Source organism: Oryctolagus cuniculus, chromosome 7 (assembly GCF_051225735.1).
Source record: "Oryctolagus cuniculus isolate XC-2025 breed Fujian yellow rabbit chromosome 7, ASM5122573v1, whole genome shotgun sequence".
Classification (NCBI taxonomy): Eukaryota; Metazoa; Chordata; class Mammalia; order Lagomorpha; family Leporidae; genus Oryctolagus; species Oryctolagus cuniculus.
The window spans coordinates 150,451,653-151,022,462 of NC_142873.1; the positions used below are offsets into that span (position 1 = coordinate 150,451,653).

Below are 570,810 nucleotides of genomic sequence, written 5' to 3' on the forward strand. Positions count from 1 at the left end.
GCACTCCCTGGCCATAGCAGAGAGCTGGCCTGGAAGAGGGGCAACCGGGACAGAATCCGGCGCCCCAACCAGGACTAGAACCCGGTGTGCCGGCGCCGCAAGGTGGAGGATTAGCCTATTGAGCCACGGCGCCGGCCATTTAAAATTTATTTTTGAAGGCTGGCGCCGCGGCTCACTAGGCTAATCCTCCGCCTTCTGGCGCCGGCATACCAGGTTCTAGTCCCGGTCGGGGCGCCGGATTCTGTCCCGGTTGCCCCTCTTCCAGGCCAGCTCTCTGCTGTGGCCAGGGAGTGCAGTGGAGGATGGCTCAAGTACTTGAGCCCTGCACCCCATGGGAGACCAGAAGCACCTGGCTCCTGCCATCGGATCAGCATGGTGCGCGGGCCGCAGCGGCCATTGGAGGGTGAACCAACGGCAAAGGAAGACCTTTCTCTCTGTCTCTCTCTCTCACTGTACACTTTGCCTGTCAAAAAAAAAAAAATATTTTTGAGAGGCACAGAGACACACACGCACACACACAGAGAAAGAGAGAGACAGAGACAGGAAACTCTCATCTGTTGGTTCAGTCCCCTAAATGCCCACAATAGCCAGGACTGGGTCAGGACAAAGCCAGAAGCGAAGAACTCGGTCCACGTCTTTCACACGGCAGGGACTCAATCACTTGAGCCATCACCTGCTGGCCCCAGGGTGTACATTTGCAGGAAGTTGGAAATTGGGAGCAGAGCCGGCACTTGAACACAGGCATGCAGGTACAAGACGTGGACACCCTAACGGGGGGCCAAATGCCCACCCCTGCTTGTTGGTTTGCTTGGTTTTCTTTTCTTTAGGAAGGCTCAGCCACAATCTGGCTCATTAAAAGTGGCAGATGGGGCTGGTGCTCTGTGGCGTAGCAGGTAAAGTTGTCGCCTGAAGTGCTGACATCCCATATGGGCCTGGTTCAAGACCAGGCTGCTCCACTTCTGACCCAGCTCTCTGCTGTGGCCCGGAAAAGCAGTAGAAGATGGTCCAAGTCCGTGGGCCCCTGCACTCACGTGGGAGACCCAGAAGAAGCTCCTGGCTCCTGGTTTTGGATGGGTGCAGCTCTGGCCGTTGCGGCCATCTGGGGAGTGAACCAGCGGATGGAAGACCTCTCTCTCTCTCTCTCTGCCTCTGCCTCTCTGTAACTCTGCCTTTCAAATAAATAATCTTAAAAAAAAAAAAAAAACCACGGGTAAAACAATAAAAGAAACACAATAAAAGAAACGTTTATCCAAAGGTGTACAAATGGTCAATAAGGAGCATGAAAAGATGGTCGCCATCCCTGCTGATGTGGGAAATGCAAATCGTAACCACAACAATACATCACTTCATACCTACTGAGAAGACTATTAGAAATTAAAAAAAGGTCAGGCTCACTAGGCTAATCCTCTGCCTTGCGGTGCCAGCACACCGGGTTCTAGTCCCAGTCGGGGCGCCGGATTCTGTCCCGGTTGCCCCTCTTCCAGGCCAGCTCTCTGCTGTGGCCTGGGAGTGCAGTGGAGGATGGCCCAAGTGCTTGGGCCCTGCACCCCATGGGAGACCAGGAAAAGCACCTGGCTCCTGCCATCGGATCAGCGAGGTGCGCCGGCCGCAGCGCGCCGGCCGAGGCGGCCATTGGAGGGTGAACCAACGGCAAAAAAAGGAAGACCTTTCTCTCTGTCTCTCTCTCTCACTGTCCACTCTGCCTGTCAAAAAAAAAAAAAAAAAAAAAAAAAATTTAAAAAAAAGGCAAGCAGAAAATAGCAAGGATTGGGGAGGATGTGGAGAAATTAGAATCCTGTGCACTGTTAGTGGAGAAGATGTAAAATGGTGCAGCCAGCATGGGAGAAAACATGGCAGCTCATCAAAAAATTAACAGAGAATTACCATATCATCCAGTGATTCTACTATGAGATGCCCCAAAACTGAAGGCAGGAACCCAAAGAGCATTACGCACACTAGATGAAGGCTGAATAATTCAAATGTCCACTGATGGACGAACGGGTCAACACAATTTGGTGCATTGTATCAGGGAATATCATTCAGCTCTTAAAAAAAATGAAGTTGGGGGCCAGAATTGTGGCATAGCGGGTTAAGCGGCCTGTGACACCAGCATCCCATATTGGAGTGCCAATCGGAGTCCTGGCTGTTCCACTTCCAGTTCAGCTTCCTGCTAATGCACCTGGCAGTGGACAATGGCCTGAGTTCTTGGGCTCCTGCTGCCCATGTAGGAGACTTGGATGGAACTCCTGACTCTTGGCTTCAGCCTGGCCCAGCCCTGGCTGTTGTGGCCTTTTGGGGAGTGAACCACAGATGGATCAGTCTCTCTCTCTCTGCCTCTCTCTGTTAACTCTGCCTTTCAAATAAAATAAGCTTTTAAAATACTTTTTTAAAACTCTGGAAGGCTGGGGCCGGCACTCTGGTGCATTAAAGCCCTGGCCTGTGTTGCTGGCATCCCACATGGGCAGTTTCAAGTCCCGGCTGCTCTTCATTCGATCCAACTCCCTACTAATGTGCCTTGGGAAAACAGTAGAAGGTGGCCCAAATCCTTAGGCCCCTACACTCATGTGGGAGACCCAGAGGAAGCTCCTGGCTCCTGGCTTCAGATTGGCTCAGCTCCAGCCATTGTGGCCATTTAAAAGGGAGTGAACCAGCAGATGGAAGACACCATCTCCCCAGATAAATAAACTAAATCTTAAAAAAAAAAAAAAAAAAAAAAAGTGGAGCAGCCAGTGTCATTACAGGATGCTGGCATCGTAAGTGGCAGTTTAACACACGGCACCATATTTTATAATGCTTTATAAAAACTTTAGGGGCAGGCATTTGGCCCAGTGGTTAAGATGGCTGTGGTCCATATAAGAGTGCCTGGGATAAAAATAATGAAGAGTCAATTTCAACTGCCTCACCATAAAAATGGTAAATGAAGTGACAGACACTTTAATTATCTTGTCTTAATCATTCCACATTGTACACATGTATAGACACTTTAATTATCTTGTCTTAATCATTCCACATTGTACACATGTGATCACACTGTACCTCGTAAATGTGTACAATTATGATCTGTCAATTAAAAATAAAATTAGGGGTGGGTGGGCATTTGGCCCGGTGCACGGCAGTTGACAGACCCTCATCCCCTATTGTAGTATCTGGCTTCCAGTTCCAGCGTCCCACTATTGCAGACCCTGGGAAGCAGCAGTGATGGCTCAAGCAGTCGGGTTCCTGCCACCCACATGGGAGACCTAGACGGAGTTCCTGGTTCTTGGCTCCAGCCCCACCTCTTGTGGGAATTTAGAGAATGAAGTACCAGATGGGGAGTTCTGTCTGCCTGCCTAATAAATTTTTTACAAACCTAAAAAATGTGGTAAAATACACATAACAAAATGTACTACCTTTTAAAATTGTCTTAAACTATTTATTTATTGTAGGTGAACAACAGAGTTACAAAGAGAGATAGAAAAAGTCAGAGATTTTCCACCTGCTGGTTCACTCCCCAAATGGCCACAATGGCTGGGGTGGACCAGTTCAAAGCCAGAAGCCAGAAACTTCATCTGGGTCTCCCACAGAAGTGCCCATATAGTACGCCTGCATTGCAGGAGGCAGCTTAACACACTGTGCCACAGTGCCAACCCCCACCGACCTTTTTTTTTTTAATTAAGATTTATTTATTTGAAAGGCAGAGTTACAGAGAAGCAGAGGCAGAGTTCTTTCACTCATTGGTTCACGCCCCAAATGGCCACAATGGCTGGAGCTGGGCTGATCCAAAGCCAGGAGGTTCTTCTGAGTTGTCCACGTGGGTGCAGGGGCTCAAGGACTTGGGCCAATTCTTTACTGCTTTCCCAGGCCATAGCAGAGAGCTGGATTGGAAGTGGAGCGGTTGGGACTCAAACTGGTGCCCATATGGGATGTTGGCATTGCAGGCTGTGGTCTCCCCTACGGTGTCTTTAAAATTTTTTTTCTATTATATTTGAGAGAGAAAGAGAAAGAGAAAGAGAAAGAGAAAGAGAAAGAGAAAGAGAGAGAGAGAGAGAGAGAGAGAGAGAGAGAGAGAATGAATCTTCTATCTGCTGGTTCACTCCCAAATGACCCCAATAGCCAGCGCTGGGCCAGGAGTAGGAAATCAACCTGGCTCCCCCACGCGGGTGTCAGGGGCTCAGAGACTTGAGTTGTCATCTGCTGCATCCCAGGGTTTGCAGTAGTAGGAAGCTGGATTGGAAGTGGAGGAGCTAGGACTCGAACTAGGTACTCCCATGTGGGATCCAGGTGTCCCAAGCTGAGTCTTAATGGCTGTACCCCGGAATTTACTGTCTTCTATTCCTTGGTAATACTTTTCATTGCCCCTTGCATCCTGGTAAAGAACTATCTGAAACTTCAGTGTCCGGCAGGCAAAGATTGTGGTCATCTCCAGGAGTAGGTGCGAATAGGAAGTCATTACACAATGCGGCAGAGGGTTAGGACAGCTCGGCCCAAGGAGAAGTGAGAGTGACAGCGAGTCAGAGAGGCTGCAATGGCACTGCAGAGGGAATGGGGAAGGACCTGGTGGGCCAGGCAGCCTCCCATGCCTGAGGCCCTGTTCAGGATCTCTGTGGACAAGTTCCTTTAGTTCTGGCTTTACTCCCTTAGAGGCAGACTTTATTTGGCACACAGCCCAGAAGAGTTAGGAAACTTGCTTAAGGTTGTACAGCTAGTCTGTAAAGTTAGAACCCAGATCTGAAAGTGTATGACCTTTGAAAGGAACCACCACGGTCACATGCCACCTCACCACTGGGCCCTGGGACATTTGGAAGGGCCTGCTGGCACAACTCATCTGGAACAAGTTTGAGGCTCGTCATAAACATGTTTACAGTACAGAGAGTGGGGGCAAAACAGTACTTTCCGTCCCTATTTTTTTTGTTTAAAGATTCATTTATTTGAAAGGTAGACTAACACCAAGAGAGGGAGAAACACACAGACATTCCATCCGCTGGTTCACTTTTCAAATGTGCACAACAGTTGGGGCTAGGCCAAGTCGGAGCCAGGAGCCAGGAACTCCATCTGGGTCTCTCTTGTTGGGTGGCAGAGATCCTGCACTTGTCTCATGGACTCATTAGCAGGAAGTTGGATCAGAAAGTGCAGAGCAGCTGGGACTTGAAGCAGGCACTCAGATATGGGATGTGGGTGTCCCAAGTAGTGATTTAACCTGCTGTGTCACAACACCAGTAAGCAACTAGCAATTTAATACTAGGCCAAATGTCTGTCCCATGAAGGATATTATAAATAACCAAGTAACATTTTTTGTGTAAATGAATAACAATAGCTAAAATACATCCTCAAGGGGCTGGTGCTATGGTATAGGGGGTAAAGCCGCCTGCAGTGCTGGCATCCCACATGGGCTTTCGAGTCCTGGCTGGTCCACTTCCAATCTAGCTCTCTGCTATGGCCTGGGGAAGCAGTGGAAGATGGCCCAAGTCGTTGGGTAACTGCACTGTGTGGAAGACCCGGAAGCTCCTGGCTTTGGATCGGGGCAGCTCCAGCCACTACAGCCATCTGGGGAGTGAACCAGTGGGTGGAAGACTTCTTTCTCTCTCTCTCTGCCTCTCTGTAACTCTGTCTTTCAAAATAAATAAATCTTTTAAAAAATACATCCTCAAATGACTATGAGCCATGGACTATGCTAAGAGCTTTGTACTTATTTCACATGATAACTCGAGGAGGTAGAATCTTTATAGATGAGAAAACTCAGGCTTGGAGAGATTAAGAACTTCTCTAAGGTCATACAGCAAGCACATGGCAAAGCTGAGATTCATCTCTGGTAACCTGAGTCCGGTGGTTGCACCTTCATTGCCCAACACTGAGAGTGACCTGACAGTTAGCAACCACTGCCAAGGGGGCCTAGAGACGGGTGTCTAACTCAGCCCAGGGAGGTGATGCTGGAGCCACGCCCTGCGGCAGAAAATGAGCCAGCTGGCTCCAGGATGATAAGATGGCTTGGAGTTCTGTAGGAGCAGCCAGCGAAGCGGCCCAGGGCGAGGAGAATGGCTTCTTTGGCGACGCACCATGGTGGCTGCAGCTCTGGACTGGATGTGCTGGGTGCCAGGTAGGGAGCAGAGCTCTGATCCTGAAGAAATGGGCGGGATTTTCTCTTAATGGGAAAGTTAGAATCTGCTTTTGTGGATGGCGCTAGAGAAGGCGATGTGGCAAATTAGACCCGGAGTCAGACGCCTTCGGTTTGATTCCCAGCACTTCCACTTTATACGGGTTGCTTCTTCACACCCTGAGAGCTCGGCTGATTTGTGAATGAGATATCATAATACTTCATGGAGTTGATGGGAGGAATGGGTTTGTCTAAGAAAAATGCTTAGCAGCTTTGCAACCTGGCACGTAACAGGCGCTGGAGAAACGTTAGCTGCTTTGCGTTGAGTGAGTCGGGGAGGTGTTGGGCAGCCAGCTCTTGGATGAACGAGAGCCTTTTTGACTTTGCTCCCTATAAGCGTCCCCAAGTGATTGCCCGAGGCCAGAATCTTATCAGGGACTTACATGATTTCGCCCAAGGTCTATGTGTTTTCAGAGATAATGTTCATTCAAGTGCTTAGCAAAGACCAGGCACACAGTAATTGCCTGATGCTTGTAGCTATTATTAAGTTACAAAATGAAAATAGCTCAGAAAAGCATAACAATTAAGTAATTATCAGTCTGTTATCACCCTAGTGATAACAGGGTGTAAATGAGAACTCAAATCCTTTTGGGGGGGGGGCAGATTTTGATCGGGATAAGGCAGTCGAGTGATCTCAGCACTCCAAAGGAGAATCCAGAGAAATGGAGGAACGTCTTGGACTTTTTTCCTGGAGCCGATCATGTCTGGAGAGGAGCAGAAGAGCCAAACCTAAATGCTCAGGTGTTATGGGAAGGTGTTGTGGTGCCTGAGATTACGCTGCGCCTTGGGCCAGCTTCGCAGCATTCCCTGCCCTAGAGTCTATCCTTGCCCCAGCACCTCCGCTTCCGATCCAGCTGCCTGGGAAGGCAGCAAAAGACAGCCCAAGTGCTTGGGTTCCTGCACGCACATGGGAGACCCGGATGGAGTTCCAGGCTCTTGGCTTCAGCCTGGCCCAGCCCTGGCTGTTGTGGGCATTTGGAAAAAGAAATTCTCTTTCTCTCTCCCTCTGAAATAAACAAAATAAATCTTTAAAAAGATAATAATCAGATGTTACAAGTCCAAACAGTTTAGGATTCCAAAGTATGAAGTAGTTTCCTCTCTAATGTCAGGTACTGTGGAACCCCATCCAGGAAAACATAGTGGTGGTGGTGGGGGGTTGTGGTATCAGCCTCTTCCAGACGCTCTTTCCTGCCAGAGGGGGCATTTGGGGCTTTTAAGGACTGTCCAGAATTAAGCATCTGCTGGGTGTAATTTCATGTGAATTAAAAAAAAAAAAAAAAAAAAAAAGGAAAGCAGCGTAGCAGGAGTCAGCATGCCTCCAAGAGCGGCCATGCCAACCACAGCGTCCACCTGACCTTGGGAAAGTCTCCCGGCCTTCTGGGGCCACCGCCTTCTCAGCTCTCTGGTGTGCCACGGCACTGAGCCTGATTTTTCATCTGCAAAGTGAGTGCTACCTCCTCCACAGGGCGTGCAAATGCTGGCTGCCGCTTGCACACCAGGGCCCCGCACCGCTCCGCCCGCGAGGCCTGCGGTTTCTAGCAGGCCCGGCTGGGGAGCCAAGGCCCATTTCACAAGCGCCACCCTGCCACGGGCCACTGGGGAGTGGCGGCCACGGGGCGCCCCAGTCTTGGTGTGAACCTTGGCAAGCGTCCATGCCCAGCGGCCCTGGCTGGGGCAAGGTGCTGATTATCTGAGGCGGGTCCGCTCACGTCCCCAGCCAGCCGGGGTGCGTGGGGGGCCGCAAGGTTCACCCTGCTGTGGTGGAGTTCCGCTCCAGCGCCGGCTGCGTGTGACCTTGGGCCAGTCCCTTTCCCTCTTGGGGGGGCCCCCAGCGCCCTCCGGGAAGGGCGCTCCGCATTCCGTTCCCGTCAGCGTCTGAGGACTCGCTGTCGACATAATGGACGCCAGAGGTGTCGCTAAGGGCCGGCGAGGGGTGTTTGTGAGGCTGCCACGCCCCCGCGGCGGGTCCCCACCCTGGGGTTTCGCTCTGGTTAAGCGGCGCCTTCCACACCCACCGCGGTTTCTCGCCTCGCCGCCGCCTCTCCGCCCCTGAGGGCAGGGCTCTGCGGGCCGCAGGCTCCAGGACCGTTACCATTGTTCTGCGTCGCCGGGCCGCAAGAGAGGGCTCGCGCGCGGGCCGGACCTCGCCTTTGGTCTCCCCCTCCGCCCCGCACCCGTGCCGCCGCGAGCCCAAGAAGCCCCTTTCGCCGATCGTTGCCGAGGAAGGGAGGAGGCACTACAGCGCTCGCGAAAGGCGGCCGAAGACGCGCCCGAGCGCTTCCGAAGAATCCCGACCGCTCGCAAGCTCCGGAAAGAGCCGAAGGGACTTCCCACCCTCGGCCTCCCGAGTCCTTCCGAAAAAGCCCGAAGTTTTCCGAGCGGCCGTCCTGCCGGACTGCTGGAGGCGGCCGCAGCGCCATGTTGGATGCTCTGCTCGTTGAGTGAAGAAAATCCGCTGGCATCGCCCGAGCCCCGCTACCGAGAAGGGCGCCGCTTCCCCCGGGGAGGGGGATAAAGACCCCCCGCCGCCGGCCCATGAGGATATTGTCGTGAAAGGTCCGGTCTCTCCGCCTCCTGCCCCCGCCGGGTCCGGCCCCCCCCCCGGGGTCGCGTTGTCACGGAGACCGGCAGCCGGTGGTGCTGGCCCGCGGGGCGGCTGCTGCTGCCGGCGGCGGCGGCGGCGGCGGCGGCGGCGGCGGCGGCGGCGGAGGGAGTGTGTGACCGGCCCCGGCCCCCTCCTCCTCCTCCTCCTCCCAGCCTCCCCCCGGCCCCCCGCTCCCGCCGCCTCCCCGGGTCTGTCCCCATCCCGCCCCCCCGCCGCCCCCGGCCCCTGCACCCCGGCGCGCCCGGTCCCGCTCTGGGGGGGTTGGTGGCTTCGCTTTGCCATGAGTTTACCGCAGAAACCGGCTCTGAAATCAGGCTCAGCGGCTGCAGCAGGAACCGGACCCGGCACCGGAGCGGCGGCGGCGGCGGCGGCAGCGGTACCGCCTCCTCACCCGGCAGCAGCAGCGGCGGCGGCGGCGGCGGCGGCGGCGGCGGCCCCTCCTCACCCGAACATCAGGGCCCTCCAGACCCAGGCGCCCCAACAGTATCCTTTTCGCCTTCCTGCCGGCTCTCGTCGCCGCAGCCTGGGGACCCTCCTGCTGGCCGGGACAGGGTCTGCTGCTTCAGCCCCCGCACCGGGCTTTGCCGGAGCTTTTTGGGGGTGCCCGGGCGGCAGCACTGCGGGGGACCCGGGGACCCTCTGCGGTGCTGGGAAAAGTAGCTTCCCTCGGCCGGGCTTCTGTTGGATCTGGGGGACCCCGCCGTCCCCTCGCCGCCCCCTCCCCCCTTTATTGGGCCGAACGTGCTGGTGCCGGGACCGGCCCTGCGGGGAAGGCTCCCTCTGTTTGTTGTGAGGATTACACCCTCCTCCTCCTCGGCTCCCTCTGCGCGCCCCGCCGCGGGGCACGGTGGGCTTCCCTAATTGTCATGATTAATGCATAGTGAACTCCAGTGGTCTCTCTGCTGAGTGCCGCCCGTCGGCTCGCTTCCCAGGTAAGTCGGCTTTGCGGTCTGGGGGGGTGTGCGGGAGGCGCTCCCTCCGGCCAGTGTTTTCCAGCGACCGGGGGAGTTGTGCTGTGGTTTGTGGTAGAAGGCGGTCGGAGGAGGAAATGTTGCCGCGGACGCTTCCCTGTCTTTGACCTTTTGAAAGGAAGAGGAAGTGAACTGACGTTACCCGGCACCCCCAAAAGTCTCACTTCTTGGAAGCTCGTGTTGCCGCCGAATATTTTTAAAAGGGCTTTAACTTACCGTTCGTAGTCCTCAGAGCTAGACGGTACCATGGCTCCGGGAGAAAACTCTAGCATTTAATGTGTCTGACGTCCTGTTATTTGCTCCGGTAGAGTTGTGGGCAGATTGGAGTGAAAAGACTTGGTGATGGGATATTTTAGTTAACAAAACTAAACCGTGGAGGTTTAGGGAAGCACGACCTGCGGTCTTCATCATGCACCCCCTCTTCCCCACGTTCATTGTATTTGTGTAAATCAATAAATAATTACTGGCTGTTAGATGTGTTGTGTTTTTGTGTTTGTATCATCGTGTGTTTGACTTTGAGAGGTAGTAGGGTGGTTGTGCAAATAGGAAGCTGACCGCTGTGAGGTCCACAGATCATTTCACAGTCTGTAGTTGGATTCTTGTCTGTATCGATTCCTTTGAGAAGGGAAAAGCATCTCCCTTCTGGAGTCATTTCAGGTCGTTGTTTGGTTTCTGTCAAGTGTCATTTTCTCTGCTCTTTAGATATTGTTAGTCCGCATTTTTCAGTCCAGGCAGTGTGGCACAGAGGAAGGATGAATTCCACCGCAGTGTGATGTGTGTAGTGATTTTAGTCATTTTTTTCCTAGCGTGATTCTGTTCAATTAAGAATTGTTCACCGATGAGAATGTTGTTTGTGGAAGATTGGATCACTACCTAGTTTCTGTGCTGTGAAGGGAAAGCAAATGGATTAGTTTGCCTACTTCAAGTCGGAGTGGAGTGCTGAATCTCTTAGACATATGGTAACCTAATACTTTTGGAGTTTAAATTCCTTTTTTTTTTTTTTTTTTGAAGATTTTATTCATTTGAAAGAGTTAACAGAGAAATCTTTCATCTACTAGTTCACTCCCCATTTGGCTGAAGTGGCCAAGGCTAGGCCAGGCCGAGGCCAGGAGCCAGGAGCTTCATCCGGGTCTCCCACGTGGGTGGCAGAGGCCCAAGCACTTGGGTTGTCCTCCGCTGCTTTCCCCGGCCATTAGCAGGGAGCTGGATGGGAAGTAGTGCAACCAGGACACCATGAAAAGCCCATATGGGATGCTGGTGTTTCAGGTGGTGGCTTTACCTGCTACGCCACAATGCTGGCCTGGAGTTTAAATTGCTTTCTAATTTCAGTTTGGGATTTTTTTTTTCCCTTTGGATTGACCATTCTTGAATAGGACTGTTAAGTTTCTGTACTGTGTCACTAAGTAAATTATTATCTACATCTTTGAACTGTTTTGGCAATTGTCAGAAGTGGGAAAGTAGTAAGTAGGGACTGTGGGATGCAATATGACACTGTTTCGTGAATTTGGTGGCTTATTTGGACACAAAGAGCTGTGACTATTTCAAGAATGTTTTTTCTCAGTGTGTTTTGCAAAGGAAGAGCTTATAAAAGCTCTGAGTTGGTTGCACCATGAAAGTAGTTACTAGTGCTGCAGCTTAATTTTCTTAGAAATAAGATAAGCAGTTTTGTTAAGGGGATAAATTTGATATGTAATTTCCAGGGGAGGTCATTTCTACAACTATGTGTGGTAGTAGAGGATACTTGGTTTTATGTGGCTTTATGTTTTTACTTTGCCTCATGCCATTGAAGCTAAAATTAATTTTCCTTTTCATGTATTTCACAGTTCTGGTTATCTTCTCTTTGCTTTACATACTGAAAGGTTACAGTTGCTAAAATACAAAAGCTTATTATAGAAGTAGTAAATGAAGTATAGATGACAGATTTATTTCATCAGAAGACACCAGTGGTGGGATGTTATCAACTGGTAATGGGGACTTGGTTAAAAATGGATTGAAGTAGAACAGTTTGCTTTTCTACCCTAAGGGAGCATGGGAATTTGTGTTTGACCCAAGAGGTCATCTGGGATGTGTTGCTAGCGCTGAAGCATCGTCAAGGCTGGAGTGCAGAGCCCACAGTTGCTCTTCCTCGGCTTCAATGGATCTCCAGTTCCTCAGAATACACCAGTGTAGTTGATTGTGCATTGAATTAAAACACATTTTAAGTTTGCAAAATTCTGCGAAGAGATTCTCCTGGGAAGGTGTATGTTGTATTTGGAATTCGAATGACAAATCAGAAATGAGGGAGATTTTATCAATAAAGGATCTGAATATAAACTGGAACCTGCTTAAGTAGGCATCTGTGTTACATAGCAGGGCCTGTCAGGCGATCTGAAGTAGTAGTCTTTGACTGTAGAAGCGGAGGGCTGACCAGGATGGTTGGGGCTGGAAGAAGAAAATCCCTCATATAAAAAGTGCTAAAAGCAAGGGAAAAATATGCTTAGAGTTTTCATAGCATAATCCAGCATGGAGCTTATAGTTGATGAAATTGGTACCTCCAAATATTTACCTTAAGATACATTCACTCCAGCTCCCTGTAAGAGATTCTGAGAGGCTCCTGAGAATATAATTAGTGGTTATTTTATTTTATTTTATGTTATGTTATGTTATGTTATGTTATGTTATGTTATGTTATTTTTTTTCCAACTGCTGGTTCACTCGCCAAATGTCTGCACTGGGTAAGCCAGAGCCAGGAGCTGGGAACTCAATTCAGGTCTGCCATGTGGGTGGCAGGGACCTAACCAATTGAACCTGCTTCCTCCCAGGGGCACATTAACAGGAAGCTGGTATCAGAAGCTGAGCCGGGCTCTTCCCTGTTGAATGCTGGCATCTTAACCCTCTAGGCCACACGCCACTCTCTCACAGTGCTTCTTAACCTTTTCTAGTTAACAGCTGTCATTTTGATGAAATTTGCATAGATTTTCTCCACAGAAAGCTGCCCACACACAGACAATGTTTCTTACATTTTTAGGAGGTTCTTGGACCGGTAAAGGCTTTATAACTAAAGGCTCTGTAGGTTGAAATTGCTAGCCCTTCAGATAATGCAAGATAAATTAGTTTGATTTCAGGTGCCCAAACACTTCTGACTTCAAGGGAACAGCTCTGCAGTCTGTTATGAATACACAGTGTTCTGTCTATTTATATGGCTTCAGGGTGTGATTTCTCTAGGGCTGCTGACACTTCTGGGGAGTCTAGTTACTGTTTTGGGGCAGCCAGTTTGTTTAAGAAAATCAGACAGTGGGTTCTTTACAGAAACTAAATTTGGTAAAGATCTTTGTCCACCAGAAAATGACCTGTGTCCTCAGCTATTTTGTCATAGTTGTATGATACGTATATTAAAAGCAGGATTCCATAGCTTTTTTTTTTGGTAGTATAATTTTCCTTTTTTTCCCCCTGCATTGCTTTTCAGTTTTATCTGATAGGCTGAAGCAGTAACATTTGCTATCTTATATTATAAAAAGATTTATTTATTTATTCTTTTGAAAGACAAAGTGACAAGGAGAGAGAGAGGGAAAGAGAGAGAGAAAAATCTGTCTCCTTAAATGGCTGCAGTAGCTAGGATTGAGCCAGGCCAAAGCCAGGAGCCAGTAGCTCCATCTTTGTCTCCTGCATGGGTGGTAGGGGCCCCAGGACCTGCTCCATCATCCACTGCCTTCCCAGGCACATCTACAGGAAGCTGGATCAGAAGCAGAACAACTGGGACTCAAACTGGCACTTTAATGTGAGATGCTGGTGTCACAAGTGGTGGCTTAACCCTCTGTACCACTATCTTTTTTTCACTTTTCTACCAAAGCTAAATCTGAATAATATTAGTATCTATTTATTTATTAAGTATCTATTCTGGGACTCATATATATGTGATTTTATATAATTCTCATAAAAATTCGAATAAGGTATGTATTGTCCCTGTTTTACAGATGAGAGACTGCAGTGCAGAGAAGTAATTTTCCAAGATTATCTAACTGGTAAATGACGGTCTGCTGTTTAGACTGTGATGACTGACCCCAGAGTCCTGGAATACTTTTCTTTCACTATGCCAGGCTGCTTCTCACCCAGACTTTATATGGGAATGGAAGGAAAAAATACTCTCTTTTCAGAGTCGGGGAGGTCTGTATGCAGAAGAGAAGCTCTGTGAAGTAATCTAGAACACAGGGAGACTGTACCTTGTTTTAATTAGTTCATAGCCACATAATGCTGAATAACTAGGTTATCATTACATCACTTAGCCTAAAACAGGCTCTTCTCCACATTTGATTCAGTTTGTTTCTGCTTGTCTAGAATAGAAGTTAGCAAGGCCTCCAGCAAAAGACCATTGCACCCAGCAAGAAAAATTGTGTGTCTCCTGTAGTGACCAGCAATCTCTCTGTTCCTAAGCTCCACCATCAAGAAAGTGTATATTAAGTGCAGGTCCTTGATATGAAGGAAACAGGTAGGGATAAAGGAAGAAGAAAGTCACTGAGGGGGCCAGTGTTATGGTGTGGGGTTAAAGCTGTGACATGGGCATTCCATTTGTCCTGGCTGTTCCATTTCTGATCCAGCTCCCTGCTAATGGCCTGGGAAAAAGCAGCGGAAGTTGGCCCGAGTGTTTGGGCCCCTGCCACCCACTTGGGAGATCTAGGTAAAGTGCTTGGCTCCTGGCTTTGGCCTGGCCTGGTGCTGGCTGTGCGGCCATCTGGGGAGTGAACCAGTGGATTGAAGGTCTCTGTCTCTTCCTTTCTCTCTGTAACTCCGACTTTCAAATAAAAACATAAATCTTTTTTTTTTCTTTTTTGACAGGCAGAGTGGACAGTGAGAGAGAGAGAGAGAGAGAAAGAGAGAGAGAGAGAAAGGTCTTCCTTTGCTGTTGGTTCACCCTCCAATGGCCGCCGCGGCCGGCACGCTGATCCGATGGCAGGAGCCAGGTACTTCTCCTGGTCTCCCATGAGGGTGCAGGGCCCAAGTACTTGGGCCATCCTCCACTGCACTCCCAGGCCACAGCAGAGAGCTGGCCTGGAAGAGGGGCAACCGGGACAGAATCCGGCGCCTTGACCGGGACTAGAACCCGGTGTGCTGGTGCCACAAGGCGGAGGATTAGCCTAGTGAGCCACGGCGCTGGCCAATAAAATGGATTTCAATCACAGACTTTTTGGGTGGGAGTAATGCTGTGGTATAGAAGGTTATAACCTCCTTAAGTGCCATCATCTCATATGGGCACCGGTTCAAGTCCCAGTTACTCCACTTCTGATCTAACAGAGGAAGATGACCCAAGTGCTTGAGCCCTTGTACCCAGATAGGAGACCCGGAAGAAACTCCTGGCCTCCTGGCTTTGGCCTGGCCCAGCCCTAGCTGCTGTAGGGAGTGAAACAGCAGATAGAAGATTCTCTCTCTCTCTCTCTCTCTCTCTCTCTGCCTTTAGCCACAGAAAGTACCAGGGAAAGTGGCAATCAAACCAATTGCCATAGATTCAAAGTGTCTTCTGCATCAGAATCTGAACAATTAGTATGTGAGAAGGAGATACAGACTGGTCTGGTCTGGTCTGTTCTGTGGTCCATCCTTTCCAGGTCTCCTTCCCTATTAATTTTATAATATTCTGCCTTTTTGGATATTAGATCTGGCTTGGAAATAGTATCTGTAAGCCTTAGTATCTCAGCATATTTCTCCCTGTAGCACTTGTTTTTAGATTTATTTATTTTAAAAATTATTTGAAAGTCAGAGTTAGAGAGAGAGAGAGAGGTCTTTCATCCGCTGGTTTGCTTCCCAGGTGGCTGCAATGGCCTGGGGCTGGGCCAGGCTGAAGCTAGGAACCAGGAGCTTCTTTTGGTTCGCCCATATGGGTGCAGGGGCCCAAGCACTTGGACCCTCCTCTGCTGCTTTCCCAGGTGCATTAGCAGGGAGCTGGATCAGAAGTGGAGCAGCTGGAACTTGAGCTGGCACCCACACAGGATGCCAGCATTGCAGACTTAACCTGCTTAACGCTGTGGCTTAACCTGCTTCGACACAGTGCAAGCCCCTTAGCGCTTTTTATATAGGGGATTGTCTTCTTCCAGCACCAACTGTTTTGGTTTAGTGTATTTGAGAAGTGCACCTGATCTGAAGTAAAAAAATCTAAATTTGAGTTTGGGTTTTTCATTTTAATGTGTGAGTTTTCTTGGACTAGTCATGAAACTGCTCCAGGCATCAATTTTCCGATTTCTATAATATGGGACTTGATTTAGTGTTCAGTGATCTTGTATTATAATAGCTGTTGTTCTATAGATTATGCTTTTAGGTTTGCTTTTGCAAAGAGAGGGGAGGATTGATGGAGAAATTAATGGTTTCTTAGGTGATAGTCTGTGGCAGCTCATTGCTGTTAGAGGCGTGGATCACAGGCATGGCAGCTTGTTCACATAAGAAGCCTCTGGTGTTTGGCTTATTAATGTTGGATCTAGCCCAAACTGCAGTGGATATCGTAGTCACTTGTGGGGTGGTTTGAGACCATAAAGTTGCCGCGGTCAGATGCTGGGTTGCTCTGTGTGATGATATATGAGGTATGAGGGAAAAAGTAAGTTCTGAAATAAAGTCTTGCAATGAGAGAGTTTTTTTTACTTTAGGAATAATACTTTGAACTAATATAATAGGAAACTGTTTGCTGATTATTAACCAGGCATGTGACTTCAAGCAATATATAAACTGCCACCAAGATTTGCATGGTGAAATACTCCAAGATCCCAAACTACTGAGTTCTCAAATGGCTTCTAGTTCTTTGGCTTGCTTCCAGCCAGATGGAGTTTTTCTCTATTCCAAAGCCTCAGCTGACATTTGAGATAATTTAAGCTATTTTAAGTGAATTTGAAATTGTCACTTTTTGTGACCTTTATTAAATACCAGTTGTTTTACGCTCTTTTTGGGCCAACTGTATGCTGCCTGGCTCTTAAGAGACACTGAATTTTGTTGATAGAATGTAAGTCCCATGAGGGCAGAGGTTTTTGTCTGTTTTGTTAACTGTGGAATTGCCAGTACCTAGAATAGTTCTCGGCAGGTAGTCAGCACCTGTAAATATTTATCAAATGAAATGTTAAGTAAGTTGATGTTTGAGAGGTCAATTTTAAGGGCTAATACAGGTGGCATTGCCACTCAACTTTTAGTGATCAAGGCTGCCTGAAAGTCATTCTGCGTTGATGTATAATGGAATTTAAAACAGTTCTGTAATTTCCTTTGAGATGGAGTAGCATTGACCCAGTTTACGGTGGCTGAGTTGTATCTGAAGTATACACAATGAGGGTGAGGGTTGATGTAAATGCCAAAGAAGAACAAATGTAGTCAAATACTACTGTTAATATGTGTGATTATAAGAGTAATATTTAATCAAAACAAGAAATTAAAAGAGATAGTAAAAAACCATCTGTAATTTTATTATACAGAAATAACCACTTCATAGATTTTGGTATGTTTGGTATGTTTCTTTCCTGCCCTTTTTTCGATGAATTTTAATTTTAATAGACTTAACTTCCGTCTTGTTTGTAATATAATTTAAGGTCATATATGCAGTTTTGAATCTCTCTCGTTTTGTTACTATCTTTCATCAAAAACTACTTTTTGAGTAGTCAGCTTAGAATATAAGTAAACTGTTTTTTCAGAAAGGTTTTCTCAGGGATATTATTTTCACCTTTTGTTTGTATCTAAAAAGTTATGGCTGTACACCAGAACATTGTAACATCACAGGATCCAGCCTTCCAGTTATTTTATTATTACCTGGACTATGTCTTCATATGTTCAAAAAAGCTCGTGGCCAGTGGTTGTCAGTTATGCATTGTATATACATGTGGTATCTCTTTGATGTTTCCCTCCCTCCCTCCCTCCATCCCTCCTTCCTCCCCCCTCCCCCCCATCCATCCAGGCATTCATTCATTGAGAGACAGAGACACACAGGCCAGAAAGAGTTCCCATCTGCTGGTTTCCTCCCCAGATGCCTGTAAGAGCCAGGGCTGAGCTGCGAATTCAGTTGAGATGGCAGGAACCCAGTTACTGGCGCCGTCACTGCTGCATCCCAGGGTCTGTATTGGTAGGAAGCTAGAGTCAGTAGTCAGAGCCACGAATTGAACACATGCACTTAACCTTTAGGCTAAATTCCTGTTCCTCTGATTTCTTTACCTGGTTTTCAGGAGGTATTAGTATTATAAGGGTGATTGAAGGTAGGAGGAAAAAACCATAAAGGATTCATGTAGTGTTAGGAAAGCAGGATTGCAGTGTGGGAATAAATAGAATTTTAGATGATAAGGGGAGGAAACTAGGTGGAAACAGAAAATGAGTACAGCCATTTTTGAAATAGAATGTTTGTACATTGGAAATGGAAGGGAATGAACCTTGAAGATAGACTGGAGGGATGTTACAAAGGGTAAGATCGATCAGCCCTGACCTTTTTACTCGGCCCTAGGCAATAGTGTATAAGAAATAGAACATGAATGGAATGATAATAAACAGAGAAAGGAAAATAGAATTTAAGACTATATGCAGGGTTTTGGATGGGCAGTAAGGAGTAAATTGTGAATGGGTAACCAACATGAACAAAGATTTGGGCTTGAAACAGGATTGGTGTATGCTGGGTTCTAAGGATTCTGGTGGTAGAGCACTTGAGATAATAGATGTAGATTCTAGGGGCTTTCAGTGACTAAGAGAAGAAAAAGTTAGACTTCACTTGTGTGAAGCCATTACTTTTTTTTTTTTTTGTCTTTAAATCTTTTAAAATTTAATTTGAAAAGCAGAGAGAGAGTGCGTGCCCTCAACTGCTGGGTGACTTCCCAAATATCTGCACTCTAAGTATCATAGATGTCCTAACACAACTACTTGAGCCATTACTGCTGCCTCCCAGAGTCTACACTAGCAGGAAATGGGGTTCAGGACCTGGAACTTGGAATCCAGCCCCGGCACTCCCGCATAGGATGTGGGTGTCTGAATCAGCAACTTAATTGCTAGGCCAAGTGCCTGCCTCCAACCTTTTTCCTTTTAAACAGTTTTAATGAGAGAGGAGAGTGAAGCTCTTCTGTCTGCTGGTTCACTTGACAAAGTGGATGCAACAGTCAGGTCCAGGCCAGGCCGAAGCCAGGAGCCTGGGACTCCATCTGGGTCTTCCACGTGGGTAGCAGGGGCTGAAGTACTTGAGCCACCATTCACTGCTTCTCAGGTACATCAGCAAGGAGCTGGATTGAAAGCAGAGCAGCTGGAATCTGAAGTGGCACCTCAGTAGATATATGATGCTGGCATCGCAAGTGTTGGCTTAACCTGCTGCGCCACTGTGCTGCTCCCAAGTCACCAATTTAGAGTACGTTTTTCTGTTGTTCTGAGTACATTCCAAACTAGTTGAGAATTGTACAACTGTCACCACAGTTTAAGAACATTTGTATCACTCTCAAACTCTTTTGGAGTAGCTGTTTAGCCTATTGGGGTAGACTCCAGTTACAACTCCTGACTCCAATTTCCTGCTAATGCAGTCCCAGGCACAGTGGTGTTACTGCCACTCGTGTGGAGACCTGAACTGAGTCCCAGCTCCTGGCTTTGGCCCTGCCTGTGGGCCCTTGTGAACATTTGGGGAGTGAAGCAGAGTGTGTGCTCGCTCTCGCGCTCTCTCTCTCGTCCCTCTGCCTGTCAAACAAACAAACAAACAAACAAAATTAAAAAGAAACCCATTTGACTCTGTTTCACCTAATTCTTCCTGTCTTAAACAAGCCCTGATTTATTTTTTGACTCTTTGGATTTGCCTCTTCTGGACATTTAATATAAATGAAGTAACAAAAGGTGGTCTTTTGTGATGGTTTCTCTCACTTAACAGATTTTCAAGGTTCATTTTATCCCAGTACCTTATTTTTAAAATGTTGCTTAATAATAATCCGTGTATCAGATTTTATTCATTCATCAGTAGATGGCCATTTGGTTTTTTAAACTTTTTAGCTGTTGGATAATGAGAAAGCAAAAAGTTGTATAAGCTTTTTGGGTATGAATAATGTTGCTGTAAATATTTATATATTTAAAACAATTTTTAAATCTGAGTATTTGAGAGGGAGAGACAGAGAACTTCTGTCTACTGATTTACTCCTAAATGCCCACAGTGGCCTGGGAGGCCCGAGCAGAGAGCTAGGAACTCAGTCCAGGTTTCCCATTTGAGTGTCAGGAATATAATCTCTTGAGCCATCACTGCTGTCTCTTAGGGTCTGCATTACTAGGACACGAGTCAGAGCTGGAGCTGGCATTCAGACTCAGACAACGTGATAAGGGTTACAGTTATCTTTTTTTTTTTTTTTTTTTTTGACAGGCAGAGTGGACGTGAGAGAGAGAGGCAGAGAGAAAGGTCTTCCTTTTGCCGTTGGTTCACCCTCCAATGGCCAGTGCGGCCAGTGCACCACGCTGATCCGAAGGCAGGAGCCAGGTGCTTCTCCTGGTCTCCCATGGGGTGCAGGGCCCAAACACTTGGGCCATCTTCCACTGCACTCCCGGGCCACAGCAGAGAGCTGGCCTGCAAGAGGGGCAACCAGGACAGAATCCGGCGCCCCAACCGGGACTAGAACCCGGTGTGCCAGCGCCGCCAGGTGGAGGATTAGCCTATTGAGCTTTGGCGCCGGCTACAGCTTTCTTAATAGCATATAACTGCTAGGCCAAATGTCCACCCCCATAAACATTTTTGTGTGAATATATGTTTTAGTTTTTGTTTCTTTAGTTTTTATACAAGGAATATAATTGCTCAGTTGTATGAGGTAACTTCCATGTTTTAACATTTCAAAGAACTGTCAAACTGTTTTCCAAAATCACTATACAATTTTTCATTCCTACGGAGTGTAATAGGGTTCCAGGGTTACCACATCTTCGCCAACACTTGTTGGTCTGTCTGTTCTATTGTAGGTCATCCTATTGAGTGTGGAGTGTTATCTCACTGTATTTTTTTTTTTTTTCAGTTTATTTATGTATTTCATCTACTTGAGAGAGAGATCTTCCATCTGCTTGTTCACTTGCCAAATGTCCCCTACAGTCAGGACTAGGCCAGGTGTAGGCCAGGAGCCTTGAACACCATCTGGGTTTATCCTGTGGGTGGCAGGGGTCCAAGCACTGAAGGTGTGATCTGCTGGCTCCCAGGATGCATTAGTAGGAAGGTGGATTTAAAGCAGAGGTGCTAGGACTGCAACTGGCACCCTGCTGTAGGGTGTGGGTGTCCCAAACAGCAGCTTAATCTACTGTGTCACAGCACCTGTCCCTCGTGGTTTTGATTTCCTTTTCCCTCATGACTAAAGATGTTGCTCATCTTTTCCATGTGTGTATTAGCCGCTTGTCATTTATGAAAAATGACTTGTTTAAATCCTTTGCCCAGTTTTTTTTTTTTTTTTTTTTGCTAAATATATTTATTATTTGAAAGGCAAAGTGACAGAGATTGGATTTTCTTCTCACTTGTATCTCTGGCTTTTCCTATAACAAGTAATTTTTTATTGTTTCTTAGATATTGTAAATATTATGTTCTATAAATTCTAACCCCTTTGGAGGATTTTTTTAAAGGCAGAGAGAGAGAGAGAGAGAGAGAGAGAGAGATCAGTATAGGTAACTTTCATCTGCTGATTCACTCCCCAAATGGTTGCAAAAGACAGAGCTGGGTCAGGTTGAAGCCAGGAGCCCAGGAACTCTGTCTGGGTCTCTGACATGGGTGGCAGTGGCCAAGTACTTGGGCCATCTTCTGCTGCCTTCCCAGGCACAGTAGCAGGACTTGGAAGCAGAGTAGCTGGAACTCAAACCAGCACTCACATGGGCTGGTAGCATCACAAGCAGCAGCTTAACCAACTCTGTACCACAGCTCTGGTCCCCAACAAAAATTTATACAATGTTCAAGTTTTTTTTTAAAGATTTATTTTATTTATTTGAAAGAGTTATAGAGAGAGAGGTAGAGACAGAGAGAGAGAGGTCTTCCATTTGCTGATTCACTCCCCAAATGGCCGCAACCGCAAGAGATTAGCTGATCTGCAGCCAGGAGCCAGAAGCCTCTTCTGGGTCTCCCATGTTGGTGCAGGGCCCAAGGACCTGGGCTGTCCACCAGTGCTTTCCCAGGTGCATTCGTGGGGAGCTGGATCGGCATGAGCTGGACTCAAACCAGTGTCCATATGGGATGCTGGCGCTGCAGGCCAGGGCTTTAACCCAGTGTGCCACAGTGCCAGCCCCATAATATTCAAGTTGAATTTGACTTATGAGGTTGTATTGTCAAGCTATTGTAATATATGCATTATTATAAGGAAACAAAATCAGGAAATACTGCTGACCTGTAACAGGTTTCTCTTTGCTATGTAGGAAAAGACTATCTTAAAGAAGAGGCATTTTATAACCTTTTAGATTCAATAAAAACAATTTTTATTTGAAGATTTTTTACAACTCTCTTCAGTGAGTTAAAATTGAAATAAGGGCAGGTGTTGTGCAGCAGGTTAAGTTGCTACTTGGAATACCTACATCCCAAATCAGATTACCTGGTTTGAGTCCCAGCTGTTCTGCTTCCAATCCAGCTACCTGCTGATGTGCCTAGGAGGCTGCAGATGATGGCCTACGTATCTGAGTCTCTGCCACCCATGTAGCAGACCTGGATAGAGTCCTGCTTCTGGCTTCAGCCTGGCCATTTGGGGAATGAACCCATGCATGGAAGATCTCTCTGTTTCTGTCACTCTGCTTTTCTTTTTAAAGGTTTATTTTTATTTATTTGAAAGGCAGAGATACAGAGAGAGAAGGGGTTGAAGTGTAAGGACCCGAGCACTTGGGCCATCTTCCTTTGCTTTCCCAGGTGCATTAGCAAGGAGCTGGATTGGAAATAGAGTAGCCAGGACTCGAACCGTTGCCCGTGTGGGATGCTGGCACTGCAGGCAGTGGCTTAACCTTCTATGCCACAGCACTGGCCCCTCACTGTGCTTTTCAAATAAATAAATAGATACATCCTTAAGAAATTTGAAATATTACAGTGTGGGAATGGGATCGTTGATTTTCTAAGTTTATATCTGCTTTCTAAGTTTTATAAATTATGCATATCTCTAGCTTAGCTCTTATTAAAATGCAAAGGCAGTGGGTCTTAATTAACCTTTATAGAATTTTAATGACATCAAAGATCTGAATAGTATTGTACAGTCTTTTAGCCTGATGTACTCAGTTGGTACTCTCTTACTATATTGTTGATCTTTTTCAAAAATGTTAGAGTTTGGAACCAGTCCAACTTCCCAAGGTAACTCCTATTTAAAAGCAGATAGCAGATTATTTGACCTTAGCTCATTACCTCTTATGTTGTGACTAGGTAGGTGTACTTGAATTTGAGGCAAGGCAAAGGAAGCTGGGTGCTGCTCTGGGAAATTAGTGATTTCATTCTTGATTTACTTAAAAAAATCATAATTAGAGGATCCAAACAGAAGTGTGCCTTAGCTTATTTTCCCTTGATACATAGACCCTTGACAGACTTAAAATGGTTTAAAGAGTGCTCCATGAACCATAGACTTTCCTGCTTTCCTGACTTTCTTTTCTTTCTTATTTATTTGAGAGGCAGAGCAACAGATCTTTTTTTTTTTTTTAAGATTGATTGATTTATTTGAAAGTCAGAGTTACACAGAGAGAGGAGAGGCAGAGAGAGAGAGAGAGAGAGAGAGAGAGAGAGAGAGGTCTTCCATCTGATGGTTCACTCCCTAGATGGCCATAACACCTGGAGCTGCATCGATCCGAAGCCACATGCCAGGAGCTTCTTCTGGCTCTCCCACGCAGGTGCAGGAGCCCAAGGACTTGGGCCATCTTCTACTGCTTTCCCAGGGCATAGCAGAGAGCTGGATCGATCCGAAGCCAAGTGCCAGGAGCTTCTTCTGGCTCTCCCACGCAGGTGCAGGAGCCCAAGGACTTGGGCCATCTTCTACTGCTTTCCCAGGCCATAGCAGAGAGCTGGATCGGAAGTGGAGCAGCTGGGTCTCCAACTGGTGCCCATATGGGATGCCAACACTTCAGGCCAGGGCGTTAACCTGCTGTGCCACAGTGCTGACCCCAGAGAGATCTTTCATCCACTGGTTCATTCCCCAAATGTCTGCTGGGGCTGGGGCTGGGCCAGGCCAAAACCATGAGCCCCAAATTCCATCTGGGTCTCCTACATGGGTGACAGGGGCCCAAATACTTGTGCCATCTTCTGCTGCTTTCCCAGGCACATTTTAGGGAGCTGGTTCAGAAGCAGAGCAGCTGGGACTTGAACTGGCACTCCAGTATGATATGTTGACATACCAAATGGTGTTTTTTTTTTTTTTTTTTTTTTTTTTGACAGGCAGAGTGGACAGTGAGAGAGAGAGACAGAGAGAAAGGTCTTCCTTTGCCGTTGGTTCACCCTCCAATGGCCGCCGTGGCCGGCGCGCTGCGCTGATCCGATGGCAGGAGCCAGGAGCCAGGAGCCAGGTGCTTTTCCTGGTCTCCCATGGGGTGCAGGGCCCAAGCACCTGGGCCATCCTCCACTGCACTCCCTGGCCACAGCAGAGAGCTGGACTGGAAGAGGGGCAACCGGAACAGAATCCGGCACCCCGGCCGGGACTAGAACCCGGGGTGCCGGCGCCGCTAGGCGGAGGATTAGCCTAGTGAGCTGCAGCGCCGGCCACCAAATGGTGTTTTAACCTCCGCACCAAATACTTTCCCCAGAATAGGAAATTTACTGGAATTTTACCAATTTTTCCACTTGTATGTTCTTTATTTTTTTTTTATTTTTTTTATTTTTTATTTATTTATTTATTTTTTTATTTTGACAGGCAGAGTGGACAGTGAGAGAGAGAGACAGAGAGAAAGGTCTTCCTTTGCCGTTGGTTCACCCTCCAATGGCCGCCGCGGCCGGCGCGCTGCGGCCGGCGCAGCGCGCTGATCCGATGGCAGGAGCCAGGAGCCAGGTGCTTTTCCTGGTCTCCCATGGGGTGCAGGGCCCAAGCACCTGGGCCATCCTCCACTGCACTCCCGGGCCACAGCAGAGGGCTGGCCTGGAAGAGGGGCAACCGGGACAGAATCCGGCGCCCCGACCGGGACTAGAACCCGGTGTGCCGGCGCCGCTAGGCGGAGGATTAGCCTAGTGAGCCGCGGCGCCGGCCCACTTTTGGGTTTTTAATTTTTAAATTAAAAAGTTTCTTTTTTTGATTTGAGAGACAGAGAATTCCCATCCACACTGCACTCTCTGAATGCCCACAACAGCTTTTACTCGGCAGAACTGAAGCAGGGAGCCAGGTTTTCCGTCTAATCCAGGTACCTCATGTGGGTGGCAGAAACCCAATTACTGGAGCCAGCACTGCTGCTTCCCAGGGTGTGCGTTAGCAGGAAAGTGGAATCAGGAGTTTTTTTTTTTTTTTTTTTTTTTTTTAATTAATTAATTTTTTTTTGACAGACAGACAGAGAGAAAGGTCTTCCTTTTTCCGTTGGTTCCCCCCACCCCCACCCCCCAAATGGCTGCTATTGCTGGCACGCTGTGCTGATCCCAAGCCAGGAGCCAGGTGCTTTTCCTGGTCTCCCATGGGGTGCAGGGCCCAAGGACCTGGGCCATCCTCCACTGCCTTCCCAGGACACAGCAGAGAGCTGGACTGGAAGAGGGGCAACCGGGACAGAATCTGGCGCCCTGAACGGGACTAGAACCCTGGGTGCTGGCGCCGCAGGCAGAGGATTAGCCTAGTGAGCTGCGGCGCCAGCCTTTATTTTTTTCACAGCAATATTTTATGAATAATCTTGTGCCAATGTATTTTATACCATTGGAGGTTTCTTTTCAGGGTAGCTTCATACATATATATGTCTGAGCCAGGAGCCTCTTACTTCCATCCAGGTCTTTGTGGGTGACAGGGGCCCAAGGACTTGGGCCATCATCCACTGCTTTCCCAGGTAAATTAGCAGGAAGCTGGATCTGAAGGGAAGCAGCCAGGATTGGAATCTGCTCCAAGTGGCAGTTTAACCCACTGAGCCACTGAGCCCCTTAAATACTTTGATACATTTTATAATTTTTATACATCTAATTGTTTATTTTTATTAGAGAGAGAAAGAAACAAATTCGCAGACAGCTTCTTAACTCCTAGCCCCTCCCTAAATGTTTGCAGCAGCCAGGACTGGACCAATCTAAATCTGGGAGCAGGAAATTCAATCTAGGTTTCTCACATGGAAGTCAGGGATCCAGCTACTTGAGCTATTACCTCTTGCTTCCCACAGTCTGTGTTAGTGAAAGCTGGAATCAGGAATGGAGCCAGGACCTGAAGCCAGATACTCAGATACATGATGCGGGTATTCCAACCAGCATCTTAAGTTTTAGGCCAGATGCTAGCCCCCTCCATGCCTACTTACTGTGTGTACCATTTTTGTCTTGTTTTTACTTTGTTTGTTAAATATCTATGTTAATTTTTTCTATATAATTGTCATGAATGGCTGTTTGTCTTATTAGTACAGCATAGTTTGCTTAATAATGTCCAAATTACCCAATATTTGAATTATTTCATTAATTTGATGTAAGCATCTTGTCTAAACTTGGGCATTGGATGGTAAGTTGAACTAACTGAATCCTTATCCTGCTAATTTGAGACTGTATGAAATGCTTGCTTTGTTTTTGAGTCTTCCTGTGCTGAATTTTTCAAAAGTGCATTCAAAAGCATGATATTGTTATGGTTATTATTTGGCAAATATGTGACACCAATTTATAACACTAGCGACTTGTTAATTATCACTTTGGGAAAGAACTATAGTTGTTTGAAAGTGAATCAGGGTGATTAGTTTCCCCTCAAAGTGTTTTTTATCCATGAAGAACCTTTGAAGCTGACAGTTATACTTGGGGAATTACTTACCCAAGTTACTTTTTTTTTTTATTCTCTTGACTCAAAAATGATATTGAAAAGGTAAAGTGAGCCAGGTCCCCCGAATTGCTTCTTATGAGTTATAAAGCAATTAAAGACCCAGTATGGAGAAAGAAAGGAGTAACTTTAGAACCAAAGGATTTGAAAGCTCCTGTAAATTTGTAGATGTGGAGGACACATCAAAATGTAAAACACTTAATAGAAGGATGGTGGATGTTTAGCCTAGTAGTTAAGAGCTCTGTGTCCTGTATGGGTGTATCTAGTACCTGGGTACACAATTCTTTGCTTTGACTCCTGGTTCCAGCTTTCTGCTAATGAAGACTGGGAGGCAGAAGTGATAGCTCAAGTAATTGGGTTTCTGTCAACCATATGGAATAGTTAGATTGAGTTCCGGGCTCCCAACTCTGCCCTAACCATTTGAGGAGTTCGCCAGCTGGGAGTTTCTCTGTCTATATTTATATCTATATGAAATAAGGACAGATATACAAAGAAAGATAGTAGGGAAGTTTATCTCTTACATTTCTTCCTAGGTTTTATTTATTTTTAAAAAAGATTTGTTTAAGGATAAAGCTTAATTTTCTGATCACATACTGTACAGCTGCTACAATGGCAGCTTTTAACAATGAAAGTGCTTTAGTTTTTACAAACCAACAGGTTGGCATTGTGGCCTAGTGAGTTAAACTGCCTGTAATGCCCGTATCTCATATGGGCTCCTATTCAAGTCTGCTCCATTTCTGATCCAGCTTCTTGCTAACATGGAAATCATTTGAAAAATTTACTTGCAAAAAAGTTTTTCCAAGGATACTTTCATTCTGTGAAGTTAGATCTGTTTACCATAGATTTTAAATAGATGTGGTACTGATTTGTGGGGGCTGTCTATTTATATATTATACTTGAAGTGCTTGGTCTATCCGGAGGGACTTAGAGCATGAATTGCTATAGTTTTTACCCTGAATTCTGGGTCATCCTTTAGTTTTTAGTGTCATAGAATTTCAAGAGTTTAAGGGTAACTTAGAAACTATCTGGCCGGCGCCACGGCTCAATAGGCTAATCCTCCGCCTGCGGCGCTGGCACCCGGATTCTAGTCCCAGTTGGGGCGCTGGATTCTGTCCCGGTTGCCCCTCTTCCAGTCCAGCTCTCTGCTGTGGCCTGGGAGTGCAGTGGAGGATGGCCCAAGTGATTGGGCCCTGCACCCGCATGGGAGACCAGGAGAAGCACCTGGCTCCTGCCTTTGGATCAGCGCAGCGCGCCGGCCGCAGCAGCTATTGGGAGGTGAACCAACGGCAAAGGAAGACCTTTCTTTCTGTCTCTCTCTCTCTCACTATCCACTCTACCTGCCAAAAAAAAAAAAAAAAAAAAAAAAAGAAACTATTTGGACTACCTCTTATTGGATGCAACCATTGTTTTTATCACAACTCATTAAAAGTAATACTTCAGAAATGGAATGCTAAAGGGGAGAATTGAGCTCTTATATAACTGTGTAGTTCTTTTTAAAATTAAAAGATTTCTCTCTCTCTCTTCTTAAAAAATATTTATTTAGGCCGGCGCCGCGGCTCAATAGGCTAACCCTCCGCCTTGCAGCGCTGGCACACCGGGTTCTAGTCCTGGTTGGGGCGCCAGATTCTGTCCTGGTTGTCCCTCTTCCAGGCCAGCTCTCTGCTGTGGCCCGGGAGTGCAGTGGAGGATGGTCCAAGTTCTTGGGCTCTGCACCCGATGGGAGACCAGGGGAGGCACCTGGCTCCTGCCATCAGATCAGCGCGGTGCGCCGGCCACTGGAGGGTGAACCAATGGCAAAAGAAGACCTTTCTCTCTGTTTCTCTCACTGTCCACTCTGCCTGTCAAAAAAAATATATATATATATTTATTTAGGGACTGGTGCTGTGGTGTGGTGGGTAAAGCCGCCGCCTGTGGTGCCGGCATCCCACATAGGTTCCAATTCAAGTCCTGGCTGCTCCACTTCCGATCCAGCTTCTTGGGCCCCTCACCCACATGGGAGACTCAGGAGAAGCTCCTGGCTCCTGGATAGGCTTAGAGCTTTTCCTGGATAGGCCCAGCTTCAGCCATTGTGGCCATTTCCGGAGTGAACCAGTGTATGGAAGACTTTCTCTCGGCCTCTGCCTCTGTGGCTCTGCTTTCAAATAAATAAATAAATCTTTAAGAACAAAACAAAACAAAGATAATGGACATTTTCCCCAAACTTCATGAATTCCTCTTACAGTTTTAAATCTTTATGGTATTATGTAATTTGTAAGGTGGTAGCATGAGTCTTTCGCAGTAGTAGACATTATAAACACAGCACAAGAATCATCTGTTGCTGTATACCAAAATTCTTGGTTGATTTTGATTTTACTTGTTTCTAGTGTGGGTTTAGGGTATATAGGGCTTTGCCAATATCTGAGTTTCTCAGGAATCATATTAATTTTGGTGAGACTTAAAAAGGATTCCTTGGAGCTGGCGTTGTGGTGTAGTGGGTTGGGCCACTGCCTGTGCCTCCGGCATCCCGTATGAGCACCAATTTTGAGTCGTGGCTGCCCCACTTCCAGTCCTTCTCCCTACTGAAAGCACCTGGGAAGGCCTGAGTGCTTGGGCCCCTGCACCTACATGGGAGACCCAGATGGAGCTCCAGACTCCTGGCTTTGGCCTGGCCCAGCCCTAGCTGTTATGGCCATTTTGGGAGTGAACTAGCAGATGAAAAATTCTCTTTCTGTCTCTTTGTAACCCTGTCTTTCAAGTAAATGAAGTAAATCTTTAAGAAAAAATGTAAAAAAGATTCCTTTAAGTATTGGTGGAAGAGATAAAAGAAAGAAATGTTTAGAAATTTTTGTTTTTGACTTTTCCTGTGCCTAGAGACTTGAATTTGAAGGACTTTATATTTTTCAGGTTATTGAGATCTGCAGATCCAGTGTCTTTACTTTTCATATCTCTTATAATTTAGTGAGAACATATAGATATTTAACATTCTTTGAGTTTTCCTAGGGGTTAGTTCTTTTGATCCATTTAAAAAAATATTTTCATTTTGTTTGAAAGGCTTAGAGAGAGTAGAGATGGAGAGAGATCTTCTGGCTTCTGATTCAGTCCTCAGATGCATGCAACAGCTAGAGCTGGGCCAGGCTGCTGTTAGGATCCAGGAGCTCAGTCTGGGTCTCCCACGTGGGTAGCAGGAATCTAACTACCCGAGTCATTACCTGTGGCCTCCCATGGAACATGTTAGCAGGAAGCTGGATCTGAAGCATAGCGGCTGGGACTTGAACCCAGGCATTCCAGAGATGGTCTGAGGGCTGCCCAAGCAGTGACTTAGCTGCTCTGCCAAATGTCTGCCCCTTTTGATGAGATTGAAGGCATAAAAATATGCCCTAGTTGTCCCTGTGGAACCCATGGATGAATCATGTATGTTGGTGCTTTATTGGTGAAATTATTTTTAATTTAGAGGCAAAAAGGAAGAGAGAAGAAGAGAGAGGGGAAGAGAATATGAATATGTGCTAATTGATGTCTTAACTGCTAGGCCAAATGCAAATTCTACCTCCCCCACCTGCCAGTGTGAAATCGTGAATGCCAGGTCAGGTGAATTGTTTTACTTGGAGGAGTTAAATTGAAATAAATATTTGATCATCATAAGTTACAATTTATAAGTACTTTTAAAATAATAACCTCTTCCATTAAGTATATGTATTTGTCAGATGCAGAATCCAAGTACAGAAAGGAACATTTCCCCTGCTTTTAGTGAAATTGCAGGCTTTGGTTTGTAAGGACACTAGTGTGAAAATTCGTGTGAGGGCCTCCAGCTGGTCAGGTAGCCTTCAGAAGCATACACACTACTGATTACTCTTCCTGATTTTTCTCAATGTTTGGAAAGAATAGGTGGTAATCCTTTGCATTATAGAAATTCGAGTTCACCAGTGTAGTTTACCTGCTGTGTTTCAATGGAAGGCTCAACTGCATGGAAGAGAACAATTGGTATTGCCAGCTTTAGGATACTTAAAGGAGGAAAGGCCTAATTGAATCTTGAGAAAGAGTAAGAGAAGGAGAAAATAGGGATTGTTGGTCACTGTTTTAAAACTACAAATTGGGGCTCTCATAGTGCTGTGGTGTAGTGGATAAAGCTGCCATCTGCAGTGCTGGCATCCTGTATGGGTGCCAGTTCAAGTCCCAACTGTTCCACTTCCTTTTTTTTTTTTCTTCTCTCTCTCTCTCTTTTTTTTTTTTTTTTTTTTTTTGACAGGCAGAGTGGACAGTGAGAGAGAGAGACAGAGAGAAAGGTCTTCTTTTGCCGTTGGTTCACCCTGCAGTGGCCGCCATGGCTGGCGCGCCGCACTGATCCGATGGGAGGAGCCAGGTACTGGTCTCCCATGGGGTACAGGGCCCAAGTACTTGGGCCATCCTCCACTGCACTCCCTGGCCACAGCAGAGGGCTGGCCTGGAAGAGGGGCAACCGGGACAGAATCTGGCGCCCTGACCGGGACTAGAACCCGGTGTGCCGGTGCTGCTAGGCGGAGGATTAGCCTAGTGAGCCGTGGCGCCGGCTGAACTGTTCCACTTCCAATCCAGCTCCTCCCTGACAATAGCCTGGGATGGCAGCGGAAGATGGCCCAAACCCTTAGGCCCCTGCACCCGCGTGGGATACCCAGAAGAAGCTCCTGGCTCTTGGCTTCAGAGCTGTTGCAGCCATTTGGGGAGTGAACCAGCAGATGGAAGATCACTGTTTCTCTCTCTTCCTCTGCCTCTCTCTAACTCCTACTTTTAAATGAATAAATATATCATTTTTTAAAAAAATAAAACTACAGATTATGGTAACATAGTGTCTGATACTTAATAGGCACCCAGTAATTATTCAGTGATCCACAGAACAAATGTTTGTTAAGTAACAGTATTTGCTAAGTGTTGAAAGCAATACAAAAAAAATCTGAGATGTGGTCTGTGCCTCTTCCGTATTCCAGTCAAACAGTTAAAGAAGTTCAGGTATTCTCTAAATGAAGGTGGGAAATCAGATCCTTGAAAGTCAGTGAGGACCAGAAGAATAGGAAGTAAGATTTGGGCAGACTTTCAGGTAAGGGGAAGAACATTATAGTTGAGGAAAAAGTCTTGGTCAGTAGCTAGGAAATGGTGCATGGTATGTTGGGGTCAAACACAAAGACCTACTTCGTTTGGCAGAAATGGAAAGCAGTGGATGTGTGGTGTGTGTGACAATTTTGGAGAAGCACTTATGTATTCTTATGTATTTAGTGCTATAATCAGTACTTTTATCCTATAGCAAGTGGATTTTGTTTTAAAGATTATTTGAAAGGCAGAATGACAGAAGAGTCAGAAAGAGAGATCTTCAATCTGCTTGGCTCACTCCCCAAGTGTCCACAATGGCCAGGGCTGGGCCAGGCTTCAGCCAGGAGTCAGAAACTCCTTGTGCCTGACCCACACGCAGGGTCCCAAGTACTTGAGCCATCTCCTGCTTTTCCAGGCCCATTAGTAGGGAGCTGGTTCAGAAGTGGAGCAGCCGGACTCGAACTGATGTGGGATGCTGGTGTTGCAGGTGCAGGCTGTAACCTGCTATGCCACAATGCCAGCCCCTCATGGAGGTTTTTGGAGACCTACGATGGTTATGCTCAGTGGACAGGAAGCATGGAGAGCACATGGCAGCTTGTTAAAAGTTTTCCAAAGGTTTGCTGTTGTTCATCCAGTCTAGAGAGAAGTGAGAAGGAAAGGATGAGCACGTTATGAGAGCGATCATAGAGGAGGAAAAGATATTTTTGATGACGGAAAAGAGTTAAAACTGACTGTAAGGTTTTGAGACTGAAAAATGATGCTGCCACTGATGGAGTAAGGAAGATGTAGGATTTAATTTTGTACATTGTTCTGAGAGTGGGCGACAGTTTAGGATGTGTTGCATTCAAAATAATTGGAGCATCCGATTCATTTAAGATACATGAGGATAATTGGAATTGTTTGGAAACAGGGAGATGGAAGTCAGATGAACAGAAACAGTTGGGAAAACAAATCTGAGATAATAGTAAAAGAGTGAAGAGAAAAGCAAAGATTCTTAGTAGTCCCTGCAGTGTCTGGTTAATTGAGGAGGATGAGGAAGCTACAGAAAAGAAAAAAAAAGCTGCTGACATGGAAAAGAACCAAGGAGGCACACCCTTTAAGCTTTAGGTTCCCATGGAACTTTGTTGATGTAGTTGGAGAAACTGACTTTAATACTTGACAAGTAGGAGCTGGCGCTGTGCTGCAGCGGGTTAACACCCTGGCCTGAAGTGCTGGCATCCCATATGGGTGCCGGTTCTAGTCCTGGTTGCTCTACTTCCCATACAGCTCTCTGCTAATGTATCTGGGAAAGCAATGGAGAATGGCCCAGGTCCTTGGGCCCCTGCACCCATGTGGGAAACCCAGAGGAAGCTCCTGGCTCCTGGCTTCGGATCAGCACAGCTCCGGCCATTGCAGCCAATTGGGGAGTGAACCATCAGATGGAAGACTTTCTCTCTCTCTCTCTCTCTCTGCCTCTCCTCTCTCTCTGTGTGACTCTTTCAAAGAAATAAATCTTTAAAAAAATTTAAATCTATACTTTGGCATGTTTTCTATAATCATATTTTGTAAAGAAAACGGTTTAGAAGTATTTATTTGAAAGGCAGAGGACAGAGAGGGCGGGGAAGAGAGGGAGAGCACGAGCACAAGAGGGAGTGAACCTAAGCGCCATCTTCTGCCCGCAGTTTGCTCCCCAGGTGGCCACAGTAGCCTGGGCTGGGCCAGGCTGAAGCAGGAGCTGAGAACTCAGTCTGGGTCTCCCATGAGGGTGGCAGGGACCCAACTACTTGAGCCTTCTCTTGTGGACTCCCAGAGTATGGATTAGCAGGAAGCTGGAATTGAGAGTGGAGCACAGACTTGAACCCAGGCACTCTGATGATAGCGCGTGGTTTATATAAGCACCTAGTTGCTAAATTTTAAGTAGAAGAAAAAGAATTGTTTTAGTTGCTAGTCTTTGCCTCATTAGTGAAGATTGATGTACAATTTCTTAGGCTTTTTGAAATGGTGAAAACAGTTCATGGATGATGAATTTATGGACCCATAAATTTGACTCAGAACTGCAGAGCTGCTTTGTTAGTCCATTGTTTGTGCTAACTGGCAACTGGTTATTTATTTGCAGTTCAGATGCTCTCTCCATAGGTTTTAAAGAGAAATTGGCTTTTTTCTTTCTTTTTTAAATATTATTGATTTGAAAGGCATACTTACAGAGAGAGGTAAAGAGTGAGAGAGGTAAAGAGAGAGGGAGAGGAGAGGAGAGGGGGGGAGGGGAGGGGAGGGGAGTGGAGTTCACTTCCTAAATGGCCGTGATGGCAAGAGCTGAGCCAATCTGAAAGAAGCCAGGAGCTTTTTCTGGGTTTCCCATGTGGGTGTAGGGGCCCAAGGATTTGGGCCATCTTCCACTGCTTTCCCAGGTGCATTAACAGAGAGCTGGATCAAAAGTTGAGCAGCCGAGACTCGAATTGGCACTCATATGGGATGCTGACACTGCAGGCTGGGGCTTTAACCCACTATGTCACATGCCAGCCCCATTCTGCTTTCTTTTTTATGTATTCTGGCTTAATCATTCAATATAGATCTTGAGCATCTACTGTGTTCTGGCTAAGCACTGAAGGATTAGAAATAAGACATAGTCTGTACTGTTAAGAGACTTTCATTCCTGATTCAGGAGAGAGTAATGTAAGAAGGCAGATAAACAGGTCACTAAGAGCAGGGTCTAGGGGGGCCTGAAAGAGGATCATTATATTTAGGGGGAAAGGTGGGAGAGGACTGGGAGGAACAAGGACATCTGGAAGCTTCTTAAAGGGGTACCTCACAACTGAATCTGGAAGGATGTATGAGTGTATGAGGGATAGTAGTAGAGTATTGCAGGTGCTAACATTGTGGTGTAGCCAGTTAGGCTGATAGGCTGCCAGCATCCCATATGGGCACCTAACTGTTCCATTCTGATCCAGCTCTCTGCTAATGGCCTGGGAAAAGCGGTGGAAGATGGCCCAGGCCGGCGCTGCAGCTCACTAGGCTAATCCTCCGCCTTGCGGCGCCAGCACACCGGGTTCTAGTCCCGGTTGGGGCGCCGGATTCTGTCCCGGTTGCCCCTCTTCCAGGCCAGCTCTCTGCTGTGGCCTGGGAGTGCAGTGGAGGATGGTCCAAGTCCTTGGGCCCTGCACCCCATGGGAGACCAGGGGAGGCACCTGGCTCCTGCCATCGGATCAGCGCGGTGCGCCGGCCGCAGCGCGCCGGCCATTGGAGGGTGAACCAATGGCAAAGGAAGACCTTTCTCTCTGTCTCTCTCTCACTGTCCACTCTGCCTGTCAAAAAAAAAAAAAAAAAAAAAAAAGAAAAAGAAAGAAAGATGGCCCAAATGTTTGAGCAACCTATTTGGGAGACCTGGAAGAAACTCCTGGTTCCTGGCTTCAGCCTTTCTCCACCCCGGCCATTGGTGGAGAATGAACTGGGAAGTGAACCAGTGAATGGAAGATGTGCCCCCCACCTCCACGGTGTTAGCTATGACTTTCAGGTAAATAAATAAATATTTTTTAAAAAATGAGTATTCCAGCCAGGAATTAGAACATACATATAGATTCAGGACAGTGACCAACCACTTTTTTTTATTGTTAGAGCAAGTATTTTTCTTTTTTAAAAGATTTATTTATTTGAAATGCAAAGTTATGGGGGGGTGGGGAGAGCTTCCTTCTGCTGGTTTACTTTCACATGACCACAGTGGCTGCTGGGAATGGCCGCTGTAAAGCCAGGAACCAGGAGCTTCTTCCCAGTCTCCCATATGGGTGCAGGGTTTCAAACCTGGGCCATCTTCCGTTGCTTTCCAGGCATGTTAGCAGGGAGCTAGATAAAAAATGTTAACAGCTGGGACTCAAACAGGCACTCATTGGATGCCGGTGCTGCAGGACCTGCTGTGCCAGCCCCTAGAGCAAGCATTTGGAGGAGAGAAGAGGATAGATTACCAGAGGCCACAAGAAGCGACTTTTAAGCCATGTATTAGAGCTTAGAGTACACTCAGATAACATGGGTGAACTATCATAGTTGTAAGCTGTAGAATGATGTGGCCAGTTTTTTTTTTTTTTTTCCTAAAAGGCTGTCTTTTAAATCCTCCCTATTGTACTCTTTTTTTTAAAAAATTAATTTATTTATTTGAAAATCAGAGTTACACAGAGAGAGGAGGAGAGAAAGAGAGAGAGAGAGAGAGAGGGAGAGAGAGGTCTTCTATCCATTAGTTCACTCGCCAACTGGCCGCAACGGCTGGAACTGGGCTGATCTGAAGCCAGGAGTTTCTACCAGGTCTCCCACGGGTGCAGGGCCCAAGCACTTGGGCCATTTCCTACTGCTTTCCCAGGCCACAGCAGAGAGCTGGATAAGAAGTGGTGCAGCTGGGACTTGAACCGGCGCCCATAGGGGATGCCGGCACTGCAGGCATCAGCTTTACCCGCTACGCCACAGCACTGGGCCCCAGTTTATGTTTTCAAAGGCCCAGCTGGACTGGAAGAGGAGCAACCGGGACAGAATCTGGCGCCCCAACCGGGACTAGAACCAGGGGTGCCGGCGCCTCAGCTGGAAGGTTAGCCAAGTGAGCCGCAGCGCCGGCCTCAAAGGCCCTTTCTAAAGCTTGTTAGGTGAGAGCATTGGATTATGAATCTGTAGTGAGTAGTTCAAACCCAAGATTGATGTGTGGTTTAGAAGTTTTAGTTGGGACTTTTAAATATGTTTATCAACTTCCTAAGGATGACATTTCAATTTCTTTACCTTTTTATCTGTAATTTTTCAAATTTGTGAGATGTTTAGAGGAGCTTTTCGAAAAGGTCATGGAAAATTCATAACATGACAAAAGTAGGCATGGGTTTCCAAATTTTTTTGCACCAACATAACCTTGTCCTTTAATTCCATTTTCAGTGAACTTTTTGAAGTATCTTTTTAGATGTTTTTATTCCTACCTGTAAGAAAACTTATAGCTTGGGCCATCTTCCACTGCTTTTCCGGGTGCGTTAGCAGGGAGCTAGATCAGAAGTGGAGCAGCTGGGACTTGAAGTGGTGCCCATATGGGTTGCAGATGCCACAGGCAGGGGCTTAACCTTTTACACCACAGCTCTGGCTCCTGGAGGGATTCTTAAAGATGAACTGCTTTTGTCTTTGGGAAGTGAAACTGACTTGAAAATACTCAAAAGCTGAGCAAGAGATAATTTGATTAGAGTCTTTAAGGTTGCTTTGCGTTCTCATTCTCACCAAAAAGGTTAATAATTCATATTTTATTCACTTGTTTTCATTTCTTTGTGTTTTAAATCGTTAATAGCATTGTGTGATTTTTGTTTTTGTTATTGGAAGCACTTTTCCTGTGTCTTGTTTTTTTTTTTTTTTTTTTTTGACAGGCAGAGTGGACAGTGAGAGAGAGAGACAGAGAGAAAGGTCTTCCTTTGCCGTTGGTTCACCCTCCAATGGCCGCCGTGGCCGGCGCGCTGCGGCCGGCGCACCGCGCTGATCCAATGGCAGGAGCCAGGAGCCAGGTGCTTTTCCTGGTCTCCCATGGGGTGCAGGGCCCAAGCACCTGGGCCATCCTCCACTGCACTCCCTGGCCACAGCAGAGGGCTGGCCTGGAAGAGGGGCAACCGGGACAGAATCCGGCGCCCCGACCGGGACTAGAACCCGGTGTGCCGGCGCCGCTAGGCGGAGGATTAGCCTAGTGAGCCGCGGCGCCGGCCCTGTTATTGGAAGCACTTTTCCTGTGTCTTAGCATGCATAACATTAATAGTCTATGTATATACCCAGGTTATTGCAACCAGAGGTACATTCCTCGTTGCAAGAATGGGTTTGTGGTGTTCAGGTCCCAGCTTTCTGGTTCAGACATCTTTAGAAAAGAACAAATTCTGTTAAACCAGTAATCATGATTTTGGTGGATAAATGCTTAATGTTCTGCTTTGAGAAAGGCAACTGTTCGCTGTCCTTTAGGGACTGCTGGCTAAGTCTGATGCTTCTTAACTCTTAACTAAGGAAAATAGGGTTTGCTGACAATAGATGGTTTTACAGGCCTGTGAAACCCACAGCATGTTCAGCAATGTAAACAATGGCAGCTGTCTTTGCTGGCTTCTCTGTTGTTCAAAGTGTAATGAAACTGCTTCTCACAAATGGCTTCACCTGCTGACTCATCTACCAGCCCCTAAACAACCATAGTGTCTAGAATTATTTAATTCTGATATTGAGAATAAAAAGATCCAGAGTCTTAGAATGTGAGGATTGGAATGGATCATAGACATCCTCTAACTCAGCCCCTTCTCAAATGGCCTCAACTATCAAAAAGAAAAATATCACTCTGGCAGATGCTTTCATTGGTAGTGTTAAGAATTAGTGATACTGCTATTCAGAGTGTATTAGAATCTTCTTAAGAAGGGATGCGTTTTCTTCCTATCTAGGAATCCTTGAAATGTAGTACTTTTTAGCCTCCCTTCAAAAATAACACATTATTCTAGAAGTGGCTGAGAGTGAGTGCTGGAGGGCCAGCACACGGTGATTGTTGACTGCACTGCAGGAGGACTGTGCAAAGAAGCAAGAAGGAAGTGTGGCCATGGCACTGAAAAATTTCCAGCCTAATAAGAAAATAGATTTGAGAAGGGAGTGTGCGTTTAGGAGCCAGCTCACTATCAAGTGTATGATCTGATTCACATGTTACTTAACATTGTGAGAGGGGGCTTACCTAAATTTATGTTGGTTCTTAGACTGGTGGTTTAGAGTTTTGCTGCAAAAGAGGAATCACTAGCAGAACTTAAAACTTCCAGTAGATGTTAATTCTACAAGAGGGAGAAGGGTTCCAGGAATCTGCATTTTAACAAGCACTGTGGGAGGCTGTTGTAAACTTTCCACAGACAATACTGTCAAACAATTGACTTGAATTAGTGGTCTCAAGATTCCTTTGCAATGTGAAAAATTGTTTAGGGCTTCAAAGAGCTATTATTACGTGGAATATATGAATTGAAAATATTTACAGTATTAGAAATTAAAACAAATTTTAAATACTTAACTAAGAAAAAATAATAAAACCATATTAACCTACATAACTTTTTATAAATCTCTTTAATGTCTAGCTTATTAGAAAATGGCTAGTTTTTTTTCTTTTTAAAATTTTTTTAACTGACACATAAAAGTTGTTCATATTTATGGGGTACCAGGTGATGGTTCTGTAAATGTGTATGTTGCCTAATGTCCAACCAGAGTAAACATGTATCTGTCTCCTCAAACATTTAATATTTCTTTATGGTGAAAGCAAAAATTTTTATTCTAAGGTTTTTTGTTTGTTTTAGAAAATACATAGGACATTATCAATAGTCACCCTGTTGTGCAATAGGGCACCAGAACTTCTTTCTTCTATGTACATATAACTTAGTACCTGTTAATCAGCTTTTTCCCAGTCTTCCATCTCCTTACTCTCTTCATTCTCAGGTCACCACTATTGACCTCTTCTGTGAGTTGCACTTTTGTGTTCCACATAGGAGTGAAATCTTGCAATGCTTTTCTCTCTGTGCTTGGCTTATTTCACTTAACATAATGACCTCCAGTTCCATCTTGAGTTGTTGCAAATGACAAAATTTCATCCTTTCTAAGTCTGAATAGGGTTTACATGATGTTACAAAGTTACCTATGAATAATATGTACTCATTTTGTATATATGTACCATATTTATTGGTTCATCAGTTGCAGGACGTTTTGGTCGATTCCATTTCTTGGCTATTTATTGTGTAGTGCTGCAGGAAACATGGGAGATATTTCTTCAGCAGATGTCTCTTCAACACTGTGATTTCATTTCCCTTGTCTGTATATCTAGTAATGGGATTGCTGTATCAAATGGTAATTTCATTTTTAGTTTTTTTGAGGAACTGCCATACTGTTTTCCATAATGGCTGTGCTCATTTATATTCCCACCATAACTAAGTTCGCATATTTGGTCATGAATTAATTCTGCTGTACATTGTTTGTATTGAAGATAATGTGGTCTCAGGTGGGTAGTTGGGAAGAGGAAGAGTGTTTAACTCTCTTCAGATAGTTCTGAATATCCTATTACCCCACCAAAATTTGACTAGTGGTAGTTTCTTGTAGGTTAGCTTCAATTTGGAACCTGAAACTATAACCATTAACTTTTCATGACCTTAAATTTATTGTTATGCATTGCAGTTTGAATTTAAAAATTTACTTATTTATTTGCAAGGCAGAGATAGATCTTCCATCCATGGTTCAATCCCCAAAATGCGTGAAATAGCTGGAGGTGGGCCAGGCCAAAAGTGAGAGCCAGGAACTCAGTCTGGCTTTCTCACTTGGGTGTCAGTGATTCAACTACTTGAGAGCCATCACTGCTGCCTCCCAGGGCTTGCATTACTAGGAAACAGAGCTGGGACTCAGACCCAGGCACTATGATATGGGGTGCAGTTGTGCTGAGTAGCGTCTTAAACTGCTGCATCAAATGCCTACCTCTGTCTTATGCTTTGAGTTGATCTTTTACCCATGCATAATTTTATAACATCACACATATCAGTTATTTGGAAGACAGTGGTTCACTGAGTTATGCAAATTTTCCAAGTGTTGACACATTTCATCATACATTATTATAAAATCACATTAGTAAATATCACTGTTATTTCATTAGAAAAGTATTTTTTTAGGAAGCTCTCTTAGGTCATGGTGGCAGAAGTCAGCTCACTGTGACTTGTGAAGACTGGAAGGATAATTGAAGTTGCATTGGAAACTAGTCTTTGGGTTGGAGGGAAATGAATTTCAGTTTTATAAAGAAGCTTCATATTAAAGATTCTGAGAAGAGAACATTTTGTTGTTCTGATTTCTTTTTCTAGTGTTAGCAGGTTTGACTAATTCTGTCTAAGGGGTACAGAACCAGAAATGGTTGGCTTTTTTCTTTTTAAGATTTATTTATTTATTTGAAAGAGTTACAGAGAGGCAGAGGCAGAGAGAGAGGTCTTCCATCCGCTGGTTCACTCCCCAGATGGCCGCAACTGTCAGAGCTAAGCTAGGAGCTTCTTCTGTGTCTCCCACATGGGTGCAGGGGCCCAGGGATTTGGGCCATCTTTTACTGCTTTCACAGGCCGTAGCAGAGAGCTGGATTGAAAGTGGAGCAGCTGGGACTCGAGCTGGCACCCATGTAGGATGCCGAACCTGTAGGCAGTGGCTTTACCCACTACGCCGCAGTGCTGGCCCCAATGGTTGGCTTTCTCAAATAACATTTGTTAACAAAAGAAAATTCTGTGATGGAATGAATGTATGGGATACTTTTGAGCTTGTCTGCCTTTTCTGGATGGTTTAGTTCCCTGTCAGTTACAGATCTGGAAGTCTTTGGTACCTCTCCTGAACCTTTTAATCCTTTCATCCTCTGTCTGAAGATGGACCTCGGAAATATCCAGTTAGAGTCCTGGTTCAGTTTACGTCATAGAATTGCTTTCAGTTTTTCTCTAGACCCTGCTGTTCTCTTCTTTGATTTGAACTTGGTGTATTTTACCAAACCAGTTTCTAGGGTGAGACAGGGATTCAAATTAATCTCTTTTACCAAGTAGATGGATGAGAGAGTCTGACCTAGGATTTTTTTTTTACCTTAGATTTATTTTATTTATAAAAATTTATTTATTTCTTTGTAAAGCAGAGCAACTGAGAGAGAGGAAGAGACCGAGAAAGTCTACTTACTCTGTACCAGCTACTCCCAAACTGGCCTTAACAGCTAGGGCTGGACCGGGTCAAAGCACGTGGGTGGCTGGGACTCAAGTGCTTGGGCCATCGTCTGCTGCTGAGCAGGTGCATGAGCGCGGAGCTGGATGGGAAGTGGAGTAGCCAGGACTACTCCAGTATGGGATGCCAGTGTTGCAACTGGCAGTTTAATCCACTAACTTCCAGCCCCAGAGAGTTTCTTTTTGTACCTCTAGGTGATATAGCAGAGTTTTTGCCAGGCAGAGTTAGACAGTGATAGAGAGAGAGACAGAGAGAAAGGTCTTCCTTCTGTTGGTTCACCCCCCCTAAAGGCCGCTATGACCGGCACTGCGCCTATCCAAAGCCAGGAGCTGGGTACTTCCTCCCGGTCTCCCATGCGGGTGCAGGGACCCAAGCACTTGTTCCATCCTCCGCTGCCCTCCCGGGCCACAGCAGAGAGCTGGACTGGAAGAGGAGCAACCGGGACTAGAACCTGGGGTGCCGGTGCCGCTGGTGGAGGATTAGCCAAGTGAGCCACAGCGCCGGCCTATATGTTATTATATTAAGTTTTGTTGATATTATAAGAAATTATTTCAACATGCATTCATGGATTACTTTGAAATCAGCCCTGTTTTTTATATCATTTTTTGTTTTTATTTATTTAGTTTAAAGGTAAACAAATTTCATATATACAGATTTAGGAGCAAAATGATACTTCCCACCCTACATTTGCTTCTACAGAATTGTATCTTCAAAGTTGTTTTTTAAGATAAAATTCTGGCCGGCACCGCGGCTTACTAGGCTAAGTTTTGAAGTGTAAGTTCTCCCATTCTGTTCTTCATTTCAAGATTGTTTTCTGGCCGGCGCCCCGGCTCACTAGGCTAATCCTCCGCTTACGGCGCCAGCACCCCGGGTTCTAGTCCCGGTCGGGGCACCGGATTCTGTCCCGGTTGCCCCTCTTCCAGGCCAGCTCTCTGCTGTGGCCAGGGAGTGCAGTGGAGGATGGCCCAAGTGCTTGGGCCCTGCACCCCATGGGAGACCAGGAGAAGCACCTGGCTCCTGCCTTCAGATCAGTGCGGTGCGGCGGCCATTGGAGGGTGAACCAACGGCAAAGGAAGACCTTTCTCTCTGTCTCTCTCTCTCATCCACTCTGCCTGTCAAAAAAAAAAAAAATAGTAAATCTTTTTTTTTTTTAAAGATTTATTTATTTATTTGAAAGGCAGAGTTAGGAGAGGAAGAGAAAGAGAGATCCTCCATCTGCTGGTTCACTTTCAAAATGTCCACAATGGCCAGGGCTGGACAAGGCAGAAGCCAGGAGCCTGGAACTGCATCTGGATCTCCCATGTGGGTGGCAGGGGCCAAGCATTTGGGCCATCTTTTGCTGCTTTCCCAGGTGTATTAGCAGGGAGCAGGTTCAGAAGTGGAGCAGCTGGGACTCAAACCAGTGCCCACATGCAGTCAGTCCGCTGTTTAACCTGCTATGCCACAAAGCTGGCCCCAAGCTACTTCTGTGGTGAAAAATGAAATCACTGTAAAATGTGACTCCCTTCAACTTTCTCACTCAGAAAAATTATATCTGTTGTTTTTAAAATGTAAAGAAAATTTAAAATAGCATTTATAGATTTTTCAGCAGGAAATCAAGGAGAGAGTTTTTGTTGTTTGTTACTTCAGTAAAAACTAAGCATTGTGTTTCCCAAGGTTTTTGATTAATCTCAGTGTGATGTCAGTACTAGAGCCCGTCTCACATTGTCATGAATTAGATTTCCTCATATGTGTTTTTGTGACAGTATGAGAAATAGTAAGTACTTATAGGCATCATTAAAAAAGAAATCTTTGTTAATGACATGGTATATTAGTGAAATGTTTCTTATGATGCCTGATCCATTGTTACTTGTTTCAGAGTTTCCTTTTTAAAGTCCTTTGTTATCTTGTCCTTGGTATCATCGATTTCATCTGTGGACTGCAGTAGGGCTGAGCCAAAAACTGCTGCTCCTGCCGCTTGGGTGGGCAGAGTATGGGACTTGTTGCCCTAGTTCCTGAGTCGGAGCATGAGAAGCCTGGGGAAACCTCGACGGGCCAAGATGCTCTTCACAGTTGTTACCCTAAGAATGGAGCTTTTCTTGCAGAAGTGTTTCTGCATTGCATATTGTGCTGTAGGAGGGACTTGCCACTTGACGTGAGATGGGGACCACCCTTTCTCTGCAGCAGTGAGAGGTCTTAGCATATGCTGTTACTCACTGAACAGGATTGGCTCTCTTCAGAAAGCCGGAGGATTACCTCTGTGTGTCAGGTGAAGACAGAGAAGTGTCCAGACCGCGAATTCACTGAAATGCAAGTCTCCCTCAGGGATGGAGTAGCTGGCGCGTAGTGGATAAAAAGGTCTTCACCCATGTGCTCTGGTGTGAGGAATACTGTGTCACATTGAAAGTAAGCCCACAGTGTGAAGGTGACAGGTGGGAAGTGGTTTGAGTATACAAGTTGCCACATATGCTCTTCAAGTCAGTGCCCAGAGAGAATACCATTTGAATGGGGGCATATTTGTACCTGATTTCCTGTCCTTTTTGCCTATGACTAGAGATAGGCCTGATATAGGAACACTAGAACCTACTGCTTAGCTACCAGTAAGATAGGGTATGTCTGGATGGGCCATAACATACTACTTCCTTAATTGTCTTTCAGAAGGTTTTTCTGCTTAAAAAAAAAAAAAAAGGCCCCTTCCCCAAAAAAGCCGTATATGATCAGTTTAGAAAACAGAAAAAAATTCACATAACTCTACAACTCATTGAATATCATTAACATTTTGATAACATTTCTTAGAATTTTTTGTTTACGTATGTGTAAATATTTATGTACATATAGGTGAAAATATTTTTAATTTGCATCTCTTTTACTACTTACAAGTTTTTGTTTCCTGCATCCTGTGTTTACTAGCCTTACTTGCTGTTTTGAAAATTACCAATTCATATCCTAGGCTCCTGTACTTTTTGAGATCTTTGTGTAGATTAAAAACTTAAAAAATAATGCTTATGTATTATAAAGAATACAAATTAAGTACATTTTATTATATATTTTAAAATGTAAAAAACTCTTATACTACCATCATTAAAGGTTGTCACAGTTGACTGGCTATCTGTTCTTCTACCTTTTTGTGTGTATTTACATATTCTTAGAGAGATGGTGAGAGAGCAGCAGAGGTTTTAGAGGGTGGACTGAGGTGCTGGACTCTGTAGTTTGGAACCTAACTGCTGGAAATGTGAAGTGTGACCTTAGGGGACTTAGAGTCCCATTGACCAGAGTCTCTTCTCTCTTTAGTTTCATGGCTCCTTTCCTTAGGGGGTTGCTTCAATCTTTTTGTGTCCTGATGTCCTCATATGTAGAGGGGTATAATTATAGACTGCAGTGCCAAGGTTGTTATTAGGATTAAATGAGTTAATACTTTCATAGTGCTTAAAGTAGTACCTGTAGTAGATGCCTCTTAGGGTGCTGCAACATGTATTGGAGTGCCTGGGTTTAAGTCCTGGCTCTGCTTTCAAGTCCAGCTTCCTGCTACAGTGCCCCCTAAGAGGCAATGATGATGGCTCAAGTTGGGTTGTAACCACCATCATGGGAGACCTGGATGGAGTTCCCAGTTCTCAGCTCCTGGCTTTGGCCTGACCCAGCCCTGGCTGTAGTGGGTATTTGGAGAGTGAACCAGTGCATGGGAATCTCTTACTCTTTGTCTCTTTCAAGTAAATAAAAATAAGTAACAGTGAAAAAAGCAATAGTACCTGGGGCCAGCATTGTGGGGCAGTGGGTTAAGCTGCCACTTGTAATACTGGCACCCCATATCAGAGTGCCAACTTGAGTTCCAGATCCCTACTGATGCTCTTGGGAAGGCTCTAGAAGATGGCCCATGTACTTGAGCCCCCGTCACCCATGTGAGAAACCAGGAGCTGGCATTCCTGGCTCCTGGCTTTGGCCTGGTTCAACCATAGCAGTTACAGCCATTTGGGAAGTAAACTAGTAGATGGCTGCCTTTCAGATGAATGAATGAATAAATAAATCTTTTTTTTTTAAAGATGTATTTACTTATTTGAAAGAGTTACACAGAGAAGGAGAGGCAGACAGAGAGAGGTCTTCCATCCGCTGGTTCACCCTCCAATTGGCTGCAATGGCTGGAGCTGTGTTGATCCAAAGCCAGGAGCTTCCTTAGGGTCTTCCATATGGGTTCAGGGGTCTAAGGACTTGGGCCATCTTCTACTGCTTTCCCAGGCCATAGCAGGGAGCTGGATCGGAAGCAAAGCAGCTGGGAGTCAAACCCGCGCCCATATGGGATGCTGGCACAGTGCCGGCCCCATAAATAAATCTTTAAAAAAAATAGTACCTGGCTCTTAGTGCTATATAGTAGTACAGCTATAATAATAGGTATAAGTATTATGGTATTATTAGTATATTCCACTGTTGTTTATAGAGGATCCAGAGTGGATTATACTGATTACCCTTGGTGACTGCTTCATGTATCATATAAATCTTTGCCATAATAATACATCTGGACTCTTCTGTAGCCTATTTGTACCATCGTTTATTTAAATCTTTTTCCTTAAAAATGATGATAAATTAAGTAAAACATCTCTTTAAAACTTTTAAAAAATGCATTAATTTGAGGCCTGCGCCGTGGCTCACTTGGCTAATTATCCGCCTGCGGCGCCAGCACCCCGGGTTCTAGTCCCACTTGGGGCACCAGATTCTGTCTTGGTTGCTCCTCTTCTGGTCCAGCTGTCTGCTGTGGCCTGAGAGTGGAGGATGGCCCAAGTCCTTGGGCCCTGCACCCACATGGGAGACCGGGGTGAGGGGGGGCGACGCCTGGCTCCTGGTTTCGGATTGGCGCAGCGCACTGGCTGTAGCAGCCATTTGGGGTGGTGAACCAACGGAAAAGGAAGACCTTTCTAAAAAAAAAAAGTATTAATTTGGGACTGGCGCTGTGGCATAGCTGGTAAAGCCACCGCTTATGGTGCCAGCATCCCATATGGGCACCGGTTTGAGTCCCGGCTGCTCCACTTCCAATCCAGCTCTCTGCTATGGCCTGGGAAAGCAGTAGAAGATGGCCCAAGTCCCTGGACCCCTGCACCTGCGTGAGAGACCTGGAAAGTCCTGGCTCCTGGCTTTGGATCGGCGTAGCTCTGGCTGTTGCGGCCATCTGGGGAGTGAGTCAGTGGATGGAAGACCTCTGTCTATCTGTCTGTCTGTCTGTCTATACTTCTCTGTAACTCTGCCTTTCAAATAAATAATAAATCAACTTATAAAAAGTGTATTAATTTGAGAGGCAGAGAGAGAAAGAGCAGGTGTGGACTGGGTTGAAGCAGGGAGCTGGGAATTCAGTCCAGTTCTCCCACTTGGATGGCATGAGCCCCTCACCGCTACATCCAAGGGTGTGCATTAGCAGGAGACTGGGACCAGGTGCTGGACATGGGTATTCTGATATGGGGTTGGGCATCTTCACTTCTAGACTGAATGGCTTCCTCCAGATCTCTTTCTATCGATGGATGTTTATGTAGTCTTTTATGTATTAAAATCTGTAGTACATATCCTTGTGCATATATCTTTGAATATATAAGCTATAAATAGAGTCATTGAATTGAAAGACGTACAAAAACCAAAAATTCCAGACTGACATTGAGGCTTAGCGGGTTAAGCTGCCACCTGCGATGCCAGGATACTATGTGGGTGCCTATTCAAGTCCCAGCTGCTCTACTTCCTCTCTAGCTCCCAGCTGTTTGTGCCTGGGAAGGCAGTGGAGGATGGCCCAAGTACTTGGAATCTTGGCACCCAGGTTGGGATACTCAGGTGAAGTTCCTGTCTTCTACCTTGCCTACCCCCAGCTGTTGCATCCATTTGGGGAGTGAACCAGCAAATCAAAGATTTCTCTCTGTAATCTGCCTTTCAAATAGGTAAATAAAACTTTAAAAAATCTTGAAATCACTTTTTTTTTTTTTCAAGATTTATTTAGAGGCATAGTTAGAGAGAGGGAGAGACAGAGAGGTCTTCCATCTGCTGGTTCACTCCTGAAGTGACCACAATGGCCGGAGCTGAGCTGATCCAATACCAGGAGTTTCCTCCTGGTCTCTCTGTGGGTGCAGGGGCCCTGCCTTCCCAGGCCACAGCAGAGAGCTGGATTGGAACAGGAGCAGCTGGGACACGAACCAGTTGCCCATATGGGATGTTGGTACCACAGGCAGAGGCTTAATGTACTACGCCATAGCGCTAGCCCTTGAAATCACTATGTTAATATCAAGAACATTTGTTTTTTGACCCTTCTTTGGGTAGCAGTTGTACTGTTTTTTATGACTATTATCATGAATCTTTTCAGACGTACTAATTAGAAATTTTAAATGAAACTTTTTTTGTTCCCTGCAGAATCTCCTTTAGTATTAGTGGTATCTATTCATATTTATGAGTGAAGGATGAGTTCCTATAATAATTTTTTAAAAAGTTTCTCACCACTTATTTATTTATTTTAAAGATTTATTTATTTATTTGAAAGAGTTACAGCAGGAGAGGGAGAGGCAGAGATACTTTCCATCCACTGGCTGACTGCCCAGATGGCTTCAATGGCCAGGACTGGGCCAGGCTGAAGCCAGGAGCTTTTTCCACGTCTCCCATGTGGATGGCAGGGGCCTAAGCATTTGGGCCATCTTCCACTGCACTCCTAGGCCCTTAGCAGGGAGTTGGATTAGAAGTGGAGCAGCTGCGACATGAACTGGTACCCATATGGGATGCCAGCAACACAGGTTGCAATTTTACCTGCTATACCACAACGCCAGTCCCAATAATTTGTTTTTTAAACTTTGATTTATTTTATTTATTTGGAAGGTGGGCGGGACATTTAATTGTTAAGATGGTGCTTGGAATGCCCCCATCCATATGGCAGTGCCTGCGTTCAAGTCTTAGCACCACTTCAATTCCGGTTTCCTGTTGATGTGAACCCTGGGAGGTAGCAGGCTATGGTTCAAGTCGTTGTGTCTCTGTAACTCCTGTAAGAGATCCAGATTGAGTTGCTGGCTTCTGGCTTAGGCATGGTATAGCCCTGGCTGTTGAGGGCATTTGGGGAGTAAATTAGTGGATGGGTACAAACTCTCTGTCTCTTAGTCTGTCTGCCTTTTAAATAAAAATAAATTGAAAATAAAAATAATTAAAAAAGAAAAAGAAGGCGTTCCTATATAGAATATGGACATCCTAAGTGGCAGCTTATTCCTGCACCAAATGGCAGCCTTTGGAATAATTCTTTAAAACAAAAATATTGTTAATAAAAGTAGAAGTTATTCTGTTAAGGTAATTCATGTTGTTTGTATTGTGTGTGTGTGTGTGTGTGTGTGTGTGTGTGTTAATATATGTATAGTATTTTGTGGATTTTTTCCCTGCAGAATATTTTCCCAAATACATGGGGGGCAAGTGCACAGTGACTCCTGTTGTTGATTTAACAATTGACACTCTTATTTATGATGTCAGTAATCGCCCAAGGCTCTTGTCATGAGATGCCGAGGCTATGGAAGCCTCTTGAATTCACCAACTCTGATCTTATTTAGACAAGGCCATATTCAAAGAGGAAGTTCTCTCCTTCCTTCAGAGAAAGGTGCCTCCTTCTTTGATGGCCCGTTCTTTCCACTGGGATCTCACTCACAGACATCTTCCATTTAGTTTTTTTGTTTGTTTGTTTGTTTGTTTTTTGCCACAGTGTCTTGGCTTTCCATGCCTGCAAAACTCTCATGGGCTTTTTTAGCCAGATCTGAATGCCTTAAGGGCTGATTCTGAGGCTAGAGTGCTATTTAGGGCATCTGCCATTCTATGAGTATGCTGTGTATCCCGCTTCTCATGTAGGATTGTTCCCTCCCTTTTAATTCTATCAATTATTATTTGCAGACACTGATCTTATTTATGTAATCCCTTTGACACTTAATCCTATCTTTTTGATCAATTATGAAGTTAAACTGATCACTTTAACAAGTAAGATGGCATTGGTACATGGCACCATGATGGGATTGAATTGGAATCCCCTGGCACGTTTCTAGCTCTACCATTAGGGGTAAGTCTGAGTGAGCATGTGCCGAACTGTACATCTCTTCCCTCTCTTATTCCCACTCTTATATTTAACAGGGATCACTTTTTAGTTCAATTTAAACGACTAAGAATAATTGTGTGTTAATTAAAGAGTTCAACCAATGGTATTAAGTAGAACAAAAAAATACTAAAAGGAATAAAATAGTAAGTTGTTCTTTGACAGGACAAGGGCTGATCAAGACATTGTTTCTCAGCCAGCGCCGTAGCTCACTTGGCTAATCCGCCTATGGTGCCAGCACCCCGGGTTCTAGTCCCGGTTGGGACGCCAGATTCTGTCCCAGTTGCTCCTCTGGCAGTCCAGCTCTCTGCTGTGGCCCAGGAGTGCAGTGGAGGATGGCCCAAGTGCTTGGGTCCCTGCACCCACATGGGAGACCAGGAGGAAGTACCCGGCTTCTGGCTTCGAATCGGCGCAGCGCCAGCCGTAGCGGCCATTTGGGGGCTGAACCAACGGAAGGAAGACCTTTCTTTCTGTCTCTCTCTCTCTAACTCTGCCTGTCAAAAAAAAAAAAAAAAAAAAAAAAAAAAAAGACATTGTTTCTTGTAGTTTCCATTTTACTTCAACAGGTTTCCTTTTAGGTGCGCAGTTAGTTCTCACTTATCAGGGAGAATATATGATATTTGTCCCTTTGGGACTGGCTTATTTCACTCAGCGTGATGTTTTCCAGATTCCTCCATTTTGTTGCAAATGACCGGATTTCATTTTTTTTAACTGCTGTATAGTAGAATCTTAGTCTTGTATTTTTTTCCGCTTGGTAGGGGAAAAATATAAACTTCTCATTCCCTCTGTCCCATATGTAGAAGTGTGTGTGTGTGTGTGTGTGTGTGTACACTTATACACACACATGCACATAAACATATACACAGATACATAAGTTTTTTTTCTTAAATAGAAATGAGAATGCACTATTTACACACATAAACTCTTCTGCAGATTGCTTGTTGCATTTTTTGTGTTATTGATCCCTCTATAATGTAGTGCAGAGAAAGAAGCCATTTGGTGAGTGGTTAATATCCCCATTGTCAGGAGCTGGACATTTAGAGTTGGATTCCAAGTCTTTATTCCACACTGTGACCTTGGGCAGTTTCCTTTGCTCCTGTGTACCTCGGTTTTCTATTTTGAGAAATGGGAATAATTATTCTAGGATTGTTTGAGGGATAATGTAACGTGAAGTATTTGGAACAGTTGGCATATGATACATAGCTTAATAAATATAAGCTGTAATGATTATAATACAGCTGTTCTTCATTTTAAAAATTGTGTATTCTGCAATAGAGATTTACCACATTTATCAAGCCTTTCTCAAATTGATAGGTAACCGTATTTTAAAGCACTTTAGTTTTCCCCTGAATGCTTTTAAAACGATGGTTGGTTTTAAGTTCTTAAGTGCTAACAACTGTCTTTTTGGGGGGGGAAAGGGGCTCTTCTTCAGCTCATTTACTTAATTGAAGGCTCAAAACTTTATGAACTGCAGAAGTTAACTAACTTCCTTCACACATCCTAACCCTGGGCTCAGATCCTATTTTGTACAGTTTTCAAAACCTAGTTTCTTTTTCAAGTGGTAGCTTTCATGTTAGCCCTTGCTAAACACTGTCTGTTCTCATTTTTATCTTTTTATAGATTGTTCAAGCTATTAGGATCTTGAATTTTAATGAAAAGAAGAACATTTTATTGTTCCTGTGCTGTTGTTTTTAGTTTATTGCCATCTTTCCAATTGGAAAAGATGTTTGATAATCAAAATTTTGTCATTGTGTTGGTTGTCCACAAATGTCTAGAGAATGTATCTTCCTGAGAAACATACTATGACAACACCAAATTAGTGGTTTTATGACTGTGAGAAATAGTTAATATTTTTAGTAATCCAGCAAAGTTAATTAACATTTTCATTCGACTTCAGTAACTCAAGTAATCTTACTTTCTTTCCTAATTGGTAAAATGTTTCCTAATTAGGAATTCTTAATTTCCTTTGCTACCTAAAATCGTGGTACTCAATATTGGCAGCCCATTGGAGTTTGTTGTAGTTCAGTAAAGTGTGTGGACATGAATGAGTCAGGTTCTGAAGCCAGGATTTTAGATATGCGCTGGAGTTGAGAGCTCTGTCACAGGAAAGTGGAATGGTCAATTTTGAGTTAAGTTAGGTTAGCCATAAAGTGTTTAAGGGATATTAAGTTGATATTGCTTGGGTACTTGGACAGTTTTTTTCCTGAGGGTTTTGAGTACAAGCATGTGATGCTTGATTATTGGATCTGAGGTCTATTTCTTGTTAAGACTCTTGACATAACAATGTTTCAGAAATGAGTCTGTTATTTCATTGTGAATGTGTGTGTGTGTTTTTTAAAGATGTATTTCTTTATTTGATAGGCAGAGTTACAGAGTGGCAGAGGCAGAGAGAGAGAGAGAGAAGGAGAGAAAGAGAGAGAGAGAGATGTCCTCCATCTGCTAGTTCACTCCCCAGATGGCTACAGTAGCCGGAGCTTTGCTGATCTGAAGCCTAGAGTTTCCTCCAGGTCTCTCTGTGGGTGAAGGGGCCCAAGGACTTGAGCCATCTTCCACTGCTTTCCCAGGATATAGCAGAGAGCTATATCCCATATGGGATGCCAGCACTGCAGGCAGTGTCTTTACCTGCTAAGCCACAGCGCCAGCCTCGTGATTCTGTTCTTAAAGATTTTTATTTAGATTATTTGTAAAGTAGAGTTTAGCAAATGGGTAAATCATGATTTTTTTCCTTTGAGGTATTTGATTCTGGTACCTAATAAAGTGCAAACCAAGTGTTTTGTACCTGACATACTTTTTTTTTTTTTTTTTTTTGACAGGCAGAGTGGACAGTGAGAGAGAGAGACAGAGAGAAACGTGTTCCTTTGCTGTTGGTTCACCCTCCAATGGCCGGCGTGGCTGGCGTGCTGTGGCCGGCACACCACGCTGATCCGATGGCAGGAGCCAGGTACTTATCCTGGTCTCCCATGGGGTGCAGGGCCCAAGCACTTGGGCCATCCTCCACTGCACTCCCTGGCCACAGCAGAGAGCTGGCCTGGAAGAGGGGCAACCGGGACAGAATCCGGCACCCCGACCGGGACTAGAACCCTGTGTGCCGGTGCCGCAAGGCGGAGGATTAGCCTAGTGAGCTGCGGCGCCGGCCTGTACCTGACATACTTTTGATTAACATTTTTTTTTCTTAAATATTATAAGAGTAATAGAAGAAGAGACACAGAGAAAAAAAGATCTTTGATCTATTAATTCACTCCCCAAATGGCCACAATGGCTGGAGCCAGGAATTCCATCCAGGTCTCCCATGTGGGTGGCAGGGGCCCAAGTACTTTTTCCATCATCCACTGCTTTCCCAGGCACATTAACAGGAAACTAGATTGGAAGTGGAGTAGCTGGCACTTGAACTGGCACCCATATGGGGTGCACAAGCTGCTGCTCAACCTGTTGTACCACGACACTGGTCCCCCAGACATCCTTTTAGAACTTGGACTGATTTGTTACCAGTAGCTAATTAGTCAGTCTGCACACTAATAGGTACTGACAGCCTTTATCTGTTTTCTTTCCCATTATGAAGTGAATTTTCTCAGTTCAGCAAAGTTTCCATGTGTGTGTTCAAGATTTCTTGCAAATGAGTTAAGGCAGTCTTAGCACCTACTGAATATATTGTTATTGAGGATTATTAGCAATACTACAATTCTTATTTAAAAATTGTGTGTGCTACTGAAGTGAATTCAGTAGCATTCTTTAGTGTGTATTAGAGAGACTTGGTTTTAACCTGTTCTTTGACTAAAGAAAAGAAACATGTTACCTGATCCTGAGCACAAAATTATGGGATTCAGAACTGCCAGGGATCCAAACTACGGTCCTTTGAGAGCTCACCCTCTGTTGGCCAAGAGCTGCTCCTGATCCCTTAGGGCTGCTGTATTTGGCTAGCTAGTTTGCGTTCCAGTTAGCAGGAAGAAGAAGGGGGAGGACATGCCAGAAGATTTGTAAACCACTCTTTTTTTTTTTTTTTTAAGACTTATTGTATTTATTTGAGGCCGGCACCGTGGCTCAGTAGGCTAATCCTCCGCCTGTGGCGCCAGCACACCAGGTTCTAGTCCCGGTCAGTGCGCCGGATTCTGTCCCGGTTGCTCCTCTTCAAGGCCAGCCCTCTGCTGTGGCCCGGGAAGACAGTGGAGGATGGCCCAAGTGCTTGGGCCCTGCACCCACATGGGAGACCAGGAGGAAGCACCTGGCTCCTGGCTTCGGATCAGCGCGGTGCGCCAGCCGCAGCGGCCACTGGCATGTGAACCAACGGAAAAGGAAGACCTTTCTCTCTGTCTCTCTCTCTCTCACTGTCCACTCTGCCTGTCAAAAAACAAACAAACAAAAAAAAAAACTTATTGTATTTATTTGAAAGACAGTTACAGAGAGAGTAGAAACAGAGAGAGAGGTCTTCCATTCACTGGTTCACTTCCGAAATGGCCACAATGACTGGAGCTGGGCCTATCCAAAGCCAGGAACCAGGAGCTTCTTCTGGGTCTCCATGTGGGTGCTGGGGCCCAAGGCTTTGGGCCATCCTCCACTGCTTTCCCAGGCGCATTAGCAGGAAACTAGATTGGAAGTGGAGCAGCTGGCACCCATATGGGATGCCATTGCTGCAGGTCAGCACTTTAATCCATTTTGCCACAGTGCCGGCCCTAACCACTTTTACTCTTATTTTTTTCAAGGAGAGAGGGTAGAAGCAGAAATTGTAGGGCAAATAGCAGTTTCTAGCACATAAGGTTTTTATGAGGATGTACCCAGCAGAATGATAGATACATAGTGGGTGCTTAGTTGATGATTACATTTTTAAATTTAAGTTCTTTGAGTACTTGCTATTTGCCTAGTTCTTTGTTCTACTCTATCTACTCTGGACCTTTAAGGAAGAGAGGGTGGCAAATATACCCGTTAAGATGAACCACTTCTTTTAAAATTAGTATTAGACAGACAGGCACTCAATGAAACAGTTAAATAATGATTCATTAAGACTAAAACAAGAAATTTGTTGTGTATTTAATAGCTGTTGAAAAGGAAGATTGAGAATGAGATAGTTTTTTGTCAGATGTAATCTGAGCTAAATGCTTCTTATGCCAGCCCACACACCCACGTGTAAAAGAATTTTATAGAGTATAATTGAATCATAACCCAAATAATAGAATTATATTTTAGTAATGTACTTTACCCAGCCTTTTGGTACTCACTAGTTCACCAGGAAAAGTCTGCCTTAAGTTAGAAGTCTGAATCCATTTGTGGTGGTGAGCACTTGCGATGTGTGATTGAGAAACTTAGTTTTGTGTAATTTTAATTAAATTTATATTTAAATAGCTATTTGTTGGGTAGCATAGCTCCAGATTATCCATTCGGTCTGCAAATATTTTTTGAGTATTTGACAATATTCCTGATGTGGTGTTAGGGTACTGGAGGTTATGATAGGGTACTGGCAGTATGGTGAAGGAGACGAACAGTTAAAGAGATAATCGGAATATAGTGTGATGATTACTATATTAAAAGTACAGGGTTCTGTAAAAGCATAGGTATGGGTGTGTACTAATCCCCACTGAGGGTGCTTCACATTTGAGAGCGCTCTTTTTGTCAAAGGAAGCCTGGTATGAAAATAACCCCTTGTGTTACAGATTGCCTGCACATCACCTCGGGGGATTGTGGAACCACATGGCCATTATTATTTGTAAGTGTTTAGGATCAGCACTGGTATTTTTCTGCCATACCTAGCCCTCAAATAGCATTTTATTTTGAGTTTTAAAGTATGGGCAAAGAGAATGCCTTGGTTTTGTGATTTAGTGATATAGATTGCAGAGATTCTTAAGGTTCAGTTTTTGGGATTTGAGACTTATGTATATATGAATATTGAGTACAAGGTAACAATTTCCCTGTAGCTTTTTATACTTGACCTTTTTCTAGGTTCTCATAGAGATGAAAGGATGCCTTGTCATTTCCTAGGGCTGCTAATCTATACGTTGAGATACATTCATACTTCTTTTGGCTTGATCTGCAAATAACATTCTCAGCCATGTAAACCTCCTTGGCTTAGGGATGGAGGCCTTTAGGAATTCTTTATTTTTGCTTGGAATGAACCTGTACATTTTTTGCTCTTATTTTGGTCCTCATGGGACTCATGTACCTAAATGAATTAGTCTTTATGGCTTTTCTCTAGACATGGAAGAACAAGAGCTTTGACTTTCAGCTCCATCGGACAGGTTCTGTAAAATACACACAGCTACTTAAAATGGATTGCATTCATTAGTAAGCATCTTGTTTTTAGGATGTCTTGACATTTACTTCTCTATAAATATATAAAAGAGCTTGTGTTTTGATCCTGTGATCTGACTTTGATGAACTGTGGTGCACTGGGCTATTTCTAGTGTAGTTCATTTTAATACAAACAACATTTTTTGTGCATTTTAACCTGGAAGAGTTATGGTTTTAAATGTTGGGTTAATAAGTTAATAAACATGTGCCCTAGGTAATTAGGATTCTTTTTTTTTCCATTTTTTCCCTTAAATTTATTATAGAGAGAGAGACAGAGACAGAGAGACAGAGATAGAGTGACGGGAGGGAGAGAGTGTGCAAGCATGTTCTCCCATCCACGGGTTTACTCCCTGAGTGCCCAAAATGAAGCCATAAGCCAGGAACTCAGTGTAGGTCTTTCTCGCCGGTGGCAGGGACCTAACCACTTTAGCTATTACTGTTATCTTCCGGTGTGTGTATTAGCAGGAACTGGAATTGGAAACAGAGTTGGATTTCAGCCATTGTCTTAACTGATACGCCAATTCCCTATCTTCTTCATATTTGCTTTTTTTTAATATGATTTATTTACTTGAAAGGCAGAGTTACAGAGTGGCAGAGGCAGAGACAGAGAGAGGTCTTCCATCTGCTGATCACTTTCCAAATGGCTGCAATGGTAGGGGCTGAAGCCAGGAGTCAGGGGCTTCTTCTGGGTCACCGAGGTGGGTGCAGGGGCCCAAGCACTTGAGTGGTCCTCCCCTGCTTTCCCAGGCTCATAAGCAGGAAGCTGGATCAGAAGTGAGCAGTGGGGGCCGGCGCTGTGTCCTAGCAGGTAAGGGTGCTGCCTGCAGTATAATATGCTTGATTATTATGTATTATAAATGTATAGTGTTTAATACATATTTAATAGAGCTTTTTTAAAAGCTTTTTATTCAGTGAGAGAAGAGTGAGGCTATGTCTAAGAGAGAAAGGGAAATCTAGATCCATACCAATCAGAGAGTAGACCAAGGGCCACATGCAGCAAGCGTTTGGTTATGAGCAGCTACCAGCAGCTTATCATGGCTGCAGCGAAGGGAAGACGGAGGCCCTGTGCCCGGAGGGTGCGGGGCAACAAGGCGATCCAGGGAAGTGAGGGGAAAAAAGGCTGGGCTCACAGTGTTCGTTTCAGGCCTTTTACCCACTTCCAAAGGGGAGTGGTTGATTAGTCTGATTGGCAGGTGGGCGTACAGGTGTGGTCAGGTAGGGGGATGAGATCACACAAGGCGAGTTGAAGGCGTGGCCTTCGAGTTTATAGACCCAAGCAATTTTATCATATCTGCCTGCCTGGATCATTACCCCTCAGAGACTTTCCAGCCCTTAATCCTAAGTGCTGTTGGATGGCGTAGAATCATATCTTCTATAGCTGCTTCCTGCTTATGAGGGGTGTAGTGCAGGTCCTGTCTGGCCTGGGTCTGGAAGTCTCTATCTCATCTGACAAATTTACTTTATGAGCTGGAGCAATTTCAGTCACTGTCAATGGCTTTGTCCCCTGCATGGTCAGTTATTCCCGGAAGTTGTTGAGTTCTGAAACATTTAAGTTAGTTAATCAACATGAGCAAAACCGGGACAAAAAAATTGTGAATGGGGTACCTCTTAAGGTGGAAAGGCTACCTTTATGTAGATTATAAAACCCATTTAGCTTGAGTGTAGAGAATTATAATAGAAGAACCCAGTAGGACTTCTATTGTCAGTAACAGTTCCCAGAGAGAATCAAAAGGAGGCACGCACAGCGTGTTTGCCTTAATGTGCAGTAGTCTTAGAGGCTTTTTTTGTGAAGCTGATTTCCTTTAAGTGATGATTCATGACAGTATCAACACCATGATTACTCTGCTTTCAGCACCTTGGCCCTCAGGGCCTTAGGTGGAAGCATGTCCACCAATGAGTGAATCATCGATGTTACCCTCTGTCCTATTGACCATCTTACCCTCCAGGTGTGGTCACAGTCCACCTATGACCTCTGGGACAGAGGTCCTGTGCTGGTTACTGCATGTGGGGGCTACCCCCTGCTTTTTTAAAAATTAGATTTATTTATTTGAAAGACTGAGTGACAGAGAGGAAGACTTAAAGATAGCTTCCATTTATTAGTTCACTCCCAAATGACTGCAACAGCCAGGTCTGGGCCAGGCAGAAGTCAGGAGCCAGGAGCTCTACCCAGGTCTCCCACATCGGTGGCAAGGGCAAAAGCGCTTGGGGTATCTTTTGTTGCCCTCCCAGGTGCATTAGCAGGAAACTGGATCAGAAGTGGAGTAGCTGGGACTTGACCCAGCACTCTGATATGGGATGCTGGTGTCGCTCAACACACTGCACCATAATGCCCCCAGATTTTCTTTAAACTCATTGCTTCACAGTTACCTCTTTCTCCGTGTCTTTTATTGGAGGATCTTGTCTTTCTTTGGATTTCACTTCATTTCGTTGTAACCTCAATTGTCTGATCTTTTTTTTATTTTTACAGTGGATTTGATGTTCTTTGAGACTTTCTGTATCCTAAGCAGGAGTAAAAATCTAATCATGCTTTTTAGGGTTAATCTGTGTTAATCATTCCGAGAATGACTCAAAGTTACAATCATTTCAAGGACGATTACAAAAAATATTTGGAATACTAGATGAAAAAAACTCGATTAGGAAATCAAGGCAAAGGGAGAAAAAGGATAAGGTTTAAAAATAAACAGCGAGCTATATAGAGCACGAGTATTAGAAAAGTGCCAAGTACCCTGAGTGGTTGCTGAATGTTGGTTTTGGTTTTGGATCTGAGCTTCACTAATGTCCACAACGAAACTTTGTGATTGACAGTGTTCAAATTTTTTAACAAATGTTTATTTTCATGATTGCATTTTAAATGTAGGAGGAATTTTTTTTTTTTTTTTGCTTTCACTGGCAAATCTAGTGAATCATGTAATATACAAAACTTTTTTTAAAAATAAGATTTATTTAGTTGAAAGGTATAAGGATGGAGAGAAAGGGAAGGACAGAGAAAGAGGTTTTCTGCCCGCTGGTTCACTCCCCAAATGGCTGCAACTGCTGGGGCTGGGCCAGGCTGAAGCCAAGAGACCCTAAACTTCCAGGTCTTCCATGTGGGTGGTAGGGCCAACTTCTGCTGCTTTCCCAGGCGCCTTAGCAGGGAGCTGGATTGGAAGCAGGACCACTGAGACTGGCACTCCAGTGTGGGATGACAGTGTTGTAGGCAGCAACTTAACCCATTGTGCCACAACATCAGCCCTGAGACCTCTCTTTAACATAGATTCTTTCTTCACCTGTATTACTTCTTAAAGTGTATAGATGTTCTTTCTTCACATTCTCTGCTGGAGGAGCTGGGGTAGTTCCATGAATATCAGTACCTGTTATTGCAATGTAAGATGCTGTCTGTATGGCAGAGTGTTTATAAAATAATTGCTATTTGAATTCCACAGTCCTCAAAACAATAAGCATATTTTTTCTAGGATGCCAGAATGGCCTGTGTATAAGAGAGATTAAAGAATCTAGTCAACAAACATTTTTTGCCTGCCTGCTAGATCAGGCTAGCTGAGGGTATAGCAGTGAATACAAACAGGCCATTTTCTCATAAAACTTGTATTGCTGTAGAAAGATCATACCCTAACATATAATGCCAAATGGTGACAAGTGCTATCTGGGAAAATGATACAAAATATGAAGAATACAGATAATGGCTATAAGTTAGAGTTGTTACCTTATATGGGTTGTCAAGGAAGACTTTAAGGGAGAATTTCAGGAGAGAAATGAAGGCAGTGGAGATTTTAAGTTGTAGGGATAGCTGAGTTATTTGAGGGTAGAGTGCCTTCAGCAGAGGAAAGAATGAGTAGAGGAGAACCTAGGAGGTTGCACCATGTACACATATTTGAGATAGTTTAAGATTACTGTAGTTCAAGATGAGGTCACAGAGGAAGCCAGGGGAAGTTCATGTAGGGCCTTGTAGGAAATGTTAAGGATTTGGGGTTTTATTCTGGATGAGAAGGGAAGTCATTGAAGGGTTTAGAGCAGGGAAATATTATTTGTTTTGTAAGGATGCTCTAATTTTATGAAAACTCATCACCTATATTCCGTAATTAATATGTTATTACATTGCTTTGTCGTATGTTCCAGCTATCTTTGGGAAAGCCATCTTTGAAAATACTGATTCAATTTCCTAGATAGTGTCTTAAATATCACTTTGAGAACATTCTTTTTTGACCTTAAGACAGCCACTCTTGTGATGAAATAGGAATACTCCAAGAAGTCTCTAAACTATTCTTAGTCATTTATTTATTAAGGTATATTACATGTGGTTGAGATGAAGTCTTTTGCTATTTTTAGTGATGCTAAAGACAGCTGACACCTAAGAAGGTAGGAGGGGAATGCCACCAAATGAGGCAAAGTGGATTAGAATAAGGAAGTAGTATTTCCAAACATAACTCTATCAGTTGACTTCAAGCCATCTCTGTTAATGTATTATGTTTGATACCTAATACTTTCCTTTCCTTTATCTTGACTTGTATATTTATTTGATTCTGTTAAGCTTCAGAGTCAGTACTTTACATAAATGCAGTGTAGTATTGTGGAGATAGAATACTTAGATGCCTTTTCTCAATCTGAAATGGGGCTTGGCTGGTGCCGCTGCTCACTAGGCTAATCCTCTGCCTGTGGCTGCGGCACACCGGGTTCTAGTCCCGGTCGGGGCGCCGGATTCTGTCCCGGTTGCCCCTCTTGCAGGCCAGCTCTCTGCTGTGGCCCGGGAGTGCAGTGGATGATGGCCCAAGTCCTTGGGCCCTGCACCAGCATGGGAGACCAGGAGAAGCACCTGGCTCCTGGCTTCGGATCAGTGTGGTGCGCCGGCCACAGCAGCCACTGGAGGGTGAACCAACGGCAAAGGAAGACCTTTCTCTCTGTCACTGTCCACTCTGCCTGTCAAAAAAATAAAAAATAAAAAATAAATGGGACTAAATATTAGAACTTTCCTTTCAGGTTTGTTATAAGTGGATTAATGTGCATAAAACAGGGCCAGGTATGTACTCACACCAATAATGTTAGCTCTTATAATGTGGAATATAGGACCATAAAACTTCCTATAAGGGCTTTTGTCATTGAGAAAGTGAGATCACTGTTTCAGATATTTCAGTAGCTTTTTATTTATATTTATTTAATTTTTTTTAAGATTTATTTTATTTATTCGAAAGTCAGAGTTACAAAGAGAGAGGCAGAGAGAGAGAGGAGTCTTCTATCCGCTGGTTGATTCCCCAATTGTCCTCAACAGCCAGAGCTGCACAAATCTGAAGCCAGGAGCTAGGAGCTTCTTCTGGGTCTCCCACGTGGGTGCAGGGGCTCAAGGACTTGGGCCATCTTCCACTGCCTTCCCAGGCCATAGCAGAGAGCCAGATTGAAAGTGGAGCAGCTGGGTCTCGAACCAGCGCCCATATGGGATGCCAGTGCTTCAGGCCAGAGCATTAACCTGCTGTCCCACAGTGCGGCACCTAAATCAGTAGTTTTTTTTTTTTTTTAAATGGTGGAACCAACTTTATTTTTTTTTCTTTTTTCCTTTATTTTTTCTTTTCTTTATTTATTTTTTGACAGGCAGAGTGGACAGTGAGAGAGAGAGAGAGACAGAGAGAAAGGTCTTCTTTTTGCCTTTGGTTCACCCTCCAATGGCTGCCGCTGCTGGCGCGCTGTTGATGGCGCACCGGGCTGATCCCATGGCAGGAGCCAGGTGCTTCTCCTGGTCTCCCATGAGGGTGCAGGGCCCAAGCACTTGGGCCATCCTCCACTGCACTCCCTGGCCACAGCAGAGAGCTGGCCTGGAAGAGGGGTAACCGGGACAGAATCTGGCGTCCCGACCGGGGCTAGAACCCGGTGTGCTGGCGCCGCGAGGCGGAGGATTAGCCTATTGAGCCGCGGCGCCGGCCTAATCAGTAGTTTTTAAAGACTGTTTCTAGGACTTCTCTGTTTTGGTTAATCAAGTAAATTTGCCAGAAGGGGAATGATTTTATGGAAGATATTAACTCCTAGAAAATCATTTAGATATGTGGTTAGTTTCTCTTTTTGACGTAAACTGGTGACCATTACGATTTCAAGTGTAAAAATCGTTAAACCTTTTAAGTGTCAGATTTTTCTGATGCTGAGAGTACAGAGATAATTTCAGAAACTAAAGGGGCATCTTAATTAAAAATACTACTTTAGTTTTCTCATTAATCTGATTTTTGCAAAGTACTTAAATTTGTCATTGTATTGTCATTTACTATTAAGTGTAAATTTTAAAGCTTTGATACCATTAAGTAAGTTTCAAGTTAGTTAGATCTGTGATTACAGAAGTATTTGTTAAGAGTGAAATTCCTCAGGCATAAAGAGCAATCACATTATCTCCTGTTTTTATTCTCAGATGACTGTTTTATCATATTCTGTAAACTGTTCATGTATTTTTAATTCAGATTTGATATTTTTACACATTTGCTTTAATAAAGAGTGTAAAGTTACTGAGAAATCTGTGGCTTTAGGTGAATATACAATTAAAATACATAATAAAATAATATATTAATATATGTTATAAAATAATATATAATTAAAATACATAATAAAAATAATATGTATTTTAATTATAATAATTAATACAGGTAGTACCTGTATATATTTTTTGGTAATGTGGGGGCAGAGTCACCTTGGGTGCGGTTGTATGAAGTTATTACTAATTGAAATATCAGTTAATGGATCTAGAGCTAGTTTTAGATCTATATGGTATTAAAGAAGGACAATCAGTAAACACTGTCATAACAGAAAATTCTGATTTAATATTAATCTACCTCTCTTTTTGGTTAACATTTGAGAAAAGGAACTCTTTCATTGTATTTGTTTTCACAAAAATGAGGACCTGTAGTTTCACCATTTAAAATTTAGTCAGTCTTACTCAACAAATTTACACTATTTGAGCCCAGTTATTACACTATTCGGGTAGGTTAAGCTGCCACCTGCAGTGCTGGCATTCTATATAGGTGCTGGTTCGAGGCTGGATTGCTCCACTTCTAATCCAGTTCCCTGCTGATGTGACTGGGAAAGCAGCAGAGGGTGGCCCAAATGCTTGGGCCCTTGCACCCACAAGGGAGACCTATAAGAAGCTCCTGGCTCCTGGCTTTAGATTGGCCAAGCAGCCATTGTGCTCATTTGGGGAGTGAACCAGCAGATGGAAGACCTTTCTCTCTGTCTCTCCCTCTCACTGTCTATAACTACCTTTCAAATAAATACAATTAAAAAAAAAAAAGGCTGTACAAAAAAATTTAAAAGCTAGCACACTGAGATATCAGCCCATCTTGAGTGGGATAGTATGAGAAAATTTTAAAATTTGGAAGAATTCCAACTTTTTTAGTTTTCTGTGAATCCCCTTGAGGTTTCTGATTACCATCTCTAATGGCAGTCTGGACTGCTGTGTTCACACCTCAGTGAGCTGGCCTTCTGTAGAAGCAATATAAAGTACCCTTTCCATTTCTGTAACAGAGTGTCAGATTTGCTGGCTGGCTGGTGTTGAAACCAGTAGAGCCCATGTAATAAGCAGAGTACATCAACACATTTTTACTACTGGTTGTAACAATTTGAATGTGTGCCAAATGAAATAAGGTTGTTAAAAGCTTTGTAATACACCCTAAATTTGAAGAAGATTCATAATACACAAGATGTTTGAGGAAGACAGTGTGTTGTATTAACAATCCCTGAATTGATTCCTAGACCATGAGAGCTGTGTTCCATGGCAATTTTGTCTCATTAATGCTCTTTGTCATCTCTGGAATTATTCAATTGAATAATTCCTCTGTATTTTTCTTAGGACAGGAGGCAGAATTTTGTCCATTCTAAGAAAAAAATTTTCTTTAAGTAAGTTAGTTTTCTGTTTAAAGTAAAATGTTATGTAGTGCAATTTAAATCTTCTCTACTTTAGTGCCAGTTAATTTCATGCCAAATTTTTGGGCCCAGATACTTTGATCTGCTTCAGTTTAGATACTAAAAACATCAAATCTTTCCTTATTGTTTCATTTCTTTTTTTTTCCCCCTTGGTGTCTTATTTCAGAATCACTGTGGGATAGGGCAGATAAAAAAGTTCATAAGTCCTTTGAGATTAGGTAGATGTCCTTTTATCTTTAAGTACTTTGCTAATTTACTATTAAGAGAGACTAAGGAGGGCCCGGCCCCTGTACCATGTGGGGGACCTGGAAGCAGCTCCTGGCTTCTGGCTTCTGGCTTCGGATGGCGCAGTTCAGCCGTTGCGACTATCTGGGGCTGAACCAGTGGGTGGAACACCTCTCTGTCTCTGCTTCTGCTTCTCTGTAACGCTGCCTTTCAAGTAAATAAATAAATATTTTTTAAAAAAGAGAATAAGTAGTATTAGGGAGACGTCTCATAAGAGGAAAAACATGACCATCAAATGGAATAGCAGTTCCCAGATGACTTTATTTTTATTTAGGGTTTGACTGTTACTTTTTTTTTAACCATTTATTTATTTGAGAGGCAGATAGACAAGGACAGAGAGAACTAGAGAGAGTGCACACTCCTGCTCCCTTCTGCTGGTTCCTTCCTCAGATGCTCACTATGGCGGAGGCTTGCCAAGGGCTTGGATAGGCCAAAGCTGGGAACTAGGAATTCAGTCCAGTTCTTACATGTGGGTGGCAAGGACTTAACTATTTGACCCTTATCCTGATGCCTCCTGGGGTGTGTATTGACTGGAATTTGGATTGGAGTGGGGACTGGAACCCAGGCACTCTGATAAAGGATTCCAGTTGGCTTTTTATTAACCACTATTGCTCTGAATAATAATTCTTAGATTTACATTTGTGTTTTAACTCTACAGTTCCACTTTAATATCAGAGAGTTCATGGAAAATGTACATCATCTTTTAATTCTATTTTCATGAGTCCTTTTTCATTTTTTTGAGAGGCAGAGTAAGAGAGAGACAGTTTCTATCCATTGGTTCACTCCCTCAGTGCGCAGAGCTGCTGAGGCTGGGTTGGACTAAAACTAGGAGGTATGAACATTTAACTCTCCTAGGTGGCAAGGACCAAACATCACTTGCCATCACTACTGCCTCTCAATGTCTGTATTAGCAGAACTGGATTCAGGAGCTGGATCCATGTGTTAAACCCAGGTATCCCAATATGGGTTGTAGGCTTCTTAACTGCTAGGTTAAATGCCTACCTCATCTGTGAACTTTTGATGTCCGCTTGTATATGGTTTTGATATGTAAGTCTCTCTACAGTTATGATTCTTCTTAGCTGGATCTGTAGCTGCTTGAAACAACAGTACTATTAATGTAAGTGTAGTTACACATTATTCACATGTGTAATGCAAACTGGCAGGCTAAGCTCCCAGCTGATAATGTTAAATGCGCTGGAAAGAGTTTTTCACACATTTCAGTTGTGTTATTTTCTTACATGAAAGTGTTCAATATTATTGGCCTGCTCTGTAGTAATTGAATCACAGTTGAACTTGAATTAGTGCAAACTGAAAAAAATCTATTATGTGACCTAGCAGGAAATTTGTGCTGTATTTTTGTGCTAACTGCTGAAGTTTGAAAGCATGTTAAAGAGAGAGATGTTTATTTGAAGCATCAAATTTAAATTTGTAACGATTTTTCCAGCTAACTTTTAACTCTCAAAATAATGTCATTCTCCTTTTTTCTCACTTTGAACTTTATAACTCATAATACATCAACAAAAAAATAAGTTAGATGGTTTAAATTAGTCATATAGTTTTTTGGTTTCTCAGTATATGGATGGATGGAAATTATTTGGTTAGAGGCCAGTGCGGTGACAGTGGGTTAATGCCCTGGCTAGAGGCACCGGCATCCCATATGGGCACTGGTTCAAGATCTGGCTGCTCCACTTCCAATCCAGCTCTCTGCTATGGCCTGGGAAAGCAGTAGAAGATGGCCCAAGTGCTTGGGCCCCTGCACCCCCATGTGGGAGACCCAGAAGAAGCTCCTGGCTTCTCTGGCCGATGTGGCCAGTTGTGGAGTGAATCAGCTGATGGAAGACCTCTCTCTCTCTGCCTCTCTCTCTGCCTCTCCTCTCTCTGTGTAACTCTTTCAAATAAATAACTTTAAAAAATCTTAAAAAAATTATTTTGTTGACAAAATTGATAATTCCGGAAACTTAATTAATAGAAGAATTGTCAATGTCAACTATTGTTCCTGTGTTTACTTTTATCTTTCTTCTTCCATTTGAAGGGGCTCTTTTCTCCAGCTCTTCTCCCTCTTCTTACCTCCAAAATCTGTCCTAATCCCTGGAGCAGATTGAGAGGGGGCAGTAAGCCTTTGATTTTTATGGCATAGGTGCATATTATTGGGCTTCAAATTTTAGAATATGAAATGTTTTTAACTTTTTTTCGCCACTCATGTGAATCCTTAGCTGGTTGAAGTAGGATTCAGTTAGCATATTTTGAAGCAGTATTTAAGTTTTGTAGTTTTTTCAATTTATGACATTCAAAATAGTATCATTCACATTTTGTACATTATAGCTTTGAGTAAATCAATAGGAAAATAAGTTACATGGTTTGAATTAGCCATTTAGTTTTCTGATTTCCCAGTCTATGGATGGATAGAAATTACTTGGTTGACAAAATTGACAATCAATTCAAGAACCAACTTCAATTAAATTCACAATTTAAGCTATGGTAGTGGACTACTACATATTCTGCATTACTGTGGTCGTGAATCCTAGATAGACGGGAAAAGGGAGTAGGAGAAGTTAAGGTTGGGAGCTACTCCTGTTTGACTTCTGGACAGATGATGCTTTTGTTAATCATGAGGATGGAAGTGCTTTAGGAGTAAACAGTAGAGCCATGGTAGGTTAAGGCCATGTTTGAATGTGGGACATTCAAAAGGGGGTAGATTAGCAGACTGTAAGACGTACTATCACTAGAGACAGTCTGGGTTATAGTTGCAGGATTTTGAGTCACAACCGTGGTAAATGCTAACTGCTTTCAAAATTCAAGAATTTTGATGTATGAGTAGTGAGGGCTTGCTCACAGATTGTCCTTTTGCCATAAGCTTTGTGCATAACTGTGATTCCTAATAGTGACAAAAGTTAGAAGGAAGTGAAATGATATATGATGACTAATGTGTACTCATATACCTTGTAATTAGGAACCATTGTAAAAGGTGTCCTCCTGTCTTTGTGATTTGAAGTATGAGTTGTTTCATAAAGCCAAAGAAACAGTGAAGGTGTGCTCAAGTGTTTTTTTTTTTTAAAGATTTGTTTATTTATTAGATTTATTTATTTATTTGAGAGGTAGAGTTAGAGAGAGAGAGAGAGAGAAAGTTCTTCCATTTACTGGTTCACTCCCCAAATGGCCGCAATGGCCAGAGCTGAGCCAGGAGCCAGGTGCTTCTTCCGGGTCTCCTATGTGGGTGCAGGGGCCCAAGCACTTTGGCCATCTTCCACTGCTTTCCCAGGCTATAAGCAGAAAGCTGAATCCCATCTGCATGGGATGCCAACGCTGTGGGTGGAGGCCTAGCCTACTGTGTCACAGTGCTGGCCCCACAATTTGTTTATTTAAAAGGAAGAGTTACAAAGAGATTTTGATCGACTGTCCATCTGCTGGTTCACTCACCGAATGGCTGCAACATTAGGTCTGGGCCAGGAGTGGGGCTGATATGAAGCCAGAAGCCAGGAGGTTCTTCCAGGTCTCCTATGTGTATGCAAGGGCCTAGATACTTGGGCCATCCTCTGCTGCTTTCCCAGGTGCATTAGCAGGGAGCTGGATCAGAAGTGGAGGAGCCGGGACTAGAACCGGCGCCTGTGTGGGATGCCAGTGCTACACGTGGTGCCTTTACCTGCTGTGCCACAGTGTTGGCTCCCAGAACAAACTTTTCACTATTAAATGCATTTTCTGGGTAGGTGATTAGCCTCCTGGTGGTTAAGACACCAGATGAAACAGCCATGACTTGTTGGAGTACCTGGATTTGATGCCCTGTTCTGGCTGCTGTCTCTAGCTTCCTGTTAATGAAGACCCTGGACCAGTAGTGATGGCTCAGGTGATTGAATTCTCCCACATGCAGGGGAGACCTGGATTGAGTTCCTGGCTTCCAGAGGCAGCCTGGTCCTGCCCCAGCTGTTGCAGACATTTAGAAGGTGAACCATCAGAGGGGCATTATCTTTGTCTTTCTGTCTCTCAAATGAATAAGCTACAAACATTTTTAAATTAATTTGTAACCAAATTTATCTCACATTACAAAATTTTTAAATGAATTTATAAATTTATCTCATACATATATAAAATCTTAGTCATGGAGTTGGATTTTAAAAAGAAAATTTCTGGTAATGATGCATATTAATGTTGTATATATCATTTCTTAAATTTTTATTTTCTTGGAAGGCAGAGGAACAAGGACAAGGCACACACACACACACACACACACACATCTCCTATCTGATGGTTCATTCTCTAAATGCCTGCAGCAGCCTGAGTTGGATCAGGCCAAAGCCAGGAACCTGAAACTCAATCTGGTCACGCATGTGTGAGTAGTAGGGATCCAAGTACTTGAGCTGCCTCTAGTGGTGTGCATTAGCAGGAAGCTGGTATCAGGAATGGGGCTGGGACTTGAACCCAGGCACTCTGATAGATGATGTGGACATCCCAAGTGACATCCTAACTGCCGCGCCTAATGCTTGCCCTGTGTCTGTGTATTTTTTTAAGCATATCAAGATTTCGGTTTTTAACATTTATGCTGGGGAATAAGCCTTTTCTTTGGTTAGAACCACAAAGGAAATGATGTCTTATGGTAACTCTAGCATGGATAATTATACAGCATCAATCAGATTTAGTTAAACTATGACAACTTTCACTTTATTTCATTCGAGGAATGGCAGTGAGGAAAATAGTTATGATCTATACCTTCAGGTTTACTATTTTCTTTTTCAAGATTTATTTGTTTGAAAGGCAGGGTAGAGAGAGGGAGAGACAAATGAAGAGATCTTTCATTTGCTGGTTTACTCCCCAAATGATTGTAATGACTGGAGCTGGGCCAGGTGGAAACCAGGAACCTGGATCTCCATCTGGATCTCCCGCATGGGTGACGGGACGCAAACACTTTGGTCATCTTCTGCTTCTGCTGCTATCCCAGAAGCATTAGCAGGGATCTGGATCAGAATTGGAGCAGAGGGACTTTAACTGTTGCTGTGATATGGGATTCTGGGGTCACAGCCACTATAGCACAGTGCTGGCCCCAAGTTCACTATTTTCAAAGCTAATGTAGTGTACTGAGAAGTGAAATAGCTGATTGAGAACTTTTGTTATTTGTTCACATGTAAAGTGTTTAATAAAAACATTGGTCTCTTTGTTGGAGAACTTCTTTTGATTATGTAGCCTTTTGAAAAATACCTGGAGGCCGGCGCCGCGGCTCACTAGGCTAATCCTCCGCCTAGCGGCGCCGGCACACCGGGTTCTAGTCCCGGTTGGGGCGCCGGATTCTGTCCCGGTTGCCCCTCTTCCAGGCCAGCTCTCTGCTGTGACCAGGGAGTGCAGAGGAGGATGGCCCAGGTGCTTGGGCCCTGCACCCCATGGGAGACCAGGAAAAGCACCTGGCTCCTGGCTCCCGCCATCGGATCAGCGCGGTGCACCGGCCGCAGCGCGCCGGCCGGGGCGGCCATTGGAGGGTGAACCAACGGCAAAGGAAGACCTTTCTCTCTGTCTCTCTCTCTCACTGTCCACTCTGCCTGTCAAAAAAACAAAACAAAACAAAACAAAACCTGGATAAAAATAATGGTGTGTCTAACTTTTTAAAAATATATTTTTATTTTTATTTTATTTCAAAGGCAGAGAGAGAGAGAGAGAGAGAGAGAGAGAGAGGCAGGCAGGCAGGCAGGCAGTTAGGGAGAGAGCTTTCATCTGCTGGTTCACTCCCCAAATGAACACAACAGCCAGGGGTTTGGCCAGGCTGAAGTCAGAAGCCAGGAATTCATATGGGTCTCCCACTGGATGGCAGGGACTCAGCCAGTTGAGCCATCAACTGTTCATCAACAGAAGCTGTAATTTGAAGCTGAGCCAGGTATTGATCCTAGACAGTCAGATACTGGATATAGGCATCCCAAGGACTGTTTTAACTGCTCCGCAAAAGGCTCACTCCTGTTGTTTTTGGAATAAACTGCACTTGCAAAGGTCAATGTAATTAGAAATGGAATTTTTGGAATTTTGTTTAATAATGAAATGAGATATGGTGTATGTAGAGTACAGGAGTCCTTTTTTGTGACTTACTAATAGACAGAGACCCAGTAGCATGCTTGGAAATCTGTTCTGTGACCGCGCGACCTTTGTCCTTATTGTAGCCAGGCAGCTAAGGAGATATCCCCTAAAGAAACAGAACTTCCCATCCTCCCACTTAGGCTTTTTTCCCCGTACTATATGCTGGGCTACTGAATGGCCTAGCATTGACCAGAGGACAAAGCGTGCTTTCATCCTCAGGGTTCAGCCAGAGCTGGTGTGCTGGGCCTTTGTTAGGGCTTGCACCAGCCCTTTCTCTAGCTCACCACACACACACACACATACACACACGCCCGACTCATTGTTCTTACTTTGCAGTAACAACTGTATCATTTTGAGATTTCTTTTTAAATCTCATTTGAAAATAAAAATTTGTAAAGGAAAAATCATTTTTGTAATAAAAATTCAAAGCAATTTTTTTTCTCATTGTGCTTCTAAGTGCTACAAGATTTATTCTTTTTGAAATTATTTGTTTTTTAAAAAGTACAGAGTAAAAGTTCTTTCCTTTTTGTCTGACTGTATCTTATTTATGTAATTCATGCTTGATGTTCTTCCATAACATACGAGAATCTTTAGTGTTAGGTGGTTTTTTAAAAAAGTGTCTTGCTTCAGTTTAAGTTAACACTTTGGGTTACTACTAATAGTGTTGCCTACGTCCTACACTTCTCTTAAATAGAAATAAATGATCAAGGTGAAATAAGCAAGTTGATTTTATTCATGTTACATGTTTTTGTGTTTGTTTTAAAGAGTTTTTTCTTTATTTGAAAGGCAGGGTTACAGAGAAAGAGAGGGGGAGACAGACTTTCCACCCTCTGGTTTGCTTCTCAAATGGCTACAACAGTCAGAGCTGAGCCAATCTGAAGCCAAGAGCCAGGAGTTCCTTTGGTCTTCCGTACGGATGCAGGGGTCTAAGCACTTGAGACATCTTCAGCTGCTTTCCCAGGCCATAAGCAGAGAGCTGGATCAGAAGAGGAGCAGCTGGGAAGTGAACCAGTGTCCATATGGATGCCAGCGCCACAGGCAGAGTCTTAACCTACTATACCATAGCATTGGCCTGTAATAGATTTATTTATTTCAAAGAGTTACACAGAGAGAGGGAGACTCAGAGAGAGAGAGACAGAAATCTTCCATCCTCTGGTTCACCCCCATAGCTGCAACAGCCAGGGCTGGACCAGGCCAAAGCCTAGAGCCCAGAGATTCATCTGGATGTCCCATGTGGATGGTAAGGGCCCAAGCACTTGGGGCATTTTCTGCTGCTTTCCCAGGCACATTAATAGGGAGCTGGATTGGAAGTGGACAAACTCAGACTTGAATCAGTACTCATTTGGGATGTATTGCTGCAGATGGTGGCTTAACCCACTGTGCCACAGCGCCAGTCTTGGTAATTCATCTTTTAATGAAAGATTTAATGCATTTACCCAATTTTTTGTATTTACATTCTTTTTTTTTTTTTTTTTTTTTTGCTTTTAAAGTTTATTTTATGTATTTGAAATACAGAGAGAGAGAGAGAATATGCTGCTTTACTCCTCAAATACCTATAACAGCTGGGGCTGGGCCAGGCTGAAGCTAGGAGCCAGGAACCCCATCTATATTTCCCATGTGGTTGGTTGGCAGGAACCCAGGTACTTGAACCAGCATCTGTTGCTTCCCAGGTGCATTTGTAGGGAGTTAGATTGGAAGCAGAGTAGCTGGGACTTGAACTGGCATTCCAGCAGGGGTTGTGGGTATCTCCTAAGCTGTGGCTTAACCCACCGCACCACAACCTGGGTCTCTAGTGTTTGTGGCTTTTTCAAGTTCTAATCATTCCGTATGAAGCAAGTATGTACACTGAGTTTGTGTATACTAAAGCTTGTTTGTCACATAGTCTAAGAAAGGAATGTAATATATTACACATGGTGAATATATATATGTATATATATTTAAAGATCTTTTTATTTATATATGAAAGGCAGAGTTACATAGAGAAGGAAAGAGAGTGAGAGTGATCTTTTTTTTAAGATTTAATTTTTATTTATTTGAAAGAGTTACAGAGAGAGGTAGAGCCAGAGAGAGAAAAAGAGAGAGGTCTTCCATCTGCTGGTTCACTCTTCAAATGGCTTCCCCAGGCCATAGCAGAGAGCTGGATCAGAAGTGTAGCAGCTGGGACTTGAACGGGCTATATGGGATTTGGCACTGCAGGCCGGGGCTTCAACCCACTGTATCACAGCACCGGGCCCTGTGAGAGAGAAAGAGAGATCGTCCATCCACTGGTTCACTCCCCAGATAGCCACAATGGAATGGGCCAGATTGAAGCTAGGAGTTTCTCTGGATGTCCCATGTGGGTGTATGGGTCTAAGGACTTGGGCCATCCTCCAGTGCTTCCCAAGGTGCATCAGCAGAGAGCTGAATGGGAAGTGGAGCAGCTGGGACTTGGATCAGTGCCCATATGGGATACTGGCATTGCAGGTGGCAGCTTAATTCGCTGCGCCACAGAGCTGGCCCCTGAAAATATATTCTGATACGTTGTGTATAGTTGGAATCTGAGAAAACTTTGTTATTTTGTCATTGATTCTGTTGGCATTAAAGTATTGTAACTCTTTTTTTAAAAGGTAATTTTATTGATTTGGCAGAGTGAATGAGAGAGGTCTTCCATTTGCTAGTTCACTTTCCCAAGGGTCTGAACCAGGCAAAGCCAGGCACCAAGAATTATATCCAGGTCTCCCATGTGGGTGACAGGGGCCCAAGTACTTGGACCATCATTTGCTGCTTTGTGTCTTAGTAGGAAACTGGGTTGGAAGTGGGGCAGTGAGGACTTGGACTGGCACTCCTGTGTGGGATGCTGGCATTGCAGTTGGCAGCTTCACTCACTGTGCCAGTATGTCTGCACCTGTACCTCGTTTTGACCTCGATATTAGAATCAGTAATTGCTTTTAGAGGTCATAACAGTGGCAATTTTATTGTGTGACTACCATTTACCACACAGTAGGTTAAATGCTTTAAAGAAAACATCTCATTTAAACTGTGTATCAACTCTAAATAGGTGCTATTGTTTGTTCTCATTTTCTAGGTGAAAAAAACATGCTTATAGGTGTTAAATATAAATCGCCCTGGTAGTCCCACAGGAAACAAGTGGAAGAACTGGAATGCTAAAATCGAATATACTAGGAATAAACTGACTTCTGAGGTCATTATTATTACAATCTTGTAATAAACTTCTTTGTTACATTCTGAAATTGGTCTGATGGAGTTAAATTCTGGGCTTCAAGTTGAAGCATGTTCACATTTTTGAAGTCTGGCTATTGATTGGAATTATTGGTTTCAGTCTGCAGATTAAAGGACATGTATAGAATATAAGTGATTCAACTCAGAATTCTTGGGCTGAGTTGGTGTCACTGGCTTGGTCTGTCACTTTTAGCATCTGCTTGGTACAGACAACTCATGAGGTGAGTGCCCAGAAATGTGCTGGTAGGGAAAGGGGAGAGAGGAAGGACTAGCAGACTTTGTTTTTCAATGATTTGAATCACAGTGATGCCTGGCAGATATGTGTGGGAGTCTGAGTTCTGGAGGATGAGGTAAAGAATTGCACGATCATGGACTGAGGTCTGGATGCAGCAGCTGCAGTGGGGAGGTAGCAGAGAATGTGAAAGCTACTAATTCGTTTAGGATTTTGCTAAACTTGGCTAATGGGATGCTCTCCAGTACACTTAAGAGTTCCTTTTTCTTCTTCTGGAAGATCTCTAATGAAGGATTATATTTCATTTCTCAAAATTGTAGTGGTTCTCTGTCAGTATGAATGAACAGCCCTTTGAGTTTTGCTTCATTCTTGTATGAATGTAGCATAACTACATTGATGGCATTCCTTGGTGCCCATCAACTACATGATGGGTATGTTTCTGACTACTCAGGTTTCCTGTCTTTCTACTTTATTCTGGATATTAGAAATGTTGAAAATGTTGTTTCTGGCATCAGGAGCCTTCTGGGAGAGTGGATTTTTTAGGGAGGAATAATGCACAGTGCTCTGAGACTGAGAAGTCAGACCTACCATCTGCTGGTTCTTAAGTAGCTTGAATGGGCAGGGAAAAATGGAGGAGTCAGCACTTATTTCTTTACCCTGTCTGGTTTTGTTTGTTTACCTCTTTCTTTTCATTGCATTCTTATAGATCTCTCCCCTGAGTTTGAGTTGTCTAGATTGTTGATGCCCCCCCCCCCCTTTTTTTTTTGACAGGCAGAGTGGACAGTGAGAGAGAGAGAGACAGAGAGAAAGGTCTTCTTTTGCCGTTGGTTTACCTTCCAATGGCTGCCGCGGCTGGCACACCACGCTGATCCGAAGCCAGGAGCCAGGTGCCTCCCCTGGTCTCCCATGCGGGTGCAGGGCCCAAGCACTTGGGCCATCCTCCACTGCACTCCTGGGCCATTGCAGAGAGCTGACCTGCAAGAGGGGCAACCAGGACAGAATCCGGCGCCCCAACCGGGACTAGAACCCGGTGTGCCGGCGCCGCAAGGTGGAGGATTAGCCTAGTGAGCCGCGGCGCCGGCCCCCTGATGCCCTTCTTAACTGACTAGTCTGTAGTGACTACAGCTTGGTAGGTTGGCTAGATGAGACAGGATTTTTATTTAAGACCTCCACTTGATGTCTGAGGCTATCTGTACTCTTCAGGGACATATTGGTCTTTGATGCCATATACTTTTTTATAGTCTTGACATAAGAAAGTGATCATTTTGGTCATTTAGATAAGTCTCATTTTTTTGGTAGAGTAATCCTTCAAAAACATTCACTAACACGAAAATAGAAGCAAGCAGCTTTGAGTTTCTAATTAGCTTTAGAATCACAGTCATGTGCCATATAGTGATGTTTTGGCGAATGACAGAGTGTTTATGTGATAGAATTCCCATAATATTTTTTAAAAAAGATTTATTTGTTTATTTTAAAGTCAGAGTTACACAGAGAGAGGAGAAGCAGAGAGAGAGAAGTCTTACATCCGATGGTTCACTCCCCAGTTGGCCACAATGGCCGGAGCTGCACCTATCCAAAGCCAGGAGCCAGGAGTCTCCTCCGGGTCTCCCACGTGGGTGCAGGGGCCCAAGGACTTGGGACATCTTACTGCTTTCCCAGGCCATAGCAGAGAGCCGGACTGGAAGAGGAGCAGCCACTGGCACTTCAGGCCATGGCGTTAACCTGCTGCACCACATATTCGTATAATATTAAAATGGAGCTGAAAAATTCCTGTCACGTAGGGCTGTTGCAGCCTTGGTGGTGTGGTGGCCCAGTGTTTACTCCCATACTGGCGGTGATGATGGTGTGAATAAACAGACTGCTGCAGTTGTGTAAGAGTTGAGCACACCTGCACAATTAGGCTCAGGGCATGATGCTTCATAATGGTAAATGATGGTATTACCAGGAATGAAATTTCTGTACTTTATCGTAATTTTAGATTGTACTCTTTTACTTTTTTAACAACTTTATTGTAAAACACTGCCCTGTTTTGCCAACATATATCTCACACCATGACTCTTGATTGGATCAGGAGGCTACAAAGATGTATACGCAGTGAATTCACTTGTTGATACCTTTTTTCATTCATTTTATTTAGTTAGTTAGTGTTATTTTATTTATTTGAAAGGCAGAGTTACAGAGAGAGGTAGAGACAGAGAGAGAGGTCTTCCATTTGCTGGTTCACTCCGCAGATGGCCGCATCGGCTGAAGCTGTGCTGATCCCAAGCCAGGTGCCAGGAGCTTCTTTTGCTTTCTCAAGCCATAGTAGGGAGCTGGATTGGAAGAGGAACAGTCGGGACTAGAACCGGCACCCATATGGGATGCCAGCACTTCAGGCCAGGGCTTTAACCCGCTGCGTCACAGTGCCGACCCCGATACCTTTTTTAATAACATGTCCCTGTTATTAAGCTACGTATAGCTTCCCAATTGGCCACAACGGCCAGAGCTGCGGCAATCCGAAGCCAGGAGCCAGGAGTGTCTTCCGGGTCTCCCACATGGGTGCAGGGGCCAGGGACTTGGGCCATCTTCTGCTTTCCTAGGCCATAGCAGAGAGCTGGATCGGAAGTGGAATAGGTCGGCGCCGCAGCTCACTAGGCTAATCCTCCGCCTTGCGGCGCTGGCACACCGTGTTTTAGTCCCGGTTGGGGCGCCGGATTCTGTCCCGGTTGCTCCTCTTCCAGGCCAGCTCTCTGCTGTGGCCAGGGAGTGCAGTGGAGGATGGCCCAAGTGCTTGGGCCCTGCACCAGCATGGGAGACCAGGAGAAGCACCTGGCTCCTGCCATCGGATGCACGGTGTGCGGGCCGCAGCATGCCGGCTGTGGCGGCCATTGGAGGGTGAACCAATGGCAAAGGAAGACCTTTCTCTCTGTCTCTCTCTCTCACTGTCCACTCTGCCTGTCAAAAAAAAAAAAAAAAAGGAAGTGGAACAGCCGGTCTTGAACCGGCGCCCATGTGGGATGCCGGTGCTTCAGGCCAGGGCATTAACCTTCTGTGCCACAGCACCGCCCCCTCCCCCCCTTTTTTAAAAGATTTATTTATTTATTTGAAAGTCAGAGTTACACAGAAAGAGGAGAGGCAGAGGGAGCTGTTTTTATAGAAGTCAAACTAGACTCACCATCCTGTTTCCACAAATCCATCATAGTTTATCTTCCAGGTTATGTTTCTTCCCTAGCACAGGGAAAGTTCACAGAGCACAGAGCAGTTCACTTACTTATGGGAAGATTGTCCAACAAATTCTGTGCTTGACGTTAGGATTTTGAAAACCAAGGAAATTAGTTGGTTTGGATCTCAAGTCTCACCTTGTATCTGGAGCATGCATTTCAGAGAGTAATGATGAGCATCATCTCTGTTCTCATTTTCCTGTGTCTCCGTTGCCCTCTGTCTTCTCCTTGGTGTGGGTGAGTTTGTGTCAGTTAAATGCAGGAACAATGGGATTCTGTGTAAATATATACTGCCCACACACATTTTGTGTGTGTGTACATGTGTGTATGGAGGTACTTCAAAAAGTTCATGCAAATTAAAATACATTTATTTTGGTACCGAAATTTTTTGAAAATCATGTGGTTTTTTCTTAATATATACTTTACACAAGCTTTTTTTTTTTTTTTTTTAAGATTCATTTATCTATTTGAAAGTCAGGGTTACAAAGAGGCAGAGGCAAATTGAGGGAGAGAGGCCTTTTATATCCACTGGTTCACTCACCAAATGGCTGCAATGCCTAGAGGTGGGCCAATCTGAAGCCAGAAGCCAGGAGCTTCTTCTGGGTCTACCACACAGGTGCTTGGGCCCAAGCACTTGGGCCATCTTCTGCTGCTTTCCCAGGCCATAGCAGAGAGCTGGATCAGAAGTGCAGCAGCCGGAATTCAAACCAGCGCCCATGTGGATTCCAGCACTGCAGGTGGCAGCTTTACCTAGCATGCCGTAGTGCTGGCCCCAAACTTTATTTTATATATATATATGTGTGTGTGTGTGTGTGTGTGTGTGTGTGTATTTATTTGAAAGAGAGAGGAAGAGAGAAATGACTGGAGTTGGGCCAGGCTGGATCTCCATCTGAGTTTCCCACATGGGTTGCAGGGGCCTAAGTACGTGGACTATCTTCTTCTTCTTCTTCTTCTTCTTCTTCTTCTTCTTCTTCTTCTTCTTCTTCTTCTTCTTCTTCTTTTTTTTTTGACAGATAGAGTTATAGACAGAGAGAGACAGAGAGAAAGGTCTTCCTTCGGTTGGTTCACTCCCCTAATGGCTGCTATGGCAGGTGCTGTGCCAATCTGAAGCCAGGAGCCGGGTGCTTCCTCCCGGTCTCCCATGGGGGTACAGGGACCCTAGCACTTGGGCCATCCTCTGCTGCCCTCCCAGGCCACAGCAGAGAGCTGGAGTGGAAGAGGAGCAACCAGGACTAGTACCTGGCGCCCCAACTAGGACTAGAACCCCAGGGTGCCGTTGCCGCAGTAGGAAGATTAGCCCAGATGAGCCACTGCGCCGGCCCCCTTTTTTTTTTTTTTAAAGATTTATTTTATTTTTTTGAAAGACAGAGTTACAGAGGGAAGTAGAGACAGAGAGAGAGGTCTTCCATCTGATGGTTCACTCCCCTGATGGCCACAATGGCAGGAACTACGCCGATCCAAAGCCAGGAGCCAGGAGCTTCTTCCAGGTCTCCCACGTGGGTGCAGGGGCCCAAGGACTTGGGCCATCCTCTATTGCCTTCCCAGGCCATAGCAGAGAGCTGGATCGGAAGAGGAGCAGCCAGGACTCGAACCAGCACCCATATGGGATGCCGGCACTTCAGGCCAGGGCATTAACCCGCTGTGCCACAGCTCAGGTCCCTTCTACTATCTTCTGCTGCTTTCCCATGTACATTAACAGGGAGCTGGATCGGAAGTGGAGCAGCTGGGACTGGAACTGACACTCATATGGGATGCAGTTGTCGCTCTTCAGCTGCTGGGCCACAGTGCTGGCCTCAGGATTTTAGATTTTTCACAAAATTGCTTAACACCAACCACTGTGTGTGCCAGATAATAAATGAATTCCTTTGATTTGGGAACACTGTCATTAGAAAGAACAGATTCCTGATACACTTATACAGTTCTCTATGTTGTTCTTCAGTTTTTAAAAATAATTTGTACCTTTCAAATTTACTATTCTGATTTATTTTAAAATTATAAGTTCACCATCTTGAAAAGTGACATTTGATGGTTTAAAATGTTCTGTTTTGTCTGGTAGGTACTAAACATTTGAACATGTGACACTGGGCATGTAATGATTACATTGTTTTGGAATTTGTGGAAGGTCATCTTGACTACACCCATTCTACGTAAGAACATAATGTTGTTGAAAAACTTGTCATTTGATAGTGTCCTCCTTTCAGAGTTTTATGTTGAAAAGAAATGCTGCTGTTTTAAGAAAGAAAATATTTTGAGGCCGATGTTGTAGTATAGTGGGGTTGTAACTCTGCCTTTCAAATAAATAAATCAATATTTTAAAAAGGAGGAGGGGGTGGTGTTGTGGCATACTAGGTTAAGCTGCTACCCGTGTCACCAGCATCCCATGTTGTTGGCGTTGGTTTGAGTCCTGGCTGCTCCACTTCCCATCCAGCTGCCTGCTGATGTGTCTGGGAAAGCAGTGGAGGATTGCCCAAGTGCTTGTGCACCTGCACCATGTGGGAAACATGGAAGAAGCTCCTGTGTTAATCTTGAAATTATTACTAATTCTGAGACAAGCTGCTCCATACAAATTCCTCCTCTGCTTCTTTATATTAAACACTGGGACCCACATAGATAATACTTCTCCTGTCCCTCTGATCACCAGGAAGCTCAGAGCTGAATTAATGGCAATATTGTTGAACCTTATAACATGTTTTATTTGTGTTATTCTCATTAAATATACATATTCTACCCATACTATAATGATTATATCAGCCTAATTCACAGTAACAGAGATAGGAACTCAACGTAGATGTCTGTCAACTTATGCATGAATAAAGAAAGTGTGGTAATAATTGATAGAATATTACTCAGCCGTAAAAAAGTATAAAATCCTGACATTTGCAACAAAATGGGTAGGAGTGGAGATCATTATGCTAATTAAAATAAGCCAGGGGCCAGGGCCATGGCACACTAGGTTAATCCTCCGCCTGCAGCTCTGGCATCCCATATGGGCGCTGGTTTTAGTCCTTGTTGCTCCTCTTCAAGTCCAGCTCTCTGCTGTGGCCTGGGAAAGCAGTGGAGGATTGCCCAGGTGCTTGGGCCCCTGCACCCTCATGGGAGATCAGAGGAGGTACCGGGCTCCTGGCTTCGAATTGGCGTATTTCTGACTGTGGTGGCCACTTGGGGAATGAACCAATAGAAACAAGACCTTTCTCTCTGTCTCTCTCTCTCTCTCTCTCTCTCTCACCGTCCGTAACTCTGCCTTTTAAATTAAAAAAAAAAAAAAAAAAAGCCAGACCCAGAAAGAAAAATACCATGTGTTCTCTCATGTTCAAGTTAATATATAGAGAGTATAAAAATTGTGTGGGTGAAGGATGTGTTGTTATTTGTTATAAAGATAATTTTAAATATTGTCTTCATTGAATTATGTTACCCACAAGACAGTAGGCCCTTCTTTCCTCCCTTTATGATCATTGTCATGAATCCCACATTATATGACATTAATATCCATGTGTTCAAGAAAAAATAGCTATGTGTTTATATATGTGTAAAATCTACATATGAAATCAATATAGCAAAATGTTAAAAATTGTTAAATCTTAAATTTGAAAAATGGTTCTAAGAACACAAGCAAAATGTCACACTGTACCCTATAAATAGGTCAAATTTTTAATCAAATATTTTAATGAAAAAGAAAGCAAAGAATAAACATGAATTATATATGTATATATACATTAAATATATGTATATATGTATATAATTAGTAGTAAACCACTCTGAACCTATTGTGGAATAAACCAAGGTATAAATAAAATTAAGTAATGGGTAAATTCCTCAGTGACATGAGGAACAACAAAATATGGGAATAGAAACCTTTAGTTTTAAAACATGAAAACTTGTTTAACACATTTATGTACTTTTATTTGTATTTATTCTTTCATATTCAGAAATTAATAAAGTATTCTACTTACTAAAATTAACAATGTACTACACTAGAAGGCAACTTTCCCCTACCCTGTTTTCTCCCTAATAATCTTACTAATCAGAAAAATAGATAGCAATAGGGACCGGAGCTGTGGTATAGCAGTTTAAACCACTGCCTGCAATGCTGGCATCCCCCATGAGATTATAGTTAGTTTTGTGTATCTGCATATGTCACATATAAACTGGATGATTTCTGAGAAATGAAGTTGATTGTAATTTGCTCTTTATACCCATGGTTATTCTGGAGCTCCTTCATTGCTATTATGTAACAGATAGTTTTTTGAATTGAAGGAGCTCTGAGTCCTTTGTTTACCTTTTTTTAAAAAAAAAAAAGTTTATGTATTTGAAAGTTAAGAGTTACAGAGAGCGGAGAGACAATCAGAGAGAGAGAGACAGAGAGAGATTCCATCTGTTGGTTCATTCTTCAGATGGTAGCAATGGCCAGAGAGAGAGAGAGAGGGATTCCATCTGCTGGTTCACTCTCCAGTTGGTAGCAATGGCCAGAGCTGGACCAGCCCAAAGCCAGGATCTAAGAGCTTCATCCAGGTCTCCCATGAGTAAGGCCATGTTCTACTGCTTTTCCTGGGACATTAACAGGGAGGTGGATCAGAAGTAGAGCGTGCCAACGTAAGATGCCCGCCTCCCAGGCAGTGGTGTTACCTGCTACACCACAGTGTTGGCCCCTTAATTATTTCTTTTAAGTGTGAAAGTGAACCTTGAAATCTGTCTTGAGAAACACAACTTACCAAAGCTGTATATATCTGCATGAAATTGAGAGTAACTGTTGCTATCCAGCCCCATTCCCTCTGTAGTTAGAAAATAGGTCACTCGTGTCCTCTTTAAAACAATTGTTATTATGCTAATGCTATCACTTGTTTCATTAATAATGTCTTATACATTTGACAAACATACTAAGATTGTAGCTGTCTTGTGAAGTTTTCTGCTTTAGAATGAGAACTCAGTTTCTTAGCCAACAGAAAGTTTAGATTTTAAACACTCTAAGTGGTTTTCTTTTTTCTTTCTTTCTTTCTTTTTTTTTTTTTTTTGTCAGGCAGAGTGGACAGTGAGAGAGAGAGACAGAGAGAAAGGTCTTCCTTTGCTGTTGGTTCACCCTCCAATGGCCGCCGCAGCCGGTGCACTGCGGCCTGCGCATCGTGCTGATCTGATGGCAGGAGCCAGGTACTTATCCTGGTCTCCCATGGGGTGCAGAGCCCAAGTACTTGGGCCATCCTCCACTGTACTCCCTGGCCACAGCAGAGAGCTGGCCTGGAAGAGGGGCAACCGGGACAGAATCCGGTGCCCCGACCGGGACTAGAACTCGATGTGCCGGTGCTGCAAGGCAGAGGATTAGCCTAGTGAGCCGCAGCACCGGCCTCTAAGTGGTTTTCAAAATACTACCTGGTATAAATCTCAATAAATGTTAGATATGATAGTTTTAGGTAAAACTATCATATCTAACATTTATTGAGATTTATACCAGGTAGTATTAGAGGCCTTAAAATATTATTTCAATTTTTAAAAATTCAAAGTCCCCCCCCCCCCCCCCCCCCCCGAGAGGCAGAGAAGTGGATCAAGAGACAGAAAAGCTCCCATCTGCAGGTTCACTCTCCAGTGCCTGCCATGTCCTGGGTCGGAAGCCATAACTCAGTCCAGGTTTCCCATGTGGGTGGTAGGAACCCAACTATTTAAGTCATCATCTCTTGTGGGCAGCCACAGGCAGTAGCCCCTTTTGTTTATACTTAAACATATGGATGGAGACATCCTGGCACAGACAAAAGGCTAAGGAGATTCCAGGAAGAGGCAGGAAGAACCTTATTGGGAACTTTTTGTAACCCCAAAAGCCTTTTGGATATGTAAATCTTTTGTGTGCCTTCTTGTATACAACTGGTCATGTTTAAATACTACTGGATTTGTTGAATAAACGAGCCTTGATCAGGATTTGTCTTGGCTCCATTCTTTGCGTCCTTGTCCCTGCATTCCCACTCTCTGTTTCAGGAAACCCGGTTCTTTGTGCTGCAGGCTGGCACAACCTCTGCTTCCTAAGGTTTGCATTAGCAGGGAGCTAGAGGTGGAAGGTTGAACCCAGGAACTCTGATGTGGTATGCAGATATCCTAACCAGTATCTTTTCTGCTAGACCAAATTAAGTACTGAAGAGATTTAGCTATACATTGCATAAAGGATAATAGCCCATGTCATCTAAAACTTGATTTTCTGGCTTTTTTTCCCCCCACATCATTACTTATATTTAAACAGAAATACAGATCATTAAAAGTGTATGAACATAGAACACAAAATGTAGCTTTTACTTAGCAGTTACATGATTGAGGCTGTTTTTAAGTTTCTTTGCTGACAACCCCTTTTTAACCATTGAACAAATTGCACTTAAATTAACAGTAGTAAAAATGTAGAAATTCAAATTTAAATACAAATATATGGAACAACAACAAAAGAACAGATTAACAAATTCACAGACACTCAGATACTTTCTGAGGCATGTCAAAGCACATCAAAGGTTGAATTCATTTGAGAGGTATCAATACATGTTCAGTGCTGAGACTATACAAAGCAGCTTTAGTCTATAGTTTACATTTGAGAAACACAGATTTAACCTTTATGCTCAACTTGCCAACTTAACATTATAGCTAACACAGTGGCAGTTACTTAGTTCACATTTTTTTCTTCTGAAGCTCAATAAGCAGGTTATTATTTAGGCAGATGGAATGTCTTCTTCCTTATAATAGTAAATTTTAAATCCAAATACTTTGTGTCATGGAAACTTTACCTAGCTATACAAAGACTCCCAAATACAATATAGTCATAAGTTTCTTTGTAGGTTCCATTAATTTATAGTTATTTTAGTACAGATAAATGCAGGACACTACTCAGATTATTGGGCAACATAAATGTCAGTATGTCACTACCTGCATTTAAGTATGAGCCCACCACAACCACAGCTATGGCAAGTAAATGCTCTCTCATGTCCTCCACTGCTTTAATGGATACTGTCGGGTCTCAACCTATCTCTGTCTCTGAAAGTTCCTTTATTAAAAATTTTGAAATTTAACTAATGGAACATCTACAGTCTCAGTAAGCTAGCTTTTTTTCCTTACTCTTCACTAACTAGTTCAAATATAATATGTAATGTTGTAAATTTTTATAGACACCTGATTAAAGTGATTAAAGATATCCAAAATACCACTAGTGGATAAAATATTAAACAAAAAAAATGACACCAAGAGTACTTTTGGGACTATTTTTTCCCTAACTAGAAAAGCTGTGGGATTCATACTGAACACAGATCTAATGATACTTTAACCTTGCTGTTTTACAATATCAATAATAGTAGTAAGTGTATGAAGCTCAGAGAAGAAGAGGATTTTAGGAGAAAAATGTAGTAAACACTTGACTTTTGAAAGCCTCAAACACAAAAGGGGTCACAGTGCTTATAAGCACTATCATTATTTTCATCCTTTAAGTAGTTCAAGTCTTTATTTCCAGAAATAAAAACCTAATTCATTACATAATGTATCATCAATTTCAGTTTTCAAGTGTTCAAGGAATGCAAACCCAAGTATTTTCTTTTGTGGCAACAACACACTTACAGACTGAGCTTCAAAGACAGGGAAAAATTCATTTAAAATAACTGATGCACTCTTCTGCCTGAAGACATAAGAACTAAGACTTAACACTGTAATCACACAATTGATATGTAGTAAGAAAAGGAAATTAAAAGATGGTCCAATATAATCAATGTCTTCTCTTTACAAAGGTTCAGAAACAGACTGCCTTAATATGTAGCTAGATTCCAAGTAACAGGATATTCTGAAATCTAAGGAATTACAGAATTAAAACCAGAGGAAGTTCATTTTCCCTGCCATTTTTCCATAAATGTTCCTGTTGTTTACTTTGAATTTCCTTTGTACTTTTACTGGGAGATTTTCTGCCTTCAACTTCTTTCATAGTGATGACCATGTGTCTGTGTGTAGCACATCCTCAAGCATTTTTTAAGCATCTTTTGTAAGGCTGGAGTAGTGCTGACAAATTCTTGCAATATCTGTTGTGTTACAGTAGGTCTTTGTTTCACCTTCATTCATAAATGAGAGCTTTGCAGGGGTATAATATTCTGGGTTGACAGTTTTATTTTCTCTTAAGACTTGTAAGGTATCTCACCATTCTCTCCTAGCCTGTAGGGTTTCTTTCTGATGAGAAGTCAGCTGTTAGTTTTGTTGGAGATCCTCTGAAAGTAATCTTAGATTTCTCTTGTGCACATATTAGAATCTAATCTTTATGTTTTATTGTGTAGAGTTTGACTACAATGTGTCACGGTGAAGATCTTTTCTGGTCATGTCTATGAGGAGTTCTATGTGCTTCCTGTACTTGGATATCCCTTTCTTTCTCCAAATTAGGGAAATTTTCTGTAATTATTTCACTAAAAAAAGCCTTTTAATCCATTTTCTGTTTCCATGCCTTCAGGAACTCCTAAGATCTGTGTTTTGGGTCATTTGATAGTATCCCATAAATTTCTAACATTGTTATTTAGTTTTCTAATTTCTTCTTTTTGGTGATCTGTCAAATTTCCAGATTTGTCTTCTAACTCAGATAGTTTTTCTTCTGTGTCACTGAGTCTGTTGTTAAGGCTTTCCACCACATTTTTTATTAGATCTATTGAATTTTTCATTTCTAATGTTTCATTTTGATTTCTCTTTAAAAATCTCAATTTTGGGGCTGGCACTGTGGTGTAAAGCTGCCACCTGCAGTGCCGGCATCCCATAATGGCACTGGTTCAAATCCTGGCTGCTTCACTTCCGATCCAGCTCTCTGCTATGGCCTGGGAAAGTAGTAGTAGATAGGCCCCTGTACCTGCGTGGAAGACCCGGAAGAAGCTCCTGGCTCCTGGCTTTGGATCAGCATAGCTCTGGCCCCTGTGGCCATCTGGGCAGTGAACCAGCAAATGGAAGCGCTATCTTTCTCTCTCTCTCTGCCTCTGGCTCTCTGTAAAAAAAAATCTCAGTTTCATGGGAAAATGTTTATTCATGTCACATATGGATTTTTTTGTTTTTGTTTTTGACAGGCAAAGTGGACAGTGAGAGAGAGAGAGAGAAAGGTCTTCCTTTTTCCATTGTGTGGCTGGCGCACCGTGCTGATCTGAAGCCAGGAGCCAGGTGCTTCCTCCTGGTCTCCTATGCGGGTGCAGGGCCCAAGCACTTGGGCCATCCTCCACTGCACTCCCGGGTCACAGCAGAGAGCTGGACTGGAAGAGGAGCAACTGGGACAGAATCCGGCACCCCGACTGGGAGTAGAACCCAGGGTGCAGGCACCGTAGGCGGAGGATTAGCCTATTGAGCTGCGGCGCTGGCCACATACGGGTTTTTTTTAATTTGTGAATCTTCTTTTGATTACTTCTAATCCTACAATCAGTTTTTTGAATTCTGTTTCTGGCATTCCTTCAATCTCTTCATTTTCAAATTCCAGTATTGAAGTGTTATATTCCTTTGGAAGCATCGTACATCATATTGTCTTCCTTATTCTTGTTTCTTGAATTGCCACATTTACTTTTTGGCATTTGTAGAAATATTTATTGCTGCCACCCCACCACCGTGAGGGGCTTTTATCTTTGAGCTATGACTCTGTGGATTAGTGGAGTGTCTGCTGTTTCAGTGAATATCCTGAGGCAGTGCTGGGTATGACCAGGGAGCTCTGTTCAGTACTCCAGGGTGAGGGGAGTATCCAAGGTGGCACCAAAATTGGGCATGATAAATTTCCTTCCTTCCTTCCACCCATCCATCAGGGGAGAGGATTAATCTGCTCTGTTGGTGTAGTCTTGTGCTCACTTCCTCAAAGGAGACCAATGCCTGGTTGCTACCCCAGTGGATATAATCTTCATTTGCACTGCCACAAGAACCACATAAAGGATCCATGCAGTCCTTGGTGTGTGCACGACTCCCACAGCAATGACTCTTAGCAGGGAATCAGGGAGCCCCAGCATGTGGGGCCACCACAGTGACTGCCCAGTTTCCCAGCCACACCCTGCACCCTCCCACGCAGCCACAGTGTTTCCACAGTCCCAGCACACAAGGCTCCCACAGTCACGAGGACTCAGGCCCCTGTCAGTTCTCCCAGCCAGACTCAGGCTTCTCCTCTTGGCTGCTTGCTGGCCGTTTGGACAGGAGCTGGCTCAGCGTTACAGAATGGGGCCCACCCTCTCTTGGCTAGTTACAGGATGCTGGTGAGTGGTCAGGGAGAGAGAAACATGCCCACTCCCCCATTTTTTTCATCTAGGTTGACAGGTACACTGTTCCCCCACAGGGCTCCAAGCAGGACTCATGCCAGGTTATTCCCACAGCTTTATCACCAGTGGCTTGGGCTGGTGCAGTTTAGTTTCAACTCACAACCAAATATGGTGCTGAGGCTCTCAAATGCTGGGGTCCTGAGTTGTGTGCATCCACACCCTCCATGTAGGTCCATTGACAATGTCCCTCCAATTTGTGTGGTGTTTTCTCTGCCATTTTCTCTTTAACTCTTCCTTGAGATTGGACTCTCTCCTCTCTCTCTCTTTCTCTCTTTCTCTCTTTCTCTCTTTCTCTCTTTCTCTCTTTCTCTCTTTCTCTCTTTCTCTCTTTCTTTCTTTCTTTCTATCTTTCTATCTTTCTATCTTTCTTTCTATCTTTCTTTCTATCTTTCTTTCTGTCTTCCCGTAGACTGGAGCAGTAAACTCCCTCCCTATCCCACCATCTTGGTATCTCTCTTTCTCAATTCTCTGGCTTTCTGGAAGCAGATTAGATACCCTATCCTGTCAGCAGTCAAGTGCAGAGAAAGTATGATGTGCACGATATTGATATTGACTTTTCTGAATAGTGATGTGGTCCTTGCTGGCTCAGCAAGACAGCATCTATCGGTTTTTCTCTGACCTCAGTGGCCACTTCTGCGCAGGATGCTTTGATGAATCCCATGTCACTTTTTGGTTCTTTTGCCTTCTTTCTTTCTCTGGATATTAAATACTATGTTTATGTTCATGACTTTTAGATTTGTATTGTTAGATTTCTAGCCTGAATTGCATACTCTTGTAGATCTAATTTGTGTATTTACATCTTTCCTTGAGTCAAAATCCATGTGTTCAAAATTGACCTTTTCATTTCCATCCTATTCAGTGCTTCAACCTGTTCCTTCCCACATTTGGCAAACAGTACCACTGTCTGCCTACCTACTCAGGATATAACATCTGTAAGTTATTCCTTTGCTGATACATAATTTTTAATTGATATAATTGTATGTATTTATGCAATACAGTATGTATTTAAGATTTTTTATTTGAAAGGCAGAGTGGCAGAGAGATCTGCCATCTGCTGATTCATTCCCCAAATGGCTGCAACAGCCAGGTCTGGGCCAGGCCAGAACCAGTAGCCAAGAACTACCCCAGATCTTTCATATGCGTAGAAGGGACCCAAGTCCTTGGGTCATCGTTTTCTCAGGAGCATTAGCAGGAAGGTAGAGTGGAGGCTGAGCTGCCAGGATTTGAACTGGTGCTCTGATATGGGGTGCTGGTATAGCAAGCTGCTCAGTTCAACACTGATCCCTCCAACACTGATCATTTGTTTGTGTTAGAAACATTCAAAATTATCTCTACTAGCAATTTGAATGTGTACAGTTAACTGTTGTCAGTTAATGTACTGTGCCATAGATCAATAAAAGTTTGTTGTCTGTCTTGCTGCTCCTTGTAAATGTTATTGATTATCCTTTCCTTCGTGCCTCTTCTCTTACTCAGTTGCAAATTCTGATTTTTGACACTATTTTTTTTTTGTTAGTTAAACTTGTCCCCATGTCTCTGTTTTTTCTGTTATCTTCACTTTTTTGCAGGCCACTATCACGTTTTGCTTACACAACTGCTATCATCAATTAACTATTCCTCTCCTACCCTTTTCTAGTTCAGTTTTCATAAACAAACAGAATGATCTTAAAAATGCTTTTAGTATCATGCCTTCCTTTGTTTAACTCTTGCATCCCTGTTTGTCCATCTTAGAAGAATTTATGCTGCTTAACATGCCCTATAAGCCTCTGAATGATGTAGCTCCTGTTTACATTTCCAAACTCAGTGATTGCTACTCTGCATAGCTTCCTTCACCCTGGTCTCTCTTGTGTTCCTGGATCTCAAACCCCCAAACTCCCATACCCTTTGCACTTGATTGCTGGAGTGTTTTGTCTCTTGCTCTGCATAGAACTGGTTTGTTTGTATCATTCAGATCTAAATATAGATATTACCTGTTCTAGCCTACTTTATTTAGAATACTCAGAAGATCATTTTAAACTTTTTCTTCATAGCATTTTCTCTATTTTAATTTTTTGTTTTTGATTGACTTGTGGTCTGTATAACCCCAGTAGAATGTTAAGAACTGTGAGCTTGATAACTTTTCCTGTCTGATTCATTACTTTGCAGTCATTTTTAAAATACTGAGAGGGGATGAATGAGAAAGGTTACTGGCTATTTTCAAGCAGGTTTCTTAAAGCATTTGGGATTTCTGGCCACTTCCCTGGCCATTGTTGTTTCCTATTACTTCTAGTTTAGGGACCAAAAGAGGAAATTAATAGGGATTTGAATATGAAATACTAGGGGCCAGCACTGTGGTACAGTAGGTTAATCCTCTGCCTGTGGTGCTGGCATCCCATATGGGTGCTGGTTCTAGTCCCAGCTGCCCCTCTTCCAATCCAGCTCTCTGCTATGGCCTGGGAAAGCAGTAGAAGATGGCCCAGGTCTTTGGGCCCCTGCTACCCGCATGGGAGACCGGGAAGAAGCACCTGGCTCCTGGCTTCGGATTGGCGCAGCTCCAGCCATTGTAGCCATCTAGGGAGTGAACCAGTGGAGAGAAGACCTCTCTGCCTCTCCCTCTCACTGTCTGTAACTCTGTCTCAAATAAGTAAATAAATGCTTTAAAAAAAGAATATGAAATACCAGGTGTCGGTGAGAGTATTTCATGTATTGATGTCATTAATTCTAGGGCAATTTACAAATGCTTTTGTCTCACTGTTTTTTAATAGAGGAACCTGATGCCTAGAGGTTAATTATGACTTCACAGTTTAGTAAGGACTAAAATGGAAATGGAACCCAAGACTGTCTGACTCCAGAGTCTCTGTGGCATAAGAAGTACAGAATTCTGTGGAGAACCTGCTAGGAAATCTGAAATTTTGTCACTTCAAAAAAGGGGAGATAAATCCTATATCTTCATTCTGTTTTCTGCTGCTTTTTAAAAATCCCGTAAGCATATAAAGTCATTATTTACCTATGCTTCTCTAGATAAAATGAATTAATCACATTCACTCTTTGAAATTCTTACAACTTCCTTAAAATCTCTTAAAAATAAGATTTATAAAAGTCAAGTGATATGGAGCAAGGAGGATTTAATTTTTTTTAATATTTATTTATTTGAGAGACAGATTTACAGAGAGGCAGAGGCAGAGAGAGAGAGTGAGAGAGAGAGAGAGAGAGGTCTTCCACCTGCTGGTTTGCTCCCTGAATGGCCACAACAGCCGGAGCTGCGCTGATCCGAAGCCAGGAGCTTCTTCTGATCTCCCTCATGGGTGCAGGGCCCCCAAGTACTTGGGCCATTCTCTACTGTAGGTCTCCCACATGGGTGCAGGGTCCCAGGAACTTGGGCCATCTTCCACTACTTTCCTAGGCCATAGCAGAGCAGAGCTGGATTGGAAGTGGAGCAGCCAGGACTTGAACCAGCACCCACATAGGGTGCCGGTACTGCAGACGACGGCTTTGCGCACTGTGCCATAGCGCTGGGCCCAAACCTTCTTGTTTAACTGCCTTCCTTTAACATTGGATGTAGGGGACTGGGTAGTTGGCAGTAATTAGAAAATGGAAGGGGCAGGGATGACCAGCAAGGTAACACAAGCAGCAGTGTTTAGCCTGGCGGTAAAGAGGCCTACATCCTTTGTCAGAGTGCCTGGATTCAATTCCCAGCTCAAGTTCCTGACTATATTTCCTGCTGCCTGGGAGATGTCTTGGCTAAATGGGTTCCTTTTTTTTTTTTTTTTTTTTAAGATTTACTTATTTATTTGAAAGGCGGAGTTACAGAGAGGCAGAGAGAGAGAGAGAGAGAGAGAGAGAGAGAGGTCTTGCATCTGCTGTTTCATTCTGCAGATAGCTGCAACGATCTCAAACTCTTACAAATCAAGATTCAGAGCTTCGCTGATCCGAAGCCAGGAGCCAGGAGCTTCTTCCGGATCTCCCACGTGGGTGCAGGGGCCCAAGCACTTGGGCCATCTTCTACTGCTTTCTCAGGCCATAGCAGAGAGTTGGATTGGAAGTGGAGCAGCTGGACTTGAACTGGAGCCCATATGTGGCACTGCAGGGGTGGCATTACTCTCTATGCCACAGTGCCAGCCCTTGTAAATACTAATTTTTAGAAGTCCATCTAAATACTTTCTCCTTAAAACAGTAAATTTGTCATAATGAAAAGTGTAGTAGGAGATAGTTGGGTACTCATAGTAATTTTCAATGTTAGTAATGGTAGTTTGATAGGAAATAATTGAATTGTAATGTATTTGTCATCCTGTTTCTTTAAATATGGATGAATATGTTAATTTATTCTCCTGACATCCTCTCATCTTTTATTTCAGTTTTAGATTTATTACTATATGAGGTAATGGAATAAAATTACTTAAGCCTTCATTGTCATTATTGGATTAGCCTTTTGATGTGATTATTGGCAAATCAGATTGCTTTAATCATAATATGAACTTAAGCTCTATATACATACACACACACACACACACACACACACTCTGGTTATTTCAAATAATACCACATATTTTTTTTTATTGGTGATTTAAGGATCTCTAGCATCAGTCTTTTAACATAGCACAATACCACTTCTTCTATCAGTATAGTGGATGAATTTAATTAATGTTTGGAAATAGGAAATTTGTTATTTAGTGTGTTATATACCACAGCATTTATAATGTGAACGTGATAGTTTTGTATGAAGTTTTAGGGACGTCTTTGATTAGACAGCGTCAGAGTGGCAGTCTGTGGCTAGCAGGCTAGGTGCCCAGTTTCATAAATAAAGCTTTACTGGGACACAGCCCAGTGTGTTCATTTTATGTATGGTCTGTAGAAGCTTCTCTTTTTTTTAGAAGGTCCTAAATCCTTCTTTTTAAAACATTTTAAAATGTTTATTTTCATTTTATTTGAAAGGCAGAGAGAGACAGACAGACAGACAGAGATCTTCCATCAATTGGTTCAGTTCTAAATGCCTGCAACAGCCCAGGACTGGGCTGAAGCCAAGAGCCTGGAACTCAATCTGGGTTTCCCACATGGGTGATAGGGCCCTGAATACTGAAGCCATCACCAGCTGCCTCCCAGAAAATATTTATTAGCAGGAAGCTAGTTTAGAAATAGAGTAGCTAAGACTTAAACCAGCATTCCAGTATGGGATATGGGCTTTGCAAGCAGTGATGTCACTGCTGTGCCAAATGTCTGCTCTTATAGCTGATTTTACATTACTACAGCATATTAGAGCGTTTTACAAAGAGAGCATATGACCCTCAAACTCTTACAAATCAAGTGTATTTGCAGATATTTGTTTGAATATCTGACTTTGCAAGTAAAAATTTGCTGACCCATATATTAATAATTTACTACAGCAATTTCTATAACATACAGTTTCTCAATCTTGCCTCTATGCATTTTTTTAAAAAAAGATTTATTTATGTATTTGAAAGACAGTTACAGAGAGGCAGAAGCACAGAGTCTTCCATCTACTTGATTTACCTCCTAAAGGACCACAACGGCCGGAGCTAGGCCAGCCCAAAACCGGAAGCCAGAAGCTCCTTCCAAGTCTCCCACATGCATACAGGGGCCCAAGGACTTGGCTGTCTTCCACTGCTTTCGTAGGCCATCACAGAGAGCTGGATTGGAAGTGGAGCAGCCAGTACTTGAACTGGTGCCCACATGGGATGCCGGCACTGCAGGCCACAGTTTTACCCACTAAGCTACAATGCTTTTGCAAAAAGTTTTTCTTTTCATTTTTCTTGTTGATATATTTTCTGATATTTTTTTTTATTTTCATTCTGCTGTTGGTACTACCCTCTGAATGCTTTGGGATTGTGTTTCTCAGTTCTTAAATTTCAACTTGGGAGGCTAGCACTGTGGCATAGCAGGTAAAGCCGCCACCTGCAGTGCTGCCATCCCATATGGGTGCTGGATTGAGTCCTGGCTGTTACACTTCCAATACAGCTCTCTGCTATGGCCTGGGAAAACAGTAGATGATGGCCCAAGTGCTTGGGCCTCTGCACCCATGTGGGAGACCCAGAAGAAGAAGCTCCTGGCTTCTTGCTTTAGATCGGCACAGCTCTGGCCGATGTGGCCAGTTGTGGAGTGAATGAGCTGATGGAAGACCTCTCTCTCTCTCTCTCTCTCTCTGTGTAACTCTAACTTTCAAATAAGTAAATATTTTTTAAAAATTTCAACTTGTTTGTTTTTTTACAGTTTTTATCTTCTGAGAGTTTCTATTCATTTTAAATGTATTTAACTTTTCTTCATGGAGCATAGTTACCATAGCATTCTTATGGTCTGAGTCACTTCAGGGTAGATATTTATTGATGGTTTTTTCCCTTAAGAATTGGTCACATTTTCCTTGTTCATATATTAAGTAATTTTGGATTGTGTCCTAGACATTGTGAATATTTTGCTTTTATAGGTTCTTGCCCATTTAGAGAATGTTTTTAAAGCAGGCTGTTACCCTTGTTATGATTTGACTGCAAGTTCTTGAGAATTGGCCACATTTTCCTAGTTTTGTATGTCAAGTTAAGTAATTTTGGATTCTATCTTGGACATTTTCATTTTTGTTTTGTAGATTCTCCTCTTGCCTACCTTTCTCTCTCTGTCTCTCTTTATCTCAGATTTATTTGAAAGGCAGAGAAACATCATCCCTTTGCTGGTTCACTTCCCAAATGACGACAACAGCCAGTGTTAGTCCAGGCTGAAGCCAGGAGCCAGGGGCTCCATCTAGATTTCCCATGTGGGTGCAGGGGCCCAGGTACTTGGGCAGTCTTCCACTGCTTTCCCGGGGGTTATTAGCAAGGAACTGAATCAGAAGTAGAGTTGCTGGGTTTGACCAGTCCTTCAATATGGGATATCAGCATCTCAGGCAGCAACTTAACCTGCTGTGACACAGAGTATTCTGCTATAGGATGTGACAGTGGCTTAGACCTGTGTACCACAACACCAATCTGCCTTGTTTTGTAGATTCTGACTCCTTATATAATCCTACAGAGTAGTGGTTAATTTTAAGGAAATAATCAACCTGATTAGATTCAGAGCTCACATTTTGGCCCTGATTGTGTATGGGACAGTTCTGATGATTCTTTTTTTTTTTTTTTTTTTTTTTTTTTTTTGAGAGTTAGTGAGAGGGAGAGACAGAAAGATCTTCCTTCCGCTAGTTCAGCCCCCAAATGGCCTGCACGACTGGCGCGCTGCGCCGATCTGAAGCCAGGAGCAGGTGCTTCCTCCTGGTCTCCCATGCGGGTGCAGGACTCAAGCACCTGGGCCATCCTCCACTACCTTCCTGGGCCACAGCAGAGAGGAGGACTGGAAGAAGAGCAACTGGGACAAGAACCTGTTGCCCAAATGGGATGCCAGTGCTGCAGGCAGAGGATTAACCAAGTGAGCCATGGCGCTGGCCCTTGATGGTTCATTTTTTTTCGTTTTTTTTTTTGTTTTTTGACAGGCAGAGTGGACAGTGAGAGAGAGAGAGACAGAGAGAAAGGTCTTCCTTTTTTTGCCGTTGGTTCACCCTCTAATGGCCGCTGCGGCTGGTGCGCTGCGACCGGCGCATCGCGCTGATCTGAAGGCAGGAGCCAGGTGCTTCTCCTGGTCTCCCATGGGGTGCAGGGCCCAAGCACTTGGGCCATCCTCCACTGTACTCCCTGGCCACAGCAGAGAGCTGGCCTGGAAGAGGGCAACCGGGACAGAATCCGGCGCCCCAACCAGGACTAGAACCCCGTGTGCCGGCGCCGCAAAGTGGAGGATTAGCCTATTGAGCCATGGCACCGGCGATGGTTCATTTTTATATCTTTATTTTAAATTTTTGTCTAGTTGGTAGGTAACTTTTGATAATTATGGAAAAAGTTACAAGAATTTCAGACATTTTATGACTAAGAATTTTAAGCTACAATAATGAAGCATCTCTACCTCTTAAAAATTTGCTAAATTAAGGACTGTATTCTGGGGCTGGCACTGTAGTAGGTAAAGCCTCCGCCAGTAGTGCTGGCATCCCATTTGGGTGCCGGTTTGAGACCCGGCTGCTCTACTTCTGATTTTGCGCTCTGCTATGGCCTGGGAAAGCAGTAGAAGATGGCCCAAGTGCTTGAGTCCCTGTGCCCATGTAGGAGACCCAGAAGAAGCTTTGCCTTTTGCGGCCATTTGGGGAGTGAACCAGTGGATAGAATCAATCAATCTCTCTCTCTCTCTCTCTGTCTCTCTACCTCTTTCTCTCTGTAACTCTGCCTTTCAAATAAATAAACAAATCTTAGAGGAAAAAAAAAAAAGATCTTACTCTACATGTTCTGCACGAGGTAAAGGTAACGTGGTACTAAAAATATTTAATAGCCCCTCCCATTCTTTTTTCAGGCGCTCCCTGTTAAGTTGCACCTCAGAGTGCAAGCATTAAATTGATTGTAAGCCTTTTTTTTGGTCTGAGGATATTAAAAGCATGTGCTTCTGTACAATGTAGATTTTCATAATGGAGGCTCTATGCTAGCAGCATCAGATAAGATTTACAGGGACCTGCACTGTGGAGTGTTAGGTGAAGTCTCCAGCTGTGGCACCGGTATCCCATATGCGTCAGCTTGTGACCCGGTGCTCCTCTTTGGATCCAGCTCTCTGCTTGTGGCCTGGTAAAGCAGTGGAAGATGACTCAAGTGCTTGGGACCCTGTACCCACGTGAGAGACGCGGAAGAAGTTCCTGGCTCCTGGCTTCAGATTGACCCAGCTCCGGCTGTTGTGGCCTTTTGGGGAGTGAACCAGTGGATGGTCTCTCTCTGTCTGTAACTCTACCTTTTGCATAAATAAGTAGATCTTTAAAAATAAGATTCATAGAAACACTAAATAATTGTAAGTCTTGGTAAAAGATAAATCAATGGTTAAGGAAACCTGATGTGTACTGTTATGAATGTGGGAGATGTAAACTAAAGTGAGCAGGCAAATAATCACATGGTCTCTAGTTTCAGTGTTTGAAATGACTGAAGGAATAAACCACAGAAGGTCTAGAATGTTCCTAGTTCCTGGGATTTTAATTCTCTATGCTACTAAAAATATAAGTATTGTGCTGGGTTTTTTGGCACCTAATCTTTTTAAATTTCTTACATATTGATGAAATTCTTGCATGCAAACAGATTTAAGATACAACTCAATACTGCATGATTTCAGGAAAGGTCAGTTGGTACAAATGATAAGCACATTTTAAATGCTAAACAGCAAGAATCTTGCTAAATGTCCAAATAAGGTGGTTATAACCCAAACATAGAAGTTGCAATTCTGTCAGCCTTGTGGCCTGATAACACTGCTTTTCAATACCCTTAGGAAACTTTATTAAACTTATTCTCCAAACTAGCATAATAGGTAATATGTATGACAAATTAGATCTTGTCTCTAGTTCTACTTCCAAGGCAACAGCATGAGGCACCACAGTTTTATTGAATGCAACAGTTATTTCTATAACCATTGGAGTCTTTGAAACATAGCTGCATCTTATAAGGATATTTTTCCAAACACGAAAGTTGTTTGCCGTTAAAAGTCCCATGCCAGTTTTGTCTTAGGAACTGTATTACTTCTTCATATTTCATTCCACCTTCAGTGAATGCTAGGGAGACACGCACTGGAGCTCTCTAAGGCCTCCAAAATTGAACAGCAATGCAACAATAAGGTTCTTCACGAAACTTAATTTTTACAAGACTTAACCAGTCATCACCAGTCTGGTTGGATGGTGTTGCACCATCATCAGAAGGCAAGTTGAGATGATGGATGCCTTCTTTCCCCACAGGAGTAGTGTCGTAAGTTGCTTCACATAATCTTACTTTGATGGTAAGAGTTCCTCAATAAATTTGTTTAATGCTGCATCGACTGGATTATGTGAAATAAGAAATCTCATGTTCTTGTGTGTGACTTCTACAGGAGCTGGGCGGTTCATTCGAGCCATGTTAATTTACTAAAAAAAAAACCAGTAAAGTTTTGAAAGAATTTACAGAAGCTGAATACAGAAATTATGCAAAGAAACTGAAGTCTACTTCACTATCCTCCTCTTGCAGTTCTCTGTGCTTTGAGTATGAAGTGGGAGAGTAATGGAAAATAAAATGAATCTCCTAACAAGGAGCAATTCTTCAGCCCAGTAATACTGAGGCAATAGGAAGGAAGTATACTGAGGGTTACCCATCCAGGTAGAACTCTTGTAAAATGCTCTATACATTTCAATTCAACACTTCTGTGTCCAGGTTCACCACTGGTATGGGAGCTCCTTGGTGGAGCAGTAACGAATCTTTACAGTTCGCTTGTCTTCATGGAGGTCGTGCTGTGCCTGGCAGTAATCTCCACTGCCCTTCAGAAACTCCATAAATGTGTGACCAAGAGCACCACAGAACTGAGGAGTATGTTTACTCATTGAAGATTGCAGCCTGATCGTACAGCCCGTCCCAAGGCAACGGCGACACAGGCGGTAGTGGCAGATGCAGGGAAGGGGGTGCTGGTCGTTGGGCAGTGGCAGCGATGCAGACGGCAGCAGGGTACCACACTCTACCGTGCATCCTTGCCTTATTTTCAGAGCTTTTGCTGTGTTGCTTTGTCCCTTTTACGAGCAGTTCAAGGATGCGCCTGGGACTTGTGTGAATTTATACAAAAGTTAAGGGAAGCTTCCTTTTCCAGTTTTCTGTTTTGCTGTTTGGCTAGCAAAGCCCCTTTTTCCATTTCATCTGGCCAAAAAGAAAGGATTTCAGTTGGAATTAAAGGTGTGTGTATTGCTACTCTTTTGTATAGTTGGAAAACTTGAGCCAGTCCTTAGGGCAAAGCCTTTAGAGAAAAGAGGGTAAAAGAAACAGATTAACAACAAACAAAGCAAAAACATAAACACAAAAGTAAAACAACCTCTCCCCTTTCGATATTCACAGAATTTTGACTCCTTTCCATTATTCACCTGCTTTTGTATCCTTTTCAGAGTCCTCAGATATGTTGCTGTTTTTCGGTCTGGAGTTTAGTATTGTGATGAGAGAGATGGTGAGAGAGCCATGGGGTGCGGGGAGGGCTGTGGTCGGCTTATTCCATGTTTCCTGGATGGAATGCCTCTTATCTTAAAATTCCCTTTTTGGTGGTTACCTTAAGTAGCAACATCCTTTTTTTGAATTCTTGGCTTGAGAATTCACTTACCATCTTAGTTACACTTAATTATCTGTATCTTAAATCTCAGGTTTATTTCATTTGTTCATTTACAGTTTATGACTAAGTTCTTCATTTATAAATTACAATTTCAACAGATGGCCAATCTGAAGTGTAATGAAAAAAACAAGTTTTTCTTACCAAATTATTCTCTGAATTTCTGAATATACTTTACTGTACCTCCCTGTGTATACAGACAACAAATGATTTTATTTAAGCAAAGAACCAAAGAATTCATGATCCCTTTTTGGGCACTATAATGAATACACTGTAGGTGAAATGGTAGCTGTATGATCAGTCACACTTGTGGGTTTGATTACATGGATTTGAATTGGAGAAATGCATGCTGTAGTCATCAGATGCATTTCTTTAGTCATCACTTCTTGATATTTTTCCCCCAATGATTTAAAATTTTTTAAAGATACTTATTTTGGCACAAGTGTTTCTTTTTTAAAGTTTTTTTTTTTAAGATTTATTTTATTTATTTGAAAGAGTTACAGAGAGAGGTAGAGACAGAGAGAGGTCTTCTATCTCCTGGTTCACTCCCCAAATGGCCACAATGGCCGGAGCTGGGCTGATTTGAAGCCAGGAACCAGGAGCTTCTTCTGGGTTTCCCACACAGGTGCAGGAGCCTAAGGACTTGGGCCATCTCCTACTGCTTTCCCAGGCCGTAGCAGAGAGCTGGATCAGAAGTGTAGCAGCCAGGACTCAAACCGGCGTCTTTATGCGATGCTGGCACTGTGTGCGGCGGCTTTACCTGCTATGCCCGTGCTGGCCCCTTGTTGTTGTTTTTAAAGATTTATTAATTTATTAATTTATTTGGAAGACAGATTTACAGAGGAAGAGAGAGAGAGAGAGAGAGAGAGAGAGATCGAGATCTTCCATTTGCTGGTTCACTATCCAGATGGCCACAATGGCCGGAGCTGGACTGATCCGAAGCCGGAAGACAGGAAGTTCTTCCAGGTTGCTCATGCAGGTATAGGGGCCCAAGGACTTGCGTCATCTTCCATTGCTTCCTCAGGCACATTAGCAGGCAGCTGGATCAGAATTGGAGCAGCCAGGACTTGAAACCAGTGCCTATATGGGATACTGGCACCACAGGCAGCGGCTTTACCCACTGTACCACAGAGCCAGCCCCCATTTTTTGCTAAAAATTTAATAAATCCCTGGATAGAAGTGCAAAAGTTTGGATATTCATGTGTTTTGCGATAGAGATATTAATGTGTTTGAATAGGGTTGCTGCCTACATCCTTCTGAGGGTGTTAGGTAGTATACATCACCATTGTATTATTAACACTGCAAAAAACTCTGAATTCCATTATGGGCATTTGGACATGAATTAACATCTCAACAGTTTATTGAAACAATGATTGAAATTAGCCAGTTTTATTTCCTTGCAATTTCAATTGCAAAAGATAGAGTACGGAGGAAAAAATTTTTTTTTGTTTTTTTTTTAACATAGATATATTTTTAAAAACATTCTGTTAGAAACCTAAAGTTAAAGCAGGAGTGTATAAGTCATAGCTTTTAGGTTGAAGAATAAAGTTTTTTGTTTTCTTTTTGTCTAGGCAATTACTAGATATATTATCCCCTGAGATAATGGTACTTAGTAGGTTCATTCAGGATGTTCTGTTTTGTGGAGCATTTTAGAACCTATCAAGGTCTATGTTTGACAACTTGATAGTACTGATTAAGTCCTGTTTTCTTCATTTTTCAAAATGATATGTATAATCGTCACATAATTACATATTTGATATGGCTGGTGTTATGGCATAGTGGGTTCATCTGCTGCTTACTATGCTGGCATCCCCTGTTAGTGTACTTGTTTAAGTACCAACTGTTGCTCTTTGAGCCAGCTCCTTCCTAATGTACCTGGGAAAGCACGGGGAAGATGGCCCAAATAACTCAACCCCTGCCACCCATGTAGGAAACCCAGATGGAGTTCCTGGGTTTGGCCTGTCTCAGCCCTGGCTGTTGTGGCTATTTGTGGGGAGTGAACTAGGGAATGGAAGAAGATCTCTTCCTCTGTCTGTCTCTCCCTCTTTTTCAAATAAATAAAATATATCATTTTTTTAAAAATTTATTTTATTGATTTGAAAGACAGAGTTACAGAGAGAGGTAGAGACAGAGAGAGAGGTCCTCCATCCGCTGGTTCACTCCCTAGATGGCCGCAACGGCCAGAGCTGCACTGATTCAGAGCCAGGAGCTTCCTCCGTGTCTCCCATGTGGGTGCAGGGGGCCCAAGGACTTGGGTCATCTTCCAGTGCTTTCCCAGGCCATAGCAGAGAGCTGGATCAGAAGAGGAGCAGCTGGGAATAGAACTGGCGCCCATATGGGATACCAGTGCCTCAGGCCAAGGCCTCAGCCCACTGCACCAAAGCGCTGGCCCCAATAAAATAAATCTTAAGAGAAAAAAACCAGTAAGTTAATCAAGTTTCTATATGTAGTAAATCTTGAGAACTCCAAATAATATAAATCAGTACTTTCTTAAAATATTTTTAAACATCCTTGATCTATCTGGATCCTTTTTTATAAACAGAAAATAAGTTTTATAATTAAAAATTGTACAGGCTTTGTTTAATTTTTTTAAACTTTTATTTAATAAATATAAATTTCCAAAGTACAGCTTTTGGATTACAGTGGCTCCCCCCCCCCCATAACTTCCCTCCCACCCGCAACCCTCCCATCTCCTGCTCCCTCTCCCATTCCATTCACATCAAGATTCATTTTCAATAATTATATACAGAAGATCAATTTAGTAGATATTAAGTAAAGATTTCAACAGTTTGCACCCACACAGAAACACAAAGTGTTAAGTACTGTTTGAGTACTAGTTATAGCATTAATTTACATTGTACAACACATTAAGGACAGAGATCCTACATGGGGAGTATGTGCACAGTGACTCCTGTTGTTGACTTAACAATTGACACTCTTGTTTATGGCATCAGTAATCACCCGAGGCTCTAGTCATGGGTTGCCAAGGCCATGGAAGCCTTTTGAGTTCACAACTCCGATCTTATTTAGACAAGGTCATAGTCAAAGTGGAAGTTCTCTCCTCCCTTCAGAGAAAGGTACCTCCTTCTTTGATGGCCCGTTCTTTCTGCTGGGATCTCACTCGCAGAGATCTTTCATTTAGGTTTTTTTCCCCCTCTTTGGCCAGAGTATCTTGGCTTTCCAAGCCTAAAATACTCTCATGGGCTTTTTAGCCAGATCCAAATGCCTTAAGGGCTGATTCTGAGGCCAGAGTGCTGTTCAGGAATTTGCCATTCTATGAGTTTGCTGTGTATCCCACATGGGAAGCAGGCTTTGTTTAATTTTGACATCTGCATTTCCTTTTATAAGTTGGTTATTTGAAAGGTGTGCACACACACACAAAGACAGAGACAGGGATTGAAGGAGGGAGCCCAAGGAGGGAGAGAAGGTTGGGGGGGGGGGGGCGGTAGAAATCCGGGGTAGGTGGTAGGAAATAGCATGCCGTTATCCATTGGTTCACTCTGCAAATGCCCAGCACAGACAGTTATGGATTGGGGTAGGAAACATAATCTAATTCTCCTGTGTCTGTGGCAAGAACTCAGGTATTTGACCCATCACCATGTCTCCCATGGCCTGCATTTTTGGGAAGCTGGAGTCATGCATCAAACCCATGCACTCAGATGCAGGACATGAGTGTCTTTTTCTTTTTCTTTTTCTCTTTCTTTCTTTCTTTCTTTCTTTCTTTCTTTCTTTCTTTCTTTCTTTCTTTCTTCATTTTTTTTTTTTTAAAGATTTCTTTATTTGTAGGTCAGAGTTACACAGAGAAGGAGAGGCAGAGAGTGAGAGAGAGGTCTCCCATCTGCTGGTTTACTCCCCAATTGGCTGCAATGGCTGGTGCTGCGCCAATCTGAAGCCAGGAGTTTCTGGGTCACCCACGTGGGTGCAGGCCCAAGGATTTGGGCCATTTTCTACTGCGTTCCCAGAGCTGGATCGGAGGTGAAGCAGCCAAGACTCGTACTGTCGCCCATGTGGAATGCCAGCACTGCTGGCAGTAGCTTTGCCTGCTATGCCACAGTGCTGGCCCCTCATGAGTGTCTTAACTGCTAGCTTAAATGCCTATTCCTGCATTGCCTTTTTTAGGTCAAATTTTCTTTAGAAAAGAAAGAGGTCATTTTCAAAATGTTTACATTGGATTTCTTTACTTTTTGATGTATGTATCCTTTGTGTTAGAACTAACAGTAAAGGGACTATAGACTATAGCTCTTTTCTAAGCATCTATGTTTTTAAATGTCCTTCTGTGGTGGGCATTTGGCACAGCAGTCAAGATGCCTTTTGGGATATTTGCATCCCATGTTATAGTGCCTGTGTTCGAGTCCCAGCTTCGCTTCTAATTTTAGCTTTCTGCTGATGCGTACCCGTGGAGGCAGTGGTGTTGGCTCAAGTGTTGGGTCCCCGCAACTCATGCATTCAGTTCCTGGCTCCTGGCTTTGGCCTGGCTCACCTCCAGCTCTTTTGGATATTTGGGGAGAGAGCTAGCAGATGATTCTCTGTCTTTAGAAAATGAATTGAAAAAGGCCTTCTTTTTAAAAATCCTGTATAATATCTTTGATAAGGAAGTTATAGTTTAGAAAGTTTGCCATTGTTCTTGTATATTATACAAGTTAAGTTCCTTGTTTATTGTTGAAACAAGCAGAAATCAAAGAAGGCACAAGCTGATAAGAGCATATTGGTCTAAATCCTATAAAGAAATAGTACAAAAAGACTTTGTGCATTATTTGTTTTCCTCTCCTTGTGTGTCTGTTGCCTGTTGCATTTGTAAAGCAGTATCTTTGCAGAGGCCTTTGTGCCCTTGCCCTCCTGTCAGTGAGAAGATGATAGCTTGAGCCTTTCTGTTGCCAAGCGTTGAGATAGTAACTTTCCTTATTGTGCAGTGAGGCACCCCTCACCACCATGGCCATGTGTCTTCAAAGCTCTTCCTTACAGTTCATGCTCATTCTGAGTGGGGACACAGCTGTGAGTTGTGATGGACATTAGTATTGCAGCAAACTGGAGGAGGATTTCTGTCGACTATGACTTCTTTTCTAATTTGTGAAAAGGAACCTTTTACGGATTGACTGACCAGGATTTAATCTGAATGCCAGTTGCCACTGCTGTAGATGAGAAGTGTTCATCCTGAAGAGGATTCATCGTTCATGGAGTTCCATGAGACATCTGTGTTTACACATGCATTGGTCCCTTTCTTTCTTTCTTTCTTTCTTTCTTTTCTTTCTTTCTTTCTTTCTTTCTTTCTTTCTTTCTTTCTTTCTTTCTTTCTTTCTTTCTTTCTTTCTTTCTTCTTCTTCTTATTTTTTTTTTTTTTTTTTTTTTGACAGGCAGAGTGGACAGTGAGAGAGAGACAGAGAGAAAGGTCTTCCTTTGCCATTGGTTCACCCTCCAATGGCCGCCGCGGCCGGCGTACTGCGCTGGCAAGAGCCAGGTGCTTCTCCTGGTCTCCCATGCGGGTGCAGGGCGCAAGCACTTGGGCCATCCTCCACTGCACTCCCAGGCCACAGCAGAGAGCTGGCCTGGAAGAGGGGCAACCAGGACAGAATCCGGCGCCCCAACCGGGACTAGAACCCCGTGTGCCGGCGCCACAAGGCGGAGGATTAGCCTAGTGAGCCGCAGCGCCGGTCATCATTGTGTAATCTCTTCATGGTTTCTTGGATTTCTTTGATGAAATTTGGTCTCTGCAAGTCTTTTATTTGCCTAGTTGACATATAATGTAGGTTATGTAGTGAGTACTCAACTGACAATCTGTTTAATAACTTTTTAATCCTCAAAGTTTCCTTGTTTTTGAAATACCTTTGTTCCTTTTTATTAGAAAAAGAAAATGGAATATTTGATTTTTTTACATTTATATCTGTATTTCTAACTTATAGTACTTCTGTTATATATGTATAAGCTTCTAATGGTATTCTTTATATTTCTTAGCATGCATCATAATAGTTACTGTGCACAGAATGATCTAGTGGCTATGCTGCTGTATTTCAGTCACGTGGTTTTTAAAAAACATGTATTGGAGCCTCTGTACTTATGTGTTACCCTGCTCACTGTGTGAATTAGATTTTTAAGTGGTACTATGAAAAGGTGTTTGCTTGATTTCAAAGGAAGATGAGCAAGCAGTGACTGTTTCTGGAAGTCAAGGGACTGATGAGTGCTGTGTCTTGTTTCATTGAATTCATCTGTTTATAGAGAAAATACATGGCATTGCCTGTCTCATACCGATTTTTCTTAGTTGTGTGTGTGAGTGAGTGAGTGATTTGGTGAGCACAGTCTGCTAATTGCAAATTATTGAAATAGTAAGTTAGATTTTTTTGAGATATAATTCACTATCATGAAATTCACACTTCGAAAAGGTACTTCAGTGTTGTTTTTTTAGCATATTTACAAAGCAGCCGTCCTCTCTGTGAATTAAAGGAGGAAATTCTTCCATGAAATAAGTTCCTTTGGCTTAATTCCTGCTCAACTTGTTTGTGTTTTTTTCAAAGGTTTATTTATTTATTTGAAATTCAGAGTTAGTGTGAGAGAGGGGAGACAGAGCAAGGAGAGAGATCTTCCATCGCTGGTTCACTCCCCAAGTGACCACAAGGACCAGGGCTGGGCCAGGCCGAAGCCAGTGGCTTCATCAGGGTCTCTCATGTGGGTGCAGGGGCCCAAGTGCCTGGGCCATCTGTTGCTGCTTTCCCAGGCACAGTAACAGGGAGCTGGATCTGAGTAGAGCAGCCAGGACTTAGACTGTCGCTCATGTGGGATGCTGGCGCTGCAGCTTAATCCACTGTGCCACAGTGTTTGTTCCTTACCTATCCATTTGTAAGTGGTGAACATTTATCTACCGTTGTGAAGATAATTAAGCGTGGGCCAAAAATTCAAAACCTTTTAGAAGTTTTGGGGCTGGCACCATGGCTCACTAGGTTAATCCTCCGCATGTGGCGCCGGCATCACATATGGGCATTGGGTTCTAGTCCCGGTTGTTCCTCTTCCAGTCCAGCTCTCTGCTGTGGCCCGGGAAGGCAGTAGAGGATGGCCCAAGTGCTTGGGCTTTGCACCCGCTTGGGAGACCAGGAGGAAGCACCTGGCTCCTGGCTTCAGATCGGCACAGCGCTGGCGTTGGCGGCCATTTGGGGGGTGAACCAATGGAAGGAAGACCTTTCTCTCTGTATCTCTCTCACTGTCTAAGTCTATCTGTCAAATATTACTACTACTACTACTAATAATAAAGAAGTTTTGAAGTGACAGTCCAGGGGCCACTGATGTGATAAAGTGGGTAAAATAGCCACCTGTAACTGGGGCATCTCATTTGAGCACTGGTTCATGTCCTGGCTGCTCCACTTGATGCAGCTCCCTTTAGTGGCCTGGGAAAAGTAGTGGAGGATGATCCATATGTTTGGGCCCCTGACGCTCCTGGTTCGTGCCTTTGGCGTGGTCCGTCCCTGGGCATTGTGGCCATCTGCGGAGTGAACCAACAGATGGAAGATCTCTCTCACTTTCTCTAACTTTGATTTTTAAATAAATAAATAAATAAATCTTTAAAAAATTAAGTGATAGTCCATTAACTTTTATATGCTGAACTAATAAATCATTCTGTAGTTATATATTGAATAGGTTGTGATTTTTTTCTTATCATGCTATGAAGTGTTTGTGTCCTTGGATAGGTTGATATAACAGGAAGAACACACTTTTAGAGTATGGAAGGACCTGGCCTGCCTGTTTAATTTAGCTTTGTTGACCTGGACAAGTTACTTTATCCTGTTGGACCTCAGTTTACAAGAGATACTGCCAAGTGGTTCAGTGAAAACAGTGTGATTCCTTATGTGTACAGCTAAGTTTAAAATCGAGTTGCCTGCTTTCTCTTTTCAACTTTCTTTTTTTAAAGATGTATTTATTTGTTTGAAAGGCAGCAGAGTTAGAGAGAGGCAGAGGCCATAATGGCCGGAGCTGTGCTGATCTGAAGCCAGGAGCCAGGAGCTTCCTCTGAATCTCCTACTCAGGCTCAGGGGCCCAAGGACCTAGACCATCATCTACTGCTTTCCCAGGCTATAGCAGAGAGCTGGATTGGAAGTGGAGCAACCAGGACTTGAACTGGCGCCCATATGAGATGCTGGCACTGCAAGCACCAGCTTTACCCACTACGCCACAGTGCCAGCCCCTCAACTTTTTCTTATAGGACTGTGTTTTTGTTTTAAGTTAAATTTTTTACACAAAAGATCTTTAAGACATGATTAATTTATCAATCCACAGTATTTGATTGGATAGGGAGTGAAATAAATGAAATCAACAGTTTTTTGCCCAGGAGAATGTTTGTTGCTAGGCTATTGACCATATATATGATTGTTTCTTTTGGAATCTTTTCATTATTTTGTACTCTTTTCTAAGCCTTTTTTTTTTTTTTTTAATTAATTGGAAGATTGAGGATGGGGAGAGGGTGGGATCTGAGGCCACGGGAGAGAGAGAGACAGAGATATCTGATATCTTCCACTTGCTGGTTCATTCCTCATGTGTACACAGCCAGCCAGGCCAGGCCACAGCCAGCAACCAGGAACTCTGTCTGGGTCTCCCATGTGGGTGGAAGGGACCCAAAGTACTTGGGCCATCCTCCCCTCATCTGCTGCTTCCCAGGTGCTTTAGCAGGAAACTGGATCAGAAATGGAGGCAGGACTTGATGGCAGCCACTCCAGTATGGGATGTGAGCATCCCGAGCCATGGCTTAACCCACTTTTCCGCAACCCCTGTCCCTGATTAAAGTAATCTTGTTAGTGACTAAAGGAAGCAGTAGAAACCAGGAGTCCTAATCTTCTCTTTGGAAGGTTAAATGGAGTGGCTCAGCCTTTTAGACATAGTACTGAAAACTCACCTGAGAGCTTAGTTTTACAGTGAGAATTAGTCCTCTTTGGAAAGGCCCATAGCATTGTAGAATGGCCTTGTTTTTTCCACCAGTCATGTGGCCACATGGCAAAACTGAAATGCAAAGAAAGTGTTACTTCAATTAAAGGTTAATCTTCATTCTGAAAGAATTGGCAAACTGATATTAAGGAATTTTGTCCAAAATCTTGGTAGACCTTTGTTTTTATGTTTGAAAATATACATGTATATATATTGGATGAGACAATTCCTTGATGAAATGTTTTCACTTTATCATTTCTCAATTCAGTATTTCAGATTACTTCTTTGGAGGGAATGATGGCAGTTTGCTAATTTTGAAGACTTGTCTAGAGACTGGTTTAGGTTTAGTGTTACCAATTTTAGTGAATAAAGCAGAGGTTTTTTGTTTAATTTTCCCTCTTCTACCAGAGTAAATTATGGCTACTTGGATATAAAGAAGTTTACTTCTAATGACTCTTTCGTACTTTGGGAAACGTATGGTCATTCTAAAAAATTATTTGCAGCTCTCACTTTGTCTTCCAAACAGTCTGCTTGAATTAGAGACATGAGAAAAATTTGAAAAATATTAAATATCTTTTTAAAAAGATTTTATTTTTTTCTTAAAGATTTATTTTATTTTATTTGAAAGACAGAATTACAGAGAGAAGTAGAGAGAGATAGAGGTCTTCCATCCACTGGTTCACTCCTCAATTGGCCACAACGGCCAGAGCTGCACTGATCAGAAGCTAGGAGCCAGGAGCTTCTTCTGGATCTCCCATGTGGGTGCAGGGGCCCAAGGACTTAGACCATCTTCTACTGCTTCCCAGGCCATAGCAGAGAGCTGGATCGGAAGAGGAGCAACTGGGACTAGAACCGGCACCCGTATGGGATGCCGGCACTTCAGGCCAGGGCTTTAACCCACTGTACCACAGCGCTGGCCCCAAGATTTATTTTATTAATTGAAGGAGTTATATAGAGAGAGGTCTTCTATCCTCTGGTTCACTCCCTAAATGGCCACAGCAGCTGTGCCGATCCAAAGCCAGGAGCTGGGGGCTTTCTCCGAGTCTTCCCATGTGGGCACAGGGGCCCAAGAAGCTGTGTTGTATTGTTTTTGTTTTGAGATTCCATGGAATATTTATCATGGGAATTACTTTTAGAGAGGTTGATTTAATGACCTTAAAATATGAAATACATTGTTTTCCAATTTTTGCTGAGAAGGATACAACTACAAATTGCTGAAAAATGTTTGGATCATTGGCAGAATTTTGTGGGGGTTAATTTTCTGTTACTGCTAAAACAATCCATTTTTTGAGTTATCCTTAACTCACTGTTGTAGAATTCCCCGAGGTCCTGTGCAGCAGCCTCTTGAGGACCGAATCTTCACTCCCACGGTCTCAGCAGTCTACAGCACGGTGAGTGTCTTAAGGCTGTTTGTCATGTTGTGTTTCTGCTTTTGCACTTGAACCCTTGGTATTGCAGGCAATGTTTGCTTGATTACAAGTAAATCACAAATAGAATTAGATAGATGTATATAATGTAATAAGGTAAATAAGCACGTTTCCTATTAATCCAGGAAGCGAAGGTGAAACAAATATTTTTCCTTTCTCAATAAATTAAAAAAGCATTTTTAGAAATTTGAGAGCAAGAGAGACATTTCTCATCTGCTGGTTTACTTCTCAAATCCCCCACAATGGCCAAGACTAGACTGTCCAAATCTGTTAGTTGGGAGCTCAGTCAAGGTCTTCCACATAGGTGGCAGGAACCAGGTTTCTTGAGTCATCACTACTGCCTCCGAGGGTCGCATCGTTAGGAAGCAGGAGTCAGGAGCCACACCTGGGACTGAACCCCCATACTGTGTTCTGGGACATAGCTTAACTGGCACCTTAACTGTTAGGCTAAATGTCTACCCCCCTTTCTCTATAAATGGTAACCTCTGGCCATGTGCAAGGATTCTTTTTATTGACTGAGTTTTACTTTGTTTTTGGATGTTGTATCTTAAACTTTTTAAATTTTGCTTTTATTAACTTAAACATTTTTATTTTTAGCTTTTTTAATCACTCAAATTACCATATTACAATGCTGCTAGAATAATGAATACTGGTTTTAGGAGAAATTTAATTTTTTATATTAAATGATTGATTATAATTCAAAAATGAAGGGAGATTTACCAGTTTTATGTAATAAAATTTAAAGCAAATTTTAGATATCTTACAGTGAATCTAGGGGAGTTTAGGGGATTTTCTGATTTAAGCCTGTCTTTTTAATAGTTGAGCATATCTTTTATTCTTATGGGTACACTGTGTGTTTTAAAGAAACTCAGGGGCTGGTGTTGTGGCATTGTGGGTTAAAGTGCTGCCTGCAATAACAGCATCCCATATGGTGCCTGTTCGAGTCCTGGCTATTCCGCTTCTATTTATTTTTAGTAATTTTATTTATTTGACAGATAGAGTTAGACAGTGAGAGAGAGAGAAACAGAGAGAAAGGTCTTCCTTCTGTTGGTTCACCCCCCAAATGGCCTCCACAGCTGGTGCTGCGCCGATCCAAAGCCAGGAGCCAGGTGCTTCCTCCTGGTCTCCCACACGGGTACAGGAGCCCAAGCACTTGGGCCATCCTCCACTGCCTTCCCAGGCCACAGCAGAGAGCGGACTGGAAGAGGAGCATCCGGGACCAGAACCAGCGCCCATGTGGGATGCCGGCGCCACAGGCAGAGGATCAACCAAGTGAGCCATGGTGCTGGCCCACGCTACTCCACTTCTGATTCAGCTCCCTGCTGTTCTGTCTGGGAAGGCAGTGGAAGATGGCTTACGTGCTTGTCTTGGGCCCCTGCACCTGTGAGAGAGGCCTGGATGAAGCTCCTAGCTACTGCCTTTGGCCTGGCCCATTCCCCAGTTGTGGCCATTTGGGGAGTGAACCAACAGATGTAAGATCTCTCTGTCTCTCTCCTTTCTCTCTAACTCTGCCTTTCAAATCAATAAAACCTTAAAAAAAAAAAAAAAAAGAAAAGAAACTCATAGTCTCGGGATGGGTGTTAGGTACAATGGTTAAATCACCTCTTGAGATGCCTGTATGCCATAAGCGAATACCTGGTTTGAGTCTCAGCTTACTATGCTTCCAGTCCAGCTTCCTGTTAATGTGCAGTAGATGATGACTTAAGTAGTTGGATCCCTGCCATCCCCTTAGAGACTCAGACTGAGCTTTAGGCTCCTGGCCTCAGCCTGGCTCAGCCCTGTCTGTTGGTGGCATTTAGGGAGTGAACTAACACACAGAAAATGTCTATCTGTTGTTCTCTCTCTTACTCTGTTCACATTCAAACAAAATGAAAATGAAGTCTCATGAATGATACTGCTAAATAAATAATTGTATTCTAAAGTGGTGATAGGACAGTGATTCTTTTTAAATTTTATTTATTTTCATCTATTTGAAAGGCAGAATGACACATAGAAAAATATTCCAGCTACTAGTTCACTCCCCAAACGGCTGTAATAGCCATGGCTTGGCCAGGTGGCAGCCAAGTGCCTGGAACTCTTCTGGTTTCCTATGTGCGTGGCAGAAGTCCTAGCACTTAGGGTATTATCTGTTCCCTCACAGTATATATTAGCAGGAAGCTGGATCAAAAAAATGCATGAAGCAGGACTCAAACTGGCATTTTGATACAGGATGTAGCATCCCAAATGGTGGCTTAACCTGCTGCATCACAAGGCCTGCCCTGGACAGTGATTCCTTTTTTTTTTTTTTTTTTTTAAGATTATTTATTTATTTGAAAGTCAGAGTTACACAGAGAGAGAAGGAGAGGCAGAGAGAAAGGTCTTCCGTCATCCACTTGTTTACTCTCCAGTTGGCTGCAATGGCCAGAGCTGTGCCGATCCGAAGCTGGGAGCTTCTTCCAGGTCTCCCATGTGGGTGCGGGGGCCCAAGGACTATGGGCCATCTTGTACTGCTTTCCCAGGCCATAGCAGAGAGCTGGATTGGAAGTGGAGCAGCTGGGACATGAACTGGCATCCATATGGGATGCCAGCACTGCAGGTGGACGCTTTACCCATACGTCACAACGCCAGCCCCAACAGTGATTCTTAATTGTTTGGTTTATGAGGCACATTTACAGTCTGAAAATAACTGAAGTGTTGTCTCTTCAAGAAGAGCAGTTATACCCAGTGTTTACATATGGGGATAATTGAAAAAGTTCTTAGTGAAATGGAATTAAAAGATGTTTATTTTGGATCAAAAAATTTTGGCATTCATGAATAGTTTTTTCATAATAAACATTTTCCATGCTGCAACATGCAAGGAGATGGCAAACCCTCCAAAAAAATGAAATCACAGACCTTTTGTCCAGATGGCTCATCAGAGGTTTCACTGAAGCACGGAGTACCAGAGTAGTTACAGTCCTCAACACCAGCATCCTTCCCGAGTGCCAGAGAAATGGATGACACCATAGCAGCTGACATTCCTCCCTCCCTCCCCCCACCCCTCCCTTCCTTCCTATTTATTTATTTATTTATTTTCAAGAGTTATAGAGAGAAAACGATAGACATGGAGAGAGAGGTCTTCCATCACTGATTCATTCCACAGATAGTTCCCCAAAGCCAGGAGCCAGGAGCTATACCTAGGTCTCCCGTATGGGTAGCAGGGACCCAAGCACTTTGGTCATCCTCAGATGCTTTTCCCAGGCCATTAGCAAGAAGCTGAGTCAGAAGTGGAGCAGCCAGGACTCGAACTGGCACTCATGTGGGATGCCAGCATGTAGGTGGCGACTTTACCCTCTGTACTACAGCCTGCCCCTGCTATTTCTTAAAAAATAAATTGTTTTAGCCGGTGCCGCGGCTCAATAGGCTAATCCTCCGCCTGTGGCGCCGGCACACCGGGTTCTAGTCCCGGTCGGGGCACCGGATTCTGTCCCGGTTGCCCCTCTTCCAGGCCAGCTCTCTGCTATGGCCAGGGAGTGCAGTGGAGGATGGCCCAGGTGCTTGGGCCCCGCACCCCATGGGAGACCAGGAAAAGCACCTGGCTCCTGCCATCGGATCAGCGCGATGGGCCACAGTGCGCCGGCCGTGGCGGCCATTGGAGGGTGAACCAACGGCAAAGGAAGACCTTTCTCTCTGTCTCTCTCTCTCACTGTCCACTCTGCCTGTCAAAAAAAAAAATAATAATAAATTGTTTTATGTTGTTTTATTATAAGAATTTAATCACTCCAAATTGAAATATACTTCTGCAGTTTTTAATGTGTGTCAAGCAGTGTTCAAGGTGTTGAGGATATAGTAGTCAGTAGTGAACAGAACAAACCCTCAGCCCTATGGAGTTTACATTTTTGTGGAGTTGAAAGATGGCAAACTATTGAATAGTAATATATATTTTGATGAAAATGAGGCAAGAGGCAAAATAAAAGAGTAGGGAATAACTGTACCTGCCACCTTAGCTAGCTAGGACTCTCAGGCAGGTTGTCTTTGAAAAAATAGCATTCAAGTGGAAACCTAAGATTTGTAGAGAAAGAGCATTTCCAATAATAGGAAGAGCAGAGGTGCCAGCGCTGTGGCATAGTGGGTAAAGCCACTGCCTGCAGACCTGGCTGCTCCACTTCCGATCCAGCTCTCTGCTGTGGCCTGGGGAAGTAGTAGAGCATGGCCCATGTCCTTGGGCCCTTGCACCTGCTTGGGAGATCTGGAAGAAGCTCCTGGCTTCTAGCTTCAGATTGGCACAGCTCTGACCGTTGCTGCAAACTGGGGAGTGAGCCAGTGGATGGAAGACCTCTCTGTCTCTGCCTCTCCTTCTCTCTGTGTGTAACTCTGACTTTCAAATAAATAAAATAAATCTTTAAAAAAAAAAAAAAAGAAGGAACAGCAGAGCAGTGACCCAGAGATAGCAAGAGGCTTAGTATAGTCTTGGAAATGCAAGGAAGTAAGAATGGCTGGAGAGGAGAGAGTTTAGATTTAGTGAATCAGATTATATGGGGCTTTATAGACCATGGTTAATATTTTAATTTTCATCCAATTGTAATGAAAGTCAATGGAAGATTAAAAGCATAGATCTGTATTATATTATAAAAGGTCACTGTAGCTAGTTTGTGTCAAATAGCCTGTGATGAGGGGAGGTGGTGGTTTTTGGTGATAGTGAAGCGAGGAGATCAGTTAGAAGAGTATTGTAGTAGTGCAGGTGTAAGGTGGTTGTGGTTTGCTCTAAAGTGATAGCAGTTACAGATCTGAGTAGTGGGATTTTTATCTATTTTAAGAGCAAAGTCAGTAGGATATGGTGATATCTTAGTTGTAGTATATGTGAGAGAGCCGTCAAGGATGGTGTCATGGATCTTGACTTGAGCAACAGTGAATGCAGTTCTGTTTATGGAGCTAAAAAAATGGGTGAGGAACAAGTTTTGTTTTTTTTGTTTTTGTTTTTTTTTTTTGTTTTGTTTTTTTGAGAAAATAAATTTAATATATGCAAACACTGTTTTGGTGGGGGTTAAGCATTAGTTTGTTTCTGGTTTTTGCTGTTTTGAAGTTAAAGCCATTTTCATACTTTGGAATTTTTTTTTGTAGAATAGCTTTCTAAAAGAGCGATTGCTGAGTTAAAGAATAGTAATGTGGGGATAGGATTGACACCACGGTTAAAGTGCTGCCTTGGATCTTTGCATCCTGTATCAGAGTGCCTGGGTTCTTGTTCTGGCTCTGCTCCCAATTCCAGCCTCTGCCAATGTAGATGGTAAGCAGTTGGGTCCTTGTCACCCACATGGGAGACCTAGGTTGAGTTCCTGTATCACAGTTTTGACTTGGCCCAATCCCAACCAACTTTGTGGGCATTAGGGGAGTGAACAAGAGGATAAGAGATATTCTTTGTGTGTCTCTTAATACCTTTCAAATTTAAAGTAAGAAAAAGACCAGAATGTTAAGGTTCGATATAAATGAGAGGACTTATGATTCTGCAGACTTGCTATTTTTTTTAAAGATTTATTTATTTATTTGAAAGTCAGAGTTACAGAGAAAGATGGGAGAGACAGAGAGAGATTTCAGTCTGCTGATTCATTCCACAAATGGCTGCACTGACCAGGGCTGGACCAGGCCGAAGCCAGGGAGCCAGGAGCTTGATCTGGCTCTCCCACATGGGCCCTGTCCTGTTCTGTTTTCCCAGGCATTTTATTGGAGCTGGATCAGAAGTAGTGCAGCCAAGACTCAAACTAGCACCCATGTAGGATGCTGGTGCTGCAGACAGTGGCTTAACCCACCACACCAGAGTGCTGACCCCAAACTTAGTGTTTGGATATTATCAAAATCCCATGACTAATGGCGCAGAGCTTGAACATAGTTTACATGAAATGTTTGAAAACGTGTTTTATAATTTGTTTATTGTTAGATCAAATTTGATTTTTACTATTGAAAATTACTACCATGTATGTAGTCCTTTGATTAGTTCATAAAGTGTATATGATATGAATGTTGTATATTGTGCCTGTTCTGAGAAGACAAGAAATTTTAGGCAGGATCAGTTATCTTAAATATGGTGTTCTCCACTTTTTAATAAGTTATTTCCATTGTTAATAAGTTAAGTCTGTATCACTTTTACAATTTTGCATGCAATGTTAGCTGAATTGGTAGGAAAGTGGTTCAGCAGGTGCTTTGAAGTCCTTAGTTTACTTTTGTCTCTGCTCTAGAGGAATGTATTGATCTTTATTCCTCTGATGCCTATGTTTATTACCATCATTTTTGTGTCATAAAATAAAGGCTCACCCTCAGTTCATCTCCTACTGCCTTGGCATATGGTGCCCATATGTCACTTTCATTGAGTTGGTTAAATTCCTTGAAAGGCAGTAAGATACTTGGCCAGTCTTTTAAAATTCCACAGAGATTTTACTTTAAAATTAAGTCTGTTATAGAGACTTGTATGTCCGGCATTTTAGATAGGTTCTCTGTAATAATCAAAGAAATATTACCAGTTGGACTCAACTTTTAGAATGCCTTTATGTTACATATTTTTGGTATGGTTAATTTATATTTACTTATTTTAACTTCATTTATACAAGTTTGTCCTTGGAACATTAATCAGGGATGAGAGGAAAAGTTTATGTCACTATTCCTCATTAGTCATAATTACAATAGGGTAATTGATCATAGGAATTTAAAAGGACTCAAGGAAATATTTTCTAAACTCTAGCAGGAAGAGCATATATTATATGGTAGAGGGGAAATGGCAAAACTAAAGAGGTCCCAGTTAAATAAATTGATAACTTTCTTATATTGGCAAGCTTCTTTAATGTATGGAATTTTACCATTTTGCACAATATTTTCTTACATATTTTGTTTAAAGAAACTTGTTTTTAAATCCACTTAGAAGGATACACTTAATGGAACAGTGACACTACTACAAGAAGCAGCAGTCTATATTCTAGGAGATGGGAAGAATTTCTTATTAACTCCTTATGAAAATTACCATTAGCTACTTAACTTGCTCTTTATTAAATGAATTGCTATTTAGTACCATAAAACATCATGAATTTTTTTAAAGATTTATTTATCTATTTGAAAGTCAGAGTTACACAGAGAGGGAAGGAGAGGCAGAGAGAGAGAGAGAGAAAGAGGTCTTCAATCCACTGATTCACTCCCCAATTGGCCGCAAAGGCCAGAGCTGCACCGATCCAAAGCCAGGAGCCAGGAGCTTCCTCTGTCTTTTCATGCTGGTGCAGGGGCCCAAGGACTTGGGCCATCTTCTACTGCTTTCCCAGGCCACAGCAGAGAGCTGGATCGGAAGTGGAGTATCCAGGACTTGAACTGGTGCCCAAATGGGATGCCGGCACTGCAGGTGGCAGTTTTACCTGCTACACCACAGCACTGGCCCCATGATTATTATTTTTTTAAAGATTTATTTATTTATTTGAAAGGTAAAGATACAGAGGAAGAGGAGAGACGGGGGTGCATGGAGATAGCCTCCATCTGCTGGTTTGCTCCCCAAATGACTACAGCAGCCGGGGTTGGGCCAGGCTGCAGCCAGGAGCCGAGAGTTCCTCTGGTTCTTCTCCTGTGGGTGCAGGGGCCCAAGGTTTTGCGCCATCTTCCATAGTTTTCCCAGGCGCATTAGCAAGGAACTGGATCAGAAGTGGAGCAGCCAGGACTCAAACGTGCTCCCGGATGGGATACCAGCACTGTAGGCAGAGGCTTAACCTTCTAAGCCACGGTGTCAGCCCCTCAAGATTCTTTTAGCTTGTCTATACTTGATAAAATTTTGTTTTTTTTTTCTATAGCTTTGTGTGATCTAATTCAAAAATTAACTCACTCTCACCATTACTATTCAATTTAGTTCTGGAAGTTTTAGCCAGAGCCACTAGATAAGAAAAAGAAATCAATGGGATAAAACTGGGAAGGAAGAAAGTAAAATTATTCCTGTTTGCAGATGAGATAATCCTATACATAGGGAAACCAGAAGACTCCACTAAGAAATTGTTGGAATTCATGTAAGAGAGTTTGGCAGAGTTGCAAAGTATAAAATCTACACTCAGAAATCAATAGCTGGTGCCAGCGTTTTGGTGTGGCTGGTAGAGCTCCACCTTTGATGCCAGTATCCCATAGGGACACCAGTTTAAGTCCTGGCTGCTCCACTTCTGATTCAGCTTCCTGCTTATACACCTGGGAAAACGAGAGGATGGCCCAAATGCTTGGGCCTCTGCCACCCTTGTGGGAGGCACAGGTGAAGTTCCTAGCTCCTGGCTTTGGCCTGGCCCAGCCCTGGCCATTGTGGGCATTTCAGGAGTGAACCAGCAGATAGAAGCCCTCTCTGCCTCTCTCTCTCTCTCTCTCTCTCTCTCTCTCTGTCTCTCTTTCTCTCTTTCTTCCTGTAACTCTGCCTTTTAAATAAGTAAAATAAATATTTTTTTAAAAATCAGTAGCTTTTTATACACAAACAATGCATGGCTGAGAAAGAACTTACAAGATGAGTCACATTCACAGTAACTATAAAAAATGTAAATGCCAAGGGCCATGGCTGTGGCATAGTGGGTAAGACTGCCACCTGCAGTGCTGCCATCCCATATGGGCACCAGGTCAAGTCCTAGCTACTCCACTTCTGATCCAGCTCTCTGCTATGTCCTGGGAAAGCATAGGAAAATGGCCCAAGTGCTTAGGCCCCCGTACCCAGGTGGGAAACCTGGTAGAAGCTCCTGGCTCCTGGCTTTGGATCGGCCCAGTTCCAGCCATTGTGGCCATTTGGAGAGTGAATCAGTGGATGGAAGACTCTCTCTGTCTCTGTCTTGTCTCTGTCTCTGTCTCTGTCTCTATCTCTATCTCTACCTCTTTCTCTCCACTTGCTCTGCCTCTCTATAACTCTGCCTTTCAAATAATTAAGTAAAATCTTTAAAAAAATAAAGAAAAGTTAAATACCTTGGGATAAATTTAACCAGATCTCTACAATGAAAATTCTAAAACATTATGGAAAGAATTAGAAGACACCAAAAAAAGGGAAAAGTATTCCATGTTGATGGATTGGAATAATTAATATCCTCAAAATTTCCATAGTACCCAAAGTAATTCACAGATTCAGTGTGATCCCAATCAAAAGACCAAAGACAATTTTCTCAGATATAGAAAAAATGACCCTGATATTCATATGGAATCACAAGGAGACCCTGAATAGCTAAAGCAATCTTAAATAATAAACATAAAGCTGGTGACATCATAATACCTGCTTTCAAGACATATTACAGGGCAGTTGCATCAAAACAGCTTGGTACTGGCACAAGAATAGACACATCAACCAATGGAATAGGCTAGATACCTTGGAAATTAATCCACACATCTACAACCAACTAATTTTTGACAAATGAGCTAAAATCACACCTGGAGAAAGGACAGAAATGATGTTGGGAAAAACAGATTTTTGCATGCAGAAGTATTAAAAAGGACCCCTGCCTTACACTATATACAAAAATCATCTTAGAATAGAGCAGGGATCTAAATCTAAGACCTGAAACCATCACGTTACTAGAATGAAACATAGGGGAAACTCTGTAGTACATTGGTTATAGGCAAAGACTTCTTGAATAAGACCCAGCAGCACAGACAGTAAGGGCAAAGATAGACAGATGGATTACATCGAGCTAAGAAACTTCTCAGCTGCAAGTAAACACTCAACTACAAGGTAACCAACAGAATGGGAAAAAGTGTTTGCCATCTATGTAACTGATAAAGGATTAATACCCGGAATAAATAAGAAGCTCGAGGAACTCAACAAAAGCAAATTAAGCAATCCAGTAAGTAATATGGGCTAAGCAAATGAACAGGTGTTTTTCAAAGGGTGATATAAAAATGGCCAACAGACACATGACAAGATGCTCAGAATCACTAGTTCTCAGGGAAATGAAAAAGCCGCAATAATATTTCACCTCACCCCAGTTAGAATGGCTATCATCCAGCAATCAAGAAATAATAAATACTGGTGAGGTTGTGGGGGAGAAGGTACTCTAAAGCGCTGTTAATGGGAATGTAATCTCATACAACCATTATGGAAGACAGTATGTATATTCCTCAGAAATCTGAAAATAGATCTACCACATGACTCAGCCATTCCACCCCTGGGAATTTATCCAAAGGAAATGAAATCAGCATATGAAAGAATTTTCTGTACCCTCATATTTATAGCAACTCAATTCATAATGGCTAATATATGCAATCAACCCAATTGATGACTGGATAATCGTGTATATATACACAATTTTTTGCAACAAAATGGATGCAAGTGGAGACCATTATGCTTAGTGAAATAGGCCAGTCCCAAAAAGACAAATATCTTATGTTTTCCTTGATTTGTAGTAATGAATATGCAGATTACAAAAAAAGTGATGTATATAAGTAAAATTGACTTTAAGATTTGATTATTGTTTATAGCCCTTGTCTGTACTTTTGAGTAACAGTGGTTTTTCTACTTAACTATTTGTTGAAGTCTGTAACTACTAGGGCAAATGCCCACTGCCAAGGTGTTGTTTTTTAGTGTATAGTTGTATAGTGAATGATTATTACATAGCACCCATAATCATAATTCAGACAGCTTAAGTAGCGTCCCAAGGAGGTGAGCCATAATATACATAAATGATAAATTTAGAAACTAGTGTTAATAGCTTAAAGATTCTACCTTCTTTATTTGCTGTTTTAATAACTTTGATATTTACATATTTACATATGTAATATGTATTCAAAGGTCTATGTGTATGTGTAGTTTTTTCTATTAAAGATTATTTCATTTGGTTAAGATTCCAGAAGCAGCATCAGTGAGTTAAAATATGTGTATACAATTTGAACTGCTTCAGTTTTCAATACTTCATTGACATTGTAAAGTGTGATAGTTTCCACATTTGCAGCAAGCAGTACAGGAGGATGTCCTTCTCATTGTATCTTGACAACTTTGCTACTGTGACCCAAAGTGATATTTCATAATTCATAAAAGAAGTAGCAGCAGGTATAGGACTGTGGAAGGATGTTTAATTTTGATAAAATAATCATGTCATTTTGTTCACAAAATTAGTAAAGCTTTAAGTGCCCGTTTCTCAGTTCTGTAATAATGAGGAATTTTTTTTTTAAGATTTATTTATTTACTTGAAAGTCAGTTACACAGAGAGAGAAGGAGAGGCAGAGAGAGTGAGAGAGAGAGAGAGAGAGGGTTTCTATCAGCTGGTTTACTCCCTAATTGGCTGCCTCAGCTGGAGCTATACCAATCCGAAGTTAGGAACCAGGAGCTTCTTCCGCGTCTCCAACGTGGGCACAGGGGCCCAAGCACTTGGGCCATCTTCTACGGCTTTCCCAGGCCATAACAGAGAGCTGGATCGGACGTGGAGCATCTGGGAGTTGAACCAGCGCCCATATAGGATGCTGGCACTGTAGGCAGCGGCTTTACCTGTTACACCACAGCACTGGCCCCAATAATGGGGAAATTTTATAGGAGTTTTTTTTTTTTTAATTTTTTTAATTTGGATTTTTTTTAGCTTGAAAGGCAGATAGAGATCTTCCATTTATTTGGTTCACCCTCCAAATACATCTAACAGCCATGGCTTGGCCAGGCCTGTGCTGGGTGTTGAGAACTTTGTTGGGTCTGAGCCATCCCTGCTGCCTCCCAGGATGCACACTAGGAGAATATTTTATTGTTGGGTTATTGCTGTAAAGTTTAACTCACAATTCTCCAATTATTTGGAATTCCCTTGGTCAACTGGAGGTGTTTTTGTTCCTGAGGGACCTTTGGCAGTGTCAGGAGGCATATTTGGCTATGCTGAATGGTGGAGATTGGGAGTGCTAATGGCATTTATTGTGTGGAGGCAACGGATGCAGCTGAATATTCAAAGTGCAAGTGCTGGCACAAAAACATTTGTGTGATCACAAGAAATATTGAAATTTGGGGGCCAGCACCATTTGGGGAGTGAACTAGTGGGTGGAAGAGCTCTGTCTTTGCCTCTCTTTCTGTAATTCTGCCTTTCAAATAAAATAAACAGATCTTTTTAAAAAATGTGCTTATAACTGTAGTTTTTATTTTCATAAGAGTGGAGAGTCTGAAAATGGCATTTTAGGTGATAACTGAGCCATGAGCAGCACTCAGCTCTTCAGACAGGGAGGAGGAGTGCGAACCTTCCAGAGGGGTGTTAGAGCAGCTTCAAAGCTTTCCTGGGGGGAGAGGCCTTCTGGTGATGGCAGCTTCGTGTTCCTGAGACTGGATTGGAGGCTCAGCACCATGCTGCACAGTAGGAACAAGCCTGCTGAGCACCTGAGGTGTGGCTAGTGCCTCTGAGGAACTGAATTCTAAGTTTTTTTCATTTCCATTAATTAAAGTGTAGGTAGCTGAATGTGGCTACTGCATTAGAAAGTGCATTTCTAGAGGCTGACAAGGTGTGGGTCATGTCAGTTTTGTAAGATTTGTATAAGGCATTTGGACTTTCTTTGATGTACAGAAGGAGCTGTTGAAGGTTTTTAGTACAGAAATCACATGACAAAATTTCAGTCAGGATATTGATTATATTAGATAGAATAGAGTTTGCAGGTTCCGTGGGGAGCAGAATCTTAAGAGTAGCTCTAACGGTGCTTCCCCATGCAGCTGTTTTACTGTGGGACAAGTGTCTTCGCCTCTTTGCATCTCAGTGTGCTTGCTCATTAATAAAATACAGATAATAATAGTACTTGTCTACAAAGGTCGTTATGAAGGCAAATGAAATAGATCCACTTGGAATTGCTGAAGCTGATACGTGATCTTCAGATATTTAGCTGCAGCTGCTGACTCCATCGCCTCTCTACTTTTACTGCCCTCAAAAGTAGGATGGAAATCTGCTTATTTGAAACTAAATCTGAGGACATTTAATGTGGTGTCAGGTAAAATGCTTGTATTTTTTATTTTTAAACAAAGATTTATTAATATATTTGAAAGGCAGAGCAAAAGAGACAGAAGAGAGCAAGTGAGTGCACTATCTTCCATCCGCTAGTTTACTCTCCAAATGGCCACAGTGGCTTTGGCGGTTCAGGCTGAGAACCAGGAGCCCATAACTCCACCTGGGTCTCCCATGAGGTTGGCAGGGACTTGGGGTCATCTTCTCCTGCTTTCCCAAGCAGGGAGCTGGAGCAGAAGCCGAGCATCTTATAAGTGGTGACCTAAACTGCCGTGCCACAACACTGGCCCCATGTTTTTCATTTTTAATAGCGAAGTTTTAAGAACTCATGCGAGGTAATGGTAAGTCTAACTATGTTAAACAAAAAAGGTAAACTTTAATAAAGTAGTAAGTGTGCATGGAGAACACTTAGAAAATTAGGTGATAAAAGATGGGTGGTATCAAACCTATGTGTTAAATATTGTTAATATTTTTGATATTTTTTAGCCATTGCTATATTATTAGACACATTGATTCATTTTAAGTAATTTTATCTGAAGCTTTTTTTGTAGAAATACTATAATTTTGGGGCCGGCACTGTGGCTCACTTGGTTAATCCTCTGCCTGTGAGGCTAGCATCCCATATGAGTGCTGGTTCTAGTCCCGGCTGCTCCTCTTCCAGTCCAACTCTCTGCTGTGGCTTGGGTAGGCCCCATTCACCCACATGGGAGACCAAGAGGAGGCACCTGGTTCCTGGCTTTGGATTGGCGCAGTGCCGGCTGTAGAAGCCATTTGGGGGTGAACCAACGGAAGGAAGACCTTTCTCTCTGTCTCTTTCTCTCACTTTTTATAACTCTACCTGTCCAAAAAAAATACTATAATTTTAACTGTATTTCCCAGGTGCTATTACAGTTGTAGATTATTATCACCTTATTTTAAAAATAATTTCTTTCTCTTTGTGTTTGACTTAAATGGAATAGTAGCATTTGGAAAACAGCTCTAAACGCATTCCAAATTACAGGCTTTACAGGTGGTGTTAGTGAATACAGTTAATATTTGTGGAAACTTCTGTGGAATGTCAGGAAAATTCTGGCTTATAGGTTAGCATGTTTCTTTTTTTAGATCAATTATGTATATTGGACACTAAATCAAGCTTAAGTGAATTTCCCCATATTTTCTTTGTATCTCATATGACTTTGATTAACTAGTATTGAAAATTTGCCTATTATATAAAGATGTGGTGGGTGGTTGTATAATATTTTTGACACTTCAATAAAGATTTAATCTGTGACCAGTGGTTGCTGGCTTGCCTTGATTCTTTTTTGTGGTGAAGTAATGTTCAGAAAGACAAAAGTAGGTAAAGCAAAGTTTATTAAAATACATTCCAAGAGAGAAATGAGCCTGTTGAGAGGAAATGCACCACCCTTTCTTCCTGATTTGGGGTTTTTATCCCTGAAGCTTAAGGATATTGACTGATGATGTGGCTGTGAAGCTCATGATTGACACTTGTGATTGACATCTGGAAGTTGCATACCTTTAGGCTTTCGGCCCATGTGGCTGTAATCTAGACTTTTCTATTTTTACTGAGCTCCCATTCTATCAGGTTACTTTAACCAAAGAATTAAACCACAAAGTGGGCTGTTTTTGGTGGGCTCCAGGCAGAGAGTAGGGTCCGTGGGTTCAACCCTAAATGAGTGTTTCCTGGGACCCATCCCTCGTGTCTGCCTGGCAGGTTTGTTACTCTTCCGTAGTTATTTATGAAATGTTATTGCTCTATCAAGTGTCTTTATTGAATGTCAGTTTTAACTTTAATAGTCTAAAACTGCTCTCTCTAGTTTTGATCTGTTAAGTTCTAATATATGTTAACTGCCATTTCTGAAACTTAGTCAAAAGGCAGTAGCATTTGATTTTTCTTTTATCATTGTACCTGCATCTTTGCCTATCAAAATAGCAGTGGTTGATAGAGTTCTTGTTATTAAGGAGTTAACCTTTTAAAAATTAAGGTTAAAACAAATCAGAGTAGGTGTTTGTTACAGTTTTTAAGCTCCCATATGGGAGTGCATTGATTTCAGCTTCCTTCTGATACACAAGAGGCAGCAGGTGATGGCCCACATGCATGGATCACTGGGAGCCAAATAGGACACCAGGATTGAGTTCCTGGATCCTGGCTTTGACCTGTCCCTGTTCTGGTCATCAGTATGAATGTTTGGAAGATGAACCAGAAATGGATGAGCTTTTTTTAGTCTTTCTCTCTGCCTTTCAAATAAAGAAAATAAAAAAGAATGTGGTTACACCTATGCCATGAACTACCATTTGACTATTTTGAAGAAGAATGAATTAAGGTATGCGTGTTTATGTGGAAAGATCTCTGATGTTGATAAATAAGGAGATAAACATCAGAGTAATTATTATTGAATTACCGCATTTAATATAAAATAAACATTTGTAGGGGTCGGTGCCATGGCTCACTTGGTTAATCTCCCACCTGCGGCACCGGCATCCCATATGGGCACCAGGTTCTAGTCTCGATTGCTTCTCTTCCAGTCCAGCTCTCTGCTGTGGCCCAGGAAGGCAGTGGAGGATGGCCCAGGTGCTTGGGCCCTTGCACCCACATGGGAGACTGGGGAGGAAGCACCTGGCTCCTGGTTTCCGATCCCTGTAGTTCTGGCCATGGCAGCCATTTGAGGGGTAAACCAACGGAAGGAAGACCTTTCTCTCTGTTTCACTCTCTCACTGTCTATAACTCTGTCAAATAAAAAAAATTAAAATAAACATTTGTAAATGTGTAGAATAGTTTTTGAAGAATAGATATCAGATTGTTTACCATTAGGAAGAAAAGTGGAGTGGGACTTGAGGGCTGAAGTGAACACTACTACTTTTACTCTCTTTTAAACAAGAAATATGTTGATGTGTTGTCTCAGCAATTAAAAAAAAAGTTAAACTTTAGAATTGTCCTCTCTCCCCCAGTCTTTGTGGCAGTGTAATATTTATTTTGTAGATCGCTAGTAATTCTCCCCTGATTCAGTCAATAGATGCAAATGATTTTTAACAATGGCCTTAAGTTTCCCTGAAGACCTAAAAATAATATTGGATTAGCAGTAAAAATTGCTTTGCAACTTTCCATTTTGGGTCTGTATCTATTTTACCAAGTTTTTAATATAAGGTAGTCAACTAAACCTTATATTGTATTTGAAGATCATTGTGGGTTAAAATTTACAGAAATATTTATCAAATACTGAAGATTGAGTATATTTTTGGTTCACCTTTTATTTCTTCTGGAAGCTTAACTTTAAAAACATCTCCTTAACCATCACAAATATCACCCTGTATTTCTTAGACAGCCCTTATAGCTAATGTCATCAAACATTTATGAAATCTGGATGCTGCTGCATTTTTTTTTTTTGGTAAAAATTTCAATTAATTAGACCCAATCATTTTCTGTATTGCCTTTCTTTCTAAGTAGAGAACAGATTTGTTTTCTGTGATATTCTAAAGAGTGTTTTAAGTCCCATTTCCATACCATTATGAATACAAAACAACTGAAAGAGGCTCTGGCTTTTTAGAGAGTACTTTTGGGACCTAGACATTGGCGGAGAGGCTACGAGGTGTGAAGGATATTGAGATGAATTTCACTCTGTAAACATCTATTAAATGACAGCTACATGCAAGGTTTTGTGGCAGATAATACGTGAAAACAATGGTGGATACTATGACTTTGTTTTTAAGAGTTCTCACTTTGCCAGATGATATGGTTAGACATTGTTTTATGTACATATGGGTAAGTGAGGAGACATGAATGATACATAAATTGGAACAAATATTCTATGTACATGTATTTATAGAGCACCTTTTATTGATGTTAGGGATCCTTAATAGCAAAAATATTTGATGAAGTGGATCATGGTTCAGGTTCAACAGAGACAGATGTCTAGATTGTGGGGAGCAATCCGGACTAGACTAAGTTACTGGAATTAAGACTTATTCTATGCATCTGCTCTCCCACAATATGGCGCTGGGAGAGAAGTAAACAGCTTCTGCACAGCTGCCTCCAGTTCAACCAATAAACTGTAGGACTTGCTCCTGATTGGAGGAGAGCAGCGTACTCGGCGTGTGGGCAGCCGAGTTAGGATTGGCGGAGGAGGACTATAAAGGAGGAGAGAGACGGCATGCACCGGGAACATCTAAGGGGAACATCTAAGGGGAACACCCGTGCAGCCCCCGAGAGAGCCGGCCGGCGGTGTGCCGCTCCCCTGCGGAAGTGGGGAAAGCGGCCAGGGGGAACCGCCCTTCCACGGAGGTGGAAGGGTCCGTAGCCAACCCGGGAAGAACCAGCAGCAAACCCGGGGAGGGCCGAGCAGACGAAAGAACAGCGCAGGGTCCTGTGTCGTTCCTCCACGAAGAGGGGGAGCGACATAATGGTGCCGTGACTCGGATATGAAGCCGAGGCAGGGCTTAGTGTCGTTCCTCCACGAAGAGGGGGAGCGACATAATGGTGCCGTGACTCGGATAGGAAACCTAGGACGGATAGGAAACTTAGGAGGGAAGAAACGGGAAGAACTGGGAAAATATCGGAGAGAGAGACTAGCAAATAGCCTAGGGAAAAGCCGGACGAAAAAGGTGCCGAAAGAAGCTATTGAAAGCCTAGGCACAGACTCAGATACGGACTACGGGGGGAAGCTGGGAGAAATCTCTAAGGTCGAAAGCGAAAGTGAAAGCTAGAACAGACTCGGATGCGGACTGTTGGGAGAGGCCAGGAGAAATGAGGGAGGAGTATTGTTGGAGGAAAGCTTGGGGAAACATACCGGGTAGAGAAAAATGTTAGGGAAATTGAAGCCGCGGGGGGCAGGCCGAGGCGGAAACGAAAGCCACTTTGGGATTCTCAAGTTAGCCCGGGAATAGGGGGCGAAAAGTTAAAACCAGAAGCGGAAACGTAAGCCTGGTTGGGATCCGTCTGATTAGCCCAGGGAGCAAAGGACGGGAAGCCAAACCGTGGGGCGGAGACGTAAGCTGGGTTGAATTCGCCAGGCTAGCCCGGGGAACTTGGATTGAATGCTAGTGGCGGAGACGCAAGCTACGCTGTGTGACTCGCGGAAGCCGCCGCGTGCAGAGAGAGCATGGGGCGTGAATAGATAGGGAACGCGGGGCTGGCGCGAGGCCGTGGTTCAGACGCGAAAGGGCTAGTGAGAGACCGCGGAGTGTGCGCGCGAAGCCGAGCCGCGCAGAGCCGGGAGCCCGCCGGCGGGGCGAGGCGCCGGGAAGCCGCGCGGAGCCGTGAAGCTGCCGCGGGGTGGGAGCCGGGAAGCCGCGGGGATAAGAGAAACAGAAGTTTAGAAGTAAAATGAGAGAAATAGGAATGCTGGAAGATAGAAGTAAAATGGGAGAAATAGGAATGCCCGGAGATAGAGAAGTAGAGAAATAGAAAGGCCTCCCCACAACACTGCAATGTGAGAGCTTGGATTCGGTCTGCCTGATTAAGTGAGGCGATGAGCACCTGCGGGCGGCTAGCAGCTTATGCGCCGCAGGTCACCGAAGACAGGCACGAATTAACATCAGTAAGGCCTCCCCACAATACAGCAATTAGGAGGCTTGGATTCGGTCTGCCTGATTAAGGCAGTAAGCACCAGCAAGCAGCTCGACCAGAGTATGAGCTGCAGGTCACCGAAGATAGGCACGAACCAACACTAATAAGTCTCCCCCACAATACGGCAATGAGAAAGCTTGGATTCGGTCTGCCTGATTAGGGCGGTAAGCACCAACAGGCGGCTCGACCAGAGCATGCACTGCAGGGCACCGAACACAGGCACGCATCAGCGCCTAAAAACCTCCTCACAACATGGCGAAGAGAGGACCCGGATTCGGTTTGCCTGATTGATAGAACGTGTAAGAACCTGTGGCAACTCTAGCAAGTAGAGCAGAGTGTGTGCTGCGGGACACCGAAGACAGGCGCGTATCAACGCCAAAAAATAAAAAGAAAGGGGGATCTGTGGGGAGCAATCCGGACTAGACTAAGTTACTGGAATTAAGACTTATTCTATGCATCTGCTCTCCCACAATATGGCACTGGGAGAGAAGTAAACAGCTTCTGCACAGCTGCCTCCAGTTCAACCAATAAACTGTAGGACTTGCTCCTGATTGGAGGAGAGCAGCGTACTCGGCGTGTGGGCAGCCGAGTTAGGATTGGCGGAGGAGGACTATAAAGGAGGAGAGAGACGGCATGCACCAGGAACATCTAAGGGGAACATCTAAGGGAACACCCGTGCAGCCCCCGAGAGAGCCGGCCAGCAGTGTGCCACTCCCCTGCGGAAGTGGGGAATGTGGCCAGGAGGAACTGCCCTTCCATGGAGGTGGAAGGGACAGTAGCCAACCCGGGAAGAACCAGCAGCAAACCCGGGGACGGCCGAGCAGATGAAAGAACAGCGCAGGGTCCTGTGTCGTTCCTCCACGAAGAGGGGGAGCGACATAGATGAACTCCCCAACAGAGCCATAAAATATAGATGGCATAAAATTTGGGCTACATTCTTACTGGATGTTGGAATACATGGACACAATCTAATTAAAGCCTTTGAGGTGAAGATTGAGAATCTTGCATATAAGATGTATATAAAAATTGGCCAAATTTGGGCAGAGGAATTGAATGTGAAGAACCAGACAGAATTTATAGGACTTTTTTTTTTTCATTATCATCAGTAACACTTGTTATATACCTTGTGCTGTTATAAGCATTTTACGTCTACTAATTCATTTAATCCTTGCAACAACTGTATAAAGTAGGTAATTTCATTCCTCTTTCTTAGAGGTGAAGTATCTTGCCTAAAGCCATTCAGCTAGTAAGTTTTAGAGGCTGGATTCAAACTCAAGTTGGATTGTTATTATTTATTGAGTGATAATTGTGTTCCATGTGCTGTGCTAAATGCTTCTATTTGTGATACAGTTTAATCCTTATGGCAGCTTTCAGATGGGGTTCAGAGAAGTTAATGTGATTTGTAAACAGGTCTATTTGACTTTATATTTCCTGTGAAGTATTATTATTTTACTGTGTGGCCAGCTGCTTCATTTTTTTTTAACTCTTACAAGTAAGGTTAAAAGCAATACTCTACTTTTTGGGATTAGGACTTCTTTGAAAATATGATGAAAGGGGAACGGCGCCCTGGCTCACTTGGTTAATCCGCCTGCGGCGGTGCCCGCATCCCATATGGGTACCGGGTTCTAGTCCCGGTTGCTCCTTTTCCTAAACAGTTTTCTGCTGTGGCCCGCGAGTGCAGTGGAGGATGGCCCAAGTGCTTGGGCCCTGCCACCCGCGTGGGAGACCAGGAAGAAGCACCTGGCTCCTGGCTTCAGATCAGCGCAGCGTTGGCCGTGGCAGCCATTTGGGGGATGAACCAACGGAAGGAAGCTCCTGCCTCCCAGCTCTGGCTGGCCCAGCCTTGGCCATTGTGGCTGTCTGAGGAATGAACGAGTGGATGGAATAGCTCTATCTCTGTCCCTTTCCCTCTATCTCTGTAACTCTTTCAAATAAATAAATAAATCTTGAAAAAAAAAAAAGGTTTTACTTACCTTTCCATCTTGGCATAGGTTTTGAAAAGCATTTTTATGTGTCAAAGGTCTGTTGTACCCTGCTTCTTGAAAATTCTAAGCCTGCTTTTCTGTCCATCTTAATATCTGCTGATAAATCACATTTATGAAAGTTAGTATTCCATGTTAATATTTAATATAAATTTGCTCATTAAATGTTAAATCACATACTAATTAAAACATTTAATATGTATTTACTTGATTTTTTCCTTCAATAATGTATTAGTGTTAAGTCTATAGGGGGTGCTCTGTGTTAATGCCAGTTGTAAATGGATTTTTAATTTCTCAGAAAAGAAGACAGAAGAAATCATAATCAAGTTCCTTAGAGAACTTTAGAAATATACCTCATTTTATTTGTTTAAGATTTATTTATTTATTTGAGAGGAAGAGTTACAGACAGAAGGGAAGAGAGAGAAAGAAAAATAGAAGGACAAAGATCTTCTGTCTGCTGGTTCACTCCCCAAATTGCAGCAATGACTAGAGCTGAGCCTGTCCGAAGCCAGGAGGCAGGAGCTTCCTCCGGGTCTCCCACTTGGGTGCAGGGCCCAAGGACTTGGGTTATTCTCTACTTCTTTCCCAGGCCATTAGCAGTGAGCTAGATTGGAAGAGGAAACAGCTGGGACATGAACCAGCGCACATATGGGATGCCGGTGCCGCAGGCAAAGGTTTAACAGACTACACCACAGTGCTGTCCCCAGAAATATATCTCTTCAAACTATGGAATATTTCCATCAGGACCATTTATTAGAGTTTCATATGTTTTTTAAAGATTTATTTACTTATTTGAAAGGCACAGTTACAGAGAGGCAGACGCAGAGAGAGAGAGAGAGAGAGTGTCTTTCATCTGCTGGCTCACTCCACAAATGGTTCCAGTGGCCAGAGCTGGGCTGATCTGAAGCAGGGAGCCTGGAGCTTCTTCAAGGTCTCCCGTGTAGGTGCAGGGGCCCAAGGACTTGGGTAATCCTCCACTGCTTTCCCAGACCATAGCAGAGAGCTGAATCGGAAGTGGGACAGTTGGGTCTCAAAACAGTGCCCATATGGCACTGCAGGCAATGGCTTTACCTGCTACACCACAGCGCCAGCCCCAAGTTTCATATTTGTTTAAAATAACTAATGGGGATCAATATATAATAGCTTTTTGGAAATTGAATGTTCATAACTAACATTGTGGTAAATGGAGTTGTAATTAAGGAAAAAGAAATGAAGATCATTATTTTTCAAGGCATCGATTTATTAATGCCATGAAGTTGATGACATGAATAGGGAGGGCATTTTGTAATGTACAATGTACACTTTGGTAGACCTGGAGTATTTAACTTTTACTTCATAAAATTTCTTTTATATGTTTTAAAAGTGCATTTGGCGGCCGGCGCCGTGGCTCACTAGGCTAATCCTCCGCCTAGCGGCGCCGGCACACCGGGTTCTAGTCCTGGTCGGGGCGCCGGATTCTGTCCCGGTTGCCCTTCTTCCAGGCCAGCTCTCTGCTGTGGCCCGGGAGTGCAGTGGAGGATGGCCCAAGTGTTTGGGCCCTGCACCCCATGGGAGACCAGGATAAGTACCTGGCTCCTGGCTTCGGATCAGTGCGGTGCGCCAGCTGTGGCGGCCATTGGAGGGTGAACCAACGGCAAAGGAAGACCTTTCTCTCCATCTCTCTCTCACTGTCCACTCTGCCTGTTTAAAAAAAAAAAAAAAAGTGCATTTGGCTGTCAAAGGCATCCTATAGATAAGAGATTATGATGGATTAGCAAGTTTGTCCATTGTACATGTAAGCTGTTGGCTCTATGGTTTTTATTGCCATATGGGATACAGAGTGTTCAATAGAATGATATTTAATTTCTTTAGTTTTTACAAATCCCTGAAAATCTTTGACTGTGTTGTTAATTTTTAGGTGAATCATGGTATGCATTTTTAATCTTTGTTCAATAAGCATTTTTTCATAATTTTTCAGAAAAATCTAGAAAAGTAAGAGCATGTTTCAAGTATTTACCTCAGATTTGTTCATAGAAAGAGAATTTGAAAGGCTAATTCATAGATTATGAGATACATTTATAGGCAAAATAAGGACAGAAGTATAATAATATTTATGGCTTTAGATTATTATTATCAGACTCTTGGTAGTTGGGTTGGGTGTTAAGATTTGTGGGAGAAAAGATATTAAAGCCTGTTAGAAAAGTCAAGCATTTTATCAGATAGCACATGTGGGTGGCAGGAACGCAGTTACTTGGACTATCATCCCTTTCTCCCACGGTCTGCATTAGCAAGAAGCTGAGTCAGGACCCAGAGCTGAGTCCTCTGATAAGGAATATGGATATATATATATATATATATATATATTCACTCCCCAAATGGCTGCAACAGCTGGAGCTGTGCTGACAGAAGCCAGAAGCCAGGAGCCAGGAGTTTCTTCCCGGTCTCCCACACGGTTGCAGGGCCCAAGGACTTGGGCCAATTCCTACTGCTTTCCCAGGCCACAGCAGAGAACTGGATCGGAAGTGGAGCAGTTGGGATTCAAACCAGCGCCCATATGGGATGCTGGCACTGTAGGTGGCAGCTTTACCTGCTATACCACTGCGCCGGCCCTTAATATCTTTTTTTGAAGCTTTAAAATTTTACTTATTTATTTATTTGAAAGGGAGGGAGAGCGAAAGAACATGTTTGCAAAAGCACTCCCATCTGCTGGTTCACTCTCTTAGTGTCTGCATCTTTTGGGGCTTCAACTGTGTTGAAGCAGGCAGTCCAGATCTCCCACGTGGTGGCAGAGACCTCAGTAATTGAGCCGTCACTTGCCACCTCCCAGGATATGCATCAGCATGAAGCTGGGACTGGAACTCGGGCACTCTGAATGGAATGAGGGTGTCCTCAACTGTGTCAGGCCAAGCACCTGCCCCTTTCCACTTCTGTGGCTCCTACCGTTATTATTTGTAGTAGTAGTAGTAGTAGTAGTAGTAGTAGTAGTAGTAGTAGTAGTGTTGTTGTTACCATCATCATCATCCTGTCCTCTTCCTTCTTTTTTTTTTTTTTTTTTTTTTTTTGAAAGGCTGAGTAACAGAGAAGGAGAGGAGTTGAGAGAGAGAGAGACATTGATCTTCCATTTGCTGGTTCACTATCAAATGGACTCAATTGTCCTTAGTGGGCCAGACCAAAGCCAGAGGCCAGGAAGTCCATCCTGGTCTCCTGCATGGGTTGCAGAGACTTAAATACTTGGCCATCTTCCTCTTCTTCCCAAGCTCATTAGTAGGGAGCTAGATTGGAAATAGAGCAGCTGAGACTCCAGCCAGCACTCTAATATGGGATGCTGGCCATGCAGGAGTCAGCTTAATCCCCTCTGTTCCACAACACTGGCCCCTCAGTCAGTACTTAAGGGGAGGGAATTATACAATTGTGTTATCCAGGAATAGAAATATTGAGAGCCATTTTAGAAATTGCTTACAGCCATTCACTGGCTGGCACCCAAGGATTAATATAGGATCCACTCTCTGTTACCTTTTATGCCTTGACATTTTTTTGGAAGGCAGATTTTCTTCCTCCTTTTCTTTTCCTCATTCTCCTTTCTTTCTGGGACAGACAGAATTGGCTCCTATCTGCTGGTTTACGCCATAATTGTCCACAATGGTCAGGGCTAGGCCAGGGCCAGAGCCCATGGTTGTATTCCAGCTCTCCCATATCAGTGGCAGGGACCCAATTACTTTATCCAACACCACTGACTCCTCATCTACATTGATGGGAAGCTGAAGTCAGCAGTTGGAGTAGGAATTGAATCCAGTCGTGATGTTAGATGGTTCCAGGAATCTGAATTACCAGACGAAATTTTCCTGATCTTATTTTCTTTTTTTTCCATTTTTTTTTTAAGTGTTGCTGGCATTATTGCTGATCTCTGGTAGCCAGTCAGATGTTAAGTGATAAAACAGCTAATTATTTTCTTGTTTCTATTGACCAGTTACTACATGAGAATCAGAAATCCTTTCAATTGAACTCTGTGCTGAGTCCATAGTAGAACCTACTACTGTTGGCATAGTACATGATGTGTATTTTTAAGTAAGGAGCCTGCCCTCCATAGCCACATGTTCTGCATCTGTGGATTCAGCCAACCATGTGTAGAAAACATTAGAAAAAATTTTCACATCTTCATATAGTTTCATAGACTATTTTTTCTTGTCTTTATTCCCTAAACAATGCAGTGTAACAGCTATGTAGCTTTTTATATTATTAGGAATTACAAATAGTTCAGAGATGATTTAAAGTATATGGAAGGATATGTGTAGCTTATATGTAAATACGTCACCATTTTATGTAAAGGATTTGAGCATCCAGACATTCTGGTGTTCTCTCAGGAGGCTGGGGGTGTCCTGGAAGTGATCCCTGAGGACAGGAAAGGTGACTGTATTACTTGAACCGAGTGGAATTGTGTGTTTTTTTTTTTTTTTTTTTTAACTCGAAAACGTACTTGAATATCTGGTATGTCATATAGTTGAGCTTAATAAATGTGGAGCTATGGAAAAAGCCGTTTCCCTTTTCTCGATGGTTAGTGGGGATTGGTGGTAATGTGTCAGAGGATTTGAGGAACGTCATGACACTAAATGAAACTGCCTCGTAGCTGCTGCAGCGCTGCTCCTAGTTGTGCAGACAAACCAGCCTTGTTCCCAGAGTCTGTAGATTTTGGGAAGTAGATGATCTAAAGAGTCAGGATGATATGTAAAAGTAAGGAATAAGAAAAACTATCTATTCTGCTATTCAAGGAGTGTAGAGTATTTAACTTCGCAAAGTAAGAAAAGGTTTGGGATCATTCCAGACTACCCCAAATTGAACTTAGTTATTTCCATGTGGGAGTTGCAGCTGTTGGAATCTTTTTAGATGATCTCACTAAGGAAATTTATCTTGAGATAAAAAAGGAGGGGATGACTTCTCAAACATAAACCATATGCTTTTTACCTTTGTATGAACCATTTGTTGCCAAAAAATATTAATTGATGGATCGGTCTTTAGCCTAGCAGAAAGGTAGGGTTTGAATCCAAGCTCTGTCTCCTGACATCAGCTTCCTGCTAATGCAAAGCCTATGAGGGAGCGGTGATGGTTCAGATAATTGGATTCCTGCCACTTATGTGGGCAATCCAGATTGAGTTTCTACCTCCTGGCTTTATTTTGTTTCCCTATGCTGTTATGGGCATTTGGGTAGGAACCAGCAGATAGGAGCTCTCTGTGTTTGTATGTGTGTGTGTGTCTCCATCTCTTAAGAAAAAAATTTTTTTAATTAATTTACTTGAAAACAGTCCTGGAACTTTGTTTTGTTATGTTCTTATTAAAAGAGTACTTTACTTTTTAAATTAAAAAAATGGGGGAAAGGGGAGGGTGGTGGGTGGGAGGGACGGTATGGGGGGGAAAGCCATTGTAACCTATGAGACGTACTTTGGAAATTTATATTCATTAAATAAAAGATAAAAAAAAATAAATAAATTAATTAAAAAAATGGTTCTTTGTATGTGTATAATATTTAATAGTATATCTATATTCTGTCAGTGCCTTTGTCTCTAGATGCCAGTCACAGGTCTACATGTACATATATAAATTTTGTATTTGGTGTTATTAAATACCCATGAAGCTGTATTTACACTCTGCCTTCCTGTGTATTTATTTATTTTTAAAGTTTTTTTAGGATTATTTATTTTATTTATGATTTATTTGTTGATGAGGGAAGGGTTGGGGGAGAGAGAAAGAGAGAGAAAGAAAGAGATCTTCCATCTCTGGTTCATTCTCCAGATGGCCACAGCAGATGGGGCTGGGCCAAGCCAAAGCCAGGAGCCAGGAGTTCCATACAGGTCCCCCATGTGGATGGCAGGGGCTCAGAGACCTGGGCCATCTTTCACTGCTTTCCCAGGCCCATTAGCAAGGAGCTGGATCAGAAGTGGAACAGCCTGAATTTGAACCAGTGTTCATATGGGATGCTGGCATTGCATGCAGAGGCTTAACCCACTGTACCACAATATCGACCCCAACTTCTGCTGCTTTCCTCGGCCATAGCAGGGAGTTGGATCAAAAGTGGAGCAGCCAGCCCATATGGGATGCCAATACTGCAGGCAATGGCCCTACCCGATATGCCACAGTACTGGCCCCTGTGTTCTAGTTTTTTATTGTTTCTGTGTGGGAAACCATTTACACATTGATAATTCTATTGAGCAGTTGAGTCTTTTCTCTCAGTTTGGTGTTATACAGAAAAACATAACTATGAATGTTTCTGTACATGTATTCTAGTACAGTTTGATTAATTTTTCACAGGTGTATATCCAGCAGTGGAACAACTGAGTTATAGGACATAACCGTTTTCAAGTTTACTAGCTAATGCCAAATTGTTGGCCAAAGTAATTGTACCAATTTGCATTTCCACAGTAGTTGAATGAGAATTCTGGAATTTCCATGTTATAGCCAATGCAAAAATGGAGTATCTGTAAGCAAAAAGTTTCCTGGCTGTATCTTTTAAGTGTAGCATGTACACACACATGTTAGGATTAATATTATTTAGTAAATAGAAGTCTGTCCAGCTTTGTATATGGTTAAGTAGTTGCCATAGTCAGCTATTCTACCTCTGCTCCTTGTCTTCATAATGATACGTAGTAATATTTTTCAGGTACCAGGAAAACATAGTTTTTATTTCTTTGTGTGAAACTTCTGGGTACTGCCTTTCAAGCAGTTGGATTACAACAATATCTGAATTGGAACAACATGTGAGAGAAGTGAAATAGGCATGTTCTGTCACTCTGCTATTCTACTCTGAAGTGTGCATCTGTGAAAATTTAATGAAAATGTATAGCAGGGTCCATGTACAGAATAAGTCAATCAGAGAAGAGAAGATTCAGTAATTATTATTTAAGAATATTTTGTGGGGCTGGTGCTATGGCATAGTGGGTAAAGTTGCTGCATTCAGTAAGGATATAGAATACTGGAACAAGAGGGAACAAGAGACAGCACTGTGGTGTAGTTGGTTAAGCCTTTGCCTGCATTGTTGGCATCCCATGTGGTCGCCAATTCTAGTCCCAGCCGTTCACTTCAGATCCAGCTCCCTGCTAATATGCTTGGGAAAGCAGTAGAAGATGGTCCAAGTCCTTGGCCCCCTGTACCCACATGGGAGACCGGGAAGAAACTCCAGGTTCCTGGCTTTGATGGGCACAGCTCCTGCCGTTGCAGCCGTTTGGGGAGTTAGCCAGCGGATGAAAGACCTCTCTCTGCCTCTGCCTCTGCCTCTGCCTCACTGTAACTCTACCTTTTGAATACATACATCTCTGTAATGGCCTGGGAAAGCAGTAGGAGATGGCCCAAGTTGTTGGGCCCCTGCACCACCATGGGAGACCTGGAAGAATCTCTCTTCGGATTGACGCAGATCTGGCCATTGTGGCCAATTTGGGAGTGAACCAGGGGATGGAAGACTTCTCTCTCTACATCTCCTTCTCTGTCTGTAATTAAAAAAAATTATATGTATATATATAAATATATATATGGTCTTTAGAACTTTAGAAATGGTACCTCTGCAAACTGACAAACACTGAAAGAATTATGTAACGTATTCATGATAAAGATTAGTAATCATCAGATTATTTGTTTTTCTGAAAACTGCAAGTACAGGGCTGGTGTTCTGGCATAGCCAGTAAAGCTGCCACCTGCAGTGCTGGCATCCCATATGGGCGTTGTTTCCTTAAAGACAACCTCAATGACAAAGTACCTTAATATGCATACCCCTGAGGTGTGCATCCTTCAGTTCTCCCAAATAGCTGGATCAGTAGCTAAGAGTTTATTTTGTACTGGGTTATCTAGTAGCATGATCACTACCAAACTTGGTAAAAGCAGTCCAAAGAACATAAATCTGAATCAAAACAATGTAAAAACTAGAATTTCTAACAAAGTCTTCCCAAAACAAAATGCTACATAAAATAAACATCTCTAGGCTTCACTGTACTCCAGTTCGAAGAGTCCCTGTGGGAGGTGTCACACTGCATAAAGCACTACATTTTTATTTTTGAGTATCATACTCATATTGTATAATGCAGGTGAAATGTCTTGGCCAGAGAAAGAGTAAACAATACAGAGAAGAGAAAGATAACAGAACTGTACTCCAGAGATATGACTGGCTCAGTGCTAATGAAGTTGCTGTAAATAATAACCAAATTTCAACTAAAATTTGAGTAACTCTTAGAAAATATCCTTTTTCTAAAAAGATTGATTAATTTGAAAGAGTCAGAGAGAAGGAGAGGGAGGGAGGGGAAGGGGGAGGGGGTTCTTCCATCTGCTGGTTCACTCCCCAATTGACCGCAATGGCTGGAGCTATGCTGAACTGAAGCCAGGAGCCAGGAGCTTCTAACAGGTCTCCCATGCGGGTATGTGGGCCCAAGCACTTGGGCCATCTTCTATTGCTTTACCAAACCATAGCAGAGATCTGGATCAGAAGTAGAGCACCTGGAACTCAAATTGGTGCCCATATGGGATGCCAGCACTGCAGGCAGAAGCTTTACCCACTGTGCCACAGCATTGGCCCCATGACTATATATATTTTTAGATTCCTGATTATTTGATATTTTGGTATCTGTTGATAACAGGTCTTAAATTTGTATTTTTAATGTCTTTAGTTTACGTTACTGAAAATATGCACTATTGGATTTTGCCGTTCATTTATTTGAATGATGAGTGCCACTAGTTTTTGTTGTTTTTTTAATTTATTTTTAAAAAATGTATTTGAAAGGCAGAGTTAGATCTTCTTACACTGGTTCACTCTAAGAAAGCTGCCATTGCTGGGCTCAGGTCTCCCACATGGGTGACAGGAGCCAAAGCACTAGGACCATCTTTAGCTGCCTTTTCCAGATGCATTTACAGAGGGCTAGATAGAAGTGGAGCAGGCAGGACTCACTGCCAACCAACACTGATGTGGTGTGCCTGTGTTGCAGACAGTGACTTAACCTGCTGCACCAGACTGTTGACCCTTAGTTGTTGTTCTTCTTCCTCTTCCTCCTTGTCTAGGATTGATTGGTGGGCTCTGGGTAGAGCTCTGAGTGAAGTAGTTTCATATCAGTTCTGGCTTATGGAAACATTTCTAACAAAAGGGTAAAAGATGTAACTTTTGGTTACATAAAAGCATATGCCAATAATTATTTTTCCTATTGTACGAATTCATGACTGACACATTAGAAAATGTAAATAAGAAAAGAAAGACTTTGTTAAGATTTTGATATATTTTCTTATAGATCTAAAAATTTTACATGTGTATGTATATATGTGTGCATATTATACTTACATACACACAAAGACATATGTAGATAGAAATCTATGTGTGCTCTTGTACATGTATATTTAGATACACTTTTTCCCATTTTGAAAATAATTTTGTTTGAATAGCAGTGTGACAGAGAGAGAGAGATCCTGCATCTGCTGGTTTACTCTCCAAATGTCCACAACAGCCACAGCTGTGTCAGGCCGAAGCCAAGAGGCAGGAACTCTGCCCAGGTCTCTGGGTGGGTGGCAGGGGCCCAATACTTGGTCTATCTTCTGCTTCTCTTTCCTAGGTGCTTTAGCAATGAGCTGAATTAGAATTAGGGTAGCTGAGACTCAAACTGGTGCTCTGATAAAGGGATGCCAGCATTGCAAATAGCCACAGTGCCAGCCCCTAGATGTACTTTTTAAAGACAAAAACAATTAATTTTTCTCTTAAGTATCTTTACCTCTTCTTGGATTCAGGTTTACTGAGGTATAATAGATAAAACATTCTTCTTTGTTAGTGTATAATTCTGAGTCTTGAGACACACAAACCATTCAGGTACTTGTCAGGATAGTCAACACACAGAAAAGTTAGATCACTCCCAAAATTCTGTGCCCCTTGTTTGGTCATCTCTTTCCCCTTGCAATCATTTATCTATTTTCTGTTTCTTTGGTAAAATGGCACCAAATGTTGCTTCAATTCTGGCTTCTTTCACTTGGCATTTTTTTCCTTTAAGGTTTTTGGTTTTGAGTTCATTCTTCAAGAATCTTTTATTAGGATCAGATGTTTCATAAAATAGTTAAGTCAGTGCTTGGGAAGTACCTGGGTTTAAGGCTCTACTCTGCTTCCTGTTTCGGCTTCCTGGTAGTGTGCACTGTGGGATAGAGCAGGTCAAGGCTTGTACACTTGGGTCCCTGGCATCCGAGTAGAAGAACGAGTTTGAGTTCTGGGATCCTGGCTTTGGCCTGGCTCATCCTCAGCTTTTGGGGCGTGAACCAGGGCATAGGAGACCTCTCTGTCTCTCCCTCTTTCTCTATCTGTCTGCCTCTCTCTCTCTCTCTGCCTCTGCCTTTCAAAGAAATATGTTTTTAAAAAAATACCAAATTGATAAAAATATTCACATTTTTCTCCTTAAGTTTTATTTTTACATTTTTGAAAATGTAAGCCTTTATTCAGTCTGATATTTGTTTTAGTATACATTCTAAGAGAAAAATTCAATTTTATAAAATATGCTAATCAATTTAACTATTTATTAAACTTGAGTTACTAGTATGGTGCTTATGAATCATATGAATTCATAAGAAATTCAAATTCATTAAAATGAATTTTAATTTCCTTACAGGTAACACAAGTTGCAAGACAGCAGGGACCCTCAACCCCTTCCCCTTATTCAGCACATGAGATAAACAAGGGGCATCCAAATCTTGCGGCCACGCCCCCGGGACATGCATCGTCCCCTGGACTCTCTCAAGTAAGAAAAACATTTTTTATAAAAAGAAACATCCATGTGAAATGACTTTTGGTAATGCCATAAAACATTACTTGAAGTGTAATGTATCTTTTATTCTTTATAGACACCTTTCTCATAGTGGTGGTTTCTGACAGTTTCATCCATTTCATTTTGGAGTCATTAAACATTTAACTTTCAGTGCTATTTTGTTTTCCTTTTTAATGTTTCAGTAATTAGAGTATGATTCTAATGTCCATTAAAAAAAACAACGCCATAGGCAGGTGTTGATCCTAGTAGTTTGGAAGTCTGCATCCATATTCCATACTAGAGTTCCTGCATCTGATTCCTGGATCCAGATCCCGACTCCGGCAGCCTGCTAATGCTGACCCGAGGAGGCAGTAGTGATGGCTTGAGTGACATGGTTCCTCCACCCATATGGGAGACCTTGATTGTTTGGGGGACCTGAATTGAGTTTCTGGCTTGTGGTTTGGGTCACAGACTATTTAACAGTTGTGTGCATTTGGGGAATTAATCTGCAGATGAGAGCTCTTTGTCTCTGTGGCTCTTAAATAAGTGAATGAATGAGTGTTAAATGAATAAATAAATAAAGTCTAAAAACCCAGAAGTCAGTGATGTACTTTTCAGTGTTTAATCTGCCACTGTCTTCTATTCCTTTTTTGTGGTCATTTTCTGCTTCTGTGAAAAGTGTAGATTTTTTGCTCTTTAGAAACTTTAGTGATTTTTTTTATTTATTTAAAATCTTTTTTTAGTTTATTTTATTTGTGCAATAGTTATTCAGACATCTCGTCCCCTGGTTCATTTTGTAGGTTGGCTGAGGTAGTAAATGTGATATACATTGCCTGCAAAACCCCAAATAGGTATACCAAATCTTTACCTCTTTTTTCATGGTTCTTAGTGTTAGGAGAGAGATTATTTCCCTTCCCCTGGTCTAAGATCTAGAACTTGTCTAGAGAGGGGCATGGTATGGCTTCTCAAAAGGCCATGCATGGTGCCATGCTAGAGGAACTTACTGGAAAGCTACCCTCTGGCATTGCTCAGAATTTTCCCCTACAGAATGGAGGGAAGAGTTTCATTTGTAGACTGAGCCAGAGGATGGAAGATCTCTCTCTCTCTGCCTTTCAAATAAATAGTTTAAAGATTTATGGATTTATCATTTGAAAGGCAGAGTTACAGAGAAGCAGAGAAAGTAAAAGAGAGAGAGAGGTCTTCTGTCTGCTGGTTCCCTCCCCGAATGGCCAAAGTTACCAGAGGCTGAGCTGATATGAAGGCAGGAGCCAGGAGTTTCTTCCAGATCTCCCACGTGGGTGCAAGGCACCAAGCACATGGGCCATCTTCCACTGCTTTCCCAGGCCATAGCAGACAGCTGGATTGGAAGTGGAACAGCTGAGATTCGAATTGGCACCCATATGGGATGCTGACACTGTAGGTAGCGGCTAAAAAAAAAACCTTTTACCTGATCAACTGAGAAAGGTAGTTGTTGACTTCTGGGTGCTGCTGTATGCTGCAGCAGAATCCTGGCACTGATGAAGCTGTACTCAGCTGGGGAGCTGGTCACCGGAGAAGCCACATTTTCTAGATTCTATCTGGTGTTGGAGATGGCTGCTGCCAAGCCCAGAGGAAGCACAAAGCAAACACCTTTTCTCCTGTAAAATCTCTAGTGCCCTCTACTGACACACTGTGGCTTTTTGCCAGCTAAGATACTAAAATATTTATAGAGCCAGATCCATTTTCACATTACAGGCAGTCAGTGAATTTTGAGCTGAGGGACAAGCAGTTGATAACTGGCATATAAAGGAAAGAGCTTAGTTTTTCCATTGGAATTTCGTACTCCTTCAAGTAGTGATTTGACTAAAGCAGTCACATCAGGGCTGGCAGATACATTCCACAGACGCCACCCTGCCACCCTGTGTTATTTTATCAGCTGTCTGTAGAAACTAGAGTGTCTGAATACTGGGGTTGGGGCATAGAGATAATCTTGTGGTCGTTTGTGATTGGTCTGTTTTGCTCCTATTTTGATTAATCTGTGAGTGAACCCAGGAAATCACCTGGTTTACTGCCCTTCTTTATTCCTCATTCTGAGTCAGAAGAAGACTTCTAGACTCATCTGTCTTCTAACAATATCTTAATATTTGTTGATAGGATAAGGAAGTTTGTCTCAATGCGTATACTGGAAATTTGGAGATTTTGTAGGAAACTCAAGTCTCCTTAGGTTTAACAGTTGAAACAGTTTATGAATCATAATCAGTTTATGGATCTGAAAATAGAGCTTTCACAATAGAGGAGAAAGGATTACAGGCTTTGAATCAAATAGTCCTAAGTTCTAGGGCTGAGTCTCGCTTTTCAGTTAAATGAGTTCAGGTAAGTTATATCGCTGGCTCTTCCTATAAAGTGGCCTTAGGTGATTGGTTTTAATGGTTTGTTACTCACTTGACCCAGAAAACCCCACAAAGTCATGCAAACCAAGAGGTTCAAATCTTCATGTTCACTCTAAGAACACCAAGAAACTGTCCAGTGATATGTACACATCAAGGGTGGGCATATCCTAAAAGCCACCAAGTATCTGAAAGATGTCACATTAAAGAAACAACGTGTGCCAGTGGTGGAATTGCTAGGTGTGCCCAGACCAAGCAGTGTGTTGGACTCAGGATTGGTGGCGCAGAAAGAGTACTGAGTTTCTGTTGCACATGCTTAAAAATGTAGAGTGATACTGAGCTTCAAAGTTTAGCTGTAGATTCTCTGGTCATTGAGCATATCCAGGTTAACAAAGCACCCAAGGTGTGCCACTGTACCTACAGAGCGCATGGTTGGATTACCCTTACGTGAGCTCCCTGTGCCACTCTGAGATGATCGTCACTGAAAAGGAACAGATTGTTTCTAAACCGGAAGAGGGGGTGGTACAGAAGAAAAAGTTATCCCAGAGACACTAAAGAAACAAAAATTTACGGCTTGGGAATAAAAGCAGCATAAAAATTCAGCATAAAATGCAAATTAAAAGGAAAAAAAATCCCTAGAACTTGGTTTCTTCATCTCATGTAGTGGAGAATTAAAATTCCAGTTCCCTTTAAGTGACTCTCAGTGAAGATTTTGTAATGTCCTTCCTTAGAATATGCTAATTTTAATAAGTGGCAGTTATTATTTTCATACTTTTCAGACTTAGCTCTCCTTGCTAATTGCATGTGTACGTGTGTGTGTGTGTTACCTCGCCTGCTCACTCTTCTGTTTCAGCTGCCTGTCGTATTAGTGTGGAACTCAGAAACTGTCCCCAAAAGTTTGATATGTCTTCCAAGGTTTTGTCCCTCTTTCTGACATTAGGATAAAAAAAAGTAGAGGCTGGGGCTGGCTTTGTGGCGCCTTGTGTTAAACTGCTACTTGAGACATGGACGTCCCATATCTGAGTGCCAATTTGAGTCCCAGCTACTCTGCTTTTGATCCGGCCTCCTACTGATACCTTCTAGTAGGCAGCAGAAGATGATTGAACTGCTGGGGCTTCTGCCACCCACACAGGAGACCTAGATTGAGTTCTAGGCTACTGGCTTCGGACTGGCCCAGTCCTGGCTAAATATCAGCATTCGGGGAATAAATCAACAGACGGCAGTTCTCTCTCTTGTTATTTCACAATATGAAAAGAAATAATGTATGAAGGGGCCAGGCTTCATCATTTCTTTTGGATGCTTATGTATAAAACTGTTGAACTCAAATCAACTGAGGATAAAATCAAAATATTCTTCAGCCATGTGTCCTCTGTGATGTGATATAGTCTTCCTTCCTATGAAATCTTTTTTTTTTTTTTTAAAGATTTACTTATTTATTTGAAAGGCAGAGTTAGAGAGACAGAGAAGTCTTCTATCCACTGGTTCACCCCCTAGATGGCTGCAATGGCTGGAGCTGGGTGGGTCAGAACCCAGGACTCAGGAGCTTCCACTGGGTCTCCTGCGTGGGTACAGGGATCCAAGCACTTGGATCCTCTGCTGCTTTCCCAGGTACATTAGCAGGGAGCTGGATTGGAAGTGGAGCAGCAGGTACTTGAACCAGCACCCATATGGGATGCCAGGATCACAGGTGATGGATTTACCTGCTATGCCACAACATGGGTACGAGTGAAATCTTTTTGTCCAGGTAGCTATCTGGTTCTTTCAATGATGGGATTTTAAGAAAGTATTTATTTTAAGGCCAGCGCCACTGATCACTAGGCTAATCCTCTGCCTGCAGCGCTGGTACCCCAGGTTCTAGTCTCGGTTGGGGCGCCGGATTCTGTCCTGGTTGCTCCTCTTTCAGTCCAGCTCTCTGCTGTGGCCCGGGAAGGCAGTGGAGGATGGCCCAAGTGCTTGGGTCCTGCACCTGCATGGGAGACCAGGAGGAAGCATCTAGCTCCTGGCTTTGGATCGACGCAGCACACCAGCTGTAGTGGCCATTTGGGGGGTGAACCAACGGAAGAAAGACCTTTCTCTCTGTATCTCTCTCACTGTCTAACTCTGCCTGTCAAAAAAAAAAAAAAAGAAGAAGAAGAAAGTTATTTATTTTATATATTTGAAAGGCACAGTGACAAGCCAAGTGACAGAGAGAAAGAGGGAGAGAGAGAGTCGTTCATCTCAGTTTACTTCCCAAATGGCTGCATTGACTGGGCTGGGCCAAGCTGAAGCCAGGGGCCTGAAACTTTATCTAGGCCTCCTTTCTGGATGGCATGGACCCAAGCACTTGGGTTATCTTCTGTTGGCTTCCCAGGCACATTAGCAGGGAGCTGGAATGGAAGTAGAACAGCTGGAACTCTTGACACATAATGCTAGCTAGCATCTCAAGCAGTAGCTTAACCCAGCTGCGCCACAGTGTTGGGCACGAGAGCTTTTGTATATGAGTAGCTCCCTTGATGATGTCATCATCTCTATCCTAGTCAACTTGTGTTCATTGTCATTTATAATATCTTTCCTTGGTTAAAAGCCAACTTATTGATGGTATCAAAAATTAATATGTGTATGTAGATATTATAAAAGGCATTTTTTCCCCTAGGTTGGTAGAAAAGGTTCATTGTTTAAGAGTAGAATTTAGGTGAACATTAAGAACCCTAATAATATTGATAACGCTAAGAACTGTGAATGTTCTAATAATGACTCAGTAAGTATGTATAACTCAGCTTTGTGTTAGTACAGCAAAATAACTGAGGCATCATTTACAGAGAATAAGTTTATTTAGCTTATAGCTTTGGAGGCTAAAGGGTATGGCACCTTCATCAGCTCAGTTCTGGTAAGGACCAGATGGCAGATGATTGATGATGGTGGCTGGAGTGTTTGTTATAGTTAGCACATCTTCAACAGGAACAGAGAAGAAAGGGAATAGGCAAGGCCAAGTTTGCTCTTTAAATAACAACTTATTTGGGAGAAACTCTGGTGGAGTCCCATGAGAACTACCATGCACAGGCATGCACCCTGTGACCAAAGGAACGCCCCCACTCCCGTAGGCCCCAGCTCCCTCTGCCACCTCTCAGTAGTCCCACCCTTGAAACCAAGCCCTCAACATGAACCTTAACCATGAATGTGGGATGACCAATAGCTAAACCATAGAAAGAGGGCTTGGTGTCTGGTGCTGTGGTTAAGGTGTTGATTAGAACACCCTCATGCCTCCTAGGTTCCAGTCGCAATTCTGCTCCTGATTCCAGCTTTCTGCTAGTGCACACCCTGTGAGGCTGCCGGTGATGGCTCAAGTAGCTTAGTCTGTCAACTACATGAGAAATCCAGGTTGAGTTTCTGGCTCCCAGACATTTGGGGAGCAGACCAGTGAATGGGAGGTTTCTGTCTGTTTCTATTTTTCAAATTAATAGTATGTAAACCATAGCAAGGCATTTGAAAGTCTGTTTTGAAGTCTTAAGATCTAAGAGAAAGAACAGATACTTTTTGTCTTTTTATTTTAATTGCTGTTTAGAAACTGAAATCTTGGAAGAGGAAATTTTAAAATGTGTGTTCTGGTGAGTTCTGATGAGTTTCCCTTGAAACACATTTTAATCAAAAAACAAAACTCTTGTAGCATAAGATTTAAAATGAATTCCCTTTTATTTGCAAATCCAAGGGTCAGAAAGTATGTCTGATTCCTCTTTGCTAGAATTCTAGATTTTTCCTTAGTATGGAATGTCTATTTTGTAACCTCCTTTGTTTTCCTGATGTTCTTTCTCTGTTTGTCTTAGAGGTACATGAGCTTGATTTGTGGCATGCCATGAAGTCTGCATGCCCCAGAGTTCTTGGGGTTGTATATTTGCTTAGAGGCTTGGTTATGATTTCTTTCTTAAGCAGTTAGGTTAAAGGGGGATGTGATTTCTCAAAGCAGCTCAGTAGTTAACTTCTTTGCAACGAAAACAGTGTAGACTAGCTATTGCATATCTTAGCATCTTAACACTTTATACACAGAGATTTTCTCCTTTTAGAACATAGAAGCAGGTTTTTTTTTTTGAGATCAACAATAATAGCTATCTTTTATTTTTAATCTGCTAATAACAAAGCTCTTTATAAAGTACTCTACACATGTATTTTTATTTAACCAATGTTTAAATAGTATTTTATAGTTTCTAAAAGCAATTTTCCATAAATGACCGCATACTTGTATTTTTTTATGTCAGTGGTTCTTTCCACCAAACTACATTTTATACCTGAAATTGAAAATAAGTATTTTGAACTCTAACATTTAATTTGGTCCTCACAGATAGAACAATATGTAGTATCACTGTCAAACCTTCAAACTTTAAAAGGCTCACCCCAATTGCAGTAGAAGCCCTTCCTCAGGATGGCCCAAGAGGACATGCATGCAGATCTAGGTCCTGTTGCCTATATGTCTACCCTCTGCCACACTTTCTGTCGATGTTTTCTTTTTAGCCAATTATTACTCTCTGCCATGTATTTTATTTATTTAGTTAGTTAGTTATATTTTTATTTAATATTTCCCTATGCATAATCTCCTTAAAAGCCAAGTATGGCTGAAGCAGGTTTAGAGAAAAATATTTTGGGTTTCCAGTAGGACAGGAGATAAGAACCAGTATATGATAAATAGCTTGCCAATTGCAACTTCATTGAAATGAGAAAAATCACTGGAAGTCCAGCTGCCATGTTCAGAAAGGCACCGAAAAACTTTCAAGGGCTTTAAGGGTTCAGAGTCTATCAAGGCTCACACTGGGAGTTAGAGAAGTTGGGTACTGAAGTGATGACTCAGAAGCCAGCTGGCTTATTTACATAACCATTTGGCAACATTTAAGAAGGGAGGGAAGTAGCAAAGCACTGGAGGCTGGCCAGTAGACAAAGATAATAAATATCAAAGACCTCAGACAGTACTTTACTATTTCCTCAGTGGGTTTGAACTTGTCTGTTAACCAAAGCATCAATAAAGCTAGAAGCATAAAAACGGAAGAGAAAGAAAACATTAAAATAAAAAGTTGGAAGCTACCAGAAAGCTGGATGCCTACAAAAGGCATCCTTCACCAAATCTTTTATCATCTGTTTTCACTTGATTTACTCAAAAAGTCTTAAGGGATACAAATGCCTTGATGAGCAGTCGTCTCTCCTGGAAATGAATGCTAGCTGTTAACACTCTCAAAGGAGATCCCATGCTTTAGTAGTCAGTAGAACAGGTACTCAAAAATACTAACTCTTGAGCAGAAAAGGGACAGTGATAGGATGATGAGACTCTGAAACATTTAAAAATAATTAAAAGCTGTCCTGCTCAGTACATGTTATAGCAGAATATGAACCAACATTGTTTAGTATTGTACACTTTTATTGTCCGATGACTATATTTGAAGACAGTATCTTTATGGCAGATTACTTCATAGGCTAGAGTTTTCACAGTTTTATTTTTTTTAAAGATTTATTTATTTTACTTGAAAGTTAGAGTTACACAGAGAGAGGAGAGGCGCAGAGAGAGAGAGAGAGAGAAGAGAGAGAGAGAGAGAGGTCTTCCATCCGATGGTTCACTGCCCAGTTGGCTGCAACAGCTGGAGCTGTGCCGATCCGAAGCCAGGAGCTAGGGCCCAAGGACTTGGGCCATCTTCCACTGCTTTCCCAGGCCACAGCAGACAGCTGGACAGGAAGTGGAGCAGCCAACACCTCAGACCAGGGTGTTAACCTACTGCGCCACAATGCCGGCCCCCACAATTTTCTTACATTCTTCTGGGAATACAGCTTCCATTTATAATATTTTTTTTTTCAAATAATATGTTTCAGTTTCTAAACAATGAACCTGAAACACCTTGAATCTTTTTCAAAATTCATCCCCACAGTATTCAGACTCCTGATTGTTAAATGTAGAGCCACACATATAAATCTGAACTTCAAGAAATTATTGAAGGTGCAGATGATCGTAATGGGAGCAGCAGGACCTAGACTGAAGACTGTGTCTAGTGTGACAGACGAATGAAGGCTCTGATGAAGGCTTTGGCTCTGGATGCTCCAGATGACACGGAGGAGACACTGACAAGGAAACAGACTAGAGCATGATTGAGGGAATGTGAGAGGAAAGGAGTGGGGGAACAGTGAGGCCATCGCTAGAGGAAAGGGAGCATCATGAATAGGGCCACGGATGTTGGCAGGAAAGAGCCAGCAGTGCAGTGATTACAGGATATAGACACACCTCATTTTTTTATGCTTGACTTGATTGTACTTTGCATGTACTGTGTTTTTATTTTTTTAATTTTAATTTTTATTATTTTTGTGGCTTTTATTTACATTATACAGTAGTGCATCAAATGCTGAATAGCATGATTATGTGTAATACATAAATATGAACTATCTGTATACATCTGTAGATAACAGCTCAGAACTAAAATACACAAAATTGAACACTTTAAGAATAAAACTGGGGCCAGTGCCGTGGCTCACTTGGTTAATCCTCCACATGTGGTGCCAGCATCCCATATGGGTGCTGAGTTCTAGTCCTGGTTGCTCCTCTTCCAGTCCAGCTCTCTGCTGTGGCCCAGGAAAGCAGTGGAGGATGGCCCAAGTGCTTGGGCCCCTTTACCTGCATGGGAGACTGAAAGGAAGCACCTGGCCCCTGGCTTTGGATAGGCACAGTGCCGCCCGTGGCATCCATTTGGGGAGTGAACCAACGGAAGGAAGACCTTTCTCTCTGTCTCTCTCTCTTACTGTCTATAACTCTACTTGTCAAAAAAAAAAAAAAAAAAAAAAAAAAAGAATAAAACTGGGGCCGGCACCGTGGCTTAGCGGGTTAACTCCCTGACCTGAAGCACCGGCATCCCATTTGGGCGCCAGTTCGAGATCTGGCTGCTCCACTTCTGATCCAGCTCTCTGTGATGGCCTGGGAAAGCAGAAGAAGCTGTACCTGTGTGGGAGACCCAGAAGAAGCTCCTGGCTCCTGGCTTCAGATCGATGCAACTCCGGCCATTGTAGCCAACTGGGGAGTGAACCATCCGATGGAAGACCTCTCTCTCTCTATCTCTCCTTCTCTGTGTAACTCTAACTTTCAAATAAATAAATAAATCTTAAAAAAAAAAACCTAAAAAGTAGGACTGAACACCACAATAAATCATTAGTAGTGCCTTGTGTACATACTTAACTGTTTACAGATGTAACTGTTTACAGATGAAAACAGGCATTACCACAACACTAATCTAACTTTACTCATTTATACAAGTTTCATACATCACAAAAAACATTCCATTTCAACACAGAAGTGCTGTTGCCAGACAGGTCATCAGTGAAGTATACTGCCTTTTCTAGTATGTACTGCATTTTTGAAAAAAACAAATTGAAGAGTTGTTTCATCTCCATGTTCCACAGGTTTATCAGGATTATTTTTCCAACAGCATGTACTTACTTCATGTCTGTATTATATTGTGGTAATTCTTGCAGATGTTTTCAGTATTATATAATTATATATAATATATAACATTATACATATATTATATAATGCATATATTTATGTTATATATAATATTATATAATTATATAACACATAATATAATACAATATATATAATATATAATATTATTTTTTATGGTGATCTGTAGTCAGTGACCATTGATACTACTACCTTAATTGTTTGGGGGCACCACAAACTTAATTATAAATGATTGTGAACTTAATTGATAAGTGTTGTGTGTTCTGACTGCTCCATTAACTGGCGTTTCTTCTATCTCTTTCCTATCCTTGAGCCTTCCTATATCCTGAGATATAACAATATTGAAATTAGACCAATTGATAGCTCTGTAGTGGCCTGTAGTTAGTCAGAGGAAAGTAAAAGTTACACATCTCTTGCTTTAAATCAAAAGCTAGAAATGATTGATCTTAGTGACAAAGGCATGTTGAAAGCCAAGACATCTGAAAGCTAGGCCTCTTGCATCCAGTTCAACCAAATTGTGAAGGCGAAGGAAAAGCTCCAAAAGGGAATTAAAAGTCATACTCCAGTGAACAATGAATGATAAGAATGTGAAACATTCTTCCTGGTGATATGGAGAAAGTTTTAGTTTTCTGGGTAAAAGAATCACATCAGCCGCAATATTGCCTGAAACCAAAGCCACGTTTATAGAGGGCCTTAGCTCTCTTCAATTCTTTGTAGACTGAGAGAGGTAAAGACACTGTGGGGCCGGCGCTGCAGCTCACTAGGCTAATCCTCCGCCTTGCAGCACCGGCACATCGGGTTCTAGTCCCGGTTGGGGTGCCGGATTCTGTCCCGGTTGCCCCTCTTCCAGGCCAGCTCTCTGCTGTGGCCAGGGAGTGCAGTGGAGGATGGCCCAAGTGCTTGGGCCCTGCACCCCATGGGAGACCAGGAGAAGCACCTGGCTCCTGCCATCGGATCAGCACGGTGCGCGGGCCGCAGCGTGCCGGCTGTGACGGCCATTGGAGGGTGAACCAATGGCAAAGGAAGACCTTTCTCTCTGTCTCTCTCTCTCTCACTGTCCACTCTGCCTGTTAAAAAAAAAAAAAGAGAGAGAGAGACACTGTGGAAGAAAAATAGAAAGTTAGTGGAGGTTGGTTCATAAGGTTTTAGGCTAGAAGGTATCTTCATAGCACAAAAATGAAAAATGAAGTTGCAGCAAGTGAACCAGATAATTGAGCTAAGAACCTTGATGAACTAACCAACAGATTTCAGTGCAGATGATATATATTTTTTAATTAATTAATTTATTATTATTATTTTTGACAGGCAGAGTGGACAGTGAGCGAGAGAGACAGAGAGAAAGGTCTTCCTTTTGCCGTTGGTTCACCCTCCAATGGCCGCCATGGCTGGCGCGCTGCAGCCGGCGCACTGCGCTGATCCGATGGCAGGAGCCAGGTGCTTCTCCTGGTCTCCCATGGGGTGCAGGGCTCAAGCACCTGGGCCAACCTCCACTGCACTCCCTGGCCACAGCAGAGAGCTGGCCTGAAAGGGGGGAAACCGGGACAGAATCCGGTGTGCTGGCGCTGCAAGGCAGAGGATTAGCCTAGTAAGCTGCGGCGCCGGCCCAACAGATGATGTTTTATCGGAAGAAGTTGCCATAGCTAGAGAAAATTCAGTGCCTGGCTTCATAGTACAAGCTGTTTTGTTAGTGACTAATGTTCATTTGTCACTCTGAGGATCCTAGGACCCTTAAGAACGATGGAACAAGAATGCCTGGATGCTAGTACCTATGTTTATAACATGGTTTACTATTTTAAGCCTATGGTTGAGAACTATTACTCAGTTGGAATGAGTTTTTATTTAAAGGGTTACTGTTCATTGACAATGCACCTGATTAGCTAAGAATTCCAGTGGAGATGTACAATAAGATTAATATTTTTTCATGCCTGCAAATACAACATCCATTCCACAGTTTGTAGATCAAGCAGTCATTTCAACTTTGAAGTCGTTTTTATTTTATTTTTTGAAGATTTATTTATTTGAAAGAGTTAGAGAGAGAGAGAGAGGTAGAAGTAAATAGATCTCACATCCACTCATTCACTCCCCAAATGGCTGCAACGACCAAGGCTGGGCCAGGCTGAAGTCAGGAGCCAGGAGCTTCTTCTGGGTCTCCCATCTGGGTGCAGGAACCCAAGCACTTGGGCCATCTCTGCTGCTTTGCTGGGTGCAGCTGGAACTTGAACTGGCACCCATATGGGATGCTGACACTGCAGGCGGCAGCTTAACTCTATGCCACAAAGCAAGCTCCCAAATTCAAGTCTTGATTGTTTAAGAAATAGATTTTGCAAGGCTGTAGCTGCCATATTGATTTCTCTGAGGGATCTGAGCAGAGAAAATTGAAAACCTTCTGGAAATGATTCATGATTCTGGATGTTAATAAGAACATTTGTGATTCATGGCATGTGGTGAAAATATCAGGATTAATGAGTTTCAAGGAAGTTGATTTCAACCCTCATCAATGAGTGTGAAGGATGGAAGAGTTCTGTGGAGATGACATAACTGCAGATACAGCAAGAGAGCTAGAAGAAGCAGAACCTGCAGGGGGGTGGGGTGGGGGGGCTGAGTTGCTTTAAAGCTAGCAGATAAGAAGCTGCTTTTTTAAAGAAGATTTATTTGAGAGTGACTGAGAGAAATCTTCTATCTGCTGCCCCCTCTAAATGGCCTCAGCAGCCAGGTCTTTGCCAGGCCAAAGCCAGGAGCCAAAAACTCCATCTGGGTCTTTTACGTGAGTGGTAGGGTTTCAAGTACTTGGGACATCTCTTGTTGCAATCCCAGGCCATTAGCAGGAACTAGATTAGAGGTGTTACACTGGCGCTCACACATGGTTGGTTAGCATAGTAAGTAAGTGATGGTTCACCACACCGTGTCACAACACAGACCCCTCTCCCCTTTTAATGTTTGTTTATTTTTATCTACTTAAAATTAAGAGAGAGAGTAATATTTCTTCTATCCACTGATTCACTTACTAAGTGCTCACAATAGCTAGGGTTAGGTCAGGCCAGTGCTGGGAGCTGGAAACTCCATCCATGTGAATGGCAGGGACTCAAGAACCTGAGCCGCCATCCACTGTATTATCAGGAGCCGGGTCAGAAGGTAAGGCAGGACTGGATCCCAGGCACTCTGAGAAGGGGGTGGGGGGACCCCAAGTGACAGTTAACCCATTCATCTCAATGCCCACTCCAAAACCACTTGAATGTTGAACTAATTTTATAAAGAGTATAAAAATGGTAGTAAGTCAGTACAGTATTTTCCTGCTGTATGTAATGTCACAGATCATAAGTGTTAGGTCAGAACACACAACCCATGGGATACTCAGTTCACAAATGAGCAGCCAACTCTTTTTAATTATTATTATTTGAGAGGTAGAGTTACAGAGAGAAGGAGGGACAGAGAAATGTCTTCCATCCACTGGTTCACTCCTCAAATGGCCTAAATGGCAGAACTGGTCCAATCCAAAGCCATGAGCCATGAGCTTCTTCCGGGTCTCCCACATGGGTGCAAGGGCCCGAGGATGTGGGCCATCTTCTACTGTTTCCTCAGGTCATAGCAGAGAACTGGATCGCAATAGGAGCAGCCAAACCAGCACCCTTATGGGATGCCAGTGCCACATGCAGAGGCTTAGCCTACTGTGCCACAGCGCCACCTCCTGGCTGCTTCTCCTTCTCCCCCTTTCCCCCTCCCCCTCTCCTCTTCTCCCCCTTCTTTCACCCCTCCCCCTCTCCTCCTCCCCCCTCCCTTCCCTTCCCCCTTCCCCTAACCCCCTCTATTATTCTGCCTTTCTAGTAGAAGGAAATAAATACACATTTAAAAGAAGTGTACTTCAGGTTCTGTGGGTGGGCCTAATGCAGAGTAAAATAGTGAATGAATTGCCTAAAACATTCATTTACAAATTTCCGAGAAAGCTGCTATTAAGTTAGAGTAGTATTTGTTTTAGATAACATTTAAAATACAGTCCTTTTAATTTTCTAGAGTACTATCCCTGGTGTTGAAGAGCATTCCCATTCAGAAATAAATAACCTCTTTAGAACACTTCTGAGGCCAACAATTGATTGTGAAAAAATCCCAGCAAAAAGGGCTTGATCCTGCAGTTTCTCATAGTCTCTCAGTGCTCCACCCCCAAGGTGTATACCATGGGGAAAATTCTCAGTTTGATATAGTATAAAGGCTTCATTACAGAAAGTGAACTTTAATAAGTTTTTTTGAGTACTCATCCTTTCATTTTTTTTTCAGATTTCGAATTTTTTGATGTGTAAGTTTATAAAGGAATCAGTTTTGCAACCCAAAAGTATTTATTAAAGCTATATTAGTACTTTAATAAACTATATTAAAAAAGATGAGACAAACATACACATGGTTAGCACTGCCTCTTCATCAAGCCAGATCCCTGCACAGCCTGATGTCATTCATCCTCGAGAACACAGAGCAGTCCTGTTGTGGGCATAGCATTGGTAGACTTGGCCAGCGTGGTTAACTGCATTTATAGGTGGTTTCCTTCTGCCAAGTGCATGCACATCCAGCTTTGCGCTGGTTTTTTTTTTTTTTTTTTTTTAAAGATTTATTTATTTATTTGAAAGACCTACAGAGAGAAATCTTACATCCCTTGGTTTATCCCCAAGATGGCCACAACGACAGGGCTGAGCCATGTCAAAACCAGAAGCCAGAAGCTTCTTCCAGGTCTTCACTGTGGGTGGCAGGGGCCCAAACACTTGGGCTGTCTTCTGCCAGGGATTTGGATCAGAAATAGAGCAGCTGGGAGCAGAACCAGCGCCGGTATGGGATGCCGGCATTGGAGGAAGTGGCTTCACCTGCTGTGCCACAGCACCCGCCTCCCGGTTGTCTGCTTCTTAGAGCAGATGTTTACCTTCCTCTTCTGCCAGCCGTGGTAGGAAGACAGGGGCCACACGCATGATTGATCTGACCCATTCTTTGGGAGGGGTTTCTGGGTGGTTCACTTCAGTCATCACATCTGGAGTCAAATGGCTTTCTGAAGACTCTCCCTCTTTTCACGTCTTGCTGAAGCAGTTTTGGAAACCAAAAAACAAAAACAAACAAACAAACAAACAAAACACCACAAACTCAGCTATTCCCCAGAAGAACTATCTTAACAAAGATAATCTCCATGAGGACTGACTGGGGCTGTCCAACCCTTGTTCATTGGAGATCCAGACCACCTTGTTTCCATTTTTCACTATGTAGCTACTAGGCTGAACTTTAAAAATAAAGGGACTGGCATGATGGCAGCAGGTTAAGCTGCCTCCCGACTGACATCACATGTTGGCGCTCAAGTTCAAGTCCCTGCTGTTCTGCTTATGATCCAGCTCCTGCTCATGCATCTGAGAAGGCAGCATGTGATGCTTCAGACACTTGGGCCCCTGCCACCCATATGAAAAGACCTGGATGGAGTTCTGGCTCTTGGCTTCAGCCTGGCCCAGGCCCAGACATTGCAGCCATTTGGGGAGTGAAATAGTGGAAGGAAGATCTCTCTCTTTCCCTCTTTGTCTGCCACTCTGCCTTTTGAGAAGCAGATTTGCAGACAGAGAGAAAGGTCTTCGTCTGCTGGTTCACCCCCTAGATGGCCACAATGGCTAGAGCTGAGCCTGTGCAAAGCCAGGAGCCAGGATCCTCCTCTGGGTCTCCCATGCAGGTGCAGAAGCCCCACACATTTGGACCATCTTCCACTGCTTTCCCAAGCCATAGCATAGAGCTGGATCAGAAGAGGAGGAGCACCCGGGACTTGAACCGGCGCCCAAATGGGATGCACAGCAGGTGGCAGCTTTGCGCCACAGTGCTGGCCCTTACTGCATTTCTTTTAAAATAATGAGTGTAGGATTTTTTTTTCTTTAAGTTTGGAATTCTTAGAAGTGAATTGTCTGCCCTGTCATTCTGTATTATTGTCACGTTTCTGGGATTTTTACTTAATTTTTCAGTATCAGTCCTGATACTTTAATCATTGCAGAAAACTAGACCTTATTAATAATAGGCATTTAGATTATTAAATATTATTGCCTGATATTGTTAAAAGATTTTGTTAGCTTTACCCTCGCTGTATTTATTGTCTGTGCTTTATTTCTTCTATCATGTTGTTAAATAAAAAAAAGCAACTTTCAGTCAAAAGCTAATGTATAGAGTACTGTTGAAATCCTAGGATGACCATTCAGAAAGACATGGCAGTGACCTTGATTGTCATCTGGAAATACAATGAGGTTAAGCTGTAAACTTTCCTTAAAAAATTATTTGCAAGTGTTAACTATCATGCAAACATTAGAGCCCATAAAAGAAAAAAAAATTCTGACTAGTAGGTACACCTGTTACTTCTTTTTGCAAAACCTTCTTAATTTTATGATAGATTTGGAAAAAAGTCCCAGTGCTAAAATAGGTAGCTTCTGGTGTATGCATTATTTTGTGAGGTAAGTTGCAGTGTCTCACTAGACTTCTGTATCATATTTTCACTCCTTTATTTTATTTATTTGAAAGACAGAGTTACAGAGAGAGAGACAGAGAGAAAGGTCTTCCATCTGCTGGTTCACTCCCCAGATAGCCGCAATGGCTGGAGCTGTGCTGATCTGAAGCCGGGAGCCAGGAGCCTCCTCCAGGTCTCCCACATGGGTACAGGGGCCCAAGGACTTGGGCCATCTTCTACTGCTTTCCCAGGCCATAGCAGAGAGCTGGATCGGAAGAGGAGCAGCCGGGACTAGAACCAGCGCCCATATGGGATGCCAGCGCTTCAGGCCAGGCCTGCTGGGCCACAGCTCCGGCCCCTCCTTTTTTTTTTTTTTTTTTTTAATCAAAGCATTTGGAAGCTCTGCAGACAAAAGAAATTACAGATGAACTTGATCAACTAATGTTCCTTTTTTAATATTTTTTTAAACTTTCTTTTGAAGATTTATTTATTTACTTGAAAGTCACAGTTACAAGGAGAGAGAAGGAGAGGCAGAGAGAGAGAGAGAGATCGGTCTTCCATCTGCTAGTTCACTCCCCAATTGACTACAATGGCCAGTGCTGTGCCCATCCAGAGCCAGGAGCTTCTTCTGGGTCTCCTACATAGGTGCAGGGGCTCAAGGACTTGGGTCATCTTCTACTGCTTTCCCAGGCCACAGCAGAGAGCTGGATCAGAAGTGGAGCAGCTGAGTCTCGAACCAGTGCCCAAATGGGATGCCGGCACTGCAGGCGGCAGCTTTAGCTACGAAACCACAGCTCCAGCCCCTAAAATTTTGATTTTTGAGATTTATTTATTTTTATTTGAAAGGCAGAGGCAGAGGAGAGAGAGGGAGGAAGGGAGGTCTTCCATCTGCTGGTTCGTTCTTCAGATGGCTTCAATGGTCGGAGCTGTGCCAATCTAAATTCAAGAGCCAGGAGCTTCTTCTGGGTCTCCTGCGTGGGTGCAGGGGCCCAAGAACTTGGGCTGTCTTCTGCTTTCCCAGGCCATAGCAGAGAGCTGGATTGGAAGTGGAGCAGCCGGGTCTTGAACCGGTGCCCATATGAGCAGTGCCAGCTTTATGTGCTATGCCACAGCCTGGCCCCTGATATTACTTTTTTTAGTTACTCCTTTAAATAGAATTAAGTATGAAAGAAATTTGAAAATCATACTTGAAATGATGTTTACCTTTCTGAAAAATTTATTTTTGGCCTGTCATATTGTAAGGCAGTATCATAAATCATTTTTTAAACAGCTGAAGCATTTTTCCCAACTAAATAAGTTAGAATTTTCTGCTACAAGATCAGAATAGGAGAGGATGTGGAGGGAGGCTGCACTGTTAGTATTTAACTAGACTGATTATATTTTGTTTTAGCTGAAGCTTGATTCAGATTTATCCAAAATCATGCATTAGAGCTTTGCTTAGGATTAGATAGGCTTTGATGTATAACATATATATTTTTAAATGTATTAGATGAGCCATGTCATGAGAAGTGAATAATTCTGCCAAAGGTTAACTAGTAATAAGACAAATGAAAATTTGTCTAGAGAGAAATTACTGCTTTTTTATCTTTCATATCTGTGTTTTTCCTGGATTTTTATGAGAATAAAAAGTTAGAAGAGGTTGGCTATTCTGCAAGGAAACATTTATACTATATTCCCAGTATTATTGGATACTAGAAAATGTTAGGAGTGACTTAGGACAAAGGGGTCCATATGGATTTGGTTGATTTATGTGTTTTTATCTTTTCAAATATATTTTTGAAGCTTTTTATTGAGTAGTCTTTCTTCTGGCTTACCTAAGTTCCTTTAGAAGGCTGTTCTTCTCACAAACATTTGATGCCAAAGATCTGTAGAGTGAATATTGTGTGCTAGAAACAAATTAGTTTATTTGGAAGAAGTCACCCTACAAACTTTAAGCAGCATATTTAAGCAGTTATTTTTCTTATAAACTGCCGACTGTATATTGAAATCATTTGTTTCTCTGAGAAGATTACATATTCCAAAGTTGAATGTGACTCTGTATTTTAAACTCAGGAATCAAGAAACTTTCCTTCTATTGTTTATTTGTTAACTGCATAAACTTTCCCTTCATCGTGGTTACATTGCTTATAAGATCTCTCTTTGCTGACATAGTTTTACTAGGTCTCCTAGGAAGCCCGTTTTGTTTTTCTCTAAGTACCCTTTCCTTGAACTTTCTTCTCCTGTGTGTGTCTCCTTGAACTGTGGAAATTTAGCTAACTATACTTTCTTTTTTTAAAATTTATTTTTTATTTATTTTGAAAGAGTTGCAGTCCTTTTAGTAATCACAGTCGTCTCCTGCACTATACTTGCATCACCTCCTGGTCCACCTTTGGCCCAGTAAGCTTGAAGTTGTGCTGTATAGCTGTATTGCTTACTTTCTGGGGGAGACGTTTGCTGCTCTGAGGTCCATTGTTCAGGGAAGACCCTCAGAGCCTGGTGGCTAAGACATCCACACCCCATTTCAAAGCACCTGGGTTTGATACCCAGCTCTAGCTCCTACTCCAGCTTTCTGCTACCTCCGCCCTTAGCACTCCAGTAGTATTGTACAGTAGTATTGTCCCTGCTGCCCATGCGGGAGATCCAGCTTCTGGCTGAGACCTTACCCCAGGCTTAACTGTTGTAAGCATTTGGGGAGGAAACCAGTGGATGGGAGAATGCCCTTGCGTGCTTCCCCCCGGGCCCCGCCACTGTTTACTCTACCTAGCTACCCCCACTTCTCAAAACAATATTTAAAATATTTTTTAAAAACTACATAAACTTATGAAAGTATATAATAATAAAAAAAACGTCAACCACCCCTCACCTTAATTTCTTTGAAGAAATGTGTTTGGGTTCTTTGCCATTTTTGAATTGAGTTCTTTACTTTTTTTGTGGTTGATTTTTAGTATCGTTTTTTAAAATTTGAGAGTGAAAGAGAAAGAAAGAGCTCCCTTTCACTGGCTCACACTCCAAATGCCTGCAACTGGCAGGGCTAGGCCAGATGTTTTCTGTAGTGTGTTAAAAAGGGATTTACACTTGGCCAGCGCCGCGGCTCACCAGTCTAATCCTCCACCTAGCGGTGCCGGCACACCAGGTTCTAGTCCCGGTCAGGGCGCCGGATTCTGTCCCGGTTGCCCCTCTTCCAGGCCAGTTCTCTGCTATGGCCCTGGAGTGCAGTGGAGGATGGCCCAAGTGCTTGGGCCCTGCACCCCATGGGAGACCAGGAAAAGCACCTGGCTCCTGCCTTCGGATCAGCGTGGTGTGCCGGCTGCAGCGCACCGGCCGCGGCGGCCGTTGGAGGGTGAACCAACAGCAAAAGGAAGACCTTTCTCTCTGTCTCTCTCTCTCACTGTCCACTCTGCCTGTCAAAAAAAGGGGGGGGGGGATTTACACTATCACCAAGTGGGTTATCTTTGAAATGTTAGGGTGGTTCAACATTGAAAATTGACCTTCCACATTAATAGCACAAATGTGAAAAAAACCACATCATCATCTCAATCAATACAGAAAAAGTATTTGACCGAATTCAGCATCCTTTCACGATAAAAGCACTCAACAAATTAGGAATGGAAGGAAACTACCTTGACATGATAACCTTATGTGAAGAACTCACAGTGCACATCATATCCAATGATGCAAAACTGAAAGCATTTCCTCTAAGATCAGGAAGATGACAAGGATGTCTGATTTCACCACTGTTTTATCATTTTAAAAATTACTCCATTCATAGAGATTTTGAATAAAGTAGATGAGTCTGGCAGCAAACAGACTTTCAATAAAGAGTTTATTTTTATAATCTTTAGAATTCTCAGTCTTTCTGCTTTAAATTTTCTTCTTCCTATCTCAAGAATATTTGTTTCCAGTAGCTTGTGATAATTTGGCCCTTTCTTTAGGTGGTCTCATCTACTCTCACAGTAAGGACTCTTGGTTACGTGCTGCTGATTCCTGGATCATACCTATGGTTGACCCTACTCTCTATATGTCTAATTACTCTCCAGACTTTTGTACCTGGGAGTTTCTTTGACAGTTTAAATTTTACATAATACAAATTACCTCTTTTTAAATTTAAAGCAGAGAAAACAACTCTTACAAAAGCCTTAAGAGAAAATTTGGTATGTTTGAAGGTAATAAATAAAGCTAATATAGTTGGAGAGTAACAATGTATGAGTTGAGAAAAGGAGGTACTCTAGGGCCCAGTATTGTGGACTCCATCAACCTTCAAACCTTGGAACATTAGCTTTCTATCTCTTATATGTGGTTTCTGTCAGTGTACTAAATATCACCCAAATCTCACTTCTTTGTCCAGATTCACTGCAGTAGATTAGCTACTTCTTACCATGTTCCCAATTAATAATAACTCCCTGTATGACATCCTGACACCAACGTTTTCTCTGAGACACCCTGGTGTTGTAATACTTGTTATTAAACAAATATATGATATTATTGTTTTATTCAGTAACTCCTAAGATTACTTCTATGGTAAAGTCATTTATAGTGTGGTCCTAGGCTCTTCTCACTATGCCTCATCCACATCTATGCTCTGGCTTTACTGGCCTCTTCATGGTTTGGCAGATGAGCCACAACTTTTCAGGTCTTGCCCATCTCCCTTCCTGGTCCAGTGGCAGCTCCCCATCCATCACTTGTTGAACTGTCACCTTTGGAGGCTCCCTGGAGATCTGCCCGGAAGGATGAACTGGTTCCTACTTTACATATTCTTTACATATTCACATTTTCTTTCTCACCTTACAATTGTTGAGTAAATTGCAAATCCCTTGTGCACAGGAATCACATCTTTTTCAACTTGATTTCCATGACTTTGAGTTGATACTGCAAACACAAAAAGTCTCAAAGTTGTTGGATTTCTGCATGGTAAGTCAAGTCTAGTTTGAGAGTTTTTTTCATTTCAGTTTCATAAAACATTTTTGTGTGCCTAATGTTTTTCACTGATTATATTAACTAATTAGCATCCTCAAAGAAAGAAAATCTTGTTTTCAGGCCTTCTTAAGCTTAAAAGTAAAAAACATTGCCTACGCCATTCAAGGATGCCTCTGAATAAAACCCAGGGGCAGGGCAGGAAGGCGTATTTTGCTCCTGTCAATCAGACAAGCTCTGTGGAGAATGTGGTGATGCTATAGATTAACTGGAGAGACATGTGTTCTCCAAAATGGACTTGGCCTAATTGTGTGATGTTTGACAGCCTAATTAGCCTCAAGTTTTGCTTGCCTTTGTTTTTGTATCTTCAGGCACTTGGTGTGTCTGCTGGATTGGGGATAGAACCATGTGGCACCTAAATTGAGCTTTATCATAAACTGGTTGGTGTTATTCCGGCGAAGTTTTCAGGAAATTGTAACTTATTGGTGGGTCGGAGAAGCAGCCAAATGTGGTAAGGCAGAAATTTCCCCCGAGTTATTGGTAACAGGAAGTAAGGGACTGTTCGTGGGTGACTGAGCTATTTTCTGAGCCTCTCTGCCTCTCTCATGTGACTGAGTGTGTGTGATGTCTGTTTATTCCCGACAGACTAAGTACTATGGGAGTCACGTTACAGAGCAAGCATAATGTTTGTTTAGCTAGCTAAGTGATCTCTAAAAATAACTGGTAGAGTTTTTGTTTTTGTACTACATTTGCTATCATAAAATAGGGAAATCATAATGGAGACTCATTATTTGAATGTTTTCCCTTTAAAATAACTTTGAGTGTGTAGTCATATTTTCATTTATATTGCAGACATTCTAGCATTTTGTATGTGTGTCAGGGCTGCCTTTGAGGTATTTATGTCCTACAATTTCTACGTAGGAACTTTCTCTCCCCTTATTATGAGATATGACAGGTGCCTTTTGAATTGGAAATGATTAGTGTTATGTGTTTGGTGATTCTGTGTTCATGTGAAATTGTAGTAGTAATAGTTTTATTTTGATTTTCTTGATTTACTCACCTTGAACTAAAGGTTTGTGCTGCTGTTCACGTTGAGTGAGTCTTCAGTGTGTCCAACTACTATTGTTATGCTGCGTACCTATTTATATGCTTGTCTGTGAAGGAGAGTCTCCTTGGAATTCTAAGCATACATAGTAATCAATTTACTCATTTTTCTGGGAAGCAGTGAGTCATTACAATTTGTTCTTTTTGATATTTGAATGTTCTTGCTCTTTGAGGTTTAGCATATGCAGCATATAAACTTGAATTTAAGATTATTTCTAAAGAAAAGGGGAAAGTGAAATCATTAAGAAGAATGAAATACCAGCAATCTGTTTTGAGTAATTCTTTTCTTAGTGGGAATATTTGATTGTTTTAGTAGTCTACAGAATTGCTTTCCTTACAGGACTTGATACTATATATAAAGTAGGTAATACATACTTTTTTTTATGGTTGACTAAAAAAAATCCCAAATGTGTGTTAACCTTTCAGTGTCTTAAGGTTTGTTTCATGTTTAAAATGTTAGCCTGGGGCAGGTATTTGGCATAGTGGTTAATGGCTAAGATGACTTTTGGGACACCTGCACCCCATATGGGAGTGTATCTGGGTCTGAGTCTTGATTTCTTTCCTGATTCCAGCTTCCTGCTGATGTGCACCCTGGTAGGCAAAGGGCAACAGTCCAAGTACTCTGGTTCCTGCCACCCGTGTGGGAGACTTGGATTGACTTCCAGTCTTTTGGCTTTGACCTGGCTCAGCCTCAACTGTTGTAGACATCTGGAGAGTACATCAACAGATAGGACATAACAGTTAGGAAAATGCCTGTCTTTTGAGTCTCATCATGTAAATGAGATCCACCTTGGACAAAGGAATTCTAACAATTGTATTGAGTACATGTGGCCCCACACCTCCCTTATCCCTTTAAATATATAGCATATTGGTCATTTCTGACTGTTAAAATTACCTGTGCCTGACAGCCTCATGTTCATCTTAATGCTTAGGCATATTCCAAAAAACAAATAGACTCAATTATTCCTCAGGGGATAAATTCAGATTTATGGAGAGAGGAAGTGATTCCTCAGTTCTTGTCAGTTCTTGGCAGATTGCAATAGGTACCTCACTGAACCCTGATTTATGATATGCATAGACAATGCTTTCCTTTGTGAGAAAGGAATTACTTTTTTTTTTTAAGTAATACTTCGTGCTTTGTGAGTTTGGAAAATACTTATTCTGCCTGGATTCTTCTTACTCTTTTTCTTCCTTCCCTGAAATATTTAAAAGATATTGTATTTTGTACAGACAACTAAACGTGGATTTTGAAATTTTTTTTAAAGATTTATTTATTGGCCGGCGCGGTGGCTCACTAGGCTAATCCTCCGCCTGCGGCGCCGGCACACTGGGTTCTCATCCCGGTTGGGGTGCCGGATTCTGTCCCGGTTGCTCCTCTTCCAGGCCAGCTCTCTGCTGTGGCCCGGGAGTGCAGTGGAGGATGGCCCAGGTGCTTGGGCCCTGCACCCCATGGGAGACCAGGAAGAAGCATCTGGTTCCTGGCTTCGGATCAGCGCAGCACGCCGGCTGCAGCACGCCGGCTGCAGCACGCCAGCCGCAGCACGCCAGCCATAGCGGCCACTTGGGGGGTGAACCAACGGAAAAGGAAGACCTTTCTCTGTCTCTCTCTCTCTCTGTCTCTCTCTCTCTCTCTCTCTCTCTCTGTCTCTCACTGTCTAACTCTGCCTGTCAGAAAAAAATAAAGAAAAAAAAAAGGAAAACCTAAGGGACTTATGGGATACTACCAAGTGAACCAAAAATCACATTACAGAAAAAGAGAATAAAATGGGTAGGAAGCTTGTTTGGAAACAAATAGCTGAAAATGTACTAAATTTGAGGAGAAAAATGGATAAACAAGAAACCCAGTGAACCCTAAGCAAGACAGAAACCAGAGTTCTACAAAGGCACACATAATAAAGGATCTTGAAAGCAGCCCAATGACAGCCATTCATCTCATCCAAGGGATCCTCAGTAAGGTTGTCAGACTTATCACAGACATACTGGAGTGCTATTCCTTCTAAAAAGGCAGGATAATTCTGACACATGAGCAACACTGAAGAACCCTGAGGACACAAAAACTAGAATAAGGCAGATTTCTTTCTAAACAAAAAATACTTTTAGGAGGTACAAGCCAAATTCACAGAGAGAAAAAATAAAATTTTGGTTGCCAGAAGATGGGGGAAGGAAAGGAAAGCTATTTAATAGGCAGTTTCAGTTTTATAAAATGAAGAGTTATGGAGATAAGATTGTGCTCACAGTTGCACAAGGTGAAAATAAATAATGCTAAAATTATATTGCAAAGCACTAACGCAGTCTAACAATATGATTATCAAGTTTGTTTCAACACCTTTTATTCAGTGTCACTGATTAGTTAGACTGATACATGCTATTTGAACATATGTATTAATGTATACTATTGCTTGATTCTTGTTTAATTGTAAGTTATATTTGATAAAATAGAGCTGCTCTAAACACTGATCATTGACATGGCACTATATTCAACATGGAATTCATAAATGGTAGATAGCTATAGAAAATCACCAGATTTTTAAAGATTTTTTAATTTAATTTGGTTATGTTTTATTTATTTACTTGAGAGAGAGAGAGAGAGAGAGAGAAACGAACCAGAGGGAGACAAAAAGAGCACTTCCATTCCACTGGTTCACTCTCAAATGCTTCCAACGGCAGGACACCAAAAGGCAGGCCAGGCAATCAATCCAGAGATCCCACAAGGAGGCAGGAACCCAATTCCTGAGCTATCTCTGCTGCTTCTCAAGGTCCACATTAGTAAGAGGTTGGGGTCAGGAGCCAGAGCCAGGAATCAAACCCACGAACTCTGATATGAGACACAGGCATGCTTAAAAAAAAAAAAAAAAAAAAAAAGAGGTATCTTAACTGCTAGGCCAAATGCCTGCCCCCAACTCACATTTCAAAACCCGGGGCCCTTGCAGTGGTATAGCAGGTAAAGCCACCACCTGCAGTGCCGGTATCCCATATGGGCGCCAGTTCCAGTACCGGCTGTTCCACTTCCGATCTAGCTCTCTGCTATGGCCTGGGAAAGCAGTAGAAGATGGCCCAAGTCCTTGGGACCCTGCACCCGCTTGGGAGACCCGGAAGAAGCTTCTGGCTCCTGGCTTTGGATCGGCGCAGCTCTGGCCATTGTGACCTATTGGAGTGTGAACCATTGGATGGAAGACCTCTCTCTCTGCCTCTCCTTCTCTGTGTAATTCCAACTTTCAGATAAATAAATAAATCTTTTTTGACAGCTTCAGGATTCTTTTTAAGATTTTTTTTTAAAGATTTATGTATTTATATGAAAGAGTTACAGAGAAAGAGTGAGTGAGAGAGAAGGAGCAGTTCCATCCTGTGGTTGTCACCCCAAATGGCTGCAAGGGCTGGAATCTGGGCCAGGCTGAAGTCAGGAGTCACGAGCTTCTTCCAGATCTCCTATGTGGATGCAGGGGCCCAAGTACTTGAGAATCTACCTCTGCCTTCCCAGGCACATTAGCAAGGAGCTGGGCAGGAACTGGAGCAGCTGGGTCGTGAACTAGTGCCCATATGGGATACTGACGTCACAGGTGGCGGCTTTTCCTGCTTCGCCACAACACCAACCCCCAGCTTTAAGATTTTCATTTGATCCTTTTTCACAATTTCTGTTCCTTTCTTGATATTCTCATGTCCCTGTATCTTTTTCCTGGTTTCTTTGACTTCTTGGCTCTTCTTTTTCTTTATATTCCATATTAAGCCTATGTAAGACAGTTGTTTTAAAGTATCTTTATGAAATACGCTTTCTTTATATTAATAAAAATCATTTTAAAAGTCAGTCTAGAGATTTATTTCATCCTTGGGACAGGCCAGCTTTGCTTCTTATTTATATGTCTTCTGATGTTTTGTTGAAAATTGGGCACTTGAGACAACAGCCTTCTCTTACAGTCTTTGTGGATAGGCTGTGATAGAGAAAATTGGCCCATACCAGCTTGGTGTGCAGACATTCATTTTTCTTAGAACTTCTCTGTCCATGTGTCTTCGGTGGGCCCGTGTATGCACTTTCCCTTAGTTCCCCCTCCGCTTGGGGAATCTCAATGTCGTGATTACCCAGAGTCTCACTAGAGATGCTCTTTTCTGTTTCTCTGCCCTTGATCTCGTGCTTCCAGATGCAGCCTCCCTGTAGCTCTCACAAGCCTCAGTACCTGCTGTTGCTCCAGCCTTAATCTAGACCATGCCTCTGTCCCCATCAGTATTCCATCAGGTGACATGGAAATTAGTCCTGCCAGCAGCCCCCAAAGAAACAAGGTTGTGGCAAATAACTTCCACTTTTTTTTTTTTTTCCCATTCTGTCATGAGGAGGAACTGAGCTGGACATTGGGTGCTTTCCTCCTAAGCTGGCCACAGTGGGGAGGGGCCAGAGCAAGCACAGACAGTAGCCTCCTTGATTGGGCATTTGCTTGGTTGCTGCAGATCTTTAAAGTGTTTCTATAGTTCTTACAAAGGTCGTTCAGTCAGTCTGTTGGTTTACTTGCTATTTCCATAGGTGAATGATCTGGAGCTTCCTAATGTACTACCTAATACTGTGTTAGATGATTCTGAAGCAGATAAGTGTTAATAGAATTTTTGCTATGTTTCTCTTTTATGAAGTATTATATCAATATACAGTGATGTTTGAAATTTGCACTAATTATGTAGAACTCAGGAAGATGAAGTCTCAGGAGATTGAAGGTGTCTGTAAATAGCACGGGTGGAGCATTATTTTAGAGTCTGAATAAAAGGATGTACTGTACCTGTGGGAACTTGGTGCTGTCCTGCACCATCCAGACTTTGCCTCTGTAGCCATCAGGAATGGGAACGTGTGTGTGTTTATGTGTGAACCAAAACAGGTAAAGAAGGAATGTTTTTCAGCTCTCATATTATTGTAGTTAATTGTTCTCAAACTTCTAGATTTTAGGTACCCTTTAGACTTTTAAACAAGACTCTTTGGGGTTTTCAGTATATTTTATGTGTTACATCTATTAATACTTACGGTAGCAATTAGAATTGAGGAGTTAAGAATACTTGTAAAATAAACCTCATGCTATGTGTATAACATTTTCAAAAATATTATTAATTTTAATTGATACATAATAGTTGTACATATTTAAGGAGTGTGATGTGATACCTCAGAATGTGAATGCAATGTGTAATGATAAGATTGAGGTGATTGGTATATCCATTACCTCAAATATGTATATATGTGTATGTGTATATATTATATATATCATCACCTTAAATAATATTTACGTTGGGAATATTCAAAATGCTTTCTACTGGCTGTTTTGAAATATATAGTTAATTATTGCCAACCACAATTATCCTAATTGCTAAAGAACATGGGAGGTTATTTCTCCTAACCAGCTGCATTCTTAATACTTGTTACATCCCAGCCTCTGTTAACTGCTAGGCTATAGTCTGCTTCTGTGAGGTCAGCATTTTTAGCTTCTGCATGTGAGTGAGGTCATGCCATGTTTTTCTTTCTGTGCCTGCTTACTTTACTTTACTTGTCCATCCATGTTGTCACACATGACAGGATTTCGTTCTCTTTTATGGCTGAATAATATTCCTGTGTGTGTGTATGTGTGTGTATGTGTGTGTGTGAGTGACGTTTTATTTTTCTATTCATTTGTTAATAGAAACCTAGGTGGATTCCATTTTTTGGCTACTTTGAATAGCATGACAGTAAACATGGAAATGCAGATAACTCCTTGACATACGATTTCATTTCCTTTGTATTGCTAGACTGTATTTTAGTTCTTTTCTCAGTTTTTAAAGGAAACCCTGTGTTTTCCATAATGGCTGTACTAATTTACATTCCCACCAGTAGTCTGTGAGAGTTCTCCTTTCTGTCTGCCATTGTTTGCTATTTTTTTTTTGTCTTTGTGATAGTAGCCATTTAATTGGTATAAAGTAGTTTTTGTGGTCATGGTGGTTTTTGCTGTGCATTTCCTTGATGATTAGTTGAACATTTTTTGTTACACATTGGCCATTTGTATATCATCTTCTGAGAAATGTCTATTCAGATAATCTCCCCATCTTTTAAATACATGGTTTGTGAGTATTTTTATTTTGTTTTGTTTTTACTTTTTAGTTGTTTGAGTTCCTCATATACCCCAGGTATTTATGCCTCACCGGATGTATAGTTTGCAGATATTTTCTCCCTTAATGTAAGTTGTCCTGTCACTCTGTTGACCATTTTCATTGTTGTGCAGAATCTTTAATTTGGTGTAATACCTTTAGTTTTGTTGTGTGTTCTTTTAGAGTTCTATTTAAAAAAATCTTTGCCCCAGCTCATGTCCTAAGGTGGTTTTCTACTTATAATTCATATCTTTGATCCATTTTTAGTTGGCTTTTGTATGTGGTGAGATAAGAGCTCTAGTTTCTTTCTTATGATCCAGTTTATTGAAGACACTGCCTTTTCATTAATTTATATTCTTGGTACCTTCTTTGAAAATCAGTTGGTATAAATACATGGGTTTATTTCTGGCTTCTAATGATCTAAAATAATATACTTTTATGGAATTAAATTTGATTAAAAGAGTGATATTGTTTGTGGTTTTATAGATCACTTCATTATCTTGTTTAATAATTTTTTTAAAATATCTTTTGGGCCGGCGCCGTGGCTCACTAGGCTATTCCTCCACCTTGCGGTGCCGGCACCCCAGGTTCTAGTCCCGGTCGGGGCACCGGATCTGTCCCGGTTGCCCCTCTTCCAGGCCAGCTCTCTGCTGTGGCAAGGGAGTGCAGTGGAGGATGGCCCAAGTGCTTGGGCCCTGCACCCCATGGGAGACCAGGAAAAAAAAGCACCTGGCTCCTGCCATCGGATCAGCGTGGTGCGCCGGCTGCAGCACGGCGGCCATTGGAGGGTGAACCAACGGCAAAAGGAAGACCTTTCTCTCTGTCTCTCTCACTTTCACTGTCCACTCTGCCTGTCAAAAAAAAAAAAAATCATCTTTTGCATTCAACCTGTTGAAATATTTTATTTCTGGTGAAATAGTCAAGAAAATGCAATCTTATAGTGGTATGTAATTGGGAAAGGGAGGAATCTTTTTTGAGCTTTGGAAAAATTTGTAGCTATTTTTCTTTGATTCTGTACCAGACTCAGTAAGTGGTAGTTTTTTACAGGTTAGTTGCAGTGTAGAATCTAAAATCATATCAGTGAACTTTTGTACTTTTTTTAGTGAGTAGTGATCCTGACGTTTTTTACATGTCTGGTTGGCAATTTGAATTTCTCTTGAAAATTGCCTGTTCAAATCCTTTGCCCATTTCTTTTTTTTTTTTTTTTAAGATATATATATATTTATTTGAAAGTCAGAGTTACACAGAGAGAGAAGGAGAGGGAGGGAGGAAGAGAGAGAAAGAGAGAGTGAGTCAGAGTCTTCCATCCGCTGGTTCACTCTCCAATTGGTTACCACTGCTGGAGCTGCACCAATTTGAAGCCAAGAGCCAGGATTTTCTTCTGGATCTTCAATGTGGGTTCAGGGGCCCAAAGACTTGGGCCATCTCCCACTGCTTTCTCAGGCCATAGAGGAGAGATGGATCAGAAGTGGAGCAGCCAGGACTAGAACCGGCACCCATATGGGATGCTGGCACTGCAGGCAGCAGCTTTACCTACTATGCCACAGCGCTAGACCCTGCCCTTTTCTTCACTTTTTTCTTTTGTTGTTGTTGAATTTCTTGAGCTCTTTATAGATTGTGGATTTTAACCCTTTATCAGTTGCATAGTTTGCTAGCTCAGTTGGTAGAGCATGAGACTCTTAATCTCAGGGTCATGGGTTCGAGCCCCACGTTAGGCGCCAGATGTTGCAGTTGATTTCTCAATGTTGCAGTAGATTTGTTTCTGAGAGGAGGAGCTTGGTGGGGGCAAGAGGCGTGGAGTCACCACACAGACCCTGGGAGTCGGGTGAAAGCAGGCCTGAGTCGAGCAACCCGCAGACTCGTTTATTTGAGTTACCAGTCAAGGGGCGGTCTATGCCCCAACCAATCACAGCCTCTTGCCAGGCAGTTTCTAAAGCCATCCAATCACAGCCTGCCGTCAGTCAGGCTCTGTTGTCATGTGGTTTCCTCTGTTGTCATGTGGTTTCCGAAGCCATCCAATCACGGCCTATTGCCAGGCAGTTTCTGTTATCAGCAGCCATCTTGGCATGACCTTTTCACCTCAGTGGCCATCTTGGCATGAACTTTTCACCTCATTCCACCACATTGGTACAGATAGCTCTTTTGTTTACTGATTTTATTTCCCTTGGATAAATTCCCAGGAGTGAGATGGCTGGGTCATATGGTAGGGCTATATTCAGATTTTTGATGTATCTCCATACTGTCCTTGATAGTGGCTTTACCAGTTTACATTCCCATCAACAGTGGATTATGGTATCTTTCCCCCCACATCCTAGCTATCATTTGTTGTTTGTTGATTTCTGTATGATAGCCATTCTAACGGGGGTGAGGTAAAACCTCATTGTGATTTTGATTTGCATTTCTCTGATGGCTAGTGATCCTGAACACTTTTTCATGTGTCTGTTGGTCATTTGGATTTCCTCTTGAATAATGTCTGTTTAAGTCCTTGGCCTACCTCTTAAATGAGTTGTTTGTTTTGTTGTTTTGGAGTTTCTTGATCTCTTTATAGATTCTGGTTATTAATTCTTTAGCATTTGCATAGTTTGCAAATAATTTCTCTCATTCTGTCGTTTGCCTCTTCACTTTCCTGACTGTTTCTTTTGCCATGCAAAAACTTCTCAATTTGATGTAATCCCATTTGTTAATTTCGGCTTTGGCTGCCCGTGTCTCTGGGGTCTTTTCCAAGAAGTCTTTGCCTGTGCCAATGTCTTGCAGAGTATCCCCAATGTTCTCTAGTAATTTGATGGTATCAGGTCATAGATTTATGTCTTCAATCCATTTTTGAATGGATTTTCATGTAAAGTGTAAGGTATGGGTTCTGCTTTATACTGCTGTATGTGGAAATCCAGTTTTCCCAGCTCCATTTGTTAAAGAGACTATCATTGCTCCAGAGATTGGTTTTAGCTCCTTGGTCAAATATAAGTTGGTTGTAGATGCTTGGATTGATTTCTGGCATTTTTATTCTGTTCTGTTGGTCTATTCAATTGTTTTTGTACCAGTAGCAGGCTGTTTTGATTATAATTGCCTTGTAGTATGTCTTGAAATCTCGTATTGTGAAGCTTCCATATTTGTTTTTGTTGCATAAGATTGCTATAGCTATTCGTGGTCTCATCTGTGTTCATATGAATTTCAGCATTTTTTCCTAGATCTGAGCAGAATGTCTTTGGTATTTTGATTGGAATCACATTGAATCTGTAAATTGCTTTCAGGAGAATGGGCATTTTGTTGATATTGATTTTTCCAATACATGAACATGGAAGATATTTCCATTTTTTTAAAATCTTCTATTTCTTTCTTTAATATTTTGTAATTCTCATTGTAGAGATCTTTGACATCCTTTGTTAAGTTTATTCCAAGGTAGTTGATTTTTTTTTGTAGCTGTCGTGAATGAGATTGATCTTAGAAGTTCTTTCTTAGCCATGGCCTTGTCTGTGTATACAAATCCTGTTAATTTTTGTGTCTTGATTTTATCTCCTGCTACTTTACCAAACTCTTCTATGAGTTTCAATATGTCTTTTAGTGGAGTCTTTTGGGTCACTTATATATAGAATCATGTCATCTGCAAATAGGGATAGTTTGACTTTCTCCTTCCCAATTTTTATGCCTTTGATTTCTTTTTCTTGCCTAATGGCTCTGGCTAAACTTCTAGGACTATATTGAATAGCAATGATGAAAGTGGGCATCTTTGTCTCTTACCAGATCTCAGTGGGAATGCTTCCAACTTTTTTTCATTAATAGGATGTTGGCCGAGGGTTTATCATAAATTGCCTTGATTGTGTTGAGGAATATTCCTTCTATACCCAGTTTGCTTATAGTTTTCACCTTGAAAGGGTGTTGTATTTTAACAGACGCTTTCTCTGTATCTAATGAGATAATCATATGGTTTTTGTTCAGCAGTTTCTTAATGTGATGTGTCACATTGATTGATTTGGGAATGTTGAACCATCCCTGCATACCAGGGAAAATCCCACTTGGTCTGGATGGATGATCTTTTGATGTGTTGTTGGATTCTATTGGCTAGAATTTTGTGATGATTTTTGCATCTGTGTTCATCGGGGAAATTGGTCTGCTATTTTCTTTCTCTGTTGCATCTTTTTCAGGTTTAGGAATTAAGGTAATGCTGGCTTCATAGAATTTGGGAGGATACCCTCCCTTTCAGTTGTTTTGAATAACTTGAGAAAAAGTGGAGTTAGTTCTTCTTTAAATGTCTGGTAGAATTCAGTCCATCCAGTCCTGGGTTTTTCTTTGTTAGGAGGGGCTTTATTACTGATTCAGTTTCCGTCTTGGTTATGGGTCTGTTTAGGTTTTCTGTGTCTTCATGGCTCAATTTAGATAGGTTTTGTGTCCAGGAATCTATCTACTTCTGTTCTTCTGGGTTTCCCAGTTTGTTAGCATATTTATAGCTCTTTATAGTAATTCGTGATGCTTCTTTTTATTTCTGTGGTGTCTATTATTGCATTTCCTTTTTCATCTCTAATTTTATTGATTGGAGTCTTCTTTTTTTGGTTAATTGGGCCAATAGTCTGTCAATATTATTTATTTTTTTCAAAAAACCAGCTCTTCACTTTTCTGATTTTTTTTGTATTTTTTAATTCAATTTTGTTGATTTCTTCTCTAATTTTAATTATTTCTTTTCTCCTATTATTATTGTTTTTGTTTCATTTGTTGTTGTTTTTCTAGATCCATGAGATGCTTTGATAGCTCATTTATTTGGTGCCTTTCCAGTTTCTTGATGTAGGCACCTATTGCTATAAACTTTCCTCTTAACTCTGCTTTTGCTGTATCTCATAAGTTATATTGCATTGTCATCTGTGTTTGTTTCCAGAAATTTTTTTTATTTCTTCCATGACCCACTGTTTATTCAGGAGCATGTTGTTCAGTCTCCATGTGTTTGCATATGTTCTAGAGATTCCTGAGTTGCTCATTTCCAGCTTCATTCCATTGTGGTCTGAGAAGATGCATGATATTATTTAGATTTTTTTGAATTTGTTGAGACTTTCTTTATGGCCTAGTTTGTGGTCAATCCTAGAGAAAGTTCCATGCATTGCTGAGAAGAATGTGTATTCTGCAAGTGTACACAGTGTGCATATTTTAAACTTTTTCTACTAGTGTATTTTATTTCAGAAGAAGAGAGAGTGTGAGTGAGCACATTTATCTGTTGGTTCACTCCCCAAACTTCCTCAATGGCTGAAGCTGAGAGAGAGAGAGAACAGGGATACATGCTTACCTGTTAGTTTATTCCCCCAAATGCCCTCAGTGGCTACAGCTGGGCTCGAACCTGAGCTAGGAACTTGGAATGCAGTTGAGGTGTCCCATATGCATGATAGGAGCCCAATTACTTGAGCCATTAATGCTGACTTCCAGGGTCCTCATTGTCAGTAAGCTAGAATTGGGAACCAGAGCCAGCAGTTAGAGCCAGAAATCAAACCCAGACACTGATTTGTGATAGATACATCTCATCTGCTAGGCTACATGCATATTTCTATTTATGTATTTTTTATTACACTTGATGTTAACCAAAAGGCTGAAAAACAATTATATATGTGTATTTCAATTGAAAAAAAAAAAAAACAAACAGGGTCCTTTTGTACTGAAAAATTCTACAGGTTGCTTTTGTCCCTTAATATATATTATAGACATCTTGGTGAATGACTGTTTTTTTCTTTTTAAGATTATACCAATGCTGATCAACTGAGTATAGCATTTTTAACCTTTCTCTTTTATATGAAAATTTAGAATTTTTCCAATTTGGAGAAGGAGAGAATAAAAGAGTTCCCTATTATGAATATATTTGTATTTTGGATTCTTAGAAATGAAACTGTAGAATCAAAGGTTATTTAAAATTTGGTAAGTATTAGGGCTTGCATTATGGCACAGCAGGTTAAACCACCTCCTGCAATGGTGACATTCCCTATGAGCACCAGTTTGAGTCTCAGCTGCTCCATTTCTGATCCAACTCCCTGCCAATGTGCCTGGGAAGGCAGCAGATGACCCTAGCATTCACATGGGTGACCTGAATGGAGTTCTAGTCTCCTGACTTCAATCTGGCTATTGTAGCCATTTGGGGAGTGAACTAGCAGATACTAAATGTCTCTCTTTCTCCCTCCCTAGCTCCCTCTCCCTCTCTCCAACTCTTGATTTGCACACAAATAAATGATTTTTTTTAAGTATTAACCTAAATAGCTCTTTGAAAAGTTGTTGACGTACAGGTATACAATATTGAATTTAGTCTTTGTGGTAGGATTTATTTAAGGTGATGAAAGTGTCTTCAAACAAGAGAAATGACTTCATATCTGAGTTATCTTATTAAATAGTTGTAATAGACTTATTGGTTGTAAATGCACATAATTACTATTACAATTGGCTGTGTTCATAGGCATTTTGTTAACAGTTTGTCAGTTAACACTATTTGCTATTATTTTTATGTTCCTGATGTATGAAGAGAGAACCAAGAGGGTTCAACTTGAAACATAAGAAGATGAAAATGAAAATGCAAGTTTTTGACTCTTACATAAATTTGGACAGTGAACTGAAAAGAAGTGTAGATATAGGGTTTCTCTATTATTGGAGTGGTAAGGCTTTGTGATGGCTTTGAAATGGAAAATACAGATATTCTGATGCCTAACAAAATGATCCGTTATTGATGTATCCTTAGTTTTCCAAGAGTTTGATGTTATGAAACATGGCCAGAGACTTCCCACTGAATCTTTGTATTTTCCACATAACTTAGTAGTACATTAAAAGTTATCTAAACTTGATTAAATCATGTCATTAAATACCGAGGTCAGATGGAAGGCATAGTAGCATCCTTTCTGGTTGCTCTGCTTGTGGCCACAGAAGGTACAGATCACACCATTTGTAAGACAGTCACACGGAATGGAAAAATGCTGTGAGAGTTGAGTGTCCTGTTGGCCAAATTTCTTTATCTAATGCTCTGTTACATATCACATATTACTAATGACACAGTGGTATACATTATGATAGAACAGCTGTTCCATTGCAAATAGCTGAAACTCCTTGAGGACAGGGTGTGAATCAGCGCTTGGACTATATGCAATGTAAAAAATAAGACTTTATCAACTGCTGGTTCACTCCCCAGTTGGCTGCAACAGCTAGAGCTGTGCTGATCTGCAGCCAGGAGCCAGGAGCCAGGAGCTTCCTCCGTGTCTCCCATGTGGGTGTGGGGGCCCAAGGACTTGGGCCATCTTCCAGTGCTTTCCCAGGCCATAACAGAGAGCTGGATCTGAAGTGGAGCAGCTGGGACTCGAACTGGTGCCCATATGGGATGCCAGCACTGCAGCCCGTAGCTTTACCCGCTGCACCACTCCACCAGCCCCCAATATTTTCTAGATATTTCATTTACTTAATTATCTTAGGTAAACAAAAATTTACATTTTCTGTTCCTTTATTTGTAGAAATGAATAGTAGTAAGTAAAAGTGTTTACATATTTATTTTATCTTATTTAAAGCAACTGCCTATAAGATTTATGTGTTGTTCTTTGTATATTCACTTCAGCAAACAACAGGAGTAGTGGTAGTGGTTAAAATTTGAGTCCAAGTTCTATGACTTTTTTGTCCATCACTCTGCTAATATTTTGTTTTAAACATGTTACAGTAGTATGTCTTTTTAAAAAAAATTCACTAGTGTACACTATATTAGTCTGTAACATTTTGGATTGATAATGAATAGCTTTGTGTTATTTTTGGAAAACCTTTGGTGAGTTCGTATCTGTTTCATTATTACTCATTCTGTGCTGTTATATAAAGTTCTTATTGACTGTTGGGATCATGCAGTAATTGTGATTCAGAGACCACTTCCTCCAGTGCCATCTTTACTTAAGGTCTTTGGACAGCACAGCACAACAGTAGCAAATTTTCTCAGCCGTGTCTCATGTTGTTTGTGTTTTGGGCTGTCCATTGATGACAGCGGGCCTTCTTGCACCTAGATTTTGGGTTGCTGATGTCTGTTTATCAAGAGGTTTATGGTAACTTTAAAAAAACTCCGCACTGATTTGGATTTGCTACATACTGTGCTAAAGTTGTATTTAAAAAAGCAGAACCGTATATCACATTAATAAACTTCTTTTGCAACTTGAATTTGTGTTGCCATGCCATATTTTTTCAAAGTATGATATTGTTCTTGCTATTCTTTGACAGACCCCTTATCCCTCTGGACAGAATGCAGGTCCAACCACGTTGGTATACCCTCAAGCCCCTCAGACAATGAATTCACAACCTCAGACTCGTTCTCCGGTAAGTAAGCAGAAGCTTGTACTACATAATATTCTTCATCTGAATTTGTGTAGTGATTTGGGTTGTTTTGGCAAATATTTTTACTGAATTTTGGAGCTTTGTTCCAGTGATGATTTATTATTATTGTTACTATTGTTGGTTAGCGTTGCTTTTTCAGAACTTACCTATTGGAATAACTGGAAAAAGAAGAGATGGGGCTTGCTTTATGGGTTTTCTTTTTCTTACTGTTTTGTGGCATAATTTTTTTTCAAGTTGGTTACATTCAAGTTCGCTGTGTTTCTTCTCTGTTTTGTAACATGTATTGTTGAAAATTCAGGATAATACAATGGTTTTTTTTTTTTTAAGGAAATTGAATTTTACTAACTAGACTCTCAAATTTTAGTAGTTTGGGAAGTATGACTTCTGAATCAGTGTCACTAGATCAGCTCTAAACATTTGCCAGTGTGGGCATGTGCATGACATGAGCCAGTGGGGGAACTCATTTCTTCAAATGGTAAATAAATTGTCATAGAAATGTAAATGCTGTCATCCTCTTTGTTCATCCTGTACATGGATTGCAATAAATACCACAAAGACTGAGGATTTCCTCAAGGTTCATCCTTCTGTTTCACAAAACTGTGCAGTTTCTTCCACTGTTAAGTCCTTAGAACGTCACTTTCCTACCCTGCATGATTAGCTTTGGCTAGAAGTTGCTTCTGTAGCATCTCACATCCCTCTTTGTATCTGAGCTCTCTGTGCTCTTGAGAATACAGGGATCTTCTATCTGTTTTCCACCCCCACTTTTTTGCCTGGATTACAGGAATACTTCATTGCATTAGCTGCTGTTTGTTTGGTTTTATGCATGACTTCAGAATTGATGAAATGTATTAAAGATTTATTCAGAGAACTAGGAGTGCAGACTGCACCAAAATGTAATCTCTTTCTTACCCTCTTACTTTTCCCTGTTACCCTCTTTTCCAATACCTGTTCTCAGATCCTGATTCTCCACAGGGTTTGAGGAACCATTCTAAAAAGGTGGAACGTTGATCCTAGTTGTCTGCTTGTTTCTCTCTGTTTCTCTCTCTCTCTCTCTCTCTCTTCCCTTCCCTTCCTTCCCTCCCCCCCCCCCCTTTTTTTTTCCTCTGAAATGGTCAGCAAGATACCTGATGAAAGTTTTGTTCTGAGAGTGGTTTGGGGATGTGGACACTTGACTACTTGGCGTGGGCCTGAGACAATCACCAGATCAATTTAGATAGGCCCTGGTTCTAATCTTTAAGCATGGGACATGGTGGTAAGCTCTTACTGCAAAGAGTCCTATAGCCCTATCCCCCCCCCCCCTTTCTAATTATTGAAAAAGAAAAATGAATTAAATTTACATGGTTAGAACTGGCGCAAAAAACCTGACTGAAGAGCTGCATCTCTAAACCAGTTCTCTTGACAGCCCAGCAGAACAGTGCCAATACATTGCACAGACAACTGGAAGAGGAGGAAGGTTTTGGAACAGACTCCCGTTTACAGGCCCTTGGCTGGAAGAGGCTGGATAAAATACTGCATTGTAAGCAATATAACAAACTGTACTTCTTGCAGGCAGTGGTGCTTCTAGCACTCATTTTTTTGACCACATCCATCTGTTGGCTGATGAACAGAAATGCGTTGATTACGTCCTTTCTGGAAGTCTAACCTAGCGTGGCAGTTTCTGCCAGGCGTAGTGGGGGGAAGAACAAATTGGGTGGGTCTTCAACTATGGGGAGTTAGACAGGAATAATTTGGAGTTTAGATCTTTCTTACTGTAAACTTGAGGTGGGGTATCCCTTTTAGACAAATTTGAATTTAAAAGATAAATTTCAAGACTTCCTTTTCTCCCTTTCTATTTTATAATTGAATATCAAGGGGGAAATTGTAGTTGTCAGCCATTCTTCTGTGGTCATAAACACTTCAGACAATGTCCTCTATGCAGTTTTTGCCATCTGCTCTGCTAGTGACCATTACCACCCCCATTACTAAAAACCACACGTAAAATGTTCCATTACATACCCCAAAACAAGTGCAAGATTAGCAGACCCCATACTACTCTTGCTTCTTGTTTTGGGTCTGATTTTCTTTATTTCATTTGTGTTGGTGCTGGGAGGGTAAAGTTGGGATATGAACTTTGGCAGGATTGCACTTTCTGTTTTCATCCCAAGTTTCCATAGTCTAGTCTCATCCATCCCACAGCTGCCCCAGCTGGTGAGGAGAGGTAAGGTGTTGTGCTAAGGAAGGGCCCCTTCCCATGGCTTTGTAGAGCAGCTAAAGCTTACTCCATTCTATTTCTGCATTAATAGGCCATTGGCAATTGCACAGTTTAGGCTTTTCTGTTCTTCTCTGGACAGCTGCCTTTGCAATCCAACTGGCTTCAAATGGCCCCCCTCCCTCCTTCAGATTATTTTTTTGCTTGTATTTCTACTGGGTAGTTAGTATTTTAAAAATCACAATGTGAAAAATCTTAATAAAAAGTAAAAATACCGAGAAGCTACCTATTTGTTTCATTTTTATGTGTGCTAGAACTCTTAAACAATTTATTTTTAAATAGCCTGACCAAAATAGCGAAGCTATTGAATGCTTAAATGGGAGTGGGGGACAGTTTGGCTTTGCAGTAACCCGTAACCAGTGGTTGTTTTTTCTATTTCTTGGTACTAAGTGCCAAAGTTACATCAGTTTTATGTTGGCCATGCCCAGTTACCAACTGTGCACAGAAGGGTGAGTGAGTGAATGAGTGGGTGGCATTTACATTGGATCCAAGTTCACAGAAGGCTGCTTTCCTTTATATCTATAATCCTCACCATCTTAAAGACCTCTCTTAAGAAAAAGAAACAGAAGTTTCTGGTTTTGATATGAGCCAGCAGCGACTACAGTTTGTTCTGTTGCTTACAGCTACTCTTAGGATTAAGACTATTATCATTCCAAGTGGAAAGCTCAATAGCCAATGGTGACTAGTGCAAAATAGACTAGGGTGCTTTCCCAGGTACTTCCTCACTAACTGAAGTCTTAAGTTGCATTTTCTTTTTCTTTCTTTTGTTAAATATATATGTATAATTTTATAAGATAATCCTGATGTTCATAAAAGTTCTCTTTCAACTGAAACATCAAAATTACAAAGTTTCAACTTTTATGTTAGAACTTTAGAAATGGGATCTTTCTGTGGAACAGTGATAAGACAGGTACGCTATACTCAGGTTAATTTTTTAACGTATCCTTCCCCCACCCCATTTTCATCAGTGTAATGAAGAAATATCTCACTTCCACCCTTATTTTCATACCACGAGTGGTCTTGCGTATTCTTGAAACTTGATGTCCACTGAAAATACAAGACCTCAGTTTCTTTGAAAATTTTTCTGCAAGAACAGCATTTGCCAATTATCACCTTTATGAAAAACTGTGTTACAGTGATTAGCCACATATCATGACCAACCTGCTACCCTGTGTGTAGAGGTCATTAAGATACTTTGCATTACTTGAACAATAGGTGACATTTTAACTTCTAAAATCAGCTGCATCCAGTACTGTGTACAGTGGTCTTCTGAATTCTGGCCATTTGTGAAATTTTAAATTGTGATTATTGCAGTTGGGGAAATAATTCCAAATCTCTTATAAATTACTGCTGCACATAATTTAAATTCTGAGCTTAAGGGATGGTTTCTTAATCTTTGGTCTAATTCATCTAGGGTAAGAAACTGACAGAAGAAAGACTCCCATTTAGGAAGTAAAACAACTGAAGAAACATACTTTTAAGTCCTTAAATATATTAAATAAAAACTCTAAAGTTTATATTCAAAGCTTGCTTTCTAAATATTTTCTTTTTAGTATTAAAGAGGGTGGTTAACACATAGTAATGTTTTAAGCAGGTCACATATGGTTCTACATGCTCCAATATTTTCTCTTCATCCTTTTAAGTTTAATAAAATGTATTGGAAACTAAATTTTTCTCTGATGAATTATTTGATCTTTGAGGTTTAGTGTGAAAAAAATTTTATGGGTCAAAAGCCTTTTCTTCTATTCTAAGTTAGAGACCAAGTTGGAATATGTATGATCCCCTTTCAGATATTTAGGATTTAGCTAAGGAGATGTTTATTTTGCTTTTATTGTTAGTTTCAGGTAGCAGTAGGTACAGATGAATAGTGTTTTGTCATTGTTTAGAAATAGTAATTGAGATATATGACTTCTTTATTCTTTTATTCTTGTTGAGACTATAATAGTAGTTTGCCACCTGTTTGCCTTGGAATGCCTGGTATTCAACTCTACTAGTTATTGCATTTAAATATAAATAAGTATATATAAATCATAAATATTATATGAAAAGTACATTTATTTATAATATATAATGTAAATAAATATATGTAATCACAAAACCTTATTTACATATTTAACATATTCTCTACATATTTAACTTATTCCTTACATATTTAACTCCAAGAAATAACAGAAGATATTGAAACTTCTGTTTCATATACAAGATGCCCTATTTATCTTAAGATAATATGCAATTATTTCTTTTACATTCTTTATTTCCTACTGGGCAATCTAAATGTCTCCTGGCTATTTTTGTAATGTAAAAAGCATTTCTCATTTCCTCCAACTGTAGCAGTTGCATTCTTTTATTTGTCTTAATATAACCACTTAGTGTTCAACCTTTCCTTAGCCTTATTGTAGTTTTTTTTTTTCTTCTTTATCTGTCAGAGAGCACTCCAGGTACCTAACAGCTTAGGTTTCTCCTCTCTGATCAGTGACAAACTCTCCTGGTAGTTACGTTAACCTGTTGAATCTTAGTACCTGTCTGTCACTGTCCTGCAGCAAAGCTTTGACTGTTCTGTGTGTTTTTATTTTTATTATTATTGTGGGTTTTTTTATTTTGGCATACTGTGTGACATTTTGGTTTTTGTTGTGGTGTTTCTGACTCTTTGTGCCTTTCCTTTTGTATTTGTTTTCCCTCCTTTTCTCAGTTTGCAGCGGGGCCTCGACCTGCCCATCATCAGGTACTGTACCCTTGCCCCTTCACTATCACTCTTACCTAATAGGTGGGGGCTTTCGTAGCTGTGGACTCTTAGAATGCTGCCATTCCATCAAACCACTCAAACTACTCTTTCCAAGAGTAACTTCTGATATAATATAGTTCTTTTTGTCTGTGTCTGATTTCACTGAGTTTTTGTATTGACAAACCCATTTGCTTCTGTTCATGGCACATAATTTCAAAATAATGCTTTTTTTCTTACAAAAAAAGATTACTTAGAATTGAGACAACTTTAAAAAAAATTTTACATGTGTTGTGGGTATCTGTATTAAGTTTCAACTTAACTGAATGGAGCAGGCAACATTCTAAGGGTTTTCTGTTAACATTCTGATGTGACTTATTGGTGTGTGTAACAGAGCATTAGCAGTTTTAAAACCACTTAATCTCAGTTACTAACTCAGGCCTAATAACAAACTGATTAACAACCATGTCTGTTCATTTGCTCCATAGAATTTTCTTTATTTTTAGGATACATAGAAAATAAATGTTTTATAATTTTAGTATTTTTCACCTATTGAGTTTATAAAATAAATTAATTGTATGAACTTTCAAAAATGTATATGCCAACACTGTATTATTTAGTAGGAATCTACTAAAGGTGGCAGTAGGGGAGAAATAGAAAGCCTTGCAGGTGTCTCCTCATGTTCTGGAACGTTGTCTCCTCCAAGAGCAGAAAGAGCCTGTGTTTAGCATCTGACTAGCCCACGTTCACATTGCCAGCTCTGCTCTAACCAGCTGCATTAAGCACGTTTCTTCTGAGCCTCAGTTTTCTCATATACAAAACGACGATAACATAGGGACAGACACCTGCTGTGTAAGAGATAATATATGTAAACCATGGACGGGAAGTAAGCAGTCAGCAAGTGCTAGCTGTTTTTAATATTATTGTTAGGTAGCATAGTACTGTTGCATAAAATGAAAGAAGTGGTCCCAGTGCATTTTCCTGTGGAATCACGTTAGAGTTCTTCCTACTGAGTAAATGGATATTGTTTTATCGAAGGCTGTCATTGTCTTGAGTGTTTTCATAGAAGGCTCTGTTTCTGAAAATGCAGTTCTTTCAATTTAATGGCCAAGCAAGTTGTGAGGTATTAACAGAACTTTACAGGAAAACTAGTAGACAGTTTTAGATGAGGTAGATGACTCTTGGATTTCATAAAACAATAAAACTTAAGGGCATTTGTTAGTGTCAAGAGGCAGTATTATAACATGCTTGAAAAGCTTGGGCTTTGGCATTAGCTAGTCTCCTCCTTATTTACTCCTTATTACTTCACTCAGACTCAGTCTTCTTATACATAAAATGAGGATAGTAATACCATCTCAACGCCGGATGTGTAATTACCACTGTTACTAAGGGTGGTTCCTTAGGTGAAAGGGTGAATATACTTTTTTTTTTTAATTTAGTCAAGGGCCGTAGAGATAAGGCTTAAATTTGAATCCAAGCTTAAACAAACAAACAAAAAATTCATAAGAGAGAAACATTGTGGCTCTCTACTCAAGATGTGCAGTGAAGATAAACTATTTGTGAGTTAAATGGAGAGAAATAATTGGTTTCTTTGTTCACATGTTTGTGTGTGTTTTAATTATTTGAAAAACAGAGACTCTGTAGAGACTCTGTCCTCTGATTCTCTGATCATTCCCCAAATGCCCACAATAGCTGGGGTTAGCCTAGGTCCAAAGGCAGAAATTGTAAATCAATCCAGGTCTTCTGTGTGGGCAGTAGGGACTCAAGTCCTTGAAGTGTCACCTGCTGCCTCCCGGAGTGCATTTTAGCAGGAGGCTGGGATTAGAAGTAGAGATGAGACAACCTGATTGGATGTTGAGTGTCCCAGGTGGTCAGTATACCAAACACCTGCCCCACATGTTTGTGGTTTCTTTAGACCTTTGTTTCTTTCAAAAATAATTTCAGACCGTTTAAAGCAGACTGTGAGTAAAAGGAATTAGCATTATTTTTGGCTGCTGTCATTGTGGTGAATTATCTGCAGTATAGATCACAACAGTGATTGGCACATCAGTCTTTGAAGGACTGTTACTGCTGTTTGTGTTCAATGGCAGTGATCTTCAGATTTAATGTTGAATGTTGTATTTAAGCATTTATAAGCTGGTCAGTTTGGGGAACTTCTGTTTCTAGACTTTATTATGGCAATAGAGGCAAGTGATACATTTTCTCTTTCCCTAATTCCATAATTGAGGAAAATATTCCAAAATTTTTGTGAGATTGATTTGATTTCAATCTTTGTTATTCCTGTGTAATATGACTCAGTTAAGTTTTGGCAGTTAGTCTTTCTTTTAGCTGTAGGGTAACAGATGTAAATGGAAGTATGTATGCGTATTACTGTTTATTCGTTATCAGGAAAAATAGTCATTTTCTGATAATAGTTCCTGGAGATGAGTTCCTGAGATGCCACACAAATCCATAGTATTGCTTTTTAATAGAAAAGATTTAGGTAGCTGGCAGCTTTTTTCTTTGGCATACTTCCTAAGTAACAGATCAGTTCTTTTCACCATACCACAGAGAATTATGTAAGGAAGTGTATACTCTTGGTTCAGGCAGCCTCAACAGGGCTTACTTTATAGAAGCAGAGGAGGAGAGACGTGGGGTGAAGTGGCACTGCTGAGCAGGAGGGAGTTGAGTTTGGGTTTTGCCTGGTACAGGGGAAAGTGTTGGAAAAGAGTTTGGGGTTTCGTATCCATAGCAGAGGTGGGCCAATTTGGTTTGTATCACTATGGAATTGATGATTGATTGGCATTTTGGGTGGGATAACCAGTTAGGGAAAATTGTCTTATAAATAAAACTTCTGTTAGAAATCTTTGGGCTCTAAATGCCCTTCAGATTCCCCCTGTAACAATTAGAAAACAACAGGAAGACCACCATTTCCAGATGGCCTCTGTGGAGTTGATTCTTTCTTTCTTTCTTTTTTTAATAGAAAACTTTTATTTAGTAAATAGAAATTTCCAAAGTACAACTTTTGGATTATAGTGGTTCTTCCCCCATAATAACCCTCCCACCCGCAAACCATCCCATCTCCTGCTCCCTCTCCCATCCCATTCATTAAGATTCATTTTTAATTATCTTTATATACAGAAGATAAACTCTATAATAACTAAAGACTTCAGTTTGCACCCACACAGACACACAAAATATAAAGTACTGTTTGAAGACAAGTTTTACCGTGAATTCTCATAGTACAACACATTAAGGACAGAGGTCCTACATGGGGAGCAAGTGCACAGTGATTCCTGTTGTTGATTTAACAATTGACACTCGTGTTTATGACGTCAGTAATCACCCGAGGCTCTTATCATGAGCTGCCAAGGCTATGGAAGCCTCTTGAGTTCACCAACTCTGATCTTATTTAGACAAGGCCATATTCAAAGTGGAAGTTCTCTCCTCCCTTCAGAGAAAGGTACCTCCTTCTTTGATGGCCCCTTCTTTCCACCAGGATCTCACTCACAGAGATCTTTCATTTAGGTCATTTTCTGCCACAGTGTCTTGGATTTCCATGCCTGAGATATTCTCATGGGCTTTTTAGCCAGAGCTGAATGCCCTAAAGGCTGACTCTGAGGCCAGAGTGCTGTTTAGGGTATTTGTCAGTCTATGAGTCTGCTGTGTATCCTGCTTCCCATGTTGGACAATTCTCTCCTTTTTAATTCTATCAATTATTATTAACAGACACTGGTCTTATTTATGTGATCCCTTTGACACTTAATCTTATCTTTATGATCAGTTATAAACTTAAGCTGGTCACATTAATTAGTAAGATGGCATTGGTACCTGCCAATTTAATGGGATTTGGAGTCCCATGGCAAGTTTTTAGCTTTACCCTTAGAGAAGTCCAAGGGAGTGTGTGCTGAACTCCTCTCTCTCTCATTTCCACTCTTATTTCTAACAGGGCTCAGTTTTCAGTTGGATCTAAACAGGAGGTGATTCCTTTTCTTATCTGAGAATCTCAGACCAAACCTCCATTTCAGAGGATCTCTTCAACCTAGTTCCTGAGAGATTCAAGATGCATCAAAGAGGACATAGATACTTGCAGAAGTGAGAGTGATACAGTAAATAATAAACATCATTGATATACAGAGAATACATTTTTAAAGGAAAATCATCACTGTTGAGACATGCTTGGTTTGTTGTGCTTAAGGCTTCAAGAAAGCACAAATTTTTTTTTCTCCCATTGATGTTTGCTTTGTCCAGATAGAATTAAATAAAAGTTAGAATTAATTAACCTTGAGACTACTGAATTCAGTTTCTCTTTTCTCCCATATAGCATTACTCATCAGTGGCTACCTTTCTTATCACTTGTTTCTTTCATTTTTTTTTAAAGATTTATTTATTTATTTTTTATCTGAGAGAGAGAAAGAGAGTGAGTTCTTCCATCTGCTACTTCACTTCCCAAATGGCCTTTACGGCTGGGGCTGTGCCAGAAGTCCAGAGCTGCTTCTGGATATCTCCTATGGGTGCAGGGGCCATCTTCCTCTGTTTTTCCACGTGCATCAGCAGGGAGCTGGATTGAAAGTGAGGATGCTGGCATCCCAGGCAGAGGCTTAATCTGCTGCTCTACAATGCCCACCCCTACTTGTTTTCTTTCTTCCTTGGGTCTTACTTTTTTGAAAAAGGGAAATTGACGTTGGGTGATGTTTTCTTTGTTGTTTCAAAATTCCACTGGCAAATATTAACTGTTTGTAATGATTGGTGCTTAAATATTGCAAAGAAAGAATTAACTGTTACATTTGTAGGCTATTTGGAGGTAATTGCTTATAAGAAGAAAACATCCCATTTAGTAATTCAGAATCTTAGGTATATTTTCTATGTGAAATAAAGTTATCTGAATTGAGGTCAAGCAAATAAGATTTTAAAAGGTAAATACTCTCTTTGTTCTGAGATATATAATGTGTTTACTGCAAAAGGATGTGTTTGTTGGGACTACTTTTGTTTAGAAGATTGTTAACTGTGTTTGGAGAGCCAGTGCTCTTTTTGAGTCTTTGCAAATCAGAAATGACATGCTCTGGTTGGGTTTTGGAAGCCACATCTTCCTGGTACTGTTAGTTTTTGGCTTTTCAAGGATTTAGTTATATTAATAAGGATGTTCTGTTCTTCTTGCATTTCATGGCCTGAAGAACTTAAAAAAATTCTTTTTCTTCAAAGGTAAAAACAAAAACCAATAAGTCATTTTAAATGCAAAACACTCTTGGCTTTAGAAATATGTGAACTATTTTTACACCAATGTTTGAAAATCCCAGGGTAATTAGAAACTGAAAGAACAGAAAGTACACCCAGAATTAAAACAGATCACTTACTATGATTCAGATTCTGGCTCATGTTGTTTATTTCATGTCATTGAAATTTGTGTAGTTGTGGTTTAATGTTACTTATGTTCCTGTCCTTATTTCCCTTTTCAGTTTCACAATAGTGATCACGTGTCAGTGAGAAAGACCAGGGAATGGATGTTTGAAAGTGTTCATAAGACAAAAACATTTTGCAATTTGTTGATATATAATTTTGGTTCACATAATATTCACAGATGTTGAATAATATGTCATATTCCGAGCAGTTGGATTTAGCATAAACAAATCAGAATCCTCATAAAAATTAACAATGTGTCATTAAAGAATCTCTTACCTGTGGCAAGCATTGAAACTGTGTATTTTCTTCTTGTAATTGGTTCATTTTGCAAAAAAAGATTTTTTTGAAGGGACAGCCATTATTATCCTGGAATGTTTCTTTATTGAATGTTGTGGTCTTATATTCTAGGTTGCGATATGTTTGTGTTGCTATAGACACTTTCTTAGATTTGGAAAGTAAAATAAATGAAGTCTTAGCTCTTGTCTCTGGGGCAGATCTGGTATGTCAGAGTTCACTGGATATGAGTAAAAGTCAGATCAAATATCTGTATGGTGTGAATACCAGAACTCTTACTTTTTTTTTTTTAACCCCAGAGCTTGATGTTTGATGTAAGTTAGGCAGCTTTATCTGGTATCTTGTTAATAAACAGCTATAGAATAGTCGTAATTGTACTTATTTGGGGTCAGCAAAACTAGGATTCAGTTTCAGCTTTACAGTGAATTTTCCTCAGACTTCAGCTTTCTTATTTGCAAAATGGACAAAATAGGCTCAAATGACATAATGCAGCATCTATTTCCTACAGGTGTGAGGGTTAAATTACCTTAACTGGCGTGTGTTAGGTTCTTGAAAGTTTGTGTAGCAGTGAGAAAACCTGCCTTTCCCCTTTCCCAAGCTATTTTTAATCTATAAATGAAACATTCCCTAAGGTTGCTTGTTTCCTGGACTCTGATCTCATGATCTGAGAGCACACCTCTTGTGCCTGACAAAATCCTTAGGGCTTTCTTTCCTCTGAATCACATAATCCTGGGGGAAGCACTGTGTATTAGAACTTTGTGTGAAGGTGGAAATGTTCTGTATCCTCACTGTTCACTACTGTAGCTGTGAGGCACATGTGACTGTTGAGCATGTCAAATGTGTGTAATGCAGATCCAGAGCTCTATTCAAGTAGTCAGATGGTTAGTGGCTGCCGTGCTGGACAGGTCAGCTCCACGGCTTCCGTCTCCTAATTCTGAGCGAGACCGTTATTGTGTAACATTTGCCATGTGAAGGGAAATACAGGAAAGATTTAGCATAGAATAACCTTCATTAGAAGTTGTTGCGAATCAGCAGAATACCAGATTGATATTCAAGTGATATCTTTTTAGGGAGACTCTTCACTGCTTTCTCTTCCCCTCCACTGCACCTTTTTTCCTAAGATTTATTTAGTTAGTTGAAAGGCAGAGTGACAGAGAGAGTGAGAGACAGAAAGAGCTCCCATTTACTGATTTACTTCCCCAAGTGGCTACAACAGCCAGGGCAGGGCCAGGCTGAAGCCAGGAGCCGGAAACTCTAATTGTTCTTCCAGGTGGTAGCAAGGACCCAACTACTTGGGTCATCATCCATGGCTTTCCCAGGCACATTAGCAGGAAGCTGGGTTGGAAGTGGAGCAGCTGGAACTCAGTCGGCACTATGGTATGTTCTGACATCATTGTAAACAGCAGCTTAGCCCACTGCACCACAGTGCCAACCCTTGCTTGTACCTTTCTAACTTGTCAAAGAATCATAGCACTATCATTAGACTTTTCAAAGATAGAATAAAAAAGAAGTCTTAATTGTAGGTCTTCTATTGATTTTCCTAATAGGCTACACTACAGACTATACAGAGCTAGGAATTTCAGAAGCATATTTTTTATTTTTTTTGCTTTGCAAATTAATTAGTACTCAATGGGAAAAGCTAATGTAATTTAATAGGATTTTTCTGGTTGCTGAAAATGAATAGGTAGATTTTCAAGGAATTTCTAATTGTGTAATTTGTTAGTGATATCTTTGTCTTTTGATGCTTTCAGTGAGCAAAGCCATGAAAAATTATAATTATCAGCATCTTCCAAAAGCATCTATTACCAGTGTTACTGGCCAGGAATCTTGGCAGTATGAATTACTGCATTTTTAGAAGAATTTAGAAGGATTTCCAAGAGGAAACACTTTCCTTCTGGCTTCTGGAGTGTTTCTGAGAAAGTAAGCAACCACGAGTACCTTACAGCCTGTTTTAAATGTATTCTCTGTGGATCTGCCTAAATACTACCTCAAATAAGAGCTGTTACCTTCCTCTGCAATTTTCCTGGCGTACTGATAAACCATTTGTGTTAGTCAGTCTTTCATAACTATCACAAAGTACCCGAAACACGCTCCTTTGGAAGAAAAAAGATTTATTTAGTTCACAATTTTGAAGGTCCATAGTCAGAACAGCACGGCTCAGGCCTAGGCTCAGTTTCTTGCAAGTGGCCCATGGAGAGAGAGATGGAAAACAGAGTCAATGGGAAGAGCTAGGGTTACTCCTTTTTTTTTTTCTTAAGATTTATTTATTTATTCGAAAGACAGAGTTACACAGAGAGAGGAGAGGCAGAGAGAGAGAGAGAGGTCTTCCATCCGCTCGCTCACTCTCCAGATGGCCGCAACGGCCAGAGCTGCACCGATCCAAAGCCAGGAGCCAGGAGCTTCTTCCAGGTCTCCCAAATGGGTGCAGGGGCCCAAGGTCTTGGGCCATCTTCTACTGCTTTCCCAGGCCATAGCAGAGAGCTGGATTGGAAGTGGAGCAGCCGGGTCCTGAGCTGGTGCCCATATGGGATGCCGGCACTTCAGGCTAAGGCATTAACCTGCTGTGCCACAGCACCAGCCCTGAGGGTTGCTCCTTTTATAACACTTTCTTTTTTTTTTTAATTTATTTATTTATTTTGTTTAAGGTATACAAATTGCATTATATACATAGATTCAGTAACATAGTGATACTTTCCACCCTCCTCTCTCTCTTGCCTGCTCCCACCCCTCTTCCTCCTCCCTCTCCTATTCCAATTCTTATTTTTTTAACTTTTATTTAGTAAATATAAATTTCCAAAGTACAGTTTATGGATTACAATGGCTTCCCCCTCCCCATAACTTCCCTCCCACTCGCACCCCTCCCATCTCCTGCTCCCTCTCCCATTCCATTCACATCAAGATTCATTTTCAATTATCTTTATATATACAAGATTGATTTAGTATATATTAAGTAAAGATTTCATCAGTTTGTACCCACACAGAATATAAAGTATAAAATACTGTTTCAGTACTAGTTACAGCATTAATTCACATTGGACAACACATTAAGGACAGAGATCTCACATGAGGAGTAAGTACACAGTGACTCCTGTTGTTGACTTAATAATTTGACATTCTTTGTTTATGGTGTCAGTAATCTCCCTAGGCTCTAGTCATGAGTTTCCAAGGCTATGGAAGCCTTTTGAGTTCGCCGACTTCGATCTTATTCAGACAAGGTCATAGTCAAAGTGGAAGTTCTTTCCTCCCTTCAGAGAAAGGTACCTCCTTCTTTGATGGCCCCGTCTTTCCACCAGGATCTCACTCACAGAGATCTTTCATTTAGTGTTGTTTGTATTTTGTTGTTGTTTGGTTGTTTTTTTGTTTTGTTTTGTTTTTTGTTTTTTTGCCAGAGTGTCTTGGCTTTCCAAGCCTAAAATTCTCTCATGGGCTTTTCAGCTGGATCCGCATGCCTTAAGGGCTGATTCTGAGGCCAGAGTGCTGTTTAGGACATCTGCCATTCTATGAATCTGCTGTGTATCCTGCTTCCCATGTTGGATCATTCTCTCCCTTTTTTATTCTATCAGTTAGTATTAGCAGACACTAGTCTTAACAACACTTTCAAAAGAATTCAAGGGGGTGCACAAAAACTAACTTCCAGAGCTCGCCCTACCTCTTAAGGATTTTTTTTTTAATTTTTTAAATCCGTGCATAGCTTTTTTTTTAAAAGATTTATTTATATATTTGAAAGTTGGAGTTACACAGAGAGAGAAGGAGAGGCAGAGAGAGAGAGAGAGAAAGGGAGAGCTTTTGTCACCAGTTGGCCACAACGGCCGAAGCCAGGAGCCAGGAGCTTCTTCCGGGTCTCCTATACAGGTACAGGGGCCCAAGGACTTGGGCCATCTTCTACTGCTTTCCCAGGCCATAGCACAGAGCTGGATCGGAAGTGGGGCAGCCGGGACTCAAAGCAGCACCCATATGGGATGACAGCACTGGCTTTACTCACAATGCCACAGCGCCAGTCCCACCTCTTAAGGATTTTACAACCACCCTAATAGGGCCGCCCTGGGGAGCAACTCTCCAATCAGTGGATCCTTAGGGGACAGTTACCACATCCAAGCCATAACACTATTGAAAATAAAAAGACTTAAAATACATTGAAATGAGGTTTAAGAGATAATTCTTTTGTTGTACATGGTTCTGTGTTCTTTGCTCAGCCCTTTTCACCATTTTTATCAGTGACTTATAAATGACACACGTGCCTGTCAAATTTTCTGATGGTCATGTAGTTTGACCATCATAGCCCCCCCCCATCTTTAAATCAGATATGATGGATTGAATTCAGCCAGATAATCCTCAAAGTAACAAAATATAGTATTCCCAGATTTGCTTCAAAACACAACTTAAGAGTGCATACAGAAGCAAAAGGGAAACCTTAATGCCAGCTTCTGTGTAAGAAAATTGAAGAATTTTCTAGTAGTATAACTTGGTACTAAACAGTAGTCAAATGTGGTTGACGAAAGGACTGTTAAAACTCTTGGTTTCGGCCGGCGCCGCGGCTCACTAGGCTAATCCTCCGCCTAGCGGCGCCGGCACACCGGGTTCTAGTCCCGGTCGGGGTGCCGGATTCTGTCCCGGTTGCCCCTCTTCCAGGCCAGCCCTCTGCTGTGGCCAGGGAGTGCAGTGGAGGATGGCCCAAGTGCTTGGGCCCTGCACCCTATGGGAGACCAGGAAAAGCACCTGGCTCCTGGCTCCTGCCATCGGATCAGCGCAGTGCGCCGGCCGCAGCGCGCTGGCCGCGGCGGCCATTGGAGGGTGAACCAACGGCAAAGGAAGACCTTTCTCACCTGTCTCTCTCTCTCACTGTCCACTCTGCCTGTCAAAAAAAAAAAAAAACCTCTTGGTTTCATAAGTGGAATCATAATTGACAATAGTAAGAGAAGTATATAGTCCTTTAATTAAGCAGCAGCTATTTTTAAAGGGAAGTACCAAGTACATTCTAGGCAGAACCAAGCTGGCTGTTTGTGTGTGGTTCTTCATTTGGAGAGACGTTGAGCAGTGGGACCAGATTGAGAGCAAGAGCAAGCTGGTCAGGGAGTTCAGAATCTTGGTTGGAAGGATGAGTTGACTTAGGAAGGTGGTGGTTGGCTTGGAATTGAAAAATAAACAGTGGTGTGAAAGTTGGCATTGATGTCAGTCTTCAGGAAACTTGGAAGTCTGGCACCTTTGGAGAAGATTTGTACTGGCTTTAGAGTAGACATTCATGAATTGATTGGAACCAGTATCCAGAAAGATGTATGCCCTCTCAGGACTCCATTTAACAATGAAAAGGAGCTGCGACATCAGTTGCCAAAGTTTTATAACCCCAAGGGCATATTGTAGAAGACATGCCAACTTCAGGTATGTGGTTCGACTCAGAGACCTGAACTGTCCTTCCATCCAGGAGAGTGTGATTTCTGTTAGTGAGTCTTCCTCACTTGAATGAAAAGGAAGGGATTTAAAAGGATTACAAATATTTTGGGAAAGCCTATGGTTTACTGCCATGCCCACCGATATTTCTTGTACCACTTTTAAATCTAATTCTGCTTTTGTAATTGAATGGTTAGGAAGGAGAATAAAAAAGATGCTCCATCTCTTTTTGTTTTAATTTCAAGCCATTATACCTTTTCTGTCTTCTTTTTTTAAAACGATTTATTTATTTATTTGAGAGGCAAAGTTACAGAGAGAAGGAGAGACAAAGAGAGAGATCTGTCATCCACTGGTTAACTCCCCAAATGGCCCCAACTGCCAGAGTTGGAATTGGGCCAATCAGGAGCCAGGAGCTTCTTCTGGGTCTCTCACATGGGTGCAGGGGCCCCAGCTCTTGGGCCATCTTCTGCTGCTTTCCCAGGCTATTAACAGAGAGCTGGATTGGAATTGGAGTGGTCTTGACCAGCACCCATATGGGACACCGGCGTCACAGTTTTTCTAAACCTGTAAATATTAGAATCTCTACTGACATGTGTGTTGCTGTATTTTGAAGAGTACAAAACAAATTTCTGATAGCCTATCCTTGTAAAAGTCTTAGTGCAGTAAAATTGAGCAAAAGTAGGTCTTTAAGATGGTATGCCAAGGACCTAGAAGCATATGAACAAGTTTCAGTTAATTTGGAGAGAAAGAGAAAATTAGAGTGTAGGTAGAATGATATGAATTTTATGAAGTAACATGTAGAACATTTTTTCTTAGAAGGAGTCAGTTCTGGTTGAGGGATGTGTCACTCATTAGTATAGATGATGAAAGTCACTGCCGCCTCCCGTCAGCCTTTGTAGAGAACTAGTGCTTTGCTGACAGGTCAGACTCCATTTCATGAGATGCAGTGTGTATAACAGACCCAGGATCTGACTGTGTAGATTACAGACGGGGGACTCAGCAGATTATTTAACCTCCTGAAGCCCTCATTTTCTTTTTTTTCTTTTTTTCCTTTTTTTTTTATCTTTTATTTAATGAATATAAATTTCCAAAGTACGACTCATGGGTTACAATGGCTTCCCCCCCCCCATACCGTCCCTCCCACCCACAACCCTCCCCTTTCCCACTCCCTCTCCCCTTCCATTCACATCAAGATTCATTTTCGATTATCTTAATATACAGAAGATCAGCTTAGTATACCTTAAGTAAGGATTTCAACAGTTTGTGAAGCCCTCATTTTCCACATACATCTATTAGGATGCTCAAATCCATCTTTGTGTCAGAGGCCTGTTGTGGGGATGTATTGTAATCTAGTTAAAGTGTTTGGGGGAGTGTCTTGTAGCTGATTACTACCTGAAACATCACTGTTGTGACTTAGTGTTCTTGTTTAAACATATTTCTCCCTAACTTCAAAGTAGAAACCTTAGTGTTTAAAAATTATTGCACGTCAATATAAACACGTTCTGATTTTTTTTTTCTTATTTGACAGGTAGAGTTAGACAGTGAGAGAGAGACAGAGAGAAAGGTCTTCCTTCTGTTGGTTCACCCCCCAAATAGCTGCCACAGCCAGAACTACACCTATCCGAAGCCAGGAGCCAGGTGCTTCCTCCTGGTCTCCCAAGTGGGTGCAGACGCCCAATCACTTGGGCCGTCCTCCACTGCACTCCCGGGCCACAGCAGAGAGCTGGACTGGAAGAGGAGCAACCGGGACTAGAACCCGACGCTCATGGGATTCCGGCACTGCAGGCGGAGGATTAACCTAGTGAGCCATGGTGCTGGCCCATGTTTTGATTTTTACTAGCTCAGCTGTATATTAATATTGGGAGCATAGTTAGAAAAACTGCTTCAGAATCACCAAAAAAACTGTTACAATATGCATAAACCTTCTTGAATTAGATGTCTGCTCTTTTGGGTTAGATGTCTGCTATTTTGGTTAAGCTGGTTAAAAGTCCCATCAGAATAGTTGGAAAATAGTGATAAGAAAAGGCTTCAAGTATAAGTTTTTTAAAACTGTTAGAAAACTTTGTCCCTAACTTGTTTTCTTATTTTACCTCAATTGATAGATATGTTTTCTGTTTTCTCCTCACCAATGCTAACACCATGACTCTTCAAGGTGTTATCTGAGTGCTCTGACATAATTTGGTGATAATATGACTGAAGTAGATTCTCATCTGTGTCTGATGCTCTCCTTGTCTTGGCTGCCCTTTAGACTTGATGGAAAAGGATCTAGAGTATTAATCTTGGTATCCACTATGTCTGAAACCTAGTAACGCTCAGTAAAGTGAGCAGATAAATGACTATCCTCTCCTTGATTGTTGTGGCTCCTGATAAATTGTTATAAAAATGCATAATTTTATTTCTGAAATGTGTTTACAACTCACATATATTGATATATAATAGATTTTATCTGCTACATAGTCAAGAGAAGTCCAGTCCAGTAATGGAAGGCTGACTACGTCAGTGTTCTGTTCAGAGCTGATGTAAACTGTGTCAGTGAAGATAACTAAGAGCCTGTTGCTGGAGTTGTGACCAGTCCAGGTGCCTTTGTTAGCAGCTTTGCCTCTTGTGCTTTCTCTTCATTGCCATCAACTATTCCCCATGCCTTTCTGTTGGGTTCCCCCATTCACTCCTTCTCCCGCTGTAGCCTGTCTGTCTGTCGTTTTCCTTGACATAGCTCCTTAGGGCTTTCCTTACTCTGAAGCATGAAGGTTGAATGGAAATGAGCCTTTGACATTAGATGGCAGTTCTCCCACTTCAGCACAAAATGAAAAATTACTTAAGCCATCTATATAAGGTGCTAAAGAGTAGAATGGACGAGGCCTGAATAGGTCCAGATACCACGCTTGGCTTATTCAGAGTAGCAACACTCACAGCTGGCATCAGGAGGCAACCCAGGAGGTTTTGGAGCTTGACCACATTTTGATATTGTTACTATAATTCTCCAATTTAGAACTCTAAATAGCCTCTGACATCCTGATAAGTTGAAAAGACCATTTTCTTTCTATAAAGATTATCCCTGTTCAACATGGAGAGTAGATCGTAAAAAGCAACTTAATGCCAAATCAAACTGTAGGCATCAGTGAGAGTCCAGGATAGGAGTTGGTCTTCCCAACTGTTGTTGTGCCACCAAGTAGATATTTCCTTTGAAACTGATAAACTTGTGGCTACTATTGGAAGATTTGCCACTGAATTAATTTATTTTCAATTAAATGTGATTCAATTCTTTGATTCTGTGTGTGCTTGAATTCTCAACTGAGAATTTTCATTCTGATATTCCTTTCTTCTCCTATTATTACGAAGTAGAAAGATATTTTTGTTGAGCTGCATGCTAAGTCCGACCCCTTCCTACTGATCTGTAAGCTTTTCCATTGGCTTTCTTTCTGTTTCCTGCTGCTTTCTTGCTTCATTATTGAAGGGAGGATTCAGACCCATCCAGGTAACAAACTACTGGTTCTGCATGGCCTCTTTATTACCCTATCCTCTTGTTATTACAGTGCAATTGATTGATTGCTGATGACTAGATCCATTCATTTTGGAAATTTACAATTTCTATATTGCTTCAAGGCTTTAAAGCCTGCAGTGAGAACCATAAATAACTATAGGTACTGGTTGCCATTTGAGAGATTTGAGCTCTGCTCATTCTAAACTGTTGTTAGGTTTGTCTAGATTCTCCACTTTCATTGCACACTGTTCAAGAAAGCAAAAGTGGGTTCTGTTTAATATGGAGTTGTGCCACCTTTTCGGCGGGGGGAGGCTGAGTCCAGCATGTGACCACCCTGCAGGTGGTTTAATTTGATTTGACCTTGATGGCCTATGATGGAAATTGTTATATTCAGTGAGATTCCTTCTTCTTTTAAATATTTTGCTAATGACTTCAGTGGTGGTTTCTTAGAGAACTATTTTTAATTTTTAACAGGTTGATAATGAACCACCAATTTTTAATGAAAAAGTTGATGCTTTTATACAGTAAAATAACTTTTACAGATATATCCACTACCCCTTTTGTTGTGTCTTATTATACATTGTAAAATGAATAATTAAGGTACAGGACTTTTTATTTTAAAGCATCTGAGGCTTAAAAGTTGAGACAGCCCTTTTATTTTCAGATGAGTGACATTATTGATCGAACTGGACCCAAGGTGAAGTACTTTTTATGAGCCTACCCACAGACAATTTTGTTCTTTTTTCTTGTATGTATATATTTCTAAATAAGGTTGATCAGATGCTTATTAGTGGTAAAAAGATTAAGTTCAAGACAGCAGAGTTTTTATGTTCGTCTTTATTAAATTTTTGTTTCTCTTCCTTTCCCAGTTTTTCCAGAGGCCTCAGATACAGCCTCCTAGAGCTACCATCCCGAATAGTAGTCCTTCCATTCGTCCTGGTGCGCAGACACCCACCGCAGTGTATCAAGCCAATCAGCACATCATGATGGTTAACCATCTGCCCATGCCGTACACAGTTCCCCAGGGTCCTCAGTACTGTATCCCACAGGTAGAGTATCTCTTCAGACTGGGTTATCCAGGAACAGAGTGGGGATTAACTCAGATTCTCATAATTTTTTTTTCATCATCAAAATATTTATTAAAACCAAAGCAGGAGAGAACAGAGCTGTTAGGAAACAAGTCAAAGTGCAGATGGAGGGTGGGACGGAGCAGCCAGCTGACCACACGAGGGGCCCATGCAGTCTGGGCCCAAGAGGCCCCTCACTCGCCCCTCCTGCCCCCCCCTCAGTGAAGATCCCTCACTCCCCTCTCCCTGCTCACGGCCAACCTGGGGGACAGCTGGGGACCTGCAGTGACTCTCTGGGGAGGAACCACCCCCTCCATCACTCACGGCTGGCTGGCTGTCAGTCTATCTCCTTCCCTCCTTTTCCCAATAAATAAATCGCTCAGGCCTCAGCTCCTTCCGGGCGGGGTGAGAACAGCTCAGGGCCCCATCTCTGCTCAGGGACAGGGAGTCAGCTCTGCAGGCCTTCCTCCCTCCTACCCTTTGCTCATTCCCAGGCTACCCAGGAGGCCTTGATAAATAAATAACGCTCCATTAAAGCTTCGGTCAGGAAACCCTTAAGACAGAAGTGCTCACTGTCCTGTACCCTCACAGCCAAGGGCTCCCACCTGGCCCGCTCAGCACACAGGATGCTGGGGGCAGGGGGCTGCCCTGGGCCTCGTGGGGCCCCTGGAGCAAGGAGATGAAAGTGCAGTTTAAGCCTCCTCACACGCAGACACAGACGCACGCCACACACGGGGACACACTGGGGTGTGTCTGCAGTGCTCGCACAGATGTGTTCACCTTCATTCCCTGGTCCACACACACATTCTCACTGGATTTTTGGTGATGTGGAATTCTTTTTTTTTTTTTTTTTTTGCACAGGCAGAGTGGACAGTGAGAGAGAGAGACAGAGAGAAAGGTCTTCCTTTTGCCGTTGGTTCACTCTCCAATGGCCGCCGCGGCCGGCGCACCGCGCTGATCCGATGGCAGGAGCCAGGAGCCAGGTGCTTTTCCTGGTCTCCCATGGGGTTCAGGGCCCAAGCACCTGGGCCATCCTCCACTGCCCTCCCTGGCCACAGCAGAGAGCTGGCCTGGAAGAGGGGCAACCGGGACAGAATCCGGCGCCCCGACCGGGACTAGAACCCGGTGTGCCGGCGCCGCTAGGCGGAGGATTAGCCTAGTGAGCCGTGGTGCCGGCCGATGTGGAATTCTTTCGTCAGTTGTTAGTCCAGCTGTTTTGTCATTTCCCATAATATTGTAAGGAGATAATTTTCCACCAAAATGGTGGAAAAATTGTTTTTAATCTCATAGCTTTTCCCCATCCCTTCCCTAAAACCAACTGCTCTAAAGTGACTCATTAATTAGGCTGTTACTCTGATGTTGTTTAAAGTTATTGAAAGCTACCAGCCTGAAACCATTTTACAGTGAGCTGCTGCCTGGCTGGGCAGCAGACTGCTGGACGGCTTTGTTTGAGGAACAACTTTCTCTTTATCCTCATTGCTTCTGGATGGCAAGCAGGCATCTTGACTGTGCTCAGCAGTTTGCCTTTACATTATTAAACGATTCTTTTGCACATACACAGAGAACCAAATTTTTCTGTAGTAAATTGTCTTCATTTTACCTATAAACGTCTGTACTTTCTCTTTTCTAGTACCGTCATAGTGGCCCTCCTTATGTGGGGCCCCCGCAGCAGTATCCAGTTCAGCCGCCGGGGCCAGGTCCTTTCTATCCTGGACCAGGACCTGGGGACTTCCCCAGTGCTTATGGTAAGTTGGAAAAGTCAAGCATTTTCTGCTGGCCTGTGATGTTTATTTCATTTTGATGTTTGGTGGGTCAGTTTGGTGGTAGGAAGAATTTTTAAATAAACACTGAAAACAGTTCTGTCTTGAAAGCTACTTTTTTAAGATAGTGTTTCAAGAAAAGAGTGCTATATAAACATTGAATCATGGTGCCTTCTGATAGAGATGGCAATTCTAATGGCAAGAACCTGTATGTCAGCATTCTGACATATTCTGCCAGCTCACTACTGCCTAGGTTTTTACTGAAGTCACACATTTGCCTCCCTTCCGTTATTTCTTTTCTCCAAGCATTTACCTTTCCTCTTCGAAATTTTGTTAATAATGATTTTTCCACTCTAATGTGATGTTTATTATTATTCAATCAATGTTATATCCCCAGCACCCAAAACAATGACCAACAGGCACTTAGAGAATATTCATAGAATGACTGACTATAACTCAATGAACCAATTTTTTTTATGGGGAAGTTTTAACAAATAATTCAAATGAAAATGCTTTGAAAAATTAAAAATATTTTTAATGTAGATAAAGATATAAGAGCTAATACTGAAATATGACGTAGTGAAATTATATTTTGCAACAAAATTTTACTGAATGCTACACTTGTTTAATTCCATAGAAAGTGAATTATAAATGATTAAAAAAATCAGTTGGTTGGCCGGCATCGTGGCTCACTAGGCTAATCCTCCACCTGTGGCATCGGCACCCCGGGTTCTAGTCCTGGTTGGGGCGCCAGATTCTGTCTCAGTTGCTCCTCTTCCAGTCCAGCTCTTTGCTGTGGCTCGGGAAGGCAGTGGAGGATGGCCCAAGTCCTTGGGCCCTGCACCTGCACGGGAGACCAGGAGAAGCACCTGGCTCCTGGCTTCAGATCGGTGCAGCGCACCAGCCATAGCAGCCACTTGGGGGGTGAACCAATAGAAAAAGGAAGACCTTTCTCTCTCTCTCTCTCTCTCTCTCTCTCTCTCTCTCTCTCACTGTCTAACTCTGCCTGTCAAAAAAAAAAAAAAAAAAAAAACACAAATCAGTTGATAATAGCAAGTGAAGCTTTAAGACTCAGGAAGCATTGATCTCTTTCTCTATCAACAAAGCACAGGCATAGTAAAATCTTAACTAGTTTAGGATACTGATCTATCCATTAGCCAGTTTCCTAACATTGAGATTTAATGGTTCAGATAACAATCTCTCTCTCTCTTTTTTTAAGATTTATTTGACAGGTAGAGTGACAGAGAGAGGAAGGGAAAGACAGAGAGGAGTCTTCCATCTGCTGGTTCACTCCCCATATGGCCACAATGGCCAGAGATGGAGCCAGGAGCCAGGAGCTTCTTCTGGGTTTCTTACGTGGATGGGTTCAGGAGCCCAAGCACTTGGGCCATCCTCTGCTCCTTTACCAGGCACGTTAGCAGGGATCTGGATCAGAAGTGGAGCAGCCGGAGCTCGAAGTGGTGCCCATATGATATGCTGGCATTACAGGCAGCAGCTTTACCCACTGTGCTATAACTCCCACCACTAGTAAAATTATTGATTTATATATTGGAAAGGCAGAGAAAGAGAGAGATCTTCCATAAGGTAGTTCACTCCCCATGTGACCCCAATAGTTCACAGAGAGAGAGGGAGAGCATATCTTACATCTGGTAGTTTACTCCCCAAATGACCTCAACAGCTAAGAGAAAGAGAGGGAGATCATCCATCTGGTAGTTCACTCCCCAAAGGACTCCAGCAGCTCTGAAGCCAGGAGCCAGAAATTCATCTGGTTCTCTCATCTGGATGGCAGGTGCCCAGATCCTTGTTTTCTTGGGCACATTAGCAGGGAGCTGGATTGAAAGTACAGCACTCATATGGGATGCGGGCATTGCAGGCAGATGCTCAACCTCTTGCACCACAACATGGGCCCCATAAAATTACTTTTAAGTGTAACATTGGCTACTATATTGTCTAGATCATTTTCTAGATTACTGTCTAATTCTATGTAGAGTTTTTTTGAAAAGAAAGATTGTAAAATGAGACTCTTAATGAGAATAAACAGGCTAAGATTGGCAATATTAATCTTAAATTACATATTGCAAAAAATGCAATTGTATCTTTTAAGTAACAAAATTTTTAAGGCATCTCACTGAACTATAGTCTGCTGTTTACTTACAGATCATGGAAATTACTTTAGGATTTTTTTTTTAAGATTTATTTATTTGAAAGAGTTACACAGAGAGAGGAGAGGCAGAGAGAGAGAGAAAGAAAGAGAGGTCTTTTATCTGCTGGTTCACTCTCCAATTGGCTGCAGCAGCCAGAGCTGTGCCAAACCGTAGCCAGGAGCCAGGAGATTCTTCTGGGTCTCCCACGTGGAGGCAAGGGCCCAAGGATTTGGGCCATCTTCTACTGCTTTCCAAGGCCATACAAGAGAGCTAGATTGGAAGTGGAGCAGTCAGGACTCGAACTGGCACCCATATGGGTTGCCAGCGCTTCAGGCCAGGGCGTTAACCCACTGTGCCATAGCGCTGGCCCCCACTTTTTGCTTTGGAATATGTCATCATCCCCAGTAAATTTTTTTTTTAATATTTATTTATTTGAAAGGCAAAGATACAGAGAGGCAGAGGCAGAGAGATCTTCCATCGCTGGCTCACTCCCCAAATCTTAAGATGCTGGGGCTGGTCAGATCCAAAGCCAGCAGACAGGAGCTTCCTTCTGGTCTCCCACATGGGAGCGGAAGCTCAAGCACTTGGGCCATCTTCTGCTGCTTTCCCAGGAGTATTAGGAGGGAGCTGGATTGGAAATGGAACAACCGGGGCTTGAACCAGTGCCCAGAGGTGGTTTTACATGCTGTGCCACAGCACCGCTCCCCCTGTAAATTCCTTTCTTTTTTTTTTTTTTAAATATCTATTTATTTATTTGAAAGAGTTACACAGAGAGAAAAGGAGAGGCAGAGAAAGAAAGAAAGACAGGTCTTTCATCAAATGACCCAAATGACCACAACGGCCAGAGCTGAGCCAATCCAGAGCCAGGAGCCAGGAGCTTCTTTCAGGTCTCCCACATGGATGCAGGGACCCAAGGACTTGGGCCATCTTCCACTGCCTTTCCAGGCCATAATAGAGAGCTGGATTAGAAGTAGATTAGCCAGGACTTGAACCGGCATCCATATGGGACGCAGGTTTCGGCTTTTAACCAGCTGTGCCACAGCACTGGCCCCTATACTAGCTTTTTTTAATACTAGAAAAAACCATCTTAGAATAATTTATATCATTAGGAAAATAACCAATTTAATGGTAAAAATTCAAATTAAAATGAGTCATTTTCTGGCCAGTGCCATGGCTCACTTGGTTAATCCTCTGCCTGCAGCGCTGGCATCCCATATGGGCACCAGTTCTAGTCCCAGTTGCTCCTCTTCAAGTCCAGTTCTCTGGGAAGGCAGTAGAGGATGGCCCAAGTGCTTGGGTACTTGCACCCGTGCCAGAGACCAGGAAGATGTACCTGGCTCCTGGCTTCGGAGAGGCATAGCTCTGGCCATGGCGGCCATTTTGGGTGGTGAACCAACGGAAGGAAGACCTTTGTCTCTCTGTCTCTCTCTCACTGTCTAATTCTATCTGTCCAAAAAAAAAAAAAAAAAAAAAAAGTCATTTTCAAATAATCTCTCTCCTTACCCTTTAAAGAAATAATATTTAACAGTAAATAGTTTTCCATTTATATATAAATAACCTTTTAAAATATTTTCATTTACTTGGAAGGCAGAGCAACACATACACACACACACACACACACACAGAGAGTGAGCACACCAGGGTATCTTCCATCTGTCTATTGGTTCACTCCCCAAGTGCCAGGAATAACTAAGGCTGGACCAGGCCAAAGCCAGGAACCTGGAGTTCGTTTCAGGTCTCCCACATGGATGGCAGGGTCCCCAGCACTTAAGCCATCATCTGCTTCCTCCCCGATGCGTAGCAAAGGAAGACCTTTCTCTCTGTCTGTCTCTCACTGTCCACTCTGCCTGTCAAAAAATTTTAAAAAATAAAATAAAATAAAAATGAAAGGAAAAAAAGTGGAGATGCCGAGACTTTTATTGGCAGGTATCCCAGTCAGCTGCTTGACTCAGTAATCAGCCTTTATTGCTAATGGTTACATACTATTTGTAATATTCTAATATGTCCTGTCCCTGTCCTCTCCCATTTTACAGTATGTTCATGGACAATCATTTGGGCAAATATTTTAGCTTTAAAGTTTGGTACTGGTTAATATACTTTTTTCAGAATTTATCTTTGGACAGCTGTCCCGGTCTTACGGTCTAGAAGGCCTACACATTCCCCTTCCTGTCTCCTTTTCTTGGAATCTCCCCTTCTCTTAACTTTCTCCTTCCTGTTCTTCATTTCTTTGAGCCTGATGCATCTTCTTTTCTCTGCCACCTAAACTTCCTAATCTTGGGTTCAGGTTACAGGTGAAGTTGTGAAGGGGATTGTAGTTCTGGTTTCTAATGCAGGAGATCTCTTTTCTGCATCCTCTTGTGGAACTGGCAATGTGTGAATCCCGAGACATGTTCCTTCTTTGTGTGCTGCTGGAGTTTGTGCATTGGATTATCTACTTCCCGAGTGCTTGGCTGTGCATCTCTAGCTCTGCAGTTCACTCCTGCATACAAGTACTACCATTTCATATCTGTACCTACTTTGATCTTGAATAATGTCTCTCAAAGAATATTCTCACCTTCTTTGAAGTTCTGATACCAAGATCATGGAATTCTGCTGGTAGAGTATAATTCTTCCAGGGTTTCTACAGTTTTGTGGAAAAACAACTAATGTTATTTGTTCAGCAGTTCATTTTTCTTCCCATCAGTGTCTCTTATACTCTTTTATATATGTTATGTAGAAAAATACCTGATGAAGACTGAAATTGCTCGAGGCCAATCCTAGGGGTTAATGGGGTGTGATGGAAAAATTAGACTTGAGCGCAAAGCTATGTCATTGATGGTTGTAATAATCTTGGTAAAAAAGAAAAATAAAGATGGAGGGGCTGATGCTGTGGTGTAGAGGGTAAAGCCTCGGCCTGCAGTGTCAGGATGCCATTTGGGCGCCAGTTTGAGTCCCAGCTACTTTACTTCCGATCCAGCTCTCTGCTGAGGCCTGGGAAAGCAGTAGAAAATGGCCCAAGTCCTTGGGTCCCTGTACCCATGTGGGAGACCTGGAAGAAGCTCCGGCACCCAGCTTCATATTGTACAAACTCCGGCCATTGCAGCCACTTGGAAAGTGAACCAGTGGATGGGATCGAACACCTCTCTCTTTCTCTCTGCCTCTCTGTAACTCTGCCTTTCAAATAAATAAATAAATCTTTAAAAGAAGATGAAGACATTGAAGTGGTAAGAGGTCCTGCTCCCTTGCTTCAAACTCCAGGGCACTCCCCTGTCTTCCCCACCATAGTGTTTCTCCCTCTCCAGGTGTCTCTTTTTCACTTTTCCCTGAGTGTCTTGGTACTTGGGCTCTTTACTCAACTCATGAAGGTCAGGGAGTAGTCATTCCTCCTGTGGTGCATGGTGGGAGACTTTGATATCCAGGTTGAATTTGCTTGTGGGGCCTGTATTGCTGATGTGGTTGTGCGCTGGCACTGTTACTATTCTGGGGACAATATGTTGTTGGATTCACTGATTTTTCTGTGCCTCTGTGATGTTTATCATTCTTACTATGGAAAGGCTCTGAAACATTTTTTAGAGGACTTACAATGTGTAAGATGTTGTGCTGCACATATTTTGTGGAATGTACATGTTAAGATATTCTTGGCCGGCGCCGTGGCTCACTAGGCTAATCCTCCACCTTGCAGCGCCGGCACACCGGGTTCTAGTCCCGGTCGGGGCGCCGGATTCTGTCCCGGTTGCCCCTCTTCCAGGCCAGCTCTCTGCTGTGGCCCGGGAGTGCAGTAGAGGATGGCCCAAGTGCTTGGGCCCTGCACCCCATGGGAGACCAGGATAAGTACCTGGCTCCTGCCATCGGATCAGCGTGGTGCGCCGGCCACAGTGCACCAGCCGCGGCGGCCATTGGAGGGTGAACCAACGGCAAAGGAAGACCTTTCTCTGTCTCTCTCTCTCTCTCACTGTCCACTCTGCCTGTCAAAAAAAAAAAAAAAAAAGAAAGAAAGAAAGAAAGAAAGAAAAGAAAAAAATTAAAAAAAGATATTCTTGCCTTCCAGGAACTTAGAGTATGTCTCTTTGGTATTTGTGTGTGGTTTTACCTAAGAAGAAATTTAAATATTGGCTACAGGGGCTGGTGCTGTGGTGTAGTGGGTAAAGTTACTGCCACCTGTGGTGCTGGCATCCCATATGGTTGCCAGTCAAAGTCCTGGCTGCTCTACTTCAGGCTATATAGTCTGTGGCAACTATCAACTTGGCCATTGTGGTGTAAAAGCAGCAATATACAATACCAAAATTATAGTTCGTTGGTGTCTTTCAGTAGACCTTTATGTACAAAGCCCAGGGCTGCATTTGGTGCTTGGATTGCTGTTGATAGACCCCTGATATATACAAACCTGCCGCATTCCATGCCCAGGAAATGGAGGTCCAAGGATGTTAAGTAACTTGATAAGTGGTATGCAAAATTTCTTAATATGTTTAATAGAATTTAAAAAGTTCTTAAATGTCTCTGACTGTGTAAGGTGTCAAATCAATATATAAAAGAAAAGTTTGTTTGGTGAGGCAGATTTCTTTTGCTGTTGGAATCACAAACAAAATATTGTATGTGTTTCTTTTTACCTTTAAGAATGCAATCAAGGTTTACTTACTTATTTGAAAAGTAGAGTTACAGAAAGGGAGAGGCAGAGGTAGAGCAAGAGAGGTCTTCCATCTACTGGCTCACTCCCCAAATGGCCACAAAATTCCAGGGCTGGGCCAGACCAGAGCCAGGAGCTTCCTCTGGGTTTTCCACATGGGTGCAGGGGCTCAAGGCTTTGGCCATCTTCCATGCTTCCCCAGACACATTATCAGGGAACTGGATCAGAAGTGGAGCAGCTGGGATTTGAACTGGTACCCATATGGGATGCCAATGTTGCAGGTGGCAGCTTAACCCACTATGCCACAGCAATGGCCTCAAAAATATAATTTGAGATGCATGGAGACAGAGTCAACTCTCATCTGTTGCCTCTACTCTCCAAATATCCACAGTGCAACCTCCTCCTCTACCATTCCTGCTGCTGCGTCCTGGAGCCTGTAACTTACTCCAAGATTCTCACACACAAGTGGCAGGGATCCAACTACTTGAGTCATCACCTGCAGCCTCCCATATGTGTATTAGCAGGAAGCTAGAATGGGGAGTGGAGCTGGGATTCTAACTCAGCCACTGCAGTATGGTGTGGGTGATTCCCAAACTGTGCTGTGCCCACCCTGCTCATGTTTTACTAATTGTGTTTAACCTCAGTGTATCGATGATCCTCTTTTGCCAGCAGCCGTTGTTGGATGTGTGTGATACACCAGCTTCTTCCTCGTCATATTGACTCAGAGTGTTTCATAAGAAGTCTGACTTTTTTTAAGAAGTGGTTCACCTTTTTCATCTTATTTCACTTAGCTTGAAGTTACTGTAAAGTGAGCAGGTTATGTTACTTGTCTAGAAGCCTTTGAAATAAATTTTAGGATTTGGTTTCTGTATATAGAAAATAATGGCATAATGGGGTAGTATAGACTCTCATTTGATCTCTGCTCTGAGAATTGTTTAAACACTGCTACAGGGTGGCTAAGAGTGTTTGATATTTTTATATTGGAGTTATTGAAGACATGCCTTTTCCTTACATGTTTTCCAAATCTGATTCTCTAAGCCTGATTGGTACCTGCAGAGTTCTGGTACTGCAAACCATAACTGCTCCCAAGAAATTTCCACTTGAAAATGTTTGTAATGGTGGGTATGTTGATGATGAGAAGAATAGAGCCAACACTTTTGTTTTTGTTTTTGTTTTTTAAAGATTTATTTATTTATTTGAAAGTTAGAGTAACAGAGAGAGGAGGAGAGGCAGCAAGAGGTCTTCCATTGGATGGTTCACTCCCCAGATGGCCGCAACGGCCGGAGCTATGTCAATTGGAAGCCAGGAGCCAGGAGCTTCTTCCAGGTCTCCCACGCAGGTGCAAGGGCCCCAGGACTTGGGCCATCTTTCACTGCTTGCCCAGGCCATAGCTGGGAGCTGGATCGGAAGTGGAGCAGCCAGGACTAGAACCGGCATCTTTATGGAATGCTGCGGCGCTTCAGGCCAGCTGTACCACAGCGCCAGTCCTAAGCCAACACTTTTTTTTAAAAATAGTTTTATTTATTTGAAAGACAGAGTTACAGAGAAAGGTAGCCAGAGAGAGAGAAAGATCTTCCATCCGCTGGTTCACTCCCCAAATGACCACAACGGTCAGAGCTGAGCTGATCTGAAGCCAAGAGCCAGGAGCTTCTTCTGGGTCTCCCACATGGGTGCAGGGGCCCAAGGACTTGGGCCATCTTCTCCTACTTTCCCAGGCCATAGCAGAGAGCTGGATCAGAAGTGGAGCAGCTGCTACTCAAACCATCGCCCATGTGCGATGCCGGCACTGCAGGCTATGGCTTTAACCCACTGTGTCCCAGCATCGGCCCCGAGCCAACACTGATTGCTTATTTAGAACCAAGATTTTTTTTTTTTACTTTTATTTAATAAATATAAATTTCCAAAGTACAGCTTTTGGATTACAATGGCTTACCCCCCCCCATAACTTCCCTCCCACCCGCAACCCTCCCCTTTCCCGCTCCCTCTCCCCTTCCATTCACATCAAGATTCATTTTCAATTCTCTTTATATACAGAAGATCAGTTTAGCATACATTAAGTAAAGATTTCAACAGTTTGCACCCACATAGAAACACAAAGTGAAAAATACTGTTTGAGTACTAGTTATAGCATTAAATCTCAATGTACAGCACACTAAGGACAGAGATCCTACATGAGGAATAAGTGCACAGTGACTCCTGTTGTTGACTTAACAAATTGACACTCTTGTTTATGGCCTCAGTAATCACCCTAGGCTCTAGTCATGAGTTGCCAAGGCTATGGAAGCCTTTTGGGTTCACCAACTCTACCATACAACCCAGCCATACCACTCCTTGGAATTTACCCAAAGGAAATTAAATTGGCAAACAAAAAAGCTGTCTGCACATTAATGTTTATTGCAGCTCAATTCACAATACCTAAGACCTGTAACCAACCCAAATGCCCATCTACAGTAGACTGGATAAAGAAATTATGGGACATGTACTCTATAGAATACTATACAGCAGTCAAAAACAGTGAAACCCGGTCATTTGCAACAAGATGGAGGAATCTGGAAAACATCATGCTGAGTGAACTAAGCCAGTCCCAAAGGGACAAATATCATATGTTCTCCTTGATCGGTGACAACTAACTGAGCACCAAAGGGGAAACCTGTTGAAGTGAAATGGGCACTATGAGAAACAGTGACTTGATCAGCTCTTGTCCTGACTGTTGATGTACAATGTAATACTTTATCCATTTTAGCATTTTTTTTTTGTTATAGTACTATTGGTTGAACTCTGTAATTAACACACAGTTATTCTTAGGTGTTTAAATTTTAACTGGAAAGTGATCCTTGTTAGGCATTTGGAAAACATTATGCTGAGTGAAATAATCCAGTCCCAAAGGGACAAATATCATATGTTCTCCCTCATCGGTGACAACTAACCGAGCACCAAAAAGGAAACCTGTTAAAGTGAAATGAACACTATGAGAAACGGTGACTTGATCAGCCCTCGCCCTGACTGTTGATGAACAACTTAATACGTTATCCCTCTTAGTTTTTTGTTTGTTTGTTTGTTCTATTTAATACTTTTGGTTGAATACTGTAATCAATACACAGTTATTCTTAAGTGTTGAAACTTAACTGAAAAGTGATCGCTGTTAAATATAAGAGTGGGAATAAGAGAGGGAAGAGATGTGCAATTTGGGACATGCTCAAGCTGTAGAGTTAGAAACATACCAGGGGATTCCAGTTCAATCCCATCAAGGTGGGATGTACCATTGCCATCTCGCTAGTCCAAGTGATCAATTTCTATTCACAGTTGATCATAATGATAGGAATAAGAGCCAAAGGGATCACATAAACAAGACTAGTGTCTGCAAATACTAACTGATAGAATAAAAAAGGGAGAGAACAATCCAACATGGGAAGCGAGATACACGGCAGACTCATAGAATGGCAGATGTCCTAAATAGCACTCTGGCCTCAGAATCAGCCCTTAAGGCATGCAGATCCGGCTGAAAAGCCCATGAGAGTATTTCAGGCATGGAAAGCCAAGACACTCTGGCAAAAACAAACAAACAAACAAACAAAAAACTAAATGAAAGATCTCCGCTAGTGAGATCCCAGTGGAAAGAACAGGTCATCAAAGAAGGAGGTACCTTTCTCTGAAGGGAGGAGAGAACTTCCACTCTGACTAGAACCAAGATTTTTGCCAGTATTAATCCAATACGTATCAAGTTTTTAATTTTGTCAATATTTCAATAACATTTATTTTTGAAGTTACAGTAAGTGGTGTTTATTACTCAATTTAAGTCCTTATAGGTGTTCTATATATAGGTAAGAGGTTGTAATAGGTTATTAACTACCTTTATATAAATTTTTTCTTGTTGCTGTGAGTCAGTTATTCCTGATCTTAATGAATACCAATTGTTCTGTTGGGTACCATATTTCTTCTGGCACCTATTAAGACTATTAACTCTAGCAATTTTCTTCTCACTTTCTTGTCACTGTTTTTCTTTCCTCTGTTGGCTTAGTCCCATTCGTGCACTCTTTTCATCCAGAACTTTAGGAACGACTGTCTGCCCTCCCTGTCTTCATTTTCTTTCTTTTACTGTTGAGCCCATCCAGAGCAGGCTTCATATCCACCACCTCTACCCAAACAACTTGTATCAGTGTCACCAGTGATTTCTACTTTGACACATCTCAGTTGACTTCTCAGCACTGTTTGTCATAAGTAAGCACTCTCATTCATTCTAGAAGTGTTTTTTAAATAATCTTTTAACTCCAGTTTTACCCAAATTTTAAATATTTGTAAATTTATTTAAAAGAGTTACACAAAAAGGAGAGACAGGGAGAGATCTTCCATCCGCTGATTCACTCCCCATGTGGCCAGGAACCAGGAGCTTCTTCCAGGTCTCCCACGTGGGTAACAGCACCAAACATTTGGGCTGTCTTCCTCTGTTTTTCCCAGGACATTAGTAAGAAGCTGGATCAGAAGTGGAACAGCTGGGACACAAACTGGCACCCATATGGGATGCCGGCATTGCAGGCAGTGGCTTTATCCACTATGCCACAATGCTAGTCCTAGAAATATTTGTTTCACTTTAACCATTGCCTTAGTTTTCATCTTCCTCTCTTTTGCTAGGTTTTCCTCATTTCTGCAGCCTCTAACAAACATAGAATGTGGCAGGATTTAAAGCTTCAGCTTGTTTTCTGTCTGTGCTTGTTACCTGAGCTATCCATCTCATGGTTTAAATGTGGTTCTTCATCTGCTGATTCTAGAATGGTTAACTCTAGCTCAAATAAGCATCTTAAACTTTGTAAGTCCAAAATGGAACCCTTTGATTTGTCTACCCTAATCTCTTAGTCCAGTTTTTCTCAATTAATAGCACCTCCATTCTTCCACTTAAAACAAGTTTTAAAAAAATACTCTTTTTTATTTATTTATTTATTTTTTTTTTGCACTAACATTCAATTCGTCAATAAATCTCTAGGCTCTGCCTTCCAATATCTATTTCCTTCTCTTTGCCTCTACTCTACTCACTCTGGCATGATACTAATTGTAAAAGTTTTGAAAGTTAAAAAGCATTTATTGGGAGTATAAAGGATAGGGGTAACAAGATAATTTCAGGCAGATGGGCCATATAATGAAAGGCATGAACCAAAAAACGTTTGGTATATTTGAAGGATAGGCGTTAAGACTTGCTAGAGTGAAGGCATGTTGTTAAAAAATGGTAGAAAATGTAGTTTGGGTCCTGGATTCTTGGTGTCTGGACTATTTTCTTTAGGCTGCTTATCTGCAGCTTTTTATCCATTTCAACATTAGGACATTTTCCGTCTTTGTTTTTCTTTTTAAAGATTTATGTATTTCAAATGCAGAATGAGAGAGACAGAGACAGAGCACACGAGTGCATGCTCTTCCATCCACTCACTGGTTCATTCCTCAGATGCCCACAAGACTCAGGACTGGACCATGTTGAAACCAGAAATCAGGACTTCAACTGGGCCTCCCACATGGTGGCAGTGACCCTAGTATTTGGGCCATCATCTGCTGCCTTTCCAAGCAGGTTAACAAGAAGCTGGGTTGGAAGCAAAGTAGCCAGCACTAGAACTCCACTCCAATACAGGATGCAGGCAAGCTGTGCTTAACCTGCAGTGCCATGACTCCCACCCCGTTAATTGTTAATATTAGCAAGTTATGTCAGTAGTTTTCTGTAAACAAAAGAATTAGACCACTTCCACCCCCCAGGAAGCTCAGGAATATTCTTAATATGCCCCTGACCGACTATTCATACAAACCCTTGAGAATCCTTTTCAAAGTGGTAGACCCCAGAGTAAGACTTTTTTTTTAATGTGCTTTAAATCACATTATAGCATGATTTGTGTTTTAGAAAGGTAACTCTTGTGGGATTCTGTAGGAGTTGGTGAATATTTATTTGTATTCGTATCGAATGTTTATAAATTTTTCAAGACATTATAAATGTTGGGAATCATTTTTTCACTGCTATAGTAGGTGGTGGAGAGCTAGTGACAAAGAATTCTTAATCTTTTTTTTAGGGGATTGTGCAGAGACACGGTGACATTGATAATCCTGAGTTTGACAAAATAACTGTTTCCTTTCATTTTTTTCTAATTCTTTAGGAACACCTTTTTATCCAAGTCAACCAGTATATCAGTCAGCACCTATTATTGTGCCTACACAGCAACAGCCCCCTCCAGCCAAGAGAGAGAAAAAAACGGTAAGACATTTCTGTTAATTTTTCATAATTTAAATTTTAAAGTCTGTTATCAAATGTATCTATCCAATTGTTACTTGTCTCAGTTCATAAATGCCTGTGCCATTTTTACTCCTCCCTCGTGTCTTGACCACTTGACCTGGAGGATTTGTATGGGCATATGATCAGAAGCTGTACACACCATCTGCTTGACATCAGCTCCCACTGCTCACAGAGCTAGATGTGCTACATGACAACATGTGCTCTAGCTTTAGAATTGAGAGTGAGGGTGCAGTGCACTAAGGTATCACTCTGTCTCACATGCTGGCTGTTCTTTAACACTAGTCTCATTAGCTCTCTATTCAGGTGTGGAACGACAGAAGGGGAAGGAGATCCAATATATTAAGGACAGCAAGAAAAACCTTTTCTGTGGAGTGTATTTAAGAAAAATTAGGATTTAATCTAATTTGTTTTTAATAATTATAGGAACTTGCTTCTGACTTATAAGGCAGTCCTAAGAAATTAGATGGCACGAATATAAAATTCGAAGTATAGAACATTTTATAGAAGAATAGCTTGCAATTCTCTTTTCTGTCAGAACACACAAAATGGGAGATGTTTGTAATCAAGAGAGACTTTCCCATTCACCCAGGTAAGATAGGTCAAACGATGTTACAGCAGTATTCTTGCAGGATTCTAATTATAAATAATGAGGTTCAAATGTTTGCTGCTCTGTGATGAGAAGAACATGTGTATAAGTTATAATAAACAGGACACTGTAGCTGAGAACCTATGTTTTCGAAATGTTGAGTCAGTATACTAGAAGTTGGATGTGAACAGAACCTTCAGAATACAGAAAAATGAGAAAAAGAGATAATGAAATTTAAAATAATAATAAATGTTACTGAAAATGAACAGAAATATTGTGCTATTCTAGCAGGGAATGCTTAGACCAAGTTACTCTTTATTATAGCACCATCCCCACTGACATCTATAAGCAGAGATAACTTTAAGAAATTACAATAAAGACAGCCATATGCACTTACGTGTCATCCCCCTGCTTTCCCCTCTCTCCTTCACTTACCGGCACATCTTGATGCCCTTTCCCTGTGGATCCATACAGATTTGCCTATTTTTTCCACTGGCTATTTGGCATTTAATTTGTTGGGATGAAAGATAATTTTGTAACTATTCTGGTCTATAAAAGTCTTTAGTGAATCTCCTTACGTACATAAATACTGTTATCTGTAGGGTAAATTCCTATTCCAAAGTCACAGAATATGTACAGCTTTGATTGTCTCTCAGAAAACCATTTAGGGCATTTAAAACTTCATTTTACACACTAACTTACACATATTAAAGCTATTTTATGAACCTTGTTTTATGTTAAGCATTGAAAATAAAATCAATTTATTTGATAGTGCCTAAAAAATAAGCCTGAATACTTTGCCTTTTTGATCTGGAAATTCAGCCAAGTAGGTCCTATTTTAGCTTGTTGTTCCAAGTAGTTCATGTCAAAACTAATGGCCTAAATTTCTTTTGAATGACCCCCATACGGTTCTGTGATTGAAATTAAGTTAAATGTGATTATCCATAAACAAGACTAGTGTCTGCAAATACTAGCTGATAGAATAAAAAAGGGAGAGAACAATCCAACATGGGAAGTGAGATACACAGCAGACCCATAGAATGGCAGATGTCCTAAACAGCACTCTGGCCTCAGAATCAGCCCTTAAGGCATGCAGATCCGGCTGAAAAGCCCATGAGAGTATTTCAGGCATGGAAAGCCAAGATACTCGGGGGGGGGGGGGGGACACTAAATGAAAGATCTCTGTGAGTGAGATCCCAGTGGAAAGAACGGGCCATCAAAGAAGAAGATACCTTTCTCTGAAGGGAGGAGAGAACTTCCACTTTGACCATGGCCTTGTCTAAATATGATCAGAGTCGGTGAATTCAGAAGGCTTCCATAGCCTTGGCAGCTCATGACAAGAGCCTAGGGTGATTACTGAGGCCATAAACAAGAGTGTCAATTTGTTAAGTCAACAACAGGAGTCACTGTGCACTTACTCCTCATGTAGGATCTCTGTCCTTAGTGTGCTGTACATTGGGATTTAATGCTATAACTAGTACTCAAACAGTATTTTTCACTTTATGTTTCTGTGTGGGAGCAAACTGTTGAAATCTTTACTTAATGTATGCTAAACTGATCTTCTGTATATAAAGAGAATTGAAAATGAATCTTAGGCCGGCGCCGTGGCTCACTAGGCTAATCCTCCGCCTAGCGGCGCCGGCACACTGGGTTCTAGTCCCGGTTGGGGCGCCGGATTCTGTCCCGGTTACCCCTCTTCCAGGCCAGCTCTCTGCTGTGGCCAGGGAGTGCAGTGGAGGATGGCCTAGGTGCTTGGGCCCTGCACCCCATGGGAGACCAGGAAAAGCACCTGGCTCCTGGCTCCTGCCACCGGATCAGCGCGGTGCGCCGGCCGCAGTGCGCCGGCCGCGGCGGCCATTGGAGGGTGAACCAACGGCAAAAGGAAGACCTTTCTCTCTGTCTCTCTCTCTCACTGTCCACTCTGCCTGTCAAAAAAAAAAAAAAAAGGAAAATGAATCTTGATGTGAATGGAAGGGGAGAGGGAGCGGGAAAGGGGAGGGTTGCGGGTGGGAGGGACGTTATAGGGGGGTAAGCCATTGTAATCCATTAGCTGTACTTTGGAAATTATATTCATTAAATAAAAGTTTAAAAAAAAAGAAGAAATTAAGTTAAATGTGATTATCAACTTTAATATTTGACACGTTTCCCAGTTTACCTTTAACACATCATATGCCTGTGCATCTACTACATGGACATACATTTGTACATATGGCATTTTATTTAACCTTGTAGATAAGAATTCGGGATCCAAACCAGGGAGGTAAAGACATAACAGAGGAGATTATGTCTGGAGGTGGCAGCAGAAACCCTACTCCACCCATAGGGAGACCGACGTCCACACCTACTCCTCCTCAGGTAAGACAGAGTGAACAATGATGGGTGATAGTGTTATTCGTTCACTAACCTCTATTGAATTCTTTTTTCTATAGCCACTTTCTGTACATCCCATTTCCATCAGTTGTCTCATAGCCTCGAATATCTAAATGGTTTTCAAACCGATGTGTTATTTCTCTTTGCAAATTGTTATAGCCCCAAATTTTTATTGGTAACATTTTTATGTATTGTCTTCACATTCAGAGCACAGCTGCTGCCACTCTTCTTAATGAACTCTTGCATGATACCAAAAGGAGCTGCATTCCCATGGAAACTCCATCATTAAATGAGTATTTTATGTTTTCACTATGGGACCTTAGAAATTTAATGCTGCACACTATGTTAATGCAAACAGTAAGGTTGAGAATTTAAACATTTTTATCAGACAGTTTTGCTTGAGATGATTGCCTTTGTTATTCAGAGCCTATTTGGATGTATAGCAGGTATACTTTTCACCATTTAGGACTACATAAATGAACTCCTTGAGTGAGTGAACGTTGTTTAATTATTCGTAAGAGTCATTAGTAAATTCTGTCAGGTACTTTCTTTGTTCCTGATGAAGTATCTGGTTATCATGGTTTCAAGAGTTCATATTCTTGTTTTTAGAAATCAGAACATGTGAGGGAAGAGCTAGATTTTAGGAAATTATACAGAGAAAGAGCTGTTTTAAATTTTTGGTAAATGATTCACAGATGATTAATTTTCAGATCTTAAAAAGTTATGGCACAGAGTCCAGCACATAAAAACAACTAAAAGCAAAATTCTTAAGGAATAGAGAGCTGCTTATTTTCCCTTACCGCTGGATGGTGGTAGCTTCCACAGAGCTTAGTTTATAAACAAATGCTATGGATAATCCAAATAGAAGGCATTTCAGAATAATAGACTATTGACCTGATTTTAGTAGTATAGGCTGAAAAAAAAAAGTTCTTAAATATTGTGATCACAAATAACTGGCTGAATTTAGGAAGTTCCCTGAAAATTTGAGAAGTTGAGTAAGACTAAAATTTGGTGCTTTGTTGTAATGTGATGGTAATGTGATGGAAGTGATGGTAGTCTCTGGCTGATATTTCTCTCTATCTGGGTGAGTATAGTATGCAGCAATCTAGATATGTGAGTTGTAAGTCATATTAATGATTGTGATGTTTTTTCACCATTCCACATTATTTCCCAGAGACATTCGCAGTTTGCATGATTAAGATAGCCTTATATTTAGTCTCATCCGTGGAATCAAACATGGGATAAGCAGAATTTCCAAACTGAAATTGTCTACTTACGTACTCTTTTAGAGAAAGGTGTACTAGTGCAGAAGTTTGAGATTAGTTGTTCAGGGATATCAAATCTTAGTGTATATTTTCAAAACTTAGTTAAAATATTATTACTCTGAAGCCTTAAGGTTGACAACTCTTGGTTGATTTGTGTTTAGATTCTCAGCTTGAACACTTGTGTGTCTTTTGCATTTCAGTTCTCTTTGAGGTTGGTTTGTTTTTCTTTATTCTTCTAACCTTGCCCTTGCCCCCTCTGGTTATCCCTCTGTCCTCAGCCACAGAAATGTCTTTGCTGTGTTGCCTTTCTCCAGGGACCACGGACCTGCATATATGTGTCTTTTTAATCCTAAAGCATGTTGAATGTACACTTTAAGCTGATAAAGGCCATCAATCATAAGTGTATTGTTGGTAGTTCTTTTTGAGAAGTATACTATTTTATATAAAGCATGATTTTTTTATTAGGTGATTTACATTTAAATTCATACACACTACTTGTTGTCTTTCCAAATGTGTGCACTTCATGGAGTGAACAGATTGCTTTTCAACAGAGATATTTACTGGAAGTATTTCATTTTCCCTTTAAAAATACACAGTAGCCTAAATATGATGGCAACTGACATTTGACCATATTTTCTGGGAGATCACAGAAAGTAATAATGCACATAGAGAGTGGGACAGGGCGTCCTGGTTCAGAATGTTACTGCCTGGTTGATATATTGTATATTAAAATGTTGATACAGTATTCCAGAACAAGCTTAGAAACTTTTGTTGTATAGAACTGCAAGTTTTAAATGTTGGTAACTAAATTCCATTAACAAATAACATTATGCCAGCCAAAGAAAGCCCATTAGATTTAGCTTAGTAACTACTCATTTGCGGTTTTAGCTTAATTCTAGATAAATCTTGAACCACATTCAGTTTAGAAGATTGCAGGTAGGATAGCCGTCTGCATCAGAATTTAGGGCAGAAGAGTAACTACTGCAGTGTTTTTTTTTTCCTGGCAGAGCACCTGCCTTGTTCCAGATACAGCTGCATGTGCTGTGGAAAGCAAAGCTTTTCTCTATCACTGAGGGAAAGGTCCCAGTTTCCTTCAGGGAGACAGAGAACCAATTACTAATGTCTGACTGGTCCTCCTGTGCAGGACAGACAGTCATGAAAACATAGAGGTGATTAAGCAGGGTCAAATTGCAACACAGAACTAAAAAGTCAGGTCACAGAGAACCATTAATGCCAGTACAATTGGAATAGTACGAGTGAGAGATGCAAAGCTTTTCCTTGGAGTTAGACATTTAGGTTCCAAGTCCTCTTCCACTGCTTAGTTTTGTAACATAAGCTAGATTCCTTTTTCCTAGAGCCTTAGCTTCCATAGTTAAAGACTAAAACCTAGGTTCTGTCATATGGCGTAGCAGGTTAAGCCATTGTCTGCAGTGCCAGTATCCCAGATGAGTGCCACTTCAAATATAAAACCATATAGTGTAATTGTGAGACTTAAATGAAATAAAATACTTTAAATTACTTAAGCTTAGGGCTTGGTGCATAGCAAGCATTCAATACATGGTACCTGTTATTAATATTCTAAGTCTTATTTCTAGAGACACAGAGAGTGACTGTAAAAGTCTGGGAAGGAGTCACAGCAGAGATGCCGTTTGATCTGAGTTCCCAGATTGCTGTTTACCAAATGGGAAGAGAGAGAGAAGGTTATCCCAGGCAGAGGGACAGTGTGTACAAAAGTGGGAAGTAGATGAAGGGAGGCTATTGTTCTGTTACAGGTTACAAATTAGTAAATCAGTTGCAAAAAGAGGAAGCTGGTTAGAAAGATGTTTTGCCATTGGTTACTATCTTGATAAAGATTATGAAAAGAATGACCACATATAATTCACCATGTGAGTTGGGGCAGTTTTGGACATGAACGGCAGTAGTATGCAATGCCATTAGTCATTATCCTGGCACAACAGGCATAAACCAGTACTGTGCAGGTGAATAAGGATGAATGGCTCCCTTTGCGTGTGAGAAGAGGAAAGAGTCAGGGATGGCTCTTCAAACTTTAAATGCCTGCTGTCATAGTAAACCATGACAATGAGTATACATGGAGAAGTGTGAAGAGGAACATAATGAGTTTGACCGTGGCAAGAGTTATGCTGTTGGTGTGTTTTTTTTTTTTTTTTAATTTGGTCTCAAGGTCTCACCCTCTAAAGTGACCACAATCCTGGATGGCCACCCTCTATGAGAGCCTCACTTGGGAGAAAGTTAGGTTTGGATGTATTGCTCAGGTCAGACACAATGAGAGCATGGAACCAAGTACATACATCAGAAAAAGTTGCTTTCAGAGCCCATAAAGGTTAGAGGTGCTCATGGGAGACCAGTGGGTAGACTGGCGGCAGCAGGAAGTTAAGATAAGATAAGGAGGAATGGGGAGTGATGGGAAAGAGTGAGCACCTCTGAGGCTGTGACTGCATTAAAGGCCATGGCATCCCACAGGCTTTCCCGTGGGGCTGTAGATTGGCAAAGAAAACACTTGTGAAGGTGGAATTTAGTTACTTCTGTCTGGTGTTTAGCAGTACATTTTATCATGAGCAATAGCTGTGGGGTTTGTTGGGTTTTGGGTTAGTAGATGAGGACTGAGTGGCCTGTATCACAAGCAGACATGCAGGGAAGACAAGATGGAATGGGTATGGCTGGGTTTCATATAACTTACGTCAGGCCTATGAGTGAATGCTGAGGCAGCAATTATACTCAATAATTTTATGACACATGTTAAGCGTTAATTGATGAATATATATAAGGGGAATGGAGTGGAGAAACAGATTTTTGCTGCGTTGCTTTTTCTCTCAAGAGAAGTAGACAGGATTTGATGCTCTCCTTCTTCATACATTTTAAAATTATCTGTGGAAAAACTCCTGGAGAATTTGTCTTTCACATTTGTAGAAAGCAGGCATGTGTGTATATGTGCCCACACAGACAGCCAGAGTGGATAGCTGTAGGTTTGTGTGTGGACAGCATAGGGTGCTAGAATGATTATTGCTGGCTTCAGTCTGCCCCTTGGATCTGGGGTCAGAATGTTAATCTTTCTAAACCCCTGCTGTTTCTTTTACCTATAAAATGAAGAGCTGTGCTAAATCATCTTAGTTCCTAAATATTAGAGTAGAGAGAAGTGGAAATTTTGTTACTTTGCCTCAATCCATGAAATGATTCAGCTCTTGATTCTGTCAGAAAGGTACAAGAAACATTCTTGTATTCAAGAAATGTGTTAGCTTCCTGACAGTGTTTATTCACCTTGTAGAATGAAAATAAATACCTGATGCTATGTAGGGAAGACTTCAAAAATTTTGTGCTTCTAAAGGGATGGGTTGTGATGTATCAGAGTCACTTAATTTTTCTTTATGGACTGTATAACATGCTTTCTCTCCCTACTCTATTTTTTTACATTTTTAGAATTCCTCTTATAGTGAAGTAAAGTTACAACTTGGGAGAGAGTCTTACTCCACAGGGCATAGGTGAAGAGGAAAGATTGGAACCTGTTGAGGGCAGATACAGCTTCTCCAATCAGCAAGTTATAGCCACCTTTTGAAGAGCTAATTATGAACATATATATATATATACACACATATGTATACACGTATAAAACTAATTATAAACATTTATATATAAAGCTGGTTATAAATATATATGTACACACACATACTTAGGGAACTTATATACTCGTACTGTTTGTTTATTAGTTCATTTATTTCATGATTTAGCAATTACAGATTCCTAAAGTTAGGTGGTAATATTCATGTCATAGTAGATACGTAAAAATAGGTTCCTGCATAAAGATTATAAAGGAAATACCAATGCAGTGTTTTCAAATTTCATTTTTTCATCTGAGTCATGGGTACTGATGAATTAGTATATTCTACCTTGAAGCATATAGGTATATTATTTGTTCTAGTGGTAATTGCAATAAAGATAGTGATTATAGAATTAAACCATATCTTACCTTATTTTTAGTGATATAATTTATCTTTAGTATCTTCTCTTGACCTGAAAATGCTACTTTTCAATAGTATGGAAAGCTGTATAGAATTTAAGTAGGTGTCTCAGCTGGGTGAGTTCTCCGAGAACTTTTAAATGTGATGTCATGATGAACATGAATTTGGGGGCCGGTGTAGTGACATAGAGGGTAAAGCCTCTGTCTGCAATGCTGACGTCTTATATGGGTGCCGGTTTGAGTCCTGGCTGCTCTGCTTCTGATCCAGCTCTCTGTTATGGCCTGGGGAAACAATGGAGCATGGCCCAAATCCTTGGGCCCCTGCACCCATGTGGGTGGCTCCTGGCTCCTGGCTCCGGGTTGCGCAAGCTCCGGCTGTTGCAGCCATTTGGGGAGTGAACCAGCAGATGGACGATCTCTCTCTGCCTCTGCCTCTCTGTAACTCTGCCTTTCAAATAAACAAATAAATCTTAAAAAAAAAAAAAAAAAGAAGAAGAAGAAGAAAGAAAATGAATTTGTATCCAGACAATCAGAAGTCCCTACTTAGAGTTGCAGAGCAAGGTCATTTGATTTATCAGCTCTGTCTCAAACAGGGTTTGTTTTAAAATCATAATTTCTAAAAATAAATCTGTGATTTCCTTGCTTCATTGCCTGTTAGAATTTCTTCCTGAAGCAAGGAAGCAAAGAAAATCTGATCCAAGACTATTTTTGAGATATGTGCCTTCTTCTAGAAGCCAATGGAACAAGTATGCTTTAAGGTGTTTTGGTAGACTCAGTTTAATTAGTAAAGGAAATGTATCCTTTTTACTCGCATTATATTTTTTCACAGTTCTTCGTCAAATTATATGAAAGCTTTTGCTTTTCTCGTGGTGTGATTTTTACCTTAGGTGCTGTAATGTGAATTGGATTGTTGCATGTATAAGAATTCCTGTTCCTTACCACTTACTTCCAGTGAGACATGGAACAGTAGTATTGGAACGTGTGAGCATCAGTAATTGTGATGTTTATAGTTATAAAGGAACACAGAAACTGTCTTAAGAGATCACAAGAAACTGTCAGGTTCAATCTTTTATCTGTTATTTAAAACATTTCTAAAATCGAAATGCCTTTGTGTACAGATATACATATACCATGCCTGTAATTTATTTGAGTCTTTATAAGATATTTATAAGGAATATTTTTAGTGATTATGCACGAATGTTCATGTTTTTCTTTAGATAAGGTAAATTTTAATTTTTAATAGCTTCAAGGTGTTCCCTTATTTGGATATACCATAGTTTATTTAATTGAGGGGTATTCACATTATTTTCTATCTGTCACTAACATTAGGAATAATGTGATAAACAACTTTGTGTGCTCATTTTTGGGTTCCTGTCTTACTTCTTCCCTCCAGAAACATTCACCTAATCTGCTGCCAGCAGTATAAGAGAATACTCTTTTCTCTGCATTATTGCTTATCTGACAGATTTTTTTTTTAAATAAAAGCTTGTTAAACGTTTACTTATTGATTTGTAAATGCACAAAAATTTATGTTCACTGATCATTGTGTATGTAAGAACTTTCTCTGTCTTTTGTATAAATTCCTTTTGGGGCAATAATTTTTGTTTTAACTTAAAATAAAAATTTTTTTACCTGCGAAAGAAACCTTCTTGACATATGTGTTACACCGTATTTTCTCCTGCTATAATCGAATGCCACAAACTCGGTAATTTAGAAACAGTAGATGTTTATTTGGCTCTTAGTTCTGGAGAGCGGGAAGTCCAAGAGAATAACAAACCCACTCTGACAATAACAAAATTACTCCTGTTACAACATTAATTAATTAATGAAGGGTAGACCTAATCACCTCTTTTTTTTTTTTTTTTTTTTTTTTTTTTTTTTTGACAGGCAGAGTGGACAGTGAGAGAGAAAGGTCTTCCTTTGCCGCTGGTTCACCCTCCAATGGCCGCCGCGGCCGGCGCGCTGCGGCCGGCGCACCGCGCTGATCCGATGGCAGGAGCCAGGAGCCAGGTGCCTTTCCTGGTCTCCCATGGGGTGCAGGGCCCAAGCACCTGGGCCATCCTCCACTGCACTCCCTGGCCACAGCAGAGGGCTGGCCTGGAAGAGGGGCAACCGGGACAGAATCCGGCGCCCCAACCGGGACTAGAACCCGGTGTGCCGGCGCCGCAAGGCGGAGGATTAGCCTAGTGAGCCGCGGCGCCGGCCTAATCACCTCTTATTAGGCCCTGCCCTCCTAATACTGTTGCATTGGAGCACATGAGCTTTGGGAACACAGTCAAACCTTAGCAATACGTTAACCTTTTTGTTCATTTGATTGTGTCTTAACATAGAAGTTTTAAAATTTTTGTAGTCATAAATGTTTGTGTTTTCCTAAATAATTTGGGCTTATACTTTTGAAAGACTTGCCATCCAATAAAATAAAACTATTCACAAATATTTTCTTTTTTTTTTTTTTCAAAGTTGATTTATTTTATTTGAAAAGCAGAATTAGAGAAAGGGAGAGACAGAGAAAGAAAGAGATCTTCCATCCACTGGTTCACTTCCCAGATGGCCACATCAGCTATTATTGGGCCAGGCCCGAAGCCAGGAGCCAGGAGCAAGCACTTGGACCATCTTCCGCTGCTTTCCCAGGCTCATTAGCTGGAAACTGGATTGTAAGTGGAGCAACTGGCACTCGAACCAGCACCCAAATGAGATTCTGGTGCTGCAGGCAGCGGTTTAACCTGCCTGGCCCCACAAATATTTTCTTCTTGTACTTCCATGGTTGGTTTTACCTTTATCTTTGATTGTTCCAAATGGCTTTGATCTTGTCAGTATTTTTCATTGACTAGCTCTGCATCTAACCACTTAGTGAATTATGTTTTGCATTTTTCTTAAGTACTATAGCTTATAACACATTTAAAAAATTTTTTTTTAATTTTGACAGTCAGTGAGAGAGACAGAGAGAAAGGTCTTTCTTCTGTTGGTTCACCCTCCTAATGGCAGCTACAGTTGGAGCTACGCCGATCCAAAGCCAGGAGCCAGGTGCTTCCTCCTGGTCTCCCATGTGGCTGCAGGCGCCCAAGCACTTGGGCCATCCTCCACTGCCTTCCCGGGCCGCAGCAGAGAGCTGTACTGGAAGAGGAGCAACCGGGACTAGAACCCGGCACCCATATGGAATGCCGGTGCTGCAGGTGGAGGATTAACCAAGTGAGCCACGGCGCCAGCCCCATAACACATTTTAATATAGAGAATTTCATCCTCATTCTTGTTTTTTGGTTTTTTTTATTTTTTATTCATTTCAACAGTTTCCCATTGGTACTTTAAAATAAGCTTTGAAGATACTTTAGTTTACTCTAAAGCTTTTTGACTGATGTGTCTGGGTTTCTCATCATTCCTGACACCTTGGCAATCTTTCCTTGCCTCCGAGGAAGACATTTATATATTGTTTTGTCAGTTCAGTGTTTAAAGAAAAAAACAGTTTTGTGTATTTAAAAGCCTTTAGGCTGATTATATCCTAGCTAGTTTGTTACATTGTTTTACTCCAATTCGCATCTCACATTAGGTCGGCTGTTGGTTTATGAAGCGGTTTGAGTTGTGGCCCCTGTGTTAGAAAAGCTTCTTCAGAAGTTTGATGTGCTCTCCTTGTTTTCTTCATTTGGTAGATTATACTTTTACACTTCAGTCTATACCACTTGCAAAGTCCCCATATCTCATGCTTCGTGACCATTCAGTTTGAAGGTCTTGTCTGACCCATGCTCACCACCCTCACTAGTATTTTTGCAGTCGGGGCCATTTTGGTTTCTCCACTAGGCAGTAGTAATTAATTTCCTTACTCATCTCCCTGCTTTTATCTTGCTGCTTCTCTGTATATTATTTTCATGACAGCCTGACTGAAGAATTCTCCTAAAACATAAATTGGATCCCATCTTTTGCCTCCTGAAAACTGTCCGGTTTCTCTCCCGCTGTGACATGCACAAGTTCATCCTCAGTCCAGTCATCTGGTCTCCTCCCATTTCCTCTGTCAGCCCTCTACGTTACTGTTGAGCTGTCTGGGATCCATCTTTCCAGCCTGCTCCTGCCTTAGGGCTTTTGTTCTTAAGCATTTCTTCTGTCTGAGCTGTTCTTTCACATTCCAAGTCTTATCTCTTTGCCTCTTTCAGATGCCTCTTAATATCTCTTCCTCAGGAGAGCCATCTCTGGCCACTCTAGTAACACCACACACTGCTTACTCCCTTTTATTCTGGTTTAGTTTTTTCATTACATTAGCCCCTACCTGACATTTACTTTCTGATTTATTGCTTGTTTCCACCATTTATAATGTTAGCCCCATGCAAGTTGCAACACATTTTTTTTCAGCACTGTACTCTAAGCATTTAGTTTAATAGATGGTACTTAGTAAGACAGTAAGTAGGAGCAGGTGTTTAGCCTAAAAGTTGAGATACCCATGTCACTTGTCATGAGTACCTGAGTTCAGTTCCTGGCCACGACGCCTGACTCTGGTTCCTTTCAGTTTGGATCCAGAGAGACAGTCGTGTGGGCTCAAGTGATTGAGTTTCTGCCACCACGTGGGAGAGATCTGGATTGTGTTCCTAACGCCCAGCTTTGGTCCCAGCCTCCCTGGCCATTGCAATGGGAGCTCCCACTCTGTCTGCCTCTCAAATTAATTTTAAAAAGATGGCCAATAAATATTTGTTGTCACTTTAAGGCATGTGAAAGGGTTTTATTGAGAAGGGATAAGATTTTTGTTACAGATCCAACAAGAACTAAGATCAATGGATGAAAACACTTAAATTTAAGGATGAAGGCTGTATAAACTGGAATGGGCTTCAGAGTGGAAACAGTGAGTTCATCTCTTAGGCTTTTTATTGTTATTATTAAAACTGTAATTTCTTGAGAAAATCTGGAAAGAATGAAAGAACTGATCCATTTGGTTGATGCCTATTCCAAGCCTTTCATCCTATGATTCTGGCAATGTGTTGTTTCTTGTTACTAATGCATGATTGATATCATCATTGTGGTTATTACTCCTGCATTAAAGGGAATTTTTACTTCATTCTATATATCAGTTGAAGTATGAGTAACAACTCTTTGGAGCTTCAGGTTAATACTCAACTTTCTACTTGATTGCTGTATTTGAGTGTCTTGTGAGCACTTCAGATACAGAGCTTGGTTCATAGTCTTTCCCTCAGTCCTTTACCTGCTGAATCGGAAGCCTCTCAGTGACTGGCACACATCATAAAAATGTAATGTCTTTCTTTTAGCCTCTCACTGATACCCTCCCTGCTGTAACTAATCTAGTCCTGTCACTTTATTTCCTGTAATTAAGTACAATTCAATCATATCCTCCACTATTACCACCAAAATTATTTCCTTGACCTTATAAATTGTGTCTTCCTTCTTTCTAGTTCATTTTCCATGCTGTAATCTTTTTGAAATTATCTTTTTGAAACATAAATCTGATTATATTACACTGCTACTTTCAATCTGTCTGTGGCTTCCCATTGATGTGGGGATTGAGAACAAAACCCTTGATGTGGCTTGAATGGCCCTTTCAGTCGAACTTCTACCTGTTTGATTTCTCACTAAGCCCCTCAGCTCTTCCTGTGTGCTTTTTTACCCTCTTGCACAAATTGATTGATCACATAATGCTCTTCCTTTCAGATTTTTCAAACGTGATGTTCCTTCTACTAAAAAGGCTTCCTTCTGCATGCCTTCCAGCTGCCTGCATTCACATTGATTCTTTGTAACTTAGCCTAAATATTGCTTCCTCAAAAATGCTTCTGGGCAGGTGTTTGGCATAGCAGTTAAGATGCCAATGTCCTACATCAGACTACCTGGGTTCAGTTTCTGTCTTTGGCTCCTAATTTCAACTTTCTGCCAGTGCAGACCTTGGGCTCATGTTAGTGGGTCTTTACCATTCACATAAGAGAGCTAGATTGAGCTTCTAGCCCAACCTAGTCCTTATTTTTTTTTTTAAGGTTTTATTTATTTTATTTGAGAGGTAGAGTTACAGACAGTGAGAGGGAGAGACAGAGAGAAAGGTCCTCCCTCTGCTGCTTCACTCCCCAAATGGCCGCAACAGCCGGAGCTGCACTGATCTGAAGCCAGGAGCCAGGTGCTTCCTCCTGGTCTCCCATGCGGGTGCAGGGGCCCAAGCACCCGGGCTATCCTCCACTGCTCTCCCAGGCCATAGAAAAGAGCTGGATTGGAGGAGGAGCATCCAGGACTAGAACTGGCACCCATATGGGATGCTGGCGCCGCAGGTAGAGAATTAACCTACTGCGCTCTGGCACCGGCCCCAACCCAACCTAATCTTGGTGGTTGTAGACATTTGGGGAGTGACTGCTAATGGGAGGTCTCTGTTTCTCTGTGTGAATCTCTCTCTGTCTGCCTCTGTTTCTCTCTCTTCATCTTGAATATAAAAAAAAAAAATTCTAATACACTCCAGTATAACACTTATAGCTATTATAATTCAATTGTTAATTTTGTGGTTTATTCCTTAATATTTGTTTCCTTTGATTCAACATAAGTTCCATAAAGCTAAGAATTCTTAGTCACCAGTGAATTCTCAACATTTTGTATGTGATAAAATTATGATGAAACATACACATTTCTGATAACTGAATGTGAGAGATTCTCTCCTACTTAGAAAAGAAAAATGTTTGAGTCCTTTTGTCAGGCATCAATATGTTTGTTAAATTTTTTTTAAGATGTATTTATTTTTGAAAGTCAGAGTTACAGAGAAGGAGAGAGAGAGAGAACTTTCAACTGCTGATTGACTTCCCAGATGGCCGCAGAGGCCAGGAGCTTCATCCAGTTCTCCCACATGGGTGCAGGGCCCCAAATACTTGGGCTATCATACCCTGCTTTCCCAGGCCATTTGCAAAGTGCTAAATTGGAAGTAGAGCAGCTGGTACAGGAATCGGCACCAATATGGGATGCCTGTGTTGCAGGCAATAGAGTGAGCTTCTATGCCACAAAGCTGGCCCCCATTTATTTATTTATTTATTTATTTTGTCAGGCAGAGTGGACAGTGAGAGAGAGAGACAGAGAGAAAGGTCTTCCTTTGCCGTTGGTTCACCCTCCAATGGCCGCCGCGGCCGGCGCGCTGCAGCCGGCGCACTGCGCTGATCCGATGGCAGGAGCCAGGAGCCAGGTGCTTTTTTTTTCCTGGTCTCCCATGGGGTGCAGGGCCCAAGCACTTGGGCCATCCTCCACTGCACTCCCTGGCCACAGCAGAGAGCTGGCCTGGAAGAGGGGCAACCGGGACAGAATCCGGCGCCCCGACCGGGACTAGAACCTGGTGTGCCGGCGCCGCTAGGCGGAGGATTAGCCTAGTGAGCCGCGGCGCCAGCCCTATTTATTTATTGATCTTCCTGTTTCTCAATGGAGGCAATATTTGTTTATTTACCTCATATGTTAAATACAGGAGATGTTTATACAAGGATTATTTGAAAGTCCTTGAGTGGGACTTTGAAAAATCAGTTACACTTGACATGGTAAAATGTGAGGTTTTTAAGTAGCCTCTTAAGGATGACAATAAATTATATCAAGAGAGTAATTCAAAAAAGTTTATGAGAAAATGGAATTAGGAGATGTTTATTTTGGTGGAAAAAAATGAAATCCATATAAAGTTTTTCTGGCATGCATTTTCCACTGAGTTTTTGAAGACCCTGCTGGCTTAATTTCAGGCTTTCTTTGCATCAAAATAAGCTTATGTTTTAATTCCATTATCTAAGAACTTTTATATTTTTTTAACTTGGTATGCTAGTCTGATGAAATCTTTCTTTTAAGATCTATTTTTTCATTCGAGTGGCAGAGTTAGACAGAAAGAGAGCAAAACAGTGAAGTCTTCCACTGGTTTACTCCCTAATGGCTGCAACAGCTGGAGTTGGGCTGATCAGGAGCCAGGAGCTTCTTCTGGGTCTCTCCCACATTGGTTGGTCCATCTTCCACTGCTTTCCCAGGCCATTAGCAGGGAGCTGGATTGCAAGTGGAGTAGCCAGGTCTTGAACCAGCACCCATTGGGGATGCTGGTGCTGGGCAGAGGCTTAATCTACTACACCCCACGCTGGCCCCTCTAAGAACTTTTTAAAGCACCCTTGTAGCTGATGACTCTGGCTTTCTTTCAGTGAATTGAAGTAAAGTAATAATTATTCTATGTTGCAGCCACATCCTCTCTCTCAGCCCTACTCAAATGGCTTTGTAGCAGCCATACATGCTATATAAATGTTGGGTGTGTCAGTGCCAATAAAATGGTAATCTCATATAATGTTTATATATTAAGAAACATGGTTTTTCCCTTGAGTTTTCCCTCAATCATTTAAAATGAATAGTAGAGAAACAGGTATGTGGCCCCAGAGTCATAGCTGTAACCGGACCCCGTCTGTAACTACCTCTGTTCTTTTTCTTTCTTTTTTTCTTTTTTTTTTTTTTTTTTACAGGCAGAGTGGACAGTGAGAGAGAGAGAGAGAAAGGTCTTCCTTTTGCTGTTGGTTCACCCTCCAATGGCCGCCATGGCCGGCGCGCTGCCGGTGCACCGCGCTGATCCAATGGCAGGAGCCAGGTGCTTCTCCTGGTCTCCCATGGGGTGCAGGGCCCAAGCACTTGGGCCATCCTCCACTGCACTCCCTGGCCACAGCAGAGAGCTGGCCTGGAAGAGGGGCAACTGGGACAGAATCCGGCGCCCCGACCGGGACTAGAACCTGGTGTGCCGGCGCCGCAAGGTGGAGGATTAGCCTATTGAGCCACGGCGCCAGCCTACCTCTGTTCTTAAGCATTTTATCATGTCCATGATTAAAATAAAAAAGAAAGGAAAATGGCTCATTTCTGGGAGAGAAAACATATAGGTTATCTGAAGAGAAATGGATTTTAAGTTGTGCAAAGAAATAAAAGGATAATTCCAGATTTTGCTCTTGTACTGATTGGTGAACATACTGCTTTAAAAAAAGAAGTGAATGCTTCTAGTATTTGAGGCAAAACTTACTACTGTCCTTTGGGATGCAGTATTTTTAAACTTAATACTCAACAAATTCTCAAGTAGAATAAACAAAGGAAAATTTTAACATTTTATTTTAGAAGTTTTAAATTTAAAAAAATTGTTTTGTGATAGTTGATATACTTCCAATTCCCCCATTAACGTCTTGTATTAATATCTTTGTCACAGTTAATGAACCACACTGAGCTTACTCTCTTGCCATACTTTGAACTCCTTTATCACTGTTGTTGAAAAGTAAGAAACAATTTGCTTTTTTCTTCTACCAGTCAGAACTTTGATTTTTAACAACTGGAAGTGTGCGGGATTTAGCGCTGACACCACTTCTACACATTGAAACAGCGTTGGAAGAGAGCTGCTCAATCTGCCTGGGCTTCCAGCTCTGACTTTCTTACGGTTGCTATCTCAACACTGATGGCCTTGATTCCAGAATCATTGTGACAAACTTTCACTCTCACTGGCAGTGATTTTGACTGAGATGCAGTGGTTTTGAAATCCTTAAATGTTCTGAACAGTGTTGTGTGAATTCCCTATATGGACCAACATGCATATAGCATTGAGTTGATATTTTCAGTCAATGGGTAGACTGCTTTTCTGACTTATCAACTACATAAAATAGTTCATGACTATTTGTGGTATGGAAAGAGAAGAACTACTTCTTAATAGACTGTTCACTAGGAAAACAGAGATCATGTTAGAGGTTAAACTGAAATTTGAGATTATCCTAAAGTAATCTAGAACTAAATTAAAGTGTTAGGGGCCGGCGCCGCGGCTCACTAGGCTAATCCTCCGCCTAGCGGCGCCGGCACACCGGGTTCTAGTCCTAGTCGGGGCGCTGGATTCTGTCCCGGTTGCCCCTCTTCCAGGCCAGCTCTCTGCTGTGGCCAGGGAGTGCAGTGGAGGATGGCCCAAGTGCTTGGGCCCTGCACCCCATGGGAGACCAGGAGAAGCACCTGGCTCCTGCCATTGGATCAGTGCGGTGCACCGGCCACAGCGCGCCGGCCATGGCGGCCATTGGAGGGTGAACCAACGGCAAAGGAAGACCTTTCTCTCTCTCTCTCTCTCTCACTGTCCACTCTGCCTGTCCAAAAAAAAAAAAAAAAAAAAAAAAATTTAAAGTATTAGATGACATGTTAATATATTATTATTTTCTTTGTACTATCTTTTTTTTTTTTTGGACAGGAAGAGTTAGACAGTGAGAGAGAGACAGAGAGAAAGGTCTTCCTTTTCCCATTGGTTCACCCCTCAAATGGCCGCGACAGCCGGTTCGCTGTGCAGATCTGAAGCCCGGAGCCAGGTACCTCCTCCTCGCCCCCAGTGTGGGTGCAGGGCCCAAGGACTTGGGCCATCCTCCACTGCCCTCCCGGACCACAGCAGAGAGCTGGACTGGAAGAGGAGCAACCGGGACAGAACTGGCACCCAAATCGGTACTAGAACCCTGTGTGCCAGCGCCGCAGGTGGAGAATTAGCCTAGTGAGCCGTTGTGCCGGCCATTTTCGTTGTACTATCAAAGGCTTACAGACTGTTAACACTGAAAGGGATTGTAGACTCCTTATTTACTTTTTCATATTATATCTGAGGAAACTGAAAAGTACTCCCCAGCATTTTGTGCTAACTGTGTACCCTGGAACTGTTACTTAACCAGCATGTTATCTCATTCTCTTTTAGGACTCTACAACTCTTCCTAGAGATTTGTGAATTTTTATTTTTATTTTTTTTAGAGATTTTTTTTTATTTATTTGACAAGTAGAGTTACAGACAGTGAGAGAGAGAGACAGAGAGAGAAAGGTCTTCCTTCCATTGGCTCATTCCCCAAATGGCCGCAATGGCCGGAGCTGCACCCATCCGAAGTCAGAGCCACACAGGAGCCTGGTCTCCCACACGGGTACAGGGGCCCAAGGACTTGGGCCATCTTCCACTGCTTTTCCAGGCCATAGCAGAGAGCTAGATCGGAAGAGGAGAAGCAGGACTAGAACTGGCGCCCATATGGGATGCCGGTGCTCCAGGTAGAGGATTAACCTAGTGAGCTGGGGCACTGGTCCCTAGGGCCTTTGTGAATTTTTAAATGTGTGTATGGTTGAATCTCTTTTGTATGATTGAAGATATTTTAGATTGAAAAATTCTCAGGTCTGTATAAATTTATAGTTATCAGTAGGTCTTCACTGTCTTAAGCAACTTACCATGTCTGTGGTTTTTGGGTTGGGTTGTTGTTGTTATTGTTGTTATTAATTTTCCAGGCAGTTGGAGTAGTTATATTTTCATCCTTTCTGATAAATGACATAGTATACATCTTTCTTTGCTGGGAAAATGTGGATAACTGTTTAATAAATGCTAAATAACATAGATTTATTTTCAGATGTATTTTTACTCCAAAACTATTTTTAGCCAATTGAGTTAGAATCTCTTCTCATCTTTAGCTATGAAGTCCTCCTAAGTCTTAAATTTCAAGAGTACAATCCCCTAACACTGAAATTGCAGTTTCAGAGTAGAATAATTATGGTTGCACTATTTCTTTATGTCCATGATTCAAAGTGAAACGATGACTCTCCTTTTTTAATAAATGGTGGTATAATTGTAGTCATCTTCGTGTAGATGTAATTGTGAAATAGGTGGTGAAATGACAGCTTTCCCGGAATGCCTGTGCCCTTCGACGATCCTGCGTGGTCCAATATAAATGCCTGGTGTTGTTTCTGAGGAGCATGTTACTTAAATGGTATCATCATCAATAATTCGTGTCCATTTCAGTTTATATATCCCCTTTTTAAGTGGGACTTCCTGCCTTCAAAATACTTTTTATTAACCCTTACCATTCAGTGCCCTCATCCACCCAGGCTCACTCGCATCCTAGTCTCCCTTTTCTCTCCTGCTCCCCGTTTCCGCCCCCTAAAGAAACAGAACAGAATTCTCCAGGGAGCTGTGCTCTGATAGCACTTACAGAATTCAGTCAGGAGATTATAGCTACCAAAAATGGACCTTAGATCTCCGAGGAGAGACACTGCTTTGTTTTGTGGCTTTTGTGTTACCCTAAAATTGAGAATGAATACCTGCCTGGAATGTGATGTAGAATGAGTGTTCTTGTCCTTTCTTGTGTAATTCTGTTCCCTCTAAGTTGAACAATGGCTGCAATTTTCTCAACCTATTTTGATGGACATTTTTCATTCTAATACAATGACTGAGCTGAAAATGGTAGTTTTCCTCAGAGCTCTAAAAAGCCAGATATTTTACTCAGATTTCTGATTCTGAAAAGATACCATCATTCTGAATCTAAAAACATTTTAAGGTGCAATTGCATTTAGATACTTTGCAGATTGCTTTTCACCTTAATGATACGGACAAATTACAGGGATCACTCCCTTTAATATTGTAATCCTGAATCAGTAACTATCTGTCCTGTTTTTGACTGACAGACTGCTTTGCCAGGTAATTTATAAATGAAGTTGGCCAAATCCGTTTGGTCTTTGGGAGGATGCTGAACTCCTTCTTGGATATAAACCCGTTGTTAGTTTAAAGTCAGCTTGTCCTTAGCAGGAACACTGGAGAATGCGTTGTACTGGTGGTTGCTGTGCTGTCTTCCTTGCGGTGGTTAATAGTAATCATCTTTTTTCCTCCCCCCCCCCCTCCTGCTGCCTCTTTCCTTTTCACCCTGTCTTCCCATGCACTTTTGAATTTATTAAATTGGCCTTATGTGTTTTCCCTTGCTTTCCTTTTTTTATTTGTGACCTCCTGCCCTCCTCTGTCTTCCCCACTTGCTTGGGTTCCATGTTGCTAGTTTTTATGTTCGCACGCTCATTATCACCCTTTTTTGTACTTCAAATCCCAGCAGCTGCCCAGCCAGGTCCCCGAGCACAGCCCTGTGGCTTATGGGACTGTGGAGAGCGCTCATCTTGCTGCCAGCACCCCTGTCACTGCAGCTAGCGACCAGAAGCAAGGTTTGTGTATGACTGTTTTCCTCCCTCTTATCTGTAGTCTCTCTCTGTTAATTAATTGCCCTTAACATTCAAGAGTAAGCGTAAAACATTTGAGCGTTGTTTAGACACTCAATTTCTAAGAAACTTTGAGGCAGAAAATAAAATACTTTACCTCTAGAGAACTAAAGAAGAGTTTCCTGTTTTATTAATGCCTCATTTTCAGTATCTCTGTATAGGTAAGAGCTTAGCCGCCTTACGGTTTTGTTCCGTTTTGCTTTTTTAACAAAGTGAAGGAGGGAAATACATCAAAACATGTTGCTTTCCAAAAAACACAGTTTATATATTAAACATGTCCCTGTGTGTCTTGCTGTTTTTAAGATACTAGAATTTTTTTTTTTTTTTTTCTGACATTGACCTTTATAGCCACAGTTGAAGACAGCACTGAGATGAAATCCTGGCCACATCATGGATTGGCTATTTTGTCTTGGTTGAGTCACTCAGCCCGAGTGTCTCAGTTACTTCACTTCAAGAATGGAATGAAGACCTACCTCAGGAGATTGTTCAAAGGGCACACTTAGTAACATATGAAGTGAGGAATAGCACTACTGCAATAATAGTGTATTAATTCTACTAAAGTCTCCACTCCTATTAACCTTGAACATGAAGTGCCAAATGGTTTTTGAAATAAATATGTGCAGTACCTTTTAGAGTATAAATGGAAAGCTTTCAAGGGATTCTCAAGCCAGAAAGTGGACTCTCACAATCTCTCTTTCCTGTCTAGTTGGATTGTAGCTTGACCTTATGTAAAATTGGGGGATAGTTCTCAGTAGGCATAAAAGAAAGAGCAAGAAACCTGGACCATGCTTTGTAATTTTTCTGCTTTCATCCTAAAAATGAATGGAAATCATTTATGTGTTGCCTCTTTTCTCAAATTACTCATTTTTCCAATTCTGTTATTATTTGTAGCCTGCTATCTTTACATATGTTATTATATATTATAGCCAGTTGTTATTAAATATACTTTATACAATTATTCTTTAAAATATTTGGAAATGACCCAATAAGTGGATATGTTAAATATTAAATATTTTTTACTAGACTGAAAGTTAATCACACTTAGAAAGCTTCAGAAAGATAAACTTCTAAGTATGGTTAAGTGTTTTTGACATCATACAAAGATGATAATATAGAAAGTTTGGGGCAGGCATTTGGAGTAGTTAAGCTTGGAGCGCTGGGGTTTTATAACTGCAGCTCCTAACTCCAGATCCCTACTCATGTGGATCCTAGCAGGCAGTGACTGCTGCGAGTTCCTGCTAGTCTCCTGGCTTGTGAGGGTTAGGATTGGGGTAGTATGTTTTGTCACTTGAATATTGAGAAGTTTAGTAAACCTGAGCAGAGGCATGTCCTATATTTATTACATATAGTTGTTTTAAGCCAAAACTAAAGTCACAAACCTCAACTCCGGTGTGCTGCTAAAAGTTCATTGTCACATATGTCTTCCAGCAGTGTTTAGAATTAAAGGAGGACTCATGCATTCTTAAAACTGCATGTTTACTATTAAGCCATTTACCTTGAAGAAGTGCAGTTCATAGATATTGTGGAACACCACCCCCACCCCCAATGATAACACAGTTTTGAGACAAGATTCAGAATGTTTTTAATTTGGTAGAGAATAATTTGAACACATTCCCTTCAAAACTTGCCCAACTTTACTTCATTGTACTTTGGCACCAGTGTAATTGTTTGGCTGATTAGAGTTACGCTAAGCCTATTGGATACTTCCTGTGCCCTTATTGGTAGCTGTATCACAGTATTTGAAAATTAATAAGTTACCCTCATGCTGATAGTTCTGAGTTGTCTTTTTATTTATTTATTTATTTGACAGGTAGAGTTATAGACAGTGTGAGACAGAGACAGAGAGAAAGGTCTTCCTGTCGTTGGTTCACTCCCCAAATGGCCGCTATGGCCGGCGCTGTGCCGATCCGAAGCCAGGAGCCAGGTGCTTCCTCCTGGTCTCCCATGGGGTGCAGGCGCCCAAGCACGTGGGCCATCCTCCACTGCACTCCCGGGCCACAGCAGAGAGCTGTACTGGAAGAGGAGCAACCAGGACTAGAACTAGCGCCCATATGGGATGCCGGCGCCGCAGGTGGAGGATTAACCAAATGAGCCACGGTGCCTGCCCCGAGTTTTCTGAAGACAGTATTACCTCTTTTGCAGTTATTTTGTGAAAAAGAGTGCTAAGATTTTCACATTATGAGAGTCCTGCATTTTGTCCTATTTAGGCTTAGATTTCAAGAATAGAGAAATGCAGGTTTCTGATTTCCTGGTTTTTTTTTTTTTTAATTTTTATTTTTTGCTTAGTAGAAATTTGAATAATAAAATTAGCATTTCAGACTGATAAAAGATATAGCAAAGGGTGCACTGGACAGTGTTTCTTATTACCTTGATGAAAAGAAAAACTTGTAGTAGTTTTAGTACATTTCATAGAATTTATAAAAATAATTCTTTGGAACTACTGATATTTCCTTTTAGTACCAACTATTTAGGAAAAAACTGTTACTCTCTGCTGCTACAAAGAACCTACCACTGTATGGAATAGTTTTCAGAGTTGTTTTCTAAACCAAATTTGTATGATTCAAATAATATTAGAAAGAAATCACTCATTTTTTCATGAATATTTTTTATCCTTAAGAAGCCTTAAAGCTTTCTTTCTTAACTGTAGATTCCCTTTAAAATAAATTAGAATATAAAAATTCACTATTTTTGAAGACTGATATATAATCTCCGGAAACAGCAGTCTCTGCAGTTGACAGATGGGTTTTTCTTTCTCAATGGAAGTGTCATTACTGAAGACATATACTGGGTGACAGAATCTCAGTGTAGCCCCAGAGTCTCCCTTCTGCCTCATTCACCTAAATACTCTTGTCTTCATATGACTTTTCCTTTCTGAGTTGGAGGAATGTGGGTTTTGAAATCATTCTCAGGCTAGCGCTCTTGCTAATTATATGACCTTAGGTCTGTTATTAATCTCTAAAACTTTCCGTTTCCCCACCTGTGAAATAGGAAAATATAATTTCTATCCCAGTAGTGGTTGTGAGAATTAAAGAGGATGGTTTCTGTATGGTATTTGACCCAGTTCATAGCACATAGTAAGTACTTAGTAAATGTTAGCTGCCATATATTAAGCTTATGGTTTCTCAGAGTTTTTGACATCGATAGCTGGAGTGATTAACACGAAGACCAGAGTCTAGACGAGTGATTCCCCCCCCCACCCATTTATTTGGTTGTTTAGGAAGACAGAAGAGATAACTCACATTGGTTTGTGGAGAAAGACTGTTGAATTGGTGTTGATGGTATATAGACATGGCTGAAATGATTGCTGTTCCCTAAATGAGAAATCCAATGTGTTGAGGCTATAGTATGGATAATTAACATAAACAAGAGCTAGTAGGTACCTTAGTTTGTGTGCCTGGTTTAAGCACCTGGTATAGTCAGAGAACACTATTCTATTTTAATCCAACCATTCATAGCACTGTTGCTCCACTGAGACTCTGTTGGCATTTGGTTGTGAAGTGTCCCTCAAACTGTGGGATACTTACTAGTATTCTCTCTCTGTGTGTGTGTCTCTCTCTCTCTCTCTTTGATGATAATAGCACCTTCATCATTGTGAGACTTTGGACAACCAAAATTGCACCCATCTAGGCCATTGTTTCCACCAGCGTATTACAGTAAATGGGAACAGTTTTATCATTATTATAAATAAGACACATTTATTATAGAAACTGTGGATAAGCAAAATGGAAAAAAAAAACCCTCTTATGTTCAGAGCCATTGTTATTAAACTGACTTTACCCTGTGCACATGTTAATATTGTGGGTTTTTTTTTTCAAGTTATCAAACTAAGTTTAAGCACCATTTACAGTTCTGTGCCCTGCTTTTAAAAAAGCATGTCTTTTATTATAAACAACTTATGTCTCACTAAGTACTCTTTTCAAAGCCTATCTTAAGAGCAGATTTTGGGCACAGCAGTTAGGATACCATTTTTTGCTTAGTGGAAATTTGAATAATAAAATTGGACCATATCATAGTGCCTGGGTTTGAGTCCCGGCTCTGCTTCCAATTCCAACTTCCTGCTAATGTGCACCCCAGGAGGCAGCTATGATGACTCAAATACCTGAGTCCACCACGTGGGAGACCTGGATTGAGTTCTAGGCTCCTGGCTTCAGTCTAGCCTAACTGCAGCTCTGGTGGGCATTTGGGGAATGAACCAATGGACAGGAGATCTCTATCTCTGTCTCTGCCTTTCAAATAAATGCAAATTTTAAATTAAATAAATAAGAGTATATCTTAAGTGTTACATAATAAGCATAATATGCCCAGGCCATCAATTTTTTATTGTTGGACTTTTAATTTCCTTTTTTTCCTATTACATATAATTTTAATTTTTATTTAATATTTTCATCTACTTAAAAGGCTGAGCAGCAGAATGGGTGGTGAGAGAGATTTTCCATCCACTCATTCACCCTCTTATTAACTTAAATATTCTAGACATTTATCTCTGTTCATTCTTGCATGATTATTTCATTAGGAAAAATTATTTAAAATCGAATCTCTACACATTCCTAAAGCTGGCCAAATGTTTACTAGTAAATAAAAGTGTTGAGAGGGATAAAATAAATGTTCTCTATTTAAATATACTGTATTGTAGTTCTCAACTTCCTGTATCTTAGCTTTGATGAGTAAGTTAAATAATTTTTATTTCAGAGTAAGAAAGCTTTCAAAATAACTAACTTTTTTGTTTCTAATTTTCTTAATGCTAGATTTTTCTCAATAGTATGTAAAAGTTTTCAGCCCTAGACCTTCTTTTCTTTCAATTTTTAATCTCAGAAATTTCATATCCCCAAATTTATCATTGAATTGACATACACATACTAGATTGTTAATATGATAATTATTGGGGTTTTTTTTGTTTATTTTTGAAGTTACTGCATTTAGGTTTCAGTGAGTGCTAAGAGTGTAATTCCAGTATGCTTTCACAGGACTCCGATATAATCTGGTTGGCCCATAACAGTTACTCCAGTGAGTTGAAAATTATTTCTATCAGAAATATGTTACTAAATACACATTTATTATATGTTACACATAGAACACATATAAAATAAAGATACTTTTCTGAAGTATTTTTTTTTCTTGCCATGGCAGCTTAGCATGAGGAATGTGGCAGAGAGCCTTTTGATTTTACCACTAGAATAAATAGGCAAAATTAAATTGTAGAAGCACTAGCTTCCATGCCCAAAAATTAAGGTGAATTTTAAGTCTTGTAATTACAGTGAATGAATTAGCAAACAGCTTAATGGTGGTATCTGTCATCTATTTCTCTTTCACAGACTTAGCTACAATTTATTATAAAGACTCAATTCCACCAACACATAACAAATCTAGGGGAGAAAGTAAAGTATGTTTTACTTTAGACTGTCATTAATAATGCTTAAAATTTTTGTCAGCATTTGGTAATCATACTCTGAGTGTCTGTTTTTCTAATGGAGCCTTTTATTTTGCTAAACAAGCAAAGGCTTGAAGCCAGAATCTCCTTTAGTTACATCCACTCAGGGATAAACCATGTATCCACTCATCTGGAATTTTAGAACGTGGGGTTTTGTTAACTACCATTCCTTATATTTTTCTGGTACCCTAATGGTCATCAGATTCTCTCTCAATCTCATTCTCTGTATGTCTATACACAGATTGGTATTTTATATATAATTTCAGTACTGCAGACATGTATATGTTGTATTCTCTTTTACTGAGTGTGTTGATATGTTTCCATTTTTATACCTTAACACTATTTCTGATTATGCTTATTTTAAGAAATGAATGTGGCCGGCGCCGCAGCTCACTTGGCTAATCCTCTGCCTGCGGCGCCGGCACCCTGGGTTCTAGTCCCCGTTGGGGCGCTGGGTTCTGTCCCAGTTGCTCCTCTTCCAATCCAGCTCTCTGCTGTGGCCCAGGAGTGCAGTAGAGGATGGCCCAAGTGCTTGGGCCCTGCACCCACATGGGAGACCAGGAGGAAGCACCTGGCTCCTGGCTTTGGATCGGCACAGTGCGCTGGCGGAAACGGCCACTTGGGGGGTGGACCAACAGAAAAGGAAGACTTTTCTCTCTGTTCTGTCTCTCTCTCTCTCTCTCACTGTCTAACTCTGCCTGTCCAAAAAAAAAAAACCTTAAATAAATTTTTAAACTGCACTTTATGTTCAGGAAATTGATTTTAGTGATAATAAACTTCATCATTAAGAAATAACACTGTGTTGGTTTCTGTTAAGACATAGTATTTTTGTACAATTAATACATGTTTTATAAAATTCACCCAATTGCAGAAATCTATAGAATGAAACATAGCATCAATTTCTTTATAATAATTTTATTTCTAATATTTATCCTTGGTAGTATCTCACTATGGGTAGATAAATTTTCCATAGGAAACAGGATTGGTAGATATGGTCTCCCCGCTTACAGAAAAGTCCTACTCTCAACCCAAGAATGGTTGAGCTTCAATTTTGATGAGCTTTTCTGTTGTTTTTTTTTTTTTTTTAACATAATTATTTTGTTAACTGGTTGCTTCCCTTGCTTCAAATTAAACTATGTATTGGAGACCAAGTGATAGTATAACTAAGGAAAAAAAAACATTTTTTGGAGTATTACTTAAGTCTAATATTTTGGTTTCTATTGTGCTACTTGTGATTTAGGGTTAGAGGTTAAAAAGAATTGACCCAAGGAAATACAGTACAGTCTCTGATACAGAATTATTCTTAAAAATCTTTTATTTTTTTCTTTCCCAGAAGAGAAGCCAAAACCAGATCCAGTGTTAAAGTCTCCTTCCCCAGTTCGTAGACTAGTCCTTAGTGGGGAGAAGAAAGAACAAACAGGTCAGACATCTGAGACTACTGCAGTAGAAACCATACCAGAGCTTCCTCTGCCTCCGTCACCTGCCACTGTTTCTCCAGTTGCTCGAAGTACAATTGCTTCCCCCAGCTCTGCTGCTCTTAGTAGCCAGCCATTATTCACCACTGCTGTAGATGACAGATGTGAACTCTCTTCCTCAAAAGAAGACACAATCCCTATACCTAGCCCCACATCTTGCACAGATACGTCAGAGCCATCACCAACAGAGAAGACTGACGATGATGTATGCAAGAAACCCTGTAGTGTAGCACCTAATGATATGCCACTAATTTCTAGTACTAACCTAATTAACGAAATGAATGGAGTTAGTGAAAAATTGCTAGCCACGGAGAACATTGTGGAAATAGTGAAGCAAGAAGTGTTACCATTGACTCTTGAATTGGAGATTTTGGAACATCCTCCAGAAGAAATGAAAGTGGAGTGTATCTCAGCTCCCGTCACCCCGTCCACAGCTCCCTCCTTTTCTCCAGCCCCTCCGACTCCTCCAGCTTCCCCTCCTCCTACTCCAGTCTTTCTTCCTGCTGCAGTCACAACTTCCAGTGCTCCTCCCACAGTCCAGAGAGTCTTAGAAGAGGAAGAAAGCATGAGAACTTGCCTTAGTGAAGATTCAAAAGAGGCTCAAAGCAAAACAGAAGCAGATGGGCAAACAGAAGAGATTATGGATTCTCGGAGCTTAAATTCAAGAAAGAGCCCCATCCCAGGTAAGCTGTTCTGCCATTAATACTCTTATGCTTACTGAAGAAGAGGTGCTGTTTGAGTTATTGTTTAATGGCCTACTTTCCTTGACTTCCAGAAACATCCATTGAATGCTGAAATTCCTAGTCTGATTTCTTCAGTGATGTGTTTGTGTTTTAGTACAGTCTGCAAAAAAGTTACTCCATTGTCTAAAAATGCAAATGAGAATTTCCAAATATACAAATGTCTCCAAGGTATATGTCACTATACATGTTTGGTTCATATTTTGTTTTTTCTTCTTCTTCTTCTTCTTCTTCTTCTTCTTCTTCTTCTTTTCTTTTCTTTTCTTTTCTTTTCTTTTCTTTTCTTTTCTTTTCTTTTCTTTTCTTTTCTTTTCTTTTCTTTTCTTTTCTTTTCTTTTCTTTTCTTTTCTTTTCTTTTCTTTTCTTTTCTTTTCTTTTCTTTTCTTTTCTTTTCTTTTCTTTTCTTTTCTTTTCTTTTCTTTTCTTTTCTTTTTTTTGCCTTGTTCTTATGAATCAGTTCCTCAGTGGTTGATTGTGTTGCTTTGGACCTAGGAACCAGTCGAAGCTAGCATAATGTATAATTCTTAATACTGTCTTCTCAGAATTCAGAAACCTAGTCATCATAAACTTAAAGGACCTTCTTTATGCATGGCTCCTTTTTTTTTTTATCTTTTTAGGATAATGGCAATCAAACATAAAGATTTATGACTGCTTCTGAATTTTTTTTTTCTCTTTTTATTTATTTTTTGACAGGCAGAGTGTACAGTGAGAGAGAGAGACAGAGAGAAAGGTCTTCCTTTGCCGTTGGTTCACCCTCCAATGGCCGCCGCGGCCGGCGCGCTGCGGCCGGCGTACCGCGCTGATCCGATGGCAGGAGCCAGGTGCTTTTTTTTTCCTGGTCTCCCATGGGGTGCAGGGCCCAAGCACTTGGGCCATCCTCCACTGCACTCCCTGGCCACAGCAGAGAGCTGGCCTGGAAGAGGGGCAACCAGGACAGAATCCGGCGCCCCGACTAGGACTAGAACCCGGTGTGCCGGCGCCACAGGCGGAGGATTAGCCTAGTGAGCCGAGGCGCCGGCCATGAATTTTTTTAAAGATTTATTTATTTGAGAGGCAGAGTTACAGAGAGAAAGGTCTTCCATCCACTGGTTCATTCCCCCATGGCTGCAGTGCCTGGAGCTGGGCCAATCTGAAGCCAGGAGCTTCTTCCAGGTCTCTCACATGGGTGCATGGGCCCAAGCAGTTGGGCCATGTTCCAGTCCTTCCCCAGGCCACAGCAGAGAGCTGGATCAGAAGAGGAGTAGCCAGTTTATGAACTGTACCCATATGGGATTCTGGCATTCCAGGCAGAAACTTAGCCTACTATGCCGCAGCGCCAACACCCTTATTCTAAATTTTTTTTTTTTTTTTTAGATTTTAAAAACTTATTTGAAAGGCACAATTAACAGAAAGAGAAAGAGAGAGCAAGACAGACAGACAGCTTTCCATTCTACTGGTTTACTTCCCAGATGGCCACAAAGGCCAAGCATTGGCCCGGTCGAAGGTAGGAATCTGGAAAGCCATCCAGGTCTCACACGTGGGTGCCACAGGCCCAGGTATTTGGGCCATTTTCTGCTGCTATCCCAGATGCATTAGCAGGGAGTTGGCTTGGAAGCGGAGCACCTAGAACTCCAGCCGACACTCATTTGGGATCCTGGCATCACAGGTGGCAGTAAAACCCACAATGCCACAATGCCAGCCCTTACTTCAGAAAATTAAAATTATTTCTCTGATTAAATCTTAGTTGAGTGATCTCCCACTTTTTCTTTAGAAAGTTTTATTTTTCTCGTCAGTTTTTAAATGGTCCTGTATATTTTTATTTTATTTATTTATTTTATTTATTTGACAGATAGAGTTAGACGGAAAGAGAGACAGAGAGAAAGGTCTTCTTTCCGTTGGTTCACTCCCCAAATGGCCACTACGTCCAGAGCTATGCCGATCTGAAGCCAGGAGCCAGGTGCTTCCTCCTGGTCTCCCATGCGGGTGAAGGGGCCCAAGCACTTGGGCCATCTTCCACTGCCCTCTTAGGGCACAACAGAGAGCTGGACTGGAAGAGGAGCAACCAGGACTAGAACCGACACCCACATGGGATACCGGCGTAACCTAGTGAGCCACAGTGCCAGCTCCCTTCATATTTTTAAAGTGTTGTTTCCTTTCAGTTTATTTCTTTTTAATGTAACAGCACCTAAGATCTTAGGGACTATTAGCTTTTATGGTTTTTTTTTTTAAGATTTATTTATTTATTTATTTGAAAGCGTTACAGAGAGGCAGAGGCAGAGACAGAGGCTGCATCTACTTGTTCACTCCCCAGTGGGCCCCAACAGCCAGAGCTGTGCAAATCCGAAGCCAGGAGCTTCTGGGTCTCCCATGCGGGTGCAGGGGCCCAAGGACTTGGGCCATATTCCTACTGCTTTCCCAGGCGATAGCAAAGAGCTAGATCAGAAGTAGAGCAGCTGGGACTCAAACCGGTGCCCATATGGGATGCTGGCACTGCAGGCAATGGCTTTATCCACTATGGCACAGTGCCGGCCCCTAGATTTTATGTTTTTAATCAAAGATTATCTGAGGCTTTTCCTCTGATTCTGGAGTCAACATCCCATTAGGATATTGAAGTTTTGGCTTTCAACAAACAGCACAGCCCATCTTCTACAACATTGTCCTATACTGTATAGTTTTCTCTTCATATGCTCCTGTCTGGTTAAGTAATGCTTTTGTAAATCAAGAGCTTTCACAAATGTGTTCACTGTGGTGGGTTCTAGATACGCACTGGAGAAGTTTTTGTCACCAATATCTTTAGTGTTTATGGTCTGTTTTGAACTGTGTAAGAAACTTGACAAACCAATATCCTGATCCCTTTTTTTAAAATATAATTTTTCTTTTTTTCTTTTTTCTATTTTATTTTATTTTATTTTATTTTTTTGACAGGCAGAATGGACAGTGAGAGAGAGACAGAGAGAACAGAGAGAAAGGTCTTTCTTTTCCATTGGTTCACCCCGCAATGGCCACTGTGGCCGGCGCACCACGCTGATCCAAAGCCAGGAGCCAGGTGCTTCTCCTGGTCTCCCATGTGGGTGCAGGGCCCAAGGACTTGGGCCATTCTCCACTGCCCTCCTGGGCCACAGCAGAGAGCTGGCCTGGAAGAGGAGCAACCGGGACAGAATCTGGTGCCCCAACGGGGACTAGAACCCGGGGTGCTGGTGCCGCAGGCGGAGGATTAGCCTGTTGAGCCGCGGCGCCGCCTAAAATATAATTTTTCTACCCAGCTCAGTTCTTGGGGCAAGTTACTCATTAATATCTGTGCAAACTTTATTATCCCTTGAAATTGCAGAACATCTAGTTCAATATAGTAAACTGTAAAGAGAAGCAGACAGTGTAAGACAGTGAGCACTGGAAGAAATTTATCATAAATCTTTGCAAGTCATCTGTTTCCTCCAAAGACTTCCCTCCATTGAGTTAGTATTCAAGGTACTATAACTATTGTAGAAGGTTTTTCTTTGGTGGAGAGGTAACATGGGATTTTGTTAGTCACCCTTTTAAAAATCTTGGTTTTGAAGTAGCTACAGGTAAATGCCCTCCCGAGAGCACCTAGTAGTTGACAGATAGTCATTTGATCCTTTGTTGTTTCCTTTAATTTACTCACCTCTCAATTGTCATTCACCAACTAGTGGTTGTAGGAGCTCCAGAAATCAAGAGAACTTAATGAAGAGAAATGTTTTTGTTTTTTTTAAAGCACATAACAGACAAACAAAACAGTTGTGTAGAATACAAGTTAAAAATGCAAACCATACCTTTCAACTGAAAAAACTGTAATGCAAGACTCTCTACCAAAATCATACTTGCACTTACGCTGACCTTCATTCTCCTTGTAAGCAGGTATTCACTTAGGTGACCTGGTATCATAAGACAGTGCCAGAGGATCCATGGACAAGTAGAATTTTTGGGTTCATTATTCTTCAGACCATGGAACATTTGCTTGAAGTGCAAATGCACTTAGTAGTGTCTAAGTCAGCAGCACCCTACAGTGTTTAAAATCCAACAGTAAATGAAACTCAAAAACCTAATAACTCTAGCCTGTTAAAAATGATAAAGCCACAGAAGCGTTCCTTTCGTTTCTCTGCAGATATTTTTGCTGCAGAATTATATAATGAAAATTAAATTTGCCTTTAAATACTATAGCTACCTGAACTATCACAGGCTTACTTGACTATAATCTTCAAATTTTTGACATTGTTATATGTAGTCACACTACTGTGCAGTAGAACACCGGGATTTCTTCCTTCTCTCTGACTCTGACTTAGTACCTCTTAACCTCTCTGCATTCTTCCCTCCCAGCTCTCGTAACCACTGTTCTACTCTCAACTTTGGGAGATCAATTTTTTAAAAACTCTTTATGAGTGAAATCATGCAGTGCTTATTTCTTTTTGCCTCTCTAATTTCACTTAGCATGACGACCTCCATGTTGTTTCAAGTGACCAGATTCCATCCTGTGTAGAATATTGTTCTATTGTGCATATATCACATTTTCTTTATCCATCCGTTGGTGAACATTTAGATTGCTTCTGTTTCTTGACTTGTGAATACTGCTACAATAAACATGTAATACAAATGTTTCTTGTCAGATTGATTTCATTTACTTTGGAAAGTAATCACACTCAGTGATTGGGGTTGTTGGGTCATATGGTACTGCTATTTTTTTAAAGATGTATTTATTTATTTGAAAGGCAGAGTGACTTAGACAGAGACAAGAGAATAAACAGAAGAGGAGAGATATTTTCCATCTACTGGTTCACTCCCCAATTGGCTGCAGTAGCTAGGGCTGAGCCAGACTGAAGCAAGGATCCAGAAACTCCCTATGATCTCCAACGTGGGTGACAGAAACTCAAATAGTTAAGCCATCATCCATTGCTTCGCAGACCCTTTAGCAGGAAACTGGATCAGAAATTGAGTAGTTGGGTCAGCATTGTGGCTTAGCAGGTAGGCGCCAGCATCCCATATGGACATCAGTTTGTATCCCATCTGCTCCACTTCCAATCCAGTTCCCTTCTAATGACCTGGGAAAAGTAACAGAAGATGGCCAAAGTGTTTAGGTCTCTGTCACACACAAGAGAGACTCAAATGAAGCTCTTGGCTTCTGGCTTTGACCTGACTCAGTCCCTGCTGTTGCGTCCATCTGGGAAGTGAACCAGCAGATGAAAGTCTCCCCTCCCCCCATTTCTCCCTCTTTCTCTTAACTCTTTCAAATAAATAAATCCTAAAAACAAAGCAGAACAAAAAGTAGATTAGCCAGGACTTGAACTGACACTCCTGTATGGGATGCTGGCATCCCAAGTGATAGGTCAACCACTGCACCACAATGCCTACCCCAGTAGTTTTATTTTAAATGGTTTTTTTTTTTTTTTTTTTTTGAGTAACCACACTGTTTTTCTATAATGGCTGTACTAACTTACATTCCCACCAGCAGTGTACAGTGAATCCCCTTTCTCCACATCCTCTCCAACTCCAGGTACCTTTTGTCTTTTTGTTACTGGATACTTTTTTGTTACAATACTAGCTATTGTTACTGGAGTGAGTTGATACCTCAGTGTGGTTTTCATTTGCATTTCACTGATGATTAGTGATGTCGAGCATTTTTATTTTTTATTTTTTTAAAGATTTATTTATTTATAGAAAGAGTTTCACAGAGAAGGAGAGGAAGAGAGACAGAGGTCTCCCATCCACTGGTTCACTCCCTGATTGGCTACAACAGCGGAGCTGCGCCAATCCAAACCAGGAGCCAGGAGCTTCTTCTGGGTCTCCCACATGGGTGCAGGCACCCAGGGACTTGGGCCATCTTCCCACTGCTTTCCCAGGCCATAGCAAAGAGCTGGATCGGATGTGGAGCAGCCAGGTGTCAAACCAGTGCCCATATGGGATGCCAGCACTGCAGGTGGCGGCTTAACCCACTATGCCCCCAGCCCTGAGCATTTTTAAATGTACCTATTAGCCATTTTTATGTCTTCCTTTGACAGATGTCTGTTCAGATCTATGGCCCATTTGTTTGTTCTGGTGCTATTGAGTCCCATCTCTTACATACTCTTATTGTAACCACTTTCTGCGTGCAAACCTTGCAGACATTTTCTCCTGTTCTGTAAGTCATCTCTGCTCCTTTGTTACCTTTGCTGTGCATAAGCTGTTTTATTTTTCTTGCAGCTTTAAGAATCCTTTTTCTTTAACCTATGAGACATTAATAATAATATGCCTTGGGGTATACTTAGTTTAATTGAATCTGGCCAAACATCTCTAAACTTCCTCAATTTGGATAGTTGCATATTTCACTAGGTTTGGGCAGTTTTTTATTACTATGTTTTGAGATATGAATATGTTATCCCTGTGGCCCTATGCTGTCCCACAGTTCCAATGAGCCTACTTCATTCCTCTTTATTTTTTCTTTTTTTCTCCTCTCTCTCCTCTGATTGTTTTATATATATATGTGTGTGTGTGTGTATATATATATATATATATATAAATTATTCATTTGAATGCCGGCGCCGTGGCTCAATAGGCTAATCCTCCACCTTGCGGCACCGGCACACCAGGTTCTAGTCCCGGTTGGGGCGCCGGATTCTGTCCCGGTTTCCCCTCTTCCAGGCCAGCTCTCTGCTGTGGCCCGGGAGTGCAGTGGAGGTGGCCCAAGTCCTTGGGGCCTGCACCCCATGGGAGACCAGGATAAGCACCTGGCTCCTGCCTTCGGATCAGCGCAGTGCGCTGGCCGCAGTGCGCCAGCCGCGGCGGCCATTGGAGGGTGAACCAACAGCAAAGGAAGACCTTTCTCTCTGTCTCTCTCTCTCACTGTCCACTCTGCCTGTCAAAAAAGAAAAAAAAAAAAAAAAAGAAATTATTCATTTGAAAGTCAGAGTGCCTGAGAAGCGGAGACAGAGACAGGAAGGGATGTTTCATCTGCTGGTTCACTTCACAGCAGCTAGAGCCAGGAGTTCTTTTTTTTGTTTTGTTTTTTGTTTAATTTGAAAAGGGAAATACAGAGAAAGTGAGATCTTCTATCTACATTAACTCCCCCAGTGACCACAGCAGCCAGATCTGGGCCAGACTGAAGTTAAGAGCCACAGCTATATTTGGTTTCCCACATGGGCAGCGGGAACCCAAGTAATTGGTCATCGTCATCTCCCACTGCCTTCCCAGGCACACGGGCAGGACTTGGACGGCACTCTAGGATGGGATGCTGCTCTCACATGGGGCCCTTTAGTTGCACCATAATGCCAGCCCAAGTCACTTCAATAATTAACAGTGTGAAACTGTATATTAATTGGGTAATTTCTTGAAGTCTTAGAAATTCTTATGGTTTCTGTGTCGTTTGAGAGAAACAAAATAGTATTTTGAACTTGCAGAAAAACATTCTGCAGGAATTCAATACCTCATCCAATCATTCTTTCTGTACAACTTTTGGAATGGAGGGGATACATACTATGTAACATGAACTTACTTACTTTTTAAAATCATAACTTTTTAGTCACAGTTTTTATCTCTATATGATAAAAAATCAAAATTTGAAATTCTTTTGACACTGGGAGATTTCTAATCTATTGTGTCTTCTGGCACTTCTTATAGTGCATTGTTTCTCTGTATATTTTATTAATGTGTTTTATGAATTCCAGGTAAATTTTTGAAATTTTGAAAGCAAGTTCTAAAGAGTTTACACCTACTTTATCTGCCATGTCTTGGGGAAAGCATTGGCAGGAATTAATTTTGGTTTACTATTTTAAATCTATATTTATCTCCCCAGTAAAGGGCATTTCTATGGGACTGTTATGTTTTATTTCCATTTTTAGCTGTTTTTTCACTGAGTCTGTCCCTCTCATAGAAGTCTCAGGTTGGCATGCAAATCTCAGTTCCAAATCCCCACGTGGCAGAGATTTAAGCTGTCAGCTCTCTACACGCGGGTGTTGAAGGTGTGAACGCTTTGGTCGTGAGGACTGTCACATCACCTCCCACCTCCTGGGATGTAGTGGCAGCAGAAGGAACTAATCTTGTTTATTTGGATATATGAATTGACCTTATATTCATGTTTTAAAATTTTTTATCTTTTATTTAAAAAGTGGAGACACAGATCTTCCATCCATTGATTCAGTTTCCAGATTCCTGCAACAGCCAGGGCTGGGCCAGGCAGAATCCAGGAGCTCATTATTCAATCCAGGTCCCTCAATAATATGGGGACCCAACTACTTGAGCCATTACCTGCTGCCTCCCAGGATGCACATTAGCAGGAAGCTGGATCAGAAGTGGAGGCAGGACTTGAACCTTGGCATTCCAGTATGTCTTATTGCTACACCAAATGTCAGCCCCTACCCTATATTCTTAAAGTCTCAGGTAAGGGTACTGGTAGGTTTCTAGATTCTGTGGGTTAGACTTAGCTTAAATATCAGGGCAGTGAACTTTCACATGTTAAAGACAAAAAAATCTTAAGTTACTTTATTCTCAACTATGAGAAGATTGAAAGAGAACCATAATAATCACAATACCAGAGATATGGAAATCTATTCTTTTGACAAGAATAATTTTTTTTTATTTAGTAAATATAAATTTCCAAAGTACAGTTTATGGATTACAATGCCCCCCCCATAATTTCCCTCCCACTCGCACCCCTCCCATCTCCCACTCCTTCTCCCATTCCATTCACATCAAGATTCATTTTCAATTATCTTTATATACAGAAGATCAATTTAGTATATATTAAGTAAAGATTTCATCAGTTTGCACCCACACAGAAACACAAAGTGTAAAATAATGTTTCAGTACTAGTTATAGCATTACTTCACATTGACAACACATTAAGGACAGACCCCACATGAGAAGTAAATACACAGTGACTCCTGTTGTTGACTTAACAATTTGACACTCTTGTTTATGGCATCAGTGATCTCCCTAGGCTCTAGTCATGAGTTGCCAAGGCTATGGAAGCTTTTGAGAGAACCATCCATCATGGGAAGTGGGATATACAGCAGACTCATACAATGGCAGATGTCCTAAATAGCACTCTGGTCTCAGAATCAGCCCTTAAGGCATTCAGATCTGGCTGAAGAGCCCATGAGAGTATTTTAGGCATGGGAAGCCAAGACACTCTAGGGAAAAAAAAAAAAAAAAAAAAAAAAAAACGAAATGAAAGATCTCTGCAAATGAGATCCCAGTGGAAAGAACAGGGCCATCAAAGAAGGAGGTACCTTTCTCTGAAGGTAGGAGAGAACTTCCACTTTGACTATGACCCTGTCAGAATAAGATTGAAGTCAGAATAATCTTTAAAAAAAAAAATGAAACTCATTTTAAAAACTGATCTGAACAAGGGCACCTGGGAATAGGAAATTTCAAAATTTTTAAAAAGTTTATTTATTTGAAAGGGAGAGTTACAGAGAGAAAGGGAGAGACAGAGAGATCTTCCATCCTCTTCCATCCGCTGGTTCACTTTCCGAATGGCTGAAATGGACAGGGCTCAGCCAGGCCAAAGCCAGGGATCCTGGAACACTGTTCAGATCTCCCAGGTGGGTGTAGGAGCTTGAGCCCTTGAGTCATCTTCTGATGCTTTTCCCAGGTGCATTAGCAGGCATCTGGATCAGACGTGGAGTAGCTGGGATTGGAACCAACGCTACATGGTATGTGCTTCTCAGGTGGTGGCTTAACCTGCTGCTCCACAACACAGGACCTGGGGATTTGAAATATTTTACCTTTTTTTGACTTACCCTTTGTAAGGAGTATTTGAAATGTCCCTGGAAGATTTAGTTTCAGGGACCAAAAGCAGAGTGCCAGTGGTGTGTCTCACAAGCCTGATCCCTACCTTACTATGCCACCTTTTAAGTTCTCATTTTCCTCTAATGAGTTACATTCTGGAATCTTGGGACAGGACCCATTTAAAATTTATTGTGGCCATCTTTTTTAGAGACTTGAATCTGAGTGATCCTTAGGGATATGTGAAAATTTTCTCCACATTTTTTGTAAATTATTTCCAACAAAGCCACCTAACAATATACTTTAAAAGTTCATTTCTTAACTGTCATTCCTCCTTTCTTACTACCCTCCACAGTGAAGTCTTAAGCATTTCCTGGAAAATACTGGTGCCGGGTCAAATTCTGTTCTTCATGTGCGGCCAAAGGTGCCCAGATGCCTGGGGGTCGTCCCACTGTCAGGCTCACATGCTAACCTCCTAGCAAGCAAGTTCTGCAGTTCTTCCTTGCCTGTTTATGTGAGATGCGTCTCCCCAGTGTTCACATTTAACATATGTAGATTTCTTTGCTCAGAATTTAGCTCTTTCCCAGACTTAGTAATTAAACCCTTCTCCACTGCAAAGAACCTTTGTACTTAACCTGTGTTCAGACGGCCTAGGGGAGCACACCTCTCAATGAGTCAAAAGAGGAAAACCTAGTCTTACTAAAAGCCTGTCTTTCTTCAATGTTTTGGGTCTAAATGTAGATTCTTGTTATTTTTGTTCTAAACTCTGTCAGTAAAGTAACAGACTCTTTTTCTATCTTTGTGATCTTGGGTGAGTTCCTTAATCTCTGTATCTGTTTTCCAAAGTGAAGATAGTGTTTGCCTCATAAAGGTGTGGTAAATAAAATACGGTATGTATAAAACATTTAGCACAATATCTGACATATAGTAAGTACCCCATTGATGTTGAATAATACTGATAATATTTTTAGCTACTGTCAAGAGCTCAAAGGTTCACTTTGAATTCTGCTAGTATTATATAGAATAGGTATCATACCTACCCTGAGAAATCTATCTGCCAAAGAAGAGAATTTAAAAAAATTGATACCTTATGAAAAGTTTTTAATAAAATCCTAGGTACAAATTGGTGCAAAATTCCTAAGTGTAGTATTTATGCATGTATAACTTCAATTAAAGATTTTTTTTACCTGTTATGTCATTTAATCTTCACAATAGACACATCTCAAGGTTACCTCCACTGTGACTGGAAAGTGAAGAGAACGTTTGCTTAGAACAGTGAATTTTGAGAGTCTGCAATTGAAACCCTTGATATATCCATTACAGTAGAGTACAGTAACAATATCTGATTTCCTCTTTTGGTCAAGAGTGGGAAATTAGAAAGAAAGGCAAAGAAGAAACTAGGAGGAATGGAAAAAAGTGAATAGAGTAGCCAAAAATTAGGAGTACACTAATTGAATTGTCCATCGACTGATGAATGTGTAAACAAAAAATATGAAGCAAGTTGAGAAAATTAATAGAAACATGGAATTAAAACATAATGTGCATTTCCTTCACTGCAACCTTTGGAAGACCTCTCATATAATAGTGCATGGTATATTTGACCATGAAAGGAAATGAGGTACTGACATGGGTATGCTGCTACATGAAAGAACCTTGAGAACATTATGCACAGTGGAAAAAATTTACAGAAAGTCTCATTGCATAATTCGATTTATATGAAATAGTTCAAAATAGGCATATTTCCATGGCAAAATGATGAGTGGCTGCCAAGGGTTGGAGGTTGTGGTCAGAGTGCTAATGGATATGGAGTTTCCTTTTGGGATGATGAAAATATTCTTCAGTGATGATTACACAACTCTGAATATACCACAGAGCATTTACTTTTAAAAAGTGAATTTTATGATATGTGGATTATATCTCAGGAAGCTGTTATATTAAAAAGTATAAATATGTGGTTGTGCCATCAACATGTGTGCAGAATTTGGATAGGAAAATTGTAGCTTAGAAATCCAGGAAGAGAGTTTCAACAACACCACCATAAGCAACAGTAGCAGAGATACAGGAGAATGGGGGTCCAGTCAGAAATCACCTCCTTTTGATACATTTTATGCCTGAACTGTGTAGTTTTAAAAATTGTTTCTTATTATTTGACTAGAAGTTACATGTTACTGAGTTTGAGAAGGTGTTCTCATATATTAAGTATATGTACCACCTGTAACAACTGTTCTAGAAGTATTCATTGTTTGATGTCACAAACACAAACATGGAACTAGTGTGGGAGAGCAGGGTGGTCGTGGCCAAAACATATGATTGTTGCAGAAGTAATGATTCTGTGTTTCCTTTAGTCTTTGTGTACATTTGTTTCAGTTGAGTCATCCTCTCTGTAAGTCTTTCCTTAGCCTCTGCCTAGAGCACTTCTGGACATTTCTTGTCTTTCTAGCTATCCAACAATTCACTTGGCCATCCATCTGTTCAGTCCCCTTTCCTTTCAAGTCCGTTTCACCTACTCATTACCTTACACTTAAGCTCCTGCAACTCTGCTTTCAGATTTTTCTTGACACATGTTTTCACTGCACATTTCCCAGAAAAGTCTTCTAGCGAAAATATTGTTCAGGACACTGTGTCTTTCCATGAGCTGTAGAGACAGTTGTTTCAGTGGTCAGAATCTAGTTTCTCAGGTTGATCTTCTAGGCCCTTTTAAACTGTCTCACCCTAGCTTTACTTTGTTACTTTTTTTTTTTTTTTTGCCCTTCTCTCACTCTGTCATTATTATTTTCTGTTGCCAATGTTTATAGGTGTGTTAATTTCTTCATTGCTACCTTACTGCTACCTTTTCAACCTAGACTATATTAAAGAACATGCTCAAAATTTATCTTAAATCTTCCATTCTGATAATTCTTTCTCCTAAACATACATATGATTCTCTCTATTCAAAAATACATGAAGGGGGCCGGTATTGTAGCATACTGGTAAAACCACCTCCTGTGGCACTGTCATACTATATGGATTCTGGTTCATGTCCCAGCTGGTCCACTTCCTATCTAGCTTCCTGCTAAAGGCCCTGCCACCTGCACATATGAGACAACTAGAAGAAGCTCCTGGCTCCTGGCTTTGATCTTGCCTAGCCCTGGCCATCACGGCTATCTGGGGAGTGAACCAGCAGATGGAAAATATCTCTCCTCCCCCCCTTCTCTCTGAAACTCTGTCTCAAAAATAATAACAACTCTACTTGGATACAATTTTAAAGACACTCTTGAAGTACTTTATAAATATTGGCATATATGTATTTTATGTCTCTTTTTGCTCTTCAGTGTTGGTAAAGCTCTGATTTTATTATTTCCACAGAGCTCTTATTAAACGTTACTTATTTAAGCAAATGAATAGGTTTGTGTTAATGTAAGAATTGGGTTTTTTTCTTGATTTTGTAGAGATTTATACTGTTTTTAGGGATAAATGTATTTAAAATCTATCTGGTAGAAAAATTTTATTAATTTTAATGATAGTTGTCATCAGTTAAATTCTTGCTATTTATATAGCACTGTGATATTTTCATTAACCTTCACGAAAACCCTGTTATTTTGTAGAAGAGGAGACTGAGGCACAGAAAAGGTGATAGTTGTGAAAGTTTATATGGTTAGTAAGTGGAAGAGTTGGAACTCACCCTTAGCTCTAAAGTCTAGGCTTATAGCCATGCCTGTCTGTTGCCTCTCAGATTAAACCACATATTTTTTAAATGTCAGCAGTCAGAACTTAAAGTCATTTGAAGTAATTCTTTTTGAAGATATTCTTTTTATATTAGAAATGACTATAACACTCACATAAATGCACAATTGGATAAACAAGTAGATGACCCATGTTCGCAGTCTTTGTACATACCTTGAGTAGCTAATGACAGCAGAAAGCACAGAATGTATGAGCCTTCGTTCTTAGTTAATATACTCTCTCCAAGTTTCTGCTGTTGCAGAGTCCATACCTATAACTTAGGCAGCACCTTAGTATCTAATGCACCACTTAATAAAAGTAGGATTCAGTATTTATGAAAGAGCATTCAGTATTTGGTGAGATACTCAATAGTATCCAAAAGATACTATGGCTTTTGCAATATCATACTGTCATTAATAATTGTTAATTCATTCAACAGATAGTTATTGAGTTCTAGAACTATCATAATTTTACTATCTTTAACATAGAATCCAAATAAGCTTTGAGTGACATTTGAGATATTTAAATCAATGTGCCAGACAGTTTATAGAGAAAAATCCTTTGGAAGGTGATAGTGCACATAGATGTTTCATAAATTATGTAGATCACTTGTTAAGTTATGTTATAACCTCTGAAACCATGATTTTCCTGTATATGAGTGGGATATATTCTAATTATAAAAACATGCCAGGGTGCAAAATAGCATGTATTATAGGAAGAAAAGGAAATAGCTGTGTGTGCACATTCACATTATAATACACACATACATGTGCTTGCATATACACCAGTATTTTCTGTGGACAGAAAAGAAATACTTAATAATGAGTTCCTCTGGAGAGAGAGACATAAGAATCTATTAGGAAAGAGAAGACTCACTTTTTCCCCTTGTTTATTCATCTGTGAATATGAATTTCTCATCATAATTATAACCAAAACCAAGTTTAATTATAAATTTTGCAGTTGTTTTTCTTGCTCAGTCAATTCTCTCATGATAAATTATCTCATGTATATGAAATAGATTGTCAGATTTCAAAAGGTACCTTACAGTTTGTTTTGAATAATTCCTAATATTCTTTAAAACAAGAAATGCTTCATTTTATATCATTTATCTTCTTTATTCCTCATTAATTTGCTTTTTATGTAAATTTCTTAAATCATTCGTATTTGATTTTTCATAAAAATAGAGTGCAAAGGAATTGTACTGTTTTGGGATTTATGGTGTCCAGCAAAGATTTGAGCAACTAAATATTTTCTTCTTTAGGTTTCAATAATAAATTCTGGGTCTTCCCTAACATTGTATTTATTTTTAAATAAATTATAACTTAGAACTTCCTTTATGCTTTTTTTGATTTCCTACTCTGATCTATATTTTGGGACACATTAGGGAAGAATGTTCAAAATGGGAACTGTCATGGAAACCGTGAAGAAACATGGATGAACTATAGGTTTTCCCAGTGTGCTAAGAGGGAATGTTATAAGTCAATGTGTAAAGATTTTTGACAAAAAGTCCAGAATTTAATCAATAAATTAATTTCATCTCCTCAGGCAGAGTTAATTTATACCTATTATATGACCTACTATGTGACTTTTTAAAATTTAGGTTTATTTATGTATTTACTTACTTGAAGGGCAGAGAGAGAGGGTTGGGGGGGGAGAAACAGATTTTTTTTAGAAAGCTTTTATTTAATAAATATAAATTTCTTAGGTACAGCTTTCGGAATATAGTGGATCTTCCCCCTATACCCGCCCTCCCACCCCCAAACCACCCCACTTCCACTTCCTCTCCCATCCCATTCTTCATTAACATTCATTTTTTTGAAGATTTATTTATTTATTTGAAAGAGTTATACAGAGAGAGGAGAGGCAGAGAGAGAGAGAGAGAGAGGTCTTCCATCCAATGATTCACTCCCCTATTGGCTGCAGCAGCCGGAGCTGCGCTGATCTGAAGCCAGGAACTTCTTCTGGGTCTCCCACATGGATTCAGGGGCCCAAGGACTTGGGCCATCCTCCACTGCTTTCCCAGGCCATAGCAGAGAGCTGGATGGGAAGTGGGGCAGCCGGATCTCGAACCAGCGCCCATATGGAATGCCGGCTGCGCCACAGCGCCAAAAATATGGAACTCTATATGAATTTGCCTGAAATGCTCTCATGGGCTTTTCAGCCAGATCCGAATGCCTTAAGGGCTGATTCTGAGGTCAAAGTGCTATTTAGGGCATTTGTCATTCTATGAGTCTGCTTGTGTGGCCTGCTTCCCATATTAGATAATTCTTTCCTTTTCATTTCTATCTGTTGTTATTAGCAGACACTTGGTCTTATTTTTGTGATCCCTTTGACACTTGTACCTATCTATATGATCATTTACACACTTAATATGATCACATAAACATGTAAGATAGCATTAGTACCTGACAACTAAATGGAATTTGGAGTCCCAAGGCAAATTTTTAGCTTTACCCTTAGGTGTAAGTCTGTGGGAACTTGTGCCAAACAGTACATCTCCTCCGTCTCTTATTCCCACTCTTACTTTTTTTTAATAGGGATCAATATTCAATTGGATTTAAACACCTAAGAATATTTCTGTGTTAAGTAAAGAGTTCAACCAATGGTATTAAGTAGAAAAAGATAATACGAAAAAGAATAAAATAATAAGCTGTTCCTCAACAGTCAGAACAAGGGCTGATTAAGTCATTGCTTCTCATAGTGTCAACTTTACTTCTAGAGTTTTTCTTCTAAGTGTTCAGTTGTCACAGAACAGGGAGAATATATAATATTTGTCCCTTCAGAATTGGCTTATTTCACTCAGTATGATGTTTTCCAGATGCCTGCATTTTATTGCAAATGACTGGATTTCATTTTTTTACTGCTGTGTAGTATTCCAGAGAGTACTTATCCCATAATTTCTTTATCTAGTCTTCTGTTGATGGGCATTTAGGTTGACTCCATGTCTCAGCTATTATGAATTGAGCTGCAAAAAACATGGAGGTGCAGATAGCTCTTTTATTTGCCAATTTAATTTCCCTTGGGTAAATTCCAAGGAGTGGGATGTCTGGGTCGTGTGGTAGGCCTGTATTCAGATTTCTGAGGTATCTTCCACTACGTCTTCCATAGTGGCTTTACCAGTTTGCATTCCCACCAACAGTTGTTTAGTGTGCCTTTTCCCCCACATCCTTGTCAGCATTTGTTGTTTGTTTTTTTGTATGAAAGCCAGGGTGAGGTGAAACCTCATTATGGTTTTGATTTACATTTCCCAGAAAGCTAGTGATCCTGAACATTTTTTCATGTATCTGTTGGCCATTTGGATTTCCTCTTCTGAACAATGTCTGTTTAAGTCCTTGGCTCATCTCATAAGTGGGTTGTTTGTTTTGTTATTGTGGAGTTTCTTGATCTCTTTGTAGATTCTGGCTATTGATCCTTTATCAGACTGCATAGTTTGCAGATAATTTCTCTCATTCTGTCAGTTGCCTCTTCGCTTTCCTGACTGTTTCTTTTGCCATGCAGAAACTTCTCAATTTGATGTAATCCCAATTGTTAATTTCGGCTTTGGCTGCCTGAGCCTCTGGGGTCTTTTCTGTCGCTCCCCGTCTTCGTGAAGGAACGACACAGGACCCTGCGCTGTTCTTTCGTCTCCTCGGCCCTCCCCGGGTTTGCTGCTGGTTCTTCCCGGGTTGGCTACCGTCCCTTCCACCTCCGTGGAAGGGCGGTTCCCCCTAGCCACTTTCCCCACTTCCGCGGGGGATCGGCACACCGCCGGCCGGCTCTCTCGGGGGCTGCACAGGTGTTCCTTCAGATAGATGTTCCCCTTAGATGTTCCTGGTGCATGTTGTCTCTCTCCTCCTTTATAGTCCTCTTCCACCAATCCCAACTCGGCTGCCCATACGCCGAGTACGCTGCTCTCCTCCAATCAGGAGTAAGTCCTACAGTTTATTGGTTGAACTGGAGGCAGCTGTGTAGAAGCTGTTTCTCCCTTCTCAGCGCCATATTGTGGGAGAGCAGATGCATAGAATAAGTCTTAATTCCAGTAACTTAGTCTAGTCCGAGTTGCTCCCCACATTTTCCAAGAAGTCTTTCGCTGTACCAATATCTTATAGAGTTTCTCTGATGTTCTCTAATAATTTGATGGTGTCGGGTCGTAGATTTAGATCTTTAACCCATTTTGAGTGGATTTTTGTATACAGTGTAAGGTAGGGGTCTTGCTTCATACTTCTGCATGTGGAAATCCAGTTTTCCCAGCCCCATTTGTTGAATAGACTGTCCTTGCTGCAGGAATTGGTTTTAGCTCCTTGGTCAAATGTAAGTTGGTTGTAGATGTTTGGATTGATTTCTGGTGTTTCTATTCTGTTCCTTTGGTTTATCCATCTGTTTCTGTACCAGTACCATTCAGCTGTTTTGATTACAACTACCCTGGAGTATTTCTTGAAATCTGGAATTGTGATGCCTCTGGCTCTGTTTTTGTTGTATAAGATTGCTTTTGCTATTCAAGGTCTCCTGTGCCTCCATATGAATTTGAGCATCATTTTTTCCATATCTAAGCAGAATGTCTTTGGTATTTTGATTGGTATCGCATTGAATCTGTAAATTGCTTTTGGAAGAATGGACATTTTGATGATATTGATTCTTCGAACCCATGAATATGGAAGATTTTTCCTTTTTTTTATCTTCTATTTCTTTCTTTAATGTTTTCTAATTCTCATCGTAGAGATCTTTGATATCCTTGGTTAAGTTTATTCCAGGGTATTTGATTTTTTTGTAGCTATTGAGAATAGGATTGATCTTAAAAGTTCTTTCTCAGCCGTGGCATTGTCTGTATATAAAGGCTGTTGATTTTTGTGTATTGATTTTATAGCCTGCTACTTTACCAAACTCTTCTATGAGTTCCAATAGTCTATTTATTTATTTTTATTTTATTTATTTGAAAGACAGAGTTATAGAGAGAGGTAGAGACAGAGAGAGAGGTCTACCATCTATTGGTTCACTCCCCAGATGGCCGCAATGGCCGGAGCTGTGCCCATCTAAAGCCAGGAGCCAGGAGCTTCTTCCTGGTCTCCAACATGGGTGCAGGCTCCCAAGGACTTGGGCCATCTTCTGCTGCTCTCCCAGACCACAGCAGAGAGCCTGAATGGAAGTGGAGCAGCCAGGACCCAAACCAGCACCCACGTGGGATGCCGGCTCTCTAGGCCAGGGCTTCACCCCGCTGCACCACAGCCCTGGCCCCGTCTCTTTAAAAAAAATAAATAAAAGATTTATTTTTGTTTATTTGAAAGGCAGAGTTACAGAGATAGGTAGAGACAGAGAAAAATGTCTTCCATCCTGTGGTTCACTCCCCAAATGGCCACAATAGCCAGATCTGTGCTGATCCAAAGCTGGGAGCCAGGAGCCTGGAGCTTCTTCCGCATCTCCCACATGGGTGCAGGAGCCTAAGGACTTGGCTATCTTCTACTGCTTTCCCAGGCCGTAGCAGAGAGCTGGGTCAGACAAGAAGCAGCCGGGACTAGCACCAGCGCCCATATGGGTTGCCGGCGCTTTAGGCCAGGGCTTTAACCTGCAGCACCACAGCACCAGCCTCTCCAGTAGTCTCTTAGTGGAGCTCTTTAGAACCCTGATATAAAGAATCATGTCATCTGCAAATAGGGTTAGTTTGACTTCCTCCTTCCCAGTTTGTATTGATTCTTTTGACTTCTTTTTCTTGCCTAATGGCTCTGACTAAAATTTCCAGTACTACATTGAATAGCAATGGTGAGAGTGTGCATCCCTGCCTGGTACTGGACCTCAGTGGGAATGCTTCCAGCTTTTCCCCATTCAGTATGTTGCTGGCCATGGGTTTGTCATAAATTGCATTGATTGTGTTGTGGAATGTGCCTTCTATACCCAGTTTGCTTAGATTTTCATCCTTAAAGAGTGCTTTATTTTAACAAATGTTTTCTCTGTATCTGCTGAGATAATCATATGGTTTTTGTTCAGCAGTTTGTTAATGTGATGTATCACATTGATTGATTTGCAAATGCTGAACCATCCCTGCATACCAAGGATAAATCCCACTTGGTATGGGGATGATCTTTCTGATGTGTTGTTGGATTTGATTGGCTAGAATTTTGTTGAAGATTTTTGTGTCTGTTCATCAGGGAAATTAGTCTGCTATTCTCTTTCTCTGTTGGATCTTTTTCAGGTTTAGGAATTAAGATAATGCTGGTTCCATAGAAAGAATTTGGAAAGCCTCCCTCCCTTTCAGTTGTTTTGAATAACTTGAGAAAAAATTGAGTTAGTTGTTCTTTAAATGTCTAATAGAATTCAGCAGTGAATCCATCCAGTCCTGGGCTTTTCTTTGTTGGGAGGGCCTTTATTACTGATTCAGTTTCCTTCTTGGTTATGGGTCTGTTTAGGTTTTCTGTGTTTTCATGGCTCAATTTAGGTAGGTTGTATGTGTCAGGAATCTATTCATTTCTGCTAGGTTTCCCAGTTTGTTGGTCTACAACTCGTTGTAGTAATTTCTGATGATTCTTTTTATTTCTGTGGTATCTGTTGTTACATTTCCTTTTTCATCTCTAATTTTATTGATTTGGGTCTTTTCTCTCCTTTTTTTAGTTAGTTGGGCCAAAGGTGTGTCAATTTTATTTTTTCAAAAAACCAGCTCTTCATTTTGCTGATCTCCTGTATTGTTTATTGTTTTTGGACTCAATTTTGTTGATTTCTTCTCTAGTTTTAATTATTTCTTTTCTCCTATTAGTTTTGGGTTTGGTTTGCTCTTGTTTTTCTAGATCCTTGGGATGCATTGATAGCTTGTTTACTTGGTGCCTTTCTAATTTCTTGATGTAGGCACCTATTGCTATAAACTTTCCTCTTAACACTGTTTTTGCTGTATCCCATAAATTTTGATATGTTGTATTGTCATCTTCATTGGTTTCCAGAAAGATTTTATTTCTCTTTTGATTTCTTCTATGACCCACTGTTCTTTCTGGAGCATGTTGTTCAGTCGCCAAGTGTTTGCATATGCTCTAGAGATTCCTACATTTCTGAGTTCCAGCTTCATTACATTGTAGTCCAAGAAGATGCATGGTATGATTTCAGTTTTTTAAATTCACTGAGACTTTCTTTATGGCCTAGTTTGTGGTCAATTCTAGAGAAATTTCCATGCACTGCTGAGAATAATGTGTATTCTGCAATTGTAGGATGGAAAGTTCTATAGTGTCGATTAAACCTGCTGGAGTCTTGAGCCTTGGGTGCCCTCCATGTGGGTCCACTGTGTCCCTCTAATTTGGTTGAAGTTTCTTCTGCCATTTTTTTCCCTAACTCTTCCCTGAAGCTACACTATCTCCAGTTTTTAAAAACTATCTTCTCCTAGATTAGAGCAGTAAGTTCCTTCTGTACTCTGCCATTTTGGAACTTGGTCTAAGAGAGATCTGTGTGCTGGTTCACTCCCTGCATGCCCACAGGAGCCAGGGCTGACCAGGTAGAAGCCAGGAACTCCATCTGGGTCTCCCATGTGGTCCATCATCTGCTACCTCCCAGGTGCATCAGCAGGCAGCTGGATAGGAAAGGGAGGTAAGTCTCAACCTCTGGGACTCCAGTGTGTGATGTGGGTGTCGTGTGCCTGCTGTGTCACAATGCCCAGTGCCATGTGAGTCTCCTGACCTCCAGGACTACAGAACTGAACTGAGGCAAAATCTCTTTCTAACAAGAACTCCACATACGAACATCAGGAAGGGCAAGGGAAGTGATGAAAGAGTAGTGACTACGTCTGTTAAGAAGTGTTTTCATTACTTGCAGTGGTCCCTGCAGATTCAGGTTAAAGCAAACTCCCCTGCACTTCATAAACTTACCCTTCATGGACTTACCCTGATGTTGGGATGAGCGGTTGTTTTAATTTCATTTGGGTTTACATATTTAGAACAACAAACTGTAGTGTTGTTTAAAGCTAAAAAGCATTACATAGGAAGATAACTACTTGTAGCATCTTTTCTAATTAAATTATATATTTGTGCTGTAATGATTGACATTTCTGTGTCTGTACTAAGATTTATTTTGAAATAAATTGTAATCTTTTTTGATGGTGGTGAAAGTGACACAAAAATGTTTATTAAAATGTGAAAAATGCTTAAGAGGCTACAGAAAGGACTGTACAGTATAATAGAGAGGCCTAGCAAATCTGATAATAGTCTCATTGGAGTCTTTTCTTACTGCTGACAGAACTGCATAATGGACTGTTCTGCTGAGCTTTTTGGACTAAACCTACTTGGAGTAACTTTACCATTTTATTTTTGTAGTGACTTGACATGTTGTGCCATAGGTCTAACAGAAAAACTGTATTCCTTACTCAACCCTCCCTTGCTAAACTGCACGTCCTCTCTTGCTCTGAAGACAAAAGACAACCAAGATATAAATGAAGATGAATTCAGATAAGAAAGTGTGGGAATAAGATCGAGTTGAGAGGCAGGATACTGTGTTGGAAAAATGAAATTTTTAAAAAGATTAATTAATTTACTTGAAAGGCAGGGAGAGAGATCTTCTGTCTTTTGGCTCATTCCTGAAATGCCTGCAATAGCTGAGGCTGTGCCAGCCTGAAGCCAAGAGCCCAGAACTTCATCCAGGTCTTCCTCACGTGGGTGGCAGGAACCTAGTACTTGGGCCATTATCTGCTACCTCCCAGAACATTAGCAGAAAGCTGGATCAGAAGCAGAGATGAGACCCAATCCCAGGCTCTGCAATATAGGATGCAATCTCCCAAGGAGCTTAATCATCGCAACACAGCTTCTACCCCAAAGACTAGATTTTGAAGTTAATCTGTGTTGGGTTTGTTTGTTTTATTAATCATTTATTTGAAAGGCAGAGTTACAGAGAGAGAGGGAGAGACAGAGAGGGTTCTTGTATCACTGGTTCACTCCCCCAGATGGCTGCATCAGCCAGGGCTGAGCCAGGCCACAGCCGGGAGCCAGGAGTTCATCTGCATCAACCACGTGGCTGGCAGAGGTCCAAATATTTGGGCCACCCTCCACTGCTTTTCCAGGCACATTACCAGGGAACTGGATCAGAAGTGGAGCAGCCGGGACATGAACCCCAGCACCCACATGGGATGCCAGTGTCACAGGTGTCTTAACCTGCTGCACCACAACACTGGCCCTCTATCTATATTTTAAATCCAGTTCCAACCTTTACTCCTTCTGAGGTTGACCTTTCTGTACTGCAGTTTCCTCATCTCTGCAATGGGGATAATGTAACAGTACTCCCCTAACAGAGATTTAACTAGTGTTACTGTAGAGAGACGTTAATTAACCTTGAGCTTAATTTTGATTTTACATATTTTATTCATTAACATCTTTTAAAATAAAAGATTTATTTGAAAGGCAAAGTTACAGAGAAAACAGGAGAAACAGAGAGAGAGAGATCATCCTTCCACTGATTCACTCCCCAAATGACCCCAAAGGGCTTGGCTTCAAAGCCTGGAATTTCATCTGGGTCTCCCATGTGGTGGCAAAGGGCCCTAGCACTTGGGCCACCTTCTGCAGCTTTCCCAGGCACATTAGCAGGAAGTTGGATCAGAAATGAAACAGACAGAGCTCAAACCACTCATATGGGATGCCAGCACTGCCAATGGCTGTGCCAGAGTGCTGGCTCCCGTTCACAGATCTTCAGTGAGTGTTCTACTGAAGTGCAGGTGATGTATTAGATGCTAAGAGGAGATCTAGATGGTGCAATCCTTAACGCGTCCTCACATCTTTATTGTGTAGTGGAGCAAGGGAGCATTAAACTCATTGGTGGTAAAATTGTTAGCACTAAAAGCATGAAATGCCTCTTAAACTGATCAAAAAGTATAAACAATTTGACATATTTGGTAAAGATGCTGCTAGATACACCTTAATCCCACATTCAGAATGTTTCTGTTCAAGTCCTAGTTCCTGTTAATGCCCGCCTTGAGTGGGCAGCAGGTGGTGAGCCTGATGTACTTGCAGCCCTGCTCCCAGCTTTGCAGACAGATTGAGGCTTGGCTCCTGGCTTTGGCCTGGCCCACTCTTAGCTGTTGTGGGCACTTGGAGTGTGACCCATCATTAGAAGATCTCTGTCAGTCTGTCTGTCTCTTTCTACCTTTCAAGTAAATAAAAATCTTTATTTTTAAAATATACTATACTGACATCACAGATTTGGAGAATGAATAATGAATTCAAGAAAATGAAGGTAAGAGTGCTCATGGTAGGAAGATATCCTGGAGGTGTGTCTAGAGAGGATGGGAAGAAAAACACAGACAACTGGCCAGACAAAACACATACCAAAACTGTGGAGGCATCAGGAGAGGAGCAGAAGCAATGTCCATCTTCTTCTGTTGACTGTCCCATTCTGGAGCAGAGCCCAGACATCTAACCTAGTTGGAGCTAGGGGCGGCATACTTAAGAAAGCATTATTTCTTTATAAGGCAATGTCAGAAGGTGGACTATAATGACAGAAATTTGATCTAGTAGTATTCTTCCAGTTAGACATACATGATTCTGGAATCACTAGCTGTTGTCCAAATAAAAATCTGTATTGCAGATGTCTGGCATAGCAATCATGTGGCATCTTCCATGACCTTAAGAATCAGGATTTGGAGCCCAACAGCTGTTGTTTCTGCATGGTAAGGGACTGAGGTCAGTTTATGTAATGAGGCACATTATTGAGCTGATACACCACTTTCAGCACTACCCAGGCTACGGCCTCCACACTCCTATGGAGGCTTATCTGAGCTTCTCCCAATGGCATAATTAGCTATTGTAGTTTTGCAGTATCTTAATATAATATGTCCACTAACTTCTTATTCTACATCAAAATTATATTAGCTTTTCTGTTTATAAAATATAATAATACAGCATATTCTCTGCACAAAATAGGTACTTGATTAGTGGGAAAATTATGAGATTATTTTAAAAACATGATACATTTAGTTTTTATTTGGACTAACAATTTTCCTATAATTATTAGATTACATATCACTTCTCGGACTTTTGACTAAGATCAAGTGTAGGTCACATAATTCATCCCCCCCCCCTTTTAAAGATATTTATTTATTTGAGATGTAGAGTTAGAGAGGAAGAGACACAGAGAAAGGTCTTCCATCCATGGTTCACTCCCCAAATGGCTGAAACAGCCAGAGCTGGGTCAATAAGTGAAGCCAGGAGCCAGACTTCTTCTGGGTCTCCCACATTGCTGCAGGGGCCCACAGACTTGGGCCATCTTCCAGTGATTTCCCAGACCATAGCAGAGAGCTGGATCAGAAGTGGAGCAGCGGGACTCACACCAGCATCCAAGTGAGATGCCAGCTCTGTAGGTGGAGGTTTAAACCTATATATACCACAGCACCAGCCCCCATAATTCATTCTTAACATTCTTGACATTAATTTAAATTCACCTAAGCATAAATTAGACATCTTTTTCTAAACATACCTATCACATAAAATATATCTGTTTGAATGAGTTATGTTTGGAGGAGCCACAGAGAGGCAAACTGTTACTAAAATACATTTATAAAGGGCAGGCATTGTGGTACAGCCAGTTAAACTGCCACTTGGGACACCCACAGTCCACATTGAAGTGCTGGTTCAAGTGCTGGCTACTCTACCTGCCAATGAATCTGGAAGGGCAGTGGATGATGACCAGAGAATCTGGATTCCTACCACCCACGTGGGAGACCTGAATGGAATTCAAGGCTTCTGGCTTCAGCCTGGCCCATCCCTTGCTGTTGAGGCCACTTGGGGAGTAAACTAGCAGATGGGAAATCTCTCAGTTTTGCTCGCTTGCTCGCTCGCTGGGGGCCATTGTGGCCATCTTGGGAGTCAAACAGTGAATGGAAGATGGATCTCTCCCTCTCTCTGTCGCTCAGTGTATATTTACATAGGATACCTTATATAAATCTATATAAAACATATATTTGTGTGTTTATATAAATTGATATAATGTATCTACACATAGTCAGTTGGTCTACCAACTAACCTGCTTTTTGGGATGTCTGCATTCCATATTGGAGTACCTGAGTTTGCGTCCTGGCTCCACTCCCAATTCCAGCTTTCTGCTAATGTGCACCCTGGGAAGCAGAGCTGATGGCTGAAGTACTTAGATCCCTGCTCCCATGTGGAAGACCAGCATTGAGTGGGGAGACCAGGATTGAGTTCCAAGCTCTACACTTCAGCCTGGCCCAGTCGTGGCTGTCATGGGCATTTGGGGAGTAAACTGGCAGATGGGATCATGTGTGCTCTCTCTTTATCTTTTGTTCCTTCTCACATAAACTTTATTATTAAAATATATTCACAGGAAATGTTTTGAAAATAATATTGGAACTTTTAATTTCCTGCATAAATGAAGGATTAATGATTTACGATCAAGATACCATCATCCTAAAGGCAATATTTCCGGAGTAACTAAAGAGTTGTAGCAAAAATGTCTAAGACATGTTTGAATCTCAGCTATACATCAGGACTTTGAGGATTTTATAAGGGGAAGCCCCAAGATTCCGATCCATGTTTTGGTTAGAATAGGAAATGAAGCAGAATGAGAATCAAATAATTCTGATCAGTAAGAGAGTCTACCATACAAATTATAGGAATTTTAAAGCATGCTTCACTTAGAATTCTATTAGCTCTTATTTTGTGTTGTTTTTTGACAGGCAGAGTGGACAGTGAGACAGAGACAGAGAGAAAGGTCTTCCTTTTGCCGTTGGTTCACCCTCCAATGGCCGCCGTGGCTGGCACGCTGTGGCCAGCGCACCGCGCTGATCCGATGGCAGGAGCCAGGAGCCAGGTGCTTCTCCTGGTCTCCCATGGGGTGCAGGGCCCAAGTACTTGGGCCATCCTCCACTGCACTCCCTGGCCACAGCAGAGAGCTGGCCTGGAAGAGGGGCAACCGGGACAGAATCCAGCGCCCCGACCTGGACTAGAACCCAGTGTGCCGGCGCTGCAAGGCGGAGGATTAGCCTAGTGAGCCGCAGCACTGGCCAATTAGCTCTTGTTAAAAGTAATTTAAAAAAGATAATTGTCCCAACTTCCTACTCTTGTCAATAGGAGTCAAGTTTCTGGCAGAGAACAAGCTTTATACATTCTATTCTGTTGACTCTTGTTTAATCACCAACCATGATGTGTTGATAATTTTTCAGTTTGATTAGTATATTTTTTTCTTTTGCCTTTTCTGCAGACTTGAAAGGCAAAGCAAGATAAACACTGCAGTTACAGGGAGGTGAGGGAAGAGGCCAGGAATCTGGAACGTCATCCTGGTCTCCCCAGAGTGGCAAGAGCCCAAGCACTTGAGCCACTGTTGTCTTACAAGATTCATTAGCAGGAAGCTAGATCCAAAGCAGAGTAGCCAAGACAAACCAGCACTCTGATGTGGGACACGGGCTTCTGAAGTGGTGGCTTAACCTGCTGTGCTGCCATACCCACCCTGTTAGCTTTCTTACAGAGACACCTTATCTGTGTTACTTCTCACTGAATGGGCCTTTTATTTCTTTTTCTTGACTTAACTGTACTAGATAAGAATTCTAGTACAGTATTAAATAGAAATAGTATTTGTGTCCTGCTCCTGATCCCAGGGAGAAAGCATGCAGTCTTTTACCATTATGTATGATCATAGCTATAAGTTTTTTATTTGCCTACTTGAGGAATTTCTTTTTTATTCCTAGTTTGCTGAGAGGTTCCTTAGTGACGAATATACAAGTATATTGGGTTTTGTTGAATGCTTTTCCTGCAACTACTAATACAATCTATGCTTTTCTTTTTTTCTTGTTGGTTTATTAACTAATAATTTGGTATTTGATACTTGAATATGAAACTAACTTAGCTTTCCTGCAATAAACCTTGATCAGGATATATTATTATTTATATTGTAGAATTTATTTTATTTAGCTTTTTTTTCTTTTAAGCATGTAAATTTATTAGGGATGCAGGTTTTCTGGTAATTTCATGTTAGGGTGTCTGGGTAGTACTGACCTCACAGGGTGAGTAAGTATTCCCCTTCTGTTCCATACTCTGGGAAAGTACATGCAGGATTGATTTTGTTTCCTCCTCTGCTACTTGGCAAAATTCACCCGGTGAACCATAAAAAAATACAACCTATACTGAGAAGAAAATAAACCAATTGAAACCAAATTGCAGTTGACATAGTTACTAGAATTAGCAGAGAAGTCATTAAGTAGTTTTAAGTGTGATTACTATAATACATATATTCATAAAGTAGAGACTAATAATTAATATAACTGGAAAACACAGTATTGATAGACTCAGTTAATAGAAAACAACTAAAGGGACCAGCACTGTGGCACAGCGGGTTAACGCCATGGCTTGAAGCGCCGGCATCCCATAAGGGCACTGGTTCAAGTCCCGACTGCTCCTCCTCTTCCAATCCAGCTCTCTGCTATGACCTGGGAAAGCAGTAGAAGATAGCCCAAGTCTTTGGGTCCCTGCACCTATGCGAGAGACCCGGAAGAGGCTCCTGGCTTCGGATCAGCACAGCTCCGGCCATTGCGGCCCTCTGGGGAGTGAACCAGAGGATGGAAGACCTCTCTCTCTGTCTCTGCCTCTCTCTGTAACTCTTTCAAATAAATAAAATAAATCTTAAAAAAAGAAAAAGAAAACAAGTAAAGATATAAAGTACTGGTACAGGGGCCCACGCTATGGTATAGTGGGTGAAGCCTCTGCCTGCAATGTCATCATCCCATGTGGCTGCCAGTTCGAGTCCTGGCTGCTCCACTCTGACCAGCTTCCTGCTAATGCACCTGGAAAAGCAGCAGAAGGTGGCCCAAGTGCTTAGGCCCCTGCACCCGCATGGGAGACCCAGAAGAAGCTCCTGGCTGCTGGCTTCAGATTGTCCCAGCTCTGGCCATTGCAGCCATTTGAGAAATGAACCAGCAGATGGAAGATATCTCTTTCCCTCCTTCTCTCTCTATCTCCGACTTTAAAATAAATAAATAAATCTTAAAAAAAAAAAAAAAAAAAAAAAAAGGAATACTGTGGCTGGTGCTGTGGTGCAGCGGGTTAAAGCCCTGGCCTGAAGTGCTGAAGTGCTGGCATCCCATATGGGCGCCGGTTCGAGTCCCGGCTGCTCCTCTTCTGATCCAGCTCTCTGGTATGACCTGGGAAAGCAGTAGGAGACCTGGAAGAAGCTTCTGGCTCCTGGCTTCAGATCGGTGCAGCTCTGGCCATTACGGCCTTCTGGGGAGTGAACCAGCGGATGGAAGACCTCGCTTTCTGTCTCTACCTCTCCCTGTAACTCTTTCCAATAAATAAAATAAATAAATAAATAAATAAAAAGAATACTGAAACAGCACAGTCAATTTGACCTAACTGGCATTTAACTAACATGCTAGTGCATTATTTTTAACTGCACATGGCAGATTTACCTAGGTAAACCATACTGTGGTTCATACAACAAGTGTTACTAAGTTTAAAAGGATTCTGATTAAAGTAGGTATGTTCTGTGACCAAAGTGCAGTGAAATTAGAACTCACTGAGAAAAATCTCCAGAAAACCCCCAAAATATTTAGAAAGAAAACATTGAAAGATAAAACAAAAATCAAAAAGAAATTTATAAAGCATCTTGAACTCAATGAAAATGAAAACCTAACATATCAAAATTGGTCAGGTATTTCTTGCATTCATTTTGTGTTGCTGTTGTTCATCCGTCACCACAAACTTAGTGGCTAAAACAACACAAGTTTATTATCTTACATTTTTAGAGGGCAGAAGTCTCAAATAGCTTCCCCTGAGCTGAAATCAAGGTATCATCAGTAGGCCTGTCTGTCTTCTCTAGGTGCCATGACAATCTGTTTCTTTGCCTTTTCCATCTCAGAGACTCCCTGCATTCCTGGGCCCCTTCATGTCTTTCAAAGGCAGCAGCCGAGCACGCTCAGCTCTAGTTCTCCTGCCTCCTCCGTTCTCTGTAAGGACACTTCTGAATACATTGGAGCATGGGATTCATTCAAGATAGTAGTCACCTCACCTCAAAACCCTTAATTTTATCACATCTGCAAAGTTGCTTAGGACATATGAAGTTTCACAGTCATCGGGTTCAGAAATGAAGACATGGGGGAGCCGTTGTGGCGCAGCAAGTTAGGGAAGTGCCGGTGCCAATCATATGGTAGTGCCAGCTACTCAGTCACAGCCCAACTTCCTGCTGATGCATCCTGGGTGTCAGCATTTGATGGTTCGAGTACTTGGGTCCCTGCCAGCTACATGGGAGACTCAGATGGAGTCTGGGCTGCTAGCCTCAGCCTGGCCAAGCCTTGCTGTAATAGGCATTTGGGGAGTAAACTAATGAATAAAAGATCTCTCTCTCTCTGCCTCTGCCTCTGCCTCTCTCTGTAACCCTGCCTTTAAAATAAATAAATAATAATCTTAAAAAAAAGATACAATAGGAAGCATACTTATTAAGCCCAACATACATTTCTATTTTTTTTTTTTAAGATTTATTTATTTATTTGAAAGAGTTACAGACCAAGAGAGGCAAAGACATAGAAAAAAGTCTTCCATCCACTGTTCACTCCCCTGATGGCCACAACGGCTGGAGTTATGCCGATCCAGAGCCAGGAGCTTCTTCCAGGTCTCCCATGTGTGTGCAGGGGCCCAAGTTCTTGGACCATCTTCCACAGCTTTCCCAGGCCATAGCAGAAAGCTGGATTGGAAGTAGAGCAACAGGGACTTAAACCAGCGTCCATATGGGATGCTGGCATTGCAGGCAGCAGCTTTACCCGCTACACCACAGCGCCAGCCCTCATACATTTCAAATAGCAACCCCTAAAAGATGCTGGGGAAAATCCGACAGACTTACTCTATAGTTTTTCTTTTGGCTGACATCTCTCAATGACCCATCATTCTTACTGTTTTATCACCATCATTAGTTTTTGTCTGTGCATTTACATCTTCATTGTAAAACTTGCCCTTTTCTCACCTGAGTTTCTCCTTTGTGCTGCTCCAATTTCTTAGCGAAATCATCACATTTTTCCTAAATTCCAATGAGTAGAAAGTTAAAAGGGAATGGAACAGAAAGTAGAGCTAGAGGGACAAAGCTCAATGCAGTCAGAATGATTTGGTGCCAGTTTATAGGCTCTCAAAGAGGAAACAAGTACAGTGAAAATGTCAGGAGTGAGTGAGGAGGAGTTAAGACTGGCTGTTAAACAGGAGAGAATTCCTGGTAAAAGTTCCATGGTTGGAACATTCTACTCTGTTTATGAACAACCCTATGACAATGCACTTGGGGCCCTTCCCTCACCCACAGTGAAGTGTCCTTTATTTTAGTTTTGTGTCAACTTAATTCCTGACATCCAGACTCTGGACACATTAATAGGGAATTCATGTGGCATTCTAAAAGAATGGAGAGTTAGAGGGAGACTTTTCATGATCATGGGTCTCTTGCCTGGCTATTATGCCATCAAGTTTTCAGCTTGTCTGCTCACTCAGGCACTTAATTGCTGAGTAAAGAAATATCTTGCCAACCAAGAATATTCTCTGCACAAATGTGGAAAAGAAAGAAAACAGTTGTATTATTGAATAAACATTAACAAGACTGCAATGAGCACTAAAAAAGTCCAATTGAAAGAAATCTCTTATAAATCCATTACATGTGTGTTCTTATTCAGTGTAATGATAACTTGCCCTCATATAACAGGATTTTAACAGGCAACATCCTAAATTATCTTCGAAATGTGGGTGACCATTTGTATTAATTAGTTTAACAAATGAAAAGTGAAGCTTCACATATCTTAATGACAGCAGGTAGTTACATGAGCCAGGTGCCTGGGTGACATTACCTTGGTGACATGGAAACTTGAATTGGCCCTCCAGTATGGGATGCAGGCATCCGAAGCAGACACTTAACCTGCTGCACCACAACATATGCCTCCCAATGTCTTTTTAAAAATCCTAATGTTACAGAACAAGGTGGGTAGATTTGCTGCCCCTTGCTCCCCAGCTCAGGCTGTGATGCCAGTCTTTTGGTAGGAGAAAGGCTCTGTTATTGACCAGACAGAGGCAGGAACAATGACTCAAATCTGCCTGCCCAGCAGGGGCTTGGGAGGAGCTTTATGAGTTAGATGAGCCGGGGCTAACACACAGGGATGTTGTCCAGGCAAGTTCTGGTTGGACAGCTTGGAATCAGTCAGGCAAACAGAGATACCATGGTTAGTAGCTTTGCTGAGAAACCAGGAACTTAAAGGGGCAGTTCGATATCATTAGTTGAATCTCATTGGCCAGACAACAGATCCTTTCTGCATGAAGTAGCTTGTAGGCATTGGTGCAATGACTTGGCCCCTGTCACTCGATATGAAACTGAATCAGTTTAACACCACCTCAGTGAGGACTTTTAAAGATCAGACAAGACAATTTGTTGTTGCTCATGTACTTTTAGCTCTTTTGTAGTGCTTCATTGCGTGTTATATCTTTTTTTTTTTTTTTTTTGGACAGGCAGAGTAGACAGAGAGAGAGAGACAGAGAGAAAGGTCTTCCTTTACCGTTGTTTCACCCTCCAATGGCCACTGCAGCCAGTGCACTGCGGCCGGCACATCGCGCTGATCTGAAGCCAGGAGCCAGGTGCTTCTCCTAGTCTCCCATGCGGGTGCAGGGCCCAAGGACTTGGGCCATAGCAGAGAGCTGGGCTGGAAGAGGGGCAACTGGGACAGAATCTGGCGCCCCGACCAGGACTAGAACCTGGTGTGCCGGCGCCACAGGCGGAGAATTAGCCTATTGAGCCTTGGTGCTGGCCGCCTGTTATATCTTTTTAACTATCTCTCTATGACTTGTTTGCTTTCAAATTATTTTCATTTATGTCTCTTTTTTTAAAAGATTTATTTGAAAGGCAGAATGACAGAGAAAGAGAGGGGTAGAGAGATCTTCCAGCTGCTGGTTCCCAGGCCAAAGCCAGGAGCCTGGAGCTTCATCTGTGTTTCCCACAGAGGTGCTACTATCAGATAAAACAATTATTAAATTTTAAATTCTTGTTTAAAGTTCAGTCAGAAAAAATTGTGAAATACATGATATGCAGTTGTCCTTTTTAAATGCCAGGAAGGAATGTTCATATCTCAGAGATGACACACATAGTTTTGTTTCTCCAGCTTTCTGTTTGTATTTTATAGGTATTCTTCAATGCGTATGTCTTACTTTTTATGATTAGAAAAAATACTAATCTAGATAAGGGGGTAATGTGCCATGATAGCAGTAATGTTTGTTATTCTTTGACTCACTATGTAACAATTTTGACATCTCTCAGAGTCAGGATTTTAGACTAACAGGGATGGAGTTTAAGAACTGATGTTTTGTAAAGGAAATGAGATTGAGTATTCTAGATCTCTGATGTTTCACAGAGTAGTTCCTCAGGACGCACTAAATCTTTGAACTACTCTTGACTGTTCTATCTGTGTAAAATCCCCACTTCACATAAAAATTTTTCTCAGCATTCTAATTTTTAAAAATGCACAAAGTTGGATAGGTGGGGGAGTTAAAGGGGAGTGGGTGGGGTATTAGCATAGTAGTTAGGATGTTGGCTAAGATACTCATGCCCTATATCAGTATACCCTTCTTTTTTTAAGATTTATTTATTTATTTGACAAGTTGAGCTACAGACAGAAGGAAAGACAGAAAGGTCTTCCATCTGCTGGTTCACTCCCCAAATGGCTGCAATGACAGACCTGGGCCGATCCAAAGCCAGGAGCCAGGAGCTTCTGGGTCTCCATTGGGTGCAGGGCCCAAGGACTTGGGCCATCTTTTACTGCTTTTCCAGGCCATAGCACAGAGCTGGATTGGAAGAGGAGCAGCCGGAATATAAACCAGTGCCCATATGGGATGCTTTCACCACAGGTGAATCCTTAGTGTACTACACCACAGCACTAGCTTCTGGCTCTTACCTTTGGTTCCAGATTCTGCTAATGCGAAATCTAGGAGGCAGCAGATGGTAGGTAGCTCCAGTGATTGGACTTCTGCCACCCGCATTGGAGACCTGGATTGAGTTTCCATCTCCTGACTTCGGCCCACATCAGTCCTGTCCCTGACTACCATCATACACACTATAGAAATGAACCGCAGAGAGGAGCTTTGTCCATCCATCTATCTGTCTCTCTCTCTCTTGCTGTCAAATTAATAATAAAAATGAGTTAAAACATATATGAGTTTTATAAAAACCAGTAAATGTGTGAGTCTTCTGTGTTCGCCCTAGCCCTTTTTTTCCAAATTCAGTGGTTATCTCCTAAGTTGTACAGGTAGTTGTTAGCTGTTAATTTGCAAGAGTAGCAACAGCACAGCAGTACAGCCTGAATACAATGTAAAAGAAAAAGTCTTCTATCTATGGAGATGTCTTGATCTCTCTGTCTCTCTCTCTCTGTCTCTGTCTCTGTCTCTGTCTGTCTCTCCCTTTCTCACAGCACAGAGAAAAATCCCATCCACTCCCTCACTCCCCAAATGCCTGCAATGGTCATTACTGGGTCAGGCCAAGGCTGGGAGCTGAAAACTCATCCAGGTCTCCCATGTGGGTAGCAGTTGTGTTGTTATCACTTCCTTCAGCATTTTCATTAGCAGGATGCTGGAGTCAGGAGTCAGAGCTGGATATTAAATCCAGCTACTATGATATTTAATGCAGGTATCCTAACCATTAGGCTGAATGCCTGTCCCATCATATATCGTACAGATAGCATAAAAATATAACTGCTGTGTTCTTTCTTTTTGAATCAAAATAAAATCATTACTAGCTTGATGTGGCACAATTTTGTAGGGTCTGTATTCCATACATGGCGTAAGAGTTGAAAATGGCTGTGTTCCTAACTGGATGGAATCCTTGACATAAATTCTATAACCTTTGCAGAGAGGACCAAAAACTCGTACTCGGGGCCAGTGAGGTGGTGCAGCAGTTAAGCCACTGCTTGAACGCTGGCATCCCGTATCAGATTGCCAGTCTGAGTTCTGACTGCTATGCTTCCATTCCAGCTTCCAGCTAGGGCACCTAGGAAGTCACCAGAAGGTGGCCCACGTTTTTGGGTCCCGGGCACCCACGTGAGAGACTGGGATGGAGTTCCTGGCTCCTGGCCTAGAGACCTGGCTGATGTGGGCATTTGGGGAATGAACCAGTGAATCTGTAGATTGAAGATTGTTTTTCTCTCTCTCTTCCCCTCCCTCTCTTACTGTTACTCTGCCTTTCAAATAAATCAATCTTTTTAATTAAAAAAATCTTTCTAAAACCTAATGATTAAATTTACATCTGTCCTTAATATTTTTCCAAATTGATACATTAGTCATTTAATATAAATGAGTTATGAGGATAAAACAAGTAATTTTTTTCCAGTCATCTGAACATTTGCAAAAATTAGGAATTCACAGTATACTTTTTTTGTCTTTATATTTAAAAATAATAGAATGTTTCTATAAGATTTTTGCTCTTACCAGGAGGAGGCTTCTTTAGGCAGAATTAAAATCACAAGTACTTTTGGAGGTTGCATATAAAGCAGACATACAACATACATAGTAGAAGTCTGTGAGGCCATGGCAGATTTAAACCCCCACAGTGTCTAGACTTTAAGAAAATGGTGTGCCTTTAGCAGGCCACAGAGGAAAACTAAAAGCTGGTCTCATGTGGTCTTCTTTGTTATAGTCCCTGAGGGGAAAGTTAAAAAAAGAATTGCTTAGGTGTATGTGTGAGACAAAGATATGCACTTTTTTAATGATAGGGCTGTAATTCTGAGAAGGAAAACTGTTAAACATTTCCTTTCCTTATTCCCAAAAACACTTTGTGTGTTCACAATCTGTTCTACCAGAAAAGATTTGAGACTGTACCAGAGTCTCAACAAGTGATCTTGTATTTCTTCAAGAATTCAGATGAGATGATAAACCTTCAACTTCATACATGTTCACTTTTGGAAATGTTTCTGTTAAGTGGCCTATATTTGACTCTTCTTGCAACTCACCCTCTATAATATTTCATACCTATGTATTGACCCATACGTTATCCTCTTTAATATTTTTTATTTACTATTCAATGGTTAAATAGTCTCTAAATTCTTTATTCAGATGTTGACTGATATGATGGAATTTGTAAGGTAGATAATTTTTTTTTAATTAGGCAAAGTTAGACAGTAAGACAGAGAGGTCTTCTTTCCGTTGGTTCACCCCCCAAATGTCTGCTATGACCGGTGCGCTGCGCTGATCTGAAGCCAGGAGCCATGGTCTCCCATGCGGGTGCAGGGACCCAACCACTTGGGCCATCCTCCACTGGCCTCCCGGGCCACAGCAGAGAGCTGGACTGGAAGAGGAGCAACCGGGACTAGAACCCGTCACCCATATGGGATGCCGGTGCCGCAGGAGGAGGATTAACCAAGTGAGCCATGGCACCGGTCCCGGCAGATGAATTTTTAAGTCCTTTGTAAACTTACTGCTCCAGCTAGAATTTCTGATAAAATAGAATAATTCAGTAAAAATTTTGTATTTTCTTTCTTTATTTTCTCTCCAGCGCTATGAAAGGTTAGGCCAAATTTGAAATGAGATGAATGCTAAATGTTGTAGACTTATTATCTGAAAATTCTTGTATAAAAAAGTTTAAAAAAACTGAATTTTGAGCATAATATTTCTTTACATTTTCAAGGAACCTTAGATAACAGATCTCACTCTTATATTTTCTAACTGAGTAATGGGAGGCCAGGATAAATGTAACTTTCTTTTTTTTCTTTCTTTCTTTTTTTTTTAACAGGCAGAGTTAGTGTGAGAGAGAGAGAGAGACAGAGAGAAAGGTCTTCCTTTTGTTGGTTCACCCCCCAAATGGCCGCTACGGCCGGCGCATTGCGCCAATCTGAAACCAGGAGCCAGGTGCTTCCTCCTGGTCTCCCATGCGGGTACAGAGCCCAAGCACTTGGGCCATCCTCCACTGCACTCCCATGCCACAGCAGAGAGGTGGACTGGAAGAGGAGCCACCGGGACAGAATCCAGCGCCCCAACCGGGACTAGAACTCGGGGTACCAGTGCCGTGGGCGGAGGATTAGCCAAGTGAGCAGCGGCACCAGCCAAATGTAACTTTCTTAAGACCTCAAGTTGGTTAACAGAAGTGGACCCAAGTTGAGAACTGACTCGCAATCCAGTTTTCTTATGTAGAGATTCACCACCTACAGGTGGGATATGCCTTATCAGAAAGGCTTCCAGAAGTGTTTCATATTTCAGGGCTTTTCAGGTATTAGAAATTTGCTTAGTTTTTATCAGTTGAGTGTCCTAAGTCTGAAAATCCAAAATAAAATAAAATACTATAAATTTTGCATTTTCAGGTTAGGGATCCTCAACATATACTGCTTTACAAAACTAAGTATGTCTTTTCCATGAAAATAGGAGAAGCCTTGGCTGCTGATTGGAAAGCTATGAGTTTGTGCCTGAGATATTTGCCATAGCAATCTCTGAGCTGCATCTACACAGTCATTCACTTGATCATCCAACTATCTCCTTGGTCTAGGTGAAGTCTTTTGTTCTGCTGAATTTAATATAGGAATCCTTGAGACCTGATGTTTCCTAGTATGACTTCACAGTGGCAAATAATGGGCCTCATCTTGTGTTTCAGCTCAAACAGCTATCACTGCACCAAAGACATGGAAGAAACCAAAAGATCGGATCCAGACCCCTGGGGAGATGGCAGAGGCAGAACTGGAGGTAAGGGAGAGCAGAGCTCCGTAACTCAGCCTCAGAGCTGCGCTGCCCTTGGTTGCATAAGGCAGGTGTGGTGTACACTTGGTTAACATGTGTCTTATCTTCAAAAATATTTCTTCTGAAGGGCAAACTTTCAGTTAACCCTTCTCATAACCCTAATTGAAATTTTCTTGAGTTTCATCTAATTAAAAGACTAATCTAGTAAACAAAAAGGAAGAATTAAAAAAACTGCCCATTAGCCATCCCTGGTAGAAATCACAAAACTTACCTGGAATCTGTCATCTTTTGTCTGCATCCTAGTAACATAACGTTTCCACAAACGGACCATGCATCTTAAACTAAGCCACACCGATTTTTCTATATTATACAACATCCCAAGTCCAGGAGATAATGTGAGGAAGAAACAAGGACAAATTCAGAACTAAAGATTGCTATAACATGTCCTTGTCTGTAGTCTCAACCTCCGTAGTATTATGTACTGAAGTTTACACGTGGAAAGTGGTATAAACAGTCTGTACATAGCTCTTTTTTCTTTTTTATATCTACTTTTTTGGTATGTTAAAATGTAGACATTATTCTACAGTAACATTAAATACATTTACTTCATAAAACTTCTCTAACTAGTTAGAATTCTTACCCTCTTCAGGCAGCTGGCAGTTGTATTTCTTTGTTACTTTTTCTGTCTTGTTAATGCTTTTGATGCTGTGTGATGTCACAGTTAGCCCCATAGCAACCTCTAAAATGTTATCTGGGTATGATTTCATTGTAGTTATCAGGGGTAGGAATTGACCATAAGTAATAGAGGTCCAAATAGTTGCTGCACTCCTTGCAGCTAAACAAGAAAATGTAGCTTCTACAGAAAATAAAATAGCCTTCCAGAGGCAGGGGAATCACACACAGTCCTGGTATGGCTATATGAGCTTCACAAACTGATTTCTCTTTAGATTCAGCTTGGTTTTTATTAGTTTTCTTCTGTGATAGTTCAAGTTTCATTACGCTATGCCAGATTTCTCAGTTTTGTTCAGTGTTAAGCAGATAGGCCACAACTCCTGTACGTCAGATATTCATCCTCTACTTGAGCTTAGAGGTCAGAAAACTTTTCCTGTGAAAGTCCTAGTAGATGTCACAGTTCCTCAATTCTGCCATAGTAACCCAAAAGCGACCCTAGACAATCTACAAATAAATACTGGCTATATTTCCCAGTAGAACTTTTTGAGTAGACACAGAAATATGAATTTTTATGTCAGGGTATTAGGAGGCAGTTTTGTCATCAAGTTCCTCATTTGAAAGGTTCACCTTTGACCATTCAGCCAATGAGATACTCTTTTTCTTCAATCTGGTTTTTTTCAGTAATCAGTTTAGAACTGTTGGAAGCCTACACACTACTTCAGTGGGGTTTCAACCTGTCATAACCATTTAAGGCAGCTATTGTTGTTGAGTCCTTTGAAGTATCCTTCATAACAACGTCCGTCAAACACTTCAGTGATTCTGTGTTCTCTGAATTTTGTTTTGTTGTTTGTGGGATATAAGTCTTCATATTTATTTTTCCAGGTAGAAATTGAATTTCTATGCGGTATAGTCTCTCTGTATATGCAATAAATGGTCTTTCATGGGTTTTTGTATAGTGAAGGGGACCCAATATATTTCCTTCTCTAAAAATCACATTTTTTCCAAATTTTTGCAAGCTATGAAATAAGAATTCTGTATGATTATATGATGTAATTAGCCTGTTCTGTAGTACTATGCATATACTTATAAACCCAAATTATTAAAAATATTTTTGATGACAGTACTTAATTATAAGGTGATAGTCAAGATCATTATAAATTATTTTAGACAATAGTAGAGTATGAAATTTTGAAAAATGAAGCTGGGGGCCGACATTGTGGCATAGCAGGTAAAGCTCCCACATGTGACACCGACATCTCATATGGGCGCTGGGTCACACTCCCGCTGCTTCATTTCCGATCCAGCTCCCTGCTGATGGCTTAGGAAACGCAGCAAAAAATGGCCCAAGTACTTCGGCCCCTGCCACCTATGTGGGAGACCTGGCTGAAGCTCCTCCTGGCTCAAGGCTTTGGCCTGGCTCAGACCTGGGTATTGCAGCCACCTTGGGGTATGAACCAGCAGGTGGAAGATCTCTGTCTCTCCTCCTTTGTCTGTAATTCTGACTTTCAAATAAATAAATAAATATTTTTTAAAGTGAAGCTGCTTGCTGATCTATATTCAAATTTGGTAAAACTGTTTCTCTCAGAATTTAAGATGCCTGCCTTCTGCAGTGTTTTATAAGACAAAATCATACCCACATTTCATTTTTTTTTACTTTTTCTAAGTTTAATTCCATACTTTATTTCCATTATTGAGTAACAGCCTAAAAGCCATCTGTTTCTGTTGATAACATTTTAAATTTTAGTGTTTTTTCTCCATGATCTAATTTATGGTTGGAGAAAATTTATGAGAATTATATCTGTTACATTACTTCTCTTATATACCAAAGTAGGGTTTGTCACTTAAATGGGTTTTTTTCCCAACCTAATTTCATAAATCATTTGGGGTGACCCCTGTTAGAACACTCTTAGATGATCCTCTGCTAACCAGTCGCAGTGTTTGACTTTATGTAGCGTGAAGTTATCAGCTGGATGCCTCTTTCCTCTGAAGGCTCATTCCAAAGGATTGTTTTCAGAGCCTGTGGTCCTCACGACAAAGAGCGAGCCGTGACACTCATCACAGATGTTGCCCTGGTGAATGCTGAAGGCTCTTGAGGACCTTAGAAAGCCATTTGACACCATGAAGGTCAAAACCATTCTGGGGGATAACTTTGATTCTTCTTTGCCTTTTAAAAATAGACTTGGTAGGCTGGTGCCGCGGCTCACTAGGCTAATCCTCCACCTTGCGGCGCCGGCACACCGGGTTCTAGTCCCGGTCGGGGCGCCGGATTCTGTCCCAGTTGCTCCTCTTCCTGTCCAGCTCTCTGCTGTGGCCCTGGAGTGCAGTGGAGGATGGCCCAAGTGCTTGGGCCCTGCACCTGCATGGGAGACCAGGAGGAGGCACCTGGATCCTGGCTTTGGATTAGCGCAGTGCGCTGGCCACAGCGCGCTGGCCGCAGCAGCCATTAGGGGGTAAACCAACGGAAAAGGAAGACCTTTCTCTCTGCCTCTCTCTCTCTGTCTCTCTCACTGTCTAATTCTACCTGTCAAATTAAAAAAAAAAAAAAAGACTTGTTGCTCCAGAATCGAGATTTCTCCCTGGGTTGTATGCTCTGAGCATTTGCAAGTAGCTTGCTTGTAAAATGAAGAGCATCAGATTTCTAGGACTTAGATATTTCAGACTGTTCCTGAACTCTCCATTTCACAGCCAGAGGGCAGCACGTAAACACACCACAGTGTTTCTTTTCATATTTGCTGAGCTTTGGTGGCAACGTTTGGGGTGCTTGTTTTAGACTTCTGACTAGAATTCTTTCCTGTCCATCACGTTCCAAGGATTAACAGTTCTTTCCATATTAACCTTTGGTATATTTGGATTTCATTAATCTTGTTTTAAAGCATTTCTGTAGGGAGTTGATTGTTTGCCTTATCTCAAGTGCTGCAATGAGAAATTGTTTTTTAAAAACTTAACTGTTTAGTACCATGTGCCAAACACAGACATTGTTATCTGGGGTGGCATGTGTTCCTCTGTTTTCTGAGGAGTAGGTACAGGTCTTCACTTGTATTTATTCACATGAAAAATAGATAACTTCTGTGTTCACTGACAATTTAGCCTAAAGCCGAAGAGGAGCTTTCAGTTGACAAAGTACTTGAATGTGAGCAGGATAAAATGAGCCAAGGGTTTCATCCTGAAAGAGATCCTTCTGACCTAAAGACAGCGAGAGCTGTGGAAGAAAATGGAGAAGCAGCTGAGCCTGTGCGCAATGGTGCTGAGAGTGTGTCTGAGGGTGAAGGAGCAGACGCTAACTCGGGCTCCACTGACAGTTCTGGTGACGGGGTCACATTCCCATTTAAACCAGGTACGTTTATCCCTGCCTTCTCACCCTTCATGCTGCTGCAGCCTTAAAGAAACATGAGTATTACCTCCTCATACAGAAAAGCTCAACAGAAGGAAGAGGCTCCTCACAGAGGAACGGATGAATAAATCAACAAGCATCAGTCACTGGCCAGCAAGTTCATGTTGGGGCAATGATATCTGATGCTGGGAGTCTCCCTTTACTGGCTGGCATAGAGGCATACCTGGCAAAGATAATCAGTCGGTGCTAGGCTGGTGGAGGTCATTAAGATAATTTTAATTGTATTCATTGTAATTGAAAGGGATATTTCAGGTATAACCATCCAATACCATCAGTGCACTAAACTTTTGTCCTAATGCCATTTAAAAAATTACTGACTTGGAGATTTGTGGAGAGATTTGGTGTAGCTGTGTGGGGGAGAAGGCAGTTCCACTAACAGGAGGTAGGGGGTGTAAGGGCTGGTGTTTGACTTACGCATTAAGATGCTGTCTAGGACATCCATATCCCACTTCAAAGTGCCTGAATTCAACACCCAGCTCTGGATCCTGGTTCCAGTTTCCTGCCAACATGAACCCTGAGAGGCAGCAGTGTTGGCTCAAGAATTGAGCTCACCCATGTGGGAGACCTGGGTTAAGTATACTTCTCCTGACTTTGACCATCACCCTTGGCAAGCATTTGGAAAATGAACTAGTAGATGGGGGAACTCACTCTCTCGCTCTCTGCCTCTGAAATTCTCTCTCACTCACTCTTCGTTTGCCTCTGAAATTAAAAAAAGAAAAGTATGGGACAGGTTCAAAGTTTTTCTTAATCTGCCAAATCTAAAGTAAAATTTGCACAAGGCAGTGTATGCGATACCAGCCCTTAACAGTAATCTAGACCAGTGTTTTTCAAATTTTTGGTTTTAGTACATGTAATAGGCTGTGAAATTAATTTAATGGCTCATAAGCAGCATTTTTAAAAAGCAAAATAAGGCCGGCGCTGCGGCTCACGAGGCTAATCCTCCGCCTTGTGGCGCCGGCACACCGGGTTCTAGTCCCAGTCAGGGCGCTGAATTCTGTCCCAGTTGCCCCTCTTCCAGTCCAGCTCTCTGCTGTGGCCCGGGAGTGCAGTGGAGGATGGCTCAAGTGCTTGGGCGCCTGCACCCCATGGGAGACCAGGAGGAAGCACCTGGCTCCTGCCTTCAGATCAGTGCGGTACGCGGGCTGCAGCGGGCCAGCTACGGTGGCCATTGGAGGGTGAACCAACGGCAAAGGAAGACCTTTCTCTCTGTCTCTGTCTCTCACTGTCCACTCTGCCTGTCAAAAAAAAAATTAAAAAAAAAAACAGCAAAATAAAATTTAAAATGTTAGTAAGTCTTCAGAAAGGTCATGAAAAATGTATATTATGAAATAAACTATGCATGGATTTCAAAAAGTTTTTGCACCAAAATAAACTTGTCTTTTAATTCCATTTTCTTACAAACTTTTTGAAGTACTCTTCATATATGTGTTTTTCTTGCATCTTCGTATTTCGTACCATGAGTTGCAGTGAAGAAGTTCTGAAAAACTGCTCACCTGTATGTGCCACCTTGTTATACTTACTTTTCATCACCAGAAAAGATCTGTTAATGGGCCTTGTAAAATTGTAAGGCCATACTATTATAAAGCATTAGGCTAAAATTCTTTTAAAGATCTAGGCTTGAACCAGATCTTCAAGTACTCCACCAGTCTTTCCATTGGAAATTGATACACTACTGGTATTTGTCAGACTGTAAGTCATATCTTGTCCTTCAGGGTTTTTTTTTAAAGATTTATTTTTACTTATTTGAAAGAGTTACAGAGAGAGGTAGAGACACAAAGAGAAAGGTCCTCCATCCGCTGGTTCTTTGCCCAAATGGCCGCAATGGCCTGAACTGAGCCAATCCAAAGTCAAGAGCCAGGAACTTTTTCTGGGTCTCTCACAAAGGTGCAGGGGCCCAAGGACTTAGGCCATCCTCCAGTGCCTTCCTAGGTCATAGCAGAGAGCTGGATCAGAAGAGGAGCAACCGGGACTAGAACCGGTACCCACATGGGATGCCGGTGTTTCAGGCCAGGGCATTAACCCGCTGTGCCACAATGCCAGCCCCATGTCCTTCAGTTTTACAAGAAAAAAGTACAGTTGTAAACTAGTTGTTATTGACTGACTACTTCCTTTGCCCCCATCATACAAATTTCAACAGCAATAATAGTGGGGGAAAGTTTAAAATTTAGGTCTCATTTAGCTGTCTACTGTGTCTGTAATCTACGCATTAGGAAACTCTGCTCGCCTGAAGTGATCTGGGGCCTGCCTGATTTTGATGAAAGTTTTGTTAATTAAAAGAAAAAAATATTTACTTTTATTATCCAATAAAGTTTTATATATAAAATTTCCAATTTTATATAATACATATGAGATTGAGTAGTAAGAGCTATAACAATAACAACAAAATAAGTGCTATGACAATACTACTTTAGCACTCATACGAAATTAAATATTGAAATTAGATTTTTGGAGAAAGATATATGTATTCCCAATTTAGTTGGCTCAGCATTCAACCACGTTATTTTCTGAAGATTTAACTGTAGATAGGTATGAAAATTCTATATGTAGCTGCTTAGACTTTTCATTATCTTAAGTCATTTGGTTTTGTGTTTCATGTCCTTTTACCTTTTTCTCTTCTCTGACATTTCCAAGTGAACAGTTTTCTGCTTTTCCATCAGGCCAACGGTATTATCAAATATCTTATTGCCAAGGTATTTAACGGCTTGGTAATTTATTTTAATATGAGGATGATTCTATGTCCTTTGCCAAAGATTGCATAGCATGGACATAGACAAAGTTGTGCCTGTTTGATTCAGATTATTTTATTATCCAAAGATACCCAGAAAAATGAAGGTACAAATGGTAGTTTATCTAATTTAACATTTTCTGGTGAGTGTTTCCTTTGATTATTTAGTTTGTCCATAAGAAGATAAACTAAATAACAGAATCTGTTTTGTATTCTTATATTATATGCATATATATATATACACACACACATACATGCGTAGATACATACACACACACATCACACACATGTATAATGTATATAATGCCCTACAAACTGTTGTCTGCTTACATCTCTCTTCTAGAATCCTGGAAACCTACTGATTCTGAAGGCAAGAAGCAGTACGACAGGGAGTTTCTGCTGGACTTCCAGTTCATGCCAGCCTGTATACAAAAACCTGAGGGCCTGCCTCCCATCAGTGACGTGGTTCTTGACAAGGTAAGCTGCTTGCTTCAACAAAGCAAGGTCTTTTTAGTGGGAATTGATTTCACCTATTAGTGCAAATACTTAAAGTATGAGCTATTTTTAAATAAAAATATGTGATGTTTGATAATTAGTGTTTCCCTAAACATTGTTAGATTTTGCATTTAATATAGATTAATTTTGATGCCCATATTTGAGTAGTGATTTTTTTTTACTTTTTTTTTTTTTTTTGACAGGCAGAGTGGACAGTGATTGAGAGAGAGAGACAGAGAGAAAGGTCTTCCTTTACCATTGGTTCACCCTCCAATGGCCGCCATGGCCGGCGCGCTGTGCTGATCCGATGTCAGGAGCCAGGTACTTATCCTGGTCTCCCATGGGTTGCAGGGCCCAAGTACTTGGGCCATCCTCCACTGCACTCCTGGGCCACAGCAGAGAGCTGGCCTGGAAGAGGGGCAACCGGGACAGAATCTGGCGCCCCGACCGGGCCTAGAACCCAGTGTGCCGCCACCACAAGGCGGAGGATTAGCTTAGTGAGCCGCGGCACCGGCCATGAGTAGTCATTTTTAGAAAAGATTTATGTACTTGAAAAGCAGTTATAGAAAAAGAGATCTTCCATTATCTGATGGCTGCAATGGCCATGGTTGAGCCAGGCAGAAGCCAGGAGCCTGGAACTCCATCCTGGCCTACCACATAGGTGGCAGGGACCCAAACACTCAGGCTATCTTCTGCTGTCTTCCCAGGCACATTAGCAGGGAACTGGATTGGAAGTGAACTGGCAGTCACGGGATGCCACATTGCAGGTGGTAGTTTATCCCTTTGTGCCACTACATGAGCCCTGATTTTTTAAATTCTATTAAATACACTTTGTATTAAAGCTGTTCCTTGTGATGTGGTTATAATTATGTGTTTGTTAGGAGAAACATGCCACTAAACTGATATGAAACTCTTTTCCTACTGTTCTGTAACTTCATTATGGAATTATAGTGATACAGGACAGTTCAGGAACCTAGAAAAGTATTTAGCAGGTCAAACTTCAGTAGGAATCCACATAATTCAAATAATGTGTAACTTAAAATTTCCCCCAATGGATACTTCCAAGGGATTGAAATCTCCAGTCTTGTGCAAAGAGGTGGTCATCCCAGGCCAGTGCTGTGACATAGCAGGTAAAGCTGCTGCCTGCAGTGCCAGCATCCCATATGGGCACCGGTTCAAAACCTGTCTGCTCCACTTCAGATCCATCTCTCAGCTATGGCATGGGAAAGCAGTAGAAGATGGCCCAAGTGCTTGGGCCCCTGCACCCATGTGGGAGACCGGAAGAAGCTCCTGGCTTCGGATTGGCACAGCTCCAGCCATTGCGGCCATTTGGGGAGTGAACCAGTGGTTCGAAGACCTAACTCTCTCTGCTTTTGTCTCTCTGTAACTCTGCCTTCCAAATAAAGTAAAGAAATCTTTAAAAGAAAAAAAAGAGGTGGTCATCCTTCCTCTGTACACATGATCTAATGGTGCACTTAACAAAGTCGTACACTCAGTATTCATCTGCTTATTAATTCAAAGCCATAAGGTCAGTTGTATATCTGTTCAAATAATTTCTTATAAATCAAAGGTGAACCAGTGTTGATAGCTAACCTTGAAATTTTTGTTTTGAACAGTGATTGTTTTCCTCCATTAAAATATAGATGTTCACTATTTTATAGAATGAAATATCTCTTCTTAGAGAGATGTGCAGCAGTTGCTTATCCATACCTTTTTTGCATTATTTACTTCCTTCTAGCAACAGTCTTCTTATTTTTCTTGGTATAGCTAAGTCTTCTCTCTTAAGTACTTATGTAATGATTGATTAGCTGTGTGGATTGTAGTCCACTTCATAGGGCAAGTGTTACAGCCACCAAATTAGATGATCCCCTTAGAAAATATTTCTTTCAGTCTTGCCGCTTCCTTCTGACTTGGAATGTCTTTTAATTGACTTCTCCCTGAACTGAGAGTCCATAGTCATTTTATGCTTACACAAAGTCAGATTTCTCAGATTAACAAGACAAAGTATAATTATAAATGGCTCATCACATACGAAACCTATCTGAGACTTACTGTTCATTCTGCCTACATGCCTTACTAACTATAAGTTGAAAGCATCAAAACCCAAATGAACAGCAGCAGTAGACCTATAGGCAAGACCTAATGTCTTAGTAAATATCCTAAAAAGAAATATTCCCAAATCTGGCCCTAGTTCAGAAAATTTTAAAGTAGTGTGCTTTATGTTATTCTCTTGGTCCTGTCTCTAATAAACCAGTGCACTGATTGTATGAGTGTCCACCATTGGGAATTTAAGGCCTAATTGGTTCCACTGTGCCTGAAAACCATTGTTTTCCTAATGACTCTTTTTTTTTAAATTTTTTATTTTATTTATCTATTTTTGGCAGGCAGAGTGGACAGTGAGAGAGAGAGACAGAGAGAAAGGTCTTCCTTTGCCGTTAGTTCACCCTCCAATGGCCGCCGCGGCTGGCGCTGAGGCCGGCGCACCACGCTGATCCAATGGCAGGAGCCAGGTACTTATCCTGGTCTTCCATGGGGTGCAGGGCCCAAGCACCTGGGCCATCCTCCACTGCCCTCCCTGGCCACAGCAGAGAGCTGGCCTGGAAGAGGGGCAACTGGGACAGAATCCGGCGCCCCGACCGGGACTAGAACCTGGTGTCCCAGCGCAGCAAGGTGGAGGATTGGTCTAGTGAGCCTCGGCGCCAGCCTTCCTAATGACTCTTAAGGCGAGCCCAGGAGAAGCTCATATTGGACTTCTGCTGGTTCAGAAGCCATGGCTTACCATTTCAGCTGGTAAAACTTTCAAAAATTTTGTTCTGTGAGCCCAGCATTGATGGCACAGTTGCTAATACAACGCCAGCATCGCATTATCTCGGTTCTGGATCAAGTCCTTGCTACTGTGCCTTGGATCCAGCTCCCTGGGAATGCACCTGGGAAAGCAGCACATAGCCCAAGTACGTGGACCCTCGCCACCTACTTTAGAGATCAAGATGGAGTCCCAATTCCTGGCTTCAGGCTGACCCAGCCCTGGCTTTTGGGGCAATTTGGAGAGTGGACCAGCAGATGAAAGATCTCTCATTTCTGTCATTCTGCCTTTCACATAAATAATAAATAAATAAATCTTTACCTCTACCTACTCCCCAATTTTTTTGAATCATCTTTGTGGCATTGAATGCTCTGGAATGTGCATGTGTTAAGCCTTCCTATTCCTCTTCATGCAGATCAACCAACCTAAATTGCCAATACGAACTCTGGATCCTCGGATTTTACCTCGAGGACCAGACTTTACTCCAGCCTTTGCAGATTTTGGAAGGCAGACTCCTGGTGGAAGAGGTGTACCTGTAAGTGCAAATTCCCTTTAACCCACTCAGTTAGCAACCATCATAGACTCCCTGACACTTTGTCTAATTAAGAAGTAGTGGAAGAGGTGAAGTCTGTCTTTTCCATACTAACATAAAAGCAAAATAAAGAGTATCCTTGAGTTGTTTCTACTTGAAAGGAACAGGTCTGCATTATAATTAGGTCTGGGGTTTTTCCATAATTTTTTTGGTTGAGATGACCTGCCAATGGATTTTAAAATAGAGCTAATCTTGTTAGGATTCCTGTTTTGTTTTGAGGTGCCATGATATACTAGTGATCTCTGATGACATTCTGCTAATGGTCTTGTCTTTGTCTTTGTTTCTACAGATTTGCAAAGTGCAGAGCAGGCATGGATTGCCAATTCTGGAACAGAGCAAAGCCCCTGCTTGCACTCCACTGGCGATGTCGCATCCGCCCCTGAAGAGCCTGCCTCTAGGGGTGCGCTGAATCCTTTTTTAAAAAAAAAAATGATTTATGGTATCATAATAGTTTCTGGTTTGCTTCTTTTACTTACTATAGGTTATGAAGTGAAAATGTGAACAAATGATATGTACAAACGATTGCAGTATTGGTAAACTGCAGATTGCCATTACTCTCCCAGTGGCAGGCTCTTCAGCGGTGGAAGTGGCATCACCAATGGAGTTATGCTGGGGCACTGCACTGTGCAGAATTCGGCAGGCTCTGCCTACTCCATCCTTTGTAGATTTGCAGAAAGCGTGGGGAAAGTTGCCAACGATGTGAATCTCTCTTTTCCCCTAATTAGAATGGCATGGAGCATGCTTCATCTGGAGTTCCAGAGGAGCTTGGAGTTCGATGTTTATTTGCGGATCACGCTGTTAGGACACTTTATTTTTATGCTTGTGGAAATGTTTTATAGAAGGTGACACTTTATTTTCCCATCGCCTTTTTTACTTTTAGAATGGCAACTTTTGAAACCTGCTTTGAAGAAAGACTGTACATGATCAGAATACAAATGTCACTTTGTAGATATTCATTATTTGATTACTTGCCTGGAGCTGAATAGTTATGAAAATATTTGCCAGCCTACAGAGTGCTGAGGACTTTGTGAAGCCTAAAGAAACCTCCTTAATTTGAGCCTTACAGACCTCTGCTGTAGGACACTGTTCTTTATCTGTTTTCTCTTCATCTTTTATCTTTATCTCTTTTCTCTAAATCTTAAATTAGTTTTCTAAAACTAGAATTACCACACCAGAAAGTCTTAGAAAGCAGCTTTCTAGAAACTATTTTATGCCTTTTTCTTTTAGCATTATTGCCTTTTTTGATGGTTTAAATTTACATTTGTATTGCTTTTCATTTTGATAGTGTTTTATATCTTCCTTTTGCCAAATATTTGAAATAATGTTGATATCATTTTGATTATTCGCTAGATAACAACACTTGTAGTTATTATTATATTGTTCATGTGTCATTCATAGAAGGTATGAGTTGCTGTGTCTCATCCTCTATATATGTTTATACTTGTTATTACTAGCTTGTAATGTATTGTTTGCTAATAATTAATTACAGCAAAAGAAATATTGTTGAGTGAAGAATAAGCTATATCTTTTAAATTATTTATAATAGAGAATGAATTTTCAAAGAAACCTTACCAAACGTCCACTTGCCTGTATGCCTACATTCATCAGATAAATGAGTTATTTTGGTACATTCAAAGCAATGCAACTAGAAATGAGACCTTAGATTATGAGTTTTTTATGGCTAAGAAACTTTGGCGTGTATCAAAAGATACCTTTTAAATGAAATTATGATCTATCAAAGTAATGTTGGTATGTTACACCATAATGCAAGTAGTTATTTGATTAGCCTCCTATCTTATAGACATTCTCCACTTAATTTGCCCAGCTTACCCTGGAGTATTGATAGATGCAGGTGGGAATGTCATACTCCAGAAATACCTCACATATAAAAAAAAGATAATGTTATTTTGGGAAAAGAGGAATAGTGCTACATTTTATAGCTTCTGGCTTCATACATCATATCATTTTGCCAGCTGTCCAACTTGGTGATTACATAAATATCCCTTGATGTATAGTGAATTGCCTAGCTATGGGAAATGCCCAGGAAGTTTCATCTCTTAAAAACATGCTTGTTGTTAAATCAGGTTTTTTGGCAGTTAAAGTGATATTTTAGTAGTGATTTGTTTATAAACATCACAGAAAGTACTCCAAAAGAAGTGTCGAGGGGTTTTGGGTGCTAGGCATTCGGCACGGTGGTAAGATGCTGCTTGGGACACCTACATCCCGTATCAATCTACCTGGGTCCACTCCCACTTTCACTTTTGACCCAGTTCTCTGCTCAGGCACACTCTGGTGGACAGTTGATGATGGTTTGAGTACTTGGGTCTCTGCCACCTACGTGAGAGACCCAGATTGAGTTCCTGGTTCCTGGCTTTGGCTGGCCCAGCCTGGGCTGTTATATGCACTTGGGGAATGAGTCAATAGATGGAAGATGTCTGTCTCTGTCTCTGTGTCTCTCTTTGTCCGTGTGTGTGTGTGTGTGTGTGTGTCTGTCTCTCTCTGTCTCTGTCTCTCTCTCTCTGTCTCTGCATATCTCGGTCCCTCTCCCTCTTTTCCCTCCTTCTTTCCTTCTTTATATCTCTCTGCCTTTCCAGTAAATAGAAATAAAGAATTTTTTTTTTAGAAAGAGGATCCTTGAGCCTAGGTTGGTAGTAACTTGCCATTCATACTAATTTTAACAAACTTTAAGCTCATCTGTTATAAAAATCCTAGGAGTAGGGTTTATATCATCTTGCCCTTCTCTTTAAATGAACCCTTGATTTGTTTCTTTAAAAACTGCTAGGATGAATATTGCTTTTCTTTTCTCTAATTATCTAGGGAAGCAAATTATAGTTTCTGAGTAGATGGAGTACCGAATATTAAATTCCAAAACAGAAATAAGTGTACTTTCCTATCTGATAGACTTATGACAAATGAGAGTGGGTGTAAAGTCACCTGGAACAGACTGCGGCTCCCTGGATAATCATCCCTGAATTGTGGTACGCCTTTTAGTGCTGGGTTTGTCAGCTTAGAGCACAGTGTCCCTTATAGTTCCTCCTCTGGTCTGCAGTCAGGGTTGCCTTTCAAGCAAGGAGATGAGGCTTTGTTTCTTCCGTCTTCCCTGTAATTCTCAGCACAGGATCCTAGATTTTATTTTTGTTCCATAAATGAGTCACTCATCAGATAGTACCACAGTTGAAGGACACTATAGACTAGAGTTTGTATTAAGTTTTTCACACACAAAAAGAGGCATGAAATATTTAAACCTACACATACTTTTTAAAAAGTTCCTTTTATCTTGGATATTGATGAGCCCTCCTATGGTTTCTAAGGTCTCTCTCATGCCTTGTATCCTGTGTTCCCCACAGTAACTTTGTAGCCGGGTAGGCCGTCTTCCATATGAGGAAGCTTCAACTCAGCACAGTCCAGAGGCACACTCACAGCGACTGCTTGTAGAGTAGATTTGGACTCTGAAGTGCAGTCCTTTGTCTCCTGTTGAGCCCCTTGTCTCCATGTGCCACAGTGCTTCCAGATTTTGATCTTAGCTTGCAGACAGGATTAGAGACTGATTAACTGAGACAATGATAGTAAAGCCAGAATACTAGGGTCAATGTTTGTGAACAGTGTTTATCTTATTTATATATATAAAAACAAATATAGCTTTTAAGTTTGTCTTGGGAGCTTGCAAATGGGTTATAATCTCAACTCTTTTATCATGGATTAGCAATTTATCAGCTTTTCAGAACTTTTTCTTTTGAAATATTGTCACGGCTTTATCAAATCTTGAATAATGATTTCTAAGCATTTAAGATAGTAACTATTAATAATATTTTAATACACAAAATGCAACTTTTATCTTACTTATTATATCTTGCTGTAACAGTACTTAAGGTAGTGACCTTTAGGACATGGCAACAAATATTGGTTTCAGCAGAGTGTAGTGGGCTTCTAGCAAGTTCTTTCCTATTTGTTAACATTTCTCATCTCTGTATTGTTCATTTGGAATTTGTGTCTTGTGGGAGATAAAGAGATGTAGCCATAAATTATATCTGTTATTTTCTAGATTAAATCTCAAAGCCTGTTCATTGGTGTTTGTAGTAGTTTGGGAAATGGAAATTTTCTAACTCTCTCTCCAGAAATGCATACTATGGTTCTTATATGACCTTCCCATAATTTCCTTTCATTATTCCTAGACATACTTACTTTTGACAAATTTTTACATACAAATGTCATTAAATTAAAGTTCTTGTGATATAATTGTTTACTTTAGTTGTATCCAAATGTTGAAGAAGATATTAACTCACTCAAGTCAACCCTAAAATATAACCTGAATTATGAATACCAGATGGTATTTGATTTACTGCATTTTCTTAACAGAATTGTTTGGGCTGGACTGTCATATGAAGGTTTCAGTTATAAATAAGTGTTCTTACAGTCATACTGTCTTGTTTAACAACTGTTCGCTTTTGATATTCTGGTCTGATGGTCCTCTTTAAATTGTTATTTCTTTATTTTATTTAAAAGGCAGAAAGAGAGAGAGACACAGGGAAATCCATCTACTGTTTTACTGCCCAAATGCCACAACAGCCCAGGCTGGATCAGGACAAAGCCAGGATCTGGAATCTGAATCTGGGTCTCTGAGGTGGCTGACAGGGACCCAACTACTTGAGCCATCACCTGTTGCCTCCTTGAGAGTGCATTACCAGGAAGCTAGAATCAGGAACAAAGCAGGACTTGAGCCCCAGGCACTACGGTGTAGCATGTAGACATCCCAAGAAGCATCCCAACTGCTGTACCAAATACCTGCCCCGATAGTGACTATAAGGGAATAATTCTGGAAAAAACTGATGTGTGAATGCTTATCAGCAATGCTTGTGTGTAAGCTTGCCAGCTTAGGGCTCAGACCATGTCACTCCTAGAAGCTGCCTTTTTATAGAAAGCATGACATTTAAGTCTGTAATTCCCTAGCTCTCTGCTGTGGCCCGGGAGGGCAGTGGAGGATGGCCCAAGTGTTTGGGCCCTGCACCCGCATGCGAGACCAGGAAGAAGCTCCTGGCTCCTGGCTTCGGATCAGTGTGGTGGCCATTTGGGGAGTGAACCAATGGAAGGAAGACCTTTCTCTTTGTCTCTCTCTCTCTCACTGTCTGTAACTCTACCTGTCAAATTAAAAAAAAAGTCTGTAATTCCTTCACTGAAGCTTTGTATTAATTCAGAAGTGCAGTGTTGGGGCATCAAGTGAGAGATGATTCTGTTCTCTGTGTCTTGTATGAAGTTTTTGTTTTCTTCCCTCTTGAAATCTAATGGCAGTATTTGCTCAGCATTTAAAGAGTACTGTACCAGAGGAAGTAAAAGTTCTCAACATGTAACAGGTCTGGGAACTAGTAGAGCTTGGTAACAACCTAATATTTAACCTGATTTCCAAGAGTTTAAGACAGCAGCTATTATTAAGATTTTAGTACACAAAACAATTGTTAACTTACCCATTAACTCTTGAAAAAACAAGTTAATTTGGTGAACGTTATGACATGGAGCAAAATCAGTTTTAAAAAAATGAGTATAGTAGATATCTAGCAGGAATTGAGAGATAACCAATACAGTAAGAGAATTTTTGGGGAATAATTTGTCTCTTATTGATGAAATAAGATGGGCTTGTTTTAGTATTCCTGACCCAACAAATTTAAAGGACTCTGTTATGATCTGCTATAGGCTGGGTATCTGAAGAGAATTTTGGTGATGAGGTTGTTTGCATTTCCTTCTGGAATTGTAGAAAGAAACCTAGTTTTTGAAGCAAATGGGTGACTGTAATGATGACTACCCATGAATTTTTATAGTTTTAGAAGTAACCAGTGCAGTGTTACACATTTAGTGAAATGTATCACTTCAGTTAGGAGTAGTCTTTCTTGGTAAGAACACGGCTTTATCAAACGTCATTTTCCATCACTTTGTCTCATTTAGGACTTCAAGATCAAAAATGGTAGTGGTGGAGAACACTGTGTCGATGGTATTCTGAGGTTATTTTTCTTCCTTCCCCAAAAGCGATTTCATCTAACTTGAGTGCCTAATACCAGTGTTTGCATCTAGACATGTTTGGTATGAGCATCAGGCTTGACTTGAACAGCACAGTGGAGACAATAAATTGTAAGTAATCTGAATAGATATGGTGTTCTTGTCCTAGCTGTTGAACGTTGGTCCACGGAGATCTCAGCCTGGCCAGAGAAGAGAGCCCAGAAAGATCATCACAGTTCCTGTAAAAGAAGATGTACACCTGAAAAAGGCAGAGAATGCCTGGAAGCCCAGCCAGAAACGTGACAGCCAAGCTGAGGATCCTGAAAACATTAAAACCCAGGTGAGAACAAGGCACATCCTGATGTTACAGAGTTACAGTGCTGTCGGTTACCCCCCCTCCCCCCTGGATTTTCTTTTTTTCTATTTATTTTTATTTGAAAGTGAGATCTCCCATCTACAAGTACGTTCCTCAAAAGCCCACAACAGCCAGAGCTGGGCCAGGGTGAAGTTGGAAACCTAGAACTCAATCCACTTGGTGGCAGGGATGCACTACTGCTGCCTCCCATAATGTACGTCTAGGAAGCCAGAGCAGAAGCAGAATCAGGACTCAAATCCACACACCCTGATAGGGAACGCAAGCATCGCAAGTGGCACCTTAATTTGCACCAAATATCCACCCCTTCCTTTGACCTCTTTTTTAACCTTATTAATACGTGTAGAGATACCAGTAAATACTTAATAATCTTTTCCTTTGACAGTGTTATTCTAAAAACCATGCCAAACAACGTACTACTTTCTCTTGAAATTGCTTTACTTTTTCAAAATACATACTTTGACTAGGGGGATTATATATATATATATATATATATATATATTTTTTTTTTTTTTTTTTGACAGGCAGAGTGGACAGTGAGAGAGAGAGACAGAGAGAAAGGTCTTCCTTTGCCGTTGGTTCACCCTCCAATGGCCGCCGCGGCCGGCGCGCTGCGGCCGGCGCACCGCGCTGATCCGGTGGCAGGAGCCAGGAGCCAGGTGCTTTTCCTAGTCTCCCATGGGGTGCAGGGCCCAAGCACCTGGGCCATCCTCCACTGCACTCCCTGGCCACAGCAGAGGGCTGGCCTGGAAGAGGGGCAACCGGGACAGAATCCGGCGCCCCGACCGGGACTAGAACCCGGTGTGCCGGCGCCGCTAGGCGGAGGATTAGTCTAGTGAGCCGCGGCGCCGGCTGACTAGGGGGATTATATATCATAGATGTTAATCATTCAGGCTTAGGTAAATATTTGCTTTTCTTTAAAGTGAATTTTTATATTCTCTGTGATTGAATCTCTTCTTCCTGTGATTAATTATATCTCCTTTTCAGGCCTTCATTTTTAGTAAGTTACAGTTTTTTCTTCCACCCACTGGGTCACTCCCCAAATGACCACATAGCCAGGATAGGCCAGGTTGAAGCCAGGAGCCAGGAGCTACTCCAGGTCTCCCACATGGGTGCAGAGGCACAGGCACTTAGGCCATCTTCTGCTGCTTTCCCAGGCACATTAGCAGGGAGCTGGATGAGAAGTGGAGCAGTCGGGACTCAAAGTCGCACCCTTGTGGGATGTCAGTGCACAGCACTGGCCCCAATAAACTACAATTTAAAAACATCTCTTTTTAGAGACTTATGAGGTAAAACTGAATTCTTTGTATCATTTTGTGCATATTCTGCCCTTAGAACTCCTTATAATAAACTGAATGAATTCCTTTCTTAAATCCATACAAAATTAATTTTTGTGTGCCAAATTATATCAAATGTTTATTCATTTTTTGTTACACACACAATGCCAGTTCCTATCCATAGATTACCTCTTTTTTTTTTTTTTTGTGTGTGTGTGCCCACACCACTTCTTTTGTGCTTGTAATTCACCCTAGTGCTGACTTCATCACTTTGTTTATAAATATCCTCTCTCTGCAGCTAGATTTTGATTGTGTGGAAGGCTTTGTGCTTCACTTATACTGGACATCTAGTAGGTATTCAGTTCTAGCCAGTAAATGATTTTCAACAAATAGTTATTACCTTTTATTATATTTTTCTAGCCTTAAATTATCTTCTAAAATAAGAGAAATTTGAAGATTTCTTATGACAAATAAAATTTCTTATAACAAATGAAACTGAAAGATATTGGGTCCAGGCATTGTGGTGTAGCAGGTTAAGTTACTGCTTATGATGCCAACATCCCTCCTGGTTTTGCCCTGGCTCTGCCCCAACTGTTGCAGACATTTCCAGCAGATGGAAGATATCTCTCTCTCTCTCTCTCTCTCTCTCTCTCTCTCTCTCTCTCTCTGCCACTCTGCCTTTTAAATAGGTAAATGGATAATCTTAAGGGAAAAAAACCTGAAAGATAGTATCATAGGTGATATTATACAATTAAAACAGGTACAGTGGCTCCTCCCTCCCATCCCTATTAAACTCTTTTTTTCTTTTTTTAAAAAAGGCTTATTTATTTAAGAAATAGAGAGAGCTGCCATCTAATGATTCACTACCCAAATGCCTGCATAGCCAGGATGGCCAGGCCAAAGCCAAGAGACAGGAATGCAATCTAGGCCTCCTGTGTATGTAATAGGAATTCAGTTACTTGAGCCATCACTGCTGCCTCCCACGGTCTGCTTTATCAAGAAGTTGAAGTCCAATCAGAGCTGGCAATTCAGCCTAGGTACTACAGTATGAGAGGCAGACATCTTAAATGCCAGGCTAATTACCTGCCCCCCACTCAGTGAACTTTTAAATTTTTTTCCTTACAAGAGCAATACTGACTTATTGCTGGAAAACTTGACAAAATTATTTTTTTAATTTAAGTAAATTTATTATTTATTATTTCCTGTTAATATATTCACAAACATTCTAAAAAATCCATATATAAGATTTATTTATTTATTTATCTGAAAGGCGGAGTGTCAGAGACAGAGGTCTTCTATCCTCTGGTTCACTCCCCATGTGCCTGCAACAGATATGGCTGGGCCAGGCCAAAACCAGGAGCCTAAAACTCCATCTGGGTCTCCTTCATGAATGGCAGGAAGCCATGTTCTCGGTCCATTATCTGCTTCCTCCCAGGTACATTAGCTGGAAGCTGGGTCAGAAGCGTGGAGTAACTGGGTCTCAAACCAGGCACTCAGATACAGGCTATAGGTCTCTCAAGCTGCGGCTTAACCTGCTGCACCACATTCCTGCCCCCAGATAGAAATTTTTAAAGAGTTACAAAACATTTGTAAACTTTTTCCGGTATTAAATCATGATGTCTTGGAGTTTATGACTTCATTTTCTTGAGACACAGTTTACATAGAGGAAAATTCACCTTTTTGTGTAAGTTCTGTAGTGTTCTCAAACATACAGAATCATGTAGCTATCACAGTCAAGATATAAAGCATTTCCATCCACAGCTTCCCAAATCCCTTTGCACTGCCTTGTATCCATTCTTTGCCGTGATGCCCACCCATTGCCATCACTGGATCTTTGTCTCTAACATTACTGCTTTTTCCAGAAAAATCACATAAATAGAATAGCTTTGACCACAACTTCTTTCACTTAGCGGGTATGTTTTAGATTCATCCATATTATTACATGTATGATCAGTTGGATTTTTTTAATTGCCCAGCAATATTTCACTATTTAGTTATTTTATACTTTGTTCTTCCATTTATAGGATAAATAGTTTCCAGGTTTTGGTAATTATGAATAAAATTGCTGTAAGCTTTGTTTTTATTGGGTAAATTCCTATCTATGGAATTCAGGAATCTTTTGGTAAATATATGTTTAACATTATTGGGAAATGCCAGACTTTTCCAAAATTGTACCATTTTGCATTTCCATTGTCATTACATGAGGATTTCAGTTATACCTCACCCTCCTCCCACTTGCTATTTTCTGCTTTTAAGATTGTAGCCATTTTGGTGAATGTGCTGTGGTATCTTATTGTAGTTTTTTTTTTTTTTTTTTTTAAGAAAAACTATGTATTTATTTATTTATTTGAAAGGCAGAATTATAGAGAGGGAGATACAGAGAACCATCTTCCATCCACTGGTTTTACTCCTAGATGTCGGCAATGGCCAGAGCTGGGCCTGGTTGGAGCCAGGCACTTCATCTGAGTTCATTTGGTCCCTGAGTTTGCAGGGACCAAACTCTTGAGCCATTTTCCTCTGCTTTTCCTAGGCCTTTAGCAGGGAGCTGGATCAGAAGTGGAGCAGCCAGGACACAAACTGGCACCCATATGAGATGCCTGCCTTGCAACCAATCACACCCCTGCCTTTTTTTTTTTTTTTTCTCCTTATACATTTGTCATTCGGCTCAGTGGTAAGGTGGCTGTAGAGACACATGTTAGAGGGTAAGTGGACATGGGAAACAAAGGGGACGTCCAGGCACATGGGTGCAGGGAGGGTGGGGAACACCACTTTCACTTTCCTTTGTCTTTTCCTTTAAAAAAAAAAAAAAAGGCAGGGATGCGATTGGCTGGAAGGGTAGAGAACAAACCCCAGAACAGTATGTAAGCTGCAGAGGTGGGTGGTGGGAGCAGCGCCCACCTGGGTGAGAAGGGGGAGACTGTCAGGGCAGTGCTTGCAGCTTCAAGTTCCCCAGGAGTTTGTGTCGGCCCAGCTCATCGTCCTCCTCATCCACATTCACCAGCAGCTTGATGGCTTCGTGGCCCACAGCTTGCTTGAGGGAGTCTGATAAAGACACCTTTAAGTGTCTCTAGTAACGAGCCATTGAAGAATGCCTCAAGGTAGGTGAGCTCAGAGAACTTGATGTCACAGATGATGGAGCCCAGGTCCCGGGACTTGAGCATGGTGTTCGCCTGGTTAAAGCGCTCAAACTGGCACTCAAGTGGGTCCTGCTTGTCAGAGAAGACGTTGCCCTGTAGAGCAGTCTCGTGCTGGCAGTATTCAGCCTTTACCTACTGTGCCAAATGCTGGCCCCTGAACAACCTTTGAATTAATATATCTTCTTTGGTAAAGTTTATGTTCATGTCTTTCATTGTTTTTCATTGGGTTATATATTTTCTTTTTTTAAGATTTATTTATTTATTTGGAAGTCAGAGTTACACAGAGAGAAAAGGAGAGGCAGAGAGAGAGAAAGAGAGGTCCTTTATCTGTCGGTTCATTCCACAATTGGCTGCAACGACTGGAGATGCGCCGATCTGAAGCCAAGAGCTAGGAGCTTCTTTCGGGACTCCCAAGCAGGTGCAGGGGCCTGAGGATTTAGGCCATCTTCTACTGCTTTCCCAGGCCATAGCAGAGAGCTGGATCTGACATGGAGCAGCCAGGACTAGAACCAGCACCCATATGGGATGACGGCACTGCAGGTGGCAGTTTTACCCACTACACCACAGTGCCGGCCTCTGTAGCCAATATTTAATTTCTTCTTAGGTAAACACAAATACCAAAGAGACGTACTCTAATTTCTTGAAAGGCAAGAAGAATATCTTAACATGTGCATTCCACAAAATATGTGCAGCACAACGTCTTACACATTGTAGGTCCTCTAAAAAATGTTTCAGAGCCTTTCCATAGTAAGAATGATAAACATCACAGAGGCACAGAAAAATCAGTGAATCCAACAACATATTGTCCCCAGAATAGTAACAGTGCCAGCGCACAACCACATCAGCAATACAGGCCCCACAAGCAAATTCAACCTGGATATCAAAGTCTCCCACCATGCACCACAGGAGGAATGACTACTCCCTGACCTTCATGAGTTGAATAAAGAGCCCAAGCACCAAGACACTCAGGGAAAAGTGAAAAAGAGACACCTGGAGAGGGAGAAACACTATGGTGGGGAAGACAGGGGAGTGCCCTGGAGTTTGAAGCAAGGGAGCAGGACCTCTTACCACTTCAATGTCTTCATCTTCTTTTAAAGATTTATTTATTTATTTGAAAGGCAGAGTTACAGAGAGGCAGAAAGAGAAAAAGAGAGTGGGAGGTCTTCCATCTGCTGGTTCACTCCCCAAATGCTGCGACGGCCGGAGCTGGGCTGATCCAAAGCCAGGAACCTGGAGCCTCTTCCAGGTCTCCAATACAGGTGCAGGTGCCCAAGGATCTGGGCCATCCTCCACTGCTTTCCCAGGCAATAGCAGAGAGTTGGGTCAGAAGTGGAGCAGGCCACTCATGAGGCCGGCGCCGCTGCTCACTAGGCTAATCCTCCGCCTAGCGGCGCCGGCGGTTGGGGCGCCGGATTCTGTCCCGGTTGCCCCTCTTCCAGGCCAGCTCTCTGCTGTGACCAGGGAGTGCAGTGGAGGATGGCCCAGGTGCTTGGGCCCTGCACCCCATGGGAGACCAGGAAAAGCACCTGGCTCCTGGCTCCTGCCATCGGATCAGCGCAATGCGCCGGCTGCAGTGCGCCGGCCGCGGCGGCCACTGGAGGGTGAACCAACAGCAAAGGAAGACCTTTCTCTCTGTCTCTCTCTCTCACTGTCCACTCTGCCTGTCAAAAAATAAAAAAAAATAAATAAATAAAAATTAAAAAAAAAGAAGTGGAGCAGCCAGGACTCGAACCAGCACCCTTATGGGATGCCGGCACTGCAGGTGGTGGCCCTACCCACTATGCCAAGGGCCGGCCCCGGGTTATATATTTTCTTATCACCGAGTTTTCAGTTTTTTATATAATGGGTCTTCAGAGACTTCATGGAAAATGCATATGAAAATGAGAAGCCGGTGCTGTGGTATATGGGACGAAGCTGCCACCTGTAGCACCAGCAACTGAAAAGGACACCGGTTTGAGTCCTGGCTGCTCTGCTTCTGATCCAGCTTCCTGCTAAAGTGCCTGAAAAGGCAGCAAAGAATGGCCCAAGTCCTTGGGCCCCTGCATCTACATGGAGACCTTGAAGAGGCTTCTGGCTCCTGGCTTCAGCCTGGCCCAGCTCTAGATGTTGGGTCCATTTGAGGAGTGAGCCAGCAGATGGAAGATCTCTTTTATCTCTGACTGTTCCTCTCTCTGTAGCTCTGCCTTTTGAATAAAATAAAAATCAATCTTAAAAGAAAAGTAAGATTGATGATAGTTGAAACTGAAGGACATCACGTTGAGTGGTATGAGGTAGACACAGAAAGACAAATACTACATTTTCTCCTCTATATGTAGGAGCTAAAATTAAGAAAAAAAAGGGGGGGGTCTGCCTCTCTTGGAGCCCCTCCTGCCCCCCAGGCCACTTCAGTATGTGTTGTAGTGAGTAAACCTGCTGCCTGCAACTCTGGCATCTCTGGATGCGTCTCCCAGATGCTTCCCTTTCCACCCAGCTGCCTGCTAATGGCCTGGGAGAAACAGAAGATGCCCTAAGTGTTTGGGCCCCTGCAACTCAAGCAGGAGACCCAGATGAGGTCCTGTCTCCTGACTGCTGGCTTTGGTGTGGCCCAGCCCTAGCCGTTGCAGCCATTTGGAGAGTGAACCAGTGGAGGGAAGACCTCTCTCTCATGTATCAGTTTTGCTGTAAATACAGTGTTTTGTCAAACTTAGTGTTAAATCTTTGTCAAACAAATTGATAATAATTATATACTACTAGTTTTAATGATTTTGTTGCTTAAAATTTACTTTATGAGTGAAGTTGAACATCTTTTTGTTTGATTATTGTACATAGTTAGCCCTTGTTTGTTTTCCTGCTGGGCTGTCATCTTTGTACTTTTTATTTGTTGAACTCTTTAGTTAGTAGACCCATTAGGCCTTTTACAATAATATAAATTAAATATATGTCATCAAAAATAATAAATAATAAATATCTAGTTGAATAGAAAGGCTGCATTTAACAGTGTCTTCCATAAAATGTTTTTTATTTTGATAATACTCTGTTTATCAATTTTTTATTGATTGTTTTGGTTGTTGTCTAAGAAATCTTTGCATAATTCAAGAACACAAAGCTTTTGTTCAGTGTTATCTTCTAGAAGCCTATAATTTTAGATTTTACTCTTTTTTAATTAATTTATTTGAGGGGCAGAGACTGCTGGTTCATTCCCCAGATACCCACAAGTACAGAACTGGGCCAAGTCAAAAATGAGAGCTGGAAACTGCACTAGGCCTTCCACGTGGGTGGCAGAGTCCAGTCACTAGGGCCGTCACTGTTGCCTTCCAGGCTCTGCATTAGGAAGAAAATGGAGTCAAGAACCTGAGCTGGAAATTGAACCTAAAATGCCCACTCAAGATTGTACGTTTAATTCTGTGATCCAGTTTTAGTTAAGTTTTGTAAAAGGTGCAAGATATGAATACAAGTTCATTTTTTGTTCTGATGGATATTCAATTTTTCTAACAACATATATTGAAAAGATTCTTTCCTCCATTGAATTTTCCTTCCATCTTTTCTGAAAGTCAGTTCATTATATACGTGTAAGTCTATTTCTAGACTCTCTTCTGTACAGTTTATATAGTAACTTTATATACTAAAATGTTGAAAGGTTCTGTTACTCCTCAAACTTTATTTTTCAAAATTGTTTAGGCTCTTCTAGTTTTTTTGCCTTTCCATATGATTTACAGAGTCACTTGATGAATTTTTACCAAAAATAAAAACCGAAATTCACTACTAGGATTTTTGTAAATAATATAGTTCTCCATTGATTTAGGTCCTCTTTGATTTCTTTCTTTACTAATTTGTAGTTTTCATCATACAGCTCCTGTAGGTATTTTGTTCAATCTTAAACTATGTACTTAATGAGTTTGGATGCTATTATAAATGGTACTTAAAAAAATCTGCATTTTTAATTATTCATTGCTAACATATAGAAATATGGTTGACATTTGCATTTTGAACATTGTATCCTATAATTGCTAGACTCAATAATTGTAGTGTCTGTTTTTGGACTTTCTCATGATTTTCTATGTAGACAACTATCATCTGTGAATAATGGGTTTATTTCTTCTTCTCTAGTGTGTTATTAAGAATAATGAGGGCCGGCGCCACGGCTCACTAGGCTAATCCTCCGCCTGCGGCGCCGGCACACCGGGCTCTAGTCCCGGTTGGGGCGCCGGATTCTGTCCCGGTTGCCCCTCTTCCAGGCCAGCTCTCTGCTGTGGCCAGGGAGTGCAGTGGAGGATGGCCCAGGTGCTTGGGCCCTGCACCCCATGGGAGACCAGGAGAAGTACCTGGCTCCTGCCATCGGATCAGCACGGTGTGCTGGTCGCAGCGCACCAGTTGCGGCGGCCATTGGAGGGCAAACCAACGGCAAAGGAAGACCTTTTTCTCTGTCTCTCTCTCTCACTGTCCACTCTGCCTATGGGGGGAAAAAAAAAAAGAATGATGAGAACAGACAATTTAGCTTCATCCCCTAAGAGCAATCAGTGTTTCACTCTTTAGATTGTAGATACCCTTTTTGTCTTGAGGATGATCTCTTCTGTTCCTAAACTGATGAGTTTCTTTCTGCAACATCTCTTAGAAGATATCTGCATCGTATTTCATACCATTCCATACCATACTTATATTGTGCCATAATTTAGACAAAGTTCTATTTTTGAATGTTGAAATTAACTTCTCTAAAGGGTTATATGATAGAAGTTATTGATCAAAATCTTTGTATGTATCGCTAAATATGAATAATTTTATAATATTGTAACTACTTGTTCAAAGGGTACATCACAGTTTTAAAGCTTTTAATACATATTGCCAGGATACCCTTAGATACATACTGGCTGATGCTCTCGCCAGCAAGATGTGACTAAAGCCGGTTTCTAGATGTCTCATCAGTAGTAATAAGAAGGTGTTAAAATTGATGGATTTAATCACTTCTGTAACTAGCCCACAATCTTTAATAATTTGAGGAATTGAATTAGTTATTAGAAACAAACCTTACATCAAGCATCATGTTATCCTAGTTATTCTAATGTGGTTTTTTTTTCTTCTTTGTGGCCCTTCTAGGAACTTTTTAGGAAAGTTCGGAGTATCTTAAATAAATTGACACCGCAGATGTTCAACCAACTGATGAAACAAGTGTCAGGACTTACTGTTGACACAGAGGAGCGGCTGAAAGGAGTCATTGACCTGGTCTTTGAGAAGGCTATTGATGAACCCAGTTTCTCTGTGGCTTACGCAAACATGTGTCGATGTCTAGTAACGGTAAGAAGAGAGGAAGGAGTAAAACGAGAAATCTCCAAGAGGTATATTCTCCCCTCACTGCACATTCTTCCCAGAAGTCTCATTGGGGCCACGTAAAGGGGAGAATATATTTTTAGCACTTACTAACAAAGCATCCTCGTTGTATAAGGAGAATCTTCCTTTATTGCAATATATACTCACCTCTGGTCGGGGTTTGGAGACAGGATTGAAATGGGCATGTGATGATCTCATCCATCTTGTTCCAGAGGTTTCCAAGCTTTACATTAGTAACAGAAATTACTGTCATGGGCAGCCAGTTTCTCCCTATGGCTTGCTTTTACCTTTAGTTAAATTTGGAAAAAAAAAAAAATCAAAACAAAACACAGTTACTTCTAATTCTAGCCTCCACGATAATGAAAGGACAGCTGTCTTATGGTGAGAAGGGTTCATAACTAATCATTTCATCTGTTAAAAGCATTAGATATCTCTTTTTATATTATCCACAGCCATTTACTCTGCACAGCCTGTCAGTGCTAGGGCAAGACAGAATGGAGACCAAAGACCTTGTGATTAATGTTCATTGCCCTCTTCTATTCTGCAGTCATTAAACTGCCATGTACCATCTGGGTTTTCCCTTCCTGTTACTGTTACCAAAGTACTTGTGTCAGAAATGTATGATCTTTAACATGTGGGTTTTTTCCTAAATTACTACAACTCATTTCATCATACCTCATTTCTTAGAGACAAGCTATGAAAATACAAAATTCTATCATTCTACCAATATTTTTGAATACTTATGTCAAAGACAGGTAAGTCTGTTGGAAGTTAGCAAAGTTACATCTCCTATTTTTAATACCCTAAACAATAGGGTGGCTGCATTGCAGGTTAAGCCGCCACCTACTGCACCAGCATCCCATATGGGCACTGGTTGGTGTCCTGGGTGCTCCACTCCTGATCTGGGACCCTGCTAATGCACTTGGGAAAGCAGCAAATGGAAGACCTCTCTTTATCACTTGCATTCTCTCTTTCTTTCTTTCTCTCTTTCTGACTCTGTCTTTCAAATAGATAACATAAATCTTAAAAAAACGAAACAAAAAAAAAACCTTTCTTTCTCTTTCTTTCTCCTTTTCTCTCTGTATGTCTGCCTTGCAAGTCAATAAATAAATCTAAATTAAAAAAAAAAAAAACTAACATCCATATTGAAAAATAAAATAGGATTCATCAGAAAAAGACAAGTCACATTTTGTAATATAGCAGTGTGTTGTTACTTGAATGGGTGATTTAAACCCAAAACATATATTGGAGGAAAAAGAAATCGTATTGGTGTGAGAGTGACAAATTTTCATGGTGCAAATAAAGCTCCAGTTGAACCTGGGATCATGAGGGGTGCGAGTATAGAGAACAAAGGAAGTAGTCCAGGCAAGGTCACGTCCAAAGCATCAAGCATGACATAATGGCTGCAGACTCTGGCTTAGCAGTCTCACTGTTACGGGTTTAATATTTAAGCTTTACAATTAAGTATTTTTATTTAAACTAAATATACTTTGCCACTTGCTAAGTTTATACCCTTAGAATAGTTTACTAATCTCAGTTTTAATCCATAAAATAAGTTCATATAATGTATGATATTATGAGGACAAATCAAATGAGGTTATCTTAAGTTCCTAACTCAGTATTTGGCCTGTAGTAAGTCATAAATAAATTGAAACCATATTGGTGATTGGTGATGGGAAGTGTTCTAAGTCCAGACTGTGCAGTTCTGGAAATGCCAGCTACAGAGTGAAGTTGATTATAATAATAGAAACCATCTATGTGTTGCTTTGAACAATTATTACAAGCCCAAATGTTGTGTCCTTTTGGGCAGTGAACCAGCCGATGGAAGTTTCCTCTCTGTGTGTCTGTGTTTCTCTGTTCTTCAAATAAGATTTAAAAAAAAAAAAAAGTAAATAAAAATTGTTTCAAAATTAGGAGCATTTTTCACCAAAGGATATCTTGAAAAGAATAAAATGAAGCCACACAGAAGAAGATAATTGCAACTTAACCTAACAGTCAGAAAATAGCTCAGGTTTCTATATGTATAAGAGACTTACACAAACACTTCATTACCACCATATGCTGCTATTGAACCAGCCACAGATTGAATTGCAGGTCTTATAACCTGATTCATAGTCTTTAAGAATGGAAAAATGGGGTGGAGGGAAGTTATGGGGGAGAAGCCATTGTACTCCATAAGCTGTACTTTGGAAATTTGTATTCATTAAATAAAAGTTAAAAAAAAAATAAAAAATAAAAAAAGAACGGAAAAATGACGTATTTCCATCCATATACAGTAAATTTTACAAATATTATTTAAAAAAATTTTTTTTATTTTAAAGGTAGAGTTACAGAGAGGCAGAAGCACAGAGAAAGAGAGATCTTCTATCTGCTAGCTCCCTCCCCAAACGACCCCAAAAGCCTGAGCTGGGTTGATCTGAAGCCAGGAGCCAGGAGGTTCTTCTGGGTCTCCCACATGGGTGCAGGCACCCAAAGGCTTGGGCTGTCTCCTGCTGCTTTCCCAGGCCATAGCAGAGAGCTATATCGGAAGTAGAGCAGCTGGGACTTGAACCAGTGCCCATATGGGATGCCTGCACTGCAGGTGGCGGCTTTACTTGCTCCGCCACAGTGCCAGCCCCTATAAACAATAAATATTAAAGTAATCACAAATCATTAAAATTGTAATTAGTATAACATTCTTTTTTTTTTTTTTTTTTTTTTTTTTTGACCGGCAGAGTGGACAGTGAGAGAGAGAGACAGAGAGAAAGGTCTTCCTTTGCCGTTGGTTCACCCTCCAGTGGCCGCCGCGGCTGGTGCGCTGCGACCAGCGCACCGCGCTGAGCCGATGGCAGGAGCCAGGTGCTTCTCCTGGTCTCCCATGGGGTGCAGGGCCCAAGCACCTGGGCCATCCTCCACTGCACTCCCTGGCCACAGCAGAGAGCTGGCCTGGAAGAGGGGCAACCGGGACAGAATCCGGCGCCCCGACCGGGACTAGAACCTGGTGTGCCGGCACTGCAGGCGGAGGATTAGCCTAGTGAGCCACGGCGCCAGCCTTAGTATAACATTCTTAACCATTGGTTTGACATAGTTGTAAAACAAAGTTTTACAAAACTGTATTTGCCGCAGTACTGATAGATACAGACATTTCTTTTTTTCTTTCCTTTTTGTTTGTTTTTTAATTTTAGCTTAAGAAATGTATAGGCCTTTGCCACTTATCATGGGTTATTGTTAGTCATTTAAATAATGTAATCTGGTGCTAATCAGTCACACATAGTCATACAATGTGAGCCTAAATAGGTAGTTTGAGGAGGTGGAAATAATAGCAGTAAAAGTTAGGAGTATTGGAAATCAAAGCACTATTTTTTTGAGCTAGATGGCAGGTAAGCTTTGTACCCACTCTGTTGTCCCTATTTTACAACTTTATCTGAAATTTGGAAAATTGCCTAAATTGGGATTCAATGCTTAGAGAAGTCTTGAAATTTTTTTCAGTAGTTTTCTTTGTTAAGTGACAAAATTTTAGTTCAAACAATGAAGTAGAGCAGTGGTCTTGATCAGGGGTGTTTTGCCCTCAGGGAGCAGTTGGTTTTATCTGGAGACGTTTTTTGATTCTTGTTAATGAGTACAGGCCAGGCTGCTACTAAATATCTTATGATGCGGGGAGAGGCTCCCCCAACAAGGAGTTACCCAGCCAAAGTGGCAGTAGTATTGAGATTGCTGAGATTTTAAGGTACAGAATACTTGCTTTCATTGTTTAGAGCAGTTTTTTAACAGTAGCTTTAAAAAAAAAAGATTTTATTTATTTATTTTAGAGGTAGAGTTACAGAGAGTGAGAAGGAGAGACAGAGAGAAAGGTCTTTCATCCTTTGGTTCACTCCTCAAATGGCCAAAATGGCCAGAGCTACACCGATCCGAATCCAGGAGCCACGTGTTTCTTTTGGGTCTCCCACACAGATGCAGGGTCCTAAGCACTTGGGCCATCTTCTGCTTTCCCAGGCCATAGCAGAGAGCTGGCTCAGAAGAGGAGCAGCTGGGACTAGAACTAGTGCCTGTATGGGATGCTGGCACTGCAGGCAGAGGATTAACCTACTGCACCACAGCGCTGGCCCTCTAGAGCAGTTTTTAAACCTTTCTTCTGCTCCCATGTAAGTCAAATGGATAGCTTACATCTGAAATTCCTTTCTTCACTTTGAAGTGATTATCTAGGTGAATCCTAAAGAAAAATATTAAATTGTACACCAGTATTTTGTTTTCTTTTTTTGTTTGTTTGTTTGTTTGTCTATTTATTTGAGAGGCAAAGCTATACACAGAGGGAGAGACAGAGAGAGAGGCCTTCCATCTGCTGGTTCACTCCCCAGATGGCCACAATGGCTAGAGTTGGAATGATCCAAAGCCAGGAGCAGGGAGCTTCCTTTGGGGTTCCCTCCCACATGGGTTCAGGGGCCCAAGCACTTGGGCCATCTTCCACTGCTTTCGCATGCCATTAGCAAAGAGCTGAATCAGAAACGGAGCAGCCAGCTGGGACATGAATCGGCACCCTTATGGGATGCTGGCACCACAGGCGGAGGCTTAGCCTACTTCATCACAGTATTGGCCCTTGTACACCAGTTTTTTCCATGAAGTCTTAAAAGATGTTAGGCTTTTAAGAAAAACTGCCACAGACATTTGGCCTAACAATAAAGATGCTGATTAAGATGCCCACACACCATATGGACTGCTTGAGTTTGAATTCAGCTCCGCTCCTGATTTAAGCTTCCCGCTAATGCAGACCCTGGGTGCATTGATGATCGCTGAAATAACTGGGTTCCTGCTACCCATGAGAGAGACCGGACTCTAGCCTCTGTCACTGTGGGTATCTGGGAAGTACATCCACGAGTAGGAGCTCGGGTTCTTCCTTTCTCTCTCTCTCTGTCTCTCTGTCTCTCTCTCTCTCTCTCTCTCTCTGTTTCCCTGCCCCTCAAAGAAAAAGAGAGAGTGTGTGCTTTACATTTAGAGGAAACTAATAGAATGGCTTTTCCCAAGTTGCCCTGAAAATGAGACGTATAGATGTATGTGCTGTTGCCTGCTCCACCAAGCCCTACCATGGTAAGCTATGAAAGGCTTAAGGAGATTGTTAAGAGATAGTAAATGTTGTCTTCTTGTTTCTATACTGATTCTAGAAAAATCTCAAGGATAAACTCCAGTCTTTTTGTATATAGTATCTGGAGCATCTCTGCCTGCCCAGTGTTTTCTGGTGCTTTTATTCATTAATCTTTATTATTTTTTGAGGGAGAGAGAGAGAGAGAGACAGAAAGCATTCCTCTCTGCTGCCTTACCCCTCAAATGCTAGCAATGGCCAGGGCTGGGCCAGGGCTGGGCCAGGGCTGGGCCAGGGCTCTGGAGTACACCACAGCTTCTGTTAGTTCAGCTAGGCAAGACAACAGAGGTATGCAATACCCCTTGCGTGAACAGCAAAGCATTTAACTAGAACTTAGCATTTCTTTTAGAAAGAGGACACCTGAATTGCATGGCAAATGAAGAACAATGGGCAAGGGAAATGTTGTCTTTTATCTAAATCTGTACTTAAATATAATTTTAATTGAATTATTAAAATGTTAAATTTATGCTTTTGTTTTACTCATAATTGCAATGAATATCTGTCTCAGAAACCTCTAGAATATAAATTCCTAAGGACAGAAATATTTTCTGTTGTGTTCACTACTCTCTTCCACTTCCTGGCACATAATAGACCCTAAGACTTGTGCTGTAAGTGAGTCAATGCCTGAATGAGAGAGTGACCAGCTTGAAAGAGTTTAATATAATATGATCTGAGACTGCTCTTGTTACTTTTTCCTCTGCTCTGGCAGCCAGCCATACCTCAGCTACAAAGAATGACATTAAAGATAGGGGTGGTTTTTGTTATGGTGGTTTTTTTGTTTTTGTCATTCTGTGCCCTGTGTTACCAGGCCCAGAACTTGTATGTTGCCACTTTAAGTGCCTAAAAGGAAACTATGAAAAAAAATGACAAGACTGAGAATAGGAAGAGATAGAGAGCAAGGGACACAGAAGAATCTTGTCAGAAGTCAAGTCTGGAATCACAGACATGGAAAGTCAACCTTGACTGGAGGAGGAGGGATCTACAGCTTACCTGATGGGAGATAACAGATGTGTTGGTGAAAAGATGATCAGAAATCGCCTGCCCTTTCATAACTGCATTCCCTTTGACTCTTGTGTTTGTTTCTGAGCACTACATACCTCTTCAGGTGTATCTCAGAGATGTGTTTTGATAGATGTATTCCTGGTGTACATGGTGGGTTATGTACAGTTTTAGCAGGTGACTTACTAAGGTCAGGACCATAACCACTAGTAGAGGATAGCATGTCACTGTGAGCTCACGACAATTGCTTTACTGCTGTGCCCATGTAAGAGTAAGCCAGGCTCTAGAAAGCCACGTTAGAGAATTAGTAAGGAAGTGCCGTTTGCTTGCATTGTACTCGTCATATTACCAACTGACTCAGCTCAGCACGTGCTTTGCGGGCAAAATGACTACTGGGCTGTGGGGTTATTGCCAGCGTCTTTATGTTCTGCAACAGCATGCTAAGTCGTGTCGAGGCTTGTCCTTGCACGTTTCTGTTCCCCTACTTGACTGTCATTACCACACAGCTGACTGCCTCGGTGATTCTCTGGGAATGTGCTCCTTTTGGAGAAGAGAAGTATATACTCTGAATGCTAACAAGTATGTCAGAGAATGAGTCTTGTTACCTGAAGAAAATCACTTTGTGACGCAGCAGCATTCATATCCAAGACTGCTGAGGGCCCTATATGTAGGCAGGCCACGTTTCTCCTGTGGGGGGAAAAAGGGAAGGGAGGGGCGGGTGGAGGAAGGTGATTTCTGTTGACTATGTCTCTTGCTTACTTAGTGAACATGCTTACTAAGATGTTCCTACTGACTCCCTTGCTCCCTGAGGAAAACAAACCATCTTTTAACCCATTTAAAACACAAATACATCTTCATTTTGATAACTGTCTACCATTAAATAAAAATTATAGTTTCTAAATAATTCCTTTTCTCACTGTCACACAAAATCTTTCATTCTTGCTACTTTCCATGGTCACATTTGCAAACATCTGTGTTGTCCGTGGTTAATGGACTGATGTTTGTGTCCCCTCAAAATTTATAACTTGAAGCCTAACCTTCGCTGTTGATGTGGGCAGGTAGGGCCTCTGGGGCCTAAGTAAGTTCATAGTTTATAGTAAAGTTTATGGTGCCTTTCTAAGAAGAAGAACTCCAGAGCAGTTTCTCCCCGCATCCTGAGGGTACAGTGAGACATCAGCTGTATGCACGTTAGGAGGTGGGTCTTCACCAAGAGCCAAGTGACACCTTGACTTTGGACTTCTCAGCCTCCAGAACTGTGAGGAATCAATGCCTGTTGTTAAAGTCTCCCCACTCTGTCCCCCCATTTTTAGAGCAGTTGGAGCAGACTTAAGACATCTGTTCTTCATATTCTGTTTAGACTAAACAATTTCAGCCTCTTGACAAGCCATTGTCCATCAGGCAACATAGATTGACTTATTAATGTCATGGTCCTGTCACATTTATCATCTCTGAGAGCAAAGACATTTACCACGAATCACGCTTTGCAGAGGCTGTGTTCTACTTGGCTTACTGATTTCCGCAACCACCCCCAGAGGGCATTAACATTATGTCCCAAAGCAAGCCTTCAGTGAGCTGTGCAGCTAGGCATTCTTTCATTCAGAATTCCTTTTTTGCAAATCTGTGGCCATTCTGTTTATTATTTGGCCTTAATACTTTCAAGTGAAAAGCTTATGTATGATCACATATTCTTTATGTTCTATACTTGTGAAAGTTCCCTTGACCAGTGTTTGGGGATCCCAGATGTTCATTTCCCTTGCTTTTTGTACTTTTTTCTTACTGTTTAGTGAATAAGTTTGCTTAGATCCTTTCTTTAATAGCCATGTTGTTATAATACAAGTTACTGTTACTTTTTAGGCATAGGCATGTCACATACAGCTCTGAGTGTTTAATTGTAGCTATATTAATTGTTTGTGGGCCCCCTATTATGTGTCAACCTCTATTGTTCTCCTTACCAGGACAGTCAGATTTAGTCCTGTCAACAGTCTTGATAGATGTCCTCATTTCCATGTTCAAAGGAAACAGGTGCAGTGAAGCTAAGTAACTTGGCCAAAATTATACAGCAGAACTCTGATTATGACTGTGGCCCAATTTCCTACTTCCTCCCATTTGCTGGTTCACTCTCCAGATGCCCACAATGGCTAGCACCAGGCTAGGGCCAGAGCCGGAGCCAGGATCCGGGAATACCATGTAGGCCTCCCACAAGTATAGCAGGAATCCAATTGCTTGAGCCATCACGATTGCCAGTTTTAGGAAGCAGAGCCAGGAATCTGAACCAGCAACTGCTGCGCTGTGGGGTGCAGGCGTTTCAGCTGCTGGGCTCCTCAAGAGCTACTTTCTGATGTCCTTCAGTCTGCAGTCTGGAGGGTGTGTTTGCAGGTGCAGGGGCTGATGCTCGCTGAGGTGACTGATAGAGTTCACACAGCTGTATCGTTAGGGAACTGGGGTTCATTTCCAGTGCTCCTTCAGAGTACACACTCCTCTGCACGCTTCAGCTACAGCCCACCTGACAGACCAGTGCTTCCGCAGCATCCATGTCATTAAATGCACAAAGCTGTCCTCTCAGCTGGGTACAAGCGTGCCCCCCTTGTTTTAGATGATAAACCTGGAGCTTTTGTTAAAGACCGTGTGTGTGTGTGTGTGTGTGTGTGTGTGTGTGTTTCTCAAGCAAGAAAATAGTCTGAGCCTAAGCCTTTAACTTTTGGATTTCGACGTAACCTCCCCTGCATAAAAGTTTGTAAAAATCATAGCTGAGAAATTTTATACTCAGGGACTTTATGGCACAGCCTTTAACATCATTTGTATGGTGGAATTCACCCTTACCAGATGTGATTTGTGTTTGTTTTTTCACCCAGACCATCACAAATTGTATTTGTTTCAACTCTCTGACTTTTGAGGGGAGCAGGAGAACTCAGTTAAACTCTGGTCCCTCTTACCATGTGAGGCTACGTCAAAAAATGTGTGGAGGGGCTGTTGTCAACAAGCAGGTTAAGCCACTGCCTGATACACCATTTCCCTTATCATTGTCCCAGTCCATCTCCTGGCTACCCCATTTCTGATCCAGCTCCCTGCTAATACACCTGGAAGCAACAGATGATGGCTCAAGTACGTGAGTTCCTGCCACTCATGTAGGAAACCGGCTAGAGTTCCTGGCTTCTGGCCTTAGCCTGGCCTGGCCCTGACTATTGGAGCCATAAGAAAAGAAATAAATATTTTTTAAGTTTGTGGGGAAAATGGAATTAAAAGATATGTTTATCTTGTTATAAAAAATCTCAAAATCCATGTTTATATTTTACTGTTTGCTTTTGAAAGGCAAGGAGACAGAGAAGGATCGTCTATGCAGTGGTTCATTCTGCAAATGCCCACAGTGAACACAGCAGTCGGGGCTGCTCTGGTAGAAGCTAGGAGCCAGGAACTCAGTTGTCTCCTGCATGGGTGGCAGAGACCCAGTACTTGAGGCGTCTTCTGTGGTCTCTCAGGGTCTACAACAGCAGGAAGCTGAAAGCAGAAGCAGAACTGGAGACCAAAACTAGGCACTACAATATGGGAGGTGTGCGTCCCAAGAGGTGTTAGTAACCACTGTGCCAAACACCTGAACTTGCAGTTTTGTTTCTAATTTTTATTTATTTATCTGAAAGATAGAGGAGTTTCCATTCACTGATTCACTTCCCAAATGCCTACAACAGTGTTTCCTAGCCAAAACTGAGAGCTGGAAACTTAATTCAGGTCTCCTGCCCTAACCTGACATATCACAAGTTGCCTTCTAGGGTCTGCATTAGGAAGCTGTAAGCTGGAGCCTGGTTTCAGACCCCGGTATTCCAGTGTGGGATGTGGGTGTACCACTAGGCTAAACATACAGTCCCCTCGGAACTTTCTGAAGACCTCTCAGATTGCAGTGGTTTGTATTTTCATTCTGTTGTCCACATTTCTCCCATTTTCTGCACAGTAAATCCATAATGTAGAGAACATCTCTTTGGAGCCCAGGCCATTTTTTCTTACCTATCAATTATATACTTAATATAGATGATGATGCATATGCCAAGAAGTTGGATGGGACTGTTCAATTGGTGTTTTGTTTCTTTGTTCGTTTTGTTTGTTTGTTTGTTTGTTTGTTTTGGACAGGCAGAGTTAGACAGTGAGAGAGAGAGACAGAGAGAAAGGTCTTCCTTCCATTGGTTCACTCCCTAAATGGTTGCCACAGCCGGCGCGCTGTACCGATCCAAAGGCAGGAGCCAGGTGCTTCTCCTGGTCTCCCATGGGGTGCAGGGCCCAAGTACTTGGGCCATCCTCCACTGCACTCCCGGGCCACAGCAGAGAGCTGGCCTGGAGAGGGGCAACCGGGACAGAATCCGGCACCCCGACCGGGACTAGAACCCGGGGTGCCGGCGCCGCAGGCGGAGGATTAGCATAGTGAGCCGCGGCGCCGGCCAATTGGTTTAATTTAACATTCCTAAGAAGCAACAGATTGAAATAGCATTTAGTTTGTTCTAGAACCTGTTATGTTGGTGCTCTGTTATATGCCAGCTGCTCATAAATACAGTTCTTGATTCTCTGTTGTATTTCTTAATCAGTGCATTATTGTGTGTTCTGGGTCCTGTATAATAAAAGATAGACACTACCTTTGGCATTTGCTTTCAAAAATCTTTGCTTTCATGGAGCATTTCTTGAAGACTGAAAAACTCCTGAGCCCCCTTGTGTGAGTGTAGAATAGGCCTGACTATGAAATAATTTATAGTCACTTCTATTTGTTTGCCTGAATTCAGAGTAAGGATATATTAATATCGCTACAGTTGTCTAAAAATTATTTGATGATGTTCCTGTCTTCTTTTTTTAAAAAAGATATATTTATTTGAAAGTCAGAGTTACATGGCGAGAGGAGAGGGAGAGGGTGAATGTGAGGGGGAGGTCTTGTATCCCATGGTTCACTCCCCAGTTGGCCACGACAGCCAGAGCTGCACTGATCTGAAGCCAGGAGCAAGGAGTGTCTTCTGGGTCTCCCACACAGGTGCAGGGGCCCAAGGGCTTAGGCCATCTTCTACTGCTTTCCCAGGCCACAGCAGAGAGCTGGATTGGAAGGGGAGCAGCCAGGTCTAGAACCGGAACCCACATGGGACGCCGGTGCTACAGGCAAGGGCATTAACCCGCTCCATCCTGTCTTCTTTAGTTAATGCTTCTTGCTATGTAAGGTAACACCTAGTTCCTTCGTTGATTAGAAGCAGACTTGTTAAATGAACTTTTAATCATCATAGGAAATATATTGGAGTGTGTGCTGTCATTTCTCATGCAAATACAGTATGGCATTGTAGTGCTCTGTGTCAGGACATTTTTCCAGTCATTCAGCCGTGATCTACAGCTGTCCCAAGTTCGTTCTTTTTTTTTTTTAGATTTATTTCATTCATTTGAAAAACAGATTTATAGAAAGTGGGGTCGGGGAAGAGGGGCAAGGAAAGAGAGAGCTCTTCCATCCTCTGGTTCAACTCCCTGGAAGGCCATAATGGCTGGGCTGGACCAGGTGGAAACCAGGAGCCAGAAATTCCATCTAGGTCTCCCAGTGGGTGACAGACACTGAGCCATCTGCTACTGCTTTCCCAGACCCATTAGTGGGGAGCTGGATTGTAAGCAGAGCAGCTGGGACTGGAACTGATACTCATATGGGATGCCAACACTGCAAGTGGCAGCTTAACCCACCACACAACACCAGCCTCCCAAGTCCACTCTTGATAGTTGGTAGCTATTTTGTGAGTATAAATACAGTACATATTCTAGGGCAAGCACAAATACATTTTAGAACTTTGGAACTCACTTTGTGATTCCAGAAAAACTTTTTTGCCGTTTTATACAGTTGTGCTCAATGGGGATTTCATCTGTAAAATACATATTTTATTGTCAGAATCATTGTGACAGATCTGTTAATATTCTAGACATGTTCATAAAATGTCTATGTTTGGTCGTAAGTAACCTGAAAGATAGGAGCTATTGCAGTTCCTGGGAAGCAGTTACTGCATCTGGATGGAAACCTGTGAGCCTCCAAATTGCATTCCTGCTTTACTCTGGATCTTTCTGTATGTCAAGGGGTTATTTCAAATGTGGTCATTTGTTAGGCCACACTTTCAGAGATTTTTTTTTTATTTTTATTTATTTATTTTTTTTTTGACAGGCAGAGTGGACAGTGAGAGAGAGAGACAGAGAGAAAGGTCTTCCTTTGCCGTTGGTTCACCCTCCAATGGCCGCCGCGGCCGGCGCACTGCGCTGATCCGATGGCAGGAGCCAGGAGCCAGGTGCTTTTCCTGGTCTCCCATGGGGTGCAGGGCCCAAGCACCTGGGCCATCCTCCACTGCACTCCCTGGCCACAGCAGAGAGCTGGCCTGGAAGAGGGGCAACCGGGACAGAATCCGGCACCCTGACCGGGACTAGAACCTGGTGTGCCGGCGCCGCTAGGCGGAGGATTAGCCTAGTGAGCCGCGGCGCCGGCCCACTTTCAGAGAATTTTAATACCTTCTATTGGCATGTACATAATAATCAGTGAGTATACTGCTATATATTGATAACCATAGTAAGTACTACTATTGTACTATTGTGACATTCCCTTAAAGAAAAGAAACAGTATCTGAAAAGCCCTCAAATATTCTGACTTCTACTATTTTTTTAAGATTTATGGATTTATTTGAAAGGCAGAGTTACAGAGACAGATTTTCTAGCTGCTGGTTCACTCCCCAAATTGCCACAATGGCTGGAGCTGGGCTAATTTGAAGCTAGGAGCTTCTTCTGGGTCTCCCATATGGGTGCAGAGGCCCAAATACTTGGACCATCTTCCGCTGCTTTCCCAGGCGCATTAGCAGGGAGCTGGATCAGAAGTGGAGCAGCTGGGACTGCAACCAGTGCCCATATGTGATACTGGTGCCACAAGTGGCAGCTTTAATTGCTACACTGCAGTATTGGCCCCACGCTTCTACCATTTTCTGGAGTTAGGCTCTTACCTACTATAATAGTTCTAAATCAATATTCCCCTGCCTTAAGTCATTTCTGTTTGTTCCATTAAATCAAAATACTTAATGATAGTTTACAAATAAAAAAGTAATAACCCAACAGAGGTAAATCAAAAAAGTCTAGTTAGGTAAAAAGAGGTCACAGGTGTAATGATATGATGTGAATTTCCGATTCAGCTAAAGGCATGGCTATAAAAGATGTATGAGAATAATATGTATCTGTTCTTTAGAATATTCAAGACATCTTATTGTTGAATCATGAAATGCCTGAAGCTGAATTGTGTATCCCTTGTAGAAAACCTACCTGTTTTTCAGTAGCATTATTTTGCACAATAATGAAAATAGACATTTTGAATGTCTTTAATCTTGCTGCTTTTACGTTTTCCTATCTGCGTGCAGCTCAAAGTACCGATGGCAGACAAGCCTGGTAACACAGTGAATTTTCGGAAATTATTGCTGAACCGTTGCCAGAAGGAATTTGAAAAAGATAAAGCAGATGATGATGTCTTTGAGAAGAAGCAGAAAGAACTTGAAGCTGCCAGTGCTGTAAGTGTATCATCAGAAAGACAGTGTTCACGCGTGTTGAGTGCTTCCAAGGACACGTGAGGCCGGGTACAGCATCTCCCCGCTTCCTTAAAGGGGTTCTGTTTTATTCCTCTTAGTGCTGAATGTCAGAGCAGCTCAGCTCTCCGCAGCAGCGTTCAGTCTAAACCTAGACTTGAGAGAGGGCGTTGGGTTCTGGAGATCTGAAATGCAGGAGGTCTTTGTGGGTGTAGTTCGTGTTTTGAAAAGTAAGTCCCCAGTCGCTGTCAGATCCTCACAGGGCATCTGACGCTCAGAACGAGTAAGGATCGTGAGGCATACAACTTTTCATTAAGATGCTCTTACTCCTTCTCACACGACAGCCAGAGGAGAGGACAAGGCTTCATGATGAACTGGAAGAAGCCAAGGACAAAGCCCGACGGAGATCCATTGGTAACATCAAGTTTATTGGAGAACTCTTTAAACTCAAAATGCTGACTGAAGCCATCATGCACGACTGTGTGGTGAAACTGCTAAAGAACCACGATGAGGAATCCCTGGAGTGTCTGTGTCGCCTGCTCACCACCATTGGCAAAGACTTGGACTTTGAGAAAGCAAAGGTAAAAATTCAGAAACTTTCCACAGAGGCTCTGGGTTGCAAAATACTCTCTCACCCCCACAGCTGAGGCTGTTAATTTCCCTTTGTCTATCTAATCATCAGTTTTTGGCCAGCATGTTCCCTGCCACATTTGCATTAGAGTCATAGAGGAGCAGGTTCCAAATTATACAGAAGACAATTTGTAGATTGTTCACATTATTTGTCACTTGTCTCTTTTCTTCCTCCGTAACTATTTCATAGGTCATTTATTTGTACAGCAAGTTTTAAGCTGAAATAAAAAAAAGAAAAGCTACTATGTGTCAGGCTCTAGGGTGGTACAGAAATGTGGAAAACCCAGTAGTTCACTTTTTTTTGAAGATTTATATTATTTTAGATAGAGATTGGTCTTCCATCTGCTGGTTCACTCCCCAAATGGCTGCAATGGCCATGTCTGAGCCAGGCTGAAGCCAAGAGCCAGCAGCATCTTCCAGGTCTCCCACGTGGGTGCAGGGACCCAAGCCCTTGGGCCATTCTCTGCTTCTTTCCCAGTTGCATTATCAGGGAGCTGTATCAGAAGTGGAGCAGCCAGGACTTGAACCTTATAGGATGCTAGCACTGCCAGCTACAGCTTATCCAGCTATGCCACAATGCTGGCCCCTGGTTTTCTTCAAGTTTATGCTCTGATTAATGGCCCATCTAGCTAACCATAATATAAGAATTCACCAAAAATACTATAATTCAAACATAACATAGTACTGTCCAAGTAAGGTTTGTGGAAATGAGAAGTGCTTCAAAGAAATAATGTCAGAACTGTTCCATAACATTTGAGTCAGCTAGAATTATGTTTAGCTATGACAGAAAATCCCAAGTACCTGTAGTTTCTACATTATTGAAGTTTTTCACTTATATAAGCAAAGTTCATAGATAAGTCCTTGTAGCTTACTGTTTCACATTCCTAAGGTAGAACATTAAGTCCTTAGAATTCTCAGCAGGAAAAGTAGGAAAAAAGGGGGACAAAGGACACAGCTACCTCTCTCATAAGGAAGGTTCCAGGGAGCTGCAAAATAGCATTTCCATTATATTCTGATCTATAATTAATAGCATAAAAAAGCCACCTGCTCAAAAGTCTGAAAAGTGTAATCTTTTCTTTGGGCAATCATATGGGCAATTAAAAATCCTGTCATATTATTCCTTAAACATTTAAAAGCTCTCTATAATGAAAAAAAATCTATATCATGAAATTACATTTGAATTCTTTAGCCAGAAATACTAATGATCTTGTTTCTTGTAGCCACGTATGGACCAGTACTTTAATCAGATGGAAAAAATTGTGAAAGAAAGAAAAACCTCATCTAGAATTCGATTCATGCTTCAAGATGTGATAGACCTAAGGCTGGTAAGTAGGAAAGAAAAGGAAATATACTACTAGTCTAAATTATTTTAATAAATTGAATAGGAGAAGGATGTCCTAACGTTAACATGTATAAAAACTTAATGCTGGTGCCAGTGCTGTGGTGTAGAGGGTAAAACCACTGCCTGTGGTGCCGGCATCCCATATGGGCGCCAGTTCTAGTCCTGGCTGCTCCTCTTCCGATCCATCTCTCTGCTGTGGCCTGGGAAAGCACTGGAAGATGGCCCAAGTGCTTGGGCCCCTGCACTCATGTTGGAGACCTGAAAGAAGATTCTGGCTCCTGGCTTCAGATAAGCCATTGTGGTCATTTTGGGGAGTGAACCAATGGCTGGAAGACCTTTCTTTCTGTCTCTCCCTCTCACTATCTATAAATCTGCCTCTTCAATAAATAAATAAAATATTTTCAAAAAAAAAACTTATGGTTGGGGCTGGTGCTGTGGTGTAGCAGGTTAAAAGCACAGTTTACAGCACCGGCATCCCATAAGGGCACCTGTTTCGAGTCCTGGCTGCTCCACTTCCGAACCTGCTCCCTGCTAATGCACTTCAGAAAGCAGTGGAGTGTCGCTCCCCCTCTTCGTGGAGGAACGACACTAAACCCTGCCTAGGCTTCATATCCGAGTCACGGCACCATTATGTCGCTCCCCCTCTTCATGGAGGAACGACACAGGACCCTGCGCTGTTCTTTTGTCTGCTCGGCCCTCCCCGGGTTTGCTGCTGGTTCTTCCCGGGTTGGCTACTGACCCTTCCACCTCCGTGGAAGGGCGGTCCCCCCTGCCACTTTCCCCACTTCCGCGGGGGAGCGGCACACCGCCGGCCGGCTCTCTCAGGGGCTGCTCAGATGTTCCTCAGGTGTTCCTGGTGCATGTTGTCTCTCTCCTCCTTTATAGTCCTCTTCCACCAATCCCAACTCTGCTACCCACATGCCGAGTACGCTGCTCTCCTCCAATCAGGAGCAGGATCAGCTCCTGCAGGTCATCACTCAAGTTGGCGAGAGGCAGCTGCGTAGAAGTTGTTACTCCCTTCTCAGCGCCATATTGTGGGAGAACAGATGCATAGAATAAGTCTTAATTCCAGTAATAGTCTAGTCCGAGTTGCTCCCCACAGTGGAGGATGACCTAAGTTCTTGGGTCCCTGCCACCCACATGGGAGACCCAGATGAAGCTCCTGTTTCCTGGCTTCAGCCTGGCCTAGTGCAAGCCATAGTGGCCGTTTGGGAAGTAAACCAGCAGATGGAAAACCTCTCTCAGTGTGTCTTTCCCTCTCTCTCTGAAACCCAGAGGAAGCTCCTGGCTCCTAACTTCAGGCTGGCTCAGCCCAGGTTGTTGGCAGCTACTTGGAGAGTGGGCTAACAGATAGAAGATATCTCCCTCTGTGTCTCTGCCTTTCAAATAAATAAATCTTAAAAAAAAAAAAAATGCTTCTGACTGGTGTTGCAGTGCAGTAGACTAGGTTGCCACCTGCAACACCAGCATCCTGTGTCAGAGCACTGGTTTGAGTCCTGGCTGCTTTGCTTCCCGTCCAGCTCCCTGCTAATGCACCTGGGAAAGCAGCAGAGGATGACCAAAGAACTTGGGACTGCCTCCCATGTGGGAATCCCAGATGGAGTTCTGGGCTCAGGGATTCAGCCTGGCCCAGTCCCATTTGTGATCATTTGGGGAGTGAACCAATGGATGGAAGATTCTTTGCCACTCTGCCTTTGAAATACATAAAATGTGTCTTTAAAATAAATAAACAAATAAATAAAATTAATGATTTTGCTTCAATACTCTCTGATCTTGAACTGGTGTATTCCTGAGAGAGTTAGGAACCTCTTAATTGTTGCGTGTTTCTACTCCTTACTTTGATTATCAGACTACATTGCAGTTTTGAAATAAGCAGTTCTGAATTCAGACTGTGGTCAATTAAATTTAGTTTTCGTGAGCTAAATGATCAGTCTGATCTTCACAATGAATGTTTGACTTTGCTGAGCCTTACACTTTTAATCTGTAAAATGGGGATGTTGTCTGCCTTGCAGATTTGTTGTAAAGATTCAGCGAGATCATTATGGAAAGTGCCCACATGTTGATGTTTTCTGCTCTATTGTTTTTCCTATAAACCCTCTTATTCTATAATAATGTTTTTCTCTTCTTATACCACATACAGTGTTTATCACTGTAGCCTGATTTCTTCTCTTAGTTAACTCCTGTAGGGAATATAGTGCAGCCAGCCCAAGGAGAGAAAGTAAATGCGGGGCACACCTCTTTCCTGTCTGAATCCAGCACTGGTGATGGTTCTCTGTTTTGCTAAAGCCCCGGCATGGCGTTGGGATCTCTCCTATTACCAAAGCCACTTGCATACTGGTGTGGTTTTTTTTTTTTTTTTTTTTGACAGAGTGAACAGTCAGAGAGAGAGAGAGAGAGAAAGGTCTTCCTTTGCCGTTGGTTCACCCTCCAATGACCACCGCAGCCGGCACACCGCGCTGATCCGAAGGCAGGAGCCAGGTGCTTCTCCTGGTCTCCCATGGGGTGCAGGGCCCAAGCACCTGGGCCATCCTCCACTGCACTCCCTGGCCACAGCAGAGAGCTGGCCTGGAAGAGGGGCAACCAGGACAGAATCCGGTGCCCCGACCGGGACTAGAACCCGGTGTGCCGGCGCCACTAGGCGGAGGATTAGCCTGTTGAGCTGTGGCACCGGCCTGCATACTGGTTTAAATCTGTTTGCCATCCTTGCCTCTGTCTAATAAGTAGAAAATACTTCCCCACCCATGCCTTCAGCTCCTTTTACTTGTATCAGATGTTAGAACATTAGGAAATGGAACAGGAAAGTATGAAGAGGCAACTTTTGGCCTTAGTAGAGGGGATAACCAAAGGGCACAATGGTGTGACACTTTGTGCAGGATCCAGAACCCTGATATTGGAGGAAGAAGAATGCTAGTCATCTTCTAATTAGACTCCCTATGGAGTGTGATATGAACTAATAGAACCCCTAGATTAAGGCAATGCCAAGGAACCCTTGTCCTTCTTGACTCCTCTTCCCTCTCCTCCTTTCAAATGTGCAGAATAATGATAAAATACATTTGGGCCAGTCTGTCCATTTGCTGTTGGAATGTGCATTGTACAGTTAAGTTGGTCAGGGTTGATTGAGAAGAATTTAATTCTTAACTCTAATTACCATACTGTACACAGTGCCATCCACATGACAGATGGAAAACTGCCATAATCTCAGATTTTGTAGGTAGTTTATACTTTTCTAGCAGTGAAAATTAAAAACTTATAATTTAATTTTATTTTTATTTTCAGCATCTGGCTGATAACCTGATTTTTCACTTTTCTAGTGTAATTGGGTGTCTCGAAGAGCAGATCAAGGGCCTAAAACTATTGAGCAGATTCACAAAGAAGCTAAAATAGAAGAACAAGAGGAACAGAGGAAGGTGCAGCAGCTCATGACCAAGGAGAAGAGAAGACCAGGTGAGTGAGGAGTCCACTGCGCTTTAGAGGACAGGGAGCTCGAGGGAAAGGTGTTGGAGTATTCTAGAGGGCAGAGTGTGGAAGATGCCACCTGGGGTATTGGAGGGCCTGGTTTGAGTCACAGCTCCACTCCTGATCCACTTCCTGATAATTATATCCTGGGAATACAGTAGGATGCTGCCTCCAAGTACTGGGTTATCTGCCACCCACGTGATCCCAGATGGAGTTCTGGTTTCCTGTCTTTGGCCTGGCCCAGCCCTAGCTGTTGTGGGCATTTGAGGAGTGACAAAGTGACTAGAATATCGTTCCCTGTCTCTGTCTTACTACCTTTCAAATAAAAGTTTATAAAGACAATATTTAGATGTGAAAGGAATGCAGAGAGAATAACCTGAAGAAAAGATAGTAATTTTTAAAAGATTTATTTATTATTTGAAAGGCAGAGTTACAGAGAAGCAGAGGCAGAGAGAGAGTCCTCCATCCACTGGTTCACTCCCCCAATGGCTACAATGGGCAAAGCTGCACTGATCTGAAACCAGGAGCCAGGAACTTCTTCCAGGTTTCCCACACAGGTGCAGGGGCCCAAAGACTTGCTTTCCCAGGCCATAGCAAAGAGCTAGATTGGAAGTAAGGCAGCGGGACTCAAACCGGCCCATATAAGGTGCCAGCACTGCAGGCAGCAGCGGCCCCAAGATAGTAATTTTCACTGAAGTATTTCTACCTGGAGACTAGTTATTAGGTAAAAGCAGAAAATGCAGGGTCTAAAAATCATTTCTTTGACTACTTCAAAGCCACTAATAAGACTTTATTGAGCATTTCCTATGTATTATTGACAGAAAAAGAAGCGTGAAATATGGTTTCTGGGGCCGACACTGGCATAATGAGTTAACCCACCACTTGCAGTGCCAGTGTCCCATATGGGTGACAGTTCAAGATCTGGCTTCTCTACTTCCTTTTTTTTTTTTTTTAATATCTATGTATTTATTTGAAATTCAGAGTTACACAGAGAGAGGAGAGGCAGAGAGAGAGAGAGGTCTTCCATCTGCTGGTCCCATATGGACACCGGTTCTAGTCCCAGCTGCTCCACTTCTGATCCAGTTCTCTTCTAAGGCCTTGGAAAGCAGTAGAAGATGGCCCAAGTCCTTGGGCCCCTGCACCTATGTGGGAGACCCGGAAGAGGCTCCTGGCTCCTGGCTTCAGATCGGCGCAGCTCTGGCCATTGCAGCCATCTGTAGAGTGTACCAGTGGATGGAAGACCTCTCTCTCTGCCTCTACCTCTCTCTGTAACTCCATCTTTCAAATAAATAAAATAAATCTTTTAAAAAAAAAAAAAAACTTTTAACTTGATTTGGCAGACATTAAAGAGCCATTGTCAGAGGAGTAATTTCATGCTTGAGATACATAATAAAAATCAATCGGGGCCAGTGCCATGGCTCATTTGGTTAATTCTCCACCTGCAGCGCCAGCCTCCCATATGGGCACCGGATTCTAGTCCCAGTTGGGGCACCGGGTACTAGTCCCGCTTGCTCCGCTTCCAGTCCAGCTCTCTGCTGTGGCCCGGGAGGTCCGTGGAGGATGGCCCAGGTGCTTGGGCTCCTGCACCCACAAGGGAGACCAGGAAGACGCACCTGGCTCCTGGCTTCGGATTGGCGCAGCGCCGGCCGTGGCAGCCATTTAGGGAGTGAACCAACGGAAGGAAGACCTTTCTCTCTGTCTTTTCCTCTCATTGTCTATAACTCTACCTGTCAAATAAATAATAAAAAAATCTAAAAAGAACCAATCTTGCTTTTTAAAAATTATATTTAAGGAATACAGACTTGACGCATTTAATAGACACAGATTTGGGCAGTCCTGCTTTTCACATGATGAATCAAGGGAGTGCACTTGATTCAGCCAGGTGTTGTTGCTGAAGCCCTGCATGTAAAGTGAGACTTTGTCATCAGTTAGAATAGAAGGGAGAGACAGATGCAAGAAGTTGGAAAGGTAAAATAGAGGGCATTTTACACCTGAAAAAATAATCTGTTGACTAAGAACATTGGGGTGAGAAACTTATTTTTATTTATTTTTTGACAGGCAGAGTGGACAGTGAGAGAGAGAGACAGAGAGAAAGGTCTTCCTTTGCCGTTGGTTCACCCTCCAATGGCCGCCGTGGCCAGCGCGCTGCGGCCGGCGCACTGCGCTGATCCGATAGCAGGAGCCAGGTACTATCCTGGTCTCCCATGGGGTGCAGGGCCCAAGCACTTGGGCCATCCTCCACTGCACTCCCTGGCCACAGCAGAGAGCTGGCCTGGAAGAGGGGCAACCGGGACAGAATCCAGCGCCCCGACCAGGCCTAGAACCCGGTGTGCTGGTGCCGCAAGGCGGAGGATTAGCCTAATGAACCGCGACGCCGGCCGAGAAACGTTTTTAAAAGACAAATTATAGAGGGGAGAGTCCTGCCCCTGCACCGTGGCATAGTGGGTAAAGCTGCTGCCTGCAGTGCCAGCATCCCATATGGGTGCTGGTTTGAGTCCCAGCTGCTCTACTTCCAATCCAGCTCTCTGGGGTGGCCTGGGAAAGCAGTACAAAATGACCCAAGTCCTTGGGCCCCGGTACTCATGTGGGAGACCTAGAAGAAGCTCCTGCCTCCTGGCTTTGGATTGGCGCAGCTCCAGGCATTGCAGCCATCTGGGAGTGAACCAGTGGGTGGAAGACCTCTGTCTCTCTCTCTCTTTCTGCCTCTGCCTCTCTGGAACTCTGCCTTTCAAATAAATAAAAATAAATAAATCTTTCAAAAAAAAGACAAATTATAGGGCTGGCATTGTGGTACAGCAGAGTAAGCTGCTTGTGATACTGGCATCAACGGAGTGCTTTTCAAGTCCCAGTTGTTCCGCTTCTGATCCAGCTTCCTGCTGCTGCATCTGGGAAGGCAGTGGAGAATTGGCCCAAGGGCTTGGGAAAGCTGGATGGAGTCCCAGGCTCCTGGCTCCAGCCTGGCCCATCTTTGTCATTGCAGCCATTTAGGGAGTGAACCAGTGGATGGAAATCTCCCTCTGTCTGTAACTCTGCCTTTGAAATAAATAAATCTGAGAGAGAAATGGTAAATTTTTTGCTCTGTTCATTTCCAGAAGACAGTAGAACATCTAAACGGGAATGCTCCTCTGCAGTAAACAGAAGAGTGACTAGGTCACGTGGTAAAGTGGCTGAGAGCATAGACTGGAGCCTGTCTGGCCTTGAATTTCAGCTCTCCTCCCTCTTAGATGTGTAGCCTTGGATAAGAGAAGACAAACAAAAAACTAATAGTTGTACCTAGAATTTTTGTGAGGACGAAATGAGGGTGAAACGTGATGTTTTTAGATTCACATCTAGCTCACAGCAGATACTCAGTTACCCTTAACTGCTACTTATTGAAGACACCGGAGGGTTCATAGTGAGATTGTTAGGAGAAATAACTCTCCCATGGAAGAAAGTTTTCTCTTAGCTGTCATGGGTGCCACACTGCACCACAGTACCTGCACAGTGCTTTTTAGATAATGGCTATTTACTACTGAACTAGGTTGAGAGAGAAGATATCAAAGCTTAATGCATGAAGGATGTTCACAGGTGACTAAAGGAAAAGAACTCTTGGGGAGTGACAGATGAAGAGCACATAGAAAGGAAAAATACTCTGAGACAAGTTTCTTAGAAACAAGGAGGCAGCAAGTCTGTTCATAACCAATAATATCAGATAACGCAGAAAATCAAGACATGTTCATAAATAAGAATCAGAAAAGGTTTTGGATAGACAATTTGATTTGTTTATTCAATGAATATTTACTGAGTGCCAGTCAATTAGTAAGGACAAAGTCACATCTTAAGTAATCTTACTATATATTTAAACAAAATATATAAACTGTCAAATTTGTTGTATGGAGAGATAAAGTGAGGGAATGGGGAGTGTAAGGCTCAGTAAACAGGGAGGTTAGAGAACCTCTGGAAGCTGATGCTGTTTGAGCAGAGACCTACAGCAGATTTTAGTTCATGTGGGTGTCTGAGGAAGAAGGTTTCAGCAATGGGAACAGTAGGAAAGATCTGAACAGCATTTGCAGGAAACAGCACGGAGACAGTGTGGCTGGAGCTAAGGGGCCTGAGGAGGAAGTGGGAAAAGCTGGGGACTGAGAGGGGTCCGGGATGCACCACTGAGAGCTCAGGAGGCCGTGTGGGAGTCTTGTCTGTTTCTCCGAGGTAGAAAGGTAAGACAAGGATTTTGAACAAAATAATGACGAGTTCCGGCATATGCTTTACTGGGGTCGTATTGGCAGCCATGACAAACCTGGCAAGGATGAAAGCAGGGAGGCCAGTGAAGAGGTCTCTTTAGTCATCTGGGAAACATCGCTAATGCTGGTAGTAGCTACAAGGGTTAGGCTCTGAATATGCTGGAATATGCCGTAAAGGCTGCACTGACAAGATTTGCTGACAAATTGGATGAGAGAGAGAAGAATGAAAGCTGAAATTTTGGAGAGGATCGCAGCAGACTCGCTGCATCACCAGCAGCACTGGGTGAAATCGTTTCCCTCTGACTTGTTTGAAAGTGTTGCAGCCCTGAACGTCCAAACTAGACTTGGCCTGCCTTGTCCAGCGCTGAAATTTTGTGTGTGTGTGTGTGTGTGTGTTGTTGGTTTCTTGTAGGTTAGTGAGAATGTTTCACAGGAGATCCAGCGGAAGCAGCACTTCCTTACATCCTCAAGCTGCGGATATTGTAGACCCTCAGCAGTGCTGGAACAGCGTCTTTTGTGTCTTGTCTTGGGTTTCATTGGAGTGACTGGGTTGCACACATTGCTCACCCTCACTGTTATGCCGACTGGAGGCAGATGAGAGAATGGCTCTTTCTATTCTTCCTGCAGGAGTCCAGAGAGTGGACGAAGGTGGCTGGAACACTGTACAAGGGGCTAAGAACAGTCGGGTCCTGGACCCCTCAAAATTCCTGAAAATCACTAAGGTGAGTGTGACATTTTAAACACACTATACCACATTCCCATCACAACTCTCAAAAGTAATTCTTACTCACATAAAAAACCATTTTACATATTTTTATGGGTAAGTTGTTTGCTACAGACAGATTTCTACATTGATCACCATGTTCTACATATTTGTCTTGCCACCAAGCCTTTTTATTTCTACGTGGATTTACTATAGTAGGAAGTGCCTAATTATGTGAGGTATGAGATACTTAGTGTAGGAGAGATAATGATAAAAGTTTTTAAGAAGTCTTAGTCAGTTGCAGGCTTGCACAAATTGTATTGTTAACTCTGGGGAAAAAGCAAATACCTGTTTAATTTAGCCATGAAAGGAATAAATGGTTTTCCATAAAAAGAGCTAAAAGGAGTCACAGAGGACCTACTAAAAATCATTTTTGTAATAAAGATTTCATATGCTCTGCCTTCCACTTCTGAGAATCCATGGGCAGTCTAGTCTGACCCTTACTGTAATACACTTTCCATAGATCTGAAAATTGGCAACTTGCCAGCAAAATTGTAATGACAGTCTACAGCTAGTGTGAAAACATCAAATCAAAAAAGGTAATTGAAATATACTGTTTGAGTACTCGTTATAGCATTAAGCCTCAGTGTACAGCACATTAAGGACAGAGATCCTACATGAGGAGTAAGTGCTTAATGCTATAACGAGTACTCAAACAGTATATTTCACTTTGTGTTTCTATGGGGGTGCAAACTGTTGAAATCTTTACTTAATGTACTCTAAACTGATCTTCTGTTAAAAAAAAAAAAAAAAAAAGAAAAGAAACTATCAATTCCCAACTTGATTCTCACTGGGATTAAACATGACAATAGGTCTGATCTGATTTCATCATCATTTAAAAAAAAAATCATCTATTATTTTTCACTTTATGTTTCTGTGTGGGAACAAACTGTTGAAATCCTTACTTAAGGTATACTAAGCTGATCTTCTGTATACTAAGATAATCGAAAATGAATCTTGATGTGAATGGAAGGGGAGAGGGAGTGGGAAAGGGGAGGGTGGTGGGTGGGAGGGACGGTATGGGGGGGAAAGCCATTGTAACCCATGAGACGTACTTTGGAAATTTATATTCATTAAATAAAAGATAAAAAAAAAAAAAAAAAAAAAGGTAATTGACAGAAAAAGTAAAACATTGAAAAAAATGAGATAAAATGAGCTAGGTCATTTGCATCTTCATTGGTTTTGTTAAGCTTTGCTTCCTGGTAGAACATTCTACCCTCTGGATCTCTCATTGCCTAGCATTCTGTATCCCAAGGTTCTTGTACATTCTGGTTCTTTGTGTCTTAGAGCAGGAATTCTGCAAATGAATACTACTGTACTCCTGTCATCTCCAGTTCCCACATGAGACAGTTGTAACTAAAACCCTGTCTTTAAAGAGTTTTTCCAACATCAGCTCCAATATTTATGAATATTATACCAATATTTAATACATTCTAGCCCCATCCCTAGCCCAACATGAAACTTTTTTGTCGAATGACTTTGTTTAATGACAAGCATGTAAGGAAGTTAACCAATTAATATTGTAGTAATTAGATATTTGCTTTTTTTGTTGTTTGTTTTTTTTAAATTACTGAGCAATATTGTTCAGGAGGAATCATTAGAAATTTCTTACCTTTGGCAAATTAATAAGCCTTAAATAGGAGGACCTGAATGCATTCTGCAGTCCAGTGCCTTCAAACTGTGTTTTGTAGAAACTGCAGGCCAAGGAAGGGCCTCAGAAGCCACAAGGATCCCACTTGACTGAGAACAGCTACAACTTATGCTTCTTATATTGAGGTTCCCAACAAAAATTTTTTTGGTAAAATTGGTTTTATTGTACTGAAGAAGAAAAAAAGAAAAGAATACGTCATTCTAGAAGAATTTCTGTAACTGACTGTGGTCGCTTATGTTACAGCCCACAATTGACGAGAAAATCCAGCTGGTCCCTAAAGCACAGCTGGGCAGCTGGGGCAAAGGCAGCAGCGGTGGAGCCAAGGCGAGTGAGACTGGTAGGTGTGGGGTGTCGCTCTCAGACACTGGTCTGGTCGCACTGTTCACTTTTTAGCATGTGCACAGTCACTGCCTGTAATTTTAGGGAAAGATCTACAGACTAACCATACCCAAAATTTGTTGATGGCCCTTTCTCAGTAATATAAAGGTTTTCCTACCCCAAGGATCCTTACATATTTAAAATATTTTTTAACAGTTTTCTGATTAGGGGTAGGCATGGTAGCACAGCTGGTTAAACTTGCTGCTTGGGATGTCCACATCCCATATTGGAATGCCCCATCTGATATTGGAATGCTGGTTCAAGTACTAGCTGCTTCGCTTTTGATCCAGCTCTTCCATGTTAATGCACTTGGGAAGTGCAGATGATGACTTAAGTACTTGAGTCCTGGCCACCCATTTGCGAGACCCAGATGGGGTTCCTGGCTTCTTAGCTTAGGCTTGGTCCAGCCCTGGCTGTTATGGGAATTTGGGGAATGAACCAGTGGATGGAAGGTGGATCTTCCTCTCTCTCTCTGTTTCTCCTCCTCTCACTGTCACTCTGCCTTTCAAAGTAAATAAATCTTTTTTAAAAGTAAATAAATTTTTTTAGTTCAGTTAGGTTATTTAAGATCTTAATCTTTTTAGATTCCTTTGTTATTGATCTTAGATTCAATATACTTATAGAAATTATTGTGACTAAATTAAAAGGGAAACTCATGTTGAGAAAAACATTTCATGTCAAGCAGATATAAAAAGAATAAAATTAGATTTAAACAGTTTTGAGTATCTTTATCAAAAATCATATTTGGGGAGATTTTACCCAAGAACTGAAAATGTTTGGACCATGTTAATAGCTGATGAAGCCCAACAAGGTAAAGGAAAACTTTAATATTAACCTCTTTCCCATATCTACCTTCTACTAAGTAATTTCAACTTTTTTGCCTTTAAATTTTTACAAATTTCGTTGTTCACTTAAACCCATATGCATGATTTTGCATAAATTAGATCACAGTATTTATTTGGTTAGCTTCAGTAAAATCTAAGTTTGTCCTGGGTTTGCTTGCGTGTTTCCTGTTTACTGTTCCCATCCCTTGTACCCTCTCCAGGATAATTTAATTGGATTTTTAGAGGAACAAATGGTTATAATGAACAGATGTCGAAACTCTGTTTTATATACAGTTTCCCTCTAATGTGTTGCTTCTCGTAGTGTGGGAGCTAGACCAAGAGATTGGTAGCACTTGAGCTTATTAGAAATGCCCGGGGTAGGGTCCCACCCAAGGAGGCAGCTGCTTGAATAGCTGCATTTTAGTCTTGTGACTTTTTTTACTTTTTTTTTTTTTTTTTTTTTTTAATTCTCAATACCTGCAGATGCCTTACGGTCAAGTGCTTCCAGTTTAAACAGATTCTCTGCTTTGCAACCAGCACCCTCAGGGTCCACGTCATCCACACCTTTAGAGTTTGACTCCCGAAGGACCCTAACCAGGTGAGTCACCAGCTTCATCCTTACTGTCAACTCTGTCCTGCTTAGCAATATGTTTGTTTTTCTCTGTCTCTCTCTCACAGACACACGGAGAGAGATTATGATAGTAATTCTATGGATGTATTTATTTCATCCCTAAAGTTGATTTCCTTCTTTAATCTTTATACATTATATTTTATGTGGTAGAAGCATCATAAAATGGTATTTAAGTGAAGAGCAGGTTATCTGGCAAATGGCTAATTCTCCTTAAGCCTCTGCCTGCCAGCATCCCACATCAGAATGCTGATTGAAGACCCTGCTGCTCCGCTTCCCATCCAGCTCTTGCTATTGTGCCTGGGAAAGCAGTGGAGGTTGGCCTGTGTGCTTGGGCCCCTGAACCCCCGTGGGAGACCCAGATGAAGCGCCTGGATTTGACCTGGCCCAGCCCTGGCCGCTGTGGCCATTTGGGGAGTGAACCAGAAGATGGAAGATCTCTCTCTCTCTAACTCTGTCTTTCAAATAAATAATTGATAAAATATTAAAAAAAAAAAAAAAAGAAAGAAAGACAAGAAAAATAAAGGGGCCAGTGTTGTGGTGTAATGGGTATAATGGGTTATGTTGCCCCTGCAATACCTGCATACTATATGGGTACCAGTTCAAGTCCCCAGGGCTCCACTTCCAATGCAACTCCCTGCTAATGTGCCTGGGAAAGCATCAGAAGATGACTCAAGTGCTTGAGCCCCTGCACCCATGGAAGAAGCTCCTGGCTCCTGGCTTTGGCCTGGCCCAGCCCAGGCTGTTGCAGGCATTTGGGGGAATGGATCAGCAGATGGAAGATCTCTACCTCTCACTCTCTGTTCCTGTATCTCTACGTTTCAAATTAATGAAAAAAATCTTTACAAAAATTAAAAAAGAGAGCAAGAAAGAAAAAAAAAAGAAGAGAAGGAAAAGAAAGTCAGGCCAACCCCAAAAGAAGGGAGGGAAGGGGAGCCGGGGAGGGAAGTCAGGCCACCCAGAGCTCTGGATGCACGTCTGGGCATGCGCAGGCACCTCTACGATAAGTGGGCGCTCCCCAGTATGTGAGCTAAAGAACACGACAGCCCCCACTGTACTTCTCTGTCACCTCTGTCACTCAGTTCAAGTTACATTCGAGGTTGTCCTTTAGTGTTCTCCAGTCTTTAAACAGTATTGCACTGCTGAATTAGTTTTAGGCTCCAAAATGCCTGAGACAGCTAAACTTACAAAGGGTAAAGGTTTATTTAGCTCACAGTTTGGTAGGTTTAAAGTACAAACAGCAGGACACAGGCTTTGGCTCTGGTGAGGGGCCAATGGCAGGTGACAGTGCATGCAGAGGAAGGATCACATGACAAGCCAGGATGGCAGAGAGAGCAGCTGGGCCCGAACTCAGGCTTTTCTAAGAAGTTTCTCACAAGAAACTGCCTTCTCAGGGTACATCCCCGGCCACCTATGGGCCCCCACGAGACCTCACCTCCTAAAAGTTCCTCTCCTTCCCAGTAGTGTCACCAAGCCTTCAACATATGGGGTTTCTTTTCTGTCTTTTGTTTTTTTAAATATTTTATTAGGAGATGTCCGGCATCCAAATGATAATAGCCATCTTTTGCTTTTGTAGAATTGATACTCTTTGAGTGGTTTATGTAGAATGAAGGAGGGCTTGTAATAGTTTTGTTTTTTTTTTTTAAATTTTTTATTTATATGAGAGGTAGAGTTACAGACAGAGAGAGGGAGAGACAGAGAGAAAGGTCTTCCATCTGCTGGTTCACTCCACAGCAATGGCCAGAGCTAAGCCAAACAAAGCCAGGAGCTTCTTCGGTTCACCCACACAGATGCAGGGGCCCAAGCACTGGGACCATCTTCTACTGCTTTCCCAGGCCATAGCAGAGAACTTGATTGGAAGAGGAGCAGCCAGGACACAAACCAGTGCCCATATGGGACGTCAGCACCACATGAAGCTCCTGGCTCCTGGCTTCAGCCTGGCCCATTGCTGCAGCCATCTTCTAATGGTTGGAAGATCTCTCTGTCTCTCCCTCTGTCTCTGCTACTCTTTCAAATTAAATAAATAAATCATTAAAAAAAAAAAAAAACAAGCATTAAGGTTCTGAATAAAGTGCCATTGTATAATTTCTTCTTTTTAAATATTTATTTATTTGAAAGACAGAGAGGGGTATATAAGAGAGAGTGAGAGCTCTTACATATGCTGATTTACTCCTCAAATGCCTGCAACAGCTAGGTCAGGACAAAGCCAGGAGCCTGGAACTTCATCCAGGTTTCCTACGAGGATGACAGGGACTCAAGTAAGTGGGCCATCTTCCCCTGCCTTTCCAGCTGCAATAGCAGAAATCTGGATTGAAAGCAGGTGAGGGGTCGGTACTGTGGCATAGCGGGTAAAGCCACCACCTGCAGTGCCGGCATCCCATATGGGCACTGGTTCGAGTCCTGGCTGCTCCACTTCTGATCCAGCTCTCTGCTATGGCCTGAGAAAGCGGTGGAAGATGGCTTAAGTCCTTGTGCCCTGCACCTGTGTAGAAGATCCAGAAGAAGCTCCTGGCTCCTGGCTTAGGATCGGCACAGCTCTGACCTTTGTGGCCATCTGGGGAGTGAAACATCAGATGGAAGACCTCTCCTTCTCTGTAACTCTGCATTTCAGATAAATAAATAAATCTTTTTTTAAAAAAAAAAGGAAGGAAGGAAGGAAGCAAGAATCAGATGATTCGGGGCTCAAACCGACACTCTGACATGGGGTGTGGGCATCCCAAATGGTGACTTAATCCGCTGTGCCACAACACCCACCTAGTGCATAAGTTTTGAGATAGAAACATCATGTTATTATGGTATTTGTTTCCCTGTCATTCATTTAGCCCATTCTTTTATCACACTTTTTTTTTTTTTTTTTTTTTTTTTTTTTTTATTTTTGACAGGCAGAGTGGACAGTGAGAGAGAGAGACAGAGAGAGAAAGGTCTTCCTTTGCCGCTGGTTCACCCTCCAATGGCCGCCGCTGCAGCCGGCGCACCGCGCTGATCCTGGCAGGAGCCAGGAGCCAGGTGCTTTTCCTGGTCTCCCATGGGGTGCAGGGCCCAAGCACCTGGGCCATCCTCCACTGCACTCCCTGGCCATAGCAGAGAGCTGGCCTGGAAGAGGGGCAACCGGGACAGAATCCGGCGCCCCAACCGGGACTAGAACCCGGTGTGCCGGCGCCGCAAGGTGGAGGATTAGCCTATTGAGCCACGGCGCCGGCTCTCTTTTTTTTTTTTTTTTAAGATTTTATTTATTTATTTAGGAGGGCAGAGTTAGTTACAGAGAGAGGGAGAGATAGAAAGAAAGGTCTTCCATCCACTAGTTCACTCCTCAAATGGCTGCAACAGCTGGAGCTGGGCCAATCCAAAGCCAGGAGCCAGGAGCTTCTTCCAGGTCTCCCACACAGGTGAGGAGCCCAAGCACTTGGACCATCTTCCACTTCTTTCCCAGGCCATAAGCAGAGAGCTGGATCGGAAGAGGAGCAGTGGAATGTGAACTGGCACCCATGTGGGATACCAGCACTATAGGTAGAGGCTTAGCCCACTATGTCACAGTGCCAGCCCCCACTTTTTTTTTCTAAAATATCTTTCTAAAGGAAAATAGAATTCCTGCTGACATTTAAAAATTTAAGTGATATCCCTTTTACCATTAGAAAAAAATTTTAAAGTATCTATATAATTGTTCCCTTTAAAAGAGCTGATTTCACTTGTTTATACGAATAGTTATACTTTGAAACATAATTGGTACCTCATATTTTGAATACTACCTGTGAAAAATTATTTTGCCTACTGTTAGGAAGTCTTAATGTTGTTGAACCATTTGAATATATAGAGGATGGGGTAGTCTTTCTTTTTGAAAAGTGTTGTTTTGTCTTTTAAGTCGCGGGAGTGTGGGCCGGGAGAAGAATGACAAACCCCTGGCGTCTGCCTCGTCGCGTCCAAACACCTTCACACGGGGTGGCAGCAGCAAAGACCTGTTGGACAATCAGTCCCAAGAAGAGCAGAGGAGAGAGATGCTGGAGACTGTGAAGCAGCTGACAGGAGGCGCGGATGTGGAGCGGAGCAGCTCCGAGGCCGACCGCAGCAAAGCACGGGAGTCAGGTGAGACTTCGCGCAAGCACCTGCAGATACAGGTGGCTTGAGCCTTAAACCTGGAAGGACTAACACAAAAGAGACTTGAGGCCGCAGTGGATGTCAGAGTCATCACCTGATAGTGGCTTACGCACCAGTGCCTTAGAAGTTAGGGAGCAGCTGCCGGTGCCCAGCAGGTGGTAGTGTGCTGATGGCTCCTCTGCTGTGGATTTCTACAGACCTGCTTGACACCCTCTTTATGTTGCCAATTGAGTGCAGACTGTGGAAAGCCCTTCACAGTTTGAAAATTCTCACATTTTTAAGTGTTTTTTAATTTTTATCTACTTGAAAGAGAGAAAGAAATCTTCACATTATTGAGTCATTACAAGGCGAAACAAAAGAAGGCTTCAGGTTGTCTTCTGTTGCCTTCTTCATCCTGGTGCTCTCTGGATGTGTGCATATTAGTGTATATTATTAGAGGTGCTTCTCAGATAATACTCTAAAATTGCCTCATATATCTAGCCTATCTATGTTTAAGTTTCTTCATTTGTTATATGGGGATAAGTACATCTGTCTATAAGGCCATTATTTGCTTTTTTAAAAAGATTTATTCATGTGCCGATGCAGTGGTAGGTATAGTAGGTAAAGCCACTGCCTACAATGCCGGCATCCCGTATGGGCTCCAGTTCATGTCCCAGCTGCTCTACTTCCAGTCAGTTTCCCTGCTGATGGCCTGGGAAAAGCAGCAGCAGATGGTTCAAGTGCTTTGGACCCTTGCTACCCATGTAGGAGACCTAGAAGAAGGTCATGGCTCCTGGCTTCAGCCTGGCCTGGTCCTGGCTGTAGTGACCATCTGGGAAGTGACCAGTGATGAAAGATCTCTCTTTCTCTCCCTCACTCTCTCTCTCTAACTCTGATTTTCAAATTAGTTAATTAATTAATTAATCTATTTTTTAAAATGTGTTTATTAACTTTAAAGGTAGTTATATAGAGCGAGGATAAGAGAGAGATCTTCCATCTGCTGGTTCACTCCCTGAAATGGCCGCAGTGGCTGGGGCTGGGCCAGATGGAAACCAGAGTCTGAGCCTCCATCTGAGGTCTCCCACATGAGTGACGGGGCCCACGCACTCGGGCCGTCCGCTGCTACGTTATGCTACTTTCCCAGGCACAGTAGCAGGGAGCTGGATGGAAATAGAACAGCGTTCCAGTATGGTATGCTGGTATAGCAGGCTGCAGCCTAACCCACTATGCCACAGCACAGGCCCACGTACAGTCATATGAATGAGAAATTAATTACATGTAAACACTCCGAATGTTATCTGATAAAGACAAATTTTCAAAAGTTATTATATGTCATTTTAATGATGAGAAGGAGGAGGACAGTAATCAAAGCGATAAAAAAAACCAGTTTAAAGAATTTTCAGCATCTTCTATTTTCAGATTTGCGTATTGTTTATTTGAAAGGTAGCATGTCAGACAGGGAGAGACAGAGAGACAGAGAGATCTCCCAATTATTGATTAACCCCCCAAAATGCTTCTGACAGCCAGGGCTGGACCAGCTGGAAGCCAGGAGTTAGGAACTCCATCTGGATCCCCCACATGGGTAGCAGGAACCCAGTATTTTGGACATCATCTCTGCTTCCCAGATGTGTTAGCGGGAAGCTGGATCCTAAGTACTGAGTGCCTTGAACTTGAACTAGGCACTCAAGTTGTGTTACGAGTACCCCACACAGTGGCTTAGCCTGCCAAACCCCCACACCACTTTAAATCTCAGTCATGAAATAATGCAGATTGTTTATGATATTTATATACCTTGCAAATTTGTTTTGTTCTTTAAATTATTTCTTGTAACTACATTACTAAATGGGTTTCAGAGACAGATTGAAATGTCTTTTGCCAAATGACATAGACCTCAAATCATATAGTTTTGTGGACATGTGCATTTCTTACCTGTGCTAGGTCCTTTTGAACATAGCAGGATAGTATATGAAACTATGTCTGTGCGGAGTCTAGTGTAGCCCAGCTGCCTTATGTATATTTATTGTCTGGGTCATTTGTGTATTCATCAATGGTGAGTATTAGGTGCCTGATCTCTGTTTTTCCTTAAGTCAGCAAAACCTTTACCAAGTAATTTCACAAAAGATGCAATCTGAGAAGGCTTCTAAGAAGGAACAAAAATTAGTTCTAAGAGATTACTTAACAAAGGAACTACCTTGAATTGGGGAACAGGGATGTGGAGAGACTGTCACTATCACTGTCTTCATCATCATCATGACATCTGATACCTTTTGAGAACTTTGTGTTTATCAGGTAATGTTCTGAGTATTACATGTAGTTAATTCCTCATTCCTAATAGCCCTAAAAGATGGTAGACACACTTCTTCCCATGAAACAAGTGTGAAAACGGAAACACAGAATAAATAGGAGGCAGTTTCTAGAGCACGATCGGAGGTCATTCGGAACAGGTTTGCAGGGAACAGCATTTCAGGGACAGGAAGAGTCAGAGCATATTCACAGGCATCAAAACCTAGTGTGGAGGAGCTCTGCGTTAGACAAGGCTCTGACCTGTGGAGGCCGGGAAGCCTCCGGTGCCCTCCACCCACAAAGCAGTGTGGAGGAATCCAAGTACAGAAAGAACTGAAAGAGGAGAGTGCATCATGTTCCTAAGTCTTGTTGATTGTTACTGTAGTTATGAAGTTACTTAGTACTATTCTATAGTAAAAGGTTTCTCTGTTATGCTTTTAAGTGTCTTGCTTCCTCAAATTTGTATTTGCTTTTAATGAACAAGCAGTGAAGAAACTCCTAAATATCTAATCCCACCATTTTAAAGGTAATTTTTGTTATTTTTGTTCTCTCACTGTTTTTTTTTTAACATCCCTAGTAGTGAAACCAGAAACTTCGGCAATGTCAGTCCCTGACAAGCCTTCGTTGTCAGAAGACGAAGTGGAGAGGAAGTCTAAGTCTATCATTGATGAATTTCTACACATTAATGATTTTAAGGTAAATGAGATTCTTATTAAAAATAGAAATTAACAATACAGAAAGTTCTGTAACAGGGAGAAATGCTAATTTTGTTCTGGTCTAAATCAGTGTCGTCATGAACTGATAGGACTTAGACTGAGTCCTGCACAAATCCAAGTCTTACACAATTCAGTCTGTTTAATTCTGATACACTTTTGCCAAGTACTTTCTTTTCACTTAATACTGTAATTCACTTTATTGAACAGAGGAAAAAGAGAATATATACTCATCCATCCCCACTAAGGGAAAACCAAATTGACTTTGATATATATATTTTTTAAGTTTTATTTATTTATTCATTTGGTTTTTGGAGAGGTGGAAAGGTAGAAATCTTCCATCTGCTGATTCATTCCCCAGATGCCTACAATTGTCAGGGCTGGACCAGACTGAAGCCAGGAGCCTGTAACTCTATCTAGGTCTCCCACCTAGGAGGTAGAGAGGAGTGCTTTGCAAAAAACCTTTGAAATATAGCAAAGTAAATAATTAACACTGACTTGGAAAGAGACAAAGAATATACTTGATATAATGGAATCCATTTGTTAAGAATACTCCTGGAAAATGTGCCAGGGGATTCCAATTCAATCCCATCAAGGTGGTATGTACCGGTGCCATCTCACTAGTCAAAGTGATCAATTTCAGTTCACAATTGATCATAATGATAGGATTAAGAGTCAAAGGGATTGGGACTGGCGCTGTGGCGCAGCGGGTTAAAGCCCTGGCCTGAAGTGCCGGCATCCCATATGGGCACCGGTTTCAGTCCCGGCTGCTCCCCTTCTGATCCAAATCTCTGCTATGGCCTGGGATAGCAGTGGCGCATGGCCCAAGTCCTTGGGCCCCTGCACCCCCATGGGAGACCTGGAAAAAGCTCCTGGCTTCAGATCGGCGCAGCTCCGGCCGTTGCGGGCATCTAGGGAGTGAACCAGCAGATGGAAGACCTCTCTCTCTGTCTCTATCTCTCTCTCTAACTCTTTCAAATAAATAAAATAAATCTTTAAAAAAAAGAAAAGAAAAGCAATTGTAGCTATTCTAACTTCTTAAAAAAAAAAGAGTCAAAGGGATCACATAAACAAGACTAGTATCTGCTAATACTAACTGATAGAATAAAAAAGGGAGAGAACAATCCAACATGTGAAGTGGGATACACAGCAGGCTCATAGAATGGCAGATGTCCTAACAGCACTCTGGCCTCAGAATCAGCCCTTAAGGCATTTGGATCTGGCTGAAGAGCCCATGAGAGTATTTTAGGCATGGAAAGACAAGACACTCTGGCAAAAAAAAAAAAAAGGCCGACACCGCGGCTCACTAGGCTAATTCTCCGCCTAGCGGCGCCGGCACACCGGGTTCTAGTCCCGGTCGGGGCGCCGGATTCTGTCCCGGTTGCCCCTCTTCCAGGCCAGCCCTCTGCTGTGGCCAGGGAGTGCAGTGGAGGATGGCCCAGGTGCTTGGGCCCTGCACCCCATGGGAGACCAGGAAAAGCACCTGGCTCCTGGCTCCTGCCATCGGATCAGCGCGGTGCGCCGGCCGCAGCGCGCCGGCCGCGGCGGCCATTGGAGGGTGAACCAACGGCAAAAGGAAGACCTTTCTCTCTGTCTCTCTCTCTCACTGTCCACTCTGCCTGTCAAAAAAAAAAATTTAAAAAAAAAAAAAAAACTAAATGAAAGATCTCTGTGAGATCCCAGTGGAAAGAATGGGCCATCAAAGAAGGAGGTACCTTTCTCTGAAGGAAGGAGAGAACTTCCACTTTGACTATGACCTTGTCTAAATAAGATCAGAGTTGGTGAACTCAAAAGGCTTCCATAGCCGTGGCAACCCATGACAAGAGCCTAGGGTGATTATTGACGCCATAAACAAGAGTGTCAATTGTTAAGTCAACAACAGGAGTCACTGTGCACATACTCCCCATGTAGGACCTCTGTCCTTAATGTGTTGTACAATGTAAATTGATGCTATAACTAGTACTCAAACAGTACTTTACACTTTATGTTCTGTGTGGGTGCAAACTGATGAAATCTTTACTTAATATATACTAAATCGATCTTCTGTATATAAAGATAATTGAAAATGAAAAAAAAAGGTTATCACCAATCTCAAGGTCATCTGGATTTCTTGCCTGTGTTATCTTCTAGGAATTTTAGGTTTGCATTTTGCATTTTGGCCTGTGATCCATTCTGAGTGAGTCTTCATGTAGTATAAGTTCACTCTAGATGCATTTTTCCATCTGCATATCTAGCTGTTCCATCATCATTTGTTAAGAAGATGGTCTTCACTGCTTTGCCTTTGATTTTTGTAAAGATCACTTGATTGTACTGATGTGGATCTATTTCTGGGCTCTCTATTGTATTCCATCATTCCGTTTGTCCACTCTCCCACCAATTCCACACAACTTTTTATAAGAAGACAAGTTCTACTCACGTTAAAAAAAAAAAAAAGACTCCTGGAAAATGGGTATTCTTGTATATGGACAACACAGCTTGGGTTGGGGTAGAGTGAGTGATGGGAAATGTGAAAACCTCATGAGAAAATTGAAAAATTGAGAATGATGAAAAGAGTAAGAAAGCAGTAGAAATTGACTTCAGACATAATTCAAAGGATGCACAAAGTCTCCTTTGAAAGAAAAAAACATGACCCTGTAATGAATTGGGATTTAGGAAGGAAAAAAGCTCAGTATTCCTAACGTGCCACAGGAAGACTCTTGTGAGAATCTTGAGGCCAAGCCTGCCTTGCAGAAGGGAGAGAGTCAGTTAGGACTGCGGATTTCATGGTGCAGTACACAGGGCTGCCGCCTGCAGAGCGCCAATAAAAGCCAAGTGATGGTGGACATTTACTGATAGCTTACTATGTGCTTGGTTCTGTCCTACATATATTATACGTATTAGCTCAGTAAGCCTTATCGTATCTGCTTGAAGATGATATTACTATAATACCAATTTTTACAGATTAGGAAATTGGGTTTTATGTGTGTTTATAATTTAAAAAAAAATTTAAGTTTTCATCAGCTTGAAAGGCAGAGCAACAGAGAGAGAGAGAGAGAGAGAGAGAGAGAGAGAGAGAGATCTTCTAGCTTGTTCCCCTAATGGCTGAAACAGTCAGGGCTGGGCCAGACCAAAGCCAGAAGCCCAGAACTCTATCCGAGTCTCCCACATGGGTGGCAGGAACCTAAGCACCTGAGCCATCATCTACTGCCTGCCAGGATGCATTAGCAGGAAGCTGTATGGAAAATGATGCAACTTGGACTTGAATCCACACTCCAGAATGGAATGTGAGATGCCCTAACATATTAAAAATGTATTTATTTATTTATTTAAGAATCAGAGAGGAAGACAGAAAATTTCTAACGACTGATTCACTCCCCAAATGCCCATGACAGTCCAGGCTGAGCCAGGGCCGAAGTTGAGAGCTGGAACCTGATCTATATGTTCAGCATTTGTGGCAAGAACCCAAGCACTTGAGCCACCACAACTGTCTCCTAGGTTCATGTTAGCAGGAATCAGGGACAGGAGCCAGGAGTCAAACCCAGGCACCGCAGTATGGGATGTGGAAGCCCTAACCAACATCTTTCAAAAAATTTTTTACTTGGCCGGTGCCGCGGCTCACTAGGCTAATCCTCCGCCTAGCGGCGCCGGCACACCGGGTTCTAGTCCCGGTTGGGGCGCCGGATTCTGTCCCGGTTGCCCCTCTTCCAGGCCAGCTCTCTGCTGTGGCCAGGGAGTGCAGTGGAGGATGGCCCAGGTGCTTGGGCCCTGCACCCCATGGGAGACCAGGAAAAGCACCTGGCTCCTGGCTCCTGCCATCGGATCAGCGCGGTGCGCCGGCCGCAGCGCGCTGGCCACGGCAGCCATTGGAGGGTGAACCAACGGCAAAAGGAAGACCTTTCTCTCTGTCTCTCTCACTGTCCACTCTGCCTGTCAAAAAAATTTAAAAAATAAATAAATAAATAAATAAAAATTTTTTTACTTGAAAGGTAGAGAGAACTAAACTTTTTTGAAGATTTATAGAGGCTGGTGCTGTGGCATAGCAGGTGAGGCTACTGTCTGCAGTGCAGGCATCCCATATGGGCACCAGGTCCTGGCTGCTCCACTTCCAATCCAGCTTTCTGCTATGGCCTGAGAAAGCAGTGGAAGATGGCCCAGGTCCTTGGGCCCCTGTGCCCTCATGGGAGACCCAGGAAAAGCTCCTGGCTCCTGGCTTCGGGTTGGCTCAGCTCTGGCCATTGCAGCCATTTGGGGAGTAAGCCAGCGGATGAAAGACCTCTCTGTCTGTAACTCTATCTCTCAAATAAGTAAGTAAATCTTAAAAAGAGAGAGAGATCATCCATCTGATGGCTCACTCCCCAGATGGCTAAAATAACCAGGAATCGGCCAGGCCAAGGTCAGGCTGAAGACTGAGCCAGGAGCTTCTTCCAGGTTTCCCACATGGGTAGAGGGACCCAAGCACTTGGGCCATCTTCGGCTGCTTTCCCAGGTGCATTATCAGGGAGCTAGATTGGAAGTGGAGCAGCTGGGACACGAACTGGTGCCCATATAGAATGCTGGCATTGCAGGCAGCAGTTTAACCCACTATGCCAAGTTGCCATGCTGAGAAATAAATCTTTCTTCCACCTGTTCACTCCCTCAAGTGCCCACAGCAGTCAGGATTGGGCCAGGCCTAAGCCAGGAGCCAGGAACCAGGAACTCAGTCTGAGTCTCCCACATGGGTAGCAAGAATCCAACCACTGACCGGCGCTGCGGCTCACTAGGCTAATCCTCCGCCTTGCAGCGCCGGCACACCGGGTTCTAGTCCCGGTTGGGGCGCCAGATTCTGTCCTGGTTGCCCCTCTTCCAGGCCAGCTCTCTGCTGTGGCCAGGGAGTGCAGTGGAGGATGGCCCAAGTGCTTGGGCCCTGCACCCCATGGGAGACCAGGATAAGTACCTGGCTCCTGCCATCGTATCAGCGCGGTGTGCCGGCTGTAGCGCGCTGGCCGCGGTGGCCATTGGAGGGTGAACCAACAGCAAAAGGAAGACCTTACTCTCTGTCTCTCTCTCTCTCACTCTGCCTGTCAAAAAAAAAAAAAAAAAAAAAAAAAAAGGGCCGGCGCTGTGGCTCACTAGGCTAATCCTCCGCCTTGCAGCGCCGGCACACCGGGTTCTAGTCCCGGTCAGGGCGCCGGATTCTGTCCCGGTTGCCCCTCTTCCAGGCCAGCCCTCTGCTGTGGCCAGGGAGTGCAGTGGAGGATGGCCCAGGTGCTTGGGCCCTGCACCCCATGGGAGACCAGGAAAAGCACCTGGCTCCTGGCTCCTGCCATCGGATCAGCGCGGTGCGCCGGCCGCAGCGCGCTGGCCTCGGCGGCCACTGGAGGGTAAACCAACGGCAAAGGAAGACCTTTCTCTCTGTCTCTCTCTCACTGTCCACTCTGCCTGTCAAAAAAAAAAAAAGAATCCAACCACTTTGAGCCATCACCTGCTGCCTCCCAGGCTGAACATTAGCAGGAAGCTGGAATGGAGAGCAAAGCTGTGGCTCCAACTCAGGCATTCTGATGTGGGAAGCTGGCATCCCTAGTGGTGTCAACTACTGTACCACTCACCCCCCCCATAATATTTGTATTGACTACTGTATCAATACTAATTTTATTTTGATGTTTAGAGACAAAACTCTAAATGAACTAGCCCAAACCAATGGAAAATGCAGTTTTACATTCTAATACTCTTTCTCTGTAGTTCTGAAATATTTTTAGAGAAGAAGTGAGCATGGAAGAGATGTTAATAAAGTAGCAGAGGGAAAAAGCAGCATCAGTGTGAGACTAAAACCAGCCTTGTTCCTTTTTTTTTTTATTATTATTTTTTGACAGGCAGAGTGGACAGTGAGAGAGAGAGAGAGACAAAGTTCTTCCTTTGCCGTTGGTTCGCCCTCCAATGGCCGCCGTGGCTGGCGCGCTGCGGCTGGCGCACTGCGCTGATCCAATGGCAGGAGCCAGGTACTTATCCTTGTCTCCCATGGGGTGCAGGGCCCAAGTACTTGGGCCATCCTCCACTGCACTCCCTGGCCACAGCAGAGAGCTGGCCTGGAAGAGGGGCAACCGGGACAGAACCCGGCCGCCCCAACCGGAACTAGAACCCGGTGTGCTGGCGCCGCTAGGCGGAGGATTAGCCTAGTGAGCCGCGGCACGGCTAGCCTTGTTCCTTTCTGCAGCCATGTGACTGCCCTCTTCTCGTGCATTTTTCCCTTCAACAGTGTTGCTTTTTTCAAAGATAGAACCAAAAAATTTTGGACTCGGGGCACCAAACAAATTGCAGTAGCTGAATGCAGGGAGTTGCACTCTATGTTGGTGACTCAGTGACCCTGGCTGCCACGATTTTATCCTGCAGACCAAAAACACTGACCTCACCAGATCCCTCCACAGGAAGCACCAGATAATGAGCCCTGTACCACAAAGGCTTCCGACAGGTTACAGTGCTTCGCCATATCACTTAAGTTAACTTTCTGGGGCCGGTGCCATGGCATAGTAGGTTAAGCCTATGCCTGCAGCACCAGCATCCCATATGAGTGCCAGTTCTAGTCCCAGCTGCTCCACTTCCCCTCCGGCTCCCTGCTAATGTCCTGGGAAAGCAGTGGAAGATGGCCCAAGTGCTTGGACCCTTGCACCCACATGGGAGACCCAGCCCTAGCCGTTACAGCCATTTGAGGAGTGAACCAGCAGATGAAAAATCTCTCTCTCCATAACTCTGCCTCTTGGATAAATAAATAAATCCACCTTGCCTACAAAGGAAGACCTTGTAAGTCATTGAAGATTGTGCAGACAGAATAACTTCAGTTGCTACATTAAGGTCTTTGAATTGTGACATTGAATTTCTAGCTCATAATATACCATTTTCAGTTTTTTAAGTGATCATAAAATGGGTAACCATTGTATAGAAAAATGCATTTTCACTCCATTCCTTTAGATGATCTTTAAATTGTTAAGCATATTAGTCCATTAAGATACACCATTAGTTTTTTAATGATTGTTGTCTATATTAGCCTACATTTTACTGAGCTGTATTATGTTAAAAACATGAAAATGAAAACTGTCTTGTTCATGGAGCTTTCTGCTAAGTTTGTCATAAATAAAAGATTTAACATTTCTCTCAACGCCAGATTTTGGAGTAAGCCTTTCTTTACTGTTGAATAGGAAGCCATGCAGTGTGTGGAGGAGCTGAATGCCCAGCACTTACTCCATGTGTTTGTGCGAGTGGGAGTGGAGTCCACCCTGGAAAGGAGCCAGATCACCAGGGATCATATGGGCCAACTGCTGTATCAACTGGTGCAGTCAGAAAAACTCAGCAAGCACGACTATTTCAAAGGGTCAGTGCCCGCCTCAAGAGTGCTGTTCAGTTTCTGGGCTCTTGGGTCGTAGTTGATGTTTGAAGATGAAAACTGTGTCCACTGTAACATGTTCATGTGGAATAGTTCTCATAGAGTGATACTGTGCTGGTTTATGTGGTAGCAGTGTATAGATTGTGCTAGGGAATGAAGGTTATCTTCTGGCCTTCAGTGCATTATCATTAGGCCAATACCGTGATGTCAGTATGATCATAGAGAACCCTCGGCCTCAAGGAAACTGAGGCCTGCACCAGCTCATTTACCCATAAACCTCTGCATGGTTTTTCAGGAAAATACTTTTCTTTTGTGAGAAAAATTCTAGAAAATTGACTTACACCTAAAGCCTTATCCTTTTCAGTAAATCATGCTTATTTGGGCCAGAAAGTACTTGTCTGTCTACTCAGACTCCAAAGAAATATATGTGACTCCGTGTTGTTAATGATTGGGTCTATTCCAGGTTGGTTTTGTTGACCCTTGCTAGCAGCTGGTTGGGGAAACCTGGCTGTCGTTAGGGTTACATCCTTTCCTGTCAGATTCTCACGTATTTGGATGCCAACATCATAAGTGCATGAATTGGGTTCTTTGGGGTATAGCCATAGAATCTTCCTGACCTCTGAAAAATCTTAAACCATTAAATCTAAAATAAAAAAATTAAGGTAAAAATTACGTGCAGTGAAAATTTTGCTTTAGGAGCCATATTGTACCAAATAGGAAACAGAATCACACCTTGCACTGACAGGTGCCTATTCTGTGCTAAAGAACTGAAACTCCCTGAGGCCTGGACGTCAAATTCACATCTGCACCTTATAGTCATTTCAGTGTATACTTGGGTATGTACTCACTGAGTCAAATGATGTAAGAATTTTTGTTATTTTAAGTTTTTTTCCTCTTTTTAAATATGTTTTTGACATGCTCATATTCTTACAAACTAAATACACATCCAAAAAACCACCATCTACCTTTCTGTAGTCATTTCAGATATGGCAACCTCTTAGGATAATGTAATGGTTGAGTGTCTCCTAAGTACATTCATTTGGTTTTGTAGGGAATGATGACATTACCTTCAATGTCCTGGAAAATGTATAGCTGCTCCTAGGAACATTAAAAAGTTATTTTTAAGCATTAAGCCAGATTTCTCCAAACTTAGCAGAACTGGCTGCTGTTGCTGGCCTTTAAGGCTACAAGAGTTCCCTCGCTTCAAGAGAAATCTGCAGTTCACTCCAGTATAATGTTAGTAAAAGCAAATGAACTTATCTACAGACCATCACATAAAAAGAACCCCTGCCCTCAGCTCACTTAAAGCTATAGTTTGGCGGTCCCTAGAAACTATGGTTGAAATAACTATTATATCAACTTTGTACGTATATATTATGATGCATTCCCTAGAAAATTCCGGAAATAAAAATGTTAGATTACTATTTACCATTTTATGTCTCTTCAAACTGTACTCAGAAGCTGATTCACGTCTAGAAAGACCCAGAGAAGAATGAGGCGCTTTCATTGACTAGTTGAATTTGTAAGGTATTCGCTGGGTTTCTAGGGTATCTCAGATATTTACATTTCCTTATGTGATTCTCTGAAGAAAACGTGTCCTGTCCAGACATGGTGGCTGTACTTTCATTGGTGGTGGGGGTTTGCTGCTTCTGTCAGTGACCACAGTTGTAACCTTTTATTTAAGTAGAAATGAGATGAACACTTCAGTGTCTCAGCAATTATTGTGCTTTCTTTAACCTTGCTTCCTTCTGCAGCTGTAGACATTGCAGAGGCCCCAGGCCTAGCTTTTGATAGAGACTTGCCCAGGCCATCTTAATACTAAAACCTGTAAAAATTGTACTGTTGTTTCCTAAGTGGAGAATCCTGATAATTAAGTGCCCACCTTTTTCTCAGGTGGAAATGAGAAAGTCCATGTCATTATCCACCAAGAAGCTTCTTGCAAATAGATTAGTATTTCTCAGTCCCTTCTAAATAAAGTCTGAATTATGTCCAGAGAGGCTGTTTCATTGGAGGCACAGAAATGCTCTAGTCTTTGGCCTCTTTAATCTAGGTATGCAAAGATTTCTGTCCTTCTGTAATACTGTGGGGGAATATCTGGAATCAGCCTGTGTGGGTGCTGCTATTGCTTACGTGCCAACTTGTAAGCAGCTGGAGAAGCACGCAGTTTGTCCCTGGATCCCCAGGTCTGTGATGACTGGGGTTTCCTGTGAACCAGCTGTGAATCAGCCATTTCTCCCTACAGTGCTCTTCAGGGCACACACTGCTGCAATGTAATAAAGTAAAAACATTAAATGGACTTTACAAATAAAGTTTAGATCCTTTGGAATTTTCCTTACAAATGCTGTATCAACTGTAAGCACACAGGCGCACGCGCACACACACACCCTTGTGCAAAGACAACATTAAGCAGTCCTCTTGGAATTTTCAGGACTTGAATACCTTTAAGACACAAATTAAGTGGGACCATAAATATGTAGGTAGGAACAAGGTTGTTTAGGCAGTTGCATTTCAAACAGTGTTGATAAGGTCATTTTAGATAATGATTGCAGAAAACTTTAAAAACTGTCTAGTAGAGGTGGATGGGTGTAGTTCACTTTAAGTGACAGCTGGGATGACTTTGAGAACTAAAACAGAGTTGAAAATAGACATGAAATGTGTGCCCTGTGGGAAAGTTGATATACTAATATTTCAGTTTGGAATGTGTTGGAGGGAAGTTCTTTTTTCCCCTTTGACTCTTTGTCTTAAACGTTCATTGCTGCTGATGGCAGTTCTGCCTTGGTAACAGACCTCAAGATACATGCATGCCAAGTTCCAAAGGCAGAACTAGTTAAAGAGGAAGACTCTATTTGTTCTCATAGGTAAGATCTAGTTTAAGTAGCCTTGTTTATAACAGCCCTAGGAAGATGATACTGGGAGTATAAGGCTTGTTTACTTCTTTCTTTTTTTATTTTTTTATTTATTTTTTTAAATTTTTCTTTTGACAGGCAGAGTGGACAGAGAGAGAGACAGGAAGAAAGATCTTCCTTTACCATTGGTTCACCCTCCAGTGGCCACCGTGGCCAGCACACTGTGGCCGGCACGCAGCGCTGATCCGGAGCCAGGAGCCAGGTGCTTCTCCTGGTCTCCCATGGGGTACAGGGCCCAAGCACTTGGGCCATCCTCCACTGCACTCCCGGGCCACAGCAGAGAGCTGGCCTGGAAGAGGGGCAACCGGGAAAGAATCTGGCGCGCCGACCAGGACTAGAACCCGGTGTGCCGGCGCCACAGGCGGAGGATTAGCCTAGTGAGCCGCACCGACAGCCTGCCTCTTTCTATTTATCTCATTTTACCTGTAGTTAGATTCTCTTGTATCAGTCATAATGCTATTTTTTTTTTTTTTTATTTTTGACAGGCAGAGTGGACAGTGAGAGAAGGAGACAGAGAGTAAGGTCTTCCTTTTGCCGTTGGTTCACCCTCCAATGGCCGCCGCAGCCGGCGCACTGCAGCCGGCGCACCGCACTGATCCAATGGCAGGAGCCAGGTACTTATCCTGGTCTCCCATGGGGTGCAGGGCCCAAGCACTTGGGCCATCCTCCACTGCACTCCCTGGCCACAGCAGAGAGCTGGCCTGGAAGAGGGGCAACCGGGACAGAATCTGGCGCCCCGACCGGGACTAGAACCCGGTGTGCCGGCGCTGCAAGGCGGAGGATTAGCCTAGTGAGCCGCAGCGCCGGCCCATAATGCTATTTTATTACTCGATTTTCATGATCTCTTCATTGTTTACATAGAGCAAGATTTACATTTTTATTAAGATATAATGTAAATTATGGAAGATGTTGCTGATAATTCTATTTTATTAATGTATATTTTTAAATATTTAAAATTTGTATTTATTAGATGCAGAGAGAGAGCGAGCTCCTAGATGTCCACAGCAACTGAGGCTGGGCCGAGAACTTAGTCTAAGTCTACTGCATGGGCAGCAGGCGCTCATTACTTCAGCCAACTCTGCTGCCTCCCAGGGTCTGCATTCCCAGGAAGCTGGAGTAAAGAGCCAGAGCTGGGTATCAAACCCAAGGACTCCAGTAGTGGGACACGGGTATATTGCTGCTGTCTTAACCACTAGGTCAAATGCCCACCCCTAATATTATATTTAATTGACAAATCATAATTGTATACATTCATGGGGTATAATGTGATGTTTTGATATATGTGTATAATGCAGGATGATTAAGTTAAGCTAATTAACAAATCTACCATTTCATTTGCCATTTCTATAGTGAGACATTTGAAATTTACTCTTCGTTATTTTTAAATATGCAATAACACATTATTATTATTGATTATAGTGAATTTGTGCTGCATGTATTATTCAGCTTTTCCTAATGATAACAAATGTTTGAGACAGGCTAACTTGATAAAGAAAGGTGCTTTATTCTGGCTTACAGTTCTGTAGGTTCACAGACTCAGCATTGGGCAAGTGCATTGGGCCAGCCTCTGCTGCTGACTTTCTCGCTGACACAGTCCTGCAGTGCACAGGGTATGACCTGGCAGAGACAGGGGGTGTGAGTGTCTCCGTGTCTTATCTCTGTTGATCTGTAGTCTCTGTGTCAAGCCACCAGGACCCACCATGGGGTTCACTGCCCTAAGACCTCATCTGATCTTAGTCACTTCCAAGAAGCCCACCTATAAACACCCAAAATTGGATTAATTTTCAACCCTCTTAGTGCTCTTAACTTATGACTTAGGACTTAAACTCCTGCATTAATTTGGGGTCGGTTATTCAAACTATAGCAGTACAGTAGACCTCAAGACTGATACCTCCTCTCTCTGTACCTTTGTATATCCATTGACCAGCCCCCCTGCCTTTTGCCATCCATGACTTCTCCCAGCTCCCTGCCTTTGGTGACCACTGTTCTACTCTCCACTTGTATGAGTTCAGCTTTTTAAGTGAAATGATGAGGTAATTGTCCTTTGGTGTCTAGCTTATTTCACTTAGCCTGATACCTTCCAGATTTATACACATTGTCAGAAATAATAGAATTTCCTTATCTTTTACCTTTTTTATAAAAGCCATGCTAACAAATGAGGTGATAATAGTCTTGTGGATTTTTAATTCACATTTCCATAATGACTAGTGATGCTAAGACATTTTTTTCATGTATCTGTTGGTCAACTGTAACTCTTATCTTCAAATGTCTATTCAGATCCTTTGCCCATCTTTTTTTTCCTTTTAAGATTTATATATTTATTTGAAAGAGTTACAGAGAGAGAGAAAGAGGTGGAGGTGAGGGATCTTCCATCTGCTGGTTCACTTCCCAGATGTCTGCAACGGCCAGGGCTGGGCCAGACTGAAGCCAGGAGCCAGGAGCTTCATCAGAGGCCCAAGCGCTTGGGCCATCTTCCACTGTTTTTTCCAGGCTATTAGCAGGGAGCTGGATAGGAAGTAGAACAGCCAGGATACAAACCAATGTCCATATGGGATGCTGGCATCACAGGTGGCAGCTTTACCCCCTACACCACAATGCCAGCCCCACTCTTGCCTGTCTTAATGAGGTTATTTGTTACCTTGCTTTAGCATTCCTTAAATGTTTTGGATATTAACAGGAGGTGTATGATTACAAGTATTTTCTCCTGTTCTGTGGATTGTTCTTCCTGTTGACTGTTTCCTTTACTGTGCAGAAGCATATTTTTTTCACATTGTCCCATTCGTCTGTTTTTGCTTTTGTTGCCTGTGCTTTCAAGGTCATATCCAAAAAAGTATTGCCCAGTCCAGTGTCATGAAACTTTCCTCCTATATTTTATTCTTATAGTTTTACAGCTGTTTTATGTCTTTAATCAGTTGATTTTTATATGTGGAGTAAGATAAGGATCCAATTTAATTTGGGTTGTTTTTTTTTTTAGACTTATTTATTTATTTGAAAGTCAGAGTTATACAGAAAGAGAGAGAGTCACACAGGGAGAGAGATATCTTCCATCCTCTGGTTCACTCCCCAGATGGCCACAACAGCCAGCGGTGGGCCAGGCTGAAGCCAGGAGCCAGGAACTTCCTCTAGGTCTCCCACATTGGTGGCAGGGGCCCAAGTACCTGGGACATCTTCTCTGCTTTTCTCAGACTATCAGCAGGGAACTGGATCAGAAGCAGAGCAGCCCAGGCACAACCAGTGCCCATGTGGGATGCCAGCATTGCAGGTGGCAGCTTTACCTGCTATGGCACAAAGCCAGCCCCACAATTTAATTCTTCTCAGTGTAATGCTGATCTCTTATCCCACTCAGAGACTCTCCTTTCCCCACTGTTTATTCTTACCGTTCTTGCTGGAAATCAATTAAGTATAAATTCATAGTTTCTTTCCTTTTTTAAAAAAATAAAGATTATTTATTGATTTGAAAGGCAGAGGGAAAGAAGAGATCTTCCATCTGCTGGTTCACTCCTCAGATGGCTGCATAGCCATGGCTGGGCCCGGACGTAGCCAGGAGCCTGGAACGCTTTTCTGGGTCTTCACCTGGGGCCAGGTACCCAAGCACTTTGTCCCATCCTCTGCTGCACATTCTCAGGGGACTGGATCAGAAGTGGAGCAGCCAGGACTCAAAACGGTGCCCAAATGAGATGCTGACCTTGCAGGGCCAGCTGAACCCACTGCTCCACGACACCGGCTCCTTTTTCTGGACTTTCTATCTTGTTCCTTTGTTTGATACGTCTTTTTCTTAGGTCAGTCCCATGCTGTTTTGATTACAATTACTTTATAATATATTTTGAAATCAAAATTCAGGATCTTTTATGGTTCCATGCGAAAAATACATGGGAATTTTGACAGGGATAGCATCGAAGCTGTAGATTCACAGATCATGATTAGGCAGGCCCTATTGATTCAGCCTCTGGTGATGTTGTTCTTGCTGGCAAAGTCTCAAGGTGGCACGGCCATCACGTAGGTAGTATAGACATTTTAGCAATGTTAATTCTTGCAATCCATGAGCACAAGATATTTTTCCTTTTAATTGTGTTTAATTTCTTTCATCAATTTTTTTAACATTTCCAGTACATGATAGCTCTTCCATCTCCTTGGTTAAAATTTATACTTAATAGGAGAGCATTTGTTTCAGAGGTTAACACGCCACGCAGATGCCTGCATCCCGCATCAGAGTCCCTGGGTTAAAGTCTCGGCTCTGCCCATTCCAGCTTTTGCTGATGCACATGCTGGAAGGCAGCAGCTGATAGCTCAAGTGCTGGGATCCCTGCCACGCATATGGGAGACCTGAAGGAAGTGCCAGGCTTCTGGCGTCAGCCTGACCCAACCCAGCTGTTGGCCAGCATTTGGGGAGTGAATCAAGCTGAACGCTCTCTGTCTCTCTCACTCTTTCTGTCTTTCAAATAAAGTGAAAATAAATAAATTTTTAAAAATCAAAGCTAAGTTGTGTTTTAGCTTTTGGAAATGGGATTATTTTCCTAATTTTTTTCTCAAATCATTTGTTATTAGTATCTAGATATGCTCTTGTTTTCTCTGCACAGTCTAATCAGTGTGATGATCACTGGTGCTGATTTTATCCATGTAGTCCATTGGCTGTGATGTGCTGCATACCAAGAGGCAAGGGTGTGTTGTGGCTTTGTTTCATTTGTCAGCCTGTAGAAAATGCATACTGTGCAAAGCATTGTTAGAGGCTACACAGTAGTGCAAAGACATAAAGACAAATGTCTATGAGCTTCTGTGCACCTAGGATTTTTTTTTTAATTTTACAAAAGGATTTAGGAACTATACACTTATAAAAATTAAGTCTTTTGGAGGTTTGCTCTGCCAAATGTCCCAGTGTGAACTGACTGACGAAGTAGAAAACAAGGCAAAAATATGTGTATCTTTTGTGGTAATACAAAATGAAAGTAACAGACCCATGGCGGAAAGACCAGAATAGCTACAATTGCCTCTTGGCTCATTAAACAGCTTAATGTACATCACTGGCCTACGGAACATGAATTGACAGAACCGAGTGATTAACCCAGAAATCCTGCAGTCCAGCCAGATTGCATACCTTCAGTGGCACATTAACTGAGCTGAAAGTGTGCACATAATGAGTGAAGAGTCAAATATGTGTTGTACAGCAAATAGACGTCAAATTCTGCAAGCTGTGAGGTCCGAAAATTAGCATTAAGGATTCGTGATAGCCAGAGTTAGATAATGGAATGGAGCTGCAAACTGCTTTGAAGTGGCAGGTTTAGAAAGGTGGCCCTCCCCGATGGTGGTGGCTCTTTTCAGGTTTCAAGTTTTCATGAAATGTAGGTCTCTGGGCTGAGTGGCACACTCTAACTGGAATCTACAGTAGAAAAGCAGAAATTGTCCAAATACAATGATCTAAAAGGATTTGAATACAAATAGCACCTGCTTTTCATTGCTTCATTCGTCTCTCCCTTGGTGTTTCCATAGTGGTTAGTGAAGCCAAGTATTTTTTCATGTACCTATTGACCATTTATTTGTATTTCTTCTTTTGAGAAATGTCTGTTCAGGTCCTTTGCCCACCTTTTTTTTTTAAAGATTTATTTATTTGAGAGGCAGAGAGAAAGGTCTTTCATCTGCTGTTTCACTCCCTAGTGGGCCACAAAGGCCGGAGCTGCGCCGATCTGAAGCCAGAAGCCAGGAGCTTCTTCCAGGTCTCCCACGTGGGTGCAGGAGCCCAAGGACTTGGGGCCATCTTTCACTGCTTTCCCAGGCCATAGCAGAGAGCTGGATCAGAAGTAGAGAAGCTGGAACTCGAACCAGCACCCATATGGGATGCCAGCATTGTAGGTGGCAGCTTTAACCACTACGCCATAGCACCCTCCTCATTGCCCACATTTTTAATCAAATTTTTTTTCTTGCTTTTGAGTTGTTTGACTTGAAATTATGTTTAGGTCTCCAATAGTTAAATTCGGATTTGTTTCTATACTTTTTAATATGCTATATGTTAGAATAACTAACAAAATCTTAAACTATTTGTTTATACTTTTTTTTTTAAAGATTTATTCATTTGAAAGACCAGAGACAGGGAGAAGTTTGTCTCCATCTGCTGGTTCACTCCCCAAATAGCTGCAACAGCCAGGACTGGTCCAGCAGAAGCCAGGGGCGAGAAACTCCATCCAGATCTCCCACATGGGGGCAAGGGCCCAGTGTCTGCTGCCTTCCCAGGCACATTAACAAGAAGCTGGATCTTCGGAAGGGGAGTAGCTTGGACTCGAACCAGCACTCCCATATGTGATGCCACTCTGCCAAGCAATGGCTTAAGCCCCTAATTTGTACTCTTGAATGAATAGCTATGATTCTCAGCCCTAATAAAACTATGGAGCTTTTGTTATTTGTCTTTCCAAATTATATTTCATTCCCAAACTTTACACTGAGAAATGTTTATACTTCATAGCGCAAAAACCCAAAACCATTAACTTTCTTTTTAAAGGTATAATAGTTTATAGCATGTAGTAGTAGTAGTGTTAATAATGTGTCAAACTCTTTTATATCCATCTAGTTTATTTCTTGATAAGATATTCAATGATGAGGATTTTTGTCTTTTTTACTCATTTTTATTTTATTTGTGAGGCAGACAGAAAAAAAGAAACAAACAGAGAGTACTCCCATCCCCTGACCCACTACCCAAATGCCTGGGGCTGGGCCAGGCTGACATCTGGAGCTTGGAACTCAATCCAGGCTCCCTCTCATCCCCATGAATGGCAGGGCCCTAACCACTTGAACCCTCACGTGCCAACTCCCAGGATTTTCATTAGGAGGAAGCTGGAATTAGGAACAGAGTTAGGTCTCAAATCCAGACTCTTAAGTATGGCATATGAGTATCCTAACCAGTGTTCTACCACCCGGTCAGACACTTGCTGCGTTTTTCTCTTGTGTCTGGTCTGCCATGGAAGTGTCTTGTCAGTGCCTCTGAGGTTATCATATTCTACTGTGTCAAGGATTCTTTGTAGATTTGGAGTAAAATTGGATCGCCATTCCCCCAGAACCTTACGTGTCTGTCTGTTTTCATCATTTAACTTAAAGGTCACTTCCATACAGAGGTATTTTCTGACTACCCTGTGGTCCCATAGCTTGTATTCTTCAGAGTATATTGCCATGTTTGCAAGTATGCTTTTGTCTATTCCATTTTTTTTCTCTTCCAGACTAATACAAAATTTAAGAAAACAGTTGATTGGTTACTGGTTGTGTTATGCCTAGGCCAGTGCCTAACATAGTGGGTTAATATACATTGGTTGCTTGATTTTTGATATCTTCATTTAATCTTAACTTTTGAATTACATTTACATGTTAATGTTTTCCCTGCTGTTTTTCAGTTTCTCAGAAACCTTAGAATTAGCAGATGACATGGCCATTGATATTCCCCATATTTGGTTGTACCTTGCTGAACTGGTTACCCCCATGTTAAAAGAAGGCGGAATCTCCATGAGAGAACTTATTGTGTAAGTTATCCTTGTTGCATGTATATCAAGTTCATTTGACACAAAACTCATCAGCCAGCTGTCTGGCATAGTGCCTCCCCCTTACTGCCCTTGGAGCCTGGTGTCTGCAGCCAGTGACTCTTTTAGACCTCTGATTTTACTGAAAAGACATGACATTATACTAAAGCTCTAGTGGAGACCACGTGACAATATGTAGTCTATAGACCGTAGCAGTTAACTGTAGCAATGTCCCCAGAATCATATAACTGGAAGATGATTCTCTCTGGAAACTTAATGTTACTCTGACTTTTTGTTTGTCATTACTCCAATACTATAAGAAGTTACATCCTCACAATGTAGCCTGTCAGACTGTGGCACCCACATACCACATGCTCATGATTCTAATCAAAGGAACTGAGCTCTCAGACATTCCTAGATTTGGACATGAGTGGAGAACTGATGCTGCCTCCTATAGACCAGCAGTTGCCATACTTTGTTCAAAACATTAGTGTTTCTCTCAACAACTGTGTATGTAGTCAGATTCTGCACACACTGTGTTCCTTTTCTGTGACATTCACAAAACATACTGCAGAACATTAAAGATGATGAGAATCTTAGGGTACAACAAAGCACAAATATAAATCCTGGAGTCCCCTTTAGCTTCTCCGTGAAGCATAAGGTGAGCTGCTAGTTTCTGAACTCCCCAAAACAGTGTAGACCACGTCCCGGAGGCTTGCTGCTGCTATCTGGATGGCATGGAATGTGTGGGGTATTTTGTTTTGTTTTTTTCGGTGGTGGGGGGAGCACATATTGTTTACCTGCTGTTCTAGAACAGAGAACTTCAGAAGTACTTAATCTCTGTTCCTATCTTTTACAGAGAATTTAGCAAACCTTTACTTCCTGTTGGAAGAGCTGGGGTCTTGCTTTCTGAAATATTGCACCTTCTATGCAAACAAATGGTGAGTGTTAAACTGTGTGTCAGACTCAGCAGCATGCTAGCCAGGGCAGTGGTCCTGATCCTGCACTCTCTGTGAATAGCATATCTCTGTGCAAGTAACTCCATCTCCTTTTATCCTCTGAAGAAAAGAGTAAGGTCTCCGCTTCAACCTAGCCTCTTTCTGAGGTATATTTGTCCTGTTGACTAATATCTTGAGAAAGAACTGTCTAATCTCACCTAAATTTGGTAAATTCTAAATAATTTCAAAAGTATGTTTTATTTGCTGTTGGTAATTTTGTCTTCTCTTAAAACAAAATGGCTCTACTATTTATCCTTTCCAGTAAGTTTCAGTAAAAACTAACCTGCTTTTTCAGAGTAAGGATAATCATAAATAGTCTTATTTTGGCATCATAGGCTGGTAATCTAATTAGAAATGGGTGGCACCAATGATTCCACAGGATGAGATTCTAAAGTTAAATTTATTTGAATTTTTTTAAGATCTCTTTTTTTTTTTATTTGAAAGGCAGAGTTACAGAGAGGCAGAGAGAGAGACAGAGAAAGAAAGAGAGAGGGAGGGAGGTCAGTCTTCCATCCTCTGATTCACTCCCCAGATGGTCACAATGGCCAGAGCTGAGCCAATTCGAAGCCGGGAGCCAGGAGCCAGGAGCTTCTTCCAGGTCTCCCATGTGGGTGCAGGGGCCCAAGGACTTGGGCCATCTTCTACTGCTTTCCCAGGCCACAGCAGAGAGCTGGACTGGAAGTGGAGCAGCTAGGATTCAAACTGATGCCCACATGGGATGCCGGCACTGCGGGTGACAGCTTTACCTGCTACACCACAGCATCAGCCCCAAATTTATTTTAGCTTAATAAATATTTACCATACAATACTGTATACTAGCTTGTCAGCTTCAAGAATCTATAGAAAAAAGTATCTAAGCCATAATTTCTTTCTTTCTTTTTCTTTCTTTTTTTTTTTTTTTTAATTTGAGAGGCAGTGAGACAGAGAGCTATCTCCCGTCCACTGATTAACTTCCCAAATGCATGCAACAAGCTATGGCTGGGCTGGACTGGAGCCGAAGCTGCAGTCCAGGACTTCAGTCCACATCTCCCATGTGGGTGGCAGGAACCCGATTACTTGAGCCATCGCTGCTGCCTTCACGTGTTTACATTAGCACAAAGCTGAAGTCAGGAGCCAGCATTGGGAATCAAACCCATGTGCCCCAGTGTGGGACATAGACCATAACTTGTGTCAACCTCTAGACTAAATGCTCACCCCTAAACCTACAATGTCAAGAGTGTGGGAGTGCTCTACTAGAGGTCTAAGAGGTTTGGGGAATTGTGGCATTACAAAGAAGATGAGAGATATCAAAACAAAATAGAATTCACAGTGAAGATTCTAGAGTGATTTCTGACTTAATTCAAACCTGAATCAAAAGTACTAGGGTGATTATTTCAATTTTTTTAAAAGATTTATGTATTTATTTGAAAGAGTTACTGAGAAAGAGAGAAGACAGAGAGAGAGGTCTTCCATCCGCTGGTTCACTCCCCAAATGGCCACAATGGCCAGGTCCAGGCCAAGCCACACCAGGAGGCAGGAGCTTCTTCCAGGTCCCCCACTTGGGTGCAGGGACTCACAGACTTGAGCCATCTTCCACTGCTTTCTCAGGTGTATTAGCAGGGAGGTGGATCAGAAGTGCAGCAGCCAGGACTCAAACAGCTCCCATATAAGATTGCCAGCACTATAGCAGCAGCTTAATCTACTGTGCCACAGCACCAGCCCGTATTTCAATCTTTTATAGGCATTCATTAAAAATAAAAAATTCATTGCTTCATTTCTCCCTCTGAACTTAGAATTCTTACTCCATATGTGAAATCATTTTCATAGAAAGATGCGCTAAATAGCCTCATCCCTTGTTCCAATTAATTATCTAATTGTTAATAATATTATTTGCTTAATGGCACTAGAATTTTTACTGAACTCTAGTCTTTATGTTCAAATTTCCTTTATTTCCTGTCTACTTAACTTCAGTCTTTATTTACAACTCAAATGCTTGTTAGCTTTTTATTTGTAGATACAGAATGCAAATTTCTATTTCTAAATGATACCAGATTCTCACAGCCTGAGTTCAAATTCTGGCTCCACCATGTGATCAGCTGCTATGCTTGGGAGAAGTGTCCTGTAAAATACAGTTGACCTCTGTAAAATGCCTGCAAGATGACAACCACAACCCAAAGCCATGCATTTTCCCTTCTTCTGTGACTCTGTTCAGACAGTGGACTTGTGTACTTTCTCCCATTTTTTTCAAGTTGTCTCAACTTCACACTTCTTGCCTTTGCAACACTTCTCATTCCTGGTTCAGGAGCAGCAAGGACCTTAGGCATTCTCCCACCGGGCAGTATAATCATGATCTGCTGTGGAGATGGATGCCAGGGAGGCTGCTGAGTGACTTTGATGGCAGATATGTGCGGAGCTATCTAGGAAAAGGGATACTATCACATGTATAGACTCTGTGTTGTGGTGATTCTGTTCATAACTGGCTTGCACTTTCTACCAGTCATCTGGCAAATGAGTCATTGACCCTTAAGCAGCTGTAGTTAAGTCATCACCATTATACTTACATGCAGCCAGGCATCTCAGTCTGATAGTCAAGACTCCTGAGAGATCAACTTCACATCAACAGGGAAAAGTGTGATTTGTAGGGTTCCGTTCTCTTGACTTCAAGCAGGCCCTTTCTTCTTCCTCTTCCAATGTGAAAGTAAATGGATTGGACTTACCTTTGTTTTAGAGCCATAAGAAAGTGGGAGCCTTGTGGAGGGAGGCTGACCTCAACTGGATGGACTTTTTACCAGAAGGGGAAGATGTACATAATTTTCTCTTGGAGCAGGTGAGTGAGAACAAGGCTTGCATTCTCCTGTTTAATATAAATTGGTCTATTTTATGAGAGGAAGTGATGGCAGTGTCATTAGTATTCCAGTCATTAACATTATCTGAATCGTGGTCAAGATGTCATTTTATGTTCATGGTTTTTGGATTTTTTTTGGTGGGTGATGGGTTGGATATTAGATTTTATTTGAGAGATAGAGAAAAAGAGAGCTCCCATCCACTGTTTACTACCCGAATGCCTGCAATGGCTGGGATTGGACCAGTGCTGAAGCCTGGAGCCAGGAACTCAATACAGGTCTCCCGTTGAAGGGCAGGAACCCAGTTACCTGAGCCATCACTGCCTCCCAGGGTCTGCATTAGTGGAGTTAGAATCAGGAGCCAGAGCACCCCAGTTTGGACTCAAGATGTGTCTTACCCACTGGGCCACACACCTGCCACTGTGTTCCTGCTTACAGGCCTGTCCAACTGCATGGTCATTAGAAGATGGATTCAAAATAAAAGAAGGGGCCAGTGTTGTGTCACAGCAGGTTAAGCCACTGCTTGGAATACCCACATCCCATAATGGAGTGTCAGTTCAAGCCCCAGTTGCTCTGCTTCTGATCCAGCTTCCTGCCAATATTGCTGGGAGATGATGGCTCAAGTACTGACACCCATGTGGGAGACCCATTTGGAGTTCCTGGCTCAAGGCTTCAGCCTGGCCCAGCCCTGGCAGTTGCAGCCATATGAACCAACAGTTGGGCAATCTGTACCTCTCTCTGTTACTCTGCCTTTCAAATAAATAAATAATTTTTAAAAAGTCATATCATTTGAAATTTTTTTAAAAATATTTTAGGGGCTGGTGTTGTGGCATAGTGGGTTAAGCCACAGCCAAAGACAACAGCATTCTATTTGGGCACCAGTTTGAGTCCTGGCGTCCCCGCTTCTGATCCAGCTCCCTACTGGTGTGCTTGGGAAAGCAGCAGAGGATGGCCCAGGTACTTGGGTCCCTGCACCCATGTGGGAGACCCAGATAAAGCTCATGACTCCTAGCTTCAGATTGGCCCAGCTCCAGCTGTTGCAGCCATTTGGAGAGTGAACCAGCTGGGTAGAAGATCTTGCTCTGTCTGACAGCAAATGGAAGTTTTCCCCCTCCCCCTCCCCCTCCCCCTCCCTCTCCCCCTCCCCCTCCGCCTCCTCCTCTGCCTTTCCCTCTCTGTAACTCTGCCTTTCAAATAAATAAACCTTTTTTAAAGAAACTTTAAAAGATTGAATCACACTTTGACAACCAGCTGTGTGTCTCAGTAAATCAGAAGTGAAATCAATTATTAAGGCAGAAATACAGGAACTAAAGTCATGAGCCTCTGATCCCCGAGAGCAGGCAGAAGCAACAAGAAGTCATTCTGTGATTAAAGCAGCGCAGACGCTCCCTCCATGGTAGAGGATCAGCAGCAAGCCCACCACTTGAAATTCTGAAGATGCGTAAGTGCAAGAAATAGACAGTTTTACAAGCCAGAACTTAACTAGCCTGCCTGTTGGTTAGTAATTAGATCCACAAAGCAGAGTCCCCATAATTGATCCAGTCTGATCTTAAACAGGGAATTGTGGGAGGTCAAAGGAAAGCATAAAACTATCAAACTGAGAAAAATGACAGAAATAAATCAGAATTCTGAAAATGACTCCGTTAAATCAAAATCCTAAAACATAGGAGGGGAACTGAAGCTAAGGTTGCCAACAAAATTAGTAGTAAGGAGAGAAAAAAAACTAGGTAAAAGGAAAAAATGAAATCTAAAAATTGCTATTTTTAAAGAATTTATTTTTATTTGAAATGCATAGTGACAGAGAGAGAAAGAGAGGAAGAGGGATCGTCCATCTGCTGGTTCACTCCCAAAATAGCTGCAATAACTGGGGCTGAGCCAGGCAAAAGGCAGGCAGGCACCTGGAAGTCCATCTGAGTCTCGTGTAGGTGGCAGGGACCTAAGTGTTTGGGCCATCTGCTGCTGTCTTCCCAGGCACGTCAGCAAAGAGCTGAATCAGAAGCAGAGCAGCAGGAAGTTAAACTGGCCCTCTACATGATATGTTGACACCACAGGTTACCCACTGTGCCACAATGCCAGCCCCTAAAAATGACTTTAAAGTATATTATTCTGAATACTTATATTAGTTTGCTGTGTATTTTGGCTGTATTCTAGACACACTAAAGAACATTTCTTTCTCAATCTAATTCTACATTTAAAATAAGTAAATAAATACATCTTTTAAAAAAAATACCTTGCACAAAACATAATTTCTGATGCATTCCTGGCCTATGAAGTCAAGTGCATGAGAACAAGCAGAAGATAAATGGTACCCAAAGACTTGAGGTAGTAGAATTTTTACTCAGAATATAAAACAACACTCTAAAAAAAGAGAATCACCAAATGAGCCAACAACAAGAGTCTAATCAAAATACCTGGAGAGCCCTGGGGAGAAAAAAACTAGGTAAGATTTATGAGATGTGAGACCTGGAGGATTGAATGAGAGTCTCATTGAACCCCAGGAAAAAAATGAAAATGAATGGAAAACAAGCAGTGTTTGAAATGACAGTGGCTAAGATTTTTTTGGAACAGATAAAATACATGAATCTATAATGAACCATCCATATATGCCATGCAGGCTGGTTATATTTTAGTGAAATTGCATCATACTAAAGACAAAAGATTTCAAAGAAACTAGAAATAAGAAGTCTTCCACCCTCTGAAAAAAACAGACTGCAATAGCAACACGAAAGCCAGAAGCTGGTGGAATAATCAGAGTGCTGAGAGAATAGCAGTCCGTCTGGAATTGTCTCCTCAGCCACAGTAGCCAGCAAGAATGAAGGCAGCGCACACTGAGAAATTCAGGAATGTGATTCTCAGTCACCTACGGATCAAGGGAGAAGCAGAACAGATACTAGAAAAATACTCGAATCATATGAAAGTGGAAACACAGCAAATCAAAATGTGTGAGATGCAACCAGAGCTGGACTTACAGGGAAATGGTTATCATGGTTATCACTGAAGCATCTGTGCTTAGAAAATAATAAGTCACAAATCAGAGACCTCAGCTTCAGTCTTAAGAAATTAGGAAAAAAGTAACAGCAAATGAAAGTCAAAGAATATATTAAAAAAGGAAATAATAAAGTTCACGTTAAAGATCAGTGAAACGGAAGACAATAGAGGAAGATCATTAGAGTCAAAAGCTTTTTTTTTTTATAAGTTCTCAACAAAAAAACTACAAACCATAGCATCATTGAAGTACAGTTCATAGCAGTGGGTGTTGTGGCACAGCAGGTTATGCCTCTGTTTGAGGTGCCCATATCCCATATTGTGGTGCAGATTCGAGTCCTGGTTACTCTGCTTCTGATCCAGCTTCCTGCCAATGCACTGGGAGGCAACAGATGATGGCTTAAGCACTTCAGTTCCTGCCAATCATGTGAGAGACCGGGATGGAGTTCCTAACTCTCAGCTTCATCTCAGTGCAATCTTTCCTATTGCTGCCATCTTGGGAATGAATCAGCAGATGAAAGATCTCTTGCTCTCTCTCTCTCTCTCTCTCTCTCTCTCTCTCTCTCTTTCTCTGTGTCTCTCTCTTACACACACATATTATCTCTTTCAAACAAAACATGAAGCAGAATGGTTCATTCACAGGAAGAAAAACTAATAGAAAACAACACAGGGCAAGCCTACATTAATGTTCTTAAATGTGCTTATAAATTGTTGAAGGAACCATGGACAAAGAGCTAAAGGAAATCGGGAGAATGATTATGAACAAATAGGGACTGTCAGTAAAGGCGTTTGGCACAGTGGTGAGGTTACCACGTGGGACACCTGCATCCTGTATCAGGAGTGCCTGGTGGAGTCTGTCTCCTCTGCTTCCAATCCAGCTTCCTGGATGTGCACTTTGTCAGGCAGCAGGTGATGGCTCAAAAATTTAGGGCCCTGCCACCCACTTGGGAGACCCAGATGAAGTTTCTGGGCTCCAGGCTTTAATCTAGCCCCTCTCTGACTGTTGTGGCATTTAGGAAATGAAGCAGCAGATGGAAGATCCCGGTCTGTCTCTTCTGTCTCTCAAATAAAATAAAAATAAATAATAATTTTAAAAAGAAAAATAAGAATTATAACAAGAAAATAAATAGCAGTTCTCAAGTTTAAAATGTATGATGGCTGAAGTGAAAAATTACCTAGGGAGATTCATCAGAAGATTTGAACAATTGAGGAAAGAATCAACAAACTTGAAGATGGAGAATTGAAATTGTTCATTCTGAGGAATAGAAAGAAAAAAAGAATCAAGAAAAATGTACAGAACCTAAGGAACCTATGAGACACCATCATTCATAACAACTTACACATATTATGGGGTCTCAGAGAAGACAAAGATAAGGGAAAGAAAAATATTCAAGAACATAGTGACTGGAAACTTCCCAAGATTTAAAGAAAAGACATGAATTTATATGTCCTGGAATGTCAATAAATTCCAACAAGGATAAATTTTTCTGAGATCCCTGCCATGGCATATATATAGGGAGAGAGAAAATAAATATTTTTAAAAGATTTGTTTATTAATTTGAAAGGCAGAGTTAAAGAGAGGCAGAGAAAGAGAGAAGTCTTCATCCACTGGTTCACTCCCGAAAGGGCCGCAACAGCCAGAGCCAGGGCCGATCTGTAGCCAGGAGCCAAGAGCTTCTGGGTCTCCCATGCAGGTGCAGGTGAAGGTGAGCAGTCTTCTACTGCTTTCCCAGTACCTAGCAGAGAGCCGAATTGGAAGTGGAGCAGCCGGGTCTCGAACTGGCGCACATATGGGATACCAGCACTGCAAGTGACAGTTTTACCCATGTGCCACAGTGCCGACCCTCCTATGTGATTTTAAAAGTAAAGTCACAAAATAATAAGTCTCTGTTAATATGCAGTATATAAAGATATAATTTATGACCCCAAAAAACCTCAGAAAGATTGTTCCACATATGATTACCATATGACTCTGCAATTCTGTTTCTAGGTATATAGTGAAGAAAAATGAAACTATATGACATCTTGTATCAATGTGAGATAAACCTAGATTCAGATTTCCATTTTCTACCACTTAATATGTGAGTTTAAGTATTAACATTTTTTAAAAGATTTTTATTTATTTATTTAATTGAGAGGCAGAGTTACAGAGAGGCAGAGAGAGAGAGAGAGTTCTTCCATGTACTGGTTCACTCCCCCAAATGGCCACAGTGGCCAGAGTTGGGCCAATCCAAAGCCGGAAGCCAGAAGCTTCTTCCAGGTCTCCCATGCAGGTGCAGGGGCCCAAGGACTTGGGCCATCTTCTACTGCTTTCCCAGACCATAGCAGAGAGCTGGATTGGAAGTGGAGCAGCCAAAACTTGAATCAGTGCCCTTATGGGCTTTACCCACTACTCCAGGGTGCCAGCCCAAGTATTAACTTTTATTCTTAGATTCCTCACCTATAAAATGCTAATAATGCCTATCTTGTAGAACTTTTGTGGAAATTAAAATGATTACTAAGCTTACAGAGGTTCTCAATAAATTATGGGGGTAGGTGTTTGGCTTAGCAAGTAAAATGCTCCTAGGGGATACCCACATCCCATCTCCCAACAGCTGAGCTCATATATGTCCCTGCTCCAGATTCCTGATTCTGGATAATGCACACCTAGGAGGCAGCACTGATGCCTCAAGTGGGGTCCCTGCCTTCATGTCAGATCAGCCTAGATTCAGATTTCAGTTTTCTGCCGCTGAATATGTGACTTCATGTATTAACTTGACTTTTCTAAGTCTTAGCCCTCATGAGAGATAGGGATTGCATCCCCGGCTCTGGGCTTAAAGCGTGCTGAGCGTTCGGAGGGTGAACCAGCAGATGGGCACTGTCTCTCTATCTCTTCATCTCTATCTCTGTGTCTCTGCCTCTCAAAAATCTGAAGTTAGGGATGTAATTGTTCTAATAAAACTTTTTAAAAAGCATTCAAACCAGTGCGGCCTTTACAGCGTGGACTTCCGTGTCCTAACGTCCAGCTGTGACGCTCTTCTGGGAACCAGAGTGTCAGGCAAGGAGCCATGGAGAACACGTGTCGTCTGCAGAGTCAGAGCCGAGCCTTCCTGGTACCAAGTTCAGATGACTTCTGGAGAAACACAGGGGTTTTGAGAAATATTTCTCTCCAGCAACCAGTATAAACTTAAAAGCTCACCACTGACTCCTTTGATAGTGGCAAAGCCTTTTATGTTCCATTTTTTTCATATTTCATTAACAGTGTGCCTCATTTTGTTGTTAATTGCTGACAAATTATTTTTATGGATTTGGTAGTTGGTTAAACAGGTATTCTGTGTATGTATAGTAACACTTTGCTACATTAGAATTCATTTGAAGAATGTTTCAAGGTTGTGAAAAACCTGCTGCCCATTCACAAGAGTTTACAGCCATTGTGTTGTGCTTTTGTGTGTATATTGGAATGTGAAGGGTAGCATATTTAATTTACCAACATTGAATCAGAATAATTGCAGTACTGAAATGTTTCTAAAACTGTGTAGGCTTTGTTTTAAATCTTTGTCAAGGGGCCAGCACTGTGGCGCAGTGTGTTAACGCCCTGGCCTGAAGCACTGGCATCCCATATGGGCGCCAGTTCAAGACCCGGCTGCTCCTCTTCCGATCCAGCTCTCTGCTGTGGCTTGGGAAAGCAGTTGAAAGGACTTGGGCCCCTGCATCCATGTGGGAGACCCAGAGGAGGCTCCTGGCTCCTGGCTTCAGATCCGCGCAGCTCCAGCCTTTGTGGCCATCTGGGGAGTAAAGCATCAGATGGAAGACCTCCCTCCCTCTCTCCCTCTCTTCCTCTCTCCCTCTCTCCCTCTTTCCCTCTCTCTCTCTCTCTCTGTCTACCTCTCCTCTCTCTGTGTAACTCTTTCTAATAAGTAAATAAATAAATCTTTAAAAGTAAATAAATAAATAAATCTGTCAAACAAATTGATGGGAATTATATACTACTATACTTCTAATGATTATGTGCCTATTTTAAAATTTACATAATGTGAGTAGGTCAAACATCTGTTTATTTGATTTTTTTTAAGTTTTTTTTTTTATTAATTTATTTGAGAGGTAGAGTTACAGACAGACAGGGACAGACAGAGAGAGAGATCTTCCATCCACTGGTTCATTTCCCAGATGGCCACAATAGCCAGAGCTGAGCTGATCCAAAACCAGGAGCCTGGACTGTCTTCCGGTCTCCCACGCAAATGCAAAGGCCCAAGTACTTGGGCCATCTTCCACTGCTTTCCCAGGCCATAGCAGAGAGCTGGATCAGAAGAAGAGCAGAAAGGACACAAACTGGCACCTGTACGGGATGCTGGTGCTGCAGGCCAGGGCTCAGCCTGCTATGCCACAGCACCGGCCCTGATCATTGGTTTTAACCTTTGCCTATTTTCCTGCTGTACCGTGAGCTACTGACTTTTTATTTGTTGTCCTCTTTATTGCATGAAGACATTAAGTATTTGATTATAATATAAATTTAAAATGTTACCTCAAAAATAATAAATAAAGCATTAAGTTGGAAAAAAATCTGTATGGGGAAACATCATTTAGAAGATATTATGTAAGTGGTAGAAGCAAAACAGTGAGATACAAAGTTCAGAATTAAAGTGGGTTTACTTTGGTGATTGGGGGTAGGATATAGGAATATACAGAGTCTTTAGGGGAGTTGGAGAAAACCTGTATGAATAATCACTTAACATTTTATTCTTTATAGTTTTTCATAGTGAAATTTGATAAATCAAAGCTTACCCACATACCTCATTGTATTATACCATTGAAAGTTACCAATCATTTTGATTATAAACTTCTAAACTACTATATAAGAATTAAACAGTTATAGCATCATTTCTCATACTTGGATTCAGAATGGTCATGTGATATATGAAGGACTTAACAAAGGACTTAACAACAGCTTAGAGTGTTGACAACTGTTTTGTAATGACTCCAACACTAAGCCATAGTTTACAGAAAGGGGTTTAAATTGTACCCTTGCCTAGGGCTCTTACCCAGCCTAGAGACACATGTCATGACGGTGCAAGACTGCAGCTCAGAATGATTTTGATAGAAGCATAGCCACAGAGATCATTATAGTAGTGCTTCTTTTCTGCTTGTTTTCTAAGGAGAGTCAGAGATAGACAGAATGTGAAGTTGGAGGAGTGTTCAGAAGCATGATAGCGTCAGTCTTTTCAGAACCAGCGTTCTGATCGTTTTGATTCCACGCAAAGTAGAAGACATGGCCTGTGATTTTGTTTTCTCTCAGGATGTTGATAATGCTGAGTTTTATTAATATGTTAACATTTTGTTTCAGAGGCTGGACTTCATGGAGTCTGATAGTTCCTGGGTCTCTGAAGCACTTTCAAAGAAAGAACTCTCTGCTGAAGAGCTATACAAGCGACTCGAGAAACTCATCATTGAGGACAAAGCAAATGATGAGCAGATCTTTGACTGGGTAGAGGTATAAAGACTGCGTCACCACCCCGATAGCTGTGCAAGAAAATTCCTGTGGGAACTTCGCTGTCCACCTGTTCTATCCTTTTTCTCCATGGGCACTTTTAACCTTCATGAAGTTAGATTTTATTCGTATATTTCCATGTGCCTGAAACACTAAGGTTATTTTTCTATGTTTTTGATTCACAGGATTGTTTAAAGTTAAAATATCCAAACAGCCATCCCTCTGGTTTCTTGTTAGTATAGCATATGCTCCACATTTTACCATTCAGAAAGTTATGTTTCTTTCTGAATGTCCTCATATTTTAAATTCTGTCCTAGATAATATTAATAAGGAATATATAAATAATTATTATGAAATATGTTGGCTCACACTTTTGTATCAATGGCCCCTTGTGAAAATTTTAAATTTTATTTGTCTTATAGTCTGTGTTGATCATGTCTGTTTTAATGTTACTATAAGTTCTTTAAATAGTAATTCTAGTTTATGAATGATGTTTTATTTTTGCACATTTTTATGAGATCATAGAATAATCAGATTTGAATGGAAGCTCTGAAGAGCTGACCTCACCTCTCCCTCCTGTATAATCCTCCTTTACAGCCCTTTTACTGGGTTGAGAAATAGTGAAGCATCTGATGATTTTATCTTCCTGTCTTTTTTCCCCAAGGCCAACATGGAATAGTAAGTCTACTGTCCCACTTTAGTGGGAGCCTTTTAAATAACTGTAATTGCCTGTCATTGTATCCCTGTCTACCTTTCTATGTTCTTTTCATCCTTCCTTTTTAAAAATTTTTTAATTAATTTTAACAGCTTCAATATGGTTTGTAGATACAATTCTAAAAACATGATGGTGAGCTGCCAACAATTCTAAAAACATGATGGTGAGCTGGCACTGTGGCATAGCAGGTAAAGCTGCAGCCTGCAACACCAGAGGCCCACATGGGTGCCAGTTCCAAGTCCTGGCTGCTCCACTTCCCTTCTTGCTCCCTGCTAATGGCCTGGGAAAGCAGTGAAAGATGGCCCTGCACCCATATGAGAGACTCAGATGAAACTCCTGGCTATTGGCTTTGGCTTGGCCCAGTCCTGGCTGTTGCAGCCTTTTGGGTAGTGAACCAGAAACCTCTCTCTCTGTCTCTTCCCTGCCCCTTCTCTAATTCTGCGTTTCAATTAAATAAATGACTCTTTTTTTTTTTTTTTTTTGACAGGCAGAGTGAACAGTAAGAGAGAGAGAGACAGGGCGAAAGGTCTTCCTTTGCTGTTGGTTCACCCCCCAATGGCCTCTGCAGCAAGCGCGCCACGGTGATCCCAAGCCAAGAGCCAGGTGCTTCTCCTGGTCTCCCATGCAGGTACAGGGCCCAAGCACTTGGGCCATCCTCCACTGCACTCCCGGGCCACAGCAGAGAGCTGAACTGGAAGAGGGGCAACCAGGAAAGAATCAGGCGCCCCAACCGGGACTAGAACCCGGTGTGCCAGCACCACAGGCGGAGGATTAGCCTATTGAGCCGCAGCGCCAGCCAAATGAATCTCTTCTAAAAAAACATGATGATATTCTCTTCCTCCCTCCTACCTTCCTTTCTCCTCCCTTTTTTTACTTTAGAAATAACATTTCAGTGAAAAATTACAGTGAAGAAGACTTACTACTTCACCAAATAAGAAGTTTAGCGGGCCAGTACTGTGGCTCACTAGGCTAATCCTCTGTCTGAGGCGCCGGCACCCCAGGTTCTAGTCCAGGTCGGGGTGCCGGATTCTGTCCCGGTTGCTCCTCTTCCAGTCCAGCTCTCTGCTGTGGCCTGGGAGGGCAGTGGAGGATGGCCCAGGTGCTTGGGCCCTGCACCCATGTAGGAGACCAGGAGAAGCACCTGGCTCCTGGCTTCGGATCAGCGCAGTACGCTGGCCACAGCGGCCATTGGAGGGTGAACCAATGGAAAAGGAAGACCTTTCGCTCTGTCTCTCTCTCTCACTATCCACTCTGCCTGTCAAAAAAAAAAAAAAAAGTTTAGCAAGTAAAAAGCAAGACCCTAATTTACTGAGAATGTAGACAATGGCTATCAGTTGTGTCCATTTTGCTGCATATTGGAAATTCATATATTAGACTCTTGTCGGGTTGTTCTGATCCCAACATAGCCTGGATTTTCAACATCCATCTCAGAACGGCATGTGCAAACTCAGCATGACCACTGGTGTGTCCACTAGTGTGAGTCAGGAGGTTTATTGCAGATGTTATTTTAGAGTCTGTGCTTCTGGAAGTCGGACCACACTCAACACAGTTGCTTCTCAGTCATGCAGTACCTCTTCTTTTATGTTCTGTAGTTTAGTCATTTTTCTGTCATCCTGAACTTACTTGTCTGTTTGTTGAACCAAAAAAAAATTTTTAACATTTATTTCTGTTTATATTTGTCTTAATTTAGAACCTCTTTTAGTCTGAGGACATTATGGGTCCAACTGGATTGTAAAATTAGCTTAACATCTTTTTCATTTGCATCATCCATACGTTTCATTAACACACCTACCTTGGCCTCAACCAGGTTATGGGTGTGAATGTGTGAACCGGTAGGACCAAAGACAAAGCAGCATACCTTCAGGGGCCAGCACCAACCTCACCTCTGTGAACGCTCCAGCTTGTTGTTATTTGATGTCATTCTGCTGTCTAGTCCTCTTTTTCATCTTTCTTCTGATGGGTATCTGTTGTTAGCGAATTTGTCAAATGCCTTACTCGAGTCCAAAGAAGTTCTATCTGTTTGAGCTACAATGTGATAATTTAATCAGAAAGAAAGGATTAGTTTGCCATGACTTATTTTTCTAGTGTAACCATCTCTTTCCTAAAACTTGTAAGTCATTCATATTATAATTTGTTCTAGCATCTAGGATAAAAATTAGCATCAATTTTTTTAGCATCTTTATGATACCATATACCTTCTTTTCTGTTTTGGAAGTCAGGTTTGCATATTTTACATTATTCTCTTTCTCTGTAATTTTTCATAGATCACCATCATTTCAGTGTTTTGTCTTTTATATTCCCATGGATTGCAAAATAATGCTGTGTTAGGCTTCATTTTTTTAACAATATTTATTCTACATAGTGCATACCGACAGTTCATTATTCTTAAAGAAAAGGCAGAAAATAAATTTTACTGAAAATAAATTCTACTTAATAAAGATGACTTAAAAAAACAGAAATAAAAAGGTAAAAACCTAACAGTAACAGTTCACAGTACAGAGACATGCGTTCTTCTGTGTCTAATAGCATTATGTAAATATGTAAGTAGGACTTGCTTATCTATCCCAATTATCTGTTATTTAATCTTCTTTACAGTTTTCTTCAAGCCTTCTGTACTTTTTAATTTGAGAGAGAGAGAGAGCATGCATACGTGCACAGTCCAGTCCCCTGGTTCACTCCCCAGTTGCCTGCAATAGCTAGGACTGGGCCAGGACTGAAACCAAGAGCCAGGAATGAAATCCAGGTCTCCTGTGTGGGTTGCAGGAGCTGAGTTATTTGAGCCATCACTCCTGCCTTCCAGGGTCTGCATTAGTAGAAAATTGGAGCCAGAAATCAAAGCCAGGGCCTTGCAGTGTGGGGTGTGGGTGTCATCTAGGATAAACACCTGCTGCTGTTGCACTCTTGGATACCAGAAGTGAGAGTATGTAGCTCTGTTTGGTAAAAGAAATATGCAGTTTATTTCTTAAGAAACAAATGGTTTGGAATTACTATTACTGTTATTTCCTAGTTACATTTAGCTGATTTGTTTATTTTCTCAGACTGTGCTAAAAACTCTAATTCCTTGAAGATTTCAGGTGATATTCAGTGCTTTAAAAAGCTCTGTCAACTTGTTTATTAATTATTGTGAAACAGAAAAAGAATGGTATATTGTCATTGTCTCATTCATTCTTCAAAAATAATTGTTCAGACACTGTAGAAGTAATTCCGCAGGGCCAGACCAGCCTGGCTTCATTCTAGGTCCAGTATTCTTAAAGAGGTGTAAAGCAGCATCTGCCTGCAACACAGAAACCATCATGGGGTCTTCCACGTACAGCTCGTGGCACCCACTCCCCACCCCCCCTTAGCTGTTGGCAGTGGTGCTGCATGTTCTGTTCTGTAGGGAAAACAGGTAATGAAACCTCTGACCAAAACACAGCCCCCCATGCTCAGCGCTGCTGATGGCCCACAGCGATGGCCACCTGATTTGTTAACCAGTCTTAACTTACTCTCCAGAGACCGTCAGTTCCTCTCAAGTGATGTTTCAGGTTAGGCACTCAGCAGAGAGAGAAAGCTACTGATTCTCTACCACAGTAGAAAATTCATCAACTTCAGACTTATTTCTGAATATCTTTGGAATTGTTAGCTTACACACAGAAGTCTGTAATGACATATCTAATTCTTCTAGCCAATCATTTTAAGGCTGATCTTTTCAGTGGGAAATGTCAGGCTGTGCTGTTAAAGGAATTGAAACAAGCATTCTGTCCATAGGCATACGGAATGTAAACTTTGAAAAGTATTTAAAACACCTGCCTAGAAAAAAAAGTAATTCCTACGGTTTCCTTTTGTCACTCATCTGGCGTAGTACAGCATCTCTTAGCAATAAGATAAGATCTTAAGGGAAATAAACTAAAAACAAATCTGGGTACCCGTTTACTCAACATTTCTATATGGATTTTTTTCTTGCCATTCTTAAGAAATAGTGTTAATTTTTTCACCTCCTGAAAGATTTCTTTGAGGCAATGCTTAAGATTAACCCTTAATTCATGTTAAAATGAAGATGAAAAAGCAATATTGGTATATGTAAGAATAGTTGTAAACCACTGAGGAAGTACAGTCTGTAAAATACACTGCAGGGCCTGCGCTGTAGCGGGTAAAGCCACCCCCTGCAGTGTCGGCATCCCATACGGGGTTTGATTCCAGTCCCAGCTGCTCCACTTCTGATCTAGCTCTCTACTATGGCCTGGCAAAGCAGCAGAAGAAAGCCCAAGTCCTTGGGCCCCTGCACCTGTGTGGGAGGCCCGGAGGAGGCTCCTGGCTCCTGGCTTCTGATCAGCCCAGCTCTGGTTTTGTGGCCATTTGGGGAGTGAACCAACAGATGGAGGACCTTTCTCTCTCTGTCTGCTTCTGTCTCTCTGTAGCTCTGTCTTTCAAATAAATAAATAAATCTTTAAAAATAAAATGTTCTGCAGGATCAGGGGTTTAGCCTGATGGTCAGGATGTCCTTGTCCTTGATCAAAATACCTGGGTTTGATACCCAGCTCCACTCCCGAGTCCAGCTTCCTGCTAATTCAGAACCTGGGAAGGAGTGGTTATGGTTCCAGTAATTGGGTTTCTGTCACCCATCTGAGAGGCCTTGCTTGAGTTCCTGGTTCCTTGCTTCAGCCCTAGCCACAGGCAGTTTTTGGCATCTGGAGAGTGAATCAGAAGATGGAAGCTCTCTATGTCTGTCTCAAATAAATATTTTTTTAAATACACTAAAGTTGTGTGATTTTTATTAAATATGGATTGTGTCTTTATGTGGATTGAGTATTGAGGAAAGAATTTTTTTTAAAGATTTATTTATTTGAAAGGCAGAATTAGAGAGAGGCAGAGGCACCAAGAGAGAGAGGGGTCTTCCATCTGCTGGTTCACTCCTCAAATGGCTGCAATGGCTAGAGCTGGGCTGATCTGGAGCCAGGAGCTTCTTCCAGGTCTCCCACGCTGGTGCAGAGGCCCAAGCACTTAGGCCATCTTCCACTGTTTTCCCAGGCCATAGCAGAGAGCTGGATCAGAAGTGGAGCAGCCAGGACTTGAACTGGTGCCCATATGGGATCCCAGCACAGCAGGTGGCGGCTTTACTCACTATGTCACAGTGCCGGCTCCCAAGGAAAGAATTTTTTAAAAGATTGATTTTATTTATTTGAAAGTTGGAGTTATAGAGAGGGAGAAAGGGAGGTCTTTCATCCACTGGTTCACTCCCCAGATAGCTGCAACAGCCAGGGCTGGGCCAGGCCAAAGCTGGAAGCCAGTTCTCCCATGTGGGTTCAGGAGACTAAGGACCCAGGCCATTCTCTGCTTCTTTCCCTGGCATGCTAGCAGGGAGCTGGAAGTGGAGTAGCTAGAACTTGAACTGGTGCCCATAGAGGATGTCAGCACTGCATATGCTGAACCATATACCTAACCCTCTATGCCACAGCACTGGCACCAGAAACAGTGTTTTTAAAAGGATGCACTCTTTAAAAAAATTTTTTTTAAAAGAATTATTTAGCTATTTGGAAAGCAGTGTTACAGAGTGAGAGAAAGAAAGGAAGAGACAGACAGAAATCTTCCATTCACTACTGATTAACTTCCCAGATGGCTGCAATGGCTGGAGCTGGGCCCATCTGAAACCAGGAGGCAGGAGCTTCTTCCAGGTCTCCCACGTGGGTGCATGTGGGCCATCTTCTGCTACTTTCCCAGGCACATGAGCAGGGAGGTGGATTGGATGTGGTACAGCCATGACTTGAACCGGCACCTATTTGGGATGCCAGTATTGCAGGCAGAGCCTTTACCCGCTCAGCCATACTGCTGGCCCCAAAAGAATGTACTCTCAAGTGTACACGGTACACATGCAACACTGTGTAACTGACTGAGCAGAGGATAGGCGGTGGTAGGCACTCTGAACTGCCTGCTTTTTTAGAACGTACTCTCATAGAACTGCTGGTAATGTATTGTTTTTCAATGAATTAAATGTTTAGTTTTTGCAAGAATACAACAAATGTTACTATCTACCTTAGTACCAGGGCAGCCCTCATTTAGGGGAAGTCTTTCTGGTGTGCAGGGGCTCTTTTAAATGTTCCATTTGTTTTTGACTCCAGGCTAACCTAGATGAAAGCCAGATGAGTTCACCCACATTCCTTAGAGCTTTAATGACAGCCGTTTGTAAAGCAGCTATTATCGGTAAGTGTAGCTCTTAACATCTGTGTCAGGTACTGATTCAATGGTCTGAATTTATAGTCTTCAAAACTCGCCCTGTGTAGGCCAGGTTCTGGGCAAACAGGTGCCATTTCTGTTCACAGTGCCTGGTGTTCTCCTGCAGAGAAGCCAGATCTGAGCACTACTGCACGCCTTGTGTCCTTCAGTCCAACAGCAAGCTGCGTGCTCATGGGTGTTGTCTACAACGTGCGGGCGGCATTTCCCTCCCCGTTCCACCACAGCATTCAAGGCCACATCCTCCTCCCATTCAGGAGCCACAATAAATTGATTGCATTATCTTAACCTAACGTCATTCTCATTAGAAAAGTTGTTTTATATAAATACCATAAGGGAAGAAAATGCCAATAGTTTTTTCTGCTCTATGTTTATTTTATATGGTAAGATAATTTTATTGGATGTTTATAAATTGTATAGATAGGTAGGATTAGAATTGGTAGAATGTCTACATATTCTAAGCATCATGCAATATTTAATGAGGATATCTGCTTCACTCTAGGTAGAAATCCACATTTCTGTCAATGTTTCATCAGCCCAGACGTTGTCTCAGAATTTCAGATTTGTCCTTGTATTTTAGAAGATAGTTTCCTGCCCCTTGATTTAGCTTCATTATTAAGATTCAGCTTAAGATCCTCTGTCACATTATTTCTTTCAAATGTTAGTTCTTTAATAAGGTAAATAGCAAACTAAATAGAAAGTCTTCATTTAAAATCACTCTCTGTATCTTTGGAACCATAAGACTTTGATGTTTTAAAATCAAAATTGGAAGTACAAAAGCTGCTTTTATAAACAGAACTTTGTCCCAGTGGTAACTTACAGAGAACATAAAACCTTGGCTTTTGGGCCTGAAGCTGAAGGCTGCCTTCTTTGGCCCCTTGTTCTATCTACCACCGAAGATGTAGGGGATCCTATGTGCCACTAGCACAGTTAGCCTTTTATAGTCTTTTCTTCCTAGGAATAATAGGATCGTCCAGTTCTTTTATTCTTCTGAAAAGATTTGCATTAACTTCACTTTAATTTCCTTTGTTAATGTTTTTTAATTATTCAAATTCCTATTTTATTGCTTTTATTTTTGATAAATCATCACATACATTTATGAGGTAAAATGATGTTTTAATAGGTTTATGTATAAGGGATGATTAATTCAAGCTAATTAACATATTCATCAGCTCACCTACCTATCATTTTTTATGGTAAGACATTTGATCAATGTTACTTTGTAGTTTATGAAGAAACCTGTCGCTTCATTATAATTAAGGATAATAATTGGATGCATTGCTCTTGAGGGAGACCAGCACTCAGAATGACTGCACCTCCGTGTCTTCTGTTACTGCTGAGAGAACACCCGTTAGGTGTGAGAGCCTTACCTGTTGCAGAAGCTTTGCCTCGGACCCCTTGGTTCCTCTTCCCTCGCAGAGACAGATGGCTTCTCTGCACTCAGAAAACTGGAGAGGGTGCTGTGGGTAACGCCGTGGGGGTAACGCCGGTCCTTCTGTCGCCTCCAGCTGACTGCTCGACCTTCCGGGTGGACACTGCTGTCATCAAGCAGAGAGTGCCGATCTTACTCAAGTACCTGGACTCGGACACGGAGAAGGAGCTGCAAGCACTTTATGCGCTACAAGCATCAATAGTAAAACTTGACCAGCCTGCCAGTAAGTTTACCTCTTGGTACAATTATCCCAACCAGTAGTTCAGTTTTATTCAGGGCAAGGCTTCAGAGATGTTTTGGTTTTGGAAAGGGGACAGTAAAAGAGTCATTAGTAAGAAAAAGTCGATAACCAACAAATTTAATAAATCTGAACTTTTTCAGAAATTTTTACTTACTTAAGATACAGGACAGAGAGAGAGAACGCGCGCCTATCTCCTACTTCACTTCCCAAATGCCCACAATGGCCAGGCCAGACCCAGAAGCCGAGAGTGCGATCCAGGTTCTCCTGCGTTGTGACAGGAACCCAGTGACTACAGACATCGTCACTGCTCCAGGGGCCCGCAGTGGCAGGAAGCCAGCGTCAGGAGTGAGCCAGGGGTGGAATTCAGGCCCCCTGCGGATGTGTAGCTCCTCACCTCCATGCTAAGGCCTGTGCCTTGAGTCTTCTATATTCTTGGCCTATATGAGAAAGCGGCGTTAAGAAAGCTAACTGAGGAGCAGGTATTTGGCCAGCGGTTAAGATGCCAGGTAGGACACCTGCATTTCACGTCAGAGTGCCTGGATTGGACTCCTGGCTCTGTCTTCTGACCCCACCCTCCTTCTAATTCAGACTGTGGGGGGCAGTGATATTGAGTCAGGTAGTTGGGTTCTGCCACCCTGCCCCTGCCACCCACATGAGAAACCTGGGCTGTGTTCCCAGCTTTGGGCCCCCAGCCATTACAGGCATTTAGAGAATGAACCAGTGAGTGGAGCTCTGTCACCCATAGTCCTCTCTCTCTTTCTCCCTCTCCCACACCCCCCCCCAAAATAAGTTAAAGAAAACCAAAATTTATATATATGTGTGTGTATGTGTGTGTGTGTGTGTGTATGAAAACTAGTTTATTAGTGATTTAATCCTCATTCTAAGGCAGGTCTAATCAAATTTTCTGCAATAAAAGAAGTGTATCTGTACCATCCAATATGGTAACCATGAACTAACTACATTTGGCAGGTAACACCCTTAAATATAGCAGTGTGGCTGAGGGACTGAAATTTTCTTCTTTCTTAATGTAAATAGCCATATGTGGAGCAGGCGTTCTGGAGTAGCTTGTGAAACTGCATTCCACATGGAGTCTGGTTCAAGCACCAGCTATTCCATGCTTCTGATCCAGCTTCCTGCTGACATCCTGGGAGCTGGCAGATGATGGCCCACGTACTTGGGTTCCTGCCACTTCAGTGAGAGACCCAGAGGGAGTTTTTGGTTTTGGATTGGCCGAGTCCTGGCTACTGTGGACATTTGGGGAATGGCTCAGTGATAGAATATCTCTTTCTATGTGTCTCCCTGTCACTCTGCCTTTCAAATAAGTAAATAAATTTTAAAAAATAAATAGCCACATGTGTCTAGTGACTACCATATTGGATAACACAGGTCATGAAAATGGTTAATGATCTCTAGGATGAAACTCAGAGTCCTCAGGCGCCCACTGAAGGCCTGAAGTGTGGGAACCACGGTTCACTTACCAAAGCATTGTAGGATAGTTGTTAGTTAAGGGTTGTGATTGATTCTTGACTACCCAGGTCTTGGTGGTACTGGTTAATCAGTGAATTCTGTTAAGTCTTGAAAACCCAGTTAAAATGTGCGGTGGGTAGGCTGTGGCTGTCTCGGGGACAGCAGCACCGCAGGCCGTGGCACTTGCAGTTTTCCTTTGCGAGTGCTGCTAAATCCCTTTGGGAAGTAGAGGGAAAGACTGAAACAGACCATCCGTAGAAGAAAGGAAGAGCCAAGTAAGTCTGAGTCAAGAAACCGTACTGGTTCTCTTTCTCTGGAGATCTTGGAAATGTCGTTTGACGTCAGACACTAACTTGTCAAATGGAACAAGTGAAGTCAGGTGAATTGACGCTGTGTGCCCTATGAGTCAGATTAAATTTAAAGTATCTCCAAGAACCGGCAGCTTCAGTTATCCCTGCAGAGAAATCCCCGGTTAATTCTAGATTGACCACCAAGAGAATCCTGGGTGCTTGCTTCCATTTCTTTTTTTTCTTTTTTTTTTTGACAGGTAAAGTTATAGACAGTGAGAGACAGAGAGAAAGGTCTTCCTTCCGTTGGTTCACTCTCCAAATGGCCGCCATGGCCAGCGCTGTGCCGATCTGAAGCCAGCAGCCAGGTGCTTCTTCCTGGTCTCCCATGCGGGTGCAGAGGCCCAAGCACTTGGGCCATCCTGCACTGTACTCCCAGGCCACAGCAGAGAGCTGGACTGAAAGAGGAGCAACCGGGACTAGAACCCAGCGCCCATATGGGATGCCGGCACCGCAGGTGGAGGATTAACCAAGTGAGCCACGACGCTGGCTCCGCTTGCTTCCATTTCTGGATAGAACAACTGAGGTTGACAAGTGACTTCAAGATTAGCTTGACTAGTATAATTATGAAAATAATTATCAAGAAAAATCTTAATATAATTCATTCTAAACCTATTATCCCTAGGTATTTATTGTTTATTCCTCTGCCTCCCTCCATTAATGTGAATGATTAGAGAGCTGACTATAGGTGAATTTTAAAAGCCCATAGTGAGGCCAGCGCCATGGCTCACTAGGCTAATCCTCTGCCTTGCAGCGCCAGCACACTGGGTTCTAGGCCCGGTCGGGGCGCCGGATTCTGTCCCGGTTGCCCCTCTTCCAGGCCAGCTCTCTGCTGTGGCCCGGGAGGTCAGTGGAGGATGGCCCAAGTGCTTGGGCCCTGCACCCGCATGGGAGACCAGGAGAAACACCTGGCTCCTGCCTTTGGATAGGCACGGTGCGCCCGTCGCAGCTCGCCAGCCGTGGCGGCCATTGGAGGGTGAACCAACAGCAAAGGAAGACCTTTCTCTCTGTCTCTCTCTCACTGTCCACTCTGCCTGTAAAAAAAAAAAAAAAAAAAAAAGCCCATAGTGAGTGAATTTTTAAGAAACTGAATATAGAAATGGGTGTTTGGCCTAAGGAGTGAAGACCCCATCGGGGACACCTGCATCCCGTCTGATAGTGCCTGGGTTATTCCCCAGCTCCAGCTCCTCAGTGCAGCTTCCTACTAATGTGACCACGGGAGGCAGCAGTCATGTCCCTACTGATTGCCACCCATATGGAAGTCATGGACTGAGTTCCCAGCTCTTGGCTTCTGCCTATATAGCCATTTAGGAACTAAACCAATGGGAGCGCTCTCACTCTTGCTCTCACTCTTGGTCTCTCAAACCCTCTAATAAGGTTTAATATCTCTAATAATAATATAAGCCATATTTCCATCATGACAATGAATCAATTAAAATTACCCAAAAACAGGGCTGGCACCGTGGCGCCGTAGGTTAATCCTCCGCCTGAGGCGCTGACATCCCATAATGGAGGCTGGTTCTAGTCCTGGCTGCTCCTTTTCCAGTCCAGCTCTCTTCTGTGGCCTGGAAAAGCAGTGGGGGATGGCCCGGGTGCTTAGGCCCCTGCACCCACATGGGAGACCCGGAGGAGGCACCTGGCTCCTGGCTTCGGATCAGCACAGCTGCGTCCATTGAGGCCTTTGGGGAGTGAACCAACGGAAGGAAACCTTTCTCTCTCTCCCTTTCACTGTCTGTAATTCTACCTCTCAAATGAAATATCCTTTAAGAAAAAAAAAAAAAACAAAACTTAAGTGTTCTTCAATAGGAGACAGACTTAATAGATTCAGTAATTCACAAATAACATATTGTACTACCACTCAAAATAATAAAGGAAATCACAATGTGATAGCACAAAAAAAATTATCCAAAAACCTTGAACATTTAAAAAAGCAAATTGCAACTACAGTTTGAATACAGATGAGATAGATTTTGCCTGTATTCTGCAATATAAACCATCACTCTTTTCATGTTAGGAGTCTTTCAGAGGGGCTGGTGTGTGCCCAGCTGCTTGCAATGCTGCATTGCTGGTGGCATTCGAGATCGGTTGCTGGATCAAGTCCCAGCTGCCCTGCTTCCTGCTAATGCGCCCGGGAAAGCAACAGATGAGCCAGCACGTGGGCCCTGCTCACATGGCAGAGCAGGATGTAGTCCTGGCGTCGGGCTTTGTCCTTGTCCAGCCCTTGGCCATTGCAGTCATTTGGGATGTAAACCAGCAGGAGGAAGATCTCTCTCTCTCTCTCTGTCTCTTTCTCCCTCCCTCTTTGACTCTGTCACTCTGCCTTTCCAAAAAATAAACAAATCTTTAAACACACACACACACACACACACATTAGGAGGAGAAAAGTGTATCTTGCATTTTCCCTCCAAAATTTATAAAAAGCCGTCAAACCATGGAGAAACATACAAGGAAGAACATAAAAGTTACCCTTGCCTTTGATTTTCAGAACCATTAGGATGAGGATTCTGTGATATAAAACAGCTTTACTGTTACCCGAAAGTAGCTCAAACCGAGCAGGGAAGCAGGACCAAATTGGACTACGCGGGTCTTCTCTGGGTTGGAGAGTCGCGGTGTCCGCTCACACTGCGGGTGGGGTGACCTGTCTGCGCGCTCGCGTCCCCCCGCCCCTCCGCCGCGGCGCCCCAGCGCTACGACGTCTCTGTTTCGCCCTGCAGACTTGCTGCGGATGTTCTTTGATTGCCTGTACGACGAGGAGGTGATCTCGGAGGACGCCTTCTACAAGTGGGAGAGCAGCAAGGACCCCGCGGAGCAGAACGGCAAGGGCGTGGCGCTGAAGTCGGTCACCGCCTTCTTCACGTGGCTGCGGGAGGCGGAGGAGGAGTCCGAGGACAACTAAACCTGCAGTACCCCCGAGGTCGCGAAAGAAGCAATTTCAGTATTTTTCTAAGTTTCACGTCTTCGCCAATCGCAGTGCAGCAAGGCCAATTCTCGCGGGGACGCCCACGCGTGCACGAGTGGGAGGGGGAGAGGTGGTCGTGGAGGGAACGGTCCTGGAGACGCAGACTGCAGCCTGAGGGCGGGAGCACGAAAACCAAATACACGCATTATTTATAGAAAATATTTTCTGTTTTAATCTTTTCTTTTTAAACAAGGACTCATACTTAAAAAAAAAAACACGTTTAGCAAACAAAAAAAGTTGAGAACTTTTAATTTATTTTAAGGACTGCAAATGCCAGTGTAATTTTTTAATTTGCAGTTTCTGTAAACAACTTGTATAATAGAAGCGCAGAGAAATAAAAGTCCCTCCCCTTCAGATGCACCTCACGTTTGTTTTAAGGCATAGCAGTTAGTACAGATTTAAAAGGTTTGGGGTGAACAAGGTCAGAAAGATTGTTTTGGGTTCGGTTGGTTTTATTTTATTTTTTTTTTTCTTTTGGCATCAAATCTTTCTGCCTGCCTCTCAGCTTGCTTCAGAAAATTAAAAACAAAATCACAATAGTAATCAAAGCATACATAACCTTGGAACAGAAGGAAAGGCTGTGGACCAGAGACCTCCAAGAATTGTTCACAAAGAAAAAGTGCTACCCTGGGAAAAGTACTCTTAATACTTTTGAAATCTTTAGAGCAACTTTAAGGCTTGTAAATACATAGAACAAATATTTAAAAACAAAAAGAAATTGACTCAATACTATTTCTTTTCACTTTCAAAATATAAAGAACAAAATAAAGACAAACATTGCAAGTTTAAAAGAAAGTAAAGCGACTTCTCCTTTTGAAAGCTGCTGCCTGTGCGCCCCTCCCTTGGAGGTGCAGTGTGGCTGTTCATTGTCTAATCCACATCGTGGGGGGTGGAGAGAGAGAGTGTGTGTGTGTGTGTGTGTGTGTGTGTGTCTGTCTGTCTGTCTGTCTGCAGTCAGCAAAGGCAAGCTACTTTGTGGGTAGGGAGGACACTTGTGCTTGGATGGGAATACCCCTCTGGGAGTTCAGGGGTAACTTCCCAGTACCAACTGGAAATGCATTTTGGGTGCTAGCAAACCTCAGGGCAGTTTTTTCTTTTTTGGTTTATTTGGGAAGCAGAGACAGAAAGAAAGCGTTTTCATCTACTGGTTCACTGCCCACAGGCCCACAACAGCTGAGGCTGGGCATGAGCTGACATCAGGAGTCAGGAAGACCCTCCAGGGTCTCCCATGAGACTGGCAGAGACCCAGTTACTTGAGCCATCACCACTGTCTCTCAGGGTCTGCACTGACAGGAAGCCGGAGTCAGGAACCAGTGCCAGAAATTGAACCCTGGCACTGTGATGCGAGATGCTGGCCCCGTAACTCGCGGCTGCACCGCTTCCCCTGAGAGCAGGCTTGTCCATTCCCGTGCAGAACTCAGGACACCGTGTCACTTGGAAGCCACCGTTACCACTGATATTTTAAAATCTTTGATCAGGTGCCCTACAGTGCTTAAGAAATACAAAGAAGTCTTCTAAAGAATGCGACGGATGGGGGGGGGGAGCACTGAGTTATGCTTTCTAAAGTGTAAAACCAAAGTGTGAGGGTCACGCTGCTCCCCATCTCCAGCCTCGCCCGAGCCGTTGTGAGTGTAAAACCAGCCGTGAGCCTCCTGCTGGTGCGGGACTGCAGCACCGCCTTCTCCCCCTCCCGTCTTGCAGTTGTGGATTTTCCATTTCCATTGTTTGTGAGCCTTCACCCTACAAAATGTATTTATGAAGAAAGCCAGACAGCTCCCAAATAAACAGTCTTTGGATTTTGTATCTGGATAACCAAAGGTTTCTGTTGGCTTTCATCACTAAAGAAATGTCCACATTAAGAGCCCTTGCAAGATTTACAAACCCAAGAACAAACTTTTCCCTAGTGAAGTTTTTCTCACGTGCAGTGGGACACACTACGGATCCCCCTGCGTGAGCCTGCAGAGCCCATCCTCGGGTGTAGAAAGCCGTCCTTAGAGAATCCAGCCTCGAAGGCTCTTGGCAGATGTGGACAGCATCTGCCATTACAGATGGGGCCAGCAGAGCTGTTTCGGGAATCTGCAGTTGGAAGGAGCCACCTTGGTCTGTGATACGCTGAGTTTTACCAGCCACCGGAACTGTAGGGGGCTTCAGCCGGGAATCTCTGAGTTACACAGGATGGTTTTATAAAGGTTTTTGCTGTACTCCCAGGAGCTGAGGGGTGAGGAGCTTGGGGAAGGCAGGGTAGTGCTGTTTGCGGGGTCTCATCAGAAAGCAGCTTCCAGTAGGAAAGATAGCCTGTCCATCAGTACAGTCACGCGTCACTCAACGTCGGGGATAAACTCCCAGGAAACGCGGCGTTGGGCAGTCCTTTGTGCAAACGTGGTGGACTAGACTTACACAAACGAGAAGGTGTAGGGCAGTCAGCCAGTGCCCCTGCTGGACACATCAAGGGACGTGGTAAACACAAGGCGTGTGCGGCTGCTGACCTAACGTGCCATGCTGATAAGTAGGCGTGTACGCAAAAATGCTGTGTCACAGTGAGTATCAGTGGCATGATTTATTACCAAGTGTTACGTATTGTGCATAATTCTTTTTTTAAAAGATTGATTTTATTTGTGTGAAAAGCAGAAATGGAGGAGGAGAGAGAGAATCTTCCACCTGTTGGTTCACTCCCCAACTGGGCCGGACTGGAGCCAGGAGCCAGGAGCTTCTTCCAGATCTGCCACAAGGCTGCAGGGGCCCAAGGACTTGGGCCATCTTCCATTGGCTTCCCAGGTGCTTTAGCAGGGAGTTGGATCAGAGGTGGAGCAGCCAGGACTTGAACCGGCAAACATAAGGGATGTGGGCACTGCAGCTGGAGGCTTAACCTACACCACAGCGCCAAATCAGTGCACTATACTTTTATGTGACCGGCAGTAAGTACAGTAGGTTTGCTTGCAAGAGCATCGCCAATGTGTGAAGAATACATTGTACTCTGATGTTGAGAGTTAAAATGTCACTAAACAATTTAATAGCTTATGGGATTACCATGCAGTTCATTACAGACTGAAACATGTGGCACGTGACTATTTTTTATTAAAATAATTTTTACTTTTTTGAATATTAGAAGAGGGACAGTTGGAAATCTCCCATTCATTGGTTCACTCCCCAAATATATGCAACAGCCAGGGCTGGGCCAGGCCAAAGCCAAGAGCCAGGAGCTTCTCCCAGGTCTCCCCGTGGGTGAGACCCGACCACTCAGTGAGGTACCTGCTGCCTCACAGGATGCACGGTAGCCGGCAGCTGGACTGGGGAGTCGAGCCGGGACTCAAACCCGGAACTCTGAAATGGGATGTAGGCATCCCGACGGTGACGTAACTGCCACACCAGATTCCCACCCCACGACTGGTTTTTGGATATGGACAAATGAATGCAGGAGAAAGAGAAAAATCTTTGAACAAAAAAACACAGACATCTGTGGCAGAGGTGATGTTTGAAACCTCATCTGGATCCTGAGACTGCAAAGTCACCGTTGGCTGTCTTGTCCCCGTGTACACAGGACACTGGAGGAGCATCACCTGATGGCAGAATAAGAGGGAGTGAGATGAGCAAACCATGTTAGGCCTGTGACCGCTCCCTGGCCTTCGTACGGGAAGGCAGGGTTGGTGACTGTCTGAAGTACGAGGCAGCATCACCAGCCTGGCAGACCCGCGCCCTGAGCTGCAGCAAAAGCACTTTCACCCATTTCCGCTTTGGAGCAAGGGCGCCATCTTTTCTCAGTCCATTAGGCTACATGTACATATACACGAATTCAAGCCAGTTAATTCAGAACTATTCAGTCATTTAAATGGACGCTTTCTCATTTCTAGCAAAGAACCATGACATCTACTTTTTACTGATCAGAATGATCGTGGTTTTTAAATTCCACTTTTTTGGAATCTGAGAACTCTGCCATCGCACCTTTCCAGACATCAGTCCATCAGTTTATCACCTCTTCAGCAGCCTCCTGGGACCATTTTTAAAGCTTATATATCTTTTTTTAAGGTTTATTTATTTGTTTATTTATTTGAAAGAGTTACACAGAGAGAGGAGAGGCAGAGAGAGAGAGAGGTCTTCCATCCGCTGGTTCACTCCCCAGATGGCTGCAATGGCTGGAGCTGCGCTGATCCGAAGCCAGGAGCCAGGAGCTTCCTCCAGGTCTCCCACGTGGGTGCAGGGGCCCAGCGACCTGAGCCATCTCCAACTGCTTTCCTAGGCCGTAGTAGAGACCTGGATCGGAAGTGTAACAGCCGGGACTCGAACTGGCTGCCATATGGGATGTAAGCACTGCAGGCGGTGGCTTTACCCGCTACGCCACAGCACCGGCCAAACACCCACTTTCAAAAGAAACTCACTTTTAGGTGGTTACACAGACCGACAAGCCAGTTCACAGTGGTATCATACACTTGCTTCATTTAACAAGTGTTTACCAAATGTCCTCTGTGTGCTAAGTAGACTTCATAGTGGCTGAAGTGGTTTTTCTTCTCATGGAGCTTGTGTTCATGAAGAAAACGGGGTGATCCAGTGTGCCTGTTTTGACCCACAGTTAACACTTCTCTCCTGTGTTCCCTGTGTTGCTGTGGGGAGCAGCATTTATGTGCCTTTTGTTCGCGTTTATTTTTCTCAATAACCCCACACTATAATACCCACCCCTGCAGAGTGCACAACTGAGTGGCTTTTAGTCTACGAACAGTCGGGCAGTCATCACCATCACCTAATTTCAGATCGTTTTCATCACCCCAGATCAGATCCCACGCTCAAGAAGTCACTCCTGATGCTCCACCGTCAGCCCTGGGGAGCCACTAACACTCCTTGTTTCCACGGGTGAGCTCCTTCCAGACATTTCCTGGACGTGTGTTCTGCTTCGGTTTGACCTCCAGTCGACATTGAGCAGATGATCCTACCTCGCATGTGTTTGAAACATCAGGAACCTCACAGCAGAGGTTTTTCCATCTTTTTTTTTTATTTTTAAGTTTTGTTTATTTGAAAGGCAGAGTTATAGAGAGGCAGAGAAGTCTTCTATCCACTGGTTCACTCCCCAAATGGTCGCAATAGCCAGAGCTTCGCCAATCCAAAGCCAAGAGCCAGGAGCCTCTTCTGGGTCTCCCACATGGGTACAGGAGCCCAAGCACTTGGGCCATCTGCTGCTGCTTTCACAGACCATAGCAGAGAGCTGGATCAGAAGTGGAGCAACCAGGTCTCGAACCCATACCCATGTGGGATGCTGGCGCTGCAGGCGGAAGCTTTACCCGCTACACCACCGGCCCCAATTTTGCCATCTTTAAGTTTTTATTCTTCAGATATAACTTCCTTTGACACAACTTGGGAATATGTTCACAGCTGTCAGCTAATTCTTTTTTTTTTTTTTTCTTTCTTTCTTTTTTTGGACAGGCAGAGTTAGTGAGAGAGAGAGACAGAGAGGTCTTCCATCTGCTGGTTCACCCCCCAAGTGGCCGCTACGGCCGGCGCATTGCAGCCAGCACCGATCCAAAACCAGGAGCCAGGTGCTTCTCCCGGTCTCCCATGGGGTGCAGGGCCCAAGCACTTGGGCCATCCTCCACTGCACTCCCTGGCCACAGCAGAGAGCTGGCCTGGAAGAGGGGCAACCGGGACAGAATCCGACGCCCCAACCGGGACTAGAACCCAGTGTGCCGGCGCCGCTAGGCGGAGGATTAGCCTAGTGAGCCGCAGTGCGGGCTTGTCAGCTAATTCTAAACAATCCCTGAGAATTCCCCTGTCGCTCTGTAGACTTGGTGTGTCTCTCCTGAGACATGTGGTATCTTCACCCTGGTGTCTAGGTTCTGCTCATTTCTTGTTCTCTTTTCTTGCTACTTGAGTATCTTTTCTTAGGACTGAAATTATTGCACAAATCAAATGCTACTACAACTTACCCTGGAGAAATTGTCTCGGCAGAGTCCAGAGGTGGCCAGTGGCGGGCTGCTTCATTTATTCAATAGACTGAGGCTGCTTTTTTGTCGTGAGAGTAAAAATTGCTCAGTCGGGGGTAGAGATGCCTTGAGAGCAGCTTCTGCTGCTTGGTCCCAGCGCAACAGTCTGCACAAGGCTTCTTTCCATCCCATGAGGCTGAGACACGCTCTCCATATCCCCGAGGAGTCCAGGGAGAGACACTGTGCGCTCACTGCTTTCAAACCCCACATACAGCCCTCGACGGGAGAATGGTAACCTGTTACACTGGAACCACCCAGAGAAAGAATTTACTACTATGTCTGCTCCTAAAATGGGAGGTGATTTACTTGTCAAAAAATTAGCTATATAGACAGCGGAAGATGGCCAGGTCCTTGAGCCCCTGCACCCATGTTGGAGACGCGGAATCAGCTCCTGGCTCCTGGCTTCGGATTGGCCCAGTTCCGGCCATTGTGGCTGTTTGGGGAGTGAACCAGGGGATGGAAGACTCTCTCTCTCTCCCTCTCTTTCCCTCTCTCTCCCTCTCTCTCCCTGCCTCTGCCTCTCTGTAACTCTGCCTTTCAAATAAATCTTTAAAAAAACAAAGTTCTAGAGAATCATGTGCCAGTGATTTGTAATAAATGTTCTATTTTGAAATAAAAGGGAACAGACTTCACAGGCTTGCCCCGCTTCCCAGCCTCCCATTAATCACGCATTTCCATAGAACGTGTGTCTAAACTCAGACACTGGCAGTGGCACGTTGCTGTCAGCTGAAGCCCAGGCCTTTCGGACGTTCACTGATGGCCTATAGTAATGAGAATGTCTCTCAACTTGGGGTCAGAGTTTTTCTCATTTTAAACTGGAGTAGTAGATTTTGGGTGAGAATAAGTGAAGTACCTTTCTCGCTACGATGAGCAGTTACACGCCAGCCGTACGACACCACTGGTGATGTTAACCTTGACTTCCTGCCAGGTGTCTCCTCTCTGAAAGTTCCTTTTTTGCCCCCCCTTTCTTCTCTAATCTATTTGAAAGTCGGTCCCTACATCCAGCCCACACTGGGTGGGTCAGGGAGGCGGGAACAGGAAAGAATCCAACCCTTCTTCCCTCCTGGAGTGAGACTGTCTACTTACATTATTTGGAGTTCTCCTGAAGGGCAGACTTGTCTCCTCCCTGGTTTGTTTGTTTGTTTGTTTCCCAAAGATTCATTTATTTGAAAGAGTTACAGAGAGAGAGGGAGAAACAGAGCGATCTTCCATCCTCTGCTTCACTCCCCAGATGGTCACAACGGCCAGGGCTGGGCCAGGCCAAAACCAGGAGCCAGGAGCTTCATCCGGGTCTCCCACGTGGGTGCAGGGGCTGAACCTTTGGGCCATCCTTCACTGCTCTGTCATTCTGCCTTTGAAACAAATAAGTTAATCTTTAAAAAAACAAAAGCAAAAACTTGAGATGGAGCTAAAATAATACTTTAAGGTAAATAAATTCTTAAGTGAATTTCTTCCTTCTTCCCGCTTCTCCCTCCACCCTTCCTTCTTTCCTTCTTTTATGTTTTTGAGGTAACATTTGTAATCAACATTACAGTCCAGGGCTTAATGCTCTGCTAAATAAAGAGATCAACAGGTAAACAGATCCAGGTGTTAAGCGGCCGTCAGAGGAACCGGTGGGAGAAAATGTTACCTGGGCGGATGTGAGGCGCTGTGCTGATCTCAAACGCTGCGGGCCGTGGGCAGAGCGCTGCAGGGCACTGGGGGAATCGTGTGGTCACGCAGGCGGCCCTTCACCGCCCAGGTCTGCGGCCTCCCGGCTACTCCGCAGTGCTCCTCCGGAGCCGCCCGTTCAGCAGCACTTTCAGTCCTGCTGACGATCCCAACAAAGCAGTGAGGTCTTGGCGATGAGGGATAGTGAACTTTTTATTTATTTATTTGAAAGGCAGAGAGACAGAGATCACCCCTCTGCTGGTTTGTTCCCCAAATGGCCGCAACAGCTGGGGCTGAGCCAGGCTACAGCCAGGAGCAGGGACTCCATCAGAGGCCCGTGTGCACGTTGGGGACCCGAGTACTTGAGCCACGGCCTGCTGCTTCCCTGGGTGTGCATTAGCGCGAAGCTGGAGTCAGAGCAGAGCCCTGGCCCCACTCAGACACCGACATGGGAACTGGCCCTGCCAGTGATTGCCCTTGGGATGCCCTTGGGATGCCATATTTGACTCTATAGGTCCTAGAACTTTGCCACGTCAAATGACTGTCATCCTTAGCTTCCCCTGACAGCATAATGAGAGTCAATGGTGTGTTTGGTGCCCATGGGAGTCGCGTAGAGAGCTTTTAAAATTACAGATCCTGGGGGCCGGCGCTGTGGCGCAGCAGGTTGAAGCCCTGGCCTGCAGCGCCGGCATCCCATACGGGCGCTGGATCTAGTCCTGGCTGCTCCACTTCCGATCCAGCTCTCTGCTATGGTCTGGGAAAGCAGTAGAAGGTGGCCCAAGTCCTTGGGCCCCTGCGCCCACGTGGGAGACCCGGAAGAAGCCCCTGGTTCCTGGCCTCAGATTGGTGCAGCTCCGGCTGTTGTGGCCATCTGGGAAGTGAACCAGCGGATGGAGGACCTCTCTCTCTGACTCTACCTCTCTCTCTAACTCTATCTTTCAAATAAATAAAATAAATCTTTAAAAAAAAAAAAAAGTACAGGTCCTGGGGCTCCATCCCCCACTACCTATTTCCAATCCTAGGAATAAACCTGGGTATCAGGTGTTTTCCTTTTAATTTCCCCACAAGATCCTAATATGATCCAGAGTGGAGACTGTCGTGGGCCAGGTTAATATTGGCCTAAATTAATATTCCAGGCTCTTGCCTTTTACATAGAGAAGAATTCTAAGTACAGGCATGCATTATGATGAGGTTGATTTAGAAAGTGAGACAAATACACAGGCACACGAGGGCTTCATTTTGGGAGAATGGGCTAAAAAAAAAGGTTAAAAAGGGGAGTTTCATACCCTGCTCTGCTCGTCCTGGGTCCATGAGGTGGAGAGAGAGAAGAAGAGCCCCCTCCCCTTCACCAGGCTTCTTCTTAACTTCAAAAGGGGAGCGGTCACAGGTGCAAGCTGGGAAGGGCTCATCCTTCACAGGTGGGATTCCAGGGTCGGGGGGAGGTGCGGCCCCTGCTTATGAACCATCTCCCCACAGCAAGGCCACTTTGGTGAAATCTGACTTATATTTTCAGATTTTTTAAAAAAATTATTTACTTGAAAGGCAGAGTTACAGAGAGAAGGAGGGAGAGACAGAGAGACAGAGAGAGAGAGAAAGAGAGAGAGAGAGAGAGGTCTTTTATCCGCTGGTTCACTCTCCAAATGGCTGCAACTGCTGGAGCTGTGCTGATCTGAAACCAGGAGCCAGGAGCTTCTTCTGGGTCTCCCACGTGGTACAGGGGCCCAAGGACTTGGACCGTCTTCTGTTGCTTTCCCAGGCACATTAGCAGTGAGTTGGATTGTAAGTGGAGCAGCCGGGACTCAAACCAGCATCCGTAAGGAATGCTGGCACTGCTGACGGCAGCTTTACTTGCTACACCACAATGCCGGCCTATTTTCAGATTTTTAAAAATACATTTTGGAGCAGGTGTTGCGGCACAGCTGGCTGAGCTGCCACTTGGAGTGCCCGCATCCTCTATTGGAGTGCCAGTGTGGGTCCCAGATGCTCCACTTCCAATCCAGCTCTCTGCTAAGCTGCCTGGGGAACAGCAGGTGATGGCTCAAGTGTTTGAGTCTGCCACCTGCTGGGAAACCCAGATGGATTCCTGGCTGCTGGTCTTGGCCTGGCCCAGCCCTGGCTATTAGGGCCATTTGGGGGAGTGAACCAGCAGAGAGAAGGTATCTCCTTGGGGCCGGCACCATGGAGCACTAGGTTAATCCTCCGCCTGCGCCATCAGCATCCCATATGGGCACCAGGTTCTAGTCCTGGTTGCCCCTCTTCCAGGCCAGCTCTCTGCTGTGGCCAGGGAGTGCAGTGGAGGATGGCCCAAGTGCTTGGGCCCTGCACCCCATGGGAGACCAGGAGAAGCACCTGGCTCCTGGCTTCGGATCAACACGGTGTGCTGGCCGCGGCGGCCATTGGAGGGTGAACCAACGGTAAAGGAAGACCTTTCTCTCTGTCTCTCACACTGTCCACTCTGCCTGTCAAAAAAAAAAAAAAAAAAAAAAAGAGAGAGAGAGAAAGAAAAGAAAAAAAAAGCTAACTGAGCATAAGGAGTGCTTTAGGCTTTTGATGTCTGCTACGTAACAGAAACAGCCCTTCCCGTGGCGCAGTATCCACGACACACTGGTCACGTGTTCAGACCCTTTGTAAACGAATTTGCTAAGCGGTGCAAGGCAGCTTCTTACGTGGTCTCCGCACCAGCTTGTGACACAGAAGGTGGCACCGAGCAGGGCCCAAGTGCCACGGAAGTCACCTGCCTGGTAACCGTCAGAGCTGAGACTCGAGCTGGGAGGCCATGCTTCCGAAAACGACTTCCCCAAGCGACAGTCTCCATTCCACACTTTGGCGGGGGAAGCGGACAGGCCCTGGAGCTGCACTGATCACAGCCGGGAGCGTAGCCTTGCCTGCGTTATTTAAAGGAGTTTCCACGCTGTAATCATGACACCATCCACCCCGTGGGGCTCCCAAAGGAGGCCAGGTGGAGCACCCGGTGTCTCCCCTGTGGCCCCTCGTTCTTTCTCCGCCCCGCTTTATGCACAGTGAGCCTTCCCTCCCCGCAGGGTGGGGACTGTCTCTCTGTCAAAGGCCATGTGAGAACGGTACCATCACTCAGCGGCCATGCAAAATTATCAACTGAAAAATTAGCCTGCTCCAAATGTCCAAACTTTCAAGTTCTGCCGGCGGTCGCCTTGGCAGGGCCAGACCGGAAGATCTCACAGGCTGGACGCTCCGCACCCAAGAGAGGCCATGGTTTGTCTGACCACTTTTCTTGAATGTTCTCTGTATTGTTCAAGTGTGTTTGCGTTTTTATTTTCCTGGTATACTCTGAAGACTCGGTCTTCTGTTTTGTCTTTTGGTTTGTGTTTTTGTTTTTCTAATTTGACAGCTCCCATCTTCTGGTTCACTCCCCAGATGCCCACAGCCACGGGAGCTCAGTCCACACGGGTGGCAGGGGCTCCACCGCTGAACCACCAGCACGGCCTCCCAGCGTCCATGTTAGTAGGAAGCTGGAGTCAGCAGCAGGACCTGGGACCAAGGCCAGCGCTCCTCGTGCAGGACGCTGGTGTTTAATCTGCATCTGAACCGCTAACCTAGTGCCTTGCTGACTCTAACAGAGCTGGGGCCAGGGGCTGTTCCCAGGGCTCAGTGAGGCCTCCCAAAATCCCCTGCGCCCTTCTCAAGCTGTGCGGTGCCCTGTCTAGGAAGAACATGACGAGTTTTCGCTACAAAACTCTCATTTACTCCTGAAAGTACCAGATACTTAGAGATGCCCACTGTGTCATGTGCAGCCCTGGCCTTGTTCCCGCTGTTGGCAACGCCACCACTTTGGGCAGTGACCCAGCTATGTCAAGGGAGATTGCTTGCTGGTTTATAGACAAGCAGGATATAAAGCAGTCATGGAAATTGTGTTAAATTTGACAAAGCATCTTTGTTGGGAATAGGAGGGGCATCACCAATAAAGATGTCAATTTAAGGCCGGCACCGCGGCTCAATAGGCTAATCCTCTGCCTTGCGGCGCCGGCACACCAGGTTCTAGTCCCGGTTGGGGCGCCGGATTCTGTCCTGGTTGCCCCTCTTCCAAGCCAGCTCTCTGCTGTGGCCCGGGAGTGCAGTGGAGGATGGCCCAGGTCCTTGGGCCCTGCACCCCATGGGAGACCAGGAGAAGCACCTGGCTCCTGCCTTCGGATCAGTGCGGTGTGCCGGCCGCAGCGCACCGGCCACGGCGGCCATTGGAGGGTGAACCAACGGCAAAAGGAAGACCTTTCTCTCTGTCTCTCTCTCTCTCACTGTCCACTCTTCCTGTCAAGAAAAAAAAAAAAAGATGTCAATTTAAGGGGCCAACGCTGTGGTGTAGCGGGTGAAGCCACTGCCTGCGGTGCCAGCATCCCATATGGGCGCCGGTTCTAGTCCCAGCTGCTCTTCTTCCGATCCAGCTCTCAGCTATGGCCTAGGAAAGCAGAAGAAGATGGCCCAAGCCCTTGGGACCCTGCACCCGCATAGGAGACCTGGAAGAAGCTCCTGGCTCCTGGCTTCGGATGAGCTCAGCTCCAGCCATTGCGGCCATCTGTGGAGTAAACCAGAGGATAGAAGACCTCTCTATCTCTCTGTCTCTCTCACTCTCGCTCGCTCTCTCTGTAACTTCCAAATAAATAAAAAAAGATCTTTAAAAAAAAAAAAAAGATGTCAATTAAAAAGCTGAACTCATAATCTTGGCCCCGATACACGTGACTCTCAGGAATTCTGCTCCTGGGTGTTGAAGCTCCTGCAGGCTTGTTGCAAGTGTTGTAAGAACGCGCAGCGACGCTTACCTGGCAGGAGCGACACCGCCACCACGAAGGTGCTCCCCAGGGCCAGGCTCGTCCGCTGCACTCTGGCTGTGCCGACCCTGCGATTTCCCCAAACGTGGGAAACTCGGCTGCAGAATGTGTGGTCGTGGGGGACTGCGTCCACGCTTTCCCCTAAAAAAGAATACACAGTGAGGGCTGCCGTATGACAGAGCAATAAGCTAACGACTGCAGTGCCACCATCCACATGGGCGCCAGCTCGTGTTCCGGCTGCTCCACTTCCCATCCAGCTCCCTGCTGATGATCTGGAAAACCAGCAGAAGATGGCCCAAGTGGCTGGGCCCCTCCCGCCCATGAGGGAGACCCAGAAGAAGCTCCTGGGTCCTGGCTTTGGCCTGGCCCAGCCCTGACTGTTACTGCCATTTGGGGAGTAAACCAGCGGATGGAAGATCTTTTTCTCTGTTTCTCCTTCTCTCTCTGTAACGCTGCATTTCAAATAAATAAATAAATAAATAAATGTATGTTTTTCAAAAAAGAGGGGCCGGTGCTGTGGCACAGCAAGTTAAAGCCCCAGCCTGCAGTGCCCGCATCCCCTGTGGGCGCCAGTTCGAGTCCCAGCTGCTCCATTTCCAATTCAGTTCTCTGCTGTGGCCTGGGAAAGCAGTAAGAGATGGCCCAAGTGCTTGGGCCCCTGCACCCACGTGGGAGACCTGGAAGAAGCTCCTGGCTCCTGGCTTCGGATCAGCTCAGCTCCAGCCATTGCAGTCATTTGGGGCGTGAACCAGCAGATGGAAGACCTCTCTTTCTCCAGCTGTTCAACTCTCTGTAACTCTCTTTCAAATAAATAAAATAAATCTTAAAAAAAAAAGAAAGGAACCCACAGTGGTTAAGACTTGTGCTGCTTGCGCCCCATATTGGAATGCCTGGGTCTGAGTCCGGTTCCATTTCCAAACCCAGCTTCCTGCTACTGTACACCCTGGGGAAGCAGCAAGAGACACAGCTCAAGTACCTGGGTCCCTGTCAGCCATGTGGGAGTCCTGGACTGAAATCCAGCTTCCTGGCTTGAGTTCCAGGCCTCCTGGCTATGGCCTAGGCAATCCGGCCCGGGCTGTTGCATTTGGGAGTGAACTAGCAGATGGAAGATCTCTGTCTGTCTCCAGTTTTCAAATAAAATGAAAATGAATAAATAAGACTCCAAACCAATTTCTTCATCGCTATGCAATTTTACTTTGTTTTATAAAAGAATAAGATCTTTTTGGATCTCTAAATAAATAAATAAATAAAATTTTATAATCCTTTCTTGCCTTGTTTCTGATCACTGTTTCAGACTCAAGTTTTCCTTTAACTGCTAGATTTTGTTGGGAAAAAAATCCGTCCCCTTTACACTTCTCAAACTTCCCCAAATCTGCAAAGAAAAGATGCTGGGGGGCCAACTCGGTTTGCTGGGACTTTTCCAGGTTGAACAGCTGACATTTCTGCCTCCCACCCACCCCCAAGCTCCCCACAGTGGCGAAGTCAGGACCTTAGTCCCTCTGGGGCTCACTGCACTGACCCTCCCGGTCACCTCTGGCCATCACCCCAGGCCCGACCGCAGAGACTGCCCAGGAAGCCCCAGGTGGGAGCCGGACGAGAGCAAAGCAGCTGTTGGCACACTGACTTCAGGTTACACGGTCAGAACACAAGGAGGCAAGTTCCGCGTTTTACTACATCTGGCCAAAAAGGATCTTTTCGATCTGGCTAAATGCTCTGGCACTGACAAGAGAGGAAAGACATCAGTCCCAGAATCAGACTTGAAAACGGGCTTGAAAGCGAGTCTTGTGGCTTTCCCTGGAGTGGCAGGGCTAAGTGCCTTGGTTATCTTGTTTCGATTCTGTTCCCCACTGAAAGACACTGTCGTAACATTTCCAAATGTGTTCGTCCCCTGCAGGGCAGAATTGTCTCTCTGCCCAATAGATCAAATGCCACAAACTAAAGACCCATTGCAATGCTGAGTCAAGCCGACACTTGGGAACCTGCGTCCCATATCCAAGTGCCAGCTCTGCGGCGTCTGGTTCAGCTCCCTGCTAATGCACCGGGAGGCAGCAGATGATGGCCCACGCGCTTGGTTTTGTGCTACCCATGTGGGTGGACTTCCTGGCTCCTGGCTTCAGCCGGCTGAGCCCTGGCTGTTGTGGCCATTTAGAGAGTGAAGCAGCGTATGGTAGATCTCTCTCTCTCTCTCTCACTCAGTTTCAAGCAGATGAAAACAAACATTTTACAACCCTTATCCTGAAAATGAGAGTAAACGCTTGGCCCATCTTTCAGACCCCCTCAGGTTAAGAGTTGAAGGGAGAGATGCTGACCCACCGCAGGGCAGCGGACACCACAAGTATACCCCAGGGTGAAGGTGATTTGGTAAAGCTTGCTTGCTGCTTTGGTACTAATTCCTGGTCCTTTACGCAAAATGGCGCTTCAGGATTCCGACTTTTTCTGAGTTTAAGAAACAGGTTTTTTAGGTTTTTTCCTTTTTTTTTTTTTTTTTTTTTTTTTTTTTTTTGACAGGCAGAGTAGACAGTGAGAGAGAGAGACAGAGAGAAAGGTCTTCCTTCGGTTGGTTCACCCTCCAATGGCCGCCGCGGCCGGCGTGTTGCACTGATGCGATGGCAGGAGCCAGGTACTTATCCTGGTCTCCCATGGGGTGCAGGGCCCAAGCACCTGGGCCATCCTCCACTGCACTCCCTGGCCACAGCAGAGAGCTGGCCTGGAAGAGGGGCAACCGGGACAGAATCCGGCGCCCCGACCGGGACTAGAACCCGGTGTGCCGGCGCTGCAAGGCGGAGGATTAGCCTAGTGAGCCGCGGCGCCGGCCAAGAAACAGTTTCAGAGTTAGCTGGCTGCTGCTGCCAGTGGAGAGAGGGAGACGCACCACTGGCAGGGAGGACCTGGGGACACGGCTTCCAGTGTCGTGGCCTCTGCCACCCTGCAAACAAGAGGAGAAACCCCGGCGGGCGGGGGAGTCACAGTAAACCTCGTTCTCGGCCTCCACTTGTGGCTCAGGGGTACGAAGTGTCAGGGAGGCACGTGCCTCACGCGGGAACTCTCTTGCCAACCCTTCTCAGGTCCCATAGACTAAGAGCGACCTGCAGCCCCAACCCTGCCGGGACCACACATTCCGAAGGCGACACAACCCAGCCCTGGTTTTGCTTACTTCCGCATGACATCCCAATCCCGCAGCTGTGATCCCTGGTCAAAGGAACAAAAACTGTCTCTCCCATCAGCTCGTCAGTTACTCTTCGCTGTAAGCCGCCACTGGGGACGCCCACATGCAGTATCGGGGAACCGATTCGAGTCCCACAGCTTTCTGCTGGTGCGTCCTGGGAGGCAGCCGCAGTGGCCTCCAGTGCCTGGGCCCCCGTCACCATGGAGGAGACCCAGATGGAGTTCTGAGCTCCTGGCTCCGGGCTGGCCCAGCCCTCGCTGTTGCTGAACTAAGGGGTAGAAGATCTCTCCCCCCGCCACCCCAACTCTCTCTAGTGGGTGAAAACAAACATCCGTAAAAAAATTGTTCTTCAAACCTCTCTTGTTGACACAAGGTGGACTATGAGTAAAAGAGGTACATGTTGAGGGGACTTCAACGAGTTTGTGCAAAACGAAACCCAAAGCTGCATTTATACAGGCGCCAACAACGTGAAATCCGTGCCCGGTGTTTTCATCATATGCATTCCCCACGAACTGTTTGAAGAGTCCCTCATGCGTTTCAGTGCTCAGCTGCTGCCTCCAAGCCAAGAGCTCCGGTCTGGAACATTCCTAAGAATCTGCAACTTTTTCCATCCTGAAGCCCAACACACTGAAGTCACCTAGGTTGCTTCTCTAGGCAAAACAAGACCTTTTACCAACAGAATCCCACACCTGTAGAATAGAAGGATAGCAAGAAGAGAAAAACACCAAAACCAAGACCAACACCAAAAAGCCACACTACCTGGTTCACCAATTCCCATGATCACTGGCCAGGAAATCTGCAAAGCTTGCCAAGTACTGAAGTTTAAGCAGGGACTTGGCTTCTAAGAAAGCGGGTGTTGGCCGGCGCCGTGGCTCATTTGGCTAATCCTCCGCCTGCGGCGCTGGCACCCCGGGTTCTAGTCCCAGTTGGGGCACTGGGTACTAGTCCCGGTTGCTCCTCTTCCAGTCCAGCTCTCTGCTGTGGCCCGGGAGTGCGGAGGAGGATGGCCCAAGTGCTTGGGCCCTGCACCCCATGGGAGACCAGGAGGAAGCACCTGGCTCCTGGCTTCAGATCGGCGCAGTGCCGGCTGTGGTGGCCATTAGGGGAGTGAACCAACGGAAGGAAGACCCTTCTCTCTGTCTCTCTCTCACTGTCTATAACTCTCTCTCTCTCTCTCTCTCTCAGTCTAACTCTGCCTGGCAAAAAATTAAAAAAAAAAAAAGCGGGTGTTTTTGTTGAAAATTAGGCAGTTACTTTGTGAGGACTTACTAACATTTGTTTTTCTAGTTTAAAAACCTGTGTGCTTCCTCATGTTTCTGGGGCTCCCTAGATAGGTTCTGGATGGGCGGCCCGGGGAGGAATTGTGACGTCATCACAGGCAGCCCCACTTTCACTTCTCTCTCCCTGAAGCTCCTCTCCCGGTCAGACACCAAGGACTCTTGCTGCTCCGATCCCTGTCAACTGCCAAGAGGTTAAAGCCACGACTTCTTGATGCTCACTCTAAAAGTGCTACGGGAGGGCCAGTGCTATGGTACAGTGGGTAAAGCCACTGCCTGCAGAGCTGGCATCCCATATGGGTGCCGGTTCGAGTCCCAGTTGCTTTTCTTCCGATCCAGCTCTCTGCCATAGCTTGGGAAGGCAGTGGAAGATGGCCCAAGTCCTTGGGCCCCTGTACCCATGTGAGAGACCTGGAGGAAGCTCCTGGCTCCTGGCTCCTGGCAGCTCTGGCCATCGCAGCCAATTGGCAAGTGAACCAGCAGATGGAAGACCCCTCCCCCACCCTGCCTCTCTTTTTCTCTGTGTAAATCTTTCAAATAAATAAGTAAATCTAAAAAAAAAAAAAAGTGCTATGGAATAGAATAAAGCAACACAATCAATGGGAGTGGTGGAACTTCAATAGGAGTGAGGGGTGCCTGTGAGCCCGAGGGTCTTCTCCTGCCGACGCCCACCTCTGAGGGCAGCCTCGGCCCCAGAGCGACAGCAGTGCCCCATCAGTGCGGAGGACGAAGCGCTGCTTACCTTTCCGTGAAGGCACAGCGATCGTCACGTATCTGTCACAACACACAGCCGAGTGGCACTTTCACTAGGATAGCTCAAAGCCGCCGGGTGAGATAAACGGAGAAGCCAAACCGCCGTGGGATACGGCTAGGTACAAACATCAAAACTGCACGTATTACTGCACAGAGCTAAACTGTTTCAATCAACAGACACGTACGATAAGTTTCAAATCACTTTAAAAGTAGGAAGGTTACAGCTTTTTTTTTTTTTTAATTTATTTTATTTGAAAGACAAGTTATACACAGAGACAGAGAGAGAGAGAGAGAGAGAGAGAGATCTTCTATCCGCTGGTTCACGCCCCAAATGGCTGCAACATCCGAGGCTGGGCCAGGCTGAAGCCAGGAGCCAGGAGTTTTTTCCAGGTCTCCCACGCGGGTGCAGGGGCCCAAGGACTTGGGCCATCTTCCGCTGCTCTCCCAGGCCACAGCAGAGAGCTGGATCGGAAGTGGAGCTCCGGGACTGCAGCAGCTGCTCACTGGTTGTAGGTGTCACAGGTGGCAGATGAGCACACCGGGCCACGACGCTGGCCATAGCTTCTGTCTTCCAGTGGTATGGTAGCCTTGGTGCGGGGTTTTATGGAGTGTGCATGCATGAGTATTTTGCTTCAGGGTTTTTCCTTCTTGGGTATACATGTTGTGAACAGCAGAATACAATTTTTTAAAGCTTTTAAAAATTGTTATTAATGTAAGAACAGATTCATGTATAAAAGCAGAAACATGGGTGGAGAGAGATCTTCCATCTGCTCGGTTTACCCCCCAATGCCCACAACATCTAGAGCTCAAGGCCAAAGCCAGGAGCCCAGGATTCAATCGGGGTCTCCCATGTGGGTGGCAGGGGCCCAAGCGCTTGGGCCATCTTCTGCTGCCTTCCCGGGTGCATTAGCAAGGAGCTGGATCAGAAGTGGACACCCGGGATTGTAACTGGCGCCCAAGTTGGGTGTGCTCACATTCCAGGCAGCCGCTTAACCTGCTAGACCACAATGCAAAAACCTGTGAAGGGAGCAGAAACCTCCCAGTTTGCTCTGATGCGGGCCAGCATCTTGTATGACAGTGGACTAAAGACATTTTAGGAAAAGACAGGATGTCTGTGACGCAGCGGGTTAACGCCCTGGCCTGAAGCGCCAGCATCCCATACGGGTGCCGGTTCTATTCCCAGCTGCTCCTCTTCCAATCCAGCTCTCTGCTGTGGCCTGGGAAAGCAGAAGATGGCCCACGTGCTTGGGTCCCTGCACCCATGTGGGAGACCCAGAAGAAGCCCTTGCGGCCATGTGGGGAGTGAACCATCGGATGGAAGACCTCTCTCTCTCTCTGCCTCTCCTCTCTCTGTGTAACTCTGACTTTCAAATAAATAAATAAACAAATCTTAAAAAAAAAAGATGGCAGCATTTAAAAAAAAGGAAAGAAAGGGTGTTTTAAACTTGTGGATACATAAACCCGGGATAGTCTTAAGAACAAAGGGAGCAGCGTGAGTGGCGTGGGGCGGAGGTCAAGCCACTGCTCGGGGCAGCTGCATCCATCCTGGAGCGCTGAGTCCCGGCTCCTCAGCTGCGATCCAGCTTCCTGCTGAAGACCTTGGGCGGCGGCAGGTGACGGCGCCAGGACTCAGGTCCTTGCCACCCTCAGGGAGACCCGTGTAGTTCTGGGCTCCTGGCCTCGCTGTTGCCGGGATGAGCGGGCAAACGGGAGATCTCGGTCTCTCTGCCTTTCAAATAAATAACTGGAAAAAAAAAACAAACACTAGATGTCTGCGATCTATTACCTTGAAGAACGGAACAGGGTGCTCACCCCCGCTCAACCTGACGGCGGAGCGCCAGCGGGCCTGGGGGAGCCACCACGTTCTAGGGACACCGCGGGAGGAGCCTTCGGCGGGGGGGGGGGGTGTCTGACGTGAACCGGGGAGACCGCCGAGCTGGAGCCGGGCGAGGGGTCCGGCGCCTGCACTTCAGCGAGCCACGCTGTTCCCCGGGGCGCTCGACCCGCCGCCGCCGCCCCTCCAAACACAACAAAAACCCAAGACCCGGCGCCTCTCCACCGAGTCTTGCCGAACTGTCCAACTCCGCCGGGACGACGCAGCCCCGCTTTCCGCAGGGCAGCGCAGCGAGGCCACCCTCGGCCCCGCCGGGAACCCTGTGGGGCGCCGCTGCGGGCCGTGCGGCCCTCCCACGCGCGGCGTGCGCTTCCCGACGGCGGGAGACGCCTCCGTGGGCTCGCGCAGGGCCCGGGGAGCAGGCAAAGTTGCCGGAACGCGCGGCCGCACCCCGCGGCGGCCCGCGCTCGCCCGTCCCCACGAGCGCCCCCTCGCGCCCCCGCGCGCCCGGCCGGGGAGCCAGGGCCCGCGCGCTCCGTCCGCGCGAGCGCGCGCGGGGGGCGGGGCCGGGCGGGCGCGCGCGCGCGCGCGGGGCCGCGGGCAGGGGGGCGGGGCGGCAGAGCTCGGCGGCCGGGCCTGGAGGACAGCGGAGCGGAGGCGGCAAGCGGTGGCAGGAGCGGCGCCGGGAGGCCGTGCGGGACGCGGGCGCCAGCAAGAGGGGAGCGCAGAGGTAACGCAGGACGGATCAGGCGGGCGGGGAGCGGGCGCGGGCTCGCTGGGCCCCGAAGGCGAGTGGCGGAGGCCGCTCGCCCGGGGCGCCGCCGCCGCCGCCGCCACTCCCCGGGAGGAGGGGGCGGGGCGCCCGCGTCCCGGGAGGTGGCGCCTTTTGTCTGCCTGCCCGGGCCGCTCCGCCCCGCTCCCCCCCTGCGACCTAGCCCCCTGCCCCTCTCGTGGACGCCTCCTCCGGGGCCCTCCGGCGCGCGCTCCCGCCCTTGTTTTGTTTGGAGTTGGGGGAGGCGGGGGAGGTCTTCCCTGGCCGTGCGCCCCCTTGCGTCCCAGCGCGCCTGCGTCGGCGTCCTGCGCCGCGCCCGGATTGGCTGCGCGCGCGCGCATGCGCCGGGGGCCGCCGCGGCCCGTCGTCGCCCCGCGCCCTCCCCTCACCCCACGCCCTCAGCGGTTTTCGGAGCCGGTTCGAAAGATGCCGGCGGCGGTGAGTGGCTGCCGCGGGCCCGCCCCCCCGGGTTCTCCGCCCCCGCCGCCGCCATTACGGAGCTCCCCGTGGTGAGTGTGCGGAGCGCCGGGGCCCGCCGCCGCGTCTCGCGCCGCCGGGGCGGGCCCCGAGCTGTCACCTCGCCCGGGCCCGGTCGCGGCCGCCGCCCGCCTCGCGGCTGCTCCCGCTGCCGGCCCCGTAGCGCTGCCGCTCGCTGCCTCGCCGCTTTGTTTCGCCGCGCTCTGCCTGCTGCGGTCGGGCCGGCAGCGTTGGGCTTGGCCGCCCCGTAGTTCCGCAGAGCCGGGGTCGGTGCTCCGTGGGGATGTCTGCGAGGCGGTGGGGCCGGCGCGGTGCGGGGGGAGCCGGGGCCTGCGCGCGGGCCGGGGGGCGGGCGCGGGGTGTGCGGCCCCGGCTCTCGGCTGCTGACCGGGGCGCCCCGGCGGCGAGAAGGCCGAGCTCCCCCGCGCCTCGCCGAGCGCTGGCGTCCACCGCTGCCCGGCTCGTTCGCGCCAGTGCGGTGTGCTGTGTGTCGCGTTTCCCAAGGCGCTCGTGGGGCGGCGTCGTGTCTAAGCTTGCTGGGCGCCTGGAGGCGGCGTGGGCGTCGGGAGTCGGCTGGCTGGCCGTGGGTGCTTCGAGGAAGGTCTTGACTCGAGCGGGGCCCGCTGATTCTTGCGGGGAGGGACCGCCTAGAGCCGTCGGCCTCACCCCCGGGACAGGAGCGGGAGGAAGGGCCCCGCGGAGCGCAGCGCAGCGGAGGGTTCGTGCGTGAGGGGTCCGTGGGGTGCGCTCCGGGTGTGCCATGGTGAACTAGCAAACGGCTTTCCCCAGGTGCTGGTTAGGGTGCCCGTACCTGCAGTACGTCGTTAAGCTGTTTCTTTATATAGTGCGTTTCTTACCGTGCAGGAGTGAAACTGAAGTGTGGGACGCTCAGCTTCAACGGTCCTTTCTTTATTGCCTGCATTTAAACTGTTTAAGCATTTCCCTTGCCAAAAGCAGATCTTTGCATTGTTAATTTAACATGAAGTTAAAAAAACACGCAACCCACCGACCATGACTACGGGGGGACCGCACAGACAACAAGGAAGCGCGGAGTATTTGTTCTTGGCACATCGCGGGACCTGGGTGAAAAACAGAATTCGCTTTTGCCTACTCCTCCGTGTGGGGAAATGTGTGCCGAGTGCCTGTTCCACGCCTGATCTTTCCTCGCTCACCGAGTGGCGGCAGGGAAGGGGTCCCTGCTGCAGGTCTGGGTGAAGTGCAGAGCGGCTGATGAGTGCCGTTAGCTCTGTCCGGAGTGTTCAGTAGCCCACTGACCTGTGAGGGAAGAGTGCTAGAGGGAAGCTCAGGGCTGAGGCAAACACTTCTCCTGCCAGGTGACCAGGTTTTAGTGTTTAACCCTTGATGAGGATGCCTAAAATTTTTTTTTTTTTTTTTAAGATTTATTTTACTGATTTGAAAGGCAGAGTTAGAGCTTCCATCTGTCGGTTTACTCCCCAAATGGCCACAACACCTGGAGCTGGGCCAGACTGAAGTCAGGAGCCTCATCAGAGGCTTCAGCTTGGGTGCAGGGGCCCATGCAGGGGGGCACATTCCACTGCTTTTCCAGGTACATTAGCAGGGAGCTGGATCGGAAGTGGAGCAGCGCCTGTATGGAATGCAGGCATCGCAGGTGGCCGCTTTACCCATTATGCCACAGTGCCAGCCTTGAGGATGCTTAAAATTTGTGGAAAAATAGAACTAAAAGTGGTTTGTTTTGGTGCAAAAATTATTTAATTCCATGTGTATCTTTTTCATAATACATATTTTCCATGAATTACAAGAACTTTTTGCACCAAAGTAAAGTTATACTTTTAATCCCATTTTCTATGAACTTTTTGAAGGATCCTCATGCTGCATCAGTAGGACATACTATGAGATGTTAGTGTTTATTAAGCTTTGTTTTCCATAAATACTTGTCTTGCACCCACTGTGCGTTCCACACTGTTCTGAATGCAACTGTGGGTTAAAGTCCCATTCCTAAGAGTGTTTACCTTTCACTGGGAGAGACACAGTAAACAGACACGTGCATATTGAAGTTCGGGTGGTAGTAAGTGCTGAGCACAGGTGGGGAACTTTTTTCTGGCCAAGGGCCTTTTTGGACATTTATAAAAACATTTGCAGCCATTCAGACTTACCAGCTTGACAACCAGCCTGCTGTGGACGGTTGCCTTGGTGGAGGCAGACCAGCTGGTTTTGCGACCTCTCAGGGCCTGCAGGGTGGCATTCCCCACCTAAGAAACTTACAGATGGATAGCCTTCCCCAGGGGGTGACATTGGGCAGAAACCCAGGGAAAAAAGGGTTCTGGCTTAAGAGAACAGTGAGTGCAGGCCCCTGGAGACAAGGATGAGGAGAGCACTTTGGAAGAGCCAAAAAGTGTGTGTGTGGAGCCAAGAGAAGCAATGGATGGAGAAGTGGACAGTGAGGTTAGTGCAGTAAGGACTGATTTAGAGGGAGCAGAAGGGGTATTGTGAGTTGTTTTTGGTGGATGCAGCCAGGAAAAGTGGCAAACCACCTTTTTTTTTTTTTTTTTTTTGACAGGCTGAGTGGATAGTGAGAGAGACAGAGAGAAAGGTCTTCCTTTTTGCCGTTGGTTCACCCTCCAATGGCCTCCACAGCTGGCCTGCTGCGGCTGGCGCACCGCGCTGATCCGAAGGCAGGAGCCAGGTGCTTCTCCTGGTCTCCCATGGGGTGCAGGGCCCAAGCACTTGGGCCATCCTCCACTGCCTTCCCGGGCCACAGCAGAGAGCTGGCCTGGAAGAGGGGCAACCGGGACAGAATCCGGCGCCCCGACCGGGACTAGAACCCCGTGTGAAGCGCCGCTAGGTGGAGGATTAGCCTATTGAGCCGCGGCGCCAGCTTATCTTGTTCTTAAATTAAGTAAGTCTGGTATCTTTATGGACCATGAACCTATTGATCCCCTGTGTTTTGTTTGTTTTTTTAAAATTCTTTTTACTTGAGCTACAGAGAGGCCTAAGCAGAGAGAGAGTCATCTATCCGCTGGTTCACTCCCCAATTGGCCGCAACTGCCCGAGCTGCACTGATCCGAAGCCAGGAGCCAGGAGCTTGGAGCTTCTTCCAGGTCTCTCCAAGTCTCCAAGGACTTGGGCCATCTTCTGCTTTCCCAGGCCAAGCAGAGAGCTGGATTGGAAGTAGAGCAGCCAGGACTTGAACCGGCACCCATATGGGATGCCGGCACCGCAGGCAGTGGCTTTATGGCAACACCACAGCACCGCAAACCTCCCCCCACCCCGTTTTTACTTTCAGTTTTATCACTTTGACATTGAGTAGTTTACTTTTTTTTTTTTTTTTTGACAGGCAGAGTTAGAGAGACAGAGAGAAAGGTCTTCCTTTTCCGTTGGTTCACCCCCCAAGTGGCCGCTACAGCCAGCGGGTTGCAGCTGGCGCACTGTGCCAATCTGAAGCCAGGAGCCAGGTGCTTCCTCCTAGTCTCCCATGCGTGTGCAGGGCCCAAGGACCTGGGCCGTCCTCCACCGCACTCCCGGGCCACAGCAGAGAGCTGGACTGGAAGAGGAGCAACTGGGACTAGAACCCCGGGTGCCAGCGCTGCAGGTGGAGGATTAGCCAAGTGAGCCGCGGCGCCGGCCTAGTAGTTTACTTTTTTTTTTTTTTGGACAGGCAGAGTGGACAGTGAGAGAGACAGAGAGGAAGGTCTTCCTTTGCCATTGGTTCACCCTCCAATGGCCGCCGCGGCCAGTGCGCTGCGGCCGGCGCACCACGCTGATCCGATAGCAGGAGCCAGGTACTTATCCTGCTCTCCCATGGGGTGCAGGGCCCAAGCACTCGGGTCATCCTCCACTGCACTCCCTGGCCACAGAGAGCTGGCCTGGAAGAGGGGCAACCGGGACAGAATCCGGCGCCCCGACCGGGACTAGAACCCGGTGTGCCGGCTCCACAAGACAGAAGATTAGCCTAATGAGCCACGGTGCCAGCCTAGTAGTTTACTTTTAAAACCATTTGTTTGAATTTTGAGAAATAAGTACAGAATTAAGTGAAAAAGTTCTGACACGTTTTTAGGACTTTGTAGAGAGAGACAGAGACAGAGATCTTCCATCTGCTGGTTCACTCCGCAGTTGGCTGCAGCGGCCTGAGCTGCACTGATCTGGAGCCAGGAGCCTCTTCTGATTCTCTCCCATGTGGGTGCAGGGGCCCAAGCACTTGGGCCATCTTCTACTGCTTTCCTAGCTGAATCAGAAGAGGAGCAGCCGGAACTTGAACTGGCGCCCACTTTACCCGGTACGCCACAGTATCAGCCACTTTTTTTTTTTACTATTTCAGATTTATGTATTTGAAAGAGTGACTGAGAAGGAGGAACAGAAAGAGATACTCCATCCGCTGGTTCACTCTCCAAATAGCTTCAACAGCTGGGGCTGGGCCAGGTCTAGGCCTAGAGCCAGTAGCTGCATCCCAACTCCCACATGGGTGTCAGGGACTCAAGACTTGAGCCATCATTTTGCTGCTTTCCAGAAGCATTAGCAAGAAACTAGATTGAAAACGAAGTAGCCAGTACTTGAACCGTCCTAAGTTACAGTTTACCCTGTTGTGCCACAACATGCTTTTCTGTGAAAGTATTTTTTTAAAGACATTTGTGATTAGGATTTTGTGGGTGGTACTGGTAGCATTTTCAACCTAGATGGTGTTACCATGAATTAATAAACATGAATTTAGCTAATGAATTCATTAGTGGTGTCACTTAACTTGATTGTGGTATTTTACTTCTGTATAGTGTTTGCATGTAAAAAAATCAGATTTGCTCAGATTTTTTTAACTATCAAGAAGAACATTATAAGTCCTTGTTGAATGAATAAGCAGGTTTATGTATTCAGATTATCCCAAGATGGATTTTTAGTTTTCAGAAACCTAGATAATGCTGTTAGATCAACTTGGCTTTCTTTTCACAGATCATAAACCAGCTGTTTTCATTTCTTTTTAAGATTTATTTATTTTTATTTGAGTTACAGAGTGAGAGGGAAAGACAGAGACAGAGATCTTCCATTTGCTGAGAGAGACAGAGAAAATATCTTCCATGTGCTGGTTCATTTCTCAGGTGACTGCAATGGCCAGGGCTGGATCAGGCTGAAGCCAGGAGCCTGGAGTTTCTTCTGGGTTTCCCTGGAGGGTAGCAGGGTTCCCAAGCACTTAGGCCATCTTCTGTTGCTTTTCCCAGGCCATTAGCAGGAAGCTGGATCAGAAGTACAGGAGCCAGGACACAAACTGGCGCCCATATTTTTTTTAAAGGCAGAATTAGAGGGGGAGAGACAGGAGATATCTTCCATCTGCTATTTCACTCCCCAAATGGCTGCAACAGCTGGGCCTGGGCCAGGACGAAATCAGAAGTCTGGGACTCCGTGAAGGTCTTCCACATGGGTGGCAGGGGCCCAAGTACCTGGCACATCTGCTGCTCTCAGGTGCATTAGCAGGGAGCTGGTTCAGAAGTGGAGCAGCGGGATGTAGGCCCTTGTGTGGTGTCAATGTCACGGGCTGCAGCTTGACCTGCTGGGCCACAACGCTGGCCTCTGTGTCTTACAGTTTCTTGAAATCATGTGCTACATGAACCTTTCACATTTTTTTAAATAGTTAATTTTAAATGTTCATGATTTCCTAATTCCCTGTTGATAATAAATTTTAGTGGGCTATACAATCTTAACTCAAGTCTGGAATTGTTCTTGATGTACATAAAAAGATTTTTGCTGGAAATATGATAGCATTCTCTATTAATTTTTTGATACTGTCCTAGTTGTTGTATTTGGGACTATTAACCTGAGAAGTTGAGAGCTCTTAAAGTCTTAGGGTTTGAACTTAAAGGAATTGAATGACTAGTATGTCATTTCCAACTCTGTTACTTAGCATAGATATCTAAACACATAAATGATCATTTTATTATATTGAGGCATTTTTACTATAAAATAGCATTGCTTTCCAGATAACTTGTTTGTGTGTGAGGAGGAAGCATTTAATGATCAGAGTAATTTGAGTGACTTACAAGGATTTTATCTTCAAATATTTATGTTCTTATGTACTATTTTTGCTTATATTAAGAATCTGACATAAGTTCTTTGACGCTTAATTCTGTTTTAGTAGGTGGTGGTCTAAGTTTACTTCTCTAGGTCTGCAGGCTCTTAGAATTTCATGTTCTTCAGCAGTATATTTTTGTCTGTTATGTTTTCCCTTAATAGAGAAGAACAAATTCTCAGAGTTAAGATAACAATTAGTTTTCCTGACCCCTTTGAGAACAGTAATAACAGAAGCCTCTCTAGTAAAGTGATCTTTGACTAATCATTGGACTAACTCATTCTCTAACGTTATCCTGTCTTTCTGAGTTCCCGGAGGTAGGAGGAGGTGCTGGGGTCAGGTTCCTCACGAGCGCTCGTGTCCTTGTTGCCTTTGTTCATGTGGAAGGTGCAACCGCTGCTGTGGCTTACGCGTTTGTCTTAGTTGCTGCTTTACACAGTCCCTGTTTTGATAGTGGTTTTATCTTTTGGAATAATAACTAAGTCATCTGTCACTTAACTATAAGTTTTATAGTTATCCCCCCCCTTTGGATGTATATTGAATTTAGACGTTTTAGTGTAGTTTTGTTCCTGTTAATCTTCACACCAGGTCTTTTCTGTGCTTTAGGTTGACTCTTCACCACACTGAAACCATTAGGAAAAATCCTTGTGGTTAACAGCAGAGGCTTCAGAGTGTAACCTGTACTCGGGCCTAGAAATTATTTTAAATGGCGACTGATACGTCTCAAGGTGAACTCGTCCATCCTAAGGCACTCCCACTTATAGTAGGAGCTCAGCTGATCCACGCGGACAAGTTAGGTGAGGTAGGGGCTGGCGCATTCTTGAAGCTCACTCTCGGATCAATCCCTGCCTTCAGGCCCTGCTGGGTCTTTCTTGGTACATGTTCCTTTCCCTGCTTTGGGGCATCTAGGTTGTGAATCTGAAAAACTGAAATGGACACAAAGTTCTTTTCATCTTCCCTTTCCCCTCAATTCCTGAGAAAACCTCCAACCTTCTAAATTTATTCCAAATCAAGTATAATTATTTGTTTCCACTTGGAATTTTTTCTAAAAATTTTTTAAAGAGTTACTTCCTAAAATCATATTTCACTTAAAAAACTTGTTAAAAGTAATGAGCATCAGATCTTGGAGTCGACTTGAATTCTTCTTCATCTTTTGACACCCAGTTAGGCCCCTTGAGAAAGAGAAAATTTTTTTAATTACATGTTTGATTATTGTCATATCTTTTCTTATTTAGAAGGTGGAAGATAGCACCATGCCAATTCGTCGAGCTGTGAATTCTACACGGGAAACTCCTCCCAAAAGCAAGCTTGCTGAAGGGGAGGAAGAAAAGCCAGGTAAAGTAAAGCTGTGTCGGGCCAGCGCTGTGGAGTAATGGGTAAAGCCGCCGCCTGCAGTGCCAGCACCCCATATGGGTGCCAGTTCGAGACCAAGCTGCTCTACTTCTGATCTAGCTCTCTGCTATGGCTTAGGAAAGCAGTAGAGGATGGCCCAAGTGCTTGGGCCCCTGCACCCGTGTGGGAGACCTGGAAGAAGCTCCTGGTTCCTGGCTTCAGATCGGCCCAGCTCTGGTCATTGCTGCCATTTGGGGAGTGAACCAGTGGATGGAAGACCTCTCTCTCTCTCTCTCTCTCTCTGCCTCTCTCTAATTCCGCCTTTCAAATAAATGAATAAATTTTTAAAAGTAAAGCCAGGTCACAACTTAAAAAGGCAGAAGTGTTTATTCCAATTTGAAGTGTCCTATAAACTCCTTAGAGCATTTTGTTTTTTTAGTAGACACCAATTATGTGTATTTATTTATTGGAAAGGGGGGAAAAACAACAAAAAGGCTCCAATCTACTGGTTCACTCCCCAAATGCCCCCAGCAGCTATGGCTGAGCCAGACCAAATGTGGGAGCCAGGAACTCAGCCCAGGTCTCATGCTGCTGGCAAGGACCTGACTGTTTGAGCCATCACTGCTGCTTCCCAAGCTGTGTGTTGAGAGTGGAGCTGGGTCCCAAATGTAGTCCCTCTGATAGGGGAAATGGGCATTACAAGTGGTGTCAGCTCCTAGGCCACACTTGCATGCCACCCCCACCTTAATCATTCTCTTTTCATGGCTACATGGTTTAGGGGGACTATTTAAAGAGAGAAGTAGTACATTACTGGTATGTCATTGTCAAACCATGTGGGCAAAGTAAGATTTCATCTTGTGTCTGAAGATTTTTGGTTCTTTGAATTAAAAACAGAAAGACAAGGAGGATAGGAATCATCAAAGCATGTGTTGTCATGGGGATGAAGGCTCTGGGGGAACAAATAGGGCCTTTAAGAGGGACCATGGGGTCCGGTGCCTTGGTGCACTAGGTTAATCCTTCGCCTGCGACGCCGGCATCCCATATGGGTGCCGGTTCTAGTCCCAGTTGCTCCTCTTCCAGTCCAGCTCTCTGCTGTGGCTTGGAAAAGAGGTGGAAGATGGCCCAAGTGCTTGGGCCCCTGCACCCATGTGGGAGATCGGGAAGAAGCACCTGACTCCTGGCTTTGGATCAGTGCAGCTCTGGCCGTCGCGGCCACTTGGGGAGTGAACCAACAGAGGGAAAACCTTTCTCTCTGTCTCCTCTCTCTCACTGTCTAACTCTGCCTGTCAAATAAATAAATAAAATCTTTAAAAAAAAAAAAAAAGATGGACCATAGAAGGTTTACCCAGAAACCATCAGGAGGCATTTAGGGGAACGAATGATCAGCACGCTGATCTGTAACTGATACTGGTGGGGAAAAGATTTGCTAGTCAGAGGTGGGAGTATGAGGAATGGGCAGAAATAGACCCATCAATCGGGAGTGCTAATGCTCCTTTATGGCCTCTCTGACCGTCTCTTCTTCTTTTCCTTATCTTCAAGACCGTTTCTTTTCTCCCTTGCGTTTTCTCTCAGGTTTGTACCAGGGATTCACATACTGTACTCTGCCTATCTTGGCTTTTGGAACCAAATGTTTGCTGGCCAGCAGATTAGGAACAGAAAATGCATGTACCTTGTTGCCTTTATCTCTTGATACTGTAGGACAGACAGACACCATTATCAGTCAATATACTTTCTCTAGCTAAGCCTAGATTTTGTTTGAATATCCTTAGATGAATGTTATTACTATGTTAAGTATCCTGGCCTAAGGCAGTTAGAGAACAAGGAGATCCAAATATTAAAAAAGTAATGGATGCTGGTGAATTGAAGATTGCTTATTGTGTCTAGCATTAGGCTAAGCTGCTGGTGGTTCTTCTGCATCCATGTTTGTTTAGCTGAAGCCACTAAATCTTGGAACATCAGTTTTCAAAATACATGCTGGAGGATTCAGATGTATAAGGTATTAGAAAAGTCAGCCAAAAATTATAAAGGAACAGTGTCACTTCAGAAGTTATATATTTGCTAAGACTTCTATCTTATTTTAGTATTTCATATATGGAAATAATTAGACTTTACTCATGTGTTTTAAATTTTGTAAATCCTATATTTCACACAGAGGGTAGACACAGTAGCTGAATGAGTTGGAAACAGTGTCTTACACATACTTCATACCTGTTGAATGACCTTTTATTGGGTCATAACTCTTAAGCAATTACTCTTTAAAAAAGAAAAAAACATTGAAACATTGCTTTTCTGGGGCATGTTGGTGTAATTGGTTAAGCTACCAGCTGCAGTGCCGGCATCCCATATGGGTGCTGGTTTGAGTCCTGGCTGCTCCATTTCCAACGAGCTCCCTGCTAATGTGCCTGGGAAAGCGGCAGAATATGGTGAACCGGTGGATGGAAGATCTCTCTCTGTATCTCTCCTCGTCTCCATGACTCTGCCTTTCAGATAAATACACTCCTAAAAAAATTTTCATTTGAGAGGTACAGAGAGAGAGCATGCTCATCCACTGGTTCATTCCCTAAATGCTCATGACACCTGTGGCTGAGGCTGGAGCCAGGGACTCAGTCCAGGTCTCCTACCTGGATGTCAGGGACTCAACTGCTTGAATCACCACCTGCTGTCTCCCAGCGTATATATCAGGAAGGTAGGTTTGGGACCAGAGACGAGACTCACCGAGGCACTCCAATATGAGGTGCATGCAAGTAGTGTCTTAACCAGTGGGCCAAGTGCCCCCTTCCTTTTAAAAAAGATGTATTGATTTATTTGAAAGACAGTATTACAGAGAAAAAGGAGAAGACAAAGAGAGATCTTATATTTGCTGGTTCACTCTCCAAATGGCCTCAATGGCCAGGGCTGGGCTGGGCTGAATCAAGGAGCCCAGCACTCTATCTGGGTCTCATACATGGGTGACAAAGGTCCAAGTACTGGAGCCACCTTCCACTTCCTTCCCATGCACATTAGCAGGGAGCTAGTTTGGAACTGGAGCATCTGGGTCTCAAACTGGTACCCATATGAGATGTTAACATTATAGGCAGCGGCTTAAAGCTACTGTGCCACAATACTGTCCCTAGCAATTATTCCTGAGAGGAGAAAATGTGAAGTTAAAGTTTACAGCTGTGTTATAGTAAAACCTAGAAAATAGTTTTGGCTTTTCATTCCTTATTAAAAAATTACTTTATTTGAAGGTAGAAATACAGAGTGCTCCCATCCTCTAGTTCATTTTCAGATGCCCCCAAAAGCAAAGGGAAGCCAAAACCAGAAACACTCCAGGTCTCATGGCAAGAACCCACTCACATGAGACATCACCACTGCCTCCTCGGGTCCATATAACCAGAGAGCTGAACCCAGGGACTAGAGCCAGGAGTCAGACCCAGGCACTCCAGTGTGAGATGTGGGCAGCATCCTACCCAGTGTCTTAACCACTAGGCAAAATGTCCAATCCACATCCTTTTTAGTATAAAGCAATGTATTAAAAAATGATTAATGGTAAACTCTTACCCTTGCAGCAGTTGGATCAAGTTGTTAAGTTGAGGAACAGTAAAGGATACATCATGATGAAAATATATCTTACTGTGGAAAACCTAAATGCATTTATTATCCATATCCCCTGATATTGTTAGGAAGTTCTAGCCCTAATACTTTATGATCTGAACTGTGTGGGAAACAGTTCTAGAAGCAGCAGAATAAACCAGAGGAGGACAGGATAACGTTTGTAACTCAGTGAAGTAAGGATACTGAGACTTGGAGATGGAAGAGAACTAAGATCATCAGTCTAAAAAATGAAATTGGGGCGGGAGTTGTGTTGCAGCAGGGTAAGTCTCCACTGGGGACATGTGCAGCCCTCATTGGAGCGCCTGTCCAAGTCCCAGCTGCTCTGCACTTCCAGTACAGTTAGCTGCTGATGTTCCTTTGAGGCAGTAGATGATGGCTCAAGAAGCTGGATCCTACTACCTGTGAGAGAGACCCAGATGGAGCTCCTGGCTTCGACTGTGCTGATCATTTGTTGTTTTAAAATACAAAAATAAAAAGTTAAGTTGACTCTAAAACCTTGATTTTGCCTGAATTAGTTATGAGGGGAGTTTGGACCAGGTTATTCTGTTCTGGTCTCATTGAAGAACATAATCCAGGACAGAATTTGAAAATTATAGTTGACAAATTATAGTTTAGAATTTTAATTTGCTGAGAAACTATAAATTCCTTTAGCATCATAGTTATGTCGTTTGGTTATAAGAAAGAAGTGGCTTCATTTTTACTCTCTTTACTTACGTGAAGGCCACAAAGAAGTCCTCATTATTCCAGTAACTAGTTCACACAATGTCAGTGGTCAGATTTTCAAGCATGTGCTTCTGTTTTTGACCTGTGTTTGCAGCTGTGGTCCTTTCCTTTGGTAGCACTGCATGTTGCATAGTAGCTGTTCCCAGACGTGAAGGAGGAGACAGAGAACTTCAGACCTCATCATTCTTCATATTTTTACTCTTGGCCCAATCTTTCTGCCTGAAAAATACATGCTGATTATCAATTTTAAAATTTTGTTTGCTGAATTATAAAATGGCTAGTTTCTAAATTATGAGTATCATTACTGTTGCAGAATGGAGTAATCAGAAGGTTTAGGGTAAGCGTTTCCTGGTTGATCTACTTTTCTCCCATAATGGTATGGATAAATAATCACTTGATTAGACAAGATCTCATAGCCATTTGTTCTTCACTGCTGACTCGGGCGCTAACATAGCTGCCTGATGCACTTCTGCTCACCTGATCTTGTAGAACCAGATATAAGTTCAGAAGAATCTGTCTCTACTGTAGAAGAACAAGAGAATGAAACTCCACCTGCCACATCCAGTGAGACAGAGCAGCCCAAGGGAGAGCCCGAGAAGGAGGAGAAGGAGGAGAACAAGTCTGCTGAGGAAACCAAAAAGGAGTAAGGAGTTACACCTCTTCCTCTTGGTAACAGACTGTGTAACAGGGCTGCAGAGCGGGTTGTTTAAGTGTTGTCATGTTCATTTATGCTAGGTTTTGCTATTTGGGTTTTCTGTTTTAAATTGTCATTTGAAGAAGGTTTATAGATAGTTGTATGGTATATTAGAATTTGTGAAAGAACAATAGTTTGAATACTTCATTGTTCTCTTTTGGCTTTGGAATATGTTCTTATATTAAGAATTCATTATGGGAATGTCTGATGTTTTAAGCATTGACAAAATTTCAATAAGGAATGAAACTTTTTTTTCCTGCTTCTGTGCTAAGAGAGTTTTTATGTGCCGTTATTAGAAAGCATTAGTCTGGCCGGCGCTGCAGCTCAATAGGGTAATCCTCCACCTGCGGCGCCGGCACACCGGGTTCTAATCCCGGTCGGGGTGCCAGATTCTGTCCCAGTTGCCCCTCTTCCAGGCCAGCTCTCTGCTGTGGCCGGGAGTGCAGTGGAGGATGGCCCAAGTGCTTGGGCCCTGCACCCCATGGGAGACCAGGAGAAGCACCTGGCTCCTGGCTTTGGATCAGCGCGGTGCGCCAGCCTTGGCGGCCATTGGAGGGTGAACCAACGGCAAAAGGAAGACGGTTCTCTCTCTCTCTCTCTCACTCTCTCACTCTCTCACTCTCTTACTCTCTCACTCTCTCACTCTCACTCTCACTCTCACTGTCCACTCTGCCTGTCAAAAAATAAATAAATAAATAAATAACTCATTAAAAAAAGAAAGCATTAGTCTGTGTCTAGTCATTGATAGAGTGTGCTAAAGCTCTGAATGTATTTGAGAAGCACTAATTTGAGGTGATTTTGAGAATCTGAAAGATTTTGCTGTTGATCTGTGTCTGCACAAGATGCTAACAGTTATTTTTATTCTCAAAAAATTTTTTTAGAATAGCTGATGGTATTCATTCCACTGCTCCATTATTTTTGTTGGTACAGTTAGATATTAACTTTTTAAATAAAAGTCTAACTTAGTAATAACTATTTCTTTTAGATAAAATCTGCAGGGAATCCTTTATTGCAATTTCATAGATATAAGTAAGATTTGTGGGATTTTTAATGGCTATAACCATTCTCTCTCTTCTCTTTTTGAGAGGCAGAGAAAGTCAAATATAGTGAGAGATAGAGTACTGGCCTACTCCCCAAATGCTCACAACAGCTGGGGCTGGGCTAATGTGAAAGCTGAGAGCCAGAGAATTCAATCCAGGTCTTCCAAATGGCTGGCAAGAATCCAAACACTAAAGCTATCGCCTGTGCCTGGAAGTCTGTATGACCAGGGTGATGATGGAGTCAGGAGCCTGAGTGGGGAATCAAACCCAGGCACTCCAGTGTAAGACATGGACATCCTAACTTGGGTCTTAACTGCGAGGCTAAGCACTCACCCTCGGCTTGTCTTCTTAAATGTTTTAATGCATCTGTTAGATGCATAGAGTGTCGTTATTACTATTTACAATGAAATATATATAATGCTCTGTGACTCACAAATGATTTGTTGATCAAAATCCCAATCTTTTGCCACATCTTTGGAAGTAATGGGTATACGTTATGACTGTTTTACACTTGAAGACTAAAGCTGACATCAGTTGTTAAGTGATATCATACGTAGCTGTATAGCTAGCTACTAAGTGTTGAAACTCAAACCTAGTTTTCTGACTTCAGAGTTTGTTTTTTCCATCACACCAGATCACATCTGTGGTAGTTGTTGCTGGGTGTGCATTGTAAGGTTCTCTATTTTTGCATCCTGGGAGGCAGCAGATGATGATTCAAGTGCTCAGGAACCTGCCACCCCCGTGGGAGACCCAGATAGAGTTCCAGGATCCTGGCTTCAGCCTGGCCCAGCCCTGGGTTTTGCAGGCATCAGGAGAGTGGAGCAGCAGATGGAAAATCTCCTCTCTCGCTCTCAGTGTGCCTTACATAGAGATGAAAACAAGCATTAAAAATGAGAGAGCCACCGGTTGATGTTGTGGCACAGTGGGTTAAGCTGCAGCCTGGACTGCCTGCATCCCCTATCAGAGTGGCAGTTTGAGTCCCAGCTACTTCACTTCCTATGCAGCTCCTTGCTGATGAACCTGGGAAGCAGTAGATGATGGCTCAAGCACTTGGAGCTCTGCCATCCGTATGGGAGACCTGGAGTTCCTGGTTCCTGGCCTTGGCCTAGCCCAGTCCCAGCTGTTGTAGCCATTTGGGGAGTTAACCGGTAGATGGGATATCTTTCTGTCTCTGTCTCTCACTCCATCTTTCAAATAAATAAATCTTTAAAAAAAAAAAAAAACCTCATTTCTTTTGTATACTAGACCCTCATGCCAGTGCTAATTTTATGACTTCTCTCCTTGTACCTGAGAGAAGACATCCTTTTAGTTTATTTATAGTACACAGTTTTTGAAATATATTTTATAAATTTTTGGTTATCGTACATGTTACCTTGGTGTTTAAATAAGACAGTTTTTGCCCTTCTCTGGTCTTTTCATCTTTCTGACTATATATAGTTATCCCTCAGTATCCTCGGGTGATTGGTCCCAAGATAACCTCCCCAACATATATCAAAATCCAAGGATGCTGAAATCCCTTATATAAAATGACATGACATTTACATGTAACCTGTGTACATCTTCCCATATACTTTAACATGTCTCTGGGTTACTTTTGGTATCTAGCATAGTGTAGACTTTATGTAAGTAACTGTTTTTGCTGTACTGTTTAGAGAATAATGGCAAGGAAGGAAGTATACATGTTCAGTTCAGGTGTAGTTGTTTTTTGTTTTTTTTTTTTCTTTTTTCTGGAATATTTTTGCTCCTCACTGTGGAACCCCTGGATACAGAGGGCCAACTGTACCTCTTTCTGGAGAATTCATCTTTCATATGCATAATAACAATTTTTTGTTTTAAAGTGAGAAAGATCAGTCTAAAGAAAAGGAGAAGAAAGTGAAAAAAACAATACCTTCCTGGGCTACCCTTTCTGCCAGCCAGCTAGCCAGGGCCCAGAAACAAACACCGATGGCTTCCTCCCCACGTCCCAAGATGGATGCAATCCTTACTGAGGCCATTAAGGCAAGTTTTTTATTTCAAGCAGTTCATCTTAGATTTATTGTTTATCTGTTGCTTAGTTGAGAGTGGAGTACTTCTGTCTAAACATCAGAAATTTTGCTCTGCTTCCTGAAGGAGATTCAGACGGAAAGCTATTGTGGGGTTCATGTGTTTCTGATGATGTGAGTGCTGTTGATTTTATTTTTAAATTCATCTTTACTGTGAAAGGCATTTATAATTTATTTTTGTAATTTATTACTCAGTTTATTGAATATAGATTTTAAGACTGATAAGGTTAACTCATCCAACATTATGTGTAAGGACTACCTTCTCTCAAGTAACTGTTAATTAACTGAATAACACTTAGAATTTATGTTTTAAAAAATATCTTTAGATCAGTTTGTAAAGCTGACTATATATATATATACACACACACACACACACACACACACGCTAGTGGTTCCCTTTTACACCTGAACTAGAAACACTTTTACAAACCTGTTACTTTGGCTCATCGTCTCACCATTTCAGACTTGTAGAAAGTGTCTTACGTCTGTGGCCACACCACTCTGAATGCGCCCGATCTCGTCTGATCTCAGAAGCTAAGCAGTGTTGGGCCTGGTTAGCATTTGGATAGGAAAAAGTGTCATACTACATCATCATTTTAATTTTTAAGGGTATTTCCTAATCTGACATTGCCGTTTTGTGTAGATCTTTCTATTTAATTTTGCAATATTTATTTCATTTAGTAAGAAGAGTTAAAAACAACTTATTTTAGGGACTGAGTTTTGATTAGGGGCAGAGATCATTTTAACCAAGGCAGTGCCGTGGAAGGGGATATATGTAAGTATAGCTGTCACTCTGAATTCAAGAAGATAGCACTGACATATAAACTGAAAAACAGGTTTTGCCGTCAAACTTGTCCCTTTACTCCTTAGACTTCTCTCACCTCTTTAAGAAAAATTTCTTGGTCCAGTACCTTGTCCATAGTTAGATCTCTATTCCTTGTGTAGCCTGTCTGGAAAAATGTGTCAAGTTCTTTATCTAGTAAAAAACAGCAAGTTTAAGGTAATGTATATGATTTGGCAAATCTTTTTTCTAGGCATGCTTCCAGAAGAGTGGTGCATCAGTGGTTGCTATTCGAAAATATATAATCCACAAGTATCCTTCTTTGGAGCTGGAAAGGAGGGGCTATCTTCTTAAACAGGCGTTGAAAAGAGAATTAAATAGAGGAGTCATCAAACAGGTATTACAATTACTGGTAATATAATTTCATCATATATTAGAGTTAAGTGTGTTTAGTAACATTTAGACTTTCTTAATTATTAAAAATAATTTACAGAATAATGAAATACTTTTTAATACAGTTTTATTACCTGAAGCAAGGTTTGAAAAAAACACTGGTGCCACTTGCTTTCTAGAAAGCAGGAGCAATAAGATAATGTTTTTTTCTAGCTTATCGTACTCTTAAATGGATTTCCTTTGGGTGTCATTGGTGTTTGAAATCATTCAGCACTGAAGATGGTAAGGAACCCTGCTATTGCAATAGCAGAAAGGATAATTGCTCTTGTGTTAGGTTTGTTAGCAGTTCCTACGACTAGACTTGTTGCTCTTATACATCAGTTTTACAAATAGGTTCACCTTAAATGGTTAGTATCTATAAACACTTAATGCCTGTTAGGAGCTTTAGAGTTGCCCAAGTGAACTGAGACTAGTCCTAGAACTAGTGTTGATATCAGGCTTAAATCTGTGTCCTCTTGCATAGTTTATTAAAGTATTGCTTTCGAATCCTAGAATTCTAAGCATAGAATGGATTTTCTTGTCTTATATTCAGCAGTCCAGAATGATGAAATAACTACCAAGGTTCCATGGTACTGACAAAAGTTGGTTCTAAGAATCTTGTTGACCACATTCCCAGAGTTGTCTTGCTATTTTTTTAGACCTTTTTTGCACAATTTGATAAGCATAGAATCTATCACTCAGGCATTTAAAATTTAAACACTGCTTAGAACTTTGAACAAGTAATTCCAAAGTTTGATACTAATTCCCTGTGTCTGCCAGGTGCTTAGGGGTCCATCAATGAATAAAACAGATTACCATCATATGGAACTTAAAGTCTAGCTTTATTTAAACAGACCTTGAAAATGATATTTTATTAAAAGGTCTTACCTAGCCAAAGCTAAAGACCTGTCCTGTAACATCGTGTGTCAGCACAGCTTAGGAGGTAGCATCGTATTTTCCTTTATGAAAATGTAGTTTGTAACCTTCTATTGCCCCTACAGAGTGATCCTCAGGATTTGGTGTGTAAACAGTACACTAGGGGCCTGCTTTGTGGTGCAGTAGGTTAAACTGTCCCCACCTGCAATGGGGAATCTCATGTGAGTGCTGCTCCAAGTCTCGGTTACTCCACTTCCAGTTCAGCTACCTGCTAATGCGCCTGGGAAACAGCAAAAGATGGCCCAAGTGCTTGGACCCCTGCCGCCCGTGTGAGAGGTCCTGATGGATTTCCAGGCTCCTGGGTTTGGCCTGGCACAGCCCTGGCTGTTGCGGCAATTTGGAGAATGAACCAGCATTCTTGGGCTTGCCCCCCAGCCCTGTCTGTCTGTCTCTTCTTTCTCTCACTCTTAACTCTTTCAAGTAAATCTTGAAAAAAAAATGAAAGCAAAACAGTAGGCTAAAAGCATTTCACCTTGGTATAGATAAAACTAAGATGTGGAGGACTTTGATTATTTGTGAATCAATTTAAGTTATGGTGGGGCTGGTGCTGTGGCGCAGTAGGTTAAAGCCCTGGCCTGGCTGGTGCCGCAGCTCAATAGGCTAATCCTCTGCCTTGCGGCGCCGGCACACCAGGTTCTAATCCTGGTCGGGGGGCCTGATTCTGTCCCAGTTGCCCCTCTTCCAGGCCAGCTCTCTGCTGTGGCCAGGGAGTGCAGTGGAGGATGGCCCAAGTGCTTGGGCCCTGCACCCCATGGGAGACCAGGATAAGCACCTGGCTCCTGGCTTCGGATCAGCGCGGTGCGCCAGCCACAGTGCACCGGCCGCGGCAGCCATTGGAGGGTGAACCAACGGCAAAGGAAGACCTTTCTCTCTGTCTGTCACTGTCCACTCTGCCTGTCAAAAAAAAAAAAAGCCCTGGCCTGAAGTTCTGACATCCCATATGGGCGCCGATTCTAGTTCTGGCTGCTCTTCTTCTGATCCAGCTCTCTGCTATGGCCTGGGATAGCAGTAGAAAATGGCCCAAGTCCTTGGGCTGCTGCACCCACATAGGAGACCTGAAGAATCTCCTGGCTCCTGGCTTTGGATTGACGCAGCTCTGGCCGTGACAGCCATCTGGGGAGTGAAGCAGAGGATGGAAGACCTCTCTCTGTATCTACCTCTCTCTGTACTCTGTCTTTCAAAGAAATAAAATCTTAAAAAAAAAAAATTAGTTATAGTAAGACTTGTATATACCATTGTGCGCAATGTCTGCAAAATTATCAGATAACCGTTCACATAAAGCTTAATAATTTGTCATTGATACAATGTGGGAAAAGTTGGGGTCTGAGACCTTTTGGCTCTAAACTTTGACTAAGGTACTATGTTCCTTTGAAAGAGGAAGATCCAACATCTGCTGGTTCACACCCCAGATACCCACAGGCCAAAAACCAAGAGCCCAAAACTCAGTGCAGGTCTCATGGGTGCTAGGGACCAAGTACTTGAGCCATCATCTGCTACCTCCCAGGGTGTACATTAGCAGAAGCTGGATAGGAAACAGGAGCCAGGAATCAAATCGGGCACTCTGCTATGGAATTAGGACACCCCGAGTGCTATCATACCTCCTGCACCACGTGCTTGGTCCTTCTTCATTGTCCATTCCTTTCATAGGACATTTTCGCTGTTTTGCATTGTAGTTATTTTTTTAATAATTTTTGAAAGCTTGTGGTAGACTGTTTAACTTGGTATCATAGTATTGTTCTTCAGTTTAGCAGAATAGAGTTCACTGAGTTATCCAATATTGAATAGTTAGATGGTTTCCATCTCAAGTCTCTTGACTCCTCATCCATTATTCTTTAAATATTCTTTAAACAGCATTTTACATTAAGTCTTATATCAACATGCCCTATAATTCCTTTAGTCTTGTATAAAGTTACAAATATTGGTTGGCCGGTGCCGTGACTCACTTGGTTAATCCTCCGCCTGTGGCACCAGCATCCCATATGGGCACCAGGTTCTAGTCCCGGTTGCTCCTCTTCCAGTCCAGCTCTCTGCTGTGGCCTGGGAGGGCAGTGGAGGATGGCCCAAGTGCTTGGGCCCTGCACCTGTAAGGGAGACCAGGAAGAAGCACCTGGCTCCTGGCTTCAGATCGGCGCAGTGCTGGCCGTAGTGGCCATTTGTGGGGTGAACCAACGGAAAGAAGACCTTTCTCTCTGTCTCTCACTGTCTATAACTCTACCTATCAAATTTAAAAAAATAAATAAAAATAAAAAATAATTAAATACTGGGGACTGATAGTGTGGTGTAGCAGATAAAGTTGATGCCTATGATGCCAGCATCCCATATGGATGCCGGTTTGTGTCCTGGTTGCTCCATTTCCAATTCAGCTCCCAGCTAATGGCCTGGGAAAGGCAGCAGAGGATGGTTCAGGAGTTTGGGCCCCCGCTGACTACCTGGGAGACTTAGAGGAAGCTCTTGGCTCCTGGCTTCAGCCTGGCCCAGCTCTGGCCTATGTGGCCATCTGGGGCGTGGGTCAGCAGATGGAAGTGTGTGCTCACATGCTCTCTCTCCTTCTCTCTCTCTAGCTCTTTCAAATAAATAAGTCTTTTAAAAAATTAAAGTTATAAATACAGTAATAATGTAAATAAAAATCAATTTATTGTAGGTAAAAGGAAAAGGTGCTTCTGGAAGTTTTGTTGTGGTCCAAAAATCAAGAAAAACCCCTCAGAAATCCAGAAACAGAAAGGTAAGAAGTCTGTGCCACATTTCGAGGACTGTAACACTATTAGGATCACTAAATAGCAATGTTTACTGAGTGTTTACTGTGTGTCTGGCACTATGCAAAGTGCAGCTTTTGTACTAACCTGCAGGTGCTACATGTAATCTGTCCAGCTGGGGAATATAGTAGCCAGGATGCAAATCCTGATACTTCAACCCAGTTAAGCCCATTGACTTAAATGCTGTATATATGGATGGCTATGTGAATTGTACTGTTTTTTGTGAAATATTTTAAGTTTTTACTCAATACTTAACCTCAAATATATACCCAGAGCCAATTTTTCTTCTCACTTTCTATAAATACTAACACCTTTCATCCCAACATAATAACATCATTTATAATAAAGTGAAATATCTAGTATTTCATTTGTGTTGGTAATTGAAATCATAAATATTCCTTTACACCTTTGTTTTTACAATTCTGAAGATTTTTAAAGTCTACTCCTCTTTCTTGCTTTTCTATATATTATTTTAACTCCCAACTTGAAATTTTTTTCTCAAAGAAATTGCCATGCAAGTGACATTACACTGTTGTGGTGTGATGTATTATATGTGGAAAAAAGTGATAATCTTCTGTTGCCAGTTGGCTGAGTACTCAAACAAGGAAGAGAAAGCTTTCTGTTCTATAATGATCGTAATTTCGATGTTATTTTTCAGAAGAGGAGCTCTGCAGTAGATCCAGAACCACAAGTAAAGTTGGAAGATGTCCTCCCGCTGGCCTTTACTCGCCTTTGTGAACCTAAAGAAGCTTCTTACAGTCTTATCAGGAAATATGTATCCCAGTATTACCCCAAACTCAGGGTGGACATCAGGTAGGAGCCATTGACAACTTTTTTTTTAAAGCATAATATGTTAATCTTTTAGTCTCTTCTGCACAAGAAGAGAGATTATTCGAGAAGGCTTCTAGCTGAGCTAGGAATAAAACCTTTTTTATGTGATTTGTTTGGGTCTTTTGTTTTTGCCACATTATGTTTGCATTTTCGTATCTCCATATGTAATTTTTTAAACTTAAAGCGCATGTTCTTTTTTTTTTTTTTTTCATTTTAAAAATGTTTTGTTTATTTATTTAGAGAGTTAGAAAGGGCTGTTACCTACACATTCAGTCCCCCGATGTCCACAACAGTCTCAGGCCAAGGGCAGGAGCTGGGAACTCAATTTGAGTCTTCCACATTTGTGGCAGGAGATCAATCACTTGAGCCAGTACTTGTTGTCTCCCAGGATCTGCATTAGGGAAGCCAGAGTCAGAAGCTGGAACCAGCTTAGGATGTATCTTATCTACTGGACCAAACGCCTGGCCCTTCCAAAAATTTTTAATATGTGGTTAGTTGAATCCACTGATGTGGAACCCATGGTTGTGGAAGACCTGCTTTTTCCTTCTAGCTGTATGTCTTTTTAGATACTCATCTGTTGTTTACAATTATAACTGAGAACAAAAAAATACCTCTGGCTTCAATAACTTCTAAATAGAAATAACAGTATCTTCAACATTTAAACATGTAAGACAGAATTCTGACAAAATTTTGATAGTAATTCATTTGTTGTTGTGGGTTTTTTTTTTGTTTGTTTGTTTTTTTTTTTTTTTTGGACAGGCAGAGTTAGAGAGAAAGGTCTTCCTTCCGTTGGTTCACCCCACAAATGGCCACTACGGCCCGCGTGCTGCACTGATCCGAAGCCAGGAGCCAGGTGCTTCCTCCTGGTCTCCCTTGCAGGTGCAGGGCCCAAGCACTTGGGCCATTCTCCACTGTACTCCCAGGCCACAGCAGAGAGCTGGCCTGGAAGAGGAGCAACCGGAATAGAATCCAGCGCCCCAGCTGGGACTAGCACCCAGGGTGCTGGCGCCGCAGGCGGAGGATTAACCAGTTGAGCCGCAGCACCAGCCAATTCATTTGTTCAAAAAAAAGTTATGGGGACAGCGCTGTGGTGTAGCAGGTAAAGCTGTTGCCTGCAGTGTTGGTATCCCATATGGGCGCCGATTTGAGCCCTGGCTGTTCCACTTTTGATTCAGCTGTCTGCTAATGGTTTGTGAAAGCAATAGAAGATGGCCCAAGTCCTTGGTCCCCTGCATCTGCATGGGAGACCCAGAGGAAGCTCCTGGCTCCTCGGATCAGTGTAGCCCTGGCTGTTGGAGCCAATCGGGGAGTGAAGCAGAAGAGGATGGAAGACCTCTCTCTCTCTCTGCCTCTCCTCTCTCTGTGTAACTCTGACTTTCAAATAAATAAATAAATAAATCTTTAAAAAAAGAAAAAGTTAACCACTCAGCATCTGGACTTAACATTAATATTGTCTTATTATCTCTGGGATTTATGTAGACATATTTGTTTAAATTTGTAGATCAGAGTATAAGGGTTTTTCTTTTTTTCTTCGTTTTATTTGAAAGACATAGAGACAGAAATCTTCCATCTGCTTATTTCATTCCCAAATACCTATAGTATTTGGCAATGCCGATCCGAAGCCAGGAGCCAGGAGCTTCCTCCAGGTCTCCCATGCAGATGCAGGGAACCAAGGACTTGGGCCATCTTCTGCTGCTTTCCCGGACCATTAACAGAGAGCTGAATCGAAAGTGGAGCAGCCGGGACTCAAAGATTGGGGCAGGCCAAGGCCAGGAGTTCAGAACTGAGTCTGGGTCTCTTATGTGGGTAGCAGGCACTTAAGTACTGAGCCATCATCTGCTGCCTCCCAGGGTGAGCATAAGCAGGAAGCTGGAATCAGAAGTGGAGCCAGAACTCACACCTAAGCACTCTTGATTCAGATATCCCAAGCAGTGTCTTAATCCTTGTGCCAAATGCCTACCGGAGTTTGAGGTTATTTTTTCAATTTCACTTTATTTTATAACTTATTTGAAATAGGGGGAGAAATAGACATAGGTATTCTGTCTGCTGCTGATTCACTCCCCAAATGCCCAAAACAGCCAGGGTGAGACCAGGCCAGTACTAGGAGCCAAGAGCTCAGTCTGGGTCTCCTGCATAGACTGCAAGAGCCAGCTGCTTCAGCCGTCACCTGCAGCCCTCAGTGTACACTTGAGCAGAAAGGTAGAATTGGAAGCAGAGCTCTGCTGAAACTTGGGCACTCTGATATGGGATGAGGGTGTTTCAGGTGATGTCTTCTGAGTTTTAAATGTGTACATGTGACATATTTGTTGTGGTGACTTTTGGAAAATTGTGTTTAATCCAGCGTTCTTTCTACAGAAGAGTATTATATTAAATATCAAATATACATTGCCCTGATAGAGTTTAGTTTTTTTTAAAATGTGTACATGTGACATTTTTGCTGAAGCCTGCATTTAGAATTGCTGAAATTTCAACCCAAATCCATGCTTTCAGAAAATCACGTCTTCAGAATGCCCAATTAAAGAATGAGTCAAATAGTACAAAAGAGAAGGGAGTCACATAAGCAAAGAATTTGAAATTAATATCCTGGTATATGTATGCTTCTTATACCCTGAATATGATGGTGGTAGGCAGACACAACCATGCATTAGAAACACACTGTATGGGGGCCGGTGCTATGGCAAATAGACTAAGCATCTATCTGGTGCCGGCATCCCATGTGGTGTCTGTTCATGTCCCAGCTGTGCCTCTTCCTTTTTTTTTAAAGATTTATTTTATTTATTTGAAAGAGTTAGACTTAGAGACAGAGAGATCTTCCATCCGCTGGTTCACTCCCCAGATGACCGCAGTGGCCGGAGCTGTGCTGATCTGAAGCCAGGAGCTTCTTCCGGGTCTCCCACGTGGGTACAGGGGCCCAAAGCCCATCCTCTACTGCTTTCCCAGGCCATAGCAGAGAGCTGGATCGGAAGAGGAGCAGCCGGGACTAGAACCAGCATCCATATGGGATGTTGGTGCTTCAGGACAGGGCTTTAACTCACTGTGCCACAGCACTGGCCCCATTTTCCAATCCAGCTCCCTGATAGCAGCTTGGGAAAGCAGTAGAAAATGGCCCAGCAGCTTGGGCCCCTGCCCTCAGATGGGAGACCTGGAAGACACTCCTGGCTTCTGGCTTTGGATCTGTCCAGCTCTGGCTGTTGTGGCCATTTGGGTGGGGAGTGAACCAGTGGATGGAAGACCTTTCTGTCTCTAACTCTGCCTCTCAAATAGATAAATAAAATATTTTTTAAAAAAGAAATGCATTGTATAATGCATTTAAAGATGGAAACATTTTATTTTTAGCTCCCTTAATTCTCTACTTTTTGATGACTAGAGTCCATGCCCTCCCTCCAGTTCTGTTCTCTCCTTCTGATTCACTCTTCTTACGTAAGTTCAGTTTGCTTTAAATCTTTTGGATTTTTGGTTTTGGTTTGTTTTTTTTTTAAAACTTTCACTTGTATTTTTGAGAGAGGCAGAGAGAAAACTCCTATTATTCCTGAAACGCCTGCGACAAACAGAGCTAAGCTAGGCCCAAAGCCAGGAACTACAGTTCAATCCAGGTCTCACACATGGGCAGCAGAAACCTAATTACTTGGGCAATCACCACTGCATCCCAGGGTCTACATTAGCAGAAAACTGTAATCAGGATCCAGAGATGTGATTTGAATGTAGGCAGTCTACTCTGATATGGGACACAAGAGTCTTTTTAGAATTTTTTTGTCTTAAGATTTTATTTACTTATTTGAGAGGTAGAATTGCAGACAGAGAGAAAGGTCTTCCATCCACTGGTTCACTCTCCACCCAAATAGCTGCAACAGCAGAGTTGAGCCGATCTGAAGCGAGGAGCCAGAAGCTTCTTCCGAGTCTCTCATGCAGGTGCAGGAGCCCAGGCACTTGGGCCATCTTCTGCTGCTTTCCCAGGCCATCAGCAGGGGTGCTGAATCTGAAGAGGAGCAGCTGGTACATGAACCGGTGCTTCTATGGGATGCCAGCACTGCAGGCGGAGGCTTAGCCAACTATGCCACAGCGCTGGCCCCAGGACTCAAAAGTATTAACCTGCATATTAACTGCTAGGCTAGGCTAAACGTCTGTCCCAATATCTAATCTTTTAAACACTTGGAGTCGTCATCATATGCTGAAACAGAGTTTACCTGGTAATAGATATATGCTAGTGAACCTGATGACACCTTTCTTCGTAACCTTTCAAATAGAATTTTTTTTTCCTTTGAAACACTTTACCTTTATTTTGTTAAACTGTATGGATTTCCTTAGTTCTGATTAAAGTGGAGTCCTGTCATACACACATTTAATATGAAAGTTCAACCATACTTGCTTCACCAACAGAAGAGTGGGGAAAATGCAGGATTTTTGTTGTTGTTGTTGTTTTGATACATTTTAAAAGTCTGAGTAGTGTAGCCTTGCTGTCTATAATTTCCTTGGGAGACAGTGATGATGGCTCAAGTGATTAGGTTCTGCATAGTGAAAAGAGCCCTTACTGCCCCCCCCCACCTTTTTTTTGAAACGCAGTGTGGCAAAAGGGGATAGATACAGAAGTCCATCTTCCATCTGCTAGTTCACTCTGCAAATGCCCACAACAGCCAGCGCTAGGCCACGCCAAAGCCACAGCTAGGAATCCCATCCATTTCCCATGTTGATGGTGGGGACCCATGCCCTTGGCCATTGGTTGTTGCCTTACCAGATGCATCATGAGAAAGCTAGATTAGAAGTGGAGTAGCAGAGACTCAGGCCACCTCTCCAGTATGTGAGATACTGGTGTCCCAAGCCATGATTCAAACCACTGTACCACAACACCTGCCCCTTCCCTAATTTTTTAAAATTTGGAAGTTTTCAAACATAAAAAAGTAGAAATTGCCATTGCAGCCATTTGGGGAGTGAACCAGTAGATTGAAGACCTCTTTCTCTCCGTCTCTTCCTCTCTCTGTGTAATTGTGACTTTCAAATAAATAATCAAATCTTTAAAAATAAAAAATCAATCAATAAATAAATAGTTTAAAGAATTCACAAAGGAAGAGACAGGTTTTAGTTGGTTTACATCAACTAAATGCAATATGTTAGCCCCATTAGGATACTGACTAAAGGAAAAAACTCAAGTCATTTTGGGTACAGCTGTGTGAGCCACAGCGCCGGCCCTTGTTTTAATTTTTTTTAAAGATTTTACTTATTTATTTGAGAGAGATTTCAGAGAGAAGGAGGGAGAGAAAGATCTTTGATCCACTGGTTCACTCCCCAAATGACCACAGTGGTTGGAGCTGCACTGATCCCAAGTCAGGAGCCAGGAGCTTCTTCTGGGTCTTCCACAGGTGTGCAGGGGCCCAAGCACTTGGGCTGTCTTCCACTGCTTTCCCAGGGCGTAAGCAGAGAGCTGGATTGGAAGAGGTACAGCTGGGACTTGAACTCGCGCCTGTATGGGATGCTGGCACCGCAGGCAGAGGCTTAGAGCCACAGCTCTGGCCCTTTATTTTTTTGTTTTATAAAGTATTTATTTATTTGAAGAAGGAGAAGGGAGAGAGATCTTCCATGCGCTGGTTCACTCCCCAGATGGCTCCGATGGCTACAGCTGGGTCAGACCAAGCCAAGAGCCTCTTCCAGGTCTCCCACGTGAGTGCAGTGGCCCAAGGACCTGGTCCATCCTCTTTTACCTTTCCAGGTGCACCAGCAGGGAGCTGAATCGAAAGCGGAGCAACCAGGACTCAAACCAGGGCCCATATGGGATGGGCAGGCTAAACTGCAGATGGCACCTTAACCTGCTGCACCACAGCACCAGCCCCCATACTACATGTTTTACTTAGTTATTTTAGTTGTTTTTCTATCCCATTACAAGATCAGATTCCTGGGGCCGCCACCTGCAGTGCTGGCATCCCATATGGGAGCCGGTTCTATTCCCGGCTGCTCCACTTCCAATCCAGCTCTCTGCTGTGGCCTGGGAAAGCAGAGGAGGATGGCCCAAGTCCTTGGGCCCCTGCACCCACATGAGAGACCCAGAGGATGCTCCTGGCACCTGGATTGACAGAGCTCCGGCTGTTGCAGCCATCTGGGGAGTGAACCAGTGGATAGAAGAACTCTTTCTCTGCCTCTGCCTCTCTGTGATTCTGCCTTTCAAATAAATGAATAAATTAAAAAAATCAGATTCCTGAAGGCCAGTATTTATTTTATTTATAGCACTCACTGCTCTTTCCTCAGAGCCTCACACATAGTAGATACTTGATAACTACAAGTTGGGAGCGTGTGTTGTGGTATAGCTGATAAAGCTACTACTACTACTAGCATCCCACACAGGTGCCAGTTCGAGACCCGGCTGCTCCACTTATGATCCAGCTGCCTGCTAATGTGTGCCTGGGAAAGCAACGAAAGATGGCCCAAGTGTTTGGGGCCCTACACCCATGTTGGAGACCCAGAAGAAGCTCCTGACTCCTGGCTTCAGCCTGGCCCAGCCATGGCCATTATAGCCATGTACAGAGTGAACCAGTGGATCGAAGACCTCTCTGTCTCCTCCTTTCTCTAACTCTGCCTTTCAAGTAAATAATAAATATATGAGTTGAATGAATGAAAGACATGTAAGTAGATGTCTGGATCACTCCACTTAAGGAACACATGTCCCATGTGAGATTAGAATTGAGTTTGTGAAGCTGACATTGTGGTATAGTGGTTACCCACCGCCTGCCAAGCCAGTGTCCCATATGGGTGTCGATTTGTGTCCTGGCTGCTCCACTTCCTATCTAGTTCCCTGATAATGGCCTGTTGCCTCCGATTTGGGAGATACAGAAGAGGCTCCTGGATTTAGCCTGGCCCAGTGCTGGCTGTTGCAGCCATCTGGGGAGGGAACGAGCAGATGGAAGATCTCTGTCTTTCCCTCTCTCTCTCTGTAACTCTGACTTTCAAATAAATAAATAAATCTTTACCAAAAAAAAGAATTGAGTTTGTGCTCTCATTTGCTGGTAGCAGGTGAGCATTGCCGTTAAGAGCATAGGCTGTGGAGCTGAACCCCTTAAGTTTAGATCCCGGTTCCGTCATTCTGTACCTCTTTGTGTCTCAGTTGCCTTTTTGTGTGTAACTCACAGAACTGGAACTTGTTAGCACGTGTTAAGCACTTTAGAACAGTGTCAGAACCTACTCAGTGCTGAGCTGATGTCAGTGATACTGAGTTCCAGCACACTTGTCATGGTATGAGCATCACACGCATGTGAGATCGCCTCCTTAATTTGATTACTGATATTTTACAACCCTAAAGGGAAAACTCAGTGTGTGGGTTTGCCTTTGTGTTGTCCTCTAAGGTGTTTCAAAAATTTTGGGGGTAATTTTGTCTACTGTTAGCAAAAAGTAAACACCCAAGATTCAGTTTTAAACCCTGTGATTTTCTCCAAACATAATTTCTTTGGAAACCTCTTAAATTCTTACCATTTTCAACTCTGATCTCGAGATTTTATCATTAATTCCATCAGTGGATTTCTAACAGATTGATGTTTAGATTTACCTTAAAGAATTGCAGAGTTGGATGAGATTTGCAAGATACTCATCCTTTGCTTGATTACTCAACTTGTTCACTGTTGTGGTAGTAGTAATAAATAGTGAGTTTGGGGAGTACCCGGACAGTTGGGAAATGGGTTCTGTGTGGTACATGGTTCTGTATGTACAGGAAATGACAGCTTCTCAGCTTGGAAAAACAACAAACAGAAACGTCGCCCTTGCTCAAGGATGTCCACAGTTCGTCATTACTGTGTTGTTCATTTTAACAAAGCATTCCATGTGGTAAGAATTAGAGCTGTAGATCTGGGATTAGCCCTGGATGTATCTATGTTTTACTTTCATTGTTGTATTTATCACTATTTGTTTTTTCTGCAGGCCTCAGCTGTTGAAGAATGCTCTGCAGAGAGCAGTAGAGAGAGGCCAGTTAGAACAAATAACTGGCAAAGGTGCTTCGGGGACATTCCAGGTTAGAGACAAAGGCTTTGTTACAGGGAAGGGGTTCTTGAAGTTTTGGGTTTAGGTCCTCCTTATACTCTATAAAGAATTTGTTGGGGAACTTAAAGATCTTTGTTTATATGAAACCATTTTAACGTAACAGTAGTGAGCACATTATGTACTAACATAAGTAGTACATTTTTTATAAAAGAAACTGTATTCCCCATATACTTTTTTGATGAGAAAAGGGGCACTATTTACATTTTTATGAATGTCTTTCATGTCTAGCTATAACAGAAGACAGCTAATATCTTTTCCAAATGTGTTGGGTTACATCCATGAAGAAAGCCCAGCCTCACACAGAAACACAATGAGGAAAGGAGGAATATTTTAATGTAGCTTTGAAGTAATTGTGAATATTACTCTTTGACACTACATCAAAACTCAACAAATGGTAGTTTTTGTTTTTAACAGCTTTGAGGTATGATTTTTACATACCATAAAATAACACTCATTTAAAATCAAAATGTATAATTGAATGATTTTTACTAAAATAACAGTTGCGCAGCTGTTTCCATGATTCACTTTCAGGATATTTCCATCCGTTAGGTAAGCTCTCTTGTGCCCATTTGCAGTCACTCCCTGTTCTCACTCCTGGCCTCAGATCCCTGCTGGTCTGCTTTCTATCTAGATTTGCCTTTTCTGTACATTTCATAGAGAAGGAATCATACACTGTGGTGCTTTGTGTCTGGCTTTCACTTACAGTATTGTTACCCATGTTGCAGCCTATATCAGTACTTTCCACTTTTTTATTAGTAGTAGTATAACACATTTTATTTATTCATTTTGAGTTGATAAACATTTAGATTATTTCCACTTTTTTGGTTGTTATGAATACTGCTTATGAACATTTATCCAGGTGGCTGTATGGTTAAATTTAAATTTTTAATTTATTTTTATTTTACTTGAAAGAGGGAGAGAGCATGTTACCTTCAGTTTGTCAGTTCATTCAGCCAGGTGTCCACAACAGCCAGGGCTGGGCTAGGCCAAAGCCAGGACCCCAGAACTCACTCTGGGGCTCCCACATGGGTGGCAGGGACCCAAGTGCTTCAGCAGTCACCTGTTGCCTTCCAGAGTATACATGAGCAGGAAGCTGAATTGGAAACAGAGCAGCCAGGCTTGAACCAGGAATTTCAACATGGGCTACAAGCGTACCAAGAGGTGACCCGGCCAGTATGCCAAACCTCTGCCACCAGTTGTATCTTTTAATTTCATGTGACTGTGTAACTAGGAGTGGACTTGCTGCCTGTATGGTAAACATGTGTTTTAAGAAACTGGCAGTATGGCTGTTGGATTTCACATCCCCTCCAGCAGTGTATATAAGGACTTGAGTTCGTCCATATCCTCGCCAACAGTTGCTGGAGCTAGTGGATATGAGGTGGTGTCTTACGGTTGTGATTGGCATTTCCCTGCTGACTACTGATGATGAACATCTTTCATGTTCTTAACCACCATTTGTTTATTTTCATCAATAAGATTGTTCAAATCTACCCATTTTTAAGATTAGTTAATTGGGGCTGGCACTGTTGCCTAGCAGGTTAAAGCCTCCACCTGCAGTGCTGGCATCCCACATGGGTGGCAGTTCAAGTCCTGGTTGCTCTACTGTCAATCCAGCTCCCTTTCTCTTACTCTGCCTTGTAAATAAATAAATCTTTTTTAAAAAATTGGTTAGGCGCCAGCGCTGTGGCGTCACGGGCTAGGCCTCTTCCTGTGATGCTGGAATCCCATATGGGCTTCAGTTCATGTCCCGGGTGCTCCTCTTCGATCCAGCTCTCTACTGGTGCCTGGGAAAGCAGTGGAAGATGGCCCAACTGTTTGGGCCCCTGCACCCATGTGAGAGACCTGGAGGAGGCTCTTGGCTCCTGACTTCGGATTGGCACAACTCCAGCCGTTGGGGCCATCCAGAGACTGAACCAGCAGATGGAAGACTTTCTCTCTCTGACTCTGCTTCTCAAGTAAATAAATCTTTTAAAAACATTATTAGTTAATGAATGAATTAGATAATAAGAGAGAGACAAAGAGCTGCCATTCACTGGTTTCATTCCTCAAATGCCCACAGTGACCAGGGTTCCAAAACGAGGACCTGAAGCTCAATCCAGGTCTTCTATGGAAGTGGCAGGAACCCAATTACTTGAACCATCACTGGTGCCTCCCAGGGTTGCATTGATAGGAAGATGGAGCCAGCCAGTAGCCTGAGCTAGGATTTGAACCCAGGTAATCTGTGTGGGACACCAGCATGTTAATCATTAAGCTAAATGCCCACACCTCATTGTGGTTTTTTAAATTAGTTTGTTTATTTAAAAGGCAGAAAGACATATTCTGTCCTGTAGTTGACTCCCGAAATGTCTACAACAGCTGAGGCTGGGTCAGGCTGAACCTAGTAGGCCAGAACTCCATCCTGGTCTCACACGTTGGTGGTAGGATCCAAGTACTTGAGCTATCACCTGCTGCTTCCCAGAGAGCACATTAGCAGGAAGCTGGAATGGGAGGGCAACCGGGACTGACTCCAGGCCCTCCAATATGGAATGTTGGCATCCCAGCCAACACCCATTGTTAAAATTGGATTTGTCGTAATTTTTTCTAGGTAAAAGTCCCTCACTGGATATAACTTACAGATACCTTCTACTATTCTGTGACTTAACGTTTTTGGGTTTTTTTAAATTTATTTTATTTGAGAAGCAGAGTTAAGAGCGAGATCTTCCGGTTTGCTGGTTCTCTCTCCAGATGGGCACAACCCTGGTGCTTTTTCTGGATCTCCCATGTGGGTGCAGGGACCCGAGCACTTGGGCCATCTTCCACTGCTTCCCCAGGTGCCTTGGCAGGCAGTTGGATCAGAAGTTGCGCAGCTAGGGGGCTGACGCCGTGGCTCACTTGGCTAATCCTCCGCCTGCGGCACCGGAATCCCATATGGGCGCCGAGTTCTAGTCCCGGTTGCTCCTCTTCCTGTCCAGCTCTCTGCTGTGGCCCGGGAAGGCAGTGGAGGATGGCCCAAGTGCTTGGGTGCCTGCACCTGCGTGGAAGACCAGGAGGAAGCGCCTGGCTCCTGGTTTCAGCTCGGCATAGCTCCAGCCATAGCGGCCATTTGTGGGGTGAACCAATGGAAGGAAGACCTTTCTCTCCCTCTCACTGTCTGTAACTCTACCTCTCAAATAAATAAATACATGTTTTTAAAAAAATAAAAGTTGCGCAGCCGGGACTTGAACCTGTGCCCATAAGGGATGCTTGCATTACAGGTGGTGACCCCTATTCTGTGCCCCCCCCCCAAGATTTGTTTATTACTTATTTGAAAGGTAGAGCTACAGAGAGGCAGAGAGAGATGTCTTCCATCCCATGGTTCACTCCCCAGATGGCTACAATGGCTGGAGCCAAGCTTATCAGGAGCCAGGAGCTGCTTCGGGGTCTTTCCTCTTTAGAATCATCTGGCTCTTTCTTTGGAAACAGAACTCCTGGGCTAAGAAAAAAAAGACTATTTAAAACAGAAATCCCACACAGCACACAGCAAGACTGTGAACTTTATTTTTTGTATTTTTTATTTTTTTATTTTTTATTTATTTATTTTTTGACAGAGTGGACAGTGAGAGAGAGAGAGAGAAAGTTCTTCCTTTGCCATTGGTTCACCCTCAAATGGCCACCGCGGCCAGCGTAACACGCTGACCCGAAGCCAGGAGCCAGGTGCTTCTCCTGGTCTCCCATGGGGTACAGGGCCCAAGCACCTGGGCCATCCTCCACTGCACTCCCTGGCCACAGCAGAGAGCTGGCCTGGAAGAGGGGCAACCGGGACAGAATCCGGCGCCCCAACCAGAACTAGAACCCGGTGTGCTGGCGCCGCAAGGCGGAGGATTAGCCTAGTGAACTGCGGCGCCAGCCCCCTGGACATTGTTTACTTCTTCCCAGCCTCCCCCCAAAAAGTTAGGTCCTAAGTGCCAAGTTACAACTGTGTGTTTGTTTGTTTGTTTTTAAGATGTATCTATCTGTCTATCTATTTGAAAGGCAGAGCAACAGGGTAGAGTTACAGAAAGTGGACAGGCAGAGTGGACAGAGACAGAGAGAAAGGTCTTCCTTCCATTGATTCACCCTCCAATGGCCGCTGCGGCCGGCGCACCGCACTGATCCGAAGACAGGAGCCAGGTGCTTTTCCTGGTCTCCCATGTGGGTGCAGGGCCTAAGCACTTGGGCCATCCTCCACTGCACTCCCTGGCCACAGCAGAGAGCTGGCCTGGAAGAGGGACAACTGTGACAGAATCCGGCACCCCAACCGGGACTAGAACCCAGTGTGCTGGCGCTGCAGGCGGAGGATTAGCCTATTGAGCCATGGCACGGGCCATCTTAATAGTGTCTTTTGGGCCGGCGCCGCGGCTCACTAGGCTAATCCTCCACCTTGCGGCGCCGGCACACCAGGTTCTAGTCCCAGTCGGGGCGCCGGATTCTGTCCCGGTTGCCCCTCTTCCAGGCCAGCTCTCTGCTGTGGCCAGGGAGTGCAGTGGAGGATGGCCCAAGTGCTTGGGCCCTGCACCCCATGGGAGACCAGGATAAGTAACTGGCTCCTGCCATCGGATCAGCGCAGTGCGCTGGCCGCAGCGCGCCGACTGCGGCGGCCATTGGAGGGTGAACCAACGGCAAAAGGAGACCTTTCTCTCTGTCTCTCTCACTGTCCTGTCCACTCTGCCTGTCAAAAAAAAAAAAAAAAAAATAGTGTCTTTTGAAGCACAGAGGTGTTTAATTTTGATGCAATTTCATTAATAGGTTGGTTTTTTTTTCCTTTTTTAAAAAATTTATCTATTTATTTGAAAGGCAGGTTACAGAGAGGCAGAAAGAGAGAAGGAGGTCTTCCATTCACGGGTTCACTCCCCAGATGGCTGCAATGGTTGGAGCTGTGCCGATCTGAAGCCAGGAGCCTCTCCCAGGCAGGTGCAGGGGCCCAAGAACTTGGGCTATCTTCTCCTGCTTTCCCAGGCCACAGCAAAGAGCTAGATCGGAAGTGGAGCAGCCAGAACTTGAACTGGTGCTGCCAACACTGCAGGTGGCAGCTTTACACACTGTACCACAGTGCCACCCCTTGTTAATAGTTTTTTTTTTTTTTTTAAGATTTATTTATTTATTTGAAAGAGTTACACAGAGAAAGGAGAGGCAGAGAGAGAGAGAGAGGTCTTCCATCTGTTGGTTCACTTCCCAATTGGCCGCAACAGCCAGAGCTGTGCTGACCCAGAGCCAGCAGCCAGGAGCTTCTTCTGGGTCTCCCACTGGGTGCAGGGGCCCAAGCACTTGGGCCGTCTTCTACTACTTTCTAAGTATTACGTTTTCTTATTTTTATTTTTTTTTTTATTGCAGTGAATTATAGTTTTCTTATTTTATTTTCAGATTGTCTGTGCTGTTGTATAGAAATACAGTTAATTTGGTGATCTTGTATCATACAACCTTGCTGAACTCAGTTGTTAATAGTATTTTGTGTGTGTCTTTGAATTTTCTACATATAGGATCATGTTATCTGCAAATAAAGACCAATGTACGTCTTTCTTTCAGTTCTGGGTGTCTTACTTTATTGCTTTGTATAGAATATCCAGTAGTGTTGAATAGAAATATCAGACATCTTTGCCTTGTTCCCCATCATACAGAGAAGACATTTGATCTTTCCCCAATAATTTAGCTGTAAGTTTTTCATAAATTTCATGTCAGGTTAGAATGTTCCTTTCAATATCAGTGTTTTTAGGGAGTTTTTATCATGAATGGCTGTTGGCTTTGTCTAATTTTTTTCAGTGTCTATTTAGGTGATTATGTGGCTTGTGTCCTTTTTTCTGTTGTTAATCTGTTATACTGATTGATTTTCTTCCCAATCCTTAAAGTTTAACTTGCCATATGGAACGTGAAATCATATCTGTTACTCTATTACCTTAAAATTTGTTGGCCTGTCTTGAACTTTAGCTATGTGTAATTTTGGCTCTTTTAGCTGTGTGTAATTTTGTGACATGATGTGTTGGCCATTGGGAAAACTGACTTACTGAGTTACAGAGATTTTCAGATCTTGGTATTTCCTCCTATAGTCACAACGTCACACTTACTGGTATCAGCCAGTAATTGCATACGAGCAGTGTTCAGGGGAATGCAGAAGCTCACAGTGATAGGAGTAAGTTTGCCACTATTTATATTGTTTTGAGAAAGGCTTTTATTCTTGGCAACAAAGCCTGTTTTTCTTGAATTTGTGGGCTCATGTTATTTTTTTATTTTTATTTTTATTTTTATTTGAAAGTGAGACAGAGGCAGAGAGAAAGGTCTTCCTTCCGTTGGTTTATTCCCCAAATGGCCGCCAGGGCTGGTGCGCTGCCGCCCATCCAAAGCCAGGAGCCAGGTGATTCCTCCTGGTCTCCCATGTGGGTACAGGGGCCCAAGCACTTGGGCCATCCTCCACTGCCTTCCCGGGCCACAGCAGAGAGCTGGACCTGAAGAGGAGCAACCGGGACTAGAACCCGGTGCCCATATGGGATGCTGGCGCCACAGGCAGAGGATTAACCAAGTGAGCCAGAGTGCCGGCCCCTCATGTTATTTATTTTCAAGATAATGTCTACCCATCTCCACTTCTGAATAGCCATAGTTTTTCTATCAGTTGTTCTTCCGCTAAGAAGGGTATTGCACAGAAACACAGCTGGCTCAGCGGAGTTCAGCCACACAGCTGCTTTCCTGAAGACTGCCATCACACCTCCGCATGCGGCAGATGTGCTTTATTCGTTCTTGCGGTTTCATCCCATAAAGTATTTAAAAGGCATACGTATAATAGTTGATTAAAAAAAATTTTTACCACTTCATCAGAGGTATTTCTAAGTGAAGTTGTTCCTTTTATTTATTTACTTTTTTAAACCTTCAGTGTGTAGCAGTGAAGCAGACAGTGGAACCACTGGTACATTTGTTTGTACCTTTACCTTGGTTTGTAGGAGCAATTTTAGCCATCATTGCATTTGAACCATCAAAAAAAGTCAGCACAGCAAAAAAGGTATAGCACATCGTAGTTTTATTATGAAAATAGTTTTGACTTTTCAGATCCATTGAAAGGGTCTGAACAACCTCCACAGGCTTGTGACCTACCCTTTCAGAACCACCACTGTAGAACATTCCTGATTTCTCCTTTTCCCTTTTTATTTACGGTACTAATCTGTTCCCAGCGTTTTGTCCTTGCAGTATGCTGTGTGATTTTTATTGTATGATGCCTTATAAGTATTGATCAGACTTTCCCTTTGCTGTTTTGTGATAGGATTTTTAAAAGGCTATGATTTTATGACTGCATCATTCTTTGGGTTCAAAGAAAAAAATATTCTCAAAGAGTCTTAATTTATGAGGGTATAACAGGTTGGGCTACTTGTTGGAAGGAGACTGTCTATCTTTAGGTTAGAGTAGCTATTGCTGTTTTAGGGTGGATGATGGGGGTAGATTGAAGGAGAAGATACCCATAGGAGGGTTGGGACTCCCCAGTTAGATTGAATACCTGGTGAATGAGAAGAGAAAGTCCCTAACCTGACAACTTATTGTAAAACATATCTGTGCTAATGCAGGAACTCCGACCCACCTGGTGCAGAGGAGTCTTGTCTTGACCTGCTTTGGGAGAGTGTTGTCTTGATGCTTTTCTCTTCCTCCTTGGAAAACAGCTGAAGAAATCAGGGGAGAAACCCCTGCTTGGTGGAAGCCTGATGGAATATGCAATCTTGTCTGCCATTGCTGCCATGAATGAGCCGAAGACCTGCTCCACCACTGCTTTGAAGAAGTATGTCCTGGAGAACCACCCAGGGACCAATTCTAACTATCAAAGTAAGAATCCGAGCTGTGCGCTTTTTACTAGGATTGAGGTAGTTCTCTTCTGAAAAAACTGTAGAGAACATGTTACTAATGCTAAAGCCTTAGCTGCTGACTGAAAATCCACAAGGGCTAGCTTTAAAACTTCGGAATTTATAGAAATTATCTAGACATACTCATAATTTGATGGTATCTGCTTATTGGGATTTGGTTTTACTTTGCTGTAAAAATTTTTCTTTTCTTTTTTTAATATTGAAGTTCCCTTAGGGCAGTAGGCAGTGCTTCAGTCTCATAACGTTGAAGCAGTATATAATATAAAGTAATAAGTAGAGTTTACCTTAACAGAGCAGGTGGGCGGGATCTTAGTCAAGAATTGAGTCTGCGCCAGCGCTGTGGCTCACTAGGCTAATCCTCCGCCTTGCAGTGCTGGCACACCGGGTTCTAGTCCCGGTCGGGGCGCCGGATTCTGTCCCAGTTGCCCCTCTTCCAGGCCAGCCCTCTGCTGTGGCCAGGGAGTGCAGTGGAGGATGGCCCAAGTGCTTGGGCCCTGCACCCCATGGGAGACCAGGAAAAGCACCTGGCTCCTGCCATCGGATCAGTGCGGTGCGCCAGCTGCAGCGCGCAGGCTGCAGCGGCCATTGGAGGGTGAACCAACGGCAAAGGAAGACCTTTGTCTATGTCTCTCTCACTGTCTACTCTGCCTGTCAAAAAAAAAAAAAAAAAAAAATTGAGTCTGCATTCAGGCTGGAGTTCTTAGGAATTTGGGTATGGACCCTCTGCCCCCTCCCTATCTGGGAAATCTTGCTGGGTAGGGGCTTTCTGGGAGTGAAATTGCTAAGTTCCCTCCCAGAGCTTCATAACAGCCCCCAGGGAGAGGGCTGGAACCCACCCAACTGGGCTATTGAACTTTTGATATATAAATATAAAGCTCTTCTGATATATTTTCTATTGTAGTTTAGCTATTGCTAGGTTCAGAACACTTCTCAATTAGTATATTTTTGCTTACTTTGGAATGTTTACCAAAGCTTCTAAATTCCCCTTGAAATCAAGTCCGGGTTTTAGAATATCTGCTACTCATATTGTTTCTTAGTGACTGAAGCCCTGCAGCAGAAGTAGTTCTTTCCGTCAAGTGTGTTCACACAGGGAAGTGGTAATTTGAGATTGAACACTTGGCAGCATCACCTACTGATTGATGAGGGTGGAGAACTTCTCCATGAGCCGTCAGTGTAGGCACAATTAGGTAGGGTAAGGAGTTTGCAAACCAGGATATATTACTTTACATAACTTCAAAAAAGTAATTTTGAAGTCTTAATATTTAACTTTTAACATTTGTAATATATATTCTTTAATGCTGTGAAGGATTTCTGATTGTTTTCTTATCTACCTTACAAAATTTTTCCCTTTTGTACGTAGATATATACAGATATATGTATATATGGTGTTTAATTGTACATGTTGACCCCTGTAGACTATTTGATGATTTCTCTGTTGACCAGATGTTTTAAGAGAAGATGAATGTGGTTATTATCCTTTTTAGTTTCACAAAATATGCTTTTGATGGTATTCATTTTAAAAGATAAGAATCGGTGAGACCTTCTGGAGCCACAGAATTTTTTGATTGATTTAAAGGAGTTAGTTCTCTTCATCTTTGTAAATATTCTATGATTTTCAGTACCTCTAGGCATGCAGTAGATGGTTAAATGAATGGAAATAACATAGGAATTCAGTTTTGGGTCTCCTGTTAAACGTGGATGTGCTACCTTAGAGAAGTCAATGAAGCACTCTGGGCTCCTGTTCGCTTATCTGTGAAATGAGAATTTTGACTCTGCAATTTTTATTATAATGTAACTTGCCAAATTTATGGTCACTAAATAAGATGTCTAGTGAATTAACTTTGACCACAAAAGATTCATTTGCATGTGTCGGTTACTGTGACAAGACATTGAATTGGTTGAGAGAATTATCAAATCTGACTGATGAGACAGCTTGCTTCATTTCTGAATTTTTTGTTCAGTGCATTTGCTGAAGAAAACCCTACAGAAATGCGAAAAGAATGGGTGGATGGAGCAGATCTCTGGTAAAGGATTCAGTGGCACCTTCCAGCTCTGTTTTCCGTATTATCCAAGGTAAGCACTTAGCTTTTTTTTTTTTTTTTTTTTTGTTGTTGTTGTTGTTGTTGTTTTTAAGATTATTTATTTGAGAGCTAGGGTTATAGACAGAGAGAGACAGACAGAAAAGAAAGGTCTTCCATCTGCTGGTTCATTCCCCAAATGACCACAACAGCTGGAGCTGAGCCAATCTGGAGCCAGGAGCTTTTCCAGGTTTCCCACGTGGGTGCAGGGACCCAAGCACTTGGGCCATCTTCCTCTGCTTTCCCAGGCCATCAGCAGGGAGCTAGATTGGAAGAGAAGCAGCCAGGACTTGAACTGGCACCCATATGGGATGCCAGCACTGCAGGCGGAGGCTTAGCCTACTGCAGCACAGTGCCAGCCCCGGTTTTCAGTCTTAATGCCCACTCCTGATGTCTCTGCCCTTGTGGAGCCCCTCAACTGTCCCAGCACTTAGCTCTTCTAGGAAATATTGGTCAAGGTGAATTTAAAATTTGATTTTAGGCTACAGGCGTGGTTTAACTTATTTGACCCTTATTACTGTTATACTCAACTAGAAATATTTGAAAATAAAGACTACTTATGGCAGTATTGTTTTGAAGCAAAAAGATTTTCCTAGACCAGGGGAGGGGCAGGTACTGTGTGCTACAGCAGGTTAAGTGCTGCTTAGGATGCCTGCCTGCCGTATCTGAGTGTCTAATTCAAGTCATGGCTGCTCTCTCTGCCTCTGATTCAGCTGTCTGCTGAAGCAGTCTTGGGAAGCAGCAGATGATGATGGCTCAAAAAATAGAGATCCTTAGACAGTCATTTGAATACTCATGCCTTCTTTATCAGTGATAATGACAAGATCAGTAAAGTGCCATGGCAATAATCAGTATGACCCATAGACAGAAGTGTTTTTTGGTTAAAAGCATATTACTTGAAATTTTCAAGCATTACATTTAATTTTTTTATTTTTTATTTATTTATTTATTTTTGACAGGCAGAGTGGACAGTGGGACAGTGAAAGAGAGAGACAGAGAGAAGGGTCTTCCTTTGCCGTTGGTTCACACTCCAGTGGCCGCCACGGCCGGCGCACCACGCTGATCCGATGGCAGGAGCCAGGTACTTATCCTGGTCTCCCATGGGGTGCAGGGCCCAAGCACTTGGGCCATCCTCCACTGCACTCCCTGGCCACAGCAGAGAGCTGGCCTGGAAGAGGGGCAACTGGGACAGAATCCGGTGCCCCAACCGGGACTAGAACCCGGTGTGCCGGCGCCACTAGGCGGAGGATTAGCCTATTGAGCCACGGCGCCGGCAACATTTAATTCTTAAAATCACACAAAATGTTAAAATCTAAGGGCATATTAATCATGAAAGGGCAAGATTGCTGTCACTGTAGCCAGAATCGTGGCGCAGCAGGCTGAGCTGCTCTCTGCCTGTTCAAGTCTTGGTTGCCTGCTGATGCACCTGGGAAAGCAGCAAAGACCAAGTACTTGGTCCCCTGCCACCCAGCTGGATGGGGTTTCCACCTCCTGCCCTTGGCCTGGCTCAGCCCCAACCCTTTCAGCCATTTGGGGAAGTGAACCAGTGGATGGAAGATCTCTCTGTCTCTGTCTTTACCTTTCTGTGTCACTCTGCCTTTCATATATGTAACGTAAATCTTTTAAAAAAAAAGTTCATGCCAAATTACTTAAGTATTCTTGGTTTTTGAGGGGTTCTTCAAAAAGTTCACGCCAAACTAATTTCAGTAGAAAGAAAAATGAAAAAACAGTTTGTGAACTTCAAAATCTTAAAAAAAAGGACAATGAGGTCTTTCCTCAGTATTGTGAGGGCAAAAACTGTCCTGTGGTGTAGATTGTTCACTGGCTTATAGAGCATCCACAGTTATATAGTCAGTGGCTGACAACGCTAGACACTTATCAGGAGTTTGATAATTGATTAAAATAAAGAAATGATTATCTATTCTATGAAATGGTAGAAGGAAGAGAATGAAGTATGGACTGGGACTTTTCAAGATTTGTGGTAACTTTGTGTGTCTGTTCAAAATAGGTTAAAGCCGCCGCTGCGGCTCACTAGGCTAATCCTCTGCCTTGCGGCGCCGGTACACCGGGTTCTAGTCCCGGTTGGGGCGCCGGATTCTGTCCCGGTTGCCCCTCTTCCAGGCCAGCTCTCTGCTGTGGCCAGGGAGTGCAGTGGAGGATGGCCCAAGTGCTTGGGCCCTGCACCCCATGGGAGACCAGGAGAAGTACCTGGCTCCTGCCATTGGAGGGTGAACCAACGGCAAAGGAAGACCTTTCTCTCTGTCTCTCTCTTTCACTGTCCACTCTGCCTGTCAAAAAAAAAAAAAAGAAGAAAAGGTTAAATTGGGGGTCCAGTGTGTGGTGCACAGGTGAAGCCACTACTTAGGCTGCCAGCATCTCATGTTGGATAGAGTTCTTTAAGTTTATTTATTTATTTGAGAGGTAGAGTTACAGAGAGTGAGAGGGAGAGACAGAGAGAAAGGTCTTCCTTCCGTTGATTCACTCCCCAAATGGCTGCCACGGCCGGAGCTGCACCGATCTGAAACCAGGAGCCAGGTGCTTCCTCCTGGTCTCCCATGTGGGTGCAGGGCCCCAAGCACTTGGGCCATCCTCCACTGCCTTCCCGGGACACAGCAGAGAGCTGGACAGGAAGAGGAGCAGCCAGAACGAGAACCGGCGCCCATATGGGATTCCGGTGCCGCAGGCGGAGGATTCACCACGTGAGCCACGGCGCCGGCTCCCTGCCCTGCTTGTGATCCAGCTTCCTGCTGATGCTCCTGAGAAGGCAGCAATTGATCGCCCAAGTATTTGGGACCACCCCCCCATGTCGGAGACCAGGATGGAGTTGTGGCTCTTCTTGGCTGCAGCCTGGCCCAGCCCTGGCTGTTGCTGCTTTCTGGGGAGTGATCCACTGGGTGGAAGAGATCTGTCTCTCTCTCCCTGTTGCTCTGCCTTTCAAATAAATAAATAGATACATCTTTAAAAAACAAAAACAAAAACAAAAACAGTTGTAACATGGCACTTAGGACCTAACTTAACATTTTTGGGGGGAGGCTGGGAAGAAGTTCACAGTCTTCCTGTGTGCTGTGTGGGATTTCTGTTTTAAATAGTCTTTTTTTTCTTAGCCCAGGAGTTCTGTTTCCAAAGAAAGAGCCGGATGATTCTAAAGATGAGGATGAGGATGAAGATGAAGATGAAGATGAGTCATCAGAAGAAGACTCTGAGGATGAGGAGCCGCCGCCTAAGAGGAGGTGTGCGAATGTGAAAACCGCTCCTGTGGGGAGGAGGGCTGGGGACTCGGAGCTGCAGATGCAGTAGTACGAAGGTGCTTCAAAAAGTTCAAGGGAAATGGAATTAAAAGATAAGTTTATTTTGGTGCAAAAAAATACCAAATCCGTGCATGGGTTTTTCATGGTACAAAGGAACTTTTTGAAGTACCTTGTAGGAGGGACCAACGATAGAAAAGTGTTTTAACAATTCAGGATCATTCTCGAGAGAGAGGTGTTCCATCAGCTGGTTCACTCCCCAGATGGCTGCAACGGCTGGAGCTGAGCTGCTGATCCAAAGCTGGGAGCCAGGAGTTTCTTCTGGGTCTCCCACTTGGGTGCAGAGGCTCAAGGACTTGGGCCATCTTCTGCTGCTTTGCCAGGTGCATTAGCAAGGAGCTGGATCGGAAGTGGAGCAGCCAGGACTCAAACCAGTGTCCATATGGGATGCTGGCACTGCAGGCCAGGGCTTTAACCGGCTGCACCACAGTGCTGGTGCTGTAATGCACTCTTTGGTTAAGCTTCTCTCTGTATATGTCTCCATAATTTAGTTACTGAAAGAAAAAATTTATTTTCCTAGGAAAAATGGAATTTTGTGTAAACTTCCATGAATTAGTTGAATTTTTATATAATTTCACTAAAGGCTGTGGTGAGAAATTAAGTCACATTCTTATTATAAGTGATGTCTGCTTACGCTGTTTTTCTTCAGATAGAACATCTGGCTGTCCTGGCAAAGTGAACCTCTCCTTTATTAAGTAATTATCTTTGCTCTTTTGTTCTCTCAGGTTGCAGAAGAAAACCCCAGCCAAGTCCCCAGGGAAGGCTGCAGCCATGAAACAGAGAGGGTCCAAGCCTGTACCTAAAGTTCCAGCTTCCCAGCGAGGGAAAGTGAGGCCTCTGCCCAAGAAAGCCCCTCCTAAGGCCAAAACCCCTGCCAAGAAAGCCAGACCCTCACCCTCAGTCATGAAGAAGCCTGCTGGTGGCTCTTCAAAGAAGCCTGTAGTCAATGCAAGAAAGGAAGTGAAGTTGCCTGCCAAAGGCAAATCCACCATGAAGAAGTCTTTCAAAGCAAAAAAGTAAATTTTATAGGAAATAAGGGTATCATGATGAAATTCAAAATCTTATTTTCTAAGATCGGTGTGCATTTGTTTTAGTTTTGATGCTTTTAAAACATTTCCCCCTCTATGAGCATTATGGGGAGGGAATATACATGAACCAGTGTAGGCATTTGTTAGCATTAGGTGCTGTTCTCAGTGCCTGCCCTTCTCTCAGTCATTTTACTTTCTGCAATAATCCTGGACTTTCTTAAACCATATAACCTGTATTTGTCCTTTTTGCTCCCTTTCCCCAACTCCTTTCTTTTTTTATGGTCAACTTTGGCTCCCTCTGCCCCTCCCCCCTTCTAGCTTTATGTAAACAGTTGCAAAAGTTTTTATATTTGTAGGAAGCATCAAGAAGAGGATGCTAGCCAGGTGCTAGAAGTGAAAAGCAGTATAGCACTGACGGAACTGCTAAGCCTCCTGCCTGGAGGCTTCGGTTATAGCTGTAATAATCTTATTTATACAGACCACTCCACTAATCCTTTCTCTCCAACTGTAAACACAGAGACATCTTAGCTTTGGAGATAAGCCAAAACCAGTGTGATCTCATCTAATTGTGAAGATGGATGGCTCCTGGGGGCCGCTTCACGTTGATGAATTTCTAGGTGTTTTCACGGGCCCAGAGCCTTGCATCCCCTGAGCAGCAAGCACAAGTCCTGACTGAAGGGGAAGTCTGAGAATAGATTGAATCTGTAATTTCTGGTGTCACTTGGTTACCAAAAGTCAAAACATGGGAAATCTTGATCAAATGTTTAAATATATATATTTTAATATTTGGAGCATGAGTTGTCATTTCCTGTTTGCCTTTTTTATAAGGAAATGTTGGAGAGCTACATCATTGCTAATGTAGAAATGTTAAGTGAAAAAATATACGATTTGCTAAAATAAACTAGATTCCAGATTCATCTCTGGGTTTTTTTCCCCTCTTTTCTTTCCACAGCACTTTTGATATCAAGCAAGCGGCTTCTTTTTTGAGATATTAAAAATAAAAATAAATGAAGCCCTACTACCTAGCCCTTTCTTATTTGTATTTGTTTTAGTATTGTGACGTTGTGTTAAGTAGTACTAGCTTTCTACTTGAGAAATACCAGTTTCTGGTTATCATTTATCTTCCCTGTGGCACTTGACATTTTAATTGTCTTAAACTTTTTGGTGTACATCTTCTGGCCCCTTGAGTGCTACCAGAGACAAAAGGTGTGTGTTTCATATTCATTCCACTTTGATTGTCTCCTGGGATCCCTCCTGCAGCCCGGAGTGTGGCTGGGAAATGGACTTGCGAGGGTTGGCTTGGTTCCATCCTGGTCACGTGTGATCCCCTCATGAGTTATTGAACTGTGTTGCATGTAAGGCAATCTTTCCTGTTGTAAATCTTCCTTTTTTTAAATGTACATATATTTTGAAAAATATGAATAAACGACATTTTAAAAGCTGCTGAACGGTAGCTGATATTTTACAGAAGTTTCTAGTTTGTCCTCAGAAGTAGCCGACTGTTACCCTCACTTTTGAGTCTCACACTCCTCACGGCGGGCACTGTAGTTTTGCTTTTTAATATGCAGGCTCTGGTGTATTTGATTTTAATTTGTTTTAAAAGATTTTATTTATTTATTTGAGAGCTAGAGTTAGAGGGAGAGACAGAAAGTCTACTGTCTGCTGGTTCACTCCCCAAATGGCGGAATGGTTGGAGCTAAGCTGATCCTAAGCCAGGAGCATCTGGCGGGTGGAGGAGCCCAAGCCCCTGGGCCATCTTCCACTGCCTTCCAGGCCATAGCAGAGATGTGGAGCAGCCAGGACACAAACTGCCACCCCTATGGGATGCTGGCACCACAGGCAGAGGCTTAGCCTACTGTGCCACAGTGTTGGCTCCTGATTTTTTTTTTTTTTTTTCCAGAGTTCCTTCTGTTTCCTTTCTTCAACAAGATCATTTACTTATTTATTGGAAAGGCTGAGCGAGAGAGGGCGGGAGGTCTGTTATCTGCTGGTCCACTCCCTAAATGACCACAAAGGCCAGGCTGGTCCAGGCTGAAGCCAGGAGTCCAGAACTCCATCAGGGTCTCCCACATAGGTGCAGGGGCCCAAGCACTTGGGCCATCTTCCACCACTTTCCCAGGCCATAGCAGAGAGCTGGATTGGAAGAGGAGCAGCCAGGACATGGACCGGCGCCCACATGGGATGCCAGTGTCTCAGGGAGAGTCGGCCTACTACGCCACAGCCTGGCCCCCATATTCTCTCTTTTTTTTTTTTTTTTTTTTTTTTTTTTTTTTTTTTTTTGACAGGCAGAGTGGACAGAGAGAGAGAGAGAGACAGAGAGAAAGGTCTTCCTTTTGCCGTTGGTTCACCCTCCAATGGCCGCCGCGGCCGGCGCGCTGCGGCCGGCGCACCGCGCTGATCCGATGGCAGGAGCCAGGAGCCAGGTGCTTTTCCTGGTCTCCCATGGGGTGCAGGGCCCAAGCACCTGGGCCATCCTCCACTGCACTCCCTGGCCACAGCAGAGGGCTGCTGGCCCCCATATTCTTAATGGCAAGTTATGTTTATGTTGAATGTTGCTTAAAGAACTGAAGGTTTTCTGCCGGCGCCGCGGCTCACTAGGCTAATCCTCCGCCTAGCGGCGCCGGCACACTGGGTTCTAGTCCCGGTCGGGGCGCCAGATTCTGTCCCGGTTGCCCCTCTTCCAGTCCAGCTCTCTGCTGTGGCCAGGGAGTGCAGTGGAGGATGGCCCAAGTCCTTGGGCCCTGCACCCCATGGGAGACCAGGAGAAGTACCTGGCTCCTGCCATTGGAGGGTGAACCAACGGCAAAGGAAGACCTTTCTCTCTCTCTCACTCACTGTCCACTCTGCCTGTCAAAAAAAAAAAAAAAAAAAAAAAAACAACTGAAGGTTTTCAAAAATAGTGGGGTTTTTGAAACTTTTTTTTTTTGAAAATTTATTTATTTTATTTGAAAGACAGAGTTGCAGGGAGAGACAGAGACTGAGATCTTCCATCTGCTGGTTCACTCCTCAAATGGCTCCAACGGCTGGAGCTGGGCTGATTTGGAGCCTGGAGCCAGGAGCTGCCCCCATGTCTCCCGCATGGTTGCAGGGGCCCAAGCACTTTGGCCAGCTTCCACTGCTTCCCCAGCCCATTAGCAGGGAGCCAGATAGAAGTGGAGCAATAGGGACTGGAACTGGCACCCATATAGGTTGTTGGCACCACAGGTAGAGGCTTAACCTACTATCCACAGTGCCGGCCTCTGTGGTTTGTTTCTTGTAAAGATTTGCTTATTTGGAAAGCCAAGTGATGGGGAGACAGAGACAGATCTTCCCTACACTGAGTTCACTCCAAATGGCTGCAACAGGCTGGGCCAGCTGAAACCAGAAAACAAGAACTCCTTCCTGGTCTCACATGGGTGGCAGGCACCCAAATATCTGGGCCAAGTACTCGAGCCTCATCAGCAGCAGGAAGCTGGATCGGAAGTGGAGGTGGAACTTGATCCCAGCACTCCAGTCTGAGATGCGGGTGTCCCAGGCGGCAACCGCAATACCTGGCCCAGCTCGTCCTCACTGCAGATGTGGGACGTGGCAGGTGGTGGCTCCAGCGTCACCCAGATCTAGCCCCAGCAGCTGCAGGCACTGGAAGAGCGAATCCGCATAGGAAAGCTCGCTCTCCTGCACTGCCTCTGAATAAATACATGTTTTTTAAATTGGAGGGTTTTCTGTGGTGTCTTTGTTCTATGATGCCATGTTTTGTTTTTGATTTGAAAGAGGAAGAGACAGATCTTCCATTTGTTGGTTAACTCCCCAAGTAGCTACAACAGCCAGGGCTGAGCCAGGCCAAAACCAGGAACCAGCAGCTTCTCCAGGTCTCCCCATGGGTGGCAGGGGCCCAGGCACCTGAGCCCTGGTCTGCTACTTTTCCCAAGCCATTAGCAGGGAAGTGGATCGGAAGTGGAGCAGCTGGGACCCAAATTGTTGCCCATATGGGATACCAGTATTGGAGGCAGCAGCTTTACCCCCCATGGCACAACACTGGCCCCTATGGTACTATTTTTAAAAAGATTGAAGGAAAGCATTTGTTTAGATCACTTAAGGTCCTTTCCAACTCTGACATTCCATTATCGTCACAAAGTAAAGATGAGGGGCCGGCGGTTCTAGTCCGGCTGTTCCTCTTCCTATCCAGCTCTCGGCTATGGCCTGGGAGGGCAGCAGAGGATGGTCCAAGTCCTTGGGCCCCTGCGCTCATGTGGGAGACAGGGAGGAAGCTCATGGCTCCTGGCTTCAGATTGGTGCAGCTCCGGCCAGTGCGGCCATCTAGGGAGTGAACCAGCAGATGGAAGACCTCTCTGTCTCTGTCTCTCTCTAACTTTGTCTTTTAAATAAATAAAATTTTAAAAATACAAAGTAAAGATGAAAGACTTTGCTTTCACATGCAAATGAAAAGGTTAACTGCATTCTTCAGTGAAAATCCCTGTAGATGCATGTACCTTACTTAGGCTGACAGAAGAGAATGATGTTTTCCCTCCCAGGCAAAGCAGAACACACAATTTTTATTTGTATGTTACAGAAAACCCAGTAGGTAATCCCAACAGTTTCTAGCGTGGATGGCTAGAGCTGGTGCCTTTGTGAATTTATTTGCAGCTTTTCAGATACTCTGAAGCTGCCTACAAGCTACCTTCAGCTACTCTCAGTGCTGAAGACAAGACTTGGGTTTGTTTTTTTTTTTTGTTTTTTTTTTTTTTTGAGGGTTTTTTAGGTTTATTTTATTTATTTGAAAGGCAGAGTTACAGAGGGAGAGACAGAGTTCTTCCATGTGCTGGTTCATTCCCCAGATGGCCACAAAGGCTGGGGCTGGGCCAGACTGAAGCTGGGAGTCAGGAGCTTCTTCCAGGTCTCCCACGCCGGTGCAGGGGCCCAAGCACTTGGGCCATCTTCCACTGCTTTCCCAGGCTATTAGGGAGCGGGATTGGAAGTGGAGCAGCCGGGACATCCATATAGGATGTGGGTGTGCAGGCGGAGGCTTAACCCGCTGTGCCACAGCGCCGGCCCTGACTTGATTTTTTAACCTACAAAATGGGAAAGATACTATTCCTGAGAATCATGACAACCTTTCCTTTATAATGTGACCAAAAAGCAGGGTGGATGGAGCCACCACATAGGCTAATTAAAGGAAGCCTAGCCCTGTATAAATCTTGGGTGTGTTTTAATCTTGCCGGTGATGTAATTAACAGGAAAATTACGTGAGAACCAGAGCTAAAGGGTGTCAGTGCCTTTGATGTTGCTGCTTTGAAGTCATTCCTGCCCGGGCGGCACTGCCGCTCCCGTGCCATTCTGAGAAGTCAGGAGGAGGCAGCTGAGCCGGCTGTGGTCACGAACTGTGCACTTAGCCTGGAAAGAGAAACTTTAAAATTCAGGGTTACAGTCAAGATTTTGTCTGATTCCTGATAACATCACACTAATTATTTTCTATTTGGTTTAAGCAAAACTTTTCATTTTACCCATAAAAGAAAATTTCTACTCTTAATTGGCAAGAGACCGTTATTAACCCCCAAAGGTTCTGACGCACTCTGTGCCAGGGAGAGCTGCCTTTGCGTTCTCCTGGCGGAGTCGTCAGTGGCTCGCGCGGAGTTGACGCTGGGGGGTCACGGCTGCCAAAGCTCGTGGTTGGGAGCTCTTGCCAAAGGTCCCCCGAGAGGCCAGTCCCGGTGGCCGCACGGTATCCCTCCCCCGGTGGCCGCACTGTCTGTACCATTGCTATCACCACTCTCCACTCTCCTTTCTTGTATCATTTTCCACGAGATTCTTAATGTCGATGGTTTTCTTTTTCTTCTCTATTGGAAAAAAAATTTTGCTTTTGATGTAAACTTATGAACTTAGGAGGCCCCAAAAGGCACCTTCCTAAACCATTTTGCTTAAACACTCGCTCGCTTTCTCCTGCTGTATTCAAATGTGTGATTGACACAATTTCCTATGAAATCTTTGCTTAGTAAAGAGCCCCCTCTGGGTGTCCCTTGAGTGTGTTTGATAAAGTGTAGTTTATTAACATTTGGCTCATTGCTTAAGTAATAATAGTGACAATAGCTAGCAACAATGGAGTTTCTTCCATGCGTGAAGTTTTCGGCATCTATTATCACCTTGAATCCTAGCGACTGTATGACACAGTTTGGTATTTCCCCCTTAGGGAAGGGGAAACCGAGGCAGAGTGAGATTTCGTAGCTTGCCCGGGTCGTGGTAGGTCTCAAGGCCAGGCGTGCTGAGTTCAGAGCCGGCTTGACTGCCTCCCTTGGCTGTTTCCGAGTTGCTCGCTTGTGCCCTTGCCCGGCAGCCCCGTGACCGTGTAAATCCCACACGGCTTTGAGCACGGAGCGGGCAGGCGTTCTGCACCCTGAATAAGGCGCCATGGAGGGTGCCTCACCCGTGAAGCCGTCCCTGGGCTCTAGTTCCAGCTCCGCCCGATTCCATCTTGCTGATGCACTTCCTGAGAGGCTCCGAGTGATGCCTGAGTACTTGGGAGATGGAGCTCCGGGCTCCTGGCTTTGGCCCATCCCGGGCTGCTCTGGTCATCTGGGGAGTGAACCAGTGCCTTTTGGCAAGTCTGTCTTTCAAATGAAAAGCGAAGGTAATACTTTTTAGAATAGAACAAAGGACTTGGAAATGAAATGACTTAGCCACGTTTACTAATAAGTGCGGCTTTTGAATTTTACTTATTTGAAGACAGTGGGACTTTTAAATCTGCTGACTGTTGAAATAGGCCTTCAAGTTCTGGGGAATATCCGGGCGCCGTGAGGGTTCTGAAGGCGCCGTGCGAGTCCCCGGCATCCGCAAGTCCTGGCCGCGGCCTCTGGTTTCTCACAGTGGGCTTACTGCGGCGCTCAGCCTGTGGCTCTGCTGATGCGTGTGAGCGCCCCCCCACCCCCCGCCCCGCCCCAGGAGCCACAGCGTCCGTCAGAACTTCCCTGTTGCTAAGGGAACAGGGAGCTTTCTCACTCTTTATCCGCTGCGCACTTGCGTTCCGTGAAGCCCACCGAGAAGCTCCAGAAGGAGGGTTTTCTTCGGCAGGGCAGGCAGCGGGGCTTCTCTGGACACGCTGCTGCTGGGTGACGCTGAGCTGGAAAGCCGGAGCCCCTGCTCGCAGACTTCCTCTGCAGGGAGCCCAGTCAAGGGCAGCAGCAGCAACCCTTCTCACCGGAAGCCCAGGCAGCTTCGCCTCGTCCTCACGCGTCCGTGTCACTGTCGGAGAACTTTGGCTCCGATGGGCTGATTCTCGTCAGCCCAAATCTCTTAGGTTACCTGTTTGTGTGACTCAAACCTGCTGATAACAGGATGTAGAGTGAAAGCTACATTTGAAATTGTATTTATTTAGCTAAGGGGCAGAATGCGCTCCCGTCACACTGTCTTACTCCCCCGAATGCCTGCAAGAGCTGGGGGTGGGCTGGGCTGAAGCTGAGAGCAGGGGGCACAGTCCAGGTCACCCTCGTGGTGGCGGGAACCTCATCGTCTGAGTCCCCAGGTCTAATGGGCGGGAAGCTGGAGCCAGGAGCCAGAGCTGACAATTCAAGCCCCTGGGGCACATGGACGCCTCACCTGCTAGACCCAGCGCCCACCTCTGGAATAAAGTGTCCATCAGTTCTGCATTGAGATTGGAAGACGCCGCTCAGCCCAGCATCCTAGCATCTCTAGCCGTGGTTCTGCACAGACCGTGTCACTGATCATCTGTGTGACCTTGGCTCCCGGCTTGCTCACCTGAGCCTTGATCGCCTCATCTGAAAACGATTGGCTCTGAATCCACAACCCTTGCTTTTTCAGATAGTCACCTAGAAGCAGTGTGGCCATCGCGAGAAAGATTGAACTATCTTAGTGACTCTGTGGTTACTAACACATTTTAGGATCGGAGGAGAGACTGGAGTTATTTGTTTCTTAAAGAGTGACATCTGCTGGTCACTCCCCAGATAGCCACAGCAGCTGGGCCTGTGTCCTGTTGAAGCCAGGAGCTCAGAACTCCGTCCTGGTCTCCCAAATGAGTGACAGAAGCCCAAGTATTTGAGCCATCTCCCCTGCCGCCTCTCGGAGCACACATTAGCAGGCAGCAGGATCACTGCAGAGTGGGGACTCGAACCCGGGTGGGCAGCTCCGGGATGCGAGTGTGCCAAGCGGGGCAGTGCCCACACCACTGTAGTCTCTTACTGCTACGTGCTTTAGAACGCTTTGTGGGAAGTTCTCGAAGCTACGTGAAATTACCTCCAATTTTCAGGAACAACTGAATTTAGCTAATCATTCCAAAGTTAAAGATACTGAGTGATAGAGAAACCCAGCTTGGCTAACTGAATTACCACTCGTGGCCCTCACGCCTCGAAGTGGTGTTGTACACTCAATCCAGGCAGCGAAACCTGGCAGGGACAAGGCGAAAGGGAACTCAGATTTCTCCTCAGCAGATTGTAAAATGGGGCGTTTAGCAGCCGGCGCTGTGGCACAGCAGGTAAAACCACTGCCTGCAGTGCCAGCATCCCCTACGGGCACCGGTTCGAGTCATGGCTCTCTGCTCTCTTTCAGTCCAGCTCTCTGCTATGGCCTGGGAGAGTAGTAGAGGATGGCCCAAGTCTTTGGGATCCTGCACCTGTGTGGGAGACCCGGAAGAAGCTCCTGGCTCCTGGCTTCGGATCAGCACAGCTCCAGCTGTTGCAGCTGACTGGGGAGTGAACCAGTGGATGAACCACCTCTCTCTCTCTCTCTCTCTCTGCCTCTGCCTCTCTGTATCTCTGTCTTTCAAAAAAAAATTTTTTTTTTCAAGGCGCTGGTTGGGATCATTCGCATCCCACAGCAGAGTGCCTGGGTTCGGTTCCCAGCTCTGGCTCCTGACCCCAACTTCCTGCTAAGGGCATCCTGGGAGGCAGCAGCCGTGGCTGGAATACTTGGCTCTGGGCCACTGGGTTGAGACTCCGGCTCCCAGCTTCAGCCCCAGCTCAGCCCAGCCATTGTGGGCGCTGGGGGTGCGGGGCAGTGGGTGGGCCCTTTGTCTCTTCCTGTGTTGAGCACTTTAAAGACCCTCTCTGCAAAGTGGGTTACATCACAAGGTTAGGGTTTTCACATTTGAGTCTGGTGGAGTGGTGGCACCTTTAGTCTAGAGCACTTAGAATTTCTAACAATCTCTGTTCTAGGTCACTTGTTCTGGGGGGACAATGTTGGGGTGGGCTGCTGGGACAGCCAGCAGGACACATCTTAGAGACCAAGTAGGAGGGCGCTCAGGGCGGGGGAGGGGAAAGCAGCAGGGGTTAGCGAGGGTCAGGCGAGAGCGGGTGTGGGTGAGTGGGTGAGAGGCTGTCAGAGCTCACGCCCCTGGCTCCGGTTTTCAGGCCCTTTGTCGGTGAGGAGCTTCTCCCTGCTGTGCCGTCACTGCCTACTCACACGCCCCAGCTGGCAGCAGCGGCGCCGGCTTCCGGGGCTGGGAGAGAAGGGAGGCTGGTGACGGCAGGCGCACACCTGTGCAGCACAGTCATCGGCCCTGACTCACGGCACGCGGCGTGACGCGGCGTGTGCACCGCGTGGTCGGCTGCCCTCACTCCCCGCCCCGGCTCGCCTCTGCCGCCATCCCTTCCCCTGCCTCACAGGGGCAACGCCTTTGGGCTTCCTACTGCAGTGAGCCACTGACCCAGCGGCCGGGGTCCTGCACTGCTGGGTCTCGAGGCAGTGCTGTCAGGAAGCTGAGATGAGCCACGTGTGGCAAATGATGCGGCCGTGACCGACAGATGCCATTGTCCGCAGTGCAGCTGGGCTGACCTGCCCAGGGGCTGGCTGACCCCCGGGAGGTCTGGTACCTTTGAGCTCGTTCCTCCAATGAACCCTTAAGGCTACATTCCTGGTAGAAGCTCCACTGAACTTGGGGGAATAGTCCAGGTGAGTAGTGAAGCCTTACTTCATTTAAAAAAAAAAATTCATGTATTTGAAAGTGAGAGAGAGAAATCCATCTTCCATGTGCTGGTTCACTCCCCAAAAGGCCACAACAGCTGGAGATGAGCCAATCTGTAGCCAGGAGCTTCTTCCAGGTCTCCCACGCAGGTGCAGGGGCCCAAGGACTTGGGCCATCTTCTGCTGCTTTCCCAGGCCACTGCAGAGAGCTGGATCGGAAGCTGAGCTTAACCCACTGTGCTGCGACACGGGCCCCAGTATGGAACTTCTAACCCAAAAGCTTGGGCATTCATCCACTGCCCCTCCCCCTCGCCCCGGCGCACTAGCAGGGAGCTGGTGGGACGTGGGACGCGGGCAGGTTTTTGGGGAAAGGTAGGCATCGCCCTCTGCTCTGTGAGCGCTGAGGGTCATCGCTTGGGAGTCGGAGAGCAGGACCAGCTTGTAAATCACCTTCTTCCCTCTGTCCCTGAGGCTTCAGGCAGCCCCATGAAGGCTTTCCCGGTGCACCTGACACGGGCAACTCGGTCCACACTCGGGCATCACAGCCAGGACAGCGCCTGGGGCTCCCAGAGAGGCGCTCGGGCACTGAGGTCGCGGGGCTCGCGCGCCGTCCCTTGGTGGGAAGGCACAGGGCACAGGGAATGCCTGGGCGGCTGCCCGGAACCTCTCGGCCCCTTCGCACCCGGCTCGGCCTTTGCGCCACCTGCCGCCTCCCGCGGCGGGCCCTGCGGTGCACCTGCCATTTCCCGTGTTGGCGGGGTGCAGGCGTCATACGCACCACAGGCACCTCCGGGGAGCCCGTCCCCCCGCTTCCCTGCGGATTTCCGGGTAACCCGGGGGCAGGGTCACTCCGCGTGCACCAGAGACTGGCCCGGGGAGGAGGGGCAGAATGAGGCAGAGGATGCGCGCCCCGCGCCCCCCGCCAGAGGGGTCACAACGGCCACCACTGGACGCCTCCTAGGAGCCGGACTCTGCCCCGCGCCCCGGGGACGGAGGCCCTGCTGTCCGGCGCCGCTCGCGCTCTATCGAGAGAAGGGTCAGGAAGCAAGGGAGCGAGTCGCGAGGGCTCCGTAGGGAGTGGGAGAGGGCTGACTGGTGGTCCGGTAAGGCTTCTCGGAGGAGGCGCCACGGAAGCCGGCGCTCGGAGGGCGAGAAGAAACCAGCCAGGGGCAGGAGGGGCCGCGGACGACACAGGCTCAGGGGACCCCAGGCCCGCGGCCCCGCAAGAGGAGCCCTCGGGGCGGGGGGCTCTGGCACCCGCTTCGGCCCTTTAAGGGGGAGCACGGGTCGGTGTGGGCGGTGTCAAGGCCCCCTCGCGACCGCTGATTGGGCGGCGCGGCCGAGCGGCGCGGCTCCACGGGCTCTGATAGGCGAGCGCGGCCGGGCGCCGCCGCCAGGTGATGCCGAGGGTCTGCGCTCGCGGCCACGTGGGGGGCGCGCGGGGCGGGCGCCCGGGCGCAGCAGCGCGGGGGACGCGCAGGGGTCGGGAGCTGGAGCTGCGGGACGGGACGCGCCACGACAGGGCTGCCGCGGTGAGTGGGTTCGGTCTGCGGCGCGGAGATCGGGGAGGGTCTCAGGGAGCGAGAGGCCCCCGGGCCCCCGCCGCCGGCCCCGGTGTCTCCCGTCGCCTCCTCGGGCGTCTTGCTCCTCGGCGGGGACTCAGGGTGGCCGGGGTCGCGCTCGCCAGCTTAGAGGCGGCGGCGCAGACAGCCCACGCCGGGGGTGCGCGGGTGGCGCAGCAGCGCGGGCCGCTGCTCCCCCGCGTGGCCTCGGCTCTCGCAGCTCAGCCCGGGTCTGGGGCGAGCGTCGCACCCCCGCAGCTCCGGCGCACGCACCTCTCGCGGTTCTCCCGTCGCTGACTCCCGCCCCCGCCCCCAGCTTGCGTGTCCTCGGAGGCGGGGACTTGGGCCACCCCCGAGCTGAGGAACGGGAGGCGGCGAGTGTGACTTGTCCGAGGTCCCATCAGCCGATCGTGATGGACCCCGCAGCCCACGTCCCTGACCCCTGGCTGCGTGGACCTCAGCCTCCGGGGCGCATGGGGGTGGCACGAGTGGGTGATGGGGCGACCGCAGGCCGTCCGGCCAGAGGGGGGAAGCTGGCGTTGGCCGGGGAGGTCCGTGCCCGGGGCCACCGGGCTCCCCGAAGCCTGTCCCTGCTCCCTCGCCTCACCCCCTCCTAGACAGGCTGGGACGCAGCGAACTCCCGCCGCGGACCCCTGCCACCTGGGACGCATTGGACTCCCGCCGCGGACCCCTGCCCCCTGGGACGCATTGGAATCCCGCCGCGGACCCCTGCCCCCTGGGACGCATTGGACTCCCGCCGCGGACCCCTGCCCCCTGGGACGCATTGGACTCCCGCCGCGGACCCCTGCCCCCTGGGAGGGCCGGAGGGCTGGCCTTGCCGCCAGCTCCGGGATTACCCCGTGGGACTATGACCAGGTAGCTGCCTTCCCCGCCCTGCGTCAGCGCAGATACAGTTCCGTGCAGCAGAGGGGCCTCGGAGCCTGCCCCGCAGGGGAGTCGTCTGTCCCTGAGCTGGGCCACCTGGCAGACCTCAACCACAAGGGAGCCCCGGGCTGCCTGCAAACGTGACCCCTGTGCCACCAGGCGCCTCTGTAAAAGCTCAAACCTAAGCCGGCGTTTGTGGCTGCAGGGGCAAGCAGCGCTGTTTCCAGGGTTAGGCTGGTGCCCCCTGGTTCCCCTGGGCACCCCTAGCTCCAGGTCTTGGGCAGAAAGGCTTGGTGTCCTGAAGCCTTGGGGGAGAGATGGGGGAGGGGGCAGCAGCCAGTGTCCAAGGGGGCTGAGGCCCAGGGGCCGGGGTGGGGGGGTGGGTTGAGCGAGGAGCCTGTGGCCTGGCGTCCCCTCCCCACCCCCAGGCTGGGATACTGGAGCCGCAGCTGCTGTGTCTGCCTGTGTCCCCCTCCCCCGTTTGCACCTTGCTTCTTTGGTCGTCTCGGCCTCCTGGCTGCCATCCCAGCCCCTGGGTGCGCCGTGCAGTCAGACGCGCCTTGGCTGGAAGTCCCCATCTGCCCACCTGGGCTGGGCATCGCGTGGCCTGTGTGCTGGTGGCACAGCTGACGTGGCTTTATTTGAACATCGGCTGTGCAGTAGGTGGGAGACACGATGTGAACAATGGCCGGGGTCAGGGGGCCAGGAGAGCCAGGGGAGACAGCCGGGAGGGGGACCCCGGAGGGCTCCCGGGGACCGCGCACCTGACTGCCCGCCGCGTGCCTGGCTGGCTGCTCGATGGAAGCCACGCATCACAGTGGTGCCTCCCCCCAGGCTGAGCCTGGCAGGGAAGGTCGAGGGCAGGCGGAGGCTGGGCACACTCGGGACTCAGACCCGCTCCTGGCTGAATCATGGCCCCCACTGCCACGCCCTCCGGGACCAGGCGGTCACCTGTCGGCGTGGCCTTGGCAAGGGGGGACTGACGCGGTTGGAACTGCTCCCCCCCGCCGAGCCCCTCCTGGACAGCAGGCTCTGGGTCCCTGAGGGGGGTGTTTGGGGTGGCCCCAGGGGAGGCTGAGGGAGCAGGTGACCAAGGGCAAGGCTGGGACTGGGGGCCACATTCCTCAGCCCCCCAGGTGCCGTCCACCTTCTCCACACCCCGATGCCGTGTCATTGCACTCTCGGTGGGTTCTGGGTTTATGGTCTGCTGTGGATTTCTGGAGAGAGCCGGGGTCAGGCTGGGCAGATAAGCAGGGGCCTGTGAAACAGGCTCTCAGCCACAGGGCTGTGGTCACCTAGCTCATGGCCACCCCCAGGGGCTGCTCTTGCTCTGGAACCTGTTATGGCTCCCCACTACCCACCAGGCAGAGCTGGAATTCCCCAGTCCGGCCCCTAAGACTGACCCCAAATCAGATCTGGTCTGCTGCTGGGGCCAGGTCGGCCTGGGCCCCAGCTGCCCGCCTGGCTTGGCGCCTCCGCAGCCTGGCACCCCTCGCCCTTGGTGCCTCCCCAGGCTGCCGTCCCTTCCCTCTGACACGTTGCACCCGTTGGTTCCAGTCTGCACCCTGACTTCCACCACCCGGCAGCAGGGCCCCTGTCCGATTCAGCTCTGACCTTGCTGGGGTTGGCGTTTGATGAGCGAATGAGCGAGCAGCCCCATCTTCAGGTCTTCACCCAAAGCCCACCCCCTCCCAGGGTACCGGCACGTTCCACCTGTCACAGCGCCCAGCATTTAGTTCCGTGTCTTTGTCCCCATGACAAAGGCAGGCAGAGCAGCCGCTGTGTTTTCAAGGCTACGTCCCCAGAGCCTGGTGCTCGGTAGGGATCGTCAGATGGAGTGAAAGGCGCGAGGGAGCTCGCCAGCCTCAGACCGGAAGCGCTGGGGCTCGCCTGTCCGGAAACCGCCCTTGCCCCTTGCTTCCTGCAGCCTTTCTTCCTGTGGACCTTGAAGCTGGGCACCCTCGGGGCCATGCAGAGGGCAGGGGCGGGCGGCCGGAGGGCCTCTGACTGCGGGCCGGCCCCGTACCGGCCCAGGTGCATCACCAAGTTTGCCCAGGTGGGTGGGGCGGCCCCAGCTGGGTGCTCTTGTGGGTGGCCCCTGGATGGGAGGAGCTACTTCCCATCTCCCTTCCTTGCCCCTGGCTTCGCAGTGTGTGTGTGTGAGGGAGGGGACCCGCAGGAGATGGGCAGAGCGCTGGGCTCCCGGTGCAGGCTCTGCCACCGTCCCCAGCTTGCCTGGCTGAGCACAGCATGTGTCTGGGGTGGGGGGAGGCTTTGGATCTGGAGAAGGGTGGTCAGGGGCTGTGGGCCTGACTCCCCCGCCTTCCTCCCTCCCACCCCACCGCCGAGCAGTACGTGGGCTCCTTCCCCGTGGACGACCTGGACACCCAGGAGAGCGTGTGGCTGGTGCAGCAGCAGCTGTGGACACTGAAGGTGGAGGCGCTGGGGCTGGGGAGGGTGCATCCCTGTGGGGGGCCGCGGTCTTGGATTGCCGTGTGGGGACTGAGCCCTGAGGCCAGCTGCCCCCAGGGAGCCCCATGAGGACCCCTCCCCAGCTCCTGGAACCCTGTCCCTTCTGCCCAGGACCCCCTTCCTTGGGGCTGCGCTCCACGGCTGGCAGCAGAGCTGGGGAGATGGGGAGACAGTCACAACATGGCCAGCTGTGGCCCTGATGGGTGTTGTCTGCCAGGAGCCACCCACCTTTCCATGGCTCCCGGGGGGACCACTGGCCAGGGGTGGTGGGCCTTGGTCCACCAGGCCCTGGTGAGCGGCACCGAGGCTGGCCTGGGAGGTAATGCCTGCCCCGCCGGCTCTCTCCACCCAGGACTGTCCGCGCCGCCGGGCCGTCATCCTGAAATTCAGCCTCCAGGGACTGAAGATCTACAGCGGGGAGGGTGAGGTAGGAGCATTTGGGGGCCAGGTGAGGGCTACACAGGGGCTCCCCTCCACCTGGCCTGGCCCCCACCCAGCCCCAGCACTTCCCTGCGGCCCAGCCTCTGGGGCCCACGCCAGGGCGCACTCAGGGAAGTTCTGCCCAGGCCTTGTAGGCAGCAGGGCCAGCCCCCCCAGGAGCCTGGGAGTGGGGGGGCAGGGGGCGGGGGTGGGGGAAAGGGCCTGGTTTGGGCTGGAGGTGCCCCCACTGCTCACCGTTCTCCTGGTACAGGATGGACCCTAACTGTGCCCCCCATGGCCGCAGGAGTCACTGCCCGTGAGAGAGGGACTAGCATTGTCCCCGCCCTGAGCCCTGTCACTTGTACTCCTGCAAGGCGTGTGGAGGGGGCGTGGCAGAGCTGGGACTTGAACCAGAGGCCAGGTGTGCAGCCCGGGGCCTGCCGCCGCTGCCCGTGTCTGTGACCCACAGGCCGGCATCTGGAGTCAAGGGGATCCCAAGTCCGTGGCCATGTGAGGGCTGGGGGTCCGGGACCGGGTGGGCCTGGCAGGAGAGAGGGATTGCATCCCTGGGGCCAGGCAGCCCTGGCTGGGCCCGAGGTGGGCGGGACCGGCCTGATGGAGGCTCGTGGCCCCGCCTCCAGGTGCTCCTGATGGCCCACGCCCTGAGGCGCATCCTCTACTCCACCTGGTGCCCGGCTGACTGCCAGTTCGCCTTCGTTGCGCGGAACCCACGGAGCCCGGCCAGCAAGCTCTTCTGCCACCTCTTTGTGGGCAGCCAGCCCGGAGAGGTGCCTGGGCCCCAGGGTGGGGGTCCCGCTGAGGACGGAGTGGGGATGTGCCGGGCATGCAGGGACAGAGGCCTCTGGGGCTTGGCCGGGCTGGCCTGCACCCCCTCCGGGCTCCTCGCCCCACTCGCTCTGCCCACAGAGGACCCCAGAGAGCAAGCCAGTGGCCTCGGGGTCCCCGGGGCCTGCAGGCGGAGACCTGGCCTCTCGCCTCGAGATTGCTCCTGCTCTTCTCTCGGCGTGGTCTCCCCCTGCCTTCTCATCTGGGCAAAGCGCCATCTGCCCGGCCTGCGACTGCCCCTCCCTCGGCAGCCCCGGGACCTGAACCGCGCTCTGTCACTCTGTCTCATGACAGACGCTTGAGTTCTTGGAGAGCAGAGGCCAGTCCGGGTCTTGAAGTGTTCCAGGCTTGAGGTTGCACAGGGGCTGGTGCAGGCAGGGAGACTGAGGAAGTCGGAGCCACAGCAGCTGGGCCCTGGGAGACGGGAGGTCAGCAGGCTGCCTGGCACTGGCGCCGCGCATCCAGCCCCGTGCTGGCTCCCTGTGCTGGCGTGGCTGGGATGTGGTGCCTGGTTGTGCACTGTTGCTGACACTGCATGGAGTGTCTTGCACGGTGCCATACAATATGCAAGCCCCGGGCCTGTGCTGGGAGCTTTCTGTGGCCCTGAGGTGGGGCTGAGGAAACCGGGACACGGAGAAGGCCACAGGCTGCCGGGGTCACTCAGCCGCTCCTGAGTGACAGGGCCAGGCTCTGAGCGCCCTCTGAAGGGATCTGCACCGGGTGAGGGTGGGGCACGCAGTGTATGTGTGTGTGTGGGGGGGGCGGCGGCAGTGCCTTAGCCCAGGGTTACCGCCTCTGCGGCCGTCCTGATGCCTGGCCCAAGGTTGGTGCTTGGTGCTTGCCGAGTGAATACAGGAGGCTGGCAGGGGAGACTGGCGGTGGGGTTTTGAAGGCTGACTAGGAGATTTCCCAGGAAGAATGAGGCAGGGCATTCCTGGCCCGAGGGGCGGCGTGCGCCGCGGCGAGCGGGCTGGTGCTTGAGTTCCCCAGGACACTCGTCCCGCTGAGCCGCCTGTCCCCTGCAGGTCCACATCCTGTACCTGCTGCTGTGCCGCTCCTTCCAGCTGGCTTACCTCCTGCAGCACCCCGAGGAGAGGGCCCAGCCTGAGCCCTGCCCAGCACCCACGGCGGATGTGCCCCCGAAGCCCCCGGGGGGCCCACCTGCCCTGGCACGGGAGCCCTTCGGCCGGGATCAGCTGTCACAGAACGTCCACGCCTTGGTCTCCTTCCGGCGGCTGCCAGCAGAGGGGCCGGTGGGCAGTGGGGTAGGCAGCGCCCCGGCTAGGGAGCTGGGGGAGGGCTGGGGGCTCACAGAGGGGCCTGGCCGTCAGCGGGAGAGGCCTTGCCTCGCCTCACGTGGCTGGGCCTGAGTCTGCCCGCCCGCGGGCCCCCCTTGGTGCCCTAGAAGGAGCTGCTGGAGTCGGAGGGCCGAGGGGGCGCCCGCCACGCCCGCCTGGGGAACCCCTACTGCTCGCCCACGCTGGTCCGCAAGAAAGCCATTCGCAGCAAGGTGATCCGCTCGGGGGCCTACCGGGGCTGCACCTACGAGGCTCAGCTGCAGCTGTCGGCGCGGGAGGCCTGTGAGTCGCCCGGGTGCAGCTGCCGTCCATCACCGTGGGTGGGCGCGGGGCTGACACGCAGGGTCGTGGCTGCCCCTCCAAGCAGGTGCCTGTGTGTGCGAGTGTGGACGCCCCTGTGTCCAGGTGTGTGTGTGCATTCCACTCTGTGTGCAGGTGCCACATGGCTGTGTATGGGCTCTAAGCATGGCCGGGTATGCCTGTGGGGTGGGGAGGGGCCGCTCGACCAGGGAACCCCCGGACACGAGGGGGCCCGCGTGGAGGACGGGCTGGCCTGGGAGGGCTTGGCCACTTTCCCTCTGACCCTGGGTGGTCTCCGCAGTTCCCGCCGCATGGGAGGCGTGGCCCCGGGGTCCTGGGGGCCCCTCGTGCCTGGTGGAGAGCGAGGGCAGCCTGACGGAGAACATCTGGGCCTTTGCTGGCATCTCCAGGTGGGAGGGGCTCGGTTCCTTGGTGGGGGCAGAGTAAGGGGCTGTGCTCTGACCCCGCCCTGATGGTGCCGGTCCCTGTGCATGGGCAGAGCTCCCCCACCCTCGGGGGCTTCTGGCCACCCGGGTCTCAGTATTCTCAAGTGAGAAACGGGGGTAATGAGAGGACCTTGGTGATGGGGCTGCGGGGGGACCGAGTGAGGTGACTCTGGGAAGGCGCTCAGCCCTGGCCTGCCGCAGGGCTCCGGTCCCGTCAGCTCTGTCCCCTCTCCTGCTGGGGTCCTGAGGCTCTCAGCCCGGAGGGACGTTCACCGCAGGTCACTGCCCGGGGGCGCCCCCTGAGGCCGCTCCAGAGGCGGGTGCTGCCTTCAGCCTACGCCCTGTGTCCCCCAGGACCTGTGCCCTGGCCCTGCTGCGGAGAGACGTGCTCGGGGCCTTCCTGCTGTGGCCGGAGCCGGGCGCCAGCGGCCAGTGGTGCCTGTCCGTGCGCACGCAGTGCGGCGTGGTGCCCCACCAGGTCTTCCGCAACCCCCTAGGCCGCTACTGCCTGGAGGTGAGAGCCCAGCCTTCCCTCATCTTCACTGGGTACCCACTGGCTGGCCCCGCCCTTCCCCTACCTCCTTGGCCCTGGTCACTGAGGGTCCCTGCCCCAGAGGGAGCTCCTAGAGGGTTCCTCGGATAGGGTCGGGCCTGAGTGGGAATCCTGGCTTTTCAAAGTCTTGCCTTCCCACACCCTAGCCCCTGGATAGCAGAGGAGGATTCCGATTCAGAAAGGGCAAGGGCTCGCCTAAGCCCACCCAGCCCCTGGGACTCCCAGCGGGGTGGGAGGCTTTGGACGCCTGTGCCCGTACTTCCGGGCAGGCAGGGGAGAGTGAGGAAGTGGCATGTGGCTCTGCGGCAGGCAGGTGCCCCCAGGAGGAGGTGGCTGGTGCCTGGCGCACCGTGGGGAGGAGCGCGGGAGCTGAAGCCCCCTCCTCCCTCAGCGGCTGCCAGCAGACTTCCCCAGCCTGGAGGCCCTGGTGGAGAACCGCGCCGGCGCCAAGCGCAGCCTCTTCTGCCCCCTGGGCATGGGCCGCCTGAACCCCACCTACGAGGAGCAGGACTCCGGGCCACCTCGGACTCTCCGGCCCCTCGGCCACGCCAAGTCCGAGGCGGAACTGCAGGGCCTGGGCTAGGAGAACGTGCGCGCGCACGGCGCCGCCTCACCTTGCTCCTGCCTGCCCCACCCCGCGCCATGCCTCTTGGGCCAGTCTTCTGTCCTGCGAGATTCCCGGAGATGTGGCAGAGCTCCGGGCTTCGGGCTTTCCCTGGTGACTTTGCCAACTTGTCACATCCGGGCTCCCACTTGCCTCCTGGCAGAGGAGCCCGCCAAGGGGGGCGGGGGCCCTGACGGGGGTGGGGGTCTCCAGAGAGTTCTGGCCAGGTGAGAGAGAGTGAGGTCTCCCGCCCCAGCTCCCCCAGCTGTCTGGGAGGTGCCGGCCAGGATCTGCAGGCCACAGTTGCTCTGTGGCTGGTGTGTCCTCCGACATGGCACCACCCGTGGCTGGCGGGGTCAGAGCAGAGGCCTTCATGCAGAGGTGGTGGTGACGTGTGCCCTGCCAGAGGCGCTGAGGCCTCAGCGGGCAGGGGGAGACCCAGGTGGGGCTGCAGGCAATGGCCCTGCTGGCGACTGGCATCCAGGGTGCCCCCACCCCTTCTGAGTAAGCTCGACGGGCAGTCGTGAGTGTGTAGGCACAGTTACTGCTCCGGATATCTGTCCCCGAGGCGGGGCCGTGCCGTGCTGGGACGTAACAGGTATGCGAGTCCTGGAAGGCAGAGGCGCCTGTGCGCAGCCGCACCAGGACAGGACCTCGGCCAGGGGCCTGTGGCTTTCTTGCAAGACAGGTGCCCTGGCCTGTCTCAAAGGAGAGGAGGCGGTCCCCCGGGGCTCTTTTAGTCGGAGATACTGCCCTGATTTGTGCCGAATGGGAGTGGGACATTGGGACTGGTGTTCCAGGCATCTTGACTGAACCGGTCCCCTCCCTGGGCAGAGTGCCGTCCTGTGGCGGGAGCCCCCAGCCTCATGTGCCCCGCAGCCCTGGCAATGGGGGGCTGGGTTCACAGTCAGTGTTCCACTGCAGGGTGGGCTCGGGGGAGCGCTGAGCACACGGAAGGGAGCAGCCTTCCCCAAGCTCAGACTTCGGCCAGCTCCTGCTGGTCACAGGTTACACTTGGGCAAGGCTTTTGGCCCAGGGATGCCAGCTTCTTAGTGTCTTAATAATGGAGCACGGCTGTGTGTGTGTGTCTGTGTCCCAACCACCACCACTTGGGTCGCCCCAGTGTGGACTCAATAAAACCCGTTCCTTCCAACTGTGTAGTGCAGCCTTTCTCTTCAAGAGGGGGGGGGCCTCTGTCCCATTTGGCTTCGGTTGGTGCTGAATGGGCTCAGATCTCCCAAAGGGACTGGGTGGGAAGGTGGGATCCAGCCATGTGCAGCCACTTGAGACCTTGAGTGGCTAGTTACTGTAGGAACAAGACTCAGGGCCTTATGCCCTGGCAACATGGGCTTGCTTTCTGCTCCTACCACATGCCACAGGACCTTTGCACAGCCTGGGCAGGTCCCCTTGTCCACCTCTTCCCCTCTGCCTGATTCATCCTTAACCACGGTATTTGGGGCCCAGTCTCAGGCTGCCTGCCCCTCGCCCTACAATGTGAGCTTCCCTTTGCAGAGGTTGTCCCAGAGCGTCTCCACCTCGTAATTACGCTTGCATTTCTGGGGGTCTTTGTCCCCCCAGGGCGAGTCTCCCCGCTCAGCTGGGGGCTGCAGGAGGGCTGGCTCTGCAGCGATCGCGGCCTGCCTGGCGCGGATTTCAGTGTTTCCCTGCCAGGGGGAGCCCAGAGGAGGTGGCGCGGAGCGGCCCTTCTGGCTGGGGGTGCTTGGGCCGAGCTTGAGGGACAGGCCAGGCCGCCTCTCCGGCCCACAGGTTCCGGCAGCAGAGGAAGCCGGGCTCCGTCCAGGGGCTGGGGCTGGGGCTGGGGGCAGAGGTCGCCCGGCTTGGCTCGGGAGGTCTCCAGCCCCTCGAACTCGGGGTGGAGCCTGGGGTCCCTGTCTTGGCGGGGGCAGCCTCGGGCGAGCTGCTGGCCCTCTGCGGAGACCCGAGCCGACAGCCGGGCGTGGAGACCCCAGCCCGGGGCGGGGGTGGGGAGGGGAAACTCTGGCACTGAGAACGCGCGGACTTGGGCGCTGCGCCCCCTGTGACGCCACGGGGGTTGCCCGGCAACCGCGAACGCCGCGGCGGCGTGCACGCGCGAGCGGGCGGGCGGCTCCGGGGCTCGGGTCCTGCGGCGGCGCCTGCAGCGCGGATCCCCCACTTCCCCGCGGGGGCCCAGCCTCCGGGGGCGCCCCCCGAGGGGCCCCCCGAGGCCCCGCCCCTCCCGCCGAGGCCCCGCCCCCCGCCGGCTCTGGCCCCGCCCCCGGGCCCGGGCCGCAGCGCCATGGCCTCGGAGTCGGTGAAAGTGGTGGTGCGCTGCCGCCCGATGAACCAGCGCGAGCGGGAGCTCAGCTGCCAGCCCGTGGTGACGATGGACTGTGCGCGCGGCCAGTGCTTCATCCAGAACCCGGGCGCCGCCGACGAGCCCCCCAAGCAGTTCACCTTCGACGGCGCCTACCACACGGACCACGTCACCGAGCAGATCTACAACGAGATCGCCTACCCGCTGGTGGAGGTGAGGGTCCCCGGCGGCGCCCCGGCACAGGCGGACAGCGCCAGGCCGGCCCGGAGACTGTGTCCAGCGCGCCGGCCACGTCGCGTCTAGGGCCACGCTGGTCCTCACTCACGTCCCTCCCGGGAGACTGTGGCCGGTGCCGGAGTCTCAGGGGGCCCTGCCGCTGCGCAGACGGCACCGCCCCGCCTCGTTCTGAGAGGGACAGAGACCCTCAGCCGTGGTCCGGCCCCCTTCCCCCTCGGTGTGTGCGCAGCGACAGCTCCTCGCTGTCTAGGGCTGCGGGTCTTCACAGGGACGGCACTAGCATCTCACGCCCGGGAGACCGGGAAGCGGGGCCGGGAACCCTGGCCGAGCTCCCTCCGGGTTTCTGGCAGAGGTGAGGCCTGAACCACACCTCCTGCCTCCTGGCCAAGGGCTCTGTCGTCTTCCAAAAGATCGTCAGAGAGGGGTTAGGGGGAGAAGGTTCACTCCCCTAACAGCCGCGACATTTGGGCCAGGGCCCAGGCGACTGAAACTCCATCCTGGTCTCCCACGCGGGTGGCAGGGGCTCAAGCACGTGGGCCATCTTCTGCTGCTTTCGCAGGCGCATCGGCAGGATGCTGGTGGAAAGCGGAGCAGCCAGGACTCGAACCAGCGCTCTGATATGGGATGCTGGCTCCTCCATTCTGGGCCCCTGACTCGGTCCCTTGACACCTCCCTCGGGCTCGGCGAGTCGCTGCTGGGGTGAGATGTTGTGGGTGGTTCGGCAAAGAGAAGGAGCCTTTCAGAGGTGCCGCATTCTTGCCCCCCTCATTTGAAGCTGCACGGGGCAGGCTAGGGTGTGCAAGGCTCTGTGAAATCCTGCAGAGAAGGAACCAGTGTGACTTCGCCCAGCATTTCCAAAGCACGTCTGACCGTGGGACAGGCCAGTGACCGCCTGAGAGCAGCCACCTTGTTGCCCCAAGCCTTCAGCCAAGAGTCAGTCCGGCCCCTAAGTGGGTTGACAGAGCTCCCCAGTGGCCAGGAGCTGGCCTGGGGACGCTGCCCAGGGGACGAGGGGCAGCTGCCCCCAGAGGCTGAGAATGGCCAGGTTGTCTTCTGCCAGACCCCACTCCCAGACTGGACCTGACCCTGCCCGTGCCTCCCGTCGGGTCCTTGGAGTCCGCCAGAGTGGAGGCCAAGCTGTCACTGGTGCTGCTACACCGGCAGTCCAGTCTGCCCAACACAGCCCCTTCCAGTGTGGTTCCTTGGCTTGGCCATCCAGCCCTGAGTCCAAGCCGGCCTCCCTGAAGCGGTCAGCCACGCAGCCTGGCTCCGTCCCCCGCTCCCTCCGTCCGGGGCTGACCCCGGGCAGAACTGAAGATACTGGTTTTCCTCGGCTTTGCCTCCTCGGGGCTTCAGCCTTGCTGATGGGCTGGGGGCCTGGCCTGGACCCCTCCTCATCCAGGAAGAGTGCCAGCTCGTTGGTCAGGGCCCACGGGAGCCCCAGCTCAGAGAGGGAGATGGGGACACAGTGACAGTCCCGCCAGGTCCCCTCCAGCTCTTCCTTCTCTTCTGAGTCCAGCAGGTGCTTGGGAGCCTGTCGGACACCTGCCACGGGTGATCCAGAGCCTCATGTGCCACCTACGCTCATCATTCATTCAACTAGTGACACGACTAAATAGCATCTCCACTCCAGGGCCCATCCTAGGGGGTGCATGCTGGGTGCCTTGGTAAAGGGCTCAGGGTCTCTGTCCTTAGCAAGCTCGTGGTCCGGGGAGGAGCAGCTAAGCTACTAGCTGACATCCTGGGTGATGAGTCGGTGGGGGAAACCTGGGGGCCTTCGGCAGCATAGGGGTGCTCCCAAACCTGGGCTTCAGTGGCTGGGAATAGGGGGAGGGGAGAAGAGCAGGGAGGACTTCCTGGAAGAGGGGAGATACAAGCTGGGACCTGAAGGATGAGAGGTGGAAGAAAGGGCTCCATAGGTAGAGACCAGGTAGCGCGAACAGCCTCTGAGCTTCCGAGGGCTGGAGCCGTCTCTGCTTAGGAGGAAACTGAGGGCCGGAGAGCCGTGGACGGTCGCGACTCCCAGAGCCAGCTTCCCGGGCTCCACTGGCCGCATGCAGACCACAGCTCAGGCTGGCTCTGAGCCAGGGGCAGCAGCACCAAAGGGGCAGGGCCATGCAGGGCTCCTGCCAGTGGCTCTGGACTCTAGAACCCTCCCTTAAGGTCGCGCTGTCTGAAGCCCCAAGTACTCCATCCCCTTCTCTCTTTCTCTTCCCTCCTTTAAATCCTCCTGACCTCCTCGTCCTGGGGGCCGCCCTGCCCTGAGCTCCTCCCCTCCACACCCCACCCCACCCCTGCCTGTCCCGCTAGTCCCATTTCACTTAGAACAAAGGACAGCACTTCCAGCCTTCACAAAGCGGCCTGCAGCCGTGGATCTCAAGGAATCTGTTCAGTCCCTAGCGGTGCAGGGGGCCACGGCAGAGGGCGGGGGTGGGGGGGGGGGGCACGGGGCCAGTGGCAGACCTGCTCCGTGTGTGTGCTTGTCCCCCGGGGGTCTGGAGGGGTCAGCTGATGGCAGAGACTTTCTGAAATGCCCCTTCACCTTAAAAGTGCAAGTAAAGTTGTTTGCACTGAGCTCGGGAGCTGCGCTGTGCTACAGGACCTTCTGTGACCATGGACACGTGCAGTGGCTTCACTGTCCCACGGGGCAGCCGCGAGCCACCTGGGACAAGTGAGATGAGGCTGGTGCCACCAAGGACCTGGATTTTAATGTTTTGAAAGATTTATTTATTTATTTTAAAAGCACAGTGACAGAGAAAGAGAGAGGTCTTCCATTCTCTGGTTCACTCCACAAATGGCCACAACTGCCAGCGCCAGGACTGGGCCAGGCCGATGCCAGGAGTTCTGAAGCTCCACCTGGGTCTCCCCCATAGGTGGCAGGGGCCCAAGGACTTGGCCATCTTCTGCCGCCTTCCCAGGCCGCGTTAGCAGGGAGTTGGATTGGAAGTGGAGCAGCCGGGACTGGAACCGGTGTGGGAATACGGGATGCCAGTGCTACAGGCGGAGGCTTGACCTGCTGCGCCACAGTGCCTGACCTCTGGATTTTCTTTCTTTTTTTTTTTTTTTTTTTTGACAAGCAGAGTGGACAGTGAGAGAGAGAGACAGAGAGAGAAAGGTCTTCCTTTGCCGTTGGTTCACCCTCCAATGGCCGCTGCTGCAGCCGGCGCACCGCGCTGATCCAATGGCAGGAGCCAGGATCCAGGTGCTTTTTCCTGGTCTCCCATGGGGTGCAGGGCCCAAGCACCTGGGCCATCCTCCACTGCACTCCCTGGCCATAGCAGAGAGCTGGCCTGGAAGAGGGGCAACCGGGACAGAATCCGGCGCCCCGACCGGGACTAGAACCCGGTGTGCCGGCGCCGCAAGGTGGAGGATTAGCCTAGTGAGCCGCGGCGCCGGCCCCTCTGGATTTTCATTCCACTTGAATTATTAACTTTCACTGGGCCAGACTTAGCTAACCACGCATGACTAGTGGCTACCACAATGCATGGCACAGCTCTCGAGCCGAGCCTTCCGGTATGGGTGCCACGCGAGCCTCATCCGTAGCTTATCTGTTTTACAAGTAGCTGCATTTTGCAAAGTAAAAGGAAATAGATGATATGTTTTATTTGAGCTAATATTATCAGCATATTATTTCTGTAAGATATAACAAGTATTTTAATTATGTAATAACTATTAATGAAGTCTACATTCTATCTTGATACTGTGTCTTCAATATCCAGTATGCATTTTATGCTTATTTGCATCAGTTTGGATGCTAAAATTTCAACAATTGAAACAGAGGGGGTGTCTGGCATAGTAGTTGAGAAGCCGTTTGACAGGCGCGTCCCATGTCGGAGGGCCTGGGTTCGAGTGCTGGCTCCACTCCAGTTCCAGCTCCCTGCTAATGTGCGTCCTGGGGGGCAGCAGCTGATGGCCCAAGTAGTTGGGTCCCTGCCACCTGCGTTAAGCTCCTGGAGCCTGGTCGTTGTGGATGTCAGTGAATGGAAACTCATCGGTCTGTCTGTCTCCCTTTCCCTTTGTGCCTTCCAGCTAAGTCAAATAAATAAGCATTAAAAAAATTAGAAAAATATAAAGTTGTGATTAATGCAAGACCATGTTATACTGCCTAGGTTTTAAAGTCTACATTAATTGAAAGAAAATAAATTCAGTTCGTCAGTCCCACGGGGCACCCCCTGTGAGAGCCGGTGGCCGCCCGGGTGGACAGTGCATCTGGCTTTCTTTGTCCGTGGGGTCCCTTCCCCGTGTTTGGGTGATCCCATGATCCCTGAGCTGAGTGTCTGCCACATGTTACTCCCAGGCTTCCAGTGCCCCTGTTCTCGCCGCGTGGGTCAGAGACGCACAGCCCGCACCCCCAGGTGGGTGGTCTCCCTGCCGCTGCCAGGGGACACAGTGCCACTGCCCTCTGGTGACCCCCAGACAGGGCTGCGTGCTCATCCTTTTCTGTGTGGTGGCCCCACCTTCCCGCACGGGCACTTCCGGGGGTGGCCACGCCCTGCCGTGTCCACAGCGGGGGACCTGTGCAGCAGGACCAGCCGAGGTGTCCTGCGGGCCCTGGCAGCACTTCTCCAGGTCCACGTTCTGATGCAAGGTGCCCCCCTCCCGTAGGAAGTTCTAGAATTTGTGACCTCATGAGCTCTGAGGGCAGGGACCGTGTCTGCCTCGGTCACAGGGATGTCCCCAGCCGGAGCACGGTGCCTGCACAGAGGAGATGTTCAGAACCCGTGGGGGAATGAGTGCACGGATGAGTGACAGGTGGCTGTAGAAATGGTCCCGTTTGCCCCCATCTTCCCGGCCAGCCTCGCCTCCCGCCCCTCCCCCCAGCTCCACCTGCTCTTCCCTTCTCACCCCTCTGTCTTTGCTCAACTGTCCCCTTGGCCTGGGACACCGCCTGCTTCCTGCCGCCCTTCCAGCTCCCCCTGTTCTCCCTGATCATTGCCCCCCGGGGGCTCTGCCAAGTTCTCGCCCCGCCATCCTGGTCCCCCCATCACAGCCCCTCCCGTGCCCGGTGCCCTGTCGCCACGTTCCCTGGGGGACACTGGGGGAGCGCCTCTGTACGCCTCACTCGGGTGCTGATGCAGAGTAACTCCCACGTGGTCTCCAGCAGCCTTGGCAGGAGGAGCTGTTTCTGCCCTTGACTAAAGATGTGCAGACTGAGGCTCAGTGAGCCCAAGGAAGACACAGCGAAGGGCCCCAGGGGCTGCGCCTCCCCGCGCAGGCTCTTAGCTCCCCCTCCCCAGTGAACCCCTGGAGGGCAGAGCCCAAATGCTTGCCTGCTTTTTTGTTTTTCACATTTGTTTTATTTATTTGAAAGGCAGAGTGACAGACACAGAGATCGTTCGTCTGCTGGTTCACTCCTCAGATGGTCCAAACGGCTGGGGCTGGGCCAGGCACATCAGCAGGGAGCGGGATCAGAAGTGGAGCAGCCGGGACTTGAACCCTTGAATCTTTTTTTAAAAAAGATTTATTTACTTGAAAGGTAGAGAGACAGAGAGGTCTCCCATCTGCTGGTTCACTCTCCAGATGGCCTCGACAGTCAGAGCTGGGCTGGTCTGAAGCCAGGAGTTTCCTCCAAGTCTCCCATGGGGTGCAGGGACCCAGGGACCTGGCCATGTTCCACTGCTTTCCCAGGCGCGTTAGCAAGGAGCTGGATTGGAAGTCGAGCAGCCGGGACACCGCAGGCAGCGGCTTTTCCGGCTGCTCGACAGCACTGGCCCCTCAGATGCTTCCTTACTCTCCACTCATCGCCCGTGCCCTGTGCTGTCATGCGGCAGAGCCAGGGATGGCCCTGACTCTGGGTTAGGAGGCGGTGCCGCTCGCCTCGGCCTCTCCTGAGCCCTGGGTTTGGTTCCCCTGGCGCAGGGCGTCACTGAAGGCTACAACGGCACCATCTTCGCCTACGGCCAGACGGGCAGCGGAAAGTCGTTCACCATGCAGGGCCTGCCGGAGCCGCCCTCCCAGAGAGGCATCATCCCCAGGGCGTTTGAACACGTGTTTGAGAGTGTGCAGGTACAGCCGGGTGTGGGGGTGGGGGGCGGGGGGGTGGCGCCGGGGGCCCCGGGGGCCCTGGCCCTTCTGCCCTGTGGCAGGGGTCGTGGGACGCAGAGCTCGGCCTTGACTTGGTGCGGGTCTTCGGGGGCCGGCGCTGGTTTCTGAAACGGTGGGAGAAGAGGACCTCAGCCTTGAGAACATTCCGATGCCCATTCCATGACTTTCCTGGCCGCTTTGGCTCATTTTTTTTTTTTTTTGAAGATTTATTTATTTATTTGAAAGGCAGAGTTACAGAGAGAAAGAGGTCTTCCATTTACTGGTTTCCTCCCAAAATGGTCACGACACTGGGACAAGCTGAAGCCAGGAGCCAGGAGCTTCTTCCAGGTCTCTCCCACACATGCTGGGGCCCAAACCCTTGGGCCGTCTTCCACTGCTTTCCCAGGCGCATGAGCAGGGAGCTGGATGGGACGTGGAGGAGCCAGGATTTGAACCTGGGAAGCTGGCGCTGCAGGCGGAGGGTTAACCTGCTAAGCCACAGTGCCGGCCCTGCTTTGGTTCTTAAAAAGCAGGTGGCATTTCACGCGATACGGCCACCTGAGCACTGGGTTGCAACTCTCCGAGCTCCTCCTGTAATTGAGCGATTGCTATGGACCAAGCCTGTGGGAAACTCTAATTATGTCTGAACCCGGAGACAGACGCAGGGGTAACTGACAGCCCCGTGTCCATCACAGGGAGGGCCGGGCTGAGACTCTGAATTCGTCCCAGGGTGAGTGTTCCCTGGTGGCAACATGCAGAGAGGCCCACGGAGCAGGGCCTGCGAGCGAGCAGCCCAGAGCCAGGGCTTGTTCCAGGCCTCACCCGTGGCCTTGGGTTCTCGCTCCAAGCCACAGGGAGGACCTTTTTCGCTCCCATGAGCACGTGGACATAATATCAGCCGCACAAATAGCAGGACGGAGATTATGCAGTTTGGAGAGGGCTGGGGTCCCACTGAGCAGTGGGCAGGGCGATCAGGGTGACGTCACGCAGGGGTGGGGACTCCTCTCCCCATGGTGTCTCCCACGCCCCCGGCTGCAGAGGACCCAGGCCAGGTCAGGCCTGGCAGCAGGTGGGCCTGGGGCTCAGAGGCCTCTCCTCTCCACCCCGACAGTGTGCGGAGAACACCAAGTTCCTGGTCCGGGCCTCCTACCTGGAGATCTACAATGAGGATGTCCGTGATCTGCTGGGGGCCAACACCAAGCAGAAGCTGGAGGTGGGTGCAGGGAGGGGCTGTGGGAAGGTTGCTGTTCAGATGAGGTGGGGACTTTGAACTTGAACTTCGGAGTATGCTCAGAGTTCATGATGCAGGGGAGGTGTTAGTGGGCCTCCCCCACCGCACCTCTATATCTGCTGAAATAGATGAAGTTGGTGGTAGACTTCATTTGAAGTAAGGGTTCCACTGCTAAAAAAAAAAAATTACTTGGAAGATTTCTAAAGGCCCTTCACACTAAGAAGGCAATAGTGGCGATTGCTTATTAAGCGCTTCCTGTTTACTGGCTGGCTGAGGCCCATCGTGCCTCTGGCACTCAGCGTCTCCTCGTTGGGTAGCTATGATCTCCAAGCTGTCAGTGTGCGAAGGGAGCTTCAGTGTCCACGTCACACAGCGCTAAGTGGCCGAACCTGGACTTGAACCCAGCTGTGTCTTGACTTGAAGGTCCCAGATGTGACACACCCCAGTTTACCGCCTCTGAAGGGCTCCCATCTGACTTCGGTCCCCTTTGAAAGGCCCCCCCCCGAGGGGTGAAGTGACCCTCAGGCTGCTCCGCAGGGCACCCCTGGTGTAGAGGACAGAGAATGCCTGGGGAGACAGTCAGGCTGGGGAGACAGTCAGGCTGGGGACACAGTCAGGCTGGGGAGACAGTCAGGCTGGGGAGACAGTCGCTCACAGCAGAAAAGCTCCGACTGGCTCCCCCGGGGGCCGCTGCACAGGGCTCGATCCCTGCTGTCCTTTGTGCCCAGTCTCCTCTCCTTAAAGGGTGAGCCACAGAGTAGCTTTCCCAGCAGGGGGCAGCAGTGAGGCGTTTAGGGTTCCATCAAGATAGGCCGAACCAGGCTGGCCCTCTGGGGAGTCCGGTGAGGTCAGGAGACCCGGCAGGACTGGGCAGCCAGTGAGTGGCCAGGCTGGGCTCTGCTTGAGACCCTTTGGCCTTCACCCCGGTAAGACGCCTTGCTCATGTCTCGTCTCTTATGTGAGGTTCTCTAAATGCTGAATGGGGCGGCCGGGTGGAGGAGAGAGGTACCAACCCACATCCGAGGCCAGAATGCTGGTTGGCTGCCCCCTGCACCCAACTCTGGTGCTGTTTATCTGACCAGGCAACCAGAGGACCCCCAGGAGGCCCCACGAGTGGCATGGGGGTCAGCCCTCCTCCACGGGGACGTCTCAGGAGCATCAACCGGGGAGGTTGCTATGGAGACCGTTGCTTTACCCAAGAGGACAGACTTGCAAAGAGGAGCTGGCTTGCCGAGGCCGCGGGGCTGGGAGCCACAGAGTCGGGGCTGGGCCCCCAGGGCACGCCCTTCAGCTGCCACGGGGATGGGGAGCCTGAGTAGGGGCCCTGATGGCGCCTGTCTTCCCGCTCTGCAGTGCCCTCCAGGGCTATTCAAGACCCCGCAGTGGCCACGTGACACAGCCCTGCTCCCCAGTTGCTCCCAGACGCCCTGCCCTGGGTCACTGGAGATGTCCCTCTGATTGGCGGCTACTCTGTGGCCAGCTGAGCAGGCCAGGCCTCAGGGAGGAGCTGGAAAAATCCTGAACAGTTGGAGCCACATGGGCCCTTAGAGACCCCCCTGGAGCCAGCCCCTTCCTGGTTCGGATGAGGACACGCCGCGTGACCCGCATCTCCGTCCAGAACAAGATCCCCGGCCCCGCCCCCGCCAGCTTGGCGCAGGCGCACAGTGCTCTGCCCGGTCCACGCAGGAGCCCCGGCCGCCCACCTGGAGCTGTTCCCGTCTTCTCGCTCCTGGTGTAGCTGAGTCAGCCCCCAGGCAGGGAGGCAGGGAGAGGAGGCAGGCGTGGGGTTGCTGCCACGGATCAGCCCTAGACGGCCAGCCGGCGGAGTCAGGACCCCTGCCCACTTGGGAAACTTCTGCCAGCCTACAGCGGGGCGGCAGGAGACCCTCCTCTTCCTCTCGACCCTGGACTTAAAAGGGCCGCAGCTATCCAGAGCACCCATGCGCTTGTTGCCCTGGGCCATGGACCCGAGGCTGGGTGGGCCAGTCTGTCTGGGGGCTGCCGATGACCACAGTGACCAGGCGCAGGTGTTCCCCCGCCCCCTGCCCCGGGGCATGGAGCTCCGACCTGCTCCTTGTGGAGGACGTGCAGGGGAGGATACGGGGGTGCAGGTGCTTTCTTGCCCTATAACAGATGAGGAGGTGGAGGCTCCACTTCCTGTGTAAGACCAGCCCACCGCACGGTCAGGAGAGCAGGACTGGGCTCTGCATTCGGGGCCACGCCCCTCAGCACAGGCTCTTAACCTGCTCGGCACAGGGTCTGCTAATGTGTATAGCCGGAGCCGACTAGAGCAGCCAAGGCCAGCAGGAGATTTGGGGAAACAGAGGTACACACCCGGCCCCAGCCACTACAAACCTTCGTCCTGCACCCCAGCCGGGTCCTGCGTGGTGGAACAGAGCCTGGGGGCCTCTCTGCCTGGTTCCCCTGCACACTCCCCCACCGACCCACAGACACGGACACATCCTTGTCCATCCATGCTGCAGCCCACTGGTTGCCATGGCAACCCAGCTGTGGCCTCTGTGCAGCCAAGATGAGCAGTTACCCAGGGAGTGTGCAGAGCGGGCGGCTGTCAGAGCAGTCCTGCCTTGTTGGGGGTGGGGTTCCCTTGGGGAATGACAAGGTGTGTGTGTGTGTGGGTGGGTGGTGGGACAAACCCTCCTGGGCCTAAAGATAGAGCACTGGGAGACCCATTCCGCAAGGCGCATCTCCTGAGGTCGCCCAGGCCTCCAGACGCATCTCCGGCCTCTGTGACCTGCTCCAGAGCTGTGGTTAGATCCATTGTTGGACAGAAATGGGATTTATCGTCCCCATTTCACAGGTGAGGAGACAGGCTTAGAGTGAGGCAGACTGACCTCCCCACCTAGCAAGTGACAGAACCAGGGTTCTGGTTCTGAGTCTAGAGCAGGAAAGTTCACGAGGCCAGGAGCCCCTCGCTCACGGGGCTTGTGTGCCAGGCGGGGTCCTAGCCTCTGGGGGTGGCAGGCATCCCAGCAGGCACCTCTCAGGCATGTGAGTACTGTGGCTGAGCTGGAGGGGTGCTGCGGGCCCCCAGGGCTGGCTCCACCTGCGTTTGGGGGCTCCTGCTTCTGCCGCTGTGACCCTCCTCCCAACCGCCTCCGGGGCATGGGTCAGCTCTCCTCCCAGCTGCCTCCGGGGCAGGGGTCAGCTCTCCTCCCAGCTGCCTCCGGGGCAGGGGTCAGCTCTCCTCCCAGCTGCCTCCGGAGCACGGGTCGGCTCTCCGGGGCGTGGGTCGGCTCTCCTCCCAGCCACCTCCGGGGCATGGGTCAGCTCTCCTCCCAGCTGCCTCCGGGGCGCGGGTGGGCTCTCCTCCCAGCTGCCCCTGGGTGCGGGTGGGCTCTCCTCCCAGCCGCCTCTGGGGCGTGGGTCGGCTCTTTGTTATTTCAGGCTTCAGTTCCCGCAGGATGCTTCAGCTTCTCCCCTCTGCCCCTGGAGCCTTCATGACCTGTGACCCCTCGATGGCTGTGACCTTCAAGTCACTTAGCCTTTAGGGTGCCTCCCTGGCTGCCCCGGTGTGCCAGCTCCACTCCCTGGGCTGGGCCTGGCTGGGTCTCCGCCTCCTGCTGGAGCAGATGGGCCCATGTGAGGGCCCCGACCCCACCGAGAGGCCCTGAAGCCGGTGGGGCTTTCTGCGCTCGGCCTGCAGGGCCATTGGCAGCCAAACCCCTCTTGTTCCAGTCCACTCTGCTCTTGCCGGAGTGGTTTTATTTCTTCTCACAAGTGAGAAATACTGTGTGTCCCAGCTCCATGTCTGCAGCTAAGTGACCAGGTGGCCTGGGCAGTGAGCAAGCCGGCGCCATCGCATGAGCTCTCTGACCTGCAGCCCTCACGCAGGGCTGCAGCCACCTGAGCTGCACCTGCTGGGGCTCTGTGCAGCAAATGGCCAGGGGCTGAACACATTCTTGCTGCCCCAGAGGGAGGGCAGAGAGGGGATCCGGAGCTCAAGCTCCCAGACTAAAAACCACCTTCACGGCGGTGGCCCTGGTGGGTGCCCCGTGGATGGCACCTGGCATTTATGGGACACTTAGTCACCTGCCAGAGGCACCATGCTGAGCCTTGGGTGCCCCCTTTGTCTTTAAGATTTATTTCTTATTTATTTGAAAGGCAGAGTTACAGAGAAGAGAGATAGAGAGAGAGAGAGAGAATTGTCCATTCACTGGTTCACTCCCCAAGTGGTCGCAGTGGCCAGGGCTGGGCTAGGCTGAAGCCAGGAACCTGGAGCTTCTTCCAGGTTTCCCATATGGGTGCAGGGGTCCAACCACTTGGGCCATCTTCTGCTTTCTTAGGCACATTAGCAGGGAGCTGGATCGCAAGCGGAGCAGCCAGGTCTTGAACCAGCGTCCATATGGGATGCTGGCATCGCAGGGGGAGGCTTAACCTGCTACATCACAATGCCGGTCCCTTCCCCTTATTTCACTGGTTTCTTACCATAGCCCGACGAGATTGATGATGTCTCATACCCATTGTATAGATGTGGAAACTGAGGTCCAGACTGAGTCACTGACACAAGGTCCCACAAGTAGGAGGCAGGAGGAGGTTTGCGGGTGGCCCTGCCTGGAACGGGCGCCTTCCCTGTTATGGGGCGTTAGCTGAGCCAATCCGCGCTGCAGGAGGGCAGGCGCGGTCTGGTGGAGCTCAGGCCTAGGGTGCCCTGGGGACCCCTGGCCCCACCTCCACCCCGCTCCTGAGCCGTGCCTCCTGCCCGCAGCTGAAGGAGCACCCGGAGAAGGGTGTGTACGTGAAGGGGCTGTCCATGCACACGGTGCACAGCGTGGCCCAGTGCGAGCGCGTCATGGAGACGGGCTGGAAGAACCGCTCGGTGGGCTACACCCTCATGAACAAGGACTCCTCACGCTCACACTCCATCTTCACCATCAGCATCGAGATCTACGCTGTGGGTATGCGCCTGGGACCAGGGGCGGATACCCGAGCGGGTCCAGCGCCTGTGGAGGAGGGACCACCAGAGGGCGCTCCCCTGCGGCAGGGCAGGAGCTGAGGAGCTGAGGCTGCACAGCAGGGGGGTGCAGGAGCTGGGCTCCTGTCCCGAGGCCGTCCGTCCTCTCTCTCTTTGTAGTCTCACTGAGCTTCTTTCTGGCCGAGTTTGTGAGAGCCTGAGCAGGAAGGGACAGAGCGTGGTTACTCGGGGCCTGCGGGGCCAGCACTCGGCTGCTTCGTTCTGTTGCAGCCTGCAGCCGTCCCAGGCCGGGCAGGCTGCATTGTTCTCGTTTTCCCGTGGAGAAAACAGCTCGGAGCTGCTGTGGGTGTGCTTGCCCAAGCTCCCGCCAGCCCAGCCCGACCCCAGGTCCTCCTGATCGCTGGTTTTCTTCTGCTGACCCTCCCTGCTGCTGCCTCTCGCGAGTCTGTGGCCCAGCAGGAGTCGGGCTCCGGAGAGCGCGGAGCAGCAGGCAGCGGCAGCCCGGCGGGAGCACAGGTCTGCAGAGGCGGTTGACCAGGGTCAGCGCCCAGGCTGGTGGGACCGTCCCCACCCCGCTCAGTCCAGGCCCCAGGCCTGCCCCTGCCGCTTGCCAAGTGTCCGAGGGGTGTGTGGCTGGGGAGGGTGGGACTCGCGTGCTCCCAGGGGCAGGGACAGGAGGGGCAGGTGATTTGGTCCCTCTTGGACTCTGCAGGAGTGTGTGAAGGAGGGGACAGGCTGCCTGCAAACAGGCTTTTAACAGATTTAAAAGATGATTCTTGCTTTCATTATAAAATAATGCAAACTCAATAAAGATACTTAGAATTTAGAGAGAGATGGGGGAGAGTGCCCGTGGTTCTGGGAACCAGCACAACCAGCCGTTCCCATCAGAGCACACTGTGCTTCGCGTTTTCTTTTCAGAAAGATTTATTTATTTATTTGAAAGGCAAAGTTACAGAAAGAGGGAGACACACAGAGAGAAATCTTCCATCTGCTGGTTCATTCCCTAAATGGCCAAACAGACAGGGCTGGGCCAGACCAAAGCCAGGGGCCTGAAACTCCAACCAGGAGTTCCCACGTGGGTGCAGGGACCCCAACACTTGGGCCATCCCCCACTACTTTCCCAGGTGCATTAGCAGGGAGCTGGATCAGAAGTGGAGCAGCCGGGACTCGAACCGGCGCCCACATGGGATGCTGGCCTCACAGGTGCAGCTTAACCTGCTGCGCCGCCGTGCAGTGCCTTGTCTTTTGATGCTGTTTTTCCGTGAACGTTTTAGGCACGATTGGAGTCTTACGCTCCAGGTGGTTTCCCCTTGGCTCTGTTTGGCAAGCATCTCCCTCGTCAGCACCGTGTGCCCGGGGCGGAGGGTAGTGCAGGCATTTCTCTCACCCATTTATGACCAGCCTTTGCAGGGTGCTCCAGTTGTCTTCAGATCTGCGGTGCTGTAGATGAGGCTGTGGGTGGAAGTGGCTGACACAGGTTCCTTGCAGCGGAGCCCTGGGGGTGGGGCTCGCGCGTGAGGCTCCTACGACCTGAACACAGAGCTTTCCCAAGGCCGGTCCCCATTCTGTCCTGCTCTTTTATTAAAAAGTAATTTAAAAAATCAGTTGCATGGCAGAGAGAGAGAGAGCGCGAGCGAGAGCACGTGAGCGAGCAGGAAGGAGCTCCACTGGTTCACTCTCCAAATGCCTGCAGTAGCCAGGGCTGGGCCAGGCTGAAGCCAGGAGCCAGGGACTCGGTGTGGGTGTCCCGTGTGGGTGGCAGGGACCCAACCACTTGAGCCATCACCTACTGCCTCCTAGGGTAACGTCAGCAGGAAGTCAGAATCAGGACAGAGTCAGGACTCGAACCCAGGACTCAGATATGGGATTTTGTTCCTAACCACTGCACCAAATGCCCACCCCTCTCTTTAAAGAGCCTGAGGACCCACGCCCCTCATGCGTCCACCTGCTGCGTCCCAGCCAGGCTTTCGCCCTTTCAGATTGGGGGCCCGCGTGTAACATGGGCAGCTGCGGTTTCAGCCCCGCCCCCGCCTCCCTGCCCCGATCTGGGGCTTCGGGCCACGTCAGAATTGAACGATGTCGCCCTCCAGCTCCTGGGGTGGTTTACGGGGTGGCCAGTGCCAGTGAGCACTAGCCTTGGGCAGGCCCAGGCTGAGCTCGGCGTGTTTGCGCCGTCACTGCCGTCCTCATGGTGACCTTCAAGCTGGCTTTGTGTCCGCACTGAGAGAGGGGCTGCTGAGGCTGAGTCCAGTGACGTGACCTCCCGTGTGTCACAGCTGCTAAGGGAGAGGGTCCGGATGGGCCCTCTGAAGCCCAGTGGTCCAGCCGCAGGTGGCTGTCCCATCACCCTCCATGCCCAGGGCCCATCCAGCCGGCACAGTAGCAGTGACCTTGGCACCATGTGCCGGGCTGCTGTGGCCCCCATAAGAAACTGCTGCAGGTTTCCTCTGCTCCTCCCAACAACTGACCCTAGTGGGGGCTGGTGCTGTTGTCACTTTGTTGATGTGTGAAACTGTGACCCAGAGAGGCGCATGGCTCCCCTGGTGTCACACAGCAAGGCAGAGGCAGGACTGGGCTGGGAGCCAGGTCCAAGAGTCTCCAAAGCTGATAAATGGACGAATCAACTCCTTGGGGATCCAGCCATGCCCCCCACCCCCCACCTTTGGCCTAGAGGAGGAGTGGAGGAGCTGCTGGGTAGCCATCAGGAGCCTGCTGCACTCAAACAAACTAACACCCGGCCCCTGCTCCCCGGAGTCGGACGGCCCAGCGTTCTGATTTGGGCTCCGCCCCTTAGCAGGTGTAACCCTGGACACGTCGCGTGCTCAGTGGGCTCCTGACCCCGGGGCGCCCTCTAGTGCCCTGCCTGCTCTGTCTGTCTGTGCAGACGAGCGGGGCAAGGACCACCTCCGGGCGGGCAAGCTGAACCTGGTGGACCTGGCAGGCAGCGAGCGGCAGTCCAAGACGGGCGCCACGGGGGAGCGGCTCAAGGAGGCCACCAAGATCAACCTGTCGCTGTCGGCGCTGGGCAACGTCATCTCGGCGCTGGTGGACGGCCGCTGCAGGCACATCCCCTACCGCGACTCGAAGCTCACCCGGCTGCTGCAGGACTCGCTGGGCGGCAACACCAAGACGCTGATGGTGGCCTGCCTGTCGCCCGCCGACAACAATTACGACGAGTCCCTGAGCACGCTGCGCTACGCCAACCGGGCCAAAAACATCAAGAACAAGCCGCGCATCAACGAGGACCCCAAGGACGCGCTCCTCCGCGAGTACCAGGAGGAGATCAAGAGACTGAAGGCCATCCTGGCCCAGCAGATGGGCCCCACGGGCCAGCCAGGTAGGGTGGCCCTGGAGGGCGTGGCAGGAAGGGGCGGGCCCGAAGAGAAGCGAGCCTACGCCTGGCGTCTCGTCCCCACCTCCTCTGACGCCACGGGGCACGGCTGTCTTGGTTGGTTTGTTTTCATTTTATTTGAAAGGTGGACACGGAACTTCCATCCACTGGTTCACGCTCCAAATGCCAGCGACAGCCAGGGCTGGGCCAGGACCCAGGAGCGCAGTCTGGGTCCCCGACCTGGGTGGCAAGGACACCAGTACTTGAGCCGTCACTGCTGCCCCCAAGGGTGGACATTAGCAGGAAGCTGGGATTGGAAGTAGCAGGACTTGAACTCAGGCAGTGCAGTAAGGGATGCGGGCTACCCAGGCAGCGTCTTAACCACTGCTCCAGGGGCCCGCTGCTGGGCTCAGCTTTTGAAGAGTCAGGCGCAGCCCTGCTCGGTGAGAGCCCAGATGGTGTTTGCCTGGCCGTGCCTGAAGGAGAGGCCTGGCCCTGGCTCGTCCCACCAGCCACGGGCCCTCGTCGCCCGCTGCCGGCCTCCGCCACGCCCCCAGCAGCCCCTGCTGTCCTCGTGGCAGCGTCATGGCCGCCGGCTGACCTGCTCCCCCACGTCCCACCCAGCTCCTCAGGGGGAAGCTGCTGGTGCCGTGTGCACACCCGGGCGTGAGGCTCTCCCGTCTGGCAGGTGGAGAGCACCACCCAGAGCTGGGCCTGCAGGGTCCTGGGAGCTGAAGGTCTCTTAAATTCTTCTTCTCCCTTCTTGTGGAAGGGAGCACAGGGCAGGCTGGGTCCACGGGTCCATTTGTCTGTCCCCACCCACTGTCTCTCATCCGCTCTGCACACACGTCCATCTGCCCCTCCCTCCACCTGCCTGCCTTCTCCTCCACGCCATCATTTATCCATCTGCTCACTCACCCATCCACACCCCACCCCCGGCTGTCCTTCCTTCTACACACCCACCAGTCCAGTTACCCAGTCGGACTACTATCCCCATCCATCCAGCCACATCCAGCCTGTCCTGTCTTTCCTGTGTCCCGCCCCCCACCTCCATTCCTCTGTCCACAGCTCCCTGACTTAACCTCCCAGGAAAAGGTCAGCCCGGTAGTCTACCGTGTGCTGCAAGGCAGACCCTTGGGCAGAAAGGAGTGTGGGGCCAGGTGTGTGTAGGGTAGGACATGGTCAGGCCTGGATGGCTTCACGGAGGAGACAGTGAGTGAGCTGAGATGGCCAGTGTGTGTGCATTTAGGGCTCTAGGGTGCATTTGGGGAACCACAAATGATGCTACCGGCTGCATGGTGGGGGTGGGGCACAGTCAGGTGGAGACTGGCAGGGGGTGGCGTGGAGAGGGCCCGGAGGGATTCCGCTTGGGCCACCTGCCTCTCTCCTCTTCCCCCTCCCCCCACGCCTGCCTGGCTCACTCCCAGGTTGGTAAGCGGGAGACAGCTGGGAATGGCAGGAGGCCTCAGGATAACTGGGGAGGCTGTGACGCTGGGCCCCCAGTCGCAGCAGCCTACATGAGTGCAGCCTCCGTGCGGCCTTACGGGCAGTGTGGGCCCTGGGTTGGAGCATGCGGTGCCCCGCTGGCTGCAGCGACTTGGGTGGCACTGGGCAGAGCAGCGCGTGGAGCAGTCGGTAGCCAGCTCACCTCCTGGCTCTTCGGGCCAGCGGCTTGGCCCCTGGGACCTTGGTCCCCTCGTCTGTAAACAGAGAAGTCAATGCCTTGATTTTGTGGTAAGGCAGTGGGGAGGATGATCCGAGCCAGCAGGCGGGGCGTAGGGGCCTGGCTTGCAGCCTGCGAATCTTGCTGCTGTCCCCAGCCTGGTAACGACTCAGACCTTCCTGGTGTTGAAGCTTAAGCCTTGGGGTCATGCCTGGGTTCTTTCTTTCTCTCAAATCACCTGCAGTCTGCCACAGACCGCGCTGTCTCTGCCTTCAGCACACGTCTGGATCATCCACTGCTTTTGCACCTGAGCCGTTGCTGCCTCTCCCACTGCAGAGGCCCGGGGTCTCCTGGCACCTGCCCGTGCCACCCCCTCCCCCAGTGCCTCCTCCACTGTTCAAATGCAAGTCCCAGTCCCTACTGCACCCACTCCAGCGGCACTGCTGAGCCCAGAGCAAAGCTGGGGTCCCCCGTCCAGCCCCATTTCCTCTGCAGCCTCTGGTGTGCCTCCTCTGCCCGTCACTCTTGCTGGCCACTGGCTGGTGCTGGAGCGGTGCAGGCCCAGGATGCCCCAGGGCCTTGGCACTCACTGCTCCCGTCCGTCTGGACAGCGATTCCCCCACATCCCTGCCCGCCTCTCTCCCTCGATCCCTGCTTCTTGCCTTGTCTTCAAGGCCTGCCTCCTCCTCTGAGCCCCACCCAACCCGGCTTCCTTTTCTTCTTGGTGCATAGCCCCTGGGATCGTGTTGTACGTTTTGCTGATTGTTTTGTTTGCTTCCTCCTGCGATGGAGAGCCTAGCGTGGGAGTGGAGTTATTTTTTTTAAATATTTATTTATTTAAGGGGAAGAGTTACAGAGAAGGAGGATAGACACCCACTGGTGGCCATAACAGCCAGAGCTGTGCTGATCTGAAGCCAGGAACCAGGAGCTTCTTCCGGGTCTCCCATGCGGGTGCAGGGACCCAAGGACCTGGGCCATCTTCTACTGCTTTCCCAGGCCATAGCAGAGAGCTGGATTGGAAGTGGAGCAGCCGGGATTCAAACTGGTGCCCATATGGGATGCCGGCACTGCAGGCGGAGGCTTAGCCCACGACGCCACAGCGCCGGTTCCAGGGTGTGGAGTTCTGTCTGTTTTACTCGGTGCTGTGGGCTGGTGTCGCGGTGCTGCATGCATGCCGGTGTCACAGGAGCCCTGTTGAGTGAAGCCAGCACTCGTGGGCCATCTCTGAATGACCACGTGGTGCTCTTCACACGGATTTCTCCTGAGTTTCTGCAAACATCGTGTGCTTTGCTCTCTGCTCTCTCTTGTTCTCCTCCCAGCCCTGCTGTCCAGCCAGGAGCCCCTAAACCCTGACCAGGGCGGGGAGAAGCTGCTGCCCCCACCTGTGACCCAGCGTGACGTGGAGGCTGAGAAGCAGCTGATCCGGGAGGTGAGGCCCGAGCGGGCTGGAGAACAGGTGGCCGGATCAGGGCTGGGGGCCGCCGCCTTGGCCACGGGGCCGCGTTCCACCTTCACCGTCACCGTGGCATTGGATCTGCAGTCCCTCTTTATAGCTGAGAAACCTTAGGGACACCACGACTCGCCCAAGGTCACACAGCTAAGGAGAGCATGAGCCAGGATTCGAACTTGGCTTCCTGGGTCCAGACTGAGGGTCACCGCCACATCAGTGCCTGCCCCGGGGAGAAGAGAGAAGGGGACGGGGCTTCTCCAGGAGTGCGGGGTCTCCTCGGGACTGGAGGGGGGGTTGGCTGTCGATGGAGGCGGAGAAGCCTCGCTGGCCCTGGGAGAGGCCTGCGCAGAGGCCAGGTGGTCAGAGAGGAAAGGAGTCAGTGCCCTCAGCAGCTGTGCCCGGGCCCAGGGGCTGACAGCAGGGCTGCCTCTGACTGGTGGGTGAGCGCAGCGTGGGCCTCGCTGACGCCCGGGGGCCCGGCTCCCTCAGCCTCCCTGGGAAGCAGCAGGGTGGGCATCGCCCGACTTTGCAGACCCAAGCGCCCCCCAGGCAGGGACTCCCACAGCCCACCGTGCCCTGCTTTCTGGACGCCACTGCGTCTTGATGGCTGCGCCCAGAGCTGTGCGCTGACCGTCTCTCGGGCACGCTGGCTTTGCTCATGGGACTCTAAGGCCAGGCTGTGCCCCTGCCACTCAACTATGACCTCAGTTGGGGTCAGCCCTCAGGCCCCGGAAGTCCTTCAGGCTAGGGGGGCAGATCAGGTAAAGCCTGGGGTGACAGTCCTAGAGGCCGGAGGTTCTGGGAGCCCAGCTGCTCACTGGGCCTCCTCACCTGCTGGTCTGGGCTGGCTCCTGGGCAGGGGTCCCAAGGAGCGGAAGTCCCCAGACAGGAGACACCCAGCCACAGCAGGACCTCGGTCCTGAGTCCAGGAGGGCAAGGGAACTGCACAACAGCTGCGACGAAAGCTTCCTCCTCCAGGCAGACGGCCCCTCAGCAGGGCACTGCCGCCCCCTGGTGGTCACTTAGGGAGCTGAGCTGCTGTTCCCAGCAGGCTGCCTCGAGGGGCTGGAGCTGGGAGGGCCTCTCGCCATCCTCGAGCCACAGCCCAGAGGACACAGGGTCCCTCTGATCGCTGCTGCCTCTGCCCCGGAGCCTCTCTGATCGCTGCTGCCTCTGCCTCTCCTGAGGGCCCCACTTGGAGGAAGGGGGAGGGGGCTTATTCTTTCTCCTCCGAGCACCCGGGACTGTGCTTCCCGTCCATTCTGGCCCAGGCAGAAGGCGCAGGCCCAGGGAGGAGGCTCCTCTGTGGTGAGAGGGTGTGGCCGGGAGTGGCCAGCTGTGGGCACGAGTCTACAGGGGCAGGATGGGGGACATAATTTGCTCCTAGAGCCTGCCCTGCTGTCACATTCTCAGATCCGGCTCAGGCAAGTTCTGGTACCCCAGTTCACGTGCACGGAGCCTTGGGGGCCTCACCTGCAGGACAGGTGCCCAGCAGCTCTCCCGCAGCTTCATGGGGGCTGGGCAGGGCGGCACGCACGATGTCTCTCTGCCTTGGGCTGCGCACCGAATACCAAGCAGGGACCAGGGATATGGGTCTGTGCTGCAGCCCCCATTTGTCCTCAACAAGTGTGTTCCGAGCCCGTGTGTGGGGCTGGGCCCCAGGGCTGGAGGGGTATGTGGAGCTGGGGTTCTGCATTTTCAGTGCTGGAAGTGAGAAGCAGACTTTGCAGACGGGCGGGCGTGGTCTCGTACAGAGTGACGTCACAGCATGGGAGGGGCATTGGGGGCTTGCGAGCATCGTGTCCCCGAGGTGGGCTTGGCGTCAGATGGCTCAGCCATGCCACGAGATGAGAGGAGCCCGCAGGCGGCAGACCTGCAGGTGGAGGTGTCGGGGGAGTGGAGGGCGCGGAGACAAAGGACGAGTAAGGGCTGGGGTGCGCTCTGGCACTGGGATACCCGCCTGTGGTTCGGGGCCTCTGGTTAGAAGTGAGGATGGAGGGTGGGGCTGCCGTGTGTGCATGAGTACATGTGTGTTCACATGTGTGTGTGCAAGTAGTGCTCATGGTGCGTGCGCTGTGTGTTCATGTCGTGCATGAATGTGCTCGCATTGCATGAGCATGTGTGCTAGTTATCTGCATGTGTGCAGGTATGCCAGTGCACGCATCTGTGCCAACATGTGTATTTGCTAGTACACATGTGCCTACATGCATGCCAACTTGCACATGCATGTACCATGTGAATGTGTGTGTGTGCTCTTGCATGTATATGTGTTTCCAGCCAAGTCTTGCTAGGGTGTGGATCGGGGTGGGCTGAGGCTGGTTTTCACAGGGCCTGAGCTGTGCTGGCAGGAGACAGTGGTGGCTGTGCCTGGCCGAGGGTTGACCAGTGCTGGGATCTGGCTAGGGGAGGAAGGAAGGGAGGGAGGGCCGGGCTGGGGCACTCGTGGGGCTCTGAGAGCTGCCTGGGCCTCAGGGACGTCGCAGGTGTGGCCAGGATGCTCTTATGTGTCCACAAACGTGTGAAGAGCGCCCAGCCCCACTGAATGTCTCTCTCCCCTCTCTCCCTCCCGAGCGCCTGGGCCGCTACCACGAGGGCCGGGTTTGTACTTGCGGAAGCCGGAGCCTGAGGGGCGCCTCCCGGGGAGACGCCGGTGGGAAGCCGGAGTCTGGGGCCCACATCCAGCCTCCTGCACTCTTTCCCCAGCCCTCACCCTGTGCTGGGCATGGAGGCTCCGAGACAGGACCGCCCTGGCCTGTGGCAGAGAGCCCAGCAGTCAACCTCTGATCCGGCTTCGGACGTGGGCCAGGAGTAGTGAAAAAGTGGCAGTGTGGGGGGAGGGGTCACCAAGCGGAGGTCTGGGCAAGAGCTTGGCAGGCAGCAGGGGGCAAAGTGGGCGCGTCTGGGAGTGGCCAGAAGCTGGTGACCCCAAATGCGGCACAGTGAGGACTGGCTCTGCGGTCAGGCTGCCCATTCTGTCCCCGAACATGGGGCGAGGGATGGTCCGGCGGCCCAGGGACAGGTGTGGGGCAGGAGCAGGGGTGGAGGTGGGGGCCACGTGGGGGGACTTTGGGCCGATGAGGAATGGCGCTCGTAGGGCGCTGCTGGGTGGGAAACAGCGAGTGCTGCGTGTGGTGTTGGCCAGCGTCCAGGAGGGTCTCCCTGTGCGGGTCGGGAGCTTCCGTGCCCTGCTTGGGGCTGACTTGGGTGTTCTGTGTGGCCTGAACAACCCCCGGGAGTCCTGAGAGTCGTGTCCCGGGCTGGTCCCGTGCCGCCTGCCCACAGGAGTATGAGCAGCGCCTGGCCCAGCTGAAGGCCGACTATGAGGCGGAGCAGGAGTCCCGGGCCCGGCTGGAGGAGGACATCACGGCCATGCGCAACTCGTACGACATGAAGCTGTCCACGCTGGAGGAGAACCTGTGGAAGGAGACAGGTGGGCGCCCATGCAGCCGGGGCCTGGGCTCCCTTGGGAAGCCACCTTTGTCCCACCCCAGCCCTAGTCCTGTCTCCTCTTCCCAGCGGTGCAGCCAGGTGGGTACCTTACAGATGAGGCACAGAGTGGGCGAGTCGGTCACGCCTGGTCACACAGCTGGGGACGTGGCGTCCCAGCAGTCCCTGGTGGCGGGGCCCTGCTCAAGGCAGACCTGGAGTTACAAAGCACCGTCTCCTTCCAGAGCCCAGCCCCTGCCCCCAGCGTTGTGGATCTTTATTCGAGAGGGAGAGAGACGGATGCAGACAATGTCTGCAATGGCTGGGGCCAGGCCAGGGCTGGTGCCAGGTGCTAGGCACTCAACCCAGGTCTCCCGTGTGGGTGGCAGGGATTCTGCTGCTTGAGCCGTCACCTGCTGCCCCCCAGTGTCTGCACTGGCAGGAAGTTGGAGTCCGGAGCCGGCGCTGGGACTGAAACCCAGGCCCTCCAGTGTGGGACACCAGCGTGTTAACCCCAAGTCAAATGCCCCCCCCCCTCACTTTTGAGTCTGTTAGGGAAGCAACCACATCCCATCACAAGAGTCTAAGCACTGGAGAGAACTTGCACCTGTCCCGGTCTTGGGGGTCTTTCTGTGCGCCTGTTCACACACCCACGCTGCTGGGGAGCTGACTCCGCCTGTCGCCCAGGCGCTGCGACCCCAGTCGGTGGTGGTGACCAGGCTGCCACGCTGTGCGGTGCCCTCTGGGCACTGCTGAGTGCCTGGCGCTGTGTGGGTGCTTCCCCTGCACCCCCTGCCTGAGTTGCCCCCGATCCGTTGAGGTCAGACTCACCTGGGGGTCTTGGGTGTGCAGTCTGCTGACCAGACACTCCCAGCCTGAGAAGGCGCTAAGACCCACGGGAGCCCACCAAGGTGGAAGAGCCGTCCCAAGGCAGGGCGGGAAGGGACCAGCGCTTGGTGGCTGGGGAAGTCCAGGACAGGGGAGAAGGGCAGGATTCCTGGCAGAGGTAGACGGTGGCAGGTTTGAACTCTGACGAGGGAATGGGCAGTGGGGCAGAGATGGGCAGGTGCACTTGCTGTGCCGGCCTCTGGGGGCTGGGGGGCCTCTGGTCTTGCGCTGGCTTCTTGGCGGCAGTGGGCTTGGGCCACCTTTCAGGAAAGAGCCCCTCGTCCTGGCCCCCGCACGGCCTGAAGGTGGCTCTCCCTTGTGCAGAGGCCGTGTTGAAGGCAGACGTCCTCTACAAGGCGGAGGCCATGTGCAGGGCAGAGTTCGCCAGCCAGGCCGAGTTGGCGCCCACTTTCCAGTACGAGCTGGCGGGGAGGCCCGAGGTGTTCTCTGTGCCCTACTCGCTGCCCGCTGCCGCCGGCCCCGAGGTGGACGGCCCCGTCCAGTTCGAGGAGCTGCCCAAGGTGGAGGCTTCCAAGTCCGAGACGTCCTTCTGGTCCAGCGAGTCATCTGCCTTCGACAAGGCCTCCCTGTACGAGGTCTTCCCCGGGCCCCCCGAGTTCCCCGAGCCCGCCCACCTGGCGCTGTCTGCGCCCGGGATGGAGTCCGAGGGCAAGTTCTTCCCGCCCGAGTATCTGGGGCCGGATGCTGGGCCCTGGCCCGAGGACAGCGACCTCCGGGAAGACGAGGTCCTGCACATGCTGCCCGGCCTGCAAGACCCGTTCGCTGATGTGGAAGCCAAGCTGGCCCGGCTCTCCTCGTCCAGGGCCAGGACAGACTGGCCCCAGCCCGCCGCGCCGGAGGTCCCGTCGCAGGTAGCTCGCGCCGTGCACGGGCTGAGCGGGCAGTGGGCCAGGGCTGCCCCTGCCGTGGCCTTGGCCTTGGTGGCAGGCGCAGGGGCAGTTTCTTCTGATGCTGTGTCAGCCCGTGGGAGCGTTGGGGTGGAGACAGGGGCTGTGCCTGGTGGGCGCCAGCTCTGCTGGTGGGGGGGTGGTGGTTTGCTGAGTCACCAAGCCCGGGAGAGCAGGAGGGAAGCTGGGGGAGGGGCCCACAGGAATCGGGTCCTGCAGGGACCCCCGGAGTCCCCGGAACTGCTGCTTCTCCAGCCTGCCCCCTGTCCGAGGCCTCTCCCGCTTCAGCCCGCATTTCCTTGCTTCCTTATGTTCTCTGCTGCCCTTTCCTTTCCTGGGTCCTGCCATGCGCATGTGTGCATGTGTGCACATGTGTGCGCATGTGTGTTCGTGTGTGTGCATGTGTGCGCATGTGTGTGCATGTGTGCGTGTGTTCATGTGTGTGTGCATGTGTGAGTAGGGACAGAGGGCTTTGAGTCACCATGGTGAGGGTTCGGTCCCAGCTCTAGCGCTCACAGAGCTGTGTGACCTTGGACGTGGCCTTCTGGGTTTCCTTGTCTACATGGTGGGGGGAGCACTGGTGTGCCTGTCGCATGAGGGAGCATAGCAAGGCTCCCGGAACCCAGCCGGTGCTCCCAGCATGCCCCGCCTCCCCTCGTGCCCTCTGGGCAGTGCCAGGCGGGAGGAGGCTGAGCAGCCCTGTGGAGCTGAGGAGGGGGCGGGCGGGGGAAGAGAGGAGGATTCTAACCCAGACCACCCCCTCCCCCAAGCTCCTGTCTCCCACAGACCTGTCAGAGCCCAGTGACACCAGCTCAGGCATCGAGGTGGCCGATGACCTAGCTCCCAGGGCCGTGAGTACCGCCCTGGGCCGGCCCTCTGAGTGGTGGGCCAGGAGGCTCCTGCTTGTCTGTGCCCTCCCTGGGCTGTTTCCTTGCCTGTGAGACTGGAGCATCCACCCCCGTCCCGGCCCCCATGACCAAGCAGTGCACCAGGGCAGGGTGGGGGCGCTGTCTAGCCTCTGAGGCCTGACCAACAGGCCCACTGTCCTAGGGGAACAGCGACTTCCAAGCCCCTTAGCCTGGGAGCCCCTGTCCCTAGACACAGAGGCTGTGGGTTGGGACTGACGGTGCTGAGACGGTTTATGGGACCCCCTGTGGGACGTGGGACCCAGTCTGAACGACACTGCTGTCAGGCCCCTCCCTCCCACCCCTGCCCGGGGAGGGCAAGGAGAGCTTTAAGCCTGCCCACTATTCTGGAGAAAGAAGTCTGCGGAGCTCTGGACCAGAGCAGCATGGCCCTGTCCAGGAAGTAACCTGGACAAGGGGGGGAACGGCAGCAGGCAAGGGGACAGCAAGTGCCAAGGTCCTGTGGCCAGCAAGATCTTGACTTTCTCAGTGACACACTGAGGCTAGACTGGCAACGTGTGTAGGGCTGGGTGACGGGGAGGCCAGAGGAGGCAGGGAACTGGTATGGAGGGTGAGGCAGCCAGGGAGGAAGCTGGATTTTCCTACAGGTGCAATGGGAAGCCATGGGGCTTCTGTCCAGGAAGGGAGTGTGATTGGTTTGTCTTTTAAGAAAAGAGCCCCGGCTGCAAGATCCTGGGAGGTGGGGAGGCAGCTGGGAGACTTTTGGGAGGCTCGGAGGTGCTGGCAGGCAGCAAGAGCCCCACTGGGCGTCCCAGGCTGCATAGGGCGGGGGGCCGCCTCCTGGGCTTGGCGCCCGCCCCATCTCACGTTCTCTTGGTGCTCAGGGGGCTGACCTGGCCCTGGACACGGCCACCAAGGCGATGTCAGCAGCAGAGCCTGGAGCGTGGGCGGAGGCCGAGCCCCAGGTGGCTGTGGCGGCCCCAGCCAGCGTGAGGAGGGTGAGCGCGGGTGTGGAGGTGGCCGTGCTGACCGACGACCTGCCGCCCATCGTGGACCAGCAACAGGTGCTCGCCCGGTAAGCACCGGCTCGCGGGCTGGCGGGACCCGCGGCTGGGTGGGAGGAGCCGGGCCCAGGCTCGCGTTTGGGTGCTCTCGCGTCTCCCTGGCTCAGGTGGCCTGGATCCTCTCTCTGGAGTAGGGGTGGGGGGGGTGGGATCAGCCCAGGAAGCCCTGCAGACAGGCTCCAGTCAGGCACCTGCAGGGGGGGAGTGAAGGGGGCCGTGCCTACCTGGCCCCCACCCACCTGGCCTCCAGGTTCTATGGCCGCTGTCCACTTCCACATCAATCTCACCCTGAAGTTATTTCAAATTTGTTCCTTGAAAGGCAAAACTGAGCATTTTTTTTGACAGGCAGAGTGGACAGTGAGAGAGAGAGACAGAGAGAAAGGTCTTCCTTCCGTTGGTTCACCCCCCAAGTGGCCGCTACGGCCGGCGCGCTGCACCGATCTGAAGCCAGGAGCCAGGTGCTTCCTCCTGGTCTCCCATGCGGCTGCAGGGCCCAAGCCCTTGGGCCATCCTCCACTGCCTTCCAGGGCCACAGCAGAGAGCTGGCCTGGAAGAGGAGCAGCCAGGACAGAACCGGCGCCCCGACCAGGACTAGAACCCGGTGTGCCGGCGCCGCAGGTGGAGGACTAGCATATGAGCCATGACACCGGCCAAAACTGAGCATTTCAAAGCAGTAGGGATGTAAATCTTTTTAGGATGTATCATCCGTGTCCCCGCCTGATTCCACATGGTGCGTTTTACGCACCGAGTCCTCTAAGTGTGATCATGGTGGTGGCACACAGCACACAGCCATGAGCCCCGATAAGGGCCTGTTGGGGATGAGTTGTCCCCAAGGCCCAGGGACAGAGACTGTGACCCTCACGGTGGGACACACTCACAACTGTGATCAGGTGCACAGGTACGGAGTCAGGTGGATCTTGTGGGAATCCTGGGTGGGACCCCGGGCGAGCACATCTCTGGGCCTCAGTTTGCCTCTCTGTGAAATGGGGCTGTGGGGGGATTTGGTGAGGTCGCCTGCTGGGCAGCAGGTGCTCACTGGGCACCGCCCTGGTCTCTCCCAGGCTGCAGCTGCTGGAGCAGCAGGTGGTGGGCGGGGAGCAGGCCAAGAACAAGGCCCTGAAGGAGAAGCACAAGGGGCGGAAGCGCTACGCGGACGAGCGCAGGCGGCAGCTGGTGGCGGCGCTGCAGAGCTCGGAGGAGGACGGCGGGGAGTGGGTGCTGCTGCACGTCTACGACTCCATCCAGGAGGAAGTGAGGGCCAAGAGCAAGCTGCTGGAGAAGATGCAGAGAAAGGTGAGGCCCGCCCTCGGCAGGCGGTCAGCTCCCCGCTGCGCACGCCCCCGGTCAGCCACAGGCACGGTCAGCTCCCCGCTGCGCACGCCCCCGGTCAGTCACAGGCACGGTCAGCTCCCCACTGCCCATGCCCCCGGTCAGTCACAGTTATGGTCAGCTCCCCGCTGCGCACGCCCCCGGTCACAGCCTGGCCGCAGCAGTCACAGTGACACACGCCTGCATTCTAGTGCGTGTGCATGCACGTGTGTGTGTGTATGTGTGTGGGTACGTGCACTTGTGTGCATGCGCATGCGTGCGTGTGCATGTGTGCACATGTGTACATGCGTGTGTGTGCATGTGTGTGCACATGTGTGCCTGTGTGTGCGTGCGTGTGCAAGGGCAGGAGAAGGGAGGCAGTGAGGAGCGTTGTGCAGGGGGCTCCAGGGCTGCCCCACCCAGCTGGTCGTCTCGGTGTCAAGGGCACACATGCCAGTAGCACCTGCTCCGTCCGTCTTCACAAAGCGGATGCACCCGTGACACCGGCGCCCAGATGGGGAAGCTGAGGGCTGAGGGACCCTGGGGTGTCTGCATGGAGGGGAGGCTCCGGGGTGGGGGGAGGCCCTGGAAAAGCCTGAGGCGGGAGTGAGGTGGGAGGGAGGTGGGCAGGGAGGAGGCGGAGGCTGAAACCTGGCAGTGAGGTCGGACGGGGGTTGGGGGGCAGTGAGGATGGATGGGGGGTGGGGGGCGGTGAGGATGGACGGGGGTGGGGGGCAGTGAGGACGGATGGGGGTGGGGGGCGGTGAGGATGGACGGGGGTGGGGGGAAGTGGGGTGGGGGGCGGTAATGACGGATGGGGGGAGCAGGGGGTGGTGAGGACAGGCGGGGGGCAGTGAGGACGGATTGGGGGTGGAGTGGAGCGGGGGGCGGTGAGGACCAATGTGGGGAGGCCATCCTCAGCGTCACTTCTGCTTCTTCTGCGCCTCCTCTGCGAGGTCAGGCCTCCGCGGGGCCCGTGGCCAGATGTGCCACCACCCCCCCCCGCCTCCTGTTCCCAACACTGGCAACTGGAGAATCTTGCCAAAGATAAAAGTGGCTGCTATTTCAAAGGCAGAGTGATGGAGGGGGAAAGACAGAGAGGAGGAGAGAGAGATCTATCCACCGGGTTGCTCCCCAGATAGACACAATGGCTGGGGCTGGCCCAGGCTGAAGCTTGGAACTCCACCCAGCTCTCCCGTGCGGGTGCAGGGGCCCGAGCACTTGGATCATCTTCCACTGCTTCCCCAGGCCATTAGCAGGGAATTGGATAGGAAACGGAACAGCAGGGACTCAAACCAGGTCTCTGATATGGGATACTGGTGTTCCAAGTGGCAGTTTAAGCCGATGCGCCCCAACACTGGCCCCTGTTTCGTTTCGTTTCGTTTCGTTTCGTTTCTTTTCTTTTCTTTTCTTTTCTTTTCTTTTCCTTCTCTCTCTCTCTTTTTTTTTTTTTTTTTTTTTTTTTTTTTTTTTTGACAGGCAGAGTGGACAGTGTGAGAGAGAGACAGAGAGAAAGGTCTTCCTTTTTGCCGTTGGTTCACCCTCCAATGGCCGCCGCTGCAGCCGGCGCACCGCGCTGATCCGATGGCAGGAGCCAGGATCCAGGTGCTTTTCCTGGTCTCCCATGGGGTGCAGGGCCCAAGCACCTGGGCCATCCTCCACTGCACTCCCTGGCCATAGCAGAGAGCTGGCCTGGAAGAGGGGCAACCGGGACAGAATCCGGCGCCCTGACCGGGACTAGAACCCGGTGTGCCGGCGCCGCAAGGCGGAGGATTAGCCTATTGAGCCACGGCGCCGGCTCTCTCTCTCTTTTTTTGACAGGCAGAGTGGAGACAGTGAGAGAGAGAGAGAGAGAAAGGTCTTCCTTTTTCTGTTGGTTCACCTCCCAATGGCTGCCGCGGCCTGGCGCACTGCGGCCGGCACGCTGCGCCAATCCAAAGCCAGGAGCCAGGTGCTTCCTCCTGGTCTCCCATGCGGGTGCAGGGCCCAAGGACCTGGGCCACCCTCCACTGCACTCCTGGGACACAGCAGAGAGCTTACTGGAAGAGGAGCAACTGGGACAGAATCCGGCACTCCAACCAGGACTAGAACCCAGGTGCCGGCGCCACAGGCGGAGGATTAGCCTATTGAGCCGTGGCGCCAGCCCCCTGTTACATTTTTAACCTGCTTGTTTGGTTCTGTGTATGTGTGGTTTGGGGGAGTTTTCTTTATGGAATTTCTTTGATTTCCACCTTCTGGTGAGATGCACCTGCACATCCCTGGTGATTCTGTGAGCTCTTGTTTTCTGTAGGAGCTGTGACAATCGAATGCAGAGGTAAAGGTTGGAGGTCGGCTTCCTGGGTTTCTTCCTTCAATAGCACCCTCTTCTGGCCATCTGGGGAAGTGTATTTTATTTTTATTTTAAAAAATTGTTTATTTGGGGGCTGGCGCTGTGGCATAGTAGGTTAAGCCTGTATCTGCGCCGGTTCGAGTCCCAGCTGTTCCACTTCTGATCCAGCTCTCTGCTATGGCCTGGGAAAGCAGTGGAAGATGGCCCAAGTCCTTGGGCCTCTGCACCCACGTGGGCAAACCCGGAAGAAGCTGCTGGCTCCTGGCTTCGGATCACTGTTGCGACCATTTAGGGAGTGAACCAGCGGATGGAAGACCTCTCTGTCTCTCCCTATCTCTATAACTCTGCCTTTCAAATAAATAAATAAATCCTTAAAAATTATTTATTTGATCGGCTGGGGGCAGTGAGAGACAGAGAAAGCCCCATCTGCTTGTTCACTCCCTAAATGTCTGCAACCAGTGGCAGGAGCCAGGAACAGAGCCCAGGTCTCCCCCAATTGCAGGGCCCAACCGCGTGAGCTGTCGCTGCTGCCTGCCGGGTGTGTGTTGGCAGGAGGCTGGAGCCGGGAGTGGAGCTGGGGTTCAGACCCAGGTAACTGATGTGGGACTCAGGGCGTCCTGATGAGCAGGGCCAGATGCTGCTCCCGGAAGCTCAGTTGTAAGTGGAGCTCTTGTTCCCTGTCGCTGCCTAGCAGACCACCACAGCAACACGCCCCCACGGTCTCGTGCTAACAGTGTGGGAGCAGCCGTTCCACCAGGCTGGGGCGGCCCGGCCCGGCAGGTGACATGCTGGTTCGGATGCCCGCGTCACACATCCGGGTACCTGAGTCTGCTACCTGGCTCTGGCTCCTGACTCCGGGAGGAAGCAGCGATGGCTCAAGTGACGTGGGAGACGTGGATGGAGGTCCTGGCTCCCGGCGTGGGCTCAGCCCAGTCCCAGCCTTTGTGGGCATTCGAGGAGTGAAGCAGGACAAGGAGCTCTCTCGCCTCCTCTCTGCCTCTCAAATAGATTTTGTTTGGACAGGCAGAGTTAGACAGCGAGAGAGACAGAGAGAAAGGTCTTCCTTCCGTTGGTTCACCCCCCAAATGGCTGCCGTGGCCGGTGCGCTGCGCCGATCCAAAGCCAGAAGCCAGGTGCTTCCTCCTGGTCTGCTATGCCGGGTACAGGGCCCAAGCACTTGGGCCATCCTCCACTGACCTCCCGGGCAACAGCAGAGAGCTGGACTGGAAGAGGAGCAACCGGGACTAGAACCCGGAATACCAGTGCCGCAGGCGGAGGATTAGCCAAGTGAGCTGCAGCTCTGGCCCTCAAATAGATTTTTAAAAAATGCAAGAGAGACTCTCCCCGTGCCTTGACAGGCGGTGTTCTTCCTGGCCGTCCTGGGGAAGCGCAGGTGCTGTCTGTGCCCACTCAGGTGCTGACGGAGCATAGTCAGTGGCTGTCGCTGGATAAAGGACTGAGGTCTCCATGTCCACGCTGGCTGCCGCTCGTGGGTGGGTTTTATGCTGGGCGACCGCCCCGAGCAAGGGCCCCAGGGCCAGCGCCCCTGGGCCTGCAGGCCTTGTGTCCTCTGTGTCAGATTCCAGATTTGTCTGTCTTCAGGATTTTCCCACTCCTGCGGGACCTTCTCTTTTGGGGACGGGTTGTCCCAGCTGCCCCCAGTCCCCTGTCCCTCCAGACTGTCCAGGGTCCCCGGCACTTGGCTTCCCTGTCGTGTGGCAGGAGGGGTCTACGGGCTCTACTGAGGCCAAAGTCCAGTCCTCTGCCTCCGGGTCGTGCTGAGGCCGGCCCAGGGTGGTTTAATGTCTGTGTGTGTGTGCACGCGCGCGCGTGTGTGCGTTTCTGGAGGATTTCACCTGAGAGATCCAGATTTGGGTGCTGTCGCCATCCTCAGGGACCTGGAACTCTCCGTGTGGCTTCTGGTCCAGCCATGTGGCTCAGTGGTGGGGACAGGCGCCGAGAAATGTGCCATCAGGCAAGGAGTGCGGCTGGCGCTTTTGTCGTTGTGCAGACAGCGTGGGGTCGAGGAGTGAGCTTGGAAAGTTCATGGCAATGGACTTGAGAGCAGAGGACAGGTTGAACTCCCAGCTCCCGGCTTCAGCCTGGCCCAGCCCTGCTGTTGCGGGCATTTAGGGAGTGACCAGTGGATGGAAGATCTCTGTCTGTCTCTCTGTCTCTGACCCTCTGTCTTTCAAATAAAAACACAAATAAATTGGAATTTCCTATTTGAAAAAAACAGATAATATGGGGGCCGGCGTTTGGTGTAGCAGTTAGCGTGCTGTTTGGGATGCCCACTGCCCATGGAGGGCCTGGGTTTGCGTCCCGGCTCCACTGCCAATCCCGCGTTCTGCTAACGCCAGGAACTCGGTCCACGTCCCCCGTGCGATGGCGAGGACCCGGCTAGTTAAGCTGCCCCTGCCCAGGAACGCGCCTCACCTGTCAGTTCAAACCAGTGTTCGTGGTGGGGTGTTCTTCACTGAGAATCTGAAAACATCTTGTTCTTTTCACACCCCGGGATTTTGTCTGTTTTGCTTCTCCCATTATATCTTCTAACAGGATTTTTGTTTTGTGAAATGAAGGTTTTTAGTTTCAAAAGGTATTTTGAGAGTCATTGTGAAGTGGCAAAGAACACTTCTTAAGTCACCCAGTGGGACCAGTATCCCTTGATACCCAAATCAGAATGAGACACGAGAGCTACAGACTGACAGTTTCTGTGACTATATGTTCAAAATGCCCTGCAAAACACCAGCAAACCAAAGCCGATAACATGTAACAGGGATTATGCAAAACCCTGCTGCCAACAGTTTTATTCAACCTTGGACTGGAACGTCTAGTCGGTGCAGCTAGGAAAGAAAACAAAATAAAAAGCCTCTAACTTGGGGGCAGCATTGAGGTCCAGCAGGTTAACCTTGGCCTGAGGCGTCGGCAGCCCTCATGAGCATGGTTCCGGTCCTGGCTGCCCTGCTTCTGGCCAGTTCCAGTTCCCTGGAAAGGCCACAGGAGGTAGTCCAAGTCCTTGGCCCCCGGCCACCCGCATGGGAGACCTGGATGGAGTTCTTGGCTCCTGGCTTCAGCTTATCCCACCCTGGCCATTGTGACTGTTTAGGGAGTGTACCAGTGGATGGAAGATCTCTTTCTCTCTCTGTCTCTCGATATATAACGTCCTTTAAAATAAATAAATAGGCCGGCGCCGCAGCTCACTATGCTAATCCTCTGCCTGTGGTGCTGGCACCCTGGGTTCTAGTCCTGGTCAGGGCACCGGATTCTGTCCTGGTCGCTCCTCTTCCTATCCAGCTCTCTGCTGTGGCCGGGAGTGCAGTAGAGGATGGCCCAGGTCCTTGGGCCCTGCACCTGCATGGCAGACCGGAAGAAGCTCCTGCTCTTGGCTTTGGATCAGCACAGCTCTGGCCATTGCGGCCATCTAGGGAGTGAACCAGCGGATGGAAGACCTCTCTCTCTCTCTGCTTCTCCTCTCTCTGTGTAACTCTGACTTTCAAATAAATAAATAAATCTTTAAAAATTTTTTTCAGAGGCGGGCATTGTGGCACAGCAGGTTAAGCTGCTATCTGTAGTGTCGACATTGTGTATGGGCGCTGCTTCGGCTCCCGGCTGCTCTACTTCCTGTAATGTGCCTGGGAAAGCAGTGGAAGATGCTTCAAGGACTTGGGTCCCTGCCAGTTGTGTGGGAGACTCCAGGCTCCTGACTTCAGCCTGGCCCAGTCCTGGCCACTCCCTGGGAGTGAACCAGCAGATATAAGATCTTTCTCTCTCTCCTCTCTCTCTCTAACTCTACATTCAAATATATATATATATATATATATATATATATATATTTAATTGCCTTTTAAAAAGATTTATTTATTTGAAAGAGAAAGAGAGAGAGAAAGAGATCTTCCATCTGCTGGTTCACTCTTTCAATGGCCTTAATGGCCAGAGCCAGGCCAATCCAAAACCAGGACACTGGAGCTTCTTCCGGGTCTCCCATGTGGGTGCAGAGTGACCCATGTACTTGGGCCATCTTCTACTGCTTTCCTAGGCATATTAGTAGGCAGCTAGATCAGAAATGGAGCTTCCAGGACTCGAACCGGCGCCCATATGAAAAGCTGACATTGCAGACAGCAGCTTTACCCACTATGCCACAGCGCCAGCTCCCATAAATAAATTTTTCTAAAAAAATGAAGTTTAGTGAAGTTGCAGAACACAAAATCAAAAATCCAAAATCAATTATATTTCTATACACTTACAGTGAAAAATCTGCAAGTAAAATTATGAGAGCAATTCCATTTATAGTACATCAGAATAAATACTGAGGAATGCATTCAACAAAAAAGGCAAAACTTACGCCCTGAAAATTTTGAAACATTATTAAAAGAAATGAAGAGACCCACATAAACAGAAAGGCATCCCATGTTCCTGGATTAGAAGATTAATATTGGTAAGATGACAATACTCTTCAAACTGATGTACAGATTCCAGACAGTCTCCACCAGACTTCTTTGTAGAAATTGACAGCTAGTTCTGAAGTCCATATGGAAACTCAAGGGATCCAGAATGGGCAAAACAATCTTTTTTTTTTTTTTTTTTTGACAGGCAGAGTGGACAGTGAGAGAGAGAGACAGAGAGAAAGGTCTTCCTTTTGCCGTTGGTTCACCCTCCAATGGCCGCTGTGGCTGGTGCGCTGCGGCCGGCGCACCGCGCTGATCCGAAGCCAGGAGCCAGGTGCTTCTCCTGGTCTCCCATGGGGTGCAGGGCCCAAGCACCTGGGCCATCCTCCACTGCACTCCCTGGCCACAGCAGAGAGCCGGCCTGGAAGAGGGGCAACCGGGACAGAATCCGGTGCCCCGACCGGGACTAGAACCTGGTGTGCCGGCGCCGCAAGGTGGAGGATTAGCCTAGTGAGCCGGGGCGCCGGCCAGAAAACAATCTTGAAATGAAGAACAGAATGGGAGAACTTAGACTTCAAAACTTAGTACAGGAGTGGGCACTGTGGCGTGGTGGGTAAAGCCGCTGCCTGCAGTGCTGGCATCTCATATGAGCGCTGGTTCGAGTCCCGGCTGCTCCACTTCTGATCCAGCTCTCTGCTATGGCCTGGGAAAGCAGTGGAAGATGGCCCAAGTCCTTGGCCCCTGCACCCTCATGGGAGACCAGAAGAAGCATCTGGCTCCTGGCTTCGGATTGTCTTAGCTCCAGCCGTTGAGGCCATTTGGGGAGTGAACCAGCAGATGGAAGACCTGACTCTATCTCTCTTTCTCTCTGCCTCTGCCTCTCTGTAATTCTGTCTTTCAAATAAAATAAATAAATTTAAAAAAACTTACTACAAAGCTACAGTAATGAAGATTGCGTGGTATTGGCACGAAAATAGACATCTAGATGAGTGTAACACAATTGTGCAGCCAGAAGCAAACCCTCACACTTACTGCCAATTGATTTTTAACACTAATAAGATGACTCAGTGGATAAAGGATATTTTTTCAATAATTGGTGCCGGGACAACTGGAAAGCCACATGCTAAAGAGTGGTGCTGGACCCCTACCTTACACCGAGTACAGAAACCAACTCAGAATGGACCAAAGCCTCGGGGTAAGAGCTGAAAGCATAACACCCTTGGAAGAGAATGCGTGGATCTGTGTCGCCTTGATTGAGCACTGGTTTCCTAGGTACGACACCAAGAGCACAAGTAACAAGCACAAGGTAGATTGGACTTAATCAAAATTCAGCCTTCTGTGCTTCAAAGAACATTGTCTAGGAAGAGAAAGGACCGCCCACAGAATGAGAAAATCTATGTAAATCGTGTGTCTGACCGGGCACTTGTACATAGAGATATAAAGAAGACTTACGACACAGTTGTCAAAGGACAGCCTTATTTAGAGATGGATGAAAGATCCGATTAGATGTTTCTCCAAGGAAGGTAAACAAATGGCTGATAGGCGCATGAAAAGATGCTCACCGTATGTGCTATGAGGGAGATGCGATCCAGAACCATGTGAGATAGCACTTGGCCCCCACTGGAGTGACTGACAGAAAGGTGACAGCTAAGAGGCTGGCGCCGTGGCTCACTAGGCTAATCCTCCACCTAGCGGCGCCGGCACACCGGGTTCTAGTCCCGGTCGGGGCGCCAGATTCTGTCCCGGTTGCCCCTCTTCCAGGCCAGCTCTCTGCTGTGGCCAGGGAGTGCAGTGGAGGATGGCCCAGGTGCTTGGGCCCTGCACCCCATGGGAGACCAGGAAAAGCACCTGGCTCCTGGCTCCTGCCATCGGATCAGCGCGGTGCGCCGGCCGCAGCGCGCTGGCAGCGGCGGCCATTGGAGGGTGAACCAACGGCAAAAGGAAGACCTTTCTCTCTGTCTCTCTCTCTCACTGTCCACTCTGCCTGTCAAAAAAAAAAAAAAAAAAAAAAAAAAAAAAAAAAAAAAAGAAAGGTGACAGCTAAGAAATGTAGATGAGGGGCTGGTGCTGTGGCGTAGCTCCTACAGCCACTGCCTGCAACACCGGCATCCATATGAGCTCTGATTTGTGTCCAGCTGCTCCTCTTCTGATCCAGCTCCCTGTTAATGTGCACCCACATGGGAGACCCAGATGAAGCTCCTGGCTCCTGGCTTCACCCTGTCTCAGTCCTGACTGCGTGGCCATGTGTACCAGCCTCTCCCTGCCCTGCAGGCTGCTTGCACACCTGCCTCCTGCTAAGGTAGCCTCTGTCCTCAGCTGGGGATGGGAAGTGCCATGGATTTCAGTCGTCCGTCCTTTTTTTTTTAAGTTTTTTTTTTTTTAAATTATTTATTTGAAAGAGTAACAGAGGTAGAGAGAGAGAGGTCTTCCATCTGTTGGTTCACTCCCCAGATGGCCGCAATGGCAAGAGCTGTGCCAATCCGAAGCCAGGAGCAGGAGCTTCTTCCAGGTCTCCCACATGGGTGCAGGGGCCCAAGGACTTGGGCCATCTTCTACTGCTATCCCAGGCCATAGCAGAGAGCTGGATTGGAAGAGCAGCAGCTGGGACTTGAACCGGCGCCCATATGGGATGCCAGTGCTTCAGGCCAGGGCTTTAACTCACTGCGCCAAAGTGCCAGCCCCCCGTCCTTTTTTTAAATTAATTAATTTGAAAGGCAGAGATATAGAGAGGCAGAGAGAGAGAGAGAGAGAGAGAGAGTGAGAGAGAAAGAGTGAGAGAGAGGTCTTCCATTTGCTGGTTCACTTCCCAAGTGGCCTCAATGGCTGGAGCTGCACTGATCCAAAGCCAGGAGCCAGGAGCTTCTTCCAGGTCTCCCATGTGGGTGCAGGGCCCCAAGGACCTGGGCCATTTTCTACTGCTTTCCCAGGCCATAGCAGAGAGCTGGATTGGAAGTGGAGCAGCCAGGACTTGAACTGGTGCCCATATGGGATGCCGGCACTGCAGGCAGCGGCTTTACCTGCTGTGCCATGGCGCAGGCCCCAGTCATCCATCTTAGCCAACCAAGCTGCTCCTGCTCTTTGAGGAGCAGCCTGTGCACTCAGGCCTTGGGGCTAAGGGCGAGCAGGGTTGCAGTCAGTTGGCATTGGCAGTCGTTGTGCTTAGGAGGGAAGGGAGGGGGAGCCTGCCTGGCAGACTTGGCAGGGGACCAAGAATCTGGAGTCCGTGGTCAAATTAAGGGGGGCCTGACTGTCAGGTGCAGGGTCTGTCACTCCAGAACAGAGGGCGGGCGGGGGCGGGGCGAGGACTGCTGAATCTGCCCACTGCTGCCCACTGCTGCCCACTGCTGCCCATTGCTGCCCACTGCTGCCCACTGCTGCCCATTGCTGCCCACTGCTGCCCACTGCTGCCCACTGCTGCCCATTGCTGCCCATTGCTGCCCGTGGAAGTCATTTGTGCAGCTCCCTGAGCTCTTCCCGGGCCGTGGGGACTCAGGTGGGCACCTCGGGTGAGCACCTCTAGTGGGCACCTCTGGAAGGCCCCTGTGGAAGTCGTGGGGGAGTGTGGGCTGGTGGCTAAGGGGTCGGTGAGTGATTTTTTCCCCCTTACGTTTTGCAGGGCTGTGGACAGACTAGGTGCTCATTTAAATGCTGGGTGGAGCCGAGGAGAGTGAGGGAGGGATGGACAGAAGGGTGGGGGGCTGGCCGGCTGGGGGAGGTACACGTGGCTGTAGGGGAGCAGGCGGCTGGCGATGGGGGGTGCTGGCAGGACAGTGGCAGGGTGGACAGGGTGTCTGACCGAGGGCGGGGTGTCTCTGTTCCCTGCACACCTCCTGTCTCGTTTTGCTGTCAGCTTCGGGCGGCGGAGGTGGAGATCAAAGACCTGCAGTCGGAGTTCGAGCTGGAGAAGATCGACTACTTGGCCACCATCCGGCGGCAGGAGCGCGACTCCATGTTCTTCCAGCAGCTGCTGGAGCAGCTGCAGCCCCTCATCCGCCGGGACTGCAACTACAGCAACCTGGAGCGGATCCGGCGCGAGTCCTCCTGGGACGAGGATAACGGCTTCTGGAAGATCCCGAAGCCCGTCATCCTGAGAACCAGCCTCCCAGTAGGTCAGAGCACGGTGGATGGGGAGCCTGGGCCACCCCCTGCAGGCTGGGGAGGTCCCTGAGGAAGTGGGGTGTTCTGCAGGCAGACAGATGTAGTTGGAGTTCCCATGGCACCATTCTGTGTGACGGAAGGGACTCAGTGTCCTCGTCTGTGAAATGGGCACAAACGTGGTCTTTATCACCGTTCCATCCTTACAGAGACCCTGTGAGGCGTGTAGATGATCACCCCTGTTCCACACAGGAGGAAACCCAATCTCAGAGGGCGTGGGTGGCTTCTCCAAGGTCACGGCCACAGCAGGGGATTGCATGACCTTGGCTAGGCCGGCAGGTGTCTTGTTTCCAAGCCTGAGTGCAGGCCCTGTCTCCCCCCTGGCCTTGCACTGGGCCTCAGTGACTTCAGCTTTTGTTTTCCCAGCAGTCCCCACTGGGCCCCAGAACAAGGTGGCCCGCAAAACATCCGCAGCAGACAGTGGCGAAGCAGACGTGGTAAGACCCCAGAGCGGGTGCGGGAGCGGGCCCTGGGGGCTTTACCCTCGGGAACCGCTCTTCACCTTTCACCCCGCGAAGGGTCCCTCCTTCTCCCCCCCTCCCTTCTTTGTCTTTTTAATATTTGTTTATTTGAAAGGCAGGGTGACAGAGAGATGTAGGGATAGAGAGGAACCTTCTACCGCTGGTTCACTCCCCAAATGGCCACAATGGCCAGGACAGGGCCAGGCTGAAGCCAGGAGCCGGGAGCTCCTTCTGGGTCTCCCCAGTGGGTGGCAGGGGCCCAAGCACCTGCCACCTTTCCCAGGCACTTCCAGGAAGCTGGTCAGAAGTGCAGCAGCTGGGACAGGAACTGGCATTCACATGGGATGTTGGCCTTGTAATCTGGGGCCTAACCCACTTCACAGTGCTGGCCCCAGGAGTTCTTCATTTTATGTATCTGAGAGACAGTGGTCCCATCCACTGGTTCACTTCCTAAATGCCCACAAGACCCAGGGCTGTGCCAGGCTGACGCTGGGGGCCAGGAACTGAAGCCAGCTCTGCCACGTGGGTGGCAGGGACCCAGATACTTGCGCTATCATAGCTGCCTCCCAGGTGGCAGAGTAGCAGGAAACTGGAGTCGGGAGCTGGAACTGGGACTCACATCCAGGCCCTCCGATATGGGATATGGGCGTTCCAAGGGATATCTTAACCCCTGTGGTACCTATGGATTAATGCCTCGGGCCGAGGCTGGATCCTTCTCTGTGTCACTCCATGGGCACCTGGACCCTTGACCCCATCTGTCCCTGACTCAAAGGCATCTGCAGTCCTGAAGACAGGGAGGGGGACAGCCCACCCCGCAGGTGCAGAACAGGGGCTCCGCCTCAAACCCAGAGGCCCCGGGGCACGTGCTGGTTCCCTGGGCCTCTGCTGGTTCCTCACTTTCTTGTCATGTCGCCCATGCTGATTGGTGCAACAGCAATGCACGTCTTTAAGTCAGGAGCTAGTGAACTTCTGTAAAGGACTTGACAGTAAATATATTTTTTAAATTTTTTTGGAAAAGATTTATTTATTTATTTGCAAGGTAGAGTGTCAGAGTGGGTGAGCTCTTCCATCAGCTGGTTCATGCCCCAAAAGGCTGCAACAGCCAGGCCAGGGTAGGCCAAAGCCAGGAGCCAGGAACTCCATCCTGGTCTCCCGTGTGGGTGGCAGGGGCCCAAGTACATGGGCCAACTTCTGCTGCCTTCCCAGGCACATTAGCAGGGAGCTGGATCGGAAGTGGACTCAAACTGGTGCCCATATGTGGCATGCCGGCATTGCACGCAGTGGCTTAGCCCACTGCCCCACAATGCCAACCCTGTAGTGAGTATCGTGGGCTTTGTGGGCCAGATGGTCCCTGGTATAACCTCTCAGCTCTGCCATTGTAGCACAAAAACAGAGACAACGCGTAAACGAGTGGCACGTTTCGATAAAACTTTATTAAGAATAGACAGTGTTCTGGCAGTAAGATGCCCATGTCCCGCATCAGAGGCCTGGGGTCAAGTCCCAGCTCTGCTCCTGCACACCTTGGGACACCACAGGGGAGGGCTGCAGTAGCTGGGCCCCTGTCACCTGCATGGGAGACCTGCATTGAGCTCCTGGCTTTGGCCTGGCCCAGCTCTGACGGGTGCGGGCATTTGGAGAGTGAACCAGTGGATGGAAGCTCTGTGTCTCAACTACATTAATGAGAATAAAGATAAAAAATAAAGCACCAACAGTCTGCAGGCCAGAGTTGGCTGTAATTTGCTGATCCCTGCCTTAAGCCACTGCAGGCATCTCAGAGACCCACGCAGGCGGTACCTGCGCGTTCCTGCCCAGGCCGCTGTGGGCTGGTGAGCTCCAGCCGAGCCCCTCTGCCCCGGGCCCAGCCTCTGCAGGGCGTCGCGCGGCTTTGTGGACGCTGGATCGGCTGCTGTGCTAGCGTAGCTTCGTAAAAAGGGATGCTTGCTGCCGAGAGGAATTCTGAGCCGGGCCACGGAGCGGTTCTGTCAGAGCCCTTGTAGTTCCAGGAGTTCCAAAGCACTGATCAGCAAAATGGAGAACTCGCTGGCTCAGGGCGTGGGCCAGTTTCAGGCGAGGCTGGACCCAGGGCCTCGAGCGGTCAGCGTCCTGTGTCTGTCTCTCTCGTTTCTGCTTTCTCCAGCTGGCAGGAGACACACCTGCTGGCAGCTGTGATCCAAGGGGAGGGAGCCTCCTCTCTTGAAGCATCCTTAACCCAAAAGGGGGCAGGAAAAAAATTTTTTTAAAATATTTAGTTGAAAGGCAGGGTGAGAGAGAGAGAGAGAGAGAGAGAGAGAGAGAGAGAGAGAGATGCTTCACTGGTTCAGTCTCCAAAATGCTCACAACAGCCAGGGCTGAACCAGGCTGAAGCCAGGAACCAGGAACTCCATCTGGTCCCCTGTGTGGGTGGCAGGCTCAGGTGCCTGAGCCACCAGGTGCTGTGTCCCAGGCGCATCAGCGGGAACCTGGATCAGGAGTGGAGCAGCCAGGACTTAAACCAGGTGCTCTGACATGGGATGTGGGGGCTTTAGCAGACGCCACTACTGCACCTGCCCCAGCCTGTGGCAAGATTCTGACGGGCTCTGCTCTGGGGCCGTGGGCCCACTCTCGGACCAGTTTCCCTGTTCCTGGAGATACAACTCTGTATGGGTGCTGGCCGGTCACATGTCTGAGCTGTGAGGTGCAGGGGTACACTCTAGGGAAGAGGTTCACACTGGGGGAAGCCATGGGTTGATGGCGGTGACGTCACCGCCATCAGTGGTTGTAGCATCAGGCTCCAGGCTGATGACCTACACGGGTAGCTGTGAGCCCAGGACTCCACTAGCTGTTCTGTGTTGGGTTGGATTTGGGGGTGTGTTTGGAGCCTTGCAGGAGGGTGCATGGCCCTGGCCGTCCCGGGGGTGGGGATGGGCAGAACGTAGGCCTGGCTGGAGACTGTGACCCCCAGGCTGGAGCTCTGCCTGTCGCCTGTCCTGGGAGTCCCCCGAAGCGGGCAGCGACTGCCCGGCCCAGAGATGCAGCGGGGCGGCTTCCAGAGGCCGCTGAGCCCTCGGCAAGGGGCCCAGGTCAGGGCCGCACAAACGCGGGCACCACTCAGCACGGGGAATCATCCCAGCAGGAAGAAGACCGCTACAGGGAGATGCTCAGTCGGAGCGACAGTGAAAATATCGCCAGCAACTACTTCCGGTCCAAGCGGGCCAGCCAGATCCTCAGCACGGATCCCAGGAAGAGCCTCAGTGAGCGCCCCTCACCCCAGGCTGGGAGAGGTGCGGCCGGGGGGTTTGGAGTCAGAGGGACCTGAGTCCCAGAGCCCCATCCCCTCTCCGAGCCTCAGTTTCCCCAGCTGTGACAGGAGGGGGAGGACACTCATTCTCAGGGTTAGGTGGGGAAATGGCCCAGCCCGGGGCCTGCACACAGTAGGTGCTCTGTGTGTCGTCTCCTGTGGGCTTACTGTCTCCCTGGGGAGAGCGGCTGGGTCTGGCTCCTGTCTGCCCACACAGTAGGTCCACGGCACGCAGCTTGGGTGCCGGAGTCTGACTGTCACTAGCCAGCTGCCAGCCTCCCCCCGCTGCCGGGCCCTCCCCGTGAGGACTGAGCCCAGGAGGTACAGAGGGGCGACAAAGGCAAAACACAGTCTCAGAAATTGAAAATCACTTCGTTCTGCTTTTACAATGAAAACCAAAGCCCACCCCAAGTTTTCAAGAAAATACTGACAGAGAGCAAACCCTACTTCTGTACCGAGGTTATTTAAGATCCGGAGCAGGTGGAATTGACCACGAAGGGGGGAAAAACAGGACAGGGAAGAAAGCAGCCGCCGCCGAGCACCTGCGCGGTGCCCACGCTGCAGGCGGGGCGGCTGAGGCTCGGGGAGGTGGTGAGGCGAGCCGGGGTCACGCCCCTGGAGGCGGCGAGCTGGGCGCTGAGCCCAGGCTACTGCTGTCTTGAGGCTTTAAAAGCGCAGCCCCCAGCCCAGCCCCCAGCCCAGCCCCCTGGGATGTAGATGTAGCGCGGGGCCTGAGGCCTCAAGTGGAGCGGCCCCGCCCCTCCGAGCTCAGTCCCCGCTGCAGCACCGGGCCTCCGGCTGGGTGGGGCTGGGCCAACCCCTCCACCTGCACACGGCGCTGACCAGCGCCCTGGCCCTCCTCTCCACAGCGCACCACAACTCGCCGCCGGGCCTCAGCTCCCCGCTGGGCAACAGCTCTGCCCTCCTGCCTGCCCAGGTGCCCGAGACGCCCCAGCCCCGGCCCTTCCGCCTCGAGTCCCTGGACATCCCCTTCGCCAAGGCCAAGCGGAAGAAGAGCAAAAGCAGCTTTGGCACGGAGCCCCTGTGACACGCTGCCCGCTGCGACCCGGCCCCCAGGGCAGCCCCCACAGAGCCCTGGGGACACGCGCTCCCTTCCCCATTCCCCAGAGTCCCCCCGCTGCAGGGCCAGGAGCCCAGCGGCGGGGCTGCCCTCCGGGAGAGGCCTGCCCCAGCCGTCCCCACCACGCCAGTGTTTCCACCCGCGCGGAGCCTGCCACGTGTGCCTGCCAGTGTTGGCTTTGCCCCCAGTGGCTCCCAAGGCTCAGAACTGCCCTGGGCCTCCCCAGCAGCCCTGGCCGAGTGGGCAGCAGCTGCGTGTGCGTGGGGCCCGACACCTCAGCAGCCGAGAACTGTGCCTCTGTGTCTTGGATGTCCTGCCTAAGGGGAGCCCTGGCATGTGGGTGGCGCAGGGACCCCGCGGGAGCCAAGCTGCTCAGCTGCCCTGTGGCCCCGAGAAGTTGAGCTACCAATAAACTGCCTTTTCAGATGCGCTCTGCTCCCTGGCCCCTCTGGCGGTGTCACTGGGGACCTCCAGACCACTCGGACTGGGGTCCCGGAACAGCCCTTTCTGGACCAGGGGTTCTTTTTAAAAAATTTTTTTTGTTCTGTATTTGAGAAGCAGAGAGAGACAGAGAGGGAGGTCTCAGCTGTTGGTTTATATCCCTGGGAGCCGGGATCTCAATCTGGTCCTGCCACTCGGGTGGCAGGCGCCCAGCGACTTGAGCCATCACTTGCTGCTCTCCAGGGTGTGCATCAGCAGGGAGCTGGAATGGAGACCCAGGCACTCGGATGGGGGATGGGGCCAGCCAGGCAGCGGCCAAACACCTGTCCGCCTGGGAAAGGGGTTCTGAACCAGGGGAGCCTTTTACAACAGCCCCCTGCAGTCACGTGAGCAAGGGCGGCTTTCAGGGCGAGCACCTGAATCTTCCTGCGACCTTGTGGAAATCAGGGCCGGGTGCCTCAGAAATGAACCCTGCCTACCCTGCGGTACACACCCGGGAGCGCCCCCTGCCCACCCTGCGGTACACACCCGGGAGCCGCCCCCGCCCGCCCTGCGGTACTCACCCGGGAGCCGCCCCCCGCCCACTCCGCGGTACTCACCCGGGGGCCGCCCCCCTGCCCACCCTGCTGTACTCACCCAGAGCCGCCCCCTGCCCACCCTGCAGTACTCACCCAGGAGCACCCCCTGCCCATCTTGCAGTACTGGGAGCGTCCCCTGTCCACCCTGCGGTACTCACCCGGGAGCCGCCCCCGCCCACCCTGCGGTACTCACCAGGAGCCGCCCCCTGCCCACCCTGCGGTACTCACCCGGGTGCCGTCCCCTGCCCACCCTGCTCACCCAGAGCCGCCCCCAGCCCGCCCTGCGGCCCACCCTGCGGTACTCACCCGGGAGCCGCCCTGTCCACTCTGCGGTACTCACCCGGGAGCCGCCCCCCGCCCGCCCTGCGGTACTCACCGGGAGCCGCCCCCTGCCCGCCCGGCGGTACTCACCGGGAGCCGCCCCCTGCCCTCCCTGCGGTACTCACCCGGGAGCCGCCCCCCGCCCACTCCGCGGTACTCACCCGGGGGCCGCCCCCTGCCCTCCCTGCGGTACTCACCCGGGAGCCGCCTCCTGCCCACCCTGCGGTACTCACCGGGAGCCGCCCCCTGCCCTCCCTGCGGTACTCACCCGGGAGCCGCCCCCCGCCCACTCCCGCCCTGCGGTACTCACCCGGGGGCCGCCCCCTGCCCTCCCTGCGGTACTCACCCGGGAGCCGCCCCCCCGCCCACTCTGCGGTACTCACCGGGAGCCGCCCCCCGCCCGCCCTGCGGAACTCACCCGGAGCCGCCCCCCGCCCGCCCTGCGGAACTCACCCGGGAGCCGCCCCCTGCCCACTGAGTCCCAGGCCCGCCCCTCAGGGAGTATAATCTGAGGGAAGAGGCGTGGCCTTGAGCCTCCTTTCACACGGATCACACAGACGACATGGGGCTAAGCTCTGCCTCCCAGGGCCCGCAAAGCTGCGGGTCCTTGGCGCGCCTCCCTCCTGCCCTATTGCCTATCAATACGGTGGCAGGCCCCAAACCCGCGCGCCTGGGCCTGGGAGCTCTTGGAGGAGGCAGTCCGCAGGGCATACCGGGTCCGGGGGGCGACATCGGGTCTGTGTGGGGAACAAAGCGCCTTAGTGAAGGGGGCTGCCCTGGGTGGGGCTCCACGAGGGGCGCGGGCCCTGGGGAGCGGACGGCGTGCTCTGGAGAGCCAAAGGCAGCGGGTGGGAGCCCGGGCTGTGCGGAGGGAAGCCCAGGACAGGGACCTGCAGGGCCAGCGACGGGGCGGGGCGTGAGGCCTGAGACCCCACCGAACAGTGCACCGGCACAGCGGGTTTGGATTAGACTCGCTCGGCCAGCCCACTACTCATCCAGCCTGGGACACCACGCCGGGCAGGGGCAGGCATCGGCGGCGGCTCCAAGTGCCCCAGTTCCCGATTCATTTCCCGACTCCTTGGGTCCCAGAGATGGTGGTGGCGCCTGGGTTCTAGTCCCGACGCTGCCCTAGAGTAGTGAGGACCACGGAGGTGGTCAGGGTGGCCCCAAAGTCGTTCCGGCACGGTAAGGCCGGGGGCAAAAGCAGTCTAATAAGCAAGCCGCAGGGACCACGGGGTCCTGCCAGCGGGCGGGCTCGGGACCAGGGCAGGAACGAGGGCCACTAGGCCTTGCTGATTGGCTGCGGCTGCAGAGCTGTCTCTCTCGGATTGAGCCTTTTCCGCTGAGGGGCGGGGCCTCGCGCCCCTTCCACCAATAGGCTCCCGAGACTCCATCTTCAACCGGGGCACTTCCGGCGGGCTCTCGGCTCCTTACCGCCAAAGCCGCCGCTCGGGCAGCCCCCGACCCCGCGTAGCCTGATCACTTCCGGGTGGCGCTCCACGGCCGCCCAATCGCCGCTCGCGGCCGTGGAGGGGGCACTTCCGGTGTCCAGGTGCTGGGCTCTTGGGCTGGAGGAGGAACATGGACCCCGGCATCGCGGCCCGAGCTCGGTGGCTCTTGTGGGTGCTGCTGCCCTTGCTTGGCTCGGCCTTCGCCAGCGGCCCCCGCACCTTAGTGCTGCTGGACAACCTCAACCTGCGGGAGACGCACTCGCTTTTTTTCCGAAGCCTGAAAGGTGAGCGCGGGCTCCTAGGGGACGGCGGCTGAGCGCCGGGGGTCGGAAGGGCCGGCCTGGTGGGCCGGGGGCGCGCTGTCGGCGGCAGGGCTTTCCCTCTGCGTCCCGTGTGCCTCAGTTCCCCGCTGGCTTCTCTTCTAGACCGCGGCTTTGAGCTCACTTTCAAGAGCGCCGATGACCCCAGCCTGTCCCTCATTAAGTACGGGGAGTTCCTCTACGACAACCTCGTCATCTTCTCCCCCTCGGTGGAAGGTAAGGGAGCCGGGGGCCGAGGCCCATCGCCAGGCGAGCGCTTTCTTCCGGGTCTTGGTCGTGGCTGGCTCCCGGCATGGGCCGCCGCTCGGCAGGGAGAGGGGAGCGTCCGGTTCGGGCCCGGGCCCGGGCGCCCACGCCCTGGAAGACGCAGCTGAGGACCGTGAGTCCGGTGCGGCCACGCGCGGCGGAAGCCGGGGCCCTGGCGTCCCGCGTGGAGGGGACGGCGCGCGGCCTGGACGTGGCCACTGCAGATCACAGCCTGGGGCGGAGCGGCCCAGCAAGTCCCTGGTCTCCGCTTGGACAGAGCGAGGGTCTGAGCCTCCCCTGAGCTCCTGTCGCTCCCAGCCGCATGTGCCTTTGGAGTTGGAGGCCAGAGTGCTGGGGTGGCTGTGGCCCCAGAGCATCAGTTAGGAAGACCCGGGTGTGCTGGGTTTCTGTTGTGGGTGATCTGCCGTGACAGCGCCATCCCCAGGTTCGCAAGCGGTTTCAGATGCGCATCTCACACAACTAAGTGGGAGTGATGGGGCCTCGGAAGCCGCAGGGGACCCGACGTGGCCTCAGCGCGGGTGACGAGTCTGAGTGAGTGTAGCACTTCCACGGGACCCCACGCGGCCCGCCACATACACAGGCCCACACCCAGGGGCAAAGGGTTCCGAACCCGATGGCATCCGCACTGCCTGTGTTCAGACTTGGACACTGGTCACTGTGCCTACACAAAGCGGCTTTGTGTTCCGGCAGCGGTCGGGCTTAGTGATCTAGAGGAGCAGGAGCACGGGAGGGTGTGGGCGGGCTTGCCCTGCTGCGCCAGGGACAGAAGCATCCCGGGAGTTTGGTCGCCACAGGGTCCTGACTCCTCCCCTTGGGTGCCGAGGGGTGGCTGCATTTCGCCAGCTGCACAACACCGGCCCCAGGGACGACTGCATTTTTTCTTTTTTTATTTGATAGTTACAGACAGGGAGAGACAGAGAGAGGTCTTCCACCTGCTGGTTCACTCCCCAAATGGTCGCAATGGCTGGAAGCTGGGGCTATCTGAAGCCAAGAGCTTCTTCCAGGTCTCCCACGTGGGTGCAGGGGCCCAAGCACTCGGGCCATCTTCCACTGCTCTCCCAGGCCATAGCAGAGAGCTGGATAGGAGAGGAGCAGGCCCAGGACTGGAACTGGTGTCCACATGGGATGCCGGTGCCACAGGCAGAGGCTTAGCCCACTACGCCACAGTGCCGGCCCCAACGATTTTATATGTGACTTGAAGTATGTGCAGCTAAATTGACAAATGGAATTACGTGTTTGGCTAGGAAGTTTGACCAGAATTTAAATCTGAGCCATTATTTGAATCTGCTGTGGATCGGTGGACGCTTGCCCTTTATGGAGTAAAATAGAGAAACCCGCTCTCTATTTGGGCTGCAGGGGGCGCTGCCCTGGGATTGGCTGTGGGTGATCTGGAGTCCCTCAGATTTTAGCCAGCAGAGGGGAAGCCTCCTGGGTCACCGTGTCCGGTGCCTTCTTTCAGATTTCGGAGGCAACATCAACGTGGAGACCATCAGTGCCTTCATTGACGGCGGGGGCAGCGTCCTGGTGGCTGCCAGCTCAGACATTGGTAAGGCTGACCTGGGACATTCCGGTGCTGTCCATCTCCCCAAGGAGTTGGGGGACACCAGGCCAGGGAGTCAGCGACAGAACTGCAGAGTGTTCGACAGCCAGGCCCTGCTCTGCCGTCCTGTGACCCGCGACGGTGGGGTGCGGATCTGTGAGGCCTGGCACCCTCCCAGTGACAGTGGGGTGCGGATCTGTGAGGCCTGGCACCCTCCCAGCGACAGTGGGGTGCGGATCTGTGAGGCCTGGCACCCTCCCAGTGACGGTGGGGTGCGGATCTGTGAGGCCTGGCACCCTCCCAGTGACAGTGGGGTGCAGATCTGTAAAGGCTGGGGACCCTCCCAGCTGGGCTCTTCCCTCTGGAAAGAGTGGCCAGTCGGGTGAGGCTAATTGGACAGCACCAAAGCACTGGACAGATTTCTGTTTCCTCAGATTTCCAAGGCACCCACAAGTAGAGAGCGGTGTCAGGAGCCCCACGTACCGGCCACTCTGCTGCGGCAGTGAACAGCCTGGCCAGGCTGTCCATTTGCTAAAAACCAGCCGATTTCTAAAAATCTCTACTCCTAATGGGTGCCCAGGTGGGTGTCTCGGTGGAGTGACAGCACGGAGCAGAGGAGGCAGGGGCCCAGCTCCCCGGGTGAGGGCGCTGCGTTCCTGGGGAGGGGCTTTTCGCGCGGAGCCAACTCTGCGTGTTGGAGGAGGGCAAGGGCGCGGTGGTGGTTGGGTCAGTTCAGATGCTGTCCCCGGGGCCCCCCAGGGCCAAGCCCTGCCTGATGCAGCTCAGGCTTCAGGGCCGGCCAGCGGAGGGTGCCCTGAGGAAGCAGGACAGGTGGCCCCGCGTGGGCTCAGCCAGGCACCTGTGGGGTCTGTGCAGGTGACCCGCTTCGAGAGCTGGGCAGTGAGTGCGGGATTGAGTTTGATGAGGAGAAAACAGCCGTCATCGACCACCACAACTACGACGTCTCGGACCTCGGCCAGGTAAGTTTCAGGCACGCACAGCAAAGCTCGGCTTAGCCCAGAAACCAAGAGGGAGCCAGGAGGCCTCCCTGGCGCGGGACAACCTTTTCCTGAGCCCCGTCTGACCTCTGACCTCTGCAGCACACACTCATCGTGGCCGACACCGAGAACCTGCTGAAGGCCCCGACCATTGTGGGGAAGGCGTCCCTGAATCCCATCCTTTTCCGAGGAGTTGGGTGAGTGAGCGGACACAGCCGGAGCTTTCAGTTTTGGGAGCCAGGCCACAGCTGGGGTTCTTTGGGGGCACCCCTGGCCCCGGAGGATACAGAGGTCGATGTCTGATCCCGGGTCAGGCCCTGTAGCTGCTGCAGAGTTGGGTTCTTTGGGGGCACCCCTGGCCCCAGAGGATACAGAGGAGGTCGGTGTCTGATCCCGGGTCAGGCCCCGTAGCTGCTGCAGCGTCGCCTGTGGAGAAGGGTGGCCTGGGGGGAGGGGGGCCCTTGGGAGCCAGGTCCTGGGTCCCCGTCAGGCTGCTGTCCTTCCCCCACAGGATGGTGGCCGACCCCGACAACCCTCTGGTGTTGGACATCCTGACGGGCTCCTCTACCTCCTACTCCTTCTTCCCGGATAAACCCATCACCCAGGTGAGGGCCTTGGCAGCCCTGCGGCCTGCGGCCTCTAGGCCCAATGGCGGGCTTTCTGTCTGAAAACAGGTGCAAGGTGGCAGCGTGGGTGGGGGCACAGCGGCCGGACCTCAGGGTCCTCCCCGGGTGCCATCTGCTGTCCCGCCCTAGGGCCTGACGGCTTTGCCCTCTCCCTGGCGCCGCGGGGCTGACGGCCCGGTTCTGTTGCCAGTACCCGCACGCCGTGGGGAAGAACACCCTCCTCATCGCTGGGCTCCAGGCCAGGAACAATGCCCGCGTCATCTTCAGCGGCTCCCTCGACTTCTTCAGCGACGCCTTCTTCAACTCAGCCGTGCAGAAGGCCACGCCTGGTGCCCAGAGGTGGGGGCTGGGCTGGGGGCGTGGCCTGCAGGGTCTGGGGGCGGTACTGAGTATCTTCAGGGGCTTGCAGATGGCTTGATGATGTCACTACTGGTATCGTTGCTCCAGACTGTTGTGGTAATGACCCATCCCGGCCCTCGCCACGTTCCCTTTAGAAAGCTTACTGCAGGTAACAGCCGGAGCAGCGCCACCCACACGTCACGCTGTTCTCCGTCCCCTCCGACTGGTGGCACAGGAGACGCCGGCCGTGGTGCCCGAGCCTCTCCTTTCCCTCCGCAGGTATCCACAGACGGGCAACTACGAGCTGGCCGTGGCCCTGTCCCGCTGGGTGTTCAAGGAGGAGGGCGTCCTCCGCGTGGGGCCCGTGTCCCATCATCGAGTGGGCGAGACCTCTCCCCCCAACGCCTACACCGTGACTGACCTGGTGGTAAGAGCCCCAAGGCCTGGCTGGGGTGCTTCTGCTCAGCTCAGACGTGTTCCTTGAACCCTCTGAGCAGGGCCCGAGGGGCCTGACTAAGGATGGTGACCTCTGCCCCTGGGGTCAGTCGAGGTGCAGAGCCTGGCCCTGGGAGCTGAGTGGCTTGGGTCAACTTCAGTGGCACACGGACTAAGGGACCTGGGCCTGTGGCCAGCACGGATGTGGGGTGGGTGGTGGGCAGGGCCTCAGGCTCAGCCCTGTGTGCAGTCGCTGCGGCTGACCCACCTCCCCCCCGCCCCCACCCCCGCCCCAGGAGTACAGCATTGTCATCGAGCAGCTCTCGAATGGCAGGTGGGTCCCCTTCGACGGCGATGACATCCAGCTGGAGTTCGTCCGCATTGATCCTTTCGTGAGGACCTTCCTGAAGAGGAAAGGTGGGTGCGGGGGAGGCGGTGTGCTGCGGCCCGCGACGCGCGCTCACGCAGCCCGCGACACGTGCTCTGGACACGCCTTCGGCTATTTGTGCCGGCTCTTTCCCCAGGTGGCAAATACAGCGTCCAGTTCAAGTTGCCCGACGTCTACGGCGTGTTCCAGTTTAAAGTGGATTACAACCGGCTGGGCTACACGCACCTGTACTCGTCCACGCAGGTAGGCCATGGGCCCGTGTTGGGCCTGCGCGGGCCGCGCTCGGGCCTCCCGGCGGCCGGGGCCTGGCACGCTGTCCCGTTGCAGGTGTCGGTGCGGCCGCTGCAGCACACGCAGTACGAGCGCTTCATCCCCTCGGCCTATCCCTACTACGCCAGCGCCTTCTCCATGATGGTGGGGCTCTTCATCTTCAGCGTGGTCTTCTTGCACATGAAGGAGAAGGAGAAGTCAGACTGACGGGCCTCGGCCTGGGACTCCTGGCAGCGTGCACGTGGGGTTTGTCGGGGTGGGGTTTTTATTTTTTAAGCCGTGGGAAGCGCACGGCCTTACCTCAGCGGGAGATGGGGGTGGGGGCAGGGAATTGTTTCAGTGTGGTTCTCCAGCCTGCGCTACCGGGTGACACCCTGCAGGCGTGGGCGCTTGTCGCAAATAAAAGGAGAGCTGCCCCCGAGCCAGCGGCCCGTGCTGTCCCTGTCGCCAGCGGCTGCATTCCGGAGTCTGGTTTCTCACTGCTGCCCGAGACGGAGCTCTGCTCCTCAGCCACGACATGGCCACGTCCTGGCTTTGCAAGGGCGGATACACGGCCGGGGTGCTGACCGCTGAGATACAAAATCGAGCGGCAGCTTGCCTGGCTGACCTTGACGTCCACCTTGCTTTAGGCAATAGCTGTGTTCCCAGAAAACACATAAATCGCAGTCTTCCCCGGTGACCTTGCCCTGCGAAGTCTTCTCACATCAGGGTGTAAGAACGGAAGCAACATGCAGTCCAGCCGCACTCGTTTCTGCAGTTGTAACTGCATTTAATGTTGCACTGTAGGGCACCAGCACGCCTAGAACACCAGAGCTAACTCCCACGGCGTTTCTCCCTGCCGCTGCGCAGGATTCATGCGGTAGCAGGAGGAGCAATGCGCTCTCCAACACACCGGGCTGTTGACACAGACTGCGGGCGTGGTCCACCCGACCCCCAGCCCCTGCAGGCCTCCCACCGAATACACTGCCTCATGCAAGTGTGCGCCTCTGCCCAGGTGGCCTGTGTGGGTGAGGCCAGTGTCACAGCCGCACTGGCCAGGACAGCTGCTGCCTTCGGTGTGGACCCTCCGCAGCCTGGCTGCGCCCTGCTGTTCACCTGTGTGTTTGTTCGTCTGACCCTCTGTGGAAAGCTGACCACACCCTCGTTTAGAGCAGTGTCTAGTTTTGTTAGCCAGAACCAAGGTGCACACGGCTCACAGTGCCCGTTCCGAGTCACACAGCTGGGGTGAGGCCACTCTCTGAACATGGCCTCCCCAGTGGCTGCCCAGCCCCCTGCCATCCATCTCCGACCCCCTCCCCGCTCACACAGGAGCCCACCCTCAGCATGCACAGACCTGCACCACACAGATGCTGCCAGGCTCCCTGGTCGTCCCCAGCTATGCGCAGAGCTGCCCCGGGGCCGCCCTCCATGCGCGGAGCAGCAGGGCCGCTTGGCAGAGCGCCTCACACTCCAGGCTGGCCAGAAAGAGCACCTTCATCTTCGTCTCCACACAGCTCCTCCCGGCCAGCATGGCGGCGGCTGACTGCTGGAGGAGCCAGCCCACCACCCGGTCCAGCTGCAGGTTCTTCAGCGCCAGGATCTGCTCCCCCCACAGGCTTAGGTGCAGCACGTTGGCGGCAACTCGGGCGGACGGCCTCTGCGACAGGAAGGGAAACTGAGGCTCGGGAGCCCGAAGCTGCCCAGCCCTACCCTCTCCCCGCTGACAGATCCTGGCTGCTGTCCCTCCATGTGTGCAGCACGGGGTGGGGGGGGGGGTAGCACACGTGTGTGTGGCCTCACCACTCCAGGTGGGGCTGTTAACTATTAAACCTTCACCGACACCTCCCCTGGGCCGTGAGCGGTTGGTGGCAGGCGTCCCTCGGCTGTGCACCAGGCTGGCCCCAGCTCAGACTTGACTGTATTCCGTCAATGTTGATTTCACAACGTCCAGATCTGCTCTGCAGTGTCCCCGTCTGATTAGGTCTGGCTGCTTCCATCAGCCACGAGTCCCATTGTCAAGCATTTCTGAAAACTGCATCCTTTTCCCCCTTAGTGACTTCAAAAAAGACCTGTCTGGGGGCCGGCGAAGTGGCACAGCAGGTTAAGCTGCTGCCTGCCAACGCCAGCATCTCAGGAGCGCTGGTTTGGGTCCCAGCCGCTCCACTGCTGACCCAGCTCCCTGCCCGAGTGCTGGGAAGCAGCAGCAGGTGGCCCAAGAACTTGCCACCCACATGGGAGACCCACACGGAGTTCCAGGCTCCTGCTGTGGCCCGGCCCAGCCCCGGCCATTGTGGCCACTTGGGGGAGTGAACCAGTGGAAGGAAGATCTGTCTTGGCTCTCAGTGCCTCTCTCTTGTGTTTATTTACTTGAAAGCAGAGTGACAGAGAGGAGAGAGCACACCCACACACACGAGTGACTGATCCGTCTGCTGATTCAGTCCTCAAATGCTCACAGTAGCCAGGCATAGGCCAGGCCAAAGCTGGGAGCCTAGGCCCACGGCTGGGTCTCCCATGTGGGTGGCAGGGACCCGAGTAGCCAGGCCATCATCTGCTGCCCCCGGATGCGTTACAGGGAGCTGTCAGGCGCAGAGAAGCCTGGACTGACACCAAGCACTCGACGCGGGAGGCGGACACTGCCCACTGTGTCACAACACCTGCCCCAGTGACAAGGCAATTAAAGCCAAGAAAAGAACTGTTAGAATTCCAGAACTCTGGGGGCCGTGCTGCAGGGTAGCAGGTAAAGCCCCAGGCTGTGACACTGGCACCAAATGGGCACAGGTTTGAGTCCCGGCTGCTCCACTTCCAACCCTGCTAATGGCCTGGGCAAGCAGTGGAAGATAGCGCGAGTGCTTGGGCCGCTGCAGCCACATGGGAGGCCTGGAAGCAGCTCCTGGCTCCTGGCTGTGGCCTGGCCCAGTGCTGGTTGTTGGCGGTCATCTGGGGAGTGAATCAGCAGGTGGAAGATCTCCCTTTCTTTAACTTTCAAATAGATAAATCTTTTTTTTTTTTTTTTGACAGGCAGAGTGGACAGTGAGAGAGAGAGACAGAGAGAAAGGTCTTCCTTTGCCGTTGGTTCACCCTCCAATGGCCGCCGCGGCCGGCGCGCTGCGGCCGGCGCACCGCGCTGATCCGATGGCAGGAGCCAGGAGCCAGGTGCTTTTCCTGGTCTCCCATGGGGTGCAGGGCCCAAGCACCTGGGCCATCCTCCACTGCACTCCCTGGCCACAGCAGAGGGCTGGCCTGGAAGAGGGGCAACCGGGACAGAATCCGGCGCCCCGACCGGGACTAGAACCCGGTGTGCCGGCGCCGCTAGGCGGAGGATTAGCCTAGTGAGCCGCGGCGCCGGCCTCAAATAGATAAATCTTAAAAAGGATTTGAGAACTCTACTGATTTAGTGGCTTGCCCTCCCCCTCCCCCCGCCTCCGCCCCCCGGCCCCCCCCCCAATGAAATCTTCCAGCTCTCTGTATGGGGCCTTTGTATGAGAGGGAATCTGTGCGTCCCTGCGGTGCTGGGCCAAACCCCTCCTTTGGCCCGGGGTGTGAATGCAGCTGCTGTCCATACAGCCCCCCAGGAGCCTGGGTGCAGCCTCACCTTGGCTGGCTCTCGCTGGAGCAGGGACTTCACCAGCTGCCTGGCGTCCGGGGGCACCGACGGAGGGAGGGCAGGCAGCTGGGCCTCCTGGTAACTGCGGCTCTCGAGGCGGGCCCTGCCCTGGCCGTAAAAGGGGTTGGCGAGCCCGAAGATCTCGTAGGCAATCGCGCCCACTGCCCAGGCGTCGGCCTTGCTGTAGTCAATCACCGTCCTGGGGCCAGGACAGGCCGTGGACACCTGATCAGAAAGCAGGAGCCGAGTCGTGCTGCGGGCAGGTCCCCCGGCCCCTGGGAAGGAGCTGAGTGAGCTGCGGCTCAGCCCGGAAGAACTGGCTCGGGGCAGGTTAAAGCAAAGGGAAGGCGCCTGTGCCAGCTCACGGCTCAGAGGTGGGAGTGTGGGGTAAGCCCCAGGGCTCGGGTCTCGCCCGGTCACTCGGTGGGAACCGGTGACGCCGAGGGCACACGGCGGGACTCACCTCCGGAGCCATCAGGCAGCCGTTGCCGCCCCGATCCACGTACCAGCTGGTGAACGGCAGCTGCAGGCCGACGTGCTCGTCAGCCAGACAGCAGCCGAAGTCGGTGATCACCAGCCAGGGACAGCCGTCTAGGAAGACAAAGTGGGCAGAGGTCAGTGACTGGCGTGCCCCGCCCCCCGCCCTGTGTTGGCGAGGCCTCGATGGGTGTCTGTTCCCCAGAGGGCTGAACAGGGGGGCCCCGGGGGCTCCCCATGCCTGCAGATCCCCGCTGCGCCCACCTGCGTCCAGCTCCACGAGGATGTTGTCAGACTTCAGGTCTCTGTGTGCGATGCCCTGCTGCACCAGGTGAGCCACGCCCTCCAGCAACTGCAGGGTCATCACCGTGGCCAGGCGGGGGCTCGGGGTGTTCACGCGAAGGTACTGGCGCAGGGTGCAGGGGTAGCTGGTGCCGAGGGCACATCACCGTTAGGCTCCGCCTCCCCTCTTCCCCTTCCCCGAGCTGTCCTTCTGTCCCTTAGGATGTTGGGCTCACGCGGTCACTGAGAAGCCCATTACAGCATCGCTGGGCGGGACAGAGGGTGAGGGGGGGAAGGCCAGCCACAGAGCAGGGACAGTCACCCAGGAGCTTTCTTCCATGACGGCCACCCCAAAGGGAACAGCTCCCCAGGCAGCCCTGTCCCTCTGCACGGCCGTCCTCCCGCAGGGGCGCCCTGGGGCCTGCCGGGCCCGCCACTCACTTCTTCATGACGAGGAACAGCGTCCGTCCGTGGCCCAGGCCCTCAGGGTGGAGGCGTGGGGGCAGCACGTCAGGGTAGTCGACCAGGGCCCCCGGCAGCAGTGGTACAGACGAGGTGAAGGCGCGGAAAACCCGGATGATGTTGGGGTGAGGGGCCAGCCACTTGGGACGTCCCTTGGATTTTCTGTTGGGCCGAGTGGCCAGGACCAGACAGGACAGAAAGAAAGGAAACAGCCTGAGGCCACGGCAAGCTCCGGCACTCCATCCACTACTCCTCCATCAAACATTTTTGTAGATTTAGTACCCGCCACGACGGTGGGGAACACACGGTGATGTCCAGGCCACCCTGCGGCCCCCTGCCCACTGCCCGGCTCTGCTTCCCAGGGCAGAACACAGTGGGCAAGAGGCCTGGAATCAGACTGCCTGGTGTGGATTCCAGGTCTGCCCCCTGAGCCAGCCCTTGGCCAGCTGGTACACTGAGGCCGCTGAGGGGTGTCAAGTGCCTAGGGTCACCTGTTAGCTGTCACGCAGCACAGACAAGGTGCTAGCAGGCCGGGGAGTCCCCGCCCAGGCGACCGTGGTGCAGCAGGGGAGGGCCCCACTGACTTCACTGTGCAATGGTTAAGGCAGGGACCTGGCCTGAGCTGACCTATTCCAGGCTCCAGCGCCGCCTCTGTGGGAGGACTGGCGGGCACAGATGCACTTAGCAGCAGGGATGTCAGCTGCCTGCCTGCCACTCCTGCTCCAGGAAGCCCAGCTGACATCCTGGCCGAGACCCAGGGGCTGCCTGCCGGGCACCAGCCCCCAGGACGGGTGCCTGCTCCAAGGGCAATGGGTCTACAGTAACATGGGAGTCGGTGGGGGGTGCGGCCACGCACGTGCTAAGCTGCTGCGTCAGGAGCCGTCCGTCCTGGGGCAGCTTGGCGGAGTGGAGGGGTAAGTGCAGACGGATGACGGAGAAGCAGGAGGTGCACCTCGCGGGGGGCTCCTAGGAGGTGCAGGCAGGGGACACTCCCGGGGGCTTGTGGGGCAGAGCTGCTCCCGCCACAGCCGTCCTGCACTCCATGGATATGCGCCTATGGCACAGCCGGACGGCAGCGAATCTACAAAGACGTCTGATTTATGACTAAATGGTGGGGGGCTGGCTGTGGCGTAGCAGATAAAGCTGCAGCCTGCTGGCGTCCATATGGGCGCCAGTTCGAGACCCAGCTGCTCCACTTCTGATCTAACTCTCTGCTATGGCTCCTGGCTTCAGACTGGCGCAGCTCTGGCTGTTGTAGCCATCTGGGGAGTGAACAATCGGACAGAAGATCTCTCTCTCTCTCTCTGCCTTTCTGTAACTCTGCCTTTCAAATAAATAAATAAATATTAAAAAAAAGACTACATGGTGGGTTGGCATTGTAGCACAGTGGGCAAAGCCACCACCTGTGACGCTGGCATCCCATGTGGGTGCCAGTTCAAGTCCTGGCTGCTCCATTTCCGATCCAGCTCTCTGCTAATGTGCCAGGGAAAGTAGTGGAAGATGGCCCAAGTGCTTGGGTCCCTACTCTTGTGGGAGACCCAGAGGGGGCTCCTGGCTTCGCTCCGGCCCAGTGCTGGCCATGGCAGCCGTCTGGGGAATGAACCAGCAGATGGAAGACTCTCTGACTCCCCCCTTCTCTGCAACTCTGTGAAAATCAATCTGGGGGGGGGGCTGGATGACGATTCATGCTGTGAAATGACAGAGGGGCGTCAGGCAGGTGACATCACAGCAGTGAGGATTCACGTCCGCCCTGGGCAGCTGTTTCCTGCACAGAGGGCTGGGGAGGGGAGGGCGGCAGCACCACGCTCCTGGGGCCCAGCAGGGACTCAGCCACCCGGGACTCTTCCAGGCCACAGGGCTTCTCCATGCCTATCCCCACACGTCGCTGTCTTCCTGCGCCTGACGGGACTGAGATGGGAAAGCCAACCCTCCACTCTGTCACCAGCACCGCAGCTGTCCCGCGGCTCCCTGGGGGGCGCCGCTGACCCAGCCGGCATTTGCAGAGCCGGCCTGGCCTGCAGGCTGCCGTGCACCGTCCAATCAGCTCTTCCCTCAGCTGAGAACACCCTCCACAGGGAGCACGCGCTCCCTCCGCGTGGCCTGGCCCTGCAGGGAGCGTACGGCCTACCGGGCACCTGGGCAGACGCTGCCCTGGCACTGCCAACACTGGCTCTGCTCTGCGCTGCGCTGGCCGGGCTCTGCCCACACGCAGGACTCTGGCACGACACAGCACTCTGGTGCCGGCAGCGCAGGGAGCTGCTGGTGCAACGGGCCCCGAGCGGGCGTAGCCACTAGGTGGCGCTGCACACCGCTTAGGAGGAGTCTGGGGCCTCGTCCACTTCCCCCGCGTTTGGAACTGGGCATTTGCGAGTGGCCTTTCTCCCCTGCTCTGATGTGAATTCGCCATCTGCATCAGCTGGGGCCACGTGATCTGAAATCTTTGCCAAGCTAAATTCTCCCCCGACTGAAAACCCGCCTGATCAAATGATTCGGGAAACATTTGTTGCTGTGTCACATCTGGCATCGCGCTGAGTGCGGGGACCCAGGCGATGACTTGGCTCTCAAAGAACTCAGCTGGCCAGGTGGGGGGGGGGGCGCTCACCTGTGCGTGACCGCTCCGTACTCCCCGGCCAGGGCCACTCGGCTGGCTGGGACGAGCTCCTGGCTCATGGTCCTGAAGATGGCCTCGCTGGAGGAGCCGGCCTGCAGCGGCAGCAGGAAAGACCAGGGTTACACAGACGCGGCCGCGTGCCTGGGGCCAGCTCTGACCTTCAGGCGGAGGAGGCAACGCTGTGAGGTGGGAAGCCAAGCCTCCACACTCCCGGTCCCAAGGCCCGCATCCCAGCCAGAAACTGCACGCGCCGGTATGGAGCGCGGGGCGGGGGCCGGGCCGCTCTCTGCCTCCGCCGTGGGTGCGTGTTCTGAGCAGGGGCGTGCCAGGGGTGGATTAATTCTCTAAACCCAACCTCGACGGGTGGGGAAAGATTCCTCTAACAGACAGACCCACGCTCATGTCGGGGAAAGTATTCTACTTGCCAGGGCCTTCCGAGAGCTGAGAGCGGGGCTGACAGGCGAGGCCTCCAGCTGGGGGTGGGGGTGGGGCGGGGGGGCCGGCTCCTCGCCAGCATGGTGGTGGTTCCAAGCAACGGCCGGCCAGACGTGAGCCCACCGATGGGTCTGGAAGCCACTGGTGCGGGCACTCGCTCCTGCGTGGCCCACAGACCCACTGCACTGGCACCCCCCAGGAGCTGGCTCCAGAGGCAGGACCCGAGGCCCCCCCCTGAGCTGCTCAGTCCCAGGTGGCTGCGGACAGGTTACAGGGAGCTCTGGACCCCGGGAGAGATGGCGAGGGGGCGGGGCCACACGTTCCCTAGCTCCCGCCCGGAGGACCCTCCCCAGGGCCCACCAAGACCCCGCGCTGTGGGCGACGCCGACTCAGCAGAGGAAGGGCCGCCCTTACCGAGATGTTCCACATCATCTTGATGGCCAAGGGAAAGGCAGGGGTGGCGGGAGCGTGCGCCTCCTGGGCTCCTGCTGCCGCGGGATCCGGGCCGCTCCCCGGGCGCCGGGCACCCTGTGCCACCTCCAGGCGCACAGGCAAGGCGGGCATGGCGGCTTCGTAGACGGCGGCGCTGCAGCCCTTGCCGATGGGCTGCCCGATCAGGTACTCCTCCAGCTGGAAGCCCTGCCGGCGCCTGGCGGCCAGCGGGTCGGCCTCCAGCCTGCTTCTCTGGGTGAAGATGGCCTGCGAGGGAGAGAGCGCTCCGTGAGCCAGGGAGCCGGGAAGGGAAGGAAGAGAGCCGGCGGGGAGAGGTGTTCCGAGGCAGGGGCCTCACACCCACAGTCCCAGAGTCCATAAAAACCCAACCGCACCGGGCCTGACTGCTCCCCGGGGCTCGGGCCACTCTGCCTGAGCACATTTTCACGTCCTTTCCCTGCACCGCGATGACAGGCACAGCCCAGTGTGGCGGGGGCGAGGTCAGGACGTCTGAGTCCCGGGGACACATGGTCCTCTGCTGCCCCCACCCCGGCAGTCCTGCAGCCGCCTGACTGTGCAGCCGGCTCCCCACAGGGCCCTGGCCCTGGCCCCGCGGCAGGCAAGCAGATGAGACCAGGCGCGCCCCGGAGCAGTCACTCAGCCCTGCCTGGCTGTTGCTGCCTCTCGGGCCTCTGGTGGGTCACCCGGTTCAGTACAGGTTCTGCCAGGGGCAGGTGGCTGCTGGGCCCTGCGTGGTGCTAAGGAAACAGCCTATCCCCGAAACGCTGGGCTCGCCTCCGCGTCAGACTCAGGGCCGTCACCTCACCCGCCCAGGCGCTGCTTCCTCTCGGAGAGTCTCATATGCCGATCCCTCCCGACTCTCATCAGTCACCATGGGCACGAGGGCGCACCCACCTTTGTAGCCGGGCACCCATCTCCAGGCCTCCCATGCTTACGCCTTCACGGTTTCTGAACCAGACTGATCTGTGCTGCTCTCCCGTGTCCCTGTGCCATCCACACCTGCTGCCAGGTTCTCCGACACCTATCCTGGTGCCGTGCCAGGCTGCCTTGCGTGGTGGTGGCACTGGTCCCGCGCAGCCCCTCTCTGCACCAGTGCTCACGCCGTCCTCTGAGCCCACTTCTACAGCCTTCCTCTGCCTGGCTCACCAGAGTCACAAATTCACTCTATAAGCTAACATACTTAGCACTGTAACTTTGAACGTTTTAATAAAATTCAAGTCTATCTTCCCTTTCCTAGTCGTTTACAAATGAATAGGAAGCAGTATTTTTTAAAAAGATTCATTTATTTATTTGAAAGGCAGAGTTACAGAGAGGCAGAGGCAGAGCGAGAGCGAGAGCAAGAGAGAGAGAAAGATGTCTTCCATCTGCTGGTTCACTCCCCAGGTGGCCGCAATGGCTGGAGCTGCACCGATCTGAAGCCAGGAGACAGGAGCTTCTTCTGGGCCTCCCACATGGGAGCAGGAGCGCAAGGCCTTGGGCCATCTTTCACTGCTTTCCCAGGCCACAGCAGAGAGCCGGATCAGAAATGGAGCAGCCTGGACTAGAACCGGTGCCCATATGGGATGCTGGCACTGCCGGCCCCAAGCAGTATTTTGTGGAGCAATTCTGTACCAACTACGGCTTTGAAAAGGAGGCATATTTTTAAGCTTTTTTTTTTTAAAGCACTATTCGGGGCCGGCACTATGATGTAGTAGGTTAAGCCTCCGCCTGCAGCACCGGCATCCCATATGGGCGCCAGTTTATGTCCCAGCTGCTCCTCCTCTGATCCAGCTCCTGTATGGGCTGGGAAAGCAGTGGAGGATGGCCCACGTCCCTGGGCCCCTGCATCCGCATGGGAGACCCAGAAGGAGCTCCTGGCTCCTGGCTTTGGATCAGCCCAGCTGCGGCTATTGCGGCCATCCAGGGAGTGAACCAGTGGATGGAAGACCTTTCTCTCTGTCTCTCCCTCTGTCTGTAACTCTACCTCTGAAAGAAAGATATAAAATCTTAAAAAAAAAAAAAAAGTACTATTTACTTTTTTTTTTTTTTTTACATTTTTTACTTACTTGAGAAACAGAGTGAGAGTAAGTGAAAATGCTCCCATCCTCTGGTTCACTCCCAAATGTTCTGCCGGGGCTGGGCCAGGGCTGAAGCCAGGTGCTCAATCCAGGCCTCTTGTGTGGGTGGCAGGAGACCAATCACTGGGCCATCACCTGCCGCCCCCCAGGTCTGCGCCAGCAGGAAGCCAGAGTCAGGGTCACAGCTGGTACCCACTGCACACTCCGAGACACGGCTGTCTTACCTGCGGGGCCAAATGCCCACTCCTGTTTTTCTTTAAACTTTTTTCTTTGAAATAATTAATAGACTCAAAGGCAGTGACAAAAACAACCACAACCCAGTCCAAAGTGTTTCTGTACCCTTTGCCCGGCTTCCGATGGTGACAGCTCACGTAGCAGAAGCACAGTATCGAAACCAGCAAGAGTTTACTCCGTCATCACCTTCTTAAGATTGATTGATTGACTTACTTGAAAGGCAGTGAGAGAGAGAGAGAGAGAGAGAGAAATATCAACTGATCTTCCATCTACTGGTTCGTACCCCAAATGGCTCCAACAGCCGGGGCTGGGCTGGCTCAAAGCCACGAGTCTGGAACTCCACCTGGGTTTCCTGAGTGGGTGCAGGTGCACGAGCAAGGAGCTGGATCAGAAGTGGAGCAGGGCCAGCACTTGGCACAGTAGGTTAATCTCCTCTGCCTGTAGCGCTGACATCCCATATGGGCACTGGTTCAAGTCCCAGCTGCTCCTCTTCTGCTCCAGCTCTCTGCTATGGCCTGGGAAAGCAGTGGAAGATGGCCCGAGTGCTTGGGCCGCTGCACCCATGTGGGAGACCCAGAAGAAGCTCTTGACTCCTGGCTTCGGAATGGCCAGCTCCAGCCGTTGCGGTCATTTGGGGAGTGAACCAGCAGATGGAAGACCTTTCTCTCTCTCTTCTGTCTGTAACTCTACCTCTCACATAAATAATAAATAAAATCTTTAAAAAAAAAAAGTAAAGCAGCCAAGATTCAAACTGGCACTCATTTGGCATGCCGGCATTGCACGTGGCTGCCTAACTGGCTATGCCACAACGCCAGCCCGTCACTTTTTTTAGCCTGCACTGCGTGTGTGTGTGTGTGTGTGTGTGTGTCCCAAAGCAACTGTACCCCATGTACAGATTCCTGCCACCACCACCCGTCAGGATGTAGAACTGCTCCATGGACGGGGGAGGGGCCCTTCACACTGCTCTCAGCCTGTCCCGGGCCCCCTGAGCTGCCCTCCCTCTCCACACTTCCGGCCTGGAGGGAACGTATGGGCATGGACCCTCTGGTGTGTAAGCCCTTGGGACGTTTCTCACTGAGAATAACGCCCTCGAGGCTCAGTGAGGCGGTCACCCGGATCCACAGCTGCTTCCTCGTCTTCACGGCTCAGAGTATTTCATTATGGACGCACCGCTTGTGTGGCATCCCCGCGTCAGGGCCATCCGGGTTGTTCCGGCATTTCGGCTTTATGAATCGAGCTTTCAGGGCATTTCATCGTGCAGTGAACTTCAGAGCTGCCACGTGAGCCATCTTGAAGGGTCCAGCCCACAGCGCTAAGCTCGTTCACCCTGTTGTGCACCTCCATCCATCTCCTGAACTTAGTTGGCCTTGCAAGATGGAGACTCTGCCCCGTGAACAGGAACTGCCCAGTGCCCTCCGCAGCGCCCGGGAACCAGCCTTGCCCTTTCTGTCTCTGTGCCCGATGCTCTGGGGACCTCCAGGAGTGGAATCGCCGCTTACTGCCCGCAGCTCATCTCCAAGTTCATCCTTGTAGGGCAAGGTCAGCATTCCCTCCCTTTTCCAAGATTTATTTATCTGAATGGCAGAGTTACATGGAGGGAGGGACAGAGAGAGAGGTCTTCCATCTGCTGGTTCACTCCCCAAATGGCCGCAGTAGCCAGAGCTGGGCAGATCCGAAGCCAGGAGCCAGGAGCCTCTTCTGGGTCTCCCACGTGGGTGCAGGGGCCCAAGCACTTGGGCCGTTTTCCACTGTTTTCCCAGGCGCATTAGCAGGAAGCTGGGTCAGAAGTGGAGCAGCCGGGACGTGAACCGGCGCCCATGTGGGATGCCAGCACAGCACTGCCGCAGCACTTCCTCCCTTGTCAAGGCGGAATAACACCCCACACAGGGCACGCTCTGTGTGTCCACTCATCCAGTGACGGGCACGCGGGCGGCTTCTGCCTTTGGACCACATCAACAGTGGTGCTGCCGTGAGCAAGGGTTCCTGTCCCGGCTTCCATGTCTTCCGGCACACCCTCAGAAGCCAAGTGAGGAGCCAGGCTTGATTCTCCTTTAATCTTCTGAGGAACCACCAGAGTTTTCCAGCGCAGCTGACTGTGTACAGTCTTTGCAGGAACATGTTGTTGTCCCCCTGGGTAAATGCCCAAGACTGCAGCAACGGGTTGTAAGGTAGATCCATGTTCACTCTGACAGTAAACTGCCAAGTTCTTCTCCATTGTCCATGCCCATCCGCAATGGCCGAGCAATCCGCTGTCTCTGTATCCTCACTGCCCAGCAGTTGGTATTTTCGCTGGCTTTAATTTGGGCTCTTCTGTTACCTGTGCACTTTTTCAATGGCCACTGGTGCCGCCCACCTTCGCACACACCAACTCATCGTCTGACTCGCCCCCTGGACAAGCTCGTGCCGTTTACCTATCTTACATCCGAGTTTTGACTTTTTTCTTTTTCTTTTTAAGATTTATTTATTTGAAAGTCAGAGTTACACAGAGAGAGGAGAGGTGAGAGAGAGAGAGAAAGGTCTTCCATCTGATGATTCACTCCCCAGTTGGCCGCAATGGCTGGAGCTGCGCCAATTTGAAACCAGGCACTTCTTCCAGGTCTCCCACGTGGGTGCAGGGGCCCAAGGACTCGGGCCATCCTCCACTGCTTTCCCAGGCCACAGCAGAGAGCTGGATTGGAAGTGGAGCAGCCGGGTCTTGAACTGGCGCCTATATGGGATGCTCTTCAGGCCAGGGTGTTAACCTGCTGTGCCACAGCGCCGGCCCCTGACTTTTTTATTTTCAAGATTCATTTTATTTACTTGAAAGAGTTACAGAGAGAAAGAGAGGGAGAGACAGAGATCTTCTATCCATTGGTTCATTCCCCAAATGGCTGTAATGGTCAGGGCTGGGTCAGACCGAAACCAGTTCTTCTTCCTGGGCCAGGAAGCAGGGAGCTGGATCAGAGGAGCAGCTTGGACTTGAAGCAGAGCCCATATGGGATGCCGGCGCTGCAGGCGGAGGCTCAACCTTGTATGTCACAGCGCCGGGCCCTCTTTTTCCTTTTTTTAAACACAGCTCCATCTAAAGGCAGCAGCCACTATTCTATCCCCGAGCGGCGCCAGGTGGAACTTTAGCACTAGAATGGCAACATCCGCTGATCCTGTTCAAAAGAAATCCAACCCCTGAATTCTGTGATAGGAACAAATGGTAACTAAGTAGAGACTTTAAAACACAGGAGGGTGGGCCGGAGCCCGCCGGCACACCGGGTTCTAGTCCTGGTCGGGGCGCCGGATTCTGTCCCGGTTGCCCCTCTTCCAGGCCAGCTCTCTGCTGTGGCCCGGGAGTGCAGTGGAGGATGGCCCAAGTACTTGGGCCCTGCACCCTATGGGAGACCAGGAGAAGCACCTGGCTCCTGCCTTCGGATCAGCGCGGTGCGCTGGCTGCAGCGGCCATTGGAGGGTGAACCAACGGCAAAGGAAGACCTTTCTCTCTCTCTCTCTCACTGTCCACTCTGCCTGTCAAACACACACACACACACACACACACACACACACACACAGGAGGGGAAAGTGTGAGCTCAGGAGAAGGAACTGAAGCTTGGGAGGCGGGGTCCCTCAGACCACCAAGTCCCTTCAGTTTCAGGCAAGATTTGCCAAGGTTTCCATCAGCGGCTGCCTGTGGCAGAAGACAAGGACAGGGGCTGGGGACGAGGCTGATGTCACCTGTCACCCAGACTGCCCGGGGCGCAAAGACCAGACGCTATGGCGATGAGGAATCAGGACTGGAAACCAGGAGACAGCGAGACCCCGACTGGTCCTCGGCCCACCCGCTGTCACCGTCTGCTTCCACCTGCAGGACACAGGGGCTGCACCAACGCAAGGAGTGGTTCCGAAGCCCGTGAGAAATCGCACCTCCCTGGAAAAGGGAATTCTGCCAGCAGAGGGCCTGGGGGGCATGCGGCAAGACTGACACGTGCACCTGCCGTGAGCCAAGGCCTTAAAATAAACCGCTCTAAACACGCGGCTCACTGGCTGGGTTGGCAGGAGAAGCGGCTGGCTCCGCACAGGTTACCTAGAACGTCGGAGCTGAGCGGCTAAACGGGGCAGCCTGGGTCTCGGCGAAGGACACAGGCTTCAGGCACGGTCCTGCAGTGGCTGTGTGACCTTGGGTAAGTCACACTACCTGAGCGCTTTCTCCTCCATAGACTGGGGACCACACCTACCTCCAGGGATAGGAATGCTATGATTTAGCGATCGTCGAATTTTAGAAAACTGGAACCACAACAGGGAAACAGTAAAAGAAGTGGGCGGTACTGGCCCCATATTAGGTGAAATAAACGAGAACCGTCAGCCCCCGCCCCGCCTTGCTCCGCAGCTCAGGGCCACGCCCCAGGCCACGCCCACACCCCATGCCCGCACCGCCCACGGGCTCAGGCTCCGCCCCCAGGACCGCCCCCACTCCAGTCCCACCGCCGCTGGCTCCAGGCCCGCGCCCAGACGGCCCCGCTCTTGTCGTGCGGGGGCCCGGCTCCAGCGCGCTCACCTGGATCTCCCGGCAGGCCGCGGCGGCCCGTCGGCTCTCCGCCTGCTTCTCCTCGATGAGGCCCAGGCCCAGCCCGAAGGCCAGAAAGACCGCCCGGCCGCGAGGGCCCGCGCCGCCCCGAGCCCGCATCGCGAACTGCCGCTGGAGCCGCGCCGCCAGCCCGGCCACCGACTGGCGGAAGAAGCGGTAGCGGTCGGGGAGCCCCAAGCCGCCCCCGCGCCGCTGCACGCCAGGCACCGCGTCCCGGCCCGGGCGCTCTACGCGGCCCCAGCCCGCCGCCGGGCCGGGGCGCCCCCAGCTGCAGGCCGGACCAGGCTTGGCTGTGAAGCGCAGGAGCAGCGCCCGGCCCAGCTGCAGGCCCCGGCCCAGTGCCTGTCGCAGCGCCATGGCGGCGCCGCGGCCCGGCCCCGGGTCCCGGCAAACAACAAACTTGGGGGCGGTGTCTCTGCGCAAGCGCAGCCGCCGGGGGGCGGCTCCGGGGGCGGGGCTGGATGGCACGGGGGGCGGTGCCGGGGGCGGGGTGGCGCCGGGGCCGTTCGCGACGAGCGCGCACCTGCGCCGCGAGGATTTTCTGACCTTTCTCTCCTAGGTGGCATTTGGAGGGGTTGTGTGTTCCAGCCGAGTTCTACATGTAAACGTCTGTGTGCAATACGTAGGAACTAGAGAGTATTTCCTGTCATCCACGTGCCAGACCCTTCGCACCTTTAAGTTCACGTTTCTCCGCAGTGGGCTAGGAGTCGGTATAGACAGGAAAACCGAGGCCAAAGGGCAGCGTTGGGGGTCACAGGCAGTGTCAGCGTCGGAGCGGAGGTGACGTTAAGTTTCCTTGACCCTTGAGACCTTAGCCTCTGCAAAGCCCTGGGCTCCTCCCACAGTCGCTGGGAGACATCACCGTCAGGTGGCGGTTGACAGACTCCTCTTAGCAAACCTGCCGTTAGCACGGGCTGACTCACGTGTGGATTATTCCACCTTCCCTTTTAAAAAACGGGACCTGTGGAACTCACAAACACACAGCAGGTGAACTTCTGTCGTCACCCGGCTGCGGCGAGTATCAGCAAGTACCAAGTGTTTCCACCCGGGCCGCCCCAGTGCTGTAAAACAAATCCCAAAGACAATTATTTCATTCCTAAGTATTTCAGTGTCTGAGAACTTTTAAGATCTATTTTTATTTGTTTGAAAGAGTTTCAGAGAGAGGAGAGACAGGTCTTCCATCGGCTGGTTCACCCCCCAGATGGCCACAATGGCCTCCCACGTAGGTCGCGGGGGCCCAAGCACTTGCGCTGTCATTTGCTGCTTTCCCAGGCGCATTGGCACGGAGTTGGGTTGGAAGTGGAGCATCCGGGATTTCAACCGGGACTCATATGGGATGCAGTGTCGCAGGCAGCAGCTTAACCCACTGCACTACAATGCTGGCCCCTACCTCTTTATTCCTTACCCAGGGGGATGGCCACACATAGTAGGTCCTGGAAGACTTGTCAATCATTTCTGTAGATGGGGCCGTGTCTGTGTGACTGGGTGAGCTTCAGCGAATCCTTGAGTAAGGACAGGAAGCTTGCATATAAAAATAAAGCAACTGCTGGTAAATTTTTTTCAAGATTTATTTATTTATTTGAAAGTCAGAATTAGAGAGAGGAGAGGCAGAGAGAGAGAGAGAGGTCTTCCATCTGCTGGTTCACTCCCCAGTTGGCCGCACTGGCTAGAGCTGCGCCAATCCAAAGCCAGGAGCCAGGAGCTTCTTCTGGGTACAGGGTCCAGGGGCCCAAGGACTTGGGCCATCTTCTACTGCTTTCCCAGGCCATAGCAGAGAGCTGGATCAGAAGTGGAGCAGCTGGGACTAGAACCGGCGCCCATATGGGATGCTGGTGCTTCAGGCCAGAGCGTTAACCCACTGCACCACAGTGCCGGCCCCTGGTGAATTTAAAACATACTGAAATGTGCCAAGTTCTGGGCCTGGGCTTGCTCAACTATGGGGTGGACCCCAGGCCAGGAACAGGAGGGACCTTCTTCAGCAAACCAACTCAGTCTCTCTTCCTTAAAGGAGGAGGTACTGCAGGGTCCTTCTGTTATCCAATCATATTTGCTTGGGAGACTCAGAAATAGATGAGTTTCCAATTTGTTTAGAGAGGCACCTGGGAATCAGATACTGTCTTGAATATAACTGCAATTAAAAATTACAGTTTCAAATGCCCCGCAGAAATTATCCTTTGAAGAACAATATGGAAGACAAGACTGGCGACCCCGCCCTCTCCCGTGACCAGGGACTCACCTGTGAAACGAGCAAAGGGCAAAGGTCAGTCTACTCACCTGCTGTGTCTCAGGAGCACTGCAGCTCTCAGTGTTGACTGTGGACGGACAAGAGGCTCTCTGAGCTATTTACTGTTTTAACTACAAGGATTTTTTTTAAAGATTTTATTTATTTGAAAGAGTGACAGAGAGAGAGAGACAGAGACAGAGATCTTCCATCTATTGGTTCACTACCCAAATGGCTATAATGGCCAGTCGAAGCCAGGAATCCAGAACTCCATCTGGGTCTCCCATGTGGGTAGCAGGGGCTCAAGTCCTCGGGCTGTCGTCTGCTGCTTGGCCAGGTGCATTAACAGGGAGCTGGATCAGATGCAGCACAGCCAGGACTCCAGCCAGGACCAACATGGGATGCCAGGGTGGCAGGCGGTGACTCAGCCTTCTGTGCCACAATGCCAGCCCCTAAGGATCTTATTTCATCTCTCAGGAATATGACCTTTGCCACGAGGCTTATGACAGACACACAGCCCGTGAGACAAGTTTGCTAAAGGACATGGCACTGATTGTCCAGAGCACAGAGGGCGTTTGCTTACAAGCCTTCGGATTTGTTCTCCTGAACTGCAAAGAAACCCGTTTCACCTGCTGGAGATGAACTCTTCAGACCGACGTGAACTAGCCCTTCACTGCAGGCTGCACGCGCTCACTCTGCACCCGTGGAGAAGCCCAAGGGGGGTCTGAGCCAAGGTCTGAGTCCAGGCCAGCGTGCAGCGTGGTTCCTCAGTGTGGACGGACAAGCCAAGGGGTCTCTGCAGAGACTTCCAGCCGGCGTGGCGGGGGTCCCAACATCGCCTTTCTCAGGCCGGAGACACAGCCTTACTGTGCTGGGACCCAGGGGTGTCTTTGTAGGGGACAGTGGTCCCCATTCCATTTGGAAGGAAAAAATTATTTCCACAGTGGCGCTAAGGGTCTCAGGTCACAGGCGATCATCTAGGGTTCTTCTCCCTTAACAGCTTCCTTGAATGATTGATTGATTGATTGATTGGAGAGAGAAGGAGAGAGAAAGGGAGTGGCTGCAATGGCCAGGCATGGGCGCCGGGGAACTCAGTCCATGTCTTCCCTGTGTTTCTTCACCTGCTGCCTCCCAGGGTGGCATTGGCAGTAAACGAGTCCAGCGCTGGTTGGTGCCTGGCATCGAACCCAGGCACTGTGGGACGCAGGCTTTTGAACTGCTAAGCTGACTGCTTGTCCCCTCCCGTCTCTGTAGTGGTATCCCAAGAAGGTGAATTTGGAGATAACGTGTGTGGTTTTTGGCTCTCAGTATACATTGCAGACTTAATATTCTGTACCCGAGTCTCACTTATTTCCAGAACACTTCTGAGACTGACGACCAGGCAGGTTCCAATGTCTGCTCAGCCACAAAACCGAGTGGCGGTGTCGGCGCGGTCGCAGGGTTCTCTGCTCGTGGGCAGCCTCGCGACGTTCCTCTAAGCAGGCAAGGACTGCGGCGTTTCGGTAAAGGGCACGACATCCCCAAGCAGCAGCATTTAACCTTCCCCAAACGGCGCGGGCAGGGGATGGAGGGGAAAAGCTGATGATGATGTAAAACATGGAGAAAGGCCAGCCTTACAAACCCGGGGAGGGCTGCGTGACCTTGGCGTTCTGCACGGTGTCCTTTGGCACCGGGTCAGCGCTGCCGCCTCCTGGCAGGAGACAGACACCTCCTCCCAGAGCGGTGGCCTCTTTATCCACAACCGCTTTGGAAATGCTGGCTCCAGATGGCCAGCAGAGGTGCACGGAGCCTTTGCTGAAACTGTGCACCCCGCAGAGCTGCAGCCAGATCCACACCCTGCGACTTGAAACCCCTAAGACGGAGAGAGAGAGAGAGAGAGAGAGAGAGAGAGAGAGAGAGAGAGAGGAGCTCCTGTGTACTGGTTCACTACCCAAATCCCTACAATGGCCAGAGGACTGAAGCCAGGAGCTGGGACTCAATCCAGGTCCCCCACATCTGCCACACTCAGGAACTCAGTCTCTTGCCTCCCAGGGTCTACATTAACAGGAAGCTGGACTCAGGAGGCAGAGCTGGGACTTGAACTTGACATGGGAAGCAGGTGTCTTACCCACTAGACCGAGCACCTTGGCTGGGGCTGTGTTTTGGAGGCTAGAAGCAGACTGAGGTGTCTCGGGACGGTCATCTCTATCTTGCCCAGGGCAAGCTGCTCCAAATCATGGTGGCAGTGGAGCAGCGGGTGTTGTGTTGCTACGAAACTCCGGAGATCTGTGGCTCATACAGTCCGATGTGCTTGCTGCCCTGCAGGGTTTATTTCAAAGAACGCATATGGCCATGTCACCAGCCGCGCAATTCTTCCCGGGCTCTTTGGCCACAGCATCAAGCCCAGGCTTCCTCAGCCTGGCACAGAAAGCTCTCCAGTGTTTGGTCCCAATGTCTTTCTCGCCGACCCCACCCTGCCTCTCGTGGCCCAGCAACACTGGGTCGCTGGTAGCTGTCCCGACCATCATAGTGACCACTCGGGCTTGAGTCACCTGAGTCCCATTGACTTGAGGTCACCTCCTCCAGGATCCTTCTTTGACCTTTTTTGTCTCCCCTGTAAAATACAAGTTCCGTAAGGACCAGCATTGTGATGCTAAAACCGTATACTCCCCAACCCGTTTAAGAATATTCTGGTGCTCTGGTTGCGGGCTAGGTTGGGCCTAAATTTCTATTCCAGACTCTTGCTTTTTCCTTAGAGAAGAATTGTATGTACAGGCACAAACAATGTGCCACGTGGCAGTGTTTATTTACAAAGTGAGGGAAATACACACACACTTGCGGGCTTTATTTAGGGAGCGTGGACCAGGAAAGGCGAAGAGGGACTTTCGTTCCCTGCTCATTCTGTGCCCACGAGGAGAGAGAGCTTCTGCTTTACCAGCTTCTTATGAGCCTAGAAAACATAAGTGTTTACATGGTACCACCCCCAGGTCCCTGGTAAGGGGAGGTACTTCCGGGGGAAGGGGTCTCTGACTGACAGGTGGGTGGGGGACGTGTGGCTTCCAGCTCATGAACCTAATTTATCTTCTGTGGGGAGCAACTCGGACTAGACTGTTACTGGAATTAAGACTTATTCTATGCATCTGCTCTCCCACAATATGGCGCTGGGAGAGGAGGAAACAGCTTCTACACAGCTGCCTCCAGTTCAACCAATAAACAGCAGGACCTGCTCCTGATTGGAGGAGAGCAGCATACTCGGCGTGTGGGTAGCAGAGTTGGGATTGGTGGAAGAGGACTATAAAGGAGGAGAGAGACAACATGCACCAGGAACATCTATCTGAAGGAACACCTGTGCAGCCCCCGAGAGAGCCGGCCGGCGGTGTGCCGCTCCCCCGCGGAAGTGGGGAAAGTGGCAGGGGGAACCACCCTTCCACGGAGGTGGAAGGGATGGTAGCCAACCCGGGAAGAACCAGCAGCAAACCCGGGAAGGGCTGAGCAGATGAAAGAACAGCGCAGGGTCCTGTGTTGTTCCTCCACGAAGACGGGGAGCGACAATCTTCCTGACTTGTTCCAAATCACAAGCTCTCAGCAGGCAGGATCATGGAAGGGAGGTCAGGAGGCTCTGGGCCATGCCTTCAAACCTACGAGTGTAGAGAGAGGCCTCAAAAAAGCAGCATTAAGAACTCACACCCGGGGCCAGCAGTGTGGCGTAGAGGATAAGCCACTGCCTGCAGTGCTGGCATCCCATATGGGCGCTGGTTTGAGTCCTGGCTGCTCCATTTCCAGTCCAGCTCTCTGCTGTGGCCTGGGAAAGCAGTAGAGGATGACCCAAATCCTTGGGCCCCTACACCCTTGTAGGAGACCCGGAAGAAGTTCCTGGCTTCAGATTGGCACAGCTCCACCTGTTGCAGCCATTTGGGGAGTGAACCAGCAATGCAAGACTTGCCTCTCTGTAGCTCTGCCTTTCAAATAAACAAACCTTAAACAAACAAACAAAAAAAAACCTCACACCCTCATCCCCAGCAGAGCTGATGACAACACTTACTGTCTGGAATTTGTACCACATCATTGCTAAATAAACTTCTGTTCTATGGCATCTTTTAAAAAAGATTTAAAAGAATGATTTCTTTAGTTTTTTGCAAGGGAGAGAGAGAGCGCGAACTATCTCCCATCTGATAGTTCACTTCCCAAATGCTGAGGCCAAAGCCAGGATCGGGGACCTCATTCCAAGTCTCCCATGTGGGTGGCAGGGACCCAGCTACTACTTTTGAACCATCACCTACCTGCTGCCCTCCCCAAGTGTACACTAGCAGGAAGCTGAAATCCGCAGTGAAGCTGGGACGTGAACCCAGGCACTCCAATATGACGCCGTGTGTAACAGACAGACTCATCACGAAAGGCAATGATCGCTGTCCCGATTCTCCCCCAGCCCATGACAAGGACATTTTACTGGGTTATCTTGTTTCTTCCCTCCCTCCCTCCCTCCCTCTCTACCTTCTCATTCTCTCTCTCTCTCTCTCTCTCTCTCTCTTTCCTGAGCGGTTACTTGTTATTTCTCAGCAGACTGGGCTGTAGAAAGCACAGAGTCAACCACACCTGAAACTGATGGTGCCCTTCCCACGAAGGTCAAACTCCTCAGCAGGGCTAAGTGCACCTGCCGCTTCGGACCCCCTGCCTGTGTTACCTGCGCTGCTGTTTCCTGTTCCTGTCCTCGCCCAGGCGCATTTTCCATTTTTACATCTTTCTCTTTTTAGTGTTTATGTCTTTAATGCCCACCTCCTGGTGGAGCGCCCTCGCCGGCTCTCTCGGGATGTGGACTGGGCTGCCGGGACTTGCTTCTAAGGGTCGGCTCTTATCAACAGCCAGGAAAGCACTGTTCACGGTTAGTTGACAGAAAGGTGCCGATTTCTGCCTTGCTCATCCTCTTGTGTTCTTACTGGCTCGTCCTCTGTGAAGCCAGCTGCCACATTGCCCACCGCCCCATGGAGAGGCCCCCATGGCGAGGAGCTAACCCACGACAGCACATTCCCTGAGGACTGGAATCCTGCCAGCTTCTAGGGCAGCCGCCCCCAGTCGAGTTTTCAGATGACACAGCAGCCCCAGGCAGGAGGGGGATCTGCCGCGGGCGGGGCTGCGAGCTGGGGGCGGCTCAGTGAATCACGTGGTCTGGAGAGCCCAAAGCCCAGCGTCCCTGGCCGCCCTGGGATCAGACTGGGGGTCTTTGCTGCAGCCTTTTGGGAGACCTCGAGCCAAACAACCCAGTGTAGCCCAGAACCTGAGCCGCAGAAACCGAGATGAATATTTGCTGGCCTAAAGCTGCTAAGTGTTGGGGTAACTTGTTACCCAGCAATAAATAACCGATGCGATCCTTTTGCCCTGTGTTTCTGTTTTGTTTTGTTCGGGTCAGTCATTGGGTTTTGAACCTTTTCCCCCTTTACCCTTCCCATACCCTTCCAATACTGCATTAAGGGGCTGGCATTTGGACCCGGCTGCTCCACTTCTGATGCAGCTCCCTGCTAACGTGCCTGGGAAGGTAGTGGAAGATGGTCCAAGTGCTTGGGCCCCTGCATCCACGTGGGAGACCTGGATGAAGCTCTGGGCTCCTGGCTTCAGTTGGGCCCAGCCCTGGCCACTGCAGCCATTTGCGGAGTGAGCCAGCAGGTGGAAGACCTCTCTCAGTGTCTCTCCCTCTCTCTCTGTGTCTCTGCCTCTCAAATAAATTTTAAAAACCTGCATTAACAGATTGGGTGTTCCTTGCACCCCTGCATCTGCTCATATAATCAGATGCAGGATATGTGAGACACCCTAGGTCACTGTGTTACTTACTGTTTTTCCAAATTAAATTTTATTTGTTTGAAAGACAGACGAGGGACAGGGGGAAGCGCTGGCTGAGTCTCTCCCTAGATGCCTGCTGCTGGGCTGGGCTGAAGCCCGGGGCTGGGAACTGAATCCTCACGTGGGCAGAAGGGACTCCAACACTTGAACTATCACTTGCTGCCTCCCAGGGGACGCACCAGCAGGAAGCTGGAGTGGAGCTGGGACAGGAACCCCAGCACTGAAACATGGGATGCAGGTGTCCCAAGTGGGGTCCTAACCACTAGGCCTGCTTATCACTGAGCGGTATTTTCCGCGTCCGTTTCTAGTGCCGCTACTGTCTGTTGATTGCAATCGTGCCCGTCTCCTGCAAAACCCCGGAGTCAGCATTTCACCAGGCAGTCAGCTGCGGCTGCAGTGGAAACGTTCGCGCCTCTGGTCCGTTCCACGGGAACCTGGAACTGTGCCGTAGGATCCTAAGAAGCACAGACAGAGCTGGGCCTTGGAGCACCTGCTGCTCCAAAAACCCCGGGCCTCAGCGCTGCGGTTCTGCACGTCCGGCTGCAAATGGAGGAGGCTTTGCTGGAGGGGGCGGGGAGCCCAGCCTCCGCGCATTCCAAAGGGACATTGCTCAGATAACTTCTGGAATCCTTTGCCAAGTGCCTTCCCCAGTCTGATCCCAGGGCGGCCAGGGACGCTGGGCTTTGGGCTCTCCAGACCACGTGATTCACTTAGCCGCCCCCAGCTCGCAGCCCCGCCCGCGGCAGATCCCCCTCCTGCCTGGGTGATGCCTGCCCTAAGATCACTTAGGTCTCATTGTCCCACGGAGCACCCAGAGGACCCAGCGCTCCTGAGGGGGCACCCTGTGCTATTCATGGCTGTGTCCCCAGGACCTGGTCACAGGACGACCTAGCGCACAGCGAGCACCGACAAGTACCTGAATGAATGAATCGGCTGAAGAAGACCACTGTTTGCAAAAATTGAATTTGCCTTAAAGGGGCCGCCGTTTGTCATGCTCAGTGAAGGTTAAGAGCGCACATTTCCTGGGAGCTCCCTGGGGTTTAACGTCGCATGATTTCACCCAACCCTCCCAACGACCCCAGTGGGGACTGTCACTCCCACTTTACAGAGGAGTCTCACTTGGCAAAGCCACACGGTTCGCAGCCTGTTCAAGTGCCAAGTGCAGACCTTTACCCGTCACGCGGTACCATTTTTCCTTCGTAATATTTTTGTGGATGTTAAGTTTGTGAAAACTGTTTTGGAGACAAAACATACAGATATGTACAAAGAAGAAGAAAAACCAGTCATTCAATGCAGAATTTGACCTGCCACTAGCACCCTGGCACACTGTCTTCCAGTGGCCTCTTTTAACAAATGCCTCCAGGAGACCGAGCTGAAGGCCCCAAAGCCGTCTGGAAGGAGAGGCAGAGTGGAGCTCTGTCCACGCAGCAATGCGGGCTACTGCACCGTATTCTGAGACGGTGGGTCGGTCTGGGTGTGCCCTGGGGAAGCAGAGCTCAGCTCCCACAAGGCGCAGAAGGGGTGACCGAGCTGTCCCCTCCCCACGGTGCCCACCCCGCCCTTGGCGCGGCCAGGAGCAGCGAGCAGACCCCCCTGCTGTAGAGCTGGGTGCCCCCCAGGCCCTGCCAGACGCTTACTTCTTCAAGGCGGAGGCTGTTTCCTGTACCTTCCTCTGCAGTAGTTAGCATATTTCACACCTAAAAACCACTCAGTAAACAAAGACATCGACTGTGGGAGGATGGAAAAAAAAAATCGCTTGGAATCAGACAGACCTGGTTCCAGCTCCAGCTCTGCCGCCTATCATCTGTGTGACTTTGGCTGAGTGACTTAACCTCTCTGGGCTTTAGTTTGCTTGTTGCTACAGCGAGGGCAACAACGCTAACCTTCGAGGACTCCTGGGCTCCTGTGTTGCTGAAGCCCTTGGCAGAGTGTCTGACGAACAGCAGGTGACGCTGGGGACTGAGGTGGGAGGGAAGGGACCCGGCTTCCGTTCTGGGCTCTGCCGGAGTCCCAGAGCTAGTCCCTCAACTCCTCTGCAGCCCGGCACCCTCTAAGCGGGGGAGACGCCCACTGCACAGAGCTGTTGGCACTTTATTTATTTGTTAAGATTTATTTGCAAGGCAGAGTGACAGAGAGAGAGAGAGAGAGAGAGAGAGAGAGAGAGAGAGAGATCTTCCATCCACTGGTTCACTCCCCAGACGGCTGCAGCTCCAGGCCTAAGCCAGGGTCCAGGAGCTTCATCCGGGTCTCCCACGTGGGTGCAGGGCCCCAAGCACTTGGGCCATCCTCTGTTGCTTTCCCAGGCACATTAACAGGAAGCTGGATCGGAAGTGGAGCAGTAGGCATCTCAAGTGGGGCTTAACCTGCTGGAATTCCGTCCCCATCTGGAATTTTTAAAGTGTCCACAGGAAGGGTGGGGGAGGGGGAATGAAGTGCCCCCAGTCCCAGCGGGGACAAGGTGGGTGCGAGGGAGGCACTGGCCCAGGCTGGGGAGGGCCTCTCGGTCACTCCGGCAGAAGAACCCCAGGCCAGAAGTCACCCTGCCCAGCCCCGCAGGGCTGGGACTCGGCTGGCAGTGTCCTCAGGCCAGCGAGGCCGTCTTTACGGAGTCCTGCAGGCGCTGTCCCCTTAAGCTCTCGGCGACCCAGGCGGTCCCAGGCGCTGGCAGTTCTCAGGCCTTCACTGGATCTTCTGCAGATCTTCGGGCCCAAAGGAGGCAGGCAGCAGCTCCTGGACCGTCCTGACCACATACGTGCCATCCGGCTTGGTCATGTACACGGCCCAGTTGGTGCCAAACTGGAAAAGAGATGGAGCCAGTGTGAAGGGGGGGGTGTGGCGGGAAGACTGGAACAGACCGGGTTGCAGTCTGGCTCTCCCACTTACTGACTGATGGCCCATCCATCCATGCCCTTTTTTTTTTTTTTTTTAAGATTTTATGTATTTATTTGAAAGGCAGAGTTACAGAGAGGCAGAGGCAGAGGAAGAGAGAGAGAGAGGTCTTCCATCCTCTGGTTCACTCCCCAGATGGCCGCAACGGCCGGAGCTGTGCCAATCCGAAGCCAGGAGCCAGGAGCTTCCTTCAGGTCCCCCATGCGGGTGCAGGGGCCCAAGGACTTGGGCTATCCGCTACTGCTATCCCAGGCCACAGCAGAGAGCTGGATGAAAAGAGGAGCAGCCGGGGCTAGAACCGGTGCCCATATGGGATGCCGGCGCTTCAGGCCAGGGCGTTAATCCGCTGTGCCACAGCGCCAGCCCCGCCATCCATGCCTTAGTTTTCTCATCTGTAAGACGGGGATGATGCTAGCCGTACCTGGGACAAGAGCTTGAGAGAGGAGCGTGGTAGTGGGTGCTGGTAAACATTAGCCCAGCGCTTGGCACGTTAATGAGCAAGAAATGCCCCCACTGCGAATCAGCCAGGGCACAAGAGCGGTTACCTGACCCCTGAAGCCAGACTTCATGGAAAAGTCACACCAGATACTGCACGCACATTATTTCAGTATCCACCCTCAGTGGTAGGTGTTATTATTGTGCCCATTTTATTGATGAGAAAACTGAGACCTAGCAGAGGCGAGTCAGCAAAGACAGCTCCGTCTCCCAGTTGTGTGCTGTGTGACCTTGGAGGAATGGGTGCTCTTTGGGTGGATCTGGCACTGTGAAACGGTCTTAGAGGGGCCGGTGCTGTGGCTCAGTGGATTAAAGCCCAGGCCTGAGGCTCCGGAATCCCATATGGGTGCCGGCTCGAGTTCTGGGTGCTCCACTTCTGATCCAGCTCCCTGCTATGGCCTGGGAAAGCACTGGAAGATGGCCCACGCCGGGTACTAGTCCCGTTTGCCCCTCTTCCAGGCCAGCTCTCTGCTGTGGCCCGGGAGTGCAGTGGAGGATGGCCCAAGTGCTTGGGCGCCTGCACCTGCATGGGAGACCAGGAGGAAGCACCCGACTTCTGGCTTCGGAATGGCACAGCGCCGGCCGTGGCGGCCATTAGGGGGGTGAACCAACAGAAGGAAGACCTTTCTCTCTGTCTCTACCTCACTGTAACTCTCTCTCTGCCTCTCTCTCTCTCTCTCTCACTGTCTAACTCTGCCTATCAAAAAAAAAAAAAAAAAAAAAAAAAAAGATGGCCCAAGTCCTTGGGCACCTGCTCCCACGTGGGAGACCCAGAAGAATCTCCTGGCTCCTGGCTTCGGATTGGTTCAGCTCCAGCAGTTGTGGTCATTTGGGGAGTGAACCATGGATGGAAGGTTTCTCTCTGTCTCTACCTCTCTCTGTTAACTCTTTCAAATAAATAAAATAAATCTTAAAAAAAAAAAAAAGGGTCTTAGAGACCCTGGCGAGAGGGTGGGAGGAGGGGAGTTCAACCAACTGTGGCCTCGTGGGGACAGCCCCGGGGGTCAGGGTCAGCAGAGCTGGGGGGCCTCTGGGCGAAGCGGGCAGCGGGCGCTCGTCCATCATTCTGACGGGTGACGCTGTTGCCGGGCCTGCTCCTCCCTGCTTCGGTCTGAGTCACTGGTTCTTCCCCAGACACAATCAATCTTCCGGCTTTTTCGGAATTAATGTTTTAAGGAAGGGCAGTTTTCGGCTTGGCAGGCTCTGCCTGGCGGGCTGGACGGAGGCTGGGCAGAGGGAGTGTGCAGGGCCGGTCCCCAGCCCCCAGCCCCCAGCCCCCAGCCCCCAGCCCCCAGCCCCCAGCCCCCAGCTCTGCCCGCCCCTCCTGCGGCTTTTCTCATGCGCCCGCCCACTCTCACTTGCCAACTTCTAGTCTGGCGAAAACAGCAGCGAGCAATTGAATCAAGCCGGGGACTTGGCGCCCTGTCCCGGCTGGCTCCCTTAGGCGACCTTAGCCAAGGCCACCCTGCGGGGCAGCTCTCTCCACCCCCACCCTGTGAAGTCAGCGCTGGCCCAGCGGAGTGAGCTCTGCGCACCGGGCAGGCAGGAAGCCGGAGGCGGCCGGCCCCCTCCGCTTGCCTCCCAGCGCCCCGGCACGGAGGCCCGGCCCCAGCATTCCCCTCGGCCTCCAGCAGCCGACGCGGGGCGCCAGCGCTTCCAGACAGCACCGACCCATTCATTCCCCCAAGGACGGGCACAGGAGCAGGGGGAGGGGCTGGCCGGGGCTGCAGCTGTGGAAGCCTCCGACTTCTCTCAGGCTTGGGGCGCTCAGAGAATGAACGCGGTGAGGACTGAGCAAACGCTGTGCTACGGGGGCTGAAGCCGGCTCCCGGAGCTCTGGGGCCATGGGACACTGAGCTGGCGGCTCTCATACTTCCGGACCCTGGAGGTGGCACCTCTTAGGGGATGCCCGCGAGCTACCCCTCCCCACATGTACACACCAAGCCCAGAATCTTCCAGGGGTCCAGATCTAAACCACCCCTTTGCTTTTAGAACCCATGCCCTTCAGGTTTCTTTCTTTCGTTCTTTCTCTTTATCTCTCTCTCTCTCTCTTTCTTCCCCACTTATTTCTTACGGGGTCAAACATGTAGAACGTAAGATTTGCCACTGCAGCCATTTCCAAGTGTACGGTTTGGTTCCCCTTATGGGTGGGGTAAAGCGTCCCTCTGGGATAAACCCACATCCTGTGGCTTCCCTGCCGTGTCCCAGCCCTTTTGGCCTTCTTTTATTTATTTATTTTTTTAAGATTTATTTATTTATTTGTGAGGTAGAGTCACAGACACAGAGAGGGAGAGATAGAGAGAGAGGGCTTCCGTCCGCTGGTTCCCTCCCCCAATGGCCGCAACAGCGGGGGCGCCCTTCTTTGTGTGAATATTTTAGAACTGTGCACAGGTGGTTGCTGCCGGTACGAATCACAGGGCACTTATTTGCTTGTATATTAGCTCTATTGTATTTTCAGTCCCAAGCACTAGGGCCACCTTCCACTGCTCTCCCAGGCCATAGAGGAGAGCTGGATCGGAAGAGGAGCAGCCGGGACTAGAACCGGTGCCCATATGGGATGCGGGCGCCGCAAGCCGAGGCTTAGTCCCCTGCGCCACAGCACAGGCCCCCCCCCCCCCCCCCCGTCTTCTCAGTCCTCTCAGAGTCACCAAGTATCTGGGCAGGAAACTCACTCTCTCCTCTGCCAGGAAATCTCCAGACCCCTGTCTGTCTCATCTTTTCTCGAGCTTTACTTTTCTACTCAAAGACAGCCCCTTCCTGGCCTTCAGAAGCAGGGGTCAGGGATGGCGTTGTGGCACAGTGGGTTGAGCCACCACCTGTGACACCAGCATCCCGATACTGGAGCGCAGGTTCAAGGCCAGGCTGCTCCACTTCCAGTCCAGCTCCCTGTTAGTGCACCTGGGAGAGCAGCGGAGGGTGCTCCCACCCACGTGGGCGACCTGAATGGAGCTCCTGGCTCCTGGCTTCAGCCTGGCCCAGCCCCAGCCACTGCTGCCATTTGGGAGTGAACGGTGGATGGAAGACCTCTCTCTCTCTCCCTCTGCAGCTCTGCCTTTCAAATAAATAAATCTTTTTTTTTTTTAAAGAGGAACTGGCAAACTTTATTCTATCAAGGGCCAGGCAGTGGCAATCCTGGTGCCGCTGGCCATGCGGCCTCTGTGGTCACTGCTCCACTCCGCTGCTGCAAGGCCTGCGCAGCTGTAGATGGGAGCGAAGGGGCCTGGCTGGGTGCCAATAAAGCTTTTTTTTTTTTTTTTTGACAGGCAGAGTGGACAGTGAGTGAGAGAGACAGACAGAGAGAAAGGTCTTCCTTTACCGTTGGTTCACCCTCCAATGGCTGGCGTGGCCGGCGCATGGCGCTGATCCGAAGGCAGGAGCCAGGTGCTTCTCCTGGTCTCCCATGGGGGGCAGGACCCAAGCACTTGGGCCATCCTCCACTGCACTCCCTGGCCACAGCAGAGAGCTGGCCTGGAAGAGGGGCAACAGGGACAGAATCTGGCGCCCCGACCGGGACTAGAACCCAGTGTGCCGGCGCCGCAAGGCGGAGGATTAGCCTAGTGAGCCGCGGCGCTGGCCGCCAATAAAGCTTTATTTACACAAACAAGCGGAGGCTGGGTTGGGCCCCCAGGCCCCTGACTTGGGGTGTTGAGTGCTGGACGCCTGTTCCTGCCTGTCTGGGTGAGCTCCGTGGGGGCGGCTCTGTCTGCAGAGAGCAGGTGTGGGACATCGAAGGCACTCTTCCAGGGACACAGGCGACCTTGGGCAGACCTGCGCAGGACCGCGGCTGCGTCTGCCTGCGCGGACAGCTGCTCCCGCAGGCAGCCTGGCGGAGCGCGCGGCGTCAGTTTACATCCAGGAAGAAACCGGAGCTGCTTACCTCTCTCATGACTTGCCGGCAGGCCCCGCACGGCGAGATGAAGTCATCTTCCAAGTCACTGGAGAGGCAGAGAATCAAACCCAGGTCAGTCTCTCGGCCCCGCTCCAGCGGAGGTCAGACCCATCAGGCAGCTCCGCGTCCCCGCGGACCCCACGGCCACGGGCGGAAGGTTCATGAACACGCAGAGGTGCCCACAGCCCTGCAAAGGCTGGGGAGGGTTTCTCTGTGGCCTTTTTTTTTTTTTTTTTTAAATATTTATTTGCTTGAGAGGCAGAGTCACAGACAGAGAGGAGAGGCAGAGAGAGAGGTCTTCCATCCACTGGCTCACTCCCCAAATGGCAGCAATGGCTGGGGCTGGGCCAGGCTGAAGCCAGGAGCCAGGAGTTTCTTCCAGGTCTCCCACACAGGTGCAGGGGCCCAAGGACTTGGGCCATCTTCCACTGCTTTCCCAGGCACATTAACAGGGAGCTGCATCAGAAGAGGAGCAGCTGGGACTTGAACCAGCGCCCATATGGGATGCCAGCACTGCAGGCGAAGGCTTAACCTTCTATGCCACAGCGCCGGCCCCTGTCTGTGTCCCTTGAGAGCCGGCTCACACCAGAGGGTGAAAGAGAAAATGTTGAGTTCTCACCTCCAAGACAATGCAGTAAGGACGCAGTGGCAGGGAGGTGAGCTCTGCCTACAGAGACAGCATGCTCCCTGGAGGAAGTGGCACTGGGTCCAGGCTTAGCGAAGTGTAGAATCTTACAGCATCATTTCGGAAGCAGCTCCTACACAGACACCAGGTTCTGTAGCAGGAGGCGTTTGACGCACGTTGTTTCACTTCACCTGGGGGGCCTCAGAACGGCCATTTCATGTTTTGGTGGCGTAAAGGAACACAGATGGTCTTCTGCAGCACCAGGTTTTTCTGTGTTGCAGGCAATGGTCATAAGTAGTATGTGCAAAGGCCCTGAGGCTCAGAGGAATTAAGACATTTGAGAATCAAAGAGAAACGTGGGCTCGTTGCATCTGGGAAAGCTCGCAGAAGAGAGGCTGACAGCCAGGGCTTGCCTCTGAGGGCGATCCTTGAAGGTGAGTTTATCCCGTATCATCTTATTGTATACGCTGTACTCTATGCACTACTTTTTTTTTTTTTTTTTTTGACAGGCAGAGTGGACAGTGAGAGAGAGAGAGACATAGAGAAAGGTCTTCCTTTGCCGTTGGTTCACCCTCCAATGGCCGCCACAGCCGACGCGCTGCAGCCGGCGCACTGCACTGATCCAAAGGCAGGAGCCAGGTGCTTCTCCTGGTCTCCCATGGGGTGCAGGGCCCAAGGACCTGGGCCATCCTCCACTGCCTTCCCGGGCCACAGCAGAGAGCTGGCCTGGAAGAGGGGCAACCGGGACAGAATCCGGTGCCCCGACCGGGACTAGAACCCGGGGTGCCGGCGCCGCAGGTGGAGGATTAGCCTATTGAGCTGCGGCGCCAGCCTCTACGTACTACTTTATACTTCGTCTTATATATCACCAGTAATGGTTTCCTCTTCTCATGTGTGCCTAGAATGTGCCAGGCACCCTGCAGAGTCTTGTCTATGCATTGTCTCATTTTGATCGACAAATATTTACTGAGCACGCACTGACCCTGGTGCTGGATGTGCAGTGGTGGCCAAACAGATACGAGTTCTTGTGCTTTGGAGCTTATAAACCGGAGAGTGGAGCCAGCAAGCCAGCACCCGGCAACCCAGCAACCAGAGTTCAAGTGCAGAGACAGGAAGAGCACGGAGCAGCCGTGGGGCAGACGCTCCCTGGTAACTGCCTTTCACCTGCGGGGCTCCCATCAAAAAATGATTCTGCTGCATGGAAAACTGGGGTCCCCTCTGAGCTTCCAGCTTCAGAAGAGAAGTCTGGGAACACAAAAGGGCGGGGACCCTGGCCCAGGATGCCCACTGGGCCAAGTTAACCCTCGCAATACCCAGGTGAAGGCTGTGGCCTCTCTCAAGCTCTTTGGGGGCTGGACCGATGCGGTCCGTCTATTTCACTCCAGCCACGTGGACTGAGAGCCAGCTGTCGGTGAGGCAGGCCTGGCTTCAGGGCCCTCTGCCGGCTGCAGGGGGAGATGGGTTTCTATGTAGAGGCGGCCACACAGGCAGGGCCCTGGGCAGGTGTGGAATCCAGCCTCCCTTCCGTGGCCTGAGGCCCTGGCTGATGCGGCCCTGCGATCAGAGCCCCAGTGAACAGCTCCTTGGACAAGGCGACCTGCACTGGGGCTTTCAAGGGGGGTAAACATGCAGCACACGGGGAAGTCAGACTTGGCCCAGGCGTTGGCCATCCCCAGTCACAAGACGGTGCCTCTGGCAGCCTGGCTCTGGGCACCGGCACACGGACCAACGTCGGCAGGATTTCTGTCATGCGTGGGTTAGGCATGGTGCCAAGGCCCTCAGGTGTGTGAGCTCACTTGATCCCGCAACAGCCCTGGAGGGTAGGGACACGTAGCACGTCACGGCCCCAGGGCCGCAGGGCGAGCAGTTGCGTCCGGGATCTGCGCACTCCGCCTCTGCAGCTTGCGGAAGCAGCAATCACACCTTTAGAGCAGTGGTTTTGATTCCCTACATCCTTTGCGCCAGGAATTTTACAGAGACCATCCCACGAGTCCTCCCAACAGCCCAGTGCGGGAAAAAATGAAGAGCTAGGCCCAGAGGAACTATGGGACTTGGCTGCAGCCGACAATGGAGCCGGACTGGAAACCAGTCCCACCAACCCTGCAGGCTGAGCTTGCAACCGCTGCTCCACGTCTGCCCGGAAGAACGGAACAGGCCGGAATGGGCTGGCTGCATCAGGACGCTTCTTCCATGCTCCCCCCTCCCCCGGCCCCCTTCTCCCTCTCCGCTCCCCGCCCCCAGTCCTGCCTTTCGCTGAGTATCCATGGTGTTCTCCGGTTTGTGCTGACCTTGGTCACACGCTGAGATCATGCTTATCAGACTTGACGGGCTGGAAACCTATCTGCTTTGATGCCTCCAGCAGGGCCCCAGGAGGCCCGCTCAGAGTCCCATCCAGGGCTCCGCAGACGCGCGCACCTGTCGTGGGCGCAGTCTCCCACCCTACAGATCTCAGAGGGGCTCTCAGACTGCTCAGCCCCGTCCAGCGTTTTAACAAGGCACTTGGCAGCTTCCATTCATCCACGCTCCCAATTTAACAAATCATTAGTGCAGTAATGACTGGTGCAGGGGGAGTACCTGCGGAGAGCTGCTGGGTGCACAAGAATGGGAGGTTCTGTGTAAATAAGGACATTTGCTAACGATTGCTGGCACCACCCAGGGAGGTTTCCCAGCAGGCAATGACCAGGAGGGAAAAAGCCTCTCATTTGGAGGATCCTTGACAGGGGAGGCGGCTGTGCCCGTGCCCTCTCGTTGACTTTGGCCTCTTTGTTCCCAGAAGAGCATTATTTTCTTGGATCAGCTTTGAAATTGAGTTATTTCCCCTCCCCTTTTTTTTTTCCTACAGCGAGATTTGAACGCTGATCTCTGCTCATCTGCACAAAATGTCCCCAGCACAGCCTCATTCGCTCCTCCCCCAGCCAGAGGGAAGCCAGGACAGACCTCCGGTCGCTGCGATGGCTCTGGGCAGCCTGGCCTTTCTCAAGTGCACCCTTGGCTCCACTCATTCGGGCACAAACTCTGAATAAGCGGGAGCGCCTGGGGAGGCCAGACCGCCACCAGACTTCCGGATTCTAGAAAAGACTCGTCTTGACTGCACGGTCTCACGTGGCCGCCGTGCAGCTCTTTCTGGGTGGGTTACTCACTTCTGTGTCGTTTTCCCCGGAGCGTCCATCTACTGAGAAAATGCTCACTGCCGAGAGCAGTGCGCCATTCATCGTGAAACGAATGGGGTCCGAGTCAGGAAATGGGGCTGGGCTTGACCCGCCCAGCCCGCTGAGTCTGGGTCCAGGCCCAGCCAGAACTCAACCTGCTGCCCCTTGGGTCTTAGTTTCTTTGGCTGTAAAATGGGGGTGATGGCAGGGGAGCCCGTTACCAGGTGATGTTTAGGTCCCTCCAGCTTTGGGCTTCTCTGCTTTCTGTTGTACTTTGTGGGGTTGGAACAGGAACACCTGCCCTGCAGTGGAGCGACCTTGGTCCTTGGTTTACCGACTCTGTGGGCTCATGGGGGCTGGGGCCACTTCTTCTGTATCTCTTTATCCTTGGCCTTCAGCCCAGGGTCCTGCTCAGGGCCCGGCACACAGAAAGCACACACATGGATGGGTGGACAGTAGGTACCTGCAGGACATGGGCTGCAGAGGCGAATGGGTACTGTAGCGGCAGGGCTCTTCCACTTACCTGGCAATGGCAATGGCCCTGAACTCCTGGTACCCTTCGGAGATGGCCTTCTGGATGGCGGTCCTCTCAGCACAGACGCCCAGTGGGTAGCAGGCATTTTCTATGTTGCACCCTAAAAAGAGAGGGGCGCCCAGGAGTGGATCCAGCAGGGCCACTTCCTGCTGCCTGTGTTGGGTAAGTGGCTTGCCTCATTCCAGGGCAGGGCGGAAATGGTTACCCACACATGGTAGGGAGAAGGGGAGGGCAACGTGATCCGAAGCAGTGCTGGGCTCCTGGGCCCCTTGTGCAGCGGCCCCGCCCAAGGCTTCTGCCCTCACTGCCCCAGGGCCTCCATCCTGATGCCCGGCCTGGGAGCAGGGGCAGCATAACAGGGCGGACTAAGCAACGGACCCCCCTTGCAGAGGTCAAGGTGAAGTGAAGGCTCAGGTTCAAGAAAATCAGCAGAGCCCCCAGGCCTGGATCTCAGTGCTGGGAGCCATGGGTTGGGGTCTGCTGTGTTTTTATACCCTGCCTCCCCTGTTCCTATGTTGAAATCCTAGACCCCAAGATGATAATGTTAGGAGGTGGGGGGATTAGTGCCCAGGGAGCTGCCTGTGGGGACACAGTGGCAGGAAGGTGCCAACCCTGAGAAAGCGGAGTCCCCGCCAGGTGCTGAACCTGCTGCTACCTTGAACTTGGGCTTCCCAGGCCCCAGAACTGTAAGAAAAAAACTTCTGTTGTCTAGAAGCTACCTGGGTATTTGGCTGTGGGGTGCTGGTTACCCAACAGGGCTCAGCCAGTGTTCTCCATGAGTCGTGTTGCTAAACAAACTGTCCAAGCCAATAAATCAGTGAATGAGCGAACCTGAGCCTGCGAGCTCTGTGGCAGGTGCCTGGGACGTCACAAGCATGGGGCAGTCCTGGGGCTTCCTGGGGGCGGTGGGCTCACCTCCTGGGAAGGGAGTCCTCCCTCGGGGCTAGTGTTTCTCTCAGGGGTGTTTTTCTCAGGAGTGAGCCACGGCTGCTCCCAGAGACAAAACCACGGCCTGGCCAGAGGCGCAAAGAAACACCCCATTTTCTGAGCTTTCCCTGGGCTCTGGCAAATGGTCCACGCCACACTGTAGCCTGCCTCTCTCCGAGAGCAGCGCTATTGATGGTCCCTGGTATTCAATGCCTAGTTCTTCCTTTATGGAACCCAAGCGACTCTGTTCTAAGACGGCTGACTGCATGGCCACTCAGTCGGAGACTGTATGTCCCAGATTTCCTTGAGGCCAAGTGTGGCCATGTGACTAAGGTTTGGCCAATGGAATGTGACCCAAAGTGATACGGAAGATTTACAGATTAAATTTGTTTTTAAAATTCATTTTCATTCATTTGAAAGGCAGCCTCTCTCTCTCTCTCTCTCTCTCTCTCTCTCTCTCACACACACACACACACACACACCCCTTCCATCCACTTGGTTCACTCCCCAAACACCTGCAACAGCTATGGCTGGGTCAGGCCAAAGTTGAGAGTCAGGAGCTCCATCTAGGTCTCCCATGTGAGTGCTAGGGAGTGAACCAACTTGCGCCCTCACCCGCTGCCTCCCAGGGTGCACGTTAGCAGGAAGCTGGGTGGGAAGCAGAGATGGGACTTGAAGCCCGGCTCTGGGATACGGGTGCAGGCGAGCGAAGAGTGGCTTACCTGCTGTGTCAACAGCACCTACTCCCAGCTCATATTTTTTGGCAAGGAGTTTGCTTGCCTATTAATTCCTCTTTTCCCCTTTCCCAAGCAGGAAGGTGGAGGTGATGGGGTGAGACAGCTTGGTGTGGTTTATGTCATTGGGATGAAGAAGCAAAGAGAGATGACACTGTGTCAACTCATGGCACACAGGTGCCACTCTGTCCTGGGCCAGCTGCCCGCTCTGAGTTGCGCTGTGAGAGAAAAGGGAATTCTATCACGTTTGCCTCAGTGTGGTTTGGGATCTTCCTGTTACAACAGCGCAACCTACATTCACTAAGAGGGAAATGTGCGCTCAGAGTGAGATGCATCATAGCCAAAAACTCTGAAATGCAGGGCTTAGTGATTGGTCACTGGGAGCGAGACCATGCAGGGCTGGTCAGGCAGAACGCAGATGAGCCTCGTCAGCCTGCAGCAGGTTACGCTGTGGTCACCTAGAAGGCTGGCCGCTCACCCGGTGACGGGAATCGGCCTCGTGGAGAGATCTACTGAAGATATCATTTTCCTACTCAGCCTGTTGTTGCAGGAACCTCCATAGCTGCCACTGAAGTCAGGAGCAAAGGGCCAGGCATTTGGCCAAGTGGCTAAGACATTGCTGGGCCGGGGGCGGGGTAGGGGCTGGTGTTGTGCACAGTAGGTCAAGCCACTGACTGCAAGGCTGGCGTCCAATGCTGGAGCACTGGTTCAGCCCCCAGCTGCTCTGCTTCAGATCCAGCTCCCTGCTAATGCACCTGGGAAAGCAGCAGCAGATGCTCCAAGTACTTGGACCCCTGCCCCCAGATGGACGACCCAGATGGAGCTCCTGGCTCTTGGTTTTGGCCTGGCTCAGCCCTGGCCATTGCAGCCATTTGGGAAGTGAATCAGTGGATGGAAGATCTCTTCTTTCTCTGTCTCTCTCCCTCTCTCTGTCTACTCTGCCTTTCAAATAAAAAAAATCTTTTTTTTTTTTTTTATTAAAAGATACTGCTTGTGACACCACCACCCCATACTGAACTGCCCAGGTTCGAATCCTGTCTCCGTTCCCAAATCCAGCTTCCTGCTGAAGTTCTCCCTGGGAGGCAGCAGGTGGTGGCTCAAGTACTTGGGTCCCTGCCGCCCACGTGGGAGACCCAGAGTGAGCTCCCCGCTCCTCGGCCTGGCCCAGCCCCTGCAGGCGTTTGTGGAGTGAACCAACGGATGAGAGAGTTCTCTTTCTCTCAAATAAAATAAAAAAAATTAAAAAGGAAGGAAGAAAGATGAGAAGTAGGGACGGGCCAGGCCTGGAGGCCAGTCCGCAAAAACCAGAACGTGTCAGGCTCCGGAGCGCGCCCGGAGGGGCTCTCTGGGTGCGGCACTCCTGCATGGAGGTGGCTAGAAGCAGGCACATCAGGAGCTTTCAAAAAATTCCTGTAGGACTGCTCAGCCCAAGAAGCCACAAGCCGGGGCAGGCCTGCGAAAGCCTGGGTTTAATCCCTGCGGAGACTCTGGGGCCCCCGAGCGCCCCCGGAAGTGGCTGGGAGAGCGGTGTTCTCCCCAGCACGGCACCGTCCCCCGGATGTGTGGCCAAGGACGATCACAGTGAAGGGCAGAGCCAGGGCCCCAGCAGCTGACAGGCAAGGTTACCTGGAGCAGAAAGGGCAGGGGGCGAGGGCCAGGGCAGAGGGCGTGGGCCAGGGCAGGGGGCGAGGGCCAGGGCAGGGGGCGAGGGCCAGGGCAGGGGGCGAGGGCAGGGGGCGGGGGCGAGGGCCAGGGCAGAGGGCGAGGGCCAGGGCAGAGGGCGAGGGCCAGGGCAGGGGGCGTGGGCCAGGGCAGGGGGCGTGGGCCAGGGCAGGGGGCGAGGGCGAGGGCCAGGGCAGGGGGCGAGGGCCAGGGCAGGGGGCGTGGGCCAGGGCAGGGGGCGAGGGCGAGGGCCAGGGCAGGGGGCGAGGGCGTGGGCCAGGGCAGGGGGCGTGGGCCAGGGCAGGGGGCGAGGGCCAGGGCAGGGGGCGTGGGCCAGGGCAGGGGGCGAGGGCCAGGGCAGGGGGCGAGGGCCAGGGCAGGGGGCGTGGGCCAGGGCAGGGGGCGAGGGCCAGGGCAGGGGGCGGGGGCGAGGGCAGGGGGCGGGGGCGAGGGCCAGGGCAGGGGGCGTGGGCCAGGGCAGGGGGCGGGGGCGAGGGCCAGGGCAGGGGGCGTGGGCCAGGGCAGGGGGCGAGGGCCAGGGCAGGGGGCGTGGGCCAGGGCAGGGGGCGAGGGCGTGGGCCAGGGCAGAGGGCGAGGGCCAGGGCAGGGGGCGTGGGCCAGGGCAGGGGGCGGGGGCCAGGGCAGGGGGCGGGGGCGAGGGCAGGGGGCGGGGGCCAGGGCAGGGGGCGAGGGCGTGGGCCAGGGCAGAGGGCGAGGGCCAGGGCAGGGGGCGTGGGCCAGGGCAGAGGGCGAGGGCCAGGGCAGGGGGCGGGGGCCAGGGCAGGGGGCGGGGGCGAGGGCAGGGGGCGGGGGCGAGGGCAGGGGGCGGGGGCCAGGGCAGGGGGCGAGGGCCAGGGCAGGGGGCGTGGGCCAGGGCAGGGGGCGAGGGCCAGGGCAGGGGGCTGTGGACACGCGGCTGCTGCGTGCTCCCTGGTCCCTCTCTTCACTGCTGCCATTTCACAATGTAAACCATAAGCGGAAGTGAACCTGAGCGCAGATCACGAGGACTGTGCTGGGGCGGGACTTCCGGTCACCCCTCCTGGGGGTGGTGAGTGGGTGCTGTGTCCGGGAGGAAGGAGGTGTACGAATACTTCCGGGTCAGAAGGGCCCCGGGTGGGGGCAGAAGCTACCACTCGTCCCCCGTGTCCCCTCTCCCAGGGGACGCCGCTGGGGTTGGCTGGGCACAGGGCCACGCATTGCCCTGCCTCCCTGCCGCTTCCTGCAGTGCCGTAGCTTTAGCCAGGGGGTATGGGCGGGAGCGGGGGTGCAGTGAGCACGCGGTGGTGGCATTCCGAGAACACTGCTGCCTTCCACGCCCTGCTGCACACTCGGGGCTGGGGCGTGGATGGGACGAGGAGGGCCAGTGTAGGACCGCGGATGAGAAGGAACCTGACCTCCCGAGCTGCCCTGGGCCACGACGAGAAAGAAGCAGCCTTCTTGTTCCAGCCACTGAGCTTTGTCCTTGGGCCCTTGCCCTGACATGGGGGACCCCACCTGGGAGACCCAGATGAAACTCCTGGCTCCTGGCTTCAGCCTGGCCCAGCTCCGGCTTTTGCAGCCATTTGGGGGAGTGAACCAGCGATGGAACATCTCTCTCTGCCTCTGACTTTCTCTGCCTCTCCCCTCTAAGCCCCACTCCTGGAGCTCCCAATTCAATACACAGATCTGGGTTGGAGTCCAGGAGTCGCACTCCTAACACGGAACCTCTGGGTCTTGGGGTCTGGGGTCCCATCTGAGAGTCCCCCGGCCAGAGGAAGGCCACGCCCACGTGTGTGCTTGAAGACATCCTGGCTTCTGCACGTTCCTAGCCCCCTGCCCTCTTGCAAGACATCAGCTCATGGGCAAATGATATTTTAACACAACTCAAGCTCAGCTTTGTAGGAAGCCACTTTTGGGTAACAGCGGAGAGGACTGAATGGCACTCCCTGTGGGGCGGGGGCAGGGGAGAGGACAGGGGGTCTCCCGCTGCAGGGAAGCCCTTCCAAGCAGAGAAAGGAACCCAGGGAGGGGGAGTCGGAGAGCAGGGGCTGGGTTTGGGAGCGGACAGTTGGAAGGGGTAAGCCCAGGCCGCTGGAGTCAGCCAGTAAGGAGGACAACCTTAAATGTTTCTTCCCTGTGACCCGAGCTGGCCTGGTACAGGGGTTTTTCCTTAAGCGGCAGGCGGAGAGGGCTGGAAAGGGAGTGAGACCACTGCCCCGAGGCCATGGGCTGAACAAGGGACTCCCCCGCCCCTTGGGTGGTGCCTGCAGAGTTGGGTCAGTCACCCACTGTCCCTAGACAGTGCCACCTTGGGCAGCGCCTCCCAGGCTGGCCAAGATCCCATAGGACTCCCCTGCACCCGTCTCCCAAGGGACATTCCACAGGCAGCCTCTGCCCCGTGTGTGCGGCCCAGCCCCCCACCCCCACTTTCTCAGTGCCCCTTGTCCCATCCCACCGCTGCTCCTGATGCTCCCCCCCCCCCCCAGCTCCGGCTTCTCCTGGGGCTCCGCCCCTCTCTGCCTCTCCCCAGGAGCAATCAATCTGTTGCAGGTGTTAATTTATCATCCTGGGTGGCCCAGTGTGAGCAGCACAAGGCCCTGGCCAGGGTGGGCAGGAGCAGAGGGGATAATGATGGTGATCACCAGGTCGTGACAGCAGAGCTGTCTTGCAGCCAGGCTGGCTTTTGAATGGGACGGCCCAGCTGCCTCTGCGGGTGGGAACTCCAGGGAGCCTGGGCTTGGGTTCAGCTGCGGGAAGCCACAGGCCTGGGCAGAGCTGTCCCACCAGCAGCTTTCAATTCAGTGTAGAGATTCGGCTGTGCCCTCTCTGTCCCCAGGTCTCCTGCCCTCCAGTTGCTTGAGGTCCCCTCCTCTCCAAGTCCCACCTTACTGCTACCCACCTCCCCCACCCCCACCCCTCTGCATCTGGCCTCAGTCCCAGTCTCAGTAAGCAGACCCAGAAAGCCTAATTCCCGGTTTGTCCCCATCTTCTTCTGAGCACTGCTCTCTGTCCCCTCCCACCTACCCACCCTGGCCAGGGGCAGCAGGAAGAGCACAGTGTTAGAGCCCAGAACAGACTGGGCCTCATTTAGCCTGCTCATGAACTGTAGACGCTCTGCCTCCTGGTCTGGTCTGCTGAGGAGGGCTATGTGACTCAGCAGGCGCAATCACGCTACCACATCAGGACCACTGTGATTGGACGAGGAATATGCCTGTAACTGAAGATGGACCAATCAGGGCCCTGTCCTGGAATCTTTTTTTCCATCTGGAGTTGGTGGGAAAGAATTCTTTGCATTCTGTTTTCAAGCCTGTGTAGCTGAAAACCAGGGGCTGTGCAGCCGGACACCCAGGCAAGACCTGCCCGCGGGGTAAGAGTAAGAAACCGGCACCCTGAAGGTTAAAGAAAGGATGGGACATCCGAGTTCCGGATCCAGCCGCCCTGAGCCAACACCCACCCTTGTTCTGGTTCTGGCTGTGTGTGTGACTCTAGCTAGCTGTACGTGACCCTCGGCGTCTCCCTCACACGGGGGCTGTGAGATTACGAGCAATCATCCACACGCAGGGCTTCCTGTTTGTTGCACCACTGTAACCATTAACGCTGCACCTTGACACACGACACAGCTCTGCCTCAGCTTCTCACCTAGAGCTGGCCCTTGTCACGTCCCGGGTCATGTGGCTGCAGATCCCTAGGTCTGTCCCCTTCATTTCTCATGCTGTCCATCCCAGGCCGGGTCCACCTGTCCCAGGCACCGTCTCTCACATCTTTCCTTCCTCTTCCTTCCACTGGCCACCGTTGTGGTCCAAGCCATCCATTCTTGCCTTCATGAACCTTAACCAAGGAGCAGGTTATGGGCCAGGCAATGTGCCGACACCATGGACAGGTAGTGACCGAGGCAGGCATTGTCTCCTTGGCACTGTTCCCTCTGCTCCAGTCACCCCGTGTACCTGTCGGACCAACTGTTTGCAAATGGCACTTTGATATCACTCTTCTTAGTGACATTCCTTGGTTCCTACTTTCTACTTCTTCAGATCTAATGCCTCTGCTCTCCTCCTGAACTCCTACACCATCTGTCCTGCAGACGGTAGTAATGATCCCATTAACAGTAGCAGCGGGGTAGCAGCCACCATTTGTGCCATTCTTATTGTGAACCAGAGACTGTGCTAAGCACCTTATGAGCCTCCAATCATTTAAGCCTGGATTGAACAGGACTTGGCTCCCTAAGCTGAAACCCCAGTGTCTTACCCTGACCGTGTCAGCAGTCGGTGGGAGAGGTGGGGACTTGCTCCACAGGGTGGCTAGGAGGAGGGCCCGGTGGGAGGAGTTCAGGTCCCTGAGGCCTTGCCCTCCAGGGAGGGCGTTGGCTACCTAAGCCGAGTTCGGTCTGGCTTCCCTCTCTGCTTTGTGGCTCACCATGCAACCCTTCTCTACCCCGGCTCCAGTGTTGCTCCACCAGATGCCAGACGGATGGAGCCGCCCCATCCTGGGCTGTGAACCTCCAGAATTAACCTTCTCCCTCCCAAGAGACTCCTCTCAGCCCCGCTAGTCACGCTAACAGAAAGCAGGTTCACACAGCCTCACACCAAGTGGGGAGTTCCACCTACACCATGGCAGTCGGCAGCTTTGTCTCCTGTTTTTTCTTGAAGATTTACTAATTTAAAGTCAGAGTCAGAGAGAGACAGAGAGAACCTCCATCTGCTGGTTCACTCCCCAGATGGCTGCAATGGCCAAAGCTCGAAGCTTCATCCGGGTCTCCCACATGGGTGGCAGGGGCCCAGGTCCTTGGGCCATCTGCTGCTGCTTTTTCCAGGCCATTAACAGGAAGTGAAGCAGCCAGGACTCGAACCGGTGCCCATATGGGATGCTGAGCGGCTTAACCTGGTATTCCACAACACAGGCCCCCACCCCAGGCTTCTTTTGAAGGGGCTTCCAGGGGCTGCAAAGGTGTGAGAGTTAGCCTTTTTCTCAACAGGCTTTTCAAGAAAGAAAAGACCAGAGCTTATCGGCACGTGGCTTTGGAGTGATGGCTCCGGTGGCTGTCTGACCACCTGTCTGTCCCAGCAGGACACCAGTCTCAATGCTGGAAAAGCAGTCCCACTGCTGCCCCTCCCTGGACCTGCTGGGCCCCAGTGCCTCTCACCTCTGCCCCTCCAAACTCACCCACCTGCAAGGCTCAAGTCATGTATTCAGGCACCCAGTCCCCAAGTGCTCAGTGCCCGCCCTGCACCTGGACAGGTGCTTTGCAGCTGAAGGAGGTCCAAGGTACAAAGATCCCAGCCGAAGCCCCGTGGGGAGGCAGGTGTGGAAGTGCGCGGCACCCCTGAGCTCGGCGCTCCAGCAGGCGTCAGCCGGGCGCTGGGTGAGGCCCAGGGGACCTTCTCTTCCCTCGGAGAGAATCAGGGGCTGACTCCACGCCCAGGGCTCTGGGAGCTGCAGGCTGCAGTGATGTTTGCGCGGTGGTTACTGTTTAACACTCGCGTCCGCCTGCAGGCCAGCCTGTGTCTCCCCACGGAGCAACAGGCTCTGGACAGGGCAGCTCGGGGTTCCAATCCCAGCCCCGGGACCTTGGACACATTCGGTCCTCGGCCTCCTTCTCTGTCCTGCGGGGCTTGAGGGCTCCCTGGGTAGCAGCACCCACCCCCTTCCTTTCACAGGGGACCCTCAGTCAAGGGCACTTCTCCCCCTCAAAGGTGTTTGAAACCCAGGCCACCGACAGAACCTCGACACACTGGACACTTGTGGCTGTGTCCTGCCACGCCCACGCCACGTCCCAGATGTCCTGAATGGCTGCCCCTAAGCTTAACAAGTTTGAATTTGGGTTTTCAACAAAAGCAGCAAACCAAAGGAAAGCAGCTCAGGGGTCCCTTCCCTCCCAGCTCCCCAGGCTGTCACTCACGGCTGCACCCCAAGACCCTGGGCCAGGCCCACACCCCGCTGACAGGGACCCACCTGGATGCCCTCTTCCCCCCTCCGGCATCCCCCAGCACCCTTGAAGCAGGGAAGACAGCAGCGCTTTGGGGACTCCAGTCCCGGTTGACCATGGGCAAGTCATATCCCCTCTAGGGGCCTCAGTTTGTTCATCTACAAATGGGCACAACACCTAGGTTAGGGGTTGGAGGCCAGGACATTTACTGATACGCTCTGTGGAGACCTTGGCAAAGTGCCTATCACAGAGCAGGCTACGAAGCTATTAACCCCGCCCATGCTCCAGATCCATGGCCGCCCCCTCTTGTCTCGCTGCAAACTTCCCTGGCCACCCCAGGCTCGCCGCTGGCCCGGGGCAGCAGCTGAGTTTCCGAGGGTCCGCGCGAAGAGGGGACGCGCTGCACCGCTCTCTCCGCCGCCGCTGCCCGGCCCCCTCCGACTCCCCGCCCCCGCGCCGGCCTTACCCGAGAAGATCCTGCCGTCGCCCGTGAGCAGGGCGGCGCCCACGGGGAAGCGGCTGTAGGGGCAGTAGGCCGACTTCTTGGCCTCCCGGGAGCGGAGCAGCAGCTGCTGGACGTGCTCGGGCTCCAGCGCGCGGGACCGAGGCTGCTGGGCCATGTCGGTCCCCGGGTGGGCAGGTGCCGAGCGCGCGGCCGGCCGGCGCTGCGCCCGGAGCAGGCGGCTCCTCCCCCGGGGTGTGTCCCCGCGGCGACGGCCGGCCGGAGGCTCCCGGGGCGTGCGGGATGCGGGCCGGCGCCGGTCCGGGAGCGGAGCCGCCCACAGTCAGCGCCCAGGGCGTGGCGAGAAGGCGGTGGCGGCGGCCGCGTGCTTCTGCCGTCCCGCCCGCGCCCTCGTGGATGGGGCCGGGGGTGCGGTGTGGCCCGGGTCAGGACCAGCGGGTCGCGCGGGGTGCCCACGTGAGCCACAGAGGCGGGTGCCCGGGGAGCGCCCGACTGTCCCTGCGGGTCTGCGCAGAGCGGCGCACCTGGTGCCTCTCGGGCGGGAGTTTCTGTGGACACGAGCGCGGGTCCCCGTGCCTCCTCTCCCCCTCTCTCCTCTGGGAAAGCGAGCGTGCGGGTTTTCGGGATGCGGATTCCCGGAAAACCCTCCCAGCACCGCAGCCGTATGCTGTCACCGCCCATCAGCCGGCCCCAGGGCGAGGGCGAAACCCCAGCTAACAGGGTCCTGGGTCAGGAGTCCAGATGTGGGGTGTGCTCGCCAGTCTGCCTCTGGGATTGGTCCGCCTTCCACGGCACAAAGCTTAAAAGTCCCCAGTTCTCTGGCGCCTCCTGCACACATAGGCTAGGGTCTGTCTTGCTGTCTAAACTCTGTGCCCACACACTCCCCAGGGAATCCGTGTGGGAGCCAGAGGGCCAGACTCCACGGGCCCACAGTTCCCTTCTTGGTCTGTTGAGTGACCGCTCTCCTTCTCTGAGGGGAGGGATGAGCTGAGAGGGCAGGGCTGGAGCAGCCACATTGATTTGCAGAGTCAGGAGTGAGAAGAGCAGCAAGGAGACCGAAAGCTGCTTCGCTTTATTTTCGTTCATTTGCCCTCTGACCTCTACCCACCCCACCGCAGAATTAAAAGTATCTCAGGGGCCGGCGCTGTGGCGCAGTCGGTAAAGCCACTGCCTGCAGCGCCAGCATCCCATAGGGCACTGCTTCCAGTCTGGCTGCTTAACTTCCAATCCAGCTCCCTGCTAATGCGCCTGGGAAAGCAGCGGAAGGTGGCCCAAGTGCTCGGGTCTCTGCCACCCACATGGGAGACCGGGAAGAAGCTCCTGGCTCCTGGCTTTTTCCTGGCCCAGCCGTGGCCATTTGGTCATCTAGGAAGTGAACCAGCGGATGGAAGATCTCCTTCTCTTTAACTCTGCCTTTCAAATAAATCAAATCTCTATTTCAAAAAAGTATCTCAGCAGAGGACACTCTTGAGAGGCAGAGAGAGAGAGAGAGAGAAGAGCGAGCGAGCGCTAGCTCCCGCCTGCTCATTCACTCCCCCGAATGCCCACAATGGCTGGGACTAGGTCGGCTGACCGCAGTCCAGGGCTCCCACATGGGTGCAGGGAACCAGTTCCTTGGGCCATCGCCGCTGTCTCCCTCTGGGGTGCTCGCTAGTAGGACGCTGGAGTCAGGAGGCAGAGCCGGGAGCCGTGGAACACGGCCGTCTCAGCTGCCAGACTAAATGCCCACTGCTCCTCTCCTCTGTTTATTGCCAAAACGGACACTGGGTTGGCGGCGCTGCCACAGAAACCTGGGGTGGGAAGACTCCCTGCGTTCAAACAGGCACCGGAGACGGTGGAGGGGCCGAGAGCAGCCGATTAACCAGCAGGCTCAGCTGGAACCGGTCCCTGGGAACCGAGCGCCAGTCCCAGGTTTCCTACGGTGTTTGTAGGTTCACCAGCATCACACCCGAGCTGTCCAGCGTTGCTGGCTTTCCATTGTAGCCTACGTGACTTAGGACCACGCTCCCCACGGTCGGTGCGTCCGGTATGTGTGTAGAAGAGATACCAGGGGCAGATTTAAGAGGACAGGCTTATTAGGCATTGACAACAGCAGAACTTAGGACATCCTCCCTCCCTGGACAGGATCACAGGGGGAGCTGCCGCACTGGCTTGCTGGGAGCAGCCACCTCTCCCGCGTGTGCTGGGGCCGGGGGTGGTGTCGGCTTTTCTCTCTCTGTCTCTGGCTGCAGCCCTATTTCCTCTGCAGTGACAGAAACGGGTTTACGTCCTGACTCAGCCGCTTGCTACGTGTGCGACCTTTGTCGGGTCACCTGACTGCCCCAGCCGCGTTGCCTCATCTCCACAGTAGGGACAGTGGTCATTGCTGTTGGTTCCAAAAGAGCAAGCACTCTGGTGCTGCGTAGACCCAGTTCTCCCGTTCCTTAGCCCTGTGACCTGGGTAGGTCACACGGCTCCGAGCCTCAGTTTCCTCATCTGTAAAATGGGTACACTCACAGTGCCTCGTAGTGATGCTGTGAGGATTGAATGAGGTCATCCGTGTACAGCGAGGCTGCTTGGGGGACCAAGCTCTGGCCAGAGCAGCGGGGGGCTCTCTGAGAGCTTGCATGGGGCTGGATGGGAAAAAGGCAGGGAAAGGTGGAGGAGAGGAGGGGAGCCTGAGTGAGCGTCTCACGTCCTGTGCGCACGGCAGCCTGGCTCTGTATCCGGACCTGGGGCAGTCAGCCACGCAGAGGCCCAGGCAAGCTCACAGCCCCAGAGCCCGGCAGATTGCCTCACTTCCTCCTGCCCTGCCCCAGCCCTGCTCCCACATCCAGCTCCTCCCCCACCCCACCCAGTTGCAGTCTCCTCCCAGGTCGTCACCTTCAGCCTCTGGAGCAGTCCCGAGGCTCTGACCAGGTAAGGAGCCTCTGGGGACAGGGCACGCCCTTCCGAGTGCCAATCACTGTGCAGCCCGGGAAGAGGGCTGCGGGGCCGTGGGCCAGCTGGCTCCTGTCCCCGGCCCTCCCCCACCCCAAGCCCTGCCTTCTGTACTCCTGAACGCATCGCGGCCCAGGGCACTGCCAGGGCTCTGTACCCGCTCATGGACTCCGAAGGGGACAGCCCCACTGCTGGCTGTGGGGAGCCTGGGGCCAGTGGTGGCTCTAGAAGTCCTTCTAGAAAGGGCCTGGGGAGGTCATCTGGATGGAGAGGCCATGAATGAGTTGGAAACGTGCTTGGAGCTATGCTATCCATCCATGCATTTAAAAAATTGATTGATTGATTTACTTAATTGAAAAGCAGAATGACAGGGAGGAAGGACCACACACACACACACACACACACATACAGAGAGAGAGAGAGAGAGAGAGGAGAGAGAGAGCTTACATCGGCCCCTAGATCAACAGTATGACCAGCATCGTGTAAAAGTACATCTATTTCCACTTTACACCTAATGAAGGAGCCTGAACTGCCCAGCTCAAAGAAAGGAGAGGATTCCCCCGGTGATGGTCACGAAGGGCTCAAAGCCCTGCTCCTGTGGGAGGGGAGCCACGTGTGGGTCCAGCTACCATCACTCGATGACCTGTCACTCATCATGGCAGCCGCCATCTTCCTCCCGCCCCTTATTCGCAGCTGGGTGCCGAGCCCAGTAAATGCGGCAACACCCGCGGTGACCAGCCTTTGATTCTTCTGTTTTATTTAGGTTCTTTTAGGGGAGACCTTCCAGGGGGCTGCCAGTCACTGCTTCTATCCCGCTCCCCCCACCCCTAGAACAGTGTGACACGGTGTGGGCCAATCAGATGCTTCACTCTTCTGCTGAAGTAGTGGGAATTTCGGGTTTTCCCGTTTTTCTTGCTAATCTAAAATGTGACTGTTGCTGACAGCAGCTTCCCTCTGGGTAGGAGAGCTTGCTGGCAACATGAAACCAGGTGGAGAGAAGCTGGCAGAGCTAACGGATGGAGAGAAAGAACCTGACTGCTGTGCGTGGCTGGATCCAGCCATGCCTGAAGGCATACGTGGACATTTTCCCTTCGTGGAGCCACGGCTCTCACTTCCAGCTTAAACTCGACGCTGTGGCATCTAGAGAAGCACACTTCTTCCTGGGACGGCTGTGAAACTCGGCTGAGACAACACGCACAGAGCTCATCACCCCGGGACGGCACAGGCACAGTGAGTGTCTGACAAGCGTTAGCTGGCGTCCTGCTGAGGACTCTGCCAGCCCTGGGCTGGGCGCTAGGGGATGACGGCGAGTGAGACTTGGTTCCTGCCTTCGGGGCTCTCGAACTCCAGCGAGGTAGACAGACCAGCAACAGACAGATAGGAACACACGAACACAGCATCAGGCCCCGGGTCCCATGGCAACTCTGAACGAACTACCTGGAGGGAGAGGTGGGGTGGGGCAGACATCCCGGATGATGCAGGCTGAGTGTTCACCCTGGCCAGAGCAGGTGTTGCCAGTACAGGCGGCGCCCCTGCCACACCCCGTCAGCCACCCCAGAAGTCACCTCCGGCTGAGAAGGGATTTCCTAGACACACCTAGAGCTCCTTTAAGCCTTTCCCGGGCCACACAAGAGCGCGCTGGGCCGGGCACGGCGTGGGCCAGCCTACGAGCGAGTGACGACGCCCCGAGACCGCAGCACTCTCTGGGAAGGTGCACAGTGTATCAAGAATTCCTAAAACCAGCAAGAAAAAGACAGGCAGCCCGTTAGGAACGTGGGCCCGAGACTTCAGCAGACATTTCACGGAAGAGACGGCGGTGGAAGGAACCCCTCTACAAACGTGCAAGTCTTCAACGCTGCTCACATCAGCATTACGAAGCTTTGTTCACGGGCAGGCGTTTGGCACAGCAGGGCAGCCGCCACCTGGGACACCTGCAGCCTGTGTCAGAGTGCCTGGTTCGAGTCCCAGTTACTCCAGTTCCGATTAAGCTTCCTGCCAATGTGCACCCGGGGAGGCTCCAGGTGATGGCTCCAGGAGCTGGGGCACTGTCACCCCACGGGAGATCTGGGTGGAGTTCCAGGCTCCTGGCTGCCGCCTGGCCCAGCCCTAGCTGTGTAGGCACTTGGGTGGTGAACCATTGGATGGAATATCTCTCTGTCTTTCTTGCCTTCAAATAAAATGAAAATAAATAAAATGTAAAAAAAGAAATTTTATTAAATTAAGGACTTTTTAGACAAATCTAGCAATAAGTTGAAAAATTGGAAAAAGATATTTAAAAAAATTTATTTATTTATTTGAAAGGCAGAGTTACAGAGAGGAAAGAGATAGAAAGAGAGAGAGAGGTCTTCCATCCGCTGGTTCACTCCCCAGTTGGCCACAATGGCTGGAGCTGTGCTGATCAGAAGCCAGGAGCAGCTTCCTCCATGTCTCCCATATGGGTGCAGGGGCCCAAGGACTTGGGCCATCCTCCACTGCTTTCCCAGGCCATAGCAGAGAGCTGGATCGGAAGAGGAACAGCCGGGACTTGAACTGGCACCCATGTGGGATGTCGGCACGGCAGGCAGCAGCTTTACCCGCTATGCCACAGTGCCAGCCCCTGAAAAAGATCTTTTTTTAACAGCTAAAACTATGGCACATGACTTAAATAGTGACTGTGTGAGGAACTCATGGGAGCCCAGTGAGAGAAGGGCAGGAAATGGTGTGCAGGTGGATAAAGCCCAGGAACAGGAAGCTCCCGTGGGCCAACAGAAATCACCGGGAGGTTTCTGCTCGGCTTCTCTAATTTACAGAAACGCAATTAAGACAATGAGGAGACGCTTCACACCCGTCAGAATATTTTTAAAAAGTGGGTAATGCCAAGCGCTGGGAAGAACAAGAGGGCACGAGGATTCCCCATGCAGCCGTGAGAGCAGTCCAGGAGGACTTGGTGCAATTCGCTGGGTTCACCCCCGGCTTCAGGATTGCAGCTCGAAGCATACGGAGACGCGCTCACACGCTCACGAGGGAATGTGTGTGAAGACATCTTTTGGAAAAGTTTTTTTTTTTTTTTTTTTTTTTTGACAGGCAGAGTGGACAGTGAGAGAGAGAGAGACAGAGAGAAAGGTCTTCCTTTGCCGTTGGTTCACCCTCCAATGGCCGCCGCGGCTGGCGCCGCTGATCCGATGGCAGGAGCCAGGAGCCAGGTGCTTTTCCTGGTCTCCCATGGGGTGCAGGGCCCAAGCACCTGGGCCATCCTCCACTGCACTCCCTGGCCACAGCAGAGAGCTGGCCTGGAAGAGGGGCAACCGGGACAGAATCCGGCGCCCTGACCGGGACTAGAACCTGGTGTGCCGGCGCCGCTAGGCGGAGGATTATCCTAGTGAGCCGTGGCGCCGGCTGGAAAAGTTTTAAAATTTTGCTTTCCATTTTCAAGTCTTTGATTCATCTGGAAATCATCTTTATTCCTTCCGGTGGGAGGCAGTAGCAGTGTAATTTTTTCTATGGACACCACATTCCGCTGCAGCATGAACGGAACACGCCTCTTCCTCAGAGGTCTGCCATGCCAGCGCGTTCACTTTGCAAACGTCTATACTCGAGTGACAATGGCTTTGGACTCTGTTATGCTCCACAGGTGAATTTGTTCGTCCCTACACACGTATCACACCTGTCTTTATTATTATAGTCTTATATGAGTGCTCATTTCTAGAGGTTATTTTTTCCTTCTTGGGCTTTTCTTTTTTTTGCTTTTTTTAAAAAAATATTTATTTGAAAGGCAGAGATACAGAGAGAGAACGAGAGAGAGAGAGAGAGGGAGGGAGAGACAGAGACAGAGACAGAGAGAGAGAGAGGTCCTCCATCCTTTGGTTCACTCCTCAAATGGCCACCAGGAAGCCAGGAACCAGAAACTTTATCTGGGTCTCCCAGGTGGGTGCAGGGGCCCAGGGACTTGGGCCACCCTCTGCTGCTTTCCCAGGTTCATAGCAGGAAGCTGGATCAGAAGTGGAGCAGCTGGGACTTGAACCGGTGCTCGTTTGGGTTACCAGCACTGCAGGCAGAGGCTTAACCGTCTGTGCCACAGCCCCAGCCCCAGGGTTTTATTTTCTATGTAAATTTTAAAGTCGGTTTCTCACTTTCCACAAGAGCTCTAATTCTGTCAGGATAGTCTACATCTTGATGGTTTGGAAGAATTTTTCAGCAAAATCATCCTGATCCTGGTATTTTAAGAAAAAATTTAAATGACCAATTTAGTATCTTTAAAGATTGTAGGGTATTGAAGCTTTCTATTTTTTTCTGAAGTCAGTTTTAGTAAATCCATTGTGGTTTTTGAAGAATGCTACCTTTTCAACTAAAATTTCAAAATTGTTAGTATAAGGTTCTAGATGAGATTTTATTACTGTCACTGAGTCTTTGACACATGTTTAGCGCATGGTTGCTCTTTGTGACTGTTTCGTAGGAGCAGGGAGATTTGTGTCCTTTAGGTTTGTTGGGCATGGGGTTCTATACGGTGCTTGGAACTTACCAATCATCTCATTAAAAAACTACATCTGTCTTTTTTGTATCTAACTCATCTACCTAATTCTGGGAGAGGTTTGTTAAATCATATGCAGTTTCCATGTATTCCCATCGGTAATGGATTTATGTATTTTGGAGTTGTATTGTTAGGTGCATATGTATTTTAATCATTAGACCTTTTCAATTTATTTTTTATTTATATTTGACGTCTCTCGTTTCTTTTTTTAAAGCCTCGTACCCTGTTTTCCTGATGTTACTATTAATAGTGTGAGGACCCCTTTATCTTGGTTCTTAACCTTTATTGCGCCATAAATCCCTTCGGCAGCCTGGTGATGTCTGCAAGTTCCTTTCCCAGAGAAGGCTTTCAGGGGCTGGCGCTGTGGTGTGGTAGGTGGAACCTCTGCCTGCGGCGCTGGCATCCCATACGGGTGCCGATTCGTGTCC

At 46.6% G+C, this 570,810-nt stretch overlaps 7 protein-coding genes, 3 long non-coding RNA genes, 1 other non-coding gene and 1 pseudogene across 88 annotated transcripts; 8 read left to right on the forward strand and 4 right to left on the reverse strand.

Moving 5' to 3' along the window:
* The first annotated feature begins 5,966 nt into the window (after nt 1-5,966).
* On the forward strand, nt 5,967-382,612 carry EIF4G3 (eukaryotic translation initiation factor 4 gamma 3). 50 transcript variants are annotated; one of them, XM_089301378.1, is made up of 39 exons: nt 8,514-8,686; nt 9,050-9,218; nt 108,053-108,128; nt 139,171-139,299; nt 175,841-175,936; nt 177,357-177,470; nt 180,892-180,924; nt 195,434-195,454; nt 196,125-196,157; nt 196,330-196,509; nt 198,158-198,272; nt 211,160-211,257; nt 214,115-214,237; nt 232,237-232,396; nt 239,212-240,036; nt 277,000-277,088; nt 280,842-281,088; nt 284,214-284,347; nt 287,584-287,703; nt 288,050-288,160; nt 293,915-294,085; nt 303,603-303,800; nt 317,328-317,474; nt 317,834-318,070; nt 319,340-319,444; nt 322,773-322,905; nt 327,765-327,859; nt 329,795-329,888; nt 331,237-331,351; nt 335,241-335,461; nt 338,313-338,431; nt 345,597-345,769; nt 356,058-356,183; nt 357,040-357,121; nt 359,886-359,984; nt 368,306-368,452; nt 375,260-375,341; nt 376,880-377,026; nt 381,573-382,612. In XM_089301378.1, the coding sequence occupies exons 5-39, from the start codon at nt 175,907-175,909 to the stop codon at nt 381,752-381,754; spliced, it is 5,106 nt and encodes a 1,701-aa protein (XP_089157504.1). In that variant the 5' UTR covers nt 8,514-8,686; nt 9,050-9,218; nt 108,053-108,128; nt 139,171-139,299; nt 175,841-175,906; the 3' UTR covers nt 381,755-382,612. The 50 variants fall into 50 exon arrangements, with proteins under 50 accessions (XP_089157502.1, XP_089157503.1, XP_089157504.1 ...); XM_089301363.1 differs by lacking the exon at nt 8,514-8,686 and having other exon boundaries at nt 8,748-9,218; XM_070079133.2 differs by lacking the exon at nt 8,514-8,686 and having other exon boundaries at nt 8,748-9,218; nt 232,288-232,396.
* LOC100349932 (protein tyrosine phosphatase type IVA 1 pseudogene) lies at nt 95,961-96,616 on the reverse strand (annotated as a pseudogene).
* Nucleotides 382,613-394,215: 11,603 nt separating the features above from the next.
* LOC127493887 (U1 spliceosomal RNA) lies at nt 394,216-394,376 on the forward strand. Its single transcript, XR_007924424.1, has one exon. It is a non-coding gene; the product is annotated as a U1 spliceosomal RNA (small nuclear RNA).
* A 7,514-nt stretch (nt 394,377-401,890) lies between these two features.
* HP1BP3 (heterochromatin protein 1 binding protein 3) lies at nt 401,891-447,396 on the forward strand. 9 transcript variants are annotated; one of them, XR_011390865.2, is made up of 13 exons: nt 401,891-401,992; nt 409,149-409,344; nt 409,778-409,877; nt 414,681-414,834; nt 417,764-417,923; nt 419,002-419,145; nt 422,758-422,838; nt 423,528-423,682; nt 431,594-431,684; nt 439,252-439,504; nt 441,504-441,615; nt 444,725-444,850; nt 445,651-447,396. XR_011390865.2 is itself a non-coding variant. In XM_051840032.3 (13 exons), exons 2-13 carry the CDS (start codon nt 409,249-409,251, stop codon nt 445,943-445,945), a joined length of 1,674 nt encoding a protein of 557 aa, XP_051695992.2. In that variant the 5' UTR covers nt 401,891-401,992; nt 409,149-409,248; the 3' UTR covers nt 445,946-447,396. The 9 variants fall into 9 exon arrangements, 7 of the variants coding, with proteins under 7 accessions (XP_051695992.2, XP_051695996.2, XP_051695993.2 ...); XM_051840032.3 differs by having other exon boundaries at nt 439,345-439,504; XM_051840033.3 differs by lacking the exon at nt 401,891-401,992 and adding an exon at nt 402,335-402,472 and having other exon boundaries at nt 439,345-439,504.
* LOC149125812 (uncharacterized) lies at nt 403,313-403,804 on the reverse strand. The gene is made up of 3 exons (XR_016211244.1): nt 403,684-403,804; nt 403,518-403,590; nt 403,313-403,427 (listed from the first exon to the last, which is right to left on the reverse strand). It is a non-coding gene; the product is annotated as an uncharacterized LOC149125812 (long non-coding RNA).
* A 9,211-nt stretch (nt 447,397-456,607) lies between the features above and the next one.
* SH2D5 (SH2 domain containing 5) lies at nt 456,608-466,371 on the forward strand. 9 transcript variants are annotated; one of them, XM_070079193.2, is made up of 11 exons: nt 456,616-457,370; nt 458,022-458,276; nt 460,213-460,341; nt 460,638-460,718; nt 461,110-461,184; nt 461,819-461,965; nt 463,049-463,276; nt 463,429-463,603; nt 463,923-464,031; nt 464,422-464,581; nt 465,012-466,371. In XM_070079193.2, the coding sequence occupies exons 1-11, from the start codon at nt 457,239-457,241 to the stop codon at nt 465,201-465,203; spliced, it is 1,683 nt and encodes a 560-aa protein (XP_069935294.1). In that variant the 5' UTR covers nt 456,616-457,238; the 3' UTR covers nt 465,204-466,371. The 9 variants fall into 9 exon arrangements, with proteins under 9 accessions (XP_089157524.1, XP_069935294.1, XP_017201983.3 ...); XM_017346494.4 differs by having other exon boundaries at nt 456,619-457,370; nt 463,049-463,288; XM_051840028.3 differs by having other exon boundaries at nt 457,273-457,370; nt 458,018-458,276; nt 463,049-463,288.
* A 959-nt stretch (nt 466,372-467,330) lies between these two features.
* Nucleotides 467,331-511,429, forward strand: KIF17 (kinesin family member 17). 9 transcript variants are annotated; one of them, XM_089301392.1, is made up of 15 exons: nt 467,331-467,733; nt 473,617-473,763; nt 474,893-474,994; nt 479,739-479,928; nt 482,830-483,282; nt 486,259-486,368; nt 489,672-489,819; nt 491,028-491,575; nt 492,382-492,462; nt 493,362-493,552; nt 494,603-494,834; nt 505,414-505,672; nt 506,085-506,155; nt 509,289-509,439; nt 510,326-511,429. In XM_089301392.1, exons 1-15 carry the CDS (start codon nt 467,503-467,505, stop codon nt 510,502-510,504), a joined length of 3,093 nt encoding a protein of 1,030 aa, XP_089157518.1. In that variant the 5' UTR covers nt 467,331-467,502; the 3' UTR covers nt 510,505-511,429. The 9 variants fall into 9 exon arrangements, with proteins under 9 accessions (XP_089157518.1, XP_089157522.1, XP_089157520.1 ...); XM_089301396.1 differs by having other exon boundaries at nt 509,289-509,409; XM_089301394.1 differs by having other exon boundaries at nt 509,292-509,439.
* A 2,013-nt stretch (nt 511,430-513,442) lies between these two features.
* On the forward strand, nt 513,443-518,932 carry DDOST (dolichyl-diphosphooligosaccharide--protein glycosyltransferase non-catalytic subunit). 2 transcript variants are annotated; one of them, XM_089301401.1, is made up of 11 exons: nt 513,443-513,612; nt 513,754-513,864; nt 515,375-515,461; nt 516,332-516,435; nt 516,556-516,744; nt 516,830-517,058; nt 517,270-517,418; nt 517,698-517,845; nt 518,150-518,270; nt 518,378-518,484; nt 518,569-518,932. In XM_089301401.1, exons 6-11 carry the CDS (start codon nt 516,966-516,968, stop codon nt 518,716-518,718), a joined length of 768 nt encoding a protein of 255 aa, XP_089157527.1. In that variant the 5' UTR covers nt 513,443-513,612; nt 513,754-513,864; nt 515,375-515,461; nt 516,332-516,435; nt 516,556-516,744; nt 516,830-516,965; the 3' UTR covers nt 518,719-518,932. The 2 variants fall into 2 exon arrangements, with proteins under 2 accessions (XP_089157527.1, XP_008263990.2); XM_008265768.5 differs by having other exon boundaries at nt 516,556-516,650; nt 516,965-517,058.
* Nucleotides 518,933-519,256: 324 nt separating this feature from the next.
* PINK1 (PTEN induced kinase 1) lies at nt 519,257-534,090 on the reverse strand. Its single transcript, XM_008265769.5, has 8 exons — nt 533,628-534,090; nt 526,776-527,060; nt 525,918-526,018; nt 523,295-523,477; nt 522,836-522,999; nt 522,558-522,685; nt 522,083-522,319; nt 519,257-520,147 (listed from the first exon to the last, which is right to left on the reverse strand). The coding sequence occupies exons 1-8, from the start codon at nt 534,012-534,014 to the stop codon at nt 519,887-519,889; spliced, it is 1,746 nt and encodes a 581-aa protein (XP_008263991.3). The 5' UTR covers nt 534,015-534,090; the 3' UTR covers nt 519,257-519,886.
* Nucleotides 534,091-534,216: 126 nt separating this feature from the next.
* LOC149125813 (uncharacterized) lies at nt 534,217-537,437 on the forward strand. The gene is made up of 2 exons (XR_016211248.1): nt 534,217-535,917; nt 536,356-537,437. It is a non-coding gene; the product is annotated as an uncharacterized LOC149125813 (long non-coding RNA).
* Nucleotides 537,438-543,779: 6,342 nt separating this feature from the next.
* Nucleotides 543,780-563,641, reverse strand: CDA (cytidine deaminase). Of its 3 annotated transcripts, none has more exons than XM_051858024.3 (4): nt 562,960-563,607; nt 553,260-553,371; nt 548,951-549,008; nt 543,780-544,485 (listed from the first exon to the last, which is right to left on the reverse strand). In XM_051858024.3, the coding sequence occupies exons 1-4, from the start codon at nt 563,111-563,113 to the stop codon at nt 544,369-544,371; spliced, it is 441 nt and encodes a 146-aa protein (XP_051713984.1). In that variant the 5' UTR covers nt 563,114-563,607; the 3' UTR covers nt 543,780-544,368. The 3 variants fall into 3 exon arrangements, with proteins under 3 accessions (XP_051713984.1, XP_089157528.1, XP_051713983.1); XM_051858023.3 differs by lacking the exon at nt 543,780-544,485 and adding an exon at nt 548,629-548,841 and having other exon boundaries at nt 562,960-563,641; XM_089301402.1 differs by lacking the exon at nt 548,951-549,008 and having other exon boundaries at nt 562,960-563,622.
* Nucleotides 548,841-556,440, forward strand: LOC149125814 (uncharacterized). 2 transcript variants are annotated; one of them, XR_016211247.1, is made up of 3 exons: nt 548,841-549,034; nt 549,869-550,021; nt 552,430-556,440. It is a non-coding gene; the product is annotated as an uncharacterized LOC149125814 (long non-coding RNA). The 2 variants fall into 2 exon arrangements; XR_016211246.1 differs by having other exon boundaries at nt 549,869-556,440.
* Nucleotides 563,642-570,810: the final 7,169 nt, after the last annotated feature.

Coding starts and splice junctions, on each gene's coding strand:
- EIF4G3 (XM_089301363.1), top strand. CDS start 9,016: ATGAGTTTACCGCAGAAACCGGCTCTGAAATCAGGCTCAGCGGCTGCA. Junction 196,158..196,329: donor TTGATCGAACTGGACCCAAG/GTGAAGTACTTT, acceptor TTCCTTTCCCAG/TTTTTCCAGAGGCCTCAGAT. Junction 327,860..329,794: donor AATTCCTGAAAATCACTAAG/GTGAGTGTGACA, acceptor CTTATGTTACAG/CCCACAATTGACGAGAAAAT.
- HP1BP3 (XM_051840032.3), top strand. CDS start 409,249: ATGGCGACTGATACGTCTCAAGGTGAACTCGTCCATCCTAAGGCACTC. Junction 417,924..419,001: donor TCCTTACTGAGGCCATTAAG/GCAAGTTTTTTA, acceptor TCTTTTTTCTAG/GCATGCTTCCAGAAGAGTGG. Junction 431,685..439,344: donor GTGCTTCGGGGACATTCCAG/GTTAGAGACAAA, acceptor CTTGGAAAACAG/CTGAAGAAATCAGGGGAGAA.
- SH2D5 (XM_017346494.4), top strand. CDS start 457,239: ATGCCGAGGGTCTGCGCTCGCGGCCACGTGGGGGGCGCGCGGGGCGGG. Junction 460,719..461,109: donor AGCAGCTGTGGACACTGAAG/GTGGAGGCGCTG, acceptor CTCTCCACCCAG/GACTGTCCGCGCCGCCGGGC. Junction 464,032..464,421: donor GCCTTTGCTGGCATCTCCAG/GTGGGAGGGGCT, acceptor TGTGTCCCCCAG/GACCTGTGCCCTGGCCCTGC.
- KIF17 (XM_089301392.1), top strand. CDS start 467,503: ATGGCCTCGGAGTCGGTGAAAGTGGTGGTGCGCTGCCGCCCGATGAAC. Junction 479,929..482,829: donor CATCGAGATCTACGCTGTGG/GTATGCGCCTGG, acceptor CTGTCTGTGCAG/ACGAGCGGGGCAAGGACCAC. Junction 489,820..491,027: donor GAACCTGTGGAAGGAGACAG/GTGGGCGCCCAT, acceptor TCCCTTGTGCAG/AGGCCGTGTTGAAGGCAGAC.
- DDOST (XM_008265768.5), top strand. CDS start 513,459: ATGGACCCCGGCATCGCGGCCCGAGCTCGGTGGCTCTTGTGGGTGCTG. Junction 513,613..513,753: donor TTTTTTCCGAAGCCTGAAAG/GTGAGCGCGGGC, acceptor CTTCTCTTCTAG/ACCGCGGCTTTGAGCTCACT. Junction 513,865..515,374: donor CTTCTCCCCCTCGGTGGAAG/GTAAGGGAGCCG, acceptor GCCTTCTTTCAG/ATTTCGGAGGCAACATCAAC.
- PINK1 (XM_008265769.5), bottom strand. CDS start 534,014: ATGGCGCTGCGACAGGCACTGGGCCGGGGCCTGCAGCTGGGCCGGGCG. Junction 526,019..526,775: donor AGATGATGTGGAACATCTCG/GTAAGGGCGGCC, acceptor CTGCCGCTGCAG/GCCGGCTCCTCCAGCGAGGC. Junction 522,320..522,557: donor GCTGCCTGATGGCTCCGGAG/GTGAGTCCCGCC, acceptor CTTTCTGATCAG/GTGTCCACGGCCTGTCCTGG.
- CDA (XM_051858023.3), bottom strand. CDS start 563,113: ATGGCCCAGCAGCCTCGGTCCCGCGCGCTGGAGCCCGAGCACGTCCAG. Junction 553,372..562,959: donor CGACGGCAGGATCTTCTCGG/GTAAGGCCGGCG, acceptor CTCTCTTTTTAG/GGTGCAACATAGAAAATGCC. Junction 549,009..553,259: donor AGGGCCATTGCCATTGCCAG/GTAAGTGGAAGA, acceptor CTGCCTCTCCAG/TGACTTGGAAGATGACTTCA.